This window comes from Lithobates pipiens, unplaced genomic scaffold (genome assembly GCF_037356315.1).
Source record: "Lithobates pipiens isolate NorthernLeopardFrog02 unplaced genomic scaffold, aLitPip1_a1.2 Scaffold_16, whole genome shotgun sequence".
Lineage (NCBI taxonomy): Eukaryota > Metazoa > Chordata > Amphibia > Anura > Ranidae > Lithobates > Lithobates pipiens.
In genome coordinates, this window is record NW_027507748.1 from 26,580,910 (window position 1) to 27,157,625 (window position 576,716).

Consider the following 576,716-nt stretch of genomic DNA (forward strand, 5'->3'; position numbering starts at 1 on the left):
TCTCTTGAAGAATAAGAATATACCTCAAAATCCTTCCTACCGATTTCCCACAAGCGGCATCCCGATCATACATCTAGGAAGGTGTTCAGTTATGCCCCGTACACACATTCAGATTTTTTCTGACGGATTTTGTGCCAAACATGTCTTGCATACACACGGTCGGACAAAGTTGTCGGAAAATCCGATCGTTGACATTCGTTGCGTAGGACAGGACTACATAGAGGCTAGTAGCCGATTAGCTTTGGTCTTGTAATTTAATCTGAGCATGCATGGCACTTTGTCCGTCGGAATTCTCTACAAACAATCGGAAAAAGTCAGATCGGATTATGTTGTCGGAAAATCCGATCGGACCTTTTCCCGTCGGAAAATACGACCGTGTGTACGGGGCATTAAAGTTGTTATAGGAGCAAATTTAAGTTTGACTTTGCCCATTTATATTGGTAGAAAAGGAAGAAGGAGAAATAGGAGGCTTGCCATTGTGGATAATAATGAATGAAGAATATATGACCACGAATGGAGTGTCGTAATTAATAATTATAATTAATATATTATATATATATATATATATATATATATATATATATATATATATGATCATATATTAAAGCACAATATACTACTGTATATCATTGATAAGCAATATATAATAATTATAAAGAATTCATATTTTAAACATAATAATAATGAAAAAAATATTTAACCACTTGCTTACCATGCACCTAAACCCCCCTCCTGCCCAGACCAACTTTCAGCTTTTAGAGCTGTCGCACTTTGAATGACAATTGCACGGTCATACAACACTGTACACAAGTTTAATTTTTTGCATTTTTTTTCCAACAAATAGAGCTTTCTTTTGGTGGTATTTGATCACCTCTGGGTTTTTTATTTTTTGTTTTTTTATTTTTTTGTTAACATTTTTTTAAAAAGACCGAATTTTTTGGAAAAAAAAATACAAAACCGTTTTATATTTTGTTAAATTTTGCAAACAGATAATTTTTCTCCTTCATTGATGTACACTGATTAGGTTTTGTGCTGCCCTAGGCCTGACTAAACTCGTGCACCCCCAAATTTAAATATGACCCACCCCTTCCTGTCAAGGCCACACCCCAATGTAAAGGAGAACTTTGATGTAAAAGGGACTGCTGCGGACTCTGGTGTAATAGGAAATTCTGATGTAAGGGGGTCTCTGGTAACCACAGCCCTTTCTTTACAAAAGAGCCCACAGAGCTCCCCCTTATATCATGGTCCACAGAGACTACGGGCATGGTACAAGGGACGGTCAAAGACTGCGGGCATGGCACAAAGGATGGTCAGAGACTGCGGGCATGGCACAAAGGACGGTCAGAGACTGTGGACATGGCACAAGGGATGGTCAGAGACTGCGGACATGGCACAAGGGACAGTCAGAGACTGCGGGCATGGCACAAGGGACAGTTAGAGACTGCATATATGGCACGGCAGGAAGTGTACCAATGGGGCCAACCAACCTCCAACCATGTACATTGCACCCAGTTGCAGCACTGTGATACTGCATTTAAGGGGTTAAAACAGGCATTGCAGAGGCAACCTATTGCCTCTTTACTGCATGTCAAATTCCTCTGGAAAAGAGATCCATGCATGGATTGCTTTTCAGAGGAGTGTCAGTCCTTACCGACATTGTGAACAAGCATAAAAAAAGCAGTTGTGATTGTACAGGATTAGGGGCAAGAGTAATGTACATACACACACATCTACAAATATACATGTATTGCTGAGGGGGAATTAGAAGAGTGACACAAGACAGTTGTCTTCGGAAGTGGGACAAAAGTATAAATCTGGCCTTGTCAAGAGGCAAACACACAGGCACTGCCACGTCGCCAGCAACACCCGGGCACCGCCACGTCACCAGCAACACCTGGGCACTGCCACGTCGCCAGCAACACCCGGGCACCACCACATCATCAGAAACACCTGAGCACCAGTATCTCACCTGTTAGACCCAGAGACATCTATTCATTATCAAGCATTGGTGGTACCATGTAACATGATACAGAGCAAGCTGTCCCTGCCAGTCACCTCTCTGTGCTGTGCAGTCTTGTCACCTGGTGCCATCTATGTTGGTGCTGACATCTTCCCGACCACTCCTCTTGGCATCTTCCTCTCCACCAGGAGATGTCACCTGGCCACTGCACAGACAGCCAGAAACTCTGCCTCTCGCGGACTCATACAGCATCCTCATCTAGGCGGATTTCCCGCTCATGCAGCTCAGTAGCGGCTCGGGGGTGCCGCCCTAGGCCTGGGCCTTGTGGACCTAGACCAAAATACAGCACTGTTCATAGCCCAGGTAGAGAAAAGTAACAGAGCTACAAGGAGTGTGTGCAGAAGATGCGAGTAGGCTCTGGCAGGGACTAATATCAACTGTTCCTCACATTTTGCCTAGAGAACTTCTGTTGGGGTCTGTGACCCAGGAGGAACCATGTATTGATTGAGGCTTCTCAGTTAAAGAACGTTAATCACATTCAGCCTCTTGGTGCCTTTATTTGGCTGTCATGCTGCTCTGAAGAGAGTGCTACTGGTGTCCCCTGGCTGTCAGGCCTGGAAAAGGTAGGCTAGCATCTGGAACCCCTGGAAGTGAGGGGGTGAAACCGCATAGCCAGGGGGTGGAAAGGCAGATATATTGCTCAGGGCGGTCCCTTTCCTCCTCTTCTGGAGTCCCCTGCCAGTGCTATCCACGCCTACTTTCCTCCAGGTGTCTGTCTATGGACACACACATACCGGCTTAGGAGCTACCCTTACACTAATCCTCCCTATAACCCTAATATTAAAAGAGAAGCTAGGCCAAAGCTTTTTTGGCCATACTTCCCTTGTGGGTCACAAGTTCACCTATTTTTTGCTCTCCTGTGACCCAGAATCAGCTGATAGCAGGCTATTGCCTGCTATCAGCTGATGGCGCAAAACCACTCCAGGCTCTAAAAGGATCCTGACAGTATTCATGGCTGCCTGATTGGCAGCTGGCTCCACTTCTCAGCGAGTGGCTAAGAGCCGAAGCCAGGTACTGCTGCTCTCTCCCCAGCCCCGGACTTCAGCGAGCACTGGAGGACTCGAGCAGAAAGCAATGGTTGACCCAGGAGTGTCTCAGCAGACAGGGAACTGAACGATTAGCAGTGATCGCTCAGTTCTCTGTGTTAAAGCTGACATGGGATATATGCAGCATCGCTCCGATGCTGCAGCATAAAGGTGAGTATGGATGTTTAACTTTAAACCCCGTACTTCTTTCATTTTCCCTGTAATCCTGATACTAACTTTCAATCTAATCTTAATATTAAACCTCCCTGCAAAAATAACCCTAATCCTGTCAGTAACCATACCAGTAGGCATGAGCCTGAAGGTGCAAGTCGAATGTAAGTTCGACTCGAACATCGGGTATTTGCCTGTACGCCGAATAGCGAACAATTTGGGGTGTTCGCAGCAAATTCGTAAGCCACAGAACACCCTTTAAAAGTCTATGGGAGAAATCAAAAAGGCTTATATGCATGCTATTGTCATACAAAGTGTTTGGGGACCTGGGTCCTGCCCCAGGGGACATGTATCAATGCAAAAAAAGTTGTAAAAACTGAAGTTCTTTTTTCGGGAGCAGTGATTTTAATAATGCTTAAAGCGAAACAATAAAAGTGAAATATTCCTTTAAATTTCGTACCTGGGGGACTTGTCCCAAGCCCTGTCTTGTCATTTTTACCATTTTGTGAAATGGTAGGTGTACATTTGTACCCCATTACCATTTCACAGGGGAAGGCCAGGATCTGGAGTTCCCTTCTTAAAGGGGGCTTCCAGATTCCGATAAGCCCCCCGCCCGCAGACCCCCACAACCACTGGGCAAGGGTTGTGGGGATGAGGCCCTTGTCCCCATCAGCATGGGGACAAGGTTCTTTGGGGGGCTACCCCAAAGCAGCCTCCCCATGTTGAGGGCATGTGGTCCGGTGCAGTTCAGGAAGGGGCGCGCACTCTTTTTTCCCCCCTCTTTTCCTGCGGCCTGCCAGGTTGCGTGTGGGGGCCCCCATGCCGTATTTTTTTAATTTTGGCGCGGGGTTTCTCTTAAAATCCATACCAGACCTGAAGGGCCTGGTATGGAATTTGAGGGCACCCCCACACAATTTTTTTTTTTGGTTTGGGGTTCCCCTTAATATTCATACCAGACCCAAAGGGCCTGGTAATGGACTGTGGGGGAATCCAATGCGTTTTTTTTCAATGACTTTTATGTGTATTGCCGGGACCGACTATTCATTATAGCCACGCGTACTTCTAAATTACTTTTTTTCCTTTAGAAATGTCATTTTGTGCAGGGACTGTTGTAAACACGGGAAACATACGCCACTTTACAACCATACTATAGACATAAACAACATTTATTGTTTCACTTTAAGCATTATTAAAATCACTGTTTTTAAAACTTTTTTTGCATTGATATATGTCCTCTGTGGCAGGACCCGGGTCCCCAAACACTTTTTTATGACAATAACTTGCATATAAGCCTTTAAAAGTAGCACTTTTGATTATTCATGTTCGCGTACCATAGACTTTAACGGTGTTCGCGTGTTTGAACAAATTGTTTGCCTGTTCGCATGTTCTGCTGCGAACCGAACCGGGGGATGTTCGGCTCATCCCTACATACCAGTAATCCTTACAATAACTCTCCCTATAACCCTAACAACAACCATCCCTGTAACCCTAACAATAAACCCCCTTGCATAATCCTAAAATCTACCCTTGCAACATTCCTAACACTAACCCTCCCTGTAGTCCTTACACAAATCCTCCATGAAGTACACTCAACACTCACCGTTCCTGTGCTGGGATCCTTGGCACTGAAAACCATCTGTCATAGGCCAGAATATGCCTTGGGGCCAGAATCTGCTGATTTGCAGAAATGATCAACATAACTGTCATAGCAGGCTGGCACAGGGTCTCTTTCACGTGTTATCAAACTAGCAGGAATCCAACATAGAGGACCTCATGTGTCTCCAACCTCTTTTACATCACAAAGGGAAGTCCAGCAAAGGCCACCGCAGGTTATAAGTCTCTGCATCTTCTAGAGACATTAGATCATCCATTCTTAACCAGGGGTTCTCCAGAGATTGCTAGGTGTTACTTGAGCTGTGGCTGATTGACCTCCCATTTCATGGTGTCTACAAGGTTCCATGAAACTCTCAGGTACCTCTAAAGGCTGCTAGGGGTTCCTTGAGCTGTGGCTGATTGACCTCCCATTTGATGTAGCCTACAGTGTTCCATGAAACTCTCAGGTACCTCTAAAGGCTGCTGGGGGTTCCTTGAGCTGTGGCTGATTGACCTCCCATTTGTCATTTGATGGTGCCTACAATGTTCCATGAAACTCTCAAATACCTCTAACGGCTGATAGGGGTTCCTTGGGCTGTGGCTGATTAACCACCCATTTGATGGTGCCTACAGGGTTCCATGGAATTCTCAGGTTCCTCCAAAGGCTGCTAGGGGTCCGTTGAGCTGTGGCTGATTGACCTGCCATCTAATGGTGCTTGTATAGTCCCAGGTCCAGCCCCACATAGTAGAACCAGTGGCTTGGCATCAGTGATCCTTTTAGCTGTCTGTAAGGGTGGCTTTCGGACCACCACTGTAACGGGGGCATTCTTCACACTGACCAACAATGTAAGGGGCATTTTTCCAATGATGCCCTATGAATTTATTTTAGCAAGGTTCACCTGAGGCCTAAATATTTTTAAGGGATCTACAGGGGTCAAAGGTTTTAAAAGGCTGCAATTGATAGTGCACACACACCTCAATGCCAAATTACCTGGTCTCATAGGGCGACCAGAACAAATCTGGTTAATACACCAACTTAACTGGTCTCACTGACAATTCCATTACAGCTTCTGCTGTCCACCTGCAGTCAGGACCCTCCAGTTTTGCTAGGACATCGCTAAGCATCTCTTAGTTCTGCTCATCTAACACACTTACCACTATGCTTGTGGCATTCCTTCGAGAAGCAATACAGGGCACTTTCACCCCCTTCCTGCCCAGGCAATTTTTAAGCTTTCAGCGCGGTCATGCTACTCTGTAACTATGTGATTTTTTTTATCCCTTTCTTCACATAAGTAGAGCTTTCTTTTGGTGGTATTTAATCATTTTTGGGTTTTTTATTTTTTCCTTAAAAAAAAAAAAAAAAAGATCGAAAATTTTGAAGATAAAATATTTTTTCTTCATTTCTGTCAGTAAATTTTGTAAATAAGTAATTTTTCTCCATCCCTGATGGGCGCTGATGAGGCAGCACTGATGAGGTGCCACTTATGGGCACTAATGAGGTACCACTTATGGGTACTGAGTAGGTGGCACTGACGAGGACCCATAATGGCCACTGACTCATAATGGCCACTGATTGCTAGCACTTATGGGCACTGGTGGACACTCATTGCTGTCACTGGAGGGCTCTTATTGCTGGCACTGTGGGGGCTTTATTGTAATCAGTGCCCTGATTACATTCCTAGATGTCCTCTGCGAGGAGATAACGCTGATCTGCTCTCCACTCCTCACACTCTGTCAGTGTGAGGTGAGGAACGCAGATTACCGGCATCTCCGTGTTTACGTGTGACTAGCTGTGATTGGACACAGCCGATCACTTGGTTAAAAAGCCCCGGCCGTGGCTCTTTACAGAGATCGGGGTCACGCCATGTCCTAGCAACACGGCGCCGCTGCGATAACCTTGCTGCGTGCCCCCGCAGGCATGCAAGTGTGGCCGTTCTGGCAAGCTGTCATATTACATCCATCCAGAAGCAAGAGCCGCACCGCCCCACCGTCATTTGATGGTGAGTGGGCGGCAAGTGGTTAAAATTACCTCCATGTCACATCATCATGGTTTGTTAATTCAGCTTGTGGCCTCCATTCCTGAAGTTTTTTTTAAATGACCTCCATGTCACACCCCATCATAGATTATGTAACCATTTCTCTTGCATCATACCTGAGTTTCAGTAAGAAACTTATGGGCTCATGCGGATGGACTTGTTTTTTCTTTTTTTTCTTTTTTCTTTTCATCCGTGTTTAAAGCCTGCTTTAAACTCAAGTTTGCAGTTTTTCTGTTTACTTTATTTAATTGCTGGTTCTACCGAGATTTGTAAGAAAGCAGCTCAAAAGCAGCCTCTGAATCCAAATTAGTGCATTTGAGTAGTGCCACGTGTAGAGCTACCCCTGGCTAGGGCTGATGTGTTAAAGTCCCAAGTTCCATTCCCGCTAGTGCAGCAGCCAGGCAAACAGCATTTTCACACTCTAACACAGGAAACAAGTCCATAAGGGTTGCATTTTTTGTTAATATTTATTGATGTAGGAACTAGGAAAGGGTTCAGGGAGCCGCAGGATACTCCACATAGCTAACTAGAACTGAGGACATTATCCCTCCTAGTAGCTCCTCTGAGCAACAGTGGGCAGCACTGGGGCACCAGTATCAATGTCCCAGGCAAGACTTGCAGTTTGTGTAGGGCTGGTCCTCAGTGTGAGATCCTCTCAGCAGAGTGGACCCCCAGCAATACAGTCTGGAAGACAGGCAGCACTTCTTGGCTGGGAAATTCTCCTCCTGAACAAGAACCCTGGGTTGTGGGCTCCAGACTATTTATACACTCCCCAACCACCATCTCTACAGACCTTTCCAGGGATTGGCTGGGGCTGCATAAATATTTAGGCTGCCCATACAGCTCACCCACCCACTATGCACTGGAAAGGACCAGAGAACAGGGGAAGCAGCTACATCAACAGCCAGTAGAGCGCAGAGCTGTATACAACAATTACACACACAGCTCTGCTGGTTACAGGAGAGCAACACTGAATTTGCCTGCTTGCCCCCCTCCCCCCCCCCAAAAAAAAAACCTAGCAGGAGGATGCTACACATGTTGAAAGTTAAAAACTCCAGGAATTAGACAAAATCTATCTTTGCAGTGCACCCCCCCCCCCCCCCCACACACACACACTGAAATTGTTAAATGTTTCTTTAGTCTAAGGGTGCAGGGGTAAGGTGGAATGCTTACTTTATTCCTGGCACCAGCAGGCTCCCTCCATCCAGTTTAATTCTGCAACCACCTGCGCATCAGGTCCCTGTTGCAAGCTTATGCTTCACAAACAATGCAGGGTTCATGGCCGCTGATAAGGCAATATAGCCAGCCCTCCGTTACAGGGCCTGGGCCCCATCAGTTCAAAAGGGGGGCCCGGGCACCTGCTGAGCAGGAAGGTCAGCTGTATGGTCTTATTGCAGGCACCAATCCTCTTCTACCTCCCCCTGCAGCGCTTCCAGCTTCACTATCTCTTTCTCCATCTGGCTGCACTGTAGAGGGATTGGTCCTTAGCACATGTGCCCTTTCCATCTGCTGTCCGGGCCCCCCTGTGTGCCCCTTTACCCCACAGCGCTGCCGGTTTCCCTCCTCTCCCACCGGAAGCGGCTACGGATACACAGGGGGATCAATGTAAGTGTAAAAACTGCACTATAACAATCTATCCCTAAGAAAATGAGCAGCAATTCCCTTGTGTAACACAGTCACAAAATCATCCATCACCAAAACCGCAGTGAATCCACCACCAGCTGTAGAAACCGCTTACCAGCTCCTGTAGACCCCTTATTACAGGGGTTGGTGTACGCCTTTCTCTGCATCTCAGGGCTCCTCCATGCCTCTGATAACACTCAGTGAGTTAAATGGGAGTTGGGTACTGAAGTAGAATTGTAAAGTATTGAACCAGGCAGAACTTCAGCAATGCAGGTTTAATAACAGCTGATAACATACAGGTTTATGTTCAAAGTATTACAACATACAGGTCTAATTTATACAGTTTCTTACAATGCAAGCATATTAGATATAGGTATTCTTATTCCCTAACCAAATTGAAAAAATTGTGAATTGTTCTCACCTTGAACCAGAATGGGTCTTTTCTGTCAATTCTTGGGAACCCATCACCTGGTAGGGACCAGTCGATCGACCAGTGGTCTGGTCCCCTCAGAGAGTTCTGGATTCCAGCTCGACCAAGTTCGTGAGGGAAATTCACCTGAGACCACACTCTGGAACAAGTTAAGAAGTCATCTCTGACTTGTACGAGGAGACAAGTTTCGGACAGATATTTGCCCATTGGTTCTGATCTCTATGACCCTTGCAATAGGGCTGCATACACAGAGTTCAGCCTTATGAGCTCCTATCTGACTTGTCTGACTAACAATTGTAGAGCTTGCATTTATATACCCTTTTACACGCCTTATCTTAATCATCTCTCCTACATGTGATTGATTGCTAAGATCTATGTCAATGTAACTAACCATAAATCTGACACCTGTTCTACAACCAGATAAACTTAATTACTCCCAGATTTCCTATATGTTCATTAAAATGATTTATAACTGCCTTTGTCAAATTAAAGACACCTGTGTAGAGACTGTCTGGCACCAGGCTGTGTTATCAAACACTCCTTATCTTGATAAGGCAAGTGACGTGGCGAGTGGACAATCCACAACTTGTGTCAGGTGACGTGGCAAGTGGACAATCCACAACTTGTGGCAGGTGATGGGGCAAGTGATGTGGCAAGTGGACAATCCACTTGTGGCAGGGGATGTGGCAAGTGACGTGGCGAGTGGACAATCCACAACTTGTGTCAGGTGACGTGGCAAGTGGACAATCCACAACTTGTGGCAGGTGATGTGGCAAGTGATGTGGCAAGTGGACAATCCACTTGTGGCAGGTGACGTGGCAGGGGACGTGGCAAGGGATTGGCAAGTGGACAATCCACAACTTGTGGCAGGTGATGTGGCTGGTGACGTGGCAAGTGGACAATCCCCATCTTGTGGCAGGTGACGTGGCAGGTGACGTGGAAAGTGGTGTGGCAAGTGGACAATCCACATCTTGTGGCAAGTGACGTGGCAGGTGATGTGGCAAGTGACGTGGCAAGTGGACAATCCACAACTTGTGGCAGGTGATGTGGCAAGTGATGTGGCAGGTGATGTGACAAGTGGACAATCCACATCTTGTGGCAAGTGACGTGGCAGCTGACGTGGCAAGTGACGTGGCAGGTGACGTGGCAAGTGACATGGCAAGTGGACAATCCACATCTCGTGGCAAGTGACGTGGCAGGTGATGTGGCAAGTGACGTGGCAAGTGGACAATCCACAACTTGTGGCAGGTGATGTGGCAAGTGACGTGGCAGCTGACGTGGCAAGTGGACAATCCAAAACTTGTGGCAGGTGACGTGGCAAGTGACGTGGCAGGTGACGTGGCAAGTGATGTGGCAAGTGGACAATCCACAGCTTGTGGCAAGTGACGTGGCAAGTGGACAATCCACAACTTGTGGCAGGTGCCGTGGCAAGTGACACGGCAAATGCAAGTGTACAACTGCTCTCTATGCTGCTGCTGCTCACTCTGATCAAAATAGCAGAAATAGTTAAAAAAAATGCTTTGAGAGCTTGGGGAGGGTCTACATGATGTTATCTTTATAAACGCGTCTAAACGCAAACGCGTCTAAACGCGTCTAAACGCGACATGCAAACGCGGCAAAACGCGCGTTTCTAAACGCGCGTTTCAGCTTTTTTTTAACAGAGGTTTCATCTGCGTCTCGTGTGCATGAGGCCTTACACTGACTGAAATGACTTCTGTAATAGAAAAGTCCCGCTGTAGTTCTAAATCGGCTTTTTATCAGCTCAAATCGGCCGATGCCGATTATTTAAAAAACGGCAAATATCGGCCGATATATCGGCCGGCCGATATATCGGTCGACCTCTACTCCTAACCCTCTACCCTTTATTGAAAGACTCTGTTTCTGTTCTAAATGAATAACCCAAAAGAGGATTCAGTGTCAGTTTCCACATTCTTTGGGCCATCTACCCTGGGAACCCCAAGATGGAGAAGCAAACAAGGAGGTAACGGTAAGCCCAAATAAAACCAGAAGCTCCGGTGGGGGTCAGTGCTACATGTGGGGGCTCGAGTCGGGGATTTGCCGTTACCTCTCACAACTAAAGATAACTGTGTGGAAGTTATACGGTAGAGAGTTTTTCTTTTTGGACTGCTCCATTTTACAAGGAGTGATTGCAGGCCACTGCCTGGCGCGTAGACTGTGGGCGGAGTTGAAAAAAGCCTGCGAGTTGCGTGACTGGAGGAACCAGTGGGAGGAGTCTTGCCTGTTCTTTTCATGGACGAGGCACCGCGTGAGTGTGTCAAAGGAGAAAGAAGGAAAAGTTTGTTTTTTCTTTGCTAAAGAGAAAAGATGTTCTGGATGCCAGGAACATCGTCCATCATGGGACCCAGGATGCCTTCACAAGTGTGAGACTGCCTGGGACCTTTGCTTACAGATACAGGAATTCGCCTGAGACCACAGGGGCGTTTTGTACTGTATACGACGGGAGATGTCGAGGCACTGGGAATGCTCTGCAACAAGTGCGAGGGACTGGTCGCAAGTCTCCGGCCGTTTGTCCGATGCCTGAAATGTGGAGACTACCTATTTAAAGTGGAGCAACCCACCGTGCCGCTTCATGCCTATTGTATGGACTGGGCCACGGCATCGCCATTGAGGAGTCTGCTGTATATTCTCCTGTGGCGAGGCCTGCAACTTGTATACCGATCACTACAACCAGTGTCCTGGAGGGAGATGCTGTCACTGCCGTTACCGGAGGAGCCACTCCGGACATCATGGACACTGCTCCATCAACCATAACTACAATCCCTACGCCTGCTCAGAGGAGACAGTCCCCCGCCTAGCTGCCTGGATGCGCAAGGCTGGTTTCTCTGAAGGAGCCTGGAGGCTTAGTTGAAGGACGCAACCTGGATCAACACTCGTGCAGTATCGCCGGATCGGCTGAGAGAACCTGTTACCGTATGTCAGTTCGTTAAATTTGTCCACATCCCCCAGTAACGCTCAAGTGTATCTCACAAGTCTGTGGCAGAGACTTTGTCGAGCACCCCACCGGCTGTAAGGCCTAGTGAGAGAGGTCTATCCGGGGGTCGTTAAATCCAGTTGTGAAACGGTCTCTATTCTCTGGATTTTCTCTAAAGACTTCCATTTTTGCAATCCAAGTACCTGAACTCACACCCAACCTTCTACCCTTGATTGCGAGACTCTGTTTCTGTTCTAAATAAATAACCCAAAAGAGGATTCAGTGTCAGTTTCCACATTCTTTGGGCCATCTACTACAGGAACCCCAAGATGGAGAAGCAAACAAGGAGGTAACAGTAAGCCCAAATAAAACCAGCAGCTCCTTTGGGGGTCAGTGCTACACTTATTTTTGGGGTAGGTCTTATTTTCGGGGAGTCGTGGCAAGTATCAGAAACCATGAATCAGACTGAGATAGAAGTACAGTTAAATCAGACTTGTTTAACCACCTCCCGCCCGCCCTATAGCCGAATGACGGGCGTAGAGCAGGCGGGTTCCTTCGACTGGTCTAGGTGTTTACTTCCGCAATGCGCGCCGCCGGGGGCGCGCATCGCGGAAGTTTTGTATTCGCCGTGTCTCCCGGAGACAGGCAAACATAGATCGCCGTGAACGGCCAATCAAAGCGGCCGTTCACAGCGCGATCGCAGCTGCCAATGGGAGATGATCTCAAATGTAAACATATGAGATCATCTCCCATTGCCGTGTCTCTCCCTCCTCACACAGAGACAGCGCGTGAGGAGAGAGAGGATCTGTGAGTCAGCCCCAGTGCCATCTGTCAGCCCCAGTGCCATCTGCCAGTGCCACCTGCCAGTGCCACCTGCCAGTGCCATCTGCCAGCCGCAGTGCCATCTGCCAGCCCCATTAGCCAGAGCAATTAGCCAGAGCAAATAGCCAGCGCCATCTGCCAGTGCCATCTGCCAGTGCCATCTGCCAGTGCCAGCCCCAGTGCCATCTGTCAGCCCCATCTGTCAGCCCCATCTGTCAGCCCCATCTGCCTCCAGTGCCATTTGTCAGTGCCACGTGTTGTCAGTGCCACGTGTTGTCAGTGCCACGTGGGGTCACTTTGTGGGCATTTCCATTGTCCTGGTGCTCCAGGGCCTTCAAAACTGTAATAGGTGATTGAGAAATAAGATGTGTAATTTATGCTCCTAGAACGCCTGATGGTGCTATTTCAATATTGGGCCTCTGTATGTGGCCAGGCTGTGTAAAAGTCTCACACATTTGGTATCGTAATACTCAGAAGGAGTAGCAGAACGTATTTGGGGTGTCATTTGTGGTATACACATGCCATGCGAGAGAAATAACCTATTACATTGAAAATTTTGTGAGGAAAAAAAAAAATCTTCATTTTGCAAAGAATTGTGGGAAAAAGATGACAACATCAAAAACCTCACCATGCATCTTAGTAAATACCTTGGAATGTCTACTTTCAAAAAAGGGGTCATTTGGGGGGTATTTGTACTTTCCTGACTTGTCCGGGTCGCAAGAAATGACATAGGCCACCAGTACATCGGGTGTGATCAATTTTTTGTGATTCGCACCACAGCTTGTAGACTCTATAACTTTCACAAAGACCAAATAATATCCACTAATTTGGGTTATTTTTACCAAAGATATGTAGCAGTATAAATTGTGGCCAAAATTTATGAAAAAAAAATTATAATTTGCAAAATTTAATCACAGAAACAAAGAAATATGCGTTTTTTTTCAAAATTTTCGGTCTTTTTTCATTTATAGCGCAAAAAATAAAAACCCCAGAGGTTATCAAATACCACCAAAAGAAAGCTCTATTTGTGGGAAGAAAAGGACACAAAATTCATTTGGGTACAGTGTTGCATGACTGAGTAATTGTCATTCAAAGTGTGAGAGCACTAAAAGCTGAAAATTGGTCTGGTCAGGAAGGGTGTTTAAGTGCCCAGTAAGCAAGTGGTTAATAATAATAATCAAAAGGTAAACAGTATAAACATACTCAAAACATAGCCACAGTTCAGGAACCGGAACAGATAGTCAGACAAGCCAAAATGTCAGTGAGCCAGAGATGAGCGTAGTAGAACAGCAAGCAGGATCTGGAGGCAGAAGGAATGTCAGCCAAGCAAGTCTTTAACGGGAACGCAGGAGAGCGTCTCTAGAGACCAAGGAGAAGGCAGAGATCATCTGGGCTGGACGGCTTAAATAGGCAGGACTGACGAGCAAGATATCATCAACAGCTGAGTCACTATGGAGAGAAAGGAGCTGGCAATTAGCCTGCAGCTGAGCGGCCAGCTTTGAGAAGGAAGGGCTGAGCCCAGCCCTGACAGTAAGGCTCCACATAGCATAAAACCTTTGGTGGTTTATTGGATAAAAACACTAACAGCAGTAAGTAAAACACATTAAGTTTGGTGTGTCGGTCGGCACAGAACCAAACAAACCCGTCCATGGGGACACGAGAGCGATGAGGATGTCAACACGTCGCTCCTCCCTATGCGATTCATCACAAATGAAGTCATCCTGGGGCACAGGGGGATGTTTCAGGATGGAGAGTGGGGGAAGGGGCTGGTAAATAGGTCATTTACTGGCTCCTTCCTTTCCTGAATAAACACAGTGAGCAATCGCTACTAATCACTCCTGTGTCCACTCATCATTAAAGTAGTAAACTTTATTCACTATGCTTCAGTTTGTGAATGAGCAGGAAGCCTCAGAGCACTTTCTATTCATTCATTTGTGCAGCTGAGACTGCAGAGAAAGGGACTGATAAATCTATGTCCTCAGTCGCTTTCAGCTGGGACGGCTGTCAGGTAGGCTGTATGAGGCCCTGTGATTTCTAACAGCAGCCCTGGCAGGGTATGCACTGTATGTAATAATGCAGATGGACTGCCTCAGAGCTGGAGCGAGGAGTAAGGTAAGTAACCTTATCCCTGCTCCCTTAGAGTATAGAAGCATTTAATCCCTGCAGGCCAAGGGGGCACGGCAGGGGTAGAGTTTGTCAGTTTCTGGAGATCAGCTTTAAAGTGGTTGTTAACCACCAAAATGAAAAGTTAACAGAGCGTATCCTTCTATAACGTGTACTAGCCTCAATCCAAAACATTGAGTGAGATTTCTGCCTCATCTCTCTTCCCGCTACCATCTGCATTAGTTACTTTGACAGATTATCCTGACACCACAGAATCTCCGGAGACAGCCCTTCCACCCCAGCACAGAGAGGTGTGTCAGCTGTGCATGTTTCTTTATTAGACTGTGTAGAGGGCTGGGTCTCCTTCCCCTCCACTCAGGTCCAAGATTACACTCAGCTCCCTGCTCTACAAGTGACAAGCTGCATCTCTGGTGACAAGTGAGCGCTGCATCTCTGGTGACAGATGACAAGCTGCATCTCTTGTGACAAGCTGCATCTGTGGGGACAATTGACAAGCTGCATTTCTGGTGACAAATGACAAGCTGCATCTGTTGTGACAAGTGAGAGCTGCATGTCTGGTGAAAAGTGACAAGCTGCATCTGTGGTGACAAATGACATCTGTGGTGACAAGTGAGCGCTGCATCTCTGGTGACAAATGAAAAGCTGCATCTGTGGTGAGAAGTGAGCGCAGCATCTGTGGGGACAAGAGGCAAGCTGCTTTTCTGGTGACAAGTGACAACCTGCATCTGCGGTGACAAGGGACAAGCTGCATCTATGGTGACAAGTGAGCGCTCTATCTGTGGGAACAAGTGACAAGCTGCATCTCTGGTGAGACGTGAGCGCTGCATTTCTAGTGAGAAGTGACAAGCTGCATCTTTGGTGACAAAGGACATCTGTGGTGACAAGTGACAAGCTGCATCTCTGGTGAGAAGTGAGCGCTGTATCTCTGGTGACAAGCTGCATCTGTGGTGACAAATGACAAGATTTATCTCTGGCGACAAGTGAGTACTGCATCTCTGGTGACAAGGGACAAGCTGCATCTCTGGTGACAAGTGAGTGCTGCATCGCTGGTGACAGATGACAAGCTGCATCTCTGGTGACAAGCTGCATCTGTGGGGACAAGTGACAAGCTGCATGTCTGGTGAAAAGTGACAAGCTGCATCTGTGGTGACAAGTGACATCTGTGGTGACAAGTGAGCGCTGCATCTCTGGTGACAAATGACAAGCTGCATCTGTGGTGAGAAGTGAGCGCAGCATCTGTGGGGACAAGAGGCAAGCTGCATCTGTGGTGAGACATGAGTGCTGAATTTCTGGTGAGAAGTGACAAGCTGCATCTTTGGTGACAAAGGACATCTGTGGTGACAAGCTGCATCTCTGGTGACAAGTGACAAGCTGCATCTCTGGTGAGAAGTGAGCGCTGTATCTCTGGTGACAAGTGACAAGCTGCATCTGTGGTGACAAACAACAAGATTTATCTCTGGCGACAAGTGAGTACTGCATCTCTGGTGACAAGGGACAAGCTGCATCTGTGGGGACAAGTGACAAGCTGCATCTGTGGTGACAGATGACAAGCTGCATCTGTAGTGAAAACTGAGCGCTGCATCTCTGGTGACAACTTACAAGTGACACGCTGAATCTCTGGTGGCAAGGGACAAGCTGCATCTGTGGGGACAAGTGACATCTGTGGTGACAAGTGAGTGCTGCATCTCTGATGACAAATGACAAGCTGCATCTCTGGTGACAAGTGACATCTGTGGTGACAAGTAAGCTCTGCATCTCTGGTGACAAGTGACAAGCTGCATCTCTAGTGACAAATGACAAGCTGCATCTCTGGTGACAAGTGACATCTGTGGTGACAAGTAAGCTCTGCATCTCTGGTGACAAGTGACAAGCTGCATCTCTAGTGAAAAATGACAAGCTGCATTTCTGGTGACAAATGACAAGCTGCATCTGTGGGGACAAGTGAGCAATGCATTTCTGGTGACAAGCTGCATCTGTGGTGACAAATGACAAGCTGCATCTATAGTGACAACTGAGCGCTGCATCTGTGGTGACAAGTGATAAGCTGCATCTGTGGTGACAAGTGACAAGCTGCATCTGTGGTGACAAGTGACAAACTGGATCTGGTGACAAGCTGCATCTGGTTGCAGGTGACGGTGGCAAGTGACACACTCAGGGCTCACACTGATTCTGCATTATGGTGAGTTAAACTATTTAATTTGATATTACAATGTAATATAAGAAATAATGTGGTTCAATCATCCTGACACCATAACAACCATGGTGCCGGGATGATTGAAGCGCCAACACCAGGTGCTTGGAGTATCTTTATCTGCTGATTGTTAAACTTTCTGGAATACACATATTTCTATTGTGGTGTAGGATCTGGGCCTGCTGTCCCTCCATCCCTCTCTTTCCTTCCTTCTCTCTCCTTCTCTCCATATCTCTTCCTCCCTCTATCCCTCTCTTCCTTCATTCCTCTTTCATCTCAGACTCTAACCACACCCCTTTAAGCCATGCCCAATGTTTCATTTAAACCATGCCCATTTTCCCTGCGCGCCACACTTTACCACCTCCCGGCTACACCACTCCTACAAATGAATGCCCCTGCCCCCCACCTACAGACAAAAAAAGTGTCCATATACATTTTTTGAGAATGTTGGCAACTATGCACTGGGTATATATAAGGGTTTATAACCAATTTAAATATACATTTCTACACAAAGACCATCTACATAAGTCCTAATAATTGTGAGCACTGACGATGATAACCAAATGTTCTGAGTGTGGTCAATGACCGGTGGCTCTAATAGGCGTCAAAAGCGGTAACCTGCGAGCGCCATGCTGGACGCTCACAGGTCACTCAGCTGTGTTAGAAAAGCGAATGAATATTCGCTAACACTAAACTCTGATCTGTTACCCGTCACCTGATTGGCTGAAATGACAGGCGCTGTGATTGGATGCCTATCATAGCAGAGGATGGGAAGAGAGGATGGGAGAAGACATAGAGGAGCTGTCCCACAGCCACTGAGAGAGGGTAAGTACAGACGGCAGGCGGGGGGCACACTGGCAGCATTTGATGGGGCACACTGGCAGCATTTTATGGGGTACAGTGGGAGCATTTAATGGGGCACAGTGAGGCTGCATTTGATGGGGCACAGTGAGGCTGCATTTTATGGGGCACAGCGAAGCTGCATTTGATGGGGCATAGTGAGGCTGAATTTCATGGGGCACAGTGGCTGCACAAGATGGGCACAGTGGCTGCATAAGATGGGCACAGTAGCTGTATTTGATGGGGCACAGTGGGAGCATTTGATATGGCACAGTGGCTGCATTTGATGGAACAGTGACTGCGTTTGATGGAACAGTGGCTTAGTTTGATGGTACAGTGGTGGCGATTGATGGCACAATAGCTGCGTTTGATGGCATAGCAGCGGCAATTGATGGCACAGTGGCTGCGATCAATGGTACAGTGAGGCTGTAATTGATGGGGGGGGGGGGGGGTTCTGAATTTTTCAGTTTGTTTGCGCCCCCCCCAAAAAAAATTTGAGCATCAGCCACCACTGTCAATGAGTATAACCTTATGGCACTGAGAGAAATACCCAATGCACTGGGCAACACCATGGGCAAGTATCCAACTCCATTTCACTCAAGTGAATGTTATACTCCTGCAGTCTTAGACATGTGGTTGTATCCGGTTACAGAACCCTCCCTGATTGGTTGTGGGCAAGAACAAGCAGGCACTAGGAAGGACTGGAAAATGTATATGGTACCATGGCGGATCCCATATTGGATCACCAGGAAATAAAATGGCCCGAACCAACAAAAGTTCAACATAATGTAAATTTGCATGACCTAGAGTCCCAGAGTACGCAAATCAACGTACTTTTTCCTTTTTTTTTTTATTATATGCATTCAGAATTGTGGAATTGTTTGGTTCATTCAGATAGTAGTACTCTTCTCGCTCTAGCATAGAGGCACTGCCCCATCTACTGGCAGTTTGGGGTAAAGCAATGCACAATACATACTGTATACAATATATCATTGCAAAAATGTGCTTGTAAGGCCCTGATGCCCATCCTGCGACCCAGGGTAGCATGTGGGCTTTTGTCACTTGCAGTATCTTTTTTTAAAAAATTTTTTATTATACGTTTTTATTAAAGAGAATGGGACATACAAGAAACATATTTCACATTCTAACATTAATACAGCATGAAATAACAGGTAGTTCATTGAAACACATGAACTTTACAAGGGTTACAAATAACATGTAATAAAGAGTGTTCCTTTTCATACCAGATACTCCATGTATTGTATTCTGAACACAAATACACACAGGGGCTGATTTACAAAGGGTTTGCGCCATGAGTTGCGGCGCACGCCGACATGCAGCGGCCATTTTCGTATTCATAAAGCATTTGCACCTGCAACACAGCGCAATTCCCCATTTACTATTAGCATGCCGGCGCACGGGCAGCCGCGATCTGTGCGCCGCTATAGACCTGGCGCACGGCATCTTCAACTCAGAATTAAAAGAAGCTGGAAGTGCCAATATTATGGGGGTGATGTGAGGAAGTATAGATATGACTGTCCAAGTAACAAATATGCCCAAAATAGAACGGAAAAGTAACTTTCTCTGAGCAAGCTTGCTGTGCCTGCAAATACACTTGGAACTGCGCTAGGCCAGTTTATGCACTGCGCATGCGCAAGCGGCATTTGCGCCCGTTCAAGTGCTCTGGTTCACTGCGCCGGCAAAATCTTAGCAAATGTCAAGCCGCGTAGATTAATTTGCATAAGTTGAACGGGCGCACCTCTCAATTTGACTTTTTTTTTGCACTGGTTCACTTCTATGTTTTTTTTTAAGGCTATTTGCACACAGGTCATGTTAGCATTAAGAAAGAAAAAAAATGAAGAAAAGAAAAATGCGTGGGGGTCCCCCGAAATTCCATACCAGGCTCTTCAGGTCTGGTATGGATATTAAGGGGAACCCTGCGCCAAAAACAAATATTGTGGGGGTCCCCCTCAAAATCCATACCAGGCCCTTCAGGTCTGGCATGGATTTTAAGGGGAACCCCGCGCAAAAAAAAATGGCGTGGGGGTCCCCCTCAAAATCCATACCGGACCCTTACCCGAGCATGCAATCTGGCAGACCACAGGAAAAGAGGGGGGTACGAGAGAGCGTCCTCCCTCCTGAACCGCACCAGGCCACATGCCCTCAACATTGGGAGGATGCTTTGCAGTCCCCCCCAAAGCACCTTGTCCCCATGTTGATGGGGAGAAGGGCCTCATCCCCACAACCCTGGCCAGTGGTTGTGGGGGTCTGCGGGCGGGGGGCTTATCGGAATCTGGAAGACCCCTTTACCAAGGGGGCCCCCAGATCCCGCCCCCCCTGTGTGAAATGGTAAGGGGGTACAAAATTACCCCTACCATTTCAGCAAAAAAGTGACAAAAGTGTTAAAAATTACAATGGACAGTTTTTGACAATTCCTTTTTTAAAGTCTTCTTTCATCTTCTTTCTTCGACTCTTCTTCCTTCTTCCTTTCTTCATCCTTCGGTTTCTTCCTCCATCTTCTTCTTCCTCCGATCCTCTTCTTCTTGCTCCGGTGTTCTCGTCCGGCATCTTCCTCCAAGACATCTCTTCTTCGTTCACGGGCCGCTCTGTGCAATGGGAGGCTCCCACTGTGTGCCGCTTCTCTTCTCCTAAGGCTTGACCTCATATTATATTGTTTTGGTAAATCTGAAGGAAAACATCAGCAGAAAATCTGATAGTGTGTATGGGGTTTTTATGTTTTCCTTCAGATTTACCAATACCATATAATATGAGGTCAAACCTTAGGAGTTTCAATTTGTATGCAATCAGAGAGGCCCTTCACTACATGATTTTGGTAAATCTGAAGACAAAAATCAGCAGAAAATCTGATAGTGTGTATGGGGCTTAAGACATATACATTCTTCCTGTTATTGCTTTGGTTGTATGTAATGCCATCACTTACATCATATATAAAGTTACACTAATCACCTTCTGGTATGTCTGTATATCTTTACTTTAAGAAATCTATGCTGGGTGTATTAGTACTACTGCTGTTGGTTATTTTGGGTGAATTACTAGTTGTTGTCCTATAAAGGGATCATCTCTACATACGCTGGAGCTCTAGGTGGAGGCACTGGCAATTATATATTCATAGTCCACTCTTCCTTTAACGGAGGATCTGGCTCCTTTGGTTACCTGCAGGTTAGCGCCAGTCAGCGCTTACTCAAAACCTCAAGTGTGGCCCCTGACCTCACCAATGAGCCACAACTAGTGAATGTGATACTCCAGAAAAATGTCAGAGATTTGAGGTGGGCAACAGGAGATGGTCAGAGACTGCAAACACGCTATGTGAGTTATTGGAGACCAAGGGCATTATCAGAAGACCCGTTACATAAGACTGCCCTACTCTTATTACTAGATGCCCCTGACAAGTCAATGCTTTCCACATTTGTGCTTCTTACAGCCCTTTTAAAACATTTCATGAGCACCGCCTCAAGGTTTGAGAGGGTTTGGGATGATTGGATCACTTGCCTTCAACCCTCAACTATATGATGGGCGTGGTAGTGGCCGAAACAAGCTGTGACTCCTCCCTTTTTTCTTCCATTCTCTTCTTTACCTTCTCCGCCTATTATTTCTGCTCCTGTTGTTGGGCGAAGACATGGTACCCCTTTACTTTTTTGCAGATTGTGATCTCAAGTTTACCTACCTATAATACTGAGAGGGTGCTATGGAATAAGGGGGTTCCTAATGGGCATGATATATAATTAGTATGTTTTGCTGTTCTTAATTGAATCTCGGAATTGCTTTACAATTTTGGTGCTTACAGTATGTTATAAACCATTTATATATTTCTAATCTGTTGGGCTTTGACTTTATACTCCCATACCTCCAAACTTTTTGAGACGGGAACGAGGGAGACCTAGTAACAAAAGTAGGTAGGCATAGGACACACCCCCTGCCACTCCCCCTTAAAGGAGAATTAGACAAAAAATGATTAACCCGCTTTTTTTTTCACTAATACTATTCCTTTATACTGACTTTTGAAATTTACAAATGCAGCCATTTAGAATTTGGATGAAAGGTTTAGAGCCGGGAAAAACTTTGTGAAAGATAAAAAGTGCATTTTATATACAACTATATAAATCGGAGGGACACATGAGGGGGAAAGAGGGACATTGCTCCAAATCAAGGGCAGTCCCTCGAAATCAGGGACAGTTGGAAGCTAAGTACTCCATCTGCGTTGCAGGACTGCTATAACTATCTTTAGAATGTCCGAATTTACTGTTTTGGATATAAAACTTTAACCACTTGCCATCTGCGATATAGCCGAATGACGGCCACAACATGGACCTGAATTTCCGGGAGGCCGTCATATGATGGTCTCCGCTTGTGCACGCTCCCTGTGCGGTGACTGAGGCTCGGGTGATCACAGATCCGAGTAAGTGGCCGGTCCTGGCCCCTTACCACGTGATCAGCTGTCAGCCAATGACAGCTGATCACATCATGTAAACAAAAGCATTAGCGTTAATCGTTTTTTTTTTTCTCCTCACACTGACAGCATGAGGAGAAAAAAAAGCCGATCACCGGCTTATCTGCAAGGGACATCGGTCCCGAGGAGGAAGAGGCAATTATGCCTCATCTATGCCCATCAGCACTCCCTGCCAGTGCCCACCAGTGCCACCTATCAATGCCCATGAGTGCCACCTATCAATGCTGCCTATCAGTGTAACCGATCAGTGCCCATTATTGGCACCCATCAGTGCCCATCAGTGACGCCTCATCAGCGTACATCAATGAAGGAGAAAAAATGACCTGTTTGCAAAATTTTATAACAAAATATAAAATAAAATAAAAATTTGTTTTTAAAAATTCTGTGTTTTTACATTTTTTTTAACAGAAAATAAAAACCGCAGAGGTGATCAAATACCACCAAAGGAAAGCTCTATTTGTGGGGAAAAAAATTATAAAAATTGAATTTGAGTACAGTGTAGCATGACCGCGCAATTGTCATTCAAAATGCATCAGCGCTAAAAGCTGAAAATTGGTCTGGACAGGAGGGGGGTTTAAGTTCCCAGTAAGCAAGAATTAAAAAAAAAAAAACTAATTGGAATGGGGGAAAAAAAAGTCTTGTGCCATATTAGCAAGATCCACCTGAAACATCAGAGGGGGAAAATAAAAGTCGAAAGAAACAGGGATGAACAACATATTGTGAAAAGATACTATGGGGCTGATTTACTAAGATGAATGCTCTGCGCTGGTTCATACCTCAATTTGTGCGCCAGATAAATTATCAACTGAGCATATGAACCGGTGCACACATAAGCGCAACACATAATATGCAACACATAATTTTGGTAAATCTGAAGACAAAAATCAGCAGAAAATCTTAGAAGAACAGTGTATATATGTATATATATATCCGGATATACAGTTGTGCTCATAAGTTGACATACCCTGGCATAATTTATGATTTCTTGGGCAATTTTTCTGAGAATAATGCCCCGTACACAGGATCGGAAATTCCGCCAGCAAAAGTCCGATAAGAGCTTTTGGTCGAAAAATGCATTCGTGTATACGCTCCATCGGACTTTTGCTGGTGGAATTTCGGCCAGCAAAAAATCGAGAGCATATTCTCAATTTTTCAGTCGGAAAAATTTCCAATTGGAAATTCTGATCGTCTGTACAAATTTCTAAGTTTGCTCGGAAACAATTCAATGCATGCTCGGAAGCATTGAACTTCATTTTCTCGGCTCGTCGTAGTGTTGTACGTCACCGCGTTCTTGATGGACGAAAGTTCAGAGAACTTTTGTGTGACCGTGTGTATGCAAGCCAAGCTTGAGTGGAATTCAGTCCGAAAAACCATCCGAGTTTTTTCTGATGGAAAATCCGCTCGTGTGTACGGGGCATAAGAATCATAACACAAAAACTTTTCTTTCACTCATGGTTAGTGTTTAGCTGAAGCCAATTATTTATTGTCAATCAACTGTGTTTCCTCTTTTTAAATCATAATGGCAACAGAAACTACCCAAATGACCCCGATCAAAAGTTTACATACCCTGGCGACTTTGGCCTGATAACATGCACACAAGTTGACACAAAGGTGTTTGAACGGCTATTAAAGGTAACCCTCCTCACCTGTGATCTGTTTGCTTGTAATTAGTGTGTGTGTATAAAAGGTCAATGAGTTTCTGGACTCCTGACAGACCCTTGCATCTTTCATCCAGTGCTGCACTGATGTTTCTGGATTCTGAGTCATGGGGAATGCAAAAGAATTGTCAAAGGATCTGCGGTAAAAGATAGTTGGACTGTATAAAACAGAAAAGGGATATAAAAATATATCCAAAGAACTGAGTATGCCAATCAGCAGTGTTCACACGCTAATCAAGACGTAGAAAATGAGGGGTTCTGTTGAAAAAAAACACAGTCAGGTAGACCAACTAAAATTTCAGCCACAACTGCCAGGAAAATTGTTTGGGGTGCAAAGAAAAATACACAAATAACTTCAGGTGAAATACAGGACTCTCTAAAAACATGTGGTGTGGCTGTTTCAAGATGCACAATAAGGAGGCACTTGAAGAAAGATGGGCTGCATGGTCGAGTTGCCAGAAGAAAACCATTACTACGCAAATGCCACAAAGAATTCCACTTACAATGTGCCAAACAGCACAGAGAAAAGCCTCAAACCTTCTGGCACAAAGTCATTTGGAGTGATGAAAATTTAGCTTTTTGGCCACAACCATAAACACTACATTTGGGGAGGAGTCAACAAGGTCTACGATGAAAGGTACAGAGGTGGATCGCTGATGTTTTGGGGATGTGGGAACTACAAAGGCACAGGAAATTTTGTCAAAATTGAGGCAAGATGAATGCAGTATTTTATAAAAAAAATACTGGAGGAACATTTGTATTTATCAGCCAGGAAGCCGCGCATGGGATGTACTTGGACATTCCAACATGACAATGATCCAAAACACAAAGCCAAGTTGACCTGTCATTGGCTACAGCAGAATAAAGTGAAGGTTCTGGTGTGGCCATCTCAATATCATTGAGCCACTAAAGGCCTTTAACACCAATACCTCCAATTAGGCACTGTGGCACAGTTCTGTTGCAGGAGCCCCTGATGAGCTGACTTGCAAGATGTAACACAATCCGTATCCACAATCCGACTATAGGCTATCAATGAAACTGGGCCGCTACCTATCTAAGTGGCCATCGGAAGCCTAGCCTGTCACTACCCTGAGCTGTTGAATGTTCCCTGGGCTAAGACTAGTTAGGAACCCCCCAGACCAAAAAGGAATACTGTTGCTTTAAATAATGAAGTGGCAGATATGCAGATGTGGCAGACATGCACTTCAATTTAAAACCAGTCATTTGATAGGTTGTAATCAAATGAGCTTTGCTCTCATACACTTGAGAATAGGCCAAGTATATTGCAGTATGCAAACAGAAAATTTCAGTGAATCAGAGAAGCCTATAACAGATAAAGTATCTCTGATTCCCACACAGTGCTCACCAGTGGTATATTTTGGTTTTGTGCTGTCCTAGGCAAGACTAAATTTGGGCGCCCATCCCCATCTAAATTTGTCCCACCCCTTCCTTCTCAAGTGGCTATTCGAGGCCCCTGGTGGTTGTGTGGGCTCCTGGTGGCTGTGCGTGTTCCCTGGTGGCAGGGTCCCTGGTGGTTGTGCGGGATCCCTTGTGGCTGTGTGGGATCCCTGGTGGCTGTGTGGGGTCCCTGGTGGCTGTGTGGGGTCTGGGTTGGAGAAGTAAGCACATAGGCGAGTGGAGGGGGGGTAGGAGCACCCCACACACACAGGTAGGTGACAAACACTCACCTCTCCTCCTGGGACGTGATAGTCAGCTGGATGACAACAGAAACAGGAACAGGAGAATGGAGGGAGGTCAGGATGGTCGTCGCTGCCAACCTGATTAGAGCCGCTCTGTCTTCTCCCTTCGACTGACAGGAGAAAAGGGAGGGGAGCGAGCAGAGGAGTTACACAGACAGCCTGCAGCTCTCCTCTCCCCTGTCACAGTGCCGCTGCCGAGTTGTCTGGCAAGTGGAGAAGCGATGTCATCGCTTTACCGATGGGGGCGTGGCGGCTCAATGGCACCCACTAAAACTGCTTCCTGGTGTCCCCCCTTTGGCTGATGTCACCTGGGTGCGGTCTGTCCTGCACCCCCATAGCAACGCCGCTGCCCCTGCGTGTGGGAGGAGGGTGCGGGTGCTTTTTTTTTGTCTCCTCCACAAAGTGCTGCCCTAGGCCCTTGAACCACTCCCATGTTGTCGCAATTTAAACGGTTTTTCGAGTTTTGAAATGACTCGCCCCACAGGCCAGTACTACTGGAAAAAGCTCCATGAGCAACTGTCTTGCCAACAGCACCCCAGAAGTTGGAAACTGTCCGGGTGAACAGGGAGTAACTGAAAAGCAGATTCGATGTCCACTTTTGACATCAAAGCCCCCCCTTAAAGGCCCTTCAAAACACACATAGACCTCACATTTTGCAGCATAAGTGAACCGTACCGCATCCACCTTTCCGAGGGCCTCCTGCAACGAGCTGGCCTTGGCCCCTAACTCCACAACTGCTGCCCCTTAAACTGTCGGGGATATGACTGTGCCCGTGGTAGAAGGGGAAACCATTGTAACCAATGAGGGGGAGGGGTAGAGGGTACCAGAAATGTCCGCCTCTCCTCTGCTACCCTGACTGGACCCATGACGACACTTGCGGGGTTGTCCCTACATTTCCCCCCCTGGCGAAACACTGCACTAGGTCCCGTAGCCCCCCCAACAAATCCCTACCATGGGGTACCTTTGCTCTTGTGACATTTCCATCAATGCCCTGGGACAAGGCTGAGGCTGCCATGGAGGAATGCACAACCCTAAGGCGGGTCTCTGATTTTAAAGATGAAGGTACACTATGTACACTTGTACTGCAACTGTTCCCCAGTTAACTCTTGGGCCCCCATAAAAATGTACTCTTCTCTGTGGTTGCATTTAGGAAGGGCGTGCTGAGCCTTGTCCACCCGTCCAATGTATCTCCGCTACCTCACTCCCAGTAATGGTATGGGGTCTTGCCGTGCACTTCATTTAACCCCTCTGTACCTGGGCCAAGGCTGAAGGCCTGTACAGCTTTAGTCTGCTCCCATTGCTATGGGAGATGGACCACTCTTGGAGAGAGTGCCGACAACAACCCCCTTCTGCAAGAGGCTATCCCACCTATCTCAGGCATCTTATTGACAGGCTGCTTGGTGAAGTTCCATTACCCTTGGTAACCACTTGCTTACACTCCACACTGTGTAACTCTTATGAAGTGGTCTTCATACCCCATGTGTCTAGTGAATTGAACCATGACGTGGGTTCAGTTACTTACATTACACCCCTTTGAATAACTTCAAACCAGGCGAGAACAAAGTTCCAAACTTTACTTGGAAAAGTGCAAAAAAGATATTACAATATCCAACAATCAAAGATATAATTCTTCTCAAAATCCCTAACCCTAACTAGAGGCTGTGTGCTGACACAGGTAGTGTCCTTGTAACTTCATAGTCCAACTGAGGAATCCTCCAGCGGCTGGTGTCTTCGGGGGCGAACCCCAAGTTATGACTGCTTTACATCCAGGTGGTAATGAGCAACAGCCTGCTGCTCCTCATGAGTATTGTCCACCATCTCACTCCCTTATGGGTTCTGGATCTCTCTCTACCGGAGCCCTGGCCTGTTTGGATCTCCCCCGACCTCCAACCGACCACTGTCCCTCTCATATAATACAGGATCAGTGAGTAGGATCCAAAGAAAAACCCACCAAACGACCAAAGAACTGGGAAAAGCATTAACCCTTAACCTCCCTCCCACCAGCACCGACTAGCTATTTTCTGCCTGCTTACAGACAGAACTTTCTGTAAATGAACCAAATGTGAATCAAAAGTCCTCAAACACTTGACTGTTAAAGCGGACCTTCCGTCCTCCTCATATTAAATCTCCTGCATAACCTAAATCAATATGATAAATTCATATACCTATTATTGCTTGGGTCATGTTTTTTTTGCCCTTCTCATTTGACCATGCTCAGTGGCGTAACTAGAACCTTCAGGGCCCCGATGCAAGAAACCATGAAGGGCCCCCCTGAACCCCAGCCAGGGCCCTTCCCTCCGAGTCCGGCGGTGGAACTCCAGGACGTGGTCACAGGTATGACCTTTGTGAGCCCTGTAGTTCCACCACTGGTATCAGTAGTTTTTTTTTAATTATTTTTAGGTGCCCCATTCCTGTTCCTAAGCAGGATGGGGTCCCCGTCCCCAGAAGAGATGAGGTCCTTTTCTCCAGGGCAGATGAAGTTACTGCCCCCAGGTGAGAAGGGGGACTCGGGGGGGGGGGGGCGGGACTCTGGCTGGGGAGAACAGAAATCGGGCTGAGCGGCAATGCATGGAGCAGGAGAGGGGTACTCTGAGGAGCCGGCCGAGGACACAGGTCATGCGGGGAATGCACAACTAAAGAGCAGCCAGTGCGATAGTCGAGCATGGAGCTCTGCTAGTCACCCTCCACCTCCAGCCACCCGTGTGCATGGTGCACTGGTACCCCTAGCTGCCTATGCTGCTGCCGGCCATATGTAGAGGGGGCTGCATGGGCCCCCTGCATCACAGGGCCCGGTTGCGGTCGCAACTGCTGCACCCCCTATAGTTACGCCCCTGACCATGCTACTTTCCATTCCAATGAAACCAAAGCAGATATCATCATCTGCTAGCTTATTCTTCCCCATTTTCATTGCTGATCCACCAATGACGTCAGATTTTGTGGGCTTTTTTACAATAACTCGCAAGATTTCACAAAATGTCAGGAAAAGCCCATCCTATTTTTTTTTTTTTAATCCCGCATTTTTACCAACCAGAGTTCTCTGGAATGCAGTGGCGATGTAGCCTTCCCAGGGGGCAGCTGTGAGGCCCTGGTTAAATCACCAGGGCCTCCAGAGACCAGGAAATCAGATTCAAAATGTTATAGAATAACTGTTTGGTTTCACAATCGTCTTCCTGATGTTTTCACCACACAAGAGTTCATGCATCATGGATTTGAATGATGGGGGGGGGGGGGGGTAAGGTCTGTTTTAACCACTTCAGCCCAGGAAGATTTGGCTCAATGACCAGGCCAGTTTTTGCGATACAGCATTGCATTGAATTAACTGACAATTTCGCGGTCATGCGACGCTGTACCCGACAAAATTTACGTCCTTTTTTCCCCTCAAATGGAGCTTTCTTTTGGTGGTATTTGATCACCTCTGTGGTTTTTATTTTTTGCGCTATAAACAAAAAAAGAGAGGCAATTTTGAAAAAAAACCACAATATTTTGTACTTTTAATTTTGTACATATAATAAATATCTCCAATTTTTTTTAAAAAAGTAAATTTTTTCCTCAGTTTAGGCTGATATGTATTCTTCTACATACTTTTGGTAATAAAAATCACAATAAACCTATATTGATTGGTTTGTGCAAAAGTTATAGCGTCTACAAAATAAGGGAAAGATTTATGGCATTTTTATTATTATTATTATTATTTTTTTACTAGTAATGGAGGTGACCAGCGATTTTTTTATCGGGACTGCGACATTGCGGCAGACAGATCGGACACTTTGACACATTTTTGGGACCATTGACATTTATACAGCGATCAGTGCTATAAAAATGCACTGATTACTATTCAATTTTGCCACTGGCAGGGAAGGGGTTAAACACTAGGGGGACAATCAAGGGGTTAACTGTGTTCCCTCATGCCTGTTCTAACTGTAGGGGTATGGGACTGACTAGAGGAGATGACAGATCGTTGTTCCTAGCTAGTAGGAACACACGATCTGTCTCTCCTCTCCTCACATAACAGGGATTTGTATGTTTACACAAACACACACACACGTCCCTGTTCTGGCTCTCGTGCCCACAATCGTGTGTGGCAGGCGGTCATCGCGAACACTGGCCAAGCGTATCGGCACGCTCGCAGTGCAGAGGGGGCCTGCTATCCCCGCTTAAAGGGCTGACGTAAAGCTACGACGGTTCGCGGGAATGTGCCGACCTGCCGCAGTATAATGACAGTGGCTGGTCGGCAAGCGGTTAACGTGATGGGTCCCGTAAGGGGCTCCTAACATGGCGCAAAGCTTGGGGATGATCCGGGTGAAAAACGCTCATGGGGCCAATAAAACAAAAAACATTTTCATTGCACAAAGCAGGTAAGTATAGACATGGTTGTTAATTAAAATAAAATCCTTTATAATTACTTTAATACTGGTTCTAAAATTGATCTGTGAAGTCCTTCCAAGTTTTATCCTTTGCCGAACCCTGATGGGGAGGGGGGGGGGGGGGGGTAGAGACAAGACCAGTCACCCTACACAAGGAGAGAGAGCAGAGGTGAGCGGTCAGAAGACTCTTCCACAGAGACTCCTTGAGGGTAGGGACCAATGTGAGTGTGCAATGTACAGGGATAGGGCAATTCAGGGGCGGACTGACAACTCATGGGGCCCCCGAGCAATAGGAGAAGATTATGGGGCCACACACTGAAAAGGTACTGGAAAAGGGGGCAGCTATAATCTTGGGATTTTTAAAAAAAAAATACAGATTTTTACATAATGTCCCTGGTTTTATTGAGGCTGACAACCCTGATGGGGCCCCTTGGTGGCATGGGGCCCTCGGGCAGTGCCCGAGTGCCCGAATGGTCAGTCCGCCCCTGGGGCAATGTAAAGTGTAGTAGTTGTTTTATGCTGCATTACCATACAGATCTGGTAAAAAAATATGTGAAGGTCACAAAGATTACAAAAATAATACATGGTATTTGTTTAGCTTGCGAACTATGCTCGTCCTCTGCTCCAACACATAGGGAGACCTTCGTCATTTTGTAGTCTCATAGACAAGAGTCAGAGGTCACCTTCCTTTATATTGAAGGAAATGCAGTAAATTGTGGGGTTTTTTTGTTAAAAAAAAAAAAAAAGAGTGGAAGCTTTTCTGAATTTGCTCAGGTTTTAGGTCATAGGGTCAGTTTAGATGTACAAAGCACTTCATGAAGGTGCCCTGCAAAAAAGAGTAGCTCTTTTGTCAGGTTACCCGTTCTAAGGTCTCTTGCGAAGGAGGAAGATATTTTAATTATTATGTACAATTGTAATACATTAATATGCAGGAGACTGAGACAGAATGTCCTATGGTTATGTAAGATGCTGCAGAACAGAGTGTATCAATGCTGAAAATATGTAAATTTGTAACAATGTATCCATCCATCCAATATGTTCGGGAGTAGTAGGATCCAGAGACAAGGGGAAATCAGGATAACTCTTTGTATAGGACAGCAGGTGCTTCATTCTATAAATACGAGTCGAAGATTCCAGGAAATAGATGGATAATGCCGTGTACACACGGCCGGACTTTTCGTCAGCAAAGGTTCGACGGAACGAATCCGTCGGACAATTCGACCGTGTGTGGGCTTCATCGGACCTTTGCTGTCGAAAAATCAGACAGGAGTTTAGATTTAGAACGCAAATCTTTCCGATGGACTCGAGTCCGGTTGAAAAATCCGTTCGTCTGTATGCTAGTCGGATGGACAAAAACCGACTGTCAGGTCACCTAGAGCCCAGGTGACAGATGCACACCGTAGGGCTTAGGAGTGCACCGCAAGGTTGTGGACCCTACGGCTGACTGCTGCGGACAGGGATCAAGGTGATATGAAGGCAGGGCTGCCAGAACACCAAGATGGATCCTACCGGGGTTAGAGCGTAAGATTCCCTGGGGCGCGGAGTCTAAGAGCCAGCAGGTGTTCACCAGAGCCTCGAGTGGTGAGGATGGACTTGGCTGCAACTGGCTCCAGGTCGCGACCCCCAGGGTCCCCCAGCTCACACCCACAGTAGGCAACAGGGGGATAGGGATGGTGAGGGACAAAGCCAAGGTCGGGGGCCACAAGCAGACAAGAATAGTCGGAGACACGCCAAAAGGTCAGGATCACAAGCAAACAGGGATAGTCAGAACACGCCAAAGTCGGTAACGGAAAACAGTAGAAGAGCACACGGCAGGTAACAGGAAGCTAACACACAAAGGTTGATCAGCAGGATTGGCCTGCAGTGCACAGGTTAATATAGAGTAGTCTGATAGGAGCTAGGGTGGAGCCATGCCAGAGGATGGATTATAAAAGCAGTCAGGTGATGCTCGGCTGGTCTCTAGAAATGAACACATGGAGACAGGTAAGCAGATGAACTCTATTGCATAACCATGACACCCACGCTAGGGCAGCTATTGGCTACTGGCTATGAACTTCCTTATTCTAGTCCATTCGTACGTCATCAGGGTCGCTCCGTCAGACCTTGGTGTGATTGTGTGTAGACAAGTCCGGTTCGATGGAAGTCCGTCAAAACTCTTGAAAAGTCAGACGGAATTCAGTCCGTCAAAAAGTCAGTTCGTGTGTACACGGCATAAGACTTGAAGATCCCCACGGATCCTAGTTTTGGGAAGCTCAGGACCAAGAGAGTATGCAGATAATGTTGCATGTCCCTCTGTACGGACACTTTACCATTACACCTACACGGTATGAGTATGTTGGATATATCATTCTAAAACTATGGCCAACAATTAATATGGAGTTGGTTGCCCTTGATAGCTATAACATCCTCCACTCTTCTGGGAAAGATTTTGGAGTGTGTCTAGGGGAATTGTCTTCAGCAAACTGTTTGTGGGCTTTCTTGTGCATCATCTTTAGAAGAGGCTTCCTTTTGGGACGACAGCCATGCAGACCAATTTGATGCAGTGTGTGGCGTATGGTCTGAGCACTGACAGGCTGATCCCCCACCCCTTCAACCTCTGCAGCAATGCTGGCAGCACTCATACGTCTATTTTTCAAAGACAACCTCTGGATATGACGCTGAGTACGTGACCTCAACTTCTTTGGTCGACCATGGCGGGGCCTGTTCTGAGTGGAACCTGTCCTGTTAAACTGCTGTATGGTTCTGGCCACCGTACTGCAGCTCAGTTTCAAGGTCTTGGCAATCTTCTTATAGCCTAGGCCAATGATGGCGAACCTTGGCACCCCAGATGTTTTGGAACTACATTTCCCATGATGCTCATGCACTCTGCAGTGTAGTGGAGCATCATGGGAAATGTAGTTCCAAAACACCTGGAGTGCCAAGGTTCGCCATCACTGGCCTAGGCCATCTTTATGTAGAGCCACAATTCTTTTTATTCAGATCCTCAGAGAGTTCTTTCCCATGAGGTGCCATGTTGAACTTCCAGTGACCAATATGAGAGAGTGAGAGCGATAACACCAAATTTAACACACCCGCTCCCCATTCACACCTGAGACCTTGTAACACTAACAAGTCACATGACACCGAGGAGGGAAAATGGCTAACTGGGCCCAATTTGGACATTTTCACTTAGGGGTGTACTCACTTTTGTTGCCCGCGCTTTAGACATTAATGGCTGTGTGTTGAGTTTTTTTTGAGTTGACAGAAAATTTACACTGTTATACAAGCTGTACACTCACTACTTTTTTACTACTTTATTGTAGCAAAGTGTAATTTCTTCAGTGTTGTCACATGAAAAGATAGAATAAAATATTTACGAAAATGTGAGGGGTGTACTCACTTTTGTCAGATACTCTATCTATCTATCTATCTATCTATCTATCTATCTATCTATCTATCTATCTATCTATTATATATCTATCTCTCTCTGTCTCTATCTATCTATCTATTTATCTATCTATCTATCTATCTATCTATCTATCTATCTATCTATCTATCTATCTATCTATCTATCTATCTATCTATCTATCTATCTATCTATCTATCTATCTATTATATATGTATCTATCTATGTCTCTCTCTCTGTCTCTCTATCTATCTCTCTATCTATCTATCTAATATCTGTCTATGTATCTATCCTATCTAGCCTCCTGAATATACTGTATATGCACATCTCTATTTGATGTAGTCGGTATCACATATATTTGGTATGTTGTATCTATACGCAGATTATCCTCTGTGTCATTCCTATGTTCAGCCATCTGTCTTCTCTCTCGTGTTTCTTCTCTCCTCACTCACTATACATGTGAACAATCATTAAAACACAGAAGTGTCTAGAACCAGGACTCCTCCATCCTCTCACCTGTCTCCCTACTACAAGGATCACACATTCCGCCCCCCATCCTTAGTAGGTACATGAAAGGTGATACACTCAGGTTCCCTCTGACATTGTACACCGTGCATTATTTTTTTATTTTAATTTTACTCTTTTTAATATTCCATACTTTCATGTTTAATTGATTTGGACTTGTCGTTGCCAAAGATTCCACCATATGTTGCGCCAACAGTCAGAATAAGCCCAGTGTACAAGTCTCGTTCTTGGATGTGAACGTAGTTGTGACAGAAGGTACAACGCATATCCTGAGATCCACTGCCAACCAACAGACAACAATTCTGTAACACACACCATCCAGATAATTTAATTAGAGCCTGTGCTTGTTTTCCGAGGGCATTTAGGGTTTGGGAGGAAGCAGACGTCCGCAGAGACACAACGCCAGGTGAATCCCCACCGACCCCTGTACCCAATGGAGGTGGAGGGGGGAACTTGCTGGAATTACAGAGAAGGCCAGGGCAGCATATAGGGTGTCAGGGATACGAATCGGCGTGGATCTGTCCTACGAGAACAGACACATGCCAATTCTGCCATGTTTAGCAGATGCTCATTTGTCTCACTCGTCTTCTATAGATTTTCGTGGGCAGAGCTGGTAATGAACAGAAGATGCCAAGACAAAGCAGAAATTAAATGTTATCTTCAATGTCTGCCAGTTAAGGCAGATGACCCAACAGGCAAGACTTCCAGAGAGGCAGAACAGCATTTTGTTTAAGAAAGTTTTGTTCAGGACGCTCTACAAACTTTTCCCTTAAAGTGAACCTCTCAGGAACTTCACAAACCAACCCCCGACATGTCATGATACACTATATTGTCAAAAGTATTGGAACGCCTGCCTTTACACACATATAAACTTCAATGGCATCCCAGTCTTAGTCCCTAGGGTTTCAATATTGAGTTGGCTTCAACTTCAGCTTCAAATCTTCTGGGAAGGCTGCCCACAAGGTTTAGGAGTGTGTCTATGGGAATGTTTGACCATTCTTCCAGAAGCGCATTTGTGAGGTCAGGCACTGATGTTAGATGATAAGGCCTGGCTCGCAAACTCTGCTCTAATTAAGCCCAAATGTTTTCTATTGGGTTGAGGTCAGGACAGTCAAGTTCCACCACCCCAAACTCGCTCGTCCATGTCTTTATGGACCTTGCTTTGTGCACTGGTCCAGATCATTTGGTAAAGGGGGGTTATGGTGTGGGGGGTTGTCTTTCAGGGGTTGGGCTTGGCCCCTCAGTTCCAGTGAAGGGAACTCTTAAGGCATCCGCATTGACATTGACCAAACGTTTTGGGTGTCTTTGTTTCTAGGTTACAGCTTATTTTTGTGAATGAGTAGGGGTTCTATGTACATTTTGGAGATGATATGCCCCCCCAGACCCCCGCAACTACCGACCAGAGTTGTGAGGAAGGGGCCCTTGTCCTCATCAACATGGGATCCCCCTGGCAAGGCACCCCACCCCTGTATAGGGTCTGCTATGCATTTTGGGGGGACCTTTGGGGTCTGTGTGGAATTCTTTAAAAAATTGCCAGCCAGTGAGATGTCATTGGCTGGTAATTTAAAACTCTACAGGTCACATTGAATTTTTAAAATTTTTTTTGCATTTGTACATGTTCCCCAGGGTTTTTTTTATTTTTGCTGTTTTTTTTTTTTTTTTACACCCCCTTGCCATTTTCAGTTGAAAAGGTTTGGCACCCATTGATTTCAGTGGGGTTCGGGTTTGGCATCCATAGTTCTTTTGAAGTTTGCCGAACCTTGCTTAAAGCAGTAGTAAAACGGTGTGTGGGTTTTTTTTTGTGTTTTTTTATTTTTTTTGGAACCTGCAAGGTAAAGCCATAATGTGCTAGTATGCGTCACATACTAGCACATTATGTGAAACTTGCCTTAGAACGATGCCCTTCCAGCGGGGTGCTGTCACCACTAACATGGCTTCCATCTTCACCTGGTCTTCCTTCCGGGGTCGTGGACTCTGGCTGTGTGAGTGGCCGGAGCCACGATGATGTCACTCCTGCGCATGCGTGCAGGAGCCGCTGTGTACGGCACAGGATTCTGAAGGAACGGCCCAGATAGCCGTTTCTTCAAAGCGCATGCACCGGTGATGTCACCGGCTGCATTGCAGTAAATATCTCCTAAACGGTGAACGTTTAGGAGATATTTACAGTATCTATACCTAAGCCTTATTATAGGCTTATTATTATTAATTATTATTATGGGTACAAATCATGCATGGGAGTTTACTCCCTTTTTAAACCCAACCCTGGGGCAGTTTGGCACATCACTAATGCCATGCTGCTGCGCAAGCGATCAGTTTTAATGCCAGCCATTTGATGGCTTGCCAGTTTGGTTGAGAGCACATGCACCAGTGACGGGTTTTCATTCAAGCCATGCCTTGAATGAAACTGTTTTGGGAAAACATTAAATCGACGTGGACATTTTTTAAAAATTTTTGCATACATGTTAAAATCTGCAGTTTTTGGTTTTAAAATGACTTAACCCTCTTGAACATTACATTTTTTATGCAAGCAGAGGCCATGTAGAATAATAATATAGTAGTTGTTATTTTTTTTTCATGTTACATCGTTTGTGCAACTGTTTGTCATTGCCCAAATATGGCAAGTGGCCATACATGGGCAATGATGTCACCGCTGTCGCCATTCCTTTGGATTAACCATTTGTGTGAGTATGTCACAAGCATGATGTGACATTTCTTTGTGTACAAAAGGCCTCGTTGATATATTGCATTTAATATAATTAATTCTTTTTTTTTTTTTACAGAAAATTACTGTTGCTGCAGATTGAAAAAAAAAGGTTATTTTTAATAACATTCAATAACATTACAATATGGCTTGTGTAGAAAATGCATCTGCTATATTATTATTATTTTTTTATTAATTTTAAGAAGAAAAAAATGAACATATACAGCAGATTACAAAGATGAAGGCAACAGTCATAAAAACAAGCAAAAAAAATAAAATAAAATAAAGTAACACATTCATACTATTACAAACCTATAACCACAAAAACATGGTGTCTATCCTATGGCCTTCTCGTATTGCCCCAACATACAGTATCATATTTATTCCCCAATGAGAGGTAGAGGCTCCCCCCCCTCTCCAGAAAAAAAATAAAAGACATATTTTTTTTAAATCCAATTAATCTTTCTCCCAGGTGGAAGGAACTAAGGGTTACTATGCCTTTGAACCTAATCCGTACCTTTTACACCCTCACCTCATACCCCCCTTTTTTCTCCCCCCTTCTCAAAATCAAAAATCAAACCAAAAAAACAATCCATTTGTGTTATTAAGGGGGAGAAAATGGTAGAAAATATTGTCATCTTTCCCCATAATAATTCCCTTTCCTTCCCACACCATATTCCCTTGCCCTACGACCTTACCCCCTCCCACCCTCATTTATTTATTTAAAAAAATGTGTAGCAATTGCATCTGCTATATTATTATTTTTTTCTGTTTAAATTATTTTTTTAATTAATTTTAAGAATAAAAAAAATGAATAAATACAGCACATCAATCACAAAGCAGCAATCATAAACAAAAGCAAAAAAAACAAAACAAAAATAATACATTCATACTATTACAAACCTATAACAAAAAGAAAGTGGTGTATATCCTATGGCCTTCTTGTATTGCCCCAACATACAGTATCATATTTATTCCCCGATGAGAAAAAAAATAAAAGACATATTTTTTTTTAAATCCAATTAATCCTTCACCCAGGTGGATATAAGGGTTACTATGCCTCTGAACCTAAATCCTTTCTTCTCCCCCTTCTCAAAGAAAAAAACAAAACAAAAAAAAACAAAAACAATCAATTTGTGTTATTAAGGGGGAGAAAATGGGAGAAAATATTGTCATCTTTCCCCATAATTCTTCCCTTTCCCCTTACCCCTTCCCACCCTCATTTATTTATTTAAAAAAAAGTGTATCAATTGCATCTGCTATATTATTATTATTATTATTATTATTTATTTTATTATTTTTCTGTTTAAATTCTTTTTTATTCATTTTAAGAAGAAAAAAATGAACACATACAGCACATCACAAAGATCAAGGCAGAAAACATAAAAACAAGCAAAAAAAAAAGAAAATATTGTCATCTTTCCCCATAATTCTTCCCTTTCCTTCCCACACAATATTCCCTTGCCCTACCCCTTACCCCTTACCACCCTCATTTATTTATTTAAAAAAAAAAGTGTATCAATTGCATCTGCTATATTATTATTTATTTTTTTCTGTTTAAATTCTTTTTTATTCATTTTAGGAAGAAAAAAATGAACAAATACAGCATATCACAAAGATCAAGGCAGCAATCATAAAAACAAGCAAAAATAAAAGAAAATATTGTCATCTTTCCCCATAATTCTTCCCTTTCCTTCCCACACCATATTCCCTTGCCCTACCCCTTACCACCCTCCCACCCTCATTTATTTAGTAAAAAAACAAAATTCCCAGGAAAGTGGAGTTATCCTTTAAGTCTGCTATCTGCCAGCTCAGCCTAGTCCTTATCCAGCATAGGCTCACCCAGCTATACCTTCTGTAGAATGTATAAGGCATGTGTGTTTGGGTGGCTGTAGCCTTCCCCGGCAATGGCCTGTGTTGGCTATGCAGACATTTGGCACTTGAAACACGCCTACATGGCCTGACTGTAAACCTGTCTCATTTTTAATAACATACAAACCCTTTCTACTCTTTAGCTTTATCTTTAGCTTTTATCCTATTTTTTTTTTTTTTTAATCACATAATTTGTATTGAAGTTTTGGCATGGGTTGAAAAGAAACCAACAATTTTTTTCCTCTTACCCCGAAAAAATATCCCCCCATCTCCCACCCAACAATTAGGAAATATCTTTTTTTTAATGCATATATTTATTTTTTCTCTTTGCATTTTATGTTTGGTAACCGGCCTCCCCCCCTCTCCCCCCGGTGTCACACATTATTTTCGTACCTTGCATGGGACTTGTGTGTCTTGCTTTTGACAATTTGCTATGCAAATGCGGCACTTGGATCCAAAAGTCCCATTGACGGGCCAATGCGCGGCGGATAGTGTGTCTGGCTGCAGCGCATTGATTAAATGGCCTGTGAGAAACACCTGCCTTTATTAAAGGGCCTTAATTAAATGTATAGTCTCTCGCTTGCCAAGTCCTTTTTTAATAAGCTCTCCTTCTTCCACTTTCACTCTCTATCCATTATTTTACATAAATGCATAACTATAGTAGGCCTGAGGCACCATTGTCCTACATGAGAGAGAGCTGTGAATTTGGAAGGGTTAATTATTCTAAAGACTTGCTGAGCTTAAATAAAGTGAGCAATCTGAGCTCTAAGGATCTGTCCTCCACCTTCCAGATCTTGAAAAAAAAAAAAAAAAATCACATTTTTTTTTTCTTTCTTTCTTTGCAATACTCTCCATCTTACTCCCACCATAACTGTGCCTTCTACAGCCCCCCCCCCCCCCCCCCCATCTAAAATGTAAAACAATTGTATATTGAGACGAGCTAAAAAATTAAGAAAAATGAAATCAAAAGTCCAATATGTGATAAGAAGAATCCTTCCTACTGTATCCACAACATCTGTCACTATAAAGTGCGTGATCCTGAAGTTACCACCTCCACCTTAAAGAGTGCTCGCTTACCAGCTTGCACGGACCTCCTATTATGGGCCTTTGCCAGGGCCATTGTCCATCCAAGGGTATGTGTGGGGTGTAGAGATCCACCCTCAAGATGGCACGATTGTGGGAGTTCCTGCCTTCACTGACCTCCTATTAAGGAAGATCAGTGGTCCTTGCGGCTCAAATCCCAGCTGGGACCTTTGTTTATCCAAGGGAACTTGTGGGGCGTAGAGATCCACCCTCAAGATGGCACGATCACGGGAGACCCAGCCTTCACTGACCTCCTATCACGTAAGCTCAGTGGCCGCTGCGGCTTAAATCCCAGCCGGGGCTTTTGTCCATCCAAGGGAACCTGTGGGGCATAGAGATCCACCCTCAAGATGGCACGATCACAGGCGATCCAGCCTTCACTGACCTCCTATTACAGTAGGTAAGTGGTCCTTGCGGCTCAAATCCCAGCCAGGGCCTTTGTCCATCCAAGGGAACTTGTGGGGCATAGCGATCCACCCTCAAGATGGCACAATCACGGGAGATCCAGCATTCACTGACCTCCTGTTATGGAAGGTAAGTGGTCCTTGCGGCTCAAATCCCAGCCAGGGCCTTTGGCCATCCAAGGGAACTTGTGGAGCATAGCGATCCACCCTCAAGATGGCATGATCATGGGAGATCCAGCCATCACTGACCTCCTGTTATGGAAGGTAAGTGGTCCTTGCAGCTCAAATCCCAGCCAGGGCCTTTGGCCATCCTAGGGAACTTGTGAAGCATAGCGATCCACCCTCAAGATGGCACGATCATGAGAGATCCAGCCTTCACTGACCTCCTGTTACAGAAGGTAAGTGGTCCTTGCGGCTCAAATTCCAATCGGGGGCTTTCTTCATCCAAGGGAACTTGTAGGGCATAGTAATCCACCCTCAAGATGGTACAATCACAGGAGACCCAGCCTTCACTGACCTCCTATTACGGAAGCTCAGTGGCCCTTGTGGCTCAAATCCCAGCCGGGGCTTTTGTCCATCCAAGGGAACCTGTGGGGTGTAGAGATCCACCCTCAAGATGGCACGATCATGAGAGATCCAGCCTTCACTGACCTCCTGTTACAGAAGGTAAGTGGTCCTTGCGGCTCAAATTCCAATCGGGGTCTTTCTTCATCCAAGGGAACTTGTAGGGCATAGTAATCCACCCTCAAGATGGTACAATCACAGGAGATCCAGCCTTCACTGGCCTCTTATTACGGTAAGATCAGTGGTCCTTGCGGCTCAAATCCCAGCCAGGGCCCTTGTCCATCCAAGGGAACTTGTGGGACATAGCGATCCACCCTCAAGATGGCATGATCACGGGAGATCCAGCCTTCACTGACCTGCTGTTATTGAAGGTAAGTGGTCCTTGCGGCTCAATTATTTTTGGGGATTTCCCATGAGCGTGACAGGGTGGACCTTTGTGCCCCATAAGTTTCCATGGATGATTAAAGGCTGGAATTTAAGCCGCAAGGACCATTGACCTTCCGTAGTAGGAGGTCAGTGAAGGCTGGATCTCCCACAATCGTGCCACCTTGAGGGTGGATCTCTATGACCCACAAGTTTCCTTGGATGGACAAAGGCCCTGGCTAGATTTTGAGCCCCAAGTGTCACTGGCCTTCCGTAATAAGAGGTCCGTGCAAGCTGGTAAGAATGCTCAGATTAAGAGTCTGGTATGGATTTTTAGGGTGGGCTTGCATATATATATATATATATATATATATATATATATATATATATATATATATATATATATATATATATATTATTCCATCGCTTTTTTTTTCCCCTTACAGCTTTCAGAGTTTGTAAAATACCCCCCAAACCAGAAATTTTCTGAAAGCGAAGGACCAGTAGAATAAAAGGAAGGTGCTACAAATTTTTTAAGGCATTTGTACAACTGTTATTGTTTATTAAAGCAATATTTTCACTAAAAATACATTGAAATCATTTTTTGTGGATACTTACATGGCAAAATTTACAAAATTCCTACTAAACATAAAAGGTAAAATAGTGCCGTATCATAAAAAATGGCCTGGTCATGAAGGGGGGTAAACCTTCTGGAGCTGAAGTGGTTAAATTGCGCCTTTTTGTGAAATGGTGAAAACTGATGGTGCGCAAAATAAAAATAAAAACAATTTACTCTAAAAATCCGAGGTCATTTTTCACTTAAAGCTTGTAAAAGGCCCTCCAAACCATATATATTCTAAATATATTCTATATATTCCAAAACCTGTCACATGACAGTTACCATATACACAATAAATGGCTTTCATTCACAGCCATTTATCTGGGTATTATCGTGTTGGTCACAGTAATCACATGGTACACATGGTACAGACAGGGTCAATCACAGTGTGTGTGTACCATGTGATAGCTGTGGCCAATCACAGCTTTACAATATTACACACTGGATCAATGGATGCCATTCATAATGCTATTCAATAATTGCTTAGAACTGTGATAAAAAGTTTAACAACAGACAACTGGTCAGGGCTGACACCAAGTCTTGCAAATTAAGTCACAACGGTGTCACTCCATAAGTGGAAATTAGCAGCTGAAAGCATTTCTGGATTGACAGGTATGTTTCTGTGCTTGTAGGGATAACATGTGCACACTTTGCAGGGAGGCACTGCACCGTGGTGGCTGGTGCTCCAGTCCCAGTACCACTCACCCCCTGGACGTGGCTGCTCTGAGTCTGAAGCCCGGGGCTGACACCAGCTCCATCGCAGTTACTTCCTTCTTCGGGCATCCTGTCCTCGGGCCTGGGATGGCTATGGGGTCTCTGATAAGACTGGCAGCAGAGCCTCCCCCCGCCCCAGGTCCCTGCTTATGGCTATGGAGGCTAAAGCCCTCTGTATGTCCCCTCTGCTCACTCTGGGGGGCTCCCTGCCCAGTCCACACACAGTCCAAATCCCTCCTGCCAGATCCAAGGATCAGGGAAAGGACGGCTCCGGGAAATTAACTCGATATAAGGCTGCCGGGCTCCCCACTCAGTGCCGCCTGCTTCCACCTGCATTTCTCCCTTGGTGGCCAATATGGTCGCTTCTCCTCTCGGCCAATTGGGTCTTACGACCCGCTTCCTGATTGGCCGGGAGGAGTAGCAGAAAGACAATTGCAAAAATTAATTTGCTATTGTTACAGAACTGAGTGGGTCCTGGGCGCAGTGCTCTGTGCCTCGAGCCCACCCTTCTTTGAAGCCAATTAGAGCCTCTGGCTCTAATCATGTGAACAACTGGAATCCCCACGTCCGGCACCCTGCATGCAGATTAGGGGCCAGGCTCATGGATTAGAGGAGCGGTGCACCTAATGGATGGGCCGTCACTGGCACTGCATATTTTTTTTTGTTTTGTAATTTTGCCCTGCCATAGAAATCCTACCTACCTTTGGAAACTGTCCCTGATAGCTTTCTGTTAAAGGTGGCCATTCAAAGGCTTATATCCATTGACCTGTAAAAATGGACAATGAATTACCAGACCTACCTTGTGCCCGGGGTCAGGGGTCAGTATGACAGCTCTTTTGCTCACTCTCGGGGTTGACTAAATGCCAGGGCAGGGACAAGGAGTGGGCAGGAGGGGTGGCTGCCGGGGGTGCCATGGTTTATTGCAGGGATGTGGGCTAGGGTAGCCACCTGTCCAGAATTCACCTGAACAGTCCGGGTTTTGAATTATGTGTCCGGGTTTCAGTCCGTCTGAAACCTGGACACATTATTCAGACAGGAATGTGGCTCAGAATAGGGGCTGACAGGAGGGTGAGGGGACACTATGCACGCTGTATTACTATTCTCTTTGGAGTGCCCAACGATCTCCTAGGTCTGTTACAATCCTATAGTGCAGTGATGGCGAACCTTGGCACCCCAGATGTTTTGGAACTACATTTCCCATGATGCTCATGCACTCTGCAGTGTAGCTGAGCATCATGGGAAATGTAGTTACAAAACATCTGGGGTGCCAAGGTTCGCCATCACTGCTATAGTGTATCCTAAAAAAAAAAAATTGCTGTGCACCGGTAAAGTGTTCGGATTTGGTTGAAGAAAAAGTGGCAACACTAATCTGGGCGCCCTGACCCTAAACCTATAGGAAAGGGGGGTAGGTGCAGTTTGGCATCTTTGCACTGGACACTGGAGGGCCTCTTGTCCTGGCACTGCTAGGGGCTATGGACTGGGGGATTTGTAGTGTGCATAGGGCAGTGTACATGACCTCCACTAATGTACACAAGCAAGGGGGAAAGGAGGGATTTGGCAGCTCATGGCGGACATTAGCAGCAGACAGAAAAACACAGTTAGTCCTCATGCACAGAGAGCGTTTGAAAAAAAATTGCTGTAAAGCCACTACCAATGCCAGGAAAAAGTGGCTATAAAAACACACTTTTAGTAGCTTTTTGCATTGGAGTTAAAGCACGTTTAGCCGCGTTAGCTTTTAGCAGCGTTTCTCTGCCTCTATTCAAAATCAGTGGTTCCCTATGAGAGCCGTCTTAACTGATCCGACTTTCAGACCATTGATTTGAATAGAAGTTGCATCCAAGTCTGAGGATCTTGAAGAGGAACCCCTCCAAGGGGGAGAACCCACCCCCTTGTGAAGTCACCGCCCCATCATGCCCCGGCGGTGACGTCACAAGGTGGTGGGATTTCCAGATGGCGTCACCGGATGGCCACGCCCCGTGTCTATATAAGTAATGGCACATGCTGGACCTAACACAACAGCGGGAGCTAGCTTCAGGAGGAAGAAGAACCGGAGGTAGCAGAAGAACCAGAGGAAGAAGACAGTGGAGGGAGAAGAACCGGAGGAAGAAAACAACAGAGGGTGAAGAATCGGAGGCAGTAGAAGAACCCGAGGAAGAAGACAGCGGAGGGAGAAGAACCGAAGGCAGCAGAAGAACCCAAGGAAGACGACAGCAGAGGGAGAAGAACCAGAGGCAGAAGAACCAGAGGAAGAAGACAGCGGAGGGAGAGGAACCGGAGGCAGCAGGAGAACCAGAGGAAGAAGACAGTGGAGGGAGAAGAACCGGAGGCAGCAGAAGAACCAGAGTAAGAAGACAGCAGAGGGAGAAGAACTGGAGGCAGAAGAACCAGATTAAGAAGGCAGTGGAGGGATAAGAACCGGAGGCAGAAGAACCAGAGGAAGAAGACGGCAAAGGGAGAAGAACCAGAGGCATGAGAACCAGAGGAAGAAGACAGCAGAGGGAGAGGAACTGGAGGCAGCAGGAGAACCCGAGGAAGAAGACAGCGGAGGGAGAAGAATCGAAGGCAGCAGAAGAACCAGAGGAAGACGACAATGGAGGGCGAAGAACCGAAGGCAGCAGAAGAACCCAAGGAAGACGACAGCAGAGGGAGAAGAACCCGAGGCAGAAGAACCAGAGGAAGAAGACAGCGGAGGGAGAGGAACCGGAGGCAGCAGGAGAACCAGAGGAAGAAGACAGTGGAGGGAGAAGAACCGGAGGCAGCAGAAGAACCAGAGGAAGAAGACAGCAGAGGGAGAAGAACTGGAGGCAGAAGAACCAGATTAAGAAGGCAGTGGAGGGATAAGAACCGGAGGCAGAACAACCAGATGAAGAAGACGGTGGAGGGAGAAGAACCAGAGGCATGAGAACCAGAGGAAGAAGACAGTAAAGGGAGAACTGGAGAGAGAAGACATCAGCGGATGAGGAAGAAGATCGGAGGAAGAAGACATCACCGGAGACAGGAGAATACCAGAGGGAAAAGACACATTGTCAAAAGGACTTTGTCAAAAACTTGTGTGCTGTTTTTATTTATTTTTGATACTTTTTGGGTGAATGAGTAGGGGTACTATGTACCCCGTGAAAAAATATGTGTAGCGCTCAGACATGTAACCCCATGAATAGGAACATGACAACAAAGGTGACAATAAGTGAGTATGAAGAATTGCTCAAACAATAATAATGTTCAACTAGTCCACATAAAATTGTAAAACAACAAAGTAGAAACACTGTGGGTGCCAATGGGACTCAATAAAGTGTAATAGTTCATAAATAAAGACGTTAACAATTTCTTTGAAGCCTCCCTTCCAGAAAGACCTGGCTGGAGTGTAATTCGGACTATATGATGAATATGGCAATCAAAATCTGACAACGGTGTACACATGATAAGGTACGCTTACCAGCTGAGGTGGACACAAGTACCATTTGGCAGTGGGTCAGAAAAGCTTGTAATTCTCCTGTTGGTATCACTTAGGGTGCGTTGATGAGCAGTTCCCAATCCTCGGACCATGGAAGTCCATATAGAACCATAAACCAGCAGCCAAAGATGTCCGGATGAATCCACGTAGCAATGGACGGGCAGGGATCAAAACTGGCAGGATGAAGGATGGAAGGGAAAAAAAAGGAAAAGCTCCATATGGTGCAGGTCAACCAATAACCATTTATTGGGCTTATAAAATCTCACAACAGTTTGCAAGATACGTGATAAGATTGATCCAAAATAAAATAGAATAAAAGAAAAACAATGTGGGAGTCACAAATGTGCAAGCCCGATGCGTTTCGACACAAGGGATCTTCAATTGGGGCTATGTACCCCTACTCATTCACATAGGGTGGGGCCCTCCTTCTTAAAGGGGGCTTCCAGATTTTGATAAGCCCTCCACCCACAAACCCCTACAGCCACCGCCCAAGGTTGTGGGGAAGAGACCTTTGCCCTCATCAGCATGGGGACAAGGTGCTTTGGGGTGGGGGGCACAGAGCCCCCCTTGTCCAAAAGCACCCATCCTTCCCCATGTTGAGGGCATGTGGCCTGGCATGGTCCGGGGGGGTGCTTGTTCGTCCCCCCCTTTCTGACCTGCTGGGCTGGATGCTCGGATAAGGGTCTGGTATAGATTTTGAGGGTGACACCACGCCGTGGGGGTTCCCTACAAAATCCATACCAGACCAAATGGTCTTGTGGCGGGAGAGACTCCACGCCATTTTTAATTTTTTTTTTGGCTTGGGGCTGCCTTTCAAGATACATACCAGACTCAAAGGGCCTGGTATGGATCTTGGGGGGGCCTCACGCCATTTTTTTTAAATTTTTTTTTAGCGTGGGGTTCCCTTTCAAGATCCTCAGAGCACAAGTTGCATCACAAGTCGGATCATCATGATCCAACTTGGATGCGACTTCTATTCAGATCAATAGGCTCTCATAGGGAGCCATTGATTTTGACATGTCAAAAAACACTTGAAGCGGCTTAATACTGTATCCAGCATTAAGCCGTGTTTATCAGCTAATTTTTACAGCTGTAACGCCGGTCCTCAGAACGTGCTGGCCCTTGTTTTTTTTTTTTGTTTTGTTTTTTGCAGCTTGAAAATGCCTTTGCCACTTCTTCTAAAAGCCTGTGTGTGCAAAAGACTATAGAATAACATGTCGAGGCATTTTTAAGCTAAAAAACAAACAAAAAAAAAAACGGCTGACGTTGCCAAAAGCAGCTGTAAAAATGCCATGTGTGCATGGGGACTTAATAAATTACAGGGCCATTAAGTAGTGGATGCGTATGGATAATATTTTAAAAAATAAGGATATCGTTTAGCTTTACTTTAAATATGACCAGCTGCTATGCTGGATTCCTTTACTTTGAAGTGGTGAGAATTGGCTTAGACTGCCATCGTGTGGCCATAATGAAAAATACAGTCTTAAAATTTATTAGCGTGGAAATGTTGCAGTATAATGAAGGGTAGATTGCTATCACACCTGATATATTGCACATATAATACTTTGCTGTCTTTTATTCTGTTTTTACAGCAAAAGGAATTAATTGTGGATGTATGGTCCATTCATTCGTATAGCCGTAGTCGTGGCTTGGCCTGCACATTTTAACTACTTCCCGCAAACCGCCGTCATTGTATGTAAAATACCGGGGTTATGGCAGCAGATAGTTTTCTTCAACGGCGGGCGATCCTCTTTCAGATAAAAGCGGTCTCCATGGCGGATTCGCCACAATATCACTTTTGTTGGCGACGGGAGTGGTGCCCCCTCGCCGCCCCCCGGTCGGATTGTCTCCGTCGGTAGCGCCTGGGACAATCTGACCCTTTCCCCTCAGTAGCATGGAGCCGAGTGAGGGAAAGATGGCCCCCAATCGGCTCCATACCATTGGATGACGGAAGCGACACCAAACTTCACTTCCGCCCAATGATCTTAAAGGGGAAAAAAAACCACATTTATTCTTTTATATATATATTTTGTTATTGCATTTAAGTGTAAATGTGAGTTCTCAGGTCTTTTTGACCCCAGATCTCATATTTAAGAGGTCCTGTCATGTATTTTTTCCTATTACAAGAGATAAAAGTGACCCAATTTTTTTTTTTTAAAAGGACTGTGTAAAAATAAAAGTAAAAAAATTAAAGGTAAAATAAATAATAATACAATTTTTTTTAAAAGTGCCCGTCCCGCCTAGCTTGCGCGCAGAAGCGATTGCATACATAAGTCGCTCCGGTATATGAAAACGGTGTTTAAACCACACATGTGAGGTATTCCCATGATCGTTTAGCGTCAGAGCAATAATTCTACCAAAAGTCCTGTTCTGCAACTCAAAACTGGTAACCTGTAAAAAATTTTAAACGTCACCTATGAACATTTTTAAGGGACAAAGTTTGTCGCCATTCCACGAGCGGGCGCAATTTTAATGCATGACATGTCGGATATCAATTTACTTGGCGTAAAATTATCTTTCACAATATAGAAACAAAAATTGGGCTAACTTTACTGCTGTCTTATTTGAAAATTCTAAAAAAGTGTATTTTTTCCCCAAAAAATTGTGTAAGACCACTGCACAAATACAGTGTGACATAAAGTATTGCAACAACTGCCATTTTATTCTCTAGGGTGTCTGGAAAAAATATATAATGTTTGGGGGTTCTAAGTTGCACTGATGAGGCTGCACTGATGAGGCGGCACTGATGAGGCTACACTGATGAGGCTGCACTGATGAGGCTGCACTGATAGGTGGCATTGATGGGCACTGATGGGCACAAATAGTTGGCACTGATAGGTGGCACTGATGGGCACTGATGGGCAGCACTATGTGGGACTGATGGGCACTGCTAGGCAGCACTGATAGGTGACACTGATGAGGCACTGATTGGCAGCACTGATGTGCACTGATTGGCAGCACTGGTGGACACTGTTTGGGACTGCAATGATAATCAGGACACTGATAACTAGTGCCCTGATTATCAGTATACATGTCCCTTTCAGAGTAGCCGGTTATCAGCTCTCTTCTCCTTTTCTCACACTGTCAGCATGAGGAAAGGAGTGCCGATGACCAGCTTCTATTTAAATCCGTGATCATCTGTGATTGGACACTGTGATCATGTGGTAAAGAGCCGCTGATCCTCCGGACACTGTTATCACAGAGCGCGATGTCCACACCCAGGGACATAATTCGGCTATAGTGCTGTCGGCTCTGCCTGACCCAAGATGGCCACTAGAGTCACATGGTGCGGCAGCATCCAATCCTATAGCTTCCTCATTGACCCAGGAAACCATGTTCCTCTTGACTTCCTTTTCCTCTGCAATGCTGCTGCGGTTGAGCGCCACCTGCAGTGTATAAAACAGGCTGTACATGCCTACACCTTTTTTAGGATCTGTATACATAGGGGCGAGAAGGATTCACATGGAAAACTTTTCATTAATAGGCCCCACTAATGAAGATTAGTTGTTCCTCACTATGGGCAGCAAACAAACCCCACCAGCCAGGTCTGCACTTACCCCATTCAGGTCATAGCTTCCTCGGCTTCTCTTTACAGCTAATCCAGTCTTAAGATCTGCCTCCTGTCTTGATTGGCTGGGAGGAGAAGCCTGAAGACAGTAGCGAATATTGATGCACTAATATCACAAGTGGGTGGGTTTGGGGCACAATGCTCTGTGCCCCAAACCCAACATTTTTCTAAAAGCTATGCTACCGAACCATTCATCACCTGCTCTATGGTGGGTGTTGTTTATATGCTTCAGTGTCCGTGTGGCCTGCAGTATGTAGGCCAGACTAAGCGACCATTGCAGGTTCGTTTAATGAACATATAAACAACATACACAAAGGTTTTTACCAAACAAACTTTGTCAAAACATGACCTTACAGTGCATAACAGGGATCCATCTAATTATTATATTCTAGTCTGCAATTCAAAATATTTTTTTATAGGTTGTTCCATCAGGGTCAGAGGGGCCTAGCATCGTGCAGCTTGGCGTGACTTTCTTCGCTTCTGAACAACTGTTTATTTTTTAATTTTAATATCATTTGTTTTTTAAGATGTGTGCTTCGGTATTGATGCGATGGCTTCCACTCCTCTTTTTGTCATCAATATGTGGATACGCATATAAATAATCTTTTTGCCCTTGCCTTAATGGGGTTTGTATATGCACATTTAGTGTTCTTGCCCACAACTAAGATAGCACCGGTTGACGGCGTTACAGGACTCAGATCGAGGCTTGGTTAAATATGTTTGTTATTTAAGCGGTGTGTCAAGACGCCGCCCGTACCTTGTGCCGACGTCCTTTGTAGTGACATTTTTTATGCTGTTTTTTACTCAACATTATTGTAAGTGTCCATTTGACTTTTTTAGAAGTTTAATAAATAGTGAAGGTTTTACACTATGCCAGCTTCTCTTTATTCTATGGGGATTTAACCCTCTGGCCCTGTTTGGATAAGGAGGATCGCTGTTATGATAGAGGAGTGTGGAGTGTGGTGCTTGCCATTAAGATCCTAGGCTGGATTATTAGTCATTTGCTCTTCTGGGTTCCCTGTAATGAGGGACCATATCGTTCCGGTAAGAGGCAGTGTGTACCTAGGTGGAGGCACTTTCCCTTTCTTCTCACAGTCCTTGTGATGTTTGGATTAATGTCACCGTGATCAAGTCACCCGCATACTGTGCATGGACATTTATTTGCATTTATCAGCACTCTTATGTCACATTTATTCACTGCTAGTTGACAATTAATTCCGCATTTATGTCACTTATCAACGTCACTTGTGTTTTTGTTCACTATTATCACTTATCATCATCTGTTTATATTTTTATCATCATCAATCATTAGGATTGGATTTTATTAATTATTTTGCACATTTTTAGTGGTGTTTGTTAACTTATATTTGTAAACAATTTTATGTTTCTTTATTCACATACTGCCATACAGGTTTTTACTATTTTTAACATATATTTGTTTACATCAACTGTTCGCCAGTGACAAGTGCACTGCTCCAACTTCCTTGGTTGATGTCCTATCAGTTATTTTTAGCGCAGCTTTACTTTTTTTTATTACTATTCCAGAGACCTGTTCTGCCATCATTCAGATCCTGCAGAAGGACTATATTAGGGTAAGTTTTATCCTTTAACCACTTAAGCCCTGGACCAATTTGCAGCCAAAGGACCAGGCCCCTTTTTGCGATTCGACACTGCGTCACTTTAACTGACAATTGCGCGGTCGTGCGATGTGGCTCCGTAACAAAATTGGCGTCCTTTTTTCCCACAAATAGAGCTTTCTTTTGGTGGTATTTGATCACCTCTGCGGTTTTTATTTTTTGCGCTATAAACAAAAATAGAGCGACAATTTTGAAAAAAATGCAATATTTTTTACTTTTTGCTATAATAAATATCCCCAAAAAATATATAAAACATTTTTTTTTCCTCAGTTTAGGCTGATATGTATTCTTCTACATATTTTTGGTAAAAAAAAAAATCGCAATTAGTGATTGATTGGTTTGCGCAAAAGTTATAGTGTTTACAAAATAGGGGATAGTTTTATAGTATTTTATTAATATTTTTTTTTTACTAGTAATGGCGGTGATCAGCGATTTTTATTGTTACAATATGGCAGACACATCGGACATTTTTGACACATTTTTGGGACCATTGTCATTTATACAGCAATCAGTGCTATTTAAATGCACTGATTCCTGTGTAAATGACACTGGCAGTGAAGGAGTTAACCACTAGGGGGCGGGGAGGGGTTAAAGGTGTGTGTTTTTTTTAACAGTAGGGGGTGTGGCTTGGTGTCTGACATCACTGATCGTCTTGCCCTATAACAGGGAACAGACGATCAGTGACAGGCTCAGTAGGAAGCACAGGGAGAGGTTACTTTACACAGACCTCTGCTCGTTCTTCAGCTCTGTGACCCGATCGCGGGACCCGCGGCCACGGTAACGGAGCTCAGGACCGGGTCGGGAGTGCGCCGCCGGCGGTGCGCTCCCGAACCATGGCTGGGCATTTAAAGAGCCACGAACAGGTACGAGATTGTGCCCAGCCGTACCATTCTGCCGACGTATATGTGCAAGAGGCAGTCCTTAAGCGGTTAACATCACATTCTATGTATTTAATGTTTGCTAATGTATTTTATTTCTCTCATCATTCCCTAATTACCATGGTTGTAATATGTAATATGCTGTGAATGTTCCCTTTGTCCTCATGAATGCTGTAAGCTTTTAATGCTCCTTTTTTGTCCTTCATGCATATTTGCCTTCACTAACCTTCCCAACCTTCCCAGCATGCTATCCTGGTCCCATATACGCCTATATCCTAGTCACTTAACAATGTATTTAGTCAGCTCCATTGTCGTAATTTACCCCCTCCCCCCCAAAAATGTGTACAAATGTTATTTGTGTCCTTAAATTTATGCATAGTGCCAGAGGCCTTTTTTTGGGGGTCCAAAATTATTTGCAACCTCTCCCCCCAACCAATAATGATAATCTGATGACTTTGCCAACCCATACACACTATACCTACCTCTTTTGTGTTCATATTTATGGATGAGTTCACCAAAGCATGTAGTGCAAGGGCCTGCCTCAATACTTTCAAGTGGTACTGTGTAAAGTTTTGTTCTCCTATTATCTTGATAGGTAATTGCAGAATCTAAAAATATGCTTCCAATTTTTTTTATTTTTGTATTATGCCACTTCTTACCTGTCCAGTGGGCTGCCAATAGTGTAATTAGGAAGGGGCTGGCCAAATAACACACATTACTTTGTTACTCCATTACTTAGTGGGTTACCTGTCCAAAACATACCCTGCCCTCCCCTCTAAAATATTTCCAAGGGGCCATCAGAGGGGGTGAGGAATCTGATAAGCAGGCATTATATTTTTGCCTTTAAATACTCCTTCCAAAAAATGTTTTAATGATGTTGGCCAAGAATGTTTGTGTCTAATCTTCTTGCAATGTTTATGTGTAAAATTACTAAATAGATTTTTCTTGTTTGACGCCACAGTTTCTTTCAACGCCACAGGAATGGCAGGCTGTGGCTTCCCATTTTGCCCAGCGGTGGGATTTTCCTAACTGCGGAGGGGCAATCGATGGAAAGCACGTCCACATTGTCCCACCACCCCATTCGGGGTCATACTATTTTAACTATAAGGGGTTTCATAGCATTGTGTTAATGGTGGTGGCGTCAGCGACATACGAGTTTCTGTATGGGGATGTGGGGAGAAATGGCCGGATGTCGGATGGTGGAGTATTTGCCCGGACTGAGTTCTACTGATGTCTCGAGAGTGGTGGCTTGGGATTCCCACCTCCGCAGAACGTCGAAGGACTGCCATTTGTGTTTGTTGCAGATGAGGCATTCGGTCTGGATGACCACATGATGAGGCCATACCCCCAGAGGGCCCTCACCCCAGAGAAGAGGGGTTTTAATTACCGGCTGGCTAGAGCCAGAAGAGATGTGGAGAATGCATTTGGGATCCTGGCCAGCCGGTTCTGCCTGTTTCAAACAGCCATAAATATGGTGGAATACAAACTGAACTATATAATTTTGAGCTGCTGCATCCTGCACAACTTTTTAAAAAGAAAGAATGCTAATTATGTTGCAACAGTTGGGCCCGAGGCCGGACTTAGTAATGAAACACCGACGGCCCTGGAAGCGGGCCGTCCTGGCTTGCCCCCCAAAGCGCCCATGAAGTGCGGCAAAAATATTTACAATATTTTACAGGTAGGGGGGACATTTCTTTGCCACCCAATTTAGAATACATTTTATTTTTTATCAGATAAAATATGGATTTTCATTTACTGTTTGGGTTTATTTTTGCTGTCTCCTAGGTTCTCCTATTGCACTTGTAGTGCTAAGTGTTTTTCCCATTATTAAATAACACCCATTGTCCATGTAAACACCAACTTAATACAAAAACTGGTATTGATCATTGAACGAAGCCACACATTGTTGAGTATAAAATCTTTTATTCTGTGCACATGTACATGTGTCTTGTAAAACATATTTTTGGTAAAAACACCAATTCTTGTTTTCGTTTTTTCTAAAAAAAATTAGGGTACATAAACAGGCATGTTTCAAAACATAACATACACAACTCTGGAACTTACAAAGTTCAACATTTAAGCACTGAAGGCAATATCAGACATTATAGTGTCCAAAATGTCTTGATATTGCCTTCATCAGATGGGGTGAAGTCACTGCCTAATCAACATGTGCTATCTCCCATCATCGGGGATCAATGGACGTGTTTAGGGGGTGCAACCACTTCCTCTCTCCTACTTGAGTTTCGAGGAAGCAGCCACAAAACGTGTACATTGATATCACCTGATGGCAGATAGCCACACTGTGTGCATCTTCAAAATTTGGCTTTTAAAATGTTCAAAAAATTTGTGGTATGAAAAAATGGTGACATTTTTGGGGTATTTCGATTCTTCCTAGGACATCAATCTTGCTTTTTGTTCAATCTTAATTGTTTTTTGCTTTATACAGTCTAAATCCTGACTACAACACATTATCTCTTGGATTAGCCTTTGGCCACTGTCACTGGTGAAATTATGAGATTGTTCTTCCACAACCTGTACATCACCTAAAAAATAAAATACACACCGTGTATTATAAATATGCAGGCATACATCTATTACCTGAACCTGGGGTGTAAGACACTCACCTGTTGTGGTGACAATCTCCGCCACCTCTCCTTCCTCCACATCCCCTGGTTGTGACCTCTGTTCCCCTTCTTCAGGAGGTGGGGGGTCCGTGGTGTGCTGAGACTTCCTGAGTCTTTGCTCCCCTATGGGAATGAAACAAAAGGTATACTTAGTACACAGATATTTGAGGCCAGAAATAGGAATATTAAACATTTCTTGGAAGTGGGGTACAATTGTCTGTTTGTGCAGAGTTCCAAGTTGAAGACATGATCAATTCCCTTTTTTACCAAGCTGGAATACTTACCTTTTTGAACAAGTTTCACACATGTACACACCTGTGTGGGACACCTTAAAAATGTGCTCTGGTGTCCCACACTAGTGCTCCTGAGTCCAGATGTGTAAACAGCTGCTGAGTGTCCACTCCTTACATTCCACTGAATCTAGTTTTCTATTCCTTCTAGTTTCAAACACATCTAGACAACAATGTTCTAAACTTCTTTTAATAGAAATTAGCATGAGAAAATGTAGTTAACCCTGTATCAGCATCGTATTTAGTTGGCAAACGAACGATGTTTACTACTGTGCCGCCCACGAACATAAAAGTAGCCATTTTAAAATGTCCAACAGTAAAGAAAAGCACATGGCGCAGCATGCAAGTAATAATAATAGGGACACATGACAACTACTTACTTTTTTGAAGAACTTTCTTGATCCTTCTGTATTGATCCTGCTCCCTCAATTTGAGGTCTAACCAGTGTTTCCTCAGTTGATCCTTGGATCGTCGTACCCCAAAATTCCTGTGCAGACTCTTCACAACTTTGGTCATGATCTTGGCCTTTTTCATATTTGTGTCTGGGTACGGTCCATAATCACCATCATAGTCATTCCTCCTCAAGATGTCGACCATCTCCAACATCTCACCAAAGGACATATTGGAGGCCTTAAATCTCCTCCTGGATTGTCACGTTTCTGGCTCCGGGCTTGCTCCTCCTCATTACTGCTATTATGCACCTGCTGTGCTCCGCCATGTTCCTCTCCCACTGTGAGGAAAGAGACGGGTTGAGGAATATTCTAGAAAGAACGTCAGGGGCGGGCAACGTGGGTGGAGTTTCACGCATGCGCAGTGTATATAAAGCTAACACGTGTGTGTCGTAACTACGTTCTGTGTGTGGAGGAAGGAGAAACGGAAGTGACAAACGTTATAACAGAGGTAAGATTTTAACTTGGGACATGAGCGGCCTATATTGAATCTAGATTGAAGCCTATATTGGGATAAGATTAGCCTGAGATGAGTGCTTTTTCTTTTGTTTGGTCTTGCAGAAATAATGTATCCATTTAAAGATCAAGAATTCCTGGGTGAATTCCTGGATAAATACAGAGATATGAGAAATTTATGGGAGGTGAAAAACCCCTTATATCACAATAAAGCATGTAGGAAGGCATCGCTGGAGACACTGCTTGAATTTGTAAAGACTCAGGCCCCTAATGCAGACATGAGCTTTCTGGAATCTAAAATTGGTAGCTTGAGAAGCACATATAGGAAGGAGTATCTGAAGGTCCAGAAGTCCCTGAGGTCAGGAGCAGCAGCAGATGACGTCTATGTACCCATTCTGTGGTACTACAACATGATGCGTTTTCTGGATGACAAGATTGAAGCCAGGGAATCGCTTTAGACTCTTCCGGCCCCCCTTCCATCCAGCCTTCCAGCCACCCTTCCCTCCACCCTTCCCTCAACCCCAGCTGAGGCTTCCAAGGACCAACCTGGGCCTTCCATCCTGGAAGAAATTGAGGAGCCCAGATGGAGCCAGGTATAGTATTTGGAAAAAAAAAATTGTAGGAAAATGATTGTTGGTAACTAGATGTTATTATTGATAACAAATTAATGATTTATCAAAAAGTGTTTGGCATATCAATAGACAGTAGGGGCCAAAAATGATTGTGACAAGAATGAAAAATTCTGGGGTCAGAATGATAGTCTTTTATATTTATTAGCATTCAATTTGCAACAGTCATGAGCTGAAAATTGTGTGTGTTTGATGAACCAAAAACTAAAACTATGTCCCTTCTTCATACACAAGAAGACCTCAGCCAGGACGAGGCTCTGGAATGTGACACACAGGAGGAGGCGGAGGTAAGTGTCAGCCAGGAAGTGGCAGGGCCCAGTCACACCCAATCCCAGGTACCTCCCCTCTGCCTTCCAAACAAAAGGCCCAGGAAGGGGAGTAAGACGGAGGAGGCAGAACTGGCCCTCATTAAGGAGGCTAATGCGGCCATGAACTCCCCCCTCAATGGTGTAGAGGCCTATGGCATCTACATAGCCTCTAATTTACAGAAAATGGAGGAGGGCCAATGCCTCAACTGTGAAAACATATTTTTCAAGGCCATCCACAAGGGGGTGAGTGGCTAAATGACGGAAGACGACCACCTGTGTGCGCACCCCATCCTCCTCCTCCTGCCACAAGTCCACCTCCAGAGCCAAAGCCTCCAGGGAAGGCTGCAGGGAAGGCTGCAGGCCAGCGTGGAGGTAAGGTTGCAGGGAAGAGTCGAAAGTGATTGCCTGGCTTCAGTCTGGTCTGACAGAACACGCAGCCTGTTGTAGTACCACAGCCTGTGGACAGATATGTCATCTGCTGCTGTTCCTGTTCTCTGGGAGTCCTGGATCAGATTGACCTCCCTTCTATGTGGACTTCTCAAGCTACCAAGTTTTTTAGCCACAAAGTTGATACCTGCTTTGGGGGCCAAAGGCTGCGCAAATTCCAGAAGTTTCTCCAGCGTTGCCTTCATATTTCTTTTGTTATTATGAGGGAAAATAAATTGAGATTTTTGTTTCTGAAAATACTCGCGTAGGCAGGTACATTTCATAAATACAACGTCAAATTAACAAGGGACACCAACACCAAGCAACCTCCTTGAGATTTACAAATACAAGATAATAATGGTATCATGGAAACGTGACATAAAAAAATTAAAAGGAGATCATGAGAAAAACAAAACAGGAAATCTTGATTAAAAAAAATATGACTCTAAAAAAAGGTCAACATTAATATGGAGATCTGGCTTTAAATAAAGATTATTCATGAGATCACGAGAAATAATAAAGAAAAGTTTGTGAGAACTCTGTGTGAATATGAGCAGCAAAACAACTTCATTCTCCTAGCATTATAAAGAAGAAGAGAATGCGCTGCATTGAAAGATTTAAAAATGATCTGTGTGACGAATGTGCGATCTCCATTACGAGCGCTAGTTTTACAAGACCGAGCGGTTCTGTCTCGTACTTGATTGTGAGCATGCGTGTTTTTTTGCGTGTCGGAATTGCCTGCACACGATTGGAATTTCCAAAACTTTTTCCGTCGGAAAAATTGAGAACCTGTTCTCAATCTTTTGCTGGCAGAAATTCAGCCAGCAAAATTCCGATGCAGCATACACACGGTCGCATTTTCCCATGAAAAGCTCCCATCGGTCTTTTGCTGGCAGAAATTCCGACTGTATGTATGCGCGGCATAAGTCTTTTTTTCCCCTCTGTTTTTATCTGGTGATCCAGCCGGTAACACACCTCCTGTATTAGCCCTTGTACACATGGTCGGAGATTCCGACAACCAAATCCGTTGGATTTTGTCCGTCGGATTTTGTCTGACGGATCTTGTCCGAAACTGTTGCATACACACGGTCGGACAAAGTTGTCGGAAAATCCGATCTTTCAGACGTGATGACGTAATTTCGTTAGGATGGGACTACGTTCAGGCTAGTAGCCAATAGCATTGATGTATGAATTTGATCTGAGCATGCGTGGCACTTTGTCCGATCGGAATTCTCTACACATGATCGGAGTATGTCCGATCGGAGCAGTTTGTCGGAAAATATTTCCAGCAAGTTGGAAAATTTGGTCCGACGGATATTCCGACGGAAACAGTCAGATGCATACCACACACAGTCAGAATATCCGACAAACCACTCCGATCGGACACATTCCGACGGAATCTCCGACCGTGTGTACAAGGGAATAGAGTGCCCCCATTCTGGATAAAGGAGCAAAGGGGACACCTTTGGACAACAGCATTGTCAGTCTAGGGGGAGGAGAGTGTTTGATGTACTAGCAGATTCAAATACACTTATGCCGCGTACACACAACCGCACTTTTTGACAGCAAAGGTCAGACGGAACGAACCGGCAGATAATTCAATCGTGTGTGGGCTCCATCGGACCTTTGCTGTCCAAAAATCTGGCGGACTTTAGAAATAGAACATGTTTTACATTTTTCCACCGGAACTCCGCCAGACCGAGAAATCCGTTCGTGTGTATGCTAGTCCGTCGGACAAAAACCAACGCTAGGGCAGCTATTGGCTACTGGCTATGAACTTCCTTATTCTAGTCCGGTCGTACGTCATCACGTTCAAATCCGTCGGACTTTGGTGTGATTGTGTGTGGCCAAGTCCGTTATTTCGGAAAGTCCGTCGGAACTCCACCGAAAGTCCGTCGGAAAGACCGTCGGACCTAGTCCCTTGAAAAGTCTGGTCGTGAGTACGCGGCATAAGGCTCAGTTCACATATATGCAAATTGGTTGTGTTTTGAACTTGGATTCACATAACGCGAACCAAACTGGCTTTCTATGGAGACGGTTCACATATGTCCAGGCCAGCTGTAGTCCATTTTTAAAAAGAGTCCGGTGCGTTTTTCAGTCCGGTTCAAGTGTGATTTTCAAGTAAAAAATTTGCTCTTGAACCAGTGAACAAAAACCACACTGAAATTGGGGTCGGACATATGTGAACCCGAACCTTACAAATCAAAGGCAAACTCCATCTCACACTTCATAATCAATTACAGCAAACCTTTCTTTTTCCTTTTGGGATAAAGGTTTTGCATACATAAATAAAAGCTAATCATCGTAGACCCCTTGTCTCACCTCTGTACCTGATACATTCTACTGGAGAGCTTGTTCTATTGAAAAACAGACTTACTGACTCTGTCCAACAGCGCCATTTACCAAGATGATAATGTTCCGATTCGCACCCCTGCTGGTGTTGTCAAATCGTGGTTTGACGAGCAAGCAGAGGAAGTCAGTTGCAGGAACCTCACTATTAAACTATCACTATGGTCAGTTTTGGAGAACAAGGTTCCGCCTTGTTTTACCCATTTGGCATCTCTCATCTCTGCAAGAACTGAAACCATTTGTGCATGAAGTGTGATATCAGATTCTACTATCCACCATCCAAAACTTATATTTGTCAATTCCCAGGAGTATTCAATCTGTCTTGGACGCCAAAGGTGGTAAAGCACCATATTAGTGTAGCACTCTCCTAGTTAGGTGCTAAAGTGAGTGTATATCGTTTTTGGGTTCTCTGCTTAACAGAGAGACAGCTAGGCAAATGTATGTTCTGTATGCTTAACAGAGAGCTGTGATTGATTGATAGAGTCTGCTTAGCGTGCTCTCGTGCTGCTCATGCTGTCTTGAAAGTTCCACACCGGTTCAATAGCTATGAAGTATACTGGACAGTGGGAGGAAACCTGGCAGATGAGAGCATGACTGTCTATACAGCCCTGGCCAATTAGAAGGGGATGTGCCCCAAGACATGCTGGCTGAATATATTTATATCTGAGGAGCATGTGGGCTCTGGGTCTTCCGTGAAGAGAGAGGTCCTGGTGAGGAGGGGGCTGTTGCCCCTCTAATGCACTGGTTGCCATGCGGCCTCAGGTGGTAGATCTGAGGGCCTGAAACACTGAAGCTGCTACCCATGGTTCTTGTGAGAGCTGACTGAGGGAGGATGTCCATGGATCCTGTCTGGTAATACTGAGGAAGGCTGCCATTGGTGCTTAAGGAGCCTTGTAAATACAGACCTCCACAGGGTATCCTGGAGACTGGTGTTGTTAGATCCTTCTCTGGGTGCCAGAGGTCAGCTGCTGGGTGTGAGCTAAAGGGGACACTGGCTAGGGTCTTGAAGAGGCAAAGTTCACTGAGTTCCTTCTGCTACAAAGGGACTTGTTCATTCCATACTGGTGCTGTATGGTCCTACAGATAATCTGCTACACAGTTCTATTGAGAGAATTGTCCTCACCTGTGAATAGTTATTTTGGGGTATCCTACTAAATCCCTTCTCCTATCCCAGTTCTCCAAATAAAATACAAAAACAAATCCCCTTGACTGGTTATTGGAAATAACGAGCGGAAGAGTGTGTGCACCTGGCTGTGTGAAAATACCCTGAAACTGGCTGTGGATGAATCAGTGGGAAGCCCGGGCAAGCCAATATTTAAGCGGCTCCTGTGGGGGTAATACTGCATTAGGTAATGATTTTGTTCTTTTACCTGGTGTTTCCATATTTTTGTTCAACCTCTTTTAAATATACAACATATAAAGTATCTCAAAAAAGTGAGTACATCTTTCCTGTGACAACACTGAAGAAATGACACTTGTCTACAATGTAAAGTAGTGAGTGTACAGCTTGTATAACAGTGTAAATTTACTGTCCCCTCAAAATAACTCAACACACAGCCATTAATGTCTAAACCGCTGGCAACAAAAGTGAGTACACCCCTAAGTGAAAATGTCCACATTTGTCCCAATTAGGCATTTTCCCTCCCCGGAGTCATGTGACTCGTTACAATGTTACAAGGTCTTAGGTGTGAATGGGGAGCAGGTGTGTTCAATTTGGTGTTATCGCTCTCACTCTCTCATACTGGTCACTGGAAGAAATGTTGCTCTACATAAAGATGGCTTAGGCTATAAGATAATTACCAAGACCCTGAAACTGGACTGCAGTACGGTGGCCAAGACCATGCAGCCGTTTGACATGACAGGTTGCCCTTAGACATGTGCATTCGTTTTCGTCCGAAAGCATCTTCGTCCGAATTTCAGGTATTTTTGTTATCGTTTAACCACTTGGGATCCGCGCTATTGCCAAATGACGGCATTAGCGCGGACCTACATTTCCGGGACTACGTCTATTGACGTCGTCCCGTGTACGAGCGGTCTGCGCGCCCCCTGAGGGGCGCGCGCGGCGCGCTCCGTGATGGGCGAGTCCATGAGACTCGCCTGATCACCGATCCGTGCAAGGGGTCGATCCCGACCCCTTATCACGTGATCAGCTGTCAGCCAATGACAGCTGATCATGTGATAGAACGGAGCCGGTAATCGGCTATTATTCCTCCTCGCGCTGACAGCGCGAGGAGAAAAAAAAAAAGCCGATCACCGGCGGCCGTGATCGTGACATCAGTCCCAATCACGGCCATCAATAAAAGGGACCACCTGCCACCTGCCAGTGCCCACCTGCCTCCCGCAGTGCCATCCTGAAGTAAAAGTAAAAGCAAAAGTAAGTGCCCCCCGTCAGTGCCCATAGTGCCCACAGTGCCACCCACAGTGCCACCCACAGTGCCACCCCACAGTGCCACCCACAGTGCCACCCACAGTGCCACCCAATCTGCCTCAAAGGTGCTGCACCCCAGTGCCGCCCATCAGTGCCCAGCAGTGCCGCCCATCAGTGCCCAGCAGTGCCGCCCATCAGTGCCCAGCAGTGCCACCTATCAGAGCCACCTATCAGTGCCACCTATCAGTGCCCATCAGTCCCATCTATCTGTGGTACCTATCAGTGCCCATCCGTGCCACCCATCCGTGCCACTTATCCGTGCCACCCATCCGTGCCATCTTATCTGTGCCCATCTTTGCCCATCAGTGCCGCCTTATCTGTGCCCATCGGTGCCGCCTTATCTGTGCCTATTAGTGCCGCCTTAACTATGCCTATCAGTGCCCACCAGTGCAGCCTATCAGTGCCCACCAATGCAGCCTATCAGTGCCCACCAATGCAGCCCATCAGTGCCCACCAATGCAGCCTATCAGTGCCGCCTAATCAGCGCACTTCAATGAAGGAGAAAAATGACCCGTTTGCAAAATTTTATAACAAACTATTAAAACATGATTTTTTTTTTTTTTTTGCATCTTTTTTTGTTTGTTTAGCAAAAAATAAAACTCCGAGCTGTAACTAAATACCACCAAAAGAAAGCTCTATTTGTGGGAAAAAAATGATAAAAATTTCATTTGGGTACAGTGTTGTATGCCCGCGCAATTGTCATTCAAAGTGCATCAGCGCTGAAAGCTGAAAATTGGTCTGGGACTGAGGGGGGTTTAAGTGCCCAGTAAGCAAGTGGTTAATGAACGTGCAGAATCTGAAAATCGAAAGATCCGACATAAACAAATGCTTTATTTTTGTTTTCGTTGTGACAACAGTTCGATATAGATAGGAGATTTGATATGACGCTAACAATAGCGATCTGTGTCCATCTAACCTGTGGTCGAATGTGCCTAACCTTAGCTCTATTAGTCCAAGATTATTCTACATAGAGAGAAAAGATTCAACATTATAGAGACAATAGCAAAAAAAGTCGAATGTGCCTAACCTAACTCTATTAGTCCAAGATTATTTAACATAGAGAGAAAAGATTCGACATGAAGATTCGACATGAAGATTCGACATGAAGATTCAACAAAGCAGTCGCTGCGATTGTACATTTATGGTCAAATGCTCCGCCCATAGGCTATAGCAGAATTCTAACGTTGGTTGACTAGAAATAATAATTAATAAATATAATTATTACTAGTGTCATACAACATTAGAATTCTACTATAGCTTGTGGCGGAACATTTGACCGGAAATGTACGATTGCAGCGTCGAATCTTAGAACATTCGACAAACACCATAAGCTTTCAATGACAGATTTGACCTTAATTATTTTGGATTTTCGGACAAATGCATTTTTTTTTTTACGAAACAAAATAAATAAAAATGAATTTTGGGAGTAACTAAATTAATTTATTTTTCGGACGAAAACAAAATTCTGAAACAAAATATTTCAGTGTGCACATGTCTAGTTGCACTCAGAACAGGCCTCACCATGGTCGATCAAAGAAGTTGAGTGCACGTGCTCAGAGTCATATCCAGAGGTTGTCTTTGGGAAATAGATGTACAGTGGTGTGAAAAAGTGTTTGCCCCCTTCCTCATTTCCTGTTCCTTTGCATGTTTGTCACACTTAAGTGTTTCGGAACATCAAACCAATTTAAACAATAGTCAAGGACAACACAAGTAAACACAAAATGCAATTTGTAAATGAAGGTGTTTATTATTACAGGTGAAAAAAAATCCAAACCATCATGGCCCTGTGTGAAAAAGTGATTGCCCCCCTTGTTAAAACATACTATAACTGTGGTTGTCCACACCTGAGTTCAATTTCTCTAGCCACACTCAGGCCTGATTATTGCCACACCTGTTCACAATCAAGGCATCACTTACGGTAAATAGGAGCTGCTTGACACAGTAAGGTCCACCAGAAGATCCTTAAAAGCTACACATCATGCCGAGACCCAAAGAAATTCAGGAACAATTGAGAAAGAAAGTAATTGAGATCTATCAGTCTGGAAAGGGTTATAAAGCCATTTCCAAAGCTTTGGGAATCCAGCGAACCACAGTGAGAGCCATTATCCACAAATGACGAAGACATGGAACAGTGGTGAACCTTCCCAGGAGTGGCCGGCCGCCCAAAATTACCCCAAGAGCGCAGCGACGACTCATCCAAGAGGTCACAAAAGACCCCACAACAACGTCCAAGGAACTGCAGGCCTCACTTGCCTCAGTTAAGGTCAGCGTTCATGCCTCCACCATCAGGAAAAGACTGGGCAAAAATGGCCTGCATGGCAGAGTTCCAAGGAGAAAACCACTGCTGAGCAAAAAGAACATCGAAGCTCGTCTCAATTTCTCCACAACACATCTTGATGATCCCCAAGACTTTTGGGACAACATTCTGTGGACCGATGAGACAAAAGTGGAACTCTTTGGGAGGTGTGTGTCCAAGTATATCTGGCGTAGAAGGAACACTGCATTTCATAAAAAGAACATTATACCAACAGTAAAATATGGTGGTGGTAGTGTGATGGTCTGGGGCTGTTTTGCTGCTTCAGGACCTGGAAGACTTGCCATGATAAAAGGAACTATGAATTCTGCTGTCTACCAAGAGATCCTGAAGGAGAATGTCCGACCATCTGTTCGTGTACTCAAGCTGAAACGAACTTGGGTTCTGCAGCAGGACAATGATCCTAAACACACCAGCAAGTCCACCACCGAATGGCTGAAGAAAAACAAAATGAAGACTTTGGAGTGGCCTAGCCAAAGTCCTGACCTGAATCCTATTGAGATGTTGTGGTATGACCTTAAAAAGGCCGTTCATGCTCGAAAACCCTCTAATGTAACTGAATTAGGACAATTCTGCAAAGATGAGTGGGCCAAAATTCCTCCAGGACGCTGTAAAAGCCTCATTGCACGTTATCGCAAACGCTTGGTTGCAGTTGTTGCTGCTAAGGATGGCCCAACCAGTTATTAGGTTTAGGGGGCAATCACTTTTTCACACAGGGCCATGATGGTTTGGATTTTTTTTCACCTTTAATAATAAACACCTTCATTTACAAATTGCATTTTGTGTTTACTTGTGTTGTCCTTGACTATTGTTTAAATTGGTTTGATGTTCCGAAACACTTAAGTGTGACAAACATGCAAAGGAACAGGAAATGAGGAAGGGGGCAAACATTTTTTCACACCACTGTATGAGTGCTGCCAGCATTGCTGCAGAGGTTGAAGGGGTGGGGGGGTCAGCCTGTCAGTGCTTAGACCATATGCCGCACACTGCATCAAATTGGTCTGCATGGCTGTTGTCCCGGAAGGAAGCCTCTTTTAAAGATGATGCACAAGAAAGCCTGCAAACAGTTTGCTGAAGACAAGCAGACCAAGGACATGGATTACTGGAACCATGTCCTGTGGTCTGATGAGACCAAGATAAACTTATTGGGTTCAGATGGTGTCAAGCGTGTGTGGCAGAAAATAAGTGAGGGGTCTCCTGCTTACAGTTAAGCTTGGTGGTGAGAGTGTCATTTAGGGTTGTCATTTAGGGTCCTGTAAACCAGTTTTCCCTCTTTAGCAGATCATCCTGGAACCCCTCACCCTACATGGGTGAGAATATTTGGGTACTCTAAACTGGTTCCTGTCATTCCCCCTTGAATAGACCAAAACCCAAATGAAGAAGACATGTATCTCCCATCCAGGACCCATCCCTGACATATGTAGATCTTACCCCCCGAAGGGGTCACTAAAAATAAGCCCAGGTCCTCCCAAATAGTACAGAGTCTGCCAAGCACACAAGCTCAGTCCCCCCACACACTGACACTTAAGGCTCAGTCTAGGGGATTTTTTTTAGGATTTATTGCTGAAGAACTTCAACAGGAGGGTGGCCACAGGATAATCCATAACGATCAATAGCAATAATGGGAAGACAAACCCCTCACTAATCTTCTAGATTTTGCTGGAGGTAACAGGGAATAGCCATTATATCTAGGACTAAGTTCCTTTATGGCACTCACACAGCTATTAGTCCCTAGCAAGGTCTCTACTCACAGTGTTCCAGGCGTTGCCTGCCACCCAGCTTCCGCAGGTAGAGCTTTAATGAGGGAAATAACAAGCACCTCCTCCATACCCAGGACTTCAGTGCAGTGCCCTCCACAACATGTAATCCTCAGGCAATCCTCCACAGGCCCCTTAGCCCAACAACTGCTGAGGCCCAGACTGCATTATCTTGTCTTAGTGGAGCTGCCTCAAGGGGCAACACCCCAAAAGAACCTGGAACCCTTACTCAAGGGAAGGAACAATCTGCTCAGGCATCCTGTGCAGCCAACTTCTGGATGCCTCCTTCCAGGGTCCTAGGCATGACAAATATTCAACTGATCATTTGAATCTCCCAGCCAGGCCTTGTGCAGGGATCCCTGTCCACACAGGCAAAAGCACGCCCTGCCACCATTTCCCACCCCCTCTGCTGCTTGCCACCCCCCCCCCCCCCACATTACAACCCCCCACCTCCACACAGCACAAACTACACCCGTACAGAGAAGGACACAATGCTGTATCCAAAATCCCAACCAAACTGCCCCCAAATGGTGCGTGCAATCAGGGTTGGGTCCAGTCCAACCAACTGCCACACCCCTCCATCCCCCGGGGCCTCACCGGCACCCCCTTCAGTCCATGCCCGAAATGTGATGCGGTGCAGAGCGAAGGACGTCACACAGCACCGAAAAACTCGAGCTGCCCCTAACTGCCACCAAGTGCCAGCGTACAATGAGCTGATGGGGCCACACAATCCCTGTCTCCCTCCACCGACCATGGGCAGCTGGTATGCGAGGCAAACCAAAACCTTCACACTGCACCCGGCAGGAAAGAGGGTGTAGGGCCAGGGAATGAAAGATAGGTGTTTTAATAATTCGAATCCTCAGTAATGCAGGCCATACATGGTCGACAAATTTTCTTTTAAAAATCAGAAAAAAAATTTTTTTTCGTGATCCGATGATGCCACCATTGATATTCGAAATTCGGCCGACCAAGCCTTCAATTTCACCTCATGTTGCTACAGAAAATAATTTTCTTGGCCGGGAATCTTCTTTTCTCTCCGTAAATTTTTTATCTCCGTAAATTTTCTTTTCTTATTACATTTCTCGCACGATTCTCCCATCATTGATTAGAAAATCGTTCGTTTTTCAAAAAATTTCCAACATGTCCGATTCCTCAAATTTTATTTCCGCACGAAAATCGGCTGTTGCTGCATCCGACTAATGGTACGAAATTCATACGAAAATTCTTAGATACGGTTTTCGAAAGAAAATTCTTATGAAATTCGAACCGTGTATGGCCGGCATAAGAGGCTAGGGATTCTGATTTTTCTGCCCTAAGGTGGCTGCCTAAGCAGCCTTATGCCCCGTATACATGATCCGAAAATCGTACGGAAAATACCGCTTTCGAAGCGATCGTACGATAATCGGATCGTTAGTACAGAGCTTTCGAGAGCCGATTAGGACAGTACATCCGATATTATTCTATCGGACATGCACGGAAATTTTTTTCGTACGATGCCAAATCGTACGATTTTCGTTTAATCAGTACAGCTATCGTTCGAAAATGCAATACAAATGCATTACAACACATGACATCACTTCCGAATTTTTTTTCTGTCGTGCGGGAATTTTTGTGACTTTAGTAAACTCATCAGTTTCAATCTGAGATTAGCATGCAATAAAAAACGGATGATCATTCGTCCGATAATCTCATCGTGTGTATGGGGAATTATGCTGGTGCCGGCCCTGCTCCCAGCACTAGGCAGGTGGGAGTAATCAAACTTGCAGCTCAGGAAACCCTGAACAGACTTACACAATCAATCATTGCTCCATTTACTACAATGGAGCCAAAAAGATAATTTACATAGCAACCTAACCAGAAGAGGGCGCTACATCTTTACATGTATATATATATATATATATATATATATATATATATATATATATATATATATATATATATATATATATATTTATATTTATATATATATGAACTATGCATTTGCTGGATCAGAGTCCACTAAACTAGCTCCCCTCATTTGACGGCAGTTAAAAAAACCTGCAGGGAAAAAACGGCGCAAATTGTTATCCCGCCGCAGGAAGGGGTCAGGTCAGCAGCTACGGCGTATACTCGAAATGGACTGACTTCTGTCATACAAAGGTTAGCAGTTACCTGAAGCATGACTTTCCTTTGTGTCTCTGAAGATTTTCAAGAACATTCCCGTTAAATTCTCTGCTTCAGTTCTCAGCGGTCCTGGCAGCGGAGGCGTGATCTGAAAAACATGATCGGTTCTGGTGGACGCGGCGCGACAAAGACGAGTCAAATGTTAATGTCTTTCCTGCCAAGAGAGAGAGAGAGAGAGAGATACAATATTCATATCAAAAGCTGGAGCAGTGGGAATCTAGGCAGAGGTGAAGATGGAGGCTTGGCCAAGTGTTAGATCATAAGTCGCAATGTTTCTAGGACACAGCTGTTGGACTACAAGTTCCAGAATGCCCACGACTATAAATGTACATGACTTTAAAAGTCCCTTAACACCTTCCCGCCTGGTCTATAGCATGTGCCATATTAGTTGTTTGAAAACCATTTTTATTTTTTTTAATTTGCTGTTTTTTTTCTTTAAGGCCTCATGCATAGAGGGTGTTAAACAAAACGAGGTGCAGAGCCAGCGCCGACGGCAGGAAAAAGCGGCTGTAGGAACGCGCTTTTAGAAACATTTCGCATTGGCGTTAATGCGCGCTTGGCCACGTTTAGCAGCGTTTCTCTGCTCTCTTCAATTTTACACTGCCAAATCCAATTACTACAGTTTAAACATGTTTGTTGCGGCATAAAGCTGTATACAGATTTCACGCGCATTTAGCCGCGTCAGATGTTTTATTTTTTATTTTTTTGAAAATGTTTTATTTGGTTTTACAAATAAAAGGTTACAGAAAATAACTGTACAGTATATAAGCATACAGATACAAACACTTGTGTAGCGAGTATAAAAGAACCAATGGCAGTAAAGCCCCAGGTTCGGGACAAATGGACCCAAGTGGGTCCCAATAGCCTATACGATCCGAATATACCAGATATATGGGTAAAATCAGTAGCCTTAGGGTCACAATCTCTAGAATGGGGAAAGGACGAGGAAACGCTTAGTCTTGATGAGAAGTATACATCTTAGGGTCAGAATGTCAAGGTGTCAGATGTTTTTACAGCTTAACGCTGCTGCTTCAGAACGCTCTGGCCCTGGGTTTGTTTTACAGCTTGAAAGCACCTATGCCACTTACAGCTCCTAAAAGCCTGTGTGTGTACGGACACCTAGAATAACACGGAGAGGGGTTTTGAAGCTGTAAAAAAAAAAAAAAAAAAAAAAAGCCTGACCCTACTAAAAGCGACAGTAAAAGCGCCCTGTGTGCATGAGGCCTTATTTATTGCAAAAGTTTCTGTTGCCACTAGAGGGCGCACCTATATATCCATGTTGTAAAATTCAAGTCAAGTTTTTTTTTCCTTTTATTTCTGGAGAGTGGAGAAGAGTTACATCTAAACCTCTAGGAATAAAAAAAACATTGCTGTTCCCCCAACAAAAAGTTATATATATATATATATATATATATATATATATATATATATATATATATAAAAATATACTGTATATGTGTATATATATATATATATATATATATATATATATATATATATAAACTTTTTGTTGGGGAACAGACTTTTTTTTATATTTAAAGTTATTTTCTTCTTCTTCAAAAAAAATTTATATATATATATATATATATATATATATATATATATATATATATATATATACACACACACACACATATATACACAGTATAACAGTATAATATATATCCATATATAATTTTTTTAAATATTTTTTTTTAAAGAAGAAAATACAAAATAATGTATACAATTGCAAACCAACACAATAAATTATAATATGTCAGCTTTGGCTTAGTCTTAAACAAATCTATATATAATGGGAAAAGAAAATTTATCAGGCTTTGAGCCTTATCTGACATTAATAATGCGATAATATCTGAGTAATATTATGGAATAATAAAATACAATATTCTACTATTTTTATGAATTATAATATGTATATTATTTATTTTACCATTTAGGAGTGCTGCCCCCACTCCCTGCATGCACTGTCAGCTTTCTCTTTCTGTCCATCTATTTAACCACTTCAATACCGGGGGGCACTTAAACACCTTCCTGCACAGACCAATTTTGAGCTTTCAGCGCTGTCGAGCCTTCTTTTGGTGGTATTTGATCACCTCTACATTTTTTATTTTTTTTTGCTAAACGAATAAAAAAAGACTGAAAATTATGAAAAAAAAAATGTTTTTTTTTGTTTCAGTTTCAAAACTTTGTAAATAAGTAAGTTTTCTCCTTCACTGATGGACACTGATGGGGCTGCACTGATTGGCATGGATAAGGCGGCACTGATGGGCACCGATGAGGTGGCACCAATGAAGTGGCACTGATGAGGTGGCATTGATGGGTACTGATATGTGGCACTGATAGGCGGCACTGATGGGCACTGATAGGTGGCACTGATGGGCACTGATAGGTGGCACTGATGGGTGACACGGATGGGCACTGATAGGTGGCACAAATTGCCACTGATAGCTGGCACGGATTGGCATGGATGGGCATGGATAGGCGGCACAGATGGGCATGGATAGGCGGCACAGATGAGCATGGAGGGGCACTGATAGGTGGCACGGATGGGCACTGATAGGTGGCATGGATGGGCACTGATGGGTGGCGCGGATTGGCACTGATGGGCGGCACGGATGGGCACTGATAGACGGCATTATATTGTACTGATTGATGCCAATCAGTGCCAAACAATAATGCATGCCAATCAGTGATGCCCATTGTAGGCACTGATTGGCATCCATTGTGGGCACTGACTGGCATCCCTGGTGGTCTAGGGTGGCATACCTGGTGTTGGGCATCCCTGGTGTTCCAGTGTGGGCATCCTCGGGGGGAGGCTGCGCTGATAATCGATCACCACAGACCCCCCCTGTCTACTCACGTCTGACAGACGTGAGTGAGGAAAAGCCGATCACCGGCTCTTACTATTTACACTGTGATCAGCTGTGATTGGACATGGCTGATCACGTGGTAAAGAGTCTCCAACGGAGACTCTTTACCGAGATCGTAGTTGCGGGGTGTCAGACTGACACCCCGCAACAACGATCATCGCGATGCGCTCCCCCGGGGGTGCGCAGTGGCTCAAAATCCTGAGGATGTCATATGCGCCCGGTCAGGATTTTGAAACCACTTTGCCGCCGTCATTTTGCTATAGGGCGGGCGGCAAGTGGTTAAGCTCTCTGCAGTTTCTGGCTCACGGGCCAAGCAATAATTTTATTAGCTAGTTGCCATGCCCCTGGTGAGCGCTCCTGCTATCTGACCTACATTATTATTCACTGTGTATCAACATCTGGCATTGCTTCCTGGGTATTCCTATCTGCTGCCTGCCCTGACCTCTGCTTTTGATTCCTGATTTTCTCTATCCACTGCCTGCCCTGACCTCTGGCTTGTATCCTGGTTATCCCTGTCTGCTGCCTTCCCTGACCTGTGGCTTCTATCCTGGTTATCCATGCCTGCTGCCTTTCCCGACCTCTAGCTTGCGTCCTCGTTATCCCTGTCTGCTGCCTTCCTTGACTATTAGCTTAAATTCTGTTTATCATGATCTGCTGCCTGCCCTGACCTCAGTTTTATTTCCATATTTTCATTATCTGTTGCCTGCCATGACCTCTTGTTTTTTTTTCAGATATTTGATATCCACTGCCTGCCCTGACTTCTGTTTTGTTTTTCCTGTTTTTCACTATCTGTTGCCTGCCCTGACCACTGGCTTGTATCCTGGTTATTCCTGTTTGCTGCCTGTCCTGACCTCTGGCTTGTATCCTGCTTATTCCTGTCTGCTGCCTATCCTAACCTCTGGATTGTATCCTGGTTATTCCTGTCTGCTGCCTGTCCTGACCTTTGGCTTGTATCCTGGTTATTCCTGTCTGCTGCCTATCCTAACCTCTGGATTGTATCCTGGTTATTCCTGTCTGCTGCCTATCCTAACCTTTGGCTTGTATCCTGGTTATTCCTGTCTGCTGCCTATCCTGACCTCTGGCTTGTATCCAAATTATTTATGGTCACAGTTAGCCTTGACCTCTGAATGTTACCTGATCTGTTCAACTCCACTGTTACCCGCAGTTCACTTATCTGTTTTTCGTCCTAGTACTCTATCTTCCTGACTTGCGGTCCTTGATCCATGAGTAGGGTTAACCCGGGGGGAGTCACAAACTGGGGTAAGCACACAGCCAGTCCAAAGTAGGGGGGCTCTAATACAGGAGGTGTAATACTGTGCAGATCACCAGGTGAAAACAGAGGGGAAAAAAAGTCTAAAAAAAATAAGAAAACGAATGCAGCCACCATATATAATGATTGGTTAGCTACAATATAAAATATGTTTGGTTTTGGGGTTAATACCACTTTCAGTTCTAGCTAGAACCGCCCTGTTTCTTCCATGTTCCCTTAGTCAGTGCTAGCTCTTCACAGAGATGGGGCTTAGGAAAGCCATTGTCTGCTTACACAGACTGGAGAAACATCCTCTGTACTGTCTGCAACTATCTCAAGTTAAATTGTCTTGGATTCATCGTCTTTGTTTTATAGAAGAGTTAAGCTGCCTGTAAATAGTGCCAAGTCAGCAGGTGACCGATTTGTCTGGACAGACTATGTCCAAGGATCCCCCCTCCCCAAGATGTATGAGCATTATCTGTCAGCAACCCCCCCCCCCCCCCCAAAAAAAAATAATAATTAGGCACTAGTCTGCATGATTTCCCCCTAAGCATAAATTCCCCCTACTCTCAGTACAAATCCACCCCCAGCACAAATCTCTGCCCTCTCCATCCCCCAAATCCCCAGCACGAACGCACCCCCCCAAAAAAATCACCCCCTCCTAGCACAAATCCTCTTCTCCCATCGTAAAGTCTGTCCACAAGGTTTAGGAGCGTGTCTATGGGGATGTTTGACCATTCTTCCAGAAGTGCATTTGTGAGGTCAGGCACTGATGTTGGATGAGAAGGCCTGGCTCGCAGTCTCCTCTTGAATTCATCCCAAAGGTGTTCTATCGGGTTGAGGTCAGTACTCTGTGCAGGTCAGTCAAGTTCCTTCCCCCCCAAACTCGCTCATCCGTGTCTTTATGGATCTTGCTTTGTGCACTGGTGCGCAGTCATGTTGGAACAAGAAGGAGCCATCCCCAAACGTTTCCCACAAAGTTGTGAGCATGAAATTCTCCAAAATGTCTTGGTATGCTGACGCCTTAAGAGTTCCCTTCACTGGAACTAAGGGGCCAAACCCAACTCCTGAAACCCCCATCCCCCACCATAATCCCCTATCCACCAAATGATTTGGACCAGTGCAGAAAGCAAGGTCAGTGCCTGACCTCACAAATGCTCTTCTGGAAGAATGGTCAAACATCCCCATAGACACCCTCCTAAACCTTGTGGACAGCCTTTGCTGGTTTAGGAGTGTGTCTATGGGGATGTTTGACCATTCTTCCAGAAGTGCATTTGTGAGGTCAGGCACTGACCTTGCTTTCTGCACTGGTCCAAATCATTTGGTGAAGGGGTATTATGGCCTACTCGTCCAACATCAGTGCCTGACCTCCCATAGACACACTCCTAAACCTTGTGGACGGCCTTCCCAGAAGAGTTGAAGCTGTTATAGCTGCAAAGGGTGGGCCAAATCAATATTGAACCCTACGGACTAAGACTGGGATGCCATTAGGCACTTCTGGACCACCCACCATGGATAGACTTCGCTAGATAACCCGCGTATTTTTATTCACAGTGGGGGATCTGCTTTAAGGTAAAAATGGTCTCCACTGCGTATTCGCAGCGAGTTCACTTTTATGGACGGCTGGAGAGGTGCCCCCCCCCATTCTGCCACGTCCCGGTGGCCTCCACCGCTTACCGGAGCCGTTGGAAGCGGTGGAGACGATCCAGTCCTGTGGCCTGATGGGCAGGAAGTCAAGTGCAAGATGACCCCTAGTCGACTCTATGCCCTTGGCCTTGAAGGGACAATTTTATTTACAAGAAAAAATAATACTTTTTTCTTTTCTTTTGCTTTTCAGTGTAAATATGAGATTTGAGGTCTTTTTGATTGCAGATCTCACATTAACCACTTCCCGACCAGCGCGCGACGATGTACGTCGACAGAATATAACGGGCAGGCATATTGGCGTACATGTACGTCCAATCTTCAATGCCGCCCTGCCATGGGGAGTGCGCCGCCGGCGGCGCGCTGGTCGGGACCCCGTGAGTCCGGTCGCGGGACCCGCGGACTCGATCGCCGCGGGCATACCCGCGATCGTCTCACGGGACGGCTGAATGGAGGAAATGCCATGTAAACAGCATTTCTCCATTCTGCCTAGCAACTAGTGATGCTGATCTCTGCTCCATGTGATTGGAGCAGAGATCAGTGTTCACTAAATGAAAGCCCAACCCCCCCCCCAGTTAGTAACACACCCCTAGGAACACTTAACCCCTACACTGACACTCACTGGTTAACCCTTTCACTGCCAGTGTCATTTACACAGAAATCACTGCATTTATATAGCAGTGATTACTGTATAAATGACAATGGTCCCAAAAATGTGTCAAAAATGTCCGATGGGTCCCCCACAATGTCGCAGTCACAATAAAAATCGCTGATCACCGCCATTACTAGAAAAAAAATAATAATAAAAAATTATTAATAAAAATGCTATAAAACTATCCCTATTTTGTAAACGCTATAACTTTTGCGCAAACCAATCAATAATCGCTTATTGCGATTTTTTTTTACCAAAAATATGTAGAAGAATACGTATCGGCCTAAACTGAGGGAAAAAATTGTTTTTTTTTATATATTTTTGGGGGATATTTATTATAACAAAAAGTAAAAAATAATGCGTTTTTTTTCAAAATTGTCGCTCTATTTTTGTTTATAGCGCAAAAAATAAAAACCGCAGGGGTGATCAAATACCACCAAAAGAAAGCTCTATTTGTGGGAAAAAAAGGACGTCAATTTTGTTTGGGAGCCACGTCGCACGACCGCGCAATTGTCAGTTAAAGCGACGCAGTGCCGAATCGCAAAAAGTGGTCTGGTCTTTGACCAGCAAAATGGTCCGGTCTGAAAGTGGTTAAAGAGGACCTGTAATGCTTTCTTTCTATTACAAGAGATGTTTACATTCCTTGTAATAGGAATAAAAATGATCCAATTTTATTTTTATTTTTTAATGGGACAGTGTAAAAAAAATAAAAAATAAAAAGTAAAATAAAAAAAAAATGTAAAGCGCCCCGCCCCTCCGTACTCGCATACTTATTAAGTCACGCCCCCACATATGTAAATGGTGTTCAAACCACACATGTGAGTTATTGCCGCAATCATTAGAGCGAGAGCAATCATTCCAGCACAATATCGCCTCTGTAACTCTAAACTAGTAACCTGTAGACATTTTTAAACCTCACCTATTGAGATTATTAAGTCCCAAAGTTTCTCGCCATTTCATGAGCGGGCGCGATTTTAAAGCATCATATGTTGGGTATCAATTTCCTTGTATAGCATTATCTTTCACAATATAGAAATAAATTTGGCTAACTTTACTGTTTTCTTATTTTTTTATTCAAAAAAGTGTATTTTTTTCCCCAAAAAATTGCGTTTGTAAGACCACTGCACAAATACGGTTACATAGTTACATAGTTAGTCAGGTTGAAAAAAGACACAAGTCCATCCAGTTCAACCTTAAAAACAAATAAATAAAATAAAAAATAATCGTACAATCCAGATACCCAATTTTATGCCCACAATTGATCCAGAGGAAGGCGAAAAAAAAACCCAGCAGAGCATGCTCCAATTTACTACAGCAGGGGAAAAAAATTCCTTCCTGATCCCCCAATAGGCGATCGGATTTTCCCTGGATCAACTTTACCTATGTTAGTACCTAGTTATATTATGTACCATCAGGAAAGTATCCAAGCCTTTCTTAAAGCAATCTACTGAACTGGCCAGAACCACCTCTGGTGGGAGTCTATTCCACATTTTCACTGCTCTAACTGTGAAGAAACCTTTCCGTACTTGAAGCTGAAATCTCTTTTCCTCTAGACGTAAAGAGTGCCCCCGTGTCCTCTGGGTTGACCGTACAGAGAACAACTCAACACTAAGTTCACTATATGGACCCCTAATATATTTGAACATGTTAATCATATCCCCCCTTAATCTCCTCTTCTCAAGAGTGAATAAATTTAGTTCCTCTAATCTCTCCTCATAGCTGAGTTCCTCCATGCCTCTTATCAGTTTGGTTGCCCTTCTCTGCACTTTCTCCAGTTCCCCGATATCCTTTTTGAGAACTGGTGCCCAAAACTGAACGGCATATTCCAGGTGAGGTCTTACTAATGATTTTAACAGGGGCAAAATTATATCTCTTTCTCTGGAGTCCATACCTCTCTTAATACAAGAAAGGACTTTGCTCGCTTTGCAAACAGCAGCTTGGCATTGCATGTTGTTATTGAGCTTATGGTCTACCAAAACCCCCAGATCCTTCTCCACTATGGATTCCCCCAGTTGTACTCCCCCTAGCATGTATGATGCATGCATATTCTTAGGCCCCAAGTGCATAACTTTACATTTATCAACATTAAACCTCATCTGCCACATAGTCGCCCAATTAGACAGTGTATTGAGGTCGGCTTGTAAATTGGAGACATCCTGTAAAGACGTTATTCCACTGCATATCTTGGTGTCATCTGCAAAGACAGAAATATTACTTTTGATGCCAGACCCAATATCATTTATAAAGATGTTAAAAAGTAAGGGTCCCAACACTGAACCTTGGGGTACACCACTGATAACCTTAGACCATTCAGAGTAAGAGTCATTAACCACGACTCTTTGAATTCTGTCTTCTAGCCAATTTTCTATCCATTTACAAACTGATATTTCCAAACCTGTAGACTTTACCTTACACATGAGCCGTGTGTGCGGAACTGTATCGAATGCTTTTGCAAAATCCAAGTATACCACGTCCACCGCCACCCCTCTGTCCAAGGTTTTACTTACCTCCTCATAAAAAGAAATCAGATTTGTCTGACAACTTCTGTCTTTCATGATTCCATGTTGTCTGTTGCTTAAAGTGTTTTTGTTCAGCAAGAACTCGTCGATGTGGTCTTTTATTAAACGCTCCAGTATCTTCCCAGCTATAGAAGTTAAGCTAACAGGTCTATAGTTACTTGGTAAAGACTTTGATCCCTTTTTAAATATAGGCACCACGTTCGCCCTGCGCCAATCCAGTGGGACTATTCCCGTCATTAATGAGTCCCTCATCACGGTGTGACATAAAGTATTGCAACGACCGCCATTGTATTCTCTAGGGTGTTTGAAAAAATATATAGAATGTTTGGGGGTTCTAAGTAATTTTCTAGCAAAAAAAAACAAAACGGTTTCAACTTGCAAACAACACGTGTAAAAAATAGGCTCGGTCCTTAAGTGGTTAAAGTTCATGTGCATGTAAAGACAGGCGTCCCAATACTTTTGGTAATATCGTGTATGTTCTCCATACAGGGTTAAGGAACTGATGTAAGGGAGATTGGAAAAAAAGTTAATGAATGATGCAGCTACATCTGTACAAGACAGTTACCAACATTTTAATTCCCCCTTTTAAAGCTTCTATATAGACTGAAACTGCTGGTAAACATCTTTGATTTTTCCAATTGATCCGTCCATAAAGCAGAGAGGGAGAGACAACATTTCCCCACTGCAGCGGGTTCAGCAGGTTAAACACTTAGCAGTGATAATCTCCTGAGATCCTTCCTGATACCTGGCGCTCTGGCTGTTAAACAACAGACACATTGGTGTGATGCCACGTACACACGATCAGACTTTGAAGCGGAGGTCCGCCAGACTTTCGAGCGGACTTTCCGAATGAGCGGACCTGCCCACACACAAATGGACTTTTCCGGCGGACTAGGTGCGGTGGACAAACCGCCGGACTATGGCGGGAGTCCGCTGGACTTTTGAAATGAACGGACTTGCCAACACACAGAGGAAAGTCCGTTCATTTTGAACGTGGCTCCAGGTAGCCAGGACTAGCGAAAGAGGTCAATGTCGGCGCTGACACATCGCTGGCCCTGTCACCTGGTATGGACTTAAAGGGGAAGCCCTACGCTGAAAAACAGGGTGGGGGTCCGCCCCAAAGCCAATATCAGACCCTTATGCGAGCAGGCAGCCCGGCTGGTCAGGAAAAGGGGTGGGGACGAGCGAGCGCCCCCCCCCCCACCCGAGCTGTACCAGGCCGCGTGCCCTCAACATGGGGGGGTGCTTTGGGGAAGGGGGGCCCGACATTGACTTCTAGGTCCCATTCCTCCTCTGAAAGGGAGGGGATGTCTCCCTTCCAAGTCTGATACAAGGGTGAGTCCCCCCCTGGTTTCTCACATGTCAAGCGGAGATATAGGGAGGAGAGGATTCTGTCCACCCCTTGAGAGATAAGAAATCTCTTGATTACATGAGGCTCCACCGATATCTTCCCTGGGAACTGCACCTGGGTCGCATGTTTTAATTGTAGGTATCTGAATAGCATCCAGGAGGGATGTGCCTCCCTAAGTTTTGGAAATGGGAGGAGAGCGCCAGCTGGCATGATCTGTTCAAGCTTGACTATTTCAAATCTGGCCCAGAGACTGGGATCCGGGATAGATCGGAAGTGCGGGAGTTTAGGATTGCCCCATAGCGGGGTATGAGGGGAAATAGAGTCAGCCGCCTTAACTGTGGTGGTGACCTTTTCCCAAACTTGGACTGTAGTCCGCATCGGGGGTTGTTGCCTGCGGGCTAGACTTGGTTCCCCTATAGACTAGGTTAGTTAGGGCTGCATATGAGCCAATGATTGCTGCTTCTAAATTAACTGCAGGGTTGGACTTAGTTTGGGTGAACCACCATCGGACCGTGACTAATACCACTGCCCAATAGTACCTTGCTTCACATGATCGAAGGACTTCATTTGCTTCTGTGTTTCCATGGAAAAGTCTGGAAAGATCATGAGCCGGGTACCTTCAAATTGCAGCTTCTCCACATTTCTGCTCTCCCTTAACACCAGATCCCTGTCCCTAAAATTCACGAGACGGAGGATATGTGTGCGTGGTGGGGTCCCAGGAGGTCCCATGGCCGCCGGCATCCTGTGAGCCCTTTCAACTGCAAAGAACAGCGAGAAGGCCGCCTGTGGGAGCAGTTGACCCTCCGATCCCTCTGGCAGCCCAATGACCCAGAGGTTGTTTCTTCGATTGCGGTTTTCCGCATCTTCCGCCCAGTATTCCAACGCGCGGACCTTGGTGGTGAGGCTATGAAGGGAGGCAGAGTGGTCTCTCAGCGTATACTCCGCGGTCCCCATGCGATGTTCCACCTTCATCATCCTGGTTTGAAACTTGTCCATGTCTTTCCGAATCAGCCCCATTTCAAGCTGTATGGTGTCAATCTTACTCGTCAGCGTGGATTGACATGTACTGATGGCCTGCATTAGGGCTGGGAAATTGTCCTGCTCCCGGAGTGCAGGGTCTGTAGAGTCTGCAGCTTCGGTCTGTGGCACCATGGTGGACAGCATGCAGGGCCGGGATCCCCCGCCGCGAGGCTGTGTGCACGGCCTACTGGCTTTCTGTGGCATTGCCAATTTCTTTTGACAGGGCATGCCAGTCCAGGGTGTCGCTAACAGGACTCCGGCAGCCTCGGAGCTGGTGTTGTCCGCAGGGAAACAGGATGTCAAGCAGTCGGGATAACGGAGCTCCATCTTCTGCTCCGGTCACCATCTTGGACACGTCCGTTTCCATTTTTTATTATGATATCATATAGGGGGCTTCTTAGCTTCTTAGCCCCTTTGTGATAACAATAAAGTTAAAAAAAAAGTAAAAAAGTATAAAACAAAAAAGAATTATAAAAAATAAATAATTTTATATTTTTAATAAACCCCGTCACCTCGCACACACCCCATATAAAATGCACAGCGTAGGGGGAGCATATGTATGTAAACATAATTTTCACCGCACATGTGAGGTATCGTCATGAACGTCAGAGTAAGAGCAATAATTCCAGGGTCACAGTTCATGGGTAGCTCTAAACTCATCATCCTATGAAAAGTATTGGGTACCATGGTTTTATGCAATTCCATGGGTGTGCAATTTTAAGACCTAACATGTTTGGTATCTGTTTACTTGACACACCACTATCATTTAGAATTTAACAAAAAAAATGGGTAAATTATTGTGTTTCTTTGTCCTAAAATAGATTTTAGTGCATTTTTTTCCTGAAAATATGTATTTGATTATTAAGTGTGCAAATATCCTGTGACAAAAAAATAGCAACTAACACCATTTTATTCTCCGGGGTACAGTAATTTCTAGCAAGAAATACAGATTTTATCATGTGTAAAAAAAAAATAAAAAAATAAAAAAACTGCCCCAATAGTCAAGTGGTTAGGCAATCTATCCTTTAAGAATCCAACCTCCACAATGTATCAGATATTGAATGTTGGCCAACATAAAAGCTTGCAAGGTAGCCAATGACTGATTTCATTGCCCCAAATCAGTGGTCATTCCACACCCTCTATGGGAAAACTCTAACCTTTCTTAGTTTTTAGCAATTTCTGCCATGTAACTATGGCCATATAAGGGCAGCAAATCTATATGTGGCACCCTCCTAGGTAGGTTGTTAGGATGATAGGTACATATATTTATTGTTGGCTCCTGTGTAATCATTGGAGCAGATATTGATAATGTTGGGCTGCTCTAGATTATACAGGGTGCAGGGTTAATTGTTCCCTCCTGCATTCTGGAGGCTTTCAGAACATAGAGGGCTGAAAAAGGCAAACGGGCAGCTTGAATATACTGTATAGTGTGCTTCAGCCTAACCCTGAAGAGGTGTGCCCAGCAGGTGGCTGGGGGAGAGCAGAAATATCCTAGGGCCTTGAGCAGCCCTTGTTCTTGTCCTGCTGGAGAAGTTTCCAGCCTAAAGTTCAGCTGGCCCTTTGAGGTCGTCCTGCAATCAGATTGGTCTGCTGATGATTCATCAAGGTCCCAGCAGGTATGGCAAAGCTTTGGGGGGGGGGGGGGGGGGCTAGGGACTTGGTTTGGAGAACTCACTGAGGAGTGCCTGGTGGGAGTCAGGAGGTATAGCTTCCTTGGGTGACTCTGATTACTGACCCAAACTCAAGATGCCAGTGGCCGCTCTTTCTGTGAGACTGCCCCTACAGGGTTACAGTTCTGAACATCCCCTTGGGTTACTGGTGTAAAGACTGTTCAAAAGAAGACGTTTTAGCTAGTGAAGTGTGTCCTCCTGTTGCAAGTTAGTATTTTTGGAGTATCCCATACCACTCCAACCCTTCTACTTTTACAAGTTTTACGAGCAATACATCACAAAAAGACAAACCCTAGACTTCTTATTGGAGCCGAAGTAAATAGACTGTTGTTTGTGGGGAGAGCCAGTTAAAACCAGTGGCCCCTGCAGGATATACCTGTGCTCAAATCCCAATAGCTTGTACATGTATATAATCTATCAGGCTCTAAAGGGGTGTGACTATATGGTAACCCTAGAAATTCTAGATGAACCCTCTGCACACTGCTATACTCTTTTTAGCAAACTTTACAATGAAAAACGGGGATATTTAGTTCAGACATATTGCAATACATGTTTAAGCTGGCCAACTGCGTTAAAGTAATCCATTCCTTCTCGGCTCTGCCAATGTCAGGAACAATGTCATTACTGGTTTCACCTGCTGGTGGCACTGTTACCCTCAGCACCAAAGGGTGTAATTCTGGTGGCCACCAGCAGGTGTCTCCCTGCCTGGACTACCGACCAGCTATCAATCACACCTGTTGTGAGTCTGCTGGTCTATATAAACCCGCCCTGAGCCCAAGCTCATTGCTTCAGAATTCCCTCTGCTAGCCTTGTCCCTGCTTTTGTTCCTGCCTTGTTCCTGCCTTGTACTGTACCCCATTCCGTGAATCCTGTCCTGGAGACCTGTTCCCTGTTACTTGCTCCCTTTACGGTCTGCTTCCTTATACCTGGCTTCTGTTCCCCTTTTGCTTTTGTCCCTGCCTTGTTTATTTCATGTTTGTTTCCTTTGCTCGTGTATATATATTAATTGGATAGTTAGGTGGTTTTGGGATTTGCTGTGTCTTGTACTTGTTTATGGTTTTCTGTTTGGTTTGTACGCATGTCTTTATCTTTAAGAAAAATACTTTTTTCATTTACTTGTTTGTCCCTGATTCCTTGGTGCAGCCCAACAATCTGATCACCTGTATTGGATGTCTGTGTATAGCATCCCTGACAGAATTCTGAAGCCATACAATCAGATCGGTTGCACCTGGGAATTGGGTTTGAGCACTTGCTATATTACTAAGGATGGATTTTGAAAATATTCTGTATTTATTGCTCCTGGCAACTGATGACAGAGATTTTTGTTATCAGACATTGGGTGAATACACTAGGGAACAATTGTTAGAATGCATCCATCTAGCTCATGTTTTTATTGATCAAGGCAGTTTTTTGTTTGAAGACGTGCAACCATTAATTAGGATCTGTGCTGAGTTGGCCCTGTTGGATGTCGCTGGGGGAAGTGATGACTATACACCCCCTTTCAGTGCAGTCTTTGGTTTGGCGATTGGAAGATGACTCTCTGGTCAGACGAGCAATGTGCATACCTGATTTGGTGCAATCTTTATTACAGGCCTGGTCAAGTTTGTTACTCTCAGGATCTGTCAGCTCCCAACCACCCATTTCTGTGTCTAGATACCAGCCTGCTGGGGTGTCTTCTTCTCCTTTACCCCCAACTACCACAGTTGCCACCCACTATACCCATCTACCAATGAAGTACCAGTACCCTGTTTCCTCCTGCTGCTTCTACCCTGCCTTTAACCCTCCTGCTTCTTCTCGGCTGCCTCCATCAGCTCCACTAAATCTCCCTTCAAAACCAGCTCCCTCTGTTTTACCATCCTTCAGCTCTTCAATTTTCCCTGCTGCATCCACTACTTACAGCCCTGTACCTACATACAAATCCTCAGTGGATAAAACCAAAAAGAACTTCAAGCCTGAAGTTCCGGTGCCCGTGTTCCAGCCTGAAGTTCTGGTGCCCGTTTTCCAACCTCAAGTTCTGGTGCTTGTGTTCCAGCCTGAAGTTCTGGTGCCTGTGTTCCAGCCTGAAGTTCTGGTGCCCGTGTTCTTGCCTGAAGAAGTTCTAGCGCCCGTATCCCAGCATGAATTTCCAGTGCCTGTGTCCCAGCCAGAGGTTCTGGTGCCCGTATCCCAGTCTGAAGTTCCTGTACCCATGTTCCAGCCTGTAGAGCTGGTGCCCGCCACCCAGCCTGCTGAACTGGTGCCCGTCACCCGGCCTGTTGAGCCAGTATCCATCATCTGGCTTGCTGAGCTGGTGCCCATTACCCAGCCTACTGAGCCGGTGCCCGTTATCCAGCTTGTTGAGCCAGTACCCGTTACTCAGCTTACTGATACAGTGTTCGCTGCCCAGCCTGATGTGCCTCTGTCCGCTGCCCAGGCTGATGTGCCTCTGTCCTTTGCCAAGCCTGATGTGCCTCTGTCCTCTGCCCAGCCTGATGTGCCTCTGTCCTCTGCCCAGCCTGATGTGCCTCTGTCCTCTGCCCAGCCTGATGTGCCTCTGTCCGCTGCCCAGCCTGATGTGCCTGCGCCTGCTGGCCAGCCTGATGTGCCTCTGTCCGCTGTCAAGCCTGATGTGCCTGTGCCTGCTGCCCAGCCTGATGTGCCCAAGCCTGCTGCCCAGCTTCATGTGCCTGTGCCCGCTGCCCAGCTTCATCTGCCACTGCCCAGATTGATGTGCATCTGCCTGCTGCCCAGCTTCATGTGACTCTGCCTGCTGCCCAGCTTAAAATGCCTCTGCTTGCTGCCCAGCCTGATGACCCAGGGTCTGCTGTTCAACCCGATGACCCGGAGCCTGCTGCCCAGCCAGATCACCCAGAGCCCTTTGCCCAGCCAGATCACCCAGAGCCCTTTACCCAGCCAGATTACCCAGAGCCCTTTACCCAGCCTGATGACATGGTGCCTGCTAAACCTGTTCCTGGCTAATGCCCATCTTGCCGCTGTGTCAATCCTGCTTTTTGCCCAGCCTCAATGTAATGCCCCTGTGTGGTCTGCCTCCAATCGGTTCTTGACTGTTGCCCTGATAATTTTCATCTCCAGATCAAAAATTCCTGTCCCGTGCTAGTGGCACGTCCCCCAGTAAACTAAAGGACTCTATCCTTGGATGTGAAAAGAAGTCAACAGACTCAGTAGGGAAACTTTTTAGGGTGTTTCTGCACCCACTCGGTTTGTCGAACCCAGGGCTGAATGGAGCATCCGGAGGCCACTCCTTAGGGAGGGGGAACTGTTAAGAACGGTGGATAGAGAAAAAGTGCAGCGCCGGGTAATATACGAATGATACAAGTGATTATGAATAAAAAACGTGATTATACAAAGGTGTGTTCTAAAAAATCAAGTAATCATAAAAAACATCATAATAGTTGCCCACCCTGTTAATTTGTTTAGGTCTTCTTGTAAGCTTTCCACATCCTGTGTAGAGGTTATTGCCCTGCTTAACTTTATATCGTCCGCAAATACTGAGTTTGAACTGTTCACACCATCCCCATCCTCCAGATCATTTGTGAATAAATTAAACAGGATTGATCCCAGGACAGAACCCTGGGGGACCCCACTACCCACTCCTGACCATTCCAAAAACTCTCCATTTATCACCACCCTCTGAACTCACCCCTGTAGCCAGGCTTCAGTCAATATACTCACCATATGGTCCATGATGGCAGACCTTAGTTTGTACAGTAAACTAGGATTGCCACCTTTTCTTCAAGCCAAACCCGAAAACTTTTGCGGCACAGGGCAATTTCTTTTTTTTTTTGTTGCAGTAAACACTATAGGATTATAAAAGACCTGGGACACATTTGGGTGCCTCAAGAGGAGTAGTAATGTAGCAAACAGAGCACACCAGTGGGTGTGGCCAAATTGCTCTTGCTGACATCATCACCCTGTCAGGGCTGGGCTCAGCCCTTCTCAAATCTGTCCACTCATCTGTCGGCTAATTGCCAGCTCCTATCTCTCCACAGTGACTCACCTGTTGATGATATCTTGCTCGTCAATTGTGCCTGCTTAAGCCGTCCAGCTCAGATGATCTTTGTCTTCGCCTTGGTCACATCTCCTGTGTTCCTGTTAAAGACTTGCTTGGCTGACATTCCTTCTGGCTCTAGATCCTGCTTGCTGTTCTACTACGCTCATCTCTGGCTCCCTGACATTTTGGCTTGTCTGACTATCAGTTCCGGTTTCTGAACTCTGGCTATGTTTTGACTATGTTTACTTTTTTATTATTATTATTATTAAACAAGTGTGATTTAATTGTACGTCTCAGTCTGATTCATGATTTCTGACACACCCCGCCCTTCAGTGATGCCAAACCTGCTCTCAAACAGCCTCCCGCAGCGGCAAAACAGATTTGTGTATGACTATCTTGGTTACTTTTGGAGCTACAGCCTTGTCTGAATAATGTGTCCGGGTTTTAGCTGGTTCAACCAATCAATATACACTTATTGCGATTTCTTTATTTATTTTTTTTAATAAAAATATGTAGAAGAATACATATCGGCCTAAATGGAGGAAGAATTTTTTTTTTTTTATATATTGTTTTTGGGGATATTTATTGTAGCAAAAAATAAAAAATATTGCTTTTTTTTCAAAATAGTCCGTCTTTTTTTGTTTATAGCACAAAAAATAAAACTCGCAGGCAGAGGTGATCAAATTGCAACAAAAGAAAGCTCTATTTGTGGGAAAAAAAGGATGTCAATTTTGTTTGGGTACAACATCGCACGACCGCGCAATTGTCAGTTAAAATTACGCAGTGCCGTATCGCAAAAAAATGGCCCGGTCAGAAAAGGGGTAAATTCTTCCAGGACTGAAGTGGTTAAATATTGGTGTCACGTTGGCTTTTCTCCAATCATCTGGCACCCTTCCAGTTAGTCAACTGTCCACAAAAATTAGGAACAAATGGTCTGACTATCACCTGAGTGAGTTCTTTAACCACTTACAGACCGGACCAATTTGCTGGTCAAAGACCAGACCACTTTTTGCGATTCGGCACTGCGTCGCTTTAACTGACAATTGCGCAGTCGTGCGACGTGGCTCCCAAACAAAATTGACGTCCTTTTTTTTCCCCACAAATAGAGCTTTCTTTTGGTGGTATTTGATCACCCCTGCGGTTTTTATTTTTTGCGCTATAAACAAAAATAGAGCGACAATTTTGAAAAAAACGCATTATTTCTTACTTTTTGTTATAATAAATATCCCCCAAAAATATATAAAAAAACATTTTTTTTCCCTCAGTTTAGGCCGATACGTATTCTTCTACATATTTTTGGTAAAAAAAATCGCAATAAGCGATTATTGATTGGTTTGCGCAAAAGTTATAGCGTTTACAAAATAGGGATAGTTTTATAGCATTTTTATTAATATTTTTTTATTATTTTTTTTTTACTAGTAATGACAGCGATCAGCAATTTTTATTGTGACTGCGACATTGTGGGGCACCCATCGGACATTTTTGACACATTTTTGGGACCATTGTCATTTATACAGTAATCACTGCTATACAAATGCAGTGATTCCTGTGTAAATGACACTGGCAGTGAAGGGGTTAACCAGTGGGTGGCAGTGTAGGGGTTAAGTGTTCCTAGGGGTGTGTTACTAACTGTGGGGGGGTTGGGCTTTCATTTAGTGAACACTGATCTCTGCTCCAATCACATGGAGCAGAGATCAGCGTCACTAGTTGCTAGGCAGAATGAAGAAATGCTGTTTACAACGGCATTTCTTCATTTGGCCGCTCCGTGAGACGATCGCGGGGATGCCCGCGGCGATCAAGTCCGGGGGTCCCGCGACCGGACTGACGGGGGTCCCGACCAGTGTGGGAGTGCACCGCCGGCGGCACGCTCCCGATGGCAGGGTGGCAAATTTAAAGGGACGTACATGTACGCCCATTTGCCTGCCCGTGCCATTCTGTCGACGTACATCGTCGTGCGCTGGTCGGCAAGTGGTTAAGGACCGTCAAATGTAAGCCATCTGGTCCCGATGCCCTATTTATGTTACGTTTTCAAGTCTATTTCTAATTCTGTCCCCTGTTAGCCATGAGGGTGCTTCCTGTGACATGCTATGAAAATTAACATTGCAGTCTTGGTTTCTGTATCCCCCTGTATCCCTTGTGAAGACTGAGGAGAAGAATGAATTCAATAACTTCTTCATCTTTCCGTATTTTGTAACCAAATTCCCTTCATCATCCTTTATTCCAGTATGATCTGGCCTACATTTCTTACTATTTATATCCTTAAAGAATTTCTTGGGATTTTTTTTGCATTCTTTGTAAAGTTGGAATGCTGACAATGACTTCTCAGCTTTGTATTTTTTAAAGGCCTTTTCCTTTGCTTTTATATGCATTTTTACATTGCAGTTGAGCCATCCAGGATTTTTATTAGCTTTTTAAAATTTATTTCCCATGTCTTTCAATTTTTTGTACTCCTCTGAGGCACAATTAGAGTCCCACTTTGTTCTATTATTTTTTTGAAATATATTTACATATATCTTCTGAGATGGTGCTTCTGTAGGAGTATTGGTGTTCCACGCCCACCCAACCCCTACGCATTATTTCCCATGGGAATGCACTGGCCAATACCTTAATTTAGTATGCTCTTAAAGCACTCCAATTTTTACTCCATGTTCTTTGTTCCTAGGACTTTATCCCATTTAATATCATTTAGCAAAGAGCACAGTTTAGGGAAGGTGCCTCTTTTGAGATTCAGTGTCTTTGTATTACCCTTGTGCTTCCTATTCTGTGATTTATACTGAAACTGATTGACCTGTGGTCGCTATTTCCTAGGTCTCTATTGTTAGTAATCAGTAGGTCTAGTAACGCCTTGTTTCTTGTTAGTGCATTCACCATCTGACCCATGAAATTATCCTGCAAGATATTTAGGAAATTACAAGCCTTAGATGAATGCATGATTCCTTCCACCCAGTCTATATCTGGATAATTAAAGTCCTACATTATAATGACACTCCCCATCCTTGTTTCCATTTCAAACTGTGATAGGAGGTCCGCCTCCCCCTCCTCCCTCTGGTTAGGGGGCTTATAGCATATACCCAATATTACTTTCCCCTTAGTTTCCGCTCTTTGAAGCTCCACCCATAAGGATTCCATCTCCTCCCTTGCTCCATTAGTGATGTCATCCCTCACATTCACTTGCACATCATTCTTGATGTACAAGTATACCCCTCCCCCTTTTTTACCCTCCCTATCTCTGCAATATAGAGAATACCTGTCAGGAAAGGTTCCCTCCGCTGGTAATATCAATCTTTTGGCATGCAGTACTGCGATCCACCAGCAGGTGTCTCCTGCTGGAATTATGTCATCTTTGGTTCGCAGTACTGGTGTCCACCAGCGGAGGGATCCTGGCAGTATGGAGCAGGTATTGCCCTCTGCAGTCAGGCGTCACATGACTGACAGCAGCCATTATAAATACCCGGCAAGTTCATATACACTTCGCCTTGGTATTGTCCTTGAGCCCTGACCTGCAGCTTGTTTGATACCTGATACCTGATACCTGATACCTGATACCTGATACCTGATACCTGATACCTGATACCTGATACCTGATACCTGATACCTGATACCTGATACCTGATACCTGTTACCTGTTACCTGTTACCTGATCCCCGATCCCTGTTTCCTGTATCCTGCCTCTTGTACCTGTTCCCTCTCTCCTTGTCCCCCTATTCTGCTTACCTCCTATTTATGACCCCGGCCTGGCTTGACTACGATTCTGGTTCTCCCTTTTGTTACATTATACTGGTTTACTTGCTTATCTGCACTGTTTGGTTTGTTAGTTTGTTCACTTAGTTTGTATTGGTGGTGTGTTCACATTTATATGCGTTTGCTTAATAAATTTACCTTCACTTATTTGTGTCTGGTTCACTTGTCGCAGTCACACAGTTCTGGTCACATCTGGTTCATGACAGAATACCAAGGCCATTCCTGACCAGAAGTGGCTGCACAGGGGAACCATTTGCTTTAGTTTGGTTGCAAACATGAATGCTGATGAGATCATTTATTTTTCTCTGCTGGCATCTGAGAGTGGTGATTATTGCCGCCAGGTTTTGAAAGGATGGTCTAGTGACCAGTTGTTTGCAGCTATGCGTTTGGCTCACTCCCTGGTCGATCAGGGTTATACATTGTTTGAGGAGGTGCAGCCTTTGATAAAGATCTGTACTGAGCTAGCCCTGCCCTGTATCCCAGATGGCCGTGATGATTTCACTCCTCCTTTTGATATGAATCAGGTTGTATCTTTAGTATGGCTTTTTGAAGATGATCCTTCTGATTTTTGTGAACACTACTCAGCCTGTTCCCCACAGGTGATTGCTGAGTGCATTGTATCTGCTCAGTCTTTGGTTAGACAGGGAGGCTTAAAACTTCAGTTTGTACAACCCATACTTTCAGCATGGTCTGACATGGTGCAATCAGCCCCAGCCAAACAATCCACCTCTGCCATCAGACATCAGCCTACCCAAAAGTATGTTTCCCCACCAGCCATGTCAGCCTCAGTTGCACCCCAGTACACGCTGCTCCCAACCAAATACTCCTATCCAGTCTCTACTCCCTGTACTTATCCTGCATTCAACCCACCTGCTTCCTCTCCGCTGTCTACAAACCCACAAGTTCTTTCCCCAGCTACTGGTACCTCTTCTCTGCCATATCACAATCCTCCTTTCCAGTCTGCTGCACCCCTTATTTACAGTCCTGTAGTCCCCTACAGAGCTTCAGTGGCTAAGCCAAAGAAAAAACGAAAGTTTTTCCCAACCAAAATGGTCTTACCATTAACCCAACCTGCCTCCACACCTACCAATCTGTCCCAGCCCGGAGTGCCAGAGCCAGAGCTCCAGCCCGGAGTGCCAGAGCCAGAGCTCCAGCCCGGAGTGCCAGAGCCAGAGCTCCAGCCCGGAGTGCCAGAGCCAGAGTTCCAGCCAGATGCCTTCCAGCCTGATGTCCCGGCCTTCCAGCCAGACGCCTTCCAGCCTGATGTCCCGGCCTTCCAGCCAGACGCCTTCCAGCCTGATGTCCCGGCCTTCCAGCCAGACGCCTTCCAGCCTGATGTCCCGGCCTTCCAGCCAGACGCCTTCCAGCCTGATGTCCCGGCCTTCCAGCCAGACGCCTTCCAGCCTGATGTCCCGGCCTTCCAGCCAGACGCCTTCCAGCCTGATGTCCCGGCCTTCCAGCCAGACGCCTTCCAGCCTGACGTCTTGCAGTCTGATGTCCCGGCCTTCCAGTCTGACGTCTTGCAGTCTGATGTCTCGGCCTTCCAGTCTGGCGTCTTGCAGTCTGATGTCTCGGCCTTCCAGTCTGACGTCTTGCAGTCCGATGCCCCGGCCTTCCAGTCTGATGCCTTCCAGTCTGATGCCCCGGCCTTCCAGTCTGATGTCCCGGCCTTGCAGTCTGATGCCTTCCAGTCTGATGTTCCGGCCTTGCAGTCTGATGCCTTCCAGTCTGATGTTCCGGCCTTGCAGTCTGATGCCTTCCAGTCTGATGTTCCGGCCTTGCAGTCTGATGCCTTCCAGTCTGATGTTCTGGCCTTGCAGTCTGATGCCTTCCAGTCTGATGTCCCGGCCTTGTAGTCTGATGTCCCGGCCTTGCAGTCCGATGCCTTCCAGTCTGATGTGCCTGCTGTCCAGCCTGATGTGCCCGCCTTCCAGCCTGACGTGCCGCTGCCCGCCTTCCACCCTGACGTGCCGCTGCCCGCCTTCCAGCCTGACGTGCCGCTGCCCGCCTTCCAGCCTGACGTGCCAGCTTCCCGGCCCGATGTGGTTCTATCTGCTGCCCTGCTTGAAGTGTCTGTTACCCAACCTAATGTGACTTTGCCCATAGCCCAGCTTGACGCAGTGGACTTTCCCCAGCAACAGCTAGTTGGAGTGTCCGGAGGTCGCTCCTTTGAGGGGGGGTACTGTCAGGAAAGGTTCCCTCCGCTGGTAATATCAATCTTTTGGCATGCAGTACTGCGATCCACCAGCAGGTGTCTCCTGCTGGAATTATGTCATCTTTGGTTCGCAGTACTGGTGTCCACCAGCGGAGGGATCCTGGCAGTATGGAGCAGGTATTGCCCTCTGCAGTCAGGCGTCACATGACTGACAGCAGCCATTATAAATACCCGGCAAGTTCATATACACTTCGCCTTGGTATTGTCCTTGAGCCCTGACCTGCAGCTTGTTTGATACCTGATACCTGATACCTGATACCTGTTACCTGTTACCTGATCCCCGATCCCTGTTTCCTGTATCCTGCCTCTTGTACCTGTTCCCTCTCTCCTTGTCCCCCTATTCTGCTTACCTCCTATTTATGACCCCGGCCTGGCTTGACTACGATTCTGGTTCTCCCTTTTGTTACATTATACTGGTTTACTTGCTTATCTGCACTGTTTGGTTGTTAGTTTGTTCACTTAGTTTGTATTGGTGGTGTGTTCACATTTATATGCGTTTGCTTAATAAATTTACCTTCACTTATTTGTGTCTGGTTCACTTGTCGCAGTCACACAGTTCTGGTCACATCTGGTTCAGGGAGACTTCTAGCATTAGTGTACAAGCCTCTTAGTTTTGTCCGGTCACATACTATCTCCTTGTTGGTTATGAGGTTGCAATTTGGATTTGTCAAGTTACTTACCTTGGGTTTAGGTATTTTTTGTCTCCCTACCGCTAATGCCCCCAATACTACCCGCTGAACCTTGTTCTACGCTGGCTATCTATACATCTGGACCCTCCCCCCATCACCTAGTTTAAAAGCCCCTCTAACTTTTCAGCCATCTTCTCTCCCAGCCGAGCTGCACCTTCCCCATTTAGGTGCAGTCCGTCCCTGCTAAAGAGCCGGTTACCGACTGAAAAAGTCAACTCAATTCTCCAGGAACCCAAACCTCTCCTTTCTACACCAGTTCCTCAGCCACTTGCCAAATTCCCTAATCTTCCACTGCCTCTCTGGTGTGGCTCAAAGTACTGGTATTATTTCTGAGAATACTACCTTGGAGGTCCTACTCCTCAATTTAGCTCCTAGGTCCCTAAAATCGTTTTTCAGGACACTCCATCTTCCTATGTCTTTGTCATTGGTGCCAATGTGTACCATGACAGTTGGGTCCCCCCCAGCCCCTCCCAATAAGCTGTCCACCTGATCTGCAATGTGCCAAACCCAAGTGAACTCGGTAAACAACATACACTTCTGCGCTTACAGTCTTTTTTGACAGATGGCCCTCTCTGTCCTTCTAATAATTGAGCCCCCTACCACCAGAATCTGTCTTTCCTTTCCCTTAGCTTTACCCCCGCCCTCACTGGAGGAGTTTTTCCCCTGGCAGCTAGGGGCGTCACTCTGCTCCAGCAACGCTGGCCCCTGACTGGTTTCCCCAATGTCACGCAATATCATGCTTCCGCCCAAGACCGGCCTCCCTGACACTTTCCCCTCTACCCTTCCTGACTGTCCCCCATCTACTCTGTTCTGGTGCCTGCACCTCTTTGTCTCCACACGCCTCTGTGCTGGCCCCAGCCGGCGCCTCCCAGGTACGTTCCTAAGATACACCATGGATCCTAATTCACTAAAGTGAAGAAATGCTTTTGCTCATCTATTTTCGGAAATTAACATTTTCTTTTTATCACTTTAATGATAAGGCCCAATTAACACCTCAGTGTTTTGTAGCTTGAAGCTCGAAGCTACCAGACACTGGAAGAGAAAAAAATAATCTATCATTCTCTATGGAGATGGTTTCCATCTCCACTACATGTCGCCTGAAGCTTAAAAAAATTCTGGAGCTAATTTTGTAGCTCGAATCCGGCAGATTGGTGTGTTTTTCTAAGCGTTTTTTCTTCCATAGCAATGCATGAAAGCGATTGGTTCGATCGTTTTTGACTGTCTTAGCGCGTTTATGAACGTTTTTTTTTTTGCTCAAATGGAATAGTTAAATAAAAATAAATAATGATAATTCATTAATAAATAAATAAAACATAAATAATAATAAAATATAAATAAAACAAACCTAATATTAACCTATAACCCCTAACTCTAATATTAACCTCTAATCCTAACCCCTAACTCTAATATTAACCCCTAACCCAAATCCTAACCCCCTAACCTTAAGATTAACCCCTAACCCTAATATTAACCCCAATCCTAACACTAATCCTAACTCTAATATTAACCCCTAATCCCTAACCCTATTTTTAACCCTTAACCCAAATCCTAACCCCTAGCCCTAATTTTAACCCCCAACCCTAATATTAACCCCTAACCCTAATCCTAACTACTAATATTAACCCCTAACCCTAAACACTAATATTAAACCCTAATCCTAAATCCTAATCCTAACCCCTAACCTTAATGTTAACCCCTAACCCTAATCCTAACGCCTAATAGTAACCCCTAATCCTAATTTCTAACTCTAATATTAACCCCTAACCCTAAACCTAATTTTTACCCCTAACCCAAATCCTAACCCCTAATCCTAAACCTAATTTTTACCCCTAACCCAAATCCTAACCCCTAATCCTAACCCTAAAAGTATCCCCTAACCCTAATCCTAACCCCTAACACTAATAGTAACCCCTAATCCTAAATCTAATCCTAACCCGTAACTCTAATATTATTCCAAACCCTAAACCTAATCCCTAACCCTATTTTTAACCCCTAACCCTAATCCTAATCCCTAACCCTAATTTAACCCCCAACCCTAATATTAACCCCTAACCCTAATCCTAAACACTAACTAATATTAAACCCTAATCCTAACTCCTAATTCTAACACCTAACTCTAATATTAACCCCTAATCCTAAACCTAATCCCTAACCCTAATATTAACCCCTAACCCTAATCCTAATGGCTAACTCTAATATTAACCCCTAATCCTAAACCTAATCCCTAACCCTAATATTAACCCCTAAACCTAATCCTAATGGCTAACACTAATATTAACCCCTAATCCTAACCCCCAACTCTAATATTAACCCCTAAACCTAATTTTAACCCCTAACCCTAATATTAACCCCTAATTCTAATCCCTAACCCTAAAATTATCCCCTAACCCTAATCCTAACCCCCAACACTAATATTAACCCCTAATCCTAACTCCTAACCCTAATCCGTAACTCTAATATTATTCTTAACCCTAAATCTAATCCCTAACCATATTTTTAACCCCTAACCCAAATCCTAACCCCTAACATTAATATTGACCCATAACCCTAATAATATCCCTGACCCTAACCCCAATATTAACCCCTATTCCTAACCCCTAACCCAGTGTTTCTCAAGCTTTTTTTGTCTTGCGGCGCCCCAAAAAGAATTAAAAGTTTTTACGGCTCACCCAAAAAAGATTTAACCATTTTTCTGGGGAAGAATTTATTTACTTTTACATATATATTTAGTTTGAAATTTAATGTGAAGGCGGTGCCTGTTTTCAAGAGCAAATCAGATGGAAGCGAGGCTCAAAAATCAATAAACAAGCGCACATTTCATTGACGATATAATTAGAGCGATCGAGTTCTCCCGAGATCTCGCACAAGTCTTGCGTTACGAAAGGAAACAAGGAATGACAGACTGACAGAGATTGCGTTTTTTATATATGTTATTTATTTTAGCTCTTGCGACATTAATTTACCATTTAATTTTTCGATATGTTCAAGGTTTTCAAAACGCTAGCAAATTAGAAATATTTTTCAAAATTCCCATGGCACATCGGCAAATCTCACTCAGCACACAGTTTCAGAATCACGGCCCTGGCCTAACAAAATAAATTAATAATAATAAGTAAATAAATAATAATAATTAAATACATAAATGAACCCACAACCCCTTACAAAAAAAAGTAAAAAAAAGCCTTATAAATAACACCTGCAAATTTCACGCGGCACGCAGTTTGAGAATCACTGCCCCAATCTAACAAAATAAATGAATAATAATAAGTAAATAAATAATAATAAATAAATACATAATTAACCCTTAACCCCTTTCAAAAAAAGTTAAAAAATAAAATAAAAACCCTTATAAATAACACCTGCAAATCTCACGCAGCACACAGTTTGAGAATCACTGCCCCAATCTAACAAAATAAATGAATAATAATAAGTAAATAAATAATAATAAATAAATACATAATTAACCCTTAACCCCTTTCAAAAAAAGTTAAAAAATAAAATAAAAACCCTTATAAATAACACCTGCAAATCTCACGCAGCACACAGTTTGAGAATCACTGCCCTAACGTAAAAAAAAAAAATTAATAATAATAAGTAAATAAATCATAATAAATAAATACATAAATGAACCCTTAACCCCTTACAAAAAAAAGTAAAACAAAAGTAAAAAAAAACCCTTATAAATAACACCTGCAAATCTTACGCAGCACACAGTTTGAGAATCACTGCCCTAAAGTAAAAAAATTAATAATAATAAGTAAATAAATGAATTCATAAATTAACCCCTAACCCCTTACAAAAAAAAGTAAATAAAAAAACCCTTATAAATAATAATAAATAAAAATGGATGAAAAGATGAAAAAACATGAAAGAAACAAATGATGAAACTGATTTCTCTCTTTTGACTAATAAGAATCTCCAACACTGTACAAAAAGGCTCAAAAAACACGCATACAAACCCCTGAAAAAAACTCTCAAAAATATCACATTAAATGACATAATTAACCCTTAACCCCTTTCAAAAAAAGTTAAAAAATAAAATAAAAACCCTTATAAATAACACCTGCAAATCTCACGCAGCACACAGTTTGAGAATCACTGCCCCAATCTAACAAAATAAATGAATAATAATAAGTAAATAAATAATAATAAATAAATACATAATTAACCCTTAACCCCTTTCAAAAAAAGTTAAAAAATAAAATAAAAACCCTTATAAATAACACCTGCAAATCTCACGCAGCACACAGTTTGAGAATCACTGCCCTAACGTAAAAAAAAAAAATGAATAATAATAAGTAAATAAATCATAATAAATAAATACATAAATTAACCCTTAACCCCTTACAAAAAAAAAAGTAAAACAAAAGTAAAAAAAAACCCTTATAAATAACACCTGCAAATCTTACGCAGCACACAGTTTGAGAATCACTGCCCTAAAGTAAAAAAAATAATAATAATAAGTAAATAAATGAATTCATAAATTAACCCCTAACCCCTTACAAAAAAAAGTAAATAAAAAAACCCTTATAAATAATAATAAATAAAAATGGATGAAAAGATGAAAAAACATGAAAGAAACAAATGATGAAACCGATTTCTCTCTTTTGACTAATAAGAATCTCCAACACTGTACAAAAAGGCTCAAAAAAACACGCATACAAACCCCTGAAAAAAACTCTCAAAAATATCACATTAAATGACATAATTAACCCTTAACCCCTTTCAAAAAAAGTTAAAAAATAAAATAAAAACCCTTATAAATAACACCTGCAAATCTCACGCAGCACACAGTTTGAGAATCACTGCCCTAACGTAAAAAAAATAAATTAATAATAATAAGTAAATAAATCATAATAAATAAATACATAAATTAACCCTTAACCCCTTACAAAAAAAAAGTAAAACAAAAGTAAAAAAAAAAACCCTTATAAATAACACCTGCAAATCTTACGCAGCACACAGTTTGAGAATCACTGCCCTAAAGTAAAAAAATTTATAATAATAAGTAAATAAATAAATTCATAAATTAACCCCTAACCCCTTACAAAAAAAAGTAAATAAAAAAACCCTTATAAATAATAATAAATAAAAATGGATGAAAAGATGAAAAAACATAGAAACAAATGATGAAACCGATTTCTCTCTTTTGACTAATAAGAATCTCCAACACTGTACAAAAAGGCTCAAAAAACACGCATACAAACCCCTGAAAAAAACTCTCAAAAATATCACATTAAATCACATATCGTCACAGGAAGGTTTACGGCTTTCTATAATATTTATACAATCAAAAACTTTCTGACTTTTGAAATGACTTTGTGATTGAAACCTTGTATCCATTACCAATGAAAGTGCAACATTACTAAATTTTTACTTTTGTTACATGATTACATTGTTACATAGTAGGTGAGCTCGAAAAAAAGACACAAGTCCATCAAACCATGCAACCTATGTGGACCATATGGACCATATGCTCACCTTTGGACTTTGCGGTTTAGTGAATGAGTCCTCGGTATTATGTAGGGCTGTGATTGGGGTGTGCACTATTGTGTGAACGTTGATGATTCGCCCACAAGAGGGCAAACTTTACCCATTTTAGGGAACGCAGACGTCTGGGAGAACGCGCGTTCCGTCATCCGCTCTTTCCCAATACAGATACATTTAAAACCTTTTTAAACACATTTGTGTCTGCGGATGATGATTGATCTCTTCAGCTGCTGATCCAACCACAATATATATTGGATCTGATGAGCCTCCAGCTCCATTCTATAGAGAGGCAGATATTCCATTGTTAGGAAGGTTGGGTGTGGCGGCTTTTGTCTGACAACCGGATTAGAGGCCTGGACAATGGTGGAGGAGGACGGGGATTTACCACTCCATCTCCTTCTCTCTATGTATATATCTATATACAGTGTGTGGGTTTGATGTGTGACAACACAGCTAGAGGATGACCCATCTTACTTACCTGGTCTAGCAGTCTGGATCCGCGCTTCTCAACCTTTTATAACTGATGGCACCCTTTGAGAATATGCAAAATCTTGGGGCACCTCAGTCCCTATAACATCAAAAGAAGCTTCGCTTCATGTCAAATCCCACACCCTTCACATAAGAGTCCTCAGCCCCCCACCCTAAAATTTACATCAAAGTCCTCAGCCCCCCACCCTTCAAATCAGAGTCCTCAGCCCCCCACCCTTCACATCAGAGTCCTCAACCCCCCACCCTTCACATCAGAGTACTGTGTCCTCCCACCCTAAAATTTACATCAAAGTCCTCAGCCCCCCACCCTTCAAATCAAATCAGAGTCCTAAGCCCCCCACCCTTCATATCAGAGTCCTCAACCCCCCACCCTTCACATCAGAGTCCTCAGTCCCCCACCCTAAAGTTTACATCAAAGTCCTCAGCCCCCACCCTTGAAATCAGAGTCCTCAGCCCCCCATCCTTCATATCAGAGTCCTCAACCCCTCACTCTTCACATCAGAGTCCTCAGCCCCCCACCCTAAAATTGACATCAAAGTCCTCAGCTCCACACCCTTCAAATCAGAGTCCTCAGCCCCCCCACCCTTCACATCCGAGTCCTCAACCCCCCACCCTTCATATCAGAGTTCTCAGCCCCCCAACCTAAAATTTACATCAGAGTCCTCAATGCCCCATCCTTCACATCAGAGTCTTCAGTCACCCACCCTAAAATTTACATCAAAGTCCTTAGCCCCCCACCCTTCAAATCAGAGTCCTCAGGCTCCCCCAATTTTTATATCAGAGTCCTCAGCCCCAACTTCCTTTTCCTTCACATCAGAGTCCTCAAACTGAACTTTATACATTAGAGTCCTCAGCCCCTCCTGTCCTGAGTCCCCCGTCTTCACATCAGAGTCCTCAGACCCCCCACCTCAGCATTAAAGTCATCAGTGCACTTCCTTTCCCCCCACCTTTCCCATCAGGATGCTAAGTCCACCCCCCCCCCCCCCCCATTATAGTCCTCAGTCTACTCATCCACCCTTACCGTATTTACATCAGGGTACTAAGTCCCTTACCTTTTTCACAAGAGTGTCCTGCCTCCCAATCTTCCCCAGAGCGTGGCTGTGGCAGCGTGGCAAAGGGTAGGAGGCGGACTTTCTTCCTTTTCTGAATGCTGGGGCTGCCCTGACAGTCAACGGCTCTGGATTATCGTTTTCCATTTCTGTGGACTGCGGCTCTCCTGACATGCTGAGATGGTGCAACAACCTCCACACCCTGGCTGGGAAGCACTGGTCTAGACGAGGAGGTGCCGCACTTTCTGTTCTTCAATCAATCCACAGAAGATACAAAGTAACAGCGACACTTTCCGGCATGCCATGCTCTGTTACTTTTGTATTTCAGCGGCTTGCATAAAAAAAGAAACAAAAAAAAATATTATATTATATATATATATATATATATAAACAACGATGTGGATTGCAGCAATCCGCACCGTTGTTTCTACATATCTGTCCGTGGGAAGGACTAGATTGCTTGCACTTCACGGATCGTTCAGTGCATCTTACCTCTACAATTGCGATATATATATATATATATATATATATATATATATATATATTGTAGACATGTCACTGGAGAAGTGATCGAGGGGGTGTACATCTCACCTAGGTTGCTACACAGTGTGAGATGGTAAATCCAGGATGGATCAGTTTCTCAGCAGCGATATGCTGCTGAGTTGTTATTTAATTTTGCCGGGCCTGGGTTTATATGGAATGGCAGGTAGGTTTGGTAGAGGGACCTGTCATTCCACATCCCCCGATCCAGTTCTGGGTTTGGGATCAGGTGAGCTTTGATCCTAATTAGCCTGGGAAGCTAAAGGCTCTGCAAGGTCTGCAGGTGATTGCTCCCAGCCAGGGAAACGAACAGTCTGTGTGTTTGAGGAAGCTGCAAGCACAGCCAGTGCTGGAGCTAACATCCACCCTGCGATATCCAGGCGAAAGACGCTGCGTTTATAAGTGTCAGATAGGTGAGAAGAACCTGTTAGTAAGCGCCCAGCCGGGCTAGGTTGTTTTGTTTTTGTTATTATTTTGTGCCTGTTATACACAAGAAGCACGGTGTTGCTGTATACTTTGTTTGTTGGACTGTTTGTACCACGAATAAACGCCAAGTTCTACTTTATAAAGTCCAAGTCTGCTGTGAACTGTGTCCAAACACACCCTACCCCGGGAAGATCCCTTACAATTGGTGGAGGTAGCGGGCAACGCGGTTGCTAGGGGCAACGGTGTGGACAGACTTGGCTACAGCTGCTGATGTCCTGGGTGAAAGCTGCAACTACACTCCAAAAACAGTCCAGCAACATGGAGGAGATGCTGAAGCAGTTTATGCAAGTGAGTTTGCAACAACAGCAGGCTCAGACAGAGGCCAATAGACGACATGAACAGTCCATGGCTGAACAACAGCAGATGATCGCTGCACAACAGCAGGCTCAGATAGAGGCCAATAGACGACATGAACAGTCCATGGCTGCACAACAACAACTTATTGAGCACCTGATAGCAAATCGAGAGGCGCCTGTGGTGATGGGAGCCGCTCCAGAGATTTTTTCTGGGAGAAGGACTGTGCAGAAAGCGCTGCAAAAGATGACTGCTGAGGACGATGTTGAAGCCTATCTAACAGTATTTGAGCGCGTGGCTGAGCGAGAGAAGTTACCAGCCGCTGAGTGGGCAGAGGTAATTGCGCCCTATTTAACAGGTGAACCTCAAAAGGCCTACTATGACCTCAGTGAGCAAGAGGTTAAGGACTATACTCGGCTAAAAGAGGAGATACTTGCCCGACTAGGAGTTACTACTGCAGTCCGTGCCCGGAGGGTACGCAACTGGAGCTACAGTCTGGACAAATCAGCGAGGTCCCAGATGTATGACCTAATCCATTTGGCAAGAAAGTGGTTGGAGCCAGACACTTCTACTCCTGCACAAATCCTAGAGAAGGTCGTGATGGATCGCTACCTCCGAGCGCTTCCTACTGACCTGCAACGCTGGGTGGGACAAGGTGATCCTAGGAACGCAAACGAACTTGTCAACCTTGTGGAGAGGTTCCAGGCGACTGAGGACTACCTCCGTGATGTTCCTGCAGCATCTTCACCTCCCCGGAGCGCCAGATCTGTGCCGTCAGCTGGTAAGAGACTTCCATCTATTGGGGGAGTGTGGAGGGGTGCTGATGGGGGGAAAAGGGCTCAAGTGGTGTCTCAGGGACAAAAGACTGGTGATGGTCCCGGGTGGCTAAGGGGCTCTGAAAAGGACTCCTTGCCAAAGAGACCAGGCCCTATCCAGTGTTGGAGATGCCATGAGGCGGGACACGTGTCTGCCCATTGCCCTCTTACCTCTGAACCCATGGAATGTGACGCTAGCCGGCGTCAGTCGCTATTTGCGGAACCATCTTGTGCTGCAGTTCCTGGACTAGAGACTGAACCGCAAATCTGCAACATCACAATCAATGACTTTCCTGTTAAAGCGTTAATGGACTCAGGAAGCCTTGTAACCTTGGTGCATGCTAGCCTGGTGACTGGGGACTTAGAGTCTAAAAAGCATATGAGTGTTGTGTGCATACATGGTGATACAAAAGTGTACCCTATAGTGCTGGCTAAAGTCGGGACTGAACAAGGCACCGTACAATATGAAGTGGGTGTGGTTAAAAACCTCATGCATAATGTAATATTGGGGCGCGATTTTCCATTATTCTGGGCTCTTTGGGAAAAAAGAAAAATCCCCAAAAGGAGTGAGGATACCTCTAAGGGGGTTGCCTTGTCCACTGTGAATGATAAAAATGTGCAGGATGAAAATGATTGTTTTCCTTTGCAGGTCCTGGCTGGGGAGGAGGAGGCTCCTCCCACTGAGCAAAATATACTAGACTTAGAGGTGTCTAGCGATAATTTTGGGACTGCACAATTACAGGACCCCACTCTCAAAAATGCGAGAGAGCAGGTTGCTGTTATGAACGGGGTACCTCAGGAACCAGATGCTGAAAAAAGATTTCCACATTTTTCGGTGACTAATGATCTTTTCTATAGAGTCAATAAGGTTAAAGATGAGATTGTGGAACAGCTTCTGGTACCTAAGCCGTACCGGCGTCAGGTGCTTGACATGGCACATAACCATGTTCTTGGGGGACACTTGGGGACTGACAAAACGCGAGAGAGGGTTCTCCAGAGGTTTTTTTGGCCGGCAATATATGATGACATTAAAAAATACTGTGAGTCGTGCCCCACATGTCAGGTTAGTGCCCCAGTGTCACATTTTCGCAGTCCTTTGGTTTCGCTCCCTATTATAGAGGTGCCTTTTGAGCGTATTGCCATGGATTTAGTGGGTCCCATTGTAAAGTCAGCTAGAGGACACCAGTATATTTTGGTAGTCCTGGATTATGCGACCCGCTATCCTGAGGCTGTACCCTTAAGAAACACTGCATCTAAAACAATTGCACGTGAGTTGTTTTATATGTTCTCTAGGACTGGGATCCCCAAAGAAATCCTAACTGACCAAGGTACGCCATTTATGTCGAAAGTAATGAAGGAATTATGCAGACTATTTAAAATCTCACACATCCGTACCTCTGTGTACCACCCCCAGACGGACGGATTGGTGGAGAGATTTAATAAAACTTTGAAACATATGTTGAAGAAAGTGGTGGCAAAAGATGGTCGTGACTGGGATCATTTATTACCCTACCTCATGTTTGCTATTAGGGAGGTGCCCCAAGCGTCCACAGGGTTCTCACCATTCGAGTTGGTCTATGGTCATCACCCTAGGGGTCTACTGGACATTGCAAAAGAGACATGGGAGAATGAGTCCACCCCATACAAGAGTGTTATTGAGCATGTAGCACAAATGCAGGACCGTATAGCCACTGTAATGCCCCTGGTAAGGGAACACCTCCAGAGAGCTCAAGAGGCCCAAAGTAGAATTTACAACCGGTCCGCAAGAATCAGGACATTCAACCCAGGCGATAGGGTCCTTATACTAGTCCCCACTGTTGAGAGTAAATTCTTGGCGAAGTGGCAAGGTCCTTATGAAATTGTTGAAAAGATCAGTGAGGTGAACTACAAGGTGCACCAACCAGGTAAAAGGAAGCCTTTCCAAGTTTATCACATAAACTTGATCAAGCCCTGGAAAGACAGGGAATCCTTGGTCGCGACAAATACTGTTAATAATTTGTCACAACCAATCCCTCCAGTCAAGGTAGGTGATACTCTATCAGTGTCACAGAAACAGGAGGCTCAGGAATTTTTACAGAAAAACAAAAACAAGTTCTCTGACCTCCCAGGGCGTACACACCTCATCCATCATCACATTGAAACGGAGCCTAGAAGCAGAGTAAACCTTAAGCCCTATAGGATACCGGAGGCACGTAGGGAAGCCGTATCTGCCGAGGTAAAACGTATGCTTGCTCTGGGGGTAATTGAGGTGTCACAGAGTGAATGGTCCAGCCCAATTGTGCTAATCCCAAAGCCCAATGGAACTTGGAGGTTCTGTAACGATTTCAGAAAGTTGAATGAGATCTCCAAGTTCGATGCGTATCCTATGCCCAGGGTAGATGAGTTGATTGAGAAGTTGGGTAACGCCAGGTACATAACCACCCTCGATCTCACAAAGGGCTACTGGCAGATTCCACTTTCTGGTGAGGCTAAAGAGAAAACTGCATTCTCCACCCCTGATGGGCTATTCCAGTATGTAGTGATGCCATTCGGGTTACATGGAGCCCCTGCAACTTTCCAGAGGTTGATGGACTTGATTCTGCGACCACATCGTGATTACTCAGCTGCCTACCTCGATGATGTGGTCATTTTTAGCCCTGATTGGGAAAGTCACCTCTGTAAGGTACAGGCCGTGTTGGATGCCATAAGTGATGCGGGGTTGACCATAAATGCCGAGAAGTGTGCTCTAGCCCTAGAAGAGGCCAAATATCTAGGCTACATTATTGGGAGAGGGTTGATTAAGCCACAGCTAAATAAAATTGAGGCAATACAGAATTGGCCTAGACCCCTGACAAGGAAACAGGTTAGAGCTTTCCTGGGTATTACGGGGTATTACCGTAGATTTGTGCCGAACTTTGCCTCAGTTGCTGCTCCACTAACTGACTTGACAAAGGGCGGAAAGACAGCAATGGTCACGTGGACCCCAGAGGCCGAGAAGGCTTTCCAAAGCCTTAAGTCTGCCTTGTGCCAACCACCTGTGTTAGTCACCCCCGATTTCAGGCGAGAATTTCTGGTCCAGACAGATGCCTCTAACACAGGCTTAGGTGCAGTACTCTCACAAGTAGTGAATGGTGAGGAGCATCCAGTGACGTACTTGAGTAGAAAACTAACCCCGGCCGAGAAAAATTATGCCATTGTGGAGCGAGAATGTTTGGCAGTAAAGTGGGCCCTAGAATCGTTAAAGTATTACTTGCTAGGCAGGAAATTCAAGTTGGTGACAGACCATGCCCCCCTAACATGGATGAAGTTAAACAAGGAGAGAAATGCAAGAGTGACTAGATGGTTTCTCTCCCTACAAAACTTTAATTTTACTGTGGAACACAGGCCAGGGAAATTACAGGCAAATGCTGACGCATTGTCAAGGGTAAGTTGTCTGTGGGGACAAAAGGCTCAGCCCTCCGGTCTGAAAAAGAGGGGGGGGATATGTAGACATGTCACTGGAGAAGTGATCGAGGGGGTGTACATCTCACCTAGGTTGCTACACAGTGTGAGATGGTAAATCCAGGATGGATCAGTTTCTCAGCAGCGATATGCTGCTGAGTTGTTATTTAATTTTGCCGGGCCTGGGTTTATATGGAATGGCAGGTAGGTTTGGTAGAGGGACCTGTCATTCCACATCCCCCGATCCAGTTCTGGGTTTGGGATCAGGTGAGCTTTGATCCTAATTAGCCTGGGAAGCTAAAGGCTCTGCAAGGTCTGCAGGTGATTGCTCCCAGCCAGGGAAACGAACAGTCTGTGTGTTTGAGGAAGCTGCAAGCACAGCCACTGCTGGAGCTAAAATCCACCCTGCGATATCCAGGCGAAAGACGCTGCGTTTATAAGTGTCAGATAGGTGAGAAGAACCTGTTAGTAAGCGCCCAGCCGGGCTAGGTTGTTTTGTTTTTGTTATTATTTTGTGCCTGTTATACACAAGAAGCACGGTGTTGCTGTATACTTTGTTTGTTGGACTGTTTGTACCACGAATAAACGCCAAGTTCTACTTTATAAAGTCCAAGTCTGCTGTGAACTGTGTCCAAACACACCCTACCCCGGGAAGATCCCTTACAATATATACACACACACATACACATATATACATGTGTGAAGAAATGTAAAGAATGCTAACCCCCTCCTTCCTGCCCAGCCTATTGTAATATGAATGCCGATTGGGAGCCCTGTTACCCTGGGAGGATGTCATATGACTCACGCAAGTCCCACGGGGCCCACTCCAGTGCAATCCGTCACCCCCTGTGTCCAATGAATACCATATGATCGCTGTGACCAATCACAGCAGATCACACGACAATTGTACACAATGAATCGTGGATTTGATTCTTCCCATTCATTGTGTACTATTGTGATGAGCTCTGTGATTGGTCACAGGGATCACATGGTACAGAGAGGGCCAATCACAGCCCATCTGTACCATGTGATGAGTCCAATGTGAGAGGGCCAATCACAGCTAATCACAATGGTAAACACTGAATGAATGATTTTAAAGCGGGAGTCCACCGGGACTCCGCGTTTTTTTTTTTTTTTTTTTTAAAAGCCAGCAGCTACAAATACTGCAGCTGCTGACTTTTAAATAGTGACACTTACCTGTCCAGCGCGCCCGCGATGTCGGCACCCGAAGCCGATCGCTCGCTCGGCTGCCGGGTCCCGCCGCCATCTTGGGTATGGGAATCAGGAAATGGAGCCTTTCGGCTTCATTTCCCGGTTCCCTACTGCGCATGCGCGAGCCGCGCGGCGCAATCCGGACGGTCCCCGCTGCCTCTGGGAGCTGTGTGTTTCCCAGCAGGCAGCGGGCCACTTGCTGAAGGGGGCGGGCGCTTGCGGAACGGGGGCGTAACGTACGCCCCTTTCCGCAGAGAGCTAGCCCGGAAGTGGGTGCAGTTACCTGGATTATCCAGGTAACTGCACCCCCCTCCCCCCTGAAAGGTGCCGATTGTGGCGCCGGAGGGGGGGGGGATTCCGATGAGCGGAGGTCCATTTTAGGGTGGACCTCCGCTTTAATTCAGAAAAAAATGGTTGCTTATAGCTGTAAAATTCACAGGTATAAGCAATCATAGTGTGTAATAAATAAATAAATATCCTGATCACCTCCTCAAAATAGTAGTGTGTTACTATGGTAACAATGTGGTGCTCTGGTCACTGTATGTAAAAAATAAGTTGTAAAATATTCTGATCACCTCCGTAAAGTAGTACAGTGTTACTATGGTAACAATGTATTACTCTGGTCACTGTATTTAAAAAAACTAATTTTTTTTTAAATGTAATAAAAAAAATATTAAAAAAAGAAAACAAAATTATTATTATTATTATCATCATACTATTAGCAGTCAGTGTCCCTGATCATTCACACCAGTTATATGATGACACTGTACTGCACTGGTGACAGTATGTATAAAAAAAATAAAAAAATTCTAAAATTTGTGACAAAAAAATTACAACTTCAAAAAACTCACTATGTCTCTTACTAAATATTTCGGACTGCCTTCTTTCCAAAAAGGGGTCAATTGGGGGATATTTGTACTGCTCTGATATTTTCGGGCCACAAGAAATGAGAAGACCATCAGGATTGATCGATTTTTCAGATATATACCATAGTTTGTGGACTCTGTAAGTTTCCTACATGCTAAATAATATACACTGATTTGGGTTATTTTCACAAAAGAAATGTAGCAGAATTAATTTTTGGCCTAAATTAATGAAGAAATATTATTATATATATATATATATATATATATATATATATATATATATATATATATATTATAACAGAAATTAAGAAAAACATGTTTTTTTTTCACAATGTTCCATCTTTTTTTATGTCACAAGCATTTTCCTAACCTTCATGAATTCTGTCCTTATTTTGCTTAATACGTTCATTTCCTATGATCTTTGGCTCCATCAAGTGGCCATAATGTTGCATTTGCCTGATATGTCAGGACCTAGATCACCTTCTGGTGATACTGTGCTTACCAAAGCAGAAGACTGTAGTTCTGGTGTCCACCAGCGGGTGTCTCACAGCAGCCAGCAGATCCCAGTAATCAGTTTCCACTTGATGCTGGCTGCTGGGAGGGTATTTAGTTCCTCCTCCGCATTTCTCTCTCGCTTCAGTGTTTTACTTTGCTGCCAGATACTGCTTGCCGTTTATCCTGTTCCTGCTTGTGATTTTTGCCTAGTACCTATACCCTGTACCCTGCTGCCTTGTACCCATGTCTCCTTGTTCCTGATCCCAGTTTTGATTCCCCCTTCTCATTTGTTTCTGTACTGTTAGGCCGCGTACACACGCGGGGACTGTTCGCTCAACTTTGTCCGTCAAACAGTTTCAGCGGACAGTCCGCTCAAAATTAGCATGGACGGACTTGCCCACACACGACGAACGAACAGTCCGCTGAAACCGTGCGCGATGACGTGAATGGCACGTACGACGGGACTAGAAAACGACGTCCTATACACTGCAATGCAACCTTCGGCGTGTAAATTCTTTCTGAGCATGCGCGAGACTTAGTTTGACGAACAAGCCTACACACGAGGGGACTGTCCGCTCAAACCAAGTTTCAGCGGACAGTTTTTCGGAATTTCCGAAAAACTTTGTTCGTCAGACTGTCCACTGAAACTGTCCGCTGAAAGCCCACACACGAGCGGACTGTCCGCCGAAACACTGTTCAGCGGACAAAGTTGAGCGACCAGTCCCCGCGTGTGTACGCGGCCTTAGTTTTACCCTGCTTTTCTGTGTTCCCCATTTTGTGTATATATAGTATATAGGTAGCTTGTTATTTTGGCTTTTGTTACTCTGTTAGGTAGTTTGTTGGGTATTTGGTTGTGGTTCACACCACAAAAATGTCCTCCAGATCTGGATGCGTTTCTGCATGAGCTTTTTTGATGTGTTTCTGGATGCTTTTTTTCTTTATTCTTTTTTTTTTTTTTTTTTTACTGTACAGGGGTCCGGTGTATTTTTGATGTGTGTAGGTGCGTTCTGGTACTTTTTTTATGCTTTTACTGCATTCCAGTATAGTTCTGTGCCAGAAAAATGCAGCATTTTCTAATTTTTTTTTTTTGGAACCAAAACGCACTGGAACTGTAAACACTGGTGTGAATTATGCCATTGAAAACCATGTAACCTACTTTCTATGGTTTTTGGATACAGAAAAAAAAAATCACTGGAACACTTGTGGTGGGAACTAGCCCTTACTTAACTATAGATCAGGGGTCCTCAAACTACGGCCCGCCAAGGTCATTTACCTGCCCCCCGGGGTGGGGGGGGGGGCAGGTGTATCCAGATGTAAGCCACAGAGGACGGTTTGGAAAAGGAGCACCGACCATCCTTAATTTCTCCTGCATCATCCGTGCCTCTGATCACCTGGTGAGTCTCCCTCCTTGCTCAGCCTTTTTCGCTCCTTCCCCTGCTTTATATCCAGTCATCATTTCCCAGACAGGCCGCTCATCTGCAGTGTTGATCCAGTCGCCCCTGGCTGCATACTCGCGGCCCACCGCCATTTCCTGGGCTCTCCAATGTGCATCAATCCCCTGGCTCACATTTGGCTGTGTGGCACTCCTTCATCCTGTTTCAGAGGCTGTCTGGGGCTGGTTGGCTGGCCTTCCCCACGGATCTAGCTGCTGTTTTCCCCATCCTTGTGTGCTGCAACCATCCCTCTGCTCCCACTCACTGGCTGGGTGACCTCCTCTGCTGCACTGATGTGCACCGGTCAGGCTGCATTGATGGGCACTGGTCGGGCTATATTGATGGGCACTGGTGAGGCTGCATTGATGGGCACTGGTCGGTCTGCATTGATTGGCACTGGTCGGGCTGCATTGATGGGCACTGGTGAGGCTGTATTAATGGGCACTGGTGAGGCTGCATTAATGGGCACTGGTGAGGCTGCACTGATGGGCACTGGTGAAGCTGTATGGATGGGCACTGGTGAAGCTGTATTGATGGGCACTGGTAAGGCTGAATTGATGGGCACTGGTGAAGCTGCATTGATGGGCACTGGTGAAGCTTCATTGATGGGCACTGGTGAGGCTGCATTGATGTGCACTGGTGTGGGTGCATTGATGGACAATGATCAGGCTGCATTGATGGGCGCTGGAGAGGCAGCATTGATGGGAACTGGTGAGGCTTCATTGATGGGCACTGGTGAGGCTGTATTGATGGGCACTGGTGAGGCTGTATTGATGGGCACTGGTGGGGTTCATTGCTGGGCACTGGTGAGGCTTTATTGATGGGCACTGGTGGTGTTTCATTGATGGGCACTGGTAAGGCTTTATTGATGGGCACTGGTGGAGTTCATTGCTGGGCACTGGGGAGGCTTTATTGATGGCTACTGGGGGGGTTTCATTGATGCGCACTGGTAAGGCTTTATTGATGGGCACTGGTGGGGTTTCATTGATGGACACTGGTAAGGCTTTATTGATGGGCACTGGTGGGGTTCATTGATGGGCACTGGTGAGGCTTCATTGATGTGCACTGGTGAGGCTGCACTGATGCAACAGTCGCAACAGTCTGAGGGACAGTGAACTGGCCCCCTGTTTAAAAAGTTTGAGAACCCCTGCTATAGATAGTCTGGTCTCAGTTTCCTAGTGTAGCTACACAGATGCCAAAAGCCCCTCACACCATCAGAAGTTGAGTCCCCCACCCTCCCTTACATCACAGTGCAAGAAGCTGGGTGCAGATTTGGGAAAGCAGAAAGTGCAGTGCCTGGAGGAGGTGCTAAAGTCAGCTGCTGGAGTTTGCCTGTGCTGGGGTCAGCACTGGGAAGCAGTGCAGGGTCTGGAGGAGGACCAGAGAATGGCTAAAGTCAGCTGCTGGAGTTTGCTTGTGCTGGGGTCGGCGCTGGGAAGCAGTGCAGGGTCTGGAGGAGGACCAGAGGAGAGCTAGAGTCAACTGCCAGAGATTGCAGAGACCAGGGGAGGTGGTGACAAGGGGCTAGGGCTGCACAGAAAGGGGCAGGATCTGTTGGAGGAGTTCTGTCCACCACTCTGCTGCCAAATGCTGAGACAAAGGTTGGATGGAGATGAGGGCGTGCCGCAGCGAGGGCCTCATGAAATGGCCTTGTGGATTAGATTTGTCCCGCAGGCCTTGTGTTTAATACGTGTGTTCTAGAGGCTTCTCATACAGGTGCTCGGCTTCACAGCAAAGCCTGTTTAGAAGCAGCATACGAGTCAAATGAGGACTAATAAGCATTTAGCAATGCATTGTTTTACTGCTTAACAGACCAGTAAGTGATGTTCGGATATTAGCAGAAGGAGAGGCTCTGCTAAGAGTTTACACAATAGCAATTTATATCCCCAATATTATCAGGCTGGGGAATCTCTGTACATTGGACAATTACATTCCTGCAAGCACAGCAGGGGGGCAGTGCTAATGGCTTAATAGAGCTGAGTGTTATTGCTTGAAAAATTGGCTTATTATTCAAAACAATATAAAAAAAAAAAAAAGATGTTGTAATGCTGTCAGGATAGGAAAGCAAAAAAGATGAACGCTCGTGCGTTATTACATAGGGGGAAGGGCCAGTAAAGTAATGCAATCACATTTCCATTTGTTATGCCAGGAGAGAGGCCAGAATATAAACCCAACACCATCATTTAAAGGGGACCGGTCATTAACCAGACTTCCATAACTGCTATCCTTCTAAAAAAAAATCTCGCCATTTTGATTATTTGGCTGCTTTTGGCGTTACTGACTTAAAGCAAGTAGACATGTGTACTGCTGAAAAATGTGTTTGTTTTCGTTTCATTCTTTTTTTTTTTTTTTTGTATTGGGTCATTCATTCTGATCGAAAACCGTTATTTAAAAAATAAAAAATAAAAAATCGAAAATCCCAAAATGAGTAAATTAGAAAATCTGAAAATAAGAATGAAAATCCGAAAATTCAAAAAGAATGACAATCCAAAAATAAGAACAAAAATCTGAAAATTCAAAAATCCACAATAATAACTAACTAATAATAACTATTAAATTATAGGTATTGGAATTTACTTTCAAATTTGGCTGTTAGTGAACGTAACGAATACGAATTTATCCGAAGTTGCGAATGATCTGAAATAACGAATGTCGCATCTAAACAAATGGAACTTAATAAATTAATAATAGTACATAGCGATGTATTAGTGCGTGACAGGTCCTCTTTATTGAGAAATATGGGGTCACTAAGACCCTACATCTCTCCTCCAGGCTGGAAAACCTGAGATCAAAAAATAAAAATAAAAACCAGGACGATCTCGGTTTTCGAGCTAAGTATATGGCAGTATTTACAACTGCCAGGCCCGGCGTGATGTCAGAATGTCGCCGCCGGACCTCCGAGAGTCATAGAGGTGACCGGGGAACATCTATTCCCCAGAAATCTCTATGGTCAACTTCCACTGCCGGTGGAAGGACGTCCCCTTCCGCCTCCTGTAAGAACGATAAAGCCGCTATGATTGTTCTTACGGTGAAGTACATCGCCGGCTGAAGAGAGGTTGATGCCTGTAGGTGCAGGCATCATCCCGGTATAACCACTGAAATGGGAAGACGTCCATGTACGCCCTCCCGGCGGGAAGTGGTTAAAGGAAAGAGACAGAATATCAACCAAAAATCCTGAAAACACATGATACAAATGTTATAAATTGAGATGCAGTTCAGTGAATAAAATAAGTATTTGATCTCCAAAAAAACACGACGTAGTACTTGGTGGAGAAACCCTTGTTGGCAAGCACAGAGGTAAGAGGTTTCTTGTAGTTGGTGACCAGGTTTGCACATCTCAGGAGGTATTTTGGCCCACTCTTCTTTACAGATCTTCTCTTAATCCTTAAGGTTTCTTGGCTGCCGCTTGGCAACTCGAAGTTTAAGCTCCCTCCATACATTTTCTATAGGATTAAGGTCTGGAGACTGGCTAGGCCACTTCATGACCTTAATGTCCTTCTTCTTGAGCCACTCTATGCTTTGGGTCATTTTCATGCTGGAAGATCCATCCATGACCCATCTTCAGTGTTCTGGCTGAGGGAAGAAGGTTCTCATCCAAGATTTTACAATTCATGGCCCCATCTACTGGCCCCTCAGTGCAGCAAAGTTGGCCTGTACCTTTAGCAGAGAAACAGCCCCAAAGCATAATGTTTCCACCTCCGTACTTGACTGTAGGGATGGTGTTCTTAGGGTCATAGTCAGCTTTTTTCCTCCTCCAAACATGGAGAGCCCCCCTCCTCAAGAAGGCACGTGTACAGTCCTGCCAATAAACATCTAAATAATTCAGAGAAGGATTGGGAGAAAGTGCTGTGGTCAGATGGGACCGAAATCTTCTAACAGGAACATCTTTTCCAATGTCAGCTTTCTAAGTCTTCGTTCACACTGAATCCAACTTTGAAACTGTGCGACTTCACTAGACATTGTCAGTGTGACTTAGAAGACGTGGAGTTGAAGTAATGCCAATTTAACCGCTTCCATTACAGACAATAGGGTGCGACTTGTCATGCATTTTGAAACTATCAAATCGCATGACAAGTCGCAGCTGTGTGACTGAGGAATAAAGTTAGGTTCACGTTTGTACAATGTGGGAATACACGCAAAAATACATCCGGTGCGGTTTTGCCGCGAGTGTCGCGCAATTTATCACGTGACAATAAATATCTCAAGTGTCACGCAATTCATCGTGTGGCAATTATGGCAAAATTGCATTACGTGATGCTTGTCACCCAAAAAGGAGCAAGAGCTTCTTTTGAATAACAAGCCTCACGTGATGCGATTTGGCGTGATAAATCACGCAGCAATTGCCGCAAAACTCAGACGCTCTTTAGGTGAAATTAAAAACAATGGCACCTGAACCTGCGTTTAGCGATTGTAGTACGTTTTGAGATTGCTGGTGGTGCAGTCTTGTTGTGATTGATGCGTGATTTATACGCAGCGAATCGCATTGCGTGAAGCTTGTTGCCCAAAAGAAACTCCTGCTCCTTTTTTGGGCGACGAGCTTCACGCGAGGTGATTTGCCATGATTGCCGCATGATTAATGCGCTTCATTCGTTTTTATTTCGTTTTTTTTGTTTGATCAAAATTTATTATTTCGAATAAATTCGGGACTTTGAAAAAATTCAAATTCATTCTGTTCCATTCATTTAGATGTGGTATTTGCAAATTCGAAGATTCGTAAATTTGGAAATTTGAGAATTCGGAAATGAGAAAGTTTGAAAGCCCAAAAATTAGAAAAGCCGAAATAATAACTAATAATAACTAACTATTAAATTATAGGGATTGGAATTTCCTTTCAAATGTGGCTGTTAGTGAACGTAACGGATACAAATTTATCCGAAGTTGTGAATGATCTGAAACAACGAATGCCGCATCTAAACGAATAGAATGTAACTAATTAATAATAATAAATAATAATAATAATAATAATAATAAAAAAAAGGTATTATTATTTATTATTATTATTAATTTATTACGTTCCGTTCGTTAAGATGCGGCATTCGTTATTTCAGATCATTCGCAACTTCGGATAAATTCATATTCATTACATTCACCAACAGCCACATTTGAAAGGAAATTCCAATCCCTATAATTTTATAGTTAATAACTAACTAATAATAATAAATATTACTATTTCCAATTTTGGGGTTTTCAAATTTTCAGATTTTTGTTCTTATTTTCGTTCTTTTGAATTTTCGAATTTTCAAATCTCCGTGTTCATGAATTCAGAAATTTCAGAGTTTTCGAATTTGCGAATTTACGGAAAAATTTGTTAAACGTGTTTTATCATAAATTCGAATATTTAAGTTAAGGGTTAACGAATTTGTCGAATTTCGCCGAAAAACAAAATTAGAACAAAACAAACTGCACATGTCTGACACTGGTGGCAAAACAGCACCGCCTTTTAGTTGCCCTTGAGAATAATGGCACCTGAACCTGCATTTCGCGATTGCAGTGCGTTTTGAGATCTGCCGCAATCCCAAAGAGCCCAGGTGTGACTGGAGCCTAAGAGTGCAATGGTCCCTCGTTTTGGAGAGATTTCTTCTCACTTCCTGTTGTAGCTCCAGGACAGGAAGTGAAGGGAATTCTCTCTAATGGGACACAGACAGCAAAAAGAGAACAAAAAGGGGATTTAAAACCCCCTCCCCACACTCCATCTAAAATAAAAAAAAAAAGGTTTTGCTATAGCTTCATTTTAAAAGACCATGGGGGTTATTTACGAAAGTCAAATCCACTTTGCACTGCAAGTGCACTTGGAAGTGCAGTCGCTCTGAATCTAAGGGGTAGATCTGAAATGAGGGGAAGCTCTGCTGATTTTATCATCCAATCATGTGCAAGTTAAATTGCTGTTTTTTATTTTCTTTGCATGTCCCCCTCGGATCTACAGAGACTTTACTTCCAAGTGCACTTGCAGCACAAAGTGGATTTCCCTTTCGTAAATAACCCCCAATGTGCGCTATTTGATGACAGTTGTGCTTAATTATTATTATTTTCTTTTTTACTATTATTATTTTTTTGGGTGATAAAACATTCCGATATAGAAAATAACCCCTAACGTAGTAGCTGTCCTGTGTATTCAGGTCATGTTAATAGCTGCCATTCAGATAACTACCTGCAGTTCCAGGCTGGGACAGAGTACAGCTTTGTCGCTGACCATGGTGCTGAAACCAGACTTCTCCCTTTGGGTTTAGCTGTAAAGTCCCATACACACTATCAGTTTTTCTGCTGAGTTTTTCCTTCAGGTTTACCAAAACCATGTAGTAGAAGGGCCTGCCCAATTGCATACAAATTGAAACTCCTAAGGTTTGACCTCATATTATATGGTTTTGGTAAATCTGAAGGAAAAACTCAGCAGAAAAACAAATAGTGTGTATGGGGCTTTACATTTTTCTACAGCTGGTACGTTCCTTAAAGCGGTGTTCCAGCCGCAATTTTTTTTAAAAAGTCAGCAGCTACAAACACTGTGGCTGCTGACTTTTAATAAGGGCACTTACCTTTCCAGCGAGCCCGCGATGTCGGCCCCCCAGGCCGATCCGTGCATCGGATCGGGTGTCGGTGCCGCCATCTTAACGAAGGGAAACAGGCAGTGGAGCCTTGCAGGCTTCACTGCCCGTTTGCTACTGCGCATGCGCAAGTCGCACAATGCTTTTTGAATGGCCCTTTTGTTTTCTGGGACACACACACACATGTCCCAGAAGACAACGGGGCCGCTCGCCGAAGAGGAGGAAGCGCCGCGGAATAGGAAGAGGCAGATTAGGAAGACTGCTTAGCAACAGCGGTTTCTGGTAAGTAAAAAAAAGTTTAAGAATGTTAATGTTATTTTTTATTTTAGATCCCCTCAAACATATTATATATATATTGTCGGAAAATCTGATCATGTGTGGGCTCCATCGGACTTTTTCTGTCAGAATTTCCGACACACAAAGTTTGAGAGCAGGATCTAAAATTTTCTGACAACAAAATTCGATTCTTTAAATTCCGATCGTGTGTAGACAATTCCAACGGACAAAGTGCCACGCATGCTCGGAATAAATTAGGAGACGAAAGCTATTGGCTACTGCCCTCTTTATATTCCCGTTGTACGTGTTTTACGTCACTGCTCGGATTTTCCGACAACTTTGTGCGACCGTGTGTATGCAAGACAAGTTTGGGCCAAAATCCGTCGGAAAAAATCTGACGGATTTTGTTGTCGGAATGTCTGACCGTGTGTACAGAGCATAACTCTACTTTGGTGGGGGAAAAAATAGTAATAATAAAAAAATAAAAATAATAATAATATGGTGTATATAATTGCAACATGTCATATTATAATTGAATGCTATTAAAAAACATTCACTTTTGCACATAGTCATTTGTTTGTCTGTATTCATTTCTTCAGAATAACAAAAGCTCAGAATCTGCAACAACATTTGTTAAAATCCCTGCAATATACAGTGCCTTGAAAAAGTATTCACACCCCTTGACATTTTCCACATGCTGTCATGTTAGAACCAAAAATGTAAAAGTATTTTATTGGGATTTTATGTGATAGATCAACACAAAGTGGCACCATAATTGTGAAGTGGAAGGAAAATCATAAATAAATAGTCATCATTTTTTTTTTTACAAATAAATATGTGAAAAGTGTGGGGGATACATTTGTATTCAGACCCCTTTACTCTGATATTCCTAACTAAAATCTAGTGGAACAAATTGCCTTCAGAAGTAACCTAATTAGTAAATATAGAGTCTACCTTTGTGTAATTTAGTCTCAGTATAAATACAGCTGTTCCGTGAAGCCCTCAGAGGTTTGTTAGAGAACCTTAGTGAACAAACAGCATCTTGAAGGCCAAGGAACACACCAGATACTGTAGGTCACCAGGAGCATTCACAGGGGAGGGCTGGGCCAGGGGGCAGGGATGCAATTGCCCCCTGGGCTGCTCTGATATGCTGTGGCAAAGGCTGCTGTGTCGTCAGCTCAAAACCGCAACATGCACAGTTCTTGAGCTGCCGAGTCCAGTACTGTGAGCCAGCGATGTCTTCATGTCAGGGCTGACAGTCTGTGTTACACAGCACAGCCCCGCCCAGCCCCTCCCTACTCCACACCACTGGCTGGCAGAGGCTGGACCTGCTCTCTGCTCAATCAGAGCAGTTGGCTGGAATCCAGTGAGGCTCCTGGGAGGCTGGGACCATCCAAGTAAGTGAGCTCCTCCTCTCTGCAGCCAAAGAGTTTTTTTCTAGCAGCCTGTGCCAGTACCTTGCCCTCCTAGGGCTAGGTGGTATGATGAGGGCTCTCACTGACATGCTGCAGTTTGGCTGCAGTGCTGGTGTACTGGCAGTCATCCTGCATGTTGCCCCTGGGACATAGAGGATGCACATTTTTACTGCATGTTCTGAAAGTGCACAAAACGTCCTGCATGCTGCATGTTTGGTGCACTTTCAGAACATGCAGCAACAATGAGTAACCTAAAAGAAGTCTGAGGGGGTGTGACACCTGCCAGTACACCCGCACTGCAGCCAAACCACAGCACACCGTGAGCCTAAATGCTTGTATTCACTTGCAGCAGCCACTGCCACTCCTCTGAAAAGTGATCCATGCTCAGGTCACTTTTCAGAGGCATTTGACAGGCAGTGAATAGTTGATATCACATTTCATCCCTGCCTACTTTAACCCCCCTAAATGCCAATCCCTGCAGGTAATGACATAGTTCACTTTGAACTCCACCTTATTTCCATTACTCTCTGTAGGTATTAGATGTGGTCTTACCTTTTTGTTTGCACATCTAATACCAAAGGGTACTTTCACACTGGGGCGATGTGGGCGGTAGTGGTACAGCGCTGCTCGTTTTAGTGGTGCTTTATCATTGTTTTAGTGGCGCTAGCAGGGCACTTTTAACCCCCACTAGTGGCCAAAGAAAGTGTTAAAAAGGGCAGTGTTGCATTCATTTCAATAGTCTGGGCACCTCTCCCAAACCACCCCAATAATGCTGCTTGCTGGACTTTTCAGAATGTCCTTCAAGCGCACCGCCCCAGTGGGAAACCTGGGGTGGCATAAGAAGCGCTTTACAGGTGCTATTTTTTAGCACTAAAACGCCTGTACAGCGCCTTCAGTGTTAAAGGACCCTAAAGAGAGTTCTGGAAATAAGGTGGAGTTCAAAGTGAATTTCTACACCTAAGTGGAGCCCCCCTTTCAGAAGATTTGAGGATATTATTAAACCCAGAGACTGGTGGACTTAGGCCACAATAGACAGATTGAAATTCTGCCGGTTCAGACATTTCAATCTATCTCTGTGCAGACTGGTTGTACAGAATTTGACTCCATCAACTGACAGTACAACCAGCGTGTCTTTATGTTTTTTAGCGATCAGTGCTGGCTGCTATAGCTGCCAGCAGTGATCACTGTATTCTGATGACTTGGAAACTTTCACCGCAGAGCACACACCGACACACGGCTCTTATGGAAGCTTGGTAATTCAAGTTCTGGGCTTCCCTAACATTACAGCCCTGTGGGGCTGTGACCAAGTCTGGGCAAGAGCTGGGATATGACATTACTTACCTCATATCCCTGCTACTCCTAAACCTGCTCCACTGCAGCACCAGGCCCACAATGCTCTTAATCTGGCCCGTGCTCTGGCATGTGCCTGCATGTGCATTTCTTACTATCCGCAATTGAGACAGGAGGAACCTGCACCCTGGTGAATCTGGTGTTCATGCCGGGGAGACAGCAGGACTTGCGTGTTTAGCCTGCTGCGCTCACTGTGACTCTCAGCTACTCTGCTTGCTTGGCTTGCCCAGTGGTGTGGTGCTCACTCACCAGGGAAGCTCCGGATTCCACAGGTAGTGCTTAGTGTGGTGGCAGTGACAGCACAGTCTTTAGTCTTCATCTTCCTGCAGTCTCATTGGTCTGTGTACTGGGTGTGGGGAAGGGGCAAGCTCTTTTTCTCAGTCTCTCTGGGGCAATCATGCAGTCTCTTTCTGAGAGACTGCTCCATTCTCTGAGAGACTGCTCCACTTCACACTGCCTGTACAGAGACTGACTGCTTCACAGTGCCTGCACAGAAAGTGACTGCTCTCTCTGTGCAGGCAGTGTGAAGCGAGGTCCGTGCAGGCAGTATGAAGCGGGGTCTCTCTCTGTGGAGGCAGTATGAAGCGGGGTCTCTCTCTGTGGAGGCAGTGTGAAGCAGTCTCTCTCTCTTTGGGCAATGTGGAGCAGTCTCCCTCTCTCTCTCTGTACAGGGAATGTGGTGTAGATGAGTGGTGAGCTGATTCAGTGGTTCAATAGGCCACTTGACTGGACTTGCCCCCCAGGCCTAAGGCTGCCAGCCCTCCCCTGAGCATTCATCAGAGAAGCAGCCAAGAGGCCCATGGTAACTCTGGAGGAGCTGCATAGATACACAGCTCAGGTGGGAGAATCTGTCCACAGGACAACTATTATGCCCCGTACACACGGTCGGACATTCCGATGACAAAATTTGTTGGATTTTTTTTCTGACGGATTTTGTCCCAAACTTGTCTTGCATACACACGATCACACAAAGTTGTCGGTAAATCCAATCGTTCAGAACGCGGTGACGTAAAACACGTACAATGGGACTATAAAGAGGGCAGTAGCCAATAGCTTTCGTCTCGTAATTTATTCTGAGCATGTGTGGCACTTTGTCCGTCGGAACTGTCTTCACCCGATCGTTATTTAAACGATCGGATTTTGTTGTCGGAAATTTTAGATCCTGCTCTCAAACTTTGTATGTCGGAAATTCCGATGGAAAAAAGCCAGATGGAGCCCACACACGATCGTATTTTCCGACAACAAGATCCGATCGCACATTTTCCGTCAGAAAAGTCTGACAATGTGTACAGGGCATTATGCCCCATACACACGATCAGATTTTTCCATCGGAAAAAAACTTGGATGTTTTTTTCCGATGGAATTCCGCTCAAGCTTGGCTTGCATACACACGGTCACACAAAAGTTCGCTGAACTTTTGACCGCCAAGAACGCGGTAACGTACAACACTACGACAAGCTGAGAAAATGAAGTTCAATGCTCCCGAGTATGCATCAAATTGTTTCCGAGCATGCGTAGGAATATTGGGCGTCGGAATTGGTACAGACGAACGGAATTTCCGATCAGAACTTTTTCAGACCGAAAAATTGAGAACCTGCTCTCAATCTTTTGCTGGCGGGAAAGTCCGATGGAGCATACACACGGTTGGAATTTCGAAACCAAAAGCTCACATCGGACTTTTGCTGGTGGAATTTCCGATTGTGTGTACGGGGCATTAGTCGGGCACTTCACAAATCTGGCCTTTATAGAGGAGTGGCAAGAAGAAAGCCATTGTTGAAATTAGGGTTGCTAGTATCGGTACTCATGCAAATGCACCGGTACCTGAAACCTAAACTTTCAGGCTTGGCTCTTTGAGCTGTCTGTGGGTCTTCCCTGTGTTAAAGAAGTCCGGTAATTGGAGCTGTCAAAAAAAAAAAAAAAAAAGCAGGTCGATGTTTATTATTAACAACATTGCTCAGCCCTGAAACACTAAAATAAAAAGAAACATTGTTTCTATTTGTATATTTCTGTTTCTTCATCTGCAGATCAAAGGGATGAACAAATGTTCCTCTGTTTAACCCTTTAATAACCCTTAATTTACTCCAATCAGCCTTAATTAACTCCCTAATCTCCTCCATTTAATTATTATTTTCCTGCTTTTTTTCTTTTGTTCACGTCTATTTTATAAACGATAAACAATTAAAACTTTTTTTTTGTTTGCTTTGTTAGAGAATATTTTGACATATAGATTAACATATATTTACACATTTCACATTGAAAAAGCGCTAAATTAAAAAAAAAAAAAATCTATTTATTTCATTTGTAAATAACTTTTCAATGCTTTGTACCATTGCTGACAGCTGAAGTGTAAATAAAACAGTTGTGGTAGGGATCGGTAATTAGTATTGGCAAGTACTAAAAAAAAAAAAAATTACTCGTACTCACTGTAAAAAAAAAAAAATGGTATTGGTGCATCCCTAGTTGAAAGAAAGCCATAAGAAGTCCTGTTTGTAGTTTGTGAGAAGCCATGTGGGGGACACAGCAAACATGTGGAAGAAGGTGATCTGGTCAGAGGAGACCAAAATTGAACTTTTTGGCCTAAAAGTAAAACGCTATGTGTGGTGGAAAACTAACACTGCACATCACCCTGAACACACCATCCCCACCGTGAAACATGGTGGTGGCAGCATCATGTTGTGGGGATGCTTTTCTTCAGTATGGACAGGGAAGCTGGTCAGAGTGGATGGGAAGATGGACGGAGCCAAATACAGGACAATCTTAGAAGAAAACCTGTTAGCCCTTGTACACACGGTCGGAGATTCCGACAACCAAATCCGTCGGAGTAATTCCGACAGATTAATTCCAGAAGAGGTCCGGAAGTGATGTTGCATACACACGGTCTGACCAAGTTGTAGGAAAATCCGATTGTACATAACGTGATGACGTTATTTCGTTACAACTGGACTACGTTCAGGCTAGTAGCCAATAGCTTTGGTCAGGGAATTTGATCTGAGCATGCGTGGCACCTTATCCGTCGGAGTAGGCTACACATGATCGGAGTATGTCCGATCGGAGCATTTTGTCGGAAAATTTTACCGGCAAGTTGGAAAAATTGGTCCGTCAGATATTCCGACGGAAACAATCCGATGCAGACCACACACAGTCGGAATATCCGACAAAACGGTCCGATAGGAAACATTCCGACAGAATCTCCAACCGTGTGTACAAGGGCTAAGAGTCTGCAAAAGACTTGACTGGGGCAGAGGTTCACCTTCCAGCAGGACAATGACCCCGAAACATACAGCCAGAGCTACAATAGAATTGTTTAGATCAGTGATTCTCAACTAGGGTTCCTCCAGAGGTTGCTAGGGGTTCCTTCAGCATTGGGCAATTTCTGCCTTTCAGATAAGTTCTCACTGACAGCATTGATCTTTTTAAAAATCTATAAGGAGGTAATTCTTCCTAGTGACCACAAGTGTAAGGACCATTCTTCCCACTGACTATCACACTAATGTATCATGAGATGTAGATTTCAAATTTTTAGCAGGGGTTCCCTGACAACAGAGAACTATTTCAAGGGTTCCTCTGTGTTGAAAAGGTTGAGAAAGGCTGGTTTAGATCAAAGCATATTCATGTGTTAGAATGGTCCAGTCACAGTTCAGACCTAAATTTCATTGAGAATCTGTGGTAAGACTTGAAAATTGCTGTTCTCAGACGCTCTCCATCCAATCTGACAGAGCTTGAACGATTTTGCAAAGAAGAATGGGCAAAAATGTCCCTCTCTAGATGTGCAAAGCTGGTAGAGACATCCCTAAAAAAAGACTTGCAGCTGTAATTGCAGAGAAAGGCGGTTCTACAAAGTATTGACTCAGGGGGGCGCCATACAAATGCACCCCACACTTTTCACATATTTATTTGTAAACAAATTTGAAAACCATTTATCATTTTCTTTCCACTTCACAATTATGTGCCACTTTTTGTTGGTCTATCACATAAAATCCCAATAAAATACATTCACCTTTTTGGCTGTAACATGAAAAATGTGGAACATTTTAAGGGGTGTGAATACTTTTTCAAGGCACTGTACAGTGATCACCCAAAGGGAGGGTTTTTTCTCAGCAAAAGTGGAGTTACTCTTTAAGCTGCAAATACTTTGAGATGGAAGGGGGGTACCCATGCCACAGCAATGATAAACATTTTCCTCCCTATCATAAATGGTCGCAGGGCGATTGCACTCCAGCCCTATTTGGTTAAATGTTCAGGATCTGTATTGCCCACCGAATAGGACCCATTCAAGTGAAAGGGGCTACACTGTAACCACGTGTGAATGCATTGCATTGAGGTACTGCTTCATTTATAGGAACATGCAGTGAGGTGGTCGCATATCAGGGGAGTGGCAAAATGATCCCCCCCACACCCCCGTCATATGCGGTTGCATGGAAGTTGCTTGCCTTGGTGCCATTTGCTTGAAGTGAATCGGGCCTCTCCAAAACCGTTCTGCAGCTGTGTGTTAGCCCTTGTACACACGGTCGGAAATTCAGGCGGAAAATGTCTGATCAGACCACGTTGTCGGATAATCCGACTGTGTGTGGGCTCCATCTGACTTTTCCCGTCGGAATGTCCGACCAACAAAGTTTGAGAGCTGGAAAAAAAAAATTCCGACAACATGATCCGATTGGACTTTATCCAATTTGTAGAGAATTCCGATCGGACAAAGTGCCACGCATGCTCAGAGCAAATTACGAGACCAAAGCTATTGGCTACTAACCTGAACGTAGTCCCGTCGTAACAAACAAACGCCATCACGTTCCAAACGATCGGATTTTCTGACAATTTTATCCGACCGTGTGTATGCAACACCAGTTTCGGACAAAATCCATCGGACAAAAATCTGACGGATTTGTGGTCGGAATGTCCGACCGTGTGTACAAGGACTAATACATGCAGTTGCAATAAAGTGCTGCAAAATTTATAGGGCTAAAATAGGCAGTGAGGAAGCGACATATTATTGCCGTGGCAACCCCCCCCCCCTCCCCCATTATATGCGGTTGTTGTGTTTTACCATCAACCCATGGCTGTCCTTAGTAGTACCATGTTCATTCTATAGGTACATTGTTTTCTCACCAGTGCTGCACTTAATACTTTTTTATACATTACACAAATGTGTCTATTAGTTATGCTAGCTGCTATACCAATTTGGGTTACTAGCGTGGTATTTTCCCCTCTTTTTCTACAGTTGCATCGCAGCCCCATTTGTTTGAATGGGTTGCATTTCACTCTGAAGGCAACTCATCCAAGAAAAATGAAGTCTCTCCCCAACCAACCTGCAACCGCATGTAATGCAACTGTTTGTGGTGGGGTATGTGTTGTGCTCTGCTGTGCAATGAGTTAGGGTGCCCTTCACCTACATAGAGCAGGTTCCTTGCCACTTGTTGCGTGCACATTTTAGCTTGCGTTTTCCGCAACACACCAGCGTGAATGAGCCCTCCAGAGAACTTTAAGAGAACAAGTCGAAATCCTGGCAAAGAATTCACAGATAATAACTCACAATCCCATTCCTAGGTGTTACCACGCATGTCTCAGCATCTGGGTCCACCATCCAGTCTTGACATTGACTAAGAAGTTCATAGTGAAGTTGTGGGACCATCCCATGGAATTTTACCATACTATCTCAGAATTATTAAAGTTTTTTTTCATTGACCGCAGTTGGGGGGACCAGGGTGGTGGTGGGAGAAAACAGGAGGGGCAGCCGCGATACCATGTGGAGGAAAGGGTACCAAGTCGCAGTCGCTTGGTACCTCATCGCATGCATGCATCCTCATCGCGTGCATGTCCTGCCTTTCATAAATGACTCCAGCAGGCATGGCGTTATTCACAAACAGTACAAGAAGACTGGCAGGGGCAGAGCATATCCAGCACAAAGGTCCCACAACCTCACTCAAAAACTACAAACTTCAGGGTACATGTGAAACATGGATGGCAGACCAGGAGGCTGAGACTAACATGGTGGCATCTAGGACGGAGTGGGATTCCAACTGCAGAAGTGGGGAGAAGAGAACGGGGGCACAGTTTTGTATCTTTACCCTGTACACTGAATGACCAGTCTAAAATCACTGGGACTGAGGAAATGCTTCCTCCTACCTGCAACAGACTGATGACATAATTTCCGCCTAGGCAAAGTCACTGGACAGAAAATCTCCACCGAAGTGATGAAAGCAGGGCTGTCTTTAAGGCAGGGCAAAAGGGGCAGCTGCCAGCCTGGGCCCTGTCATTGTTGTGGGGCCCAAAGCAGCTGCCTCATACTTGCCAACTATCTCAGTTTAAATTCCCTCCCCCCTTGAAGTTTTAGTCCCTTGCTGTGTCCTGCTATCTCAGTGTGAACTAATGCTGCCCAGCTCTGCCCTATTGTTGTGTACAGATGACTCACCTGCAGACCCCGTGTTTACATGTAAATAACCGTCATTCATATGTAAATAGCAACGACATGCAAATGTAAATAGCTGATGCCAGCGGCATTGATATGTAAATAAAGGTGTCATTCATATGTATATCATGCCCCCCTGCAGTGAGGAGAAGATGTGCTGTAACCTCTAGCAACCAATGAGCAGTATTACTGTACAGTAATCCCTAGCAGCCAATCAACAGAAATCATGTGCTGTAACCTCTAGCAACTAATCAGTGAGCCTTAATGTATGCTGTAACCTCTAGCAACCAGTCAGTAAGCAGTAATGATATGCTGTAACCCCTGGCAACCAATCACAATCGCTGCCTGATCTGATACACTAATATGATTTTAAGTCTAGCTGCTATTTATTGTATGTCTCAGAGAAGGTCGAGAGCGAAATTGCATTGGGGGGCCCCAAGAAAATTTTTGCCCTGGGTCCAATCAATATTAAACACAGCCCTGGATGAAAGATATATGAAATTCCCACCACAGAAAGTTCTTCTAATGTCCCGTACACACGGTCGGAAATTCCGACGGAAAAAGTCAGATCGGATTATGTTGTCGGAAAATCAGATCATGTGTGGGCTCTATCGGACTTTTTCTATTGGAATTTCCAACAGAAAAAGTTTGAGAGCTGGATCTAAAATTTTCGGACAACAAAATCCGATCGGACTTTTTCCGATCGTGTGTAGTGAATTCTGATGCACAAAGTGTCACACATGCTCAGAAAAAATTTGGAGACAAAAGTTATTGGCTACTGGCCTCTACATAGTCCCGTCGTACGTGTATAATGTCACCTCATTCCGAACGATCGGATTTTCCGACAACTTTGTGCAACCGTGTGTATGCAAGACAAATTTCAGCCAAAATACATCAGAAAAAATCTGACCGTGTGTATGGGGCATAAGTCTGGTTTGTTGGATCTTGTGCTTTTATTCCTTCCGTTCTGTTTAGCGTGGGGAGCGAGGACGGGGTATTAGTGCCACAACTTGGCAGCCGAACACTTTGTTACCTTGCTAGGACTAAGTCTTAATCAAATTTACAGCATGATAAAAGGTGTTTGGCTCAACGGATGATTGAAGGTCATTGCACGGGTCGTCTCATTTGTCGTTCTAATGGGAGACACCTCTAAGAAGACATGGGCCTCCAATTTATCTCTGTCTGGCCCAGTGACCGGCTTCTTCCCTAAACGAGATCTCTCTACGATTCGTTAGCCTGATGGGACTTGGAAAGCGTCACAGGTGTGGTGTGTCTCTGTAAATGTTTTCTTTGTGACATCCGAGAGATTTCCAGGGTGGGCTGGAGTGTAATAGTCTGCAGAAACATCCAGATAACACCAGAGGAAAATTCTCTGCCTTCAAAACAAATATGGAGAGTGGAAGAGAGAGAGAGAGAGAGAGTTACCAATTAGTGATGGACGAACGTTTCGCCCGGCGGTCGTTTCGCGGCGAATTTCCGACTTTCGCCGTCCGCGGGTTCGAACGCCTTTTTCCGTCGTTCGCCCCGGCGGACTTACGTGTTTAATGTATACAAGAACTTTAACCTTTCGTGACACGTTTATCATGTGTTACAGGACAACCAATTGAGACATGACAGCTCATGGACACTTGGACATTCCCCCTAACCTATAAATACACCCGATCCGGTGGCCATTTTACATTCTTTCTTCTGTCACTGTAGGGAAAGGATCCTGTGTGGAGTAGGGACAGAGAAAACGCTAGCTATTTGGTACACAAAAGTTCTTTTCAGGACTGGTATAGGTGTTAGGTCAGCAGCCTGAGTTTCTTTTGTCAGTTTAGATAAAGGGACAGAGCGCTGTATGCTGCTATTTTAGGGACAGCTCAGCCAGATTAGTCTTTCTTCATCATCATCATCATCATCATCATTAGCTGTTACTATCAGGTCCACAAAAGAGCTGTTCCAGCTAATCGTTCCAGCCTACTCTTTTTTGCCAATTTGTATAGGGACAGGCAGGAAGCAGTGTGTCAGGCAGTGAGGATAATTTTAAAGACTTGCTGTTACTATTAGTTCCACAAAGGTTCTTTTCAGGACTGGTATCAGTGGTACGGTAATAGGCTTGTACACGTATAATATTCTTTCTTCCAAATATAGAAAGAATATTATACTTGACTGCTGCCCTTCTGCTGCAGTCTGCTAATCATTCACAACTCACTTGTTCCACAAAGCTCTTTATCAGGACTGGTAACTTGGTCTGTCTAGGGTGCTACGGTACATAGGCTTGGGTGCGGTACAGTCTGCTGTTCTGTAAGGACCGCTATCGGTCCACAATACATAGGGTTGCCGTGCACTACTGCTGACCGCTGCCCTATACTGCAGCAGTCCTTCAGCGGTATAGGGACTGACGCACAGTCTGCTAAACACTAATACACAACCTGCTTGGTCCACAAAAGTTCTTATAAGGACTGGTAACTTGGTATAGGGTGCTACGGTACATAGGCCTGAGTGCGTTACAGTCTGCTGTTCTGTAAGGACCGCTATCGGTCCACAATACATAGGGTTGACGTGCACTACTGCTGACCGCTGCCCTATACTGCAGCAGTCCTTCAGCGGTATAGGGACTGACGCACAGTCTGCTAAACACTAACACACAACCTGCTTGGTCCACAAAAGTTCTTATAAGGACTGGTAACTTGGTATAGGGTGCTACGGTACATAGGCCTGAGTGCAGTACAGTCTGCTGTTCTGTAAGGACTGCTATCGGTCCACAATACATAGGGTTGCCGTGCACTACTGCTGACCGCTGCCCTATACTGCAGCAGTCCTTCAGCGGTATAGGGACTGACGCACAGTCTGCTAAACACTAATACACAACCTGCTTGGTCCACAAAAGTTCTTATAAGGACTGGTAACTTGGTATAGGGTGCTACGGTACATAGGCCTGAGTGCAGTACAGTCTGCTGTTCTGTAAGGACCGCTATCGGTCCACAATACATAGGGTTGCCGTGCACTACTGCTGACCGCTGCCCTATACTGCAGCAGTCCTTCATTGGTATAGGGACTGACGTACAGTCTGCTAATCACTAACACACAACCTGCTTGGTCCACAAAAGTTCTTATAAGGACTGGTAACTTGGTATAGGGTGCTACGGTACATAGGCCTGAGTGCGTTACAGTCTGCTGTTCTGTAAGGACCGCTATCGGTCCACAATACATAGGGTTGCCGTGCACTACTGCTGACCGCTGCCCTATACTGCAGCAGTCCTTCAGCGGTATAGGGACTGACGCACAGTCTGCTAAACACTAATACACAACCTGCTTGGTCCACAAAAGTTCTTATAAGGACTGGTAACTTGGTATAGGGTGCTACGGTACATAGGCCTGAGTGCAGTACAGTCTGCTGTTCTGTAAGGACCGCTATCGGTCCACAATACATAGGGTTGCCGTGCACTACTGCTGACCGCTGCCCTATACTGCAGCAGTCCTTCATTGGTATAGGGACTGACGTACAGTCTGCTAATCACTAACACACAACCTGCTTGGTCCACAAAAGTTCTTATAAGGACTGGTAACTTGGTATAGGGTGCTACGGTACATAGGCCTGAGTGCGTTACAGTCTGCTGTTCTGTAAGGACCGCTATCGGTCCACAATACATAGGGTTGCCGTGCACTACTGCTGACCGCTGCCCTATACTGCAGCAGTCCTTCAGCGGTATAGGGACTGACGCACAGTCTGCTAAACACTAACACACAACCTGCTTGGTCCACAAAAGTTTTTATAAGGACTGGTAACTTGGTATAGGGTGCTACGGTACATAGGCCTGAGTGCAGTACAGTCTGCTGTTCTGTAAGGACCGCTATCGGTCCACAATACATAGGGTTGACGTGCACTACTGCTGACCGCTGCCCTATACTGCAGCAGTCCTTCAGCGGTATAGGGACTAAGAGTTTTGTCACAGGGTGATTTAAAAAATGACAGGCAGAGGAAGAGGCAGGCCCTTCCGCAGGGGTGGTAGGGGTAGGGCAGGAGCAACAGCCTTGAGCCAAAGTGGGAAGTTGCAGAAGGTGCGTTCAATTACTTTAAAGGACGCACCAGACTTGGTTGAGTGGCTCACTCAGCCTTATTCTTCTGCACCCTCCTCATCCTCTCGATCTGCACCCTCTTCTTCACTCTCTGCTATGTGCACCCCCAAAGACACTACCACCAACAACACCACCACCACCACATACCTTCCGCTTGAGTGCAAATGGGGGCCTTCATGCTCCAGTGTTTTAATAGGGACCCCCGTATAAAAAGCATGAGGGTCAAGGACCAGTACTGGGTGGCAACGTACTTAGATCCCCGGTACAAACACAAAATGGCGGAAATGTTACCGCCGTCGCAGAGGGCTGTCAGAATGCAGCACTTCCAGGCCTTGCTTCGAGAAATGCTGCATTCTGCTTTTGCGTGCGCTGGCAGAGGAGCAATTCCCACTCCCAGAGAAGGATTTGCGGGTACCAATCCAACAGCGCCTGCAAGAAGAGGCCGGTTTGAAGATGTGTTGGTGACTTCGGATATGAGGTCATTCTTTCAGCCGACCCATCGACAGGTGTCATCCGGATCCAGCATCAGGGAACGCCTAGACCGTCAGGTGTCCGACTACATTGGGTTAACGGCCGATGTGGACGCTCTGAGGAGTGATGAACCCCTAGACTACTGGGTGGGCAGGCTTGACCTCTGGCCAGAGCTTGCCCAATTTGCAATCGAACTGTTGGCTTGCCCCTCATCCAGTGTCCTGTCCGAAAGGACGTTCAGCGCAGCAGGGGGGATTGTGACCGATAAGCGTACTCGCCTAGCTCACGACAGTGTTAACTACCTCACATTTCTAAAAATGAATGAGGCATGGATCTCGGAGGAATTCAACACATGTGATCAGTAGACCATGTATATGTCTATAAACAATTTTTGGAATCAAGCACACAGACCTTCTTAATTCATTTGGCTCACTTCCCTGACCCAAAAAAGCACACCGTACTATATGCCCCTACCCTCCTCTTTGAAGAGGTTGAGCGGTGTCATATTTCTACTGGGGCTGCTTATTATGAGGGGTTCCCACCATCCCTGTGCTGTGCTGACTTCCTCCTGGGTGTTCTTATTATGAGGGGCTCCCACCATCCCTGTGCTGTGCTGACTTCCTCCTGGGGGTTCTTATTATGAGGGGATCACACCATCCCTGTGCTGTGCTGACTTCCTCCTGGGGCTGCTTACGGTGCTGCTGTCAGCGCTGTATGTCACGGAGCTGCTGTCAGCGCTGTATGTCACGGAGCTGCTGTCAGCGCTGTATGTCACGGAGCTGCTGTCAGCGCTGTATGTCACGGAGCTGCTGTCAGCGCTGTATGTCACGGAGCTGCTGTCAGCGCTGTATGTCACGGAGCTGCTGTCAGCGCTGTATGTCACGGAGCTGCTGTCAGCGCTGTATGTCACGGAGCTGCTGTCAGCGCTGTATGTCACGGTGCTGCTGTCAGCGCTGTATGTCACGGAGCTGCTGTCAGCGCTGTATGTCACGGAGCTGCTGTCAGTGCTGTATGTCACGGAGCTGCTGTCAGCGCTGTATGTCACGGAGCTGCTGTCAGCGCTGTATGTCACGGAGCTGCTGTCAGCGCTGTATGTCACGGTGCTGCTGTCAGCGCTGTATGTCACGGAGCTGCTGTCAGCGCTGTATGTCACGGAGCTGCTGTCAGTGCTGTATGTCACGGAGCTGCTGTCAGCGCTGTATGTCACGGAGCTGCTGTCAGCGCTGTATGTCACGGAGCTGCTGTCAGCGCTGTATGTCACGGTGCTGCTGTCAGCGCTGTATGTCACGGAGCTGCTGTCAGCGCTGTATGTCACGGAGCTGCTGTCAGCGCTGTATGTCACGGAGCTGCTGTCAGCGCTGTATGTCACGGAGCTGCTGTCAGCGCTGTATGTCACGGAGCTGCTGTCAGCGCTGTATGTCACGGTGCTGATGTCAGTGCTCTGTATTACGGTGCTGCTGTCAGTGCTCTGTATCTCCTGCACCCTCTTGTTTGCCTACCCTGGTCCCTGACCTTCCCTCTCCTCCATTGCCTTCATTAGCTCCATAGTCCTGAATTGTCAGAACAATTTCCCAAATAAAAAAAAAATGCTTGTAGTTATCGATCCCAAATTCACCTCATACATGTATTATGCTATTGTCCAGGTGGTGGGACTACGTGCTACCCCCTAATAATTACCCCGTGGCCGCAAATTCGACCTAAAGGTTTGCGAAATTCGCCTCCCATTGAAGTCAATGGAGCCCGCGGCGAACGGTCGTTTTCGCGAACGTTTGTGTCCGTTCGCGTTTCGCGTTCGCGAAACGTCCCGTCGGAAGTTCGTCCATCACTATTACCAATGTAAGGAGACAGATATATCAATAGAGATAGATATAAAGAAATACATACACAGTATATACAGGTGCATCTCATAAAAAACAGAAAATTGTATCATACTTACCGTAATTTTCTTTTCCTGGTGCCTATCCATGGCAGCATACCTGTGACAAGCTCCGCCTTGGCTCCTCCCTCAGGACTAGTGAATATTATAAAAGAAAAGGTTAGTACAGCCCCCGCATTCTCGTTAATATAGAATACAGAGGGTGGGAATGTATGCTGCCATGGATAGGCACCAGGAAAAGAAAATTACGGTAAGTATGATACAATTTTCTGTTTTCCTGGTGCCTCCATGGCAGCATACCTGTGAGAAATAACTAGCTGAGACGGGTGGGATAATGCTTAGAGGTTTATTTAAAGAATTTATTATTTAGAAGAGGCGAAGGCCGAAGTGACTGCCTGTCTGCCAAATTCCACTGAGGAGAGAGCTCCTGGGTCCACCCTGTAATGTTTCAGGAATGTGTGTTGGGACGACCAGGTCGCTGCCCGACAAATAGTTTCGATCGACACATTCGCTCTTGCCGCCCAAGAGGCAGAAACCGCTCTTGTGGAGTGCGCCCTGACCGCCGAAGGGGTCTCTAGTCCCTTTGTCCTGTACACCTTGTGGATGAGTTTGACGATCCATGAAGCGATCGTTCTGGCTGATGCCTCCTTTACTTTGTATTTTCCCCAGGGAATTATGAACAGTCTGATGGAAGCCCGGAATGAAGCTGTGGCTTGCAGATAGCATTTCAGAGTGGAGGCGATGTCTAATTCATGAAGAACAACAGAGTCCTGTTCAGAAAATGTTGGGAGTGCCCAGGGTTCTGACATGCTCAAGGATGAAGCGACCTTGGGAATGAACCCTCGTACTGTTCTGAGTTCCACTCTATCTGGGTAAAATATAATGTGATCCTGATCTGCTCCCAAAGCTTGGAGCTCTGACACCCGTCTGCCGGAGGTTATGGCTATCAGAAAGGCTAATTTTAAAGTTAGATTCCAGAGTGATATTGAGTTCGAAGGGGCAAAGGGTGGATTGGCTAAGGACTCCAGGATGACCGTAAGGTCCCAAGTGGGAAAAGATTGTTTTGTTGGTGGTCTGATCTTCCTGACGGCCTTAAAGAATTGGATTAACAATGGATCCTCCGCCCATCTTCTACTGGTTGCTGCTGAGATCGCTGACACCTGTACCTTCAATGTACCTAATGCAAGCCCTAGGTCCAGGCCTGCCTGCAAGAACTCAAGAATTTGAGATGACGAAGGGGAACCTGGATCACAGTTTCTATCAAGCATGAAGGTCCTGAACTTGTTCCATACTTTATCATATATGTTGTTCGTGGATATTTTTCTCGCTTTGAGCAGGGTTGCGATCACTTTGTCGGAGCACCCCAGGGATTGGAACCTTTTCCTTTCAGTTGCCAGATGTGAAGGTCCAGCCTGCGGGGATCTGGGTGGGTGTGACATCCTTGCGACAGGAGGAGGGGTACTATTGGAACCTTGACTGGAGGACTGGTGCTCAGATCCATTGCCGTAGGGAACCAAGGCCTTCTTGGCCAGTATGGTAGAACCGCTATCACCGTCGATGTCTCCCTCACGAGTCTTGACAGGAACCTCGGTATGAGGGGCCGTGGAGGAAAAGCGTAGGCCCGATCGCATGCCCAAGGGGCTGAGAGGGCATCTGTTGCCTCCGCCTGGGGGTGCGGAAACCTCGAGATAAACCTTGGAAGTTTGGTGTTGGATGCTGTCGCAAAGAGGTCTAGCTCGAGGGGCCCCCACTGGATCATTATCCAGTTGAAGATTTCCGGGTGTAAGGACCACTCGTTGGTGTCTGCGAACCTGCGGGAAAGGCCGTCTGCCCTTGAGTTGAGATGGCCGGGCAGATAGACTGCCCTCAGGTCCTTCAGATTCCTTTCGGCCCAGAGGAATATGGGCTCCACCTCGTTCAGGAGAGATCTGCTGCGCGTTCCCCCTTGACGGTGCACATAAGATACCGCGGCCCTGTTGTCCATCCTGAGGAGAACTGCTTTGCCCGAAATCTCGAACTCCAGGGCTAGCAGTGCAAGATAGGCCGCTCTGAGCTCCAGGACATTGGACACCATGCCGGCTGCATTGAAGGACCATCTTCCTTGTACTGAGGTCTTGTTGGAATGTGCTCCCCAACCAGCTGCGCTGGCATCGGTAGTAATTATGATCCAGTCGACATGCCCTAGCGGGCGAGACTTCAGAAGCGACTGTCTCTTCATCCACCAATGTAGACTCCTGAGCATCCGGGTCGTCAGGTGTATGGGTTGGGATAGATATCGTTTGTTCCACATTCTTAAGAACTCCAGCTGAAAATGTCTCAAATGCCAGTGGGCCCAGGGGACCATAGGGATGCATGATGACATCTGACCTATCAGGCTCAAACAATTTGAGGCTGTCAGGTAGGATCTCGAGCTCACCTTCTTCATCTTTTGGACAATGGAAGATACCTTCTGAGGTGGGAGAGACACCGATCCGTTCATTGTATTGAACAGGGCTCCCAGATAGACCATCTCTTGAGTCGGAGAGAGAAGACTTTTCTCGTAGTTTATCTTCCATCCAAAATCCACTAGTGTTGTTAACAGGATATTCCTGTGTTCTAATAACTGGGTTGGGTCCTTCGCCAGGAGTAGAAGGTCGTCCAGATAGTGATACACCCGGAGCCCCAATTCTCTCAGAGGTGCTATGATGGCGATCAGGGTTTTTGTAAAGACTCTGGGTGACGTGCAGAGGCCAAACGGAAGGCTCTGAAATTAGAGATGTACTTGCCCCACCGCGAATCTCAGGTATTTCTGGAATGTAGGGAGTATGGGTATGTGTAAGTAAGCGTCTTGCAGGTCTATTGACAACATCCAATCCCCTGGTTGGACTACGCGAATAATCGTCTGAAGAGACTCCATCTTGAACTTTTCCAGAAAGATATAGCGATTTAGCCTCTTTAGGTCTATCACGGGTCTCCACCCTCCGTTTCTTTTGGGGACTAGAAACAGGGTGGAATAGAAACCTAAAAATCTCTCGGATGGAGGCACTGGAACTACTGCTCGTTGTTCCTGTAGGGAAAGAAGAAATTGCTTCAGAACTTCCGCTTTTTGAGGAGATCTTGATACCCTTGTCGGAGAAAAAAAGTCCTTGGGGGGTTTGTTTAGGAAGGACCAGAAATGACCGTGTTTGACTGTTGCAACTACCCAAGGATCCCTGCATTTTTGTTCCCAAATCTTTGAGAACTGTTTCAACCTGGCCCCCACAGGGATCACTTGGGCTGGCCTGGCGTCAAAAGGATTTTGATGGATCCTGTGGGGTAGGTACTGGCCTCTGCCTCCTGGACTTGAGAAACGTAGACTGTGTGCTTTTCCAGTTGTGCCTGAAGCCTTTCCCTTGTCTGGATTGTCGGTAGTCCCTATTTTTGGAATATTGGAACCTTGGTGCAGATGATCTGAAACGTCTGGAGCGCCTGTCTTGCGGAAGTAGGCCTGACTTTCCGCCAGTGACCCGAGAGATGGCTTTGTCAAGTTTTTCCCCGAACAAGGCTTTACCGTCAAAAGGTATCTTGCACCAATTTTGCTTCGAGGCAACGTCCGCTGCCCATGGTTTTAGCCACAGTGCCCTTTTGGCCATTACTGTGTGAAGCATTGCCCTTGCGGAGCAACGAATCAAATCGATGGCGGCCTCCCCAATGAAGTCGGGTGAGAGCTTCAGCTCATCCAATGCCCTGATTATATCTTCTTTAGGGATATCCTGTTGGATTGCCGACTCTATATTATCTGTCCAGACGCGTAATGCGTTGGACACTGATGTCAGAGCTATTGCAGGTTTACAGGCATTTCCTGCCATCTAAAAGGCCTTCTTAAGGTCAAGGTCCATCCTCCTGTCCAGAGGGTCCTTGAAAGAGGTTGAATCATCTAGGGGCAAAGTGACATTCTTGGCCAGCCTTACCACTGCGGCATCTACCACCGGAGGGCCGTCCAGCATTTTGGAATCTGCCTCGGAGAAAGGGTATAATTTTCCCAATCGATTGATGGAAAGTCTTTTGTCTGTCCTCCCCCATTCTTCCTCGATCACTTCCCTGATTTCCTCCATAAGAGGGAAGAAGGAGATCTGGCGCTTAAGGAAGGGGAAGTATGATTTGGACTTCCTGACCTCCGTGTTGGAATCCTCCCAACCGATTGCTTGTTTAACAGCCTGCACATAGGGCTGGACCACGGCGAAGGCAAAGCCAGAGGCATCTGTGTCATCTGAAGAATCCTCTGAAATGGCCATTTCGTCCTGATGCTTAGAGGAGGAGGGAGGGAACGGATGACCACTTCCACTCGTGGATGGAACGGGAATGGAGGCCTCGGCCATCTGTTCCTGAGGAGGGGATGCCGGTTGTTGCGTCGGCATTGTAGCGACCAATTCCGCAAGGGAGTCTTTTACTGCCTTTTTAAGGAGATCTGCCACCTGTAGGCCCTCAGGCCGCGTACACACGGGCGGACTGTTCGCCCAACTTTGTCCGTCAAACAGTTTCAGCAAACAGTCCGCTCAAAATTAGCATGGACGGACATGGCCACACACGACGAACGAACAGTTTGCTGAAACCGTGCGCGATGACGTGAACGGCACGTACGACGGGACGAAAAATACGACGTCCTATACACTGCATTATAACTTTCGGCGTGTAAATCCTTTCTGAGCATGCGCGGAACTTAGTTTGACGAACAAGCCTACACACGGGCGGACTGTTCGCTCAAACAAGGTTTCAGCGGACAGTTTTACGGAATTTCCGAAAAACCTTGTTCGTCAAACTGTCCGCTGAAACTGTCCGCTGAAAGCCCACACACGAGCGGACTGTCCGCCCAAACACTGTTCAGCGGACAAAGTTGGGCGAACAGTCCGCCCGTGTGTACGCGGCCTCAGACTCTCTGTCTGCTGCATAGTCTCTAAGGCAATCTCGACAAATTAGTTTGTCCGGAAGTGGGGTGCCTCCGCAGGCCTGACATTTATTAGGTCTAGGTCTCGGGGAGCGCGAATGACGGCGCCTCTTGGCTGAAGCTTTCCTGCCACTTCTGTAATGCCCATGTCTGGGCGACCTGTCCCTGCTGTGACAGGAATCATCATCGTCATCTTCATATCGCCTTGAGGTCTTCTTAGATGTCTTCTGGCGTACAGGACTGAAATACAAAAAGTATCGTCCTTAGTGCACTCTTTTTTTTTTTTTTAAACTTACCTGGGCGTAGGTCCTTACCTTGGGAGTAGAGTAGGATCTTGAGCGGGCGGCGAAAGGCTCATGTTAGGCGGCTTAGCAGAGGTAACAGCTAGGAAAGAGTCAGAGGAAAAGGCGTCAACCGGTCGTGCGCTGATTCACGGAAAAAGGGGAATTTGCCTACATAAGTAACGACTTCCCTCCCCCTGTTACTGTGTGCTGTGTTTTTTTTTTTTTTTAAAACATCCATTTTTTTTTTTTTTTTTTTTGGAGGCTCCGATGAAAAAATAAATTTTTAAATAATTTAATAAATTAATAAATCAATTAATAAATTAATAAATTAATACAATTTTAATGAACGAGTTGTTCCATCAGAGCTATACATATATATATATTCGCATGCTCACATGTATAAGAAGACAAATGCATTAAGACATGCCTTACCTTAACAGGGGTGGGTATAGCCTGGAACTCTAGAGTGTAATTCTCTTGTTGACCACAGGCATTTCACTTGTGCTGCTGGGGAAATAAATAGGAGGAGGGGAAGTGATGTCACGCTTGAGCTCCTCCCCTGACACTCTGAGGGCAAAAAGAACCATTCGCCCTCAGTAAAAATGGCCGTCGAATCCTCCGATGCTACCGCGCATGCGCCGAACGTCGAGACTGGCCGTCGAAACATACGACCCGCCGGCGCATGCGCAGACGACGGCGGGAACGCTGATCTATTATAAAACGACACAGACTCGCCGCGCGCGGCCCCTAGTGAGTCTGAGGATGACAAACGCACGTGGGAAGGGAAGGGGGGGGGTCTCCTAAAACTATGGGGACCAGGGGAACAGAGCGCAAGAGAGAGAGAGAAAGGACAGATGAGACAGGAGGGGAACAACAAGTCTCAGGGACAGAGCAAAGCTGCCACCTCTGCTGCCATAGACTGAAGCCTGAATGCCCATACTGCAGGTAAAGCTCTTACTTAAGAGACAAACTGCTTGTCCCAAAAGATCCTACAGAAGGGACTTCCAACCTTATAAGCGCATTTAGCTGCCCAAGAGAAGGAACTGCGTCCGGGAGAGGCTTGAACCCGGACGGACGCTGCCGAATGCAGAAGGTAAGGACGCCGACCAGGATTCACTGCCATGAGGTATGAGGAAAAAAAGGAGAATGCGGGGGCTGTACTAACCTTTTCTTTTATAATATTCACTAGTTCTGAGGGAGGAGCCAAGGCGGAGCTTGTCACAGGTATGCTGCCATGGATAGGCACCAGGAAATTATAATATCATCAAAAAAGTAATTTATTTCAGTAATTCAATTTAAAAAAGAGAAAATCATTTTTTTTTATATAGAAGCATTACACACAGAGTGATATATTTCAAGCATTTCCTGACTATTGGATAACAGATGTGCTCACATGCTACCAACCTATACTCCAACCTTACCCCCTTAAAATAAAGACCATACAACTTCTGGAGTAAATAGGCCATAGCAGCCTTAATTTATTAAAAACCAAAATATAGATATCAAATATATATTTAAATAACTGTAGCACTGACCCCCGAAGGAGCTGCTGGTTTTATTGGGCTTACCGTTACCTTCTTGACCTCGTCTCCGTCTAGGGGTTTCCCGTGGTAGATGGCCCAAAGAAATGCAGAAACTGACACTGAATCTTCTTTTGGGTTATTTATTTGAAGTAGAAACAGAATCTCTCAGTTTAGGGTAGAGGGTTAGGAGGAAGTTCAGGTACTTTGGACTGCCAAAAATGGAAAGTCTTTTATAGAAGAAATCCAGAGAATAACCATTTCACCGCTGGATTTTCCCAACCCCCGGATAGACCTCCTCTCACTAGGCCTAGCAGCAGGTAGGATGTTAAGTAAAGTAAAGTTTCTGCCACAGACTTGAGCGTAGAATACTTGAGAAAAAGTCTCTGCCACAGATTTGAGCGTAACTGAGGGACATAGACGAATTTTTAGAGTTATCATACGGTACCAGTATCTCTCAGCCGGTTTGGCGATACCGTATAAATGTAGATCCATGCCTTGTGCATGGCCCTCTCCTGAAGAGTCCTCCCCTGGATGCTTCTCCAGTTGCTGGGTCTCTCTTAGATGAGACGGCACCGGACCACCCTTGAATCACCAGGCCCCGATATCCATTCAGGCCTGTCCCTGCAGTTGCTTCGCCTCGGGTTATCCAGCCCCAAGACTTGGAAAAACATGGAACCGCACCCCAGGCCAGGAGGGCCATGGTGGCTGGTCAGCAGAACCAGAACCAACCACACAGAAAAATCTTCTGGACTGGAACCCTGTAGCACGTGATGTCAGTACCTTAAATACCACCTCCTAGAATGCACAGCAGGAGAAAACTCCCACTGGGCTGGTTCCAAGAAAAACTTGGCACTCAATACACCCGGCTAAACTGTGTTCTCACACTTGCCAGCGTTGACAGCGACACCTGCAGCCAAGGAGAACCCAGTGCAACCCAGCATCTCCATAAAGCTGGTCAGCAGAGGGAAGCATGAAGTGCTCTAGAATTTCCTGGTAGAAGGCTACACTGACTTCCTGTCCTACTTAGCACCATCTAGTGGCCAAATTTTCATTGATTTAAAATGAAATATACCACATTTGACCACTTGATGAGTATGACCACTTGATGAGCAGAGCTGGGGTTTACTATTGAGCAGGGGATCAGCAGAGCTGGGAGTTTTTATTGGTGGGGATTCAGAAGAGCTTGGGTTTACTACTGAGTAAGGAATCTGCAGAGCTGGCAGTTTCTATTGGATGGGGGTTCAGCAGAGCTGGGGTTTACTACTGGGTGGGGGATCAGCAGAGCTGGGGGTTACTAAGATCTGGGGTTTACCACTGAGCAGGGGATCAACAGAGCTGGGGATTACTACTGAGCAGGGGATCAGCAGAGCTGGGGATTATTACTGAGCTTGGGATCAGCAGAGCTGGGCGTTACTAAGAGCTGGGGATTACTAGTGAGTGGGGGATCAGTAGAGCTGGGAGTTTCTATTGGATGGGGGTTCAGCAGAGCTGGGGTTTACTACTGGGTGGGGGATCAGCAGAGCTGGGGGTTACTAAGATCTTGGGTTTACCACTGAGCAGGGGATCATATATGCAAAAGATTTAAATAGATGGGGTTTGATCAAGAAATAAGATGGTACCACATCCCAAATTGTGAATTTTTAAAGATACAGGAAAGATACAAACAGGGGACTGGAGGGTAACCAACCCCCGGGACTTTTTAAACGGTACCCAATATCAAGACAGAAAGTAAAATCAATATAATTTTATTGAAAATACAAATGTATAAAACATTTCCGGAAATGGAAAATATATGAATATGAATAAACAAGTCCTTCAATACAAGAACTAGTGCAAAGTCATACAGAACTATACATGTTACCGAATTTGTACATTATATATGCTGCATTTTTCTCTACATGTTTCGCTCTTTTGAGCTTCTTCAGGACATGGCAGCGTGTACAGTTACACAGAGAAACTGAAAAAATATACAGAATAATCAATAAATGTATTAAATGCATCCCAAAAATTTGAAACACATATTTTTCTGTTTAAATTAGGTATCTGCTCTGACCAACCTTAGTTGATCAAAGCAGACACCCACCTCATTAGTTAGAAATTCAAGCAAGGACATTGATGCAAAATAACATAAAATAGGTACAAATCAATATAACCATAGAGTTATATTTACATAAACGTAAACATTGAAACAACCTTGGACAGTTTCAAAAACTTGTCCAGTTGGAGATTTAAATTAAACTAACAAAAAATGGCCGCCTTACCCAGTGGGTCTTTAGATTCATGCTTTTCAAAGGGTTAATAAAATCAAAATGTTGATAAATGGAAAGGATCACAATGTGAAAACAATATATAATGAAAGCGCCACTCAGGAGCCCCAGAAGGTATTTGAGCTCGTGGCTCCAGCCCGGCGGCGTCTGACGTCACCGCTGCCGGGCTGGAGCCACGAGCTCAAATACCTTCTCCGTCATTGCCGTTTTGGCAATTGATGGAGAAGGACCTATGTAACGCTCTGATACATTTGAAATGTTCAGGAAAATCTGTCCCTTAGGAAAGGTATATTTGGGTCACTTTCGGATAAATTTTATGGGCTTCTGTGTGCATTTGAACTCTTTGGGACCTGGAAAGTCTTTGCTCAGCATTTGCTGGGGAGCTTTCCTTTTGTCCCAACTCAATTGATAGCAACTTATTTATAAGAAATCTCTGTTTTAAACCCTTGCAGGCGAACATCTTCTGCAAAGGTATTAAATTTCCAATACCATCTGACAACACTCGGGCTACTTTGAGACTTTTTGTTCTCCACATTTGCTTCCTTAAACATTTCTCAGGTACGTTTTTTATCTGATGATTTTTTGCCTTTCCTTAGCCTTAAATTCATAGACTTATACTTATTCTATCTTACTTCTCGTGCCTCTACAGACTGCCGGGGAATACTGGGGCTCCTCAGTGGCGCTTTCATTAAATATTGTTTTCACATTGTGATCCTTTCCATTTATCAACATTTTGATTTTATTAACCCTTTGAAAAGAATGAATCTAAAGACCCACTGGGTAAGGCGGCCATTTTTGGTTAGTTTAACCACTTGCTTACTGGGCACTTAAATCCCCCTCAGTCCCAGACCAATTTTCAGCTTTCAGCGCTGATGCACTTTGAATGACAATTGCGCGGTCATACAATGCTGTACCCAAATTAAATTTTTATCATTTTTTTCCCACAAATGGAGCTTTCTTTTGGTGGTATTTAATTACAGCTGGGAGTTTTATTTTTTGCTAAACAAACAAAAAAAGATGCAAAAAAAAAATCATGTTTAATAGTTTGTTATAAAATTTTGCAAACAGGTTATTTTTCTCCTTCATTGAAGTGCGCTGATGAGGCGGCACTGATAGGCTGCACTGGTGGGCACTGATAGGCTGCATTGGTGGGCACTGATAGGCTGCAGCTCTAATAGGCACAGATAAGGCGGCACCAATGGGCACAGAAAAGGCGGCACTGATGGGCAAAGATGGGCACAGATAAGATGGCACGGATGGGTGGCACAGATGGGTGGCACGGATGGGTGGCACTAAGGGGCACTGATAGGTACCACTGATAGATGGGACTGATGGGCACTGATAGGTGGCACTGATAGGTGGCTCTGATAGGTGGCACTGCTGGGCACTGATGGGTGGCACTGCTGGGCACTGATGGGCACTGGTAGATGACACTGATGGGCATGGATATGTGGCACTGGGGTGCAGCACCTTTGTTGAGGCAAATTGTGGGCACTGCTGGGTGGCACTGTGGGCACTGCTGGGTGGCACTGCTGGGTGGCACTGTGGGCACTGCTGGGTGGCACTGTGGGCACTGCTGGGTGGCACTGACGGGGGCACTTATTTTTTTATCATCTTTATTGATGAGGGGGCAGGTGGGCACTGTCAGGGGGCAGGTGGGCACTGGCAGGGCTGGCCGTGATTGGGACTGATGTCCCGATCACGGCCGCCGGTGATCGGCTTTTTTTTTTCTCCTCGCGCTGTCAGCGCGAGGAGGAATAATAGCCGATTACCGGCTCCGTTATATCACATGATCAGCTGTCATTGGCTGACAGCTGATCACGTGATAAGGGGTCGGGTTCGACCCCTTTCTCTGATCGGTGATCAGGCGAGTCTCATAGACTCGCCGATCACAGAGCGCGCCGCGCGCGCCCCTCAGGGGGCACGCAGGCCGCTCGTGCATGGGACGACGTCAATAGATGTAGTCCCGGAAAAGGAGATCCGCGCTGTAGCCGTCATTCGGCTATAGCGCAGGTCCCAAGTGGTTAATTTAAATCTACAACTGGACAAGTTTTTGAAACTGTCCAAGGTTGTTTCAATGTTTAAGTTTATGTATATATAACTCTATGGTTATATTGATTTGTACCTATTTTATGTTATTTTGCATCAATGTCCTTGCTTGAATTTCTAACTAATGAGGTGGGTGTCTGCTTTGATCAACTAAGGTTGGTCAGAGCAGATACCTAATTTAAACAGAAAAATATGTGTTTCAAATTTTTGGAATGCATTTAATAAATTTATTGATTATTCTGTATATTTTTTCAGTTTCTCTGTGTAACTGTACACGCTGCCATGTCCTGAAGAAGCTCAGAAGAGCGAAACATGTAGAGAAAAATGCAGCATATATAATGTACAAATTCGGTAACATGTATAGTTCTGTATGACTTTGCACTAGTTCTTGTATTGAAGGACTTGTTTATTCATATTCATATATTTTCAATTTCCGGAAATGTTTTATACATTTGTATTTTCAATAAAATTATATTGATTTTACTTTCTGTCTTGATATTGGGTACCGTTTAAAAAGTCCCGGGGGTTGGTTACCCTCCAGTCCCCTGTTTGTATCTTCCCTGTATCTTTAAAAATGAGCAGGGGATCAACAGAGCTGGAGGTTACTACTGAGCAGAGGATCAGCGGAGCTGGGTATTACTACTGAGCTTGGCATCAGCAGAGCTGGGAGTTACTAAGAGCTGGGGGTTACTACTGAGTGGGGGATCAGTAAATCTGGGGGTTACTACTGAGTGGGGGATCAGCTGAGCTGGGTGTTTCTATTGGATGGGGGTTCAGCAGAGCTGGGGTTTACCACTGGGTTGGGGATCAGCAGAGCTGGGGGTTACTACGATCTGGGGTTTACCACTGAGCAGGGGATCAACAGAGCTTGGGGTTACTACTGAGCAGGGGATCAGCGGAGCTGGGGATTACTACTGAGTTTGGCATCAGCAGAGCTGGGAGTTACTAAGAGCTGGGGGTTACTACAGAGTGGGGGATCAGCAGAGCTGGGGGTTACTAAGAGCTGGGGGGTTACTACCGAGCAGGGGATCAGCAGAGCTGGGGGTTACTAAGAGCTGGGGGTTACTAAGATCTGGGGGGATCAGTAGAGCTGGGGGTTACTACTGAGTGAGGGATCAGCAGATCTGGGCACTTGCCAAGCTCAGCTTTTTCAAACAAGCACCACAGAAGCAAAAACACATAATAAAAAGTATGTTGAAGTGCTAGGCACTTTAATGCGTGTTTAAGTCGAAGCAAGTGTAAAAGAGCCCTTAATGGCACCGCAAGTGCGACCCGCGATTGCAGCGCATGTGCGGCATGTTTCTGGAACCTGTGGCAAAATGCAGGTATGAATGCAGCCTAACTATTTGCCTGGAATTCCCTTTGAAGTATTTTCTTCACTCTTGCCTTATCCTGCTCTTTAATGCTGAGAGGTTGTACATTGTATTGCTGGTCTATGAGACAAATAAGCAGGGATGAACCCCGAGCCGTATTCCCACAGTCCTCCCATTTGCTTGGCCAAGCTTCAGAGCCAACGAGGCCGACCCACGTAATACACTCTTTTGCATCCTCTTAAAATGTAGTGGTTTCTTAATAATTCATGATAGCATGTAATTCCGAGCCATCGGAGGGCCCCGTAAATTAAAGTCGCCATCCCAGTAAGGTGTTTATTAAAGATTAGGATGCATCTCCCATTGTATTATTTTATAAATGTGCTATGAAATATTAACAGCCAAGGACGGTTCTGTACATAAATAAAATATCACATCATCCATCGCCGCTTCCCCGCCAGGGTCCGTCTTTGGGAATTGCCGTACCGCGAATGCTGACTTTGAGTCTTGCTGCTTCTCGGAGGGCAGAAGGCTCTTGCCCTAGGTCTGCCAGGCTGGGAATGTTTGTGCCAGCTGGCTCGGAATCAAGGTTTCCCATTAGGAGTGTCAGTGTATAGTCTTGTGCGTCTGCCCTGACGTGGCCGCCGTGCTAAATGCTGAGATCACCGACTTTTGGAGGGGGGTGGGGTTAGAGGACTTTCCTAAGAGCTGTACAATCAAAGATTGACTTTTAGATATGTTATAATTTGCTGTCAAATATCGCTGACAATATTTCGTCTGCGGGAAAAGTCTTTCTTTGAAAATCCAGTGTCCTTACTTGCTCTTCATATATTAATGCAGACGTATTCCTCTTTAGTGAGGATGCACTAAGGTTTGGGCTGAACTGAGGCCCTCAGGAAACTGTCACATGATAGCAGACCACCAACCCAATCAGCTGTGGCTGTGAAACTCCCCAGCACATATATCAAGTGGGAGTGGATGCTGGTGACACCATTGACTTAATATGGGCCACTTGGCCATATTTGGTCAATTACATGGTCCACTGGCCAAATTAGGGAAAACATGCCCCATGTGGCCACCAAATTTGGTTAATGGCATAGTCCAAATATGGACGTGTGGCTTTAATAGGTCAATGATGTCAAAAGCATCCCCATCCTTTTGTTATGTGCAGCTGCTGGAATTCCGTGGCCGAAGCTGGTGGGTGGCAGCCTGCTATCATGTAACAATTTCACTGGGTGCAAACTCAGTTGGGTGTGACCCTGTTAAAATGTATTATCAGACCTGAAGGCCCTGATATAAATTATGCCCCACGCTGTTTTTCTTTTTTTGTGGTGGGGCGGCACAGTGGTGTAGTGGTCAGCACTCTCACCTAGCAGTAAAAAGGGTCGCTGGTTTGAATCCCAACCACGACACTACCTGCCTGGAGTTTGCATGTTCTCCCTGTGCCTGTGTGGGTTTCCTCCGGGTACTCCAGTTTCCTCCCACACTCCAAAGACATGCAGGTAGGTTAATTGGCTTCTGTCCCAAATTGGCCCTAGTATATGAATGGGGACCTTGGATTGTGGGCTCCTTGAGGGTAGGGACCGATGTGAGTGTGCAATGTACAGGGATAGGGACAATTGTAGACACTCACTCAGGTTGAAATGCATGGACTGGTGTCTTTATTCAACCTTACTAACTATGTAACTATGTAACATCTATAGCTATTTCACAGTTGACTCGGGTATGGCATGCTATCATGTCACAGTTTCTCTTGAGTTCAGGGCAAACTCAGTTGGGTTTTTATTTTTATTTAAAAAAAAATAATAATAATATGAGACCTGAAAAAAACGAATACCAGACCTGAAGGGCCTGATATGAATTATGAGGGAGCCCCCACCCAAAAGCAGTTGGGTTTTTATTTTTATTTCTTTAAAAAAAATAATACCAGAACTGAAAAAAATAATTCCAGACTTAAGGACCTGATATGAATTATGTGGGAACCCCCACATTATTATTTTTTAGGCTGTTCTCCCATTAACATCTATAGCCACTTCACAGCTGACTGGGTGGTGGCATGCTATCATGTGACAATTTCTCTTGGGTTCAGGGCAAAGTCAGTTGGGTTTTTCTTTGTTTTTTTTTATTATTCTTAAAATGAATACCAGACCTTTCTGATAGGAATTATGGGGTAACCCCTGTGCTGTTTTTTTGGTATTGTGTAGATGTTCTCCAATTAACATCTATAGCCACTTCACAGCTGACTGGGTGGTGTCCTGCTATTAACTGAAATTTCAGTTGGGTTTAGGCCAAATTCAGTTGGGTTTGTTTGTTGACCCTCTTATAAACTAAAACCAGACCCGAAGGGTCTGATATTAATTATGGGGGAACCCCCATGCTGTTTTTTTGTATGTGGGGTGTCCTCATTAACATCTATAGCCACCTCACTGGCAGGTCCAGGCATATCATTTAATGGAGTTTAGTATTTTTAACGTTTCAGTTGAGCCACAGCGAATTCAGCCAGAAGTGGGAATGGGTACCTGTCACGACAAGGTACCCACCCCCCCCCCCCCCCCAAAAGGTGAGGTGGAGCTCTGCTTTAAGCATTACCAAAATTGCTGCTCCCACCAAATGGAATTTCTGTAAAAATCTTTTTTTGCTTTGGTACATGTGCCCCAGGGCAGTGCCCACTCAGTGCCCCCCCCCCCCCAATATTTGTTTGACAGTCCCTTATCTAGTAAGCCTTGAATATGCCCAGAACAGATTTTTGACATTCGGCTCCAATTGGCCTCAAAGGGTTTCAGAATTGGCATCCAAACTTCATTTATATTTACCGAACACAAATGTGTTCGGCTCACTACTGCTGAGAACCATAGGTGTAAACCTAACTATAGCACCTTTAACCAATCTTGTGAACCCTGGCTTCACGCAAGGACTCACCAAATAACACCCCCGACAAAGTTTTGATGGAAGAGCAATTCCACAGCTTTGCTGGTTTAAATCATAAACCATCATAAATCCATGCTGGTCACAGATAGAATGTGAACACCAAATCTAGTCACATTTCGACACACGCACCGGAGATCAGAGCGAACTTTAATGTCGAATGTGCAACACTTAATGTCGAATGCGCATTCTGTGAATGGGGGCATCGAATGTCGTGATTTGAGCATGCGTGGACCAGGGATATGGTTTCGGCGCGCAATTTGGACGCCTGAACACACTATATCGAATATGGGTGTGAAAGGCGGACAATGAAGGGAGGTGATTGGATGATAGGGAAATAAAAGGTGGGATGCTAGACCAGATAGCCAATCCCATGATTAAGTCTGGTATGACGAAACATGTCGGGGGCGTGGCTATCTGGCGAACATTGAGCTGACATACACGGAGCTGGGAAGGAGGTCTTGGACTAAGAAGACTGAATCATCAAGCTAAAAGGCGCCCCCTTTTCGAACGGACCTGCTGTGTGGGACCAGGCGGGACGCACGAGGAGGGGTGAGAGAAAGCGATCCAGCACCTTACTTAATAAGTCCGCTGTGACCACCAATGCCCCGACGTATTTAGAGCATTTTGTGAAGTGGAAGTGTGAAGTGATTTTTTACCCTTTTGAAGTGATTTAATCGTTTTTGTTCATGTGAGTGCATAAAGAGTGAGATTTTTTAAGATTAAAGAGTGATTACAGTATTACACTATTGGGGGCTCCCTCTTTGATTTCTTTTGAGGTATATACATATACATTGAAGTGCCTAATTGGAGGATATCTAATCGGATGTGCCGGTGTTTGAACCATCTCATGAGAGGTTTTTGAAAGCTCCTTTAGCCTGACACGAGAGTGTAATGCCCCGTACACACGACCAGACTTTTCAACATCAAAAGTCTGACGGAATGATTCCGGCAGACTATTCGAACGCGTGGGCTGCAGCGGACTTTTGATTTGCAAAAGTCTGACAGACTTTAGAAATGGAACATGTTTCAAATTTTTCCAACAGAACTCCGCCGGACCCAGTTCCTACCGAGAAATCCGCTCGTGTGTGTGCTAGTCCGACGGACAAAAACCGACGCTAGGGCAGCTATTGGCTACTGGCTATGAACTTCCTTATTCTAGTCCAGTCGTAGGTCATCACGTTCGAATCCGTCAGACTTTGGTGTGATTGTGTGTGGCCAAGTCCGTTCATTCGGAAAGTCCGTCAGAACTCAGTCGAAAGTCTGTCAAACTTAGTCCCTCGAAAAGTCTGGTCGTGTGTACGTGGCATAAGGCTTATCAGCCGGTGAGTGTTTTCACGAAGGGGCGGATCACAAACACGGATGGTGTGGTGAAGGAGTTACTTTTAAAAAGTGATTTGGACACTGGAGACTTGCTTATGCACTTTTAAAAGGACTTTGGAGTCTGGAAATTGAAATAATTAATTATTTTTTGGTGGATGGACTATATTCATTTTTTGATTATACCAGTCACTGTGTTTATATTTTAGATGTAAACTAATATATTCACTTAGCGATAGTGATTTGTGCAATTCATGTGATTCCTGTTTGTAATCTATAGCACATTGATCCACACAGGATCACTTAGGAGTTTAGGTAGTGTGTGCTGATAGGTAACACTGGTAATAGCGCTATGTGCAACCAATTAGTTGATTTATGCTTTAAAATTAGTTTGAATGCACCTATATAGTCATAACATTACAACATTTTCTAAACACCTGGCTTCCCCGTAGGTTCCAAACAGTAGTCCAACAATCCAAGGCTCTTGTAGGAATAGAAACTTTGATGCTGCAATGGAGCCAGCTCACTCCATGCTAGGGTCACAGCTTCTAGACCTTGCCTGGTCCTGGCACGTTCAATAAATTTCCAATAAAAGGGGACCAATTCATTCCCTTATTTGTTTGTCAACCATAAGATTTTTTGTGAAGACGTACAGACATGGACAGATGAACAGACATCATAGAAGAAACCTTGTTTCGCACTTGTTTAATTGTAAGGTTCTCATAGTGCTCAAAGCTGAAACCATTTAAATCCAGTGATGTGAAACCCACCAACAAAGGTGTTTTGATGTCACAGTCAGGGTTCAGGGTTGGAAACCAGTAGCTATAGCAGTAGAGTGGCTCCCAGTGACCAGCAGGATAAGTACACAAGCAGGTCACCCTGAAGGATTACACAGGCTCGCCTGAGGTGCAGGTTCTAACCACTAACTGGTGTCTACCAGAGCTCTTGGTGATGGGGATGGATTTTGCTACATGTTAGTACCAGGTCACCTCACCATCCTCAGGATTGTCCACCAGGGGGTGAGCAATCTGGGGTCCAGTAACAGATATAGCAGGTAGGGATCAAGTAGAAGTGTAGTCAATAAACAAGCCAAAGGTCAGTAACAAGTGGTTGCAGGTTGGGATCAAGCAGAAACGTAGTTGAAGAACAAGCCAAAGGTCTGTAATGAGTGGTAGCGGAGCTAAAGGCAGCTGCAGGTACACAAAGTAGCAAGATATCAGCTGGAGAGAGCACAATAATTTGACAAACAGTGCCAAGGCATGGCTTAAATAGGAAGTTCATGGGAGGCGCAAGAAGTTCAAGATTCACCAGAAATATGTCACAAGACAAGATTATCCAAGGGTTCAGATAGGATACTGTCCAGCATCGCAGGTGGCTCAGCTAAGAAAACCTACTTCCAGACAAAGAAGAGGTAGTGGGTCACAGTCTTGACAGTTGAACTTGTTAATGTGATGACTGGTGGGCATTTGCTCTATGGCTGTTTGGGCTCCAGGAGGTAAGTGATATCACACCTCACACACTTTCACCCCATCTCTTCCTGATATTTATCCAATCGCCTTTATTTTGTAGAATGGACTTACCAGGGTAGGGAAAGACATTTAGCTAATGCCTCCAATGTGCCATGTTTCTAGCAGCCAGGGTGTCCGTTCCTAAAAGTTAAGGGTCCTGAAAACCTGTGGTTAGCCCATCCCGGAGAAAGTCCAGGTTCAGTAACCCCTTCCTCTCCTTGTTGTATTTATTTTTATTTTTTTTATTTTTTATAACTTACATTTTTCTAAAGTCTTCAGATTGGTCATGTGATGTGCAGGGTCATCTTTTAATTTGTGTCTTCTCCTGGCATTGGGTGGCCCTCAAAGATGGAGAGGGTGGTGCTTCTGTGATGATAATACAGGCTGTATCTCTGAATCATTACACAATGGTTATGCCCCCTCATGGGTGGGTCCATGATGCCCTGCTCTCAAAGTATGCCCACATTCCTTTGGGTTTAATGATATTCAGTGTCTGAATCATCAGTGCACGAAAGAAGTCATCCCTTTCTGTAAACTTGTACAAAAGTTATCTCTCAGTGCTGACCCTCCCTTTGCCCATCTGATGCATGCTGTGCAGGGATTTCGACCTCGAGACTTGTGTATGTTGACGCTGAATGAAAAACAATGGTTTAAAATGAAGTAATTGCTCCATCTATCACTAGCATAAGCCCATGACCTTGGAGAAGTCATTGATTTTTAGTCAGAGAAGCTGAATATTAGGAAGATTGAACTTCAAGAATTTACGGCATGCCTGAAAACTCAGCGGCTCTTCAGCTCTGTGTCAGCGAGTCTTCAAGACATTAGAGAGATTGTTCCCTTATATCTTTTGTGTGTAACTCCTTCATAGCCGCTCCCAGTCTCTCTACATGATGGTTGTTCTTGATCATGTGATCAGGATGACATTGAAATATTTACAGTAATAGATGTCTTCACAACCATATAATAATAATATATCTGGTAATAAAAGCTTCCCTTGAAGCCAATTTTGAATTCAGCTCAGATTTTGTAATTAGGGATGAGCCGAACATCCCCCGCAGAACATGCGAACAGACCAAAAATTTCTACGAACACGTGAACCCCGTTAAAGTCCATGGGACTTGAACATGAAAAATAAAAAGTGCAAATTTTAAAGGCTAATATGCAAGTTATTGTCCTAAAAAGTGTTTGGGGACCCGGGTCCTGCCCCAGGGGACATGTATCAATACAAAATAAGTTTTTTAGGGAGCAGTGATTTTAATAATGCTTAAAGTGAAAAAAAAAATGGGAAATTTTCTTTAACCACCTCAATACAGTGCAGTTACACCCCCTTCCTGACCAGACCAATTTTCAGCTTTTAGCGCTCTCACAGTTTGAATGACAATTACTCAGTCATGCAACACTGTACCCATATGAAACTTGCGTCCTTTTTTCCACACAAATAGAGCTTTCTTTTAGTGGTATTTAATCACTAGTGAGTATTTTATTTTTTGTGCTATAAATAAAATAAAACGTAAATTTTGTGAAAAAAATGCCTTTTTCTTTGTTTTTGTCATAAATTTTTGCTAATTAGTAATTTTTCTTCATACATTTTGGCCAAAATTTATACTGCTACATATCTTTGGTAAAAATAACCCACATTAGTATGTATTATTTGGTCTTTGTGAAAGTTATAGAGTCTACAAACTATGGTGCCAATCGCTGAAAATTGGTCACTTCTGATCAGGCCTTCAGTACATCAGGTGTACCTCATTTCTTTAGACACTAACAAGTCAGGAAAGTACAAATACCCCCCAAATGACCCCTTTTTACAAAGTAGACATCCCAAGGTATTAAGTAAGTGATGAGTTTTTTTAAGTTGTCATTTTTTCCCACAATTCTTTGCAAAATGAAGATTTTCTTTTTATTATTATTTTTTTTTTTACAAAATTTTCATATTATCAGGTTATTTCTCACACACAGCATATGCATACAACAAATTACACCCCAAAATACATTCTGATACTCTTCCCGAGTACGGCGATACCACATGTGTGAGACTTTTACACAGCCTGGCCACATACAGAGCACCAACATTGATGTAGTACCTTCAGACGTTCTACGAGCAAAAATGACGCATCTCATTTCTCAACCACCTATTACACTTTTGAAGGCCCTGGAGTACCAGGACAATGGAATTGCCCATAAAATTACCCCATTTTGGAAAGCAAACACCCCAATGTATAATCTGCGAGGCATAATGAGTCTTTTGAATGGTTAATTTTTTTCCAGAAGTTTTTGGAATATGTGGAAGAAAATTAAAACGCATTTTTTTTTACACAAAATTGTCAATTTATGAGATATTTCTAACACATAGCATGTATATAGCAAAAATTACACCCCAAAACACATTCTGCTACTCCTCCCGAGTATGGCGATACCACATGTGTAGGACTTTCACAGAGCCTGGTCACATAGAGAGGCCGAACATTGAAGTAGTACGTTCAGGCTTTCTAGGAGCATAAATGAGACATCTCATTTCATTCCTACCCATCACACTTTTGAAGATCCTGGACCACCAGGACAGTAAAATTACCCACAAAATGACCCCATTTTGGAAAACAAACATCCCAGCATATATTTTATTAAAATGGGCTGCAAATAGGTACTGGGGTACTCTAATGGGCTGGAGATAGGTACTCGGGTACTCTGATGGCCTGGTGACAGGTACTCGGGTACTCTGATGGCCTGGTGACAGGTACTCGGGTACTCTGATGGCCTGGTGACAGGTACTCGGGTACTCTGATGGCCTGGTGACAGTTACTCTGATGGCTTGGTGACTGGTATTTGGGTACTCTGAAGGGCAGTGACAGGTACTCATATGGACTGTGACAGGTACTCGGGTACTCAGATGAACTGTGACAGGTACTTGGGTACTCAGATGAACTGTGACAGGTACTCGGGTACTCAGATGAACTGTGACAGGTACTCGGGTACTCAGATGAACTGTGACAGGTACTCGGGTACTCAGATGGACTGGGACAGGTACTCAGGTACTCAGATGGACTGGGACAGGTACTCGGGTACTCTGATGGGCTGTGACAGCTACTCGGGTACTCTGATGGGCTGTGACAGGTACTCGGGTACTTTGATGGGCTGTGACAGGTACTCGGGTACTTTGATGGGCTGTGACAGGTACTCGGGTACACTGTTAAACCGTGACAGATACTTGGGTACCATGATGGACTGTGACAGGTACTCGGGTACCCTGATGGACTGTGACAGGCACTCGGGTACCCTGATGGACTGTGACAGGTACTCGGGTACTCTGATGGACTGTGACAGGTACTCAGGTACTCTGATGGACCGTGACAGGTACTCGGGTACCCTGATGTGCCGTGACAGGTACTCGGGTACCCTGATGTGCCGTGACAGGTACTCGGGTACTCTGATGGGCCGTGATAGGTACTCGGGTACTCTGATGTGCTGGGACAGGTACTCAGGTACTCTGATGTGCCGTGACAGGTACTCGGGTACTCTGATGTGCCGTGACAGGTACTCGGGTACTCTGATGGGCTGGGACAGGTACTCGGGTACTCAGATGGACTGGGACAGGTACTCGGCTACTCTGATTGGCTGTGACAGGTACTCAAATACTCTGATGGACTGTGACAGGTACTCAAATACTCTGATGGACTGACAGGTAGTCTGATGGACTGTGATTGACAGGTACTATGAGGGGTGGTGACAGGTCCTCTTTATTGGGGGGGGGGGCACAATCAGTGTGATTGGTGTACACTAGGCGGTAACGAGATGTTACCGCAATCTCCTCCTCACACACGATCGGTGTGTGAGGAGGAGAACAACCCGGTAACATCTCGTTACCGCGGTTTGTTTACATTTTAGTGATCGGCTGTGATCCTTTCACAGCCGTTCACGTGGGTAAATAGCCGGCCAATGGCTGTTTACCAGAGTCGGTGACTAGCAGTGTTCCCGGGGAACACGCCGCCACCGACGTGCACGCGCAGCGCGCTCGCGATCGCGCGCATGCGCCGTGCACAGCCGGGGTGTGACCATCTGTGATCGGCCGTGACTTCATCACGGCCGATCACGTGGTAAACAGCCATAACCAATGGCTGTTCACCCCCTTCGGTGGCGAGCGGTGTCTCCGTGACACACCGCCACCGAAGAAACAGGGATGCGCGCGCCCGATTGCGCGCATTCCCTGTTTAAACGGGAGGCCATCATATGGCGGCCTCCCGCCACAATAGGTGCGCCGCCTGGCCGTCATTTGGTCATCATCTAGTTAAATATCATACCTGGGGGGTGTCTACAGTAGGCCTGTAAAGTGGCGCAAAGTGGCGCATGTTTCAGTGTTTAGAACAGTCCCTGCACAAAGTGAAATTTCTAAAGGAAAAAAAGTAATTTAAAACTGCTTGCGGCTGTAATGTAATGTTGACCCCCCAGCCCATTAATGGGCCTTTTGGGTATTAAGGTGAACCCTGCACTCAAATTTAAAAGAAAAAGGTTTGAGTCCCCCAGGCCCTACATACTCTGAACAGCAGCAGTATACAGGCGGTTCCCGGGTTACAAACAAGATAGGGACTGTAGGTTTGTTCTTAAGTTGAATCTGTTTGTAATTTGGAACAGGTACATTTTCTAAGTGTAGGTCCAGCCAAACAATCTATTTAAAAGCTTTTTGGATAACATAGGGAAGGGTTATCATCACCCCTGTAACATTTGTTTTGCTGTCTGTGCTCCTGTTCAGAAGATTACACCTCACTTTCTGTCCCACTGAGAATTGGATTTTGAAAATGTTGGGTTGTTGTAGAAACAAGTATTAGTGATAAAGCATCAGTGGAGACACTTTTTACCCATATTAACTCTTACAGCAGAGAATTTCCCTTCCTAGGGGTAGATTTCCTCCCACTTCCTGTTGTCCCCCTCCGCTTGCAAGTAGGAGTCGTTTGTAATTTCAATCTTTGAAAATAGAGGACCGCCTGTATATACTATACAGCCTGCCATATACATTCTGCGGAAAATTGGGCCTTAGGTGTTGGTGGTACCAGATCACTTTAAGCCCTCACAGTTACTCTTGGTGGGCGCTGTAATGGGACCTGCTGCAAAATATTATATCAAGAATTGTAATTACATGCCCCTGTTAAACAGGGGCAGAAAAATTGGGCCTTAGGCAGTGGGGGTGGTGCCACAGCACTGTAACCCCCCACAGATTCTGTTGTTGAGCGCGGGAACGAGCCCTGCTGTGAAATATTACAGCAAATATTGTAATTACATGACCCTGTTAAACAAGGGCAGAAAAATTGGGCTTTACAGTAGGCACTGGTGTTGGTGCCTCAACACTGCAACCCCTCACAGATACTCTAGTTGAGCATAAGAACGAGCCCCGCTGCGAAATATTACAGCACACATTATAATTATACTCTCCTGTCAGGGGCAGAAAAATTGGGCCTTTGGCACTGGTGGTGGTTCCCTGAAACAAAAATGTTCTTAGAAGCTATCAACATGAACATCGAGGAGGAATGGGATAGTCACTCAGCATAACAGGATAACCACTCAACATAGGCAGTCTTCAAGGGATCTCATATTCATAGAAAAATTAATTGGTTACATCAGCATCAGGTGCTTGGTAGCTGGTGATCCAAGACTGATTCATTTTTATGAAGTTGAGACGATCAACTCACCGAGTCGGTGGACAGGCACACTCTGTGATCGGTTACAAAGCCTCCAGCAGCACTGAATGTGCATTCAGAAAGAACACTGGATGCAGGACAGGCCAGTAGCTCAATTGCATATTGTGCAAGCTCTGGCCAGTGATCCATCCTCAGGACCCAGTAACCCAGTTGATTTTCGGTTGGAAATGTGCCCAAGTCTGATCTTGCCCCTAGGTATTCCTGCACCATGTAAACCAGACGCTGGCAATGGTTGCTGGAACCAATCAGACCTTGGGGCTGCGGATTAAAGAATTGTTTGAACGCATCGGTCAGACAGCCACCTTCTCCACCGCTCCTTCTGTGACTGACCGAAGCCTCAGCAACACGTTGTCTAGGAGGACCAGGAAATTGTAACCTCCCAGGCTCTGGAAATGCATTGCACAAACCTTTCGGCAAGGCCTCTCGAAGATGTTTCATCCTCTGCTCCCTCTGCGAATCAAGAAGGGTTGTCAGCCAGTAATGATCCTCTCATTGATACCAAAAATCCGAGGGTCCTTCTTTCACAGGCTTTGCAGGATCAGGGAGGCCATGCAGCAAAGGTTTGCTGAGGCATTCGATCCAGAGTCCTCTGGGTCACTAAGGATGACATGATCCACAGCCACCTCCTCCCAGCCACGCACAAGTCTGTGGGTTTCTGGGGACTGAAAATGATCCCTTGAAGACTGCTGCTGATGCTGAGTGCTAGGCTCCACCTCCATGCTGACACAATACTCCTCCTCCTCCTCCTCCTCTTCCTGTGTAATTGGTGGGCCCACAGGAACACTGTCAGGATAAAGGGGGCCTTGAGAGGTAAGGAAGTCCTCCTCTTGTGCTCCAACAGGAATACAAGCAGGACAGTATCACTGATGCATGCACTGTCACTGTTCACCATCCTCGTGGCCTCCTTGATCAGTAGCCACTGGCGTGGCAAAAAAAGCCAAGCTCCCCAGACCCTGTCCTGGTGCCATACTCACACAGGTACTAATTGATGGCCCTCTGCTGCGTTTGCAGCCACTGCAGCATTGCCAACGCTGAGTTACACCTGGTGGGTATGTCACAAATGAGGTGGTTCTTGGGCAGGTTGCATTCCTTTTGAAGGTCAGCCAGCCAAGCACTGGCATTATATGACTGGTGGAAATACCAACAGACTTTCCTGGCCTGCCTCAGGAGATCCTGTAAGCCCGGGTACCTGCACAGGGACCACTGTACCACCAAATTAAGGACGTCTCCTACAAACAGGGAACGTGGGTCAAATGTCCCTGTCGGAGGGCGGAGAAGAGGTTGAGCCATTGTCGCAAACCACCATTCCTGCCTGAAGCTGGCGTGGTGTCAACCACCTCTGAGTCTGCCCCTGCAGAGCTAACAGAATCTCTGCCCCAGTGTGGCTCCTGTCCCCTAAGCAGACCAACTCAAGCACTGCATGGCATCTTTTTGTCTGAGTGCTTGCCTATATATTTAGCCCCTTGAATGCCTATGGAGCACCGCTGGTTCAGAGGAGAAATCTGCAGTGGAAGAGGCCATAGAGGAAGAAAAAGAGGAGGGGTGGAGGAAAGAGGTGTGGCAGAATCACCACTACTAGCATTTTGGAGGCGTGGTGGTGGAACAAGCTCCAACAATACTGCACCCTATCCTGCATCCTTCCCAGCTGCCAGCAGACTTACCCAGTGCGCCGTGAAAGAAAGGTAACGTCCCTGTCCATGCCTGCTGGACCATGAGTCAGCAGTCATATGCATCTTACCGCTGACTGCCCTGCCCAACGAGGTCTAGACGTTGCCTTTAACATGCAGAGAGCTGGAATGGCCTTCTGTGAAAAGAAATGGTGTTTGGTAACCTGCCACTAAGGTACTGCACATTCCACAAATTCACGAAAGGGGGCAGATTCTACCAGCTGAAAAGGCAGCAGTTGGAGTGCTAGTAATTTAGCCAAGCTAGCATTCAGCCGCTGAGCATGTGGATGGCTGGGACTGAATTTCTTTTGACAGTTTAGCAACTGGGGTAGGTAAATTTGCCTGCTAGTAGCTACAATTGGATGTTGGTGTAGCGATAGCAGATAAGCCGCAAGTACTTGGCACACCTAATTGTACACCTTCATTCCTCTCAGTGCAGGTTTCTGAGAGGACTGAAGGTATAGTGGGGTTGGAGATCCCAGCTGATGAGGAGCAAGGAGAGGTCCGCCTTGTTCTTTGGTGTGGGTCTTTTAATTACTGTCGCCAACAGACTGCATGGGATAGTCATATGTCAGGTCAAGCTGTTTTGGCCATGCTTGATATGCTTCAGACATATGTTGCAAACAGCAACGTTGCGATCTGCTGCACATGTATCAAAAAAGGCCACCACCAAAGACCTTTTCAAAATATGCGGGGAGTCAGCAGCGCCCTGCACATGCGGAGCTCTGCGGTGTGATGCAGTCGGGTGGCTGCCCTTAAGCTGGCCCCTGGAGGGCATCCTGCCTCGGAGATGTACCTCCTCCTCCACCTCTCTTCTATCAGAAGGATGAGAACGGCTTAGTTATCCATTCTACCAACTCTTCTACATGTTGTGGATCAATATGGCTAACTGCCGAAAAAAAGGGCAAGCGTGCCCCACGACCATGTGCTGAGGATGCACCGTGTCCACGACCAGCACTGTTGGCTATAGACACAAAGCCTGCTTGCCCTCTTTTAGTGGCCTGTGAGCATCTGCCTCTCCTTGGTGGCCTTCCAGACATACTGTAATATTTTATTAGCAAAACACCTCCTAAAACACCTCCTACTAGAAAACACCTCCTACTAGAAAAAGTACACCAGGAATGTCCTTTAGTCAGATATAGGCTTGGCTAGACTAGAATGCAGTGGATATATATATATATATATATATATATATATATATATATATGAGACTGTATAGAAATGTTATGCACTGCAGATCACTGAATCCCCTGCCTGCCTGCCTGCCTGAAAGTGTATTTGAAAACGTACACCAGGAAATACCTGCAGTCAGCTATAGGCTTGGCTAGAATAGAATGCAATGGATATATATATGCAGGAGACTGTATATATATTTTATGCACTGCAGATCACTGAATCACCTGCCTGAAAGTGTATTTGAAAACGTACAACAGGAATGGCCTGCAGTCAGATATAGGCTTGGCTAGAATGCAGTGGATATATATATATATATATATATATATATATATATATATATATATATGTGTGTGTGTGTAGGAGACTGTATATATATATATATATATATATATATATATATATATATATATATATTTTATGTCCTGCAGATCACTGAATCACCTGCCTGCTGGCCTGAAATTGTATTTGAAAACGTACACCAGGAACTACCTGCAGTCAGATATAGGCTTGGCTAGACTGATGGGCAAACGCTATTATTTTTTCAAATTTAGTTGTCTGAAGCTGTAGTTTGGCTCAGGCTAATTTTCCCTAAAAGTTCTGGCTTCTGTGCCAGTCCAGCTGGGTTGCACTGGTTCCCAGAGAGGGGAGAGGGTATTTAAGGTACCAACGCCATTTTTGGTGGTTCGTTTGTGGGGTTCGCTATCCCGACTTCATGGCCCTCCTGGGTTCTGTGTCGCATGGTCCTGCACCTCAGGGCCGGCTGGCCCGAGGCTCTGCAACTGAGAGGGTGGGCCCACAAAGGTCTTGGGGCCTACTGAACCAGGGGTGGTCCTGCGCTGTCTTGCCTGCGGGGAGAAGCCAAGAAAACTGGACAATACAGGGGAGGACTTTTCTAGTAGAGGACCGAGTGCAAGGCTGGTGTCTGTGGAGGAGCCTGCAAACTCAGTTAGAGGACGCAACCCGGATCAACACCCATACAGTATCGCCGGGTCAGCTGAAAGAATCTGGTACTGTATGGTAGTTCTTCTAAACTCTCAAGATTTCTTAAGTTTAATTGACAAGTCTGTGGCAGAGACTTTGTTGAGCATCTCATCGGCTGCTAGGTCAAGTGAGAGGGGCCTATCCGATGGTTGCTGGATCCAGTCTGTGGAGCTGTTTGTCCTCTGGATCTGACTAATACCTCTAACCCGCAAATACTAGGTGCCTGAACTTCCCCTTTATCCTCTGACCCTCTATTGAAGGACTTTTGTGTTTATCCTGAATAAATGTTAAAAAAAGGACTAAGTGTCTGATTTATCTACTTTCAAATGGGACCCCCGAGACGGAGAGGCGAGCAGGTGAGGTAACGGTAAGCCCAAAAAGACTGTATATATATTTTATGCATTGTAGATCACTGAATCACCTGCCTGCCTGAAGTATATTAGAAACAGTACACCAGAAACGGACCACAGTGAGATCTAGCTAAACTGTATGCAGTGGATAAATATATATATTAGACTGATTGTATATATATATATATATATATATATATATATATATATATATATATATATATATATGAAATACACTGCAGCAAACTGAATAATCTGCCTGCCTGCCTGCTCAATCTAAATGACACACTCTCTCTGTCCATGCTGGCAACGACACACTACTCGAGGCCGACGTGCAGTCAGCCTTATATTGTGTGGGCGTGGACTTAGTCCCCCTCAGCCATGATTGGCGAAAGGCACCCTGCCTTTGGCCAATTATGGCTATCTTAGCTGAGGGCACTGTGATTGGCCAAAGCATTCAGGTCAGGGTGCATGCTCTGGCCAATCATCATACAGCAGTTTTCAAGGAACAGGCGAACAGCCAATATTCACGTCAAACTCATGTTCAACCTGGAAATAAAGCTCATCCCTATCTGTAATCTGTGCTATTTACATTTCATCACTTTCAGCACAAAACCCAAAAACAAAGGGGTTTACCCCTCCTATACACTGTTATAGTAAAATAATGGCACAACACATCATTGCTGAATAAGCCATTTTGTAATTTAAAGTCCAAGTCACCTTTAAAACAAAAACAGAAAAAATTGCCATACTTGGAAACCCAACTGAAGTGCCTGGAGGAAATTTGGTGATGGCTGATGAAGGTGGGGTGTATGATGAATAAGGAGGGGGGTGGTTAATGGTGGTCAATGAAGGTGGGTGGATGATGGAAAAGGGGGGGGGGATTGGTTAGTGGTGGCCAATGAAGAGGGGTGGATGATGATGAATAAGGAGTGGTTGGTGGTGGCCAGTGAAGGTGGGTGGATGAGGAAGAAGGAGAGGGTGGTTAGTGGTAACCAATGTACAGTAGATGATTGGATGATGAAGAAAGGAAAGGGATGGGGAGGGAAGAAGGAAGGAAAGGGAAATGCAGGGAAAAAGAAAGGGAATGGAAAAGGGAAATGCCGGGAAGGAATGGAAAAGGAAGGAAAAGAAAGAAAGAAAGAAAAGAAAGAAAGAAAGAAAGAAAGAAAGAAAGAAAGAAAGAAAGAAAGAAAGAAAGAAAGAGAAAATAAGAAGGAAAGAAAGAAAGAAAGAAAGAAAGAAAGAAAGAAAGAAAGAAAGAAAGAAAGAAAATGAAAGAAAGAGAAAGAAAGAAAATGAAAGAAAGAAAGAAAGAAAGAAAGAAAGAAATAAAGAAAGAAAGAAAGAGAAAATAAGAAAGAAAAAAAGAGAAAGAAAGAAAGAAAATGAAAGAAAGAGAAAGAAAGAAAATGAAAGAAAGAAAGAAACAAACAAACAAAAAGAAAGAAAATGAAAGAAAAAGAAAGAAAGAAAGAAAGAAAATAAAAGAAAGATGAGGTTATCTAAGACATGAAGCAGAATATTATTGACAAACACAGTCTTGAGAAATAAATAATAAATAAATAATCCACCAAGAGTATTTAAGGATAAAGATATCTAACAATTTTTGGTCATACTGAACAGCTATGAGTCTAATTAGGAAGAAATGAGAATTAGGCATTTTGCCTGATAGCATTTGTTTTGCTGAGAGCTAAATACAAATCAGAGATTCCCGTAAGGACAATATTTCCTCACTGGATTAGTCAGAAGACCCCGACCTCTGTGCGCTTTGTTTTATAACTTGCTGTACTGTAATTCTCAGCAACCAATCAGAAAATTTGATTAAAAGGATTCAGTAGTTGTTTTGTCAGTGATATGCAATAAATATCCATATCAAAATGTGCTATTAAAATCTAAAAAGAACAAAGCAACAAGGCCTAATAAGGGTAAAGGTGTACAGCAGACCTCTGTCTTCCTTGCAATGCCTCATGGGACTTGTAGTTTCGCAACAGCTGGAGGGCCACCAGTTTGAGACCCCTGGTGTACATGGAGTATCAGTGAAGCCAGTGTGTGTACATTGTTCCTGTACTTAGCTTACATTGTTCCTGAACTTAATAAGGGCTCATGTACACGGGAGTATTGGGATATATAACATAAAATGCAGCTGAGTTTTGGTCCCTGGGAGCCACAGGCAGCTGTCCAATATATAAATAAATAATAAAATTACCTTGCGCTATCAAAGTGAATATGAATTATCTAAATAAATTGTGGCTGGCTAGATCTAAAGTGTATACAATTCACTTAATGGGTGTATGATAGGAATAATGATCAGCGCAATTAACAATAAACTAAGCGCAAATATATGCTGTGCAAATTAGTGCAAAAACAAAACTAATTATTATGTGCAAAATAATCACATGCGCCACTAAATAAAGTCCTGTGCAAAATATCCAATGTGCAAAATCGCAAAATAGTGCGAATATACAATGTGCAACAATGTAATCCTCTATTATGTTCATGCAAACCACCTGATTAATGAATGCTCTGCTGAGTCATCAATGCATGAACAAATAGTACAAAATGAGTAAGAAAAAAAATATATATATATCTCAATAAAATAGTCCAACTGTTCACAACTGAGCAAGTGAAAAAGTGCACAAAAAGGAAATTCAATAGCCAGTAGCCAATAGCTGCCCTTGCATCATTTGTGGTCCGTCGGAATAGCATACAGACAGACGGTTTTCCCAATAGGAATTGATCCCGTCTGAAAGATTTAAAACATGTTCTATTTCTGGGTCTGTCAGAATTTTCGAAAGAAAAAGTCAGCTGAAGCCCACACACAATCGGAAAATATCCGATGGAATGATTCCGCCGGACCTTTTCTGCCGGAAAGTCCGACCGTGTGTAAGCGGCATTAGAAGACCATCGATCACTGGAAGTGCAGATCGATGTCGGCTTTTGTGTTCACATTTAAATGTTAATCAATCAAATTTTATTAAAAATGTAGCGGTGGAGTAATAAAGGTGTAAGAGAATGGAGGAGTGTATGTACTTCATTTATAAAGCTGACATAGTTACAGGAGACCGAGGCGGATGGTAAACCAAACCGACATCACATCATCATTGTAAAGCTGCAGATCTGGAATAAATCTGTGTGTGTGGGTTCTACTTCTGGCCATTCACTGGCTGTACTTGTACTACTACCTGCCCTGCAATATAGCTTGAACTTGTAGAACTTAAAAAATAATTGATATATATTGTACTTGACATTTATGACATTGCCCCCTGGAAGGATATTCGTATGTGCAATTGCCCGTCATTTACAGAACATTCCGAGATTAAGCTGAACTGAGATAATTATAGGCTGTCCTCTAGAACTTCATATTAAATAAATAACGAATTTCCTTGTGACACGCAGAGACTTTCACACTCTCCGGATTAATCAGGTAGTCCTTCTATATAGAGATGAGGTGGCAGACACTTGATGGACATCTTGGCATGAATGCTGGGTAATTGCTCGTTATGCGGTCCTTAAAGCCATAGGGGTCCCTTTGCTTTAAATTAGGCAAAATTATCTTTATTTTAATTGAATGGCAGAGTTTGGAAAGGTACATTTGTAAGAATTCAACTGGGTGAATGGAAGGAGTTGCAGGCTATAGGGTTTGCTGTAAAGCTTTTTAGCAGCCTGTAATACCCCTTCATCGCCAGACAAGTTTTTAGCTTTTAGTGCTTTGATAGTTTGACTGACGATTACTCCATCATGTAACATGATTGTACACAAATCAATATTTATATCCGTTTTTTTGAGACAGGTAGTGCTTTCTTCTGTTGGTATTTATTAACCACTTGGGGTTTTAATGTTTTACTATAGAAAGGAAAAAGACCTAAAATAATAAAAAAAAAATAAAAAAAAAAACTCTGATGCATCCCATTTCTTGAGGTTCTAAAATGTCCCCAGATTGGCACACGGGCCACATCTGCTAGAAGGTTTTATGTGGCCTATAGCTAAGGTCAGTTGTATATTCTCAATGTGGAGAGACTGAGGATGCAGGTCAGGAAAGGCTCTCTATGGTCGCCACTCCTCCTTGCTCAGATCCTGCCACCGCCGGTGTCCTAGCAACCAATGAGGTGCTTGCCCAACAGGTGGATGAAGCTTCCTGCTCTGACTCCTGGCTTCTGCCCTTCTATTACAGCCATGCTGTAAGCTTAAAGGGGTTGTAAAGTCAGAAGGGTTTTTATCTTAATGCATTCTATGCATTAAGATAAAAAGCCTTCTGTGTGCAGCAGCCCCACTGATGCCGCGTACACACGATCGGACTATCCGGCGGACTTAGTCCAGCGGACAAACTGCCGGACTTTGCAGTGGAGGTCCACCGGACTTTCCGAACAAGTGTACCTGCCCACACACAACCGGACTTTTGAAATGAACGGACTTGCCCACACACACGGAGAAAAGTCTGATCATTTTGAACGCGGCTCCAGGTAGACGGGACTAGCAAAGGAGGTCAATGTCGCCGCCTCCATCGGCGAGATTGACACCTCGCCGGCCCCGTCATCTGGTATGGATTTAAAGGGGAAGCCCTACGCCAAAAAAATCAGACCGCAGCACGCAGCCCGGCCGGTCAGGAAAGGGGGTGAGAACGAGCAAGCGCCCCCCCCCCCCCCCCCCACGAGCCATACCAGGCCGCATGCCCTCAACATGGGGGGTGCTTTGGGCAAGGTGAAAAAAAGTGTAAAGTGTAAAGAAAAAAACACAACACATGTTTTTAAAATAATTTACTGCACAGCTCCCATGGTCTTCCGTCTTGGGGGGCGGGTCTTCTCGTCGGACTCCTTCGCTATCCTCTACTTGCTCTTTTACTAGCGGAGGAGCTTTCTTCTTCGTCGCCGCCGCCGTCCGGGGGTCTTCTTCTGACTTCAGGGGTCTTGTCCCCCTCTTCGGTTCTTCTTGCCGGGCCTCCGCTATCTTCTTATAGCTCTTTTACTAGCAGTGGCCCAGACTTCTGTCGCGGCCGCCTCTTCTTCCGACTTCGGGGGTCTTGTCCCCCTCTTCGGTTCTTCTTGCTGGGCCTCCACTTTCTTCTTCCAGCTCTTTTACTAGCGGTGGCCCGGTCTTCTGTCTTCTCCTTCCTTGAGATTTTGACTCAACGCTCTCTCTGGCCGCAATGACAGGGACACGGTGTGCAGCGACTTACAATTTTGAGTCAAAACTTCTTTCCAAGTCCGCCAGACTTTTGGAAAGAAAAACAGCCCACACACGGGCAGATTGTCCAGCGGACTCTGATCCACCCGACCAAGTCCGCCGGGTAGTCTGATCGTGTGTACATGGCATAACACTTACCTGAGCCCCATCTCTATCCATTGATGTTGTAGGAATGTCTCGGCTGCACAGGACTCTCCTTCTCATAGGCTGAGACAGCAGAGTGGTTCCATTTGCTCCCGCTGCTGTCAATCAAAGTCAGTCAGGCAATGAGGAGAGAAAGGGGGCGGGGCTGGGCCGCAGCTCCGTGTCTAAGTGGACACAGGGAGCTGCGATTCGTCTCGGGTGCCCCCATAGCAAGCTGCTTGTTGTGGGGGGCACTCAACAGGAGGGAGGGGCCAGAAGAGCCAAAGAGCAATCCGAGAAGAGGAGGATCTGGGCTTCTCTGCGCAAAACCACTGCACAGAGCAGGTAAGTATGACATGTTTGTTATCTTTAACTACAAAAAATGAGACCAGAATATATATAACACACAAAATCAGGTAAGAGATTGGTCACCTTACCCTAAACAATGCAAACTAATCTCACCAATACATCTAATGAACAGCCAACATAAACCTAAACAGTAATCTAATTAACCACTTTTATTTTATATTGTGAAAGATAATGTTACGCCGAGTGAATTGATACTCAACATGTCACGCTTCAAAATTGCGCCCGCTCGTGGAATGGTGTCAAACTTTTACCCTTAAATATCTTCATAGGCGACATTTAAAAAATTCTACAGGCTGCATGTTTTGAGTTACAGAGGAGATCTAGGGGTAGAATTATTGCTCTCACTCTACAGATCACGGCAATACCTCACATGTGTGGTTTGACCACTGTTTTCATATGCGAGCGTGAGCTTGTTGGGACGGGGTGCTTTGAAAAAAAAAATGTTCTTATTTATTTTATTTTATTTATTTTTACACTGTTTTAAAAAAAAAAAAGAATTTGGGTCACTTTTATTCCTATTAAAAGGAATGTAAACATCCCTTGCAATAGAAAAAGCATGACAGGTCCTCCTAAATCTGAGATCTGGGGTCAAAAAGACCACAGATCTAATGTTTGGACTTAAATGCAATAAAAAAAATGTTTAATTTAATTTGAAAAAATGACATTGAAAAAATGTGCCTTTAAGGCGTATGGTATGGAGATGGGTGGGGGCCATCTTAGCCTCACTGGTCTCCATACCCAGCCACGGACAGGACCTGATCGCCTCCGCCGCTACCGACAGCTCCGGTAAGCAGCGGAAGGCACGGGAGAGCGGCGGGAGGGGGGGTGGCACCACTCCCGCCGGAGATAATGGTGATCTTGCGGTGAATCCGCCACAGAGACCACCATTATCATTTACCGAACCGCCACCTGAAGAGATGGATACCTCTGTTGTGGCAGTTTTGAAGATTGAAAGCTTTCAAAGCTTTCCTGAACTAGGTAAGTAACAAATAAGTACATTGGGATGGCTTGGGGAAAAAAAAAAACATTAGAAAATGCTTCTTTCTTGATCATACATCACGGGACACAGGAGCTTCATTACATAGTGGGTTATATAGGCACCTCTGGTGATTGGACACTGGTTGATCCAATTAAAGAGAATTCCTCCCCTATATAACCCCTCCCATTAGGGAGGCACCTCAGTTTTTTCGCCAGTGTCTGGTCGATGGTCACGTAAAACTTAGCTCTATGCGGGTCCCGGCGTGGGCCGAAGGGCTACAACAAACCGGATCCATACCTCGGGCCGATAATTGACTCCCAAGATGGTATGGTACCCGGGCCTCGTCTGCCGAAGACACGAGGTTTTGCCTGTAAGTCCTCTCCATTGGAAGACTGGACTCTGGGACAACCAGACTTGGGGTACTGTTTACTCAGGGCGCCCGTAAGTTTCTGGCAGAGTTTTTTACAAGGCCCAGGTAGGAGGATCTTTTCGTAAGAACCCCAGATACGCCTGAAGGTTGGCTAACAATACCCGCCGTGATGGGTGAAGGCTGGAATTGGTCTGAAATCAGCAATTCCTGCGGCGGGGAACAGGTATGGGAAGTCATCCTATATATTTAATATATGAATGGATTTCTTCATTGTGAGTAGTTGTATGTCTTACCTGGTTTCCACCACTTGAGGGAGTAAGAGCAAGCCTGATGCATACTTACATGCCTTTCAAACAAACACGCTCAGTGAAATGCCTGGTTCTCCCAGCTATTCACGTTTCCTTGCAGTCCCTGCCACAATATAAGTAAAAAAGGGGTCCCACGCAGATCAGGGGGTCCCAGGTCACTCCTTTTGGGTTCCCCTTCCCCCCCCCCGGATCCCGCGGTCCTCGTGCACGCGCGCGGGCGCGTGCACGCGCGCCGGGCGCGCTCCCGGCCTAATAGGGAATGGGGGGGGGGGGTGTGGTTGCCAGCTGTGCACAATCAAGTGCTCCAGACTGCAATGCAGGCGCCAAAACGGCCGTTTTTAAAGCCCAGAGCGTCAGGGGACTGTAAGGTGAGACACAGGAGCTGTGGGCTGTAAGCATCCGTGGGATTGGATCCAGGCGAGCCTTAAGACACCTACTCGGCATCATATTGTGCAGTTAAGCTTATATTGATTTATTGTGAGACTTTAAGCACAACAAAGTGATTGCATTTTACACTAGTAACTCTGCTTTGTAGCTCAGTACTATGTCTCCTCGTAAGAGGGTTTCAGGGGCAGGTAACAAAAGCACTGGCAGGTCACCGCCTGGGTCCAGGGGTTCCAAAAGTGCATGCAGATTACCATCCCCCTCTGCAAGAGTGGAGCCTGCATCTCAAGACGAGTCAGTGCCCCTTTCAGGCTTTGCAGCCTCTCCAAATGTCGCAGCCCCGGTCTATGTCACTGAGGACTCCCTTAGGGCTTCATTGGAGAGTTTTGAAGGGAGAATAATGAATTTTATTTCTGCTTCCCTAAAAGATAGCAAGAAAAGGGGTAGATCCCCTCCCTCTGCTGAAATCCCTCTCTCAGACAGCTGCTCTGAAAATGAGGAGAGATCCCTATCTTTGGAAAGGGATCATGAGCAGTCGGATCAGTCAGAGGATGAGGAGTCAGTCCCCTCCTCCCAGGCACTCAGAAAGCAGGTGCAGTATTACACTGAATTGGTGCGTACCACGTTCAGAATGCCAGCTGCTGAAGTCGCCACATCCTCTGTCTCTTCCCTGGGAGTCAGGAAAGCCCCACAGACTGCTTGTTCCTTCCCAATTCATCCTTTAATGGGTGACTTGATGTATGAGGACTGGGGACATCCCGATAAACTGTTTACTCCTCCCAAGAGGTTTTCTATGTATTATCCCGTGGAGGAAAGTTTCACCAAGAAATGGGGGGCCCCATCTGTGGATGCGGCTATCTCTTGTGTGAATAAAAACCTAACTTGTCCTTTGGATAATGCGCAGGTATTTAAGGATCCAGCTGACAAAAGGCTGGAAACCTTGTTAAAAGCCTCCTTTTCCATGGCCGGCGCTGTGGTGCAACCTACAGTCGCAGCCGTGGGGTTGTGTCAGTTCCTTAAAGAACAGGTTAAACAGATGTTTGAACTCCTTCCTAATGAGGAAGTAGAGAAATATGCAGAGATGCCTCATATCTTATGTTTCATAATTGATGCGATTTTGGATTCTGTCCAACAAGCATCACGTTTATCCCTCATGTTGATACACATGCGTAGGGCTCTATGGCTAAAAAATTGGGCTGCTGAGATGTCATGCAAGAAGCATTTGGCTGGGTTCCCATTTAAAGGGGAACGGTTGTTTGGAGAGGAATTAGATAAATTCGTCCAAAATATTTTGGGAGGTAAATCTACACTCCTTCCAGTCAAGAAGAGTAAACGTCCTTCATTCAGGCGTACTCTCTCTCCCGAGGCGTCAAGCTCTAAACAGTGGCGACGGCCTTCTCAGCCCTCCTCGGCTGGAAAGCCTCAGGGCCGAGCCCAGGGACAGAAGAAGACTTGGGGGCGGAAGCCTGCCAAGCAGACCTCCAAGATATCCTTGTGAAGGGGCGCCCCCGCTTGGCCGAGTGGGGGGAAGGCTCCTGCGGTTTGCAGGCGCCTGGCGGGAAGAGATTTAGGACAAATGGGTGATCTCTTCAGTGTCTCTGGGCTACAAGCTAGAGTTTCAGGAGATTCCACCTTCCCGTTTTCTAAGGTCAAGGATCCCCAGGGATCCGATAAAGCAGAAACCGCTATTTCTGGCCTTAGATCAATTACTATCCCAGGGTGTGATAGTAGAAGTGAGCCCGAAAGATCAGGGCTCAGGTTTCTATTCGAATCTCTTCACCGTTCCAAAACCAAACGGAAGTGTCAGACCTATCTTGGATCTGAGAGACTTAAACCGGTTTCTACACATCCAGACCTTCCGGATGCAGTCAATACGCACTGTGGTCTCCTCCCTGCAAGGAGGAGAATTCATGGCATCAATAGATATCAAAGACGCATATCTCCATGTGCCAATATTCCCCGCACACCAGAAGTTTCTGAGGTTCGCGGTAGAGCAGCGCCATTTTCAATTTGTGGCCCTGCCGTTCGGCCTAGCCACGGCCCCTCGAGTCTTCACGAAGATTCTAGACCCTCTCTTAGCAATCTTAAGAGTTCAGGGCATAGCCGTCATGGCTTACCTAGACGACTTGCTTCTCGTAGAGAGAACTGCAACATGCCTAAGTCGCAGCGTCACCAAAACGCTAGAACATCTGGGCCGCCTAGGTTGGATTATAAACCTAGAAAAGTCGTCTTTACAACCGACCACCAGGTTGGATTACCTGGGTCTAATTATCGACACCACTCTAGGCAGGGTGTTCCTTCCAAAGCCAAAGGCCTTGGCCATTGGAGATCTAGTGCGCCTGATTCTGGGAAGAAGATCTTCCTCCATTCGGTTGTACATGAGACTGTTGGGAAAGATGGTCGCCTCTTTTGAGGCCGTTCCATTCGCCCAGTTCCACTCAAGGCCCCTGCAAAGATGCATCCTTGCGATTTGGAACAGGAACCCCCAATCCCTGGATCTTCCTATGCGTTTATCCCCTCGGGCACGCAAAAGTCTTGTCTGGTGGTTACAGACCAAAAATTTGCTGAAGGGCAAAACCTTTCTTCCCCTCTCATGGAAGATTGTCACCACGGATGCCAGCCTGACAGGCTGGGGAGCCGTGTTGCAGGAAACATGCTCGCAGGGAAAATGGTCTGCGACCGAAAGTCTGCTGCCCATAAATATCTTGGAGATTCGGGCAGTTTACATGGCACTCAGAGAGTGGTCTCACAGACTGCGAGGTTTCCCAGTTCGGATTCAGTCCGACAATGCCACCGCAGTGGCTTACATCAATCACCAGGGCGGTACCAGAAGTCTGGTGGCCCAAAAGGAGGTGAATCGCATACTTGTCTGGGCAGAAGAGCATGTTCCGTGCCTCTCTGCAGTCTTCATCCCAGGAGTGGAGAATTGGCAGGCAGATTATCTCAGCCGCCAGCAGTTGTGCCCAGGAGAATGGGCTCTGCACCCCGATGTGTTTCAAGACATATGTCACAAGTGGGGCACTCCAGACGTGGATCTGTTTGCGTCCAGATTCAACAAGAAACTGGACAACTTTGTGTCAAGGACAAGAGATGCACTTGCTCAGGGGTCAGATGCTCTGACAGTTCCCTGGGATCAGTACAATCTGATCTATGCCTTCCCCCCGAGCCCGCTGTTATCGAGGTTCTTGGGAAGGGTCAAGAGGGAGACGAAGCCGGTCCTTCTAGTGGCCGCGGCTTGGCCCAGGCGACCATGGTTCGCAGAAATCATGAAGTTGGCAGTGGGCAGGTCATGGACCCTCCCTCTCCGGCCAGACCTGCTCTCACAGGGTCCAATTTACCACCCTGCTTTACGCAGTCTGAATTTGACGGTCTGGCTGCTGAGACCCACATTTTGAGAGGCCGTGGTCTTTCGGGGCCAGTCCTCTCCACTCTGGTCAATGCCAGAAAACCGGCCTCCAGGCGTATCTATTACAAGATCTGGAGGGCATATGTTTCCTGGTGTGAACCCAGGAGATGGCATCCTAGAAGGTATGTCATTAGCAGAATCTTGGCCTTTCTCCAATCAGGCCTTGAAATGAATTTGGCCATAAGCACCATCAAGGTGCAGATTTCGGCCCTATCGGTCTTTTTTCAAAGATCGCTTGCATCACATTCCCTAGTACGGGCTTTTATCCAGGGGGCTATGCGGATGAGACCGCCAGTCAAACCTCCGGTATGCCCTTGGGATCTGAATTTGGTTCTCTCGGCCTTAGAAGCCCAACCATTTGAACCTCTGCATCTGGCTTATTTAACTCTCCTGACAAAGAAGCTGGTGTTCCTAGTAGCCATATCCACGGCTAGAAGGGTATCAGAATTGGCAGCTCTTTCCTGTAAAGAGCCCTATTTAATTATCCATAAGGACCGAGTGGTCATGCGTCCCAACGGGTCCTTTCTACCTAAGGTAGTTTCAGGTTTTTACCTGAATCAGGATGTAATCCTACCATCCTTTTTTCCAAACCCTCAGTCCACAGAGGAAGAATCCTTACACACTTTAGATGTGGTTAGAGCAATCAGTCTTTATCTTCAAGCAACTGCTCAGATAAGGAAAACTGACTGTTTATTTATTCTGCCAGAAGGCCCTAAAAGGGGTCAGGCAGCGTCAAAGTCCACTCTCGAGGTGGATCAGACAGGTTATTTCTCAGGCCTATGACTTAAAGGGGAAGATTCCTCCTTTTCAGGTGAAAGCGCACTCTACTAGGGCGGTAAGTGCTTCTTGGGCAGTGCATCACCAGGCCTCCCTGGCTCAGATCTGTAAGGCTGCGACTTGGTCATCAGTCCACACATTCACCAGATTCTATCAGGTGGATGTCAGAGGGCAAGAGGATATCGCCTTCGGGCGCAGTGTACTGCAGGCTGCAGTTTAGGTCCTCCGGTCCCTGGCGGTCTATATTTATGATCTGTGTCTCCCTCCCCTCAATCTGAGCATTGCTATGGGACATCCCACTATGTAATGAAGCTCCTGTGTCCCGTGATGTATGATCAAGAAAATAGGATTTTTATATACAGCTTACCTGTAAAATCCTTTTCTTGAGAGTACATCACGGGACACAGGGCTCCCGCCCCTCTTGGGTTTTACGTGGTTTCTTATTGCTTTGCTACAAAACTGAGGTGCCTCCCTAATGGGAGGGGTTATATAGGGGAGGAATTCTCTTTAATTGGGTCAACCAGTGTCCAATCACCAGAGGTGCCTATATAACCCACTATGTAATGAAGCTCCTGTGTCCCGTGATGTACTCTCAAGAAAAGGATTTTACAGGTAAGCTGTATATAAAAATCCTATTATTTATTATAAAAAGGTGAACTTAGCCTTTAAATTCCTTCATTTTTTTTCCCCTGCAGTTTATCATTTCCATCCTTTGTAGCAGTGGTTCCGGTGGTTCTGACGTCACTTCCGGTTTCCCGGTGCCACAGCAAAACCGGAAGTGACGTCAGAAGCTCCATGAAATGCACGGCCTGAGCGGAGCTGGTAAGTAAGGCTCTAAAGCTGCAAAACAGGTGAATTCACCTGTGTTAGGAAAGCAAATGGCTATTCGCTTTCCTAACACTGAACCGCCTCTCTGCCAATCAGGTGCTCGGGTCTGTTACCTGTCACCCGATTGGCTGAAACATCAGGTGCCGCTATTGGATGCCTGGCAGGAGAGGAGACACATGATGCCCCACAGACACAGTGTAAGTGCCGGGCAGACGGCGAGTGGGCGGGGGGCACAATGCCAGCATTTAATGGCCACACTGACAGCGTTTGATGGGCACACTGGCAGCATATGATGGGCAGTTGGACACACTGACAGCATTTGATGGGCACACTGGCAGCATATTATGGGCAGTTGCGCCCACTGGCAGCATTTGATGGGTAGTTGGGCACACTGGCAGTATTTTATGGGCACACTGGCAGCGTTTGATGGTACAGTGACAGCGTTTACATAGTTAGTAAGGTTGAATAAAGACACCAGTCCATCCAGTTCAACCTGAGTGAGTGTCTACAATTGTCCCTATCCCTGTACATTGCACACCCACATCAGTCCCTACCCTCAAGGAGACCACAATCCTAGGTCCCCATTCATATACCAGGGCCAGTTTTTTTTGGACAGAAGCCAATTAACCTACCAGCATGTCTTTGAAGGGCACAGTGGCAGCGTTTGATAGGCACAGTGGCAGCGTTTGGCACAGTAGCTACAATTGATGGCACAAGTGTCTTGGATGGGCACAGTGGCAGCACTTGATGGGCACAGCGGCAGCGTTTGGCACAGTAGCTGCATTTGATGGCACAAGTGGATGCGTTTGATGGGCACAGTGGTAGCGCTTGATGGCACAGTGGCTGCATTTGATGGCACAGTGGCAGCATTTGATGGGCACAGTGGCTGCGTTTGATGGCACAGTGGCTGCGTTTGAAGGGCACAGTGGCTGCAATTGATGAGTTTAAAAAAAAAAAAAAATCTGTTTGCGCCCCTCCCCCCCAAAAAAAGTTTTGAGCAGCAGCCGCCACTGCTCTGTAGAACGTTCCAAGCTAATGCTTCTCTCCTTTAATTTCCAGTAGCCGTCAGTCATCTTGTCTTGGCCTTCACCTTTGATTAGCCGTCTCCTGTTGGGTCAGATCATTTTTCTGACACGTCTGCAATTTACTAGACTAAAGCCCAGACCCCTGAAACTTGTGCATTCCGGGAATATTCTGAGTGGAAAGTTTCCCCCTAGAAGTGGGCAGTATGGGCGACTCCAGAATCCTGTTCTTTCTTACCATGATCTTGTCAGCAATTAAGCTGGCTCTGCGCTACCCTTTGCTGGAGGAAGTGGGAGGCTGAGGTGGGAAATTCCCCGGGTGGTCGACCTTATCAAACCGTTCCTAACATTTCATTTTACACGTCAAGAACAAGAAAAAAAAAGTATCTCGCCGTATTTAGGAAATGCTGCTTAAGGTTTGTTAGGGTTGGTACGCCAGGGAGCTGGTTGGTGAATCACCGACACATCCCATAACACGAGAGGTTAATAGGGGTATCTTATGAGTTATCAAGAGCACCTGTCCTCAGCCAACAGCAGAGCAAGAGGGCAACCGGTGCTGAAATGTCTGTATGGAGTAGAGAAATAAAGCCCATGTAAAATGCAATCTTCGCTAAAGTGAGATTAAAAATATATGGGTGCATGGTGAAAATGATAATAATGAGATCTTTAATATTACTAAATCACAATGAATAAAGAATATACATCTCAACAAAAAATGTATGGGAGTCCCTAATTACTTATGTCCAAAGTGATCGGTGCAAGCCAAGGTGCTTATGAAATATATTGTATTGCTATACCAATATCAACCAACAACCAATATACTCACCGGCCACTTTATTAGGTAGACCTGTTCAGTTGCTTGGTAGGGATGAGCTCGGTGTTCGACTCGAACATCAGCCGTTTGTCTGTTCGGCAAATTCAGAACTTTGTGGACCGTTCGCACCAAATTCGTGTGGCACGAATGGCCCACAATGCACTACGCCATCGCAGTGAATTGCTGGCTCACGATTGGCCAAGCATGCACTGTGACCCCGCATGCTTGGCCAATCACAGCGCCGGCAGCGAGAAGAGCCATAATTGGCCACAGGCAGGATGCCTGTGGCCAATTATAACTCAGGGGGTTCAGTACACGCCCCACACTATATAAGGCCGCCAGCGCGGCGGCCTTGTGTAGTGTGTTCCGGCTTGCAGGTAAAGAGCTAGATAGGCAGGGACAGTGTGTTCTTTTCTCAGGCATCTGCTGGAGTTAAAGTGGGTGTTGTGTGCCTCCAGCACAGTATACACCTGTAGCTACCCTTTATTGCTGGTGTTCTCTAATACAGGCCTCTGCAGGACTTAGTGGGTGTTGTGTGCCTCCAGCACAGTATACACCTGTATCTACCCTTTATTGCTGGTGGTCTCTAATACAGGCATCTGCAGGAGTTAGTGGGTGTTGTGTGCCTCCAGCACAGTATACACCTGTATCTACCCTTTAATGCTGGTGTTCTCTAATACAGGCATCTGCAGGAGTTAGTGGGTGTTGTGTGCCTTCAGCACAGCACAGTATACACCTGTATCTACCCTTTATTGCTGGTGTTCTCTAATACAGGAATCTGCAGGAGTTAAGTGGGTGTTGTGTGCCTCCAGCACAGTATACACCTGAAGATACCCCTTATTGCTGGTGTTGTCTGTTGCATATCTTGCATATTCGCCTTTAAAATTAGCACTTTTGATTTCGAACGTTCGAGTCCCATAGACTTTAATAGGGTTCTAAAGTTCGTAAGAATTTTTGGTCCGTTCGAAGGTTCTGGTGTGAACCGAACCGGGGGCTGTTCGGCTCATCCATATTGCTTGGTAACACAAATATGCTCAGCCAATCACATGGCAGCACCTCAATGCATTTAGGCATCTAGACGTGGTGAAGATAGTTTTCATAGTAGGTAAGGTTGAATAAAGACAAAAGTCCATCCAGTTCAACCTGTGTAGGTGCATGTATCAGTGTCTATAATTACTTCCCATATCCCTGTATGTTGTGTTCTTTAAGATGCACGTCCAAGAGTTTCTTAAAAATATCCACACTCCCCACAGCCACCACCGATTGTGGAAGAGAGTTCCACATCCTTATTGCCCTGACAGTGAAAAAACACCCTGCACAGTCTAATGCTGCATACACACGATCGGACTTTCCGCCAACAAAACCATGGATTTTGTCCGAAGGATGTTGGCTCAAACTTGTCTTGCATACACACGGTCACACAAATATTGGCCAACAATTACGAGTGTGAGAACGTGGTGACGTACGAGTAGCTGAGAAAAAGGAAGTTCAATAGCCAGTGCGGCTCCTTCTGCTTGATTGTGAGCATGCGTGAAATTTTGTGTGACGGACCTGTTTACACACTGTACAGACTATCCGACAACAACGTTTTGTTGGTGGAAAATTTGAGAACCTGCTAGCAAACATTTGTTGGCGGAAAGTCCAACAGCAAATGTTCAAAGAAATATATACTTTCCGACAACAAGCTCACATCCAACATTTCCCGTCGGAATATCTGACTGTGTGTACGCAGCATAAGGTTAAACCCCTTCTCCTCCAATCTCATTGTGTGGCCCCGTGACCTCTAATGCTGCGTACACACAACCGGACTTTACGACGGAGACTAGGTCCGATGGTCTTCCCGACGGACTTTAGGTGGAGTTCCGACAGACTTTCGACACAAACGGACTTGGCCACACACAAGCCCACCAAAGTCCGATGTTTTCGAACGTGATGACGTACGACCGGACTAGTATAAGGAAGTTCATAGCCAGTAGCCAATAGCTGCCTTAGCGTCGGTTTTTGTCCGTCGGACTAGCATACAGACAAATGGATTTTTCGACTGGACTCGAGTCCGTTGGAAAGATTTGAAACATGTTTTAAATCTAAAGTCCATCTGATTTTTAGACAGCAAAGGTCCGATGAAGCCCACACATGATCGAATTGCTCGGCAGGTTTCATTTCGTTGGACCTAGTCCATCGAAAAGTCCGATCGTGTGTACACGGCATTACACTCCTTGAGACTGAATTATTTTTTTTCCTATGCTGGGATCGCCATTGAGGTATTTGTAAATCGCTATCATGTCTCCTCTCAAGCGTTTCTTCTCCAGTGAAAATATATTTTGTGTTTGCAGTCGTTCCTCGTAATTGAGGTCCTCCAATTCCCTTATTAGTTTTGTTGCCCTTCTTTGGACTCTCTCCGGTTCCAGCAAATCCCTTCTGAGGACTGGTGACCAGAACTGTAGGGAATACTCCAGATGTGGCCTAGCCAAGATAACTTGCTGAAGTTCAAACCAAGCATCAGAATTGGGAAGAAAGGGGATTTAAGTGACTTTGAACGTGGCATGGTTGTTGGTGCCAGATGGGTTGGTCTGAGTATTTCAAAAACGGCTGATCTACTGGGATTTTCAAGCATGACCATTAGGGATGAGCTTCGAGTTCGAGTCGAACTCATGTTCTACTCGAACATTGCCTGTTCGCCTGTTCAGCGAACAGTGAACAATTTGGGCTGTTTGCAGCAAATTCGAAAAGCCGGAACACCCTATACAAGTCTATGGGAGAAATCCAAAGTGCTCATTTTAAAGGGTAATATGCAGGTTACTGTCCTAAAAAGTGTTTGGGGACCCGGGTCCTGCCCCAGGGGACATGGATCAATGCAAAAAAAAGTTTTAAAAACTGCCGTTTTTTCAGGAGCAGTGATTTTAATAATGATTAAAGTGAAACAATAAAAGTGTAATATTCCTTTAAATTTCGTAGCTGGGGGGTATCTATAGTATGCCTGTGAAGGGGCGCATGTTTCTGCTGCTTAGAACTGTCCCTGCACAAAGTGTCATTTGTGCAGGAAAAAAAGTCTTTTAAAATCACTTGCGGCTAAATTGGTGGATCCCGTAATACAGAGAACACTCAATGAGTGTTCTCTGTATTAGCCGACAATTCATTCATTCATTGATAAAAAAAAAAAAAAAAAAGCATGGGGGTTCCCCTAAATTCAATTACCAGGCCCTTCAGGTCTGACATGGATATTAAGGGGAACCCCGTGTCAAATTAAAAAAAAAATTGACGTGGGGGTCCCCCTAAATATCCATACCAGACCCTTCAGGTCTGATATGGATATTAAGGGGAACCCCGCATCAAATTAAAAAAAAAAATTGACGTGGGGGTCCCCCTAAAAATCCACACCAGACCCTTTATCCGAGCACGCAACTGCGGCCTGCCTGGTCTGGTCCGCAGGAAAAGAGGGGGGTGAGAGAGCGGCCCCCCCTCCCTCCTGAACCGTACCAGGCCACATACCCTTAACATTGGGAGGATGCTTTGGGGGTCTGTGACCCCTCAAAGCACCTTGTCCCCATGTTGATGAGGACAAGGGCCTCATCCTCACAACCCTGGCCGGTGGTTGTGAGGGTCTGCGGGGGGGGCTTATCAGAATCTGGAAGCCCCCTTTAACAAGGGGACCCCCAAATCCCGGCCCCCCCGTTTGAAATGGTAAGGGGGTACAAAAGTACCCCTACCATTTCACAAAGAAAGTGTCAAAATGGTTAAATAAGACAAACACACTTTTGAAAAATTCCTTTATTAAAAATAAAAAAAATAAAAAAAATATTCCAGCGGTGCTAATCCACTCTTGCTATCCAGCGACGGATCTCCGGGGTCCAGCGATGGATGATCCTATCCAGCGACGGGGGATCTCTCAGTCCAGCGCTGTCCATACATCCTTCTTCTGTCTCCACTGCGGAGACTGCGGAGATCCCAGCGCTGACGTTTCTTATATTAGAAGGGCGGGGCCACCCGTCACCTGACCCCGCCCCTCTGAGATCTCTCCTTGATCAGTTAAGCTCCTCCCTATGTGTTTTGTCATTGTGACGTCATCAGGGGCACTGGTTAAAAAAAAAAAGTATTAAAATATGTATATCTTAACTCAAAAAGCACCATCTATTACTCAAAACCTCCTTAAAATCTCAAAATTCCTTTGCCGTGCTCTAACTTCCTTTTAGAGGGCGGCTAAGTTCGTTCTTCATGGTCCCACTGTATGTAGGAACATAGCCACTCTCTCTTGCTTGCTCCTGAGATAGACTATGGCCTATGGCAGTGGTCATCAACTCCTGTCCTCAGGGCCCACTAACAGGCCAGGTTTGCAAGATAACTGAAATACATCACAGGTGATATAATTTGCTGCTCAGTGATTGAAGTATTCTAGTCTGCATCTCCTCAAGGTAAAACATAAAACCTGGCCTGTTAGTGGGCCCTGAGGACAGGGTTGATGACCACTGGCCTATAGGATGTGTAGTGTACATAAAGCAGTGCGCATGACCGCAACTAATATGCACTGCTCGTTCCAAAGAAATGGAAGTGAGGGGAAAAGGAGATGTTCGGGAACTCATGGAGGACATTACAAGGAAACAGAAAACACAATAAGGAACTGAAAAATGGTGGTATGGATAGGTGACAATGTCAAAAAAGTGGCACCAACATCCCTGAGAATATGAGTAGACAAGGGGATGTTTTTTGGTGGGATTTTAAGGGTGCCAAGCAAAACAGCTAATTACAATACTCCAGAAGATAAAGATAAAACAGAATTTATTACATGAAAGACAAGTTAAATATATTGACTGCACATATAATACGGAGATACAATTTGCACATCTAAACAGTGGATAGAAGAAGTGGCCACTTAACAAAGACATGGAGTGACTTATCTGGACATGTTTCGCCTTTTACGGCTTCCTCAGGGGATGTTTTTGAAACAGTTAGATGTGATACTGCATAAAACAAAGTACAGTTACAAACAGTACAAATGTATAATAAAAGGCACAATATCATAAATATGCTGTTGGTCGCCCCACTTAATATCCAACAGATACCTCACAGGATGGTCTTTTTACCTGTGACCTGATGTACGCCAAATGGAGAATGGACACTGGCTGGCATTAATAATAAGCTGACCAAAAAAGGGCCCAGAACAGGGTCAGACAGCCGGCATCTGTCCAGGGAGATATTAAAAATATAATAAGGACCTAAGCAAATTAAGTGGGGAAGTGTAATGAGACATGTTTCGCCTTTTACGGCTTCCTCACGGTATGTTTTTGAACAGTTAGATGTGATACTGCATAAAACAAAGTACAGTTACAAACAGTACAAATGTATAATAAAAGGCACAATATCATAAATATGCTGTTGGTCGCCCCACTTAATATCCAACAGCCACACTACAGGATGGTCTTTTTACCTGCAACCTGATGTACGCTAAATGGAGAATGGACACTGGCTGGCATTAATAATAAGCTGACCAAAAAAGGGCCCAGAACAGGGTCAGACAGCCAGCATCTGTCCAGGGAGATATTAAAAATATAATAAGGACCTAAGCAAAGTAAGTGGGGAAGTGTAATAAGACATGTTTCGCCTTTTACGGCTTCCTCAGGGTATGTTTTTGAACAGTTAGATGCGATACTGCATAAAAAAAAGTACAGTTAGAAACAGTACAAATGTATAATACAAGGCACAATATCATAAATATGCTGTTGGTCACCCCACTTAATATCCAACAGCCACCCCACAGGATGGTCTTTTTACCTGCGACCTGATGTACGCCAAATGGAGAATGGACACTGGCTGGCATTAATAATAAGCTGACCAAAAAAGGGCCCAGAACAGGGTCAGACAGCCGGCATCTGTCCAGGGAGATATTAAAAATATAATAAGGACCTAAGCAAATTAAGTGGGGAAGTGTAATGAGAAGGGGGGGGGAGGGAAGAGGGAAGGAACATATGATGGAGAAGGGAAAAAGAAAGGGGAATATAAAGGGGTGGGAGTGGGGAAGGAAAAGGTGGGGGATGATGGAAGGGGGGGGGAGAGGAAAGAAAGAGGGGGGAAGAGGGTAGGAAAAATAAGAAGGGGAACAAGGCAAAGGGGGTAAATTAGGAAAGGAAAAAGGGGGGGAAGGGGGAAAGGGAAAAAAAAGAAAATGAGGGGGGAGGAAAAGGGGAGACAAAAGGGGGAAGGGGGGAAAAAGGAGAAAGAGGGGAGGGAGAAGAGAGGACGAATGGGGAAAGGCAATTTGGGGGGATGGGTGAAAGGGCGTGAATATAAGTGCAAGGTGTAAAACAAGAGTAGGCGAGTAATGAGAAAGTGGATGGGGTAACTTAGCGTGGCATACATACATTTAGCCAGCCTAGGTTCATAGAGGGGCCAAGGGTGCCTGAATTTGCAGAATGTTTAGATGTGTACATTGTATCTGCGTATTACATGTACAGACAATATTTTTAACTTGTCTTTCATGTAAAAAAAATTCTGTTTTATTTTTATCTTCTGGAGTATTGTATTTAACTTTTTTTTGCTTGGCACCCTTAAAATCCCACCAAAAAACGTCCCCTTGTCTGCACAATAAGGAACCATTTCTTGAAAAATTGATTACAGGGCCATTAAGTAGTGGATGTATATGGATTATTTTTGGAGAATAGGGATATCCTAAGGGAACTATTCACACTGTAGCAATGCATTGACGCATGTATGACCTTAGGGCAGCCCAATGTACCAGAAAGTACCAAAAAAAAAAAGAAGGTGAATGTGCCATTCAAATGACATATACTCTTTATTTTATTTTGTAATCAGCCAGCAAATATTCTCCCTTTTTACTATCAGAATATAAGCATGATGAAGAGGGAACATTTCCTCCCAAAAGTGTGTTGGCTTTTTCTTGCAACCTTTTGTCACACTCTTTAGCTAAAAAACAAAAAAAACAAAAGAAATGTAGACAGGGCTTTTAGCCCCCCCAGATCCTCTATAGCTCCTTGCACCAGGGACAGGTCAGGAGTAGGAACTTACAGTGGCCAGTGGGTGGAGCTGGCACACATCAATGGAAGCCAGGTGCCTAAACCTTGACTTGGTTTATGATGACTGATCCCAGGTCATGCTGTAAAAAAAAAAAAAAAAGTTTCTGCATTACTTTTCTGCATGGGATTTGATTGCCATAGACTGTAAAGTTAAATAACAATAGTCACAAGCAAGTCCCAAGGAAATCTCAAGCAAGTTGCAAGAAAATTGCAAAGGGGGTGTGTGGGGGGGGGGGGGGTGATTGCAGCAGGGTAAACCCTTTCAACTGTTCTGTAGAAGGCCCCCTTCCAGCCATCTTGGGGCCCCCTTTATGGTGCCGGAATGCAATCGCCTCACTTCCTGCCTTTTTCAAAAGAACTGGAATTGAGAAGAAAAGTCTGACGGAACCCTGAGTAGCTATAAAACCCAATAGGGGGCTTCTCCAGTCCAGGCATGTACTGGCCATAGGAACTACAGGGAGTTTCCCGGTGGGCCGATGGCTCAGTGGGCCGGTCAGGTGCAGTCCTGGAGCCGCTCCTCTCTGACAGTGAGTGATCGCGATTTCACTCCTGTTAGCTGGAGCAGCTGCCATAACTTGCTGGAGAGAACATTAGGCCTTCTGCTCCCTTCAGCCTGCAGGGGGAGATAGACAGTTGGCAAACGTTCCATCCTCTCTGCCCTTATCACATGACTGGAGAGAGGAACGAGAAGCTGCCTTCAAACCTGAGTACACATGGGAGGGGGAGGAGAGGGTGGACACTGATGTAAGGGGAAGTGCTGATGGAGACACTTAAAATTAAAGTGGGCTGGTCATGATGAAGTCCAGGGCCAAATTTTTGTCCCAGTCCAACCCTGCTCCAGTCTATCCAAAAAAAGAAAAAAAGAAAAATTGGCTGGACATACAGTGGTGTGAAAAAGTGTTTGCCCCCTTCCTCATTTCCTGTTCCTTTGCATGTTTGTCACACTTAAGTGTTTCGGAACATCAAACCAATTTAAACAATAGTCAAGGACAACACAAGTAAACACAAAATGCAATTTGTAAATGAAGGTGTTTATTATTAAAGGTGAAAAAAAATCCAAACCATCATGGCCCTGTGTGAAAAAGTGATTGCCCCCTAAACCTAATAACTGGTTGGGCCACCCTTAGCAGCAACAACTGCAACCAAGCGTTTGTGATAACGTGCAATGAGGCTTTTACAGCGTCCTGGAGGAATTTTGGCCCACTCATCTTTGCAGAATTGTCCTAATTCAGTTACATTAGAGGGTTTTCGAGCATGAACGGCCTTTTTAAGGTCATACCACAACATCTCAATAGGATTCAGGTCAGGACTTTGGCTAGGCCACTCCAAAGTCTTCATTTTGTTTTTCTTCAGCCATTAGGTGGTGGACTTGCTGGTGTGTTTAGGATCATTGTCCTGCTGCAGAACCCAAGTTCGTTTCAGCTTGAGTACACGAACAGATGGTCGGACATTCTCCTTCAGGATCTCTTGGTAGACAGCAGAATTCATAGTTCCTTTTATCACGGCAAGTCTTCCAGGTCCTGAAGCAGCAAAACAGCCCCAGACCATCACACTACCACCACCATATTTTACTGTTGGTATAATGTTCTTTTTATGAAATGCAGTGTTCCTTCTACGCCAGATATACTTGGACACACACCTTCCAAAGAGTTCCACTTTTGTCTCATCGGTCCACAGAATGTTGTCCCAAAAGTCTTGGGGATCATCAAGATGTGTTGTGGAGAAATTGAGAGGAGCTTTGATGTTCTTTTTGCTCAGCAGTGGTTTTCTCCTTGGAACTCTGCCATGCAGGCCATTTTTGCCCAGTCTTTTCCTGATGGTGGAGGCATGAACGCTGACCTTGACTGAGGCAAGTGAGGCCTGCAGTTCCTTGGACGTTGTTGTGGGGTCTTTTGTGACCTCTTGGATGAGTCGTCGCTGCGCTCTTGGGGTAATTTTGGGCGGCCGGCCACTCCTGGGAAGGTTCACCGCTGTTCCATGTCTTCGCCATTTGTGGATAATGGCTCTCACTGTGGTTCGCTGGATTCCCAAAGCTTTGGAAATGGTTTTATAACCCTTTCCAGACTGATAGATCTCAATTACTTTCTTTTTTCAATTGTTCCTGAATTTCTTTGGGTCTCGGCATGATGTGTAGCTTTTAAGGATCTTCTGGTGGACCTTACTGTGTCAAGCAGCTCCTATTTAAGTGATGCCTTGATTGTGAACAGGTGTGGCAATAATCAGGCCTGGGTGTGGCTAGAGAAATTGAACTCAGGTGTGGACAACCACAGTTATAGTATGTTTTAACAAAGGGGGCAATCACTTTTTCACACAGGGCCATGATGGTTTGGATTTTTTTTCACCTTTAATAATAAACACCTTCATTTACAAATTGCATTTTGTGTTTACTTGTGTTGTCCTTGACTATTGTTTAAATTGGTTTGATGTTCCGAAACACTTAAGTGTGAAAAACATGCAAAGGAAGAGGAAATGAGGAAGGGGGCAAACACTTTTTCACACCACTGTACACTTTAATAAAAAATAAGCTTGAGGCAACTTATGAACAAAAAAAAAAAAAATCGCACTTGTTGGTTGACTGGGATTCGGGAGTGCCATCAGTCTCCGCTCTGCTATGTACTGACAGATCAATCATCCCTGGAAGATCACTGCAAGCAGAAGACGCCTTGGGGCTGCGGGTCACGTCGTGCGGCTTCCCTGATAGACGTTCGCAGAAAAAAAAAGGCACAAACAACGGCATATTTAATCCGCTGCCTCTTTCTTCTCATCACCAGCTGGTGGAAGCCTGGATTCTCAGAATCGGGTGGGTGGCAGCAGATACTTGTTGTTGTATGTAATGAGGGTGACGATGCCACCAGTCTGGAGCAGATGTGTGCAGAATGCAATTAGCTGTGTTTGGCAGGTTATGGAATGCTGGAAGGTAGAGGTGAGGGGAGAGGTTTTCTAGGTTGCAATTAACATGGGGGTCATGCGATAATGACGAGCGAGGTCTAACCGCTTCCTTATTGCCGTCCTCGGCACAGAATCCAGTTTGGTGACCGATTTATATCCCATTAATATAAAATGACTTTTTTTCTAATTAGAAATTACTGGCGCTTTGTGCAACATTAACACTTGTTTTCTCACGTTGTCCCTCTAAAAGATGACTTTTACCTCTTTTTCATTGTTTGTTACATTGTGTCAGTTCTTGTACTTCTGTAATGTGATGCGGAACACTTCGGCTTCGTGTAGCTAAAAGTAATTAAAGTGTGACCATAGGCAAAGAGTAATTAAAGTGTGACCATTTATGACATAGTCTGTCAATAGCAGTAAAGCCAAACTCCAAGAATTCAGTCCCTTTCTAAAATGTTGTGGATTGTTATGGGTAAAGTCCTGCTAGGTGCATGCCACCTCATGAACTCATCTCTCTAACCAATTGTCCACCAAGGTACATTCATAAACCGCATGGTAGACAAGTGGTTAAATCAAGCTGGAGCAGCTGTGAGCTTGGTACCAGCTTAAGAGCCGGTGAAGGACTTTCCAATAAAAGTCCAATAAGCTGGTGAAGAGCTTTCTAATAAAAGTCCAATAAGCTGGTGAAGGGCTTTCCAATAAAGGACCAATAGGCTAGTGAGACGCTTTCCAATTAAAGCACAATAGGCTGGTGAAGGGCTTTCCAAAAAACGTCCAAGAAGCTGGTGAAAAGCTTTCCAATAAACAGTCCAACAAGCTGGTGAAGGGCTTTCCAATAAAAGTCCAATACACTGGTGATGGGCTTTTCAAAAATAGTCCAATAAGCTAGTGAAGGGCTTTCCAATAAAGGCCTAACAAGCTGGTGAAGGGATTTCCAATAAAAGTCCAATAGGCTGGTGAAGGGCTTTCCAGTTAAAGCACAATAGGCTGGTGAAAGGCTTTCCAATAAAAGTCCAAAAAGCTGGTGAAAAGCTTTCCATTAAAGGTCCAACAAGGGCTTTCCAATAAAATTCCAATACGTTGCTGAAGGGCTTTCCAATAAAAGTCCAATAAGCGGGTGAAGGGCTTTCCAATAAAAGTCCAGTAAGCTGGTGAAGGGCTTTCCAATAAAGGCCTAACAAGCTGGTGAAGGGCTTTCCAAAAAACGTCCAACAAGCTGGTGGAAAGCTTTCCAATAAACAGTCCAACAAGCTGGTGAAGGGCTTTCCAATAAAAGTCCAATACACTGGTGATGGGCTTTTCAAAAATAGTCCAATAAGCTGGTGAAGGGCTTTCCAATAAAAGTCCAATAGGCTGGTGAAAAGCTTTCCATGAAAGGTCCAACAAGGGCTTTCTAATAAAAGTCCAATACGCTGGTGAAGGGCTTTTCAATAATAGTCCAATAAGCTGGTGAAGGGCTTTCCAATAAAGGCCTAACAAGCTGGTGAAGGGCTTTCCAATAAAAGTCCAATAGGCTGGTGAAGGGCTTTCCAATTAAAGCACAATAGGCTGGTGAAGGGCTTTCCAATAAAAGGCCAACAAGCTGGTGAAAAGCTTTCCATTAAAGGTCCAACAAGGGCTTTCCAATAAAATTCCAATACGCTGCTGAAGGGCTTTCTAATAAAAGTCCAATAAGCGGGTGAAGGGCTTTCCAATAAAAGTCCAGTAAGCTGGTGAAGGGCTTTCCAATAAAGGCCTAACAAGCTGGTGAAGGGCTTTCCAGTAAAAGGCCAACAAGCTGGTGAAAAGCTTTCCATTAAAGGTCCAACAAGGGCTTTCCAATAAAATTCCAATACGTTGCTGAAGGGCTTTCCAATAAAAGTCCAATAAGCGGGTGAAGGGCTTTCCAATAAAAGTCCAGTAAGCTGGTGAAGGGCTTTCCAATAAAGGCCTAACAAGCTGGTGAAGGGCTTTCCAGTAAAAGGCCAACAAGCTGGTGAAAAGCTTTCCATTAAAGGTCCAACAAGGGCTTTCCAATAAAATTCCAATACGTTGCTGAAGGGCTTTCCAATAAAAGTCCAATAAGCGGGTGAAGGGCTTTCCAATAAAAGTCCAGTAAGCTGGTGAAGGGCTTTCCAATAAAGGCCTAACAAGCTGGTGAAGGGCTTTCCAATAAAAGTCCAATAGGCTGGTGAAGGGCTTTTCAATAAAAGTCCAATAAGCTGGTGAAGGGCTTTCCAGTAAAGGTCCAACAAGCTGGTGAAACGCTTTCCAATAAAAGTCAAACAAGCTGGTGAAGGGATTTCCAAAAAAAGTCCAACAAGCTGGTGAAGAGCTTTTTAATAAAAGTGATCTAGAGGCGCCCAATCACTTTTACGGAGCTCTCAAATGGCACCTCCTTCCTCCTGGTGGCACCCTCTGTGGTTCTAGGGCTCTCCCGTTCCTCCATAGGAAGCTTCTTCCCTAGTGAGAGCTATGGGAACTCCCTCCTGTGTCTAATGACCCCAGGAGCAACGTGTTTTATGTCACTTCTGGGGTTAGAGCTGTCATTTCTTTTTTAGTGTAGGCGAGTATGCAGCTAGCTGTACTGAAGGGTAGGGGAGTCCAATAGACCCCCAAAGTCTCCAAAAAGAGGACCTTTTACCTGCCCATGCTATTACATAGAAGGCGTTTTTTTTTTAATTAAAAGTATTTTTAACCCCTCCCGCTTGGCTGTCATATTACAGTAGACTGTGCGGGAGGGGGTAAAAAAAAATTATACTGTTATCCTGGGAGGATGTCATATCACAGGCTGTGCTCTGGCGCAATCTGTTACCCACTGTGTCTTCCCCGATGACAGATCACTGTAATGGCCCTCCGTCGCTACCATGTGATCACTGTGGCCAATCACACAGCAGATCACTTGGCAATTGTACACAATGAAAGGCTTTGATTCCAGCCATCCATTGTGTACTATTGTGATGGGCTCTGTGACAGGTCACAATGATGACATGGTGCAGATCTGACAGTCACGCCCCCCCCCCCAGCCTGTGTCTTAGAATAAGAGGGAGGTGAAGCCTCCATCAATCTACATGTTATATCCTGCCCCCCCCCCCCCGCCATTGTGTTTAGCTGGCTAGTGGGTGTGAAGGAGGAGGGAGGGAGTGGGCTGTCATTTTTATCCACTGTGTATGCTCCCACATGTGTGACTCTATAGTCACATGAGCAGCTCAGATGTGATAGGAAGGAAAAGCTCAGCCTAGAAACTCACTGAAAACTGAGCATGTGCAGAGCTGCCAACGCTGCTCTGCAAAATCCCCAGCTGAATTGGGGACATGAACAGAAGGGGAAGATAGAGAGCACCACGATCAACCAGGTTTTTTTTTGCAGAACTGTCAGGGCTGGGCTCAGCCCTTCCTTGTCTGAGCTGGCCACTCAGCTGTCGGCTAATGGCCAGCTCCTATCTCTCCACAGTGACTCAGCTGTTGATGATATCCTGCTCGTCAGTCCTGCCTACTTAAGCCGTCCAGTCCAGAGGAGCTCTGCCTTCGCCTTGGTCAACATCACAGAAACTGAGACGCTCTTCTGCGATCCTGTTCAAGACTTGCTTTGCTGACATCCTTTTCTGGCTCCAGATCCTGCTTGCTGTTCCACTACATTGATCCCTGACTTCTGGCTTGGCTGACTATCCTCTCCGGTTACTGAAGTTTGGATATGCTTTGACAATGTTTGTTCTTTTTACTTTTATTATTAAACAAGTGTGATTTAACTGTACTTCTGTCTCGGTCTCATTTCATGGTTTCTGACAAGAACACAGAGAATGAATATTATAGTGAGTATAAGCAGTATGTAATACACCATTTATTCATCGTTTTTTATAATGTGGCACTTTAGGTCTGGTAGCGATTTAGAGGTGGTACTCAGTGTGGGGTCAACTTAAAAGTTCATACTAGACTTTCAATCAGAGCATGCAACCTGGCTGGCCAAGTGTGCTCTCCCTCTTCCTGAACCATACCAAACTACGACATGGGGGGGGGGGGGGGTACCTTGCAAAACACCTTGACCCCATGTTGATGACAACAAAGACCTCTTCCCAACAACCCTGGCCTGGTGGTTGTGGAGGTCTGAGGGCCAGGGGCTCATCAGAATCTAGAAGCCCCCTTTAAAAATAACGAGGTCCCCAGATACCAACCCCCCCCCCCCCCCATGTGCACAAGTACAGGGTACATAATACAGTTTGGACAGGTTCCTTAGTCAAAAAAAAAATTCCCCCAAAATGTCCCTCAACTCACTAAGCTGTCATTATCTTAAGGGAAAGGGGCGGGCCATGGCCATATTTGGGTGATGTCATTGCCCATATATGGCCAGTAGGAATGCATATGAAAGGATTTGAATATGTTTCAATGAGCCAATTTCACGCCATTGTGGTGCTTTGATGTGCTTATTGTCACGTACCTGGTTGGAGAGCCCAAGCGTGCAGGGAGCGGCGCCTCGTAAGCCTCCGGCTCGAGAGCCCCTGGAGATGGGAACAGGGATTCAGGAGTCCGGAGGACACAAGTGCCAGGCTGGATAGCTGGTAGTGGGTAGCCGGAACAGGTGGTAGACTGGAATGGCAGATAAGGTAGTAGACCCAACCGGAACAGGTGGAAGACTGGAACGGCAGGTGCAACCAGCGCTGGATGCTGGACAGGAACTGCTGGACAGCTGGCACAGGTGGACAGGCAGGAACTGCAGAAGTAGTCGGTGCTGGACTTTAGGCAGACTGGCAGGCGTGGTCAGGGACGAGCTGGGTCGGCAACAATCGGGCAGCGGAGGTACAAAGCAGAAGGCAGAAGCGTGGTCAATCAGGCAAAGGGTCGGAGGCAGGCGGCTAACAGGCAAGGTCCAGGAACAGGCCGGGTACAGAATCAGGAACACACACACAGGAACGGATAGCAGGAGTCTCGGGAACGCTGTAGACAGGACAGCACAGAGGAGCAGGTCCCTTAAGTAGGCAACTGGGCGCCAAGAACGGTCGCACGGTACGTTTGCGTACCCCCGCGGGTAACCGTGCTCCCGTTCGTGACCCCGCGTACCCCCGTTCGGCTCGTCGCGCACCCGCGTGCGCCCGCTCGTGTCAACGCGCACCCGCGTGCGCCTGTTGGGGACTACGTGCACTCGCGTGCGTTCGTTAGCGCCAACCCGCGTCCGAAGGCACCGACGATCCCCTCGTACAGGGAACCTGCGGGTAAGTCTTCCTTGAGCGACCGGGATAGTGGAACGACCGTGACACTTATCCAGAAATAGGACAGGATGCTTCATTTTTTTTTCACCAGAACACACCGCAAATACATGCCTTCCCCCTCCCAGCATAAACTCTCCCACCCCAAATCCCCCCATATTATCACAAATCCCCCTCCCCAAATTCACCCTCCCAGTACTTATCACCTCCCCCCCAGCAGAAATCATCTACCCCCAGAATCCCCCTCTCCCAGTGCAAATCCTCTCACCCTAAATCCCAACTATTAGCACAAAGCCTCCTCCCTAAAACAACCCTCCCAGCATAAATACCCCCCCCCCCCCCCCGACAGAAGCAGAAATCTTCTTCCCCTGAAATTCTCCCTGCCAGCAGAAATCCTCCCACCCCAAACCCCCTCACTAGCACAATCCCCCCTCCCCAAATCCGCCCTCCCAGTAGTTATCACCCACCCCCCAGCATAAATCTTCTTCCCTCTGAATTTCCCTCTCCCAGTGCAAATCTTCTCACCCTAAATCCCAACTGTTAGCACAAAGCTTCCTCCCCAAATCAACCCTCCCAGCATAAATCACCCTCCTCCAGCAGAAATCTTCTTCGCCTGAAATTCTTCCTCCCAGCACAAATCCTCCCACCCCAAATCCACTCTCCCAGCACAAATCATCTTTTCCCTCAGCAGAAATCTTTTTCCACCTGAAATCCCCCCTCCAGGCAGAAATCCTCGCATCCCAATTATCCCATATTAGCACAAATCCTCCTCCCAGGACTTATCACCCCCCTAACAGAAATATTCTTCCCCATGAATTTCCCCCTCCCAGCACAAATCCTCCCATCCCGAATCCCCCACATTGGCACAAATCCTCCTCCCCAAATCCACCTTCCCAGCACTTATCATCCCCCCAGCAGAAATATTCTTCCCCCTGAATTTCTCCCTCCCAGCCCAAATCCCCCCGCACAACCCCTCCCACCACCCCCCCCCCCCAATCCATCCTCCGTGGAAAAATCATCTTCCCCTTAGCAGAAATCTTTTTTCACCTGATAATTCCCCCTCCCAGCACAAATCCTCCCACCCCAAACCCTCCTTATTAGCACAAATTCAGCTCCCTAAAACCACCCTCCCAGTACAAATAATCCCCTCCCCCCAGCATAGATCTTCTTCCCCCTGAAATTCTCCTTCCCAGCAGGAGTATTCCTACCCCAAATCCCCCTTATTAGCACAAATTTAGCTTCCCAAACTCACCCTCCCAGCACAAATAATCTTCCCCAGCATAAATCTTCTTCCCCCTGAATTTCCCCCTCCAAGCACAAATCCCCCCCCTCCAAATCCAATCTCCCAGCACAAATCCCCCCTCTAAATCCACTCTCCCAGCACAACACCCCCGCATCCAAATCCACTCTTCCAGCACAATCTCCCCCCCCATCCAAAGCCATTCTCCCAGCACAACCCCCCCATCCAAATCCACTCTCCCAGCACAATCCCCCCCCCCCCATCCAAATCCATTCTCCCAGCACAACCCCCCCATCCAAATCCACTCTCCCAACACAATCCCCCACCCCCACCCCCTCATATACAAATTCTCTCCCCCTTAAATCCCTCCCAGCCAGCAAAAATCTCTGTTGTACTAAAAAATATTCCAGATCAGTATAGTACCCACTTTTTTTTTTTTTTTATATCATCTGAGCATTATTTGTCGATTCCTCTCTAATATATTTCTCTTCCTCCGTTGACATTTTAATCTGATTTATTATAAATGAATTCTTCTCTGCCGGGAAATAATTTGCAATAAAATCTTTTGCACTTTTTGTTTACATTATTTGCAATTCGAGAAGATTGTAATATTTCATTTTCTTCTTCTAAACTTTGCGAGAAAACTTGGAGCGGCTGGGAAATTCTCCCCTTCCATATGGCGAGTGTTACTATTAAAGGGAATGTCGCTACATTTCTCTCTTTATTTATTAGGTTCTGGACTGGAAAAAAAAAATATATATAATATATATATATATATATACAGGAAAAAGATTTTCTTTTTATTCTTCAGTCAGTTTAGCTTAGGTTCACACTAGTGCTGCTGCAAACTCATATTTTCAGTGCGTCTTTGTGCATTATTACATGCTTTTTAGATGCGATTTCATGCTTTTTGCATTTTTTATAGTAGAAGGAGACTGATTGTTAAGCAGAAAACCCACAAAATTTTTTACTCGCTTTTCATGCGCTTCTATTGAAGTCTATTGGGCCCAAAACGCACCAAAAGCAGCGCCTGCACCTTTCAAAAATTGCACTCCTGAAGCATCTTCTCCCACCACAAATCATCTCCCCCCACATTCCTCCTCTTAGCACAAAATCCCCCCCCCCAGCCATCAATCCACTCTCCCACCACAAGGCATCTCACCCCAGCAGAAGTCCTCTCTCCCCCTGAACCCCCCCCCCCAGCATAAATCCCCTTCTCCCCAGCAGAAATCATCTTGCCCCTAAAATTCCCCTTCTCAGCAGAACTCTCCTCCCCCCCAAGAAAAAATCTTCTCTACCCCTGAAATTCCCCCTCCCAGCACAAATCACCTTCCCCAGCAGAAATCTTCTTTCCCCCTAAAATCCTCCCTCCCATCACAAATCACATCCCCCCACCCAGCAGGAATCTTCTTCCCCCTAAAATTGCCCTTCCCAGTACAAATCCCCTTCTTCCCAATAGAAATCTTCTTTCTCCTTGCCGGCACAAATCACCTTCTACCCAGCAGAAATATTCTTCACCCTAAAATCCCCCCTCCCAGCACAAATCACCTCCCCCCAGCAGAAATCTTCTTTCCCCCTAAAATCCTCCCTCCCATCACAAATCACATCCCCCCACCCAGCAGGAATCTTCTTCCCCCTAAAATTGCCCTTCCCAGTACAAATCCCCTTCTTCCCAATAGAAATCTTCTTTCTCCTTGCCGGCACAAATCACCTTCTACCCAGCAGAAATATTCTTCACCCTAAAATCCCCCCTCCCAGCACAAATCACCTCCCCCCAGCAGAAATCTTCTTTCCCCCTAAAATTCCCCCTTCCAGCACAAATCACATTCCCCTCAGGACAAATCTTCTTTCCCCCTGAAATTCCCCTTCCCAGCACAAATCACCTTCTCCCAGCAGAAATCTTCTTTCCCCCTAAAATCCTCCCCTCCCAGGACAAATCACACCCCCCCCCACCCAGCAGGAATCTTCTTCCCCCTAAAATTCCCCTTCACAGTACAAATCCTCTTCTCCCCAGCAGAAATCTTATTTCTCCTTGCCGGCACGAATCACCTTCTACCCAGCAGAAATCTTCTTCACCCTAAAATCCCCCCCAGCACAAATCACACCCACCCCCCATCAGGAATCTTCTTCCCCCTAAAACCCCACTTCCCAGAACAAATCACCCCCCCCCCAGCAGAAATATTATTTCCCCCTAAAATTCCCCCTTCCAGCACAAATCACATTTTCCCCAGGACAAATCTGCTTTCCCCCTGAAATTCCCCTTCCCAGCACAAATCCCCTTCTCTCCAGCATACATCTTCTTTCTGCCACCCAGCACAAATCACATTCCCCCAATAGAAATCTCCTTTCCCCCTAAGACTCCCCCTCCCAGCATAAATCACCCTCCCAGCAGACATCTTCTCTCCCATTTAAATCCCCCCTCTTAAATCTTCTCTTCCCCTAAAATTCCCCCTCCCAGCACAGATCACACCCCCCCAGCAGGAATTTTCTTCCCCCTAAAATTCCTCTTCCCAGCACAAATTCCCTTCTCAACAGCAGAAATATTCTTTCCTCTTGCCAGCACAAATCACCTTCCACCCAGCAGAAATCTTCTTCACCCTAAAATCCCCCTTCCCAGCACGCATCACCTTCTCCCCCCAGCAGAAATCTTCTCTCCCCTAAAATTCCCCTTCCCAGCACAAATCACCTTCCCCCAAGCACAAATCTTCTTTCCCCCTGAAATACCCCTTGCCAGCACAAATCCCCTTCTCCCCAGCAGAAATCTTCTTTCCCCCTAAAATTCCCCTTCCCAGCACAAATCCCCTTCTCAACAGCAGAAATATTCTTTCCTCTTGCCAGCACAAATCACCTTCCACCCAGCAGAAATCTTCTTCACCCTAAAATCCCCCTTCCCAGCACGCATCACCTTCTCCCCCTAGCAGAAATCTTCTTTCCCCTAAAATCCCCCTTCCCAGCACGCATCACCTTTTCCCCCCAGCAGAAATATTCTTTCCCCTAAAATCCCCCTTCCCAGCACAAATCACCTTCCCCCCAGCACAAATCTTCTTTCCCCCTGAAATACCCCTTGCCAGCACAAATCCCCTTCTCCCCAGCAGGAATCTTCTTTCCTCCTAAAATCCCCTTTCCCAGCACGAATCACCTTCCCCCCAGCAGAAATCTTCTTTCCCCTAAAATCACCCTTCCCAGCACAAATCACCTTCCCTCCAGCAGAAATCTTCTTTCCCCTAAAATCAATCCCCCTTCCCAGCACGCATCACCTCCCCCCTCAGCAGCCCCCCTATAGCTCTTAAAGTGCCCGACGTACACCTACAGCGATTTGCGCAGCCGTGCCTACCCTCCGCAGAAAAATTATGGAGGCTGGTCGGCAAGCAGTTAATAAGCTTGCTGTTTATGTTAGCTGTTCATTAGATGAACTCAGGATCGCCGGTCCTCCTGTAGAGGGCCTGGATAGCAGGGAGAAATCGGTGCGTCGAGATAGAGGGAGGCAGTTATAGAAGGATGCCCTGTGCGACTTTCTGCAGCAGCTGAAATACGGATGCTCTCCCTCCTGCCGGCTTTCAGCTGTTGAAGGGAGAGACACAGGGTATCATTCTGTAATTGCCCCCCTCCGTCAGAAAAAAGTAAAAACATTTTTTTTTCAATATTGTAAAAAAATTGTACAATGTATTGTAAAAAATGAAGGGCCCATTCACATGGGTTCTCTGGCCCTGCAGTGTGAGTGAGTTGATGTATTGAGTTGTATTTCTATTAGGATGCAGCAGCTGTATGAACATAGCCGCCTGTCCTAATTTGATAGGTGACATATGTGGGTGAGTGGCTCCAAATACACACATGTCATGTTTGTGTTGGGGCCCTGTCAGGTAGGTTGTATGGGGCCCCGTGATGTACTGCTATTACTGTTTACAGTTTGCATCGTTTAGGATAATGTGATCAGTTCTTTCCTGATTTTGTGTGGTTTACTGTATATTCTGCGTTAATTTACAATAAAGTCAGTTCCAGTTTGCACCTAAGCTAGTGTTGTCTAGTTCTTGAGTGCAACGCTCAGCTATAATACCTGGTTCCAGAGTGGAGGAAGCTCTATCTTGGCGGGGTGCCAGGCAGTCCGTTGCACTGGGCAGATCACCCTTTGAAAATAAAGGAAAAAAGCATTAAAAAGAAAACACATTTAAAGCAGACCTTGACCCCAAATGACAATTTATGTGCATCTCCTCCGGTAGGATTTTTTTTTTTTTTTACTGCTCATTCCTTTTTCGCGCACGTGCAGATATGCTGAAGGGCTCTGCAGGGCTTTGGGACCTGGCAGAAACCTTCAGCACTTCTTCCACATGTGTGTTTTCCTGCGAGGTTGGTGCAGTCACAGTCACAGAGACCTGGTGCCTGTGTTTTTCCTGCGCATGCGCATGAAATCTAGTGAGCGCGCAGGTGCACTGCAGGGCTTCACTGGGTCCCGAATGCCAGGCAGATGTCTTCAGCACACCTGCGCAAATAATTAAACACGGTGGCGCCAATAGAAAGGGGCTTCAGTCCCTTGTTTAGTGGCTCCGCTCCCTCCAGCGCTGACATTATGATACATGCTCAAATGTGCCGAACAGTAGACATGTGCAATTTATTTCATTTCGAATTAGTTTTTTAACAAATTTTTAACAAATTTTTCAATTTAGAAACACCCGAATTAACGAATACCCGTTTAACAAATTTTTCCGAATATTCGTAAATTCTAAAATTCGGAAATTTATAAAATTCGTAAATTTCGAAAACCCAAAAATTCGAAAATCTGAAATAATAACTAACTATTAAGTTATAGGTATTTTAATTTCTTTTCAAATTTGGCTTTTAGTGAACATAACGAATACGAATTTATCTGAAGTTACGAATTATCCGAAATAATGAATGCCGTGTCTAAGCAAATGGAACATAAAATATTAATAATAATAAATAACATTAATAATAAAAAATGTATTATTATTATTTATTATTAATTCAATTGTTTAGATACGGCATTCGTTATTTCGGATAATTCATAACGTAGAACGAATACGAATTTATCGTAAGTTACGAATTATCTGAAATAACAAATGCTGTATCTAAACAATTGGAACAGAACAAATTAATAATAAATAATAATAATAAAACGTTTTATTATTATTGTTATTTATTATTATTAATTATTTACATTCCATTCACTTAGATGCAGCATTCATTATTTTGGATGATTCGCAACTTCGGATAAATTCGTATTTGTTATGTCCACTAACAGCCAAATTTGAAAGGAAATTCCAATACCTATATACCTATAATTAAATAGTTAATATTAGTTAGTTAGTGTTAGTTAACCACTTTCAGACCGGACCATTTTGCTGGCTTAAGACCAGACCATTTTTTGCGATTCAGCACTGCGTCGCTTTAATTGACAATTGCGCGGTCATACGACGTGGCTCTCAAACAAAATTGACGTCCTTTATTTCCCACAAATAGAACTTTCTTTTGGTGGTATTTGATCACCCCTGCGGTTTTTGTTTTTTGCGCTATAAACAAAAAACAGCGACAATTTAGAAAAAAACACATTATTTTTTACTTTTTGTTATAATAAATATCCCCCAAAAATATATATAAAAAAAAAATTTTTCGCTCAGTTTAGGCCGATACGTATTCTACATATTTTTGTAAAAAAAATCGCAATAAGCGATTATTGATTGGTTTGCACAAAAGTTATAGCGTTTACAAAATAGGCGATCAGTGATTTTTATTGTGACTGCGACATTATGGTGGACACATCGGACATTTTTGGGACCATTGTCATTTATACAGCAATCAGTGCTATACAAATGCACTGATTCCTGTGTAAATGACACTGGCAGTGAAGGGGTTAACCAGGGGGTGGCAGTGTAGGGGTTAAGTGTTCCTAGGGGCGTGTTACTAACTGTGGGGGGCGTGGCTTTGTGTTAGTAAACACTGATCTCTGCTCCAATCACATGGAGCAGAGATCAGTGTCACTTGTTGCTAGGCAGAACGGGGAGATGCTGTTTACAACGGTATCTCCCCGTTCAGCCTCCCCGTGAGACGATCGCGGGTATCCCCGCGGCGATCGAGTCTGCGGGACCTGTGACCGGACTGACAGGGGGTCCTGACCGGCATCCGAGTGCGCCACCGGCGGCGCGCACGCGATGGCAGGGCGGCATATAGAAATGGACGTACCTGTACGCCAATATGCCTGCCCGCGCTATTCTGTCGACCTACATCGTCGTGCACCGGTCGGGAACTGGTTAATATTAGTTAGTTGGTGTTAGTTAGTTAGTTAGTTAGTTAGTTATTCTTTCTTATTTTTGGATTTTCGAATTTACGAATTTTTTAATTTATGAATTTGTGAATTTACAGATTTCTGGATTTTCGAATTTATGAATTTACGAGTTGCGATCATAATGAATGACCCATAAAAATAAAAATAAAAAAAAAGAATGAAACACAGATGCGACTTTGTTTTGGGACTTCCAAAATAGTTGAGGAAACCTGCGCAAGGACAGATGTGCGGGAGGGCTTACACAGGACTTTGCAGAATCCGGGGGGGAGGAGCAGCCTTCTATGCTGCCTTGTAGGAAAAAAAAAATGTTCAGACAGCAGCATTGTCATTCTGGGAGGAGGGGAGCTTTAAACGCTTTAGCAGATTTAAATACACCAACTAATTAAAGCCAAACTCCAGCTAACACTTTATTGTATATTCAGATACAGCAAAAATTTATTTTTTTCCTTTTGAGATAAAGATTTTACATGGATAAATAAAAGCTGATCATTTTAACCACCCCTGCCAGTGTTAAATGGTTTGTCTCATCCATGTAAACAGATACATTCTGCTGGAGAGCTTGAGCTTTTGAAATACAACAGAACTTACTGGCTGGATCACCAGATGAGAATAGAAAGCCTAAAAAGTCAAATAAAATTCAGCCATCACATCTAAGAATTGGTAAGCTGCAATATAATAAATCTTTGCTTTTGGGTTAAAGGAGAGGTAGAGCCTGAGCTCATATGGCTGTACTCCTCCTGTGGATCACAGGAGTTCAGTTCCTTCCAGTGGCGGCCCGCCCATAGGGGGCGCCCGGGCGCCGACCCCCCCTCCTGTAGTCTCAGAAAAAAAAAAAAAAAAAAAAAGTAAAAAAAAAAAAAAAAACGGGCCCTTTAAGACATTAAAAAAAATAAAATAAAATAAAAAAGTAATTTAACATAATGCACTGCGGCGCTGGTCGCAGTGCACTATGAGAAGCGCCATATCAACGCAATCACAAAATTGCATCCATGGCTCTTCATTTTGCGGGTATTTAACCTGCCTTGCGGCGCAATGTAGAACCCCTGACTAGCTCCCGCCCATAAAATCACTGTGATTCTACGAGCGGGAGCATTGTCGTTCAAATACAGGCAGGTCACTTCCGGGTTTCGTGAAGCAGCCGAAAGCCGGAAGTGACGTCGGCGGCTCCGTTCCTCAGCCCGAGTGGAGCTGCAGTGAGGTGAGGTGGTCCTGTGCAATGTTCTCTAAGGGAAAAAAAAAAGATTTTTATGCCAATTGCCAAATCTATTAAAATGCACCCCGACCTTTACATTCTTGTCTGTAGTAGTACTAGTCAACTGTGTAGGAATTATTAGAGCCATTTTTAAAAGAATATAAAATTGAGCAGAGCAGAATAATAACATAATGCTTGCAGGAGGAGATAATGTACATGCCATGCGGTATTCTTATTCAGCAAAGTAAATGGTCTGCTCTGCTGCTTGTTACTCACAGTAATTTGCTAGCAAAGACATTTTTACTAACCTTTTTTGCATTTTAGTGTAAATATGAGATGTGAGGACTTTTTGACCCCGGATCTCATATTTAAGAGGACCCATCATGCCTTTTTCTATTACAAGGGATGTTTGCATTCCTTGTAATAGGAATAAAAATGACACCATTTTTTTTTTTTAAACTGTGAAAAAATAAATATAATAAATACGATTTTTTTTTTTCTTAAAGCACCCAGTCCCGACGAGCTTGCGTGCAGAAGCGAACACATACGTGAGTATTGCGCCGTCTCCTGACACTATGGGTGGAAGGAAGTGGAATACAGGCGACAGATTGGGTGGATTATATAAGGGGCGTGGTTTATGAGAAGTTGGAGGGGCCAAAAATGATGGGCGCCCCCCCATCCAAAAACTTCACCAGCCGCCACTGGTTCCTTCTGCACTCCTGTGACACATCTTCAGTAGACAGCGGGTTGAAGTCCGCTGCCGGCTGATGTCGGTCCAGGCTCGGGAAAGATCACGACTATATGGTCGGGATCAGGGCCGTCTTTAATATTGATTGGACTCTGGGCAAAACTTTTCTTGGGGGCCCCCCCCCTCCCCATGCAGTTTCGCTCTCCACTTGCTCTGGGACATACAATAAATAGCAGCTAGACTCAAAATCAGTTTACTGAATCAGATCAGGCAGCTATTGTGATTGGTTGCCAGAGGTTTCAGTGTATCATTACCGCTCACTGACTGGTTGCTAGAGGTTACAGAACACATTACAGCACACTGGTTAGTTGCTAGAGGTTACAGCACATGATTTCTGCTTGTTGATTGGTTGCTAAAGATTACTGTGGATATGATCTCAGGGGGGCATGATATACATATCAATGCTGCCGGCCACTAGTGATGGACGAACTTCCGATGGGACGTTTCGCCAACGCGCACAGCGAACAGCGTCTGATAGTTCGCGAACCATAATGTTCGCAGCGGGCCCCATTGACTTCAATGGGAGGTGAACTTGCAAACCTACAGGTCAAATTTGCAGCCACAAAATAATTACTAGCTGTGCAAACATAGTCCCACCACATGGCCAATGACATAACACATCTATGAGGTTCGACAACTACAAGCATTCTTTTTTTATATGTGAAATTGTGACAATTCAGGACTGTGGAGCGCATGAAGGCAATGGAGGAGAGGGAAGGTCAGGGTAGGCAAAGAAGAGGGTGCAGGAGATGATCACCAGCAGCGTGACATACAGCAATGACACCTGCACCGTGATCGAGTCATCTGACACCATCACCGTGATAGAGAGCACTGACATCAGCAGCGTGACATACAGCAATGACACCTACACCGTGATAGAGTGATCTGACACCAGCACCGTGATAGAGAGCACTGACATCAGCAGCGTGACATACAGCACTGACACCAGCACCGTGATATACAGCACTGACACCAGGACCATGATAGAGAGCACTGACATCAGCAGCGTGACATACAGCAATGACACCTGCACCGTGATAGAGTGATCTGACACCAGCACCGTGATAGAGAGCACTGACATCAGCAGCGTGACATAAAGCACTGACACCAGCACCGTGATATACAGCACTGACACCAGCACCGTGATATACAACACTGACACCTGCACCGTAAGTAGCCCCAGGAGGAAGTCAGCATAGCACAGGGATGGTGGGAGCCCCTTATAATGAGCATTGCACAGGGATGGTGGGAGCCCCTCATAATATGCACAGCAGAGGTAAAGCCCCAGGAGGAAGTCAGCACAGCACAGGGATGGTGGGAGCCCCTCATAATAAGCAGCCCCAGGAGGATGTCAGCATAGCACAGGGATGATGGGAGCCCCTCATAATAAGCAGCCCCAGGAAGAAGTCAGCACAGCACAGGGATGGTGGGAGCCCCTCATAATGAGCATAGCACAGGGATGGTGGGAGCCCCTCACAATGAGCATAGCACAGGGATGGTGGGAGCCCCTCATAATATGCACAGCAGAGGTACATCCCCAGGAGGAAGTCAGCATAGCACAGGGATGGTGGGAGCCCCTCATAATAAGCAGCCCCAGGAGGATGTCAGCATAGCACAGGGATGGTGGGAGCCCCTCATAATAAGCAGCCCCAGGAGGAAGTCAGCACAGCACAGGGATGGTGGGAGCCCCTCATAATGAGCATAGCACAGGGATGGTGGGAGCCCCTCATAATTAGCAGCCCCAGGAGGATGTCAGCATAGCACAGGGATGGTGGGAGCCCCTCATAATAAGCAGCCCCAGGAGGAAGTCAGCACAGCACAGGGATGGTGGGAGCCCCTCATAATGAGCATAGCACAGGGATGGTGGGAGCCCCTCATAATGAGCATAGCACAGGGATGGTGGGAGCCCCTCATAATATGCACAGCAGAGGTACAGCCCCAGGAGGAAGTCAGCACAGCACAGGGATTGTGGGAGCCCCTCATAATAAGCAGCCCCAGGAGGATGTCAGCATAGCACAGGGATGGTGGGAGCCCCTCATAATGAGCATAGCACAGGGATGGTGTGAGCCCCTCATAATGAGCATAGCACAGGGATGGTGGGAGCCCCTCATAATATGCACAGCAGAGGTACAGCCTCAGGAGGAAGTCAGCACAGCACAGGGATGGTGAACTTTACAAACCTACAGGTCATATTTTCAGCCACAAAATAATTACTAGCTGTGCACACATAGCCCCACCACATGGCCAATGACATAACACATGTATGAGGTGAATATGGGATCGACAACTACAAACATTCTTTTTTTATATGTGAAATTCTGAAAATTCAGGAATCTTTAGACAATGGAGGCGAGGGAAGCTCAGGGTAGGCAAAGAAGAGGGTGCAGGAGATGATCACCAGCACCAGCACCGTAATATAGAGCACTGACACCTGCACCGTGATAGAGTGATCTGACACCAGCACCGTGATATAACACATGTATGAGGTGAATCTGGGATCGACAACTACAAGCATTCTTTTTTTATATGTGAAATTCTGAAAATTCAGGAATCTTGAGACAATGGAGGCGAGGGAATGTCAGGGTAGGCAAAGAAGAGGGTGCAGGAGATGATCACCAGCACCAGCACCGTGATATAGAGCACTGACACCTGCACCGTGATAGAGTGATCTGACACCTGCACCGTGATAGAGTGCACTGACACCAGCACCGAGATAGAGAGCACTAACAGCAGCACTGATATCAGCAACTTGCTGCTGGGCCCCAAAAATATGACATCGCTCAACCTCTTCAAACAGGAGGGTACGGGCATATAGTACGGTGTGCTTTTTTTGGACAAGGAAGTGAGCCAAATGAAGAAAGAAGGTCTGTGTGCTCGATTAAAAAAATTGTTTATAGAGATATACATGGTCTACTGGTCACATGTGTTGAATTCCTCCGAGATCCATGCCTCATTCATTTTTAGAAATGTGAAGTAGTTAACACTGTCGTGAGCTAGGCGAGTACGCTTATCGGTCACGATCCCCCCTGCTGCGCTGAACGTCCTTTCGGACAGGACACTGGACGAGGAGCAAGCCAACAGTTCGATTGCAAATTGGGCAAGCTCTGGCCAGAGGTCAAGCCTATATATTGTGGACCTATACCAGTCATTAAGGAATAGCAGACTGCACCTCACTCAACCCTATGTACTGTAGTACCCTATACCTTACCAGTCCTTATAAGGACCTTTGTGGAACTAGTAGGTTGTGAATGATTAGCAGACTGTACCTCAGTCCCTATACTGATAAAGGACTGCTGCAGTATAGGGCAGCAGTCAGCAGTAGTGCACCTCAACCCTATATATTGTGGACCTATACCAGTCATTAAGGGATAGCAGACTGTACCTCACTTACTCTATGTACTGTAGTACCCTATACCTTTCCAGTCCTTATAAGGACCTTTGTGGAACTAGTAGGTTGTGAATGATTAGCAGACTTTACCTCAGTCCCTATACTGATAAAGGACTGCTGCAGTATAGGGCAGCAGTCAGCAGTAGTGCACCTCAACCCTATATATTGTGGACCTATACCAGTCATTAAGGAATAGCAGACTATTCCTCACTCAACCCTATGTACTGTAGTATCCTATACCTTACCAGTCCTTATAAGGACCTTTGTGGAACTAGTAGGTTGTGAATGATTAGCAGACTGTACCTCAGTCCCTATACTCATAAAGGACTGCTGCAGTATAGGGCAGCAGTCAGCAGTAGTGCACCTCAACCCTATATATTGTGGACCTATACCAGTCATTAAGGAATAGCAGACTATTCCTCACTCAACCCTATGTACTGTAGTACCCTATACCTTACCAGTCCTTATAAGGACCTTTGTGGAACTAGTAGGTTGTGAATGATTAGCAGACTGTACCTCAGTCCCTATACTGATAAAGGACTACTGCAGCAGAAGGGCAGCAGTCAGCAGTAGTGCACCTCAACCCTATATATTGTGGACCTATACCAGTCCTTAAGGAATAGCAGACTGTACCTCACTCAACCCTATGTACTGTAGTACCCTATACCTTACCAGTCCTTATAAGGACCTTTGTGGAACTAGTAGGTTGTGAATGATTAGCAGACTGTACCTCAGTCCCTATACTCATAAAGGACTGCTGCAGTATAGGGCAGCAGTAAGCAGTAGTGCACCTCAACCCTATATATTGTGGACCTATACCAGTCCTTAAGGAATAGCAGACTGTACCTCACTCAACCCTATGTACTGTAGTACCCTATACCTTACCAGTCCTTATAAGGACCTTTGTGGAACTAGTAGGTTGTGAATGATTAGCAGACTGTACCTCAGTCCCTATACTCATAAAGGACTGCTGCAGTATAGGGCAGCAGTCAGCAGTAGTGCACCTCAACCCTATATATTGTGGACCTATACCAGTCATTAAGGAATAGCAGACTGTACCTCACTCAACCCTATGTACTGTAGTACCCTATACCTCACCAGTCCTTATAAGGACCTTTGTGGAACTAGTAGGTTGTGAATGATTAGCAGACTGTACCTCAGTCCCTATACTGATAAAGGACTGCTGCAGTATAGGGCAGCAGTCAGCAGTAGTGCACCTCAACCCTATATATTGTGGACCTATACCAGTCATTAAGGAATAGCAGACTATTCCTCACTCAACCCTATGTACTGTAGTACCCTATACCTTACCAGTCCTTATAAGGACCTTTGTGGAACTAGTAGGTTGTGAATGATTAGCAGACTGTACCTCAGTCCCTATACTGATAAAGGACTACTGCAGCAGAAGGGCGGCAGTCAAGTATAATATTCTCTCTATATTTGGAAGAAAGAATATTATACGTGTACAAGCCTATTACCATACCAGTCCTGAAAAGAACCTTTGTGGACCTAATAGTAACAGCTACTGATTAAACTGATTGTCCCTCACTGCCACCTACAGCTTCCTGCCTGTCCCTATTTAAACTGACAAAACACAGGCTGCTGGAACAATAACTTGAATAGCACTCAAAACTATATCCTGTACTACTTTACCATACCAGTCCTGAAAAGGACTTTTGTGGACCTAATAGTAACAGCTAATGATTAAACTGACTGCCCCTGCTGCACACAGCGTCCTGTCCCTCTCTCTACACTGACAAAAGACAAGCTGCTGCAACAATCACTAGCACAGCAGTGCCTCAAACCTATATCCTGAACTACACCTAACACCTATACCATGATACCAGTCCTTAAAATATCTTTTGTGGACCTAATAGCTAGCGATTTGGGTCACTGAAGTCTCTCACCCTGCTCCACACAGCAACCTCTCCCTATAGTGACATACGAAAGAATGTAAAATGGCCACCGGATCGGGTCTATTTATAAGTTAGGGGGAATGTCCAAGTGTCCATGTGCTGTAATATCTCAATTGGCTGTCCTGTACCCCATGATGGATGTGTCATCATAGGTCAAAGTTCTTTTACACAGTAAACACGGAAGTCCGCCGGGCGAACGGCGGCAATAGTCCGCCGATCGGGCGAACGGCAAACAGCCAAAATTCGCCGCGAAACGACCGCTGGGGCGAACCGTTCGGCCATCCCTATTTACATATGAATGCCATATGAATGCCAGTAATTTACATGTAAACACAGGGTCCAGGTGAGTCATCTGGGACACAGCACAGGGCTAAAACCTCAAGGGGCGAGGGAATTTAAACCAGCATAGTTGGCAAGTATGAAGCAGCTGCTTTGGGCCCCACAACAATGACAGGGCCCAGGGCAGCTGCCCCTTTTGCCCTGCCTTAAAAACGGCCCTGGTCGGCCCACATGCCTGGACTGGCACCCGGCTCCGACCTCTCAGGGTCTTCTTCAGAGGATTTGTTCGCTGTGGAAAGATATTTTCATATATTGGAATTCATGAATATAAATATAGACATAATAGCAAACCTCTTATTATACAGTTACACATAATAATTCCAATATATGAAAATATCTTTCCACAGCGAACAAATCCTCCGAAGAAGACCCTGAGGGGTGGAAAAGGGCCAGGATTTGTGTATTATCAACATTTCTGCATTTTAATGTTGTTTACTATTGTGTTTAGCTTCATTTGTGTTGTTTTTTTATATCTCCTATACCACAGCTCATATTTTAACTGTCATTGTTATTGATGTCATTAATAAAATCAAAAGAATTTTAAAACCTATGTAGTATTTTTCTACCATACCCGCTGCCTAGAAAACCCCATATGGGGGACATTCCCTTTTTCGATATTACTCGGGGTGTGCAGCATTTTTATTTTCTCATGTAAGTGTTTTCCTTTTTTATAAGATTTGATGAAGTGAACATGCGTGAGGGCCGACCACTTTGCCTGACATTCTGCGAACCATTAAAATTTGGTCTAAGTGTGTTCATCCGAGCAAAAATACACTACCCAACAAGAATTCTCCTGCCTTTGTGGCTGTGTGGTGAAGAGATGAGCTTGGGTGAGTTATTTGGATATATATATATATATATATATATATATATATATATATATATATATATATATATATATATATATATATATATATATATATATTGTGACAGAGCGAGGCTCTGTCCCTAGGAAATTGGAGGAAAAAGGGATCTCCAGCCCTGTGTCCAGGTCTTGGTGATAACGAGCAGGGTGTGTGCCCAGCTGCACACAGGCCATATAATGAAGGGCTGTTGGGAAAAGAGGGGGAAGGATGGTGGTGTGTGAGCAGCTTGCTGCTGCTGCTGCTTGAAGCTGTGCATGTCCAAAGCTGTGCGTTGAAGGGCTTGAAGCTGTGTGCGTCCAAGGAGCCGTGTGCTGTGTGTTGAAGGGTTTGAAGCTGTGTGCGTCCAAGCAGTTGGTTGGACAGAGCAAGTACCTATAGCAGCACTACTGCTGAAGAGTAGCCAGGTGGGCTAGCATTTGTGTTTGGATTTTTGTGTATTTAATTTAAGCTTGGACCCCTGCGTGGGATTTCTGGATGGACTAACATTTTGTTTTTCTTATAATAAACGTGGGCTACCAGGCCCTTAACCATAAACGCCTGCCTGATGTGGACTAAAAAATGCATCTACCATTTGAGCTAAACACCCCAATATCACAAGTGGTGGAGAATGCAGGCATGTAGATGGTGGAATCCGGGTCCTTGCTCCATGGTGAGTTGCATCAGGAACCACTGCTAGCTGTGTGTGGCAGCCAGGCGAACAGCATTGCGTATACGTTTATTTGATGGACTGTGTTGCATGCGGGTTGTGTACCTGTGAAGGAAGAATCAAACATCAGATTTTTTTTTCTTCCTCTGCTGAGAACTGTTACAAGCTGCTGTGTGCATGTGATTGCAAGGATGAGGCAGTCAAAAAGCAAGAAGTTCATGTTTAATCAAGTTAAAGAGGACGTGAGCTCAGCATGGCCTGAGAAGATGTCTCCACCTTGTAGGGCCAGTCAAAAGGGACCAGTGATTTGTGAGACAGTGAATGAATGGTTCAAGCGGAATCGCAAAGAGTGGGGTGCACTGCAAGGGGCTGAGATCTTGGCCTCTGACTATGTGCAACCCATGCTGCCTACAGAGGAGGTGGGAGACTTCCTTGTAAGATTTGAAAAAGTTGCTGTAAAGAGAAAATGGCCTAGGGACCGGTGGCCAAAACTGCTGCAAACCTTATTGCGGATAGAGTTCCGGTCGGTTTACCATTTGATGGATGGGGACCAGGATGACTACAGCAAGTTTAAAGAGGAAATCCTTCTTAGAGGAGAGTTCCATCGTATCATGGGCCGCCAGCAATGCTCCAGGATGGGAGAAGTGTCGCCGGAAGACCTAGGATTTGGAAATCCAGAGAAACGTAAAGTTTTCTGTCATGGCCGCCTAGGCAAAGGGGTCAGTCCAGAAAGGAGAGTACATCAGCTTGAATCCTGCATGAGGTATAGCCAACCAGCTTTGGAGCGCAAGTCTGCAGTTACCCCTATCAACAAGGATCTTGTGTTACCTACAGGGGGCATCAGTGGGTCCAGAAAGGCTGCAGTTTTGCTCCATGGCCACATGGGGGAGTCAGCCTATGGAGACACCACACCAGTGAGACAACGCACTCAAGTGAAGGCTATGACATCAGCTGCAGGAACTGGTAAGACTGTTTCAGTTTATGATGCTGAACCCAGCGAAGTGGGAGTATGTCCAGTGGGGAGATCCGCAGTACAAATGGACATAGACTTTCTGCAGTGTGCTACCCAGAGCAGTGGGGAGGCGCAGCGTAAAGCCCAACTAGACGCAGGGCTAAAGACTGAAAAGGACATGGGGACTCTGCATGTGCTTGCTATGATCCAGCAGATGGCTGGGAAAAAGGAGCTAGGGGTGACCAAAACAGTGCTGGTACCATATTCCCTAGTGATAGCTGCTGCAGGGTTGCCCAGGGAAACTTCCAAGGAGCTTGCAGTGTTGGAGCAGAGAGTTTCCCAGGTCAGCTATGGAGCTGCCCAAATAGGCAAAAGTGCCCCTTTAAAGAGAGCGGGTGCTGTGAAGAGTTGCTCAGAGGTTATGGTGGCTCATAGACAAGCCACAAAAGCAGTAGCTATGTCTACACATAATGAGAATATTGATGGTCATGCTGACAATAGTGTTGGCCAATGTGATGTGATTGGTGATTATAATGCTGAAAAATGTGTTTCCTGTAACGTTATGACTGAGCCACACAGTGAGAGAGTGTGGGCACAGCCCCACAACCCTACGTGTAGCCCAGTGGGCAAGGGGTTAATTCAGCCTGCAAAAGCTGAGTGTACAAAGCTGGATGTGTCTGTAGTGCCACCAGAAAAAGGTGTTCAGAATGGTGCGCTGCACCAAGTTTTAGGTGACGAAGCATCACCCCAATGCAGCATTGGTAAAAGTATGGTGTTGCAAAATGATCTATATAGAAGTGACGAATGTGCAGTTGAAGCTAATGAATCCCAGGTTTCTGTGCGGCCTTCTACAGCAGGTGATGCAACGCTGTGGAACACCCATGGTGGAACCACAATGGACTGGGACAGCTGGGCCAAACAATTGCTAGCCATGCTGGGTAAGGCTAGCTTAAGTAACAAGGGTGTGGACACAACTGCTATGCCAGACAGGGGGATGGCAGAGCCTCCGGTGGTTGAGAGCGTCTTGGTCCCTGCAAAGGTTGCTGCCCTCCACTCTGAAGAAACAGTTCAGGGCACTGGCATCGCAGATGTGTTGTCCACAGCCCCACAGCTAAATGATATTGAGTATCAAAGTGATAGTGTGACTTGTAATGACCTGCAGAGGCTCACCAACACTGGTGCAGAAGGGATAAGTGTGAGACATGTGTCTGACAGCTCTCCAGGGGAGCAACAAGCTGTGATGATGGGTACCTCCAAGGAGGATGAGGTCTCTTCAAATGTCTCACCCTCTCAACCTGCAGTCGCTGAGCCCCTCTATGTCTTGGACAGGGTAGAAGACCCTAGAAAGTTCTGGTGTTTAGACATGGGATGTTTAGAGATGACAAAAACCTTACTGGAAATGCTAGAGTTGGTAAAGATGAACTTACTGTATACTTGGGTATCTCCGCCGCAGTTGGACCAGGTGGTGCTGCGTAGCACCAATGGGTGGAGCCAGGTGGTACAGGCAGTGCTGGGAAACCTTGACCAACAGTGGAATTGGTGGGACCAATGGTTAACCATTTGGCACAGGATCTCCAGATTCTCTGTGAGCGTACTTCTAGTTATTGATTGGTATGGAAGGCACGCGAGAGAACTGCTTGAGATATCTGAGGTCTCTCGGCATGATGAGGTGACTAGAAACATCTCTTCTGGTGTGGTCCGAGGTGAGGCTGAGCAGTTGTCAGTAGAGGGCGCAGATACTGCCTTACCCGCTAGGCCTCATGAGAAGGAACGGCCCAGAATGGACTCAGCAATAGCAGAGATGCTTTCTGTCACTGGCCCAGAGGTACAAGTTAAGGTGCCCGGAGACACTGTGGGAGAAAGTGTTAATATTGGTTGCCATAACAATGTAATGTGTACACCTGGAAAAAATGGTTTATGCTTGGGTCAGGGTAGTTTGTTAGAACAGGTACCCATGGAGTGTTGGACAACGGGTGAGGTGGAGCTGTGCTATGGTCCCGTCGGATGTAGTCCCTCCTCGGGTCTTCTTCTAACAAACACTGATTTGGAAAGCACTGATGATACGGAAAGCTGTGATCTGTTAAGAGTTCGTTCTGCGAACAATGATTTGGTTGCTATGGGTAACAAGAGAAACTGTTTTGAACCTGAAATACAGATGGTGAAGGGTAAAATGGGTATTTGTAAGTTGAAAGGAGGGCTCAAGGAAGGCAGAGTTCCCCCAAGGAAAGTGAATAAGCCCAGGGACCCCAAAAGAAGAGGAAGGCTGAGTATAGGACAATATAGGAACCTGTTAAGATCCAGGGGGGAATGTTCCTGGAAGCGCACCCGGAAAAAAGGTTGGGCCTACGTGGCTGACAGCCAGCACAGAGGTGTCCCAACCATCATGATGGGTGCTGGTGTTCCTCCCTCCGGATCGAAACAAAGGGGGGGGGATATGTGACAGAGCGAGGCTCTGTCCCTAGGAAATTGGAGGAAAAAGGGATCTCCAGCCCTGTGTCCAGGTCTTGGTGATAACGAGCAGGGTGTGTGCCCAGCTGCACACAGGCCATATAATGAAGGGCTGTTGGGAAAAGAGGGGGAAGGATGGTGGTATGTGAGCAGCTTGCTGCTGCTGCTTGAAGCTGTGCATGTCCAAAGCTGTGCGTTGAAGGGCTTGAAGCTGTGTGCGTCCAAGGAGCCATGTGCTGTGTGTTGAAGGGTTTGAAGCTGTGTGCGTCCAAGCAGTTGGTTGGACGGAGCAAGTACCTATAGCAGCACTATTGCTGAAGAGTAGCCAGGTGGGCTAGCATTTTCGTTTGGATTTTTGTGTATTTAATTTAACCACTTGCAGACCGGACCATTTTTCTGGTCAAAGACCAGACCACTTTTTGCGATTCGGCACTGCGTCGCTTTAACTGACAATTGCACGGTCGTGTGACGTGGCTCCCAAACAAAATTGACGTCCTTTTTTTCCCACAAATAGAGCTTTCTTTTGGTGGTATTTGATCACCTCTGCGATTTTTATTTTTTGCGCTATAAACAAAAATAGAGCGACAATTTTGAAAAAAACGCATTATTTTTTACTTTTTGTTATAATAAATATCCCCCAAAAATATATAAAAAAACATTTTTTTCCCTCAGTTTAGGCCGATACGTATTCTTCTACATATTTTTGGTAAAAAAAATCGCAATAAGCGATTATTGATTGGTTTGCGCAAAAGTTATAGCGTTTACAAAATAGGGATAGTTTTATAGCATTTTTATTAATAATTTTTTATTATTTTTTTTTTCACTAGTAATGGCGGCGATCTGCGATTTTTATTGTGACTGCGACATTGTGGGGGACCCATCGGACATTTTTGACACATTTTTGGGACCATTGTCATTTATACAGTAATCACTGCTATATAAATGCAGTGATTCCTGTGTAAATGACACTGGCAGTGAAAGGGTTAACCAGTGGGTGGCAGTGTAGGGGTTAAGTGTTCCTAGGGGTGTGTTACTAACTGTGGGGGGGTTGGGCTTTCATTTAGTGTACATTGATCTCTGCTCCAATCACATGGAGCAGAGATCAGCGTCACTAGTTGCTAGGCAGAATGGATAAATGTTGTTTATACAGCATTTCCTCCATTCGGCCGCTCTGTGAGACGATCGCGGGGATGCCCGCGGCGATCGAGTCCGCGGGTCCCGCGACCAGACTCACGGGGGTCCCGACCAGCGCGGGAGCGTGCCGCCAGCGGCGCGCTCCCGATGGCAGGGCGGCATCGAATATTGGACGTACCTGTACGCCAATATGCCTGCCCGTGCCATTCTGTCGACGTACATCGTCGTGCGCTGGTCGGGAAGTGGTTAAGCTTGGACCCCTGCGTGGGATTTCTGGATGGACTAACATTTTGTTTTTCTTATAATAAACGTGGGCTACCAGGCCCTTAACCATAAACGCCTGCCTGATGTGGACTAAAAAATGCATCTACCAATTGAGCTAAACACCCCAATGTCACAATATATATATATATATATATATATATATATATATATATATATATATATATATATATCTTCTGTGGCCCCCAACGCATCTCCAAGTGCCACTCAGGACTAAGGATGAGCTCGGGCGTGTTATTTGGATATGCCATATTTATCGGAGGATAACACGCACCTTCAATTTAAGAGGGAAGTTAAACGAAAAAAACGTACATTTTAATAAAGAATTGAATGAATGCAGCCTTACCATTTCCATAATTGCAGCCTCACCATTGCCATTAATGCGGCCTCACCATTGCATGAATGCAGCCTTACCATTGTCATATTTGCAGCCCCACCATTGCATGAATGCAGCCTCACCATTGCCACTAATGCAGCCTCACCATTGCAATAATTGCAGCCTTACCATTGACATGAATGCAGCCTTACCATTGCCATAATTGCAGCCTCACCATTGCCATGATCCAGCCTTACCATTGCCATAATTGCAGCCTTACCATTGACATAAATGCAGTCTCACCATTGCCATAATTGCAGCCTTACCATTGACATGAATGCAGCCTTACCATTGCCATAATTGCAGACTCACCATTGCCATTAATGCAGCCTTACCATTGCATGAGTCCATCTCAAATGCAGCCTCACCATTGAATGAATGCAGCGATGGTCATCTGCAGCCTCGGAGGGGACAGGGAGGGGGGCGGGACGAGAACCAACAGATTACATACAGGAGAATCTCCTGTTTTCCCAGCGCCCTCTTTAATACAAATGTGAAAAGAAGAAATAAGAGTGGTGCACTTATTCAAGAACGTGCCATAAATTAATATACTTAACCACTTCAGCCCATTTTGCTGGCTTAAGACCAGACCACTTTTTGCGATTCGGCATTGCGTTGCTTTAACTGACAATTGCGTGGTCGTGCGACGTGGCTCCCAAACAAAATTGACGTCCTTTTTTTCTTCACAAATAGAGCTTTCTTTTGGTGGTATTTGATCACCTCTGCGTTTTTTATTTTTTGCACTATAAACAAAAAATAGAGCGACAATTTTGAAAAAAATGCATAATTTTTTACTTTTTGTTATAATAAATATCCCCCAAAAATATATAAAAAAACATTTTTTTTCCCTCAGTTTAGGCCGATACGTATTCTTCTACATATTTTTGGTAAAACAAAATCGCAATAAGCGATTATTGATTGGTTTTCGCAAAAGTTATAGCGTTTACAAAATAGGGGATAGTTTTATGGCATTTTTATTAATTAATTATATTATTAATTAATAATAAATTAATAATAAAATAATAATAAAATTAATAATTTTTTGTTTACTAGTAATGGCGGCGATCAGCGATTTTTATTCTGACTGCGACATTATGGCGGACACATCGGACATTTTTGGGACCCTTGTCATTTATACAGCAATCACTGCTATACAAATGCAGTGATTCCTGTATAAATGACACTGGCAGAGAAGGGGTTAACCAGTGGGTGGCAATGTAGGGGTTAAGTGTTCCTAGGGGCGTGTTACTAACTGTTGGGGGCTGGGCTTTCTTTTAGTGAACACTGATCTCTGCTCCAATCACATGGAGCAGAGATCAGCGTTACTTGTTGCTAGGCAGAACTGGGAGATGCTGTTTACAACGGCATCTCCTAGTTCAGCCGCCCCGTGAGACGATCGAGGGTATGCGCGCAACGATCAAGTCTGCGGGACCCGCAACCGGACTCATGGTGGTCCCGACCGACATGCGAGCGCGCCGTCGCCGGCATGCTCGTGATGGCAGGGCGGCAAATTTAAAGGGACGTACAGGTACGCCCATTTGCCTGCCCATGCCATTCTGCCGACGTACATCGGTGTGCGCAGGTCGGGAAGCGGTTAAAGAATGAACATGATAAGTATCCTAAACATACAAATAGATAAAAATTAATAAAGGTCCAACTAAAGCTATCAAGGTAACTTGATAGAAGAAAAAACAGACAACACATCAATCCAAACATCAACTGTTATATTTATGAATTGGCCGCTCACCTCCAAAAATGACCCAAAGGTCTAACGAGGCCCATCAGATCACCAGATTAAAAATCCTGCTGATGGATCTGTGAAGACATCCAGGTCCCAAGCGAAGACGAAGAACTATGTCCAGACCTTGGTATCAAAACATCTTGGGGAAACTCCATATATAGAGGAAACGGCTCGCTCCAAGAAATGGCACTTCTTGTATAAATGGCGCTCAAAGGAAACAAAGAACAGCCATAGTGCAATATTGCCAAATAAATAGTAAAATGTATTAAGTAAAAGAAGCTGCTTACATCAAGTATAAAAATCGCAGTAAGAAACAATGGGAGTAGTCACCGCACTTCTGTAAAACGCCACCGGAAATTACGTCACCAGGCTCCACCCCGACGCGTTGCGTCACTGGTCACGCGGCTTCCTCAGGGAACATTATTTATTATTACGTGATGTAAGCAGCTTCTATTACTAATTAAAGGTACTTTTTATTTGGCAATATTGCTTGACCTTTGGATCATTTTTGGAGGTGAGAGGCCAATTCATAAGTGTAACAGTCGATGTTTGGATTGATATGTTGTCTGTTTTTTCTTCTGTCAAGTTACCCCTATGGCTACTTTCAGACTGGGGCATTGTGGATGTCGGCGGTAAAGCGTTGCTATATTTAGCGCCGCTTTACTGTAGTTTTAGCGGTGCTGTTCAGTCACTAGCAGGGCAGTTATAACCCCTGCTAGTGGTGGAAAAAGGGTTAAAACCCGCCCGCCGCCCACCAAAGCAAGGTCCATAAAGACATGGATGAGCGAGTTTGGGGTGGAGGAACTTGGCTGGCCTGCACAGAGTCCTGACCTCAACCTTCAGGATGAATTTGAGCGGAGACTGCGAGCCAGGCCTTCTTGTCCAACATCAGCGCCTAACCTCACAAATGTGCTTCTGAAAGAATGGTCAAACATTCCCATAGACACACTCCTAAACCTTGTCTACAGCCTTCCCCAGAAGAGTTGAAGCTGTTATAGCTGCAAAGGGTGGGGCAACTCAATATTGAACCCTACGGACTAAGACTGGGATGTCATTAAAGTTAATGTGTGTGTAAAGACAGGTGTCCCAATAATTTTGGTAATATAGTGTACATATATATATATATATATATGTAGCACTTACCCCCGAAGGAGCGGCTGTATCTAATGGGCTTACCGTTACCTTCTCTCGCTCACTCCTCGTGTCTAGGGGTTTCCCGTGGTAGATGGCCCGGAAACTTTAGAGACTGACAACAGATCTGCTTAAAGGGATTTTTGCTAAAACGTAGTTAACGAACAGTCTCTTAGTATAGGATCAGAGGGTTAGGTGAAAAGTTCAGGTACTCTTAGTGTCAAAGTCAATAATAAAGAACTTTCTTACTTTGACTAAATCCAGAGAATAGCCATTCACAGCTGGATGATCACTCTAGTTGGACAGTCCCTCTCTCACAAGGCCTACCAGCCAACAAGGTGCTTAAATCAGGAACAAGTCTCTGCCACAGACGTTGTAGCACAACATCAACAAGGAAACTTGAATGCTTGTAGAACACTCGTGTGGTACCAGTATCTTGCAGCCGGTCCGGCGATACCGCACGAAATAGGATTCACTTGGGTCCTTCAGCATTACCAGGCTCTTGCTAAGAAGCCAACCCTTGCGTGGCCTTCTTCTGAAGAGTCCTCCCCTGGATAACTACGAAGTCCCTGGGCCTCTCCACAACCTGAAACAGGACCGGACCTCCTCCGAATTCTTTCCTTAATTTCCTTGCCTCGGCTAGCCAGCCCCGAGACATAAAGTCGGGTGGATCCGCACCCCAGGCCATAGGCGTCCTGGGAGGGCTGGTCAGGAGGACCAAGACCATGGAGTCAGAACATACTTCTGGACCAGAACATACTTATAGACCGGAACCCCAAACCACGTGACAGCTTAAGTACCCTCTCCCAGAAAGCACAGCAAGAGTGACACTCCCACTGGGCGGGCTCCAAGAGAAAGTAACCTTAAAGCACCCAACCAGACTGTGTTTCCATGCCTGCCAGAAGAGACAGCACCCCCTATGCCCAGGCTGAACACCCTATGGTTCAGTCAGACTGATGTTGGAGGTCAAAATTTGGAATAATTATACCCAAACCAAACTGCAGTTCAGGTGTAACGTTAAATTTCAAAACACATAGCGCGTGCTCTTCAGGAGCCAGGGCTACATATATATATAGATATAGATAGATAGATAGATAGATAGATAGATAGATAGATAGATAGATAGATAGATAGATAGATATAGATAGGGGCCTATTGATGAAAATGACATTTTGGAGCTTTTAGATATAGATATATATATATATATATATATATATATATATATATATATCTCTCTATATATATATAGAGAGAGATATAGATATAAATATCTATATCTGTATCTATATATATAAAAAAGCTCCAAAATGTCATTTTCATCAATAGGCCCCTATCTCACCGCTCTTGTTCCCCCCTCCCTTGTATTTTATGACGCCAGCATCCTCGATTAAACTCTGTCTTACTTTCTGTAAGTGCGGCACTTGTTGCCATGGTGACTCTTAATAGTACTGACTCATAGTAGCATCTCCATGGCAACTGCATCCAAGCCTTTGGGAGGGAAAGGAGAGAGAGAAAATGGTTACATTGCGTTGTCTCAGCATCTCTCCACTGCAGTGCGGTGACGAGGCCCCTTCAAGGCTCTTCAATCGGGAATAGGAAGGATGAAAACCGCTACCAGCCGAGCGATGCAGCAACATCGATAAAAACTCCAGGATCACCCGGTCCAGTATAATTTTTGCTGCGCAACCTTTATTTGTCCAGCTTGGGCCGGTTCACCCTAGACGCAGTCCAATGTGTTTTTTTTTTCCTGCATCAAGAAAACATAGACATGAAGTGAATGGAAACACGCCATTTGCGCGTTTTTGCGCATTTTTGTGCGCATTCACGCATTTCTGCGCAAATTTCCGCTCAAATGAAAACATTTCAAAAATATATAATAGTAATAATATGTGAATAAATAAATGTAAAATAAATACACAAATAAATAAAAATCATCATAAATAAGTAAAATAAATTAATATGCAATTATACATTAATAAATAATATGTAACCTCTAAAAAATATTAAATACCATATTATTATTATTATAATAATAATAATAATAATAATAATAAAATGACAATAAATGCCCAAACTCAACCAAAAAAAATACATTATTAATAATATGAATAATTTATTTTGTGTTAGGTTGTTTAGTTTTTTTTTTTTTTTTTTTTAAGGGGTAAGGGTTAAAGTTAAGGGTTAATTATTTATGTATTGTTACTTAGCATTAATTTATTGAATGTCTTTATTTTTTTATTTGTGATTTTTATTTGGGTATTTATTTTACATTTATTTATTATTACTCATATGATAATACATTTTGTGTTAGTGTGTTTATTTATTTATTTTTTAAGGGGTAAGGGTTAAAGTTAAGGGTTAATTATTTATGTATTGTTACTTAGTATTCATTTATTGAATGTATTTATTTTTTATTTACGATTTTTATTTGTGTATTTATTTTACATTTATTTATTCATTTATCATCAAGATTTGGCTGCTCAATGACCAGAGCACTTTTTACGATTTGGCACTGCGTTGCTTTAACTGACAATTGTGCGGTCATGCAACATTGCACACAAACAAAATTGACGTCCCTTTTTCCCCACAAATTGAGCTTTCTTTTGGTGGTATTTGATCACCTCGGCGGTGAGCGACAATTTTGAAAAAAAAAAAAAAAACAGCACTCTTTGCTATAATAAATATACCCCCCCAAAAAAATTCCTCTGTTTAGGCCGATATGTATTCTTCTACATATTAAAAAAATACCAATAAGCGTATATTGATTGGTTTGTGCAAAAGTTATAGCGTCTACAAAATAGGGGATAGATTTATGGCATTTTTAGTATTATCATTTTTTTTTCACTAGAAATGGCGCGATCTGCGATTTTTATCGGGACTGCGATATTGCGGCGGACAAATTGGACACTTTTGACACATTTTTGAGACCATTGACAATTATACAAAAAAAGTCCCTGCCCCCACCTATAACTGGTCTTCACAGGAAGGAGCACTGGAAGGGAAAACGCATGTCAAATAAAACCAAGGAATTTCTAAGCTCAACTTACCAACCAGCCTGACAATTATACCTATTAAAATGCACTGATTATTGTATAAATGTCACTGGCAGGGAAGGGGTTGACACTAGGGAATGATCAAGTGGATAACTGTGTTCCCTAGTGTGTGTTCTAACTGTAGGGGGGGTGGGACTGACTAGGGGAGGAGATAGATTGGTGTTCCTACTTAGTAGGAACACACAATCTCTCTCCTCTCCCCTGAGAGAATCGGGATTTGTGTGTTTCTCGCTCTGTCACGAGCGATCTCGGATGTCCGGCGGTCATCGCGCCCGCCGGGCCTGCTCCCAAAAGAGTCCGGCATTCGTGTCTATGGATGCAAAGGCTGGACTCAGGAGCATGCCCCGCAAGGTAACCCGCCGGGGGACCCCAGAAGAGGAGGTTGGGGGCTTACAGTCATTTTTCTTCTGCCTTAACCCTCCGTGTTAGCCAATATGTCCAGGAGTTTATAGGCATACCAGCTTAGAGCCCCCCCCCCCCCAAAACTCGTATTTATGTGAGGAGCTTTCGGTCAGAAAAGATGCCTAAACTCCCAAAAAACACAAATCAAAAGCTCAAAAAAGCATGAGGAAATTCGAAAGAGCAGAAAAAAAGCACAAAAATAAATAAATAATGGAAAAATTACTTGAGGGGAAAGACACTTATGCTTAAAAGAGCTAAAAAAAAGCTTGAAAAAGCCCAAAAAAGCTCAATAAAAACAAGCGAAAGAGCACAATAAAACACGAGCTTCTTCGGGCTTTTAGGCAGAGGAATACTTAATGTGATTGTAGCCGTACAAGCTGAAAAGCGAGTGCTTGAGCCCTACTTCTAACCCTTCTTTCTCTATACTTTGCTCTGTCCTAAGGGTCCTGCTCAGTTATTTTAGGCTGGGTTCACACTACCGCACAGAGCGGCTCACAGCAGGGGGTCCGGTGTGTCCCCGTTCACCGTTTCAGTCCCAATTTCTGGCTAAATTTGGACCTGAAATGGACCAGAAGACGCACAAGACTCCAGAGCTGCTCCCGGGATGTGTGAACCGGCTCCATAGAGAGCCGGTCATAATCTTTAGACATGCGAATTGGATGTGGAAAAAGTCGCATCCAATTCGCAATAGTGTGAACCCAGCCTTATTGTACTGCTGGATGCCATGAGCAATAAGTAGTGATGAACAATAGACATGTACACTGCCGAAAAACGTGTTCGTTTTAGTTTTATTCCCCCTTTTTTTTTTCGTTTTTTGGGTCATTCGATATGATCGAAATTCGTAAATGCGTAAATTCAGAAATTCAAACATTCAGAAATTCAAACATTCAAAAATGCAAAAATTCGTAAATTTGTAAATTCGTAAATTCAAAAATTCGTAAAATTCAAAAATTCAAATATTCAAATATTCAAAAAGTCAAAAATTCAAATATTCAAAAATTTAAAAATTTAAAAATCCGGAAATTCTAAAATTCAGAAATTCAAAAATTCGAAAATTCGGAAGTTCGGAAAATTGGAAAATATGAAAGAAAGTTTGAAAGACTGAAAATACAAAAATTCTAAATAATAGCTAACTAACTAATAATAACTATTAAATTATAGGTATTGGAATTTCCTTTCAAATTTGGCTGTTAGTCAACGTAAGGAAAACAAATTTATCCAATGTTACGAATGATCTGAAATAACGAACAAATGGAACGGACCCAATTAATAATAATAAAAAGTTTTTATTATTATTATTATGTATTATTATTAATTTGTTCCATTCCATTCATTTAGATACGGCATTCATCAATATGGATAATTCAGAACTTCGGATAAATTCGTATTCATTACGTTCACTAACAGACAAATTTGAAAGGAGAATTCCAATAGCTATAATTTAAAAATTATTATTAGTTAGTTATTTTTTCAGATTTTAGAATTTTCAGGTTTTAGAAATTTCTGATTTCCGTTCTTATTTTTCGTTCTTTTGAATGTTCATTCTTATTTTCTGATTTTCTGATATTGGAATTATCTAATGTTCAGATTTTGAATTTCCAATTTTCTGAATTTTTTTAATTTAGAATTTACGAATATTGGAAACATTTCGGTTTTTCGTTAATTCGGATATCTCTGAATTATGGAATTTGTCTAAATTTGTTAAAAAACTAATTTGGAACGAAATGAATTGCACGTGTCTAATGAGCAATCCAGGTAAAGATTGGTTTGCAAGAGCTTAGTCAAACCCATGAAAACATACGCTAAACCCGAACATCACATGGGTAGCTGGGCAGTGCCATGGGGCATGTATCAATTCTTTTAAATAACGCAAGTAGAGAATAACTTAAACACATCAAGTTGCACACCAGTTTGATGTACTGCTTGAGTGACATTTGAAAAAAGAACTACCGCCACTAAATGGCAGTTTCCTGCCAGATTGGTTATGTTTGAAAGAGGTAGGGATCCCAGGTAATTGGGGGGAGGAATCCCAGGTGATGTCATTGAGCAAATACCATTGGGGACCTGTCATTGGTGGCGGAAGTAGCAGCGGGGAAGCCTCACCATGACAGCGGGTCATAGTGTGGATGATATGATTGAGTTTGGGTTTTACATTGTGGGACTTTTTTTTTTAAGGGGGTGGGGTTGATTTTTTATTTTTTTTATAAGGTCACAGTGTTTTTTTTTTGAGAGGGTGGGGTTGATTTTTTATTTTTTTTATAAGGTCACAGTGGGTATCCCATACTCATTCAACTGTGGTCAGATACCTACGGCCCCCCTCACTATAAAAGGGCTTCCAGATTCAAATAAGTTCCTCTCATTGACCTCATACTCTTGGAGCATCAGATGTGGGCATGATGGACATGCAAGCAGGGCCACTGATAAGACAGTACAGCTGGCTCTGTTGTACCATGGCCAGCAAGGGAGGGAGACATACCCTACAATGTAAATCAAATCTCATTCATGCTATTCAGCTATATGATGATAGCGCCCCCCCCCCAATCCGACACGCCTGATGATGTTAACTCACCGATACTTTCCCAGCTTCATTCTGTTTGTAGACAAACTGGCCAGCGAAGGATCCTGGGAGACGTCATTGAGGGTCAACATTGTCACCCAGGATCCTCACTGGCTGGTTTGTCTACAAACTTAATGAAGCCAGCAGGGAGCTGTCATTTTGGTTCAGTAGTGCTACTGCAGCAAAATCAAATTGGAGGCTGTCAGTTTTGCCTTGAGATGAGCTTTCAAATCTGTCCTCATTTTAGCTTCCCTAAATTCCTTTCATTAATTAGAAGAGGGAGGCACAATGCCTGGTCACTGTGAAAATGGAGAAGAATGTGCCACAGGATCCGCATTACAGGTTAATGCAAGGTTTGGGCCTGTCGTTTCTGAGCAGAAAATGCTGTGTTTTTGGTTTTCTGTAGTTCTGCATTGGAACCTTCAATCCTGTGTCCGGATTTTACCAGGTACCTGCAGCCTGTCTGAGTACACAGGTGTGCAGGGTCTATATACTCCAGCCTAAGCATAGCCCAGAGCTCCCACTCTCGGGGGATCTTTCTATGAGGATCCTGGTTATATTCATTCCAAGGCTTGACTTGACCTGTAGGGGTCATTGTATGAGGTGAGAGGCTGGGGGAAACCAGCGGTGCACCACGGATGGTGATAGTAATTGGATGAAGTGGATTTTGTTTGATTATACTGCACATGCACTTTTTGCTTTTTATATGAAATGTCACTTTGGAGATTTTATCCTCTTTTTTTGGACTTTGATTGCACTATAAGCTATAACCTTTACACTTATTAGAATTGTTGATACTATTTACGTTTACCACTTTATACTTTATTGAAGATTATCTGCACTTGATTACCAAGCACATTAGCTTTGACACAGTCCTAGAAGTGTTATTCATTAAGTGTGTTTATCACATTTATTTTTGTTCGCTATTTTATTATTTATTATTTTTAGTTAGCGCCACATACTTTTTTATTCATTTATTTTTTCTGTGTGGGAACACTTTCATATGTTGGCAGCTTTTCTTATTCTTATTTTGTTTATTTGAGCAAGTTTAGGTTTTGTGCATTAGTTCTCTTCCCTTTTATATTTAACCCCTAGTAGTCGCACTCCCGAAGTATCTCAGGGACACTAAACATCTCTTAATTAAACTTAAAGACTTCAAATGGAGTGATAACTTGAGATGGGTGACATCATTCATTGGGGCTAAGAGCAGTGTCGTTTTCCTGTCTAAATATAGTGGCTACTCATTAACACATCAGGAATTCACTTTACAGTGTTTGGAATATCTCCTCACACACAATTATTTCATGGTCGACGGGAGGTATGAAAGATGTGGGGCCTCAATGGGAGCTAAGTTCTCCCCCTCCCTTGCCAATGTCTACATGGGATGGTGGGAGAGGTCCCGCATCGTTTCATGTGATATTCTGTGATATTCATGTGATATATATATGTGGACACCATCTTCTACTGTCGCTATATAGATGACCTGCTATTTATAGTCTCAGATAGGGCCGGAGGCCTGGATGAATAGTGGTCATATATGAATGACAACGATTTAAAGCTAAAATTCACCGGCGACAGTGGTTCTACGTCTATTAACTATCTAGATGTTCATCTAGAGGGAGATAAGGGTAAAGTGACAACTAACATTTTTAGAAAACCCATGACAGGTAACACGCTTCTACGAGCTGATTCAAGTCATCCTAAACATACCTTAAGAGGAATCCCTGTGGGTCAATTCTTGAGACTGAAAAGGATTTGTTGTGAGGATAAGGATTATAAACATGAAGCGGAGATCATGTTTTAGGCTATTTGTAAACGAGGCGCATTTCAGGCATTTTAACGCTAAAAATAGCGTGTTTAAAGCGCCTGAAAAATGCATCCCATTCATCTCAATGGATGCTTTCACAATGGGGCGTTGCACTGGCGGGGCATTGAGAAAAGTCCTGCAAGCAGCATCTTTTGAGCTTGTCTGTAGCGCTAAAGAAATCGCTTCAAAAACGCCCAAGCCCATTAAAATGAAGGCGAAGCGCTTTGAAAGTGCCTTAAAAGCACCTGAAAAGCATCCTAGAGAATAGACGGAAGCTGTGGGAAGGTCACATGACCTCAGTGCAGTAAAAAATGCTGGGATACAGGAAATCCTGAGGAGAGGTGTTGAGGAGAGAGACAAGAGAGCATGGAAGCTTCAGATAACTGGATGCAAGCCAGTGGAGAAAAGGTGGCAAGACCATCCAGTTCCAATGCAGCAGCAATAGAACCAGAGGAGTTTATTCAATCAGTGCGGGACCACCCTGAACTTTGGGACACCAAAAATCCCTTGTATGCCAACCGCAGCAAAAAGTCTTTAGGTTGGTGTGCCATTGCTGATGAACATATTGAGGACTGGAATGACCTTCCACAAAATCCGCCAGAAGTATACCAATCCCATAATCCTTGTCAGATAAGCAGGAGTGTGATTGTGAAGTCAGAATAGTCGCAAAACACAAAGGTTACACCATAATCCCAGTCAGAATAGTCACAAAACACAAACGTTACCATAATCCCAGTCAGAATAGTTGCAAAACCCAAAAGTTACACCATAACCCCAGTCAGAATAGTCGCAAAACACAAAAGTTACACCATAATCAGAGTCAGAATAGTCGCAAAACACAAAAGTTACACCATAATCCCAGCCAGAATAGTCGCAAAACACAAACGTTACACCATAATCCCAGTCCTGGCAGTCCCAAACCCCCAACCCTAACCCTAATCCCCCTTATACTAGTCCCAAACCCCCAACCCTAACCATAATCCCACGTCTACTAGTTCCAAAAACCCAACCCTAACTATAATCCCAGTCCTGGTAGTCCCAAACCCCCAAACCTAACCCTAATCCCCCTTATACTAGTCCCAAACCCCCAACCCTAACCATAATCCCACGTCTACTAGTCCCAAAAACCCAACTCTAACTATAATCCCAGTCCTGGTAGTCCCAAACTCCCAACCCTAACCCTAATCCCACTTAAATCCCAAACCCCCAACTCTAACCCTAATCACACTTCTACTAATCCCAAACCCCCAAACCAAATTCACTGTAAGTTTATGTATATTGTTGTTATTATTGATTTCCTAAAGAAAGTATAAACAACGTCAAATTAAACATGTTTTTGTTGTCTTGAAACAATACAACAATAAACACATTTTCTGAATCAATAACAATATGCTATTATTTTGAAAGTTTTTTGCAAACAAGAGAAAATTATCAATGAAACATATTAATTATCATTTTCATTTGATACCTATAAATTTTAAATCATATTTTCTTGCCAATTTACTGCTCCTGCAGGGCTTATAAAATAATCTAAGGAAACAGGGGTGTATACTTAAAGGGCTACAATACACCACTCAGCACCAAAGAGATTAATTACTGTTCCCAAAATACCTAAATGGTAGCCCAGAAGCAGAGTATTAATACCAAAGTCACCCAATTATTTTAACAAACAAAAGGGATGAAATCTTATCTACGTAGCTGTTTAAAAACAATACAAAATTTTAAAAATAGTATAAAAAACATATAGACAGTTAAAAACAAACTGTATCAGTCAAATACTACAAACAGCGCTAATGTTGAGCAATACTGGCATGTGGCCAACTTCACAGCAAAGTCTTTGAAAACAGCGATGAACCTTACACTGGTTCAGATAGTGTTCATAGGTGATCCTGAAATTTGTCAAAGTGTGCACCTTCCACCGGTTCCTCAAATTCCACCACGTGAAACACACTCCCCTCAGGGGCTTAAACTCACCAGAGCACTATAGTAAAAACAGCCTCTAAGGGAAGTAATCCTCTGAACCATGCAATGTAGTCACCACCGTTCCAGGAGATCAACGGATGGTGAAGGCTCCAAAAAAGTCATAAACAAAAGAGAGCGCACATAGCGTAATCTCATTTATTAATAACAATAAAGAGCCACTCACAACAAATATCCCCTCATAAATATATATATGTACAGACATAGCAATCAATGAAGCTTTGAAAGTGTAATCAAGCGTGCATTTCACTGTTTATGCACCGATATCTCCGTCTGCGTAACCAAGGAGTAACCAAGATCATTTCCTTATTCTGGATCCAGCAGCAGTGGAGCACACGCGTCACTTCTGGTATTGTGTGGGTCACGCCCTGAAGCGTTTTGTCATATCTGACTTCAACAGAGCCCTCTGTTGTTTGTAGTATTTAACTGATACAGTTTGCTTTTAGCTGTCTATATGTTTTTTATACTACTTTTTAAATTATAAATTAAATTAATCTACCAATTCATCCCTAATTCTGAAACCCACTGTTGGACCGTGGACATGAGGGAAATCAGCAGGTTCCAAATTGTGAGCCAATATGTCTTCAAAATTCACGCCATCTCTATCCCTTACCATATTATGCAACGCACATGCTGTCTTCATTAATTTGCATGCATTTTCAACCTTGAGATTGATAGGTTTATGGAATATTTGCCATTTGTTGGCAAGGATGTCAAAGGAGCATTCAACTAGCTTACTTGCCTGACAGAGATGATAATCGAAGATTCTCTTCCGGGTGTCAAGATTTCTCAGTGAGAAGGTCTTCATTAAATGTTCATAGCAAAAGCCTCATCAGCCACGAAAACAAATGGCATATCTGGACTGTCTGTACCGGGCAATGTTTGGTTTTCAGGCAAATTGAGTGGATTAGATCGAAGACGCTTCCCAAATGTCAAATTCGGTAAAACAGAAGAGTCTGCAGAACTCCCAAATCCTACTACATCAATAAATATGAATTTATAGTCTGCATCAACCACAGCCATTAGCACAACTGAAAAATATTTTTTGTAATTATAATATCGGCTACCACTGTGGCAGGTTTTTATTAGCCAAATGTGTTTTCCATCAATTGCTCCAAGGCAGTTTGGAAAGTTGGTTTTGCTCCAGAACTGCTTAGCAACATCTTTCCATTTCTCTTGATTTGGAATAGGCATGAATGTAGTTTTCAAATTCCAAATAGCATCAAGTTATCTTCACAATTTCGCTAATCACCGATATACCTGTTCTGAATTCATACTGTAATGATGTATAGGTATTTCCTGTGGCAAGATATCTGTAATCAAACAAAAATATATAATTTATTTCAGTACGAGTAATCAAGAAAAGGTGGAAGGCTATGAGGGATGATTATAGGAGAGAACACAATCTTCAAAATAAGATAAGGAGTAGTTTTGCTGGGAAGAGAAAAGGGAGAGTGTATTGTCTTGTCACTATGAGGAGCTCATGTTCCTGAAGCCCGTCATGGAGATGTGATTATTATGTAAATAATATTTTGAACAAATTGTCTAATATTACATTTTATTTTAGGAGTGCACAGAATAACAACATTTTTAACAATTTTTACAAATTGCCTAATTTGAAAATTTCAGTACAGAAAGCAATATGGAGAGTGAAAGCGAAGAGGACCCTGAGGATGCAGAGGAACTCAACGAAATGCAGATGCAGAAGACAATTTGCAAAGAACTGAAACTGAAGCAGAAACACCAGAAGCAACCTTGCCCACCAACAGAGCAAAACAACGTAAACTAACAAAACAACAATTGTCAGAGGACTTCCTAGATGTTGTTAAACAATTGTTTAACAAACAACAAAAAAATGGAGGAGAATTGGAGTCCTTTGCCAAAAAGTCTGGTTCCTCAAATGGCAAAAGTATCATCAGAATATCAATGTGAGATGCATTCTGAAGTAATGTGTCTCATTCATTACCAGCAGCAATCGACACAAAATAGAGATGCACCATATGAGGGCAACATTAGCAATCAGTTTTCTGGGAGGTACGATGGTTCAGGTATCTCAGGCTCACACACATACCCATTTACTGCAGCTTCCATATTTCAAATTATGTCCCAAAACCCATGTTCCAGATTTCCAATCATGTCACAAAACCAACCACGACCTTACAAAATGCAGCAATATGTCCAACCTCCCCCTCCCACCCCTCTAGAGGAGGCACATCACCCCCCTCTAGAGGAGACACATCATCCTCCCAGCTATCATAATCTGTGACATTTTTTGTTTGATATCTTTTTTGTAAAGTTTTACATTGGATAATAGAACTTTGTCCTAAAAAATGATGGTATATCATAAAATGTTTTCTGTTTTGCACATGTGCATTTATGCAAATAAATATGCATTTTTGGAAAATGATTTTCTGTTTTGCACATGTTGTGCATTTTTGATAATATATGTGCAAGAATAAATATATTATTTAACAAAAAATGTGCACTTATTAATTATTCATATTTACTTACCTTAGCGTTATAAGTAAACGTTCACATGGTGATATTGCCACCCTGCAATTGGTATCCTGTCTTAACAAGTCAGGGGTTAAGATGTCAAGCAGAAAGTCAAATCTCGTAAAGAAAATATGAAAATTGTTAAAAAAAATGTAGAAAATACACTGCTAAACATAGGGATTATTGTTAGGGATTTGGAACTACTGGGGGGATTAGGGTTTGGGATTTGGGACTAGTGTGGGCGGGATTAGGGTTAGGGATTTTATACCACCAGGACTGGGATTAGGGATTTGGGGCTAGTGGGGGCGGGTTTAGGGTTTGGGACTAGTAGAAGTGGGATTAGGGTTTAGGGTTGGGGGTTTGGGACTACCAGGACTGGTATTAGGGTTAGGGTTGGGGGTTTGGGACTAGTAGAAGTGGGATTATGGTTAGGGTTGGGGGTTTGGGACTACCAGGTACTGGGATTAGTGTTAGGATTGGGGGTTTGTGACTAGTAGAAGTGGGATTATGTTTACGGTTGGGGGGTCTAGGACTACCAGGACTGGGGTTAGGGTTGGGGGTTGAGAATAGTAGAAGTGGGATTATGGTTAGGGTTAGGGATTTGGGACTAGTCTCAATAGGATGGGATATTATCACTTACGCTGCCATGCTCATCCGTGTGTCATTTTTGAACTTTAATGGGTGCTCTCTCAAGTCCTGATAGAACAACACAAATTGTCCTCTTGAGGAGTGCGTTTGTAGGATGGGATGGATCCAATAGTGACGTTCCTGCCTCTGTTTCAGGATATGTTTCCAAAACATTAGCACAAAAAAACAACAGCAGCTCAGTAAACTATTTTCTCTTTGTTCAGCCACGAAATACCAGGAATATGATGTAATGGCTTGGGATTGTAAATGAACGCTTCAAAAACGTGTCAAAAACGCTAGGGCATTAGCGCTAATTTTAGCGCTAACGCAGTAAAAGCGCGCCTAAAATGCGGCAATTGCGCTAGGCATTAAACACGTGTTTTTTCAATGCCTTAGAGTGAAAGTAGCCTAAACATTTCAAAGATAGGGGTTACCCCAGGACAATCCTACACAGAGCAATGAGCATCTCTGATAACACCCCACAAGAACACTTACTGAAAGTCAAAACATCTAATAAAATTAAAAATTCATCTCGCACCATTGTAACTTCTCAAGACCCTGTTTTTTCTACCCCTTTCAGTAGCGAGTATAATAACATCAAAAATATTGTTCTGAAATATTTACCGGTCTTATCTCATGACCCCATTTAAGCTGAAATTTTGTCTAAAGGAGTGAAAATTGTATGACTCAGAGCCCCCACTTTGGGTAGGACCCTGTCACCCAGTTTAGATAGCTGTAAACAATAGACATGTGCATTCGTTTTCGTCCGAATGCATTTTCGTCCGAATTTCAGCTATTTTCGTTTTCGTTTTGACAAACGATAACGAAAGCACAGAATCCGAAAAACGAAAGATCCAACATAAATAAATGCTTTATTTTCGTTTTCATTGTTACAACAGTTCGATATAGAATAGGAGATTTGATGTGACTCTGACAATAACAATCTGTGTCTATAGAACCTGTGGTCGAATGTGCCTAACCTTACCTCTATTAGTCCAAGATTATATAGAGAAAATATTCGACAGAGAAAAACGATTTGACAGAGAGAAAAGATTCTGCAAGTTACTGTCCTAAAAAGTGTTTGGGGACCCAGTGAAACAATAAAATATGTAAAATATATAAAGTGAAACAATAAAAGTGTAATATTCCATTAAATTTCATAGGGGGGTGTCTATAGTATGCTCATGTTTATGGTGCTTAGAACTGTCCCTGCACAAAGTGTCATTTATGCAGGAAAAAAAGTCCTTTAAAATCACTCGCAGCTATTATGAATTGTCGGCTCCGTAATACAGAGAACAGAGGAGACACTGCAGGGATTCCGGCGGCCTGACGTTTCTTATACACGGAGGGCGGAGCCACCCGTCACCTGACCCCGCCCCCTCTGACGCAAGGGGAAACCCGGGGTTCCCTGTGACGTATGGGTGACCCCACACCACTCTGATGTAACACAGGCAGGTTTCCGTTACATCAGAGGGGGGCGGGGTCACCCATACGTCACGGGGAACCCCGGGTTTCCCCTTGCGTCAGAGGAGGCGGGGTCAGGTGACAGGTGGCCCCGCCCTCCGTATATAAGAAACGTCAGGCCGCCGGAATCCCTGCAGTGTCTCCTCCGTGGAGACAGAAGAAGGATGGATTCGCTGCGCTGATTCAGATCAGCCATCGCTGGAGAGATGATCGTCCGTCGCTGGATAGCAAGAGTGGATTACCACCGCTGGAATCTTTTTTTTATTTTATTTTTTATTTTTAATAAAGGAATTTTTCAAAAGTGTATTTGTCTTATTTAACTATTTTTTACACTTTCTTTGTGAAATGGTAGGGGTACTTTTGTACCCCCTTACCATTTCAAACAGGGGGGGGCGGGATCTGGGGGTCCCTTATGTTAAAGGGGGCTTCCAGATTCTGATAAGCCCCCGCCCGCAGACCCCCACAACCACCGGCCAGGGTTGTGGGGATGAGGCCCTTGTCCTCATCAACATGGGGACAAGGTGCTTTGAGGGGTCACAGACCCCCAAAGCATCCTCCCAATGTTGAGGGCATGTGGCCTGGTACGGTTCAGGAGGGAGGGGGGGCGCTCTCTCGTCCCCCCCTCTTTTCCTGAGGCCTGCCAGGTTGCGTGCTCGGATAAAGGGTCTGGTATGGATTTTTAGGGGGAGCCCCACGTCAATTTTTTTTTAAATTTGACGCGGGGTTCCCTTTAATATCCATACCAGACCTGAAGGGTCTGGTTATGGATATTTAGGGGGAACCCCATGTCAAATTTTTTCTTAAATTTGAGGCAGGGTTCCCCTTAATATCCATACCAGACCTGAAGGGCCTGGTAATTGAATTTGGGGGACCCCCCACGCTTTTTTTTAAATTAATTAATTAATTATTTTATCAATGACTTTCAATGAGTGTTCTCTGTATTACGGAGCCGACAATTCATAATAGCTGCGACTGATTTTAAAGGACTTTTTTTCCTGCATAAATGACACTTTGTGCAGGGACAGTTCTAAGCACCAGACACATGCGCCCCTTCACAGGCATACTATAGACACCCCTCCCCCCCTACGAAATTTAAAGGAATATTACACTTTTATTGTTTCACTTTAATCATTATTAAAATCACTGCTCCCGAAAAAACGGCCGTTTTTAAAACTTTTTTTTGCATTGATACATGTCCCCTGGGGCAGGACCCGGGTCCCCAAACACTTTTTAGGACAGTAACTTGCAAATTAGTCTTTAAAATTAGCACTTTAGATTTTGAACGTTGGAGTCCCATAGACTTTAATAGGGTTCTAAAGTTCACACTAAGTGCCGGTTCACACTAGTGCGATGCGAGAACCCTGAGAATTAACTGCAGGTTCCCGCATCGCACTTGACACACATGGCAGTTCACACTGCCATATGCGATCTGATGGGGAGTGTCATTATATGTTAACGACACCCCCATTTCAGCTCACATATCGCACTGCGAACTGACAGTTCGGACATGAATCGGATCGCATATGTGTGAACACACACGCGATCCGATTCTGGTCCGAACAGAAAAAAGAGTCCTGTGCGTGTTTGGACCGAATGCGGTGCGATATCAGCCATACTATCTGTATGGCTGACATCGCACCAGCACAGACATCGCATGTAATGTGAACAGCCGTGTGGTGCGAATTACATGTGATGTCTGGCATCGCACTAGTGTGAACCGGCACTTAGTATGCTATATACTAGCTCCGTCGAATCTTCTTTATACATTCGACAGACACCATAAGCCTTCAAAGACAGATTCGACCGTAATTCATGTGGATTTTCGGACGAATGCAATTTTTGAACGAAAAACGAAATAAATAAAAACTAATTTCGGGAGTAACTAAATAAATAAATTTTTCGGACGAAAACGAAATTCCGAAACGAAATATTTTACTTTGCACATGTCTAGTAAACAACCATGTTAACATTGGTTCCAATTTAACCACTTGCATACAGGGCACTTACACCCCCTTCCTGCCCAGGCCATTTTTCAGCTTTCAGCGCTGTCGCACTTTGAATGACAATTGTGCGGTCATGCTACACTTTACCTAAACACATTTTTTTATAATTTTCTTCACACAAGTAGAGCTTTCTTTTGGTGGTATTTAATCACTGCTGGGTTTTTTACATTTTGTAACTGAGTCATTTTTCTCCTTCACTGATGTGCACTGATGAGGCGGCACTGATGGGCACTGATAGGCTGAACTGGTGGGCATTGATGAGGTGGCACTTATGGGCACTGATAGGTGGCACTGATGAGCACTGATAGGAGGCACTGATGGGCATTGTTGGGTGCCACTGATGGGCACTGGTGTGGACACTGATGGGCATTGATCGTCAGCAGTAATGGGCTTTGATGGGTGGCACTGATAGCCAGCACTGACTGGCATTGCTAATAGGCACTGATTGGTGGCACTTGTGGGCAGTGGTGGGCACTGATTGCTGGCACTGGTGGGAAATGATTGCTGGCACTGACGGGCAATGGTGGGTACCGATTGGTGACACTGTTGGCACTATATTGTAATCAGGACACTGATGTGTAGATGTCCCCCGGCGTGGAGATGCCACTGATTGGCTCTCCTCACCACACACTGTCAGTGTGAGACGAGGAGCGCCGATTACTGGCATCTCCGTGTTAACATGTGACTGGCTGTGATTGGACACAGCCGATCACATGGTTAAAGAGCTGCGAACATGGCTCTTTACAGAGATTGTGGGGGTCGCACCGTGTCCTAGCAAAGCGGCGCGGCTGTGATTGCCGCACTGCTCGCCCGAGAGCAGAAGTTCTGGGAGACGCCGTCATATGACGTCCACCCAGAAGGAGAGCCACACCGCTCTGGTCGTCACTTTACCCCATACACAAAGACCACAACACCAATGTGGTCAGACACTGGAACAACATACACCAAAAACATGTGCTCAGTCTGACTATTCAGGATGTTGAGAAAACAGTGTTATCTATTAGAGGAGGTGATAAGTTTAAGGTTTTGTGTAAACGTGAAGCTTGCTGGATCTTTTTCTTTAATACTAGGATACCGGCAGGCTTGAATTTTGAGTGGGATGTCCCCGCTCCCCTCCCTCACATGGATACAAGTCCTCTAATGAAACCTTAGAAGGGATAATATCATTCGCTTTAAGACACCAACGACCGCCTTTTCTTGAGATACTTTCTGTGTGTATGCTAGTGCCAGTTGCTTTTTACATTATCACATTAGACAGATTCCTTTTAAGAGCAATTAGCACACCGTACACACAGAGATATATGTATGTATATACATATGTTTATACAGAATTCACATAATATAAAACTATTTTTGATGCCGACACCCCCTTCCTTTCATTATGTCCTCATTCCTTCCATATATATATATATATATATATATATATATATATATATATATATATATATATATATATATATATAATATATATATATATATAGCACTAACCCCGAAGGAGCTGCTGGTTAGATTTGGGCCTTCCGTTTCCTTCTGCTCTCCTCGTTTCACGTCTAGGGGTGTCCCGTGGTAGATGGCCCAGTAACTTGAGAGACTGACAACAGATCCACTTGAATGTATTTTATTTGCAAAACATAGACAATGAACAGTCTCTTAAATTGGGATCAGAGAGTTGGAAAGGAAGTTCAGGTACTTAAAGTCAAAGTCAAAATGTTGAAGAACTTGCTTACTTTGATGGCATACAGAGAATAGCCATTCGCAACTGGATGTTCACTCAAGTAGGACAGTCCTTCTCTCACAAGGCCTAGCAGCCAACAAGGTGCTTACTCAGAAAAAAGTCCCTGCCACAGATGTTGTAGAACGTACAAGATAATGTCTCTGCCACCGACGTTGTTGTAGAACATGTAGGGAAACTAAACTTGAAGAACGCTCGCAGGATACCTGGATCTTTCAGCCAGCTTGGCGATATCCATGAGACTGGATTCTCTTGGGTAGTTCAGCCCTTCCAGGCTCTCACTAAGAAACCAACTCATGCATGGTCTTCTTCTGGAGAGTCCTCCCCTGGAATTCTTGAAGTCACCGGGTCTCTCCCAAACCGGAGTCGGCACAGAACCACCTCAGAATCCTCCTTTAGTTTCCTTGCCTCGGGCTAGTCAGCCCAGAGACATCAAAATCATGTGGATCCGCACCTCAGGCCATAGCCTTCCTGTGGGCTGGTCAGGAGGACCAGGACCATGAAGTCAGTACATCATTCTGGATCGGAACACCCGAACCACGTGACGTCCGCATTTTAAATACCCTCTCCCAGAAAGCACAGCGAGAGCTCCACTCCCACTGGGCAAGCTCCGAAAGAGAGTAACTTAAGCACCTAACCAGACCATAGTTCCATGCCTGCCAGAAGAGACAGTGCCCCCTGTGGGCAGGCTGAACATCTCACAGTCCAGTCAGACTGATGCCGAAGTCTAATTTAGACAATTGTACCCAAACTATATAGCTGTTTTTTCTGCCGGAATGCGTCGGTACACAGTTCCGGCATCTATGGCAGCCCTCTCTGCTCTGATATGTCATATAACACAATAGCCCATGTGAGTCCTGCCTTTGGTCAGGTCGGGTCACAGTACTGCAGCTCCTTGTGGGCCATCCAAGAGGCAGCTTACATCCCCGCCTGCCGCCTCCACAGCTACTCTCACAGTTCCGATGGGGGGAGCTCTCCGATCGTCACTTTACTGTGACGAGTTTGAAAGAAATGGGCCCGCGCATACCACACAACAGTGGCTGCTTTGCAGAAGAGGAGGTAAAGGGTTGTGAAAAGGGGGAGGGGAAGAGCTTTTAGGAGAGTGAACATGGACAGAGAGAATGGTGAAAGTGAAGTTTTGGGGAATTTGTACAGAGGAGAACTGGGAGGGGGGGGGGGGGGTTGATCTGTGCAATGATGATGAAGAGAGCTGGGGGGACATTTTAGCAGAGGGGAAAGCTGGGAAAGTGTGTGGTGAGGGGGGATTTATGCAGATAGTGGAAGTTGGGGGCAAATTTAGCAGAGAGGAGAGCAGGATGGGGGATATTTGTGCAGAGAGCAGAACTGGGGAAGGGGGAGATTTGTGCAGAGAGGAGAGCTGGGAAAGGGGAAGATTTGTGCAGAGAGGAGAACTGTGAAAGGGGGGAGATTTGTGCAGAGAGGAGAGCTGGGAAAGGGGGAGATTTCTGTAGAGAGGAGAGCTGGGGAAGGGGAGATTTGTGCAGAAAGGAGAGCTGGGAAGGGGGAGATTTGTGCAGAGAGGAGAGCTGGGAAAGGGGGAGATTTGTGCAGAAAGAAGAACTGGGAATGGGGGAGATTTGTGCAAAAAGGAGAACTGGGAAAGGGGAAGATTTGTGTAGAGAGGAGAGCTGGGGAAGGGGATATTTGTGCAGAGAGGGGAGCTGGGAAAGGGGGAGATTTGTGCAGAAAGAAGAACTGGGAACAGGGGAAATTTGTGTAGAGAGGATACCTGGGAAAGAGGGAGATTTGTGCAGAGAGGAGAACTGGGAATGGGGGAGATTTGTGCAGAGAAGAGACCTGGGAAAGGGGGAGATTTGTGCAGAGAAGAGACCTGGGAAAGGGGGAGATTTGTGCAGAGAGGAGAACTGGGAAAGGGGGAGATTTGTGCAGAGAGGAGACCTGGCAATGGGGGAGATTTGTGCAGAGAGGAGAGGTGGGAAAGGGGGAGATTTGTGCAGGGAGGAGACCTGGCAAAGTGGGTGATTTGTACAAAGAGGAGAACTGGGAAAGGGGGAGATTTGTGCAGAGAGGAGAACTTGGGAAGGGGGCTTTCAATAACAATAACATTGTGTAGGACATGGGTCCCAGTAAATTGAATGCAGTGTCAACCAGAATCAAGTTGCCATGTGTAATAAGAATCTGCTAATTTACCAATTTTTCAATTATTCAATTAAGCTAATTTCGTCCACTTTGTTAACTTGTATTGGCATGTGTATATAAATCATTATTTTCCTGACAGACTCCATGGCAGCCTACGTTTGGGTTAACCCTGTCTCATCTCCAATGCTATAGGACCCTCTTCCCATAAATTTGAGCTCATCACTAGAGACTGCGTTCCTTTTTTGTCCTCCTCTTGGACCTATAAGACGTTTCCTTACATCCGTATCGGTCGAATGAGCCCCGAGCGGGCCGATCTTTGGCATACCAACGGAGCGGTGTGTAGAGCCGAGGGCCCAGCCATGGGCCGGTGTGTGGCTTCAGGCATGTATGCCCCATATGGTGAGGGGCAGCCTGCGTATGCTCAGGAGGAGATGTACAAACACGGCTCGCAAGGTCGGGATTCTGTATTTTTATTCTCCACCATCCAGCAAGCTTATAGAGCTAAGGGCTTGGCTCCTCCAGAGGCGGTGACGGCACATTACACCAGGGGTATGGCGGCTTTGTGGGCAGCAGCTTGGCATGTGGCTCCAGATGTTATCTGTAAAGGGGCCTCATGGGCCTCTATTAATACCTTTATGTCACATTATTGCATAAAGCCTGCGTCTCTATCTTCTGTGAGCTTTTAAAGTGGTTGTAAACCCTTACAACACACTTTGACCTACAGGTAAGCCTAAATTAAGGCTTACCTGTAGGTCCAAGAAATATCTCCTAAACCTATACGGTTTAGGAGATATTCGCCCGAAGACAGGCACCGCTGTCTACGGTGCATGCGCCGTAGACACCGGCACGCAGGCGCACTGAGCGCGGAATCGTCAACGTCGAAGATGCCGCGCGTGTCGGCTCCCGTGCTCATGCGCAGGAGTGACGTCATCGCGGCTTCGCAGAATGACAGTGGCGGAGCTTCGAGACCCCACCGAGAAGATGGATGCGGCGGACTACAGGGGACAGCGGTGACTTCGCTGGCTCCTGTGTCAGGTAAGTGAAACATAATAGACTACTATGTGATGCATAGTAGTCCATTATGCTTTGCCTTTGCAGGGAATGAAAGAGGAAGTAAACCCATCAGGGTTTACTTCCTCTTTAAGGCTTAAGAGCCCTGTCAGTTGATTGGGCCAAATTAAATTTCTTTTTGATCAGCATACCCACCCGTGTGGACTGGCTAGCTATTTCCCACACGTAGGCTGCCATGGAGTCTGTCACGAAAATTTAAAATTTATTATCAAATACTTACCGTCATTTTCCTTTCCTGATGGACTCCATGGCAGACGGATTTCCCACCCCATTTGGTCATGAGTTGGCTAGTAACGGAACAGTCTCTATTGGTGAGCTCAAATTTATGGGAGTGGGGTCCCATAGCATTGGAGAGGAGGCAGGGTTAACCCACAAGTAGCCTGCCATGAAGTCCATCAGGAAAGGAAAATTACAGTAAGTATTTAATAATAAATTTTCCATTATTTGTCTAAAGAGTCAGCTATGAGTAAGCACCAGTAGTTATGGTGTGAAACATGTTAGCGATTGATTCCATCTTTTGCTGTATGGATTTTTAACCAATAAATATTTTTTTTGTTGGCGTGCAGCCGTCCGGATCAAATCTTTTTTTTCACAAGCTGGCTAAGCTATTTGGCATAAAGCCAAACAAGCAAAAAAAATTAAAAATAAAAAAACAGTTCAAATTTGTGTATCGCTTTGTTTGCCTTGGTTTAGCTTTAATGCTTTGTTCCACTCACTGATGCTCTCAAATTCCAGATCTAGATGGGCAGCTGGTGGTGGTGGGGGGGCTCACAGGAGAAGAGAGGGAGCTGAGAATAGAACAACATTGCATTGCAGGTAACCAAAACTAAGCTCACCTTTAAATATAATACAAAATACTGCAGAGAAAGGGAGAGAGAAACAAAAACGCAGAGGTCGCAGTGACATTGCATTACAGAAAACAGCAGGAATGGAGATGGCGGTGAAGAATTGTACCAAGAACAAAAATAGCCGGAACATACTTAATTGAAAAGTTTTGTAAGTAAAGAATGAAGTTCAGAATAAAGTCATCATCCCCGCTTAAATTATTTCTTTCACAGACTACTTTTTTTTTTTTAATCTTTTCACATTGAATAGCATTAAAGGGCAACCCTGGGCAATGGATGAAGTCAATCATTGGCTGTTAGAACACAGCAACTGTTTCAGAAGCAGAACCTGCTCAGCATACATTTTATCTCTATTCAGCAGGCTTTTTATCGGGGTTCCAAGGAGGGCTTACTGGGTAGCAAAACTTTTTTTTTTTGGAGATCTCGACAGAGACAGCACTTTCTGTTTTAGGCGCTAAGCCACAGTCTGTCATTCAATAGGCTGCCATTGCTCCTAAATGCCAATGGCTGCCATTGCTGACATTGGGCTGGCCAATAGGTAGCCCAGTGGTCAGCTTTCAGGTGGCTATTGGGTTGCCTATTAGGTCTACACAGGCTTGATAAACAGGCCAATGTGATGACATTGGGGATCAAGGCGGAGGCATGCAAGCCGGTAAGAAAAGGATCTTCAAAGGGGGGGGGGGGGGGCAGTCATTTCAATCAGACTGGTGGAAAGAAGGATTGGAGGACCTTAGGTTAAGGTAAGTATTTGTGTTTATCTGACTTTTTTAACCTTTTCAACACAGGAATCCTTGAAATAAATTTCCGGTCTCAGGGAAGCCCTGCTAATAGTTACTATATCTACAACTCATGATACGTTTGTGTGATAGAGATTAAGAAGAATGTTTCTTCCTTCACACTTGTGGTCATTGATTAGAATTACTACCCTTACAGATAGAAAAATATATAATCGTCAGTGGGAACTTATCTGAGAGGTAGAAATTGCTCATTGCTCAAGGAACTGCTAGCAACCTCTGGAGGAACCCTAGGGTTCCATTAAACCATGGTTGAGAAACCCTGGTCTGTATTATTTCCTACATAACAAGAACAAGTATTTTATTCTTCATCAGCTGAACTCCCCCAGCTTTGGACTGATGTATTTTTTGACCAGCTTTGCAATTAGCAACAGTGTCATCAGCCTGCCACATGCGTGCATGCTTTTTCAGTTGGGCTGCAGAAGAAGAATATGCAGACCTAATAAGCAGGTCAATGTGATGACACTGGGGGGAGAGCCAGGGTCATTAGGAAGGGCACTGGGGGGAGAGCCAGGGTCATTTGGACACTAGGGGGAGAGCCGGGGCCATTAGGAAGGGCACTGGGGGGAGAGCCAGGGCCATTTGGACACTGGGGAGAGAGCCAGGGCCATTAGGATGGGCACTTTTGGGGGTGGATGGCAGTCATCTGAGCCAGAACTTTCAAGGACAAACTCTGAGACGGGTATTGAGAAGCACTCAGTAAAAAAAAGGCTCATATCACTCAGAAGTTTTTAAAAATGGGGGGGGGGGGGGGGGGGTGTCTACCTTTCTTAGAGCTGGAGCAGTATATGTGATAAGAATTCCATGAGAGGCAATAGGAAACCTATAATAGGGCTTGATAAAGACTGTCAGATATTGCATTATGAACTGCTGGCTCTTAACAAATAAACATTTCAAACAGGCTTCTGAGTGATATGAACTTTTTAACTGTGCGGTCCCTAATACCCCACCCAGAGTTTGTCATCTGCTTAGTGTTCTTTTTGGTTGTTATTAAAAAGGAAGCAGCCTGGGACTGTAACAATGTCCATCTACACTGTACCTTCATTGTATATTAGCTCCTTTGAAGGAGGAATCACTCTATTGCATATCCATCAGAACTGTAGCGCTCAACCACTAAAGGGCCCACTGATTTGGTCCAAGGTTCTTTTCCCAGTAGGTGCTCCAGCAGTCAGACATGCAGTCTCAATCACTCCTCCGGCTCAACGATCCGTCTAGAGGTATCTTTTTTTTTTTTCTTGCTTTATTGAACACCTTAACAACTTGGATGGGTGCAGGGTAAAAGTGGGGCAGTCCAGCAACATTAAGTAGTAACTTGAAGACACCTTTCTTCCTCTTAGCCTTGTGGCTTCACAGCCGGTTCCCTATCGCTCTTTCGCGAAGCACACTGCACTTTCGGAATGGCCCACCAGCGAGGGGGGGCCTCCTCCTTCCCTCGCGGGTGATCGCACCTTGGCAAGATCACCCGGGAGTGGGTACCTGTCAAAAACAGGTTCCCACGTCCCTCACTGACTCGAAAGGTGCCAAATGTGGCACCGGAGGTTGGCAAGAGGCAGATAAGTAGAGCTTCCTCTTTTGGGTGGAGCCCCGCTTTAAGTAAGTACTTGTCTTTTTTAGTTCCCCCTAAAAAGAATGAGAATAATATTCTTCATCAGCTGAACAAAGAGGCTGTAGTTACTTTTTTGACCAGCCCTAAGTTTGTTTTAAAGGACAGTTATACTGAGAGAAGTATGGAAGCAAACCTGGCTGACTCCTCCCTCTAAAAAAATCTAGCTACCTGGCTGCCATATTGATTTATTGACTTTATTAGTTTTCAAATGTCCGACCTGCAACAGTTAATATTCAGCCGTGGAGTTGACTTCAGTGGCTGTATAATTGTTCCCGATCAATGAGACAGAAGATACCAAAGTCATGAATGTATTGAGTCATTCCAACATTTTCAGAAAGGAGTAATGAAAGCAACAACCTCTACTTACAGTGAAGGTTTTGGATGTTTATTTAGAGAAGATAAGTTACAAAGTAAAAGTAACGTTTAGGAAGCAGAGGGACTGGGAGTAACACACGTGGGGATCCCTGGACATGGCAGGTGTACCAAGGGGTGGGCAGGAGGGATGGTTGCCCTTGGCGAAATAGCTTAATCCAGGGATGGGGGCGCTCTGTTCCAGTTGCTTCTGTTAGGCTGACAGGAGTAGTGACAGCAACATCACTGCTAACGCTAACCCTAGCTGAGCATGACACTTTATTATCTGCACAAAGAATTGGAGTACCATTTGCTTTTTGCATATTTGAAGAAAGCACTTTTGAACTTTGTTTATAGGATTCATTCACATTTGGACTATATGAAATTTTGAATTTGTACATGTAGCAGCCTCTAGTTAGATAGGTGCTACAGTAAGGATTTTACTGATAGAGTAGGAAAATTTAGACAGGCTTAGCTCATAGCTCTCAACTGTACCTGATTTAGAGGGACTGTCCCTGATTTGGAGCAATGTCCCTCTGTCCCTCTTACCCCCTCATTTGTCCCTCATTTTGGTCTGATCTATATACCGTATTTATCGGCGTATAACACACACTTTTTTCCCCTTAAAATCAGGGGAAAATCGTGGGTGCGTGTTATACGCCGATACTCCGCGATTTCTGCACAATTTTTTGGGCTCTGGGCGGCTTTCAGCCGCCCAGAGCCCTTCTCACGGCTTTCGGCCACTCTCGGACCTTCTCGGCGGCTTTCGGCTGCTCTCGGAAGGTCCGAGAGTGGCCGAAAGCCTCCGAGAGCCACCGAGAAGGTCCGAGAGCGGCCGAAAGCCTCCGAGAGCGGCCGAAAGCCGCCGAGAAGGGCCTAGGCGGCCGAAAGCCGCCGAGAAGGTCCGAGAGCGGCCGAAAGCCACCAAGAACTTCCGGGTGCCGGCGAGATACATGGGACATCTCGGCGGCGCCATTTTTAAAAACATAAGCTGACAATGCACTAAGACGGACAAGCTGCATGTCAAGGCTGCAATGACGAGGCTGCAATGCCGACAGGCTGCAATGAGGACAGGCTTCATGACAAGGCTGCAATGAGGACAGGCTGCATGACAAGGCTGCAATGAGGACAGGCTGCATGACAAGGCTGCAATGAGGACAGGCTGCATGACAAGGCTGCATGACAAGGCTGCAATGAGGACAGGCTGCATGACAAGGCTGCAATGAGGACAGGCTGCATGACAAGGCTGCCATGAGGACAGGCTGCATGACAAGGCTGCAAATGATGCTGAGGAGGCTTCAGATGGACACTGATAAGGCTGCATTGATGGGCATTTAAATGTAAGTTTTTTTTCCTTAAATTTCCCTCCTAAAAGTTTTTTCCACAAAATTCCCTCCTAAACTTGGGGTGCGTGTTATACGCCGATAAATACGATAGTTGTATAAAAATGCACTTTTTATCTTTCAAAAAGTGTTTCCCAGTGCTAAACCTTTCATCCAATTTCTAAATTGCTGCATTTGTAAATTTTAAAAGCCAATATAAAAGAATAGTAGTGGTAAAAAAAAACCCTTGTGGATTTAGTTAACTTTTTTTGGTTAACCACTTGCCGCCCGCCCTATTACAAATTGACGGCGGCAAAGTGGTTTCATAATCCTAACCGGACGTCATATGACGTGATTAGGATTATGAGCCGCTGCGCGCCCCCGGGGGCGCGCATCGCGGCGATCGTTGTTGCTGGGTGTCAGTCTGACACCCGGCAACTACGATCTCGGTAAAGAGTCTCCGACGGAGACTCTTTACCATGTGATCAGCCGTGTCCAATCACGGCTGATCACAGTGTAAATGGGAAGAGCCGGTGATCGGCTTTCCCTCACTCGCGTCTGTCAGACGCGAGTAGAGGAGAGCCGATCGGCTGCTCCTCTGACAGGGGGGGGTCTGTGCTGATCGATTATCAGCACAGCCCCCCCGAGGATGCCCACACTGGACCACCAAGGACACCACTAGACCACCAGGGAAAAGGTAATAAAAATCCATAATCCTCCCTAGACCACCAGGGTTCCAGTCAGCACAATGGGTGCCAATCAGTGCCCATAATGGATGCCAATCAGTGGCCACAATGGGCATCACTGATTGGCATGCATTATTGTTTGGCACTGATTGGCATCCATTACTATAACACCGATGCCGCCTATGAGTGCCCACCTGTGCCGCCTAGGAGTGCCCACCTGTGCCGCCTGAGTGCCCACCTGTGCCGCCTATGAGTGCCCACCTGTGCCGCCTATGAGTGCCCACCTGTGCTGCCTATCCATGCCCACCTGTGCCGCCTATCTATGCCCACCTGTGCCGCCTATCCATGCCCACCTGTGCCGCCTATCCATGCCCATCCGTGCCGCCCATCCGTGCCGCCCATCTGTGCCAGCTATCAGTGCCAATTTGTGCTACCTATCAGTGTCCGTCCGTGTCGCCCATCCGTGTCGCCCATCCGTGTCGCCCATCAGTGCCGCCTATCAGTGCCACTTCATTGGTGCCACATTGGTGCCCATCAGTGCCACCTTATCAGTGCCCATCAGTGTAGCCCCATCAGTGCCCATCAGTGAAGGAGAAAACGTACTTATTTACAAAGTTTTGAAACTGAAACAAAAAAAACATTTTTTTTTTCAAAATTTTCGGTATTTTTTTATTTGTAGCGCAAAAAATAAAAACCGTAGAGGTGATCAAATACCACCAAAAGAAAGCTCTATTTGTGGGAAAAAAATTATAAAAATTTCATTTGGGTACAGTGTAGCATGACCGCGCAATTGTCATTCAAAGTGCGACAGCGCTGAAAGCTCAAAATTGGTCTGGGCAGGAAGGTGTTTAAGTGCCCTGTATTGAAGTGGTTAATTCTCCTTCAAGGGGGTGTGACAGGGGGTGTGTCCTATACCTACATACATTTGCTAGTAGGTGTCCCTCATTCCCATCTCAAAATGTTGGGAAGTATGCTAGCTGGTTGCCAGGCTTGTTTATTTTAATTTTGGGCTGGGAGTGGCTCAGGGCAAGGCTGGGTGACTCTCACAGGTAGCATCACTGTCGCCTCCCTAGAAGGTGCTAGAAAGAGAGGAGGAGAGGAGAGGAGGGGCTGCCTGGGGTATTTTGAGGAGCCTTGACTCATCCCCAACTTGGATTGGTAGAGGACAGGCTTCCTTAAATATCTAGGGTCAGCCCAGCTGTGGAGGAGTTGTTGGGTGGAAGAGCTGGAGTGAGAGAGTGTGGAGGCTGTCAGGGCCCACGGGAGCTTCCCAGTCTGGGGGGTGACCTTTGGCTGGGTGCCTCCAGGAGGAGAGAAGACATCCTGTAGGAGAGGCACATGAGAGAGCAAAGAGAGGACAGTGGGAAAAAACACTGCTAAGAGACTCCAGGGAGGATAACTGGCCACAGCCAGGGGGGCTGGTGAGTGAAACACAGTCGGAAGGACTGGTAAGACACACCTGAGAGAACTGGGAGATTGCAGTTTGAGATGGGTGCAGAACCAGAAGAGAGGACTGTGGGAAGGGCAGTGGAAAGAGGTCATTGCAGCCAGACTGGCTGGCAGGGCCTGAAAAGAGCTATCTGGGATTGGTAGCTGAATAGAGGACAGTTGGCACTGTACCTATTAAGTACATAGATAGTGTATCACCTTCTAGGGCTAGAAATGTAGAAAGGTTTTTTGCTGTAGAGCAGGTAAATTTATGCAGGCTTGGTCTCTGTTTCCTGGGTTGGGCAGAAATCCAGGGAGAGCTGGATGACTCACAGGCAGCATCACTGAGACCTCCCCCCTATTTCTAGAATGTACTGGAACCTTCTAGAAAAATGGGAGGGAAAGTAAAGTGGAGCTAGCTGGAGTATTCTGAGGGCCCTGACCAATCCCCAAGCTGGGTCCAGTCAGCCAAGCTGGGGAGGAGTTGTTCGGGGGGAAGCTGGAGATGGAGTGTTAGGCTGTTGTTGCTGTTGAGGGATCTCCCCAATGGGATCTCCCCAATCTGGGCCTTGGGCCTGGGGCTCGGGTGCAGACAGGACCTTCTGAGGTGTCCTGGACAGAAGGCACTCAAGCAAGGAGGACAGCGGGAGAACATTGCTAGGCAAGTCTCCAGGAGGAACAAGGAACAGCCAGGAGGGCTGGTGAGTGACACACAGTCAGGAGGACTGTGAGGCACACCTGAGAGGACTGGGATGGAGCAGTCTGGGATAGGTTCAGAGAGGAGGATTGTGGTGGCACGGGCAGTGGAAAGAGGCAGCTGCAGCCACGAGGGCTGGCAGGGCCTGAAGAGGTGGTACTGGGAGCAGTAGCCACATGTAGGACAGCTAGCACTCAGGACTATCATATTTTTGCTACACCAAAGGGGCCCACAGTCCCTGCCTGCAAAGGGCATTTTCAAGGGATCTAACTGAGTCTGTGGTAGATCAAACCAACAGTGCTAGCTGGTCCTGGGAATGATAGTCTGCAAGCAAGTATACGTGCTGGAGGAGAAGAGGTTGTATATACCGGTGGTGTATACATTTTCAGTTCCTGATTTCCTATCTTCAATCAAGTGGACATCCCATATGTACCCTATCCCCATCCAAGTTATATACCCTCAATAAAAACAAAAGAAAAACAAAAACAAACAAGGACTGATTCTTGACTAATGTGTGTCTGGAAATTCATATGCCTGGCTGTGCAGGATGGGAGACGGACCACAACCACTAGGAGCCTCTACGGGGCTACCGTTACAATAATCTAAAGGGTAACTATACCTTTATTTCAGCAGCAGTCCATATATTAGCACAGTCAATTTTTGGAATATAATTATATTACCAGTGGTGGCCTGTCCATTAGGGGCACATGGGCGTCGCCCCCTCTCTCCTCTCCACCCCCTATATGCAGTAGATAGATTCATGCATAGCATGAATCTATCCTTGACCACCCCCTATTCATGTGTCCGGCCTCTTTTGGGTCACCGGGCACATGAATTACAGTGGTGGGGTTGTATTTTTGAAGCAGCTGATTAGAGCCACAGGCTCTAATTATAGGCTGCAAAATTGGGTGGGCTCGAGTCACAGAGCACGTGAATGAATATTCGCTATTGCAACACTGATCCTCCTCATGGCCAGTCAGGAAGCAGGTATAAAACCCGTTTCCCAATTGGCCAAAACGTCATCCTATTTGACTTCTAGCGCCGGGAGGAGCAGATAGGAGAAGGCACGCACAGTGGGGAGGACACCGGAGCCCACCACGCATGAAAATGTCTACAGCAGCTCCGACCACTGCTCTCACCACCTACATCCATGGTAAGGACAGAGGTTGGTGGAGGGCAGGTGTTAGTGCCGTACCGCTTGGGGGGGGGGGATTGCTGGCAGTTTTGATAGTGCCACTCAACTGGCGGCCCGGGGGGAGGGTTGTTTTCCCCCCTCCCCCCAAAAACCCCACCAGCCGCCACTGTGCTTTCTTATTGGTCCGGCGGCGGAAGAAGGAGAAGGGGGCTGAACTCTCCCCGGAAGTGGGGAACAGTACCTGTCAAGAACTGGTACTTGTTCCCCCATGAAAGGTGCCAACTGAGGCACTAAAGGGGGGGGGGGGTGGAGACAGATAAGCGTAAGTTACAGCTTTGAGTGGAACTCCGCTTTAAGGATTTGTACATGCAACACATCACATCATCTCCTGTGATCACAGGAGACATTCATTTCTGTTATCTTGAAACACTGTATCAGCTTAACTGACCTCCAGACTCCCAAATACCTCATTATAGAACAAGGAGAATTATGCCGGCCTTACACCTGTAGAAATTCTTTAGAAAATGTTTGTTTTTCGCAACTTTCATTTGATCATCTAAGACAGGGGTCTCCAAACCCCGGCCCTCGGGTGAGATTTGTCTGGCCCCCAGCTTACCCAGGCTCTGGCAACTCATCACTGACGATTTGCTGGCTTTTAAAAGAAGCTGCTGTTATTGGCAGTGTGTCTGGCAGGTCCTAGATACAAAGCGGCCCATCCCCCACACACCCTTCTTTGCTGCTGGGGACACTGATGGGGAAAACTCTGCTGGGGACACTGATGGGGAAAATTCTGCTGGGGGCACTGATGGGGAAAATTCTGCTGGGGACACTGATGGGAAAACTCTGCTGGGGACACTGATGAGGAAAACTCTACTGGGGACACATAATGGGGAAAACTCTGCTGGGGACACTGATAATGGGAAACATCTGCTGGGGACACATAATGGGAAAACTCTGCTGGGGACACAAAATGGGAAAAATCTGCTGGGGACACAAAATGGGAAAACTCTGCTGGGGACACAAAATGGGAAAACTCGGTTGGGGACACATAATGGGAAAATTCTGATGGGGACAATGATGGGGAAAACTCTACTGGTGACACTGATGATGGAAAAACTCTGCTGGGGACACATAATGGGAAAACTCTGCTGGGGACACTGATAATGGGAAACCTCTGCTGGGGACACATAATGGGAAAACTGCTGGGGACACAAAATGGGAAAACTCGGTTGGGGATACATAATGGCAAAACTCTGATGGGGATACTGATGGGGAAAACTCTATTGGGGACACTGATGATGGGAAAACTCTGCTGGGGACACATAATGGGAAAACTCTGCTGGGGACACTGATAATGGGAAACCTCTGCTGGGGACACATAATGGGAAAAATCTGCTGGGGACGCAAAATGGGAAAACTCTGCTGGGGACACAAAGTGGGAAAACTCGGTTGGGGACACATAATGGGAAAACGCTGATGGGGACATTGATGTGGAAAACTCTACTGGGGACACTGATGATGGGAAAACACTGCTGGGGACACTGATAATGGAAAACCTCTGCTAGGGACACATAATGGGAAAACTCTGCTGGGGACACAAAATGGGAAAACTCTGCTGGGGACACATAATGGGAAAACTCTGCTGGGGATACAAAATTGGAAAACTCTGCTGGGGACACAAAATGGGAAAATTCTGCTGGGGATACTGGTAATGGGAAATCTCTGCTGGGGACACTGATGGGGAAAACTCTGCAGGAGACACTGATGGGGAAAATTCTGCTGGGGACACTGATGGGGAAAATTCTGCTGGGGACACTGATGATGTGAAAACTCTGCTGGGGACACATAATGGGAAAATGCTGCTGGGGACACTGATATTGGAAACAATTCTGCTGGGGACACTGATGGAGAAAACTCTGCTGGGGACACTGATGGGGAAAACTCTGCTGGGGACATTGATGATGAGAAAAACTCTGCCGGGGGGACTGATAATGGAAAAAATTCTGTTGGGGACACTGATGATGGGAAAACTCTGCTGAGGACACTGATGGGAATGATGATTCATTAATTTGTACATAACTGTTTTTTTTTTTTTCAGCCCCTGAATACTTTTAAAATCTATAATGTGGCCCTCGTGTTGAAAAGTTTGAAGACCCCTGATCTAAGCGTTAAAGGGGATGTTTTGACAATCAGTTTTGACCAGAGCAAGCAAAAGAAATTTAGGGAGAATTTTTGAAAATGTTTGTTGAATCTTAAGGGAATGTGAATGGTTTTCTAAATGTTGACTAGGCTCCCCGCCAAGAAAAATCATAACTAGTCTTATGCACATGTGCCTGTGTAATCTTTCGACGAAAATTGAGATATTGACATGGAATTTGAATAAAAAGTAATGTAAAACTAGTCAAGTCCATGAAGATTTTTTATACTTTCTCATCTAAATGTTCAAACAAAGTTCTAAACGTGTAAGGCCAGCTTTACTGTCTGTACGTTCCACAGGATCTAGAGAACAGCAAATATGTTCCAATAACATCTTTCTGCAAGGTCATTCCAACAAGTTGTTATTAGTTAAAGAAAAGAACATTAGCATATAAGTAAGCACAAGGTTATTTAATCATTACTACAGCATATAACAAATTATGGTTCTTTATCAAATCTTTTACCATGAGCAGCAGTGGTTGATTTCACTTATCAAAGGGAATCAGCAATGGCAACATACATAACTCTGATTGGCCCTGGTACCTTGTGATCACTGTGACCAATCACAGAGATCAACACAGTAAGCAAGACATCATGAATGACAGCCTTGCTTACTATTGCAAGTGTGATTGCTGTGATTGGTCACAGAGATCACACGGTACCAGGGTTGCTCTGAGTGGCCAAGTACTGTGATTAGTAATCGGCTGTGTCTGGTGGATCGCACCGCTGCGCACCCCCAGGGGGGACGGGGGATACCAATTAACCACCTGTGGACCGCCTGCCTGCAATGTACTGTGGACAGGTGGCCCGGTCAGGCAAAGCGATGTACTCATATGTCGCTGCCTGCTTCCTGGGTTTAGGGTTCCCCCCGCCAACACCTGCTTGTACACAGCGAGAGTCTGTCAGTAAGTCCCAGTCAATTATTCATGGCGGGACCTGCTGATCAGCTGTGTCCAATCACAGCCCAGAGCCCTGTGCTGACGATCAATACAGGGCTCTGTACAGAGGGAACAATCTCTGTTTCTCATCCCTGCAAAGCAGGCATAAGAAATAAAGAGATCTTCGGAAAAAATCAGCACACAACACACACTTTACACACATTACATACACATGTAACCCCTTGATTGCCCTAGATGTTAAACCCTTCCCAGCCAGTGTCATTAGTACAGTGACAGTGTATAGTATTATCATGATTACTGTATTACTGTCACTGGTGATGTCTTTGGCATTTAGTCAGTTCCCACCCAGTTAGATTGTCCTCTGCCCTATCTCAGTCTCATAGTAGTTTTTATTACCAAAGACATGTAGCAGAATACATTTTGTCCTACATTTTTGAAGAAATTAGATTTTTTTTTATTGGATATGTTTTATAGCAGAAAGTAAAAAATATAGTTTTTTTGTTAATATTGCAAAAAAAGAAAAACCCAGTGGTGATGAAATACCACCAAAAAAGTTAGCTTGGTGAGAAAAAAAATATATATATTTTGTTTGGGTATTTCGTGTTGTGACCAAGCAATGGCCAATTAAAATAGCATAGTGCTAAATATAAAAAATATGGCCTGGCAATGGAGGGGGTAAAACCTTCTGAAGCTCAGACAGTTAAAGAAGATCTATCATTATAATTTTTTTTTTCAGTTATGTTTTTTTATGGGACAACATACAGTACATGTAATAGTTTGCCCCATGTTTCTAAATGCTTTCTAACCCTTGTTATGAGGTCCGACTTATCCCTCCTCCTGTTGTGGCTGATCCAACAACAGCTCTGAAGGAGACGGTCGATCTATAGCTCCAGCGAACACTTTCTGAAGAAAAGAAATGGCAAGAGAAATGCAAAGACTGACACATGACCCCTCCCTCAGCATTCCCCTTGCTGTTGCTTGTCTCTGGAAAGCATTCAAAGTGGAGACAAGCTGCAACTATGAACCAACTGACTCCTTCATAGCTGTTGTTGGATTGTCCGTGGCATGAGGGGGGGGGGGAAGGTCGGACTTCAAACCTAGGGTTAGAAAGTACTTAGAAACATGGATAGACTGTCACGGTCGGGCTAGGGGACCAGTGGCTATAGCACCAACCAGCTGGATAAGTACACAAGCAGGTCACCCTGGTGAATGACATGGGATCACCTGAGGTTGTGGAATCTAAGCGCTAAACGGTATTCACCAGAGCTTCTGATGGTGGAGATGGATTTTGCTGCATGTTAGTACCAGGTCGCAGTCCTCCGAGATCACCCCACCAGGAGGTGAGCAAGTCGGGGTCTAGTAGCAGATATAGCAGGTAGGGATCCAGCAGAAGCATAGTTGAGGCACAAGCCAAAGGTCCGTAACAAGTGGTTGCAGGTTGGGATCAAGGAGAAGCATAGTCGAGGAACAAGCCAAAGGTCAGTAACAAGTAGTTGCAGGTTGGGATCAAGCAGAAGCATAGTCGAGGAACAAGCCAAAGGTCGGTAACAAGTGGTTGCAGGTTGGGATCAAGCAGAAGCATAGTCGAGGAACAAGCCAAAGGTCGGTAACAGGTGGTTGCAAGTTGGGATCAAGCAGAAGCATAGTCCAGGAACAAGCCAAAGGTCATTAACAAGTTGTTGGAGGTTGGGATCAAGCAGAAGCATAGTCGAGGATAGTCGAGCATAGTCAAGGAATAAGCCAAAGGTCGGTAACAGGTGGTTGCAGCTTGGGATCAAGCAGAAGCAGTCGAGGCACAAGCCAAAGGTTGATAACTAGTGGTTAAAGGTTGGGATCAAGCAGAAGCATAGTTCAGGAACAAGCCAAAGGTCATTAACAAGTTGTTGGAGGTTAGGATCAAGCAGAGGCATAGTCGAGGATAGTCGAGCATAGTCGAGATACAAGCCAAAGGTCGGTAACAGGTGGTTGCAGGTTGGGATCAAGCAGAAGCAGTCGAGGAACAAGCCAAAGATTGGTAACTAGTGGCTGCAGGTTGGGATCAAGCAGAAGCATAGTCCAGGAATAAGCCAAAGGTCAATAACAAGTTGTTGGAGGTTGGGATCAAGCAGAAGCATAGTCGAGGAACAAACCAAAGGTCAGTAACAGGTGGTTGCAGGTTCGGATCAAGCAGAGGCATAGTTGAGGAACAAGCCAAAGGTCGGTAACAGGTGGTTGCAGGTTGGGATGAGGTGGAAAAACACAAGGCAAGGTTATCCAAGGAACCAGACGGGATGCTCTTCTGCATCTCAAGTGGCTCAGCAAGAAGAGCTACTGCTGGATGCAGCTGACGTCATGGGTTCTGATCCTGTTCCTGACAAATATGTACTACATATACTTTGCCCATGATGATAGATCTTCTTTAAAATAATTGGCACCTCCTTATTCTTCAATCAATTCCTCATTGTGCTGTGTACCGTTTACCCTAAATAGCCCCACAATTGTGCGGTGCCTTATCCTGCCCCCCAACCCCAGACCCCCCCCCCCCCCCAGTGCTTAAAAACATGAGAACCGTTCCATATGAAGCAACAAGAGGAAACACAGATATGAATTTGTGTTGCTCGCTCCGTCAGTGGGGGAAGACAAGTGCCTACCTTTAACTTTCAGCTGTTCTGCATGAGAGGGTTAGTAATAAACTCCGAACAGGGATTACCAATGATCTACAAAGCATGCTTCAAATTTACATTCATTGTGTTCTAGGGTTTTTTTTGTTTTTTTTCTTTGTCTTTTTTTTTTTTTTACTTTTCCCTAGAATGATAACTTAGAGCTTCTATTGTCTCTTCTTCTCCACAGAGGGCAAATCTAATTAAAATGGTTCTGGTATTTACCGCGCGTTGCCTCCCACGCTCTTCCCCCGCTGTAGCGCCTGGAACATCCGAGGCTGCTGTTATTTTGTAAACATTCTGATGGAAGTGTTAGCGAGGTCGCGTTTGTATTGTGCATCCGTGAATCCGCTGAAAGGATTAATAAATCGGTTGAAGTTTAAGCCTTTGAGTGGGGCGAACCATGCCGGTAAATTACTCAGTTTTTTGTGTTTTATCTTATTTACCACCAGCAATTAAGACCTTGTATTAATCCGGTGTGCCAGTGTTAGACATTGAGGCACGTAAAAGAGGAGCTTTAACTCTTTGCTCTGTATGAAGTAAGCATATAATAATATTTCATTATACGTAATGTGTTTGGCGTGTTATAACAATGATTCCCGGTGTGCCATTCAACTGCATTGAATTCTCAAAAAAATATCATTTCATTCATCTTTTTTTTTTTACCACAGTGAATTGCGATACAGAGTAGTACGTCATAACATGCTACGCTGAAAAAAAAAACTGCAGTGCAACAGTGTGAGCTGTATTCATAGGACTCAAAGCAAATACACTGTATTACCAAAAGTATTGGGACACCTGCCTTTACACACACATGAACTTTAACCACTACAATACAGGGCACTTTCACCCCCTTCCTTCCCAGCCCAATTTTCAGCTTTCAGCGCTCTAGCGCTTTCAGTGACAATTGCGCGGTCATGCTACACTGTACCCAAATGAAATTGTTATCATTTTGTTCGCACAAATAGAGCTTTATTTTGGTGTTATTTATTCACGACTCCGTTTTTTTTTTTTTGCGATATAAGCGCAAAAATAGCGGAAATTTGGAAAAAAACAATATTTTCTTTTTTCTATTTGAAAAGAAATCCAATAAAATCAAATTTTGTCATAAATTTAAGCCAAAATGTATTCTGCTACATGTTTTTGGTAAAAAAAATTCCGTTAAGTGTATAATAATTGGTTTGTGTGATCACGGACATATGTACGCAAATGATCATGTACATATGTGTGCAGGTGATCACGTACATATGTGTGCAGATATTCATTGGGACATGTGATTTTAGTGGGACATATGTGGGGGACATGTTTTTATTATTAGGGACATGTGTTTTTATTATTTGGGGACATGTATGTTTTGGGGACATGTGTGTTTTGGGGACATATGTGGGGACTGTGTTTGTACTGTGTGGTGTGTTGTGTGTTTACACTACACTGATGATCAGTGAGTAAAAAGCTGTAAAAAGCAGCCCATACTCACTGATCATCAGCCGGCTGCAGCGTTCTGTTCTCCTCTCCTCAGCGGTGACTTCCGTGTGAGGAGAGGAGAGCCGATTGCCTAGCAACCGGCTGTTTGTTTACATCACATGACGGCCGTGATTGGACACGGCCGTCATGTGATCAGGAGGGCCAATCACAGAGCCCTCCTGCCGATCTGGGATGTGCCGTGTCCGGGTGACACGAGCACATCGGGATCGTGCCGCTGCGCGGGCACGCGCGCGCGCGATCCCGCTACTCCTGAAGGACGTTCCTGAACGTCCTATCAGGAGTAGACGGCTCCCACCCGGCCGTATATATGCATTGGCCGGGTGGGAAGTGGTTAATGGCATCCCAGTCTTATGCCCGGTACACACGAGCGGAATTTCCGTCAGAAAAACCTTGGATGGTTTTTCCGATGGAATTCTGCTGAAGCTTGGCTTGCATACACACGGTCACACAAAAGTTCTCTGAGCTTTCGACCGTCAAGAATGCGGTGACGTACAACACTACGATGAGCAGAGAAAATGAAGCTCAAAGCTTCCGAGCATGCATTGAATTGAATGCATGCGTAGGAATTTTTCTGGTCGGAATTGCTACAGACGATCGGAATTTCCTATCAGAACTTTTTACGAATGAAAAATTGAGAACCTGCTCTCCATCTTTTGCTGGTGGGAATCCCGCCAGCAAAAGTCCATTGGAGCGTACACACGGTCGGAATATCCGACCAATAGCTCTCATCAGCCTTTTGCTGGCGGGAGAACCTGCTCTCCATCTTTTGCTGGAGGGAATCCCACCAGCAAAAGTCCAATGGAGCATACACATGGTCGGAATATCCGACCAAAAGCTCTCATCGCACTTTTGCTGGCGGGATTTCCGATATCGTGTGTACAGGGCTTTAGTCCGTAGGGTTCAATATTGAGTTGGCCCACCCTTTGCAGCTATAAAAGCTTCAACTTTTCTGGGAAGGCTGTTCACAAGGTTTAGGAGTGTTCCAGAAGCACATTTGTGATTTGAACGAGAAGGCCTGGCTCACAGTCTCCATAATTCATCCCAAAAGTGTTCTATCGGGTTGAGGTCAGAACTCTGTGCAGGCCAGTCAAGTTCCTCCACCCCAAACTTGCTCATCCATGTCTTTATGGACCTTGCTTTGTGCACTGGTGCGCTGTCATGTTGGAACAGGAAGGGGCAATCCTAAAACTGTTCCCACAAAGTTGGGAGCATAAAATTGTCCACAATGTCTTGGTCTGCTGACGTCTTAAGAGTTCCTTTCACTGGAACTAAGAGGCCAAGCACAACCCCTGAAGAACAACCCCCACATCATAATTCCCCCTTCCACCAAATGATGTGGACCAGTGCACAAAGCAAGGTCCATAAAGACATGGATGAGCGAGTTTGGGGTGGAGGAACTTGACTGGCCCACACAGAGTCCTAACCTCAATATGATAGAACACCTTTGGGATGAATTAGAGCAGAGACCTTCGAGCCAGGCCTTCTTGTCCAACATCAGCGCCTGACCTCACAAATACACTTCTGGAAGAACGGTCAAACATTCTTCTACAAAAAGAGAAACATAACCCCCCCCCCCCCCACACACACACACACCTTCCCATTTGTGCAACATTCCATAAAGTGTATAGAAGAACAAAAATTTATAATTAGCCCTCTCAGCTGGATATGTCGCCAATACAGAGCATTAACTATATGAAAGTAGTAAGGATTCCTTGGCCAGGGCTAGGAGCTCTAGTCTACATAAGAGAAAAAGACATTGAGGCTATTACAATGGCATCAAAGAAAAGACTCAATCAAGGGAGTCAGTAGCTGAAAGCCACAAAAAAAAGCTTTATTTTAAAGCACTCTGAATACTGACTGAGCATCAGAGGATCAGCAGAGCTGGGGGACCAGAGCAGGAGAAACTAGCAGATGTCACACGTGGTGAGCAGCATGGGATCAATATAGCAGGAGGTGAACAGGGACTGAAAAGAGAAGGGATTGAGAGGCAGAGAATCAGCAGAGCTGGGGGACAAGGGTGGGAGAAACTAGCAGATACCATAAGTGGTGTGCAGAATGGGAGCATTATAAAGAGGGGTGAGTGAGAACTGGGGAGAGAGGAGGATCAGCAAGCCATAAGATCAATAGAGCTGGGGGTTACCACTGAGTGGAGCATCAGCGGAGCTGAGGGTTACTACTGAGTGCGGGATCAGCAGAGTTGAGTGTTAATAATGAGTGGGGGAATCAGCAGAGTTGGATGTTACTAATGAGTGGGGGAATCAGCAGAGCTGGAGGTTACTACAGAGTGGGGGATCAGCAGAGTTGGGGGATACTAATGAGCGGGGGAATCAGCGGAGTTGGATGTTACTAATTAGTGGGGGGTCAGTAGAGCTGGAGGTTACTACAGAGTGGGGAGTCAGCAGAGTTGGGGGATACTAATGAGCAGGGGAATCAGCGTTGGGGGTTACTAATGAGTGATGTTTTAAAAATAAATTTAAAAAAGCAGGTATTTATTAACTCTCTCAGATATCACAGTACTCCCTGAGAATGCCTTCATCTGCTTTTTCTCCATAAGGATGGAGCCATCCACTGTCCATCAGTGCTGCCAATATGTGTGCACCAGTGCTGCCAATCTGTGTGCACCAGTGCCGCCAATAAGTGCCCTTCAGTGCTGCCAATCAGTGCCCATCAGTGCTGCTAATCAGTGCCCTTCAGTGCCACCAATTAGTGCCCTTCAGTGCCACCAATTAGTGCAGATGAGGCTGCCAATTGCATGCCAATCTGTGTGCACCAGTGCTGCCAATAAGTGCCCATCAGTGCTGCCAATAAGTGCCCTTCTATTGCTGCCAATCAGTGCCCATCAATACTGCTAATCAGTGCCCTTCCGTGCTACCAATTAGTGCCCGTCAGTGCCGCCAATTAATGCAGATGAGGATGCCAATTGCTTGCCAATCAGTGTGCACCATTGCTGCCAATAAGTGCCCATCAATGCTGCCAATAAGTGCCCCTCAGTGCTGCCAATCAGTGTCCATCAGTTCCAATCAGTGCTGCCAATAAGTGCCCATCAGTGCTGCTAATCAGTGCCCATCAGTGCTGCCAATAAGTGCCCTTCAGTGCTGCCAATCAGTGTCCATCAGTGCTGCTAATCAGTCCCCTTCAGGGCTGCCAAATAGTGCAGATGAGGCTGCCAATTGCTTGCCAATCTGTGCCCATCAGTGCTGCCAATAAGTGCCCTTCAGTGCTGCCAATCAGTGCCCATCAGTGCTGCTAATCAGTGCCCTTCAGGGCTGCCAAATAGTGCAGATGAGGCTGCCAATTGCTTGCCAATCTGTGCCCATCAGTGCTGCCAATAAGTGCCATTCAGTGCTGCCAATCAGTGCCCATCAGTGCTGCTAATCAATGCCCTTCAGTGCCGCCAATTAGTACCCTTCAGTGGCACCTATCAGTAGCCATCAATGCAGCCTCATCAGTGCCAATCAGTGCCACCTCATCTGCGCACATGAGTGAAGGGGAAAAAATGACATGTTTGCAAAATGTTATATATATAAATATTGTTGGTCTTTTTTTTGTTTGTTGAGCAAGAAATGTAAAAAAACAAGTGGTGATAGAATACTACTAAAAGAAAACTTTATTTGTGTGAAAAAAGTGATTAAAAGGGTTGTAAAGTGAATTTTTTTATTTTTTTAAAATAACAAACATGTTATACTTACCTCCACTGTGCAGCTCGTTTTGCACAGAGTGGCCCCAAACCTGCTCTTCTGGGGTCCCTCGGCGGCTGTCTCTGCTCCCTCAGATGCTTCTCACGTTCATACGAGCTCCCTCGCATGGTGAGAAGCATCTGCGGGCGCGCTCCTGTGATACAGCCGGCGGCTATAGCCGCTCGCTGTATCACACGGCCCCGCCCCCCGGCGCTCCGCGTCAGTGGATGTGATTGACAGCAGCGCGAGCCAATGGCTGCACTGTTTTCCATCCATCCACTCCAGCCAATCAGCGGCCAGGCTGAATGGTGGAAAGGACGTCGGGGGACGAGCGCAGGACTTTCGAGGGGTGAGGTAAGTAAAACGGGGGGCTGGGGGCGCCGGGACTGTCAGATGTTTTTTCACCTTAATGCATAGAATGCATTAAGGTGAAAAAACATTTACCTTTACAACCCCTTTAAAAGTGATAAAAATTTCATTTGGGTAGTGCTGCATGACCGCGCAATTGTCATTCAGACTGTGACAGCACTGAAAGCTGAAATTTGGTGGGGGGGAGACGGGTGAAAGTGCCCGGTAGTTACGTGGTTAAATAGGCTGTTTGGCGCCAGTGCCGGGCGTTCGCACATTCCATTTTCTGTGCGTTCCAATGCCTGCCACGTCCTGCATGTGAGCCTTTGCTGAGAACTATGAGCATGTCCACGAGCATTTAATAGTCTTCTACTTCCAATACATACTGGGCATTTTCTTGCGGTCTTATTGAAGAGTTACACTGCCTGTGGATGATGCCATGTCAGCGGGTGTCTGGACAGACTGGGTCTAAGAAATAATATCAGTGCTCGAGGCAGAATTGCAAACAGAACACGAGCCATTGATGTGGAGGATTCAGAACTCATAGAAGGGAACATTTTGCAGACTTTATTACAAAAGGATTGTCTTTGCATTAGTCACACAGAGGATTGTGGGTGGTCGGGGTCTCGGTGGGTGACGGTCTCTCATTAAGCTATTCTTATCGAGCAGAATACATATTATAATATCGCTTCTTCTCTTGCCGGATTGCTGCTTTGCGTTACGTTCACCCCGGAGGCGTGTGGGAAGCTTTTTCTTTTAACCCCTTCAGAGCCAAATGATGGATACAGCGCGGACTTACCTTGCCGGGAGGCCGTCAATAGACGTCCTCCCCATTGCACGCTCCCCGCAGGGCACCCGCGGCACAGGCTGTGATCACAGACTCGGGTGATCACAGAATCGGAGTAAGGGGTCGATCCCAATGCCAATGACAGCTGATCACATGATGTAAACAGAAGATCGGTAATCGTTTTTTTTTTTTTCCCCGACCACCGCCTTCTGTGCAAGGGAAGAAGAGGAAGGTGCACAGCCATCTCATCTGTGCCCATCCAGTGCCACCTGCCAGTGTCCACAGTGCCACAAATCAATGCCTATCAGTGTATAACAGTGCCAGCAATCAGTGCCACCTATCAATGCCCACGAGTGTCACCTATCAGAGATCCAATCAGTGCCTCATCAGTGCCACCTAGCGGCGATGCCTATCAGTCACCTACTAGTGCTGATCAGTGCCCACCACTGCAAACCATCAGTGCCCATCCCTGCCACCTATCAGTGCCCATCACTGCCACCTATCAGTGTCCATCAGTGCCAGCTATCAGTGCCCTTCAGTGCCCTTCAGTGCCACCCATCAGTGGCCATCCCTGCCACCCATCAGTGCCCATCATTGCCACCTATTATTATTATACAGATTTTATATAGCGCCAACAGTTTGCGCAGCACTTTACAACATGAGGGCAGACATTACAGTTACATTACAATTCAGTACAAGAGGAATCAGAGGGCCTGGCTCGTTAGAGCTTACAATCTAAAAAGGAAGGGGCAATTGATACAAAAGGTAATAGCTGTGGGGGGGGTGAGCAGATGGAGGAAGTAAAACAGTGTTAGTTAGAAGCAGGATAGGCTTCTTTGAAAAGAAGGGTTTTCAGGGATCGCTTAAAGATGGATAATTTAGGGGACAGTCCATCAGTGTGGCAGCTATCAGTGCCACATATTAGTGCCCTTCAGTGCCACCTAATTAATGCCCTTCAGTGCCACCCATCAATGCCACCCATCAGTGCCACCCATCAATGCCCAGTAATGTCACCCAGCAGTGCCCATCAGTGCACCCTATCAGCGCCCATCAGTACAGCCTCATCAGTGCCCATCAGTGCACCCTTTCAGCGCACATCATCGCACCCTATCAGCGCCCATCAGTGCAGCCGATCAGTGCCCATCAGCGCAGCCTATCAGTGCCCATCAACGCAGCCTATCAGCACCCATCAACGCAGCCTATCAGTGCACCCTATTAGCGCCCATCAGCGCAGCCTATCAGTGCCCATCAGTGCAGCCTATCAGTGCCCATCAGCGCAGCCTATCAGTGCCCATCAGTGCAGCCTATCAGCGCCCATCAGCGCAGCCTATCGGTGCCCATCAGTGCAGCTTATCAGTGCCCATCAGTGCAGCCTATCAGCGCCCATCAATGCAGCCTATCAGTGCCCATCAGTGCAGCCTATCAGTGCCCATCAGTGCAGCCTATCAGCGCCCATCAATGCAGCCTATCAGTGCCCATCAGCGCAGCCTATCAGTGCCCATCAGCGCAGCCTTATCAGTGCCCATCAATGCAGCCTATCAGTGATTTCAGTGCAGCCTCATCAGCGTACATCAATGCAGCCTATCAGTGATTTCAGTGCAGCCTCATCAGCGTACATCAATGAAGGAGAAAAATTAGCTGTTTGTAAAATTTAATAACAAAATATAAAACAGTTTTGTATTTATTTATTTTTTTAAATCTGCCTTTTTAAGGTGTCCGGGTAAGCAAGTGGTTAATCTGAACAAGATGCCTCATTCTTCTGAACATTCCCCTATTTATACTGGAAGACGAATTACCCGGAGAATTGACAGCTGCGGATTCATGAATCATTGTTTGACATGAGAAGCTCCGAGTGAGTCACTGTTTACTGACGGAAAAAGAAAAATCCATGGCTTGGCTTATGAAAGAATGCCAACTGCGGGCCAATAGAGAAAAAAAAAACACCAATTAATGTAATTATTCATTAGAAGATCAGTAAGTGTGTTCTAAGGGAAGGTCATGTCATCGGCTTTTCGTCATCCGCCTGCCGTGCAGCAATCAGCGAGGGAGGGGCAGCACTTCAAGCCAATCAGTCTCTGCGGCTGTGCCCATGTGCTGGCGGGGAACATACTAACAAGAGTGACGGCCTCATCAGTGTCCTGCTGTGCCGTCATTGTCCAATCAGCAGGCTGGGGTGGTGCGCTTGACCAAAGTGTGCTGGTTCACCTTTGGTGCCTGCAGACCAGCGGCACAAATCTACAAATACTTTAGCTGGTAAAACATGTACAATGTGAGTGTCATTTCTTTTCCCCATAACTTCTATAATATTCTAGATAATTTGTACAAACAAAAAATTTGACATGAGCACTGCCAAAAAAATTGTTTTGTTTTCATTCGCGATTTTTTTTTTTCATTTTTGGGGTCATTTGTTATGATGGAAATTGGAAATCAGAATTTTCGAATTTCAGAATTTCCATTTTTTTTTTTATTCTGAAATTCGAAAATTCAGGAATTCAAAAAATTCGGGAATTCAAAAAAATCCTGAAATTCAAAAATTCGGACATTTGAAGATTCAGAAATTTGAAAATTCAGGAATTTGAAAATTCAGAGATTTGAAAATTAGAAAATTCTGAAATTTGAAGATTCAGAGATTTGAAAATTCTGAAATTCGAAAATTCGGAAGTTCAGAAATTCAAAAATTCTGAAATTCTGTGCATGAAAGGTATCTAAATAAGCGGGAGCTTGGGACATTGAAAGTCAAAGTAACTGTAGAAAAGGTAGATCGTTTCCGATCAGTAATCACTTGAGAAAGTAATTTAATATTATACTTGATCCATGCAATAGGCTCCGGTGCTTTAAAAAAGAGTAGGACTAAACCATAAAGGAGCACTTGGAGAAAAAGCATCCTTATGCCGCGTAACCACAATTAGACATGTGCGATTCGTTTCATACAAATCGAACATTCGTAGGAATTTCCAGAAATTCGTACATTCATACGAATCTGAAATACGAATTTTTATGCATACGAATTCCATACGAAATTTCGTTTAGGAATTTCGGATCCAAATTCATAATGAAAATTCGTAATTGTTACGAAAAGTTAACGAACCTAAAAGTTAAAACCCCAGGAAGTCAGCACAGGGATGGTGGAGACCCTATGGGGAACTTCTATGCTTACGAATTTTATACGAAATACAACATTTCGTTAACGAATTTCGGGATCTTCGGATCCAAATTAATAGAATTGTGACCGGTGTTTTGTTCACCAATCAGAGGAAGTCAGCACAGCATAGGGATGGTGGCAACCCCCCGTAATGGGCACAGCGGGTGTACACTCAGACCCGGGAACTCAGCACAGGGATGGTGGCAACCCCTCATAATGGGCACAGCGAGTGTACACGTTGACCCGGGAACTCAGCACAGGGATGGTGGCAACCCGTCATAATGGGCACAGCAGGTGTACACTCAGACCCAGGAACTCAGCACAGGGATGGTGGCAACCCCTTACAATGGGCACAGCGGGTGTACACTCAGACCCGGGAACTCAGCACAGGGATGATGGGAACCAGAGGCGGACTGACAACTCATGGGGCCCCCGGACAATAGGAGATTATGGGGCCCCCAGGCAATCAGAGATTATGGGGCCACACAGTATACACATATCACACAGTATACACAGACATGTTTCTATTGGCTGAGAAGGCACTGGAGAGGTGGGGCAAACCAAAAGGATGTCGGTGAGGGACATTTCAGAGACAGATGTAAAAAAACACAGATTTTTACATACTGTCCCTGGTTTTACTGAGGCTGGCAACTCTGATGGGGCCCCCTAGTGGCACCGGGGCCCTTGGGCAGTGCCCGGGTGGCTGAATGGTCAGTCCGCCCCTGGTGGGAACCCCTCATAATGGGCACAGCTGGTGTACAGACCTGGGAACTCAGCACAGGGCTGGTGGGAACCTCTCATAATGGGCACAGCGGGTGTACAGACCCAGGAACTCAGCGCAGGGATGGTGGGAACCCCTCATAATGGGCACAGCAGGTGTACAGACCCGGAAACGCAGCACAGGGATGGTGGGAACCCCTCATAATGGGCACAGCTGGTGTACAGACCCGGGAACTCAGCACAGGGATGGTGAGAACCCCTCATAATGGGCACAGCAGGTGTACAGACCCTGGAACTCATCACAGGGATGGTGGGAACCCTATGGGGATTTCTATGCTTACGCATTTCAATGAATTTCGGATCCAAATTAACAGAATTGTGGCTGGTGTTTTGTTCACCAATCAGAGGAAATCAGCACAGCACAGGGATGGTGGGAACCCCTCATAATGGGCACAGCTGGTGTACAGACCTGGGAACTCAGCACAGGGCTGGTGGGAACCTCTCATAATGGGCACAGCGGGTGTACAGACCCAGGAACTCAGCGCAGGGATGGTAGGAACCCCTCATAATGGGCACAGCAGGTGTACAGACCAGGAAACGCAGCACAGGGATGGTGGGAACCCCTCATAATGGGCACAGCTGGTGTACAGACCCGGGAACTCAGCACAGGGATGGTGAGAACCCCTCATAATGGGCACAGCAGGTGTACAGACCCTGGAACTCAGCACAGCGATGGTGGGAACCCTATGGGGATTTCTATGCTTAAGCATTTCAATGAATTTCGGATCCAAATTAACAGAATTGTGGCTGGTGTTTTGTTCACTAATCAGAGGAAATCAGCACAGCACAGGGATGGTGGGAACCCCTCATAATGATAAATTCATCATAACGAACTTTCGTTATTCTAACGAAAAGTTTACGAATCTAACGAAAATTCGTATTTCGTACAAATCCGAATTGAATTTCGTACACGAATTACGAAACACAATTCTTTTTTTTCGTACAAAATAGAACGGAACGAAACAAAACACATTTTTTGACAGCGCCCATGTCTACACACGATCGGATTTTCCGACAACAAAACCGTGGATTTTTTTTCCCCGAAGGATGTTGGCTCAAACTTGTCTTGCACACACACGGTCACACATATGTTGGCCAAAAATTCCGACCGTGAGAACGCGGCGACGTACAAGACGTCTGACGAGCCGAGAAAAAGGAATTTCAATAGCCAGTGCGGCTCTTCTGCTTGATTCCGAGCATTCGTGGAACTTTTGTGTGTCGGACTTGTGTACACACAATCGGACTTTCCGCTCTCAAACATTTGTTGGTGGAAATTCTGACAGCAAATGTCCGATGGAGCATACATCAGACGGGTGTATGCAGTTGGTCGGAAATTGTGAATGTCAAGAAAGCGGTGATGTACAAGACGTCCAACAAGCCGAGAAAAATGAAGTTCAATAGCCAGTGCGGCTCCTTCTGCTTGAGTCCAAGCATGCGTGGCACTTTTGTGCAACGGAATTGTGTACACACGATCGGAAATTTCCGACAATGGATTTTGTTGTTCGGTAAATTTGAGATCCAGATCTCAAATTTTGCGTGACGGAAATTCCAATGGAAAATGCCCAATGGAGCCTACACAAGGTCGGAATTTCCCACAAAAGGCTCCCATCGAACACCGACCGTGTGTACGCGGCATAGGACTAGTCTCCCAAGCTCCCAAGCTGTCATTCGACGGAGCCACGATGACGTCACCTCCGCGCATGCGCAAGGCAGCCACCACTCGCAGCATATCGCCGTTAACTGCGGCATGCGCCGTAGACAGTGGCGCCTGTCTTTCGGCAAATATCTCCTAAACCGTCTAGGTTTAGGAGATATTTCTTGGACCTACAGGTAAGCCTTAATCTAGGCTTGCCTGTAGGTCAACGTGGTTTGTAAAGGTTTACAACCACTAACTCCTGTAGATGGCTGTATTAGAGAACACCAGCATAAAAGGGTAGCTACAGGTGTATACTGTGCTGGAGGCACACAACACCCACTAACTCCTGCAGATGCCTGTATTAGAGAACACCAGCAAAAAAGGGTAGATACAGGTGTATACTGTGCTGGAGGCACACAACACCCACTTTAACTCCTGCAGATGCCTGAGAAAAGAACACACTGTCCCTGCCTATTTTGCTCTTTCCCTGCACACCGGAACACAATATACAAGGCCGCCGCGCTGGCGGCCTTATATAGTGTGGGGCGTGTACTAAACCCCCTGAGCTATAATTGGCCACAGGCATCCTGCCTGTGGCCAATTATGGCCCTCCTCGCTGCCGGCGCTGTGATTGGCCAAGCATGCGGGGTCACAGTGCACGCTTGGCTAATCATGAGCCAGCAATGCACTGCGATGGCGTAGTGCATTGTGGGCCATTCGTACCACACGAATTTGGTGCGAATGGTCCACAAAGTTCTGAATTCGCCAAACAGACGAACGGCCGATGTTCGAGTCGAACACCGAGCTCATCCCTAAACATCAGTAATGTATAAGGAATGGTTGTAGCATTACTCATTGAAGCCTATCAAACCAGATAGAGTAACCATTGGTCCAAACATTCAACAGAGGTCTGTGTATGGATTCAAACAAGGGAATCAACCGAACCTCGGCCAAAACAATCTTCTTTTACTTTCTACTATGAAACACATACAATAAAAAATAAAGATAAAAACAGTAGAATTTCTTCATAAATTTTGGCCAAAATGTATTCTGTTACATGTTTTTGATAATAAAAAAAATAAATAAAAACTAGTGTATTCTAATTGGTTTGCTTGAAAGTCATATTGCCTACAAACTATGGCGTATATTTACTAGAATTCTTATTTGTTTATTTTTTTTACACTACTAATAGCGGCAATCAACAATGGGACTGCAATAGTGCGGCGGGTAATCTGACACTAACCGAGGCTGGAGGAACTGACTCACTGCCACTGACATCACCAGTGGCAATAATACAGTGATCAGAGATAATACCAGGGCTTTTTTTTTCTCAGAGAATAGGCTCTGTCACCCTTGTCTCCGCCCCCTACCTCCCAGTACCGCCCCTTTTGGAGAATACAGAACCAAGTATAATTTTTAATTTTTTTTGGTGCTAAGTCATTTTTTATGGAATTTGGTAATTATAACAAGAAAAGCAGTAAAAATAGACGCCTCCAACAATTACAGATCCCACCACCAACTATAGATCCCCCAGCAACAATAGATGCCTCCACCAAAACAATAGATCCACTTCAGCAAAAATATATCTCCTAGCAGGCAACAACAATAGACCCTCACTCAACAGTAGATCCCCTCAGCAACACTAGACCCCTCACGCAACAGTAGATCCTTTCTCAGCGACAATAGACAGCTCATTCAACAGTAGATCTCCCCTCAGCAACAATAGACATCTCACGCAACAGTAGATTCCCCCTCAACAACAACAGACATCTCACTCAACAGTAGATTCCCCCTCCGCAACAACAGACATCTCACTCAACAGTAGATTCCCCCTCAGCAACAACAGACATCTCACTCAACAGTAGATCCCCTCAGCAACAGTAGACACCTCCCTCAACAGTAGATTCCCCCTCAGCAACAATAGACACCTCCCTCAACAGTAGATCCCCACAGAAACAATAGACACCTTACTCAACAGCACATCCCCCCTCAGAAACCATAGACACCTCCCTCAACAGTAGATCTCTCCTCAGCAACAATAGACACCTCCCTCAACAGTAGACCCCCCTCCGTAACAAGAGACACCTCACTCAACAGTAGACCCCCCTTAGCAACAAAAGACACCTTCCTCAACAGTATATTCCCCCTTAGCAACAATAGACACCTCCCTCAAGAGTAGCACCCCCTCAGCAACAATAGATACCTCCCTCAACAGTAGATCCACCTCAGCAACAATAGTTACCTCACTCAACAGTAGATCCCCCTTAGCAACAATAGACACCTCCCTCAACAGTAGACCCCCTCAGCAACAATAGAAACGTCCCTCAACAGTAGATCCCCCCTCAGCAACAATAGACACCTCACTTAAAAGTAGATCCCCCTTAGCAACAATAGACACCTCCCACAACAGTAGCTCCCCCTCAGCAACAATAGACACCTCCCTCAACAGTAGATCCCCCCTCAGCAAAAATAGATACCTCCCTCAACACTAGATTCCCCCCTCAGCAACAATAGACTCCCCCCTCAACTGTAGATCCCCCCTCAGCAACAATAGAAACCCCCCTCAATAGTATATCCCCCCTCAGCAACCATAGATCCACCACCAGCAACAACATACATGTACGTAATCCAGTGCAGAAAGGCCGCGCCGTCTCTGTATAAGTGCATGGGGTGGTCCGCAAGTGGATAAAAAATAAATAAAAAAATAGATTAATAAAATAATAAATACTTAAACAAATAATAATATTCATTAAATAATAAAATAGTTCTGTAGGCAGTAACCAATATAACCGTTCAGTCATCTCTACTGCATACTATTTTTATAAAGTATACTTTAGAAATCAATGCCTTACATTTGCCCTTGGTGTACTGTAAACTCATAAACATTCTTTATACTGTATTATGCTCCTTGTTTGCACTTCGACTGCTTCTTTAAAATGTAAGATGAGGATATGTTTCTAAGCATCTCCCTCGTAGAACGCCAATAAAGATGTCACACCTCGTACCACTCTACCCTCCATCATCCACATTCAGCTAATAAATATTTTATTATGAACATAAAATAACAGTATATTCAATTCCACTTCTCTGTAATGTCACCGATGCCTCCATTGCACTTATAAAATTAAATCAATAAATGATTTCAATTTGTTTGCTTAATGAGATTTTCCTTTATGCTTTTACTTGGTATCCGTCTGCAAAGAAGTGTGAGCGGAAATCCTTTTGAGACACTGAGCCTACTTGGCAATGTGCTGTTGCTAGCTCCACCCACTTTATGTTGAGGCTCCTCCCAGGAAAAAGGTGGATCATCTCGTTGTTTTTGTTTTATTCGTGCCCAACTTCAGACTTTTTCTTTAAGTTCAAGTTTTTTTATTTCTTGCATTTTTTAATAATCAATTCATGGCGAGTCTATATCTGTTTGGTCATATCTGACTCTCTATCTAATACACTTGTAAACCCTTTCCCCTAGAAATTTCTTAGCAAATGCTTTACCAGGTAGGTCACCAGGTCTTCCTCAACCCTCTCGATTGCTCAGCTTGGGGCCAGCATGCATAATGTGATAACACTTGTTCATAGCCAGTTTGTACACACAACACATTTATGGGGCAGTTCACCAGGTTTTTCTTCAACCCTCCCAATCCCAATCACATACAAAGCCCAATTTTTGCAATTTTTTTGTGAGGTAGGTCGCCAGGTCTTTCCTCAACCCTCCCAATCCCAATCAGATATAATGGCCAATTCTATGGGAGCTATAAATCTAAAACACTTGTAGGCTCTTTCCCATTGAATTTTCCTAGTCAATTTTTTTATGAGGTAGGTCACCAGGTCTTTCCTCAACCCTCCCGAATGCTCAGCTTGGGACCGGCATGCATAATATGAAAACACTTGTGCATAGCTAATTTGTACACACATCAGGTTTTTATGGGGCAGTTCACTAGGCTTTTCCTCAACCCTCTCAATCCCAATCACATACAAAGCCCATTTTTTTAGGAACTATATCTGATACAAGTGTACAACTTTTTCCATAGAATTTTCTTGCAAATTTTTTGTGAGGTAGGTCACCAGGCTTTTCCTCAACCCTCCCAATCCCAACCCCATACAAAGCCCAATTTTTGGGGAACTATATATGATACACATGTAGGACTTTTTCCATAGGACTGTCTTGCAATTTTTTTGTGAGGTAGGTCGCCAGGTCTTTCCTCAACCCTCCCAATCCCAATCAGATATAATGGCCAATTCTATGGGAGCTATAAATCTAAAACACTTGTAGGCTCTTTCCCATTGAATTTTCCTAGTCAATTTTTTTATGAGGTAGGTCACCAGGTCTTTCCTCAACCCTCCCGAATGCTCAGCTTGGGACCGGCATGCATAATATGAAAACACTTGTGCATAGCTAATTTGTACACACATCAGGTTTTTATGGGGCAGTTCACTAGGCTTTTCCTCAACCCTCTCAATCCCAATCACATACAAAGCCCATTTTTTTAGGAACTATATCTGATACAAGTGTACAACTTTTTCCATAGAATTTTCTTGCAAATTTTTTGTGAGGTAGGTCACCAGGCTTTTCCTCAACCCTCCCAATCCCAACCCCATACAAAGCCCAATTTTTGGGGAACTATATATGATACACATGTAGGACTTTTTCCATAGGACTGTCTTGCAATTTTTTTGTGAGGTAGGTCGCCAGGTCTTTCCTCAACCCTCCCAATCCCAATCAGATATAATGGCCAATTCTATGGGAGCTATAAATCTAAAACACTTGTAGGCTCTTTCCCATTGAATTTTCTTAGTCAATTTTTTTATGAGGTAGGTCACCAGGTCTTTCCTCAACCCTCCCGAATGCTCAGCTTGGGACCGGCATGCATAATATGAAAACACTTGTGCATAGCTAATTTGTACACACATCAGGTTTTTATGGGGCAGTTCACTAGGCTTTTCCTCAACCCTCCCAATCTCAATCCCATACAAAGCCCAATTTTTTGGGAACTATATCTGATACACGTGTACGACTTTTTCCATAGAATTTTCTTGCAAATTTTTTGTGAGGTAGGTCACCAGGCTTTTCCTCAACCCTCCCAATCCCAACCCCATACAAAGCCCAATTTTTTGGGAACTATATCTGATACACATTTAGGACTTTTTCCATAGGACTGTCTTGCAATTTTTTTGTGAGGCAGGTCGCTGGGTCATTCCTCAGCCCTCCCAATCCCAATCAGATATAATGGCCAATTCTATGGGAGCTTTATATCTAAAACACTTGTAGGCCTTTTCCCATTGAATTTTCCTAGTCAATTTTTTATGAGGTAGGTCACCAGGTCTTTCCTCAACCCTCCTGAATGCTCAGCTTGGGACCGGCATGCATAATATAACACTTGTGCATAGCCAATTTGTACACACATCAGGTTTTTATGAGGCAGTTCACCAGGCTTTTCCTCAACCCTCCCAATCCCAATCGCATACAAAGCCCAATTTTTTAGGAACTATATCTGATACACTTTTTTCCATAGACTTTTCTTGCAAATTTTTTCGTGAGGTAGGTCACCAGGTCTTTCCTCAACCCTCCCAATCCCAATCATATATAGTGGCCAAATCTATGGGGGCTATATATCTAAATCACTTTCAGGCCTTTTCCCATTACATTTTCTTAGTCAATTTTTTATGAGGTAGGTCTTTCCTCAACCCTAACAATTGCTCAGCTTGGGACAAGCATGCAGAATGTGATAACACTTGTGCATAGCCAATTTTTAAACACATACTCGGGTCAATTAACCTACCAGCACATCTTTGGAGCATGGGAGGGAGCCCACACAAACTTGACCAGTGCCCTAGCCAAGATAGGAACCAAGGGCCCTTTCTCTGTAAGGCACAAGTGCTAACCACTTGGCCATTGTGCCACCCATCAAATGTGTAAACCATATATAGCACACCCCATCAGGAGCTGTAAGTAACTGGGATCTCCCTACCTGCACAGCCAGGCAACATTGAATCTTCACAGGTACTCCAGAGTCAGAGAACAGTCCACGACTTCATTTTTGTAATTTGTTGAGGGATAATAACTTGGCTAGGGATGGGAGATTATAGAATGCCCACTTGACTTCAACAACAAACTTCAAAGACAACTCTTCCTATATATGGTCTGTATGTACAGCTTTACTTCTTCCTCCAGCACTCACTTGCTTGCAGAACTCAGCTGGATCACTGTATTAATATCTTACAGTCACTTGGTCAGATTAGAGCACTGGCCCATTACAGGCAGGAACCCAAGGCCCCTTGGTTGTGTAGCAGAATTCAGTGTCCAGCTTGCATCACTCCTGTGGGTACTGATTCCATGACCAGTGTAGCCTGAATGTTCTCCTCCCTCTTATACCCAGTTAAACCAATGAGACCACACCTTTATTTGTAGTAAAATGGCCACAACAGCCTTTATTAACACAACTTAAACTCACTCCAAGCAATATATATATATATATATATATATATATATATATATATATAAAATATATATAAATATATATATACAACCTGTAAAATAACAACCATAACATGCCCAGTCTGGTGATCTCTGACGGTGACCCATACTTATACGAAACACCAAAACGCACTGCGGTACGCATTTTTAACTTCACCCAGGCCTCCACCTGTGACCGGTCGGAGACGACTTCCGGCAGTAAAACATAACAGTATTCCATCCACCGTTCCCGGAATAGGAATACACCAGAGGGGCCGATCTTTCGATGAGCCCCCCACACCTTCAGATCACCTCTGATTAAATGTCAACCGTCAAAGACCACCAGAAACACCGCCCCAACCCGCTGGAACCACTCCGCTGTCGTGACGACCTGCAACCGATACCTGAAAAAGAAAGAAAGAACAACAAAACACCACAAACAATTAAACACACCTTACATAGGGAGGGAGGGTGGGAAAAACTGCCTCCTCTGTCAGCTTCCTTTCTGCAAGTGCCTCAATGCTCCTCCCACTCCCTTTATATGGCCCCTCCCCTTCTGCAAGTTGATTCTCAATACATACCCCCTTCTTGCTCTGCTCCACCCCTTGCTGCACATTTAACCCTATTGATCCCTCAGTCATCCCTGTCATGTCCAGCACTCCATTAACCCTTTCAGTCTGCATTCCGTGCTTCTCTGGACCACCTCATCAGGCACTGACAACCCACCTGGCTGCTGCTGCCCCTTTCCTAGCCCTCCAGACTAACCTCTCCAGCACCGTCCTCCAGACTAACACTCACCAGCCCATCCAGCTGACTCTCAGGAGATCTCCCGGTAGTGCTGATCTGCTCCCGCTGTCCCCTCTCATTGCTCCCGTGCCTCCAGGAAGGGCTTCCTCCATTTGTTTTGGTAGGATTCTTCCAGCACCTGAGCTCTGGCCCAAGGTCACCCCTCCCCTTGAGACTAGTTGGCACCCCTGAGGACCACCGACACCCTCCTCAGCACTCCATCTCTATCTTCCACCTGACTGCCCCTTCCGGCATGGCCCATGTCTATTTATGAGGTAAGCTCTGGGGATTGTCCGAGGCCTCATAAATATGCATAGCAGCCCCTCCTTACTCCCACCCTCCAGCTCTGGAAGTTTCTACAAACTTCCAGACCAGGGGAAAGTTCCAGAGAAAGCTGCCAGATGAGTCAACCAGCCCCTGAGTCACTGAATCTAACCCAGATTCATAGCTCAGGCTTAGCCCTGGGCTAAACTAATTTTTACCTACACTAAAAACAAACATCTAGCACACATACTAGAGGGTGCTACACTTATCACAGTTAAGCCTGTAAGGCCTTGCTTCCTTAGGTGTCAAAGAGGTGAGTAAAACAGATGTTTGAGCAGTGGTTTTGCCACCCCTTGCTTATATGGCAGCAACAGTTTGTGCAGCCAAGAGAAAAGGGGAACAGTACAGTTACAATAAAATTCAATACAAGATGGTTAGGAGGGTGCCCATGAGAGCTTACAGTCTAAGGTGTGAGTTGCAATAGTTGAGACAATAGATAAAAATAGAGCAAATTAGTAGCTTGGTGGTTTTATTGGTTAAGAAGTGGTGTATTTTGGAAGTCTTATGGAGATAACGCCAGCAAGATTTGGACATGGCTGGTTTTGAGGCTTAAAGGACCAATCGGAGTCCATGATTACAGAATTTAGGATAGGGATTAGAAGTGGTCACAGGACCGAGTAGGGGACCCCTACAGAAAGAGGAAATTGAGAGGAGGAGGAGAGAAAGTTGTAGGTGACACAGAAGAAACCCTTGGATAGGTAGGAAGAGAACAAGGATACAACAGAGACTTGGAGGCCAAGAGAGTTGAGATTTTTCGAGGAGGAGCAGGTGGTCATCTGTATCAAAGGCAGCAGAAAGGTCTAATAGTATGAGTATGGTTTAATGGCCATTAATTTTAGCAGTTAGTAAGTTGTTAATGAGTTTTATTAGGACGGATTCTGTTGAGTGTTGGGAGCAAAAGCCAGATTGTAAGGAGTCAAGAAGTTTGTCGAGGTAGGAGCTCAGACCGTTGTAGACTCGACATTTTAAATGTTTGGGATATTGAGAATACAGGGGTGACCAGTGCATGTTTTAGAGGGGAGAGGAAGATGCCAATATAGAAGGAAAGATAGAAGATGTAAGTGAGAGAGCATAGAATAGAGCAAGAGGTTGTCCACAGTAGTTGTGAGGAAATGGGGCCAGGAGATAGGGGGTTAGCTGAGCATTTGAGAAGAGTTTGGTAACCTGCCCTGTAGTATCAGGGTCAAAATAGAAAAGTATTGAATGAGGTGGTAGACAATGTATGTTAAGTGGGGGAGATATCTACACAGTGGCGATGTTTACATGAATTGCATCAAATTCGTTTTTAATTCTGTAGCTAGCACCCTCCTAGTGGAGAGCAGGCTGCTAGGTAAATTTAATTTAGCTCCTCTGTAATCAGTAGAGCAGGGGTTGATTGTTTAGGTCTCACAGCCTGCTGCTCTGTTACTTCCCCCTGTCTTCTAGTGAGTTCTAGAATCATAGTGAAAGAAAAAAACATAGCATTGTCAGGGCTGGGCTCAGCCCTTCCTTCTCTGATCTGGCAGCTCAGCTGTTGGCTAATTTCCAGCTCCTATCTCTTCACAGTTACTCACCTTTTGCTGATATCCAGCTTGTCAGTCCTGCCTACTTAAGCCGTCCAGCCCAGAGGATCTCTGCCTTCGCCTTGGTCAACATCACAGAGACTATCTCCTGTGTTCCTGTTAAAGTCTCGCTTGGCTGACATCCCTTCTGGCTTCAGTTCCTTGATTGTTGTTCCACTACACTAATCCCTGACCTTCTGGCTTGGCTGACTATCCGTTCCAGTTACCGAAATTTGGCTGTGTTTGTTCTATTTACTTTTATTATTAAACAAGTGTGATTTAACTGTACTTCTGTCTCGGTCTGATTCATGGTTTCTGACAAGCATGCGGCCTGAATATTTATGGAACTCCTGCCAATCCCTGGGTTGGTGTTTCCAGAAGTTGGAGAAAGAGCTCATAAATAGCCCTGAGCAGCAGTCCTGGGTCCATTCCTGCTGGAGGAGACCCCTGTCCATGGGGAAGAGTCTGTGAGGAAGACACCAAAGTGGACAACGGAGGCACCTGAGACCACAAAGTTTACAGATAGAATGGTATATTATCTAACAATTATCTATGAAATACAGTATGTGGTATGTGGTGCAAAAATTAAATTAAAAAGTGAGAGAGGAAAAAAGAAGTTGTAGGGTAAGTTGGGTAAGTTGTAGGGTAAGCGAGGTAGGGGAGGGAAAGAGAAGGGGCGGGGGAGACCAGAGAGGGAGGGTAGAAGAGAAAGAAAGGAAAAAGTAGGAAGAAGATATATAGAAAAATGGGGGAGAAAGGGGGGGGGGGGGTTATTTAGGGGAGAGGGTAAATGGTGGGATCAAGTGGAGAGGAGAAATAGTGATTGAAAGTTTAGAACTGAACAATCTTTATTGTTCAATTCTAAACTTTCAATCTCTATTTCTTACAGCATACAAGGCTGTAATTATCAATTGTATCTAATTATTTTGTCAATGTGGTTTTGTTCCACAATGTTTTTATATTCTGTATATTATTAAATCTCTTTTATATAAAATTATGCATACCATTGTTTATGTCCTTGAGGTACCGAGATAGTCCAAACCCCTTTTTCAAGGGGCGCTTCTGAGGTGACTCCAGGCACTTGTTTCAAAGGTACAGAAGAACGAATGAAGACTGGACAAGTGGGTGTTAACAAGGTTGGTTTGGCAGCATGGAGGCAGGAATTGCATTTTAGGAGGACAAATATCTACAGGGTGAAGTCTTGCAGGGAATTTTTTATTTGTTTTTGCCATAGTGATTTAATAGCTTGGATTTCCATTTGCCAAGGTTGTAATGGACCGGGCCTGATTCTGCGTGTAGAGAGGATGAACCTGAGCTGCTGTAGGTAAAATTGGCCATATCTGAGCAGGACAGGGGTGAGATTTTGTAATAGATGTGGTCAGTAGAAGTATAGAGAATAAAAGGGTTCAAGTGGCAAAGTTTCTAAGGGTAATCATTTGTTGCTTTAACCGCTTTCCAACCGTACCAACCATATACTGTACATATACAGTGGCAAAGTGGCACTCCTGCACTTCCAAGTCTTGGACGCACACGCGTGACGCTGGCGGCCTGCTCCAGTTGTGATTAGACACAGCACGAGCTGATTCTCAGATATGGCAGATTCAATGTCCTAATAGATTGAAAGATTGAACTAAAAAGGTTGTGGTCATAGAGAGGAAAGGGGGTGTTGGAGAGGTTGCAAGAAGTACTATGGTGGGAAAATAAGTCAAGGTTCAGACCATCAAATGGAGTAGAAGTGTGTGTGTGTGTGTGCCCATTATGTTGGGTCAAGAGATGGGGTCAAGTTGAGAAGTTGAGATGCAGCTGGGATATTAATATTAAAGTCACCAAGAATGATGGCGGGTATTTCAGAGGAAAGAAAGTAGGGCAACCAAGCATCAAGCCATTAAGAAACCTTGACACCAGTCCAAGTGTCACTGCGATCCTTAGAGAAATTAGAGAAAACACAAATACAGTGAACCTCAAAAGAGGAGCAAGAGGTGTAGAAAATACTTAAAATGTGTTTAGTTGAGATAGAAGGAATCAATCTCCAACTCCTTTTCGTCCATTGGGCCTGGGTGAATGAGTCCAATCAAGCCACCATTGCCTTCACTCAATTCATTTTTCTTTCAGCCTTTTCAAATTTAATTGAAGTGGATCAAATATGCTAACATATTATTATTGTAGATATGATAAAAACATTAAAAAACAGGATTAATCCATGTTTAGTTTCAAAAAGTGTGTGGGCACTATAAGAAAATAAAATATAGAAGATCATGGTGCCACGATTTTCAAATTAAATGCAACTGATTTAGTTGGTATATAATTATGCTGCCCTCTAGTGCATGTAAATGTAGCACCCCCTTGTGTACATAGTGTGACTAGGTTAGCTAAATTTAGCCAGGCTCCATTATAATCAGTAGGGCCAGGGTTATTTGGGGTTGTTTACAGTTAGCTGGCAGGCTCTGAGGGCTGAGCCTCTGTCACCTCCACTTGCTTCTGGAAGCTTCCAGAAAGTTCCAGAACTGTCAGAAACCATGAATCAGACTGTGACAGAAGTACAGTTAAATCACACTTGTTTAATAATAATAAAAAAAAGGTAAACAGAGTAAACGTAGTCAAAACATAGCCAGAGTTAAGGAACGGATAGTCAGACAAGCCAAAACGTCAGGGAGCCAGAGAACAGCAAGCAGGATCTGGAGCCAAAAGGAATGTCAGCCAAGCAAGTCTTTAACAGGAACACAGCAGAGCGTCTCTAGAGATGTGACCAAGGCAAAGGCAGAGATCATCTGAACTGGACGGCTTAAGTAGGCAGGAATGATCAGCAGGATATCATCAACCGGTGAGTCACTGTGGAGAGATAGGCGCTGGCAATTAGCCGACAGTGGAGCAGCCAGTTCAGAGAAGCAAGGGCTGAGTCCAGCCCTGACAAGAACTTTGTGGGTGGAGGGATGGCTATAGAAGCCTGCATATTTATCAGAGCTCTACCAATCCCTGAGTAAGGAAGGCACAGAAGGTGGAGAGTCTGCCCATAAAAGTTCTGGAGCCTGGCCTTCAGGCAGAAGGTGTGTGGTGGAAATGTACAGAAAGGAGTAGAGAGGAGAAGGAACTAGAGAGGGACCCCCACCCCCTTTAGTCTTATCTCAGGTGGTTGAGACACTCTGGCAAGCGAGACCTGAATAGCAGGAGGTCTGGGCAGAAGTCACTATCTATGCTGCAGGATTAAAAGGGACTGAGTGAGTAACAGTGAATCATAGGTTGGACTTGATGGACTTGTGTCTTTTTTCGACCTCACCTACTATGTAATTATGTAACCTCTACACTTTTCACCCCCAAAGCCTACAAGGGAGATGATTGCAGCTGAGTGCAATATACAGCTAGCTTTCAGAGGGACAGTACACAGTTATTCTCCACCCATGCTTGGGGAATTCTCAGAGCCAGGTGCCTGGGCATTTTGCAGGGAAGACTAAAAGTACCTAAAGTGCCAAAGTAAAGTGCTAAAGTACCAAAAGTTAGGACTTATGGCTAGCCAGGATGTTCATTTATTCTGGAGGGAGTACAGTCTGGGATCCTTGCTAGAAGTCTGTGATCATTCAAGTAGTCCTCATAGTTCTACATTGACCAAGTTCTGGCCATCCCAAAACCACCCTAACCCCATCAAATTTATTTACCCCGATAAATAACAAAACTAAAGCCCTTGGACTGGTTGTTTGACTACGTGGGCCTGGTAAAAATGCATGTTGCCTGGCTGTACAGACAAAAAGTGGACACAAAATACAGCAGCCCCTCTAGCGCTACATAACAAAGAATTTGCTGTCAGACTGTTGCAGAACCATTGTGTTTGTCAAACTTGGCCTGCAAGGGTTTGCTCAGACTGAGGTTGAAACCCATTAACAGCGCCCCCTTATGGTACCTGTGTGCACAATCCACTACACATTAGCCTCAATTTCCAATAATGGAATGCTGGCACTTGTTTTACAGAAGAGACAGGAACATTTTACACTTCTGAGAAGGAAGGCTGTATTTAGCTGGGTTGGATGTGATTCATTTAACACATTTCATGTGTCTGTAAGTGCAGCTGAAAAGGAGAGGGAGAGGAAGAAACACATAATGGGCAATGTGATTTGTATTGATTTCTTACACTTCTTGCCATTTGCAGGCCTGAACGTTGGTAGAAATTCACAAAAACAATCTACAAAACAACCTTTGTTTATCTCTCCATCCTGCTCATCCTCTGTATGCTCTTTAACCACTTGCTTACTGGGCACTTAAACCCCCCTCAGTCCCAGACCAATTTTCAGCTTTCAGCGCTGATGCACTTTGAGTGACAATTACGCGGTCATACAACACTGTACCCAAATGAAATTTTTATCATTTTTTTCCCACAAATAGAGCTTTCTTTTGGTGGTATTTAGTTACAGCTCGGAGTTTTATTTTTTGCTAAACAAACAAAAAAAGATGCAAAAAAAATAAAATAAAAAAATCATGTTTTAATAGTTTGTTATAAAATTTTGCAAACGGGTAATTTTTCTCCTTCATTGAAGTGCGCTGATTAGGCGGCACTGATAGGCTGCATTGGTGGGCACTGATGGGCTGCATTGGTGGGCACTGATGGGCTGCATTGGTGGGCACTGATAGGCTGCACCGGTGGGCACTGATAGGCATAGTTAAGGCGGCACTAATAGGCACAGATAAGGCGGCACCGATGGGCACAGATAAGGCGGCACTGATGGGCAAAGATGGGCACAGATAAGATGGCACGGATGGGTGGCACGGATGGGCACTGATAGGTACCACAGATAGATGGGACTGATGGGCACTGATAGGTGGCACTGATAGGTGGCTCTGATAGGTGGCACTGCTGGGCACTGATGGGCGGCACTGCTGGGCACAGATGGGCGGCACTGCTGGGCACTGATGGGCGGCACTGGGGTGCAGCACCTTTGAGGCAGATTGGGTGGCACTGTGGGTGGCACTGTGGGGTGGCACTGTGGGTGGCACTGTGGGTGGCACTGTGGGCACTATGGGCACTGACGGGGGGCACTTACTTTTGCTTTTATTTTACTTCAGGATGGCACTGCGGGAGGCAGGTGGGCACAGGCAGGTGGCAGGTGGTCCCTTGTATTGATGGCCGTGATCGGGACTGATGTCCCGATCACGGCCGCCGGCGATCGGCTTTTTTTTCTCTCCTCGCGCTGTCAGCGCGAGGAGGAATAATAGCCGATTACCGGCTCCGTTCTATCACATGATCAGCTGTCATTGGCTGACAGCTGATCACGTGATAAGGGGTCGGGATCGACCCCTTACACGGATCGGTGATCAGGCGAGTCTCACCCACTCGCCGATCACAGAGCGCGCCGCGCGCGCCCCTCAGGGGGCGCGCAGGCCGCTCGTAACCGGGACGACGTCAATAGACGTAGTCCCGGAAATGTAGGTCCGCGCTAATGCCGTCATTTGGCAATAGCGCGGATCTGTAGTGGTTAAAGCACAACTGGGCCTTCCAGAAAATAAAAGAACAGGATCATTTCAGGGTTCTGAAAGCAGATTTGATGGAAACATTGAAGCAACAGAATCACACACCGTACTGGCTTTAGTAGTTGAAATAATCTCCAGCTGCTTTACAAGTTCTTGTGGCTAGGCATTGGCTGAAAAATGTGGACCATTGCACGTGTTCTGCGTGGGTGTGGCAGCAGTGGTCTGACACTAATGTAAGGGGGGTGTTCTGATGGGGACACTAATGAAAGGGGGTGTTCTGATGGGGACACTAATGAAAGGGGGCATTCTGATGTGGACACTAATGTAAGGGGGTGCTCTGATGGGGACACTAATGAAAGGGGGTATTCTGATGTGGACACTGATGTAAGGGGATGTTGTGATGGGGACACTAATGTAAGGGGGCACTCCGATGTGGACACAAATGTAATGGGGCACTCTGATGGAGATGGTAATGTAAGGGGGCATGCTTATGGGCACACTAATGTAAGGGGGCACTCTGATGTGGACACCAGATGTAAGGCGGCACTTTGATGGGGACACTAATGTAAGGGGGCACTCTGATGGGGACACTAATGTAAGGGGGCACTCTGATGTGGACACTAATGTAAGGGGGTGTTCTGATGGGGACACTAATGTAAGGGGGTGTTGTGATGGGAACACTAATGTAAGGGGGCACTCTGATGGGGACACTGATGTAAGGGGGTGTTGTGATGGGAACACTAATGTAAGGGGGCACTCTGATGGGGACACTGATGTAAGGGGGCGCTGTGATGTGGACACTAATGTAAGGGGGTGTTCTGATGGGGACACTAATGAAAGGGGGCATTCTGATGTGGACACTGATGTAAGGGGATGTTGTGATGGGGACACTAATGTAAGGGGGCACTCCGATGTGGACACAAATGTAAGGGGCACTCTGATGGAGATGTTAATGTAAGGGGGCATGTTTATGGGGACACTAATGTAAGGGAGCAGTCTGATGTGGACACCAGATGTAAGGGGGCACTTTGATGGGGACACTAATGTAAGGGGGCAATCCAATGTGTACACTAATGTAAGGGAGCACTCTGATGGGCACACTAATGTAAGGGGGCACTCTGATGGGGAAACTAATGTAAGGGGACACTCTGATGGGGACACTAATGTAAGGGGGCACTCTGATGTGGACACCAGATGTAAGGGGGTACTCTGATGGGTTCAACTGATATAAGGGGGCACTCTGATGGGGTCAACTAATCTAAGGAGGAACTCTGATGTGGACACCAGATGTAAGGAGGTACTCTAATGGGGACACCTGATGTAAGATGATTTTATTTTATTTTACTTAAAATATGGATGTGATTTGCATATTTTTATATTTATTTAGACAGCAATTCTGACCTCAGCTGGAGGAAAACTTTAGCAACTGGACCTCCTTGAATTTGAATTAATTACCCCTGCTCTGGTTAGATATGTGTGCCTTGCAGCAATGTGCGCAAAATTCTGTGCATTTCTACAATGCACAAAAACACACAGCCCTTTTGCAGGTGTGCATCTATAATATTCGTACTACATTTTGTTTTTCATTTGTTTTGTAGACTACTGTCGCGCACTGCTAATGTGTTCAGGTTTGGCTTGAAGAAAAGATGGCAACCCTATGAATAGAGCTGGCAGGGGACAGCTGCAGCATAGAGGTGAGTATAGATGTTTATTTTTTTGCTAACCTCAAAATTCTCCTTTAACCACTTGCTTACTGGGCACTTAAACCCCCCTCAGTCCCAGACCAATTTTCAGCTTTCAGCGCTGATGCACTTTGAGTGACAATTGCGCGGGCATACAACACTGTACCCAAATGAAATTTTTATCATTTTTTTCCCACAAATAGAGCTTTCTTTTGGTGGTATTTAGTTACAGCTCGGAGTTTTATTTTTTGCTAAACAAACAAAAAAAGATGCAAAAAAAAAAAAAAAAAAAATCATGTTTTAATAGTTTGTTATAAAATTTTGCAAACGGGTCATTTTTCTCCTTCATTGAAGTGCGCTGATTAGGCGGCACTGATAGGCTGCATTGGTGGGCACTGATGGGCTGCATTGGTGGGCACTGATGGGCTGCATTGGTGGGCACTGATGGGCTGCACTTGTGGGCACTGATAGGCATAGTTAAGGCGGCACTAATAGGCACAGATAAGGCGGCACCGATGGGCACAGATAAGGCGGCACTGATGGGCAAAGATGGGCACAGATAAGATGGCACGGATGGGTGGCACGGATAAGTGGCACGGATGGGTGGCACGGATGGGCACTGATAGGTACCACAGATAGATGGGACTGATGGACACTGATAGGTGGCACTGATAGGTGGCTCTGATAGGTGGCACTGCTGGGCACTGATGGGCGGCACTGCTGGGCACTGATGGGCGGCACTGCTGGGCACTGATGGGCGGCACTGGGGTGCAGCACCTTTGAGGCAGATTGGGTGGCACTGTGGGTGGCACTGTGGGGTGGCACTGTGGGTGGCACTGTGGGTGGCACTGTGGGTGGCACTGTGGGCACTATGGGCACTGACAGGGGGCACTGACGGGGGGCACTTACTTTTTCTTTTATTTTTTTTCAGGATGGCACTGCGGGAGGCAGGTGGGCACAGGCAGGTGGCAGGTGGTCCCTTGTATTGATGGCCGTGATCGGGACTGATGTCCCGATCACGGCCGCCGGTGATCGGCTTTTTTTTTCTCTCCTCGCGCTGTCAGCGCGAGGAGGAATAATAGCCGATTACCGGCTCCGTTCTATCACATGATCAGCTGTCATTGGCTGACAGCTGATCACGTGATAAGGGGTCGGGATCGACCCCTTACACGGATCGGTGATCAGGCGAGTCTCACGGACTCGCCGATCACAGAGCGCGCCGCGCGCGCCCCTCAGGGGGCGCGCAGGCCGCTCGTAACCAGGACGACGTCAATAGACGTAGTCCTGAAAATGTAGGTCCGCGCTAATGCCGTCATTTGGCAATAGCGCAGATCTGAAGTGGTTAAGTAATGACAAAGTTATTGCATGACGGATAAACAGGCCCATAGCAAAATTGTGAAAAATTGCTCTAGTCGATACCAGTGTATCAGTGACATGGTTATATATGTTATGACAAATAAATATGTCACTTACATTATTGCAGACCTGCTTACCTGCGCAGGTATGGAAATGCCAAGGTTGAACTGTTGCGATTTGCGAAGTGTGAATCTCTATCTGACGGGTTTATGACAAGCGATCTCTCGGCTGATGGCGGTTTTTGCGAGGCCCTGGGGGATGATAAATTTGTGAGAACACCTGATCGCAACAAGAACCTCAGCCGGGCCCGGGTGATTAATGGGGGAGTTTTAAATATCAAGGAATCTCCAGCCAGTCACATTAAATAATATTTTGACTGGAAACAATTGGGGAAGGAGATTCATGGTGTTGCGGGGTCACCGAGCAGCTGGAGGGACGCTGTTTAATGCAGTACAGGGTAACAGATTTGCATAGTGATACATCTGCACTTTGCTGGATTTATGTTTCGGTCAGAAACCTCACCATGCATTGCGTCGAAGCTACAAGCAGCACAGAGGGGGCGTGGGTGGGAAGATTGCCTCTAGTGACCGGAAGAAAGCGGTTTCACTATTTTGAAAGAGCACTTTGTATGGCTCAATATTGAAAACGTTATCTTGAACCTTATATAAAATGGTTGTAAACCCTTACATACAGTGCCTTGAAAAAGTATTCATACCCCTTGACATCTTCTACATTTTGCCATGTCACAACCAAACACCAAAATGTATTTTATTGGGATTTTATGTGATAGACCAACACGAAGTGGCACATAATTGTGAAGTGGAAGGAAAATGATAAATGGTTTTCAACATTTTTTACTAATAAATATGTGAAAAGTGTGGGGGTACATTTGTATGGCGCCCCCCCTGAGTCAATACTTTCGTAGAACTGCCTTTTGCTGCAATTACAGCTGCAAGTCTTTTTGGGGATGTCTCTACCAGCTTTGCACATCTAGAGAGGGACATTTTTGCCCATTCTGCAAATATCTCAAGCTATGTCAGACTGCAGGGGCGTAACTATAGGGGGTGCAGCAGTCGCGACCACAACTGGGCCCTGTGCTGCAGGGGGCCCATGCAGCCCCCTCTACATATGGCCGGCAGCAGCATAGGCAGCTAGGGGTACCAGTGCACCATGCACACGGGTGGCTGGAGGTGGAGGGTGAATAGCAGAGCTCCATGCTCGACTATTGCACTGGCTGCTCTTTAGTTGTGCATTCCCCGCATGACCAGTGTCCTCGGCCGGCTCCTCAGAGTACCCCTCTCCTGCTCCATGCATTGCCGCTCAGTCCGATGTCTGTTCTCCCCATCCAGAGTCCCCCCCGAGTCCGGCCCACACTGCACTGCATACTTCTCCTGGGTAAACAAACTTTAAGCACACAGATACAGTGCAGCCCTATGAGATCCGGCTCCCCGGACGACACTTCAGGCTTGTCTGCCGGCCCCCCTCCTCCCCCGTCATACACAGATGATGAAAGGTCTTTCTGGGAGATATGCTGATCACCCGTCCAGCACACTGGAGGGAGCCCAGGCCAACATGGATGAGTGCGCGGCCTGCAGCTTGGTCATGGTGAGTGAGAGGACCCCATCCCCCACACACCATTACTTACTCCCTCCATCTCCCCCTGGGGACAGGGGCCCCTTCTCACGTGGGGACAGGGACCCCTTCTCACCTGGGGACAGGGACACCTTCTCACCTGGGGGAAGTAACTTCATCTGTCCTGGAGAAAAGAACCTCATCTCTTCTGGGGACGGGGACCCCATCCTGCCTAGGGACAGTCCCCCAATGGGGCACCTAAAAATAAAAAATAAACTAATAAAAAAAAACTACTGATGCCAGTGGTGGAACTACAGGGCTCACAAAGGTCATACCTGTGACCACGCCCTGGAGTTCCACCGCTGGACTTGGAGGGAAGAGCCCTGGCTTAGGTTCAGGGAGGCCCTTCATGGTTTCTTGCATCGGGGCCCTGAAGGTTCTAGTTACGCCACTGTCAGACTGGATAGAGAGTGTCTGTGAAAGACAATTTTCAAGTCTTGCCACAGATTCTCAATCAGATTTAGGTCTGGACTTTGACTGGGTCATTCTAACACATCAATATACTTTGATTTAAACCATTCAATCGTAGCTCTGGCGGTGAACCTCCGCCCCAGTCTCAAGTCTTTAGCAGACTCTAATGCCACGTACAGACAATCGGAATTTGGGTCAGCAAAAGACCGATGAGAGCTTTTCATCAGAAAATGCGACCGTGTGTATGCTCCATCGGAATTTAGCCTTGATACCTAAAAACTGGTTAGAGATTAAAAAACCCTCAGAGAATGGATACAGAGAATAGAGTATATCAATAACATGGAATATTTAAGTAAAATGGAGAAAGACCAAATTAATAGATATTGGGCAATGTGGGAAAAGTGGAGATCATTCAAAAAGTAAAAGGATTACAGGATAAAAGATGAATATGTTTAAGTTGAATACATGATATGTACTGTATCAGATATTTTAAAATATAATAAAATTTAAATAAAAAAATAAAAATAAAAAGGGAGCTTTTCATCAGAAAATGCGACCGTGTGTATGCTCCATTGGAATTTAGCTGGCCGAATGCCCCCCAGCAAGAATTTGAGAGCATGTTCTCAATTTTTCCAACGGACATTCCGATCATGTGTATGCAATTCCGACGTGTAAAAACTCACGCATGCTCAGATTCAGCTGCAAGATGGAAGCTATTGGCTACTGGGTATTGAACTTCCCTTTTCTAGTCCCGTGGTACATGTTGTACGTCACTGCTTTCTTGACTGTCGGAATTTGGTGTGACCGTGTGTATGCAAGATGCCTTTTGAGCGAAATCCCGTCGGAATTCCGTCGGGAAAACCATCAGAACTTTTTCCGACCAGAATTCTAATCAGTTGTAAACCCTTACATACAGTGCCTTTCTTCTAAGATTGCCCTGTATTTGTATTTGGCTCTATCCATCTTCCCATTAACTCTGACCAGCTTCCCTGTCCCTGCTGAAGAAAAGAATCCCCACAACATGATGCTGTCACCACCATGTTTCACGGTGGGGGTGGTGTGTTCAGGGTGATGTGCAGTGTTATTTTTCTCCCACGCATAGCGTTTTGCTTTTAGGCCAAAAAGTTACATTTTGGTCTCACGTGGCTTCTCACAAACTGCAAATGGGACTTCTTATGGCTTTCTTTCAACAATGGTTTTCTTCTTGCCACTCTTCTATAAAGGCCAGATTTGTGGAGAGCACGACTAATAGTTGGCCTGTGGACAGATTCTCCCATCTGAGCTGCAGATCTCTGCAATTTTCAAGTCTTGTCACAGATTCTCAATTGGATTTAAGTCTGGACTTTGACTGGGCCATTCCAAAACATGAATATGTTTTGATCTAAACCCTTCCATTGTAGCTCTGGCTGTATGTTTGGGATCGTTGTCCTACTGGAAGGTGAACCTCTTGCCTTTTGCAGACTAGCAGATTTTCTTCTAAGATTGCCCTGTATTTGGTTACATCCATCAACTCTGACCATCTTCCCTGTCCCTACTGAAGAAAAGAATCCCCACAACAGGAGGCTGCCACCACCATGTTTCATGGTGGGCATGGTGTGTCCGGGGTGATGTGCAGTGTTAATTTTCCTCCACAAATAGCATTTTGCTTTTCAGCCAGAAAGTTCAATTTAGCTCTCATCTGACCAGAGCATCCTCTTCCACATGTTTGCTGTGTCCCCCAAATGGCTTCTATCAAACTGAAAACAGGACTTCTTATGGCTTCCTTTCAACAATATCTTCCTTCTTGTCACTCTTCTATAAAGGATTCAGATTTGTGGAGAGCACAACTAATAGTTGTCCTGTGGACAGATTCTCCCCCCTGAGCTGTGGATCTCTACATCTCCTCCAGAGTTACCATGGGCCTCTTGGCTTCTCCACAACTTTATCCCTGACTTATCTGGTGTGTTCGTTGGCCTTGATGATGCTGTTTGTTCACTAAGGTTCTCTAACAAACCTCCTGAGGGCTTCAGAGAACAGATGTAATTATACTGAGATTAAATTACACACAGGTGGACTCTATTTACTAATTAGGTGACTTCTGAAGGCAATTGGTTCCAATAGATTTTAGTTAGGGGTATCACTGAAAAGGGGAATGAATACAAATGCACGCCACACTGTTCACATATTTATTTGTAAAAAAATTTGAAAACCATTTATCATTTTCCTTCCACTTCACAATGTTGTGCCACTTTGTGTTGGTCTATCACATAAAATCCCAATAAAATACATTTACATTTTTGGTTGTAACATGAAAAAATGTGGAACAATTCAAGGGGTATAAATACTTTTTCAAATTGACTGGCCTCAGGTGATACAGAGCGATTAAACAAATCCTCCTACATAAGTGGTACCTGTTTATCTGCAGACTTCTTTTCTCTACAGCCGTTCAAAGTTAAGAACTTTTATAACCTGTCTGAGCTTTCAGAAAGTAGAGGGAGGGTAGCTGAAGTTACAGGCTGCAGATCTTATTAAGAGGTGATTTAAGGGTAGGGACACATCCCCGCTTCACACAGCACACAGGGACAGAGCTGAGCTTGTCAATCACAGACTGAGTGCTGGAGCTCCTTTCCCTTTCACCTTTTTTCTCTTGTCTGGAAAACTTGTCAGAAATGACTCATTCAATGACACTAAGGCCGCGTACACACGGGCGGATTGTCTGCCCAACTAAGTTCGTCAGACAATCCGACAGACAGTCCGTTCAACTTTTGAATGAACGGACTTGACCACACACGATGAACAGACAGTCCGCTGAAAACTTGCGCGATGACGTGTATAGCACGTACGACGGGACTAGAAAAATGACGTCCAATACACTGCAATGCAACCTTCGGCCGTGTAAATCCTTTCTGAGCATGTGCCATACTTAGTCCGTCCAACTTGCCTACTCACGAGCGGACTGTCCGCTGAAACCAAGTTTGGACGGACAAAACCAAGTTTGGACGGACAAAATTACGGAAATTCCGAAAGACTAAGGCCGCGTACACACGGGCGGACTGTTCGCCCAACTTTGTTCGTCAAACAGTTTGAGCGGACAGTCCGCTCAAAATTAGCATGGACGGACTTGACCACACACGACGAACGAACAGTCCGCTGAAACTTGCGCGATGACGTGAACGGCACGTACGACGGGACGAAAAATACGACGTCCAATACACTGCAATGCAACCTTCGCCGTGTAAATCCTTTCTGAGCATGCGCGGAACTTAGTTTGACGAACAAGCCTACACACGGGCGGACTGTCCGCTCAAACCAAGTTTCAGCGGACAGTTTTACGGAAATTCCGAAAAACTGTGTTCGTCAGACTGTCCGCTGAAACTGTCCGCTGAAGCCCACACACGAGCGGACTGTCCGCCGAAACACTGTTCAGCGGACAAAGTTGGGCGAACAGTCCGCCCGTGTGTACGCGGCCTAAGTCCGTCAGACTGTCCGCTGAAAAAGTCCGCTGAAGCCCACACACGAGCGGATTGTCTGCTGAAACACGGTTCAGCGGACTAAGTTGGGCAGACAATCCGCCCGTGTGTACGCGGCCTTAGTGTTCTGGAGTAAGACAAGTACACAATATAGAGGAATATGCTTTGTTCATATTTCATGTCTGAGGTTTAAAACCACTTTAAATCAAACACAAGATTTAATACGAGGTGGTATCTAAAAATTTAGAGACGTGATGTTTTTCCGCCCTTGAATAACTCATGCCACTAAAAACACCTCGAACTAATCATTGCAGCAGTGCCCAGTTTCACACAGAATTTCAAGTTTAATCTTTGTTGTAACTTACTGGCCATGATGAAATAGCAGTGGCAATCCACATGGTCAGAATAGCACCAGATGCACAGCTCCCGATGTGCCTAGGATAATGTCTTTTGGCACAAGGTCGGTGCTCCCATGTGTACAGCCATGTGCTGCCATCTGTTGGTGTGTTACTGGAATAAATATTGCCAATTGAAATAAATTCTAAACTAAATATTATCAAGGGTGATTACGGATTCCCTCTATTTATTCCGTATATGTATTAACTTGTCTATTCCTATAGTTAGCTAGTCTGTTAAACCTCTGATCACATATTACTGTTGATATTACAATAATATAAGGTTAGCTATGAAAACAAACACACTGCTTAGAAAATAGGAAAACACTAACATGAAAATACTAAAGGAAGATATTACAAAGCATATAACAACAAGAAACATCAAATATACTTATCACAAGGCTGTCCTATAGATACAGTATCATCAGCTGGGCTCAAGATGGTAACAGAGAGAGAGCTCTCTGTCTCGTTCAGCCCTTTTTATACTTCAGTCATACACCGTTCAGACCCAACCCCATTGCCGACCCATCTAGACCTTTGATGAATCAACGTATTTACATGCAGGCCTCCTCAATATATTATATTACTGTCCGTCTTGCTGTATTGGCCTCTAGGGGCAGCATTATCCATGTATCATGTCTATGTATCCTGGGTCAGTCTTCAATGCCTTTAATCTCTGTAACCCACCTTCATCAATCATCCTGCCAGTCATGGCCCTCTTTGAAGCTCACTTGCATAGCGTTATCACATCAGATGGCAAGGAGCCTAGCTTTTGTTCAGATGAATAATCTGATATGCTACAAAGCTTTGATTTGCAACTTGCCTTCCAACATAACTCGCTTTGTGCCTAAAGGGTGCATATCACTCTTCTTCAGACATTGCTCCAATGGAACAGTCCATAACTGTCTTAAAGCGTTGCGCTTCCCAACATGTGTTTCCAAACTAGTTACTATGGAACAGCTCATAACTGTCTTAATGTGTTGTGCCTTGCAACAGTTACAAAACTAGTTTTGAACATTTTTGATACCACCTCGTATGCTGAAGCTCACAAGTCCTTAGATGTGATGGCTGCATTAGTCTTCTTTTTAGTTTTTTTTTCTCTTTAATTTAACCTGGTGATCTTGAGAGTAACACACTCTCAAGGTGACGATGCACATTGTACTGTATCTGTAAAGGAGTAGTGCTGTCACACTATGAAAGGACTACAGAACCCCTACCCCTCTTCTCAAGAGAATTTAAGGAGGGCCGATAACATTGTGCTGAATAAGTGAATAAAAAGATGATTTTTATTAATGATACTAAGCTCCTCCCAGGCCATTCCCACTGATGCGTTTTGCCCCACTTACATGGCTTAGTCATAGAGCTTAGGTTGAAACTGTTTTTCATTCACTTATTCAGCACACAGGCCTAGGAGTGCTGTGTCTTCAAGTCTCATTTTGCATAGAAGGCTAGGATGGGCATTTCAGCACCCAAGAGAAGTGGGTCACCAGAGTAGGTTGGATGGGCACTTGGTGTGGTGCTCTAAGAAGCTAAGAAGGGGTGCAGGGCCGATAATATTGCTTGAAATGTTTCTGCAGCATGGTCCAAGCGTTAATAGACGTCTGAAATGCTCATCCTAGCCTGCTATGCAAAATGTGACTCCAAGATGCTGCATTTTTAAGCCTGTGTGCCAAATAAGTGAATGAAAAGCGGCCTCAGCCTAGACTTTTTTCAGTGGGAACACGGAGGAATGCAGTTCTGGCACCTCCAGCACAGAATGTATGCAATGGCAAGGGGTACTAGAGTGTGCTGGAAGGTCTATTGATGCTGGCTGTTTGGAGATCTATGGTCGCTGGGGAGGTCTATTATTGTGGGGAGGTCTAGTGTTGCTGGGGAGGTTTATTGTTGCTGTGGAGGATCTACTGTTGAAGGATAGGTCTATTGTTTCTGGCTGCTGGAGTGTCTATTGATGCTGGCTGCTGGGAGATCTATTGTTGCTAGTGGTGGAGGGTAGTTGTTGCTGGGTGAATCTTTTGTTGCTGCAGCAGGGGGTCTATGGTTGTTGTGGGGGGGTCTATTGTTGTTGGCTGCAGGGGATCTATTTTATTGCTTTTCTTGTTATCAGTGTCAAATTCCATACAAATTACTTCCATATATATTACTTGTGGTACTGGGAGGTGGGTAGGGGGTGGAACCAAGGGATGGTGCTTGAAGGTGGGTAGGAGGTGGAGACAAGGGGTGGTTTCGAAAGGGGGAGTACCTGCACCTATTCCCTAAGAAAAAAAGTCCTGCGTAGTGGTCTTTTATGACTTAGTTCCATAGGCACGTCGAAACACGTTGGAGCATGGCCTGGGAGAAGCCTAGCCTGGGGCCACTTTTCATTCACTTATTTAGCACAATGTTATTGGCCTTGCCTAAATTGTTTTTAGGAGAGGGGTAGGGATTCCGTGGTCTATGCTTCTCTGTGAAATGCTGGCGGATCATGGCTGGGGGAAGGGTACGGCGGGGTGCTGTACATAGCTTTCTGAAAACATTGCAGCACCCTGTTTCAGTACTTCTCTCAATAGCCCTCCCCTTTTGGGAGGAGTAATGGAAATACCAAAAAATGCCTTGATGGGTGGGTGGAGTTTCCTAAGTAGACTGTCTTGCTAATCATGCTAAAGTCTGCATGCTTGGAAGCATTGTAATCCAATGAATGAATGGGGCAGACCAGTAGATGGCCTGCCCCATTCATTCATTGGATTCATTCACTAGATGGCTGGCCGTTCTCTAGGAAATGAAGCGGGGCTCTATCTGACTTTCTGCAGCTTCTAATGCAAATTGTGAAAAGCTCACAGTGTGCAGTGAAATTAGAGTAAGTAATTTCAGTCCAGGGAGGAGCCGGTAAAACTGTGCAAGAGGAAAAAGGGAAGGCTGGAGGTCAGGTTTCAAATTCTTTTACTGCTTTAGGTGAAGAATATGAAACTACCTTAAAGGCCAAGTTCACCTTTTTTTTCCCTACATTCCAGCTCCCCTACGCACCAATATAGCATTCATGTACTTTTTTTGCAAACATATCAAAGTTTTACATAAAGTCTACAGACACGTACTTTTCTTGTCCTCATCCATGATTCCAAATGTATCTATTACTTTTGTCTTACGTCCTTACAGACTGTAGGTCATGACACAGGAAGGAGTTGACCAGCTGACCTCAGCAGCATACACCTTGCATCATCCACCCTCACTTCACTTGGCTTCATCCATGATTCCAAACTTATCTATTGCATCTGCCCTACTTCCTGGACAGACTGTAGGTCATGACACAGGAAGGAGTTGACCAGCTGACCTCATTAGCACACACCCTGCAGTTGACCAGCTGACCTCATTAGCACACACCCTGCACCACCCACCCACTCCCAGCTGCATGTTTTTTTAAATCAAATGCAATCAATCAGTGATCACCCTTCTCACTAAATATACAAGCAGATTGTATAGTGGATGACCATCTTTATACAAGTACCTAGGAGGGAGTGGACAGAAACACTCAGCTGTCAAGCTCCGTTTACATCTCTGCATAGCGGGAACTCGCATTCCCACATGCATTTTTTTTTTAGCGGGGGGCGGGGGCATCCACTTAAATGTGCCGTCCTACACACAGCAATCGTCCCAAAGAAGCTTCAGAACTTTTTTTTTTGAGCGGAGCTTGGAGCGTTTTTTTACTGTGATTTTTTGGGTGCATTTCTGAAAAGCAAGGAAACGCACAGATGTGAATGGAGCCTCATTGTTCAGGAATTTGCATTCACAAATGCGTTTTTTTTTTTTAAGGGGGAGGGGGGCGTTTCGGCGCATTTTCACTCATCACACATAGGGCAGCCCATCCACCTGAATATGCCACCCTACACACAGCAATCGTCCCATAGAAGCTTCAGAACTTTTTTTTAGAGCGGAACTCGGTGCGATTTTTAGTGCAGCGCATGTCTGAATTGCAAGGAAACGCACAGATGTCAATGGAGCCTCATTGTTCTTGTGATATCGAATCAATTTCACTTTCAGGCCCCATTCAGATCTAGCATAGTGGGGAGCGAACGTTTTATGGATCGTTTTTTTCCCGTGACACGCATAGGGCAGCCTGCTGATTTCAATGGGCTGTGCTATATGTGGCTTATGGGACATGCTGGCGTTTTGTGGGTTGCGTATTTTTTTACTGTGCGTTTTACAGCATTTGCCACTCGTTTTTTTTTCAGATGGCAAAATGTGTTTGCTTGGTGTGTTGTTAACAATAATAGCACTGAAAGTGCAACTAGTAATTTTTGGTTTATAAAGGTGGCCATACACTATGCAATCTGATTGTACAATCTCCTTTAGATTTACCAAATGTATATAATAGCAGGAAACACCTATCTAGCCAATCACTCTTTATCCAATCAGGCAGGCCCTTGCATTACATAATTGATGGCAGATCTAAAGGAGATTGCACAATCAGATTGCATAGCGTATGGTCACCTTTATACACCTAAAATTACTAGTTGCACTTTCAGTGCCATTAATTAAATGGCGCACCAAACGCAGAAGCAAACACGCAATTTGCCATGTGAAAAAATTGAGTGGCAAATGCTGCAAAACGCAACAGTAAAAAAAAAAAAAAAAAACGCATTCCAGAAAACGCCAACATAAGCCACATATAGCACAGCCCATTGAAATCAGCAGGCTGCCCTATGCCGCGTCACAGGAAAAATGAGACACAAAACGTTTGCTCCCCACTATGCTAGATGTGAATGGGGCCTGAAAGTGAAATCGGTGCGGTAACAGTGAGTATCCATTCACATCTGTGCGTTTTCTTGCAATTCAGAAATGCGCTGCACTAAAATGTGCACCGATCTTCGCTCTAAAAAAAAAGTTCTGAAGCTTCTTTGGGGCGATTGCTGCATGTAGGGTGGCACATTCAGGTGGATGGGTTGCCCAATTTGTGATGAGTGAAAATGCGTCAAAACACCCCCCCCCCCCTTAAAAAAAATAAAAAAATAAAACGCATTTGGAAATTCCAAGTTCCCGCTATGCAGAGATGTGAACGGCGGTCTTGACAGCTGAGTGTTTCGGTCCACTCCCTCCTATATACTTGTATAAAGATGGCCATACACTATACAATCTGATTGTATATTTAGTGAGAAGGGTGATCACTGATTGATTGCATTTCCTTTAAAAAACGTGCAGCTGGGAGTGGGTGGGTGGATGATGCAGGTTGTATGCTAATGAGGTCAGCTGGTCAACTCCTTCCTGTGTCATGACCTAAAGTCTGTCCAGGAAGTAAGGCAGAAGCAATAGATACGTTTGGAATCATGGACGAAGACAAGTGAAGTAAGTGTCTGTAGATTTTATGGAAAGCTTTGATATTTTTGTAAAAAAAGTACATGAATGCTATATTGGTGCAAAGGGGAGCTGGAATTTTGAAAAAAAAAAAGGTGCTTTAACTGCTTGCCGACCGCCCGCCGTCATTTGACGATCTCGGGTGCCTGTGCGAATCGCCGTAGCTCTACGGGGGCCGCTTTAAGGGGGATTGGGGGCCTCCGTGGTACTGAGGAGCCGATGCGCGTGCCCGGCAGCCGCGATGTCTGCCAGGCACCCGAGATCGCTCCTGACAGAGCCAGAACGAGAATCTGTGTGTAAACACACAAATCCACGTTCTGACAGGGGAGAGGAGAGAGATCGTGTGTTCCTAGTATATAGGAACACCGATCTCTTTCCTCCCCCCCCCCCACAGTTAGAACACACTGAGGGAACACATTTAACCCCTTAATCGCCCCCTAGTGTTAACCCCTTCCCTGCCAGTGACATTTATACAGCAATCAGTGGCTTTTTATAGCTCTGATCACTGTATAAATGTCAGTGGCCCCACAAAAGTGTCAAAATTGTTCGATCTGTCTGCCACAATGTCGGAGTCCCAATAAAAATCCCAGATTGCCGCCATTACTAGTAAAAAATAAATAAATAATAAAAATGCCACAAATCTATCCCCTATTTTGTAGACGCTATAACTTTTGCTCAAACCAATCAATATACGTTTATTGTGATTTTTTTTTATTTTTACCAAAAATATGTAGGAGAATACATTTTGGCCTAAACTGAGGAAAATATTTGTTTTTTTTTGTTTTGTTTTTTAATTGGGGATATTTATTATAGCAGAAAGTAAAAAATACTGTGTTTTTTTTCTAAATTGTCACTCTTTTTTTGTTTATAGCACAAAAAAAACAAAAAAACGCAGAAGTCATCAAATACCACCAAAAGAAAGCTCTATTTGTGGGGACAAAAGGGACGTCAATTTTGTTTGGGTACCACGTTGCACGACCGCGCAATTGCCAGTTAAAGTGGCGCAGTGCCGTATTGCAAAAATTGGCTTGGTCAGGAAGGAAGGGGGTTAAATGACATTAAAGGTTCAATTACAAAAAACAAAACAAAAAATAAAACATGTTATACTTTGCTCTACCTGCTCTGTGCAGTGGTTTTGCACAGAGCAGCCCCAATCCTCCTCTTTGCTGGTGTTCTGGCAGATAGTGTCCTGCCATCATATAGTGTCCGCTCCTTACTGCGCATGCGCAGTACAGAGCAGGCGAAGCTTCGGAAAATCTCTGAAGATGAACGGCGCCTGTGCCATGAGTGGAGGTGGTAGCCCCACCATCCAAGCGGAATGGGAATATTAGAGGGCCCGGCTCTGGCTCTTTTATATTCCAACTCTATGTCCAGTTAGATGGTGGGGATAGAACCTGGACTCACGGCGCAGGCGCCATTCATCCTCAGCTTTTTTCGGAATCTGTGTGTGCTGTGTACTGCGCATGCGCAGTACACAGCGGACACTATCCGATGGGGGACAGTATATGATAGGACACCGGCACTCCTGGCTCCTCCTCTTCTCTGTTTTTCATGTATAGGGCAGACCACTGAAATAAATAGGCTGCCCTGCATGCAACGTGCGGGAACATTGTTTTGCATTGGTCTTTTAAATGGTAATTTGTGTTTTAGGCAAGTAAGCTTAGACCTCTGCTGTATATTAATGTGCTTTTACTAAACGAAAATGCTGTACATACAAAACTAAACTTGATGTCTGCTTCTAAGTCAAACATATTGTTCTATATACAGTTATGCCCCATACACACTGTTGGAAATTCTGACGGAAAAAGTCCGATCGGATTATGTTGTCGGAAAATCCGATCGTGTGTGGCCTCTACCGGACTTTTTCTGTTGGGAGAAGTTTGAGAGCTGGATCTAAAATTTTCCAACAACAAAATCCAATCTTACATAGTTAGTAAGGTTGAATAAAGACATCAGTCCATCCAGTTCAATCTGAGTGAGGTGTCTATAATTTTCCCTATCCCTGTACATCGCACACTCACATTGGTCCCTACCCTCAAGGAGCCCACAATCCAAGGTCCCCATTCATATACTAGGGCCAATTTTGGACAGAAGCCAATTAACCTACCTGCATGTCTTTGGAGTGTGGGAGGAAACCGGAGCACCCGGAGGAAACCCACACAAGCACAAGGAGAACATGCAAACTCCAGGCAGGTAATGTCGTTGTTGGGATTTGAACCAGCAACCCTTCTTACTGCTAGGTAAGAGTGCTACCCACTACACCACTGTGCCGCTGATCTGACTTTTTCCGATCACGTGTACGGAATTCTGGCACACAAAGTGCCACGCATGCTCAGAAAAAAAATTGGAGATGAAAGCTATTGGCTACTGGCCTCTACGTAGTCCCGTCGTACTTGTTTTACCGAACAATCGGATTTTCCCGACAAGTTTGTGCGACCGTGTGTATGCAAGACAAGTTTCGGGTAAAATCCGTCTGAAAAAATCCAACGGATGTTGTCGGAATGTCCGACCGCGTGTATGGGGCATTAGTCTGAGAATAAAAATCATAAAACAGACATATATTAATTTTCAAATGCAACAGAAACATGCGCACAATTTTTCGCATCTGCATGGTGTAAATGGAGCTAATAAAAGAAAAGTATCATGGACAGTAGTCCATTTTTTTATTGCAAGTGCACTAATATGGCAACAATTACCTTAATTGTTTATTGAGTATAATGAAAAATTTGTGGGACTCCAAGGTTCCTCAGCTGTCTCATAAAGACAGTAATGTTCCTCGACATCTCCAGGACTCTAGGAATCCACTTTGGGCTTCTGATGACATTTACCACCGGATGTTACCACTTCCTTGTGGTTTGGTCGTTGCTTTTATCCATACTTAAAGTAAAAGGTTTAGAAGAGAACGCATCCGGAGATGAGGAGCTGGTGTCATAAATGTGGAACAGAGGAATACTGTGTAGAGCTTCGTTTGACCACAGACATATGAAATCCATACACAACAGGTACAGCTCACAACATAGTGCTGCAGAACACGTATTTTGAATCATTTCCTGCACTAAAAAAAAAACGAACAGATCAGCATACTATTTCCCTCCTGAACCAATCCTTTTATCACTATTTACAAATTCAACACTCTTTAACTACACCATTTAAGGACACCCCCACTTGGATGGAGTAGAGTGCCTCGTCTCCGTTCTCTAATACTTGCAACTTCTACTAAGGGATTGATTTCAGATCTGTACTCCAGTATATACTTAGTGGTGGCATTAGATGAAAATGCCGACCTTCCCTGCAGGGGCACAGTATCTAGGATCTAGGTGGTTTAACGGAGGAGCAGTGGAAGTATGTCCTGGAGTCTTTCCCTTTATGCCACATACACACGACCAGACGTTTTGACAGCAAAAGTCCGATGGAACGAGTCCGTCGGACAATTCGATCTTGTGTGGGCTCCATTGGACCTTTGCTTGCCAAAAATCTGGTGGACTTTAGAAATAAAACATGTTTTAAATTTTCCCACCGGACCGCGAAATCCGTTTGTGTGTATGCTAGTCCGACGGACAAAAACCAACGCTAGGGCAGCTATTGGCTACTGGCTATGAACTTCCTTATTCTAGTCCGGTCGTACGTCATCACGTTCAAATCCGTCTGACTTTGGTGTGATTGTGTGTGGCCAAGTCCGTTCATTCGGGAAAGTCCGTCGGAACTCCGCCGAAAGTCCTTCAGAAAGACCGTCGGACCTAGTCCCTCGAAAAGTCCGGTCGTGTGTACGCGGCATAAGTCTTTCTGTCCCCTTCACAAAAACTCTCACAGGTATTCTTATTACACAGATCATACCGTACTCCCCAGAAATTGTTTACATTTGGAAGCCATCCTGATGATACCTGTCCATAATGTAGGGGCTCCCCTGGTACCCTCCTCCATATGTTGTGGAGATGCCCCAAGTTACATAGGTATTGGTCAACCATTCTCCATACTATAAATTCTGTTTTTGAATCATCCTTCTCGCTAGACCCTATGTTCTGCTTATTAGGCTATATAGGTGAGGGCATTGTACCACTTACCACACAGATCCTAATAGTCCGATGCATTTTGCAAGCTCGTAAACTCCTTGCCCAGCAGTGGTTGGCGCCCCTGCCACTCACTCACTCAAAGCAGTTACTTTGCGGTAGTGAAGGAAAACTTGATCTATACTAAACGAGGATGCCCAAGGAAATTTGAGAAATTTTGGGAACTTTGGTTGAGTACTCCAATGATTTGTACCCCAGATGCTTGGCGTTACACAGACTACTTTCATAATTCAAATGGTCTGACTACCATTCTGTACCTGACAAGCCATAAATGGCCTTAGGCTTCTTAGCCCTTGTACACACGGTCGGAAATTCCGACGGAAAAGTGTCGGATAATCCGACCGTGTGTGGGCTACATCAGACTTTTTCCGCCTGAATGTCTGACCAACAAAGTTTGAGAGCTGGATATAAAATTTTCCGACAACATGATCCGATCGGACTTTGTCCAATCGTTTGTAGAGAATAACGATCAGACAAAGTGCCACGCATGCTCAGATAAAATTACGAGACCAAAGCTATTAGCTACTAGCCGCAACGTAGTCCCATCGTAACGATCGAATGTCATCGCATTCTGAATGATTGGATTTTCCGACAACTTTGTCCGACCGTGTGTATGCAACACCAGTTTTGGACAAAATCCGTTGGAAAAAATCCGACGGATTTTGTCGGAATGTCTGACCATGTGTACAAGGGCTTAGAGCTGTGCTCCCTTATAGCCCCTATAGTGTAGGGGAGCCTTTCATTGCTTGTGGTGCCTTCAAAGTGACAAAGCTTCTAGATCATATACAGTGGGGAAAATAATTATTTGATCCCCTGCAGATTTTGTAAGTTTGCCCACTTACAAAGAAATTAAGGGCTTACAATTTTTATCATAGGTGTATTTTAAATAATAGAGGCAGAATATAAACCATAAATCCAGAAAAAACACAAGATACAAATGTAGCGGTACCCCCGTAGGGCAGTGATGTATCTAGGCTTTGTGCTACCCTAAGCCTGGCTAAACTCATGACCCCATAATTTAAATATAACCCACCCCTTCCTGTCAAGGCCATACCCCTTCCTGTTTAATACCCACCCTGTCATCTGTAAATCACACCCCTTCCTCTTTATGCTCCACCTTTTCCTCTTAGAGTTCCACCTCAACTGCAGTGGACTCCTGCAGTTGGATTTACAGGTGCCTGCAGATAGTTGAAGCTGCTCAGGCTGTCTCAAAGCAATGAAAGGCTGATAGCAGCCGCAGCTGTCCTCAATGTTTATATGTAATCGCTTTATGGAATGATTATCTATGGTGAGGGACAGAAGATTGAACTTGGGCACAAGCTGTTTGTGTCCTGGAGTGATCATCTGTCCCTAACCCTAGGTAATCGCTCCATGTGAGATTACATTGGAATACCAGTGGACAACTGCTGCCAGACTGTCACTGGTTTGTATGGGCTGAGCTGTATTTTTTTTGTGCAGGAGCTGGGAGAAAGGGCTTTTTTTTATGCGGGTGGGGGCGGCTTTTTTGCTGCCCTCCTGCAAAGGGCTTGCCTAGGCCAAGATAAAAGGCTGCTGTAGGGGCTGCTGAAAGTTGTGGCCCGCCTGTCACCCTGCCCAGTCCAGCATTCACTTCCCAATCACCTTGGAGACAATGAACTGTCCATGTGCTTGTTTTTGTGTTTCTATTGAGGGATTTGAACTTGGATAGGGATGGGAATATATGGGATGCCCAGTAGAATTATAGAAAAGTCAATTTGGGACAGAACTACGTACACTCCTTGTACATGACACCTTTCCATTCTCCTCCAGCACATCTCTTGCTAGCAGACTAACTCCCTCTCTCTTGCACAACACTTAACTCCAGGCACAGCTAGCACATGGTTAGGCCCAACTCTGACCCAGTCAGGGCTTACAACTTGCCATTTGCAGGCAGGGACAGCGGGTCCCTTTGTAATGTAGAAAAATAGAATAGGAAGTCTTTAGTGCTAGCTGTCCTATGGTGGACTACTGCTCCCAGCAATCCCTTATCAGGCCCTGCCAGCCCTCCTGGCTGCATCTGAACAACTCCACTGCCTGTGACATTGCAATCCACACCCAGCTCTGACTGTTTCCTCTCAGTCCTCTCCGGCATGCCTCCCCAGCACTCCTGACAGCACATGTCACTCACCAGCCCTCCTGGCTGCTCACACACCGGTGGTTCCCTCCTGAAGACTTGCCCGGCAACACTATCTCCAGTTGTCCTCTTTGGTTCCTCTCTGTGCCTCCTGACCAGATCATCCTTGCTTTCCAGAGGGGCTCCATCCTGCACCTTAACCCCAGGCCCAAGGTCACACCCCAAGAATGGGGAGCACCCTCAAAGGCCCGACAACCTAGTGCTCCATCTCCAGTTCTTCCACCCGACAACTCATCCTCAGCTGGGCTGACCCTGGGTATATCAAGGAGGCCTGCCCCCTGCCAATCCTAGTTGGGGATTGGTCAGGGCTCCCTGAGAAACCTCAGACAGCTCCACCTCTCTTCCCCAGCTAAGCCAGAGGGAGGTAACCGAGAAATGATGCTATCTGTGATTCACCAGCCTACTCTAGGCCACTCCCAGCCCACACAGATCAAAACAAACAGGACTAGCTTCCAGCTAGGCCTGTCTAAATGTACCTTCTCTGACAAAAAATCTCACCTCTAGCACCTATCTAGGTAGAGGGTGCTACTGAAATGTTATAAATTAAGTTGCAGTTCAGTGAGTAAAATAAGTATTTTATCCACAACAAAACATGACATAGTACTTGGTGGAGAAGCCCTTGTTGGTAAGCACAGAGGTAAGATGTTTCTTGTAGTTGGTGCCCAGGTTTGCACACCTGGCCAGGTTGGTGCCCAAGTTTGCACACATCTCAGGAGGGATTTTGGTCCACTCTTCTTTACAGATCTTCTCTAAATCCTTAAGGTTTCTTGGCTGTCCCTTGGCAACTTGAAGTTTCAGCTCCCTCCTTAAATTTTCTATAGGATTAAGGTCTGGAGACTGGCTAGGCCACTTCATGACCTTAAAGTGATTGTAAAGGTTCAGTTTTTTTTTTTAACTAACAAACATGTCATACTTACCTCCTCTGTGCAAGGGTTTTGCACAGAGCGGCCCTGATCCTTCTTTTCTGGGATCTCCTGGTGACCCTCCTGGTTTCTCCTCCTCGAGTGCCCCCATAGATAGCCACATTCCATAGGGGCACTCATGTGGGTGCGCTCCCGAGTCCTGCTACTGCGTCCATTGACACAGACAGCAGGACTCGCTCCATGTCACTGGATTTGATTGACAGCAGCGGGAGCCAATGGTGATCACTGCTCCTGATGACAGGGAGCAGTGATCTCTGTCTTGTCACTAGGCAGAATGGGGAAATGCCTTGTTTACCATGGGATCTCCCTGTTCTTCCGCTCCGTGACACGATTGCGGACACACGATGGACATCGAGTCCCCTGGACCCGCGGTCAGTGAGCATGCCGTGGGCGAGCGTGCACCCACAATTCCGCACCTTAAAGGGGATGTACCTGTACGCCCATTTGCCCAGCCAGGCATTGTGTCGACGTATATCGTCGCACGCTGGTCGACATGTGGTTAATACATGAATTTCTGTATTGTGATCAATTACGCAGAGACATCTGACGCTTTATGATGCTTCAATTTGCACGAGGTACGTTAGCCATTACCTAGTTTGTATGGATAACTAGCTGTTTTTTGTTTTCTCTGAGGTTCCCACTGTTTGGGAACCTAGGAACAGATTGGGAGGGTTGGTGGAACTGAGGTCCCTTTCTTTCTTTGTTGTTAATTTTTTTTTGTTTTGTTTTCTATACAATGAAAAAATGTTTCAATAAAAACTACTTGATTTAAATAAATATGATTTAAAGCTGAACTCCAGACACATTTTTTTTGCAGTGCTTACCCCCTGGTGCCGTACACTCTGACACACCTTGAGGTAATAAATAGTTACACCAGTCTAGCTCCCTCTACTTTAGGTAGGTGCTAGAAGTAGGTTTTTGTAAGTGCAGGTAAATTTAATGTTTGTTTGTTTTGTTCTGCGTGGGCTGGGAGTGGCTCTGTGTAGGCTGGTGACTTACAGATAGCATCATCTTTTGGTTACCTTCCTTCTGGTTCTAGAGGATTCTAGAAGTTAGGAGGGGAAGAGAGGTGGAGCTGTATGGTCTGTCTAAGGGAGCCCTGACCAATCCCATCTAGGATTGGCAGGGGGCAGGCCTCCTTGATTTACAAAGGGGCGGCCCAGCTTGGGGGGAGTTGTCGGGTGGAGGAAGCTGGGGATGGAGTACTAGGTTGTCTGGGTCTTTGAGGCACTCCCCCAGTGGGGGGGGGGGGGGGGGGTGACCTTGGCCTGATTTATAGAGCCCAACTGCAAGATGACTGCCAGAGGTCATCAGAAGTGGCAGCATCCAATCAGACAACTGCGACCTCTGTGACAACTACTGAGTCTCAGAAGGAACAATCTCCCTCTACAAACTGCTCCATCTGTATAGTGACGCAGCGCCACCTACTGCATGGTGGTCAAGTTGCACCTGCCTACAAGTGCATGGCCACACATTCCAATTGCGGCAGAGGAAGAGGGCGATGACAGAGCTGTGGGTGGCCCTGTCCAGAGCCCAGGGTCGTGAGACACAGATGCTGCTGGCTAGACTGCATTTTCATTTGAATATATTCCTCATTAACCACAAAGGATATAAATTCACTTTTCGTGCACCAAATGCTTGTATCAGGGCTGAGGGCTTTTGAGTACTGAAGCAGAGTGTGGTGATGTTTCCAGGAACCTATAAACCAATGGCAGCCGGTGCCTAAAATATTGGGGGGGGGCGCAAACTAACACCAAACCACCCCCCTCCACCCACGGGGGACAGCAGAGAATGCAGCGATTGCACCCCCCTCCAGAGATGGACCTGAATGCGGCAACTGAACCCCCCCCCGCAGGGGTGGTTTGATGTTAGTTTGCTGCCCCCCAATTTATTAAGCACTGGCCTCGGATGGACGGGAATGCACGATCAACCCCCCCCCCCCACCGGGATGTGGGCAGGGTGGCAGCGTTCAGGGCATTACCTTTGGAGCCAGGGGGAATGAAGAGCTGGGCCATTGATTCTTCTCCAGGGCAAACAGCAAGTGTGTCCCGAGACATGATTGGCCTAAGACTCCCTGGCCAATCGGATCAAAGGAACTGCTTCCTGGCTGGGGAGGAGAATCAGAGAATATTAATTCGCTACTGTCACACAACTGGGTGGGCTCGGGGTGCAGAGCCCACCCGTTTTTGAAGCCAATTAGAGCCTTAGGCTCTATCCACATGCTTAAAAAAAAAAACACTGAAATGTATGCATGTAAATTAAGGGCGGGGCACAGGGACACCGCCCCCCTAATCCATGCACCCCACCCCTAATTTACATGCATAGATTTCAAATTTTTTTAAGCATGTGATTAGAGCCTAAGGCTCTAATTGACTTCAAAGAAGGGTATCTGTATGGATGGCCCACCACTGCTATATACAGAAACCTGCTGGCCCCTTCCACCAGCCACGAACAGTTTCTCTCTGCATTGCAGAGAGAAACACAAAGACGCAGTGATGAAATCACTGGCTCCAAAAAAAACAAAGGTATGCAATAAAAATCAAAAGATTTCGTTTTCCAAATGTTTTTAGCATGTTGATGAGGGGGTAAATGGACAACCAGGGAAGGTAAAAAGTAAGCAGATTAAATTACAGCCTTAACACATCGATAAGCGTATTATAAGCTGATCCCTTTATATTCATAAAATCATTGAAGAGACCATACATTCCATTTAAGTACCTGTTTTTCTATTTCCAGCAGAGCATCTCTTAGTAGAAATAATGCCGCCCTCTATGAATTGATTCCACACAATTCAGCATTGCTTTGATATTGATATGCCTGCTCATTATGATCATTTTTGCAAAGTGTTTGGACCTGTTGTGAAGCAGAAGTGGCTTGCTGAGGCAGAATTCTAATTGGAGAGTCTAAGAAGAAGGTGGAAAGCCCAGGCTGAGCTGTCATGAGTGTTCAAACCCAGGACGGTAATTCTCAGGACGCAAGGCTGACTGTCCCGCTGAGAATTCCCGCAGAAAGAGATTCTGAGCAAAATATGGACAGATGCTGGGCTGCCATCCCTCCGGCTAGGTATAAAATAATCACAGTTTAATGGTACAGCAGAACAGGATGTGTAATAAACCAGAGGCTTTAATAGCCTAATTCCATCCCAGTAGATGTCCATGTGTGTTAATGTTTTTTTATTAATCCTTTTGGAAATTGTAATACGCAAATTATCCGTAAGAAGAACCCGTGGGCGACCAAAATGGGTAAAGGGCAGAATTGTTGGTCCTTTAGAAGGGTCAAAGTTGACCCTGCCAGATTTTGCTGTAGATATTGGAGATTTGGACTTTGTTAAATCGGTGCACCGTGCATATAGGTGGGCGTGATACCCATACCACACTGCTGCCAATTTTGCAGTAGATATTGGAGGTTTGGATTTTGTTTTATCGGTGCATGGAGGTGGGTGGGATACCCAAAACACACTGATGCCACTTGGTGTGATCATTCCAGAGACTGAGCTCATTGAGAGCGTTCTAGACACAATTGAAAGTGGAGATCAAAATGGGCAAGGGATGGGTAGACTGGGGCAAAAGTCATCATTGCAGGTCCTTTAGAAGGGTCAAAGTTGATCCTGACAGATTTTTTGGTAGACGTTAGATTGTGGGATTTTGCTAATTCGGTGCATGTAGGTAAGTGTGATACCCAAAGCGCACTAGTGTTGATTGGTGTGATCATTCCAGAGACGGAGCCCATGTAGATTCTGAGCAAAATATGGACAGATGCTGGGCTGCCATCCCTCCGGCTAGGTAAAAAAAAAAAAAATCACAGTTGAGTGATACATCAGAACAGGATGTGTAATAAACCGGAGGCTTTAATAGCTTAATTCCATCCCAGTAGATGTCCATGTGTGTTAAGGGTTTTTTTTTTTTATTAATCGTTTTGGAAGTTGTAATAAATGATCTGTAAGAAGAACCTGTTGGTGCTCAAAATAAGCAAGGGTTGGGTAGACAGGGGCAAAAGCCAGCATTGCTGGTGCATTAGAAGTCGATCCTGCTAGCTTTTCCAGTAGATATTGGAGGTTTGGATTTTGTTTTATCTGTGCATGGAGGTGGGTGTGATACCCAAAACACACTGATGCCGCTTGGTGTGATCATTCCAGAGACTGATCTCACTGAGAGTGTTCTAGACACAATTGAAAATTGTGATTAAAATGGGCAAGGGTTGGGTAGATAGGGGCAAAGGTCATAATTGCTGGGCCTTAAGAAGAGCCAAAGTTGATACTGCCTGAGTTTGGACTTTGTTCTATCGGTGCATGGGGGTGGGCATGACACCCAAAATACACTGGTGTCGCTTGCTTTAATTATTCAAGAAACTGAGCTCATTGAGAGAGTTCAAGACACAATTGAAATTGGTGATCAAAATGGGCAAGGGTTGGGTAGAAAGGGGCAAAGGTCAGTGTTGATGGTCCTTTAGAAGGGTCAAAGTTGATCCTGCCAGATTTTGCAGTAGACATTGTAGGTTTAGACTTTGTTTCATTGATGCACGCAGATGGGCGGGATACCCAAAACACACTGGTGCGGCTTGGTGTGATCATCCTGAGACTGAGCTCATTGAGAGTATTCTAGACACAATTGAAAGTGGCGATCAAAAAGGGCAAAGGTTGGGTAGGCAGGGGCAAAGGTCAGCATTGCTGGTCCTATGGAAGGGTCAACGTTGATCCTGTGATATCTTGGCAATAGACATTGTAGGTTTGGACTTCATTCTATCGGTTCATGAAGGTAGGCATGAAACCCAACCACACCGGTAACACTTGTTGTGATTATTTCAGAGACTGAGATTATTGAGAGTGTTCTAGACGCAACTGAAAGTGGACCATGCAGCAGAACAGGTGGATAGGGGTTCATGCCAGCCCACTGAATTAACCAAATGCAATTCCTCTAGAAGTAACCACATGCACTGGAAAAAGGGCAAAAGGCATTAATGGAGCACCATGAGGCACCTCAATCTACCGGCAAACTCCTACACACAAATTGTGGGAGCTGTTTGGCACTGTAAGGGTTAGTTAGGCCTCTAGAGTGTCATTGATTTTTGTGGTGCCTGTGACCAGCACACCCACACCATGGAAAATCATAACCCTTTCCAAGGGCAAACTGGGTTCCATGGTCGCAAGACCCCAGGGGAACACCGATGGAATTCTGTTTGAGAAACACTGGGTTAGGGTTACACAGAGGGGTAGTGTTAAAGTTACAGCAAGGGTCAGTGTTAGGGTTACATGAAGAGTTAATGTCTCAGCAAGGTTTAGCGTAATGCCCAGTACACACGATCGGAAATTCTGCCAGCAAAAGTCCGATGTGAGGTTTTGATTGGAAATTGCGACCATGTGTATGCTCCATCGGACTTTGAGAGCAGATTCTCTATTTTTCCGACGGAAAAAGTTCCGATCGGAAATTCCAATCATCTGTAGCAATTCCGACACACAAAATTCCTACGCATGCTCGGAGACAATTTGACGCATGCTCGGAAGCATTGAACTTAATTTTCTCGGCTCATCGTTGTGTTGTACGTCACCGCGTTCTTGACACTTGAAAGTTCTGAGAACTTTTGTGTGACCGTGTGTATGCAAGCCAAGCTTGGGCGGAATTCCATTGGAAAAACCATCCAAGATTTTTCCGATGAAAACTCTGATCGTGTGTACACGGCATTAGAGCATGTTTTATTGTTGAGGTAACACGTGTTAAGTTTAAATGGAGGGTTAAAGTTGGTGTTTCAGGGTGGGTTAGTCTGTGGATTGATAACTATTTCAGCCAACAGGCAATCAGGCTAAAGCCTAAAAATCTTACCTGCCAAAATATTTGTAGTTCTGTGCAGCCAGTCTTGTGATCCCAGCACTCCTGTCGGGCAGCTTTTACAAAGCTGAATTTATAAAAAATCTTAAACAAATCATCTTGCAATTTACTATTTTTGGTCCCTTTAAATACTCTGAAACACTAAACAGGTTGAGCAGAAAAGCAGAAAAAAAAATCGAATTCCAGGAACACAAGCCAGGAATGGGAGTGTGTAACCTTTCTGATGTGTTGTGTTAAAGCGCTAATGGTTTCCCCATATAGACTAGACTTTTCCAGACACAAAGCCAGAGTAATCCCCCAGCGATGAATCTACCTGGGAAAGAGATCAGTAATATCCTCACAGATAACAGTGCTGAACATCGAGTGCTAACCGCCAGCGTGCTGGCAAAGTAATTACCTTGCAAAATGAGAATACAGCTCAATAACATAAATCAGTATTTGGGGTCTGAACACACAACAAGCGGCGGGGTGTACCGAGCCTGGCAAGAGAGGCGCTGAGGGGAGGAATATGCTAGGTGATATGGATATAAATTCAGAGAAAGAGAGAAAGAAAGAAAGAAAGAAAGAAAGAAAGGAAAGAAAGGAAAGCAAGAAAGGAAAGAAAGAAAGAAAGAAAGAAGGAAAGAAGGAAAGAAAGAAAGAAAGAAAGTGACTGCTAAGAATATGCTAGGTGATGTGGATATAAATTCAGAGAAAGAATGAAGAAAGAATGGAAAGAAAGAAAGAAAGAAAGAAAGAAAGAAAGAAAGAAAGAAAGAAAGAAGGAAAGAAAGAAAGAAGGAAAGAGAGAAAGAAAGAAAGAAAGAGAAAGAAAGAAAGAAAGAAAGAAAGAGAAGGAAAAAAAGAAATGAAAAAAAAGAAAGAAAGAAAGAGAAGGAAAAAAAGAAAGGAAAGAAAGAAGGAAAGAAAGAAAGGAAAGAAAGAAAGGAAAGAAAGAAAGGAAAGAAAGAAGGAAAGAAAGAAAGAAAGAAAGAAAGAAAGAAGGAAAGAAGGAAAGAAGGAAAAAAAGGAAAGAAAGAAGGAAAGAAGGAAAGAAAGAAGGAAAGAAGGAAAGAAAGAAGGAAAGAAAGAAAGGAAAGAAAGAAAGGAAAGAAAGAAAGGAAAGAAAGAAAGGAAAGAAAGAGAAAAAGGAAAGAACGAAAGTAAAGAAAGGAAAGAAAGACTGTGACTGCTAAGAATATGCTAGGTAATACAGATATGAATTCAGAGAAAGAGATAGAAAGAAAGAAAGAAAGAAAGAAAGAAAGAAAGAAAGAAAGAAAGAGAAAAAGAAAGGACGAAAGAAAGAAAGACAGAAAGAGAGACACTGTGACTGCTAATATACATTCAGAAAAAGAAAGATAAAAAAAGGGAAGAATAAAAAAGAAAAGAAAGAAAGGGAAAGAAAAAAAGAACGGAAATGGAGAAAAAGAAAAGAAGGAAGGAAGAAAGGAAGAAAGAAAGGAAAGTAGGAAAAGAAAGAAAGAAAGAATGAAAGGTGGGGAAAAAATGAAAATTAAAAGGAAGGAATAAATGAAGGAAGGAAATAAGTAAGGAAGAAAATGAAGGGAAGAAAAAAAGAAAGGGAAAGGAAGGAGGAAAGAATGAGTGAAAGAAGGAAAGCAAAAAATAAAGGAAGAAATAAAAAGAAACACTGACTGCAAAGAATAGGCTAGGAGGTAATATTGATCATATGACTATAAGGAAAGAGAGAAAGGAAGATTGAAAGAATGGAAATAATACAAAAGAAAGAAGGGAGGAAAGAGGAAAAAAAGAAATGGAAAAAAAGAGAAGAAGGAAGTAAAAAATGAAGTAAGAAAGCAAGAGAGCATGAAAGGGAGGAAAGGAAAGGAAGGAAGAAGGAAAGGAGAGGAACAAAAAAAGAAAAGAAAAGAAAGGGAGAAAAAAAGAATGGAAGGGAGGAAAAGAAAGGCGGGAAGAAATAATGAAAAAGAAAGTAAAGAAAAAATGAATAAAGGGAGTAAGGAAGGAAATAAGGAAGGAAGAAAATGAAGTGAAGGAAGAAAAAAATGAAGAAACAAAAGAAGAATATATTAAATAAGGGAAGGATGAAAGAAAGACAGATTGGTACTTTAATTGACCGTTAGCTCTTGGAGCGCATCTTAGGTATTCCATCTAGATACGATAATGTACCGGAGCAGTAATGCAATGTTTAGCATAGTCTAATAATACAGAAATAATAAGTGTCTGGAATCACCCCTATGAGATTGTAAATGAATACTGCCCACCATTCCTGTGGATATAGCTTCTATGTTCAAATTATGGAAATATCCAGGAGAACTCAGAGATGTACTAAATCTGCTGTTCAGCTCCCCTCTGTTTCACATACAGTATGTAGATGACATTCCATATAGGCAATAAAATGCACATATCTAGCTGCCTCGGTATCCCAATGCATGGATTCTAGCATATTAGGAAGCCTATAACTGAATGCAAAAGCATGGAGATGTCAGCCTCCAGTATCTCAATGGCAATTCACGTGGCTGAAATGAAAGTTTAGATATTCACATCTCACTCCAAACTTACTTACCAGCTCAAAGCTTTGCATTTAATATTGACACATGCAGACATTCCAACCTGCAAAAACTCATTTCAGGGAGGTGGTGCGCTTCGCACCTTCAACCCCCTTCCCCCCATGGCAAAATATTATATCACAGTGCTTCTGGGGAAGGGGGTGGGTGGTATGTGGCAGTCGGTTTTTTATTTTAAATAATTGTTTTTTTTACAATTTAATTTGTTTTTAATTTTTTCACAATGCTTTTTGGGGGGAGGGGGTTGGGGCAGTGGACAGTGTTACTAGGGCAGGGGAGAGTGGTGTCAGTAGTTTTTTTTTTTTTTTTACACTTTTTCATTTTTTAGTATTTTTTTACAATATAGTTTTTAAGATTTTTTTGGGGGGCTTTGGTGAGATATCAGGGGTCTAAACAGACCTCTGACATCTCCCCTTTGAGACAGACAAAGGGACTGAGGACACAGATTCCCCAGCCCCTTTCTTAACACTAAAGATGAATGAACAGGGGACAGAGGCTCCTGTTCATTCATAAACTGTTTACTCTGCAAGTTATCACAGGACACAGGAGCGATTTCGCTCACTGTGTCCAATGTCTGACAGTCTCCTCACCCCCCACAGCCGGCGAGAGAGGAGAGGAGGGGAGCCGGCTGCGGGGGACGAGGGCAGAGGAGGAGGAGGACAGGAGCTGCAAAGGAGAACACGGTGGTCGGAGGAAAACGGGGGGGGGGGGGGGAAAGACATGGATGGGGCTGGGGGAGGAGCACACAGGAAACAGCTGGGAATGACTGGTGCAGCGGGAGGGACAGCTGTTAACAGCGATCTCCCTGTATAGATTTTTAGCTGAAAGCCACGGGAGAGAGAGGAGATTGGTGTTCACAGCTGGTCCCCACCACAAAGATCATTCCCGGGATGTCAGGACGCGCTTGCGGGTGTGCGTGAGACGCCACAGAGATGCGGGAGACTCCCACACCTTGCAGGAGACTTGGGATGTCTGCAAATGGATGACTGATAGAAATATTGGCATGTAAATATACTAATCTGAGTTCTAGCCTCGATATCACAAGGTGGATAGGAAGTCTATACATACCACCATGCTTCTGCTAAGAAGTGTAGGCATCTGTCCTGCCTGGGTGTCATCTTATCTGGACTCAGTAAGACATCTGTAGTCAGTACATCAAGTCATATAGTGTATTATAAATGTAATGGTTCTTTACTCCCTGGAGGCTAATGGAGTCCCTCAGAGGTTGGGGGGGCTGACCTTTACCCAAGGACTGTGTCCTTGGTGTCTGGTGGGGGTGTCAAACAGTGGCCACCAGTCAATTTATGGTAATTCAGGATTTTATTTTTACCATTATTATTTTAAATGGGAGAGGAGACAGGGCTCCAGATGCATAGGGCTCCATACAGACTCCAGACTCCACTATACAGTATAAGGGCCTTCAAGACGTAATTAGCCTTCTGTAATTTTTCACTACCTTAGACAGAGAGTGGGCAGTAATATTCTAGCTCCCAGATGAGTTACCAGTCACCCTGTGAGGCCCCAGCCTTGTACAACTTTCTGAGACATCTTCAGCAGTAGTCCAAGCACAATATTCCCAATGCACACGTTCCTTCTGCAGTAGGGTTCTTCTCCTGAAACACTGTCTTGGGACTAGATTGCCTCCATGCTAGCAGGGTTAGATTCAGGCCAAACCCCCAGGCCTAATATCTCAAAACACAGGTAATGCTTGGTGTGATCATTCCAGAGACTGAGCTCATTGAGAGTGTTCTAGACACACTTGAATGTGGTGATCAAAATGGGCAAGGGTTGGGTAGACAGGAGCAAACGCCATAATTTCTGGTTCTTCAGAAGAGCCAAAGTTGATCCTGCTAAATTTTGCAGTATGCATTGTAGGTTTGGACTTTGTTCAGTCGGTGCATGGAGGTAGGCATGACATGCAAAACACACTGGTATCGCTTGGTGTGACCATTCCAGAGACTGAGCTCATTGAGAGAGTTCTAGACACAATTGAAATTGGTGACAAAAGTCAGCGTTGCTGGTCTTTTAGAAGGGTCAAAGTTGATCCTGCCAGATTTTGCAGTAGACACTTTAGGTTTGGACTGGTGCATGAAGGGGGGAGCGTGATACCCAAAATGGCAACAAGCCTAAGAGGATAGCAGAACTGACATATTCCCTCCTTCAGGCCAAGGCCTGCACAAGAAGGACCTCTTTACGAGGTCAATTGAACGTATACGCTTCCCCATCATGCACCACTACAAATAAAAGTCCTAATGGTTGGCCAGAGAAATTCATAACCCAGACCCATTGCCTCTTCCCACTCTATTGCTTTGGCACTCCCAAGCAGCAAGCAGAAGTAGGTAATCAGGCTGGGTTTATGGAAGACCAATGAAAGATAGAACAATTCAGTTAGGCTCTTAGCTGCATACAGCAGTGAAGTACTAACTCTAGAGGGCACTCCAGCTTAGAGCAGGGTGGTTACATAAAAATACAGTGGCAACCCCCCAAATATAATGCTTTGAAATGTACAGAACTCTTATTCTGCAACAATATTAGTCCTGCAATTGCATGATAAATCAAAAAGTTATCAAAGAAGATTTTGATAAGAACAGGGGCCAGTCTGTGAACAAAATAATGGAGAGGATACCATGTCGGCCTATTATAAGGACCAGGCTTTCCTTAGACTCCATTGCCCACCACTGGAACCCATTGCCCACTACTGATGGAAACCAATGCTGCTGACCACTGGTGACCTACAGGTTCATCTAAACTCCTGATAAAATCGGAATGGAAAAGGAAAGTTGTCCCTATGGAGGTCACAGCCCTTGTTACATATGTAGAACTACCCCCCCCCCCCCCCTATAGGAGTTGCTGATGTTAGGGTTCCCCACTGCTGCACAGCCATTCACACGGCCTTCCCTTCTTTCACCCGGAACATCAGTCTCTGGCTTGTTTTTGTACTTTTATTAGGGGATGTCCAGTGACAACAATAAGAACTCAAAATTTAGTTTCTTGGCAATTCTTGAGTTTTTATACTTATTTGAAACATCCAAATAGATTGTTTTGAAATGTACAGAAAACTCATCGTGAAACAATAATCATGTAACACAGTATTAGTCCAGCTAGAAACAGAGAGTGACCTATTAATACCCAAACCCAACAGAGGCATGCCTCCATCCATGGAAGTGTGCGAGAACAGAGAGGAAATGGATACAGGACTTTGTATGAGGCATGTCATTGTTAGTGAAAATTGATGAGTAAACTACTTAATTATGAAAGGATTTAATAACCCAATCCCCGGTGGGCAGTCCATGAGATTATATTATATTGGATTAATAATTGTATTAAGTTAATAAATAAATATTATATAAAATGCATAATATAAAAATATATAATGCATAAGGTATACGAAGAGAACCAAAATTAATAATAATAATAATAATAAATAATAATAAAATGATTAATAATAATGACATATTTAATATTAATCATAAATGGACATGATTGGTACAAACAACAGCAATGAATATGATAAACATATGAATCAATTAAATATAATTATCATGATAAATACAAATAATACATAATGTAAAGGGAAGGCAAATTCATGATTGTGGACGGGCTTAGCTTGGCACCCTTGAGTGAAAACTCAAAGTGTTTCATGGCGTTTAAAGGCAATCATCAGGAGCAGGATGCATGAATTTAGCTACAAAATAAATAAATGGATGAATGGGTAAAAAAAATAAAAAAATAAAAAATAAAAAGCATCTTATATATTATGCTTTCAAGATAAAAAAAAAAATCTAAAAATCTAGCAATTGATACTTTACCTATGGGATAACTCATAGGTGTGACCCAACAGCTCCTAGGGTGGAAAGGAGATGGCTTGGAGTGAACTATCTCATCCATGGTTGAGGTGAGAGACCCCCTCCTCCTCTCTCCATCCTCAAAATCCTCCCGGACAGACCGGGCCGACTGGATAGAGGGCTATGGGACCCAGCAGCCAGGGAGTGGATCCGACGGCCATAGCACGGCCATAGCACGGTCTCTTGAAAGCATAATATATTAGACGCTTTTTATTTACCCATTCATCCATTTATTTATTTTGTAGCTAAATTCATGCATCCTACTCCTAATGATTGGCTTTAAACGCCATGAAAAGCATTGAGTCTACACTCAAGGGTGACAAACTAAGCTCGTCTGCAATCATGGTCAATTGGTCTTCCCTTTACATTATGTATTATTTGTATTTATCGTGATAATTATATTTAATTGTTTTATATGTTTATCATATTCATTGCTGTTGTTTGTACCAATCATGTCCATTTATGATCAATATTAAATATGTCATTATTATTAATTATGGTTTTCTTCGTATACCTTATATATTATATTTTTTATATTATGCATTATATATCATATTTATTTATTACGGTAACTCAATAAAATTATTAATATAATATAGTATAATCTTATGGACCACCCACCGGGGATTGGGATATTAAATCTATGGATAATTAAGTAGTTTACTCATCAATTTTCACTTCCAAAGACATGCCTCATACAAAGTCCTGTATCCATTTCCCTTCTTGCACAGTATTAGTTAATTGTATGGTAAATGAAAATTAAAGTTAGCAAAGAAGACTTTGATAAGAACAGGGGCCAGTTTGTAACCAAGTAAGGGAGAATTGACCATGTCGGCCCCATTATTTAGAGGAGGCTTTCTTTAGACTCTATGGCTTGCTGGAACCCAATGCTGAGCACTGGTGACTTACAGGTCCATTTAAACTTTTGATGAAATAGGAATGGAAAAAAAAAAAGTTGTCCCAATGGGTATCACAGCCCTTGTTACATATCCAGCATGAGACGTATAAGTAAAATTAAAGGTTTTCTTGGCAATTCTGCATTTGTTTTATTTATTTGAAATACCTCATACAGGTTTTATTTGTCTGTTGAGATGTAAAAACCCTGTGAGCTTATAAACTTGATTGTACTCTACTAATAGCTTTTCCTGCACCGTGCCTCTATCGCTGGCTGCATTTTTATACTGCTGCTTGTTTTTTGTTTAGTTTTTTTTTTTTTACTGTGAGTATTGAACCACTGATGTGATTTCCATCAATTCTTCAAGTATATTTTAAACCTTCTTCTTCACATCCAGGTTGCTGCTGTGTGTTCCCTCCCAGCTGCTACAGTGCCTTGAAAAAAGTATTCATACCTATTGAAATTTTGTACATTTTGTCATGATACAACGAAAAACATAAATGTATTTTTTGGGGAATTTATGTGATAGACCAACACAAAGTGGCACATAATTGTGAAGTGGAATAAATAGTTTTCAACATTTATTACAAATAAATATCTGAAAAGTGTGGCGTGCATTTGTATTCAGCCCCCTTTACTCTGATACCCCAAACTAAAATCTAGTGGAACCAATTACCTTCAGAAGTCACCTAATTAGTCCACCTGTGTGTAATTTAATCGCAGTATAAATACAGCTGTTCTGTGAAGCCCTCAGAGGTTAGAGAACCTTAGTGAACAAACAGCATCATAAAAGGCCAAGAAACACACCAGACAGCTCAGGGATAAAGTCATGGAGACGTTTAAAGCAGGGTTGGGTTATAAAAAACGATCCCAAGCTTTGAACATCTCACCGAGCTCTGTTCAATCCATCATCCGAAAATGGAAAAAGTATGGCACAACTGCACACAAAGACACAGCGGTCCACCTAAACTGACAAGCCGGGCAAGGAGAGCATTCATCAGAGAAGAAGCCAAGAGGTCCATGGTAACTCTGGAGGAGCTGCAGAGATCAACAGCTCAGGTGGGAGAATCTGTCCACAGGACAACTATTAGTCCTGCACTCCACAAATCTGCCCTTTATGGAAGAGTGGTAAGAAGAAAGCCACTGGTGAAAGAAAGCCATAAGAAGTCCCATTTGCAGTTTGTGAGAAGCTATGTGGGGGACACAGCAAACATGTGGAAGAAGGTGCTCTGGTCAGATGAGACCAAAATATAACTTTCTGGCCTAAAAGCAAAACGCTATGTGTGGTGGAAAACTAACACTGCACATCACCCTGAACACACCATCCCCACCGTGAAACATGGTAGTGGCAGCCTCATGTTGTGAGGATGCTTTTCTTCAGTAGGGACAGGGAAGCTGGTCAGAGTTGATGGGAAGATGGATGGAGCCAAATACAGGGCAATCTTAGAAGAAAACCTGTTAGAGTCTGCAAAAGACTTGATACTGGGGCGGAGGTTCACCTTCCAGCAGGACAACGACCCGAAACATACAACCAGAGCTACAATGGAATGGTTTATATCAAAGCATATTCATGTGTTAGAATGGCCCAGTCAAAGTCCAGACCTAAATCCACTTGAGAATCTGTGGTAAGGCTTGAAAATTGCTGTTCACAGGCGATCTCCATCCAATCTGACAGAGCTTGAGGTATTTTGCATAGAAGAATGGGCAAACAAGTCACTCTCTGGATGTGCAAAGCTGGTAGAGACATCCCCAAAAAGACTTGCAGCTGTAATTGCAGTGAAAGGAGGTTCTACATCAGGGAGGCTGAATACAAATGCCCCCGCACTTTTCACATTTATTTGCAAACATTTTTAAAAAACATTTATCATTTTTCTTCCACTTCACAATTATGTGCCACTTTGTGTTGGTTTATCACATAAAATCCCAATAAATTATGAAACAAAAAAAAAATTCCAGTAAAATACATTTTCGGTTTTTGGTTGTAAAATGACAAAATGTGGAAAATTTCAAGGGGTATGAATACTTTTTCAAGGCACTGTATTGGCTGGGATCTTCCCTCTTGGAGCACCTGTCAATTAGGGAATTTTAATAGTGCCACTGAGAAGCACCTTCTCTCCTTGGCTTGACGGTACCTGGACCCCTGGTGTACTCCCCTTCTTGATCTTTCCTTTTCGGTATACTTCTTTATTTCTCCACTCCAGAACCTTCCATCATACCCCTGCTCATCTGTCTTCTTCTTTACCTTTTTCACCTTGAGTTTGCGCCTGGCTACTTTTGTGCTCTCTGCTGTGTCTTTTACGGATAATGGCTTTTCTCCAAAATTATGGCTTAAAACTTCCACAATTTGAACATATAGGCCAAAGCATTGCCTGCCATCATATTACCGGTGTATAACATGCACTTTTTTCCCCTTAAAATCAGAGGAAACTCGTGGGTGTGTGTTATACGCTGATCCCCTGTGATCTGCGCTGTCTGTGGAGCGCCGCCGACATTTACCGAGCCGAGAGTACTATGTACTCAGCTCCGCTCGCAGTCCCACCTCCTAGCCTTTATGTCCCACCATTGGCCTGGTGTTGTGTCCATCATAGGAGCTGGGCCAAGGGGCGTGACGGGGGCGTTACTGCGAGCGGAGTAGAGTAGCCGAGTACACTCAGCTTGGCTCGGTCTATCTTGGCGGTGGTGGGAGGAGCCGAAGATCTCGGTGGCGGCAGGAGGAGCCGAAGATCTCGGTGGCAGTGGGAGGAGCCAAAGATCTTGGTAGCGGCGGTAAATTTAAAACTAAACCCTGCTAAATTTTGGGGAAGGCTGCAGGGGGACAGTGCAAGGCTGCAGGGGGACAGTGCAAGGCTGCAGGGGGACAGTGGAAGCTGCAGGGGGACAGTGCAAGGCTGCAGGGGGACAGTGCAAGGCTGCAGGGGGACAGTGGAAGCTGCAGGGGGACAGTGCAAGGCTGCAGGGGGACAGTGCAAGGCTGCAGGTGGACAGTGGAAGGCTGCAGGTGGACAGTGGAAGGCTACATTGATGGGCATTTAAAACGTACGTTTTTTTCCTTAAATTTGCCTCCTAAAAGTTTTTTTCCTTAAACTTCCCTCCTAAACTTGGGGTGCGTGTTATACACCGGCGCATGTTATACACCGATCAATACGGTACATTATAACTACATGGAATGCCCTAGACAGAATGTTTGATTTGCATTATTCCACCACCATCTGGCAGAGAACAAAACAACCATTGGACTGTGGTCTGGACCAATGTTTTCCAACTAAGGTATAGGCAGTTGCAGTCTATTTTCCCCCTCTGCAGGTGGCACCCAATTTCTGAGGCAATAGATATGGGATGACGCCCTCAAAGCAGCAGATGACGGAGAATCATGTCTCCTGGTACTGTTGGACCTCAGTGCAGCGTTCAATACAGTGGACCACAATACTCTACTCATCCGCCTTACAGAAGTAGCAGGAGTCACAGATTCAGATCTACAATGGTTCACATCCTTCTAAGGAAATCGTTCTCAGACAGTGACACTAGGAGCATTCACCTCCGAAACCCGGGTAATCTCTTGTGGAGTCCCTCAAGGATCTCCCTTGTCACCAGTGCTCTTCAACATATACATCTGCCCATTCCTCAAAATCATTAGAATATCAGACCTCTGCTTCCACTCATACTCTGACGACACGCAACTCTACTTTCGTATCACCGGACAAAAAGACCATCATCAGCAACTAGAAAAATGCCTCACTTTGATAGACGACTGGATGACCACTAGCTCCCTCAAACTCAACTAATCAAAAACAGAGCTTCTTATCCTACACGGAAACCAAAATTCCCAAACCAAGACCCCTTGGACACCACCCACCATCTTTAGACAGACCATCTCTCCAAGGACCAAGGCCAAGAGTCTCGGAGTCATTTTTGACTCAGAAATGTCAATGGATGCACAAATAGGATCAGTAGTCAGCGGATCACACCATCTCCTCCGCCTGCTACGTAGACTCATCCCCTTCATTCCTAAAGAAGACAAAGCAGTGGTAGTTGGAACAATCATTAATTCATGACTCGACTACGCAAACTCCCTTTATATAGGGCTACCCCAATACCAACTTGCGCGCTTACAACTCATCCAAAACACGGCAGGAAGACTGATAACAGGAAAAAAAAACCTGGGACTCTATCTCCCCTTCCCTGAGGAACCTACATTGGCTTACTGTAAAAAATCAGATCACATTTAAGACCCTCTGCCTCACCCCCAAATGCACACATGGAGACGCTGCTCAATACCTAAGCGAGAAAATAAAACACTATACACCCAATCACAGCCTTCATTCATCTAACCAAAACCTTCTCCACATTCCCAAATCCCATTACAAATCAAAGGGAGAATAGAGATTCGCAGTCCAAGGACCACTGCTATGGAACGCCCTACCAACTCACATCCGCATGGAAGAAAACCATCTGGCTTTCAGGAAAAAACTCAACACCCACCTCTTCTCAGATGCTTAACAACACAGGACGAATCCAGTGCCTTGAGGCGATTCAGTTCGCATTTGTTAGCGCTTTACAAGTTATTCATTCATTCATTCAATGCAGGAGAAGAGGAAGTCTATAGAAACATGGTTCCTCTATGGTTTTTCTGGTGGCAGCAATTTGATTGAATGCTGACAGCTCATGTGACTCTGGTGACCATTTTGGGTCAGGCAGAGTCTATTTAAGACTCTGGCTCATGGGTTTGCCGCATGTTTCCTGTGTGGACAGTGTAGGGACAGGTTAACCATCTGTCAGGGACAGTATTAGTGGTAGGGAAAATTTGCAGTTGAGTAGGGGATGTTTAGGGACACAACACTCTTCTTAGAAACCTCCCTTCTTGGGCTTGGACAGCCAGACCACATTCCGCCCCTCAAGACAGATGCTGTAAGCTTGGCTGAGACCTGCTCCACTACACACTGTGGTAGCCATGAGTGTTCCCAGTTGGGCTGCCTTTCGCCAGGCATTGTGGACTTTTTACTGTATTTCAATACAAGTTTCTCAATTATGCCTGGACTCAGTGTGTACTATTGCAGCACCATGCTGCCCTTACCCATAAGGGTGCTGGAAGCGCAGGACCAAGTTTGCCCTGGATCAGGGTCAGGAGTCAGAAGTCAGGAGTGCCACAGGGTGGGTGAGCCTGCCGCTAGTACCATAATAACCAGTGGCACTCTAGGGCAGAACTTACAATGTCAACTGTTGCTATGGTGTTAGTGGCCGGCCCTCTTGCATCATAGCAATGCATGACACTGATCCAGGGCAGGCAGAATGCATGGCTGCCTTGCCCCTGCAGCCAAAAGGAAGGGCTTTGATGTGAAGAGGGCACTGTGTGATTGAGGGCTCTGTGATGGGGAACTGTGAGGCTCGGTAATGGGAAGTCCCTGTGATTGGGGGAACTCTGTGGGAGACTTATGTGATGAGGAGACTCGGATTTAATGAGAGGACTCTATCTTGGGGGTACTCTGATGTGATGGAAGACTCTCAGGTGTAAGGAGGACTCTAATACGATGGGGGACCTCTGGTGTGATGGGAGGTCCTCTGGTGTGAACAAGGGCTTTTGATGTTATGGGGGACTTCTGATATCAAATTAGTTTCAGTAAGGTGGTTGTGGGCATCATGCCAGGCTCAGGTTTTACATTGGTAAAAAACATTTATGTTTTTATAAATTTAGATTGAGGTCCCTCAAGTTTTTTTAAAGGGTTAAGAATAGTTGGCCTAGAGCACGATCAAGGTTGGAAGGAGGTTAGTGGGGGGGGGGGGGGGGATAGGTGGGACTTGCAGTGAAGGGCTCACAAAGCTAGTGGGTAAAAGGGTACAAGGGTCCAAGGGTTTTGCCAGTAAAGAAGAGAAGAGTATGGCTGCTTCCACTGGGACTCTTCTCTCACAGTCATAAAAAAAGACACATACACACAAACTAACATCCACATTTTTTACAGATTCCTATCCCAAAGTTCTAGTTTCAATCATTAGCACGGCCAATAAACACTTTAACATTCATCCGGTAGTTTTGTTCTACATTTCCACTTTCCGAAATCTAATTACTGCATGTGCTAATTGTTGTTTTTATTTTCCTCTTTTATTTTTTCTCACTAGTCAGTTCTCAAAACAAAAGAGGTACGTTTTATTCTACGCCAATTAATTCCAGTAATAATTGGGAAGAAATATTTTCTCATTATTGCAGTCAGCCTTTGTCTTCTCCCCCCGAGAAGGGATTAGTCACCGATACTTTCACTTTCTCTCCCCCCCCCCCTCTTCCTTGATCATCACGGCAGAGAAGTCAAAGGCTGACATCACCCTGGTTACTGCCAGCAGATCATCTTCTGCGCCCTGGGGAACGACTTTATTACCGGAAGAAAAGGCGCGATAAGAGAAGGGTTATGTGGAGTTGATCAAACTGATGGAGCTGAGTGATAGATTTCACACTACAAATAAAAAACACTGACACAGGGAACTATTATGTTGTAGAGATAAGAAAATGCAGATAGTGGATATCCTCAAATCTTTCCAGGGTCTCCTGCTAACTGGGGGAACACAACCTTCCTTTTTTACCCTCTAACTTAATTTGTAAAGAAAAGTACATTGAAAGGGGGTAGGGTCACTCAAGGATTTCTCACTCAACACGTTAGCCCTTGTACACACGGTCGGATATTCAGTCGGAATGTTTCCTATCGGACCGTTTTGTCAGATATTCCGACTGTGTGTGGTCTGCATCAGACTGTTTCCGTCGGAATATCCGACGGACCAATTTTTCCAACTTGCCGGTAAAATTTTCCGACAAAATGCTCCGATCGGACATACTCCGATCATGTGTAGCCTACTCCGACGGACAAGGTGCCACGCATTCTCAGATCTAGACCAAAGCTATTGGCTACTAGCCTGAACGTAGTCCCGTCCTAACGAAATAACGTCATCACGTTATGTACAATCGGATTTTCCGACAACTTAGTCCGACCGTGTGTATGCAACATCACTTCCGGACCTCTTCCGGAATGAATCCGTCGGAATTACTCAGACGGATTTGGTTGTCGGAATCTCCGACCGTGTGTACAAGGGCTTAGAGAAAAGTACACAGGTTGGGGGTAAGACCGTTCCGCAAGGGTTTCTCACCCAACAGGTTGGGGAAAAGCAACCTGGACTTAGGTAGGGTAATTTATCAAGGATTTCTCACCTAACATGCTTAAGAAGAGTATACACATTGGAGGTAGAAATGTTCTTCAAGTGTTTCTCACCCAACATGTTGTCAGAAAAGTACATGGGAAGGAGGTAGGGTCATTCCTCAAGGATTTCTTACCCAACAGGTTGGAGAAAACTATAGAGGAAGGGGGTATGATCATTCCTTAAGGGGTTCTCACCCAACACATTTAAGAAAAGTACACAGAATGGGATTAGGTTTGTTCCTCAAGGATTCCTCACACAGCACATTGGAGAAATGTATACAGGAAGTGAGTAGGGTCATTCCTCAAGGATTTCTCACCCAACATGTTGGAGAAAATTGTGCAAGAAGGGGGTAGGATCATCCCTTAAAGGGTTTCTTACCCAACGCATTTAAGAAAAGTACACAGGTTGGGCAGTGGCGGCTGGTGCTCAAAATTTTGGGGGGGGGGGGGGGGTGCAAACAAACTGAAAAATTCTGAAAATAAACCCTATCAATTGCAGCTTCACTGTACCATCAATTGGAGCCACTGTGCCATCAATTGCTGCCACTGTACCATCAAATGCAGCCACTGTACCATCAAATGAAGCCACTGTGCCATCAATCGCAGCCACTGTGCCCATCAATTCCTGCCACTGTACCATCAAACGCAGCCACTGTGCCCATCAAACGCAGCCACTGTGCCCATCAAGCGCAGCCACTGTGCCCATCAAGCGCAGCCACTGTGCCCATCAAATGCAGCTACTGTGCCCATCAAATGCAGCTACTGTGCCATATCAAATGCTGCCACTGTGCCATCAAATGCTCCCACTGTGCCCCATCAAATTCCCCCACTGTACCATATCAACCGATGCCAGTGTGCCCCTTGCCTGCCATCTGCACTTACCCTGTCTCGGTGGGACAGCTCCTCGATCCTCCTCAATGTCTTCTCCCATCCTCTGCTATGATTGGATGCTTGATAGGCGTCCAATCACAGCGCCTGTCGTTTCAGCCAATCAGGTGATGGGTATCAGATCCCAGGACCTGATTGGCGGAGAGGTGGTTTAGTGTTAGGAAAGTGAATATTCAGAATTCGAGAAAGGCAGTAGGGTTATTCCTCAAGAATTTCTCACCCAACATGTTGGAGAGAAGGGCACAGGAAGGGGGTAGAATCGATCCTCGAGTTTCTCATCAAACACGTTGGGGAAAAGTACAGAGAAAGGGGATAGGGTCACTCCTCAAGAATTTCTCACCCACCAAATTGGGCATATGGGTTGGTGAGCCTATGGCACACTGTATGCCCTTCGGAATCAGAGGAGTCCTTCTAGGAGGCCAAAAATTCTCTTATAGAAAATGGACTTTTTCAAAACTTGCTCTATAGAGGTTGGTGCTGGCTTTTTGCAAATAACCTGCCCCACTGATCTTTGTAAAATCCTTCTGCTAAGGGTAAAAAAAACAAACCAAAAATGCTTACACATTATTGTTGAAAGTTAAAGCTGAAGTTTAGGTAAGACAATTTTTACATAGTTACTTTTGTCTAGCTTGGATCAGTCTAAATGTGTATGTGCCACTAGTTATCTCCAATAAATTCTGGATCTCGTGCCAAGTGGGCTGCCCTGTTGCATTGTGAACACAGGAGGTCAGCTGCTGGGCATGAACACCATTCAGGAAACAAGGAAAGTGTCACGGTATGTATATATACTGACCTATTTTTTGCCTTTGTGTCTTGTGTTTATTGATTCTTGAGGATGCTATTGATTCCATGCATGGGCCAGCTTTACACACAGTTACAGTGCCTTGAAAAAGTATTCATACACCTTGAAATTTTCCACATTTTGTCAAGTTACAACGAAAAACCTAAATACATTTTTTAGGAATTTTTTGTGATAGACCAAAACAAAGTGGTACATAATTGTGAAGTGGAAGGACAATGAAAAATGTTTTTTCAACATTTTGAAAAAAATTTCATGTAGCTGTACCCCCGAAGGAGCAGCTTTTGTTTGTTCAGTCTGTTACTCTGCCTCACAACCCTAATAACAGCTTCAATCCCCTCTGGCACACCTGGCAAAAGTGTAAGTGCAATGACCAATGAGAAACACATAGGTTATGATAAAACACAGAAATTGTTTTCACTGCAATATTTCTGTGGAAGAATAACAGACAGTAACAATATATATTCAAGCAATCAACTAGAGATCAATAACTGAGATTTAAGAGCAATCTAGCTTTCAATCCTACATTTAAGTTGCTTTCAGGGGATTCCAAACCTGAGAATGTGGGTGACTGGGGACAAAGAGAAGGCTAACTTATTAAATACTTTCTTCCGCTCTGTGTATACAAAGGAGCATGGGGGAGCTCATGTCTATAATGGGGGTGGTAGTGACGCAGCCCCAAATCCACAATGGCTCAAAAGTGATATGAACCAGAAATATTTGGACAGAATAAAGGTGGATAAAGCACCTGGACCTGATGGCATCCACCCACGGATCCTAAAAGAATTGAGCTCTGTATGAGCATTGTATCTATGTATTTTTATGGACTCATTAATGACAGGAATAGTACCACTGGGTTGGCGCACAGCCAATGTGGTGCCTATATTTAAAAAGGGAACAAAGTCTTTACCAAGTAACTATAGACCTGTTAGTTTAACTTCTATAGTTGGGAAGATACTGGAGGGATTAATAAAAGACCACATAGATGAGTTCTTGCAGGAAAAAAATATTTTAACCAACAGACAGCATGGATTCATGAAAGACAGAAGTTGTCAGACAAACCTGATTTCTTTTTATGAGGTGGTAAGTAAAGCCTTGGATAGAGGGGTGGCGGTGGACGTGGTATACTTGGACAGAGGGGTGGCGGTGGACGTGGTATACTTGGACAGAGGGGTGGCGGTGGATGTGGTATACTTGGACAGAGGGGTGGCGGTGGACGTGGTATACTTGGACAGAGGGGTGGCGGTGGACGTGGTATACTTGGACAGAAGGGTGGCGGTGGACGTGGTATACTTGGATTTTGCAAAAGCCTTCGATACAGTTCCGCACACACGGCTCATGTGTAAGGTAAAGTCTACAGGTTTGGAAATATCAGTTTGTAAATAGATAGAAAATTGGCTAAAAGACAGAATTCAGAGAGTAGTGGTTAATGATTCTTACTCTGAATGGTCTAAGGTTATCAGTGGTGTACCCCAAGGTTCAGTGCTGGGACCCTTACTTTTTAATATCTTTATAAATGATATTGGGTCTGGGATCAAAAGTAACATTTCCGTCTTTGCAGATGACACCAAGATATGCAGTAAAATAACGTCCTTACAGGATGTGTCCAATTTACCTGCCGACCTCAATGCTCTGTCTAATTGGGACTATGTGGCAGATGAGGTTGAGAAATGTAAAGTTATGCACTTGGGAGCTAAGAATATGCATGCATCATACATGCTAGGGGGAGTACAACTGGGGGAATCCATAGTGGAGAAGGATCTGGGGGTTTTGGTAGATCATGAGCTCAATAATAACATGCATTGCCAAGTTGTGGTTTCCAAAGCGAGCAAAGTCCTTTCCTGTATTAAGAGAGGTGTGTACTCCAGAGAGAGAGATATCATTTTGCCCCTGTTCAAATCATTAGTAAGACCTCATCCGGAATATGCAGTTCAGTTTTGAGCACCAGTTCTCAAAAAGGATATCGGGGAAAGTGCAGAGAAGGGCAACCAAACTGATAAGAGGCAAGGAGGAGCTCAGCTATGAGGAAAGATTAGAGGAACTAAATTTATTCACTCGTGATAAGAGGAGATTAAGGGGGGGTATGATCAACATGTACAAATATATAAGGGGTCCATATAGTGAACTTGGTGTCGAGTTATTCACTTTACAGTCAACAAAGAGGACAAGGGGGCACCCTTTACAGTAAGAGCTGTGAAAATGTGGAATAGACTCCCTGCGGAGGTGGTTCTGGCCAGCTCAGTGGATTGCTTTAAGAAGGGCCTGGATTATTTCATAAGTGTACATAATATAACTGGGTACTGACATTTATAGGTAAAGTTGATCCGAGGAAAATCCGATTGCCTCTCGGGGATCAGGAAGGAATTTTTTCCCCTGCTTTAGCAAACTGAATCATGCTCTGCTGTTTTTTTTTGCCTTCCTCTGGATCAACTGTGGGTATAGTATTGGGTATATGGGATTGTATGATATTATTATTTTTTTTATTTTTTTTTGTGGTTGAACTGGATGGACTTGTGTCTTTTTTTCAACCTGACTAACTATGTAATGTTCCCAAGAGCAGAGGCACACTTAAATGGTACTCAGGTTGGCTCTATGAGTCCAGGCAGGAGGAGAGCAGAAGAATGACCCTCTTTGTGTCAGGCCTCTCTCTCCTGTCCCCTGACACCACAGGCCCAACTTTAAACACTTTATTCGAATCAACATGCAGTGACTTAACCTCCTAGATAAGCTGTCCCACACACCCAAATGCATATACAGAGCCCTGAATATGTGTGTGCGGATCTGTATGGCACTAGTAGCCTCAGTCCCTTTGAAGAAACATTAAAACTTTGTGTCTTTAGCTAGCCACTTTCATTGGCACACCTAAACTCCTGGATAGCAGGGCCAGAAACCACAACTTGCCCAGATTATCAAGTGAAGCAGGCAGGATCTTTCTCACTAAGGTGAATGGACAATGATGTCTGTATACAGTGTCCCCAGAAATGGATGTACTTATCCTTCATCCCTGTGGCACTACAAGTGTCAACAAGATGACTACCAGCAATGATGTCTGTATACAGTGTTCAACTAACTCCTTCTGTGGTGCAGTGTCCCTGTTTCCTGCAAATGGGCAAAAAGCCCCCTCACCCAATCCTGTGATCAAGGCCCAAATGAACATCCTGCAACAGGCAGGCTCTCCTGGTCACCTTACACTGGAACGCTTCACCGTCACCGTGCATCTCAATGTGCACCCATGATCCCCCTCTCTCAGGCTGGATGTCCCGACTCGTGGCGGAGGCCTGAATCGCGCAGTGAAATTACCTGAGAGACAGCATCTCGACCTCAGGTCTGATATCTTCCTCTGCCTTGTGCTGACTGAGAATCTCCTCGGGAAATCAAAATAGAGTCTCTCCTTTCCTGCCCACAGAGAATGCTGGTCTTGGTTGTTCCTGTCACTATACAAGGCTATGGGGACGCTCTGTGCTGGAACTTCATATTCCAGAGTCCTTTTCAGCTGCTTCTGCTTGTTAAAGTCCCATTGATTGGTTCCTGTAACTGTTCCTTTAATTGGCTTTCTTTCTCCTGCCAATAGGAACACAGGGCAGAAACAGAATAGCCTGATGTCTGTGTGTGTATATTTGAAGAGAGGGAGGGGTGAAAAGCCCATGCAGACACTGACAGACAGCTCTCTCCCTCTTTCAGGCATGGAAAGCCTGTGTGCATCACGTCGGCCAGCTTGGCAGGGTCGCGGGAGAAACGAGACACCCGCTACGTAAATATCTAAAAAGTGTGGCGTGCGTTTGTATTCAACCCCCTTTACTCAGATACCCCTAACTAAAATCTAGTGGAACCAATTGCCTTCAGAAGTCACCTAATTAGTAAATATAAATGTAATTTAATCTCAGTATAAATAATAAAGAACAGGAGGAGCTGCGCTAAACTAATTGATCTACGGGGCAAAATTCATACCCTCACAGTGTTAAAGGCTAGTGTACCATGATAGGTGAAAACGTGATTATGAAAAAGTGAAGATCAATTTCTAATAAAAATGTGACAAATACAATAAAGTGAATATTATGACAAGAATATAAGTGATCATAAAAAAGTATGAAGCGGAAAAGAAATATTTTGAACAGCTAATTAATATTGAATAACCAAAAGGCCATACATAAAGATGATAACCAAAAAAAGGGTTATAAATTGTGTCTGGTGTCTTGATTCCTTTTAATGCTGCATTGTATCTATCTAAATGTAAGTTTGCATTTGTCTCATGTCCGATCGGAATTCTCTACAAACAATCGGACAAAGTCCGATCGGATCATGTTGTCGGAAAATTTTTATATCCAGCTCTCAAACTTTGTTGGTCGGACATTCCAACAGAAAAAGTCAGATGAAGCCCACACACGGTCGGATTATCCGACAACACGGTCCGATCGGACATTTTCCATCGGAATGTCCGGCCGTGTGTACAAGGGCTAACACTGCACACAACCCTGAACACACTATCCCCACCGTGAAACATGGTGGTGGCAGCATGATGTTGTGGGGATGGTTTTCTTCAGCAGGGACAAGGAAGCTGGTCAGAGTTGATGGGAAGATGGATGGAGCCAAATACAGGGCAATCTTAGAAGAAAACCTGTTAACCCGCGTACACACTATACACACTATGAGATCTTCTGCTGATTTTTGTCTTCAGATTTACCAAAACCATGTAGTGCAAGGGTCTGCCTGAGTGCATACAAATTGAAACTCTTAAGGTTTGACCTCATATTATATGGTTTTGGTAAATCTGAACACAAAAACCAGCAGAAAATCTGATAGTGTGTATGGGGCATTAGAGTCTGCAAAAGTCTTTAGACCAGGGCGGAGGTTCACCTTCCAGCAGGACAACGACCCGAAACATACAGCCAGAGCTACAATGGAATGGTTTAGATCAGGGGGTCTCAAACTGGTGGCCCTCCAGCTGTTGCAAAACTATAGGTCCCATGAGGCATTGCAGGGCTAACAATTACAAGCATGACTCCCACAGGCAGAGGCATGAAGGGACTTGTAGTTTTGTAACAGCTGGAGGGCCGCCACTTTGAGACCCCTGGTTTAGATCAAAGCATATTCATGTATTAGAATGGCCCAGTCAAAGTCCAGACCTAAATCCAATCGACAATCTGTGGCAAGACTTGAAAATTGCTGTTCGCAGATGCTCTCCATCCAATCTGACAGAGCTTGAGCTATTTTGCAAAGAAGAATGGGCAAAAATGTCCCTTTTTAGATGGGCAAAGCTGGTAGAGACATCCCCAAAAAGACTTGCAGCTGTTTTAAGTCTTTTGGTTGTAACATGATAAAATGTGGAACATTTCAAGGGGTGTGAATACTTTTTTTTCACATTTTCACTGTACGTAGATAGGTTGAAAAAAAAAAAAAAAAACACAAGTCCATAAAGTTCAACCAATAGATAAAAATGGATACATACTATAAATAAACAGAAAACCTGTATATACAGAGCCCTATACACAGCTGATCCAGAGGAAGGCATATACTATTGTTAAGGTGGTATTATATTTGTACATACCAGAGGCTATCATTATATAACTGTTAACTCTAGAATCTGGCAGCATACAGCGCAGTATTCCACATTCACCGCTTTTCGCAGACGCGGCCTCGGTGTTCGGGCTCCCGCCGCGAGACGAGCGGCTGGTGAATGTCAGCTGGCACTCACTGTGTCTTTCAGCCACTCTCCTCTCCCTGCTGGTGACAGATAAGAGCCATCAGTAGTTCTGAAAGTGACAGATGTCACTGTGGGAGTAGATAGCAGCACAAGGGTTGCAATAACATTTATCATAGAGCAGACAGAGCGATGCGGGAGCTACAGTAGTGATACAACAGAGCAAAACAAAAGCTCCAGGAATACTACAGATTGGCATAGGAGAAGCAGCCAGCAGGGGGCAGTGGGGCTACGACGGCACATATTGTTCAATACAGACTCAGCATGCCAAGGTATACAGTAGCAAAAGATAAAGGAATATTGTTAAAATTAAAGGAGTACTAAAGTCACATTTATTACATTAAGTATTAACAAAGAGCATTTATCACTGACACAAAATCTTGTATTGGTGTTGTTGAAATAATTTGTTGTATTAAATGTGTGCTTATCCTCAGTCCACTATCGTTGTAATTGCAGCTGCTGTTGTTTGGCTCTTCGTAACCAAAAAAGGGGGGAGCAATACCTCAGCTTCTTTCTGATTGAAAGAGTGAAAGAACACATCCTGTGGAACCTTTTAGATGTGTATATCTCAGTTAAGGAGATGGCCATTGATTGGTGTAGAGCAGTGATCTCCAAACTGAAGCCCTAGGGCCAAACGTGGCCCTTTGCTTAACTTTATCTGGCTCTTTAGGAATTATTCCTGCCACTGACACCAACAATTGGGCACTATTCCTCTCACTGACATCAATGATAAGGCACTATTCCTCCCACTGACACCAATGATGGAGCACTACTCCTCCGACTTGCACAAATGACGGGGCACTATTCCTCCTACTGACACTAATGATAGGGTACTATTCATGTCACTGACATCAACAAGGGAGCACTATTCCTCCAACTGACACCAATGATGGGGCACTATTTCTCCAACTGATAACAATGATGGGGCACTATTTCACCAACTGACACCAATGATGGGACACTATTCCTCCCACTGACACCAATGATGGAGCACTATTCCTCCCACTGACACCAATAATGGAGCACTATTCCTCCCACTGACACCAATGATGGAGCACTATTCCTCCCATTGATACCAATGATGGGACACTATTCCTTCCACTGACACCAATGATGGGGCACTATTACTCCAACTGACACAAATGATGGGGCACTATTCCTCCTACTGACACCAATGTTGGAGTAGTATTCCTCCCACTGGCAGCAATGATGGGGCACTATTCCTTCCACTAATACCAATGATGGAACACTATTCCTCCCACTAATACCAATGATGGGGCACTATTCCTCCCACTAATACCAATGATGGGGCACTATTCCTCCCACTGACACCAATGATAGGGCACTATTTTTTTCCTCTGACACCAATGATGGCATACTATCAGGGCAGGACTTACCATTGGGCTTGACTGGGCTCAAGCCCATGGACCCCGCCACAGTCACGCCCAGTCCCGCCCTATGATGGACATAATACAGAGACTGGGCGTGAACGTGAGCCAAGCCGAGTACACTCGGATACTCTCTGCTCCGCTCGGGACTGCAACAGGACCCGAGAGCCGCCAAGAGGACCCGAGAGCTGCCGAGATGTATCTCGGCGACACCATTTTTAAACTTCAAGACTGCAGTGACAAGGCTACAAATGACACTGGGGCAAGGCTGCAAATGACAAGGCTACTCTGACAAGGCTGCAATGAGACTGGACAAGGCTGCAGATGGATGGGCAAGGCTGCAGGTGGACACTGATAAGGGTGCATTGATGGGCATTTAAATGTACGTTTTTTTCCTTAAAATCCCCTCCTAAACTTCGGGTGCGTGTTATACGCCGCTGCATGTTATACGCCGATAAATCCGATAATGTATAGAAGATAGGGCCCGAAAATGACTCAAGCCCAGGAGCCCCAACCACTCTAAGTCCTGCCCTGCATACTATTCCTCCCACTGACACCAATGATGAGACACTATTCCTCCCAATGACACCTACTATTTCTTTCCCTAATACCAAAGATAGGGCATTGTTTACTCTCACTGTCCACAGTTCAGTCCCCCTAAAGCCTGAAGGACAGTAAACCGGCCCTATGTTTAAAAAGTTGGGAGACCTCTGGTGTAGAGTAGCGTTTCTCAACCTTTGTTCTGTTGCGGCACTCTTTAAAAATATACAAAATTCCGAGGCACCCCAGTCTAAAATAAACATAATCATTATGTCAGTGTCACCCATTCAAGTAAGAGTCCTCCATTCACATCAGTTCCTCTATAGTTTACAGGCCCCTCTATACATGAGAGACCACCCATCACATCAGAGAGTCCATATCCCCACTGAGTCCCCCCATTACCATTGGCTCTTCCTATCACAGAACCTCTAATCACTCAGTCCTCCTATCACAGAGCCTCCAATCAGCCCTGCATGTCACCTGCCCTGGATCAGCATCATTCATTGTCATGATATGGCACCATAAAAAACAAATGTTGCCTTGCATCCTAGCCCTAGAGTGTCACCCACACCTTGGCAACTTATGGCACTGATCCAGGGCAAACTAGGTCCCGTACTTGCTGCACCCCCAGGGATCCAAAATGGCACCCCAGTTGAAAAACACTGATGTAGACTTTGACATTGTAGTTTGCCCCATTGGTTGCTTCTCATATTCTCAGACCTGCTTCCGGAACATTAATCAAGCAACTCAACAGCACAGCACTGCTAAAGTCTGCATGATCCAATTGTCAGCAAGGAGGTACATGCTCATCTACAGGGATGACAGGGATGTGTTCTTTTATTCAGGCTCTTCACTTGTCATCACGTATACTCTCTGATCTCAAAGTATCCGAGTGATTTCAAAGGGAGATTTTGAGACATCAGAATGAATTGTAGGCACAGAAATAAAGGAAATGGGTGCAGATGTGAATCTCTGGAATGATCCTAAAGTATTTATTAGGTCTAAATGTACACAACATTTTAAAGAAACAACATGGAACAATTAAGAAAAAAATCCAGGAAGAGAGTGTCTTATCTCCACCCAGTGAGGCTAGTCTTGGATTTCTACCAAGTAAGTCTGTCACATCAGCCTTGTGATTGCCCTGTGTGCCCCCGCGGCATAAGTATCCTGGCAGCTGACATACAAAGAATTTCCAGTAATACAACATCACAATCAAGGCTGCCAGTCACATAATCCTGTCATCCCTTCTCCCCTTTCTCGTCCGTGTATTTTTAGTTTTTTTATTTCAATTAAAACTCTGGTTGTAAAATGCCCTTCAATCAGCATATTAGTTCCCAGTCCGTGACTAACTCCTGTAGTAATTATATCTACAGTGTCTGACCATCTCCTGTAGTATGTCTCCAGTGTCTGACCATCTCCTATAGAGTGTCCACAGTGTCTGACCATCTCCTATAGAGTTTCCACAGTGTCTGACCATCTCCTATAGAGTTTCCACAGTGTCTGACCATCTCCTATAGAGTGTCCACAGTGTCTGACCATCTCCTGTAGTATGTCTCCAGTGTCTGACCATCTCCTATAGAGTGTCCACAGTGTCTGACCATCTCCTATAGAGTGTCCACAGTGTCTGACCATCTCCTGTAGTATGTCTCCAGTGTCTGACCATCTCCTATAGAGTGTCCACAGTGTCTGACCATCTCCTATAGAGTTTCCACAGTGTCTGACCATCTCCTATAGAGTTTCCACAGTGTCTGACCATCTCCTATAGTGTCCACAGTGTCTGACCATCTCCTATAGAGTGTCCACAGTGTCTGACCATCTCCTATAGAGTTTCCACAGTGTCTGACCATCTCCTATAGAGTTTCCACGGTGTCTGACCATCTCCTATAGAGTTTCCACAGTGTCTGACCATCTCCTATAGTGTCCATAGTGTCTGACCATCTCCTGTAGAGTGTCCACGGTGTCTGACCATCTCCTATAGAGTGTCCACAGTGTCTGACCATCTCCTGTAGAGTGTCCACAGTGTCTGACCATCTCCTATAGAGTGTCCACAGTGCCTGACCATCTCCTGTAGAGTGTTGTCAGTGTCTGACCATCTCCTGTAGAGTGTCCACGGTGTCTGACCATCTCCTATAGAGTGTCCACAGTGTCTGACCATCTCCTGTAGAGTGTCCACAGTGTCTGACCATCTCCTATAGAGTGTCCACAGTGCCTGACCATCTCCTGTAGAGTGTTGTCAGTGCCTGACCATCTCCTGTAGAGTGTTGTCAGTATCTGACCATCTCCTGTAGGATGTCTCCAGTGTCTGACCATCTCCTGTAGAGTGTCCACGGTGTCTGACCATCTCCTATAGATTGTCCACAGTGTCTGACCATCTCCTGTAGAGTGTCACTGTCTACAGTGTTTAACCATCTCCTATAGAGTGCCCTCAGTGTCTGATCATCTCCTATAGAGTGTCTACAGTGTCTGACCATCTCCTGTAGAGTGTTGTCAGTGTCTGACCATCTCCTGTAGAGTGTCCACAGTATCTGACCATCTCCTATAGAGTGTCCACAGTATCTGACCATCTCCTGTAGTATGTCTCCAGTGTCTGACCATCTCCTGTAGAGTGTCCACAGTATCTGACCATCTCCTGTAGTATGTCTCCAGTGTCTGACCATCTCCTGTAGAGTGTCCACAGTATCTGACCATCTCCTGTAGAGTGTCCACAGTATCTGACCATCTCCTGTAGTATGTCTCCAGTGTCTGCCCATCTCCTGTAGAGTGTCCACAGTGTCTGACCATCTCCTATAGAGTTTCCACAGTGTCTGACCATCTCCTATAGAGTTTCCACAGTGTCTAAAAATCTCCTGTAGAGTGTTCTCAGTATCTGACCATCTGTAGAATGTGTCTGGTCATCTCCTGTAGAGTGTCCATCAGTATCTGACCATCTCCTGTAGAGTGTTCTCAGCGTCTGACCATCTCCTATAAAGTGTCCTCAGTGTCTGCAATGGTTGACCATCTCCTGTAGTATGTATTTATATTTTATACGTTTTTGCACATTCAAGTATATTTTGCACATGTTTTGAATATCTAAATATTAGTCATTCCTATATGGTTTAACACCATTTGTGTCCACAGTGTCTGACCATCTGTAGAATGTCCACAGTGTTTGACCTTCGCCTGTTGAGTGTCTGTAATGTTTGTCCATCTCCTGTAGTATGTCCACAGTGTCTGACCATCCCCTGTAGAGAATATGCAGAGTCTGACGGGCTCCTGTAGAGTGTCCACTGTGTCTGATCATGTCAAGTAGTTTTTCCACTGTGTCTAACCATCTTCTGTAGCGTATCCACGGTGTTTGATCATTTCCTAGAATGTCCACTATTTCTGACCATCTCCTATAGAATGTCCGCAGTCTGGCCATCTCCTGTAGCATGTCCACAGTGTCTGACCATCCCCTGTAAAATGTTTGCTTGTCTGACCATCTCTTATAGTGTGTCCACTGTGTCTGACCATCTTCAGTAAAACGTTCACTTGCTGGCCATCTCCTGTAGCATGCCCATCAGGCATGTACTGGCCATTGGGACTACCAGGAGTCTTCCGGTGGGCTGATAGCTTAGTGGGCAGGTCAGGTGCAGTTCTGGAGCCGCTCCTCTCTGACAGGGAGTGATTGCGATTTCAATCCTGTCACCAAGGAGCAACTGCCGACACTTGCTGGAGAGAGGATTCCACTTTCTGCTCCTTCCAGCCTGCAGGGGGAGATAGACCGCCGGCAGACTTTCCTTATTCTCTCCCCTTATCACTTGTCCCTTATCACATGACTGGAGAGAGGAACAAGGTGCTGCCTTCAGAACTGTGAGTACACGTGGGAGAGGGAGGAGACGGAGGACACTCTGATACAAAGGTGGCTGCTAATGGAGACACTGATGTGAAGGGGACTGTCGATGGAGACACTGATGTAAGGGGACTGCCGATGGAGACACTGATGAAGGGAACTTGTGATGGAGACACTAATGTAAGGGGACTTCTGATGGAGACAATGATGTAAGGGGACTGCCGATGGAGACAATGATGTAAGGGGACTTCCGATGGAGACAATGATGTAAGGGGACTTCCGATGGAGACAATGATGTAAGGGGACTTCCGATGGAGACAATGATGTAAGGGGACTGCTGATGGAGACAATGATGTAAGGGGACTTCCGATGGAGACAATGATGTAAGGGGACTTCCGATGGAGACAATGATGTAAGGGGACTGCTGATGGAGACAATGATGTAAGGGGACTGCCGATGGTGACAATGATTTAAGGGGATTGCCGATGGAGACAATGATGTAAGGGGACTTCCAATGGAGACAATGATGTAAGGGGACTTCCAATGGAGACAATGATGTAAGGGGACTTCCGATGGAGACAATGATGTAAGGGGACTGTCGATGGAGACCCTGATGTAAGGGGACTTCCGATGGAGACAATGATGTAAGGGGACTGTTGATGGAGACCCTGATGTAAAGGGACTTCCGATGGAGACAATGATGTAAGTGGGTTCCTGTGGGGACACTGTGATGTGAAGGGGGCAGCTGATGGAGACAATGATGTAAGGGGACTGCCGATGGAGACAATGATGTAAGGGGACTGCCGATGGAGACGATGTAAGGGGACTGTCGATGGAGACCCTGATGTAAGGGGACTGCCAATGGAAACACTGATGTAAAGGGACTGCCGATGGAGACACTGATGTAAGGGGACTGCCGATGGAGACAATGATGTAAGGGGACTGTTGATGGAGACCCTGATGTAAGGGGACTGCCGATGGAAACACTGATGTAAGGGGACTGCCGATGGAGACACTGATGTAAGGGGACTGCCGATGGAGACACTGATATAAGGGGACTTCCAATGGAGACACTGATGTAAGGGGACTTCCAATGGAGACACTGATGTAAGGGGACTTCCGATGGAGACAATGATGTAAGGGGACTTCCAATGGGGACACTGATGTAAGGGGACTTCCGATGGAGACAATGATGTAAGGAGACTTCCGCTTGCGACAATGATGTAAGGGGACTGCCGATGGAGACACTGATGTAAGGGGACTGCCGATGGAGACACTGATGTAAGGGGGCTGCAGATAAGGACGCTGATGTAAGGGGGGTGCTGCTGGGGACACTCTGATGTAAGGGGTATGCTGTTGGGGACACTCAAAATTAAAGTGGGTTGGTCTGGATGAAGTCCAGGGTCAAATTTTTTGTCCCAGTCCAGCCCTGGTGCCCATCATGCCTCATCATCTCCTGCAGAGTGTCTACGGTGTCTGACCATTTCCTGCAGAGTCTGTGACAGTTGAGGGTGAACCTAAGGTTCGGTCCAAACACAAGTCTAAACCAAACCTTTGCTGTTCAGGTGTTCAGACGAACGCCCATTGCCCAAAACATTTACCCGTTGAACATCATGTATAATTGTAGCATTGCGGGTGCAGGCACTGTCATTTCCTTAACAACAAGTGATGTCATTTGCCCTATTCACTTACAGTACATGGACAGGAATCCCCAACTATATAAGCAGTTTAGGTCAGATAGTTAATTATGGTTCCCCCATAATTCATACTAGTCTCTTAAGTTCTGGTACAGATTTTAAGGAGGAACTCTACAAAAAAATCAAGAAAAAAAATGTATAACAGACTTTTTCCTGAGTATCTATGAAAAAAAAAAAAAATAAATAAATAAAATGCATACATTCTTGTGTACTGTCACTTTAAATTTGCTTTTTTCCCCATGAAAAATAAATAAATAAATACACAAAGTAGGGTTAAAAACTGAAAAATACATTGCTGTGTACTGTCACTTTAAATGTAGGCTTCCAACGACTTTATGCTTTATGGGTATGACATCACTACAATGCAATCAAGGGAAGCAACAATACAATGTAATATTTTTTTTTTTCCTCATGATTTCTTATTATCAGGGTTTTACAAAAAAAAAAAAAAAAAGAGCGAATGGTGGTTTCCATAGCAACCATGAAGCATCACCAGCGTGCCCACCTTCACCTTAGTCTGATTCCATGAGAGGTCGCAGGAGGTTGGAAGGTCTCTGGAGCCTTGTAAATAAATGTGGCCTTCATCAAGATCACAGTCACAGCGTAATATCAGGTCTTTCTGTACGCTATCACGCAGGCAGTAATTGAAGGCTGATTGCGTCCCCGAATTATTAAAGCTTTAAGGTCAGCCCAGTCGGTCACAGCCAATGCCCCAGGTAACCTTACATTTTCTCTCATTCTTTTTTTATTTTTTCTTCTTTTTTTTTTATTTCTTTTTTTTTTATCCTTACAATTTATTTTGTACAATTTTTCTTCTGGTAGGAGGGTCACTATTTATATACACTCTATTACCAATAGTATTGGGACGCCTGCCTTTACCCGCACATGAACTGTAATGGTATCCCAGTCTTAGTCTGTAGGGTTCAATATTGAGTTGGCCCACCCTTTACAGCTTCAACTCTTCTGGGAAGGCCGTCCACAAGGTTTAGGAGTGTGTCAATGGTAATGTTTGACCATTCTTCGAGAAGGGCATTTGTGAGGAATTGAAGTTGGACGAGAAGGCCTATCTCGCAGTCTCCCCTCGAATTCATGACGTCCATCCGGGTGGACGTCATGACGTCCTCCAGGATCGTGCCTTGGGCTGCGCTTCGGCAAGATCTGTCACCGGCTGTGTCGGCTGTACACAGCGGAGGAGTGATCAGTGTACCGGCCTGCTGCTGGCACCATGTGATCGCTGTGACCAATCACAGCAGATCACATGACAATTGTAAACAGTGGATGGCTTCCTTTCAGATAATCACAACAAATCAGTGTCATTCAGTACTGATGATTGCTTATGACAGTGAAATTCACTTGTATAAACACTGTATTCCTCTGGTCACTGTGTGTTAAAAAATAAATAAAAAATATAATAAAAAAATAAAAATAAAAAGTGATTATATACAGTATATATATATATACAGTATAATAATATATTTATTTAACATTTACCGGTCAGTGTCCTTAATCACTGCCACACCCGTTATATGATGATGCTGTACTGCACTAATGACAGTATGTTAAAAAAAAAAAAAATGTGATTTTTTTTTTTTAATTTCTTCTTCAAAAAATTGTGACAAGAAATTAGCACTTTAAAAAACTCACCAGGCCTCTTGCTAAATACCTTGGATTGTCTACTTTCCAAAAAGAGGTAATTTGGGGGATATTTGTACTGCCCTGGCATTTTCGGCCCTCAAGAAATAAGATAGGTTGTCAGTACATCAAGATTGAGTAATTTTCAGATATACTGTATATACCATAGGTTGGGGACTCTATAACTTTCCTACAGACCAAATAATATGCATTTATTTGGGTTATTTTCACTGGAGAAATGTAGCAGAATACACTTTGGCCTAAATTTATGAAGAAAGATGATTTATTTGCGAAAATTTTAAAACAGAAATGAAGAAAAACATAATTTTTTTTTTTTTTTTTCAGTATTTGTTCCGTTATTAAAAACAAAAAACAAAAAAAAAACCGCAGTGGTCATTTAATGTCACAAAAAAAAACCCTCTATTTATTTATGTAAAAAAAAAGAAGATAAATGTGGGTGCAGTGTTACATGACCGCGCAATTTTCATTCAAAGTGTGACAGCGCAGAAAGCTAAAGATTGGCCTGGGCAGGAAGGGGGTGAAAGCGCCCCGTATTGAAGTGGTTAAAATCCCGGCATAACGTGCCAACCGTGTTTCGGTACCATACATTCTTAATCTCAGCCATGTGTTTTCGCCTCGTTTGTTGCTTGGAAATTGCAACAAAACACGCGTGAAATAAACGCATGAAGCTCGTTGCCCAAAAAAGGGTGCAGGAGCTTCTTTGGCACGACAAACGTCCATAGAATTCCAGTGAATTGGCTTCCGATGGCATGGCACGGGGAATCGCAAGCGAATCGTGCAAAAAAATCATAAGTGTAAATAGGGCCTTATACTCAAGGAATTGGTGATCCACACTTTGCACAGGTTTGCACACATCTCAGGAGGGATTTTGGTCCACTCTTCTTTACAGATCTTCTCAAAATCCTTAAGTTTTCTTGGCTGTAGCTTGGTAACTCGAAGTTTCAGCTCCCTCCATAAATTTCCTATAGGGTTAAGGTCTGGAGACCTGCTAGGTCACTCCATGACCTTAATGTGCTTCTTCTTGAGCCATTCCTCTGTTGCCTTGGTGGTATGTTTTGGGTCATTGTCATGCTGGAAGACCCATGCATCTTCAGTGTTCTTGCTGAGGGAAGAAGGTTCTCATCCAAGATTTTACAATACATGACCCCATCCATTGGCCCTTCAATGTGGCAAAGTCAGCCTTTACCATTAGCAGAGAAACAGCCCCAAATCATAATGTTTTCGTCTCCGTGCTCGACTGTAGGGATGGTATTCTTAGGGTCCTAGTCAGCATTTTTCTTCGTCCAAAAAACAGCTTCAATTCATGCCAAAGAGCTCAATTTGGTCTCATCTGATCACAGCACTTTCTCCAAATCCTTCTCTGAATCATTTAGATGTTTATTGGCAAACTTCAGATGGGCCTATATATGTACCTTCTTGAAGAGGGGGACCATGAGGGCGCGGCAGGATTTTACAATCCATGGCGGCGTATTGTGTTACCAATGGTTTGTTTGGTGACTGTGGTCCCAACTGCCTTGAGATCATTCACAAGCTCCTCCCGTGTAGTTCTGGGCTGATCCCTCACTTTTCTCCTGATCGTCCTTACCCCATGAGGCAATATCTTGCATGGAGCTCCAGACCAAGGGCTATTTAATGGTTATTTTGTATTTCTTCCATTTGCGAATAATGGCGCCACCAGTTGTCGCTATCTCACTAAGCTTCTTGCTGATGGTCTTGTAGCCCATTCCAGCCTTGTGCAGGTCTACACTCTTGTTCCTGATCTCCTTGGACAGCTCTTTGGTCTTGGCCATAATGGTAAGGTTCGAATGGAAGAAAGAGATTCCGTAGAGAGGTGTCTTTTATACACATACACACACGAGTTGTCGTTAGGAGCACCTTCTTAAATTGACAGGACTAATCTGTGTACCACATGAGCACCTACTGCAGCTAGTTTGTGGGAACCAGAATTATTGGTGGTTGGTAGGGGATCAAAATACTTATTTTACTCTGAACTGCGACTCAATTTATAACATTTATATTAAGTGTTTTTTCTGGATTTTTGGTTAATATTCTGTCTCTATCATAATACTCCTATGATACAAATTATAGACCCTTCATGTCTTTGTAATTGGGCAAATTTACACAATTGGAATGGGGATCAAATAATTATTTCCCCCACTGTATGTGCATGGACCCATACATGGAGGTTGATACAAAATCCAACCCATAGTCTACATGGACAAGGTCCAGTTTTCGCTTTACTTTTGATCCATTGGAAGACCCCGGTGATGAATTCCTTTGACAAGCCGTCTGCATGGATTGATTTTGCCTGCTACAGACTATTTCCAATTTTCTGGATTTATGGGGTCAGGTGTCACGCAGACTTTGAAGCTGACTAAGCGTTACTATCACTCATCCTCTTCACTGTGACAATGTCTGCTGAGTCCCATCATCCCCTTTAATTTATGACCCCAGACATTTAGAAGATGATGTCAGGATTAGCCGCTTTCCTTCGTATTGCAACTTTTCCAAAAGCCAGATTCAGCAAAGCAGCACATGTAGGCACAAGAGGATCGAAGGTCGCGGTTTGTACAGTTTAACCCTTATCGGGGCATTTTTTCTTGCACTAGTGCAATTTTTTTTTACATTTTTTGCCCTCGTATTGAAATATGATTTTTTTGCTGGAAATTATCTAAAACCCTCAAACAGATATTTTTCTGAAAGCAAAGGTAAAATAAAAATGATGGTACTGTAGACGCATTTTTGTATGTCACGTGATATTTGCTCAACTGTTAATTCATTTTGTGAACAAGAACAAACGGAAGGGTAACGGGACTTTAACCACCTCCCACTCACCGTATAGTAAAATGATGGCGGGCAGGATCTCCTCTTGTTCTAGGACGACGTCATATGACGTCAGCCCGGACTCACCGCGGGGGGCGGCACAGCAATAGCAGGTGCGCCATGTCCCAGAGACACAGTGTGCCCTTGATCTCAGTAAAGGGCAGATGACGAAGCCCTTTACCCATGTGATCGGCTGTGTTCAACACAGCTGGTCACATGTAAATGCCAAAGTGCCGTTTATCGGCTCTCCTCGCCTTGCACTGCCAGAGTGTGAGGTGAGGAGTGCCGATCAGCGGCATCTCCACACAGGGGGCTGAACAGGTAATCAAGGCACTGATCATCAGTGCCCTGATTATAGTGCAGCCCCAGCAGTGCCCAGCAAGTGATGCCAGTCTGTGCCTATGAGTGTCACCAATCAGTGCCCATCAGTGACACCAATCAGTGCTGCCTTTCAGTGCCCATCAGTGCCTGCTCATCAGTGCCACCTCTCAGTGCTCATCAGTACTGCCCATCAGTACCCCCCATCAGTGCCCATCAGTGACACCATTCAGTGCCCATCAGTGCCTGCTTATCAGTGCCACCCATCATTTCCGCCTATCAGTCTATGCAGCCCCAGCAGTGGCCAGAAAGTGATGCCAGGCTGTGCCCATCGGTGACACCAATCAGTGCCCATCAGTGACACCAATCAGTGCTGCCTATCAGTGCCAATCAGTGCCACCTATCAGTGCTCATCAGTACTGTCCATCAGTACCACCCATCAGTGCCCATCAGTGACACCAATCAGTGCCCATCAGTGCATGCTTATCAGTGCCACCCATCAGTGCTGCCTATCAGTCTATGCAGCCCCAGCAGTGGCCAGCAAGTGATGCCAGTCTGTGCCTATGAGTGACACCAATCAGTGCCCATCAGTGACACCATTCAGTGCTGCCTTTCAGTGCCCACCAGTGCCTGCTCATCAGTGCCACCTATCAGTGCTCATCAGTGCTGCCCATCAGTACCCCCCATCAGTGCCCATCAGTGACACCATTCAGTGCCCATCAGTGCCTGCTTATCAGTGCCACCCATCATTGCCGCCTATCAGTCTATGCAGCCCCAGCAGTGGCCAGAAAGTGATGCCAGGCTGTGCCCATCGGTGACACCAATCAGTGCCCATCAGTGACACCAATCAGTGCCCATCAGTGACACCAATCAGTGCTGCCTATCAGTGCTAATCAGTGCCACCTATCAGTGCTCATCAGTACTGCCCATCAGTACCACCCATCAGTGCCCATCAGTGACACCAATCAGTGCCCATCAGTGCATGCTTATAAGTGCCACCCATCAGTGCTGCCTATCAGTCTATGCAGCCCCAGCAGTGGCCAGCAAGTGATGTCAGTCTGTGGCTATGAGTGACACCAATCAGTGCCCATCATTGACACCAATCAGTGCTGCCTTTCAGTGCCCACCAGTGCCTGCTCATCAGTGCCACCCATCAGTGCCCATCAGTGACACAAATCAATGCCCATCAGTGCCTGCTTATCAGTGCCACCCATCAGTGCCGCCTATCAGTCTATGCAGCCCCAGCAGTGGCCAGCAAGTAATGCCAGTCTGTGGCCATCAGTGACACCAATCAGTGCTGCCTTTCAGTGCCAATCAGTGCCTGCTCATCAGTGCCACCCATCAGTGCTCATCAGTACTGCCCATCAGCGACACCAATCAGTGCCCATCAGTGCCTGCTTATCAGTGCTGCCTATCAGTCTATGCAGCCCCAGCAGTGGCCAGCAAGTGATGCCAGTCTGTGCCCATCAGTGACACCAATCAGTGCTGCCTTTGAGTGCTCATCAATGCCTGCTCATCAGTGCCACCTATCAGTGCTCATCAGTACTGCCCATCAGTGCACATCAGTGACACCAATCAGTGACCATCAGTGCCTGCTTATCAGTGCCACCCATCAGTGCCACCCATCAGTTCCACCCATCGATGCCGCCTATCAGCCTATGCAGCCCTAGCAGTGCCCAGCAAGTGATGCCAGTCTGTGCCCATCAGTGACACCAATCAGTGCCCATAAGTGACACCAATCAGTGCTGCCTTTCAGTGCTCATCAGTACTGCCTATCAGTGCCCAGTGACACCAATCAGTGCCACAGTGCCAACTTTGCCCCTATGCTGGAGGTAATGTGGAGATCGAGCTACATATGGGCACAAATGGTGGTCTTGCCCTAAGATCCGCACATTTTAGGGGGGAAGTGGCGAAGGTGATTTCTCTGATATTGGGGCGAGCAATTCGACCTGAACCATTTACTTTTTTTATTTCATTGTACAAACAAAACAACAGACCAATATAGGATGTCTATGACTCCATATTTGTTTACTGCTTGTAAATCTCGAATCTGGGGAAAACGCCTAATGTCTGCTATCTCACAGTGGCTACGAAGGGTTGACGAGCTTCGTTTAATTGGAAGAAATAACTTGCAGAAATAAAGGGCTGACCAGGAAATCTCGAGATGTGGGCAAAATGGTTTGAATTTAAGAATAATAGGCTATTTTATTAAATAATTTCAGACTTTAAAAGTCAGAATACGATTTCCTGAATAATACTAAATTCATTTTAGTGTTTCTGCATCCTCCCGACAGCTTTACCTCTATATTCATCCTAGGTCCTCTCCTAGCTCCCTTTTTTTTAGGATTCTTTGTTTTGTTTTTTGATTTCTTTCTTTTATGTTTTCTTTTTTGTTCTTCCCGCTCTTCCCCCTTTACTTAGCTAGTGGAGAGGATGGGAATAAACATGTTAACATGATAAATTACATGATATGTGTTTCAAGATATTATTCAAGATATTGTCTGGCATTTGTCGAATTTTTTACAGTAAGTAAAAGTAAATATATAAAAAAAAAATAATCAGTGCCGCATATCATTGCCACCTCATCAGTGCCCATCAGTGAAGGAGAAAAATTACTTATTTACAACATTTTCTGACAGAAACTAAGAAAAACCTTTTTTTTTTTCAAAATTTTTAAAACTTTTTTTTTTTAGCAAAAAATTAAAAAAACTAGCAGTGATTAAATACCACCAAAAGAAAGCTCTATTTGTGTTGAAAAAATAAATAAAAAATTAATAAAATATAAAAATAAATAAATAAAATAAAAATGTTATTTGGCTACAGCGTCAGAAGGCCGAACAACTGTGGACCCTATAAACTTTCCTACAGATTAAATAATATGCACTGATTTAGGTTATTTTCACAGAAGAAATGTAGCAGAATACACTTTGGCCTAAATTTACGAAGAAAGATGATTTATTTGCAAAATGTTATAACAGGAATGAAGAAAAACATATATATATTTTTTAATTTTCTGAATTTTTTTCCTTTATTTAGCAAAAAAATAAAAAATAAACCCCAGTGGTCATTAAATGCCACCAAAAGAAAGCTCTATTTGTGTTGAAAAATATATAAAAAAAATAAATAAAATATAAAGATAAATAAATAAAATAAAAATGTAATTTGGCTACAGCGTCAGAAGGCCGAGCAACTTTGGACCCTATAAACTTTCCTACAGACTAAATAATATGCGCTGATTTAGGTTATTTTCACTGAAGAAATGTAGCAGAATACACTTTGGCCTAAATTTACGAAGAAAGATGATTTATTTGCAAAATTTTATAACAGGAATGAAGAAAAACATATATATATATTTTTAATTTTCTGAATTTTTTTCCTTTATTTAGCAAAAAAAAAAAAAAAAAAAAACCGTGGTCATTAAATGCCACCAAAAGAAAGCTCTATTTGTGTAAAAAATAATCTCATATGGGTACAGTGTTACATGACCGCTCAAAGTGCGACAGCACTGAAAGCTAAAAATTGTCCTGAGCAGGAAGGGGGTGAAAGTGTCTGGTATTGAAGCGGTTAAATATGTCCATGAGAGCCCAGTAAGCACTAAATTGTTTTGTAAAAATACAACATTTTTATTCAAAATGTACACTAAAAAAGGTATAACATGTACCGTACAACACACAAGTAAAATATACACATAATACAGAGCTTTGATATACGTGATCAATAGTAGGTTGGTCTACGCGTTTCACGGGAGCGCCCGGTCCCGCTTCTTCGGGACCGAGTAGATTGAATATCACAGAAAGCTCTGATTAAATATATCTAATAAGAAGCACAAAACACAGCTATAGCGCAGAAAATGTACGAATATCTACACAATTGCAACATCTCATTGTTATGAATGGTCTACTCTGGGAAAAATAGTAGACAAGTGCAGTTCCAATTCCAGTTAATATTAGGCCAAATATTTCATTATTCTGAGATTCGGATATATCCGAATACCGAATTACAATATAAACAAATTTTACCGAATGCTCCAAATAACTAAACTAAATTTGGTGGAATTTCGGAAATTCGGACTGAAATTCGAATCGAATTTTACATCGAACTCCAGGTGAGTTCTAACTGAACACATACAGTGGGGCAAAAAAAGTATTTAGTCAGCCACCAATTGTGCAAGTTCTCCCACTTATAAAGATGAGAGAGGCCTGTAATTGTCATCATAGGTAGACCTCAACTATGAGAGACAAAATGTGGAAACAAATCCAAACAATCACATTGTCTGATTTTTTTAAGAATTTATTTGCAAATTATGGTGGAAAATATGTATTTGGTCAATATGAAAAGTTCATCTCAATACTTTGTTATATATCCTTTGTTGGCAATGACAGAGTTCAAACGTTTTCTGTAGTGCTGCGTACACACGTAGCCGACTATCCGGCAGACTTAGTCCGGCGGACTTCCCGCCGGACTGTCCGCCGGACTTTCCGAACGGGCTACATGCCCACACATGGCACTATTTCAGCGGACTAATACGGCGTACTATCCGCCCTACTTTTGAAATGAACGGACTCGCCCACACATGCGGAGGAAAGTCCGCTCATTTTGAGTCCCAGCACCTCTGGGACTGTGACATCATACTGGGCGGGGACATCATCCGGTGATGTCCCTATATAAGTCGCTGCGCGCCCGGTCCCCGTCATTGTGAGCGGAGGGAGCGATGAGGCAACATCTGAAGAGAAGAAGAGAAGAACAGAAGGCGGCGACGACAGCGGCGACAGAAGACCGCCTGTAAAAGAGCTAGAACAAGGCGCGGTGGCCCGGCAAGAAGAACCGACAAGAAGAGGGGGACAAAACCCCCGAAGTCAGAAGAAGAGGGCGGTGGTGGCGAGGAAGAAAGCCGGGCTCCTCCGCTAGTAAAAGAGCTAGAAGAAGATAGCGGAGGAGTCCGGCGAGAAGACCCCCGAAGACGGAAGACCCCCGGAGCTGTGCAATAAACTATTTTAACCCTTGTGTGTTGTGTTTTTTTGTACTTTATTTTACAGGTGAATGGGTAGGGGTACATTGTACCCCATACACATTCACATAGGGTGGGGGGCCGGTATCCGATAAGCAGACCCCGACTACCAACGGCCAGGGTTGTCGGGAAGAGGCCCTTGTCCTCATTAACATGGGGCCAAGGTGCCCCCCCATGTTGAGGGAACGCGGCCTGGTACGGATCAAGGGGGGGGGGGGCGATCGCTCGTCCCCCCCTTTCCTGGCCGGCCCCGTAGCGTGCTCGGACAAGGGTTTGATGTGGACCTGGGGGGGACCCCCACGCCGATTTTTTCGGCGTTGGCGTTCCCCTTTAAGTCCATACCACGTGGCGGGGCCAACGACGCATCCTTTGCGGGCCCCGCCTACCTGGAGAGGTGCTCAAAATGAGCGGACTTTTTTCCGGGCGGGAAAAGTCCGTTTATTTCAAAAGTACGGTGGACTGGCATACGCACGGCCGGATTGTCCGCCGAAATGCTAGTCCGGCGGGAAGATTGGAGTGCAAAACTACTTTCTAAGTCCGCCGTACTTTCGGGTAAAAAAAGTCCGCCGTAGGCTACACACGGGGGGATTGTCCGGCGGACTTGAGTTTGCCGGACTTTTCCACCCGATTGTTTGATCGTGTGTACGCGGCATAAGTCTTCACAAGGTTGTCACACACTGTTGCTGGTATGTTGGCCTCCATGTCCTTCATGCAGATCTCCTCTAGAGCAGTGATGTTTTGGGGCTGCCGCTGGGCAACACGGACTTTCAACTCCCTCCAAGGGTTTTCTATGGGGTTGAGATCTATGGGGTTGAAATCAATGCTACCTATCAGTGCCCATCAGTGCCACCTATTAGTGCTCTTCAATGCTGCCTATCAGTGCCCATCAGTGCTGCCCATCAGTGCCATCTTTCAATGATGCTATCAGTGCCATCCATCAGTGCTGCCCATCAGTGACGTCTATCAATGCTGCCTATCAGTGACGTCTATCAGTACTGCCTATCAGTGTCTCCTCAGCAGGACTCTGAGTGGAGACTGTGTCTCTCATACAGCCCTGAGCCTGCACTGACAGTTCCCCCTCCCCCTCCCTCGCATGGATGGGAGAGAAGAGAGATGATCTGCTCCTCCTCCTCCTGCCCTTCTCCCCCCTGTGTGTGCACTGTGGGGAGTGTGAAGTCCTGCAGCTGAATGATCAAATTCCCACTTCCCTGCAAGGAAAATACACAAAAAAAATACATGGAGGACTCAGGGAAGGTAATGTGGTACATGTGATTTTTTTACATCCCTCCATTCTTCCCTTCCATTCAGTGCTGGTTAGTGGTATGGTGGTATCAGTGGCGGCCCACTCATTAAGGCTGCCCCCCCCCAATCCATGCGCCCGGCCCCTAATCATTGTGCAGGGCGCCAGACGCATGGATTTTAATGTGTTTTTTTTTTTAAAGCACATGATTAGAGCCTGAGGCTCTAATTGGCTTCAAAAAAGGGTGCACTGCGCCCCAAGCCCACCCACTTTTGTGGTATTAGCAAATTAATATTAAATTAAATGAATATTCCTGCTTCTGCTTCTCCTCCTAGCCAATCAGGAAGCGGGTCCTGAGACCCAATCCGCCAGGGAGTCTTAGGACTCCCCGGCCAATTGGGTCTCAGGACCCACTTCCTGTTCGGCCGGGAGGAGACGCAGCGGCCCCCGAATCTTCCCTCTGCAAGCTGCGGGCCATGTGCAGCGAGGAGCAACAGGTGAAGGAGCAGCAACAGGCTTTTCCAGGAGCCCTACCCGGGATCCAGCAGTGAATCAACACCACCACCTCGTCGTCTTCCCCCTACTGCACCTCTACTGTGAGTGAGGGGGCCAGGTTGTGTGAGCACCAACCACCGCTGGGTGGTGTGCAAGATACCGTATTTATCGGCGTATAACACGCACAGGTGTATAACACGCACATTCATTTTAAGAGGGAAGTTTCAGGAAAAACTTGAATTTTTGTATTGCCGTATAACACGCACAGGCTATTTGCACCCGATTTTCATGGTGAAAAAGTGAGTGTTATACGCCAATAAATACAGTAATTCCTACTGGATAATAAATCGGCGCTGCGTTACTTTAACTGACAATTGCGCGGTCGTGCGACGTTGTACCCAAATAAAGTTCACGTCCTTTTTTTATTCCCCCACAAATAGAGCTTTCTTTTGGTGGTATTTGATAACCCTAGCTTTTTTTTAATGTTTTGTTTTTTGGGGTTTTTTTGCGTTATAAACAAAAAAAGACAGACAGATTTGAAAAAAAAAAACAAACAAACAAATATTTGGAACTTTCTGCTATAAAACACATCCAATAAAAAAAAAAGTAAAAAAAAAAAAGTTATACGGTCTACAAACTATGGGTTATATATATATTGGCATTTTTATTTATTTATACCAGTAATAGCGGTGATCAGCGACTTATAGAGGGACTGCGATATTGCAGCGACAATCTGACACTTTTTGGGGGACCAGTGACACCCATACAGTGATCAGTGCTAAAAATATGCACTGTCACTGTACTAATGACACTGGCTGGGGCGATCAAAGGGTTAAATGTGTTTTATAGCCAGTGTTTTTGTGTACAGTGAGCTGCTTTCACTAAGGGATGTGATTTTACTCCTTGATTTGCAGGGACGCAAAATCCATTACTTTCCCCCCTGTCAGAATGGAGATCTGCCTTATTTACATAGGCCGAGCTCCGTTCTGTGTCTCTGCCCAACGATCGGCAGGTGCGAGCAGACATCCAGCGCCCGACACCCGCAGATCGGCTTCTGTGTGAGTAATCATGCATGCACCTCCTGCAGGTGGAAGTGCAGAATTAGATATATACTGTATACGCGATTCTGCACAGGCCACCCTGTAGCAGTAAATCTCCTGTGGGGCGCTCATTAAATGGTTAAAGGATAAGTTCACCTCTGGGAACATGTTACATGCTCCACCTGTTTTTGGGGTGGAACATGTAACGCATTCCCAACGCTGAACCCGCTGCCTGATCTCCCCGCATTCTCTGTGACAGCAAAATGGGGAGATGCTCCCCATACTAACTGTCACTGTTTGAAATCAGCGTGGCCTGTGTGGGGCTGCGCCCACCCTGCCTGGAATTTACATGTTCTCTCTGTGCCTGGGTGTATTTCCCTGGGTTCTCTGGTTTCCTCCCACACTGCAAAGCAATGCTGGTAAGGTAATTGGCACCTGTCTTAATTGTCCCTACTATGTGTATGTATGAATGAGTTAGGGACCTTAGATTGTAAGTTCCTTGGGGGCAGGGACTGGTCTGAATGTACAATATATACTGTATGTGAAGCACAGCATAAGTTGACAGCGCTAAGTAAGTCCCTTAAATAAATAAAATCAAAGTATTTTTCCACATCGAGCATCCACAGCAGAATAAGTTCCACATATAGGATCTACAGCAGAATAAGAGTGAAAGCCTTGGAATATTCCACAATCCTATATGCATACTCCGACCATCATAGTGCTGATGATGTGTCATCAGTAGAGTCCAACCCTCACATGCATTGCACCAAGTCCGAAAGGATCCTCCTTCATAGCAGGTGGGAAAGGCAGTGTAAAGAAACCTAAATGGTTTCGCTGGTTATGCCCACCCGTTTTTACCAGGAGATAGTATGGTCCTAACTTGCACTAAACAGGAGGGGAGTATAGAGGGATGTTACACATCACATGTACATAAGATGTAGTGGCTCTAATCATCACTAGATCTAGATGTCATTATACATCAGAACACTATGGTGCTTTTTGGTATAGTCTAAATTTATAATAATAATAGATACTACTACTACTAATAATAGTATTATTATTATTATTATTATTATTATTATTATTATTATTAATAATAATATGTAGTAGTATTATTATGCTGTATTATTATTATTATTATTATTATTATTATGTAATAGTATATAGTATTATGATGATGATGATGATGATGATTATTATTATATAGTAGTAGTAGTAGTATGTAGTATGAGTAGTAGTAGTAGTAGTATGTATGTATCATTATTATTATTATTATTATTATTATTATTATTATAGTAGTAGTAGTAGTAGTAATACTACTACTACTAAATAATATTAGTATTATTACTATGTAGTAGTATTATGTATTATGAATAATAATAATATTATTATTATTAATAATAATAATAATAATAATAATAATAATAATAATAATAATACATAATACTACTACATAATAATAATACTACTATTATGTAGTAGTAGTAGTATTACTAATACTACATAATAATACATACTACTACTACTACTACTACTACTATTACTACGTATCACCACTACTACTACTACTACATAATAATAATAATAATAATAATAATAATAATATTAATAATAATAAGAAGAAGAAAAAGAAGAATACATAATAATAATAATAATAATAATAATACATAATAATACTACATAATACTACTACTATTACATAATAGTAGTATTATTACTATGTATTATTATTATTATTATTATTATTACGTTGTAGTAGTAGTAGTTATTATTGTTGTTGTTTTTGTTAAATAATAATAATAACAATAATATTAAATAATACTACTATGTATTTATTATAACAACAGTAATAATAATAACAACAATAATAAATACTACTACTACTACTACTACTACTGCTACTACTACTACTACTACTACTACTAAAAATAATAATAATAATAATAATAAAATAATAATAATGACAATAATAATAATAATAATAATAATAATACAATAAAAATAAGATAACTGTTTCTGGATCACCAGTATCGGCTGTGCTTTGTCACCTGAAGGTAAGTAATCTTTTTCTCAAATAACTTCAAAGCAGAGGTCAAATGCTAATTAAAACAAGTAAGGCCTTTGGGCCTCAGGTATGACAGGGAGATGTGCGGTGAAATGAAGATCGGGACTCGTATAATTAAACTTTTGAGATGAAACACATTGTCACAGAATTAATTTAATTAGAACAAGGAAATTCCTCAATGACTGGATCCTGTCAGAAGCGGACACGTATGGTCACTTTGTTCTGCAAAAGGCACAATCAATTAATAAGTACTGGGAACATTTTTGTATCTGAGAATTCTATTTAAAAAAATTAAATAAAAAAATTTAATAAAATAAAAACTCATTATTTTTTTAGTGGAAAGAGAAATATTTCCCATGAATCTCCTAACACAAGGTCTGCATGGGAGATGGGGATTTTAATGTGCCCAAATGCTAATAGTTATTCAAAATTGGTCCATAAAAAAAAAAGGTACATTTTATTTATAAATAAAATCTAAAAATCATAGAGGAAAAAAAATCCTCTAAAAAAGTGTCCTATGTTACACATTGTTAACATACAGTACATAACTAAACTTAACTCATGGGGATGAATCCCAGAGGATGTATGGGTCTGGATCGACGCATTTCAGCCAAAATAAGGGCTTCTTCAGGATCCACTTCTCAAGTATTTGTTATAAAAGAAAACAGTAGCTGGTAACAAAAAATAGACTATCAGTACAGAAAATATATATATATATATCCCGATACTGGAAAGCTACAGTTCATTGAGGGAACCATGAATGTCAACATTTACTGTGACATACTGAAGCAGATACCCTCTTTCGGAGACTGGGCCGCAGGGCAGTATCCCAACATGATAACGGCCCCAAACACACCTCCAAGATGACCACTGCCTTGGTAAAGAAGCTGAGGGTAAAGGTGATGGACTGGCCAAGCATGTCTCCAGACCTAAACCCTATTGAGCATCTGTGGGGCATCCTCAAATGGAAGGTGGAGGAGCGCAAGGTCTCTAACATCCACCAGCACTGTGATGTCATCATGGAGGAGGGGAAGAGGAATCCAGTGGCAACCTGTGAAGCTCTGGTGATCTCCATGCCCAAGAGGGTTAAGGCAGTGCTGGAAAATAATGGTGGCTGCACAAAATATTGTCACTTTGGGCCCAATTTGGACATTTTCACTTAGGGGTGTACTCACTTTTGTTGCCAGCGGCTTAGACATTAATGGCTGTGTGTTGAGTTATTTTGAGGGGACAGAAAATTTACATCGTTATACAAGCTGTACACTCACTACTTTACATTGTAGACATAGTGTTATTTCTTCATTGTTGTCACATGAAAAGATAGAAGAAAATATTTGCAAAAATGTAAGGGGTGTACTCACTTTTGTGAGATACTGTATATCCGAATTTGCTTTCTGTGTGGTCACCAATACAGGAAGTAAGAAAATTACCTCTAGTGGGAGATATCAATCGATCAATCGTAATAGTAATTCTCTCTCTCTCTCTCTATATATATATGTATATATGTATATGTGTGTGTATGTATGTATATATATATATATATATATATATATATATATATATATATATATATATATATATATATATATATATATTATATAAAAAATATTATATTAAAATATATAGAAATATATTACCAGTTAAAAAAGGGAGTAAATAATAATGTCTTTTTTGTTTAACACAATACAATATATAATATTATATAACCTAAAAATATTACATAAAATAAATAACACATTTAAAAAATTTTTATAATACATAGTGTATTTAAAAAAAAAAGTACAATATATAATATTATATAACCTAAAAATATTACATAAAATAAATAACACATAAAAAAAAATAGTATAATACATAGTGTATTTTTTTTAATAAAATACAATATATAATATTATATAACCTAAAAATATGACATAAAATAAATAACACATACAAAAAAAATAGTATAATAATTTTTTTCAAATAAATATATTTATGTAGTAACGTACTTATTTTTATTTGCATAGATTATGTCTTATCGTATAAATTAATTTTTTTCCAATATATATTTTTTTGGGTAGCGCTGTATGCCGCAAATAAAGATAATTTAAACCTAGCTTACTGTATTGCATGTGATATTCCCCTTGCGTACTTTCCGAACCGCTTAGATCATCAAATAGTTGCTCAGTCCCTGACACCTCTCTGAATTCCATGTCTTCATCTGTCCTTTCTTCCACACGTACAGAGAGACAGCGCTCCTCTTTCCCTCTCATTACTGTCACATCTGTGGACGGAGGCGTGCAGGGTAATTAAATCGGTGTCTTCGGTGTCCTCGAAGGTTTGTCGAGCAGGGAGCACAGTTCAGAAGAAAGGAAATTAATAAATGCCAATTTGGTCCTTTAATGAATTTAAGGGATGGGAAGATTTTGCTTGGTCTAACTTTTAATTTTGTCCTGTAGAAAAGTCATTCTTGTAGAGGGGAAAGCCGGGGCTTGTCTAATTTTAATATAATTTCCATTGCAAAGTGAGTATTGATTTTTGAATCATGGCGGACTTTGGATGGTGGTTACAATATGACCACCAGAAGATCTCTCCAATGGCCTTACAATAGCCGTGATAGTGGTCCATTGGGATGGAGGGGTGCTCATTGGGGAGGCTGTTGGGGCAAATTGATGTGTTGTGGACACTGGGCTTGCACATATATCGAAAAAAAATTAATATAAATAGTTAAGGGTGTCATTAATATGGCCAGCAACTTCCCCCCAAAGCCCCATTATTGGCAATTGCCAGCTGTCATTTTGACAGCCAGGACTTATTTTCTTTAGCTTAACTACTTCCAGCCCTTTTCTGGCGCTTTTTGTTTACATATACATATAAAAATCTGTATTTTTTGCTTGAAAATTACTTAGAATCCCAAAACATTATAATTTTTTTATTTTTTTATTTTTTTTAGCAGAGACCCTACCTAGAGAATAAAATGGCAATCTTTGCAATTTTTTTTTTATGTCACTATATATTTGCGCAGTGGTTTTTCAAACGCAATTTTTATTAATCTCAATGGGCTGGGATGAAAATAACTGTCATTTTTTTCCCCTAAAAACAAAGATCCTTATCCTGAAATTTTAGTTTTGTGACATAAGCCCGTTGTGCCTTCTGGGAAATAAAGGCTCGAAAACTAAACAAAAAACAAAACCTTCTCCGCAAATTGGTTGAATGATTTTGTTTTGTTTTTTTGTTTTTTTACATTGTATGTCTTTTCTATAAAGTGAATACAAATTACCTCCCAACATATGTCTGCCTTTGTTGACTGTCTACAAATAATCAACAGATGAAAACAAACGTGGAATGAAGTAGCTTGTGTGCGTGGCTTGTGTACCATATGTCTGATCTCACGGGGAGATAATTCCTATCAATGGAGTATTGTACTTTTTATTGTTCTGTTCACGCAGCGATATTAATTTGTTTATTCCTAGATGACGTCTGATGTGTTCTGTACCCGCCATCATCAATACTCAGCAAATCGAACCAGAAGATGGAACAGCCACATTGGGGTCTTAACCAGTTCCCACCCAGGCCAAATCCAACATTCTCCAACATACTCTCCGGAATAAAATGGTGGTTGTTGCAATTTTTTTTTTGTCATGCGGTATTTGCGCAGCAATTTTTAAAATGCGATTTTTTTTATTTTTTGTGGAGGGGAAACACTTCCATGAATGAAATAAAACAAAACACAATATTTAATTTTTGTAATATATTGTGAGAGATGATGTTACGTCGAGTAAATAGATACCTAACATGTCACGCTTTAAAATTGCGCACACTCATGGGAATGGCGCCAAACTTTGTTACTTAAAAATCTCCATAGGGTAGACTTTCAAATTTGTACAGGATTCCAGCTTAGAGTTACAGAAGTGGTCTTGTGCTAGAATTATTACTCTCGCTCTAAGCCCTTGTACACACCGTCGGACATTCCGACGGAAAATGTTCCGATTGGACCGTGTTGTCGGATAATCCGACTGTGTGTGGGCTTCATTGGACTGTTTCCGTCGTAATATCCGACGGACAAAGTTTTAGAGCTGGGCTATAAAATTTTCCGACAACATGATCCGATCGGACTTTGTCCGATCATTTGTAGAGAATTCCGATCGGACAAAGTGCCACGCATGCTCAGATCAAATTCCTAGACCAAAGCTATTAGCTACTAGCCTGAACGTAGTCCCATCGTAACGAAATAACGTCATCACGTTATGTACGATCGGATTTTCCGACAACTTTGTCCGGCCGTGTGTATGCAACACAAGTTTGGGACACAATCCGTCAGACAAAATCAGACGGATTTTGTTGTCGGAATGTTCGACCGCGTCTACAACGGCTGACGATTGCAGTGATACCTCACGTGTGGTTTGAATGCCATTTACATTTGCGGGGGGGGGGGGACTACGTTTGCATTCACTTTTGCCTGCGACCACGAGGGGCTTTACATTTTTTTTTACTTTTTTTTACACTTTCCCTTAAATTTTTTTTTTTTTTTAGCACTTTTATTACTATTGCAAGGAAGGGAACATTCCTTGTAATAGGAATAAGGCATGACAGGTCCTTGTTACAGAGAGATCCGGGGTCTATAAGTTCCCACATTTCTCTTCTATGCTGGAAAGCCTGAGATAAAAAAAAATAACAAAAAAATCGATCTCAGGCTTCCCAGCAAAAAAAAAACAAAAAACAAAAAGCAAAAAAAAAATGGCAGTGTTTACATCTGCCAGTGCCAAAAGTGACATCATGATGTCTCTTCTGGCCTCCGAGGGTCATAGAGATGGCTGAGGACCATCTAGTCCACGGTCAGCTCTATGGTAAACCACTGCTGCTGGCGGATTCATTCTCCGGCTCCCCGATCGCACAGGGCGAGACCGGAGAAGCACCGGAGGGTGACGGGGGGAACGTCCCCTCCCGCCACCTGTTAAAGCAATTAGACATGTGCACTGCTGAAAAAATGTGTTCGTTTTCGTACTTTGTTTTTGTTTTTGAGACAATCGTTATGCTCGCAATACCTAAATTTGAAAATCTGAAAATAAGTAAGAAAATCTGAATATTCGTAAGGATAACTAACTAACTAATAATAACTAACTATTAAATTATCAGTATTGTAATTTCCTTTAAAATTTGGCTGTTAGTGAACGCAACGAATAAAAATGTATCCGAAGTTACGAATAATCCAAATTAACGAATGCGGTATCTAAAAAAATGGAACGGAACAAATTAATAATAAATAATAATAATTATAATAATAATAAAAAACTTTTATTATTATTATTATTATTATTATTATTATTGTTATTTATTATTAATAATTTGTTACGTTCCATTCGTTTAGATTCAGCATTCGTTATTTTGGGCAATTTGCAACTTCGGATAAATTTGTATTTGTTATGTTTACTAACAGCCAAATTTGAAAGGAAATTCCAATACCTATAGTTTAATAGTTAGTAGTAGTTATGTTATTATTAGTTAGTTATTTCAGATTTTAAAATTTTTCGGATTTCTGAATTTTCGAACATTCAAATTTTCAAATATTCGGAAAAATTGTTAAACTGGTTTTGGTTCATTTGGATATTTCCGAATTAAGGAATTTGTCGAAATTTGTTAAAAAAATGAATTCAGAACAAAACTAATAGCACACGACTAAAAGCAATCAATCGGATAAACAGCCGGTATGATGGCTTTTATATTGCAGGGAATTGCCTGCTAAAAAAAAGATATCTGGATGGTGCCTGTAGCTGTACTCATCATCCAGATATTGCCACAGAGACGTCATATGACGTCAACCCGGGGGAAGTGGTTAATGAATTTTCTTGGACAAAGCACAATATAATACACAATTTATGTTAAAATATAAAAGATGACGTTATGACGAGTAAATAGATACCTAACATGTCATGCGTTACAATTTAATTGATTATCTGAATTAGCTTATAAAGGATTGGGCACCTTTAGTTAGTAAAGGAAATGAAATCATAAAAAAAACAGTGCAGCGCTCACCTCTCACATGTACAGAAAATATATACAGTGGAACCTTGGATTACGAGCATAATCCGTTCCAGGAGAATGCTTGTAATCCAAAGCACTCGCATATCAAAGCGAGTTTCCCCATAGAAGTCAATGGAAACTAAGATAATTCGTTCCACATTGACGTCAATTGTATGCAATACCGCATGTAGCCAGGGGTGGGGGGGAGCCGGAGAGCCTCGAAAATACTCGGGGACATCTCAGCTGGTGTTTCCGAGTATTTCCAAGTGATTCAGAGTATTCCCAAATGCCTCTGAACCGCTCCTGAGTGTCACTGGTGCCCCTGGCCAAATGCGGTACTGCACACCACATTAGCTTGAATTCTGCTTGTTTTGCGAGACAACACTCGCAAACCGAGTCAGGATTTAAAAAAAAAAAAAAAAAAGATGCTCCTCTTTCAAAACGCTCGTTAACCGCATTACTTGTTAACCAAGGTTCCACTGTATAAGGAAACATATACAGTTAGGTCCATGTACACATTTTAGGAGCTGCAACCATTTTTATAAACAGTCCCCCCATTTTCAGGGGCTCAAATGCAACTGGACAAATTACTAGAATCAGAAAAAAAAATCATTTTTAATATTTTGTTGAGAATCCTTTACTGGCAATGACTGCCTGAAGTCTGGAACCCATAGACATTACCAAAGACTGTCTGTCCTCCTTTCTGATGCTTTGCCAGGCTCTAACTGCAGCTGTCTTCAGTTCTTTGTTTCTGCCTTCAGCAAGTGAAATGCTCAATTGGATTGAGATCAGATGATTGACTCGGCCATTGCAGAATATTCCACTTCTTTTCCTTCAAAAGCTCCCGGGTCACTTTTGTAGTGTGTTTTAGATCATTGTCCATCTGTAATGTGAAGCGCCGTCCAATCAACTTTACTGCATTTGGCTGAATCTGGGCTGACAGTATATCTCTAAACACTGCAGAATTCACCCGGCTGCTTCTGTCTTCTGTCAAATCATAATAGTGCCCCATCAATGGTTTCAGCGGGAGGAATAATGCCAAGAGCCAGACTTAGGTAAGCAAAGAGCTGCATCTGACCCATGGGTCGCAGTTCGGAGCCTTCTGATGTAATCAGATTTTCGCAAAAGCTTTTTCAACACAGCATATACTGTAAAACTTCACTTCCCCTTCATTAATAAAGCTTTACACAAGGATAAGAATCTTTATTTTTCTTCCATGTTACTGTCATTTTGTCAAAATGACACCAAGAAATGCTCTGCATGCTGGACTAAAAATACTCTGTAAGCTGAACAAAACAAGGTGGAGAAAAAAATAAATAAAATTGCTCTGCATGCTGGACAAAAAACAAACAAAAAAACAGAGTCACAAAAAGGAGCACTAAGCCCTTGTACAGACAGTCGGACATTCAGACGACAAAATCCGTCGGATTTTGTCCAAAACTGGTGTTTCATACACACGGTCGGACAAAGTTGTTGAAAAATCCGATCGTATGTAACGTGATGACGTTATTTAGTTACGACGGGACTACGTTCAGGCTAGCAACCAATAGCTTTGGTCTAGGAATTTGATCTGAGCATGCGTGGCACTTTGTCCGATCGGAATTCTCTACAAACGATCGGACAAAGTCCGATCGGATCATGTTGTCGGAAAATTTTTATATCCAGTTCTCAAACTTTGTTGGTCGGACATTCCGACGGAAAAAGTCCAATGAAGCCCACACATGGTCGGATTATCCGACAACACGGTCCGATTAGACATTTGTCGTCGGAATGTCCGACCGTGTGTACAAGGGCTAAGAAGAGCAAAATATGGCAATAGAGGATTACCAATAGCTGAAAATATGAGAACAATCCAAAAACAAATTACCATGTTGATGCATATAATATCTTCACTGTGATCCATATATAGACATGTTATAACGAAAATATTCATCAAATGGTTCACAGTTCTTGTAGTACGTCAATCATAGTAATGGGTCCCATTCAAAATTTAACCTTGATGGAATTCTGGTTTGAACGTGAAATATCCAGAGCACCTCGCGTTTGCCGAGGGTTCTGAACAAATCTCCACCTCTTCTAGAGACTACAACTTTTTTAATGCCCTGTATTTGTAAGGCAGAGATATCACCCCTATGAGCATTATTGAAATGTCTCACCGCATTGGTACCATGCTCCTTTTCTATATTGTATGAATGGTCCTTGAGGCGATCTCTCAGCCTTCTCGTAGGCCTGCCAATATATTGAATAGAGCATAATCTACATGTAATTAGATGTAAAACATTCCTGGTATTACAGTTTCGTAATGGTAAATTCTCTATTATTGTTTGTAGATCGAAATTTATCTCCCTTTAAGATGAAGGGGCAACATGGACAGTTGTTAACCCCGCACTCATAATTACCTGTAAAATCCAACATTTAATTCATTAACCTGCTGACACCCCCACGGGGGGGAGGGTCTGGCTAGGTATAAATTACTAGTTCATAGATGAAACAAATGGGCTTTGATAAAGCACAATTTGTGTGCAAAACATGTAAGCCGTGTCTCCCTTACTTGTACATGTGGTGCTCCTTCATGGTTTTATGTGAATAAAGATGTTTGGATCTCAGTTTGATGGGCAGCCACCCGGACTTTCCTTTCATTATTGCTTCAGCTGGGACTGGGCGAGCACCCTGCAGTGAGGAGATCATACTGTTGGAGCCGGGTCACCTGTGAGCAGCGTGGACCTCTTGTTTGTTGTACGGGATCATCCACCACTGTTGTCTTCCATGGATGTCTAGGCCTTTTTATGTTGCTGGGCTCACCAGTGCCTTCTTCTTTCCAGAGAATGTACCAAACTGTTGATTTGGCCACTCCTAATGTTGCTGCTATCTCTCTGATGGATTTGTTTAATTTTTGAGGCCTTACAATGGCCTGTTTCACTTGCATGGGCAGTTCCTTTGAACGCATGATGTAGGTTCACAGCAATAGATTCCAAATGCAAATACCACACTAAGGCCTGATTCACACCTATGGCATGTTTAGTGCTTTTTGCATTTTGCAGATTTGCGCTACAGAACGTGTTCCACAGGAAAGCATGTTAAATGGACTGTAGCGCCAATCTGCAAAATGTAAAAAGCACTAAAAATGCATAGGTGTGAATCCAGCCTTAAATCAACTCCAGAACTTTTACCTTTGTAACTGATGAAGAAATAATGAAGGAATAGCCCACACCTGGCCACGAAACAGCTTTTGATTAAATTGTCCAACTACTTTTGGTCCCTTGAAAAAGGGGGGGGGGGGGGGTTGGCTATTCTTAAAAACTGTAATTCCTAAGCCCTTCCTCCGATTTGGATGTGCATACCCTGAAATTAAACCTGAGAGTGTGCACTTTCAGCCCATATCCATTATATAACTATAGCTTGAATATGTTTTGGTAAATACCTGTAAAAACTTAAAATTGTGCCTGTGTCCAAATATATACAGGTGATACTCGAAAAATGTGAATATCGTACAAAAGTTAATTTATTTCACTAATGCAACTTAAAAGGTGAAACTAAAATATGAGATAGACTCATTACATGCAAAGCAAGTTAGTTCAAGCCGTGACTTGTCATAATTGTGATGATTATGGCTTACAGCTCATGAAAACCCCAAATCCAGAATCTCAGGAAATTTGAATATTGGGAAAAGGTGCAATATTCTAGGCTAAAAGTGCCCCACTCTAATCAGCCAATTAAGCCATAACACCTGCAAAGGGTTCCTGAGCCTTTTAAAGTGGTTGGAAACCACTTTGACCTACAGGTAAGCCTAGATTAAGGCTTACCTTTAGGTCCAAGAAATATCTCCTAAACCTGTATATTTTAGGAGATATTTACAAAAAGACAGCCTTAGACAGCGGCCTGCATGCTCACTGGGCAGGCCGACAATCGCGGCGAAATGCCGCGAGTGTCGGCTCCCGTGCGCATGCGCGGGAGTGACGTTATCACTGCTCCGGCGAATCACAGCACCAGAGCAGCGAGACCCGGAAGTCACTCCGGGATCCATGGCAGCGGCAGACATGAAGACGGAAGACCGCTTTGGGGGCTTCATTCTCAGGTAAGTTATTCATAATGAGCTAGTATGCTATGCATACTAGCTCATTGTGCCTTTGCCTTGCAGGTTGCTTTTTATTTTCCAGATGGGTTTACAACCACTTTAAATGGTCTCTCAGTCTGGTTCAGTAGGACTCAAAATCATGAGAAAGACTGCTGACCTGACAGTTGTGCAGAAAACCATCACTGACACCCTCCATAAGGAGGGAAAGCCCCAAAAAGTAATTGCAAAAGAAGTTGGAGGTTCCCAAAGCTGTATCAAAGCAAATTAATAGAAAGTTGTGTGGAAGAAAAAGGTGCACAAGCAGCAGGGATGACTGCAGGCTGGAGAGGAGTGTCAGGAAAAGGCCATTCAAAAGTGTTGGGGACTTTCACAAGGAGTGGACTGAGGCTGGAGTCCGTGAATCTAGAGCCACCACACACAGACGGATCCTGGACATGGGCTTCAAATGTCGTATTCCTCTTGTCAAGACACTCCTGAACAACAAACAATGTCAGAAGCGTCTCAACTGGGCTAAAGAAAAACAGACCTGGTCTGTTGCTCAGTGGTCCAAAGTCCTCTTTTCTGATGAGAGCAAATTTTGCATCTCATTTGAAAACCAAGGACCCAGAGTATGGAGGAAGAATGGAGGCACACCACTGCAAGATGCTTGAAGTCCAGTGTGAAGTTTCCACAGTCTGTGTTGATTTGGGGAGCCGTGTCATCTGCTGGTGTTGGTCCGCTGTGCTTCATTAAGTCCAGGGTCAGCACAGCCGTCTATCAGGAGACTTCATGCTTCCTTCCGCAGACAAGCTCTATGGGGATGCTGACTTCATATTCCAGCAGCACTTGGCACCTGCCCACACTGCCAAAAGCAGCAAAACCTGGTTCAATGACAATCCATGAGATTACTGTGCTTGATTGGCCAGCAAACATGCCTGACCTGAACCCCATAAAGAATCTAATGCCGTGTACACACGGCCAGACTTTTCGACAGCAAAGGTCCGATGGAACGAATCCGTCGGACAATTTGACCGTGTGTGGGCTTCATCAGACCTTTGCTGTCGAAAACTCAGATGGACTTTAGATTTAGAACATGTTTCAAATCTTTCCAACGGACTCAAGTCCAGTTGAAAAATCAATTCATCTGTATGCTAGTCCGACGGACGAAAACCGACACTAGGGCAGCTATTGAACTAACCTTATTCTAGTCCGGTCGTACGTCATCACAGTCGAAACCATCGGACTTTGGTGTGATTGTGTGTGGCCAAGTCCGTTCATTCGGAAAGTCCGTCGGAAGTCTGCCGAAAGTCTGTCGGGAAGACCATCGGACTTAGTCTGTCGAAAAGTACGGCTGATAGCTTCCATGCCACGCCGCATTGAGGTAGTAATTGCTGCAAAAGGGGCCCAAACCAAGTACTGAGTACATATGCATGCTTATACTTTTCAGAGGTCCGATATTGTTCTGTGTGCAAACCTTGTTTTATTGATTGCATGTAATATTCTAATTTTCTGAGATTGTGGACTGGATTTGGGGTTTTCATGAGCTGTAAGCCATAATCATCACAATTATGAAAAATCACGACTTGAACTATCTTGCTTTGCATGTAATGAGTCTATCTCATATATAAGTTTCACCTTTTAAGTTGCATTAGTTAAATAAATGAACTTTTGCACGCTATTCTAATTTTTCGAGTATCACCTGTATGGACCTAAATGTGTGTGTATATATATATATATATATATATATATATATATATATATATATATATATATATATGTATCTGACTATAGTGCTTAAAACAATTTACACATGACCATCAGATAAATAACACACAGCATATTATGTGAATAAAAAAGTTTTTTCGCATAATATGCTGTGACCAAGCTACACCACATATCTGTAGTTGAGTTGCGCTCTTAACTTCCTGTAATGAGCTGACACGCTAAGTTTTCTGTGCTGAAATCCCATGTAGGGTTGTCAGCCCTGCCTGAGTTGTGCCCTGCTTGACTACAGGACACCTCTTCTGCTCCATAACATAAGGTGGAGGTGTTCTGCTTCAGTGTGGCAGAGGCAGCGTTGCCAGTGCACGCCAGGAAATTAGGAGCTCACTGATTTTCTGGCAGGATCAACAGGATATTTTTTGTACTTGTAGCATTTTTAAGACAAAAGCATTGGTAAATGTTGTCCTCAAAGTCTGGGAAGTTGAGCCAATTTGAAGCTCCCCTTACAACTCCCACCTTCTCTTTTCCAACAATCGTCCAAGTTTTTTTTTTTTTGCACCCCAAATTTTTTTTACTTTGAGCCCGGCATCAGATAATCCACCACAGCGCCCCTCTTATGCCCCGTACCCACGACTGAACAGTGATCGGACATTCCAACAACGAAATCCATGGATTTTTTCCAACGGATGTTGGCTCAAACTTGTCTTGCATACACACGGTCACACAAAGTTGGTTGGAAATTGCGAACGCCAAGAACGCGGTGACGTACAACACGTACGACGAGCCAAGAAAAATGAAGTTCAATAGCCAGAGCAGCTCTTCTGCTTGATTCCGAAATGCGTGGAACTTTGTGCGTCGGAGTTGTGTATATACGATTGGAAATTTCCGACAATGGATTTTGTTGTCGGAAAATTTGAGATCCAGATCTCAAATTTTGTGTGTTGAAAATTCAGATGGGAAATGTCCAATGGAGCCTACACACGGTCGGAATTTCCGACAAAAAGCTCCCATCGAACATTTTGAGTCGGAAAATCCGACTGTGTGTACGCAGCATTAGATGTGGCAGCAATGATCCACAGCTGCAGTCTGGGTCCACAACTGACAGGCTTTGTGGCAGCCCCTCTTTGTCACCAGGGGGCATCTGGAGTCTTCAGAACTTCTTATGACCGCACTGCTTGACAGCCAATAAAAAGAGTCCAGGTCACCAGCCAAAGACTTGTGCACCTGAAGAGTGACCCTCCAGCTGTGTACTGAAGGAGATTTGGGATTTGGCATGTCAGATGACAAAATAGGCAGCTAAGTATCTGGACCTTTTAGTTTAGTTTTTTGGGGTAAGGTGGGCTGAATATAAGTATTACTAACAAAGTAAAACTTCAAACAGAGGGGCACACAGAGGAGGTCTAGTGCTGCCAATTATTATCCCATTTGCTTTCAAAAGCTATGTAGCCTGGTCCACAGCACTGGCAGCGGAAGAGTGGCTGCACGTCCTGGGCTGTCACTATACACTGTCTCCACTGCTGCCCCAGGGATTTCCCCTTTTGCCTTGGGCCCCTACAGCGCAGAGGAGTGGAGATATAGTGAGAGGACACTGATCAGTGCTGAGCTGTGGAAAGACAGAGAGATGGAGAGAAGCCTCACCCACCACCACCAGGAAAACACAGAGGAAGTGGATATAGACTGCTGTGCATTCTGGGAAAACAGAAAACAAGAGAGAAAGTGGGAAGTGTACATTTTTGTTTATTAACAATCTTACAAACCTACAACATAATAAAAACATATTTACATATATACAAAGAATACATAAAAATTAATATATACATAAATAAAAACAAACAAGCTTACATCAGCAGATAACATAAAAAAATAATGCATTTTTTTCCCTGAAAATAACATAAATAGAATTATATACAAAGAAACATAATTTTATTAGCTATAAAATACTAAATTATGCAAAACAAGGCAGCCTTTTTTCCAAATAAATCTGATCATAACAAAATCTAGGGGACGCGAAAGGACAGAAAGAAAGTCACACACCCAGAGAATGACAGACGGCAACTACGGGGACCTGACATTCCTCCACACCTTTGTCCAGGCCCCATGGCCACCCCCCTGTCCTTCTCAAGACCCCAAATCTTCTCAACCTCACCCAGAATGTTGTGCACCACCACCCCGTCAGGAAGGACTTTTTTTCCTTGTGGAAACCTGACAGCGTGCATTCCGCGTGAAGTAACGGACTACTAAGCTAGCTAAAAAAAAGTGTCTCAAAATTGAAATCCCAGGGATGCCGCGTACACACGATCGGACTTTCCGGCGGGCTTGGTCTGGCGGACCAGAGTCCGTCGGACAATTCGCTCGTGTGTGGTCTCCAGCAGGCTTTTTCTTCCCAAAAGTCCGGCGGACCTAGAAATAAGACTGGCATCAAATTTGTCCACTGGACTCGGCTTTTAGTGGACAATCCGTTCGTCTGTGTGCTAGTCCAATGGGCTAAAACCGACGCTAGGGCATCTATTGGCTACTGGCTATGAACTTCCTTATTCTACGTCATCGCGTTCAAATCCGTCTGACTTTTGGAGTGATCGTGTGTGTGGCCAAGTCCGTTTGTTTGAAAGTCCGGCGGACCTCAGCTGCAAAGTCCATCGGATTGTCCGGTCATGTGTACGCGGCATTAGTTTGAAAGGCTTTGTATGACCACTCCGCATAACTCAGGCGGGAAAGAAAAGGAATACCCAAAGCCCCCTCCCCTTCTCCCTGTTCGGAAGTGTAGTCCCCAGACAGGCTGATCTTGTGTATTAGATGGAACTACACCTCCCAGCATGACTGGGGCTCTGTGGAGAGAAAAGGGAAGAGTCGGAGAGCATGGTGCTGCATGTAGAGTTGCAAGCTCTGGGACCCAAGAAAACAGCGGCCCCTTCGGGGGTAATCGATAACGTTAATATGGCCTTGAGGCTTGCATTAAAGGGCTTGTAAGGATCTTCTCTGATTCTTTCTTTTCTGTTAGCTCTCTGTCTTCCTTTTCTCTCTCTCATTTGCCCCAATCACCCCATCTCCATCTTTCCCTAAGCTGCAATGATAGGATCTGATTAACAGATTAATGCTATATGGAAATACAACATTGATGATCATAATCCGGTGTGAGGGTCTTCCAATACATACAGATAATGGGAAAATCCCTATCATATAGTAGAGGTTTTCTGCTGAATAAACAATCAGGTCTGGGATCAATACCATATCTTAGTCATCAAAGCCCATAGAGCTAATGGGTCGGATGTATGGCTTTATAATAATATTATACGGCGTTAGCTGGGAGCAGCCAGGGGGGCGCAAGTCTGGATGACTCTAATCGCATGTGTCCTCACCTGTCACCCACTTCACCGATCGATATGCATTACATGGCATGGAGCTAATCATATTCTGTAGAACAGGAGTTGGATCAACTTGAATTTCCTTCTGTAACATAGCGAAAGATCAAAATGCACATACTGTTCACAGCAAAGTCATAGGTGGTTGTGCATTACAGTCAGCTAGATCAGTGTTTGTCTATCTTTTTTTTGGTCATGACACCCTAAAGTATGCAGAATCTCAAAGCCAGTCTAAAATGGAGTCACTTTGCCACATTAGAAGCCCACCTTTCACATTAGAGTTCTCCATTCACAGCAGTGTCCTCAGCCTCCCCCTCACATTAGAGTCCTCTGTCAAACCTTTCACATCAGAGTCCTCAGTTTTCTATTTTTCCCATAAGAGTCCCAAGCCCCCTTCTTTTAAATCAGTCTTCTGCCCCCAGCCCCCCCCTACACATCAGAGTCCGCAATTCTACTCCTCTCAAACTGAAGTCCTCAGTCCCCCCCTTTTACATTAGAGTCTTAAAGTCCCCAGTCAACCCTTTCACATCAGTTTTCTCAGTTCTCTTCCTTTCACATCCGAGTCCTCAGTTCTCTTTCTGACATTCCCAGGCCAATTCACATTACATTCCTACATGAAGAAGTCAATGCATTTTTTTCTAGAAAATTACTCAGAACCCCCAAAAATTATATATATATATATATATTAATACAGTATATTACCAAAAGTAAGTATTGGGAGACCTGCTTTTACATGAACATGAATGCTATAACAGCTTCAACTCTTCCGGGAAGGCTGTCCACAAGGTTTAGGAGTGTGTCTATGGGAATGTTTGACCATTCTTCCAGAAGCGCATTTGTGAGGTCAGGCACTGATGTGGACTAGAAGGCCAGTCAAGTTCCTTCACACCAAACTCGCTTATCCATGTCATTACAAACCTTGCTTTGTGCAGTGGTGCGCAGTCATGTTGGAACAGGAAGGGGGCATCCCCAAACTGTTCCCACAAAGTTGGGAGCATGAAATGGGAGCATATCCAAAATGTCTTGGTATACTGACGCCTTAAGTGTTCCCTTCACTGGAACTAAGGGGCCAAGTCCAACCCCTGAAAAACAATCCCACACTATAACCCCCCCCCCCTTCACCAAATTATGTAAGGTCCATTAAAACATGGACAGGGCTGTCTTTAATATTGATTGGACCCTGGGCAAACATTTTCTTGGGGCCCCACCGCCCCATGTGCATGAGAACCTCGGCCATCCGGGGACACTATCTCTTCATTGGCAGAGACATTAGCCCGAGCTGCTGTCAATCACAGGAGAGAGAGGGGGTGGAGCCGAGCCACAGCTATGTGTGTGCATGGACACGCAGAGCCGCGGCTCAGGAACGAGCCTGCTTGGATGCCCTATTGTAAGCTGCTTGTTCTGGGGGCACTCGACAAGGGGAGGGGCTAGTAGTGATAGGGGGGACATGAGAAGAGGGGAATTGGGGTTGCTTTGTGAAAAACCATTACACAGAGCAGGTAAGTATAACATATATGTTATCTATTTTTTTTTTCAAAAGAAAGCCTTTTAGAATCACTTTAATAATGTAAACATAAGGAACTGGTCCACACTCCCTGATTGGTCCAGGCTCATAGATAAGTTGCTAGAGGTTACTGCACATCCTTACTGCTCACAGATTGGTTGCTCGAGGTTACTGCACATGATTACACATAACTGATTGATTGCTAGGTTACTACACATCTGTGACACTTATTGATTGGTTGCTAGAGATTACTGTACACTATAATTGCTCACAGATTGGTTGCTAGAGGTTACTGCACACCATTATCACTCACGGATTGGGTTGCTAGAGATTACTGCATACGATTACCACTCACAGATTGGTTTGCTAGACATTACTGCATGCCATTACTGCTCACTGATTGGGTTGTTAGAGATTACTGCACACATTAACGCTCACTGATTGGGTTGCTAGAGATTACTGCACACCATTACTGCTCACTGATTGTGTTGCTAGAGATTACTACAAACATAAAAGCTCACTGATTCCTGTAACTCCCTTTGCAGTGTCCCCCTCTGTAAGCTCCTCCGGTCCAGCCGCTGCTTTATTAAACCTCCACTACTTACAGGAGAAGGGTGAAAGAGAACAATCACAGCCCACTCTATGACTTATATCTTATCCCTGCTGACCAGAGAAGGGGCGTGGTGAGCAGAGGAACACTGAGCCGCTCTGCCTGACTTTCTATAACAGCTACTGCAGTGCTGACATAGGGAGAAGCTGAACGACCAGGCACATACAGTCCACAGCTTGCCTCTCCCTTGTCACATTTGAAGTGGGGCCGCTTGTATCAACCGGCCAGGAGAGCAAGCGGGGAATCGGCTGCACCCGCTACACAGGAAGAATATTCGCAGGCAGCGTAGGCTCAAGGGGGAGTTGGTTTTGGACCCCCAACCATGATTGGGCCCTGGGCAACTGCCCCTTTTAATCTGTGTTAAAGAGGAAGTAAAGGCACTTTAAAAAAAAATGCAACCTGCAAGACAAAGGCATTATGAGCTAGTATGCATAGCATACTAGCTCATTATGAATAACTTACCTGAGAGCGAAGCCCCCCAAGCAGTGAATGCTCTGTTGGAAAGGTTGCCCCTAGATATTCCTGTACCATATCAGACCTTGGAGCTGAGGACTGAAAAATTGTTCAAAGGCATCGGTCAGCCGGCCACCTTCTCCCCCGCTTTTCCTCTGAATGAACGAAACCTCAGAAACACGTTGTCAAGCGATAGAAAATGATAACCCCCCAGGGTCTGGAAATGCGTTACACAAACTTTTTTTTAAGACTTTCTGAAGCTGTTTCATCCTCTGCGAAGGCAGGATGAGTTCTGCAACCTTACCCTTGTAACGTGGATCAAGAAGGGTTGCCAGCCAGTAATGATCCCTCTCTTGATACCACAAATCCTAGGGTCATTTCGCAGGCTTTGCAGAATCAGGGAGGCCATGCAGTGTAAGTTTGCAGAGACCTTGGATTCTGAGTCTTCTGGGTCACTAAGGATCACATTACCCATCTCCCAGCCACGTACAACTCCTTGGGTTTCTGGGGACTGAAAACCATGCCTTAAAGACTGCTGTGTGTTATCCTCGACATCCACGGTGACACAATCCTCCTCCTCTTCTTCCTGTGTGTTTGGCTGCCCTGCAGGAATGCTATCTGGATAATGGGGGCCTTAAGAGGAAAGGAAGTCCTCCTCTTCCTCCCGCTGTTCTGCCTCAAGTGCCCTGTCCATGATTTCATGAAGCTTGTGCTCCAGAAGGAAAGCTAGAGGGACAGTGTCACTGATGCATGCATTGCTCACCATCCTTGTGGCCTCCTCAAATTGTGACAGGACAGCGTATGCATCCTTGATCAGTAGCCACTGCCGTGGCGAAAAGAAGCCAAGCTCCCCTGACCCTGTCCTGGTGCCATACTGGCACAGGTACTCATTGATGACCTTCTGCCATGTGTGCAGCTGCTTCAGCATTGCCAATGTTGAGTTCCACCTGGTGGGCATGTCACAAATGAGGCGGTTGGTGGGCAGGTTCCAGTCAAGTTGCTTCACCCCAAACTCACTCATCCATGTCTTTATGGACCTTGCTTTGTGCACTGGTCCAAATCATTTGATGAAGGTGGGATTATGGTGTGGGGTTATTTTTCAGGCGTGGGGCTTGGCCCCTTAGTTCCAGTGAAGGGAGCTCTTAAGGCGTCAGAATACCAAGACATTGCGTACAATTTCATGCTCCCAATTTTGTGGGAACAGTTTGGGGATGGTCCCTTCCTATTCCAACATGACTGCGCACCGGTGCACAAAGCAAGGTCCATAAAGACATGAATGAGCGAGTTTGGGGTGGAGAAATTTGACTGGCCTGACCTCAACCCAACAGAAAACCTTTGGGATGAATTAGAGCGGAGACTGCGAGCCAGGCCTTCTCATGCCTGACCTCACAAATGCGCTTCTGGAAGAATGGTCAAACGTTCCCATAGACACGCTCCTAAACCTTGTGGACAAGAAGGGTTGAAGCTATTAGAGCTGCAAAGGGCGAGCCAACTCAATACAGACAGACCAAGACTGGGATACCATTAAAGTGGTAATATAGTGTATTTAGGACTGAATGGACATAACATGAGAAATATTTTTGTTCTGTACAACATTTAATAAAGATTTGATTGTGAAAAAAATAAAAAATAAATATATTTGATGACAGGTCCACTTTAAGGAACCCCAAAGGCATTCCTAGACTGCAGGTGATGCATTCCTGTATACAGATGGAGGTGTACTGGTTTCCTCTATAGCTACAATTACCACCTGATATGCCATACGCAAGAAAAGCTTTGGGGGTTGGGAGGGTTTCTTTGCACATGATTATGATCATTATGGTTCTACCAGCCTCCTTCACTGTCACTCACAACGTCCATCACACATCTAATGCTCAGCGGAGTTCTTGTTTAAATGCAATGGGCATGCATTGCTAATAGGGCATAACTCTGCATTAAACTCAGCTTAATCAAGGAGATAACGGCTAATTATGCCAGTTAACAGAGTGTTCATATGAAGCCACACCGTTACTATTCATCTGCAATGCAATTTATTATTGATTTCATTCATCTAATATGCCTTAATGAAAGTGTATCTAATTACATCTTATATTTTATTGATAACGACTCCCCTAAGACAGCCAATCTGAGTGATAATGGAAGTAGGTATGGTTAAGGAACTCAGAGAACCCAAATTCCTAATACTGGTTTTGGAGCTAATGATTTTCTATACAAGGCAAGTACTGTAAAGTGTAACTTTTTTTTTTCCAAATGCATTTAGGTGCATTTTAAGCATTTGGGCTTTTAGTCACTTCATTGGCCAGGACATTAAATGTATTTATATTTTCATTTTTTTTAAACGTTTTCATTTTATTAATGGTTTTTATTTATTATTGAAATTTAAATAAATACTGTAAATGCTCAAGTGCTAAACACGCCTAGCGTTATCATGCGTTTAGGTGCTTTGGGTGTTTTTTTCCGCTCAAATATCTCTCTCCTGAGAGTAATTTTATTACGTTCAGATTTCTGCCCCTAAATGGCCTTGCTTCTAAACTTCCCTAAAAGCCTATACGTGTGTAGCACCCTGGTGTTTAGGCAGGGTTGCCCCCAAATTTAGTTAGCCAAATGTTCTGGCTAATTGTTTTATTTATTTATTTGTTGATTTATTTTTATTTTATTATTGTATCAAAATATCGACATACAGAATTTTCCTTCAAAGTTCAGAAAAAAACAAGAATATTATTTAAATACATATTCAAACCCCCCCCCCCCCCCCCCCCACCTCGTCTTACTGTTAATTTTTTTCTCTCATTTTCTTTTTGTTTCATTTCACCCAGTACCTCCTCACCTAGAAGTTTGTCGCCTCGACTTATCTCCTCATCTTCTTAACCACTTACAGACCGGACCATTTTACTGGTCAAAGACCAGATCACTTTTTGCGATTCGGCACTGCGTCGCTTTAACTGACAATTGCGCGGTCGTGTGACGTGGCTCCCAAACAAAATTGACGTCCTTTTTTTCCCACAAATAGAGCTTTCTTTTGGTGGTATTTGATCACCCCTGCGGTTTTAATTTTTTGCTCTACAAAACAAAAATAGAGCGACAATTTTGAAAAAAACGCATTATTTTTTACTTTTTGTTATAATATCCCCCAAAAATATATAAAAAAAACATTTTTTTCCCTCAGTTTAGGCCGATACGTATTCTTCTACATATATTTGGTAAAAAAAATCGCAATAAGCGATTATCAATTGGTTTGCGCAAAAGTTATAGCGTTTACAAAATAGGGATAGTTTTACGGCATTTTTATAAATAATTTTTTATTATTTTTTTTTTTTTTACTAGTAATGGCGCTAATCAGCGATTTTTATTGTGACTGCGACATTATGGCGGACACATCGGACATTTTTAACACATTTTTTGGGACCATTCACATTTATACAGCAATCAGTGCTATATAAATGCAGTGATTCTTGTGTAAATGACACTGGCAGTGAAGGGGTTAACCAGGGGGTGACAGTGTAGGGGTTAAGTGTTTCTAGGGGTGCGTTACTAACTGGGGGGGGGCTGGGCTTTCATTTAGTGAACACTGATCTCTGCTCCAATCACATGGAGCAGAGATCAGTGTCACTAGTTGCTAGGCAGAATGGGGAAATGCTGTTTACAACGGCATTTCCTCCATTCAGCCGCCTCGTGAGACGATCGCGGTTATGCCCGCGGTGATCGAGTCTGCGGGACCCGCGACCAGACTCACGGGGTCCCGACCGGCACGCGAGCGCGCCGGCGGCGGCGCGCTCGCGATGGCAGGGCAGCATTGAAGATTGGACGTACCTGTACGCCAATATGCCTGCCCGTGCCATTCTGCCAACGTACATCGGCGTGCGCTGGTCGGGAACTAGTTAAACATCTTCCAATTTTTTCCATTTATTTGTAAATCCCTCCATATCTTCCTCCCCGCTCTATCTCAAATATTCCATGTTGTGTGTCTCCTCCACTGTACTGATTCAATCCCTTATTTTGGGGCTTTCTATTTCTTGACACTTTTTAGGTATCATTTTAGCAGCGTTCATCATATGGGATATCACTGAATCTCTATATTGCCTTATTGGAATTTCCACCCCGTGGAACAGACACGTCCATGACTCTTCAGGTATTCCTATGTTTGTAATAATCTCTTATGTATTGTAAGATCTCTTTCCAATATTTCTTAATTTTTAGGCATTCCCACCAGATATGGGCCATAGTTCCTACTTCCTTGCAACCTCCACTGATTCCTCTCTAATTCTGGAGTTGCTGCACCTTTTCTCTTCTGTCACTGGGTGGCACTGTTGCTGCTGACATTAGATCGACATGGGCATAGTAAGGTCAGATTATGAATGGATGGGATGTCTCAGCCAATTGGCAAGGGTTTCTTTGGTCCCTTGGCCTGCTGGGAGAGACTATTTATTTGGGTGGGGTCATGTGATCGCTGTTCTGTGCCACCTGGATGGCTGTCTGGGTGGACGCGTGTTATGTCAGAAGCCTGAGGCCTATCCTGGGGACACCTGGCTGCTAGGCTGCCTGAGGCCTATCCAGGAGCAGGAGAAGTAGAGTAGCATTGGGATTGCAGGACTGGAGTCCAACCCAGTTACAGAGTATCAGCCGGAAACAGGGAACCAGTCGTGGTCGGTGGTAAAGGAGAAGCAGTCGCCACTAAGGAACCATACCAGAGACTACTGTGAGTAAGCCTGAAGAACTATCAGAGTAGTCTTCTCACTAGACATGTGCATTCGTTTTCATCTGAATTTCGGGTATTTTCATTATGGTTTCAACAAACGAAAACGAATCTGAAAACAGAAAGATCCGACATAAACAAATGCTTTATTTTAATTTTAGTTGTGACAACAGTTCGATATAGATAGGATATTCGACATGATGCTGACAATAGCAATCTGTGTCCATTGAACATGTGGTCGAAATGTGCCTAACCTTAGCTCTATTAGTCCAAGATTATTCTACATAGAGAGAAAAGATTCGACAGAGAGAAAAGATTCAACAAAAGATTAGACAATAGAAAAAAAGGTCGAATGTGCCTAACCTAACTCTATTAGTCCAAGATTATTCGACATAGACAGAAAAGATTCGACATGAAGATTCGACATGAAGATTCGACAAAGCAGTCGCTGCAAGCCGACATTTATGGTCAAATGCTCCGCCCATAGGCTATAGAAGAATTCTAATGTTGGTTGACTGATAAATATAATTATTACTAGTGTCATACAACATTAGAATTCTACTATAGCTTGTAGGTGGCAGGGGCGGATCCAGAGTCTAGTCTCGGGAGGGGCACTGCCAGAAAATAAGTTTGTTTTTTTGCGGGCAATTTATGAGGGAAATGGCTGGTGTTGGCGCTTCAATCATCATGGCACCATAGTTGTTATGGTGTCAGGATGATTGAAGAGCATTATTTATATTATTACACTGCAATATAAAATGAAATGGTTCCACTCACCTTAATGCAGAATCAGTGGGAGCCCTGAGTGTGTCACTTCCCATGTCATCTGCCACACGTTGCGGATTGTCCACCTGCCACGTCACGTGCCACACGTTGCGGATTGTCCACCTGCCACATGTTGCGAATTGTCACTTGCCACGTCACCTGCCACGCGTTGCGGATTGTCCACTTGCCACTTCACCTGCCAAACGTTGCGGATTGTCCCTTGCCACGTCACCTGCCACACGTTGCGAATTGTCCACCTGCCACGTCACCTGCTACACGTTGCGGATTGTCCACCTGCCACGTCACCTGCCACATGTTGCGAATTGTCACTTGCCACATCACCTGCCACGCGTTGCGGATTGTCCCTTGCCACGTCACCTGCCACACGTTGCGGATTGTCCACCTGCCACGTCATCTGCCACATGTTGTGAATTGTCACTTGCCACGTCACCTGCCACACTTTGCAGATTGTCACTTGCCACAAGTTGGGGGCGGAGAAGGAAGAATACTGGCGCTCAGCCACTTACAGTGGGCGCTGGACATTTTAACAGTCTGTCTAAACTCTAAACTTCAGCAACAACTGTTCCCCTATTTGAGGCTTCAGCTCCTGTCACATCGGCTCTGAGACTTGAGTCCGACATGACTCACTGACGTCACTCGTCTGAGACTCAAGTCTCAGTGCAACTGCGAGTGCGACTGTAACTGTTCTCTCCCTGGCCTGTTACAGTGAAGTCACGTCGGCTCTGAGAGTGAGACTGGAGTCCGACGTGACTCACTGACGTGACTCGTTGCTAGACGCCAGGCGGCCCAGGCGTTAGCAACGAGTGCAGGGAAGAGGCTCCACCCACCTGTTCCTCCTGCTCCTGGTATTAGTCGAGTCTCTCTCTCTGCACCGCTGATCGGCTGATGTGAGAGAGACTAGGCAGAGGCAGCGACAGAGAATGGGAGACATGTCATGTCAGTGCAGACAGTGCTACTATTTCGGGGGGGGGGGGGCAATTGTCCCGTTGCCCCCCTCTGGATCCGCCCCTGGTAGGTGGAACATTCAACCGGAAATGTACGATTGCGGCGTCGTACAGTTTAGCTGCTCCGTCGAATCTTCCGCCTACAAGCTATTCTGTCGAATCTTCTTAGAACTTTCGACAGACACCATAAGCCTTCAATGACAGATTCAACCTTAATTATTTCGGATTTTCGGATTAATGCATTTTTTAACGAAACAAAATAAATAAAAACAAATTTCGGGAGTAACTAAATAAATGTATTCTTCGGATGAAAACGAAAATTCCGAAACAAAATATTTTAGTGTGCACATGTCTACTTCTCACCAGTAGGGGACGGTGAAGAAATAGGAAAGCTTCAGCAAGTGCCAAGCCAGGGACCCAGTGGGGGTGACGCTTAAGGGGTGTACAGAGGGATAGCTGTGAAAGAGCTCAGGGGACCCAGAGAGCGTCTGGGACCTGGAAGTCTAGAGAGAGACTGGGAGCTCCGTGAGTGAAGATCTACAGTGGGATACTGTGAGATAAGAGAGGAACCATTTGGTATTGCCAAGAGCTGTGTGAAGATCTTTATAAACTGTTATAATTTTAGCTGCCATAGAAGACAGCTGTCTTGCCAATACAGACGTTGCATCTGGCTGAAGGCTTTGAACTGTATAGCTGTCTACTTGTTGTGTCTCGGAGTCTGCTAATTAGCATTGCATCTACCTAAGGCCCTAACCCTCTATCCAGAGCCGATCCGCCCTATAAGCTCACTACGCAAGCTTCGTAGGGCCCCGCCGCTGTGGGGGGCCCCCAAGGACGGATCAGCTCTCCTCCGGGGCTACAATCTGCTCGGATGATCCCCAGCAGCAGCCCCTCTCACCTGCCACTCAGCCACCCGCTGGGCCCGGCTGGGATTTCGGGGGTTATACCGGGAAGATGCCCGCAGCTGCAGGCATCATCCCAGTACCATTGTTTACAGCGGGCGATTGGCTTTCCAGGGTTAACAACCGATGTGGCTAAAAGCCACTTGGCTTTTATCCTGGAGGAACGGAAGGGGACGACCCCCCCCCTCCCGCCGCTCTGAACGGGCCTCCCGTCCCACCGGGAGATTCGATCCTTGGTCCGCCACTTCCTGCGGCTAGGGAAAGACTGCCACGAAGCCGGAAATGGCTTTGTTCCAATCTCCTGATTGTAAACACGGTAGTGGCATCACAACGTCACTTCCTGTTTACTTGGCTGCCAATGGCACCGGTTTTGAAAAATAAAACGCAGAGATCACTGAAAATGGCGATCTGAATACTTTGAAGTGCAAAGGAGGGACCTCCGATCCCTCCATAAGGAGTACCTGTCACCACCTATCACTGTCACAAGGGATGTTTACATTCCTTGTGACAGCAATAAAAGTGATCACATATTTTTTTTTTCTTAAACACAATTTAATTATATAAAAATAAATAAAATAAATAAGAATTTTTTTTTTTTTTAAAGCGCCCCCGTCCCGGCGAGCTCACCCAGCAAAGAAAACTCATACGGAAGTCGCGCCTACATATGTAAACGGTGTTCAAACCACACATATGAGGTATCGCCGCAAGCCTCAGAGCGAGAGCAATAATTCTAGCACTAGACCTCCTCTGTAACTCTAACTTGGTAACCGTAAACATTTTTTAAAGCATTGCCTATGGAGATTTTTAGGTACCGTAGTTTGTCGCCATTCCACAAGTGCGTGCAATTATAAAGCGTGACATCTTTCACCTTATACAAAAAAATTGGGCTAACTTTACTGTTTTTTTTTTTTTTATTCATGAAAGCGTACACTTTCCCCCCCAAAAAAACACTGCTGCACAAATACTGTGCAACATAAAATATTGCAATAATCGCCATTTTATTCTCTAGATTCTCTACTAAAAATATATATATATATATATATATATATATATATATATATATATATATATATATATAATGTTTGGGGGTTCTAAGTAATTTTCTAGCAAAACATACGGATTTTAACACCAAATGTCAGAAATAGGCGTAGTCATGAAAGGGTTAAAGGAGGGAGGATTGTATTGGGAGCACTGAAGTGTCAGGTGTGACTGTGTGGTAATGGCAAATGGTTTACAGAGCTCATGGCATCACAGGTCAGGTAGAGGGCCCCTTAACAGAATTTTGCTTAGGGCCCTAGGGAGGTCAGGATCGGTACTGCCTCTATCCCCCAGTTCTTGTTAAGACACAATAAATCTCTTTATTCGCATTCAAAAAGCGAATGGCACCCATCATTTCATCTTGCATTACACCCACCATGCCTGGTAACCCACTCTAGAAGACAGATTTCAGCTCTCCCTGACACTGGAGGTCACCATCAGGCCCCTAGAGGTCCGGGAGGTCACTACATGTGCATGGACACCTAGGGGGCTGTTTACTAAAACTGAAGAGTGCAAAATCAATCTGATGCAGCTCTGCATAGAAACCAATCAGCTTCCAGATTTCTTTGTCAATTAACCAAGCTGAAGTTAGAAGCTGATTGGCTATCATGCACAGCTGCACCAGATCCCGAGTGCTCCAGCTTTAGTAAATATCCCCCATAGGGTCCATTCACTCTTTGCAACTCGGAAATCACGGGCAGAATTGTGCCCCATTGTTGGTGCCATTGGGAGAAAATGTGCTCCATTTTAATGTCACTGGGAGGAATGATCCCCCATTATTGGTGTCATTGAGCCCCATTGTTGGTGTCATTGGGAGAAAATGTGCTCCATTTTAATGTCACTGGGAGGAATGGTCCCCCATTATTGGTGTCATTGAGCCCCATTGTTGGTGTCATTGAAGAGCTATGCCCCTTCATTGGTACCACTGAATGAAATACTGCCCCAAGGGCCAGATAAAAGCAGGCAAAGGGCCACATCTGGCTCCACGGGCACAGTTTGGAGACCACTGATCTAAATATTCCCAGGCTATAAACAGTTATGATTTTTGTACTTAACCTTTCCTGATAAAAAATACCACTTCAAAACACATTGCAACTATTTCTATAAGCACTCTATGTCAGCCTTCCTTAAAGGAGACGTACAGCTAAAGCTTTTTTGGCTATACTTCTCCAGTGAATCACAGGAGTGCAGATAGTTTTGCACTCCTAAGACCCCTTTTCAGCAGACAGAGGGCTGAAGTCCGCTGTTGGTTGATGTCCCGACTTGGGAAAGATTGCGCCCATATGGTCAGGATCACATGCCTGGACTGGCACCCGGGTCAGCCTCTCAGTAAGCCGCTTAGAGCCTGTTCCGGCCTCTACCGCCCCCTCCACAGTCCAGCACTCCAGTGAGCGCAGGGGGGGGGGGCAGAGCAGAGAGCCGGTGACTGACAGACACCACCTCTCTGCTCACTGAGCTTGGCACGGTGTTAGATCAGTCGGTTCTCAGTGTTAGAGGCACAGGGGACAGATGTAGCATTGGATCAATGCTGCATCCAGCTAGGCAAGGTCCATAAAGACATGGATGAGCGAGTTTGGGGTGGAGGAACTTGTCCCAGTTATTTTACAATCCTATAGAGTTTGCTGTGTGCCGCTAAAGTCTTCAGGTTTGAAGAAAAAGTGCCAAACCTTTGTCTGGCCCCGTCGCTTGATGGGCACAGTGGCTGCGCTTAGTGGCAGCGTTTGCTGGGCACAGTGGCAGCATTTTATGGACACAGTGGTGGCAATTTATGGGTACAGTGGCTGCGTTTGATGGCACAGTGGCTACTGTATGCGGCTGCATGTGTCGGAACAGGGCCAGACTCGTGGGGGCCCAGGAGGCTTAACAGTCAGCTTACATTCCTCATCCTCACCCAGGGGCGGATCCAAAGTCTAGTCTCGGGAAGGGCACTGCCAGAAAATATGATTTTTTTGGGGGGGTAATTTATTTAGGAAATGGCTGGTGTTAATTCTTCAATCATCACAGCATCATGGTTGTTATGGTGTCAGGATGATTGAAGCACATTATTTCTATCATTGTATTGTTATAGAAAATGAAATAGTTCAACCCACCATAATGCAGAATCAGTGGGAGCCCCGAGTGTGTCACTTGCCACTGTTGCCTGCCACCATATGCAGATTGTCCCATGCCACAAGTTGTGGATTGTCACTTGCCACGTCATCTGCCACATCACCTGCCACAAGTTGTGGAATGTCCACTTGCCACGTCAGCTGCCACAAGTTGTGGAATGTCCACTTCACACATCACCTGCCACAAGTTGCGGATTGTCACTTGCCACGTCACCTGCCAAAAGTTGCGGATTGTCACTTGCCACATCAGCTGCCACAAGTTGCGGATTGTCATTTTCCTGCTAAGGTGGGGAATGGGCATTGTCACTTCCTGTGTCCCAGTCTGAATCAGGCAGCGGAGAGATGATGTAATCTGCACATTGAGTGAGGGCGGAACTGCCAGGATGCAGGACGGACGCCGGGTGGTGAGAGATTATGTCATCTGTATGCTCCGCCACCGACTGGCCACCTACCGAGCCCCCCGTCCTTTCTCTCACCCACCCGCCGAGCCGCCCAGCTGTGTCCGCTTGCACAGTCAGTGTGACTGTGTGAGCGCTGAGTGGACGGGGCTCACCCGCCGCCCGCACTGCACGCTGACTCACCGGGCCCCACTCGGCTGTGAGCCCCACTCGGCTGCGAGCCCCACTCAGCTGCAGGCCCCCTAGCGCCCGTGTGGGTCGCTATAGCGGTAGTTCCGCCATTGGGCGTAATGATCAGTGCTACACAACTATTCTCTCTGCACAGTTTGGAGTTCATCACACAGTACTGAATATTCCATACTCCATTCAGCTTCTGGGAGTGAAGGAACCATGAGGGCATAATGCTGGGGAGAGTGGACTTTAAAGCAAACCTTCACAAGTTCACTTTAAAGAGGAAGTAAACCCTGGTGGGTTTTATTTCCTCTTTGTTTCCCTGCAAAGGTAAAGCATAATGGGCTACTATGCATTGCATAGTAGCCCATTATGTGACACTTACCTGCAGGAGAAGCCCCGCGATGTCCTGATCTTCCTCGCTAGTAGCGAGCATCCATTCTTCACCCCTCTTCCTTCTGGGGCTGCGAACTCTGGCTCTGTGACTGGCCGGAGTCGCGTGACGTCGCTCCCGCACATACGCGTAGGAGCTGCCTTTAACGGCATGACCCGTGCTAGAAACAGCACAGTGTGCCCTTTCTAACTCCGTCGCATGAGCAGAAGAAATTGCCATACGGCGATTGGCAAATATCTCCTAGACTGTGCAGGTCTGGGAGATATTTCAAGCAACTACAGGTAAGCCATAATCTAGGCTTACCTGTAGGTTAAAGTGGTTGTAAAAGGTTTACAACTACTTTAAGGCTCGGTTCACACAGGGGCGACTCAGATCCGACTTCAGGTCGCCCCTAGTCGCCTCAGGTCAGACAACATTTAAAAATCAATGTGAATGAGAGCCGTCTTAATGCACGCTACTGAAGTCGTTCCTGTACTACTTCAATCCGACTTGTAGGCGACTTGTACCCATTGATTTCAATGGAGGTCGCCTCCAAGTCGGATCTCTGTCTATACGGAGGCGACTTTGACAGAATTATTAGCTCTGAAGGGGGAACTCCACGCCAAATTTATGAAAATATGTTGGTGTGGGTTCCCCCTCCGAGAGCATACCAGGCCCTTAGGAACCTAGGAACCTAAAAAAAACTAAAAAAGAACCTAAAAAAACGGCGTGGGGGTCCCCCCCAGACCCTTATCCGAGCACGCTACCCGGCCGGCCAGGAAAGGGGGTGGGGACAAGCGGACGTCCCCCCCTCCTGAGCCGTACCAGGCCGCGTGCCCTCAACATGGGGGGGTGCCTTGGGGGAGGGGGGCGTGCGGCCCCGCCCCCCCACCCCAAAGCACCTTGTCCCCATGTTGATAAGGACAAGGGCCTCTTCCCGACAACCCTGGCCGTTGGTTGTCGGGGTCTGCAGGCGGGGGGCTTATCGGAATCCGGGAGCCCCCTTTAATAAGGGGGCCCCCGGATACCGGCCCCCCACCCTATGTGAATGAGTATGGGGTACAATGTACCCCTACCCATTCACCTGTAAAATAAAGTACAAAAAAAAAAACACACAAGATAAAATAGTTTATTGCACAGCTCCGGGGGTCTTCTGTCTTCGGGGGTCTTCTCGCCGGACTCCTCCGCTATCTTCTTCTAGCTCTTTTGCTAGCGGAGGAGCCCGGCTTTCTTCCTCGCCGCCACCCTCTTCTTCCGACTTCGGGGGTCTTGTCCCCCTCTTCGGTTCTTCTGCCGGGCCACCGCGCCTTCTTATAGCTCTTTTACAGGCGGTGGCCCGGTCTTCTGTCGCCGTCGCCGCCGCCGCCTTCCGTTCTTCTTCTTCTTCTTCTTCTCCTGGAGATGTTGACTCGACGCTCTCTCCGGCCGCAATGCCAGGGACGAGCTGCGCGGCGACTTATATAGGGACAAGGGGCGGGGTCATCGGTTGATGTCACATGGGTTGATGTCACATGGTGACCCCGCCCCCTTACGATGTCACAGTCCCGGAGGATGCTGGGACTGTCGCCATGTGACATCAACCCATGTGACATCAACCCATGTGAAATCAACCGATGACCCCGCCCCTTGTCCTTATATAAGTCGCCGCTCAGCTCGTCCCTGGCATTGCGGCCGGAGAGAGCGTCGAGTCAACATCTCCAGGAGAAGAAGAAGAAGAAGAACGGAAGGCGGCGGCGACAGAGGATCGGGCCACCGCTTGTAAAATAGCTATAAGAAGGCGCGGTGGCCCGGCAGAAGAACCGAAGAGGGGGACAAGACCCCCGAAGTCGGAAGAAGAGGGCGGCGGCGAGGAAGAAAGCCAGGCTCCTCCGCCAGCAAAAGAGCTAGAAGAAGATAGCGGAGGAGTCCGGCGAGAAGACCCCCGAAGACAGAAGACCCCCGGAGCTGTGCAATAAACTATTTTATCTTGTGTGTTGTGTTTTTTTTTGTACTTTATTTTACAGGTGAATGGGTAGGGGTACATTGTACCCCATACTCATTCACATAGGGTGGGGGGCCGGCATCCGGGGGCCCCCTTATTAAAGGGGGCTCCCGGATTCCGATAAGCCCCCCGCCCGCAGACCCCGACAACCAACAGCCAGGGTTGTCGGGAAGAGGCCCTTGTCCTCATCAACATGGGGACAAGGTGCTTTGGGGTGGGGGGCCACATGCCCCCCCTCCCCCAAGGCACCCCCCCATGTTGAGGGCACGCGGCCTGGTACGGCTCAGGAGGGGGGGGCCGCCCACTCGTCCACACCCCCTTTCCTGGCCGGCCGGGTAGCGTGCTCGAATAAGGGTCTGGTGTGGATCTGGGGGGGACCCCCACGCCGTTTTTTTCAGCGTAGGGGGTTCCCCTTGGAATTAGGGTGACCACAATTCCAAACTGCTATTCAGGGACAATTTTGCCAAGGTGGGGGGGGGGGGTGTTGAATGTAGTCTCGAGGTTGACGGGGATTTCAGGGGCGAGTGATCAAATCATATTATTTCTATTACTACATTGTAATATATAATGAAATAGTTCAACTCACCATAATGCAGAATCATTGGGAACCCTGAGCTTGTCACTTGCCACAAGATGCAGCGTGCCACCATAGGCTGCCACCAGATGTGGTGTGTCACTTACCCCCATAGCCTGCCACCAGATGCAGTGGCACTTGCCACCCTGCGCTCTTGCTGGGTAAGTCCCTTGATCCAAGTGCCTACCTGATTCCTACACTGACCTACCTGTCCACTACACTGACCCCTACACCGACCTACCTGTCCACTACACTGACCCCTCCACCAACCTACCTGCCCACTACACTGACCCCTACGCTGACCTACCTGTCCACCACTACACTGACCCCTACGCTGACCTACCTGCCCACCACTACACTGACCCCTACGCTGACCTACTTGCCCACCACTACACTGACCCCTACGCTGACCTACCTGCCCACTACACTGACCCCTACGCTGACCTACCTGCCCAGTACACTGACCCCTACGCTGACCTACCTGCCCACTACACTGACCCCTACGCTGACCTACCTGCCCACTACACTGACCCCTACGCTGACCTACTTGCCCACTACACTGACCCCTACGCTGACCTACCTGCCCACTACACTGACCCCTACACTGACCTACCTGCCCACTACACTGACCCCTACGCTGACCTACCTGCCCACTACACTGACCCCTACGCTGACCTACCTGTCCAGTACACCGACCCCTACGCTGACCTACCTGTCCAGTACACTGACCCCTACGCTGACCTACCTGCCCACTATACTGACCTACCTGCCCACTATACTGACCTACCTGACCTCTAAAATGGCATACCTGCCCACTATACTGACCTACCTGACCCCTAAAAGGACCTGCCTGACCACTATAACCTACCTGACCTCTACCATGACCCACCTGCCCACTACACTGACTTCCCTGTCTCCTGCACCTAGCTACCTGACCTCCCCTGACCACTACACTCCTTACTGCACTACTCACACTACTGACTACTCCCCCACACAAATATAAGGTAGATTGGTGGATTTCACTCACCACTCCAGGCCAGGATTCCATGAAGATCATCCATAGATGTCTGCTATCCCCCAGTCGCTCCTCTGTATCCCCTGCAGGCCGGGATCTCCCCCAGCAGCCGCCATACGCTCGTCTGCATCGAACACCGCCTCTCCCCCTCACACACATGGGCTGCCTGTGGCCCACACCTGAGGAATCATGGGGGACAGCCAGGGCAGGCTGGACCACTGGAGTCCCTGAGCGGGGGGGGGGGGGGAAACCCGGGTGCTGAGGAGTGTCTGCCTCATTGGAGGTGTGTGGTGATTATATGGGCCTGCTAATTGCGGGAATGTCCCGGGCAATCCGGGACACGTGGGCACCCTACTTGGAATCCATACCAGACCTAAGGGCCTGGTATGCTCTCGGAGGGGGAACCCACGCCAATTTTTTTCATAAATTTGGCGTGGAGTTCCCCCTTCAGAGCTAATAATTCTGTCAAAGTCGCCTCTGTATAGACAGAGATCCGACTTGGAGGCGACCTCCATTGAAATCAATGGGTACAAGTCGCCTACAAGTCGGATTGAAGTAGTACAGCAACTTCTTTTGAAGTCGGAGTGACTTCAGTAGCATGCATTAAGACGGCTCTCATTCACATTGATTTTTAAATGTTGTCTGACCTGAGGCGACTAGGGGCGACCTGAAGTCGGATCTGAGTCGCCCCTGTGTGAACCGAGCCTAAGGGTACTGTTTTATAAATAGGAGGCTGTCTGCTGACCAGTGATGTAAGTAACTCAGGTAAAATAAACAGAGTTACTTAACGCAGTTACTTTAGAGGGTAACGAGTAATCAAACTGATTACTCCCCCCCTCATGGTAACGCCGTTGCAATTACTTGGGCGGCGTTACCGCAATTACACTCTGTCTGGACTGCCCCATTCCGCCCCGCCTATCCAGAGAGAGAGAATGTAGGGAGGTGGGACAGACACTGAAAAATGAAGTCAGCTGACCACCTTCATTTTGACCGTGACTCCAGGTAGACGGGACTAGTGAAGGAAGTCAATGTCGCCGCCTCCATCAGCGAGATTGACACCTTGCGAGCCCCGTCGCCTGGTATGGATTTAAAGGGGAACCCCCCAAAGTCCATAGCAGACCCTTATCCGAGCACGTAGCCCAGCTGGTCAGGAAAGGGGATGGGGACAAGCGAGCGCCCCCCCCCCCCCCCGAACCGTTCCAGGCTGCGTACCCTCAACATGGGGAGGTGCTTTGGGGAAGGGGGGGCCCTGCGCCCCTCCCACCCCAAAGCACCTTGTCCCCATGTTGATGAGGACAAGGGCCGTTGGTTCTGCGGGCCAAGGGGTCTGTGGGTGAGGGACTTATCAGAATCCGGGAGCCCCCTTTAATAAGGGGCCCCCAGATTCCGGCCCCCTACCCTATGTGAATGAGTATGGGGTTCAATGTACCCCTACCCATTCACCTGGGGGGAAAAAGTGTTAATGAAAAAAACACAACACAGGTTTTTAAAGTACTTTATTAGACAGCTCCGGGGGTCTTCTCGCCGGGCTCCTCCACTATCTTTTGCTCTTTTACCGCTAGCTCTTATACTAGTGGAGGAGCCCGGCTTTCTCCTTCGTCGCTGCCGTCCGGGGGTCTTGTCCCGCTCTTCGCTTCTTCTGCCAGGCCTCCCCTATCTTTTACTAGCGTTGGCCCGGCTTCTTCTTCTTCTCCCACGCTCTCTCCGGCCGTAATGGCAGGGATGTGTTGTGCGGCGAGAGAGCGTTGTGTCAACATTGGGAAGAAGAAAAAAGAAAGAAGAAAGAAGGAAGCAGAAGAAGAAAAAAGAAGAAGGAGGAGGAGGAGGAGGAGGAAGGAGGAGGAGGAGGAGGAAGAAAGAGGAGGATGAAGAAGGAGGAAGAAGGAAGGAGGGAGGAGGAAGAGGAGGAGGAGGAAAGATCGGGCCAACGCTAGTAAAAGAGCTGTAAGAAGATAGCGGAGGCCCGGCAGAAGAAGCGAAGAGCGGGACAAGACCTCCGAAGTCGGAAGAAGACCCCCGGACGGCAGCGGGGCTACTCCGCTAGTAAAAGAGCAGAAGATAGCGTAGGATCCCGACGATAAGACCCCCGAAGTCGGAAGAAGACCCTCGGAGCTCTCTAATAAAGTACTTTAAAAACCTGTGTTGTGTTTTTTTATTAACACTTTTTTCCCCAGGTGAATGGGTAGGGGTACATTCTACCCCATACTCAATCACATAGAGTAGGGGGGCGGAATCTGGGGGGCCCCCTTATTAAAGGGGGATCCCGGATTCTGATAAGCCCCCCCGCCCACAGACCCGGACAACCAACAGCCAGGGTTGTCGGAAAGAGGCCTTTGTCCTCATCAACATGGGAACAAGGTGCTTTGGGGTGGGGGGCCGCAGGGCCCCCTCTTCCCCAAAGCACCCCCCCATGTTGAGGGCACGCAGCCTGGTATGGTTCAGGGGGGCACTCGCTCGTCCCCACCCCCTTTCCTGACCGGCCAGGCTGCGTGCTCAGATAAGGGTCTGCTATGGACTTTGGGGGGACCCCCATGCTGTTTTTTCGGCGTAGGGGTTCCCCTTTAAATCCATACCAGGCGACGGGGCTCGCGAGGTGTCAATCTTGCCAATGGAGGCAGCGACATACACTTCCTTCGCTAGTCCCGTCTATAGAATATTTTTAAAAAAGTCACGGTTACTTTGCTGAGTAACTAATTACTTTTCCAATGTAGTAAACGAGTTACTAACGCAATTACTTTTTGGGAGAAGTAATTTGTAAGTTAACTAATAACTTTTCTAAAGTAAGATGACCAACACTGCTGCTGACCCACATGAAATCTACTTTCCTCGTTCACCTTGAATCCTATCAATAAACTTTGTAAATTGTAGTCACCTTAAAGCCGATTCTATTTCAGTTCAAGGCAGCTAATCCCCAGCTTTGGATCAGCTAGCATCTAGTCACCATTGTGTTCTCTCTGCAGGGGAGCTGCTAAAGCTTGTTTATTCAAGGAGATAATGATATTTGTGGGATGTAACCCTGGATAGAGGACAGCAATGTCTTGGCTGAAGCATCTTAGTTAAACCTGTGTCTTATATTGTGTATTGTTTTGGGGTTGTTTAACTCGGTGTAGTGCTCACCGTTGAGTAAAGTCCACGCCAGTTGTGCCGTTTAAGGGCTTGTTGGCCCTTAAACGGCACAACTGGCAATTTTTATTAAAGACAAAAGTTCAACAACAGAACAGTTGCCCACGCAAGGGTATCCACCATCAATGCAAAACAAAGAAAGATTCAGCCTCCTGGCTCTCCTTAGCAGCACCACTGCTCAGGGTTTATGCCTCGGTCCTCTTGATCATGCAACAGTGTCCTTGTATTTCCATACAAACTCTGTACCTTTGTTGGTACTCTTTCTTGCAGTTTCCTGCAGTCCTGGCCCTAAGGCTTAGGCCTTCTGTCTGTTCGTGCAGACATGCACACTTGTGGCTGCTCCTGTGCACCCACATGGACTCCTTGGGAGTGTGGAGCCCAGAATCCTAGTCCTGACTTTGCAAAACACCCAGCATACACCTGATTAATCAGTGTACTGGCTGTTCCCAAAACCTGGTCCCAGCATTGGAGATTTCATCCCACCCAGATCACTAAGAAATCTACAGGCTCCAGGTTCCAAACCAGATTTTTACAACCATGGAGGAAACAAAAAAAAAAATGGCTGTGCGGCGGATGTAACAGGACGCAAACACAGCTCTCTCCGCAGAAGATCCTGTTAAAAATCCTTGGGGTGACCTGTTGAAACACCCGTTCGGCACTATAATTACAGCGGCAGACTGGTGAGACAGATTGGCACACTTGGGGCGGACAGCACCGACCACAAAAGATGGCAAAAAAGCTTACCGAAGCCCATTCCTTCCCTGACTTGGCGAGCCAAGATGGCGTCTGGGGATAATGATCGTCGAAAGACAGGTATAAGGAGGCGGCCCAGAAGTTTTTTTTTTCAAATATGAGTTTTTATTAATGCCCAACATGGGCAAAGACAATAGATACAACATACATAGTAACATTCAAAAGGGAAGGGGAGTCCACGTAATCAACATCTACATATGGAGGGACAATTAACACAGGGTTCATATATATCTCCAAAACATTCTTATGTTCCAGTAGTGTGAACCTCTTAAATTGACATTGTGGGGCCTATGGCCCTTTCCATCAGTAAATCTTTAGTCTGAGGTGGTAAAGTTGGAAAATCCTGGCCCTCCGCCATCTCCTCTCCCTCCCCTCCCGGCCGCCCCCACCCCATATGGGCGGAGCTCCAAAGGCGGGGGGAGGGAGGGAGTCAGGACCACCAAGGTGTGGAAGACGGCCCAGAAGTTTTTCTGTAAATCCACACTGAAGATATAGCCTGCTTCCTCCTCTTACCGGTGTTCGATTGTCCAAAGTCATACACAAGTCCATAGTGACCAATGAGGCTTTATCCCAGCCCGGTCCACAGACAAAGAATCTTAGGCATCTTTTTTTAAACCTGCAAATGCCAGTGCACAACTCAGGCAACAGAGCAATATTTTCTCTCGAAGTTGCCAAGGCCTTCGACAGTGTGGAGTGGCCATATCTGTGGGAGGTCTTGGAGCATTTCGGAGTGCGCAAAACGTTTATAGAATGGATAAAAGTTGTTTATACGGCTCCGTCTGTGCACATTAGAGTAAATGGGGAACTATCTTAACCATTTGCGCTTCACCAAGGCACTAGGCAGGGGTGTCCTTTGTCACGCTGCTCTTTGCCCTAGCCCTAGATCCTCTGGCAGCTTGCATACGAGCCTCCCCTGAGATAGTGGGACTTAGGAGAGGCAAGAGATTGAAGGTTGTTTCTTTGTACGCAGACAACACTTTGCAATATCTGGGGATACAACGGGATCGCTAGAAGCGGTAATGAAACTTATTGATGATTTTGGAAAACTGTCCGGATTTTCCATAAATTGGGACAAGTCAGTGCTGATGCCCTTAGATCCGCTCCCTGGCCCATTGCCAGAGTGTGCAAGGACAGTAGGGGTAGTGCAAACCTTTAAATATTTAGGGATAATGAGCTAACGGAGTATATTTGCTTGAATTTAATACCGTTATTAACCAAATTTTGTGAGAAGTGCTCTCTGTGGTGTAAACTTCCTTTATCGGTTGTGTGGAGTACTGATGGACGAACTTCCAACGGGACGTTTCGCGAACGCGGACCGCGAACGCGGCCGATAGTTCGTGAACCGTAACGTTCGCGGCGGGCCCCATTGACTTCAATGGGAGGCGAACTTTGCAAACCTACAGGTCAAATTTGCAGCCACAAAATAATTAATAGCTGTGCAAACATAGTCCCACCACATGGCCAATGACATAACACATGTATGAGGTGAATCTGGGATCGACAACTACAAGCATTCTTTTTTTATATGTGAAATTGTTGTGACAATTCAGGACTGTGGAGTGCATGAAGGCAATGGAGGAGAGGGAAGGTCAGGGTAGGCAAAGAAGAGGGTGCAGGAGATGATCACCAGCAGCGTGACATACAGCAATGACACCTGCACCGTGATAGAGTCATCTGACACCAGCACCGTGATAGAGAGAACTGACATCAGCAGCGTGACATAAAGCACTAACACCAGCACCGTGATATACAGCACTGACAGCAGCACCGTGATAGAGAGCACTGACATCAGCAGCGTGACATACAGCAATGACACCTGCACCGTGATAGAGTGATCTGACAACAGCACCGTGATAGAGAGCATTGACATCAGCAGCGTGACATAAAGCACTAACACCAGCACCGTGACATACAGCACTGACAGCAGCACCGTGATAGAGAGCACTGACATCAGCAGCGTGACATAAAGCACTCACACCAGCACCGTGATATACAGCACTGACACCTGCACCGTAAGCAGCCCCAGAAGGAAGTCAGCATAGCACAGGGATGGTGGGAGCCCCTCATAATGAGCATAGCACAGGGAGGGTGGGAGCCCCTCATAATAAGCAGCCCCAGGAGGAAGTCAGCACAGCACAGGGATGGTGGGAGCCCCTCATAATAAGCAGCCCCAATAGAAATATGACACCGCTCAACCTCTTCAAAGAGGAGAGTACGGGCATATAGTACGGTGTGCTTTTTTTGGACAAGGAAGTGAGCCAAATGAAGAAAGAAGGTCTGTGTTCTCGATTAAAAAAATTGTTTATAGACATATACATGGTCTACTGGTCACATGTGTTGAATTTCTCCGAGATCCATGCCTCATTCATTTTTAGAAATGTGAGGTAGTTAACACTGTCGTGAGCTAGGTGAGTACGCTTATCGGTCACGATCCCCCCTGCTGCGCTGAACGTCCTTTCGGACAGGACACTGGACGAGGGGCAAGCCAACAGTTTGATTGCAAATTGGGCAAGCTCTGGCCAGAGGTCAAGCCTGCCCACCCAGTAGTCCAGGGGTTCATCACTCCTCAGAGCGTCCACATCGGCCGTTAACCCGATGTAGTCGGACACCTGACGGTCTAGGCGTTCCCTGATGATGGATCCGGATGACACCTGTCGATGGGTCGGCTGAAAGAATGACCTCATATCCAAAGTCACCAACACATCTTCAAACCGGCCTCTTCTTGCAGGCGCTGTTGGATTGGTACCCGCAACTCCTTCTCTGGAAAGTGGGAATTGCTCCTCTGCCAGCGCACGCAAAAGCAGAATGCAGCATTTCTCGAAGCAAGGCCTGGAAGTGCTCCATTCTGCCAGCCCTCTGTGACGGCGGTAACATTTCCGCCATTTTGTGTTTGTACCGGGGGTCTAAGTACGTTGCCACCCAGTACTGGTCCTTGACCCTTATGCTTTTTATACAGGGGTCCCTATTAAAACACTGGAGCATGAAGGCCCCCATTTGCACTAAACTGGAAGCGGTGTGGTGGCCTGGCTCCTGCTCATCATCCAGGATAATGTCATCCTCTTCATTCTCCTCTCCCCATCCACGCACAACAACAGGGATCCCAGAAAGGTTTAAAGCATGCTCTTCTTGCTCCTCCTCATCCGCCCCGGCACCATCCTCCTCTGACTCCTCTTCAGACTCCTGTTGTTCACTTGTCTCAGATAGAGTAGCCCCCCTGGGAATTCATCCAGCATTGCGACTTCCTCATCTTCTCGCTCCTGCTCCTCCACAGCTTGATCAATGACACGACGCAATGCATGCTCCATAAAGAAGGCATAAGGTACCATGTCACTGATGGCACCATGGCTGCGACTGACCAGTTTGGTGATCTCCTCAAATGGCCGCAGAAGTCTGCATGCGTCGCGCATGAGCAGCCACTGGCGCGGTGAAAAAAAACCCAGCTCCCCAGAACCTGTTCTGCCGCAGAGTTCATACAGGTAGACATTAACTGCAGGTTTCTGCTGGAGCAGCCTATCAAGCATATAGAAGGTTGAGTTCCATCGCGTCGGGCAATCGCAAATAAGACGTCTGACCGGCAGATTGTGTCGCCGCTGAATGTCAGCAAGGCGAGCCATGGCCGTGTAAGATCTTCTGAAATGGGCCAAGATTTTCCTTGCCTGCCGCAAGATGTCCTGGACCCCAGGGTATTTGACAACGAATCGCTGCACGACCAAGTTTAAGACGTGTGCCATGCATGGCACGTGCGTGATTTTGCCCTGTTGGCGGGCTATGAGTTCTGACAAGCCAGCCGTCAACCGTTGGGCAAGAAGGTTATCCGGCGTCATAATTTTTTTACGCTCGAACATTAGGCCCACGGAAGCCTGCCTTTTTGCAGAAAAACGTGAGCTTGGCGTGATGGAAGGTGGAGTGGAGGACAATTGTGAGGAGAGAGGAGAAGTAGAAGACGAGGCTGGACGGTGAGAGACTAGAGTGTGGCTTTTTGTGTTCCGTTGCTCCCACTGGGCTCGGTGATGGCTGCTCATGTGCCTTCCCTAGGTGAGTGTTGGGCTTACCGTGACTAATGCGTTGACTGCAAAGATTGCAGATGGCAACGCTATTGTCAGCAGCGGACACGTTAAAAAAAAAGCCCACACTGCGGAGCCATGTGCCGGTGTCCTGGGAGCGCCAGATGTGACCGTACATGGTCGATGACTCGCTCCTGCTTTGTCCCTCCTGTGAAATGTAAGTTATTCCTGCTTCTCCTCCCTATCTGCTGGTCCATATCTCCCTCTGAACTCCCCTCCTCTTCCTCTCTTGTGGGCACCCACGTGACATCACTAGACACGTCATCATCGACGTCACCTTCCCCACCGCTATAAGTAGAGATCTCAGAGAGCTGATCTGGGTACTATCGTCAGACTGCTGAATAGCGGTTGTTGCTACCTCCTCTTCCTGATCCAATACCAAGAGTGGCTGCGCATCAGAAATGTCTTGATATGGATCGGAAAATAATTCCTGTGACTCAAGCGGAAGGTATGTGGTGGTGGTGGTGGTGTTGTTGGTGGTAGTGTCTTTGGGGGTGCACATAGCAGAGAGTGAAGAAGAGGGTGCAGATCGAGAGGATGAGATGGGTGCAGAAGAGTAAGGCTGAGTGAGCCACTCAACCAAGTCTGGTGCGTCCTTTAAATGAATTGAACGCACCTTCTGCAACTTCCCACTTTGGCTCAAGCCTGTTGCTCCTGCCCCCTGCGGAAGGGCCTGCCTCTTCCTCTGCCTGTCATTTTTTAAATGACCCTGTGACAAAACTCTCAGTCCCTATACTGATGAAGGACTGCTGCAGTATAGGGCAGCGGTCAGCAGTAGTGCACCTCAACCCTATGTATTGTGGACCTATACCAGTCCTTACGGAATAGCAGACTGTACCTCACTCAACCCTATGTACTGTAGCACCCTAGACCTTACCAGTCCTTATAAGGACCTTTGTGGAACAAGTAGGTTGTGACTGATTAGCAGACTGCAGCAGAAGGGCAGCAGTCAAGTGTAATATTCTTTCTATATTTGGAAGAAAGAATATTATACGTGTACAAGCCTATTACCATACCAGTCCTGAAAAGAACCTTTGTGGACCTAATAGTAACAGCTACTGATTAAACTGACTGTCCCTCACTGCCTCACACACAGCTTCCTGCCTGTCCCTATATAAACTGACAAAACAGAGGCTGCTGGAACAATAACTTGAATAGCACTTTTGTGAACCTAATAGTAACAGCTAATGATTAAACTGACTGTCCCTGCAGCACACAGCGTCCTGTCCCTTTCTCTACACTGACAAAAGACACTCAGGCTGCTGCAACAATCACTAGCACAGCACTACCTCAAACCTATATCCTGAACTACACCTAACACCCATACCATGATACCAGTCCTTAAAAGAACTTTTGTGGACCTAATAAATAGTGATTTGGGTCACTGAAGTCTCTCCCTGCTCCACACAGCAACCTCTCCCTATAGTGACAGAAGAAAGAATGTAAAATGGCCGCCGGATCGGGTCTATTTATAAGTTAGGGGGAATGTCCAAGTGTCCATGTGCTGTAATGTCTCAATTGGCTGTCCTGTACCCCATGATGGATGTGTCATCATTGGTCAAAGTTCTTTTACACAGTAAACACGGAAGTCCGCCGGGCGAACGGCGGCAATAGTCTGCCGATCGGGCGGACGGCGAACAGCCGAAATTCGCCGCGAAACGACCGCCGGGCGAACCGTTGGGCCATCACTAGTGGGGAGGATCAACTTAATAAAAATGGTGTGGGCCCCCAACTATGATATGTGTTTAATAACTCCCCATTATGGATTCTGCAATAGTGGTTTAGGCGTATAGACTCCCAGTTTCGTGACTTAATCAGGCGTACAAAAGTAGCTTGCATTAGGCTAACAACTCTCTAAATGGAAAAAGAGAGCAAATGTCCTTGGCTGTTCCACAATCTAGAGCCTATTTACTAGCTTCACAAATTCAACAATTAGGGGGGTGGGGGTTAGCCGACCCCTCAGCCTCAGTTAGGAATATGCTCACCCCTGAAGGCTCAGAGTACCATGCCCTCGTTCATTTGAAAGGATGGCTTCCCTCATCTATCATCGGGGCTATGAACAATACTTTTACTAACCATTTTGTGGAAATATTCTAAAGTAGTATTCAAGGTAACAGGCTTCCTGACATGTACCCCATCTCGACGTAGCTCTCGTTACAGGGAAATTTTAAAACTAGAAGGATTTGGAGCCTGGAAGAAGGCTGGAATAAAATATATTTCTCAAATTTATCGAGGGCATACACTTAAAGCCTTTATAAAGTTACAACAGGAATACAACATCCCTACGAAACTATTCTACAAATATTTGCAGCTGAGATGCCCTGAATGCACAGGCATCCATATCGGATCTTAGCTTAACAGAGCACACCATCATAGAAAAGGTATTTATGGCCCCAGACACAAAAAGGTATGATTTCACGAGAATACGCCATGCTCCTGAGTGCAATACAGGGGGATGGAGAGTTGGCATGTAGGAGGAGGGGATGGGAAAGAGACGTGGGCAACATAGACGGTGATGAATGGAACTCCTGTTTGGCTGCTGCCCCTCTGGTCTCAGTGTCTGCCACGCAGAAACTATCCCATCTATTTCTGCTCCACAGAGTTTACAGGACACCACAGCAGTTGTGTAAGTGGGGTTGTAGAGATAGTCCTTTATGCCCAAAATTCCAACGAGAACATGGGGACCTAATACACATGATATGGAGATGTCCCAAACTCTTCCGCTTTTGGATTGAGGTAATCTCAAATATATGTCTGGCGATTATATGTTTACTTTATGCAAATTATGCAAATTGATCGCTAGGGCGCCCACCAGGGGACAATGGATAGAACAAGTCAATGGCATGATTACCAGAGAAAAAATAACCTATCTCCATAGAAAGGCTAAAAAAAAAAAATTTCAATATGGTAGCCTTGGCTGGACGTTCCAGGTCTCGCACCACACCAACTAGTGCCGAATCGATTGCTGGAGGGATGAGGAGTATAAGGCAGGATATTATGCTGTTTTAAAAGGGTAGACAGATACATATCTGCTATCTATAAGGTATTGCAATAGATATAAATGTTTATTCTTTGTTTGTTCATAGAGGTTCTAGTTTTACAACAAATGTTTGTATATCGATGTACAGTAAAAAGGTAAAATCCATATTGAAGGACACGGCTGTTTCCTACATGTTACATCTATAAACAATAATTATTGAACCCATTGTTAATAGACTTTCTGTGGGTATTGTGTGTTGACAACACTATTATTGTACATTGTTATGAACAGTATTTCTACAGTATTGTTTGTCGGATTACTTGACATCTGTAGGACTCTAAGCCCAGTGTATTCCATACCTTTACTCTGACAGGTACCCCTCTCCAAATTACGTCACACCTTAAACAAACGAATGGACTAGATTTGGATTAAATGACCATCGGGCAGTAATTTATTTAACAAAATCTGTTTCATAAATAACATACAGTGGTGTGAAAAAGTGTTTGCCCCCTTCCTCATTTCCTGTTCCTTTGCATGTTTGTCACACTTAAGTGTTTCGGAACATCAAACCAATTTAAACAATAGTCAAGGACAACACAAGTAAACACAAAATGCAATTTGTAAATTAAGGTGTTTATTATTAAAGGTGAAAAAAAATCCAAACCATCATGGCCCTGTGTGAAAAAGTGATTGCCCCCCTTGTTAAAACATACTATAACTGTGGTTGTCCACACCTGAGTTCAATTTCTCTAGCCACACCCAGGCCTGATTATTGCCACACCTGTTCACAATCAAGGCATCACTTAAATAGGAACTGCTTGACACAGTAAGGTCCACCAGAAGATCCTTAAAAGCTACACATCATGCCGAGACCCAAAGAAATTCAGGAACAATTGAGAAAGAAAGTAATTGAGATCTATCAGTCTGGAAAGGGTTATAAAGCCATTTCCAAAGCTTTGGGAATCCAGCGAACCACAGTGAGAGCCATTATCCACAAATGGCGAAGACATGGAACAGTGGTGAACCTTCCCAGGAGTGGCCGGCCGCCCAAAATTACCCCAAGAGCGCAGCGACGACTCATCCAAGAGGTCACAAAAGACCCCACAACAACGTCCAAGGAACTGCAGGCCTCACTTGCCTCAGTTAAGGTCAGCGTTCATGCCTCCACCATCAGGAAAAGACTGGGCAAAAATGGCCTGCATGGCAGAGTTCCAAGGAGAAAACCACTGCTGAGCAAAAAGAACATCAAAGCTCGTCTCAATTTCTCCACAACGCATCTTGATGATCCCCAAGACTTTTGGGACAACATTCTGTGGACAATAATGGTACTCTTTGGAAGGTGTGTGTCCAAGTATATCTGGCGTAGAAGGAACACTGCATTTCATAAAAAGAACATTATACCAACAGTAAAATATGGTGGTGGTAGTGTGATGGTCTGGGGCTGTTTTGCTGCTTCAGGACCTGGAAGACTTGCCGTGATAAAAGGAACTATGAATTCTGCTGTCTACCAAGAGATCCTGAAGGAGAATGTCCGACCATCTGTTCGTGTACTCAAGCTGAAACGAACTTGGGTTCTGCAGCAGGACAATGATCCTAAACACACCAGCAAGTCCACCACCGAATGGCTGAAGAAAAACAAAATGAAGACTTTGGAGTGGCCTAGCCAAAGTCCTGACCTGAATCCTATTGAGATGTTGTGGTATGACCTTAAAAAGGCCGTTCATGCTCGAAAACCCTCTAATGTAACTGAATTAGGACAATTCTGCAAAGATGAGTGGGCCAAAATTCCTCCAGGACGCTGTAAAAGCCTCATTGCACGTTATCGCAAACGCTTGGTTGCAGTTGTTGCTGCTAAGGGTGGCCCAACCAGTTATTAGGTTTAGGGGGCAATCACTTTTTCACACAGGGCCATGATGGTTTGGATTTTTTTTCACCTTTAATAATAAACACCTTCATTTACAAATTGCATTTTGTGTTTACTTGTGTTGTCCTTGACTATTGTTTAAATTGGTTTGATGTTCCGAAACACTTAAGTGTGACAAACATGCAAAGGAACAGGAAATGAGGAAGGGGGCAAACACTTTTTCACACCACTGTAAATAACTTTAAATAATAGTAAACCTTCCCAGCCTTTAAACGGGTCATGGGTACTAGCATAATAGCATACTGGTCACTGCGAATGACTTCCAACTTTAGACCTCTTGACCTCCAGGCGGAATCCCCTGTCTCGGAGGCTATACCCAAACCGTCGCAGTGACCTACCCCTTTTAACCCTTCCAGGTTAACCCCTCGTAACCTGGAGGTAATATTAAACCACCCCCATCCATGGATGGGTACAACAGTTTTCTACCCGTACCTCCCATTATTTCTTCAAAAATCCCAAAGAACCGCCTGGCTCCCCTTGAGCACCAATACCCCAAAAGACCCCACTCTTTATACCCAGAGAGGGTGGGTGGGGATCACTTCCTCCTCCGCTCTGCAAGTGATAGCATTACACGCTGCTATCATGGAGCTAACGCTGGCTCAGCCTACCTGCCTCCCTTAACCACTTTCAGACCGGACCAGTTTGCTGGTCAAAGACCAGACCATTTTTTGCGATTCGGCACTGCGTCGCTTTAACTGACAATTACGTGGTCGTGCGACGTGGCTCCCAAACAAAATTGACGTCCTTTTTTTCCCACAAATAGAGTTTTCTTTTGGTGGTATTTGATCACCCCTGCGGTTTTTATTTTTTGCGCTATAAACAAAAATAGAGCGACAATTTTGAAAAAAACACATTATTTTTTACTTTTTGTTATAATAAATATCCCCCAAAAATATATAAAAAAAACATTTTTTTCCCGCAGTTTAGGCCGATACGTATTCTTCTACATATTTTTGGTAAAAAAAAATCGCAATAAGCGATTATTGATTGGTTTGCGCAAAAGTTATAGCGTTTACAAAATAGGGATAGTTTTATAGCATTTTTATTAATAATTTTTTTTTTTTTTTTTTACTAGTAATGGCGGCGATCAGCGATTTTTATTGTGACTGTGACATTGTGGGGGACCCATCGGACATTTTTGACACATTTTTGGGACCATTGTCATTTATACAGTAATCACTGCTATATAAATGCAGTGATTCCTGTGTAAATGACACTGACAGTGAAAGGGTTAACCAGTGGGTGGCAATGTAGGGGTTAAGTGTTCCTAGGGGTGTGTTACTAACTGTGGGGGGGTTGGGCTTTCATTTAGTGAACACTGATCTCTGCTCCAATCACATGGAGCAGAGATCAGCGTCACTAGTTGCTAGGCAGAATGGAGAAATGCTGTTTACACGGCATTTCCTCCATTCAGCCGTCCCGTGAGACGATCGCGGGTATGCCCGCGGCGATCGAGTCCGCGGGTCCTGCGACCGGACTCACGGGGGTCCCGACCAGCGCGGGAGCGCGCCGCCGGCGGTGCGCTCCCGATGGCAGGGCGGCATTGAAGATTGGACGTACATGTACACCAATATGCCTGCCCGTGCCATTCTGTCGACGTACATCGTCGTGCGCTGGTCGGGAAGTGGTTAAAGTGGCCCTAACTAACCACTAAAAATGGCGACTGTGTGGTCATGCCGTCATGCCGTCCCTGTGCCCACCCCCTGCGGCTGCTAGCTCCGGGACTCACTATGTTTTTGAACAAAAAAACATTCTCTGATTTAAAAAATAAAAATAAAATCATCCTGGAGCCCCTCAACCTGTCTAGTTGAGAATCCTGGGTGACATAGACCATGACAGGGAACTGCGCTGTCACACTTGATTATAAAAATACCCTACATGAGCATACTTTTGTGGACAGTTAACCATCATAGAGCTCATAGAGATTGTTTGACATCCCATTCTATTGACAACTGTCTCCCATTTCCTCGCCTGCGTTGTCACCATGTCAAATGTGATGGAGGCTACAAGCAGCCATGCTGAGAAAAATTTCAGACATGGTCCACCACTGAAGTTACACCATGGTACACCATCAGAAGTTGGTCAAGACAATGATGAGCAGCTGGTGCTGTAGAATTGCAAGTAGAGAGGGTCCACCATTAGAAATTGCTCCAGAACAATGATGAGCAGATGGTGCTGAGGAACTGCATTTATACAGGGTCCACCCTCAAAAGTCACTCCTGCTGAGAAAAATTGCAGACATGGTCCATCACTGAAGTTACACTATGGTACACAATCAGAAGTTGGTCCAAAACAATCATGAGCAGCTGGTGCTGTAGAATTGCAAGTAGAGAGGGTCACCATTAGAAATTGCTCCATAACAATGATAAGCAGTTGGTGCTGTGGACGTGCATGTAGACAAGGTCCACCATCAGAAGTTGATCCAGAACAATGATGAGCAGCTGATGTTGTGGATGTGCATGTAGACGGGGTTCACCATCAGAAGTTGGCTCAGAACAGTTATGAACAGCTGATACTGTGGGAGGGCATGTTGACAGGATCCACCATCAGAAGTTGGTCCAGAACAATGATGAGCAGCTGGTGCTGTGGACGTGCATGTAGACATTGTCCACCATCAAAGGTTGGTTTAGAACAATGATGACCAGCTGGTGCTGTGGATGTGGATGTGGAGAGGATCCACTATCAGAAGATGTTCCAGAACAAAGATGAGCAGCTGGTGCTGAGGACGTACATGTAGACAGGGTTTACCATCAGAAGTTGGTCCAGAAAAATGATAAGCAGCTGGCGCTGTTGAGGTGCATGAAGACAGGATCCACAATCAGAAGTTGGTCCAAAACAATAATGAGCAGCCGGTGCTGTGGCGTTGGATGTAGACAGGATCCACAATTAGAAGTTGGTCCAGAACAGTGATGAGCAGCTGTTGCTGTGGAGTTGGATGTAGACAGGGCCCACAATCAGCAGTTGGACCAGAACAATGATGAGCAGCTGGTGCTGTGGAGTTGGATGTAGACAGGGTCCACCATCAGAAGTTGGTCCAGAACAACGATGAGCAACTGGTGCTATGGAGTTGGATTTAGACAGGGTCCATCGTCAGAAGTCAGTCCAGAACAATGAAGAGCAGCTGGTGCTGTGCATGTAGACAGGGTCCACTATCAGAAGTCAGTCCAGAATAATGATGAGCACCTGGTGCTGTGGAGTTGCATGTAGACAGGGTACACCATCACAAGTTGGTCCAGAACAATGATGAGCAAATGGAGCTGGGGACATACTTGTGGACAGGGTCCACCATCAGAAGTTGGTCCAAAATAATGATGAGCAGCTGGTGATGTGGAGTTGGATCTAGACAGGGTCCACCATCAAAAGTTGGTCCAGGACAATGATAAGCAGCTGGAGCTGTGGATGTGCATGTAGACAGGGCCCACCAACAGAAGTTATTCCAGAACAATGATGAGCAGCTGGTGCTGTGGATGTGCATGAATACTGGGTTCACCATCAGAAGTTGGTCCAGAACAATGATGAGCAGATGGTGCTGTGGACGTATATGTAGACTGGGTCCACCATCAGAAGTTGGTCCAGAACAGTGATGGGAAGCTGATGCTGTGGACGTGCTTCAAGAGATCATTAGCACAAGATGCAACAAAGCATTTATTTTTATTTTTAAAGGGAAAAGAACAACAATTGATTGGGATTTTCTAGCAAATGAAATTCTATCCAGTTATAGTTTAAATCTACTTTAATAACTGCCTTGTAATTAAAACTTGAAAAATGCTTGCCAGCTAGCTTGTCAGTTTTCAATCCTCATGGAGGAAGCAGTGGTTGGGCCCATCGTGACATCTGCTCCAGGGCTTATGTTGGCTCTTGGTGCCCTGAGTGTTCTGGATATAAGAACCAAATGACATAGATACAAAGTAAAAGGGATTTTTAGACTCCCCTGACTCTCCACTGTAACTGTCTGTCATCTGCCCGCCGATGTCTTCTATAAAATAATTAGAGACTATATGGTGATGTCATCACCCAGAAGAACAAAGGCTTCCAGGCTGAGATCATCAATCCATTTCTGTTTAGTGACTAATGGACAGAACTACGAGGGGGCATTGTTAATTACCGGGCTGAAGGGAGACAGAGGCTTAAGTCACCAAGCCGTCTCTCTTGTGTCACCTGCTGATCTCAGTTTCATAAAAACAGTATGAGAGACAAATTGCATGTGAGGGTCTTTTCTGGTAAATGTAATTGCTTCTTTTCCTGGGAGGAATGAAATGGATTATTGGCTACTGGAGCTAAAGAGACCCTGTCCCCAGCCCATTGATTTCACAAAAATCTTCCCATAAGATTATATGGGTATTTTATGTAATTTAGGCCTGTTATTTACCTGTGCAAGCCTCCCGTGTGTAGATATCCAAAAGTCCTGATACTGCTGACGGGCACCGCCATTTTGGATATGATGTCAGCAGCTCCAGCAGACTTATAGACTTTACAGAAGTAACCTCTACGGCAGCGATTCTCAACTAGGGTTCCTCCAGAGGTTGCTAGGGGTTCCTTCAGCATGGAGCAATTTCTGCCTCTCAGATAAGTTCCCACTGACACCATTGATCTTTTTAGCTATCTGTAAGAAGGTAATTCTTCCCAATGACCACAAGTGTAAAGACCATTCTTCCCACTGACCATCACACTAATGTATCATGAGTTGTAGATTTCAATTTTTTAGCAGGGGTTGGTTCCCTAAGACCGGAGAACTATTTCAAGGGTTCCTCTGTTGAGAAAAGGCTGCTCTACAGTATTCTCCTTCACAGCTATCTTAAAGTGGTTGTAAACCCTTACAAACCACTTTGACCTACAGGTAAGCCTAGATTAAGGCTTACCTGTAGGTCCAAGAAATATCTCCCAAACCTATACGGTTTAGGAGATATTTACCCGAAGACAGCCACCACTGTCTACGGCGCATGCGCCGTAGACAGCGGCGCGTAGGCGCACTGGGCAGGCCGCAGATCGCGTTGCGATATGCAGCGAGTGTCGGCTCCCGTGCTCATGCGCGGGAGTGACATCATCGTGGCTCTGGCGAATCACAACGTCGGAGCAGCGAGACCCGGAAGTCACTCCGGGATACATGGCAGCGGCGAAAAGAAAGACGGAGGACCGATTCGGGGGCTTTGTTCTCAGGTAAGTTATTCATAATGAGCTAGTATGCTATGCCAACATTTGTGTGACCTTGTGTATGCAAGAGAAGTTGGAGCCAACAACCTTCGAACAAAAATCCACGGTTTTGTTGTTGGAAAGTCCAATCGTGTGTACGTTCATTAGTCTCATTAGTCTCTCTGCATCCTAAATCAGTGAAAGAATCATTCATTGGTTTTAATTTTTTTAATGCTGTATTTAATATAGAATTCAACGATTTACCTAACAAGGAAGTAACGGTGTGTACAGTGCCCTATAGAAGTGAATCCGATTTTATTCTTATTTTATTTATCATTGTCAGATTGTCACTGAAATATGCTTTATGTTAGTATTTTTAAAGTTGTTGTTGTTAATTCTTTATTTGTGTAACTTAATTCTTCATAAAACATTTACCCAGTGTAATTTTATGAGATAATTTACGAGGGCGTGTTTAGCGGTGGAATTAGGGGCGGGGCAGGGTAGGGATTGGGTGGGGTAACTGGCGGCTAGCAACTCTTAAGGCTGGTAGCTCAGGACTTGAAATGTTTAGCCCTGTATTATTCCATTTAACATTCCCCTCCCTGCAGGCTGACAATACTTCTGTCCAAATGTGCACCCTGTGCTCCTTTATCCAGAGTGGGGGCACGCTACTACTTTAACTTTTTCCCGTGCGACTGTACAATTATTTCTTATTTCATGTGCATTGACATTCTACTCTACAACCCCCAATTCAATGTACATTCATCATTTACTGTGTCATTTCCATGCACTACATTAATGTCTTCATTACTCTTACTGCTCATTTAACCTTTTCCGGCCACTTTCCATAAACTGTACTTTAAATATTTACTGGGCAATTCACATCCACTATACATTAATCATTTAAAATGTACTTCACATTTATTATGCACTAAATACCCCACGCTGCCTCGCTTCATATGCTGTGCTGTAAATGATATACTGCTCCCTGCTTGGCTTTATAGGTAGTTATTACCCCACTGTCATAGCTGTGCTGTATTTTATATACTATAAGTGCTGGATGTTATATACCCTGTATTGCTAAACCCAGGTCCTGGGACGGGACGGGGGGGGGGGGGCAGGAGGGGCGGCTGCCCTGGGCACAATGGCTTATTGCAGAGATAAGGGCGCTCTGTGCCGGTTGCTTCTGGTACAAGGCTGACAGGAGTAGTGACAGCAACATCACTGTTAACCTTAAAGAAAGGGGGGGGGGGGCGTAGGTTGGCATCTTTGCCCTGGACCCTGGAGGACCTTGTCCCGGCACTGGCTAAATCGTATAAACTGCTGTTTGCGTTATACTTTATACCTCGTGGCTGTATGTGCTGTGTTGTACATCACTTATTCTATAGACATGTGTACTGCCAAACAATGTTGTTTGTTTTTGTTTTCTTTTCATTCGTTTTTTGTTTTTTTCGCAAATTCGAAAATTGGTAAAATTTTAAAATTCGGAAATACGAAAATTCTGAAACTCGAATTCAAATTTTGGGGTTTCTGAATTCAAAATTCTAAATAAAAACTAACTAATAATAACTAATGATAACTAATGATAACTAACTATTCAATTATAGGTATTGGAATTTCCTTTCAAATTTGGCTGTTAGTGAACACAACGAATACGAATTTATCTGAAGTTCCGAATTATCCAATATAACAAATGCCGTATCTAAACAAATGGAACGGAATGAATAATGATTAATAATAATAATAAAAAGTAATTTGTTACGTTCCATTCGTTTAGATGTGGCATTCATTATTTCGGATAATTCGTAACTTCTCATATAAATTCGTATTCGTTACGTTCAATAACAGCCAAACTGGAAAGGAAATTCCAGTACCTATAATTTAATAGTTAAGATATTATTAGTTAGTTATTATTTCAGATTTTCAAATTTTCAGGTTTCCGAACTTCCGCTCCTATTTTAGTTAAATTTTTTTGTTCTTTTGAATTTTCGGATTTTCATTCTTATTTTCCAGATTTTAGAATTTCTGAATTTTCAAATATTCAAATTTCTGAATATTCAGAAAAAAATGTTAAACGGGTTTTCATCAATTCGGATGTTTCCGAATTAATGAATTTGTAGAAAATCGTTCCAAAAAACTAATTCGGAATGAAACGAATTGCACATATCTAATATTCTATAATGCTGATGCTAAATGTTTTTAGAAATGCTTTACTGATTGTTATATTCTCCCGGGCCCGGGATCTCCATGGTGGGCGCCGGTGGCTAGAGGTGAAGGAGAAGATCGGACACACGTCTTCTCTCCTCTTCTTTTTGTGACCCGGAAAGTGACGTCTCTGACGTCACTTCCGGGTCAAACTCTCGGGGTCTCCTGGCTTGCTTTGCTAGATGTTTTGCAATGCGATTTGCATTGGGGGGGGGGGGGCCTTTTAGACCCTGCGTATCTCAAGAAAGAGAAATAAAAATCATCACTTACGGGACTGGTTGTCCCCTATGTGATGAAAAAAAATGTAAAGTAAAAAAAAAAAAACTTTTTTTTATTTAAAAAAAAAAATAGTTACACCCAAGCACATAAAATCCCCCCTCCCCAAAAAAAATTATTCTGAGGCCCCCCCCCCACCCCTACATATACACACGCACAAATGTAAGTGGATGCAAGGGGCACCTATGGGTGACAATATTGATTGCAATACACATGTTACCTATCACCGCCTACGCCGGAGTGAAGGAAATAATTCTAACACCAGACTTCCTCCGTAACACTAAACTGATGACCTATAGGGGGCATTTGAAACATCGCCTATAGAAAATATAGGGCACTGATGTTTTTTTCGCCATTTTACAGGTGCACATAAATTTAAGGTTTGGCATGTTGGGTATCTATTGTATTGACTCGGTGCAACCTCGTCTTTTATATTTTACCAAAAATACAGGTAATTTAATGCGTTTGTTTGCCCTAAAACTCACGTTAGTATGTTTTTTACTGAAATTTTGCATTTCCTAGACCTTTGCGGTAATATTGGTTGACATCGGTTGACAAAAATTTCAGCTACCACCATTTTATTCTCTAGGGTGTCTGCTTTCAGAAAAATATATAATATTTGTGGGTTTTGTGTAATCTTCAGGCCTAAAATGATTTTTAAAACATGTGTGCAAAAAAACCCAGCAAAAACGGCTGTGTCAGCGAAAGGGTTAAACCGATTCTCCTCCGATCTCATCGTGTGGCCCCCGTGTCCTCTAATGCCTCATACACACGATCAGAAATTCTGCCAACAAAAGTCGGATATGAGCTTTTGGTCAGAAATTCCGACCATCTGTAAGCTCCATTGGACTTTTCACTTTGAAGAAGATTTTTATAGAATTTTCAAAAAGTAAACAAGAATAATCCAGTTACTTTAGTCAAACATCTTCATCACCAAGGTGCCTGGATAGGCTTCAAACATACAAATTACTTAAACTCCATGGGACTTTTGCTGGCAGAATTCCCGCCAGCATAAGATTGAGAGCAGGTTCTCTATTTTTCGGTCGGAAAAAAGTTCCGATGAGCAATTTCGATCGTCTGCACAAATTCCGATGCGCAAAGTTCCTACGCATGTTTGGAAACGATTCGCGGCATGCTCGGAAGCATTGAACTTAATTTTCTCGGCTCCTCGTAGTGTTGTACGTCACGGCGTTCTTGACGGTCGAAAGTTCAGAGAACTTTTGTGTGACCGTGTGTATGCAAGCCAAGCTTGAGCGGAACTCCATCGGAAAAACCATCCAAGTTTTTTCCGACGGAAAATCCGCTCGTGTGTACGGGGCATAACACTCCCTGGGACTAAAGTTTCATACTTACACTGGGATCACCAATTCAGCAATTGTGAGTCGTTCCTCGTAATTGAGGTCCTCCAGTCCCCTTATCAGGGGCATTGCTAGGTGGCAAAAGGACCAGGGGCTTCAGCCCAAAGTCCAAGGCTGGAAATGGGGGGGGGAGGGGTATTATATGCGATGCAGGTTTTTTTGGCTGGGCCGTGACACTGACGGTAGTGACCTACATACACTGACCTACCTACACTAACCTACCTGACCTACCTACACTGACGGTAGTGACCTACCTACGCTCACCTGCCTGACCTACATACACTGGACATTTACATACACTGACCTACATACACTAACGGTAGTGACCTACCTACACTGACTTGCCTGACCTACCTACACTGACTGACCTACACATACACTGACATTTACATACACTGACCTACCTACACTGACATTAACATACACTGACCTACCTACACTGACATTAACATACACTGACCTACCTACACTGACATACTTACACTGACATACCTACACTGACATTAACTGACATTAACATACACTGACCTACCTACACTGACCTATCTACACTGACCTACCTACACTGACCTTAACATACACTGACCTACACTGACATACCTATACTGACCTACCTACACTGACCAACATACACTGACCTACCTACACTGACATACCTACACTTACCAACATACACTGACCAACATACACTGACCAACATACACTGACCTACCTACACTGACCTACCTACACTGACCTACCTACACTGACATTATCATACACTGACCTACCTACACTGACATTAACATACAATGACATTAACATACACTGACATTAACATACACTGACCTACCTACACTGACCTACCTACACTGACCTACCTACACTGACATTATCATACACTGACCTACCTACACTGACCTACCTACACTGACATTAACATACAATGACATTAACATACACTGACATTAACATACACTGACCTACCTACACTGACCTTAACATACACTGACCTTAACATACACTGACCTACCTACACTGACATTAACATACACTGACATTAACATACACTGACCTACCTACACTGACATTAACATACACTGACATTTACCTACACTGACATTTACCTACACTGACCCACATACACTGTCTGACCTACCTCAGCCGTGGTGTGCGGTGTCACAGCAGCCAGTCCTGAAAGGAGGAGCCGAGGAGGAGAGGGGCGGCAGCCGCTTTGTAATTCCCGCCTTCTGGATCCAACAGCGCCTATGATGGACGTCACATGTCCCGCGGTCCCGGCATTGGACCAGTGGGACGTCCATCATAGACGTGCAGGCTCCAGAAGGCGAGACCTGCTATGGCACTCGGCCTCACTCGGCGGTGCTCGGGATCAGATTGGTCCCGGCGCTCGCCGCGGCGCTCAGGGCTAGCAATGGAGACCCTACAGAGCTGACACTCGGGGCTTTAGGGGGTCACATTCGGGGCTTCAGGCCCCCCTAGCCACCCCCTCCCAACGCCCCTGCCCCTTATTAATTTAGTTGCCCTTTTTTGGACTCTCTCCATCTCCAGCATGTCCCTTCTGAGGACCGGTGGCCAGAACTGGACGGAATACTCCAGATGTGGCCGAACCAGAGTTTTATAAAGTGGCAGAATACTCGTTTTATCTCTGGAGAAAATTCCTTTTTTATACACGCCAATATTCTGCTGGTTTTGGTAACTTGACACTGCAAGAGCAGGCCTGGAACAGGAGGCCTAGCATTAAGAGGAGGGCCTACATGGCTGTGTGTATCAGTCTAACCGCATGCCGACCAGCTGCCGCAGTTGTACTGCGGCAGCATGGCTCGGCTGCACGAATCGCTGTTATGCTACATCGGACACTAGCCCAAGCTGATGCGAGTGCCCGGCGGTCTCGATCTCCGTCGGGCTCCCGCGATCGCTCGGGGCACACGGAGAACCAGGAGCTGTGTGTGTAAACACACAGTTTCCAGTTCTCTGAGCAGCGAACTGACAGATTGTCTGATCATACAGAGTATGAACAGCGATCTGTTGGTTTCCCTGCACAGCTGCCTTCACCGCCTTTAGAACACAAACTAGGATACATATTAACCCCTTCACTGCCCCCTAGTGTTAACCCCTTCACTGCCGGTGACATTTTTACAGTAATCAATGCCATTGTAATCGCACTGATCGCTTTATTAATGCCAATGGTCCCAAAAATGTGTCAAAATTGTGCAACGTGTCCGCCATAATGTCAGAGTCACAATAAAAAACGCTGATCGCCGCCATTACTAGTAAAAAAAAAATATTTTAAAAAAATGCCTTAAAACTATCCCCTATTTTGTAGACGCTATAACCTTTTTTGCGCAAACACCTATTGCGATTTTGTTTTTTTACCAAAAATATGTAGAAGCATACATATTGGCCTGAACTGAGGAAAAATAATGTTTTTTTCTATATTTTTTGGGGATATTTATTATAGCAAAAGTTAAAAATAATGCGTTTTTTTTTTCAAAATTGACGCTTTTTTTTGTTTATGGCGCAAAAAATAAAAACCGCAGAGGGGATCAAATACCTCCAAAAGAAAGCTCTATTTGTGGGGAAAAAAAGGACGTCAATTTTGTTTGGGAGCAACGTCGCACGACCGCGCAATTGTCAATATAAAATCGACGTAGTGCCAAATCACAAAAAGTGGTCTGGTCTTTGGCCAGCCAAATGGTCCGGGGCTTAAGTGGTTAGGCTGTAGCTAGGCAGGTTTAAGCCCCGTACACACGGTACGATTGTTGGCCAACCGAGCGTCTGATTTTTGTCAAAAGGGCTTGTGCCAGGATCTTGTCTTGCATACAAACGATACATAATTGTCGTGCCACAAACACGAACGTAGTGACGTACTACGAGGAATTTCAGCTCTTGAGCGTTGCCCTTTGGGCCCCTTCTGCTATTTTCGTGTTTGGTGAGCATCGATTCCGAGCCTGCGTGTTTGTACTTTCGGCTTTTGTATGACGGATTTGTGTACCGACCGTCCAAAAATCTGACGTTGCTTTCTTTCAACAATGGCTTTCTTCTTGCCACTCTTCCATAAAGGCCAGATTTGTGGTGCGTTCCTTGGCCTTCATGACGCTGTTTGTTCACTAAGGTTCTCTGATACACACGACCGGACTTACGGGCAGACTAGGTCCGAAGGAATCAGTGTGTCGGACAAGCCGATCGTGTGTGGGCAAATCCGATCGTTTTTCATTAAACGGACCTAGAAGTAGAACATGTTTCAAATCTGTCCGAGGGACTCAATTCCTATCGGGAAAACCGTTCGTCTCTGTGCTGGTCTGACGGACCAAATACGACGCAAGGGAAGCTATTGGCTACTGGCTATTGAGCTTCCTTTTTTAGTCTGTCTTATGTCATCACTTTTAAAATGAAAGGACTTTCGAACGGACTTTAGTCTGTTCATGTGTGGGCAAGTCCATACGTTCGGAAGGTCAGTCGGAACTCCGCTGAAAGTCCGTCGGAAAGACCGTCGGACCTAGTCTGCCGGAAAGTCCGGTCGTGTGTACGCGGCATAACAAACCTCTGAGGGCCTCACAGAACAGCTGTATTTATACTGAGATTTAATTACACACAGGTGGACTCTAATTTACTAATTAGGTGACTTCTGAAGTAGGGTTGTCCCGATACCGATACTAGTATCGGGACCGATACCAAGCATTTGCACAAGTACTTGTCCTCGCACAAATGCTCCCAATGCCTTAGCCCAGTGATGGTGAACCTTGGCACCCCAGATGTTTTGGAACTACATTTCCCATGATCCTCATGCACTTTGCAGTGTAATGGAGCATCATGGGAAATGTAGTTCCAAAACATCTGGGGTGCCAAGGTTCGCCATCACTGCCTTAGCCGATACCTGTGATGGGAGACACAGGAAGTCAGCAGGCGGAGTCAGTGTGTCCCCAAGCACAAAGTGCAGGGCTCGGCGACCGGAGCCGTCACATTTGGTAATGGAAGTGACGCTCCGTGTTGCCGGTGTAACGACATATTCGGCGATCCATCGCAGTTTGCTACGGAAGTGACGTTCCTTCGTCACCATCTTGATAAACCCCGCACTCGTCCACACTAAGGATACACTTAAAAGGGGGAAAGCGGACATGTTGCTACACCCACCGGAGTTTTGCATTTTACACGTATTTATAACAGTAAAGTGAGTTTATATAGTGACAAACAGGACTTAGAACTCCGTGTGATTTTTAAAGCAGCGAACTTCTGACAGATTAGTAAACCTGTGAGAGGATCAGGGATGCCGCTGCTTTTAAAATTCAACATCTAAGTCCTGTATTTTACTATATAAACGCACTTTACTGTTATAAATACGTGTAAAATGCAAAACCCCGGTGGGTGTAACAACATGTCTGCTTTCCCCCTTCATATGCCTTGTACACACGGTCGAACATTCCGACCACAAAATCCGTCTGATTTTTTTCCGACAGATTATGTCCGCAACTTTTGTTGCATACACACGGTCGGACAAAGTTGTCGGAAAATCCAATCGTTCGGAACGAGGTGACGTTCGTGGTGTACGATGGGACTACGTTCAGGCTAGTAGCCAATAGCTTTGGTCTCGTAATTTGATCTGAGCATGCGTGCCACTTTGTCCGTTGGAATTCTCTACAAACGATCGGAAAAAGTCTGATCTGATTTATTTTTTTTGTCGGAAAATTTTATATACATAGTATACATAGTTAGTAAGGTTGAATAAAGACACCAGTCCATCCAGTTCAACCTGAGTGAGTGTCTACAATTGTCCCTATCCCTGTACATTGGTCCCCATTCAAGCTCTCCGACGGAAAAAGTCCGATAGAGCCCACACACGATCGGATTTTCTGACAATATAATCCGATCGGACCATTTCCGTCGGAAATTTCCGACCGCGTGTACAAGGCATTAGTGTATCCTTATGCCCCATACACACGATCGGATTTTCCGACGGAAAATGTGCGATCGGATCATGTTGTCGGAAAATCCGACCAAGTGTGGGCTCCATCTGACTTTTTCCGTCGGATTTTCTGACGCACAAAATTTGAGAGCTGGATCTAAAATTTTCCGATAACAAAATCCGATCGCATAAATTCTGATCGTGTGTAGACAATCCCGACTGACAAATTCCCACGCATGCTCAGAATAAACTAAGGCCGCGTACACACGAGAGGATTGTCCGTCCAACTTAGTCCGCTGAAACGTGTTTCAGCGGACAATCCGCTCGTGTGTGGGCTTCAGCGGACTTTTTCAGCGGACAGTCTGGCGGACTAAGTCTTTCGGAATTTCCGTAATATTGTCCGTCCAACTTTGGTTTCAGCGGACAGTCCGCTCGTGAGTAGGCTAGTTGGACGGACTAAGTATGGCGCATGCTCAGAAAGGATTTACACAGCCGAAGGTTGCATTGCAGTGTATTGGACGTCGTATTTCTAGTCCCGTAGTACGTGCCGTACACGTCATCGCGCAAGCTTTCAGCGGACTGTCTGTTCCTCGTGTGTGGTCAAGTCCGTTCATTCAAAAGTAGGACGGACTGTCTGTCGGATTGTCTGACGGACTTAGTTGGACGGACAATCCTCTCGTGTGTACGCGGCCTAAGAGACCAAAGCTATTGGCTACTGGCCCGTTTATAGTTCCCGACGTACGTGTTTGACGTCACCTCATTCAGAAACGATTGGATTTTCTGTCAACTTTGTGCGACCGTGTGTGTGCAAGCCAAGTTTCGGCCAAAATCCGTCGGAAAAAAATCAGATGGATTTTGCGGTCGGAACGTCCGAGCGTGTGTATGGGGCATGAGTGTGGACGAGTGTGGGGTGTAGCAAGATGGCGGCGACGGAACGACACTTCCGTAGCAAACTGCGATGGGTCGCCGAATATGTCGTTACACCGTTGCTTGCTTGAAAATCCTGCCCATCTAGCCAGTGCCCATCTAGCCAGTGCCACTGCCAGCCATCAGTCAGTGCCAGCCATCAGTGTGTGCCACCTATCAGTGTGTGCCAACTATCAGTGCACCTCAGTGAGTGCCACCTATCAGTGCCCATCTCTGCATGCCACCTATCAGTGACCATTAGTGTGTGCCACTTATATATATGTAAAAAAAAGTATCGGTAATCGGTATTGGCGAGTACTTGAAAAAAAAGTATCGGTACTTGTACCCGGTCTTAAAAAAGTGGTATCAGGACAACCCTTTTCTGAAGACAATTGGTTCCACTAGACACTAGAAAATGTTAAGGGGTATGAATACTTTTTCAAGGCACTGTATCATGTTTGGGGGATTTAACTAAACTTCATTCCAAAAATGTGCATTTTAAGACGTGCAAAAATAAAAAATTGTCTTTGACAGAAAAGGGTTAAAGGTAGGGAAAGCCAATGGGTTTGCATCATTTTTGGGTGGCCAGCCATGGCATTCTTCATACTTCAGCACGGGATTCCCTTTATGTCCTTCTCCGCTGTCCTTTTTTTTTTTTAACCAGTCTCTTAGCAACAGTTGGAAAGGAGGGCTCGTTCTATTGGCTGCGCTGCAGCGGTGGACACAGGCGAAGATTAGTGCGCTTTTTCTCCGGCGTTCGGGGAGCGGGCGAGCCTCCGCTGCACTTGTTTGCAGGTGAATCAATAGCTTTTCCGTGACAGCCACAACAAAAGGTTGAAGAGCAGCTGCCTAATTGCAGGAAGGAATCTGTCATCTTAAGATTTCACTCTCACGCTGCAGTGCCTTCCCGACATTCTTCAAAAATAATACACCGCGTTCCCTGTACGGCCCCCCGTGGACTGGAGACGAGGGGAATAAATATTTGACAATAGCAGCTTTGGTAGAAGACATTTTTATTTTTTTTTAAAGCAGAGCTCAAGGCACAAAAAAAAAAAAAAATGTAACTTAAATATTTTCTTCTATGGCCACAAAGGATATAAATTTACTTGGTTTGCACCAAATGCCTTTGCAAACCAAGATATTACCTTGTAAAAGTAGCGGTGACATCATCACTGTGCTGTACAATGCTTGTGCAAAGAGCAGAGCTGTGGGAGATGCCCGAGCCGACCCCACCCACTATGGGGTGCATGTAGAAAACTACAGGAGGGGCGAGGACAAGACCAGTCACCCTGCACAAGGAGAGAGAGAGAGCAGAGCTGTGGGAGGAGCCCACTAGACCCCACCCACTACAGGCTACCTGTAAAAAAAACTACAGAAGGGGGTGGAGACAAGACCAGTCACCCAGCACAAGGAGAGAGAGCAGAGCTGTGGGAGGAGCCCACTAGACCCCACCCACTACAGGCTGCCTGTAAAAAAAAACTACAGAAGGGGGCGGAGACAAGACCAGTCACCCAGCACAAGGAGAGAGAGCAGAGCTGTGGGAGGAGCCCACTAGACCTCGCCCACTACAGGCTACCTGTAAAAAACTACAAAAGGGGCGGAGACAAGACCAGTCACAGTGCAGAAGGAGAGAGAGCAGAGCTGTGGGAGGAGCCCACTAGACCCCACTCACTACAGGCTGCCTGTAAAAATACAACAAGAGGGGGGCGGAGACAAGACCAGTCACCCTGCACAAGGAGAGAGAGCAGATCTGTGGGAGGAGCCCACTAGACCCCACCTACTACAGGCTGCCTGTAAAAAAAAAACTACAGGAGGGGGCGGAGACAAGACCAGTCACTCTGCACAAGGAGCGAGAGCAGATCTGTGGGAGGAGCCCACTAGACCCCACCCACTACAGGCTGCCTGTAAAAAAAAATACAGGAGGGGGCGGAGACAAGACCAGTCATCCTGCACAAAGAGAGAGCAGAGCTGTGGGAGGAGCCCACTAGACCCCACCCACTACAGGCTGCCTGTAAAAAAAAATTACAGGAGGGGGTGGAGACAAGACCAATCACCCTGAACAAGGAGAGAGAGCAGAGCTGTGGGAGGAGCCCACTAGATTCCACCCTCTACAGGCTGCCTGTAAAAAAAACTACAGGAGGGGGCGGAGGCAAGGTCAGTCATCCTGCACAAGGAGAGAGAGCAAAGCTGTGGGAGGAGCCCACTAGACCCCACCCACTACAGGCTGCCTGTAAAAAAAAACGACAAGAGGGGGCGGGGACAGGACCAGTCATCCTGCACAAGGAGGAGTGAGCAGCAGTGAGCGGTCTTTATTACAGGAAGTCTCACACTGGATTACTGCATAGATCTGGAAGAAACACACACAAAGCACCTAGAGAGGCGGAATACACATGATGAATGTATTTAGACAATAATTGCTAATAATAATAATAATAGGGAAATCTAAATTCAGTTCTATGTATAAGCAATAGGAACCATATTTTTCATACATCCCGGACGAGCCCCCAATATGTGACTGGACGGTGAAAGGAGAGGCTGCATAGTGATCTCATCTCATCTGTCACTCTGCTCTCTCCTCCTATCAGCATAGTCCTTGTGATTGCTTGTGCTAGGTTTGCCTCTCCCAATCTTTATTATCTTTATTATCTTATTATTAAACACGGACTGTATGACACTGAGAGGTTAACAAGCTGGTGATTGACTCTTAATTCATCCCAAATGTGTTCTATCGGGTTAAGGTCAAGTTCCTTCACCCGAAAAACTCGCTCATCCATGTCTTTATGGACCTTGCTTTGTGCACTGGTCCAAATCATTTGGTGGAGGGGGGATTATGGTGCAGGGGGTGGTTTTTCAGGGGTTGGGCTTGGCCCCTTAGTTCCAGTGAAGGGAACTCTTAAGGCGTCAGCATACCAAGACATTTTGGACAATTTCATGCTCCCAACTTTGTGGGAACAGTTTGGGGATGGCCCCTTCCTGTTCCAACATGACTGTGCACCAGTGCACAAAGCAAGCTCCATAAAGACATGGAAGAGTGAGTTTGGCGGGGAGGAACTTGACTGACCTGCACAGAGTCCTGACCTCAACCCGATAGAGCACCTTTGGGATGAATTAGATTGGAGACTGCGAACCAGGCCTTCTCGTCCAACATCAGTGCCTGACCTCACAAATGCGCTTTTGGAAGAATGGTCAAACATTCTCATAGACACACTCCTAAACCTTGTGGATGACCTTCCCAGAAGAGTTGAAGCTGTTATAGCTGCAAAGGGTGGACCAACTCAATATTGAACCACACGGACTAAGACTGGGATGCCAATAAAGTTCATGTGTGTGTAAAGGCAGGTGTCCCAATACTTTTGGTAATGCAGTGTATATACATAAATATGTGTATATATATATATATATAGATAGATAGATAGATAGATAGATAGATAGATAGATAGATAGATAGATAGATAGATAGATAGATAGATATGTGTATATATATATTTACATATATATAAATATGTGTGTGTGTGTGTGTGTGTATGTATGTATGTGTATGTATATATATATATATATATATACATATACATACATACATACATACATATATAACTCTTTGTCACTCTGCTCTTTCCTCCTATCAGCATGTTTCCTTATATTTATATTTTTATATATATATATATATATATATATATATATATAAAAGGAAATTTATCATCAGTAGGCTACCCATCCTGTCACTGGACAGTGACAGATTGGGGGCTCGTCCGGGATAACCTGGGTTTATGAGGACATCTAATGGCCGAAAAAGGTACTGCAGAGTGAATTTCTGGATTGAAGATGAAGATTACAGCAAAACCTGATTTTATTATTTCAATGGCCAATTCCTCTTTATCTTGTTGTTTTTTTGCTCAGCGTTCTGCTTTAAATAAAACAAAAGTTGTATAGGGGACCTAAAGAAGAACAATGTATCATCATTTAATGATAGCAACTTTTTTTTTGTTGTTTACATGTGTATGGGATCGTTTTTATATGGACCTGTGATCAGATATATATTTGCATGTATTGCTCGGTATTATTTTGCCCTGCATTGCTCAGTATGATGTCATTGTAACACTTCCGGGTCTTTATTACCTCTCACCAAGATCTCAATGTTCCCATTGACAACACTGCCATCTGCTTTTCTCTCCAGAAGAAAGGAGCCACCTTTCTTCAGGCATCAATTCGGGTTTTCCCAACTGCTTCCTGGATTAAGATGGCAGCGTAGAGAGATGTAAATCCCGGTGCCTGTGCAGTTCTTGGCTTCGCAAAAGGGTTAAAGTCAATGGGACTTTGTTGACCTGCCTGGTAACATCCCAAATGTCCACCGTCATGAGCCCTCAATAAGTTAAATTAAATAAAAGTAAATCAAATAAAAAATAATATTCATAAAAATATAATAAATCTTAAAATAATAATAACAAATAAAATAATAATAAAAATAAAAATAAAATATTAAAATGATACCACAAATAAAATATGTAGCACTGACCCCCGAAGGAGCGGCTGGTTTTGTTTGGTGCTTTACCGTTACCGTCTCCACCTCGTTGCTCGTCTAGGGGTATCCCGAGGTTGATGGCCCAATAAACGGTAGAGACCGACGCTTGAATCCCTTTAGGAATTTTTATTTGCAAAAACGTTAAACAGAAGTCAGTCTCTCCGTAAGGAATAGAGGGTATGGGTAAGAAAGCTCAGGTACTCTTGGAACTGCTCTCTCTAGGACAGTGATGGTGAACCTTGGCACCCCAGATGTTTTGGAACTACATTTCCCATGATGCTCCACTACACTGCAGAATGCATGAGCAACATGGGAAACGTAGTTCCAAAACATCTGGGGTGCCAAGGTTCGCCATCACTGTATTAGGCTGTTTTCTCTCCTGGTTGGATTATAGTCACTAGATCAGTGATGGTGAACCTTGGCACCCCAGATGTTTTGGAACTACATTTCCCATGATGCTCCTGCACTCTGCAGTGTAGTTGAGCATCATGGGAAATGCAGTTCCAAAACATCTGGGGTGCCAAGGTCCGCCATCACTGCTCTAGGAGATCCAGGGAATAGCCAACTGGATATTTCCTCTATCGGATAAATCCCCTTTTAGTGAATTTAGCAGCCGACAGGTGATTTAAGTTGAGCAAAGTCTCTGCCACAGACTTGGTTGTAGAACTTTAAAATGGATCAGAAAGTCTCTCACAAAACTTAGTTGTAACTGAAGGATGAAATTAGGAACTCTCTTACGGTACCAGTATCTTGCAGCCGGTCCGGCGATACCGTAAGAATGGGGATTCACTTGGTGTCCTTGCAGCTTAGCTTCCAGGCTCTTACTGAGCAGCCAGCCTCGTGCATGGTTCTCTTCTGAAGAGTCCTCCCTTGGTTGCCTTTCCAGTTGCTGGACCTCTCCAAACCCGAGACGGCACCGGACCACCTCTGAACCCTCCTTCCAGTTACTGCGCCTCAGGCTAGCCAGCCCTGAGACTCGGAAATGGATGGATCCGCACCCCAGGCCATGAGGGCCTCTGGGGGCTGGTCAGGAGGACCAGGACCATGGAGTCAGCACATACTTCTGGACCGGAACCCAGAAGCACGTGATCTAAGCACCTTAAAGAGGAGGGCCAGCTTTAAAAAATATTTTTTTAAAAGTCAGCAGCTGCAAATACTGTAGCTGCTGACTTTTAATAAGCACACTTACCTGTCCAGGGCGCCCGCGATGTTGGTCGCCTGAGGCCGACCCATCCCTCGGCTCTCGGGTCCCGGGCGCCGCCATTTCAACTAAGAGGAACAGGCAGTGGAGCATTGCGGCTTCACTGCCCGTTTCCTACTGCGCATGCGCAAGTCGTGCATCGCTTTGTGAATGGGGCGCGCTGTGTTCTGGGACACACAGTTCCCAGAACACACAGCACCCCATTACCCAGAAGACGCCGCACGGAGGAGAGAAGAGCGAAGATCACCGCGGAGGAGGAAGAGGCAGATTAGGACGATATGCCTAGCAACAGGCATTTCTGGTAAGTTTTAAAAAAAAAAAATTTCATTTTTTTTTTTAATTGATTTTTTGCTAATTTTTAATGTATTTTTGTTTTTCAGGGTGGCCCTCCACTTTAAGTACCCTCTCCGGGAATTCACAGCGAGACAACGCACCCGCTGATTGGCTCAGAGAGAGAGAATGGTACCTAATGCGTCCAACCAGACTGCGTTCCAATGCCTGCCAAAGGTGACGCCTACACCTATGACCAGACAGAACATAGTACAGTCCAGCCAAACTGATGCCGAAACCATAATTTGGCAATCAACCCCAAAATCCAACTATGGTCTTAGGAAAAACTAAATTTACAAAACATAGCGCGTGCTCTTCAGGAGCCTGGCGCTACAAATAATAATAAAAAATAAAAATAAAATAATAATAAAAAATAAAATAATAATACAAATAAAATAATAATACAAATAAAATAATAAAAAATAAAAATAATAATAATACAAATAAAATAATAATAAAAAATAAAAATAATAATACAAATAAAATAATAATAAAAAAATAAAAATAATACAAATAAAATAATAAAAATAAAAATAATAATACACATAAAATAATAATAAGAAAATAAAAATAATAATACAAATAAAATAATAATAATAATAAAAAAAAATCTAAACTTTTTACTTTTTGTTTTATCAATTTATTTTTTTTACTTTTTATAAATTACTTTTTCTTGGTCCCCTGTCCTCTGAACTTTTAGGTTTTAAAGCCCCCAGAGCATCTCCTGCTGGGAAACGATCGGAGACGGGTGCCACAGCGCTCCACTCTGAGCCTAGTAATATGAAGTGCAAACATTAAGCAGATTGGGGGGGACTTGCACGGGCTCACCAGCTGCTAGTGCAGTCCCTAAGGGGCCACAACCTCCACGAGCTGCAGAGAAATGGTCTCTCTCTAATCCAGGCATTATCTGTGCTCGCTGGGGCATCTGATGTAGACCAAACATCCGGCATCTCTGGGACTTGTACAATGTGAAGTCACCGGAGCGCCACTAACATGGGTCCGTACGACAGTAATAAGTGTGATAATTATTGGGGAGTGGGGGGGGGGGGGGGGGGGCAGACTCAGAAAAGGGAAAAGCCTTAATGAAATCTACAAATTATAGGGTTAGGAGAGAGCCTGGTGCAATCTTATACTTCCTGTCCACTGACAATGGCCAATGCACACCTGTCACTCACTAGGGAGCTTTAATCTGCAATCTGTGGATGACACTGAAGGAAATATTGCATGCAGCGTTCCCTCTAAGGACTCATACATTTCCTGAGCATGATATAAAAGAAATTCACTTTTATTTTTAAGGGTTGGTCCACCCAAAAGGGATATTTTGGTTACAGGTTGAACCTGCTGAGATGAACTAGTCTCTGGCTTCTTGTATGTCTTTAGTATACCAATGCTGAGATCCAGCGGCGGCTGGTGCTCAAAATTTTTGGGGGAGCGCAAGTAACCTGAAAAATTCAGAAAAAAACCCCCATCAATTGCAGCCTCACTGTACAATCAAACGCAGCCACTTTGCCCATCAAACGCTGCCACTGTTCCCCAAATGCTGCCACTGTTCCCATCAAACGCTGCCACTGTGCCCCAAATGCTGCCACTGTTCCCATCGAACGCTGCCACTGTGCCCCAAATGCTGCCACTGTGCCCCAAATGTTGCCAATGTGCCCCAAGTGCTGCCACTGTGCCCATTAAATGCTGCCACTGTGTCCATTAAATGTTGCCACTGTGTCCCAAATGTTGCCACTGTGCCCATTAAATGCTGCCACTGTGCCCCAAATGTTGCCAATGTGCCCCAAGTGCTGCCACTGTGCCCATTAAATGCTGCCACTGTGCCCCAAATGTTGCCACTGTGCCCATTAAATGCTGCCACTGTGCCCCAAATGTTGCCAATGTGCCCCAAGTGCTGCCACTGTGCCCCAAATGTTGCCACTGTGCCCATTAAATGCTGCCACTGTGCCCCAAATGTTGCCACTCTGCCCATTAAATGCTGCCACTGTGCCCCAAATGTTGCCACTGTGCCCCAAGTACTGCCACTGTGCCCCAAGTGCTGCCACTGTGCCCCAAATGTTGCCACTGTGACCATTAAATGTTGCCACTGTGCCCCAAATGTTGCCACTGTGGCCATTAAATGCTGCCACTGTGTCCCAAATGTTGCCACTGTGCCCCAAATGTTGCCACTGTGCCCCCAGTGCTGCCACTGTGCTCCAAATGTTGCCACTGTGCCCCAAGTGCTGCCACTGTACCCCAAATGTTGCCACTGTGCCCCAAGTTCTGTCACTGTGCCCCCCACCCACCATCTACCCGGCACTTACCTTGTCTCGGGTGGGCAGCGGGTGATGGCGGCAGGCAGTGAGCAGAGTCTGGTGTCTTCCATTTCATCCCGACCCCGATGTCTTCTCCCGCTCACTCCTCTTCTCGTCTTCTGCACTGATTGGGCGCCTGGTAGGCGTCCATTCACAGCGCCTGTGATTTCAGCCAATCAGGTGACAGGTAACACAGACCCACCAACCTGATTGGTTGAGAGGTGGGTCAGTGTTAGGTAAGCGATGTATTCGCTTCTCTAACACAACACTGTGTACACAGTGAACGCACAGCAGTGCCCCCACCGTTTACCCTTTTGGAAGCCTATTAGAGCCCACGACTCTAATCAGGACACCTATTAGAGCCGACAGCTCTAATCAGGCGCTTCAAAAGAAACCCCGCCGCTGTAATTCAGATGCCCGGTGCCCGACAAGGGGCCGGACACCTGAATAGGGGCGGCAGCGGGCGACAATAGATAGATTCATGCAATGCATGAATCTATCTATAGGTGATAGAGCGGTGCAGGAGAGAGGTGGCGGTGCTCCTGCGCCCTCTATGGACGCACCGCCACTGCTGAGATCTCCCAGCTCTCTCCATAATTCCCAGCTCTGTTACTGTACACCTGGGAGGTTTGGGTGTACCCACTCGCTTTTGTGTGTCTCAGATTAGGGTTGCCACCTTTTCTTCAAGTCAAACCCGAATACTTTAGCATCGCACGACAACTTTTTTTTTTTATAGTATAAACTATACATATATTTTGCTATTAAGTAAGATTTCTAATCATATGAAGTCAATAACAAGAGTCCCCCTTTACATCAGAGTCCACAGAGTTCCTCTTTTACATCTGAACTCGCAGAGTTCCCTTTCACTATTTTGTCTGAAATTCCGACCGTGTGTAGGCTCCATCGTACATTTTCCATCGGAATTTCCGACACGCAAAATTTGAGATCTGGATCTCAAATTTTGCGACAACAAAATCTGTTGTCGGAAATTCCGATCGTGTGTACACAATTCCGACGCACAAAATTCCACGCATGTTCGGAATCTAACAGAAGAGCCGCACTGGCTATTGAACTTCAATTTTCTCATCTCGTCGTACGTCACCGCGTTCTTGACGTTTGGAATTTCTGACAACATTGTGTGACCGTGTGTATGCAAGACAATTTTGAGCCAACATTCGTCGGAAAAAATCCCACGGATTTTTTTGTCGGAATGTCCGATCGTGTATGCAGCATAAGGGGGGAATCTGCAGACTCTGATGTAAGGAAGAACTCTGGGGACTCTGACATAAGGGATATTTTGGGAACCCTGATTTAAGGGGGGAACACTGAGAACTCTGATGTACGGAAAGGACTCTGATGTAAGGGGGGGAACACTGTGGCCTCTGGTGAAAAGGGGAACTCTGATGTAAGGGGTGCTTCGAGAACCCTGATTTACCTTAGTGTACTCACTTAGAGGCGGGAGAGAGAAGGGGGGAGACTTCAGTCACAGACAGGGATGGATGGTGAGCTCACTCACCCCTTGACAGTCAGCACCTCTCATTCAGATGTATCTGAGGCTGCTGGACTTCAAATTTCCAGCCCCCACTTTCCTTTTCTGAGGCACAGCCCTGAGGATTGGAGTGTGGGCAGACACAGAGGGGTAGGGATGGGGGAAAAGATGCAGATCAAGCCCTCTCCTTTCCTGTCTGTCTGCGTGTTGGGGGGGGGGGGGTTATAGTGCTGGCTTTGGGCATTGTGAAAGAGAGTGTAACAGACAGCTTAGACAACTGCAGCCATAAACCCTGCTGGGAAGCCATAGTCCAGTCTAAATAATGCGTCCGGGTTTCAGGCAGTCTGAAACCCGGACACATGATTCCGAACTCGAACTATCTGGGTGAATCCTGGACAGTTGGCAACCTTAGTCTCAGCCCCTCCTGTCACTTTCTCCATAATGTAAAATATATAAACATCCAGCATGGATGGTGGGAACCTATCATAATGGGCACTAAGGATGAGCTCAGGCATGTGTGCAAATGGCAAAGCCCGCCAGGAAGTCGGCATGGCACAGCGCTAATCACAATCAGTGATACATTTCCCGATCCGCGGCTGCAGAGATCTGGAAATGCCTCACTGCTTGTGATCAGCGCTGTGCAATGCCGACTTCCTGGGTGTGGGTGTGTGGGGGGGGGGTGTTGGGGGGGCTTTCTGCGCGTGCAGTTTGCAAGCACGCCTGAGCTCACCCTTACTGGGCACAGCAGATGTTCAGATCTGGGAACTCAGACCAGGGATGGTGGGAACCCCTCATTATAGGCACAAGGGGTGTACAGACCTTGGAAATAGGAAGTTGGTGGGAACCCCTCATAATGGGCACAGCAGGTGTACACACCCAGAAACTCAGCGCATGGATGGTAGGAGCCCTCATAATAGTACAGCAGGTGTGCAAGCCTTGGAAATAAGTAGGGTGGTGGGAACCCCTCATAATGGACACAGCAGGTATACAAACCTGGGAACTCAGCACAGTGATGGTGGGAACTCTTCATAATGGTCACAGCAGGTGTGCAGACCCAGGAACTCAGCACAAGGATGGTGGGAACTCTTCATAATGGACACAGCAGGTGTACAAACCTAGGAACTCAGCACAAGGATGGTGCAAAACCTTCATAATGGGCACAGCAGGTGTGCAGACCCAGGAACCCAACACATGGATGGTGGGAATCTTTATAATGGGCACAGCAGGTGTACAGACCTGGGATCTCAGTGCAAGGATAGTGGGAACCCCTCATAATGGGCACAGCCGGTGTGCAGACCCAGAAACTCAGCAAAGGGATGATGGGAACCCCTCATAATGGGCACAGCCGGTGTACAGACCCACAAACTCAGCAAAGGGATTATGGGAACCCCTCATAATGGGCACAGCCGATATGCAGACCCAGAAACTCAGCAAAGGGAATATTGGGAACCCCTCATAATGGGCACAGCTGGTGTACAGACCCAGAAACTCAGCAAAGGGATAGTGGGAACCCCTAATAATAGGCACACACCCAGGGACCCAACACATGGATGGTGGGAATCTTTATAATGGGCACAGCAGGTGTACAGAACTGGGATCTCAGTGCAAGGATAGTGGAAACCCCTCATAATGGGCACAGCCGGTGTACTGACCCACAAACTCAGCAAAGGGATAGTGGGAACCCCTAATAATAGGCACAGCAGGTGTGCAGACCCAGGAACTCAACACATGGATGGTGGGAATCCTTCATAATGGGAACAGCAGACCCAGGAAATCAGCACAGGGATGGTGAGAACCCCTCATAATGGGCACAGCCGGTGTACTGACCCAGAAACTCAGCAAAGGGATGGTGGTAACCGCTCATAATGGGCACAGGAGGTGTACAGACCCAGAAACCCAACACAGGTATGGTAGGAACCCCTCATAATGGACAAGGCAGGTATACAAACTTGGGAACTCAGCACAGGGATGGTGGGAACCCTTCATAATGGGCACATCGGGTGTACAGACCATCATGACACCCTCCACCAACATGCATTTTCAGAAAAAGCTATGGCAGTTCATATATTTCTATCAGCAAAATCAAATTTTAAACAATTTCTACAAATATTAATATTATTATTATACAGTATTTATGCTGCTCCAACAGTTTCTGCAGCACTTTACAACATGGAGGCAGACAGTACAGTTACAATACAGATGAATACGGTCGGAATCAGAGGGACTTGCTCATTAGAGCTTATTGCGGCTTTTCATTCTTCCCTCTCGAGGTTTTGCACAATAAAATCTCGGGGGGCTTTGGCTGTGAAGACCACATCCTGCTGAGATGGTTTTCCCATGATAACACTGCTCTGCAGACGACGTGCCATGTCCAGGAATAGGCAAAGAGGACGTTGGTGGTGAAAAATGTTGGAAAACCAATATTTTTAATGGGTGGACCTAATGTGGACCTTTCCCCCCATTAACTGGAAATTCACATCAGCATGTGGCTCTGCAGACCCATGTGAAGTCATCTAAGAGTAATTTCTTTATAAATGATTTTTTTCGCTTTTACTTTCCTTTGATGGGTTCCCACTTCCTGTCCTCTAGAGCCCAGGGCGAGCATGCCAAGCTGTGCCCCCCCCCCCCCCCCCCCCTAGATGTATGAGCATTATGTGTCAGTAAGAATCCCTCCGCCAAAAAATTTAGCTCTAATCTGCATGCTTACCCCCAAGCATAAATACCCTCAGTACAAATCCACCCCCCCTGCTGAAATCCCCTCTCCCAGCACAAATCTTTGCCCCCCCCCATCCCCCAAATCCCCCCAACACAAATGTCTCTACCCAAAAAAGTCACCCCTCTTAGCACAAATCCTCTACCCCTCATATTTCCCCTCTGAGTACACCCCCCCTTCCAAACCCCTCCTCCTAGCACAAATCTACCCCCTAAAATTTCCCATACTAGCACAAATCCCCCCCCCTACAAAAAAAATCCCCATCTAGCACAATTCTCCTCCTTCTTCACCATATAACCTCTTCTAGCACAAATCCTCTTCCCCCATCCCTCCTTTAAACACAAATCCCCCTAAACCAACACTCCTAGCAATTCTAACCTCCTGCAACCCTCCTAAATTGCACCTCCCAACACACATTCCCCCCCACCCCATCCCCCACCTCCCATAATACCACACTGCTCAGGGCAGACACCCTTCCTCCCCACCCCTTGTCCTGGCCCTGCATGTATCCCCTGGGAAGGTAACCCCATCCAGAGCCTTTCAGGGAGATAATAATAATATTATTATAATACAGGTTTTTTAAAGTGCCAACAGTTTGCGCAGCGCTTTACAATGTCAGGGCCGACAGTACAATTATAATACAATTCAATACAGGAGGAATCAGAGGGCCTGGCTCATTAGAGCTTAAAATCTTGAAGGGAGGGTCGAGTGATACAAAAGGTAATAAATGTGGGGGATGAACTGATGGAGAAAATAAAAGTACATTTGTTAGGTGGAAGCAGGATAGGCTTCTCTATAGAGGGATCAGAGACCGTCTGAAAGTGGAACGAGTGAGAGATTGTCGGACAGATTGAGGTAGGGAGTTCCAGAGGATGGGAGAAGCTCCGGAGAAGTCCTGGAGGAGAACAGAGAAGGAGATTGTCTGACAGATTGAGGTAAGGAGTTCCAGAGGGTGGGAGAGGCTCTGGGGAGGAGTCTTGGAGGTGAACAGAGAAGGAGATAGTCGGACAGATTAGGGTAGGGAGTTCCAGAGGATGGAAGAGGCTCAAAAGAAGTCCTGGTGGTGAACAGAGTAGGAGATTGTCAGACAGATTGAGGTAAGGAGTTCCAGAGGTTGGGAGAGGCTCGGGAGAAGTCTTGGAGGTGGACAGAGTAGGAGATAGCTGGACAGATTGGGGTAGGGAGTTCCAGAGGATGAGAGAGGCTGGGGAGAAGTTCTAGAGGTGAATAGAGTAGGCGATAGTATGACAGATTAAGGAAGGGAGTTTGAGAGGATGGGAGAGGCTTGGGAGAAGTCCTGGAGGTGGGCAGAGTAGGAGATAGTCAGACAGATTGGGCGAGGGAGTTCGAGAGGACGGGAGAGGCTTGGGAGAAGTCCATGTTAATAATCTGCAAGGTCTTGGGGATGTTTTTTCTCTCCGACAGATGATTGTACTGTTATACTGTATGTGCTTGAGATGAACATATGACATCATAACCCTCATTTCATGAATGCAGTGTACAACATTGCATTCACCTGTTGAAAAAAGAAACCATTCCCCTCAAAATCTGGCGAAAACGTAACTTTTGTTCTTCGAAAGATGAGTGTAACGTTGTATGGCACATGTGGGAGATGAGGTGCATGACATCGGGCTCCACGGTGTGCAGGGCTTCCACCCTATGCAGTGAATACCCTGTGCCCATAGTGCCTCAGTAGATCTAGAACAGTGGTTCACAACCTTTTTGAGACCAGACCGCGACAATTCTGCCAAAACTTTCAGTAAAATATTAAGTTTATACGCACATAATAAAAGTATAGACACACAATATAAAAATATAAAATATACAAAATATACATAAATATATAAAAAATATCAAATAGCATGTAATATAAAAGGTAAAATACACGGTAAATATAAAGATAAAAATATATATACTGTAAGTATAAAGACAAAAATCGAATGTAATGTATATGCTTGTAATATAAAATATAATATTATATAACCAAATGCATTACAACATCTAATCTAATCTACTGTAATATATACTTGTAATATAAAATATAACATTATACACTACAATATCTAATCTAATGTAATATATACTTGTAATACAAAATATAATATAATATACTATAATATAACATAGTATAATATAATATATAATTAAATGTAATATATACTTGCAAGTCAAAATGTAATAAAATATAATACAATACAATATATAATCAAATGTAATATATATACTTGTAATATAAAATATAATATTATATAACAAAATACAATATCTAATCTAATCTACTGTAATATATACTTGAAATATAAAATATAATATAATATAATGTAACATTATACACTACAATATCTAATCTAATGTAATATATACTTGTAATACAATATAATATAATATAATAGGCTATATATATATATATATATATATATATATATATATATATATATATATATATATATATATATATATATTATATAATTAAATGTAATATATACTTGCAAACAAAACAAAATGTAATATAATATAATATAATATAATACAATACAATATATAATCGAATGTAATATATATATATATATATATATATATATATATATATATATATATATATATATATACTTGTAATATAAAATATAATATTATATAACAAAATACAATATCTAATCAAATCTACTGTAAAATATACTTGTAATATAAGATGTAATATTATATAACAAAATTGAATATCTAATCTAATCTACTGTAATATATATACTTGTAATATATAATATAATATATAATTAAATGTAATATATACTTGCAAAAAAAAAATGTAATAAAATATAATATAATATAATATAATATAATATAATACAATATATAATCAAATGTAATATATACTTGTAATACAAAATATAATATAACATAACATAATACAATATATAATATAATGTATTGAAAGATATACTTGTAAGATAAAATATAATATAATATCTAATGTAATATATAGTTGTAATACAACATTTAATATAATATACCATAATATTATACCATAATATATAATTAAATGTAATATATACTTGCAAAACAAAATGTAATAAAATATAATACAATACAATATATAATCGAATGTAATATATATATATATATATATATATATATATATATATATATATATATATATATATATATATATATATATATATATACTTGTAATATAAAATATAATATTATATAACAAAATACAATATCTAATCAAATCTACTGTAAAATATACTTGTAATATAAGATGTAATATTATTTAACAAAATAGAATATCTAATCTACTGTAATATATACTTGTAATACAAAATATAATATAATATAATATATAATTAAATGTAATATATACTTGCAAAACAAAATGTAATAAAATCTAATAATATAATATAATATAATATAATACAATATATAATCAAATGTAATATATACTTGTAATACAAAATATAATATAACATAACATAATACAATATATAATATAATGTATTGAAAGATATACTTGTAATATAAAATATAATATAATATCTAATGTAATATATAGTTGTAATACAAAATTTAATATAATATACCATAATATTATACAATATATAATATAATATAATGCAATATATATTTGTAAAATATAATATAATATAACATAATACAATACCAAACGTAATATACTTAATACAACATATAATGTAATATAACATATATATAAAAAAAAGTAAAATTAAAATATTACACGGTGAAGGTGTAGGAATGCTAAACATGTTTAAAAAATACTGTCCCCGAAAGGCAGGGCGTGTCACTGTGGAGGGGGTTAGTGGACCCTGCAGAAGATTTGGTGGCCCTATAGGGGGTGAGATTTCTGAAGGGGGGGGCACTGTGGAACACAGTTGAGGGATGGTGGCGCTATGGAAGGCTGGAGGCTCTGTAGCAGGTTAGGGGGCACTGTGGGAGGTTGGGTAGAATTGTGGAGATTGAGGGCTCTCAGGGGGGTTGAGGGCACTGTGGGAGACTATGGGAAGTTGGGGGGCACTAGGGGAGCTGGGAGTCACTGTGGGAGGTTAAGGCACCTGCAACTGACTGAAGACCCAGTGGAAGGAAGGCCACAACCCGGAAGTAGGCCATGGTCTACCATTTGTCTAAGGAACCATCCTATGTCCACGCAAGAATGGGTTAAAGCGAATACCCCCCCCCCCTCCCCCCCCTCACAGCAAGGCAGTTGAACACGTGGCAGTCATGTAGCCCAGCACACGCCTCTCATTACACAGCAGTGACAGGTACACTTTAGCACAGCTGTGGTTTCCTACAACAAGCCTTTTTAACAGTCAAATAATTGCATTAGGTTACATATTGGCATATGGTAAGTGATCAGTGTAGGTCCTCCGTATTCCCCCAATCAGGCGGAACACTAAAGAAGTCATAAGGGAATGTCTGGATCAATACTTAAATTAATCATCCTGACAGGTCCACTTCCTGAAAGGCTGTTGTGGAGTCAAAGGTCGGGTTTTTAGGTGTGTTTTACGGAACCCAGCAAATGTTCTCTGCTTCTAAAAAAAATGGTCAATACACTTGTGCTGTTTTCCCTTCCCTGACTTCCAAAAACTCTGAATCCCGGAATCATAAAGCTGTAATGCATACGTTATGGCATTGAATGAGAAGGCCTGGCTCACAGTCCCTGCTCAAATTCATCTCAAAGGTATTTTAGAAGGTTGAGGTCAGGAATCTGTGCAGGCCAGTCAATATTCCTCCACCCCAAACTCGCTCCTCCATGTCTTGAAGGTCCTTGCTTTATGCACTGGTCCAAACTATTTGGTGGAGGGGGGATTATAGTGTGGGGGTTGTTTTTCAGGGGTTGGGCTTGGCCCCTTAGTTCCAGTGATGGGAAATCTTAAGGCGTCAGCATACCAAGAAATTTTGGACAATTTTATGCTCCCAACCTGGTGTGAACAGTTTGGGGATGTCCCCTTCCTGTTCCAACATGACTGCGCACCAGTGCACAAAGCAAGGTCCATAAAGACATGGATGAGTGAGTTTGGGATGGAGGAACTTGACTGACCTGCACAGAGTCCTGACCTCAACACAATAGAACACCTTTGGCATGAATTAGAGTGGAGACTGCGAGCCAGGTCTTCTCAATCAACATCAGCGCCTGACCTCACAAATGCTCTTCTGGAAGAATAATCAACCATTCCCATAGACACACTCCTAAACCTTGAGGACAGTCATCCCAGAAGAGTTGAATATCTATATCAGCTCACCAAGCTGATACACAAGTAAAAATGTCCTGGTGGGAGGAGCCGGTGAGCTGATGACATGCTTGTTATTCACTTTTTTAATGTGAGTGTTTTTAATCCCCGTGTCTAGTTTTTAATAAAAGATTTTTTGCAGAGAGCACTATGGTTTTCCATTTTGTTGTTATGGTCATTTATAAATGATCGAGCGCTTAGAAGTGGAATAACGTGGTTCAAAGGCGTTCTTTGCAGGAGTGTTCCAACATCATCCTACACCAAAAAAGAAGGAACCCCTATGAGACTTTTAGGGAAGTAGATTGTAACCAAAGTATATAACAAAAGTATACATTTTAACCCTTTCATGACTAAGCCTATTTTTGACATTTGGTTAAAATCCATATTTTGTGTTAGAAAATTACTTGGAACCCCCAAACATTATATATAATAAAATAATATAATATATAATAAATAATATAAATATAATAAAATCATTTTTTTTTCTTATTTATTTTAAAATTAATAAATTGTTTTTTTTTTTTTGATCACTTTTATTGCTGTCACAAGGAATGTAAACATCCCTCGTGACAGTAATAGATGGTGACAGGTACTCCTTATGGAAGGATCGGGGGTCTTTACACTTCAAAGTATTCAAATCGCCAATTTCGGCGATTCTGAATAGTGTATATATTTTTAAATCCGGCGCCATTGGCAGCCAAGTAAACCAGAAGTGACGACATGACGTCACTTCCGTGTTTACAATTAGGAGACTGGAATGAAGCCACTTACGGTTTCTTTCCAGTCCCTCCCTAGCTGCTGGAAGCGGATTGTGCATCGGTGCTCCCGATTGAACGGGAGCGCCGGTAAGAGCGGTGGGAGGCGGCGAGAGGGGGGGGACGTCCCCTCCCGCTCCTCCGGCATAACAGCCGAGCGGCTTTTAGCCGCATCGGTTGCTATGACTGGAAAGCCAATCGCCCACTGTGAAAAACGGTACCAGAATGATGCCTGCAGGTGTGGGCATCATCCCGGTATAACCCCCGGAAGAGGAGTATGCACATCTGCGTACGCTCGGTGGCAAGGGGTTTAATACAAATGATTAAAACAATTAAGTCCATCAGTTCATAGGTATTTAATCATTTGTGATAAAATGTGTACTTTTCTATATACTTTGGTTATGCTCTACTGCACTTAAAGGCCCATGAGGGGTTCCTTCTTCTTTTTGCTTGTTATTCACTTTTTTTAATGTGAATGTTTTTAATCCTTGTGTCTAGTATTTAATAAATGATTTTTTGCAGAGAGCACTATGGTTTTCCATTTTGTTGTTATGGTCATTTATAGATGATCGAGTGCTTAGAAGTGGAATAATGTGGTTCAAAGACATTCTCTGCAGGAGTGTTCCAACATCATCCTACACCAAAACAGAAGGAACCCCTATGAGACTTTTTTTGGTGGTTACAAAAAAAAAAGGAACCCCCCTATGGGACTTTAAGGGCAGTAGATTGTCACCAAAGTATATATAAATGTATACATTTTATTATAAATGATTAAAACAATTTAGTCCATCAGTTCATAGGTATTTAATCATTTGTAACAAAATGTGTACTTTTCTATATACTTTGGTTATGCTCTACTGCACTTAAAGGCCCATGAGGGGTTCCTTCTTCTTTTTGCTTGTTATTCACTTTTTTTAATGTGAATGTTTTTAATCCTTGTGTCTAGTATTTAACAAATTATTTTTTGCAGAGAGCACTATGGTTTTCCATTTTGTTGTTATGGTCATTTATGGATGATCGAGTGCTTAGAAGTGGAATAACGTGATTCAAAGATGTTCTCTGCAGGAATGTTCCAACATCATCCTACACCAAAACAGAAGGAACCCCTATGAGACTTTTTTTGGTGGTTACAAAAAAAAAAGGAACCCCCTATGGGACTTTAAGGGCAGTAGATTGTCACCAAAGTATATATAAATGTATACATTTTATTATAAATGATTAAAACAATTTAGTCCAGCAGTTCATAGGTATTTAATCATTTGTAACAAAATGTGTACTTTTCTATATACTTTGGTTATGCTCTACTGCCCTTAAAGACCCATGAGGGGTTCCTTCTTCTTTTTGCTTGTTATTCACTTTTTTAATGTGAGTGTTTTTAATCCTTGTGTCTAGTATTTAATAAATATTTTTTTAGGAGAGAGCACTATGGTATTCCATTTTGTTTTTATGGTCATTTATGGATGATCGAGTGCTTAAAAGTGGAATAACGTGGTTCAAAGGTGTCCTCTGCAGGAGTGTTGGACTCTGTAATGGGGTCATAGTCGGGAGGTGAGCAGGCATTCTGTCTATAAGTGGTGGTCGCTGAACGCACTGGATTACTCATTTGATCTGTCACGTGGAGTTATTATATAGGAGAAAAATATATCTACAGCGGGGACCGTTTACGACACTGATGCACAATGGACTTATGAGTTGAGTTATTATAAATGAACTGCAACGTTGCGCTGCACTTATATTGTATTATACGTTTTGTAGATATAGAGTCACTGGTGGACATGCTCTAACAAGTGTTGGCCACAATCACAGTAGGCTTTCAATAGGTGAGCTGATGACATGCTTGTTATTCACTTTTTAAAGGTCAGTGTTTTTAATCCCTGTGTCTAATTTTTAATAAAAGATTTTTAGCAGAGAGCACTATGGTTTTCCATTTTGTTGTTATGGTTAGAGATGGCCCTGCGGTTCGCCCGGCGGTCGGTTCGCGGCGAATTTTGCTCGTTCGCGATTCGCCAAACAGGCGGACTTCTGACACTGTTCGCGGCGGCCATATTTGTTTACATTGTGAAGAACTTTGACCCATGACCAGGGGCGGACTGACAACTGATGGGGCCCCCGGGCAATAGAAGATCATGGGGCCCCTGCGTCCCAAGCCACACCTGCGCAGGGTGACATGGGGGGCGGGAGCACAGCACAGAGGGGGACACTGTGGGTGGGAGAGCACACAATGGGACACTGGGGAGGGGGAAAGAACACAGGGGGACACTAGGGGGAGCACACAGGGGGACACTGTGGCGGGTGGGGAGCACACAGGAAGACACTGTGGCGGGTGGGGAGCACACAGGAAGACACTGTGGCGGGTGGGGAGCACACAGGAAGACACTGTGGCGGGTGGGGAGCACACAGGAAGACACTGTGGCGGGTGGGGAGCACACAGGAAGACACTGTGGCGGGTGGGGAGCACACAGGAAGACACTGTGGCGGGTGGGGAGCACACAGGAAGACACTGTGGCGGGTGGGGAGCACACAGGAAGACACTGTGGGGGGTGGGGAGCACACAGGGGGACACTGTGGGGGTGTGGAGCACAAAGGGGGACACTGTGGTGGGTGAGGGCGGAAAGCACACAGGGGGACACTGGGGGGGGGGCACACAGGGAGACCCTGGGAGGGGGAAGCACACAGGGGGACACTGTGGCGGGTGTGGAGCACACAGGGGGACACTGTGGGGGGTGTGGAGCACAAAGGGGGACACTGTGGGGGGGGTGGAGCACACAGGGGGACACTGTGCGGGGGGTGGAGCACACAGGAAGACACTGTGGGGGTGGGGAGCACACAGGGGGACACTGTGGGGAGTGGAGAGCACACAGGGGGGACACTGTGGGGGGTGGGGAGCACACAGGGGGACACTGTGGGGGGGTAGGGAGCACACAGGGGGACACTGTGGGAGGGTGGAGCACACAGGGGGACACTGTGCGGGGGGTGGAGCACACAGGAAGACACTGTGGGGGTGGGGAGCACACAGGGGGACACTGTGGGGAGTGGAGAGCACACAGGGGGGGACACTGTGGGGGGTGGGGAGCACACAGGGGGACACTGTGGGGGGGTAGGGAGCACACAAGGAGACCCTGGGAGGGAGGGAGGGCACAGGGGGACACTGGGGAAGGGAGAAACACACAGGGGGACACTGGGGGGGAACACACAGGAGAACACTGTGGGGGGGACACAGGGGAACACTGGGGGTACACACATGGGTACACGGGGGGGGGGACACACAGGGGTACACTGGGGGGGAGCACACAGGGGGACACTGTGGGGGGGTAGGGAGCACACAGGGGGACACTGTGGGGGGGTAGGGAGCACACAGGGGGACACTGTGCGGGGGGTGGAGCACACAGGAAGACACTGTGGGGGTGGGGAGCACACAGGGGGACACTGTGGGGAGTGGAGAGCACATAGGAGGGGACACTGTGGGGGGTGGGGAGCACACAGGGGGACACTGTGGGGGGGTAGGGAGCACACAAGGAGACCCTGGGAGGGAGGGAGGGCACAGGGGGACACTGGGGAAGGGAGAAACACACAGGGGGACACTGGGGGGGAACACACAGGAGAACACTGTGGGGGGGACACAGGGGAACACTGGGGGGACACACATGGGTACACGGGGGGGGACACACAGGGGTACACTGGGGGGGAGCACACAGAGGGACACTGTGGGGGGGGGGGGAGCACACAGGGGAACACTGGGGGGAAGAACACAGTGAGACACTGTGAGGGGGGGAGAGCACACAGGGGGACGGAGCACACAGGGGGACACTGGAGGGGGGCACGGGGGGGAGAGCACACAGGGGAACACGCAGGGGGGAACACTGGGGGGAGCACACAGGGGAACACACAGGTGAGCACACAGGGGAACACACAGGGGAGCACACAGGGGAACACACAGGGGAACACTGGGGGGGAGCACACAGGGGAACACACAGGGGAACACGGGGGGGGGAACACAGTGAGACACACGGAGGGGGGAAGAGCACACAGGGGGACACACAGGGGAACACTGGGGGGACACCCACAGGGGAATGCTGAGGAGGGGACACACAGGGGGACGCACAGGGGAACACTGGGGGGGACACACAGGGGAACACGGGGGGGACACACAGGGGAACACTGGGGGGACACACAGGGGAACCCTGGGGGGGACACACACTGGGGACACACACAGGGGAACACACAGGCAGGGGAACACTGGGGGACACACACACTGGGGGGGGCACACAGGGGAACACTGGGAGAGCAAACAGGGGGGTAGTGTGGGGAGGGGGGAGAGCTCACTGAAGTCTGGCCCAGGCCCCATTGCAGTGCCCCCTCCCTCCGATGGCGGCCCTCCAGTAAAAAAAATTAAGTTTCACTAACCATGTTCACCCGATGCCTGTAAGAATTCCGCTAACGGCGCGCTGCTCGTCTGTCCTAGGTGATGTAGTGTACAGTGCATGCACCTGCGACGGACGGGAGGGAAGGAGGGGCCGGCGGGAAGCAGCGCGCTGTTAGCGGTATTATTACAGACGCTTTAAGGGGCCTCTCGTTGGGCCGGCCACGGGCCCCTAATGGGTCCGGGCCCTCGGACGGCGACCGAATGACCGATGGGTCAGTCCGCCCCTGCCCATGACACATCCATCATGGGGTACAGGACAGCCAATTGAGACATTTCAGCAGATGGACAATTGGACATACCCCCTACCTTATAAATAGACCTGATCTGGTGGCCATTTTACATTCAGTCTTTTGACAGTGTAGGGACAGGATGCTGTGTGGAGCAGGGACAGTCAGTTTAATCACTAGCTATTACTATTAGGTCCACAAAGGTCCTTTTAAGGAATGGCATAGGTGTACAGTATATAGGGTTGTACATGTATATTATACTTTATTTCAAATATAGAAAGCTATTATACTTGACTGCTGAGCTGATTGCTGCCCGATTCTGCAGCTATCTTTTATCAGTGTAGGGACTGAGGGACAGTTTGGTGTTTGGAGCAGGGACAGTCTGCAAATCACTAGCTACTAGGTCCACAAAGGTCCTTTTAAGGACTGGTATAGGTGTACAGTATATAGGGTTGTACATGTATAACATACTTTCTTTCAAATGTAGAAAGCTTATTATAGTGCACTGCACTGCTGTGCTGCTGACCGATTCTGCAGCTGTCGTTTCTCAATGTAGGGAGGGACAGTTTGGTTTTTGGAGCAGGGGCAGTCTGCAAATCCCTAGCTAGCTACTAGCTAGCTACTATTAGGTCCACAAAGGTCCTTTTAAGGACTGGTATAGGTGTACTATTTGGTATGCAGTATATAGGGGTGTAATACACGTATAAAATACTTGCACATATAGAAAGCATAGTATAGTGCATTTCCACTGTGCAGCATTGTGACTGCTGAGCGGTTCTGCAGCGATACTACAAAGAGTGAGAAACGCAATTAAAAAAAAGTATTATAACTGGTGTGATAGAACAGTGGCCCCCAAAAACCACAGATTGAAGCGGGGTGTTATATACCTTCTTCCACATACATACTGCCCTTCTCTAGAGACTTTTGTCTCAGGGTCATTTAAAAAATGACAGGCAGAGGAAGAGGCAGGCCCTTCCGCAAGGGTGGCAGGGGCAGGGCAGGAGCAACAGACTTGAGCCAAAGTGGCAAATTGCAGAAGATGCGTGCGATTACGTCAAAGGACGCACCAGACTTGGTTGAGTGGCTCACTCAGCCTTACTCTTCTGCACCCTCCTCATCCTCTCGATCTGCACCCTCTTCTTCACTCTCTGCTGTGTGCACCCCCAAAGACACTACCACCAACACCACCACCACCACCATATACCCTCCGCTTGAGTCACAGGAATTATTTTCCGATCCATCACAAGACATTGCCGATGGACAGCAACTCTTGGCATTGGATCAGGAAGAGGAGGCAGCAACAACCACCACTCAGCAGTCTGACGACAGTACCTAGATCAGCCCAAGGAGGAGGTTGGTCCCCGGTGTTGCTGCCTACTCCGAGATCTCTAATTATAGCGGTGGGGAAGGTGACGTTGATGATGACGTGTCTAGTGATGCCACGTGGGTGCCCACAAGAGAGGAAGAGGAGGGGAGTTCAGAGGGAGATATGGACCAGCAGATAGGGAGGAGAAGCAGGCAGAACTTGCATTGCACAGGAGGGACAAAGCAGACTGCAAATGTATCAGGAGCGAGTCATCGACCATGTACGGTCACATCTGGCGCTCCCAGGACGCCGGCACATGGCTCCGCAGTGTGGGCTTTTTTTAACGTGTCCGCTGCTGACAATAGTGTTGCCATCTGCAGCCTTTGCAGTCAACGCATAAGTCGCGGTTAGCCCAACACTCACCTAGGGACGACTGCCTTAAGAAGGCACATGAGCAGCCATCACCGAGCTCAGTGGGAGCAACGGAACACACAAAGCCACACTCCAGGCTCTCACCGTCCAGCCTCATCTTCTACTTCTCCTTCTCCTCTCTCCTCACACTTATCCTCCACTCCACCTTCCATCACGCCATCCTCACATTTTTCTGGGAAAAGGCAGGCTTCCGTGGGCCAAATGTTTGAGCGTAAAAATTATGACGCCGGATAACCCTCTTGTCCAACGGTTGACGGCTGGCTTGTCAGAACTCATAGCCCACCAACTACTGCCATATAAACTGGTGGACTCGGAGGCCTTTCAAAAATTTGTGGCCATTGGAACACCACAATGGAAGGTCCCAGGAAGGAAGTATTTCTCACAGAAGGGCATCCCAGAGCTATATGGCCATGTTCAGTGGCAAGTGAATGTATCTCTGGCACACAGTTCGGGGCTAAGATACATCTGACCACAGACACGTGGTCTAGCAAACACAGGCAGGGAAGGTATATCACTTTTACTGCCCACTGGGTGGACCTTCTGACGGCCGTCAAGCATGTAACCCGTGGTACCCGTGTAGATTTGGTTTTACCGCCACAGATTGCATGCAGGCCTGGCTCTTCTTCTCCTCCTCCTCCTACTCCATCCTCCTCCCTCTCCTCCTCGGCTGACTCCTCCTTTTCCGCTGCTAGCGTCTCTTCCGCTGCGCTGCCCAAGCTCCCCAGAACCTATTCCACATGCTAGGTGAGACGTTGCCATGCTGTGCTGCGTCTGTTGTGCCTGGAAGCCAAGAGCCACACTGGCCCTGCACTCCTTTCAGCTTTGCGTTCACAGGCAGATCAGTGGCTAACACCGCTCAATTTGACAGTTGGTAAAGTGGTGTGTGACAACGGTGCCAATATGCTTAGCGCATTGAAACAGGGCAAAACTACACACGTGCCATGCATGGCACACGTCTTAAACTTGGTCGTGCAGCGATTCCTTGTCAAATACCCTGGGGTCCAGGACATCTTGCGGCAGGCAAGGAAAATCTCGGCCCATTTCAGAAGATCTTACACGGCCATGGCTCGCCTTGCTGACATTCAGCGGCGACACAATCTGCCGGTCAGACGTCTTATTTGCGATTGCCCGACGCAATGGAACTCAACCTTCTATATGCTTGATAGGCTGCTCCAGCAGAAACGTGCAGTTGACGACTACCTGTACAAACTCTGCGGCAGAACAGGTTCTGGGGAGCTTGGTTTTTTTTCACCGCGCCAGTGGCTGCTCATGCGCGATGCATGCAGACTTCTGCGGCCATTTGATGAGATCACCAAACTGGTCAGTCGCAGCCATGGCGCCATCGTACCTTATGCCTTCTTTATGGAGCGTGCATTGCGACTTGAGACTGGAGTGGAGGTTCACCAGGACAACGACCCGAAAACATACAGCCAGAGCTACAATGGAATGGTTTAGATCAAAGCATATTCATGTGTTAGAATGGCCCAGTCACAGTCCAGACCTAAATCAAATTGAGAATCTGTGGCAAGACTTGAAAACTCCTGTTCACAGACGCTCTCCATCCAATCTGACAGAGCTTGAGATATTTTGCAAAGAAGAATGGGAAAAAATGTCCCTCTCTAGATGTGCAAAGCTGGTAGAGACATCCCCAAAAAGACTTCTAGCTGTAATTGCAGAGAAAGGAGGTTCTACAAAAGTATTGACTCGGGGGGGGCGCCATACAAATGTACCCCACTCTTTTCACATATTTATTTGTAAAAATATAGAAAACCATTTATCATTTTCCTTCCACTTCACAATTATGTGCCACTTTGTGTTGGTCTATCACATAAAATCCCAATAAAATAAATTTTTTGGTTGTAACATGACAAAATGTGAAAAAATTTCAAGGGGTATGAACACTTTTTCCTTTTATACCACTAAAAAAGAAAAAAAAATTATATACAGTATATATATATATATATATATATATATATATATATATATATATATATATATATATATATATATATATATATATATATATATATATATATATATATATACATAGATAGATAGATAGATAGATAGATAGATAGATAGATAGATAGATAGTAGCACTAACCCCCGAAGGAGCTGCTGGTTATTTTTGGGCTTACCGTTACCTTCCGCTTCTCCTTGTTGCACGTCTAGGGGATGTCCCGTGGGTGGTAGATGGCCCAGTAACTTGACACTGACAATAGATTCACTTGAATGGATTTTATTTGCAAAACTCAAACCAATGAACAGTCTTTCAACTTGGGATCAGAGGGTTGGGAAGGAGGTTCAAGTACTCGTATGTCCAAAAACGTTAAGGAACTTGCTTTGATTGCATCCAGAGAATAGCCATTCACAGCTAGATGAACACTCAGGTTGGACAGTCCCTTTCTCACAAGGCCTAGCAGCCAACAAGGTGCTTACTCAGGAACAAAGTCTTTGTCACGGACATTGTTGCAGAACACGTAGGAAACTAAACTGTAGAACACTTGTAGGATACCTGGATCTTTCAGCCAGCTTGGCGATATCCACAAGACTGGATTCTCTCGGTTACTTCAGCCCTTCCAGGCTCTTGTTAAGAAAACCAACCCGTACGTGGTGTTCTTCTAAAGAATCCTCCCCTGGAATGCTCGAAGTCACTGGGTCTCTCCCGAACCGGAGACCGCACCCAACCACCTCAGAATCCTCCTTTAGTTTCCTTGCCTCAAGCTAGCCAGCCCCAAGGCATCAAAGTCGGATGGATCCGCACCCCAGGCCATAGCCTTCCTGGGGGCTGGTCAGGAGGATCAGGACCATGCAATCAGCACATCACACTGGACCAGAACCCCCGAAGCACGTGACGTCCGCATCTTAAATACCCTCTCCCAGAGGGCACAGCGAGAGGACCACTCCCACTGACCTGGATCCGAAAGAGAGTAACTTAAAGCGGGATTCCACCCTAAAGTGGAACCTCCGCTGATCGGATCCCTCCCCACCTCCGGTGTCACAATTGACACCTTTCAGGGGGGAGGGGGGTGGAGATACCTGTCAAAGACAGGTATTTTCACCCACTTCAGGGCATAGACTCCCGTGGGAGTCTACGCCATTTCCTGCCCTGCCGCGCTGTCTGCTGGGACACACACGGGTCCCAGTGACAGCGCAGAGATTTCCTATTGCGCGGCGCAACTCGCGCATGCGCAGTAGGGAACCGGGAAGTGAAGCCGATTCGCTTCACTTCCTGATTCCCTCACCTAGAATGGTGGCGGCAGCAGCCGAGGGCCGAGCGATCGATCGGCCTCGGCTGCCGGCATCGCTGGAACCCGGGACAGGTGAGTGTCCATTTATTAAAAGTCAGCAGCTGTAGTATTTATAGCTGCTGGCTTTTAATATTTTTTTTTTTTGGTGGAATCCCTCTTTAAGCACCTAACCAGACCATAGTTCCACGCCTGCCAGAAGAGACAGTGCCCCCTGTGGCCAGGCTGAACATCTCACAGCCCAGTCAGACTGATGCAGAGGTCCAATTTAGACAAATAAACCCAAACCAAACTGCAGTTTAGGAAAAGTTTAAAGTGGAGGGCCACCCAGAAAACAAAAATTTTTTACAAATTACAAAAAAATCAAAAAAAAAAAAAATTGAAAAAATGTTTTTTTTTTTACTTACCAGAAATGCCTGTTGCTAGGCACATAATCCTAATCTTCCTCTTCCTCCTCCGCGGAGATCTTCTGTCTTCTCTCTTCGTCGCGGCGTCTTCTGAGTAATGGGTCGCGCTGTGTTCTGGGAACTGTGTGTTCCAGAACACAGCGCGTCCCATTCAGAAAGCGCTGCGGGACTCGCGCATGCGCAGTAGCTGCGGGACTCGCGCATGCGCAGTAGGAAACGGGCAGTGAAGCCATAAGGCTCCACTGCCTGTTTCCCTTCAGAGGGAATGGCGGCGCCGGGACCCGAGAGCCGAGGGACGGGTCGGCCTCGGGCGGCCGACATCGCGGGCGCCCTGGACAGGTGAGTGTGTTTATTAAGTCAGCAGCTGCAGTGTTTGCAGCTGCTCTCTTTTTTTTTTTTTTTTAAACGGCCCTCCTCTTTAACTTTGAAAAACGCATAGCGCGTGCTCTTCAGGAGCCACCGCTACATATATATATATATATATTAGGGCTGTTGAAATTAAAGATTAATTCCTTGATTTTTTTTTTGATCGATCAAAATACTCACCTCTCAGCCGCCTTCCGGGACTTCAGGGAGTTCCTTCGGAGATCCGGTGACGTCACGGACATCACCAGACTCCTCCCCCTTCCCCAAGTATATATATATATATATATATATATATATATATATATATAGAGAGAGAGAGAGAGAGATGATTTGAAAATTGATAATAAAAAAAATATAAAGCTCATTGTAATTTTGTTGTAAAAAAATTCTATTAGGTGGTACTTCTATAATGAGTTTCAAATAAATAGAAAAAAATAGTAAGAATTTCCACCTATAAGCCTTTTACTACCTGTCAGAACAGGAGGGGGATCGGCATTTTTTTTTTTTTTTTGTGTCACTTAAAATAAACCGTTAAAATTCTTTATTCTGTCACAGACCTTTGGGGGTCGGCGTTTTATGAAACAATTTACTGCTTGCCTATACAGGTGAGCATTGTCATAAACTGACCTTGGAGTTTATTGTAATTGTGTTGCAGCGAAGCTCATCCATGATTTTTTTAATTTTTTTTGCAGCGAGCAATTATAATTTCATTAAACAAACCATTATAAATGATTAACGTGGATGCATTGACTCAGTGGACCTGAAGGAATAACAAGCTCGTGTCACAGGATGTAAGATTTTACAGTTTTCGGTATGTCAGGCACGGTAAAGGGTCCAACGCAATAGTAATGTTGGCTAATGGGTTTCTAAACTTTAAAAAAAAAAAAAAAAAATGTAATCAATTTTTTTACATATACATATAAATGGATGTGACTAAGATCTGAGGTCCTACAACAATGTATGGAGGACAAACCAAGCCGTCTTAACACCCCCCCCCCCCCCCCCACCTCCCCAACCTCCAGAAAATCCGCCCTGTGATGTCCGGGTTATTGGTGCCCCAGGAAAAGATGAGAGAGAATCCATAGAGTTCGTAGAACGTATCTACTCCAGTTCTCACACCAGTACACCGCCTTACGGATCAGAGCTCATTTTTAATTTTTTATAATTATAATTACTTAAATTAACAACTTTTTAATTTTTTTTTTTTTTTTTTTTTAGCAACAAACAAGGCTTTGATATTGTTTTATATTTTTTTGCAAAAAATTACCAGAAAAGTAACAAAAAAAAATACACCTTTTTTTATTTTGATAGTTTTTATCTTTTTTTTTTTCGTTTTTTTAAGAAAAAATTGTGTTACTGTATATAAAATGCATATTTGCATATGTTTTATGCATAAAATTTAAAATGTAACATTTGTCCTCTTTAAAATGACAATATATTTTAATTTTTGTCCAAAGCATTGCAACGTTTTTATAAAATGAAATAAAAAAAAACTTTTTTCAATATTGTTCATTTTTTTTTTAAAAAAAATATTATAAATAAAAAAAAAAATAGTTAAAAAAATAAGTTAAAATATGAATTGGTAGAAAAATAGAGATAGAAAAAAATGTGGTTAAGGGGAAAAGGAGAAGGAGGAGTTAATTGAGTTGATTAGGGTAAACTAAGGGTTAGTAAGTGGTTACCTAGGATCGATTTAATTATTAAAATACTCTACTTGTCAGGTTGGTTCAACTGATATTGTCTGCAGATTGAAGCTTATTCCTTTGATCAGCAGGTGACTGGAATGTTTACAAACAATGTTACTTTGTATCTCTCTATCTTATTCCTTTGATCAGCAGGTGACTGGAATGTTTACAAACAATGTTACTTTGTATCTCTCTATCTTTATTTTGTACAATGTTTATAAACAATGTTACTTTGTATCTCTATCTCCTGTCTGATCAATGTTTATAAACAATGTTTATATATATCTCTATCTCCTGTCTGATCAATGTTTATAAACAATGTTACTTTGCATCTCTCTATCTCCTGCCTGATAAATGTTTATAAACAATGTTTATATACCTATCTCCTGTCTGATCGATGTTTATAAACAATGTTACTTTGTATCGCTCTCATCAATGTTTATAAAGATGTAACTTTATATCTTTTTATTTCCTATTTGAACAAGGTTTATAAACAATGTTATTTTATATCTCTTTAGCTCCTGCCTGAATAAAGTTTACAAACAATGTTATTCTATATATCTCTAGCTCCTGTCTGAACAATGTTTAGAAACAATGTAACTTTATATCTTTCTATCTCCTATCTGAACAAGGTTTATAAACAATGCTATGTTATATATATCTAGGTCCTGTCTGAACAATGTTTATAAACAATGTTAATTTTTATCTCTCTATCTCCTGTCTGATCCATGTTTACAAACAATGTTACTTTGTATCTGTCTACTGTTGTGCCTGGCTAATATTTTTAAACATATATAAACAATGTTTACATATCTCTCTATCTCCTGTCTGATTTATGTTTATAAACAATGTTACTTTGTGTCTCTCTATTTCCTGCCTCATCAATGTTTATAAACAATGTAACTTTATATCTTTGTATCTCCTATCTGAACAAGGTTTATAAATATTGTTATTTTATATTTATCTAGCTCCTGCCTGAATAAAGTTTATAAACAATGTTATTCTATATATCACAAGCTCCTGTCTGAACAATGTTTATAAACAATGTAACTTTATATCTTTTTATCTCCTATCTGAACAAGGTTTATAAACAATGTTATTTTATATATATCTCTAGCTCCTATCTGAACAATGTTTATAAGTGATATTATTTTCTCTCTCTCTCTCTCTCTCTCTCTCTATCTCCTGTCTGATCCATGTTTACAAACAATGTTACTTTGTATCTGTCTACTGTTGTGCCTGGCTAATATTTTTAAACATATATAAACAATGTTTACATATCTCTCTATCTCCTGTCTGATTTATGTTTATAAACAATGTTACTTTGTATCTCTCTATTTCCTGCCTCATCAATGTTTATAAACAATGTAACTTTATATCTTTGTATCTCCTATCTGAACAAGGTTTATAAACATTGTTATTTTATATTTATCTAGCTCCTGCCTGAATAAAGTTTATAAACAATGTTATTCTATATATCGCAAGCTCCTGTCTGAACAATGTTTATAAACAATGTAACTTTATATCTTTTTATCTCCTATCTGAACAAGGTTTATAAACAATGTTATTTTATATATATCTCTAGCTCCTATCTGAACAATGTTTATAAGTGATATTATTTTCTCTCTCTCTCTCTCTCTCTCTCTCTCTCTCTCTCTCTCTCTCTCTCTCTCTCTCGCTCCTGTCTGATCAATGTTTATAAACAATGTTACTTTGTATCTGTCTACTGTTGTGTCTGGCTAGTATTTTTAAACACTGGGTCAGAGGTAGATTTTTGACAGCAGCAGCTATTACAGCTTCTATATGTACACAGCAACAGCCCACTGTCCTTTTGCCAGTCTGGAACTGCCTTGCCTATACAGGTAAGGACTGAACTTCTCCTATTTGATTGCATTTGATCAGTGTAATACACCATTGAAAGGATTTTAGTATATTTGTTTGATAAAATCCAAAAAACACCTGTTGATCCTGCCAAAATTCCAGTGCTGCCCTATGTTCCGTGCAGTCTGCAGTGTTATCAGAAAGTGTGCTAAGACTACAGAACCCCCTCCTCCGTTATGGGGAAGATGGGGAGAAGGAGCTTTGTCACCCTAGGATTCTTGCTCATCCTTTGGACTGCAGAACACCTCCCCACCTCCATAGCACTGTGGAGAGGAGTTCTGTAGTCCACAAGGGAGAACTAGGCAGGACTGACAACACTGCTTGGGATGTCAGTGCAGTGCCCTCAACACGGAGAGGTGGCTGCATTGGGGCAGAGGGGCTCTGCCCAACAGCACAGGGCAGTGGCTTTTAAGAAAGTGGGGCACCTGGATCTTGGCCCCTCCCATGTGAATGAGTAGGGGGTAACCCTTTCTAAAAAGGGGCTTCCAGATTCTGATAACCCCCTGCCCGCAGACCCCCACAGCCACCGATGTCTTCTTCCTCCGGTCTTCTCCCTCCACCAATGTCTTCTCCCTCCACCAATGTCTTCTCCCTCCACCAATGTCTTCTCCCGCCACCAATGTCTTCTTCCTCTGGTCTTCTCCCTCCAGTGAGGTCTTCTCCATCCACTGATGCCTTTTTCCTCCGGTCTTCTCCCTCCGCCAATGTCTTCTCCCTTCGGTGATGTCTTCTCCCTCTGCCGATGTCTTCTTCCTCCGGTCTTCTCCCTCCACCAATGTCTTCTTCCGCCACTGATGTCTTCTTCCTCCGGTCTTCTCCCTCCGCCAATGTCTTCTCCCGCCACCGATGTCTTCTTCCTCTGGTCTTCTCTCTCCAGTAATGTCTTCTCCCTCCGGGTATGTCTTCTCCCTCCACCGATGTCTTCTTCCTCCGATCTTCTCCCTCCAGTGATGTCTTCTCCCTTCACTGATGTCTTCTTCCTCCAGTCTTCTCCCTCCAGTGATGTCTTCTCCCTTCACTGATGTCTTCTTCCTCCAGTCTTCTCCCTCCGACAATGTCTTCCCCCTCCGCTGATGTCTTCTTCCTCCGGTCTTCTCCCTCCACCAATGTCTTCTCCCGCAACTGATGTCTTCTTCCTCTGGTCTTCTCCCTCCATCGATGTCTTCTCCCTCCACTGATGTCTTCTTCCTCCGCCAATGTCTTCTTCCTCCGGTCTTATCCGTCCAGTGATTTTTTTACTTTTGTTGTGAGGTTCCCCTCAAGATCCATACCAGACTCAAAGGGTCTGGAATGGATCTGGGGGGTGGGGGTGGGTATGGCACGCCTTTAAAAATAAATAAATAAATGAATTTGGACTTTTTGAGGTTTCATCCATACCAAAAGCAATGGAATTGTTTTGATTGGTCAATGGACAAGTTGCAATTATCTCAAAGGCGGATCCTTCATTGAAGTCGCATAGAAGTCAGACCTGAAGTCGCAGGGCAAAGTCGGATCTGAAGTCACGCGACCTCCGTGTCGGAGCAGTGTGAACCCGGCCTAATTCTTTGATAGAGGCGGCTATTTTGAGAGCACCTGCTTACTGTTGGGGGGGGGGGGGGTATATAGGGCTGGTGGGAGCATGGTGGGAGGGCGGTCCCCTCATCCATGGGGAAATCAGTGAGCAAAGCTGGTATTGTTTGGTCACTTTTGTTTTACTTTTTAACCACTTAAGAATTGCCAGCCAGCAATGTACTGTGGACGGGCGGCCCGTACAGGCACAACGACATATCTGTACGTTACTGGCCTCCTCTGGGTACAGGGTGCCTTCTCACTCTCACTGTGATTAGACACAGTGGGAGTTTGCCAGCAGGCCCCAGCCAATGATTCATGGCTGGGACCTGCTGATCGGCTGTGTCCAATCACAGCTCAAAGCCCTGTGTTTGCAATCAACACTGGGCTCTATACAGAGAGAACAATGTGTTAGCAAAAGCACCACACATTACACATTGTTAGGCACCCATTTAACCCCTTTATTGCCCCTGATGTTAATGCCTTCCCAGTGTCATTAGTACAGTGACAGTGTATATTATTAGCACTGATCACTGTAGTAGTGTCCCTGGTGATGTCAGCGGCAGTTAGTCAGGTCCCCCCAGCATCATTTAGTGTCAGATTGGCCGCCGCACTATTGCAGTCCCATTATAAATCGCTGATCGCTGCCACTAGTAGTATAAAAAAAATGATATTCACTATATATCCCAGAGTTTTTAGACGCTATAATGTTCATGAAAAAACAATCAATATACACTTATTGGGATTTTTTTACTTTTTTACCAAAGACATGCAGCAGAATACATTTTGGCCAAAATATGTTTTATAACAGAAAGTAATATATATATATATATATATATTTTTTTTTTATTATCTATCTTTTTTTGTTTATATTGCAAAAATAGGTGCTCACGACTTGACCTGGTTTTGAGGAACTAAATGTGATATGGACTTTGACAATGCCTGTTCTTTCTGCTACAAATATAACGTTTTCTGTGCAAAATGTATGTTCAATGTACATTGTAACTTTCTTTATGTAAACAATAACATTTTTTGAAAAAAAAAAAAAAAAAAACCCCAGTGGTGATCAAATGCCACCAAAAGAAATCTCTATTTTTGTGAAAAAAAATAAAATAAAATTATATAAATTTCATTTGGGTACAGTGTTGCATGACCGCGCAATTACCAGTTAAAGTAGCACGGTGCTCAAGTGCAAAAAATGGCCTGGTCATGAAGGGGGTAAAACCTTCCAGAGCTGAAGTGGTAACTTAAGTATTAAAATGGTCCCCACCATAACTTAACTTTTTTTTTTTGCCATGAATACATTCCTCACACATTGCAATATGAAGCAATTGTATCACTATTAAAAAAAGGCTCCACCATTCATGCCTGAACTCCAGCTAGTGACTTTGCCTAGGCTAAGATGATATCATCAATCTGCTGCAAGCAGGGGGAAGCATTTCTTCAGTCTCTTCTCTCTCAGTCATCAGACTGCAATATTGGAAATTTGTAGTCACCAAGTCACAAGATGTGAAGCTGCAGCAGGGGTTGATCTGTGTCAGTCATCTGCCCAGGCACCAGGATTATATGAGCGTGTCAGCATCTCAATCCACTCACCTCTTCCACCACCTAGTGCAGGCCTCTTTTGCCTCCAGTGACCACTACTTTCCAGTGCTCTCCAGTGTCCCCGGAACTCCTGTGTCTTCCAGTGACCCCGGCACTCCTGTGTCTTCCAGTGACCCCTGCACTCCTGTGTCTTCCAGTGACCACTGCAGTCCTGCGTTCTCCAGTGACCCCTGCACTGCTGCGTTCTCCAGTGACCCCTGCACTCTTGTGTTCTCCAGTGACCCCAGAACTCCTGTTTTCTCTAGTGACCCCAGAACTCCTGTGTTCTCCAGTAACCCCTGCACCCCTCTGTCTTCCAGTGACCCCTGCACTCCTGTGTTCTCCAGTGACCCCTGCACTCCTGTGTCTTCCAGTGACCCCTGCACTCCTGTGTCTTCCAGTGACCCCTGCACTCCTGTGTCTTCCAGTGACCCCTGCACTCCTGCGTTCTCCAGTGACCCCTGCACTCCTGAGTTCTCCAGTGACCCCCTGCACTCCTGAGTTCTCCAGTGACCCCTACACTCCTGTGTCTTCCAGTGACCCCTGCACTCCTGTGTCTTCTAGTGACCCCTGCACCCCTGTACCTTCCAGTGATCCCTGCACTCCTGTGTCTTCCAGTGACCCCTGCACTCCTGTGTTCTCCAGTGACCTCTGCACGCCTGTGTCTTCCAGTGACCCCTGCACTCCTGTGTCTTCCAGTGACCCTGGAACTCCTGCGTCTTCCAGTGACCCTGCACCCCTGTGTCTTCCAGTGACCCCCTGGAAATTCTGTGTTTTCCAGTGACCCTGGCATTCCTGTGTTCTCCAGTGATCCCAGCACTCCTGTGTCTTCCAGTGACCCCTGCACTCCTGTGTTCTCCAGTGATCCCAACACTCCTGTGTCTTCCAGTGATCCTGGCACTCCTGTGTCTTCCAGTGACCCCTGCACTCCTGTGTCTTCCAGTGACCCCGGAACTCCTGTGTTTTCCAGTGACCCCTGCACTCCTGTGTCTTCCAGTGACCCCTGCACTCCTGTGTCTTCCAGTGATCCCTGCACTCCTGCGTTCTCCAGTGACCCCTGCACTCCTGAGTTCTCCAGTGACCCCCTGCACTCTTGTGTTCTCCAGTGACCCCTACACTCCTGTGTCTTCCAGTGACCCCTGCACTCCTGTGTCTTCTAGTGACCCCTGCACCCCTGTACCTTCCAGTGACCCCTGCACTCCTGTGTCTTCCAGTGACCCCTGCACTCCTGTGTTCTCCAGTGACCTCTGCACGCCTGTGTCTTCCAGTGACCCCTGCACTCCTGTGTCTTCCAGTGACCCTGGAACTCCTGCATCTTCCAGTGACCCTGCACCCCTGTGTCTTCCAGTGACCCCCTTGAAATTCTGTGTTTTCCAGTGACCCTGGCATTCCTGTGTTCTCCAGTGATCCCAGCACTCCTGTGTCTTCCAGTGACCCCTGCACTCCTGTGTTCTCCAGTGATCCCAACACTCCTGTGTCTTCCAGTGATCCTGGCACTCCTGTGTCTTCCAGTGACCCCTGCACTCCTGTGTCTTCCAGTGACCCCGGAACTCCTGTGTTTTCCAGTGACCCCTACACTCCTGTGTTCTCCAGTGATCCCGTCACTCCTGTGTCTTCCAGTGACCCCTGCACCCCGTGTCTGCCAGTGACCCCTGCACTCCTGTGTTCTCCAGTGATCCCGGCACTCCTGTGTCTTCCAATGACCCCTGCACCCCTGTGTTCTCCAGTGATCTCGGCACTCCTGTGTCTTCCAGTGACTCCTGCTCTCCTATGTCTTCCAGTGACCCCTGCACCCCTGTGTCTTCCAGTGACCCCTGCACTCCTGTGTTCTCCAGTGACCTCTGCACTCCTGTGTTCTCCAGTGACCTCTGCACTCCTGTGTCTTCCAGTGACCCCTGCACTCATGTGTCTTCCAGTGACCCTGGAACTCCTGTGTCTTCCAGTGACCCCTGCACCCCTGTGTATTCCAGTGACCCCTGCACTCCTGTGTTCTCCAGTGATCCCAACACTCCTGTGTCTTCCAGTGACCCCCCTGGAAATTCTGTGTTTTCCAGTGACCCTGGCATTCCTGTGTTCTCCAGTGATCCCAGCACTCCTGTGTCTTCCAGTGATCCCGGCACTCCTGTGTCTTCCAGTGACCCCCGCACTCATGTGTTCTCCAGTGATCCCAACACTCCTGTGTCTTCCAGTGACCCTCCGGAAATTCTGTGTTTTCCAGTGACCCTGGCATTCCTGTGTTCTCCAGTGATCCCAGCACTCCTGTGTCTTCCAGTGATCCCGGAACTCCTGTGTATTCCAGTGACCCCTGCACTCCTGTGTCTTCCAGTGACCCCGGAACTCCTGTGTTTTCCAGTGACCCCTACACTCCTGTGTTCTCCAGTGATCCCGTCACTCCTGTGTCTTACAGTGACTCCTGCTCTCCTGTGTCTTCCAGTGACCCCTGCACCCCGTTTCTGCCAGTGACCCCTGCACTCCTGTGTTCTCCAGTGATCCCGGCACTCCTGTGTCTTCCAATGACCCCTGCACCCCTGTGTTCTCCAGTGATCTCGGCACTCCTGTGTCTTCCAGTGACTCCTGCTCTCCTATGTCTTCCAGTGACCCCTGCACCCCTGTGTCTTCCAGTGACCCCTGCACTCCTGTGTTCTCCAGTTACCTCTGCACTCCTGTGTTCTCCAGTGACCTCTGCACTCCTGTGTCTTCCAGTGACCCCTGCACTCTTGTGTCTTCCAGTGATCCCAGCACTCCTGTGTCTTCCAGTGATCCCGGCACTCCTGTGTCTTCCAGTGACCCCTGCACTCATGTGTTCTCCAGTGATCCCAACACTCCTGTGTCTTCCAGTGACCCCCCGGAAATTCTGTGTTTTCCAGTGACCCTGGCATTCCTGTGTTCTCCAGTGATCCCAGCACTCCTGTGTCTTCCAGTGATCCCGGGCCCCGGCACTCCTGTGTCGTCCAGTGACCCCTGCACTCTTGTGTCTTCCAGTGACTCCGGAACTCCTGTGTTTTCCAGTGACCCCTGCACTCCTGTGTCTTACAGTGACTCCTGCTCTCCTGTGTCTTCCAGTGACCCCTGCACCCCTGTGTCTTCCAGTGATCCCGGCACTCCTGTGTCTTCCAATGACCCCTGCACCCCTGTGTTCTCCAGTGATCTCGGCACTCCTGTGTCTTCCAGTGACTCATGCTCTCCTATGTCTTCCAGTGACCCCTGCACCCCTGTGTCTTCCAGGGACCCCTGCACTCCTGTGTCTTCCAGTGATCCTGGCACGCCTGTGTCTTCCAGTGACCCGTGCACTCCTGTGTTCTCCAGTGACCCCTGCACTGCTGTGTCTTCCAGTGACCCCTGCACTCCTGTGTCTTCCAGTGATCCTGGCACTCCTGTGTCTTCCAGTGATCCTGGCACTCCTGTGTCTTCCACTGACCCCAGAACTCCTGTGTTTTCCAGTGACCCCTGCACTCCTGTGTCTTCCAGTGACCCTGGCACTCCTGTGTTTTTCAGTGATCCCGGAACTCTTGTGTCTTACAGTGACTCCTGCTCTCCTATGTCTTCCAGTGACCCCTGCACCCCTGTGTCTTCCAGTGACCCCCTGCAATCCTGTATTCTCCAGTGATCCCGGTACTCCTGTGTCTTCCAATGACCCCTGCACCCCTGTATTCTCCAGTGATCTCAGCACTCCTGTGTCTTCCAGTGACTCCTGCTCTCCTATGTCTTCCAGTGACCCCTGCACCCCTGTGTCTTCCAGTGACTCCGGCACTCCTGTGTCTTCCAGTGACCCTGTCACTCCTGTGTCTTCCAGTGACCCCTGCACTCCTGTGTTCTCCAGTGATCCCTGCACTCCTGTGTCTTCCAGTGACCCCGGAACTCCTGTGTTCTCCAGTGACCCCTGCACTCCTGTGTCTTCCAGTGACCCCTGCACTCCTGTGTTCTCCAGTGACCCCTGCACTCCTGTGTCTTCCAGTGACCCCTGCACTCCTGTGTTCTCCAGTGACTCCTGCTCTCCTGTGTCTTCCAGTGACCCCTTCACCCCTGTGTCTTCCAGTGATCCCGGCACTCCTGTGTCTTCCAATGACCCCTGCACCCCTGTGTTCTCCAGTGATCTCGGCACTCCTGTGTCTTCCAGTGACTCATGCTCTCCTATGTCTTCCAGTGACCCCTGCACCCCTGTGTCTTCCAGGGACCCCTGCACTCCTGTGTCTTCCAGTGATCCTGGCACGCCTGTGTCTTCCAGTGACCCGTGCACTCCTGTGTTCTCCAGTGACCCCTGCACTGCTGTGTCTTCCAGTGACCCCTGCACTCCTGTGTCTTCCAGTGATCCTGGCACTCCTGTGTCTTCCAGTGATCCTGGCACTCCTGTGTCTTCCAGTGACCCCAGAACTCCTGTGTTTTCCAGTGACCCCTGCACTCCTGTGTCTTCCAGTGACCCTGGCACTCCTGTGTTTTTCAGTGATCCCGGAACTCTTGTGTCTTACAGTGACTCCTGCTCTCCTATGTCTTCCAGTGACCCCTGCACCCCTGTGTCTTCCAGTGACCCCCTGCAATCCTGTGTTCTCCAGTGATCCCGGTACTCCTGTGTCTTCCAATGACCCCTGCACCCCTGTATTCTCCAGTGATCTCAGCACTCCTGTGTCTTCCAGTGACTCCTGCTCTCCTATGTCTTCCAGTGACCCCTGCACCCCTGTGTCTTCCAGTGACTCCGGCACTCCTGTGTCTTCCAGTGACCCTGGCACTCCTGTGTCTTCCAGTGACCCCTGCACTCCTGTGTTCTCCAGTGATCCCTGCACTCCTGTGTCTTTCAGTGACCCCGGCACTCCTGTGTCTTCCAGTGACCCCTGCACCCCTGTGTCTTCCAGTGACTCCGGCACTCCTGTGTCTTCCAGTGACCCTGGCACTCCTGTGTCTTCCAGTGACCCCTGCACTCCTGTGTTCTCCAGTGACCCCTGCACTCCTGTATCTTCCAGTGACCCCTGAACTCCTGTGTTCTCCAGTGACCCCTGCACTCCTGTGTCTTCCAGTGACCCCTGCACTCCTGTGTTCTCCAGTGACTCCGGAACTCCTGTGTCTTCCAGTGATACCGGAACTCCTGTGTTCTCCAGTGACCCCTGCACTCCTGTGTTCTCCAGTGACCCCTGCACTCCTGTGTTCTCCAGTGACCCCGTAACTCCGGTGTCTTCCAGTGACCCCTGCACTCCTGTGTCTTCCAGTGACCCCGGAACTCTGGTGTCTTCCAGTGAGCTCTGCACCCCTGTGTCTTCTAGTGACCCCTACAGTCCTGTGTCTTCCAGTGACCCCTGCACTCCTGTGTTCTCCAGTGATCCCGGCACCCCTGTGTCTTCCAGTGAGTCCTGCTCTCCTATGTCTTCTAATGACCCCTGCACTCCTGTATCTTCCATGGACTCTTGCACCCCTTTGTCCTCCAGTGACTTCTGCACTCCTGTGTCTTTCAGTGACCCCAAAACTCCAGTGTTCTCCAGTGAACCCTGTGTTTCTGCATCCTCCAGTGACCCCCTACATTCCTTTGTCCTCCATTGACCTAGCACCCCTGTATCCTCTAGTAACCCCTATGCTCCTTTATCCTTCATTGACCCAGCGCTCCTGTGTCCTCCATTGACTGCGTTCCTTATGAACGACCCTAGCATTACTCTGCTTCCCGCACTCTATTGCCTCCAGTAACCCTCTGTGACCACTGTGCACTCCTGCATCCCCCGAGACTCCAGAGAAGCCTGCGACTTCTAGTGATTCCAATGATCCTTTGTCAGCTAGTGACCCCAGAGTGTCCTTTGTCACCCTGTCCTGTAACTCTAGTGTAACCCTCCCGGATTCTCACTCCCTGTGGATACCTTGTCTCTGATAGAAAAAAGTAGATGTTAACTCTGGATGATACCCAGGCATGTACTGGCCATCGGGACTACCAGGAGTTTCCCGGTGGGCCGATGGCTCAGTGGGCCGGTTTCAGTGACAGCCAGTGGTGTCACTAGGGGGTGGCTTTTGGGGCTATAACCCCGAATCTGGGGCCCATAGCTCCGATTCCCAGGGGTCCCCAATCCCAGGGCTCCTGATGTAAGGGGGAGGCTCTCTGTGGACCCTGATGTAAGGAGGGAGGCTCTCTGGGGACCCTGATGTAAGGGGGGTTCTCTGGGGACCCTGATGTAAGGGGGGTTCTCTGGGGACCCTGATGTAAGGGGGAGGCTCTCTGGGGACCCTGATGTAAGGGGAGGCTCTCTGGGGACCCTGATGTAAGGGGAGGCTCTCTGGGGACCCTGATATATATATTGCGTATAGTTTATATACTGTTTTTTGTGCATGTTTTCAAAATTAAAGTGGGCCGGTCTGGATGAAGTCCAGGGCCAAGTTTTTGTCCCAGTCCAGCCCTGATGATACCTGAACAAACTTGGTGCTGTCCTTTTGGAGAGAAAAGCTGTGTGTGTGTGTGGTGGTAGTAATGTGATTTCCAGAAGAGGTAACAAATACCTAGAAGTGTCACACCTAAACATCCTTTAGAATAAATGCACTTAATAAGAAAACTATATCAGTTGACAGTTCCACTTTTAAAGTGTTAAAAAATAAAAGAAAATTAGTCAATTGGATTATGATTGCTGATCCAGCAAGCCGCTGGAAGGGTTCAGGTTTGTTTATTCATCTTCTCTACAGCGGAGACATTACACCTTGCATCATTTTCGCATGATTAGTCCATCATTTGCATCAGAGACAGATGTATGGATAATTATATCCCAGAACACTATAAATACGGGAAGGATGATGGGAGGATGATGCAAGAAGCTGTGAAACCGACAATTTCTTTTTTTTTTCTTTACAATAAAGAATAACTCTGATCGAAGAAGAAATTATATGTTCTCTGACAATGCACTTGTGAGATCCCTTAATATATTCTTTGAACAATTTTCCCTAAATAGCTAAACCCTTCAAGCGGTATTAAACCCAAATCAAACATTTATTATATTGTAGCTTTCCAATTCTTTTATGTGATGGCTGCATTTGTTTTTGTTTTGTTTTGTTTTGTTTTTCTTTTCATCTGGTGATCCAGCCCAGCAAGTCTGTTTTTCTTTTTTTTTTTTTTTTTTTTTTTTCAACCGCACAAGCTTTCCAACAGAATGTATCAGTTTACATGGATGAGACAAACCATTTAACACTGAGGCCCCATTCACACCTCAGCGCTTTGTAGCTTGAAGCTCGAAGCTTTAAAATGCCAGAGGAGGAAAAAAAATATTTAAAAAATCAGTTATTCTCTATGGAGGTGGTTCACATTTCCACTACAAGTTGAATGACATCAAACTTCTGAAGCTTAAAAAAGTTATGGAGCTTTTTCAGTAGTTCAAATCGGGCAGGTTGGTGCATTTTCAAAGCATTTTTTTGTGTTCTGTAGAAATGCATGGAAATGCTTGATTTGAGCGTTTTTTTTCAGCTTTTTAGTGTATTTTTGTCACGCATTTTTTTGAGCGTTTTTACGCTCAAGTGCAATAGTTAAAAGTGCAATAATTAAATGAAAATAAATAATAACTAAATAATAAAAATATTTCATTTAACCACTTTCATCCACTCTCTAAATTGCTGCATATGTAAATTTCAAAAGCCAATATAAAGGAATAGTAGTAGTATAAAAAATCCCTGTTGGGTTTAACTAATAATTTTTTAAATCATTCTCCTCTAACAACTTCAGCCCTGGAAGGATTTGCCCCCTCAATGACCAGGCCATTTTTTGCAGTACGACTCTGCGTTGCTTTAACCACTTCAGCCCCGGAAGGATTTACCCCCTTCCTGACCAGAGCGTTTTTTGCGATTCGGCACTGCGTCGCTTTAACTGACGTGCGACGTGGCTCCCAAACAAAATTGACGTCCTTTTTTCCCCACATATAGAGCTTTCTTTTGGTGGTATTTGATCACCTCTGCGGTTTTTATTTTTTGCGCTATAAACAAAAAAAGAGCGACAATTTTGAAAAAAAAAATAAACGCTATATTTTTTACTTTTTACTATAATAAATATCCCCCAAAAATATATAAAAAACTTTTTTTCCTCAGTTTAGGCCGATATGTATTCTTCTACATATTTTTTGGTAAATAAAATCGCAATAGGTGTATATTGATTGGTTTGCGCAAAAGTTATAGCGTCTACAAAATAGGGGATAGATGTATGGCATTTTTACTATTTCTTTTTTTACTAGTAACGCCGGCAATCTGTGATTTTCAGCGGGACTGCGACATTGCGATGGACAGATCGGACACTTTTGACACTTTTTTGGGACCAGTGACATTTATACAGCGATCAGAGCTAAAAAATAGCCACTGATTCTTGTATAAATGTCACTGGCAGGGAAGGGGATGAATGAATGAAATGAATGAATGAATGAAATACTTGTATAGCGCACAATGCGAACTGAATCGCCTCTAGGCGCTGTGGCGAGCTTTGATCATCTGCTAAAAGAGGAAGGTCTTGAGTTTTTTCCTAAAAGCCAGGTGATTTTCTTCCAGGCGGATGTTGATTGGTAGAGCATTCCATAGCCGAGGCCCTTGGACAGCGAATCTCAGATCACCCTTGGATTTATACCAGGCTTTGGGCACGAGGAGGAGGTTTTTGTTGGCTGATCGAAGACTGCGGTTTGGTGTGTAATGATTTATTTTCTCCATTAGGTATTGCGGAGCTTCTCTATGCACGCATTTGTGGGTGAGGCACAAGGTCTTGAACGTGATCCGATTTTTTACGGTTAGCCAATGTAAGCTCCTCAGTGAAGGAGAGATGGATTCCCAGGGTTTTTTTCCTGTTATCAGCCTTGCCGCCGTGTTTTGGATCAGTTGTAATCTCGCAAGTTGATATTGTGGTAATCCTATGTAAAGCGAATTTGCGTAGTCCAGTCGTGAATTAATGATTGTTCCAACTAGCACTGCTTTTTCATTCTTTGGGATAAAAGGGATGAGTCTGCGAAGCATGCGCAGCAGGTGGTGAGATCGACTGACTACAGATCCTATTTGCGCATCCATTGACATTTGTGCGTCTAAAATAACCCCGAGACTCTTGGCTTTGGTCTTTGGGGAGATAGTCTGCCCAAAGACGGTTGGTGGAGACCAGGAGGTTTTGGTTGCGGGCTTATGATTTGGGTGTAAGATAAGAAGCTCTGTCTTTGATTCGTTCAGCTGGAGGGAGTTGGTGGTCATCCAGTCCTCTATTGATTTGAGGCAGTTTTCAAGTTGTTGTTGGTGATCTTTTTTTCCATTGATCCGGAAATAAAGTTGCGTGTCGTCAGCGTAAGAGTGGAAGCAGAGATCTGAACATCTGATGATTTGAAGGAGTGGGCGAATGTAAATGTTGAAGAGAACGGGTGACAACGGAGAGCCTTGAGGGACTCCGCAGGTGACTGCCCGAGTTTCGGAGAGGAATTTTCCTAGTTTCACTGTCTGTGACCGATTTCCTAGGAAGGACGCGAACCATTGGAGATCTATGTCTTGGACTCCAGCTACTTCTGTGAGGTGGACGAGTAGAGTATTGTGATCTACTGTATCAAACGCTGCACTTAGGTCTAGCAGTACGAGGAGACACGGCTCTCCGTCATCTGCTGCTTCGAGGGCGTCATCCCAAATCTTGAGGAGAGCCGTTTCTGTTCCATGACCCGGGCGGAAGCCTGATTGCAGCGGGTCCAGGAGTTTGTGAGTATCCAGGTGAAGTTGTAGCTGATGTACTACAGCTTTCTCCATGATCTTAGAAATGGTGTTGAGACTTGTAATCGGCCTACGGTTGTTTGGATCCTGAGGGTCCAGGTTTGGTTTCTTGAGTAGAGGTTTGACGATGCCTTGTTTGAGGATGCTGGGAACAATCCCTTCGTGGAATGATCGGTTTATGAGGTGGGTTATGGTTGGAGCTACGATGTCGGAGCATTCTTTCAGTAGTTTTGTGGGGATGATGTCAATAGGTGAGGTACTGTCACGCAGTTTATTAATGATGTTTTTTGCGGTGTCTACGGTAATTGGGGATAGTGAAAATTTTGGCGGTTGCGGTATGTTGGTGCAGACATCCTCTTTATGTATTTGCTGGCTGAGGTTGGATGTTTTCTTCTGACAAATTGTTTCCCTGATGGTTTTGACTTTATCGATGAAAAAATCAGACAGTTTGTCACAGTAATCCTGGGATTCGCTTTCTGGGGGTTCTAGGCACACCGGATTCATTGATTGATTAACCAGTTTAAACAGTTCCCGTGGTGGATAACACTAGGGGGCGATCAAGGGGTTAAGCGTTCCCTAGGGGGGTGTTTCTAACTGTGGGGCGATTGTACTGACTGGAGGAGAGAGACCGCTGTTCCTGATCACTAGGAACAGCAGATCTCTCTCTACTCCCCTGTTAGAACGGGGATCTGTCTGTTTACATTGACAGATCCCCATTCTGGCTCTCTGTGGAGCGATTGCGGGTCGTCTGCGAACATCTTGGCAACCGGCCATGTGCATCTGCTCCGGCACCGTGAGCACACAAGTGTCCCCCCCCCCCCCAGGGGCGGACTGGCAACTCATGGGGCCCCCTGACAATAGGAGATTATGGGGCCACCAGGCAATCAGAGATTATGGGGCCACACAGTAGACACAAACACACACAAACACACACAGTATACAATCACACAGTATACACAGACATGTTTCTATGGGCTGAGAAGGTACTGGAGAGGTGGGGCAGCTATAATCTCTGGATTTTTAGACCAAAAGGATGTCGGTAAGGGACATTTCAGAGACAGATGTAAAAAAACCCACAAATTTTTACATACTGTCCCTGTTTTTACTGAGGCTGGCAACCCTGATGGGGCCCCCTAGTGGTATGGGGCCCTCGGGCAGTGCCCGAGTGGCCCAATGGTCAGTCCGCCCCTGCCCCCCATCGCTCTTAAAGTGGCTAACATACACCTACGGCGATTCGTGCAGCCGTGCCGACCTGCCGCAGTATAATGGCAGCAGCTGGTCGGCAAGCAGTTAACTAATTTACGACCACCCCATAGCAATTTTACTGCTACAGGGTGGCCGCTCTATGCAGAAACACGTATGTTTGAGACTTCCTAAATCCAAAGATGATGCATTGTCCAATTTACATATTTATTGTGGATTTGTTTTAGGATTGATTTTTAGAGGTGCGATGGTCCTGATTTTGACGTCAGATGTTGCTGACGAAACGAGTTGGACGGGGCTTCCGGGACATGTCATTTCCGGTCGTTGCTTGGTCTAGTTTTCATATTTTAACTTCTATGTTAGGAACAATATGACTGGTGTGGCAATGATAACCCGTCTTGCAAATTTTGTCACACAGAAAGCGCACCACTGATACCCACATTTGAGGTGACACGATGATGTGCATGGTGCAATGTTTAATGCATTCTTCACACGTTTGAAGAAAAGTGGGCAGAAACACGCTTTTCTGCCCGTGTTTACCCTGTGCCCAAGTGTGAAAGAGGCAATAGCATGGTAAGTAGTGCCTCTATCAGGTATAACGATCCAGCTGCTCTATATGCTGACTCAGCAGTTTATTAAAGCCGTCTTTACGGAGACGCTCGGTGCGCCGCATGCAATTCATTATTCTGCTGGGTAAAGAAAGGCGACATTTCTGCGAAAAAGAAAGATATGGCAGAACACGGCGGATAAAAGTCACCGCCGCTGCAGCATTTAATAAATTCAGTGATACTCCGTATTGTATTATCAATGGGCCTGGAAAATGTAATATTTCCACTCAGCTGCTTTTTTTTCCAGAGTGATTTCACCGCGAAATTCTGTTATTTCCACAGAAACTAAAAGTATATAAAATACAATATAATAAATTGTATTGCAGGATTTTGTAGAAACCGTATAACATCTTTTCATGTGTTTCCTTTACTTAAAGTGATATTACACCATCATTTTTTTTAAGCTGTGGATCAGGGATCCTGTAACTGGTGTGGCAATGATTACGAACCCTGTAATTTGTGTGGTGGGGATCAGGGGTCCTGTAATTGGTGTGGCGGTGATCAGGGACCCTGTAACTGGTGTGGTGGGGATCAGGGACCCTGTAACTGGTATGGTGGGGATCAGGGACACTGTAACTGGTTTTGTGGTGATTAGGGACCCTGTAACTGGTATGGTGGGGATCAGGGACACTGTAACTGGTTTTGTGGTGATTAGGGACCCTGTAACTGTTGTGGCGGGTATCAAGGACACTGTAACTGTTTTTGTGGTGATTAGGGACCCTGTAACTGGTGTTGCGGTGTTTAGGGACCCTGTAATTGGTGTGGCGGGGATCAGGGACCCTGTAATTGGTGTGGTGGGGATCAGGGACCCTGTAACTGGTGTGGTGGGGATCAGGGACCATGTAACTGGTGTGGTGGGAATCAGGGACCCTGCAACTGGTGTGATGGGGATCAGGGACCCTGTAACTGGTGTGGCGGGGATCAGGGACCCTGTAACTAGTGTGGCGGGGATCAGGGACCCTGTAACTGGTGTGGTGGGGATCAGGGACCCTGTAACTGGTGTGGTGGGGATCAGGGACCCTGTAACTAGTGTGGCGGGGATCAGGGACCCTGTAACTGGTATGGCAGAGATCAGGGACCCTGTAACTGGTATGACAGAGATCAGGGACCCTGTAACTGGTGTGGCGGGGATCAGGGACCCTGTAACTGGTGTGGCGGGGATCAGGGACACTGTAACTGGTGTGGTGGGGATCAGGGACCCTGTAACTGGAGTGGCGGGGATCAGGGACCCTGTAACTGGTGTGGCGGGGATCAGGGACCCTGTAACTGGTATGGCAGAGATCAGGGACCCTGTAACTGGTGTGGCGGGGATCAGGGACCCTGTAACTGGTATGGCAGAGATCAGGGACCCTGTAACTGGTGTGGCGGGGATCAGGGACATTGTAACTGGTGTGGTGGGAATCAGGGACCCTGTAACTGGTGTGGTGGGGATCAGGGACCCTGTAACTGGTGTAGCGGGGATCAGGGACCCTGTAACTGGTGTGGCAGGAATCAGGGACCCTGTAACTGGTGTGGCAGGGATCAGGAACCCTGTAACTCGTGTGGCGGGGATCAGGGACCTTGTAACTGGTCTGGTGGGGGTCAGGGACCCTGTAACTGGTCTGGAGGGGGTCAGGGACCCTGTAACTGGTGTTGCAGTGATTTCAGCAGCTGATTTAATCACATTAGACCCCTTTCTCATGCCCGGTTTGTTGCGTGTTGTTTGGTAAGAGAGGGAGGGGGAGGAGTCTGGACCACACAAAATATCATTTAGGGGAAGGTCAGCTTTGGGTGCATTGGTATAATCCAGCGCCATTCATTCTGATGATTGCAACTTTCATCACAACTTCTGATAGATGCGTATCGCAGTGTCTTACGATGCATTGTGCTACAAAATGGTGCATGCATGTCTTCAGCTTGATCTTCCACAATGAATGAGTTTATTAATCCAGGTGTGGTACAAAATAATACAGGGCTTATGTGTTTCTGTCAGGTAGGTTAGTGTGGGTAAGGTAGGTCAGGTTACATAGTTAGTAAGGTTGAATAAAGACACCAGTCCATCCTGAGTAGGGATGAGCCGAACACCCCCGGTTCGGTACGCACCAGAACTTTCGAACGGACCCCAAATTTGTACGAACCTTAGAACCCCATTGAAGTCTATGGGACTCGAACGTTCGAAATGAAAAGTGTTAATTTTAACGGCTAATATGCAAGATACTGTCCTAAAAAGGGTTTGGGGACCTGGCTCCTGCCCCAGGGGACATGGGTCAATGCAAAAAAAACTTTTCAAAACGGCCGTTTTGGCGGGAGCACTGATTTTAACCACTTCAGCCCCAGACCAATAAACACCTTAAAGCGGTTCTTCACCCTAAAGGGGAAGTTCCGCTAATCTGATCCCTCCCCCCCTCCGGTGCCACAATCGGCACCTTTCAGGGGGGAGGGGGGTGCAGTTACCTGGATAATCCAGGTAACTGCACTCACTTCCGGCCAGACCGAGGCAGACCCCCGCAGACGCCCCCCCCCGTTGTGTTCTGGGAAACACACAGTTCCCAGAGACACAGCGGGGACCATAAGAGACGCGCAGCGCGACTCGCGCATGCGCAGTAGGGAACCGGGCAGTGAAGCCGTCATGCTTCACTTCCCGATTCCCTGACAGAGGATGGCGGCGGATGGCGGCGGTGGCATCTGCTCGTCATTTGCCGCCGTCATCGCTGGACCCTGGGACAGGTAAGTGTGATTTTATTAAAAGTCAGCAGCTGCAATATTAGTAGCTGCTGGCTTTTAATATTTTTTTTTTAGGTGCAGCTCCTCTTTAAGGACCAGAGGTCTTTTTCCAATTTCGCACTGCGCTGCTTTAACTGGTAATTGCGCAGTCATGCAATATTGCACCCAAACAAAATTTGCGTCCTTTTCTTCCCACAAATAGAGCTTTCTTTTGATGGTATTTGATTGCCTCTGCGATTTTTATTTTTTGCGATATAAATGGAAAAAGAGCAAAAATTTTGAAAAAAAAAGATATTTTCTTCTTTTTGATATAAGAAAAATCGAATAAACTAAATTTTAGTCATACATTGAGGTCAAAATGTATTCAGCCACATGTCTTTAGTAAAATAAATGTAAATAAGTGTATATTTATTGGTTTGCGCAAAAGTTATAGCGTCTACAAACTAGAGTACATTTTCTGGAATTTACACAGCTTTTAATTTATGACTGCCTATCTCATTTCTTGAGGTGCTAAAATGGCGGGGCAGTACAAACCCCCCCCCCCCCAAGTGACCCCATTTTGGAAAGTAGACACCCCAAGGAAATTGCTGATGGGTATGTTGAGCCCATTGAATATTTATTTTTTTTGTCCTAAGGGATTGAATAATGACAAAAAAAAAAAATAATTTACAAAAAGTTGTCACTAAATGATATATTGCTCACACATGCCATAGTTATATGTGGAATTGCACCCCAAAATATATTCCGCTACTTCTCCCGAGTATGGGGATACCACATGTGTGGGATTTTTTGGGAGTCTAGTCGCGCACGGCACCCCGAAAACCAATCACCACCTTCAGGATTTCTAAGGGTGCAAATTTTTGATTTCACTTCTCACTACCTATCACAGTTTCGAAGGCCATAAAATGCCAAAATAGCACAAAACCCCCCAAAATGACCCCATTTTGGAAAGTAGACACCCCAAGCTATTTACTGAGAGGCATGTTGAGTCCATGGAATATTTTATATTTTGCCACAAGTTGCGGGAATATTACAAACTTTTTTTTTTTTTGCACAAAGTTGTCACTAAATGATATATTGCTCACACATGCTATGGGCATAAGTCAAATTACACCCCAAAATAAATTCTGCTGCTTCTCCCGAGTACGGGGATACCACATGTGGGGGACTTTTTGGGAGTCTAGTCGCGCACGGCACCGCCGAAAACCAATCACCACCTTCAGGATTTCTAAGGGTGCAAATTTTTGATTTCACTCCTCACTACCTATCACAGTTTCGAAGGCCATAAAATGCCAAAATAGCACAAAACCCCCCAAAATGACCCCATTTTGGAAAGTAGACACCCCAGGCTATTTACTGAGAGGCATGTTGAGTCCATGGAATATTTTATATTTTGCCACAAGTTGCGGGAATATTACAAACTTTTTTTTTTTTTGCACAAAGTTGTCACTAAATGATATATTGCTCACACATGCTATGGGCATATGTGAAATGACACCCCAAAATACATTCTGCTGCTTCTCCTGAGTACGGGGATACCACATGCGTGGGACTTTTTGGGAGCCTAGCCGCGTACGGGACCCCGAAATCCAAGCACCGCCTTCAGGATTTCTAAGGGCATACATTTTTTATTTTACTCCTCACTACCTATCACTACCTATCACAGTTTTGAAGGGTATAAAATGCCAAGATGGCACAAAACCCCCCCAAATGACCCCATTTTGGAAAGTAGACACCCCAAGCTATTTGCTGAGGGGCATGTTGAGACCATTGAATATTTTTTTTTTGTCCCAAGGGATTGAATAATGACAAAAAATTAAAAAAAATTTTTTTTTTACAAAAAGTTGTCCCTAAATGATATATTGCTCACACATGCCATGGTTATATGTGGAATTGCACCCCAAAATATATTCTGCTACTTCTCCCGAGTATGGGGATACCACATGTGTGGGACTTTTTGGGAGTCTAGTCGCGCACGGCACCCCGAAAACCAATCACCACCTTCAGGATTTCTAAGGGTGCAAATTTTTGATTTCACTCCTCACTACCTATCACAGTTTCGAAGGCCATAAAATGCCAAAATAGCACAAAACCCCCCAAAATGACCCCATTTTGGAAAGTAGACACCCCAAGCTATTTACTGAGAGGCATGTTGAGTCCATGGAATATTTTCTATTTTGCCACAAGTTGCGGGAATATTACAAACTTTTTTTTTTTTGCACAAAGTTGTCACTAAATGATATATTGCTCACACATGCTATGGGCATAAGTCAAATTACACCCCAAAATAAATTCTGCTGCTTCTCCCGAGTACGGGGATACCACATGTGGGGGACTTTTTGGGAGCCTAGCCACGTACGGGACCCCAAAAACCAAGCACTGCCTTCCGGATTTAAATATAAAATGCTACCAAAAAAACTGCTAGCGATCGCAGGGATCAGGCCTGACTCTGCGATCGCTGCAATTATGTGTTTAGTGTTTTGTAAGTGACAGTGATCGATCGATACTGCACTTGGGTGGGCTGGGCAGAGGGGCAAAACGCAGGTGCTAGCAGGTATCTGGGCTGATCCCGCTAACAATGCGTTTTTTTGGAACCCTAAACTGCTGGGGACGCTAGTATAGATCTGATCAGATCAGATATTGATCTGTTCAGATTCTATACCACTATGGGAGGTTTATGCTTTGCGTGTGGGTGTTAGCGGTACTGGCACTAACCTAGCGCTGCCTGGGGCGACGCAGACCCTGACCCTAAAACCTAATTGATATCACCCGCCGGGTGATCAGGGGGTTAAACCTTTATTGGGTAATAAATGGTGGGTGCCCTGATGCTATAAAAAGCAAACTAACCAGAGTCACCCGTAACACTTATACGGTGATCAGTGGTGAAAGGGTTAACTAGGGGCAATCAGGGGGTTCAAATTTTTATTAGGTAGTATATGGGGGTCCCTGGCGCTATATAAAAACCTGACGGGGAACCTAAATAACTAACTGGCTAACCAGCGTCACCAGTGACACTTATACTGTGATCGCTGGTGAAAGGGTTAACTAGGGGCAATTAGGGGGTTAAAACCATTATTGGGTAGTATATGGGGGTACCTAACGCTATAAAAACCTGGCGGTGAACCTAAAAAAATAACTAGCTACCTAACGACACTAGTGACACTAATGCAGCGATCAAAAAACGATCGCTTAGTGACACTGGCAAAAGGGGGTGAAAGGGTTAACTAGGGGCAATCAGGGGGTTAAACCTTTATTGGGAGGGTAGGGGGCTACCCTGGACCTGACACTAACTGCCCTGACAGTTTTTACTGTTACAACTGACACTGAATGCAGTGATCAGTAAATAAATGATCAATGCAATCAGTGACACTGTGACTGGGGGGGGGGGAGGGGGACTGGGGGGGATCGGGGGGGTTTGTGTACCTATGTGTACCTATGTGTTAGAGTAGTGTTTTGGTGCACTTACTTTTTGTCTTCTCCTCGTAGTCCGGTCAAAAAGACCGCCCCGAGGAGAATGACATCACTTCCTCCTTCCTGTGTATACAATACACAGTGGGAGGAAGCTTCTCATTGGCCAGGAGCGATCCAGAGGGGGTGGCCAGAAACCAACGGCCATCCCCTCATCACGGATCACTCCTGAAGCGAACCGGACCGCCGTATCCCGCGGGAGGGGGTCCGATCGGACCCCCCACCCGCTGGAAGGCAGGCACGTACATGTACGTGCTTGTGCCTGCCTGTGCCATTGCGATGACGTACAATGGCAATACGGCAGTCCTTAAGTGGTTAATGACGATTAAAGTGAAAAAAAAAAGTGAAATATTCCTTTAAATATGGTGCCTGGGGGGTGTCTGTAGTATGCCTGTGAAGTGCCACATGTTTCCTGTGTTTAGAACAGTCCCTGTACAAAATGACATTTAACGGAAATAACGTCATTTAAAGCTGCTTGCGGTTTTAATGTTATATCTGGTTCCTGCAATATGGTTGAAAATAATTGAGAAAAATGGCATGGGTAGCCCTCCCTGCCCATTACCAGCCCCTTTGGGTCTTGTACGCATATTAAGGGGAACCCTGTACCTATATTAAAAAAAGGAAATGCGTGTGGCCCCCAGGCCCTATATACTCAGAACAGCAGTATACAGGCGGTGCAAACAAGACAGGGACTGTGTAGGTTTGTTGTGTTAAGTTGAATCTGTTTGTAATTTTCAACTGGTACATTTTTAAAGTGTAGCTCCAGTCAAAAAAACTATTTTTAAGCTTTTTGGAAAACATAGGGAAGGGTTATCACCCCTGTATAATTTGTTTTGCCGTCCGTCTTTTTCAGAGCACGCAGACAGCACGCACAATCTCCTACCGCTGGCTGCAAACTCTATTTAAAACGAGCAAGATAGTTAGCTATATAGGTGGATATAGCGGTGTATACTGCGTTCAGAGCACGCAGACAGCACGCACAATCTCCTAACACTGACTGAAAGCTCTATTTAAAATGAGCAAAATATTTAGCTATATAGGTGGATATAGCGGTGTATACTGGGTTCAGAGCACGCAGACAGCACGCACAATCTCCTACCGCTGGCTGCAAACTCTATTTAAAACGAGCAAGATAGTTAGCTATATAGGTGGATATAGCGGTGTATACTGCGTTCAGAGCACGCAGACAGCACGCACAATCTCCTAACACTGACTGAAAGCTCTATTTAAAATGAGCAAGATATTTAGCTATATAGGTGGATATAGCGGTGTATACTGGGTTCAGAGCACGCAGACAGCACGCACAATCTCCTAACACTGACTGAAAGCTCTATTATAAAAGATAGATATATCGCTAGATATATAGGTGAATATAGCGGTGTATACTGCGGTCAGGGCACGCAGACAACAACCACTACAGAAGAGCAAGAACGAAAAATCGGCCGATAACGATCGGTGTATACTGTGTTGAAGGTACACAGAACACCCACTAACTGCTACAGATGCCAACACACTACACAAGGCCGCTGCGCTGGCGGCCTTATATAGTGTGGGGCGTGTACTACACAGCCTGAGCTATGAATGGCCACAGGCATCCTGCCTGTGGCCAATCATGGCTCTCCTCGCTGCCGGCGCTGTGATTGGCCAAGCATGTGGGGTCGCAGTGCATGCTTGGCCAATCATGAGCCAGCAATGCACTGCGCCATCACAGTGCATTGTGGGCCGTGAGCGCCACACCAATTTGGTGCGAAAGGCCCATAACGTTCGGAATTCGCCGAACGGGCGAACAGCCGATGTTCGAGTCGAATGTATGTTCGTCTCGAACACGAATCTCATCCCTAATCCTGAGTGAGTGTCTACAATTGTCCCTATCCCTGTACATTGCACACTCACATCAGTCCCTACCCTCAACTAGCCCAAAATCCAAGGTCCCCATTCATATACTAGGGCCAATTTTGGACAGAAGCCAATTAACCTACCTGCATGTCTTTGGAGTGTGGGAGGAAACCAGAGTACCCCGAGGAAGCCAATGCAGGAACAGGGAGAACATGCAAGCTCCAGGTGGGTAGTGTTGTGGTTGGGATTTGAACCAGCAACCCCTTTTGCTGCTAGGTGAGAGTGCTAACCACTACACCACTGTGCCGCCCCTTAGGGTGGTCAGTGAGGGTCAGGTAGGTCAGTGTATGACAGGTAAGTCAGTGTGGATCAGGTAGGTCAGTGTATGTCAGGTAGGTCAGTGTGGATCAGGTAGGTCAGTGTTGGGTCAGGTAGGTCAGTGTTGGGTCAGGTAGGTCAGTGTGGGTCAGGTAGGTTAGTGTGGGTCAGGTAGGTCAGTGTGGGTCTGGTAGGTCAGTGTGTGTTAAATAGGTCAGTGTGGGTCTGGTAGGTCAGTGTATGTCCGGTCAGTGTGGGTCAGGTAGGTCAGTGTATGTCAGGTAAGTCAGTGTGTGTCAGGTAGGTCAGTGTGTGTCAGGTAGGTCAGTGTGGGTCAGGTAGGTCAGTGTGTGTCTGGTAGGACAGTGTGTGTCAGGTAGGTCAGTGTAGATCAGGTAGGTCAGTGTGGGACTGGTAGGTCAGTGTGGGTCTTGTAGGTCAGTGTGGGACTGGTAGGTCAGTGTGGGTCTTGTAGGTCAGTGTGGGACTGGTAGGTCAGTGTAGATCAGGTAGGTCAGTGTAGATCAGGTAGGTCAGTGTGGGTCTTGTAGGTCAGTGTGGGACTGGTAGGTCAGTGTGGGTCTTGTAGGTCAGTGTGGGACTGGTAGGTTAGTGTGGGTCTTGTAGGTCAGTGTGGGACTGGTAGGTCAGTGTAGATAAGATAGGTCAGTGTAGATCAGGTAGGTCAGTGTAAATCAGTTAGGTCAGTGTGGGACTGGTAGGTCAGTGTAGATCAGGTAGGTCAGTGTAGATCAGGTAGGTCAGTGTGGGACTGGTAGGTCAGTGTGGGTCTTGTAGGTCAGTGTGGGACTGGTAGGTCAGTGTAGATCAGGTAGGTCAGTGTAGATCAGGTAGGTCAGTGTGGGACTGGTAGGTCAGTGTGGGTCTTGTAGGTCAGTGTGGGACTGGTAGGTCAGTGTGGGTCTTGTAGGTCAGTGTGGGACTGGTAGGTCAGTGTAGATCAGGTAGGTCAGTTGCCTCCTAGCTATGCCCCTATGCCCCTCTCTTCAGGCCTAAAATGATTTTTTAAACATGTGTGCAAAAAAAACACAAAGCCGTCTCTGGCAGTGAAGGGGCATCCGCCTGTCGGGCAGAGATCCGGCCGGCTTCCATGGCTCCTCAGCACACCTTGCTTTCCATGAATGGCGGTGAGCTGAGAGCGGTGGGGGGAGGAGATCATTATCTGTGTGTGTGTGGAATGGCTCAGACATAAGACGAGTCTTCTGGGTTTACATGACGCCGGCAAATAATGACCTCGGGGAGAACGTCAGCTGCAAACACAGACAATAATCCAATGCAGCCACTTGGCTGACATTACAAACACACCGCCGCCTGCTTCTGCAAAGCTCACAGGTTTCCTCCACCGAACACACCGATATTCCTCCCCGGAGGATTCCCCCGCAATCTATTCACACCGGCGGGTGAAAGGTACAGCAGATAAAGGAGAAGACATTCATTTCCCCCCTCCACCGCCTCTGAGCATTATTCCATTTCTAGGGTAGCCAATCCTTGAGAGCCCATTTACGCCAACCCATCACGGTAACGTGCGGGTAACTGCAACGCACAGCAGCGCACATCGCAAAGATGCCATTACTGCACCGGCTTTACAACGTACAAAAAAAAAAATGTCATGTCTGATTTCTGCCACTTTTTGTTTACTAGTAAACATCAGTATTTTTTGCTAAACATTATATATATATTTAGCAGAGACCCTAGAGAATAAAATGGCGATTGTTGCAATTTTCTTATGTCACATGGTATTTGCGCAGGGGTTTTTCAAAACACAATTTATTTAATTTTTTTTTAAATATACTTTAACCTCCCTGGCAGTAATCCCGAGTGAATTTACATTACCAAGGCTCTAATAGACGTCAAAAAAGGTGACCTGCGAGCACCATACTGGGCACTCGAAGGTCACTCAGCTGTATTAGAAAAGCAAATGAATATTCGCTTTCCTAACACTAAACCCCCTCTACGCCAATCAGGTGCTTGGATCTGTTAGTGTCACCTGATTGGTTGAAACAACAGGCGCTGTGTATGGATCAGACATCCAATCTTAGCAGAGGACGAGAAGAGAGGATGGGCGAAGACATCGAGGAGATGCCCCATCGCCACCGAGACAGGGTGAGTACAGACATCGGGCGGGGGCGGGGGTACACTGGCAGCATTTAATATGGCTCAGTGGCTACGTTTGATGGGCACAGTGGCTGCATAAGATGGTCACAGTGGCTGCATAAGATGGTCACAGTGGCTGCATAAGATGGGTACAGTGACTGCAAAAGATGAGGCACAGTGGCTGCATAAGATGGGCACAGTGGCTGCATAAGATGGGTACAGTAGCTGTATTTGATGGGGCACAGTGGCAGCATTTGATGGCAAAATGGGAGCATCTGATATGGCACAGCGTCTACATTTCATGGGCAAAGTAGCTGTGTTTGATGGCACAGTGGCAACAATTAATGGGCACAGTGGCTACATTTGATGGTACAGTGGCGGCAATTGATGGGCACAGTGGCTGTGTTTTATGGGCACAGTAGCTTCGTTTGTTGGTACCGTGGCAGCAATTGATGGGCACCAAGGCAGCAATTGATGGGCACAGTGGCTGTGTTTGATGGGCACAGTAGCTTCGTTTGTTGGTACCGTGGCAGCAATTGATGGGCACCAAGGCAGCAATTGATGGGCACAGTGGCTGCATTTGGTGGGCACAGTGGCTGCGTTCGATGTCACAGTGGCAGAATTTGATGGGCACAGTGGCTGCGTTCGATGGCACAGTGGCTGCGTTTGATGGCACAGTGGCAGCAATTGATGGGCACCGTAGCTACATTTGATGGTACAGTGGCGGCAATTGATGGGCACAGTGTCTGCATTTGATGGGCACAGTGGTTGCATTTTATGGTACAGTGGCGGCAATTGATGGGCACAGTGGCTGCATTTGATGAGCACAGTGGCAGCATTTGGTGGCACAATGGCAGCATTTGATGGGCACAGTGGCTGCGTTTGCTGGGACAGTGGCAGCAATTAATGGGCACAGTAGCTACATTTGAGGGTACAGTGGCGGCGATTGATGGGCACAGTGTCTGCGTTTGATGGGCACAGTGGCAGAATTTGATGGGCACAGTGGCTGCGTTTGATGGGCACAGTGGCGGCAATTGATGGGCACAGTGGCGGCAATTGATGGGCACAGTGTCTGCATTTGATGGTCACAGTGGCTGCGTTCGATGGCACAGTGGCAGCATTTGATGGCACAATGGCAGCATTTGATGGGCACAGTGGTTGCATTCGATGGCACAGTGGCTGTGATTGATGGTACAGTGAGGCTGCAATTGATGGGGTTTTTTTCAGAATTTTTTCAGTTTGCTTGCGCCCTCCCCAAAAATTTTGAGCAACAGCCGCCACTGGTCGCAACGCATGGGGACGGAGCCTGGTGCCGAATTCAAAAAAGTGTAAAAGGCATAATACATACAGTACACTATAATCTAACAGATTACATCACTGTATCAAATTATTTCACATCCCTTTTGTCCCTAAGGGCCGGTTCACACTGCGGGCGATGCGAGGCGACACGACTCGCCTCGCCGCAGTGTGACAAGTCGCCCCCGTTCTGTACAATGGAACCGTTCTGAGAGGAGCGACTCGAGTCGCTCCGACTCGGAAAAAAGGTTCCTGTACTACTTCTGGGCGACCTCGGGGCGACTTGCATTGACTTCTATACAGAAGTCATCTGCAAGTTGCCGCTGAGGTCGCGGCAGGTCGCGGCGAGGCAAGTCGGTGTCGCCTCGCATCGCCTGCAGTGTGAACCGGCCCTAATGCTCTGTCCAGTGCCCTGCATGCAGTTTTATATTATATATACTGCTCTTTATACCTGGAAACTGGATATTGTCCATGGCAACCAAAACTGTCCCATTACGTCAAAAGCGGTTTTAGACCAGCTAGAAAACAGCGATAATAAGTTAGAATCACTTGCAGAATTGGGGGATGGTGATTTGTGGGGGGATTCGTCATCAGACACTGAAAGTGACGACAGCGACGATTCTGCGACAGAGAAAATTTCAGTGTTTTTGATTTGATTACATTATTGAATGCATTTTATTATTATTATATTATTATTTTTTATAACCATTTATAGTTATGTATTATATTTTAAATTCATGATTTTGTGTTTAAAACTTTATAATACCCGGGATGTCTACTAGACTCTTGTTTGGACAGATTTAAGTGAGTTACATAGTTAGGTTGAAAAAAGACCATCCAGTTCAACCACCACCCCACCACAAAAAAAAACACCCAAAAAAAAACAAAAAAACATAAAAATAAATAAAAAAATAATAACATACAATCCCATGTATCCAATCCTATACCCACAGTTGATCCAGAGGAAGGCAGAAAACCCCAGTAAAGCATGATCTGATTTGCTTACATTCGGGGAAAAAACTCCTTCCTGACCCCCCCCGAGAGGCAATCGGATTTTCCCCGGATCAACTTAGGAGTTATTCCTAAGAATTACAGGCCTCAATGTAAAACGCCAAATTTCACCAGGGAGGTTGATCACTTAACTGGTTGCCGCCCTCCCACTGTCAAATGATGGCGGGGCGGTGCGGCTCTTGTTCTGGGAAGCTCTTGTTGTTAGGACATGGCGCGTTATCCTGATCTGTGTAAAGAGGGCTCTTTAACCATGTGATCGGCAGTGTCCAATCACAGCCGGTCAAATGTAAACACGAAGATGCTGGTAATTGGCTCTCCTCGCCTCACACTGACAGAGTGTGAGGAGAGGAGAGCAGATCAGCGACATCTCCTCACAGGGACATCTAGGGTTGTAATCAAGGCACTGATCATCAGTTCCCTGATTACAATAAAGAAATAAAGTATAACAATACAGTGCCCACCAATGCCAGCATATAGTGCCCACTAGTGGCAGCAGTCAGTGCCCACCACTGTCCACAAGTGCCACAAATAGATGCTCATTAGGCATGCCAGTCAGTGCTGGCAATCAGTGCCATCTATCAGTGCTGCCCATCAATGCCCAACACTGCTGTCCATCAATGCTCATCAGTGTCGCCCATCAGTGCCGCCCATAAATGGCCATCAGTGCCCATCTGTACCGCCTATCCATACTGCCTATCCGTGCCCACCAGTGCTGCCTATCAGTGCCCGCCACTGCTGCCTATCAGTGCCCACCAGTGCCGCCTATTAGTGTCCATCAGTGCCACCTAACAGTGCCCATCAGTGCCGCCTATCAGTGCTCATCAGTGCCACATATCAGTGCCACCTATCAGTGCCCATAAGTGCGGCATATTAGTGCCTCCTCATCAGTGACCATAAGTGCCACTTCATCAATGCCCACCAGTTCAGTCTACCAGTGCCCATCGGTGCCACCTCACCAGCGCACATCAGTGAAGGCAAAAAATTACTTGGTTACAAGAATTTCTGACAGAAAAATGTAAAAAAACATTTTATTTTTCCGAAATTTTTGATCTTTTTTTTGTGTAAAAAATAAAAAACCCAGCCGGGATTAAATACCACCAAAAGAAAGCTCTATTTGTGTGAAGAAATGATAAAGAAATTTGTTTGGGTACAGTGTAGCGCGACCGCACAATTGTCATTCAAAGTGCGACAGCACTGAAAGCTGAAAAATGGCCTGGGCATTTATGGAGTGTAAGTGCCCGGTAGGCAAGTGGTTAAAGAGGAGCTGCAGTCTGCTCATATAACTTGTAATAAAAACATCTTTGCCATTCTGAAGCTTCCTTCCAACCACTTTGCATATTATTTTATATATACTGGGATTCTGTACTTGCCAAATACGCTGCCGAAATCTCCCTCTACTGAGTCTGGCTGCAGCCATTTTAACTGTGGGCAGCTGAAGCTGCTGCCTGTTCACTTCCTAGATTTACACCGACACACAGAGGCACACCCGTCCTTCAGCTCTGGGAGGAATTGTGCCCCATCACTGGTGTCATTGGGAGGAATTGCAGTTCATCACTGGTGTCATTGGGAGGAATTGTGCCTTGTCACTGGTGTCATTGGGAGGAATTGTGCCCCATCACTGGTGTCATTGAGAGGAATTGTGCCCCATCACCGGTGTCATTGGGAGTAATTGAGCCCCATCATTGGTGTAATTGGGAGGAATTGTGCCCCATCATTGGTGTCATTGGGAAGAATTGTGCCCCATCATTCGTGTCATTGGGAGTAATTGAGCCCCATCATTGGTGTCATTGAGAGGAATTGTGCCCCATCATTGGTGTCATTGGGAGGAATTGTGCCCCATCATTGGTGTCATTACGTGACATTAGGAGGCACTGTGCCCCATTGTTGATGTAATTGGTAGGAATTATGCCCAATCGTTGGTGTCATTGAATGAAATAGTGCCCCAAGGACCAGATAAAAGCAAGCAAAGGGCCATTTCTGGCCCCTGGGCCACAGTTTGGAGACAACTATCCAAGATCATAGAGGTGATCAGAGACAATCAGGTCTCTCCTCACCTCTCTGGTCAGCCTCGCCAACCGTCGAATCATTTCCTGGAAAACCTCTCCTGCTGCTTCTAAAAGCAATCCAGCGGCTAATCAGCCTTGCAGATCGCTTTAATGAGAGATTGGCTGTCTGAAAAAAAAAATACAGAATTATTATGCCTTCAGCCATAACCCCAGTAAACGACTTCAAAGCCGCAACACTTATATATGTTTTGCAGTCTTGAAGTGGTTAATGCCATGGTTGAGCCAAGCTTTTACCCCCCCACCCCACCTATCACCCCCTTTAGCTGCAAAGGCAAGGTCCATCTGCGGCCAGAATTATACCCCCTAAGCCCACCAAAACGGGACTCATTCAAGTAAACAGAGCAGATTTGTAACTCCTTGTAATGTACACGGTTGGAGTGCACTATTGCGGAGATCAAGGCAGGGAGGAGGCAATTCAATACTTCCTCACTGCCTATCAAATGATCACTAAAGAACATTTTACAAAAGCCAATTTCTGATTGGTCGTTTGGAGTCAGTGGGCTGTTAATAAATAAAGCAAACTTTCTAGGCTGATGAGCTGACATTTTGTCAGAGTCCAGGCAGGGGAACTGATCTGTCCTCCGTGTCTCTCCGTTCAGAGGTCTGAGGCCAGACAGCTTATTATTATCTCTATAATTCTCCTCCGATCGGCTGCAGTCTCAGTCACACGCGGCAAACTCCCCAGACTCCAATTTGTGCCCCAAACACAGAAGCAGCAAAACTCCATCCACCTCTCCGAATACTGATTAGTGCTCCGTCCTTCAGAGTCCCCGACAAGAAGAAAGACACTGCTGGGGCTGTATGACTGGAGCCAGCATGCTGACTCATGCTTGTTATCTCTACAGTGCCAGTATATTCCCTGCACCAGAGGAGCTTACATTTTAATGTGTCACAGCCTTTTTTTTAAATGAAATAGCTTGAGAGGCAGGCCTCTTGATGTGCACATTCAGTGCTGCCCAGACGACACGGGATTCACCTTTCAGTGAGGTAGTAGTCAGAGTAAAATAGATGTTTTTTTTTTAAGGGGAACTCCACCTTCTTGGCGCCAGTTTGTCAGGCGGTGGAGTTGACCGATCACTGTTTTCTGTCTGTGACTCTGAATAGCCCTGATACGCCACCTAGGGGGTGGGACACCTGGTAAGCTAAATTCGGCACTCCTGGAGAATGAGAAGGTGAGTCAATCCTTAGAGGATTTTTTTTTTTCAGGCACAGGTATCGATCATGGACTTTTGTAGCAGTAAGTCAGCCCTTGTACACACGGTCGGAGAATCTGTCGGAATGTGTCCTATCGGACCGTGTCGTCAGATAATCCAAATGTGTGTGGTATGCATCGGACTGAATCTCCGTCCGACCCAATTTTCCAACATGTTGGAAATATTTCCCGACCAACTGGGCCGGAACGGACCTAATCCGATCATGTGTAGAGCATTTTGATCGGACCAAGTGCCACGCATGCTCAGATCAAATTCCTACATCAAAGCTATTGGCTACTAGCCTGAATGTAGTCCCATCGTAACGAAATTACGTCATCACGTTCTGAATGATCAGATTTTTCGCCAACTTGGCCCGACCGTGTGTATGCAACAGTTTCGGACACAATCCGTCGGACTAAATCCGACGGGCAAAATCCGACGGATTCGGTTGGCAAAATCTCCGACCGCGTGTACGTGGGCTGAGAGTGGTGGAACCTTACAAAACAAAGGATCATTAGGTTTTTCAAGGCCATAGGAAGAGATAAACAGCTTGATGAGTATGTCACCTACCAGGGTCTGTGGAGGAATCTTGATAGGCTTGTTTTGAATAAAGGGGATCCGGTGATGATCTCTGAGGTTAAACTCTTGCAGTGTTGGCATGACATGTAGTCATACTGGAAAAGGGATTACGGGAAATATCACTCGCCTGACCCTTACCAGAATTGCAAATGAGGTAGAGCAATTAAGTCAGTTGTAGGCCTGGTTGACAGGGTTCCTTGACAAAGTCCAAATCTGAGATCCTGGAACCCGCCAGGTTATATTATGCTGACCTCCTGGGTGGGAGTGATCTTGATCGGGCAGGCATATCAAGTTTTCTGGATTCTATTCCAGGACTGGGAAATGGCAGTTCTCTTGCACGTTTGACAGAGGACATCAAAGCAGATGAGGTGGTTTAGGCTACTGATAAGCTTGCCATTAAGAAATTGCCTGGGCCAGATGGATTTGACAGCTGAGTTTTATAAGCACTTTAAGGTTACTCTGGCCCCATATTTGGTGGGGATTTTTAATGGTTGTCTGAGAGAGGGTCCGCTCTCTCCCTCCATGTGACAATTTGTGGTGATACTTCCATCAAAGTGTAAAGATTCTTTGAGAATTGGCAGCCCATTAGTCTTCTGAATGTTGATGGGAAGATACCGGCAAAAATAATCTTCTGGCATTTATCGCCTGTAGCGGCAATTTACTTTCGCCACCAGCACTGTTCGGTTCATGGTAGAAGCACTTTTTCAGCGGTGTTTGCTGTCTGGGAGACCCTGGAACGGTGTAGGGCCGCAGGCTGGAAAAAGTACTTGCTGGCATTGGATCAGACTAAAGCTTTTGATCAGGTCAAACATGAGTACCTATGGCTGCTTCTTGGCAAATTTGGTCTGGATAAGGGCTTTATCTATTTGCTGAAGACCTTATACAGGGGGGGGCTGAAAGCTTCATGCCATGTAAATGGTTGGATCGGACGGCCCTTTGGGTTTGGCTCGGGTGTGCATCAGGTGTGTCCTTTGAGTCCTCTGCTATACGCGTTTGCAATTGATCTTTTCACCAGGAGATTCAAGAGCGGGTCTTGTGGGGAATGCCTTTGGGCATTCTTGGTGAGCCTCCTCTGAGGGTTGTGGCCTATGCTAATGATATGTCTGTTTTCATTTCTGAGACAGAGGAGGTGGAGTAGGTGGTCTCGTTGATAGAGCAGCATGCTGAGGCATTTGGCTCAAAGATCAATAATAATAAATGTGAAGTTTTCTGGATGGGAGAGGAAGACAACGGTTTTGAGCTTCCGGACACTTTCCCAGAGAGGAAATTAAAGTTAGGCAAGCTACAAGATGTTGATGCCAAGGTTGCCAGCTGGAAGGATTGAAAATTCTTCTCTTACAGGGAAAGGATTGACCTGAAAACTGGCTTGATGCCAGTATTTCTGTATGTCAGCTTTGTCTGTGTTTTGCCAGTGTCTATCTTTTGTATGCTGGCAGAGGAACCTTCTGGGCGGGTTGGTATTTTTCAGTCCAGGTTTAGGCCTTTTCTGCGGAGCTGAGAGAACAGTGGGCCAGTGAGGGTCTGACATGGTAAGCTCCCGGCTTACATTGCCCCATGCCTGAAAATGCCTTGGCAGTGGCGAGTGACAGTGGAGGTAATTAAATCTCGTCCTAGGAAGGCCCTGGAGAGGAGGGTTGTTGAATCTGGCTTTAGCGAGCCACTTGCCTTGAGGGATTGCCCAGGCCCTGTTATGAGTGAAGATCTAGAGAGAATCCCTTTAAATTTTCAGTATTTGTCCTGGCGCTCATTCCATGGAAGACTCTATGTGAAGGGCAAACTGAAGCATCGCTCTGCGGAAAACCACGTTTGATGAATCTGGAGACTCTATGGTGAAGGGCAGAAAAAAGGGAAAACACTGCGCTGTATCGAACTAACAAAAAACAGCTGCCAACACTTCAAACAAACAAAGTAAAACAATTAAAACAGTAAATAGTGTAGCGCTTCTATTAAGTGAATGTGTAATCCCGTGAGGGAAATCACGGAAAAACAGATTGATCAGTGATCACGTGGAAAGGTCACATGGAAAAAGTCCATAAACAATCATGGAAAAAATCCATATATAATCATAAATAAAATGCTCTGTGATGTGACTGGTGCACAAAAAGTATAATAGAATTTTCTTCCAAGGGGATTTTCTAAAATCTCCCACCCCCTGTCTGGGGTTGTAATTTCCAATCGAGTCACATCTGAATTGGACAAAGAAGACTCCGGAGATCCCTCTACGAGACACCGCCTACGGTCTTTTGTTGTTTGGAGTCCTCTCAACATCCAGTCGGGCGTCCACCAACTTACCATCTAGTCCCAGGTCGGGACCCCAAGCATTTCCGACTCAACCGTCGTAAGACCGTGTGAGTCCACCACATTCGGTAAGAGTATTCCATCTACCTTTGTGATTTCTGCAGACAAGCTGACATATCGGGTTGTATTTGACTATTGAAACTCCTATCCCCTTGGAAGAAACTTCTATTATACTTTTTGTGCACCAGTCACATCACAGAGGATTTTATTTATGATTATATATGGACTCTTTCCATGATTGTTTATGGACTTTTTCCATGTGACCTTTCTATGTGAAGGGCAACCTGAAGCATAGAACCGTGGTTGTCCAAGAGTGGAGTAGAGGAGACGATGGCCATTTCTTGCTTCAGTGCCCCTTCAATATAGAAGTCTATTAGCGGGTAGGTGGGGCTCTGGGTATTCCTTTCCTTTCCCGCTTGAGTTATGCAGAGTGGTCATACGGAGCCTGTCAAACTCACTGGGATTTTGAGACACTTTTTTTAGTTAGCTTAGTAGTGAAATGCACGGTGCCAGGTTTCCACTCAGAAAAAAATCCTTCCTGTCGAGGTGGTGATGCACAACTTTCTGTGTGAGGTTGGGAAGATTCAGGGTCTTGAGAATGACAAGTGGTGGCCGGGGACCTGGACAAAGGCATGGAGGAATGTCGTATCCCCTAGATTTTCTTAGCCTGAGGGTGTGTTTAGGTTGAAGTAAGGTTGTGTTTTGCATAATTTAGTGCTTTAATACATTTATGTTTCTTTGTATATAGTTTTATTTATGTCAGTAAAAAGACATTTTCTTTCTGTTACTTGTTGATGTAAGCTTGTTTGCTTTTGTTTATTTATGTATATTCTGTATTCATTTTTATTTATTTTTTGTATATATGTAAATATGTTTTTATTATGTTGCATGTTTGTAAGATTTTTAATAAACAAAAATGTACACTCTAAGCCCACGTACACACGGTCGGAGATTTTGGCAACCAAATCCGTCGGATTTTGCCCGTCGGATTTAGTCCGACGGATTGTGTCCGAAACTGTTGCATACACACGGTCGGGCCAAGTTGGCGAAAAATCCGATCTTTCAGAACGTGATGACGTAATTTCGTTACGATGGGACTACATTCAGGCTAGTAGCCAATAGCTTTGATGTAGGAATTTGATCTGAGCATGCGTGGCACTTGGTCTGATCAAAATCCTCTACACATGATCGGATTAGGTCCGTCCGGCCCAGTTGGTCAGGAAATATTTCCAACATGTTGGAAAATTGGGTCGGGCGGAGATTCGGACGGAATCAGTCCGATGCATACCACACACATTTAGATTATCTGACGACACGGTCCGATAAGACGCATTCCGACGGATTCTCCGACCGTGTGTACAAGGGCTCATACCTCTACTACTGTCCAAGACGATTATTATTATATATGTAAATAGCTCTGACATATACAGTGGTGTGAAAAAGTGTCACTTTTTCACACAGGGCCATGATGGTTTGGATTTTTTTTCACCTTTAATAATAAACACCTTCATTTACAAATTGCATTTTGTGTTTACTTGTGTTGTCCTTGACTATTGTTTAAATTGGTTTGATGTTCCGAAACACTTAAGTGTGACAAACGTGCAAAGGAACAGGAAATGAGGAAGGGGGCAAACACTTTTTCACACCACTGTACCTCAGTGCTGTATAGTGCACATTGAGCCAGTCACATCATTCTCTTATTTGTGAGGTTCCCCCTATGGATTTTAGGGGGATACCCAATGCAAAAAAACAGGAAAAAGTTTGTGGTTTCCTCCAAAATCCATATCAGACCTTTACCCCAGCTTGGCTAGCCAGGAAAGAGGGAGCAGTATGTGTTTTATTAAAACAATTCATTATTATGTTGATGAAGGTTGCAAGAGAGGAACCAGGGATGGCAAAATATATGATGATTAAACATCATCTTTAATGAGGCAGTACTAAATTTAATAGTAGAGTAGATTGGACAGGAAGGTAGTGAGCAGCAGTTTCACGCTCACAACGATGATACATGCAATATATTGAACTTCCTCTCCAAAGGCCGCTCTCAGATCAGACAGGTCCATACCACACACAGTAATTACTGTATCTGCACATCAAGCCGAGGGCTTCTTCTCCTGAGGAGCCGCATTCCAATATGGAAAAGGTCACAGATTTATATATTGAAGAAAAAGAAGGGCTTACATTCAGGAACTGAGCAAGTATGGCCATATTATTGCTCCTGTGTGCTTTTTCTGTCTCAAATGTCATTATACCTCCATTGGTTTATGTGTTGTTATTATGCCAATAGTAGGCTATTCATAGCTTCTGGAAGTCAAAGATTAAAACACCCCTTCTCAACCGTTTTATCACAGAGGAACCCTTGAAATAATTATTATAATTATCAGTTCTCAAGTAGCCCCTACTAAAAACTGTTATATCTACAGCTCACAATGGACTAGTAAAATGTAAATGCAGACAGTGTAAATAGTAGTGCCCCCTTAGGTTGGTGGTCAGTGGAGAAGGACCTCTTGCATTGCGGGTCAGTGAGAAGGACTTTTTACATTGGTTGTCAGTGGAGAAGCAGTGCTGGGACAAGATCATCTAGAGACCTCCTGCCGCCCCCAAATCCCCTTCCCCCAATCTCCCTGTGGTGCCCCAGCACCTCACACGATACCACAGTGCCCAGGGCAGCCTCCCCTCCTGCCCACCCCCTTGTCCCGGCCCTGTGCAGAAGGACCCCTTACATTGGAGGTCAGTGGAGAAGGACCCCTTACATTGGTTGTCAGTGGAGAAGTGGTGCAGGGACCAGATCATCTAGAGCTCTCCTGTCACCCCTCATATCCCATTCCCCCAATCTCGTTGTGGTGCCCCAGCACCTCACACGATACCACAGTGCCCAGGGCAGCCTCCCCTCCTGCCCACCCCCTCGTCCCGGCCCTGCGCAGAAGGACCCCTTACATTGGATGTCAGTGGAGAAGGACCCCTTACATTGGTTGTCAGTGGAGAAGTGGTGCAGGGACCAGATCATCTAGAGCTCTCCTGTCACCCCTCATATCCCCTCCCCCCAATCTCGTTGTGGTGCCCCAGCACCTCACACGATGCCACAGTTCCAAGGGCAGCCTTCCCTCCTGCCCACCCCCTAGTCCTGGCCCTGTGGAGAAGGTCCCCTTACATTGGAGGTCAGTGGAGAAGGACCCCTTATGTTGGGTGTCAGTGGAGAAGCAGTGCCAGGACCAGATCATCTAGAGCCCCCCGGATGCCCCCCAAATCCCCTCCCCCCAATCTCCCTGTGCTGCCCCAGCACCTCACATAATACCACAGTGCCCAGGGCAGGCTCCCCTCCTGCCCAGCCCCTTGTCCCGGCCCTGTGGAGAAGGACCCCTTAGGCTGAGTTTTTCCTTCAGATTTACCAAAACCACATAATATGAGGTCAAACATTAGGAGTTTCAATGTGTATGCAATCAGGCAGGCCCTTCTACTACATGGTTTTGGTAAACCTGAAGGAAAAAATCAGCAGATAATCTGATAGTGTGTATGGGGCTTTACATTGGAGGTCAGTGGAGAAGGACCCCTTATATTGGTTGCCAGTGGAGAAGCAGTGCTGGGACCAGATCATCTAGAGCCCTCCTGACGCCCCCCAAATCCCCCCTCCCAATCTCCCTGTGGTGGCCCAGCACCTCACATAATACCACAGTGCCCAGGACAGCCTCCCCTCCTGCCCACCCCCTTGTGCCGGCCCTGTGGAGAAGGACCCATTACATTGGAGGTCAGTGGAGAAGGACCCTTTACATTTGTTGTCAGTGGAGAAGCAGTGCGGGGTCAAGATCATCTGGAGCCCAGGGCGAACAAATTGCCCCCCCTCAAAATGTATGTGCATTATGTGTCAGCAAAAATCCCCCCCCCCCCCCAACAAATTGAGCACTAATCTACATGCTTACCCCATATGCATAAATTCCCCGTCCTCCCAGTACATATCCACCCCCTGTGTAAAATCCCCTCTCCCAGCACAAATAAATATTTGTCCCCCGTCCCCTCAGGCAAAATCCTTCCATTCCACATAAGCTCTTAGCACACTCTCCCCCCCCACCCCAAAAAGAATTCCCCCTTCCTAACACAAATCCTGTACCCCGCAAATCTCCCCTCCAAACACAAAACTTCCCTCCCAAGCCAAATACCCCTTTCCAGTACAAAAATTTGCTTGTTACCTCCTGCTGCCCCACCCCCCCCCCCCCCAGATCCCCTCCCAACAATCTCCCTGTGGCACCTCACACGATACCACAGTGCCCAGGGCAGCCACCTCTCCTGCCCATCCCTTGCACTGGCCCTGTGGAGAAGGACCCCTTACATTGGTTTCAGTAGAGAAGGACCCGGTACATTGGTGGCCAGTTGAGAAGGACCCCCTTATATTGGTTGTCAGTGGAGAAGGACCCCTTACATTGGTGGCCAGTGAAGAATGACCCCTTACATTCGTTGTCAGTGGAGAAGGACCCCTTACATTGGTGGCCAGTGAAGAATGACCTCTTACATTGGTGACCAGTGGAGAAGGGGAGAAGGACCCCTTACATTGGTGGCCAGAAGGACCCCTTACATTGGTTGTCAGTGGAGGAGGACCCCTTACATTGTGGGTCAGTGAGATGGACCCATATATATGTTGTCAGTGGGGAAGGATCCCTTACATTGGTTTTTAGTGGAGAAGTACCCTTTACATTGGTTGTCAGTGGAGAAGGACCCCTTACATTGGTTGTCAGTGGGAAGGACCCCTTACATCAGGGCTGCTCAACCTTTTGAAGAGTGAGGGCCACTTAAGTGATTTGGTAACTGGTTGTGGGCCACAATAAACGATGGGGTTTTAACGACCCCCCAAACCACAAATGTAGATGAGCCCTTACTGCCCCGAGCCCCATATTTCACACTGATACCCTATGGTTTACCCACAAAAAGCTGTCCAAATCTGCCTGGCCCTATGTGAAAAGTAATTGCCCCCTAAACCCAATAACTGGTTGTGTCACCCTTGGTGGCAACAACTGCAACCATTCATTTGCGATAACTGCCCATGAGTCTTTCACATTGCTGTGGAGGAATGTTGGCCCACTCTTCTTTGCAGAATTTAATTCAGCCACATTGGAGAGTTTTTTCAGCATGAACGGCCTGTTTAAGGTCATGATACAGCATCTTAATCGAATTTAAGTCCAGACTTTGAAAAGGCCATTCCACACCCTTCATTTATTTTTATTTTTTTTAAGCCATTCAGAGGTAGACTTGCTGGTGTGTTTTAGATCATTGTCCTAATGCATAACCCAAGTGTGCTTGAGCAGGAGGTCAGGAACTGATGGCGGGACTTTCTCCTTCTGGATTATCTGGTAGAGTTCAGACTTCATGGTTCCCTCAATTATGGCACGTCACCCATGTCCTGAAGCTGCAAAGCAGCCCCAGACCATCACACTACCACCACCATGTCTGACTGTTGGTATGATGTTTTTTTATGAAATGCTGTGTTCGTATTATGCCAGATGTAACGGGATGCACACCTTCCAAAAGGTTCAACTTTTGTCTAATCAGTCCACAGAATTTTTCCCCAAAAGTCTTGGGGAAAATCAAGATGTTTTTTGGTAAATGTGAGGCGCGCCTTTGTGTTCTTTTTGGTCAGCAGTGGCTTTGGCCTTGGAACTCTCCCATGGATGCCATTTTTGCCCAGTCTCTTTCTTATTGTTGAACCATGAACACTGACCTTACATGAGGCACGTGAGGTCTATAGTTCTTTAGATGTTGTTTTGGGTTCTTTTATGACGTCCTGGATGAGTCGTCATTGTGCTTATCGAGTAATTTTGGTAGGCTGGCCACTCCTGGGAAGGTTCACCACTGTTCCAAGTTTTCTCCATTTGTTGATAATGGCTCTAACCGTGGTTTGTTGGAATCCCAAAGCCTTAGGAATGGCTTTGCAGCCCTTCCCAGACTGATATATGTCAATTACTTTGTTTCTCAATCTTTTAGTATGATTCACTTTGTCAGACAGCTTCTATTTAAGTGATTTCTTGATTCAACAGGCCTGGCAGTAATCAGGCCTGGGTGTGGCAAGTGAAATTTAACTCAGCTTTTCAAAAATATGGTTAGTCACAGTTCATTTATGATTTAGCAAGGGGTGGAGCAATTATTTTTTCACAGGCAGGTTTGAACATATTTTTTCCCTTAATAAATTAAGTCATCATTTAAAAGCTCAATTTTGTATTTACTTGGTGTGACAGACCCAACCGTAACAGGTGCTTTTGGAGGGGACTGCAGGGTAGCCTCTTGCATACTGACTATGGGCCCTGGCTTTTGAGGGGGCTCTATTCTTTGGGAAGCTTGTGCCTGGGAGACCTTTTAGATTGTTTTTCGGATTCGGGTCAATGTCTCCTCCAAACACACAGACTTTGGGAACCTGGACCTGGACCTGGATACAGATTTGGGGCCTCAATGCCCAATCCAGCATTGACTGCTTCAACACCCCTCCCTCCCCCCCACCACCCCCAGACTTTAGAGCAAATGTTAACATAATCAGCTTAAAACTGCTGGGGTTTCCTGTTATAATCTTTTTACTAAGGTGTCTTTCCCTCATGGTATAATTTCCCCATTGTGTGCCTCTTCCAATTCCCACTGTTTATTGAGTCACCTATTGTTTCTGTCTGTCTGTTATTCTTCTTGGAGATGTGAATAACATTGTGTCCACTTTACCTTGTTACCAAACTATTGTGGGATGTGTATATGTTTATGTTAATTAGATTACTAGTTATGGTTACAGTTTGTTTACTGTTTACAGTTTGCATTGTTTTCGGGTAATGTGATCAAGCATGTGATCAAGCTCTTACTTGAATTTGTGTGGTTTATATTCTGTGTGAATTTACAATAAAGACTCAATTCCAGGTTGCACCTAAGCTTGTGTCGTCTAGTTCTTGGGTGCAATTCCCAGGTGGGGTGTCAGGCGGTCTGTCGCACTCAGATTATCTTTGTGTAATATTAAAATTTGATAATTTAAGTGTGACAAATATGCAAAAAAAGAAAAAATCAGGAAGGGGCAGACACTTTTTCACAGCACTGTATATATACTGTACAGTCAAATTTTTGAGAATGACACAAATATTAATTTTCACAAAGTCTACTTTGATATGTGCTTGTAGGTCTTATTGTCAGATGTTACTATGGTATACTGAAATATAATTACAAGCACTTCATAAGTGTCAAAGGCTTTTATTGACAATTACATTAAGTGTATGCAAAGAGTCAATATTTGCAGTGTTGACACTTCTGATTTTATTAAGTAAAAAGCATACAGGATACTCACATTTGGAGATTTAAAACGAGTATTTCAGGAACACGACGTTCCTTATTGGACGAAACGCCGCGTAGGGAGGAGCCCGGACATATGACACTACATGTGCTGACTGTGGCCATTTTGTTGGTTGGAAACAAATGTTAAACAAGGACTTTTTGTGTTCCTGACATGCTTGTTTCAATTCTCCAAATGTGAGTACCCTGTATGCTTTTTACTTAATAAAATCATCTTGAATTAACATATCACATTATGAGGAGCTGCTTCTTTTTTATCCTACATATGAACTTGTGGATTCACTCCATGTTATGACCCTACGAGATTCAGCTGTCTGGTACCAGAGTGTAGTCGTGCTATAGTGGATATATTATGCTTATCTGACCACCTATAACCTAGTGGTCCATTATCTGCGGTAAGAGGCCTGGTGTGTTGGTGGGCGGTGGAGGATTTTCTAGTTCACCTCAGCTTGTCATATTTACACTGTGGGTGATGCTATTTCTTGGAACATAGACTCTTTACGCTCAAAGACAGTGCATATTTATTTACATAGTACATGTTTGCATTTCTAGCGCTGCATATCTTTATCCATTTTTTAAAATATTGTTACCTATATTTTATGCTAGCTGCTGAATAGACATTAGCGCAGTGATTCATTTTATTTATTGTCTTGCATAATCAATGCTTGGAGTTTGTCAGAATTTGTTGGGTTTTTGTTTTGTTCATCCATCTCTTGAGAATTTACAAGTTCTCAATGGGATTCATTTTCAATGTTTTGTTCCCCAAGCCCCTAAGTTATCACTTTTTCCTTATGGCAAGGTGTTCCATCATGCATTGGATCCATAAAATGGCATTGTTTGTCACCAAACTGTTATTGGATGGCTGGGAGAAGTTGTTCTCGGAGGATGCTTTGCACCATTCTTTATTCATGGTTATGTTCTTAGGCAAAATTGTGAGTGAGCCCACTCCCTTGGCTGAGAAGCAACCCCACACAACACATGAATGGTCTCAGGATGCTTTACTGTTGGCATGACAAAGGACTGATGGAAGCATTCACCTTTTCTTCTCTGGACAAGGTTTTTTCCGGATGCCCCAAACAATCGGAAAGGGGATTTATCAGAGAAAATGACTTTACCCCAGTCCCCAGCAGTCCAATCCCCGTACCTTTTGCAGAATATCAGTCTGTCCTTGATGTTTTTCCTGGAGAGAAGTGGCTTCTTTGCTGCCCTTCTTGACACCTTGCCATCCTTCAAAAATCTTCTCCTCACTGTGTGTGCCGATGTATTTACACCTGCCTGCTGCTATTCCTGAGCAAGCTCTGCACTCACCCAAGATGGCTGCCAGAGTCACATGGGGGGCATCAACCATTTCTTCTTGACTTCCCCTCCAACTGCAATGCCACTGCAGCCGAGGCACGTGCAGTGGAGAAAATAGACTTCTTTTGCCTAAAGTGGTGATGCAGGATATGACCAGCAGAAACGAACTAGAGTAACAGTGATGAGGTTGGGATCAAGCCAAGGTCATGCATGAGAGATCGGTAGGATGTGGATGACAGACGAGGTTGGAAGCCAAGCCAAGGTCATGCATAGGTGGTAAGCAGGTTTGAAGATAGTGGAGTGGTCAGAAGCCAAAGCCGGGTTCATACATGGTAGATCAGTAGAAGCAGTGTCCTTAAACAAGCCGGGGTCACAACCTAGAATCAGACAGAGAGGAATTCAAAGGCAGGCCAAGAGGGTAGCAGGAAATCAGGAAATGCACAAGTATCAGCATACATGGAAGCGTGGTTCACAGACAAGCTAAAGATCATCCAGCAACCATCAATTATTATTACTTTCTTTGAATAGGATGCCTGGTGCCAGTACTGAAAATAGACATGTTACATAGTTACATATAGTTACATAGTAGGTGAGGTTGAGAAAAGGCACAAGTCCATAAAGTCCAACCTATGTGTGTGATTATATGTCAGTATTACATTGTATATCCCTGTGTGTTGCGGTCGTTCAGGTGCTTATCTAATAGTTTTTTTAAACTATTGATGCTCCCCACTGAAACCACCGCCTGTGGAAGGAAATTCCACATCCTTGCTGCTCTTACAGTAAAGAACCCTCAATGTAGTTTAAGGTTAAACTGCTTCTCTTATAATTTTAGTGAATGGCTGCATGCCTTTTTAAATTCCCTTTCACAGAAAAGTTTTATCCCTATTGTGGGGTCACCAATACGGTATTTGTAAATTGAAATCATATCCCCTCTCAAGCGTCTCTTCTCCAGAGAGAATAAGTTCCGTACCCACAATCTTTCCTCATAACTAATATCCTCCAGACCCTTTATTAGCTTTGTTGCCCTTCTTTGTACTCGCTCCATTTCCAGTACATCCTTCCTGAGGACTGGTGCCGAGAACTGGACAGCATACTCCAGGTGCGGCTGGACCAGAGTCTTGTAGAGCCGGAGAATTATCCTTTTATCTCTGGAGTTCCCTTTTTAATGCCAATATTCTGTTTGCTTTGTTAGCAGAAGCTTGGCATTGCATACCATTGCTGAGCCCATCATCTACTAGGACCCCCAGGTCCTTTTCCATCCTAGATTCCCCCAGAGGTTTACCCCCTAGTGAGTAGACTGCATTCATATTTTTGCCACCCAAATGCATTATTTTAAATTTTTCTACATTAAACCTCATTTGTCATGTAGTTGCCACCCCATTAACTTGTTCAGATCTTTTTGCAAGGTTTCCACATCCTGCGGAGTAGTTATTGCCCTGCTTAGCTTAGTATTGTCTGCAAATACAGAGATTGAGCTGTTTACCCCATCCCCATCCTCCAGGTCATTTATGAACAAAATAAATAGGATTGGTCCTAGCACAGAACCCTGGGGGACCCCAATACCCACCCCTGACCATTCCGAGTACTCCCCATTTATCACCACCCTCTGAACTTGCCCTTGTAGCCAGTTTTCAATCCATGTACTCACCCTATGGTGCTGCCAACGGATCTAACTTTGTAGAGTAAAGGTTTATGGGGAACTGTGTCAAATGATTTTGCAAAATCCAGATACATCACGTCTTTGGGCCTTCCTTTATCTAGATGTGAGAGAACCACCACTCCAGGTAAGTCCACAAATCCAAGAAAACAGCCCCTCCAGTAATGGAGAAACCCAGGTGCAGGCACGGCATATACTTGTTGCAAATAATTGAAGAACTCTGGACGGCCGCACTCCAAGATAAATTCAAATGCCTTTTATTTGTGAAGCAGAATCACACAAAAGTGACAGCAAAGGTCACAGCAAAGCAACAATAGCTAACTCGTTTCACACTATCAAGAGTGCTTACTCATAGCTAACAAACATGGAAACATATGACAAATAAATATAATTCATAGTTAAACACACATTGAATTGGTTTTATCTAGATGACAGCTCACCTCCTCATAGAAGGTTAAAAGTTTGGTTTGGCAATAACGATTCTTCATGAATCCATGCTAATTACTGCTAATGATGCCGTTCTCATTACTAAAATCTTGTATATAGTCCCTTATCATCCCCTCCAAGAGCATGCATACTATTGATGTTAGGCTAACTGGTCTGTAATTCCCAGGGATGGTGCCATTCCAGTCAGTAGACTGTCAGTAAAAATTAGGAATGATGGTCTGGCAATTACTTGACTGAGTTCCCTAAGTACTCTCGGGTGCAAGCCATCTGGTCCGGGTGATTTATGTTTCCCAAGACTATTTCTTATTCTGTCATGAGAACAAACACTGCGGTTTTAGTTACTGAAGCCCCCCCCCCTCACCCGATTCCCTTGTGAAGACTGAGGAGAAGAATACAGTCAATACCTTTGCCATCTCCCCATCCTTTGTAACCAGATGTCCTTCCTCATTCTTTATGGGGCCAATATGGTCTGCGCTCCCTTTTTTACTGTTTATATACTTAAATAATTTTTTGGGGGTTTTTTTGCGCTCCTCCGCTATGTGTCTTTCGTGTTCTATCTTAGCCGCCCTAATTGCACCCTTACATATCTTGATGCATTTTTTGTAAAGTCAGAATGCTGATGATGATCCCTCAGCCTTGTATTTTTTGAAGGCCTTCTCCTTTGCTTTTATATGCATTTTTACATTAAAATTAAGCCATCCAGGACTTTTGTTCGCTCTTTTAAATGTATTTCCCAATTGGATGCACTGGTTAATGCCCTTATTTAATATGCTCTTAAAGCAACCCCATCTCTACTCCATGTTCTTTGTTTCTAAGATTTTATCCCAATTTATATCTTCTAGCAAGGTTCGTCATTTAGGGAAGTTGGCTCTTTTGAAATTCAGTGTCTTTGTGTTCCCCTTGTGTTTCCTATTTGTGTGATTTATAATGAAGCCAATTGACCTGTGATTGCTGTTTCCTAAATTGCCCCGTATTTCCACATCCATGATCAGGTCTGTATTGTTGGTAATCAGTAGATCTAGTAATGCCTTGTTTCTAGTTTGGTGCGTCTACCATCTGACCCATGAAATTGTCCTGCAAGACATTTAGGAACTGGCGAGCCTTAGACGAATGCATGGTTCCCTCCGCCCAGTCTATGTCTGGATAATTAAAATCCCCCATTATGATAACACTTCCCATTCTTGCTGCTAATCCAAATTGTGATAGTAGGTCCGTCTCCCCCTCCTCTCTCAGGTTAGGGGCCTATAGCTTACTCCCAGTATTATTTTCCCCTTAGCTTCATCCCTTTGAAGCTCTACCCATAAGAATTCCACCTCCTCCCTAGCACCCTTATTGATGTCATCTCTCACTTTCACTTGTACATTATTCTTGATATATAGGCATACCCCTCCCCCTTTTTTACCCTCTCTATCCCTGCGATAAAGGTAATACCCTTGAATGGTTGCCAGCCAATCATGAGAAGTGTTGCACATGCAGTTGTCCACACAGTGTGCCTGTAGGTGGAGTGCAGCGCGATGTGGCAGCACTAACACATATAGTCCTAGTGCGGTGAAAGAACTTGTATTGAAGTAATGCAAAGACAGTTCACAAATAACTCGATGGGAAGGCAGCCCAAGCGGGAACACTCACAGTTCCAACAGTGGAAATCGGAAATCAGCCGAACTTACAGTGCCTGTTGAGAGGGGCGGAATGCGGCCTGGCCGTCTTGTGCCCAAGCAGGAGGATTTCCAAGGAAGTTGCAAGCCCTACACTTTCCCTCCTTATCAGGAGGCTTTCCCTGCCACTAGTTCTGTCCCTACTAGGCGGGGTACCTGTCTCTACCCTACCAACTTGCAAAAATGCATGTCAAGCCTGGGAGCCAGGGCCTTAAAAAGGCTCTGCCTGACCCAAGACGACCGCTAAAGTCACATGGGTGACTTTAGCTAGTTCTTCCCTACCAGGCGGGGTACCTGTCCCTACTCTACCAACTTCCAAAAATGCATGCCAAGCCTGGGAGCCAGGGCCTTAAAAAGGCTCTGCCTGACCCAAGATGGCCACTAAAGTCACATGGGTGACTTTAGCTAGTTCTGTCCCTACCAGACGGGGTACCTGTCCCTACTCTACCAACTTGCAAAATGCATGCCAAGCCTGGGAGTCAGGGCCTTAAAAAGGCTCTGCCTGACCCAAGATGGCCACTAAAGTCACATGGGTGACTTTAGCTAGTTCTGTCCCTACCAGACGGGGTACCTGTCCCTACTCTACCAACTTGAAAAATGCATGCCAAGCCTGGGAGTCAGGGCCTTAAAAAGGCTCTGCCTGACCCAAGATGGCCACTAAAGTCACATGGGTGACTTTAGCTAGTTCTGTCCCTACCAGACGGGGTACCTGTCCCTACTCTACCAACTTGAAAAATGCATGCCAAGCCTGGGAGTCAGGGCCTTAAAAAGGCTCTGCCTGACCCAAGACGACCGCTAAAGTCACATGGGTGACTTTAGCTAGTTCTTCCCTACCAGGCGGGGTACCTGTCCCTACTCTACCAACTTGAAAAATGCATGCAAAGGGGGGTCAGGGCCTTAAAAAGGCTCTGCCTGACCCAAGATGACCGCTAAAGTCACATGGGTGACTTTAGCTAGTTCTTCCCTACCAGTCGCGGTACCTGTCTCTACTCTACCAACTTGCAAAAACGCATGCCAAGCCTGGGAGCCAGGGCCTTAAAAAGGCTCTGCCTGACCCAAGATGGCCACTAAAGTCACATGGGTGACTTTAGCTAGTTCTGTCCCTACCAGGCGGGGTACCTGTCCCTACTCTACCAACTTGCAAAAATGCATGCCATGCCTGGGAGCCAGGGCCTTAAAAAGGCTCTGCCTGACCCACTAAAGTCACATGGGGCATCATATTAAATAACTTCTGCAGGGACCCAGGAGACCACAGAGGAACCAAGCGTGTCCACTGGTGGAATATACTAACCTGTGTATTGGTGCAAACCCACATGTGTTCCAGGTGGCGTCCTGACAACGGCATTAGAGAATAGAAATCACCACCATGCACATGGAATACACCAGGAAGCCACCCCAATATGAATATTCCCCAGTCTAAACATCTTCCATCTCTGAAGGGGAAATTTGCAAATCTTTGAGTTTAAATAGGAGGGGGGGGTTGGTCCCTGCCCAGCAATAGGACTCGGTTGCAAGTGTAACCACTCTTGTTCTTCCACCAGTATCTTGAATCAGTAAATTACCAGTTTCTAGCCTAGTTTGCGAATATCTGGCCCACCGTCATCTTTCTCTATGTCTATGGTTACCATTAGAGCTCCTCAGCATGTAATTTACATCTGTTAATAAGAGAGATGACAGCTGGGCAGATTAGGTCGGCCTGCGGGTGGTGGCCCAGGACCAGCTCCGTCTGCCTTGCGTCTTCATGTGGCTCTGAAGGTCACAGCTGTGATTTAACCAGCGCCCTCCTCTGGCGCACAGTTACCCCACGCTGTGCCAGTCGTTTTTTTCTCGCCCCTGATCAAAGCTCAAAGGCCGGCTCAGAAATAGACAGAGCTCAGCTGGGGGACGAAGATTAACATGTGAGCTAAATTCATCAGCAGGCCAGGCAGAAGCTGGAGAATCAGCAGCTTTCTCGAATGTAAAGGCCACCTCCACACAAAATCGATATTTGTTTGGTGTCGCTGCTCGCTAGGTAGAATAAACAGTACCAACCTGCACAGGTGGATATTTGAAATAATTCCAGACCGCCTACCACAATTTTACTGCGGCAGAGCGGCCCCGCTGTGCCAGATCATGTACATGTACAAGATCTTGCATTTTCGGGTAGGGGGTGTGCGCACGTCAGTGGTAGCTGGTGCTCCTTCTTGTTTGAGGAGGGGCGGCAAACAAACCCCCCACCCACCCGCAAGACTGCTCACCTGCTCGGCAGCGGCACTCGCACTTACCCCATCCAGGTTTCTGGCGGCTCCGGAAGCTCCCCCCGCTTCTCCTCCTGGCCAATCCGTCGGCTCTACGCCCCGAGGCCACCCTTTTTGAATCCTCCGGCTCTAATCACATGCTTTACAAAAATAAAAACCCCTGTAGAACTCTATGCGTCTAGCATCATGCATGGAGATTATGGGCCGGGAGCATAGACATTGGGGGGGCGGCCCCTTATGGATGGGTCGCCACTGGCGCTTGTGCTCCTGCCACCTCTTTTGTGCTGCCATTCTCTACAGTACAAGCATCAGCAGGTCCCAGCCAATAATTTCTGGCCAGTACCTGCTGATCGGCTTAGCTAGAGCCCTGTGTTTACTAAGAGCAGCGATGTGCCTGTTTTTTTCTCCCTGCACTATCACAGTCCCACTAGAAGTCGCTGATTACTGTCATTACTACAATAGCATCTATAGGTGCGTAAATTCCAGAGTATATATATATATAAATAAATATAATATATATATATATATATATATATATATATATATATATATATATATATATAAATAAATACATATAAATAAATATATATATATATATATATATATATATATATAATAAAAATATAAATATATATATATATATATATATATATATATATAAATAAATAAAATATATATATATATATATATATATATATATATATATATATCATAGTTTGTTGACGTTCTAATTTTCACACAAACCGATCATAATATACACTTATTGGAGATTTTTTTTGTTTACCAAAGACATGTAGCAGAATACATTTTGGCCAAAATGAATGATGAAATGTATATTTTTTATTTTTTCATTGGGTATATCTTATAGCGGAATTTTCTTTTATTTTTTTTTACGTTTTTAGACTCTATTTGTGTGTATATAATAAAAAAAAAAAAAACGCAGAGGTGATCAAATACCACCTAAATAAAGGTCTATTTATGTGAGGAAAAAAAATACATTTGTTTGGGTACAATTTTGCATGACTACACAATTGCTAGTTAAAGTAGCGCAGTGCTGAATAGTAAAAAGAATGCCCTGGTCACGAAGGGGGTAAAATATTCCGGAGCTCAAGTGGTTTATTTCCAGTTATGGCGTCAGTCGCTGAATCTGAACCGGTTTTCATTATAATGTCACCATCACAACAATACATACATACACACAAAAATGGAGGGCATAATGTGTTTACATATATTTTATTATCCATTTATTACTTCATTTAATGTATTCAGAGTACAAAATCGTTTTTTTTTTTTTTTTCCTTTTAGTCCATCAACAATAAAATATTATAAAGGAATAGTTACCATTTACCATTGGAGGGGGTCAGTGTGAGAGCAATCCAATTCCAAGGCCGATTTACTACTATGCTATCTTGTGAACAGACCTGAGGATACTCAATGACACGCTGCCGCTGGTAACCGAGTGACTCAGAGGAGGGACACGCTTAATGCACGCTAAAGCCCCAAACACACTATCAGATTTTCTGCTTTTTCCTTCAGATTTATTTCAGATTTACCCCACTATGAATAATCTCCAGTCTGAAGATCTTCCATCTCTGAAGGCGAACTTTGTATAACTTTGGGGTTAATCCCTAACTGAATTGTTACCATTTATCACCATGAGAAAGAAGGTCAATGTGAGAGCCATCCAATTCCAAGGCTGATTTACTACTATGCTGTGAATAGCCCTCTTGCGAACAGACCTGAGGATACTTAAGGGCACAACGGCAACTGATTATTAGAAAGCCCAGTGGATCTCACAAGGCCCACTAGGATCCTCTGTTTCTGATGCGTCTCACCCTTCCTATACTGATTGACTGGCTTTTTGTAGCATCGCACAAACCAAGTGTGGAAAAGGTGAAAGAGACATTTTTCACACTAGGCCTTTTTCAGGCATTTTTCCCATATGTTTTTCTTTTTTCTTTTTGTGTTTTGCTCCTTCTTAAAGAGGAAGTAAACCCTGATGAGTTTACTTCCTCTTTGCTTCCCTGCAAAGGTAAAGCATAATGGACTACTATGCATCGCATAGTAATCCATTATGTGTCACTTACCTGACACAGGAGCCAGCGAAGTCACAGCTGTCCCCTGTAGTCCGGAGCCTCCATCTTCTTGGTGGGTCTCGCTGCTCCGGCGCTGTCATTCATCGGAGCCACGATGACGTCACTCCCGCACATGCGCACGGGAGCCGCCACTCACGGCATATCGCTGCTAACTGCGCCTGTGCACCGCTGTCTACGGCGCATGCGCCGTAGACATCGATGCCTGTCTTTCGGCAAATATCTCCTAAACCGTGTAGGTTTAGGAGATATTTCTTGGACCTACAGGTAGGCCTTAATCTAGGCTTACCTGTAGGTCAAAGTTGGTTGTAAGGGTTTACAACCACTTTAAAATCCACACCAGACCCTCACCTAAATAACTAAAGATCTATATGGAGGGATCAGGACGTCCATCCTCCTGTTAGTGATCCCTCTAGTGATAACTAAATATCTATATAGAGGAATCATGACCTCCTTCCTCCCACTGGTGATCCCTCTAGAGATACCAAAAGATATCTATAGGGGAATCAGGGACTCCTTCCTCTTGCTGGTGATCCCTTCACTAATTACAAAAGATCTATGTAGAGGAATCTTGACTTCTTTCCTCCAGCTGGTGATCCCTCTAGACATAAATAAAGATCTATATGGAGGAATCAAGACCTCCTTCATCCTGCTGGTGATCCCTCTAGTGATATATAGATCTATATAGAGGAATCAGGACCTCCTTCCTCCTGCTGGTGTTCCCTCTGGTGATATAAAGATCTATATAGAGGAATCAGGACCCCCTGCCATCTGCTGGTGATCCCTCTAGTGATAACTAAAGATCTATATGGAGAAATCAAGACCTCCTTCGTCCTGCTGGTGATCCCTCTAGTGATATAAAGATCTATTTAGAGGAATCAGGACCTCCTTCCTCCTGCTGGTGATCCCTCTAGAGATAACTAAAGATCTATACAGAAAAATTAGGGTCTCCTTCCTTCTGCTGGTGATCCCTCTAGAGATAGCTAAAGATCTATATAGAAGAGTCAGGATCTCCTTCCTCCTGCTGGTGATCCCTCGGATAACCAAAGATCTATATAGAAGAATCTGGACCTCCTTCCTGGTGATCCCTCTAGAGATAACTAAAGATCTATATAGAAGAGTCAGGGTCTCCTTCCTTCTGCTGGTGATCCCTCTAGAGATAACTAAAGATTAGGGATGAGCTTCGTGTTCGAGTCGAACATTGGCTGTTCGGCCGTTCGGCGAATTCCGAACGTTTGGGCCGTTCGCGTCAAAATTCGAGTGACGCGCGCGCGGACCACAATGCACTGCGGTGGCGCAGTGCATTGCTGCCCCATGATTGGCCAAGCATGCACTGTGACCCCGCATGCTTGGCCAATCGCAGCGCCGGCAGCGAGGAGAGCCATGATTGGCCACAGGCATCCTGCCTGTGGCCAATCATAGCTCAGGCTGTGTAGTGCACGCCCCACACTATATAAGGCCGCCTTTGAGGCGGTCTCGTGTAGTGTGTTACTTAGCATCTGAAGCAGTGGGTGTTCTGTGTACCTTCAACACAGTACACACCAATCGTTTTTGGCTGATTTCCTATCTTGCTGCTGTGTAGTGGTTGTTGTCTGTGCCCTGACTGCAGTATACACCACTATATTCACCTCACCTATATAGCTAGTGATCTAGCTTTAACCACTTAACAACTGCCCATTGCCGATTAACGGCTTCAGGGCGGTTGTTTAACTCTGAGAGGCCGTTAATTAACGGCCTTCCAGAATTCTGCTCTCGCGTGCCCCGAGGTGTGCGCACTCGAGAGCATCCGTGACCGCCGGGTCGCATCATGGATCACGGTAAACGGCCGCTCATAGCGGCCGTTTACCACGTGATTGCTCCGTCAAATGACGGAGTGATCACTTGGAAACAAACCGGCGTCATGTTATGACGCCTGTTCCTCCCTCCCCTCTCTGTACCGATCGGTACAGCGGAGGGGAAAGAGATCGGTGTCAGCAGCGATGTGGGCTGCATCTGCAGTGCCCACATCGCTGCTCACCGAATTTAACCCCTCAATTCCCTGCCAATACTCTGCAATACCAGTGCATACTCTGCAGTACCCTGCCATTACTCTGCAGTACCCCGCCATTACTCCAGTGCAGTACCCTGCCATTACTCTGCAGTGCAGTACCCTGCCATTACTCTGCAGTACCCCCCATTACTCTGCAGTACCCCCCAATACTCTGCAGTACCCCCCAATACTCTGCAGTACCCCCCAATACTCTGCAGTACCTGCCATTACTCTGCAGTACCCCCAATACTCTGCAGTACCCTGCCATTACTCTGTAGTACCCCCCAATACTCTGCAGTACCCTGCTATTACTCTGTAGTACCCCGCCAATACCCCGCCAATACTCTGTAATACCCTGCCATAAATTGCCATACCCAGCCATACTCAGAGATACCCAGCCATACTCGGTGATACCCTGAAATACCCAGCCATAGACGCCCCCCACCCCTCACCGCCCTCCGGTGCTTCTACCAACTCGCCAGTACGATCAAAGCCAGAATCTTTTTTTTATTTTTTATTTCAGGCTTCCCAGCCTAGAGGTGAGATGTGGGGTCATATTGACCCCCCAGATTTCACTGTAAAGAGGACCTGTCACCCCATATTCCTATTACAAGGGATGTTTACATTTCTTGTAATAGGAATAAAAGTGATCAAAAATATATTTTTGGGGAAAAAAATGTCAAACTAAAATAAATAAAGTAAAATGAACAATAAAAAAATAAAATAAAAATTAAAGCGCCCATGTCCCCATGTGCTCGCATGTGCCACACGTGAGGTATCGCCGAGAATGTTAGAGTGAGAGCAATAATTCTAGTCCTAGACCTCCTCTGCAACTCAAAACATGTAACCAGTAAAAAAAAATTAAAGCGTCGCCTATGGGGATTTTTTAAGTAGCGACGTTTGGCGCCATTCCACGGGCATGTGCAATTTTGAAGAGTGACATGTTTGATATCTATTTACTCAGCATAACTTCATCTTTCACTTTATGCAAACATTGGGCTAACAAGTGGTTAATAATAGAGCTTGCAGTCAGTAGTGTTAGGAGATAGTGCGTGCTGTCTGCGTGCTCTGTACCCAGTACATACCGCTATAATATAGGGCAGGCCCCTACTTTCAAACATCCAACTTACAAACATCTCCTACTTGCAAACGCAAGGAGACAGCAGCAAGTGAGATGAAAAAAGATGGACGACAAAACAAATTATACAGGGGTGATAACCCTTCCCTATGTTTTCCAAAAAGCTTAAAGATAGTTTTTTTGACTGGAGCTACACTTTAAAAATGTACCGGTTGAAAATGACAAACAGATTCAACTTAACACAACAAACCTGCACAGTCCCTGTCTTGTTTGCACCGCCTGTATACTGCTGTTCTGAGTATATAGGGCCTGGGGGCCACACGCATTTCCTTTTTTTAATATGGGTACGGGGTTCCCCTTAATATGCGTACAAGACCCAAATAGGCTGGTAATGGGCAGGGAGGGCTACCCATGCCATGTTTCTCAATGATTTTCAACCATATTGCAGGAACCAGATATAACATTAAAACCGCAAGCAGTTTTAAATGGTGTTATTTCCGTTTAATGTCATTTTGTGCAGGGACTGTTCTAAACAAGGGAAACACGTGGCACTTCACAGGCATACTACAGACACCCCGCAGGCACCATATTTAAAGGAATATTTCACTTTTTTTTTTTCACTTTAATCGTCATTAAAATCAGTGCTCCCGCCAAAACGGCAGTTTTTAAAACTTTTTTTTGCAGTGACCCATGTCCCCTGAGGCAGGAGGCAGGTCCCCAAACCCTTTTTAGGACAGTATCTTGCATATTAGCTGTTAAAATTAACACTTTCCATTTCGAACGTTCGAGTCCCATAGACTTCAATGGGGTTCTAACGTTCGTACCGAACACGGGGGTCGTTCGCAAGTTCTGGTGCGAACCGAACCGGGGGGTGTTCGGCTCATCCCTACTAAAGATCTATATAGAAGAGTCAGGATCTCCTTCCTCCTGCTGGTGATCCCTATCGAGATTACTAAAGATCTATATAGAAGAGTCAGGATCTCCTTCCTCCTGCTGGTGATCCCTATCAAGATTACTAAAGATCTATATCAGGGGTGTCCAAACTACGACCCTCCAGTTGTTCAGGAACTACAATCCCCATCATGCCTAGTCATGTCTTTGAATGTCAGAGTTTTACAATGCCTCATGGGATGTGTAGTTCTGCAACAGCTGGAGGGCCGTAGTTTGGACACCCCTGATCTATATAGAGCAATCAGGACCTCCTTCCTCCTGCTGGTGCTGCCCCGTAGAATTATTTTCCCTTTTCCAGCTGCCTGGCCCAGTATATAACATTTAGTGCATGGAAATAATCCAGTCATTTTATCATATCCCATCCATCCAGTGCTCTCTTTTCTACACAATAGCACAGTGTGTTACAGTAACCATTCAACTTTTTTTCGTTGCGCTTCCTAGAAAGCAATTTATTTTCTTTATTTCCACATTATTGCAGCTTGCTCCCGTGGCTTTGTGTTCCCATTCACAGAGATGTTTGCCGGTGTCATGGCTGTAACCTTTTCCTCCATTGTCTGGTTTCCCGGAACGCGCAGTTATCTGCAGATACGGAAAGTTCGGTCTGCTGTCTATAAACCCTCTATAATGTAAATGTGGTATTTAACTAGTACGGGGATCCAGAGATTGTCCGCAGATAAGAGGAGGTTTGTAGGGCCTAACATCCAGCCTTGATAATACTATCTTTATCAAATGCAACAAAGAATCGCCTGTTCACCCGCTTGCAGTTATAGTGCCATGGAAAAAAGTATCCGCATCCTTCCCAGAATCCTCCATTTTGACATACCGTATATACTCGAGTATAGGCCGACCCGAATATAAGCCGAGGCCCCCAATTTACCCCCAAAAAACTGGAAAACTTATTGACTCGTGTATAAGCCGAGGGTGAGACATGGCTGTCCATCCCTGTGTGTCCGTCCATCCCTGTGTGTGTGTCCGTCCATCCATCCCTGTGTGTGTGTCCATCCATCCATCCATCCATCCCTGTGTGTGTGTCCGTCCATCCATCCCTGTGTGTGTGTCCATCCATCCATCCATCCATCCATCCCTGTGTGTGTGTCCGTCCATCCATCCCTGTGTGTGTATCCATCCATCCATCCCTGTGTGTGTGTGTGTGTGTGTGTGTGTGTGTGTGTGTGTGTGTATTCATCCATCCATCCATCCCTGTGTGTGTGTGTGTGTGTATCCATCCATCCATCCATCCATCCCTGTGTGTGTGTGTGTGTGTGTGTGTATCCATCCATCCATCCATCCATCCCTGTGTGTGTGTGTGTGTGTGTGTGTGTGTGTGTGTGTGTGTCCGTGCAGCCTTGTGTGTGTGTCCAGCCTACCTGTGTCCCAAGCCTCCGTCCCGAGCCGCCGTCGTCCCGAGCCTCCTCTGTCCCGAGCCTCCTCTGTCCCGTGCCTCCTCTGTCCCGTGCCTCCTCTGTCCCGTGCCTCCTCTGTCCCGTGCCTCCTCTGTCCCGTGCCTCCTCTGTCCCGTGCCTCCTCCGTCCCGTGTCGTGCCGATGGATCGCCGCTCTTCTCGGCGGCCATTCTACAATTCAAAAGCCGCGCCTCCGTCCTCCGCCTGTGATAGGCGGAACACTCAATTTCCCAGCAGCCTGTGTTCCGCCTATCACGGACATCCTCTCATACTCGTCCGTAGTATGAGAATGAACGGATGTCCGTGATAGGCGGAACACTGACTGCTGGGAAATTCAGTGTTCCGCCTATCACAGGCGGAGGCGGAGAAGGAGGCGCGGCTTTTGAATTTTAATGTCCGCCGTCTGTCTGCTCGATACGCTGATCGAGCAGTCAGACAGCGGTGACTCGAGTATAAGCCGAGGGGGCACTTTCAGCCTCAAAAAAGAGGCTGAAAATCTCGGCTTATACTCGAGTATATACGGTAAGTGGAACTAGAGGCAAAATAAAACAAATGACGTATATGGCACGGTCTCTCAGGGCCATTAAAACAGCAGTTCTTGTTTTCTTCGTCTTCCCTTTTATTTCCTCTTGATCCTATCAGTAGATCTGTTCCACTTCATATAATGGGTGATAACACTGTATGTTCTACAGCAGTGGCGGCTGGTGTTTTTTATTTTTTTGGGGGGGGCAGCAAACATCCCCCGCCCCCCCCACTGTTGGTTGGGTCACCCATATCACCACCCCAGGCCCCCCGACCCATGGTCAGTTGGTCATTCCCAACCCCGCATTTGGTCCAGACAGCTTCTATTGCGTCTCCTCCTCTGCATCATGGTGGCTTCCGCCGTGCGTCTCCTCCCTCCTCCTCCTAGGCATCCAATGGGGTTGCCTGTCCCTTCAGCCAATCAAGTGACGGGCCTCAGGACCCACTTCCTGACTGGCCGGGAGGAGGATCAGTGTGACAATATCGAATATTCTTTCGCTATTGTCACACAACTGGGTGGGCTCGGAGCGCACACTCGCATAACGTAAAACCCTTATCAAATTTATTCATATACAGACAAATGAACACTTACGAGAAAATGAATGTAATCAGCATAAACAATGCGAGCCGGCCGGCCTTGCTCACATACAGACAAATGAACACTTACGAGAAAATGAATGTAATCAGCGTAAACAATGCGACAGCCCGTAGCTTCTGGGACTAGGCATATAGCGGTGATGTCAAGTACGTCGCTCCTCCCCTCCCACGCGTTTCGTCATCAATAGGACGTCGTCACGGGGTGCCCGTACATTCATTTTCTCGTAAGTGTTCGTTTGTCTTTATATGAATACATTTGATAAGGGTTTTTTACGCAATGCGAGTGGGCGCCCCGAGCCCACCTAGTTGTGTGACAATAGCGAAAGAATATTCGCTATTGTCCCACTGATCCTCCTCCTGGCCAATCAGGAAGTGGGAGTTTGTTTTATCTTTTGGGAATTGCATGTTTGCCAATATGGATTAACCCTTGGGGAGCTGGGAAACTTTTTGAATACTAGCCAGATTTTAATTGTGGCTTTCCAATTGTGGATTACCCTACCGAGCTGAGGAATCTATTTTGGCGTCATCGCCATCCTTGGCTGGGGTCAAAGCCAAACACGCAGTGTGGCCCCCTATAATAAGGGACCACCTAGCTCCGGTAAGCGGCAGTGCGTTTATACGTGGTGGAGGTGCTTCACAAATTTTTCCTGTGTGAAAGTTTGGGTGTCACATCGGTGCTAAGAAATCACGGGACTATATATGGACTATTTGTCATCAATTCACTATTTTTGATTGGATTATTTTTGATTGGATTATTTTTATATGCGGATACTATTAATTTTAGTTTTTTGTCATTTGTTTATATTTATATTTTATTGAGTTTTTGGTATGCGCTCCTAGTCATACACTTTACTGTTTCGCTATCAGGTGCTGATTTTTTAATCAGGTGTTCACATTCACTTCAATCGATTTCATTATTATATATATTTATTTATTCATTCATTTTTGTTTATGTCATTTATTCATTAATTCACTTATCACTTTAATATCACTATTTGCACTTTACCAAGTTTTTGGTTTTATTAGAGCGCTGTCACTGGTTTAGCGCAGCTCCTTTTTCAGTCTAATTTTGTTGGTGTTGTATAACATTTTGAGCCGCAGCTTGTTATTCTTTAGAGATGCCCTGTTTCCCCCGAAAAATAAGACCTAGCGTGATTGTCGGCGATGGCTGCAATATAAGCCCTACCCCCCCCCCCCCAAATAAGCCCTAGTTAAAGTCCTTGTAGGTCTTATTTTCAGAGTAGGGCTTATTTTTGGGGGGAAAGAGGGTATGGCTTATTTGGGGGGGTATGGCTGATATTGCAGCCATCACCGACAATCACGCTAGGTCTTATTTTCGGGGAAACAGGGGTAAAGCAGTATTTTTTACACTTCTACTTTGCTATAGGGCAGGGGTAGGGAACCTTGGCTCTCCAGCTGTTTTGAAACTACAAATCTCATCATGCCTCTGCCTCTAGGAGTGATGCCTGTGATTGTTAGGGTTTTGCAATGTCTCATGGGACTTGTAGTTTTAAAACAGCTGGAGAGCCGAGGTTCCCTACCCCTGCTATAGGGGCACTTGAGCCGAGCCACAGCTCCGTGCCCATTCAGACACGGAGCCGTGGCTTGGCCCCACCCCCCCCTCTCTCTTTCTCTCCTCATTGGCTCACTAATTATGATCGCTATTGGCACCCGCTGTTGTCTCAGCTAACGAGGAGGGACAGCCGAGGCTCTTCTGCAACAACGCTGGATCGAGATTGGGGCTCGGGTAAGTATTAGGCGGTGAGGAGGGCAGAAGGCAAACAAAAATGAATAAATAAATATATATAATAATGAAATTGATTGAAGTGAATGGGAACACCCGATTAAAAAAAATCAGCACCTGATAGCGAAAGCGTAAAGCGTATGACTAGGAGCGCATACCATAAACTCAATAAAATATGAATATAAACAAAATGACAAAAACAAAAATTAATAGCATCCGCATATAAAAATAATCCAATTGAAAATAGTGAATTGATTTTTTTATCTTAATGCATAGAATGAGAGATAAAAAAAAAAAAACTTCTGACTTTAGAACCCCCTTTAACTTTAGTGTATTTTTTTACTGAACTTTTGCGTTTTTTAGGCCTTTGCGATAATATTGTGTGACATAAAAAAAAAAAAAGCAACTACCGCTATTTTATTCTCTAGGGTGTCTGCTTTCAGAACATCATTTATAATATTTGGGGGGTTTTATCTTCAATCCTAGAATGATTTTTTTTAAACATGTGCAAATAAAAAAAAAAATAGAAATAAAAAAAAAAAAAAACACGGTTCTGTCAGTGAAAGGGTTAAGTAATTTGAGTGTCAAAAAAATGAAAATTTTTACATGTGTGCAAAAAAAAAAATGAAAATATTTGCTCTGGAGCCAAATTGGTTACAATGTTTTTTTTTTTCAGCCAATGCATAGAATAAGAGATAAAAAAAAAAAAAAACTTCTGACTTTAGAACCCACTTTAACTTTAGTGTATTTTTTTACTGAACTTTTGCGTTTTTGTAGACCTTTGCGATAATATTTTATGACATAAAAAAAAAACGCAACTAACGCTATTTTATTCTCTAGGGTGTCTGCTTTCAGAACATAATTTATAATATTTGGGGGGGGGGGGGGGGGTTATGCAATCTTCAATCCTAGAATGATTTTTTAAACATGTGCAAAAAAAAAAATAAAAAAAAAAACACGGTTCTGTCAGTGAAAGAGTTAAGTCATTTTAGTGTCAAAAAAAGAAGATTTTTACATGTGTGCAAAAAAAAAAGAAAATATTTGCTCTGGAGCCAAATTGGTTACAATGTTTTTTTTTCAGCCAATGCATAGAATAAGAGATAAAAAGAAAAAAAAAATTCTGACTTTAGAACCCACTTTAACTTTAGTGTATTTTTTTACTGAACTTTTGCATTTTTTAGACCTTTGCGATAATATTGTGTGACATAAAAAAAAAAAAAGCAACTACCGCTATTTTATTCTCTAGGGTGTCTGCTTTCAGAACATAATTTATAATATTTGGGGGGTTTTATCTTCAATCCTAGAATGATTGTTTTTAAACATGTGCAAAAAAAAAAACAAAAAAAAAAACACTGTTTTGTCAGTGAAAGGGTTAAGTAATTTTAGTGTAAAAAAAAATGAAGATTTTTACATGTGTGCAAAAAAAAAAATGAAAATATTTTCTCTGGAGCCAAATTGGTTACAATGTTTTTTTTTTCAGCCAATGAGATTTAAAAAAAACTAAAAAATAAAAAATGAAAGTCATGTAAAAAATACAGATCCTCATCCTTGTGTTTAAAATATTGTGAGTCGATCCTAACATAAAAGAGTGAACGCGGGGAATGGTGTCAGTACAGAACGATCGTAAAAACGACTTTGGGAAATAGGCCGCGTATTTCATCCCGGCAACTCCTAAGAGGTGCATAAATAGGACACTGAAAGCTCTTCCTTCTGCTTATTTTATACCCGCAATAAACTTTTAGCATCTCTCGGCATTGAAAATTATATTTATGGGGGGGGGGGGCCTACCGGTGGGCGTAATTCGAGGGTTCCTCGCCAGCGCGGGAGATACAGGAAGGAAATGGGTAGAGAGGTCTCCAGGTTTTGTGACCCTGTTGCTTGATGGATTTACGACGTCTGTCACATTATCAATACAGGAGTGACCCCGGGCACTGATAATAGAGGACAACACAAGTGGCAGAAAATGGTGGGGGTGGGGAGGGGGGGGGGTGGTAAATGTCCTTTGTGTAAGGAAATTGGATGGCGGTTTTATTGGAACGCTGAGACCTGTTAATGGAGGACGGCGGTCTGAGCGCGCTCAGGAGACATCGAACTCTAATGCAAGCATTTATCTTATACCAGGGCTGGGCAAATTTGCTTTGGATCCAGGAGGCAGTTTTTTGTTTTTTTAAGTAAATCTTATGCCCCCCATACACACATCAGATTTTCTGCAGATTTTTTCCTTCAGATTTACCAAAACCATGTATTGCGAGGGCCTCTCTGATTGCATACACATTGAAACGCCTTAAGGTTTGACCTCATATTATATGGTTTTGGTAAATCTGAAGGAAAAACTCAGCAGAAAATCTGATAGTGTGTATGGGGCTTTATGGGGAGAACATGTAACATCTTCCCGAAGGTGAACTTATCATTTTACCCCTTTCACAGCCAGAGCCGTTCTTGCATACTTTTTTTTTTTGCACACGTTTAATCAATTTAAGCCTGAAGATTACTTAACCCCCCCCCCCCCCAAACACTATATACACAATATTGCCAAAAGTATTGGGACACCTGCCTTTACACACGCATGAACTTTAATGGCGTCCCAGTCTTAGTCTGAAGGGTTCAGTATTGCGTTGGCCCACCCTTTTCAGCTATAACAGCCCCCCTTACATCAGATATGACATCAGAGCCCCCCTTGCATCAAATATGACATCAGAGCCCCCCTTACATCAGGTATGACATCAGAGCCCCCCTTACATCAGGTATGACATCAGAGCCCCCCTTGCATCATATATGACATCAGAGCCCCCCCTTACATCAGGTATGACATCAGAGCCCCCCTTACATCAAATATGATATCAGAGCCCCCTTACATCATATATGACATCAGAGTCCCCTTACATCAGGTATGATATCAGAGCCCCCCTTACATCAGATATGACACCAGAGGCCCCTTGCATCATATATGACATCAGAGCCCCCCCTTACATCAGATATGACATCAGAGCCCCCCCTTACATCAGATATGACATCAGAGCCCCCCTTACATCAAATATGATATCAGAGCCCCCCTTACATCAGGTATAACATCAGAGCCCCCCTTACATCAGATATGACACCAGAGCCCCCCTTGCATCATATATGACATCAGAGCCCCCCTTGCATCATATATGACATCAGAGCCCCCCTTACAGCACTTTAACTTTAATGGCATGCCAGTCTTAGTCCGTAGGGTTCAGTATTGAGTTGGCCCACCCTTTGCAGCTATAACAGCTTCATATCTTCTGGGAAGGCCGTCCACAAGGTTTAGGAGTGTGTCTATGGGAATGTTTGACCATTCTTCCAGAAATGTATTTGTGAGGTCAGGTACTGATGTTGGACGAGAAGGCCTGGCTCACAGTCTTCGCTTTAATTCATCCCAAAGGTGTTTTATCAGGTTGAGGTCAGGACTATGTGCAGGTCAGTCAAGTTCCTCCACCACAAACTCGCTCATCCATGTCTTTATGGACCTTGCTTTGGGCACTGGTGTGCAGTCATGTTGGAACAGGAAGGGGCCATCCCCAAACTGTTCCCACAAAGTTGGGAGCATGAAATTGTTCAAAATGTCTTGGTATGCTGACGCTCTAATGCCCTGTACACACGGTCGGACTTTCTGATGGAAAATGTGCGATCGGATCGTGTTGCCGGAAAATCCGATCATGTGTGGGCTCCATCTGACTTTTTCCGTCGGAATTTCCGACACACAAAGTTTGAGATCAGGATCTAAAATTTTCCGACAACAAAGTCAGATTGTTTAAATTCCGATCGTGTGCAGACTATTCCGACACACAAAGTGCCACGCATGCTCAGAATAAATTACGAGACAAAAGCTATTGGCTACTGTCCTCTATATAGTCCCGTCCTACGTGTTGTATGTCATCGTGTTCTGAACGATCGGATTTTCCGACAACTTTGTGTGACCGTGTGTATGCAAGACAAGTTGGGACAAAATCCGTCGGAAAAAATCTGACCGATTTTGTAGTCGGAATGTCCGACCGTGTGTATGGGGCATAAGGGTTCCCATCACTGGAACTAAGGAGCCAAGCCCAACAGTGAAAAACAACCCCCCACCATAATCCCCCCTCCACCAAATGATTTGGTCCAGCGCACAAAGCAAGGTCCATAAAGACATGGATGAGCAGTCCAGTTCCTCCACCCCAAACTCCCTCATCCATGTCTTTATGGACCTTGCTTTGTGCGCTGGACCAAATCATTTGGTGGAGGGGGGATTATGGTGGGGGTGGGGTTGTTTTCTGCAGAGCCCTCAGTCCTGATCACTGGTACAAGGGCATCTAGAGCCCAGGGCGAGCATGCCAAACTGCCCCCGACACCCCCCAGGATGTATAAGCAATATGTGTCAGCAAAAATCCCCCAACAAAAACACTGAGCACTAATCTGCATGTTTACCCCCTAAGCATAAATCCCCCCTCCCCCAGTACAAATCCAACCCCCTGCTGAAATTCACTCCATCTTAACACAAATCTTGCACCCCCCCAATCCCCCTAGAACAAATCCTCTACCCCAAAAATCCCCCCCCCCCAGCACACATCTCCCCCCATTTTAAATTCCCTCCCAACACAAATTCCCCCCAATCCCCCTTTATAGCATGAATGCTATTGCCCACACCATTCCCCCTGCCAACACAAATCCCCCTAAATAACCACTTCACCACCCCCCCACAAATTTCCCCAACTAGGACAATACATACCACCCCCCCCCCCCGAATTCCCCAACTAGAACAATACATACCACCCCCCCCCAAATTTCCCAAACTAGAGCAATACATACCACCCCCCCCCCGAATTTCCCCAACTAGAACAATACATACCACCCCCCCCCCCAAATTTCCCAAAGTAGAACAATACATACCACCCCCCCCCCCCCCCCCGAATTTCCCCAACTAGAACAATACATACCACCACCCCACCACCCCAAATTTCCCCAACTAGAACAATACATACCACCCCCCCCCAAATTTCCCCAACTAGAACAATACATACCACCCCCTAATTTCCCAACTAGAACAATACATACCAACCCCCCCCCAATCTTCCCCAACTAGAACAATACATACCATTCCCCCCCAAATGCCCCAACTAAAACAATACATACCAACCCCCCCCCCCAAATTTCCCCAACTAGAACAATACATACCAACCCCCCTCCCAAATTTACCCAACTAGAACAATACATACCACCCCCCTAAATTTCTCCAACTAGAACAATACATACCCCCCCACTTTCGCAACTAGAACAATACATACCACCCCCAATCTTCCCCAACTAGAACAATACATACCACCCCCCCCCAAATCCCCCAACTAGAACAATACATATCCCCCCAAATCCCCCCTTTAAAAACAACCCCCCCTTTTTCCTTGTGGTACCCCTCCACTTCACATAATATCACAGTGCCCAGAGCAGCCGCCTCTGCTGATCACCCCCTTGTCCTGGCCCCGGTCCTGATGCAAGCAGTGGGACGGCTCTTGGGAGGAGTTATGTGAATAACAAAATATTTTGCTGGGCTAAATTCGGTTGGAGGGGACATTCCTAGGCAGATTGCACTTGCATGCAGATCGCCCAACTTCTGAGATGGGAACGAGGGACACTTATTTGCAGAAGTTTGTAGGCATGGGACACACCCCCTGCCACGCCCCCTGTCACGCCCCCTCCCCCAAAGCAGAATTGTACCAAAAAAAAAAAAAGATTGGTTAAGCCCACAAGTGTTTTTACCCCTAATATTCCTTTATATTGGCTTTTGAATTGACAAACACAGCCATTTAGAAGTTGGATGACATGTTTTGAAAGATAAAAAGTGCATTTTATATACAATTATAGTATATATGTAGCGGAGGCCCCCGTGGGGTCGCTGTGTGTTTCAATATCCACACATACTTCAGATATGACATCAGAGCCCCCCTTACATCAGATATGACACCAGAGCCCCCTTACATCAGATATGACATCAGAGCCCCCCTTACATCAGATATGACATCAGAGCCCCCCTTACATCAGATATGACACCAGAGCCCCCCTTACATCAAATATGACATCAGAGCCCCCTTACATTAGATATGACATCAGAGCCCCCCTTACATCAGATATGACATCAGAGCCCCCCTTACATCAGATATGAAACCAGAGACCCCCCTTACATCAGATATGACACCAGAGACCCCTTACATCAGATATGACATCACAGCTCCCCTTACATCAGATATGACATCACAGCTCCCCTTACATCAGATATGACACCAGAGCCCCCCTTACATCAGATATGAAACCAGAGACCCCTTACATCAGATATGACAACAGAGCCCCCCCTTGCATCAGATATGAAACCAGAGACCCCCTTACATCAGATATGACACCAGAGCCCCCTTACATCAGATATGACACCAGAGACCCCCCTTACATCAGATATGACACCAGAGACCCCCTTACATCAGATATGACACCAGAGCCCCCTTACATCAGATATGACATCAGAACCCCCCCCCCCCCCGCATCAGATATGACACCAGAGAGCCCTTACATCAGATATGAAATCACAGCCCCCCTTACATCAGATATGACATCAGAGCCCCCATTGCATCATATATGACACCAGAGCCCCCATTGCATCATATATGACATCAGAGCCCCCCTTACATCAGATATGACATAAGAACACCCCTTACATCAGATATGACACCAGAGCCCCCTTACATCAGATATGACATCACAGTCCCCCTTACATCAGATATGAAACCAGGGACCCCTTACATCAGATATGACACCAGAGCCCCCTTACATCAGATATGACATCACAGTCCCCCCTTACATCAGATATGACACCAGAGCCCCCTTACATCAGATATGACATCACAGCCCCCCCTTACATCAGATATGAAACCAGAGCACCCTTACATTAGATATGACATCACAGACCCCCTTACATCAGATATGACATCACAGCCCCCCCTTACATCAGATATGACACCAGAGCCCCCCTCTCCCACTGTACTCACTCAAAAATAAAGAGACCTAGCTCACAGCATAGGCCTGCCTAAATTTCCCTGCGCTGGCAGCTTACACAAAAACCTACACCTAGCACCTACCTACCTAAGGTAAGGGGTTCTTCAAATAGATCTGACCAAAATGAGGGACAAATGAGGAGGAATGAGGGACAGAGGGACCTTTTTCCCGAATTAGAGACAGTCCTTCAAAATATGGGACAGTCCCTCAAGATACGGGACAGTCCCTCCAGATACGGGACAGTCCCTCAAGATACGGGACAGTCCCTCCAGATATGGGACAGTCCCTCAAAATAAGGGACAGTCTCTCAAGATAAGGGTCAGTCCCTCCATATACAGGACAGTCCCTCAAGATACGGGACAGTCCCTCCAGATACAGGACAGTCCCTCGAGATGCAGGACAGTCCCTTCAGATACAGGACAGTCCCTCCAGATACGGGACAGTCCCTCAAAATAAGGGACAGTCCCTCAAGATAAGGGACAGTCCCTCAAGATATGGGACAGTCCTTCTAGATACGGGACAGTCCCTCGAGATATGGGACAGTCCCTCCATATACGGGACGGTCCCTCGAGATGCGGGACGGTCCCTCGAGATGCGGGACGGTCCCTCGAGATGCGGGACGGTCCCTCGAGATGCGGGACAGTCCCTCGAGATGCGGGACAGTCCCTCGAGATGCGGGACAGTTGAAAGCTATGCACATGTGACGCTGAGCCTCCATTATTGAAAGAACTGAAATCCAATGAATGAAAGGGTCGGAACCAGGGACATTCCTGGATAGCGCTGGATGTCCTCCAGCCAGGGACGAGGCAGGCTTCATTTAACCCACTGCAGCTTCTAATGCACACAATGAGAAGCTCACAGTGTGCATTGAAACCAGAATAAGACCTTTCAGTTCAGAAGAGGAGCCTCGACAACTGTGCAAGACTGAAGGGAAAGTCGGAGGTCAGATCTAACACTGCTGTGGGTCCCGGTAGACTTGAAGATGGGCGAACGTCACCCATCCTCCGATGTCATTTGTGACCCCCCTCTCAGTCCGGGCTGTGACCGGCCTTCGTCCTGTTCTATTAGATGCCTCTATCTCCTCCGTCTCCTATCAGAGCCGGGTTCCGTGTATCTCTTTCTAAAGGACTAATATCTCCGTCTGCCCCGAGCGCCGGAGAAGATAAGTGGAAATATTGTCTGGCGGTACCCGAGCCTGGCAACGCAAACGCCGGCTAATGAAAACACACGGACATAAAAGCTTTCATTATAGAAGGTGAGCGACCCCGGGACCTGCGCTCTCAGGTTATAAAACGGAAATGATTGGCTCCCGTTCTCAGCCCCCCCCGGGGGGCCCCGCAGATCCCGCTGATGGCTTCACAATGGCAATGTTATCAATCATATTATCCTTAATTCACCCTCATCTTACATCATTGCATCGCGCTTAAAGTAGAGATAAAGGCAAAACTTTTTTTTTTTTTTAGTTGTGGATGGACATGTGTGATTTGTTTTGGTTCCCAATTGAATTTTTCCGGAAATTCGGATGTATCCGAATTTTTCGAATTACAATAGTACCGGATTTGACGAATCCAAAATTAACGAAAAAAAAAAAAAATTTCGGACGAAATTCAAATTCGAAACATTTTCAAATACTTTTCGAATAGTTTTCAAATGTGAAAAGTTTTCAAGTTCGAAAAGTTTTCAAAATTCAATTAGTTTCTGAATTCAAATAGTTTTTCGAATTTCCAAAGCGAATAAGCTAGAATAGAAAATAAAGGAATAGAATAGGAAAAAAAAAATTGATGAGAAAAGAATACAACAGAAAATAAAAGAATAGACTATAATAGAGTAAAACAGAACAAAATAGAAAAGAAAAAAAATAAAATAGACTAGAATATACTAGAAACAAATAGAATAACATAGAAATAATATATCTTCTGAAATTCACATTGCAAATAGAATAAATTTGAATTTGAATACATAAGAAAAGAATAAAATAGAATAGAAAGAATATAACCATTTCCCAAAATTTAAATAGAATCAATTCGAATTTGAATAGAATAGAAAATAACAGAATAGTATAGAAAAAAACAGAATGGAAAGAATATAACCATCTTCTGAAATTCACATTTTAGAACTTGAATACATAAGAAAATAATAGAATAGAAAAGAATAGAATAGAAAAAAAGAATAGAATGGAATATACTATAATAGAATAGAATAGAATACAATACAATACAATACAATACAATAGAAGGAATATAACCATTTCCCAAAATTTAAATAGAATCAATTCGAATTTGAATAGAAAAAAATAGATTAGAGTAGAATAGAAAATAACAGAATAGTATATAAAAGAAAACAACAGAATTGAATAGAATAGAACAGAAAGAATATAACCATCTTCTGAAATTCACATGTCAAATAGAATACATTTGAATTTGAATACATAAGAAAATAGAATAGGTAAGAATAGAACAGAAAAAAGAATAGAATAAACTATAATAGAATAGCATAGAAATAATATAACCATTTCCCAAAATTTTAATTAAAATAAAGGAATAGAATAGAAAAAAAAATAGAATAGAAAAGAATACAACAGAAAATAAAAGAATAGACTATAATAGAGTAAAACAGAACAAAATAGAAAAGAAAAAAATAAAATAGACTAGAATATACCAGAAACAAATAGAATAACATAGAAATAATATATCTTCTGAAATTCACATTGCAAATAGAATAAATTTGAATTTGAATACATAATAAAATAATAAAATAGAATAGAAAGAATATAACCATTTCCCAAAATTTAAATAGAATCAATTCGAATTTGAATAGAATAGAACAGAAAATAACAGAATAGTATAGAAAAAAAAACAGAATAGAAAGAATATAACCATCTTCTGAAATTCACATTTCAGATAGAATACATTTAAATTTGAATACATAAGAAACTAATAGAATAGAAAAGAATAGAATAGAAAAAAAATAGAACAGAATATACTAGAATAGAATACAGTAGAATACAATAGAAGGAATATAACCATTTCCCAAAATTTAAATAGAATCAATTCGAATTTGAATAGAAAAAAATAGATTAGAATAGAATAGAAAATAACAGAATAGTAGAGAAAAAAACAACAGAATAGAATAGAATAGAACAGAAAAAATATAACCATCTTCTGAAATTCACATTTCAAATAGAATACATTTGAATTTGAATACATAAGAAAATAATAAAATAGAATAGAAAGAATATAACCATTTCCCAAAATTTAAATAGAATCAATTCGAATTTGAATAGAATAGAAGAGAAAATAACAGAATAGTATAGAAAAAAACTGAATAGAAAGAATATAACCATCTTCTGAAATTCACATTTCAGATAGAATAAATTTGAATTTGAATAAATAAGAAAATAATAGAATAGAAAAGAATAGAATAGAAAAAAAAGAATAGAATGGAATATACTAGAATAGAATAGAATACAATACAATACAATACAATAGAAGGAATATAACCATTTCCCAAAATTTTAATAGAATCAATTCGAATTTGAATAGAAAAAATAGATTAGAGTAGAATAGAAAATAACAGAATAGTATATAAAAGAAAACAACAGAATAGAATAGAATAGAATAGAACAGAAAGAATATAACCATCTTCTGAAATTCACATTTCAAATAGAATACATTTGAATTTGAATACATAAGAAAATAGAATAGATAAGAATAGAACAGAAAAAAAGAATAGAATAAACTATAATAGAATAGCATAGAAATAATATAACCATTTCCCAAAATTTTAATAGAATCAATAAGAATAGATTAGAATAGAAAATAACAGAATAGTATAGAAAAAAAACTATAGAATAGAATGCATATAACCATCTTCTGAAATTCGAATTTCGAATTGAATAATTTTGAATAGAAAAGAATAGAATAGTATAGAACAGAATGGAAAATTAAAAAGAATAGAACATAATAGAATATAATAAACAAATAGAAAAAGAATACAATAAAAAAAAATAGAATAGAAAGAATAAAACCATTTCCCAAAATTCAAATAGAATCAATTGGAATTTGAATGGAATAGAAAAGAATAGATTAGAATAGGAAGATGGTTATATTCATTCTATTCTATTCTGTTGCTTTTTCTATACTATGGTGTTATTTTCTATTCTATTCTACTCTATTCTTTTCTATTATATTCAAATGGATTCTATTTGAATTATATTCTATTTTTTTTTTTAATTCTATTCTTTTCTATTCGAATTTCAGAAGATTGTTATACTCTATTTAATTGTATTCTTTATTATTATATTCCACTCCCTTATTTTATTTTATATCCTATTTTGTTCTGCTTCACGCTATTATATTCTATTCTTTTATTTTCTGTTACATTCTTTTCTATTCTATTCCTTTATTTTATATTCTATGTTATTCTCTTGGAAATTGGAAAACTATTTGAATTTGAATATTCAAATCGCTACGAATAAATGAGTTCCAAAAACGAATCAAACTGATTAAACAAATTTACCTAAACAAATTTGTGCAAATATCGAATTGAAACAAAAAACAAAACACATTTCTTTCATCCTGCACATTCCCAGTTGTGGATAGAGATTAGAACCTCCGTCAGGTTTTTTTATTGCAGTTAGGGAGACTCACCCTCTCTATTTGTCCTGCTTACCGATATCACAGAGAGTGAAAAGTAGAAGAATTTTTTTTTTTTTTTTTTTTGGGTTGTTGTCACCATAACAGGAATAGAGGATAAATCTTCCAATGGGGACACTAGTGCTGCTGACATCCAGGGAGTTCCTCACTTTGGAGGGATTTCCTTTCACTTCCTGGTTTGGCTATGGGACAGGACCTTGATGGGAAATTTCCTCAATGGAAAACAGATGTATGCACACCCATTCACGAGTGCGCAGGGGGGGGGGGGGGGGGCGGAGCCAACAAGCCACCCACGATCATTCCAGAAACAGGCTGAACGGGAATATGTCAGTGGAGACAGACAGATCCCCATTCTGGCAGGGGAGGAGAGACAGATCGTCTGTTCCTAGTGATTAGGATCAGCGATCTCTCTCCTCCCCCCAGTGAGTCCCCTCCCCCCCACACAACACACTTAACCCCTTGATCGTCCCCCTAGTATTAACCTCTTCCCTGCCAGTGACATTTACACAGTAATCAGTGGCTTTTTTTAGCTCTGATTGCTGTATAAATGACAATGGTCCCAAAAAAATATCAAAAGTGTCCGATCTGTCCGCCGCAATGTCGTAGTCCCGCTAAAAATCGCCCACTGATAGCCGCCATTACTAGAAAAAAATAAAAATAAAATGCTATAAATCTATCCCTCTTTTTTTAGATATTATACCTTTTGTGCAAACCAATCAATATACGCTTATTGCGATTTTTTTTTTTTTTGTTTACCAAAAATATGTAGAAGAATACGTATCGGCCTAAACTGAGGAAGAAACTTGTTTATTTATTTTTGGGGGGGGGGGATATTTATTATAGCAAAAAGAAAAAATATTTTTTTTTTCTTTTTTTGTTTATAGCGCAAAAAATAAAAACCGCGGGGTGCATGCGCGGCTCTGAGCAAGATGGACGCTTGAGTTCTTAGCTCCGCTCCGTCCGGGACTTCTGCTTATCCCTGAGGGCCACAAACACCGCGATTCGCATTTTCTTTATCACCCCTCACACCGTGGAACCTTGGTGCATGCAGGCGAGGAAAAAAAAAACACGGGGCATTGCTGAAAAGACCCTCACACAATATCTTCTCCGCTCACAGGAACAGTCCGGCATGGCTCAAGATGGCGCCGACAGGAGAGGTCTCTCCACCTCTCCGCGTCCACCGCGTCCACCTTCCCTCACTCCCACAACTAACAGTGAGTACCCTGGCTCCCTCTCAAAAGCAGATCTAGAGGACAGCCTGGAAACTATGTACAACAGGCTTGCATCTAAATTCCAATCGGAACTGCATAAAACTTCTCATGCCCTGTCACAGGAAATCTCAGTCCTAGGAGCCAGAACAGAGAGGTTAGAGACTAAAGCCGCGTACACACGTAGCCGTCTGTCCGACGTACTTAGAGCCGTCTATCCGACGTACTAAGTCTGGCGGACTTCCCGCCAGACTGTCCATCGGACTTTCCGAACGGGCTACTTGCCCACACACGGCACTTTTTCAGCGGACTAATACGGCAAACTAAGTCCGCCGTACTATCCCCCCTACTGAACGGACTCGCCCACGCACGCAGAGGAAAGTCCGCTCATTTCGAGCGCGTCTCCAGGTAAGCGGGCCCGCGAAGGAGACGTCGCTGGCCCCGCCACCTGGTATGGACTTAAAGGGGAACCCCAACGCCGAAAAAAATCGGCGTGGGGGTCCCCCCAAAGTCCACAACAGACCCTTGTCCGAGCACGCTACCCGGCCGGCCAGGAAAGGAGGGGCGAGCGAACGCCCCCCCTCCTGAGCCGTACCAGGCCGCGTGCCCTCAACATGGGGGGTGCCTTGGAGAAGGGGGGCCACGCGGCCCCCCTACCCCAAAGCACCTTGTCCCTATGTTGATGAGGACAAGGGCCTCTTCTGCGGGCGAGGGGCTTATCGGAATCCGGGAGCCCCCTTTAATAAGGGGGCCCCCGGATACCGGCCCCCCACCCTATGTGAATGAGTATGGGGTACAATGTACCCCTACCCATTCACCTGTAAAATAAAGTACAAAAAAACAACAACACACAAGATAAAATAGTTTATTGCACAGCTCCGGGGGTCTTCCGTCTTCGGGGGTCTTCTCGCCGGACTCCTCCGCTATCTTCTTGTAGCTCTTTTACTAGCGGAGGAGTCTGGCTTTCTTCGTCGCCGCCGCCCTCTTCTTCCGACTTCGGGGGTCTTGTCCCCCCTCTTCGGTTCTTCTGCCGGGCCACCGCGCCTTCTTATAGCTCTTTTACAGGCGGTGGCCCGGTCTTCTGTCGCCGCCGCCCTCGCCTTCCGTTCTTCTTCTTCTTCTTCTTCTCCTGGAGATGTTGACTCAACACTCTCTCCGGCCGCAATGCCAGGGACGCGCTGCGCTGCGACTTATATAGGGACAAGGGGCAGTGTCACATGGGTTGATGTCACATGGGTTGGTGTCACATGGTGACCCCGCCCCCTTACGATGTCACAGTCCCGGAGGATGCTGGGACTGTCGCCATGTGACATCAACCCATGTGACCAACTCATGTGACACTGCCCCTTGTCCCTATATAAGTCGCAGCGCAGAAGAAGAAGAGAAGAACAGAAGAACGGAAGGCGGCGGCGACGGCGGCGACAGAAGACCGGGCCACCGCCTGTAAAAGAGCTATAAGAAGGCGCGGTGGCCCGGCAGAAGAACCGAAGAGGGGGACAAGACCCCCGAAGTCGGAAGAAGAGGCCGCGGCGACGAAGAAGAATGCCGGGCTCCTCCGCTAGTAAAAGAGCTACAAGAAGATAGCGGAGGAGTCCGGCGAGAAGACCCCCGAAGACGGAAGACCCCCGGAGCTGTGCAATAAATTATTTTATCTTGTGTGTTGTGTTTTTTTTGTACTTTATTTTACAGGTGAATGGGTAGGGGTACATTGTACCCCATACTCATTCACATAGGGTGGGGGGCCGGTATCCGGGGGCCCCCTTATTGAAGAGGGCTCCCGGATTCCGATAAGCCCCCCGCCCGCAGACCCCGACAACCAACGGCCAGGGTTGTCGGGAAGAGGCCCTTGTCCTCATCAACATGGGGACAAGGTGCTTTGGGGTGGGGGGGCCGCGTGGCCCCCCCTTCCCCAAGGTACCCCCCATGTTGAGGGCACGCGGCCTGGTACGGCTCAGGAGGGGGGGGCGCTCGCTCGCCCCTCCTTTCCTGGCCGGCCGGGTAGCGTGCTCGGACAAGGGTCTGTTGTGGACTTTGGGGGGACCCCCACGCCGATTTTTTTCGGTGTTGGGGTTCCCCTTTAAGTCCATACCAGGTGGCGGGGCCAGCGACGTCTCCTTCGCGGGCCCCGCCTACCTGGAGACCCGCTCGAAATGAGCGGACTTTTCTCCGGGCGGGAAAAGTCCGTTCATTTCAAAAGTACGGCGGACTGGCATACACACGGCCGGATTGTCCGCCGAAATGCGAGTCCGGCGGGAAGATTGGAGTGCAAAACTACATTCTAAGTCTGCCGTACTTTCGGGTCAAAAAAGTATGCCGGAGGCTACACACGGGGGGATTGTTTGGCGGACTTGAGTTTGCCAGACTTTTCCACCCGCTTGTTTGATCGTGTGTACGCGGCATAAGCATGATGAGTTAGCTATTGCTCATAATGACCTTATCCGGGAGCATGAAGCACTATCCTCGGCATTCAAGTTGATGCAAACCCAGATCGAAGACCTCGACAACAGAAACAGGCGCAATAATCTGCGCCTCCGTGGAATTCCTGAGGCTGAGTCTGAGCTCATTCCTGTGGTGATAAGATTGTTTAAATCCCTTCTCCCTGAATATGATTCCAACATGTTCAAATGCGATCGTATTCACAGAGCTCTTCGTCCCAAACCTCCAGAGGACAAGCCCCCTAGGGATGTCATCCTTTGCATGAAGGACTTTCTCGTTAAGGAAGACATATTGAGAGCCGCCCGCAACAAACAGAGGATAACCCTGGATGACCATTATATCCAGATTTTCCCAGATATTGCTCCGGCAACTTTGGAGAGAAGAAGGAACCTGAAGGAGATCACCACTGTATTGCAAACAGCCCGTATCAGATACAGGTGGGGATTTCTGTTTCGCTTTGTGATCCCCCATAATGGCACGACTTACTCCGCCACCACTGTCTTGGAAGGCCAAGAGATCCTGGTTAAGCTTGGCCTTTTGGATGCCGCTGCGATTCGCAGGCTACCCTCCACTCCCAGAGCTACACCTATATGGCAAACACCCCCGACCAGAAGGGATAGACGGAGGATCCGGTATGATGTTGGAGACCGTGTGGAAGATAGCCCTCGTTACCGGTTCCTTATTCCGGCTCATCTCAAGGTTTTGTATGCGGCTAACATAGACTCCTCAGAGGATAATCACACCCTGTTTTTTTTCAAGAGATACTCTTTTTTTTTTACTGTTTTCTGCTCACCCCTCTGGGTTTCTACATGTCCCCAGGAGCTGTGTCATGGCTCCCCCTCCCAGTGGTTGGTTGCTCCTCTGGTGGGTGATCCCTACCATTGCGCAACCCTACTGGGCACGAGACCTAGTTGTCTCGGTATATGACTTTTTCTCTGGTGTGGGAACTCTCTCCCACAGGTAACCACATCTGTCACTAATGTTGATCCCCAAGTCTATGTTAGAGGCTGGGATCATTTTTTCAAGTGTTAGTTTTATTTTTCTATGTTTTCTTGTTCTTTTTTATGTTGGTCGATCATTCTTCAAATCTTATGATTCTACTACAGTATGTGTTTATTTCATGTTCTGGTTCTGTGATCTACTCCTACCCTCAATGTTACTGCTTGGTCCACTATTTCTATGGACCTTAGTGAATGGTGTGGAGACTCCCCTGTCGTTTTCGGACTTAATGGAGGTGTATTTGCTTATTACTCCCTTCCCCTCTCCCTTCATCAGATCTGATCCCCCAACTGTCTACGCGTTACCTTATATGGGAAGGCACGCAGTGACGCCACCACGTTGTAGGAGAGGAGGACGGGCTCCTGTTTGCCGGCCGGCTTTTTACATTGCTCCTATATGCTGTGTTTTATCTACATACTTGTAAGTGCATTACTTTTATTTATTAAACTGTTCCTACGTTATTACACTATGTCAGTCCCTTTCTTTTCTGTGGGCCTCTGAGTGCTTCATATCGAGACCACTGAACAGACTATTATCTTGGAAACACCGCTAAGAGATGGAGTGCTGACCCAGCTGAGGAAGGTTAACCTGGATGTCATCCTCTTATCATTTGTATATGCTTCATTCCATATATTTTCTGGTAAGTGCATTCAACATACGGTGACGGGTATCTCACGCGCCTTGGAAAGTGTTGAACCACTGTGGTGTTGTCATTTAAGAACACTTACGTCCGCTATTTGGATTCACCTATGAACTTTTCTTAAATTGGACTTTTTTTCACTTTATGCCATGTTTGGCTTTTTTGGTTATCTACACACTATTTGAGGTCTTTTTGTATAATTGTATTAGTTTTTTTCCATATCTTATTTTATCTTTTAGATTTTAATTTTCCATATATGTAGTGGAGGGTTGGCGCGGCTTTGTATATACATTACAACATTACAGCGTTACCTTATACGCCATGGCAATAACATTTATTTCACACAATGTTAAAGGATTTAACTCCCCCTCCAAACGGCGTAAAGCCTTTACCTTTTATAAACAGCTTGGAGCTAAAATCCTCCTTCTCCAAGAAACACATTTCTCTCGCTCCTCCCATCCCAAATTTTTCCATAAAAATTTCCCTCAAGCCTTTTACTCACTCCACTCGTCCAAGACCAGGGGTGCCGCCATACTTCTCCACTCCTCCCTCCCGATGGAGGTTAAGCAAATGTTCAGGGATCCTGAAAGTCGTTATATGATTGTGAAAGGGATTGTCCACAACAGGGAACTTACTATTGCTAGTGTTTATGACGGTCCAGCAGCCTTTTTTAGGTCATTTTTTGAGAAGCTAGCACAATACCACTCCCCCCATATGATCATAGGTGGAGATTTTAACTCAGTAGCTAACGCCACTCTGGACCGCTCATCGACTACGGTTGCATCTAGAGCGTTCCCAAAATCTCTCACCAGTGGCTTACAGGATTTTCAACTCACTGACACCTGGAGGGCACATAACGTGGGTTGCAGGGAATTCACCTTTTTCTCCCATCCTCATAACAGTTATGCGAGATTGGACTACATATACACTAGACTTGTGCACAACGGAAAATTTAGTTTAGTTTCGGTTCGTTGTCATTCGTAAAATACATCATTTCGTTCTGTTATATTTGTTATGTTACATCACTACGTTTTCGGATAATTCGTTATTATTCGTAGAGTGTCGAATTCATTCGTTCGTATTCGTTGAAATTCGCTATTTATGTATGTATAGACATTCGTGATAATGATTCGTAGTTTGGAAAGTAGTTTATTTATTGAATCTTTTAACACACAATGACAACGTCTCTTCTCCTCGGCTCAAATACAATACAACACTCTTCTAACTTAGTTCTCAGGAATGCACTTTGCCAGTGATCCAACCTCCGGCACAAAATTAATTAGCTGATTGGACTATAAGATTTACTTTGAGCTGACCTTTTGTTTCATTAGATCTTTAAAGAATTACCGAATTCATTCGAATTCATTCGTTATATTTCTTTCGTATTCGTTGTTATTCGTTATTTTTTTATTCGGACATTCGGATGCATCCGAATGTCCGAAAGATGCAAAATTCGGCTGAATTTCGATTCGTTACGAAACGAATTGCACAAGCCTAATATACACATCCCCAATCATACTTGCCAATTCTTTAGACGCCTCCATCCATCCTTGTGTATGGTCTGACCATCAGGTTACGTCCTTCACCACGGGGTTTATCAGACTTGCCCCTACACTCCACTCCTGGAGATTGAATGAATCCATTCTCTCAGACCCAGTGGTAGATTCCCAATTAGCTCAATCTATGGAGGACTATTTTTCTCTTAATGCCCAACCAGATATACAGCCCTCACTTCTTTGGACGGCGCATAAAGCCGCCATCAGAGGGAAGATTATTAGTATTTCTGCTGCCTGTAACAAGTCCAACAGACTTAGAATAGTGGAGTTAACCAGGGAACTCGATAATTTATATAAAAATACGTCTCTATTACACTTAGATTCCACAAGGCACTCCATAGAACAAAAGCGCTTAGAACTGGACTCCCTCTTATCATCTAAGGTTGAAAAGGCACTCCGTTGGACTAAGGCCCGTTATTTACTGTTTAATAACTCAGCATCGACAATTTTTGCAAGAAGGTTGTCAAACTCGATTCGCCCCCCTCATTTATACAGGCTGTCTAATAAGAACGGATTAGTGTCCTCACACCCCAAGGAGGTACTCAAAATCTTCGAGCAATTTTACACCAAACTCTTAGCGTCTCCCCACACTCCCCCTTCCCCAGAGGACTTAACATGGCTCCATGACATCCCAGTCCCGACTCTTTCCACCTCACAACTAGACGAACTTAATGCCCCTATCACAATTCCTGAAATCTTAGGTGTAATCAAATCAGTAAAAACAGGTTCTGCCCCGGGCCCTGATGGCTTTTCGGCCCTATATTACAAAAAATACTCCATGATCCTGGCCCCTAGAATGGTGCACCTTTTTAACTCAATCCTACTTGGCAATAGCTTCCCTGAAGAAATGTTGTTGGCCAACATGTCCCTAATCCCAAAACCAAATAAGAATCACAATCTGCCCGAAAATTTTAGGCCTATCTCGGTTATAAATAATGATATAAAAATATTTAGTAGAGTTTTAGCTGACAGACTGGCAAAGTTTATCCCCTCCTTGATATCCCCCTTCCAATCAGGGTTCATCCCACATCGCTTAATCACGGACAACATTCGCTTAGCGACTGATATCATCCAAGATGCTAACCTATTTTCCCACAAGCTTCTTTTGCTAAGCCTAGACATACAAAAGGCGTTTGATAGTGTCACATGGGATTATATCAACGCTCTTCTGCCACGCATGGGCTTTCATGGAGAGTTCCTTGTAGGTTTCCAGGCCCTTTACTGTAACCCTATGAGCCGTGTTAAACTCCCTGGTTGTTGCTCCGAGTTTTTCCCAATAGGTAGAGGCACTAGACAAGGTTGCCCCCTTTCCCCCTTAATTTTTGCTTTAGCCCTTGAACCCCTTGCAATTGCCCTTTTGAGACATCCTGATGTCACTGGTTACACTAAGGGTGAAGAAATGTACAAATTTTGCATGTATGCAGATGACGTTTTGATGTTCATAACTAATCCCCATGTTTCGCTCCCCAACCTTTTCATGACGCTGTCGAGTTTCGCGAAGGTCTCTGGTCTCTTCATCAATGTCTCCAAATCGGTTGCCCTTCCTGTGGGTTTTGCTCCCACTGACGTGACCCTTATTAAACAAAATTACTCCTTTACGTGGGCAACTTCACACATACCCTACTTAGGAGTGGGACTGCCCGGAGACTTTAGCGACCTCTTTAGGGTTAATTACCCCCCATTGATTACGAAACTAAAAAATACACTTAAGAGCTGGCGTCCTTTACATATTCCCTTTATAGGGAGGATCACTGCCTTTAAAATGGTCATCCTTCCCAGGTTATTATATCTGTTTCGCTCCCTACCAGTCAAACTTTCTAAATCCTTTCTCCTCAACCTCCAGTCCCATTTTAATAAATTTATTTGGAGTGATAGGTCGCCTAGGTTTGCTAAGGGAGTCTTATACAGTTCTATGAGAAGTGGAGGCCTAGGGGTTCCCCAAATTTGGTTGTATTATCTTGCTTGCCGATTTACGCAACAAGCACAGTGGTCGATCCTTAACTCAAGAGTACCTTGGGTACGATTTGAGAGTGATTCGATAACACCCTTTTATCTCCCTGGCCTTATGTGGTCAACACATCGACCTCACTCAACATTACGTACACTTAATAATATAGTTACAGATAGTTTACTATTATGGCACAGCTACAAAAGCAAATACAACCTCACTTCTGGGAGCTCTATGGGCGCCTCCTACCTGGGCGATCCTAGATTCCCCCCAGCTTATTTCCATCCTGAGACTTTCCGATCGTGGGTTCAATACAAACTTACCCAGTTAAAGGACTTTGTGACAGGTTCTGATTTCATCCCTTTCTTGGTATTACAGACCCAGCACCAACTCTCTGATGGGCAGGGCTGGACTGGGACAAAAATTTAGCCCTGGACTTCATCATGACTGGCCCACTTTAATTTTGAGTGTCTCCATCAGCACTTCCCCTTACATCACAGTGTCCTCCCTCTCCTCCCCCTCCCACGTGTACTCACAGTTTTGAAGGCAGCTTCTCGTTCCTCTCTCCAATCATGTGATAAGTGACAAGTGATAAAGGGAGAGAGGATGGAATGTCTGCCAGCTGTCTATCTCCCCCTGCAGGCTGGAGGGAGCAGAAAGCCTAATTCTCTCTCCAGCAAGTGATGGCAGCTGCTCCTCCTAACAAGAGTGAAATCACGATCACTCACTGTCAGAGAGGAGCGGCTCCAGGACTGCACCTGACCGGCCCACTGAGCCATCGGCCCACCGGGAAACTCCCTGTAGTCCCGATGGCCAGTACATGCCTGCTGATGGGGAATATTTTAGATACCTGCAAATCCGTCACTTCTTCCTCTCCCGTTACAGATTTCGGTCCCCAGTTCATCTTACCATTCTTGAGGATTTATGCTTTAACTTCCCACGCCAAAAAGGCCTGATTTCCCTGATCTACAAAGCCCTTGAGGGATTTACAGACGTCCAGACTCTGAATTATAGATCACAATGGGAACGGGAGCTGGAACTGGGAACCGATGTTATAGATTGGGAGGAAGGATGGAATAATATGTGTAAATGCACCAGATCCTTAACAATTAGGGAAACTGCCATTAAAGTAATTACCAGATGGTATTACACCCCGGTACGTTTGCACAAAATTTATGTTCATACATCCCCTAGCTGTTTTAGAGGTTGCAATCACCTGGACACCTTTGTTCAAATTTTTTGGGACTGTGAGTTGATTCGTCCAGTTTGGCTGGAGGTGTTGAGAATGATGGACAAGCTCGCTGGCCGTGCGTTGTCCCTTACCTATCAACACTGTCTTCTCTTCCAAACCCCGTCTGACACCCCTAAACCCCTAGTAAGGCTAGTTCATTCCATCTGTGTCTCTATGCTATGGACTATAGCCCTACACTGGAAGTCCCCGTCGGTCCCATTATCTCAGGTTCTCTCACGCACGGATCATATGATGCTGACTGAAAAGATTTTCCATACTCTGCATGACACAACCCATATATACGACCTAAAGTGGAATCTATGGTTCCTATTCCGATTACAAAAATGATCACACCTCAGGTTTTTTCTTTTGGTTATTTGACTTTTCTTTAGTCTTTTTCTCCTTTCTTTCTCAGCATTTTCTTTTCTTATACATTACAAATATGAATGTCAGGACATTGATTATTTTCTCTTTCTCTCTCTAGCAATCTTTGGTTGGATGTAAGAACTATACTAAAGTTTGTTTTTCATTGTATGGTCCCTAGAGTCATATGGTCTGTTTACCATTTTGTTATGATCTTGTCATCCAACTGCTTGTGATATATATGTCATCTGATCCTTTTTGCTGACATTGTTTTCTATTTATTGCTTTAATAAACTTTTTTGAAAACAAAAAAATAAAAATAAAAACCGCAGAGATGATCAAATACAAATACCACCGAAAGAAAGCTCTATTTGTAGGTAAAAAAGGAAGTCAATTTTGTTTGGGAGCCACGTCGCACGACCGCGTAATTGTCAGTTAAAATAACGCAGTGCCCTATTGCAAAAAATGGCTTGGTCATTAAGGGGGGTAAATCTTACAGTCCTTAAGTGGGTAAACACAGCAAGAGCCAATTAACAGGTCCGGTGGACATAATGTTCCCCCGACACCCGTCCATCATTCCCCCCAGAGAGGCAGAATGACAGTCTGCCTATGGAAACAAGGTAGATCGCCGTTCTGTGAGAGAGGAAGATAGAGATCTTGTGTTTCTCCTAAGCAGGAACATGAATCTGTGTCTTCTCCCATCAAACCACCCCCACTCCCTTGGCACACATTTAACCCTTTGATCACCCCTAATGTTAACCCCTTCCCAGCCAGTGTCATTTATACAGTGACGGTGCATTTTATTTTTTTTATTTTTTTTAGCACTGATCACAGTATTGGTGTCCCCAAAAAGTCACTTAGGGTCAGATTTGTCCGCCGCAATGTTGCCGTCCCGATAAGAATCGCCAATTGCCGCCATTACTAGTAAAAAAATAAATAAAATACAAATATCTCATAGTTTGTAGGACGCTATAAATTTTGCGCAAACCAATCAATATATACGCTCATTGAGATTTTTTTTTTTACCAAAAATATGTAGAAGAACACACATTGGCCTAAATTGATGAAAAAATGCAATGTTATATATATTTTTTTTATTGAAAATTTTCTATATCAGAAAGTAAAAAAAATTAAAAAATAAAAATATAAATATATAAATATAAATATATATATATATATATATATATATATATATATATATATATATATTTATTTAATTTACTTTCTGCTATAGAAAATTTTCAATAAAAAAAATATATAAAACATTGCATTTTTTCATCAATTTATTTTTTATTTATTTTTCAAAATTGTCTCCACCAAAAAAAAAAGCGCTGTTTGTGGGGAAAAAAAGGACATCTGTTTTATTTTGGTACAACATCGCACGTCCACGCAATTGTCAGTTAAAGTGACGCAGTGCCGTATCGCAAAAAAAGTCAGGAAGGGGGTGAAACCTTCCGGAGCTGAAGGGGTTAACCACTTGAGCACTGGAAGATTTTACACCCTTCATGACCAGGCCATTTTTTTTTTACTATTGCTTCTACTTTAACTGGTAATTGCACAGTCATGCAACACTGTACCCATATTAAAATGACACTATGTAATTTTTTCACACGGAAAAAAAAAATGCACTGCAAAACGCATAGGTGTCAGCCCAGCCTTTCAACAAATGTTTATTTTGGGTCTATCGATTCTGGAATATCTTTGTCACTACTTAAGATAACAAAGCAATACAGAAATCTTTTTTTTTTTTTTTTTAGTACAAACAAGACTTTCTTTAGCGTCTTGCAAAAATGTGTTGTTTATTTTTTTTATTCTTGCAATCAAGTTTGTTCACCCCTGATGAAGGTTCTGAATTATCAGCAACTGGAAACGCGTCGGGTGTGGGTGATATAGGACAAGCATTGTTTTAATCATATTTTGTTCTGTATATATGTTTGTTTATTTATTAATATACCAGGAGGACATTGTTTAGCCCATTTGCACTTCCTGGTAATATTATGTACATTGTGTAATTTATGAATAAAAATTGTATATTATTGTGTCCATTTGTGTCCGGAGTTGATGGTCATTTAAAATCCCACCCACTCAGGGGGAAGCCTTTTTTTTTTGATAAGCAGTCTATCTGTGTGAACAGGCTGCGGTATCTGCGGTTCCTGCACCTTTTTGAAAACACGGCCGCATGGAAACCTCATGGTGCTGCTGCATCCCGCGCTTACGCATACAGGAAACCACACTGCATTTTTTAGTGTGTGTGTGTGTGTGGGGGGGTGTGGGGGTGCCATTAATGGAACCGTGTGTTTTCTTTAAAGCATTGCATTTTGTGTGTGGCTGCTGGTGCCAGAGCACAAGTGGTTTACACACATCCCCACATTCACACAGATGCCATTCTAGCCATTATCTGCAGATTAATAAAACAGAGTAATTACATATAGTAAATTGTTACTTTCTTACTCTCCTGTCTGACCAATGTTTATAAACAGTGTCGCTTTGTATCTCTCTATCTCCCTGAACAATGTTTATAAACAATCCGGCCTCACCTGGAGTATGCTGTCCAGTTCTGGGCACCAGTCCTCAGGAAGGATGTACTGGAAATGGAGCGAGTACAAAGAAGGGCAACAAAGCTAATAAAGGGTCTGGAGGATATTAGTTATAAGGAAAGGTTGTGAGCACTGAACTTATTCTCTCTGGAGAAGAGACGCTTGAGAGGGGATATGATTTTTATGTACAAATACTGTACTGGTGACCCCACAATAGGGAGAAAACTTTTTTGCAGAAGGGAGTTTAACAAGACTCGTGGCCACTCATTAAAATTAGAAGAAAAGAGGTTCAACCTTAACCACTTGCTTACTGGGCACTTAAACCCCCCTCCTGCCCAGACCAATTTTCAGCTTTCAGCGCTGATGCACTTTGAATGACAATTGCGCGGGCATACAACACTGTACCCAAATGAAATTTTTATCATTTTTTTCCCACAAATAGAGCTTTCTTTTGGTGGTATTTAATTACAGCTGGGAGTTTTATTTTTTGCTAAACAAACAAAAAAAGATGCAAAATAAAAATAAATAAAAAAAAAAGTAAAAATAAAAATAACATTTTGCAAATAGGTCATTTTTCTCCTTCATTGAAGTGCGCAGATGAGGCGCACTGATAGGCTGCACTGGTGGGCACTGATAGGCATAGTTAAGGCGGCACTAGTAGGCACAGATAAGGTGGCACCGATAGGCACAGATAAGGCAGTACTGATGGGCACAGATAAGGCGGCACTGATGGGCAAAGATGGGCACAGATAAGGTGGCACGGATGGGTGGCACGGATTGGGTGGTACTAAGGGGCACTGATAGATACCACTGATAGATGAGACTGATGGGCACTGATAGGTGGCACTGATAGGTGGCACTGATGGCCACTGGTAGATGACACTGATGGGCACGGATATGTGGCACTGGGGTGCAGCACCGTTGTTGAGGCAGATTGTGGGTGGCACTGTGGGCACTGCTGGGTGGCACTGTGGGCACTGCTGGGTGGCACTGTGGGCACTGCTGGGGGGCACTTATTTATTCCTGAGGGGGGCAGGTGGGCACTGGTAAGCTGGCCGTGATCGGGACTGATGTCCCGATCACGGCCGCCGGTGATCGGCTCTTTTTTTTTCTCCTCGCGCTGTCAGCGCGAGGAGGAATAATAGCCGATTACCGGCTCCGTTAGTCCCGGCAAAGGAGGTCCGTGCTGTAGCCGTCATTTTGCTATAGCGCGGGTCTCAAGTGGTTAAACTAAGTAGAGGGTTCTTTACTGTAAGAGCGGCAAGGATGTGGAATTCCCTTCCACAGGCAGTGGTCTCAGCGGGGAGAATTGATAGTTTCAAGAAACTATTAGATATGCACCTGAACTACCACAACATACAGGGATATACAATGTAATACTGACATATAATCACACACATAGGTTGAACTTGTGTCTTTTTTCGACCTCACCTACTATACCTACTATGTAACTATCTATCTATCTATCTATCTATCTATCTATCTATCTATCTATCTATCTATCTATCTATCTATCTATCTATCTATCTATATGATAAATGTTTATAAACAATGTTACTGTGTATCTCTCTATCTCCTGTCTGATCAATATTTATAAACATTGTTACCTTGTATCTCTCTATCTCCTGTATAATCAATGTTTATAAACAATGTTACTTTGTATCTCTCTCTGTCTTGCATCTGGCTAGCCAGCAGCTGCCCCCATGATGAGTGTATCTTTTTATTAGATGAAGATGCTTGTCATGTTCTAAAATCACTAGATAACAGCCACCTTGGCACTGCCAATCGCCAACCACAGTCTGCTCTAAAATGCAGATTTATCAGCCGAGGCGTAAAATAAATGTTTTATGCCCAAATTCCTTCACACTGTATGACAACAACCCCCCCGCACTGTGCCCCCACTAATGATTAGATCCTAATGCTGCAGTCTGCTCCTGTCTGCTAGTCTAGCATTGCACTGCTGTAGGTGTAAATTTGGAACTGGCATGTTTATTTTCAGTCTTTCTTTTTCTTGCTTCTCTCTGTTTCGTTGTAGCGGGCATGGCCAGTGCAAATACTCCTATCTACACAGGCAAAGACGTACCCCACCAACCCCAGCAGCCCCTCACAATGCAACCCCCTTGCCCCTCCACTTGCACAGTGAAGGATGCAATGCTGCACCCAAAAGTTCAATCAAACTGCCCACCGAGCAGTACAATCAATGAGGAAGCTGGTCCACCCACCGCCCACGTCCTCCCACTGTCCACAGTTTTGCCGACAAACCAACCACACCATGCCCACAATGCGATGAGGCACAGCACGGAGGATGCCATGCAGCACCGAAAACCCAAGCCACCCTGAACCGCCACCAAGATGTATGAGCAAAGATTGAGCACTAATCTGCATGCTTACCCTCTAAGCATAAATCGCCCCAGTACAACTCCACCCCCCCCCCCCCCCCCGCTAAAATACCTCCCCACCACAAACTTTTTGCCCCCCTGTCACCCAAATCCCCCCAACACAAATGTTCCTCCCCCAAAAGTCACCCCTCCTAGCACAAATCCTCTACCCCTCAAATTTCCCCTCCAAGTACACATTCTCTCCCCTCCTCTCCAAATCCCCCCCCCCTTCTAGCACAAATCCACCCCCTAAATGTCCCCTCCTATCACAAATCCCCCCCCCCCCAACAAAAATTTCCCTTTCTAGCACAATTCTCCTCCCCCTTCACCATATCACTTCTTCTAGCACAAATCCCCCCTCCCAGTACACATCCTCTTCCCCCATCTCTCCTCCCAACACGAATCCCCTTAAATCAGTCACCATTCCTAGTGTTTCTTTACCCCTGCCATCCCCCCAAATTTCCCTTCCAAAAACAAATTCCCCTAAATCAACACTCCAAGCAATTCTTTCCCCCTGCTGCCCCCCAAATTGTCCCCCTCCCAACACAAATCCCAACTCCTAGCAATGCTTTCCCCTGCTGCCACCCCACCCCCCCCAATTGCCCTTCCCAACACAAATCCCCCTAAATCACAACTCCTAGCAATGCTTTCCCCTGCTGCCACCCCCCCCCCCCCCCCCCCAATTGCCCTTCCCAACACAAATCCCCCTAAATCACAAACTCCTAGCAATGCTTTCCCCTGCTGCTCCCCCCCCCCAAATTGCCCTTCCCAACACAAATCCCCTAAATCACAACTCCCAGCAATTCTTTCCCCTGCTGCCACCCCCCCCCCCCCAATTGCCCTTCCCCACACAAATCCCCCTAAATCACAACTCCTAGAAATGCTTTCCCCTGCTGCCCCTCCAAATTGCCCTTCCCAACACAAATCCCCCTAAATCACGACTCCTAGCAACTATTTCCCCTGCTGCCCCCCCCCCCCCAAATTTCCCTTCCCAACACAAATCCCCCTAAATCACAAGTCTTAGAAATGCTCTCCCCCCTGACATCCCCCCAAATTGCCCCTCCCAAAACAAATCCCACTAAATCATCACTTCTAGTAATTCTTACCCACTGCCACCTCCCCAAATTGCCCCTCCCAACACAAATTCCCCTAAATCACCACTTCTACTAATTCTTACCACCTGCTGACCCCTTAAATTGCCCCTCCCAACACAAATCCTCTTCCTCTCAATCTCTTTGCAGTCCCCCTCTTCTTCCATCCTGGCATCCTAAGGTGGCTGCCTAAGCAGTGAATTGTGCTTTAATGTAATATGTGTAGCGCAATCAACATTTCCATACGTTGCAGCCCCTGACGTGTGCATGATACACATATGACGTGTGCGTGATGCACATCTGATGCTTTGCTGCTCCCATGAGAATAAGTGGTCTAAAAACTGCATCCAAAGGGCTGGATGCAACCCTTTGCTTGCCTCTATAGGGGGCACTATTCCTCCCACTGACACCAATGATGGGGCACTATTCCTCCCACTGACACCAATGATGGGGCACTATTCCTCCCACTGACACCAATGATGGGGCACTATTCCTCCCACTGATACCAATGATGTGGCATTATTCCTCCCACTGATACCAATGATGGGGCACTATTCCTCCCATTGATATCGATGATGGGGCACTACTCTTCTCACTGACACCAATGATGTGGCATTATTCCTCCCATTGACACCAATTATGTGGCATTATTTTTCTCACTGACACCAATGATGGGACACTATTTCTCCCATTGACACCAATGATGGGGCACTATTCCTCCCACTGACACCAATGATGGGGCACTATTCCTCCCACCGATACCAATGATGGGGCACTATTCCTCCCACTGACACCAATGATGGGGCACTATTCCTCCCATTGATATCAATGATGGGGCACTACTCTTCTCACTGACACCAATGATGTGGCATTATTCCTCCCATTGACACCAATTATGTGGCATTATTCTTCTCACTGACACCAATGATGGGGCAGTATTCCTCCCACTGACACCAATGATGGGGCACTATTCCTCCCGCTGACACCAATGATGGGGCACTATTCCTCCCACTGATACCAATTATGTGGCATTATTCTTCTCACTGACACCAATGATGGGGCACTATTCCTCCCATTGACACCAATTATGTGGCATTATTCTCACTGACACCAATGATGGGGCACTATTTCTCCCATTGATACCAATGATGGGGCACTATTCCTCCCATTGACACCAATAATGGTGTTCCATCATTGGTGTCTATTCCTAAATAAAAATATCCCATAGTTTGTAGACACTTTATCTTTTGTGCAAACCAATCAATGTACTCTTATTGTTTTGTTTTGTTTTGTTTTTACCAAAAATATGTAGCAAAATACATATTGGCCTAAATTGATGAAGAAAATCATTTTTTTAAATTTTTTTTTGTATTGGAAATGTTTTATAGCAGAAAGTAAAAAAATATTTTTTTTCAAAAATGTTGGTCTTTTTCAGTTTGTTTAGCAAAAAATAAAAAAAAGCAGAGGTGATCAAATACCACCAAAAGAAAGCTCTATCTGTAGGGAAAAAAAAGGACATCAATTTTATTTGGGTACAGCATCGCTTGACTGCGCAATTGTTAGTTAAAGTAACGTAGTGCCGTATAGCAAAAAAAATGGCCTGGTCAGGAAGGGGGGTAAATCTTCCAGAGGGCAAGTGGTTAAACACTGACTCCCTTGGAAGCTCCTATGACCCGCCAGCGTTTCTAAAAAGAAAAACTCTGTAAAAACTTGCTGCAAAGTTACAATGTTCCCAGTGATGAAGGGGAAGCGGCTCCTTCATCTCCGCCTTGCCGTGCCAGTTTGTAACTTGTTCATGTGCTGATTCCTGGCTCCAATCCAAGATCCTAGGGAGCTGCTGGCGCGCGGGTTGCCATGGCGACGGTGTCATGATGTAAATTTTGGGTGTACGCAGGAAAGGCGAGACAGCGAGAGACGAGGATGTCGATGACCGGGGATGTTCTGGCGCTCAGCTGAAAAGGTGATGGACTCGCAAAATCTGTGAATTCAAAATAAATTCAGACATAAGGATTTGAATTGGTACTATTATTAATAAAAAAGAACCCGACCAAGTGCAGAACCTACCTTGTAACATACACCCCCCCCCCCCCCCCCGGAAAGCGAAACTATTTTGGCATCTCTTTTTAATAAACGGATCGATTAGTTCTGGTGTCTGTTCCGGTTCTGGTGTCTGTTCTGGTGTTAGTTCTGATGTTAGTTCTGGTGTATGTTCTGGTTCTGGTGTCTGTTCTGATGTTAGTTATGGTCTCTGTTCTTGTTCTGGTGTTAGTTCTGGTGTATGTTCTGGTGTTTGTTCTGGTGTCTTTTCCGGTTCTGGTGTTAGTTCTGATGTCTGTTCTGGTGTTAGTTCTGATGTCTGTTCTGGTTTTGGTGTTAAGCCGCGTACACACGGGCGGACTGTCTGGCCTACTTAGTCCGCCGAAACACATTTCAGCGGACAGTCCGCTAGTGTGTGGGCTTCAGCGGACTTTTTCAGCGTGCAGTCTGGCGGACTAAGTATTTCGGAATTTCCGTAATACTGTCCGCCGGACTCGCATTTCGGCGGACAATCCGCCCGTGTGTGTGCCAGTCCGCCGTACTTTTGAAATGAGCAGACTTTTCCCGACCGGAGAAAAGTCCGCTCATTTCGAGCGGGTCTCCAGGTAGGCGGGGCCCGCGAAGGAGACGTCTTCTTCAGCTTCTTCTTCTTCTTCTTCTTCTCCAGGAGATGTTGCCTCGACGATCTCTCCGGCCGGAATGCCAGGGACGCACTGCACGGCCACTTATATAGGGACAATGGGGCGGTGTCACATGGCTTAATGTCACATGGGTTGGTGTCACATGGTGACCCCGCCCCCTTACGATGTCATAGTCCCCATGTGACATCAACCCATGTGACCAACCCATGTGACATAAAGCCATGTAACACGCCCCATTGTCCCTATATAAGTGGCCGCGCAGTGCGTCCCTGGCATTCCGGCCGGAGAGATCGTCGAGGCAACATCTCCTGGAGAAGAAGAAGAAGAAGAAGAAGATGAAGAAGAACGGAAGGCGGTGGCGACGGCGGCGACAGAAGACCGGCAGAAGAACCGAAGAGGGGGACAAGACCCCCGAAGTCGGGAGAAGAGGCCGGCGGTGAGGAAGAAAGCCGGACTCCTCCGCTAGCAAAAGAGCTACAAGAAGATAGCGGAGGAGTCCGGCGAGAAGACCCCCGAAGACGGAAGACCCCCGGAGCTGTGCAATAAAGTATTTTATCTCGTGTGTTTTTTTTTTTTTTGTACTTTTATTTTACAGGTGAATGGGTAGGGGTACATTGTACCCCATACTCATTCACATAGGGTGGGGGGCCGGTATCCGGGGGCCCCCTTATTAAAGAGGGCTCCCGGATTCCGATAAGCCCCCCGCCCGCAGACCCCGACAACCAACGGCCAGGGTTGTCGGGAAGAGGCCCTTGTCCTCATCAACATGGGGACAAGGTGCTTTGGGGTGGGGGGGCCGCGCGGCCTCCCCCTTCCCCAAGGCACCCCCCCATGTTGAGGGCACGCGGCCTGGTACGGCTCAGGAGGGCCGGCCGGGTAGCGTGCTCGGACAAGGGTCTGTTGTGGACTTGGGGGGGACCCCCACGCCGATTTTTTTCGGCGTTGGGGTTCCCCTTTAAGTCCATTCCAGGCGGCGGGGTCAGCGACGTCTCCTTCGCGGGCCCCGCCTACCTGGAGACGCGCTCGAAATGAGCGGACTTTCCTCCGCATGTGTGAGCGAGTCCGTTCATTTCAAAAGTAGGGCGGATAGTATGGCGGACTTAGTACGCCGTATTAGTCCGCTCAAAAAGTGCCGTGTGTGGGCAAGTCCGTTCATCCGAAAGTATGACGGACTGTCCGTCGGATTGTCTGACGGACTAAGTTGGCCAGACAGTCCGCCCCGTGTGTACGCGGCTTTAGTTTTGGTGTCTCCTCTGGTCCTGTTGTTAATTCCAGTGTCTGTTATGGTCCTGTTGTTCTTTCTGGTGTCTGTTTTTGTTCTGGTGTCTGTTCTGGTCCTGGTGTTAATTCTGTCGTATGCTCTGGTTCTGGTGTTAGTTAAGTTGCCTGTTCTGGTTCTGGTCTTGATTCTGTTGTCTGTTCTGGTTCTGATGTAGGTTCTGTTGTTAGTTCTGGTGTCTGTTCTAGTTCTGGTGTTGGTTCTGATGTATGTTCTGATGTTGTCTCTGGTGTCTGTTCTGGTTCTGGTTTTAGTTATGGTGTCTGTTTTGGTTCTGGTGTTAGTTCTGGTGTTGTTTCTTGTGTCTGTTCACGTTTTAGTTCTGATGTCTGTTTTGGTTATGGTGTTAGTTCTGGTGTTGTTTCTTGTGTCTGTTCTGGTTTTAGTTCTGATGTCTGTTTTGGTTCTGGTGTTAGTTCTGTTGTCTGTTCTGGTGTTAGTTATGGTGTTGTTTTGGGTCTGTTCTGGTTTGGGTGTCTGTTCTGGTTCTAGTGTTAGTTATGTTGCCTGTTCTGGTTCTGGTCTTGGTTCTGTTGTCTGTTCTGGTTCTGGTGTAGGTTATGTTGTTAGTTCTGGTGTCTGTTCTAGTTCTGGTTCTGGTGTTGGTTCTGATGTATGTTCTGATGTTGGTTCTGGTTCTGGTTTTAGTTCTGGTGTCTGTTTTGGTCCCGGTGTTAGTTCTGTTGTCTGTTCTGGTTCTGGTGTTAGTTCTGGTGTTGTTTCTTGTGTCTGTTCTGGTTTTAGTTCTGATGTCTGTTTTGGTTCTGGTGTTAGTTCTGTTGTCTGTTCTGGTGTTAGTTATAGTGTTGTTTTGGGTCTGTTCTGGTTTGGGTGTCTGTTCTGGTTCTAGTGTTGGTTCTGGTGTTGGTTCTGGTGGCTGTTCTGATTCTAGTGTTATTTCTGGTGTTGGTTCCAGTTCTGGTGTTAGTTTTGTTGTCTGTTCTGGTGCTGGTTCTGGTGACTGTTCTGGTTCTGGTGTTAGTTATAGTGTCTGTTCTGGTTCTGCAAGTGGCGGCTTGTGCTCAAAATTTTTTGGGGGGCGCAAACAAACTGAAAAATTCTAAAGAATAATGAAGAAAAAAAACATCAATTGCAGCCTCACTGTGCCCATCAAATGCAGCCACTGTGCCCATCTAATGCAGCCACTGTGCCCCCCGTCCACTCGCTGCCTGACCAGGACTTACCCCATCTTGGTGGCGGGTCAGGCAGCAGGTGACGACGGCGAGCTGTGGGACGGGCAGCGGGTCAGACAACGCCGAGCCGGGTTCTCCATACGTCTCTACTTTCCTCCAAAGGCATCCAAAAGGAGCGCCTGTCCTTTTAGCCAATCAGGTGACAGGTATTAGACCCACGCTTCCTGATTGGCGGAGAGGCAGTTCCGTGTTAGAAAAGTGAGTATTCATTTGCTTTTCTAACACACCTGGGTGGGCTCATGGCGCAATGCTCTGCGCTCCAAGTCCACCCTATCTTGAAGCCTATAAGACCCAATTTCTCTAATCAGGTGCGTCAAAAAACACCCCCCCGCTGCTGTAATTCAAGCGCCCGGCGTCCGAAAAGGGGCCAGATGCCTGAATAGGGTGTGGCCGTAGCAGCCATGGATAGATTCATGCTATGAGCAAATCTATCCATGATACATATAGGGAGTGGCGTGATAGAGGGAGCGGAGCCCATGCGTCCTTAATGGACAGGCCGCCACTGGGTTCTGGTGTTAGTTCTGTTGTCTGTTCTTGTCCTGGTGTCTGTTCTGTTGTCTGTTCTGGTTCTGGTGTTGGTTATGGTGATTGTTCTGGTTCTAGTGTCTGTTCTTGTCCTGGTGTTAATTCTGTTGTCTGTTCTGGTTCTCGTGTTCGTTCTGGTTTCTGATCTGGTTCTGGTGTCTGTTCTGATGTTGGTTCTGGTGTCTGTTCTGGACTGTTTCTGGTGTTAGTTCTGGTGTCTGTTCTGGGTCTGGTGTCTGTTCTGTTCCTGGTGTTAATTCTGTTGTCTGTTCTGGTTCTGGTGTTAGTTGTGGTTTCTGATCTGGTTCTTGTGACTGTTCTCATGTTGGTTCTGGTGCCTGTTCTGGACTGGTTCTGGTGTTAGTTATGGTTTCTGTTTTGGTTCTGGTGTCTGTTCTGATGTTGGTTCTGGTGTCTGTTCTGGACTGATTGTGGTGTTAGTTCTGTTGTCTGGTGTTGGTTCTGGTGTCTGTTCTGGTGTTAGTTATGTTGTCTGTTCTTGTCCTGGTGTTAATTCTGTTGTCTGTTCTGGTTCTGGTGTTAGTTCTGGTGTCTGTTCTGGTGTTGGTTATGGTGATTGTTCTGGTTCTAGTGTCTGTTCTTGTCCTGGTGTTAATTCTGTTGTCTGTTCTGGTTCTCGTGTTCGTTCTGGCTTCTGATCTGGTTCTGGTGTCTGTTCTGATGTTGGTTCTGGTCTCTGTTCTGGACTGGTTCTGGTGTTAGTTCTGGTGTCTGTTCTGGGTCTGGTGACTGTTCTGGTCCTGGTGTTAATTCTGTTGTCTGTTCTGGTTCTGGTGTTAGTTGTGGTTTCTGATCTGGTTCTTGTGTCTGTTCTGATGTTGGTTCTGGTGTCTGTTCTGGACTGATTCTGGTGTTAGTTCTGTTGTCTGATGTTGGTTCTGGTGTCTGTTCTGGTGTTAGTTATGTTGTCTGTTCTGGTGTTAGTTATGGTGTCTGTTCCGGTCCTGGTGTTAATTTGGTTGTCTGTTCTTTCTTCTGGTGTTAGTTCTGGTTTCTCTTCTGGTTCTGGAGTCTGTTCTGATGTTGGTTCTGATGTCTGTTTTGGTGTCTGTTCTGGACTGGTTCTGGTGTTAGTTCTGGTGTCTGTTCTGGTGTTAGTTCCGGTGTCTGTTGTGGTGCTAGTTTTGGTGTCAGTTCTGGGGTTAGTTCTGGTTTCTGTTCTGGTGTCGGTGTGTTATATCGCTTACTCTTCAAAGATGTTCTGCATGTAATCACTCATTATCATCAGATTTGTGATTCTTGTCCTCTTTTCTGGTAGTTCGGGGCTCATTCACACCAGGTGCATTGTGGGAAAGGGTGGGAAGTGCGCCTTTTCCCGCACACGACAGAAATGCGCTGCTTAAATTCTTAATGGCACCTCTGTGCATCTAACAAATGCGGTGCGTTTGCAGACACCGAAACGCATGATATTGCTGTACCATATGCTTTGATGGGGCAAGATTTTAAAGTGTTACTAAACCCACAACAGTAACATCAGTCTGTATGTGCAGTAAAGCATGCTTGCTATACTCACTGTGGACCCGAAGGGGTTAATCGTGCGCTTTGTGTAAAAAGGCTGTTTGATCCTGTCTTCTCTGATCCTCCCTGAAGACAATAGGGGGGGGCGTTTTTGCATTGAAGTCAATGGGACACAATTTTGCATTGAAGTCTATAAGGGACAATTTTACATTGACATCAATGGGGCGTGATTTTGCATTGCAGCTAATAGGAGGGGTTTTTGCATTGACATCAATGGGATGCGATTATGCATTGAAGCCCATAGGGGGCAGTTTTGCATTGAAGTCACTAGGGGGCATTTTTGCATTAAAGTCAATGGGGTGCGACTTTGCACTGTATGTCAATAGGGGACAATTTTGCAATGAAGTCAATATGAGGTGATTTTGCATTGAAATCAATGGCACTGGGTTTTGCATTAAAGTATATTGGTGGCGTTTTTACATTGAAGTTATGAGACCTGATTTTGCATTGAAGTCAATGGGACACGATTTTGCATCAAAGTCATTAGGGGACATTTTTATATTGAAGTTAATGGAACAGGATTTTGCATTGAAGTCAATGGGAAGCGATTATGCACTGAAGTAAATGTGACATGATTTTACATTGAAGTCAATAGGGGACGTTTTAACATTGAAGGCAATGGGAGGTGATTGTGCATTGAAGTCAGTGGGACGCGATTTTACATTGAAGTCGATAGGGGGCATTTTTACATTGAATTTAATGGGAGACGATTGTGCATTGAAGTCAGTGGGGTGCGATTTTTTACATTGAAGTCAACAGGGGGCATTTTTACATTGAATTTAATGGGAGGCGATTGTGCATTGAAGTCAGTGAGACGCGATTTTACATTGAATCAATTGGAAGAGATTAGGCATGGAAAGTCAATGGGACGCAATTTTACATTGAAGTCAATGGGGGGGGGGGCGTTTTTGCATTGAAGTCATTGGGACGGGATTTTGCATTGCAGTCAATAGGGGGCATTTTTACATTGAAGTCAATGGGACGCAATTTTACATTGAAGTCAATGGGGCGGGGGGCATTTTTGCATTGAAGTCATTGGGACGGGATTTTGCATTGCCGTCAATAGGGGGCATTTTTTACATTGAAGTCAATGGGAGGCGATTGTGCATTGAAGTCAGTGGGATGTGATTTTACATTGAAGGCAATAGGGGGCGTTTTTGCATTGAAGTCGATGGGACGTGATTTTTGCATTTTTGAATTGAAGTCAGTAAGACCCGATTTTGCATTGAAGTCAATGGGATGCAATTTTGCATTGAAGTCAACAGGGGGGTGTTTTCGCATTGAAGTCAATGGTACGCAGCATGTCATTATCTGCATTTTTTATTTTTTTTTACTATAAGCAAAAATGCCGATAACCCTATTTTTGGCCGATAATTTTCGACGGCCAATATATCGGCACATCCCTATTAGTTATATTCATACGTGAAACGCGTTGGGTATCAACTCTGGATAAGACTTTTTTTTTTATTAATAAACCAAGGACATTTCCAACCAATTCCACAATTCACGCCCCGGGTGGCCGGTAGGAAGCCAGACTCCCACCTTGTTATGTGAAATGTATAAAAATGATTAACGGCTGAGAGGATCTGGAAGTGAGGAGGCCCGGTGTTTGATCCCGGTGTCAGATCTCACCCACGGTGATAACTCTTCCCTCCCGCGTGTGATATTAGGGTTAATCGCCGCAATACAGAGCGCGCTCACCCCCCACCCCCCCCCCCCGGGATAATCCCAGGCAGGAGGTTTTCCATACGGCTCAGCAAAGTGCAAACTCGTCTTCCAGCATCTCTCCGAGCCGCGGGAAGTCACCGGGGAGGTGAGGGACGCGTCTAAGTGCTGTAATAAGCTCTCCGCTTTCTTCTTCTATCTCTCCATCTTCTTCTTCATTTCTTGTGGCTTAAGGAGCCCCTGTCCTTTAGATGTGAGATGGTCCGCTAGTCTTCTCAGATGATTTGTCCCCCCCCCCCCCCCAAGTCAATACTTTGTAGAACCACCACAGTCTTTTTGGGGATGTCTCTACCAGCTTTGAACATTTAGAGAGGGACATTTTTGCCGGTTTTTCTCTGCAAAATATCTCAAGCTCTGTCAGATTGGATGAAGAGCGTCTGTGAACAGCAACTTTCAAGTCTTGCCACAGATTCTCAATTGGATTTAGGTCTGGACTTTGACTGGGGTCATTCTAAGCCCCTGTACACGCGGTCTGAGATTTCCGGCAACCAAATCCGTCGGATTAATTCCGACAGATTAATTCCGGAAGAGGTCCGGAAGCAGGGCTGGACTGGGACAAAAATTTGGCGCTGGACTTTATCCAGACCTGCCCACTTTAATTTTGCAAACACGCAAAAAACAGTATATAAACTGTATGCAATTGCGCAACAAAGCCCCTAGAGAGCCCCCTTTACATCAGGGTCCCCAGAGAGCTCCCTGCTTACATCAGGGTCCCCAGAGAGCCTCCCCTTACATCAGGGTCTCCAGAGAGCCTCCCCTTACATCAGGGTCCCCATATAGCCTTCCCCTTACATCAGAGTCCCCAGAGATCATCCGCCTTACATCAGGGTCCCTAGAGATCATCTTCCGCCTTACATCAGGGTCCCTAGAGAGCCAACCCCTTACATCTGGGTCCCCACAGAGCCCCCCCCCCTTACATTCGGGTCCACAGAGAGCCTCTCCCTTACATCAGGGTCCCCAGAGAGCTCCTCCTTACATCAGGGTCACCAGAAAGAGGAAAGTAGTGGGCCAGGACCCTGTGGTTGGGGACTCCTGGATTGACTATGGGCCCCAGATTCGGGGCTATGGCCCCAAAAGTCCCCCCCCAGCAATGCCACTGGCTGTCATTGAAACCGGCCCACTGAGCCATCAGCCCACCGGGAAACTCCCTATAGTCCCTATGGCCAGTACATGCCTGTCCGGAAGTGATGTTGCATACACGTGGTCGGACTCAGTTGTCGGAAAATCCGATCGTACGTAACGTGATGACGTCATTTCGTTAGACAGGACTACGTTCAGGCTAGTAGCCAATAGCTTTGGTCTAGGAATTTGATCTGAGCATGCGTGGCACTTTGTCCGTCGGAGTAGGCTACACATGATCGGAGTATGTCCGATAGGAGCATTTTGTCTGAAAATTTTACCGACAAGTTGGAAAAGTTGGTCCGTCGGATATTCCGATGGAAACAGTCCGATGGAGACCACACACAGTCGGAATATCCAACAAAACGGTCCGATAGGAAACATTACGTTGGAATCTCCGACCGTGTGTACAAGGGCTAAGCCCTTGTACACACGGTCGAACATTCCAACGGAAAATGTCCGATCGGAACGGGTTGTCGGATAATCCGACCGTGTGTGGTCTGCATCGGACTGTTTCCATCGGAATATCCGTCCGACAAAGTTTTAGAGCTGGGCTATAAAATTTTCCGACAACATGATCCGATGGAACTTTGTCCGATCGTTTGTAGAGAATTCCGATCGGACAAAGTGCCACGCATGCTCAGATCAAATTCCTAGACCAAAGCTATTGGCTACTAGCCTGAACGTAGTCCCGTCATAACGAAATGACGTCATCACGTTATGTACGATCGGATGTTCCGACAACTTTGTCCGACCGTGTGTATGCGACAGAAGTTTCAGACAAAATCCGTCGGACAAAATCCGACGGATTTTGTTTTCGGAATGTCCGACCGTGTGTACAGGGGCTTACACATGAATATGCTTTGATCTAAACCAGGGATCCTCAAACTACGGCCCTCCAGCTGTCACGGAACTACACACCCCATGAGGCATTGTAAAACACTGACGTTCACAGACATGACTAGGCCTGATGGGAATTGTAGTTCCTGAACAACTGGTGGGCCGTCTTTTGAAGACCCCTGATTTAAACCATTCCATTGTAGCTCTGGTTGTATGTTTCGGGTGGTTGTGCTGCTGGAAGGTGAACCTCCGCCCCGGTCTCAGGTCTTTTGCAGACTAATGCCCCCTACACACGATCGGACATTCCGAAAACAAAATCCGTGGGGATTTTTACCAACGGATGTTGGCTCAAACTTGTCTTGCATACACACGGTCACACAAATCTTGTCGGAAATTCCGAAAGTCAGGAACACGTACGACGAGCCGAGAAAAATGAAGTTCAGTAGACAGTGCGGCTCTTCTGCTTGATTCTGAGCATGCGTGGAATTTTGTGCGTCGGAACTGTGTACACACGATCGGAATTCTCCCCGAGCCACCCCCCATCAAATCATTCTCTGCAGCTATTACCTTTTGTACCACCACCCCCTCCCTTTAGAATGTAAGCTCTACGAGCCGGGCCCTCCTGTACCTTTTGTATTGTACTGTAATTGTGTTGTCCCCCCTATACATTGTAAAGCACTGCGTAAACTGTTGGCGCTATATAAATCGTGAATAATAATAATAATGAATAATAATAATTCACAACAACGGATTTTGTTGTTGGAAAATTTGAGATCCGGATCTCAAATTTTGTGTGATGGAAATTCCGATGGAAAATGTCGAATTTCCGACAAAAGGCTCCCATCGGACATTTTCCGTTGGAAAATCTGACCATGTGTACGCGGCGTAACAGGTTTTCTTCTGAGATTGCCCTGTATTTGGCTCCATCCATCTTCCCATCAACTCTGAGCAGCTTCCCTGTCCCTGCTGAAGAAAAGCCTCCCTGCAACATGATGCTGCCACCACCATGTTTCACGGTGGGGATGGTGTGTTCAGGGTGATGTGCAGTGTTAGTTTTCTGCCACACGTAGAATTTAGCTTTTAGGCCAAAAAGTTAAATTTTGGTCTCATCTGACCAGAGCACCTTCTTCCACATGTTTGCTGTGTCCCCCAGTGTGGCTTCTCACAAACTGCAAACAGGACTTCTTATGACTTTCTCTCAACAATGTCTTTCTTCTGGCCACTCCTCCATAAAGGGCAGATTTGTGGAGAGCACAACTAATAGTTGTCCTGTGGACAGATTCTCCCACCTGAGCCGTGGATCTCTGCAGCTCCTCCAGAGTTACCTTTTGGCTGCTTTTCTGATTAATGTTCTCCTTGCCCGGCACGGTCAGTTTAGGTGAACGGCCATGTCTTGGTAGGTTTCCAGTTGTGCTATATTCTTTCCATTTTCGGATGATGGAATGAACAGAGCTCTGTGAGATGTTCAAAGCTTGGGAGATTTTTTTGTAACCTAACCCTGCTATAAAATTCTCCACAACTTTATCCCTGACCTATCTGGTGTGTTCCTTGGCCTTCATGGTGCTGTTTGTTCACTAAGGTTTTCTAACAAACCTCTGAGGGCTTCACAGAACAGCTGTATTTATGCTGAGATTAAATTACACACAGGTGGACTCTATTTACTAATTAGGTGACTTCTGAATGCAATTGGTTCCACTAGATTTTAGTTAGGGGTATCAGAGTAAAGGGGGCTGAATACAAATGGATGCCACCTTTTTCAGATATTTGTTTGTAAAAAAAAAATTAAAACCATTTATAATTTTCCTTCCACTTCACAATTATGTGTCACTTTGTGTTGGTCGATCACATAAAATCCCAATAAAATACATTTACGTTTTTGGTTGTAACATGACACAATGTGGAAAATTTCAAGGGGGTATGAATACTTTTTCAAGGGCGCCTTGCTGTTTGGCAAAGCCGTGGGTTGAGAAGTCATTTTTGATATTTGGACTTGAAATGTATCAGCGGCTCCGGAATGACAGGAGGTAAGGAGTCTCTCGGCATTTGAACGATGCTGATCTCATCTGACCTATACGTCGATCGATGGCGGATGATGTAAAGGACTCGCAGTTCAATCAATACCCGCTCACAGCAACGGCCCAGAGGAGGGCAGATGTAAGATAACGGAAACCCCCGCAAAGAGTCGGCACAAGAAAACCGACACAAGAAAGTGTTACAGTAAACTTGCAGTATAGATTTTAACCACTTCAACACAGGGCACTTTTACCCCCCCCTTTCTGCCCAAGACAAAATCTCTCATCCATGTCTTTATGGACCTTGCTTTGTGCACTGGTGCGCAGTCATGTTGGAACAGGAAGGGGCCATCCCCAAACTGTTCCCACAATGTTGGGAGTGTGAAATTGTCCAAAAATCTCTTGGTATGCTGACACCTTAAGAGTTCCCTTCACTGGAACTAAGGGGCCAAGCCCAACCCCTGAAAAACAACCCCACGCCATAATCCCTCCTTCACCAAACGATTTGGACCAGTGCACAAAGCAAGGTCCATAAAGACAGGGGTGAGCGTGTTTCGGGTGGAAGAACTTGACTGGCCTGCACAGAGTCCTGACGCCCAACCCGATAGAACACCTTTGGGATGAATTAGAAAGGAGACTGCGAGCCAGGCCTTCTCCTCCAACATCAGCGCCTGACCTCACAAATGCTCTTCTGGAAGAATGGTCAAACATTCCCATAGACACACTCCTAAACCTTGTGGACAGGCTTATTTTACCAAAGAAATGCAGCAGAATGCATTTTCTTATCTAAATTTAAGAAGTATTTTTTATTTGCAAAATTTTATAACAGGAACGAAGGAAGACGCGTTTATCTTTCAAAATTTTCTGTATTTTTAGTTTATTTAGCAAAAAAAAATTAAAAATCCCAGTGGTGAGTAACCACTTCCCACCCAGCCTATAGCTCGGGTCGCCGCCTTTTCTTCAAGTCAAACTTGAACACTTTAGCGGCGCACAGCAATTTTTTTTTTTTAACCACTTAAGCCCCGGACCAATTGGCAGCCAAAGGACCAAGCCCCTTTTTGCGATACGGCACTGCGTTGATTTAACTGACAATGGCGCGGTCCTGCAACGTGGCTCCCAAACAAAATTGGCGTCCTTTTTTTCCCCCACAAATAGAGCTTTCTTTTGGTGGTATTTGATCACCTCTGAAACGTTTATTTTTTGCGCTATAAACAAAAATAGAGCGACAATTTCCAAAAATATGCATTATTTTTTACTTTTTGTTATAATAAATACCCCCAAAAATATATAAAATAAAAAAACATTTTTTTTCCCTCAGTTTAGGCCGATACGTATTCTTCTACATATTTTTGGTAAAAAAAAATCACAATTAGCGATTATTCATTAGTTTGCGCAAAAGTTATAGCGTTTACAAAATTGGGGATAGTTTTATAGCATTTTTATAAAAAAATTTTTTTTACTAGTAATGGCGGCGATCGGCGATTTTTATTGTGACTGTGACATTATGGTGGACACATCAGACATTTTTGACACATTTGTGGGACCATTGTCATTTATACAGCATTCACTGCTATTTAAATGCATTGATTCCTGTGTAAATGACACTGGCATTGAAGGAGTTAACCACTAGGGGGCGGGGATGGGTTATGTATGACGTGATGTTTTTTTTTTTATTGTAGGGGGGCGTGACCTGGCATGTGACATCACTGATCGTCCTTCCCTATAAAAGGGAACAGACAATCGGTGACAGCCACACAGGGAAGCACAGGGAGAGGTTTGTTTACAGAGACCTCTGCTCGTTCTTCAGCTCTGTGACCCGATCGCGGGACACCAGCGGCGATTGGGTCCGCTGGTCCCGTGGCCACGGTCACGGAGCTCAGGACCGGGTCGGGGGAGCGCCGCCAGCTGGGCACTTAAAGAATAACGTACCTGTACGTGATTGTGCCAAGCCGTGCCATTCTGGCAATGTATATCGGCGTGAGTCGGTCCTTAAGTGGTTAATAGTAAAAACTATACATATATTTTGCTATTAAATAACATTTATAATCATATGAAGTTAAGAACCAGAGTTCCCCTTTTACATCTGAACTCACAGAGTTCCCTTTCACTGTAAGGGGGGACTCTGCAGACTCTGATGTAAGGGAGAACTCTGAGGACTCTGACATAAGGGATCCTCTATGAACCATATTTAAGGGGGGAACACTGAGAACTCTGATGTACGGAGAAGACTCTGATGTAAGGGGGGAACACTGTGGCCTCTGGTGTAAAGGGGAACTCTGATGTAAGGGGTGCTCTGAGAACCCTGATTTGCCTGAGTGTACTTACTCAGAGGCAGGAGAGAGAGAAGGGGGGAGACTTCAGTCACAGACAGGGATGGATGGTGAGCTCACTCACCCCTTGGAAGTCAGCACCTCTCATCCAGATGTATCTAAGGCTGCTGGACTTCAAATTTCGGGCACCAATTTTCTTTCCTATTCCGAGGCACAGCCCTGGGGATTGAAGTGAGGGCAGACACCGAGGGGTGGGGGTGGGGGGGAAGAGGCGCAGGCTGCACCCTCTCTTCTCTCGCGTGTGTTTGGAGGGGAGGGGGGTTATAGCGCTGGCTTTGGGCAATGAAAGAGTGTAACAGACACTCTCAGCTTATACAACTGCAGCCAGAAACCCTGCCGGGAGGCCATAGTCCAGTCCAAATAATGTGTCCAGGTTTCAGGCAGTCTGAAAACCAGACGCATGACTCCAAACCCGAACTGTCCGGGTGAATCCTGGACAGGTGGCAACCCTACCTATAGCAGAATGATGGCGGGGAAGGGGTTCAGTTATCCTGACTGGGTGTCATATGACATCCAGCAGCATAAGCCACCATCTTGCACCCGCTTGGGCACGCAGCGTGGCGATTGGTGGTGTGGGGTGTCAGTCTGACACACTGCATCTCCAATCGAGGTAAAGAGCCTCTGATATGGGCGCTTTACCATGTGATCAGCTGTGTCCAATCACGGCTGATCACAGGGTAAATAGGAAGAGCCGTTTGTCAGCTTTTCCTCCGATCGCACTGCCAGATGTGAGTAGAGGAGAGCCGGTCGGTGTCTCTCCTGACGGGAGGGGGGGGGGGGGGTCTGTGCTGATTGGTTATCAGTTCAGCCCCCCGAGGATCCCCACCCAGGACCACCAGGTATGCCAATCAATGCCCAATAGGGGTGGCACTCAGTGGCCATCAGTGATGCCTGCCAGTGCCTCCCAATCAGTGCTGCCTGACAGTTACATCTATCAGTGCCACCCATCATTGCCTAACAGTGCTTCCTATCAGTACCCATAAGCGCCCTCCAATGCCACCTATTAGTGATCATCAGTGTTGCCTATGAGTTCCCATCAGTGCTGATTATCAGTGCCACCTATCCGTGCTCATCAGTGCCACCTATCCGTGCCCATCAGTGCTCATAAGTGCCCTCCAGTGCCACCTATCAGTGCTCATCAGTGCCGACTATGAGTGCCCATCAGTGCTGCTAATCAGTGCCACCATTCAGTGCCTGTCAGCGCTGCTTATCAGTGCCACCTATCAGTGCCCATCAAGGCCACCTATCAGTGCCGTTTATCAGTGCCACCTCTCAGTGCCCATCAGTGCCACCTAGTAGTGCCCATCAGTGCTCATAAGTGCCCTCCAGTGCCACCTATTAGTGCTGCCTATGAGTGCCCAACAGTGCTGCATATTAGTGCCACCATTCAGTGCCAGTTAGTGCTGCTTATCAGTGCCCATCAGTGCCACCTAGCAGTGCCACCTAGCAGTGCCCATCAGTGCCACCATTCAGTACCAATCTGTGCTGCTTTTCAGTGCCACCTATTAGTGCCTGTCAGTGCCACTTATCAGTGCCGCCTATCAGTGCCACCTAGCAGTGCCCATCAGTGCTGCATATCAGTTCCACCGTTCAGTGCCCATCAGTGCTGCTTATCAGTCCACTTATAAGTCCCCATCAGTGCTGCATATCAGTGCCACCATTCAGTGCCCATCAGTGCCCCCTCATCAGTGCCCGTCAGTGAAGGAGAAAACTTTATTTGCAAATTTTGTAACAGAAACAAAGAAACTTTTTTTTTCCCGAAATTCCGGTCTTTTTTTATTTGTAGTGCAAAAATAAAAATAAAAACCCCCAGAGGTGATCAAATCCCACCGGAAGAAAGCTCTATTCCTGTGAAATAAAATGATAGAAATTCCATATGGGTATAGTGTTGTGTGACGGCGCAATTGTCATTCATAGTTGGACAGCGATGAAAGCCGAAAATTGGACTGGGTAGGAAGGGGGTAAAAGTGCCCGGTATTGAAGTGGCTTAAAAGATAAACGCAAAAAAATTTAAAATGTTATTATAGGAAATCACTAATAAAAGAAACCACATTCTCACAAATATTGCACTTTGTAGATTTGGAAATCCCAATCCATATAATTGTGCCAGGTCAGCATTGCACTGCCAAAAAAAATGTGTTCGTTTTCGTTTCATTAGTTTTTTTTGAAAATTCGGAAATGCAAAATTCATAAATTCATAAATTAAAAAATTAAAAAATTCAGAAATGCTAAAATTGGGAAATGTGAAAACTCTGAATTCGGAAATGTGAAAATCCGGAAATGCGAAAATTTGGAATTTCCTTTCAAATTTGGCTATTAGTGAATGTAATGAATACAAATTTATCTCAAGCTACAAATTATCTGAAATAACAAATGCCACATCTAAACAAATGGAAAGGAAAAAATGTATAATAAATAATAATAATAATAATAATAAAAAGTAATTTGTTATGTTCTATTTGTTTAGATGCGTCATTCGTTATTTTGGATAATTTACAACTTCAGATAAATTTTTATTCGTTACGTTCACTAACAGCCAAACTTGAAACTAAATTCCAATACCTATAATTTAACCACTTGCTTTCCGGGCACCTAAACCCCCCTCCTGCCCAGACCAATTTTCAGCTTTTAGCGCGGTAACTCTTTGAACTCTTTTTTCCCCCCACAAATAGAGCTTTATTTTGGTAGTATTTGATCACCTCTGCGGTTTTTATTTTTTGCGCTATAAACAAAAAAAAAAGCAACAATTAAAAAAAAAATACATTCTTTTTTACTTTTTGTTATAATAAATATCCCCCAAAAATATATTAAAAAAACGATTTTTTTTCCTTTGTTTAGGCCGATACTTATTTTTCTACATATTTTTGTTAAAAAAAAATGTAAAAGACCGAAAAAAATAAATAAATAAAAAAAAGCGTTTTATATTTTGTTATAAAATTTTGTAAACAGGTCATTTTTCTCCTTCTTTGATGTACGCTGATGAGGCTGCACTGATGGGCACTGATAAGGCGGCACTGGTGGGCAGTGATAGGTGGCATTGGTTGGCACTGAGAGGTGACACTGATGGGTGGCACTGATGGGTATTGATAGGTGCCACTAATAGCAGGCAGTGATGGGCACTGATGGGTGGCAGTGATAGGCACTGATCGGCACTGGTAGGTGACACTGATAGGCAGCACTGCTAGGTGGTACTGATGATTGGCACCACTGGTGGGTATTGATAGGCGGCACTCGTGGGCATTAATTGCTGGAAAAGTTATGCACTGGTGGACACTGGCAAGTGGCACTGTGGTGGGGGGGGGGGGGCACAGATGAGATGAATGTGCATCTTCCTCTTCGGGACCGATGTCTTTTTCCCAGAATCCGTTGATCGGCTTTTTTTTTCCTCATGATGTCATCGTGTGAAAAAACAAAAAACAATTACGGATATTCTGTTTACATCACATGATCAGTTGTCATTGGCTGACAGCTGATCACATGGTAAGGGGTCGGATTCGACCCCTTACTCCAATCTGTGATCACCTGAGTCTCACTGACTCAGTGATCACAGCACGCACCGCGTGTGCCCTGCAGGGGGCACACGGAGAGTGTGCAAAAGGGAGGACGTCTATTGACGCCCTCCCAGCAAAGTAGGTCTGCGCTGTACCCATCATGTGGCTATAGCGTGGATCTGAAGGGGTTAATAATTTAGTAAAAGTTAACTTATCATTAGTTAGTTATTATTTCAGATTTTCGTGTTTTTTCGAATTTTGGTCATTTTCACATTTTCGTTCTTTTGAATTCTCGGATTTTCATTCTTATCTTTGATTTTCCAGTTTCCGAGTTTCTAATTTCGAATATTGAATTTCCAATTTCCAAAACTTTAAATTTACAGATTTTCGAATATTGAATTTTTCGAAATCTTCTAATTTCTGAATTTTCAAAATTTTGAATTTACGAATTTCGAATTTCCAAAATTTCAAATTTTCGAATTTCCAAATTTTCGAAAAATTTCAAATTTACGAATATTCGGAAAAATTTGTTAAACGGTTTTCGTTAATTTGGATATTGCCAAAGAGTTAAAAAACTGCACATGTCTAGCCAGAATCTCACTACGTAGTGAAAAGGGAGGATCTACATGGGGAGATCTAGGGAGCCAGGCAAGGCTTGGTAGAGCACAGGTTTCTATCTGCCTTTAGGGTAAGCTGCCGAGATGAAAATGTAAGTGAGGTCGGCAAGTCATTTTGGTCATATACATAACCCTGGGTCGCTCCTGGTAGCCTGGCCCTGGCACGGTGCCCGCATCTAATGGAATGTAGCTGCAGGCTGGGAATTAGGTCATCGGTAATTCAGCTAATAGATTTTTACGAGCCCGGTTCCCACATAAAGGAAATCTTGCTTGTGCATTTTCAAATCACCATGCCCTCAGCGGCTGGCAAGATTTACGACGGCGGCGTTCGGCGTATGACTTTTCTGGAGCTCATGGAATCGTATTATGCTGTGACCTGAGCACGCTCGTCCTACAAATTCATATTTTGTTCAGTGGGATAATGTACTTTGCTGCCCCTTAAACCCCCCCATTCAAAATTCTCCCACTGGCTTCTCAAGGGCTGCTTCAGATGCAAAATGGGGAGGTTGGTTATAAAAAAAAAAAAAAAAAACAGTGCCGGGAAAAGGGTGAAAAGAGGAGCAACTAAAGCAACCAATCAAAATTGACTTTAACAAAACTGGATTTATTATAAAGTGTTCTAGACATGTGTCTATAGCAGTGATTCTCAACCAGGGTTCCTCCAGAGGGGGCTAGGGGTTCCTTCAGCATTGGGAAATTTCTGCCTCACCAACACCATTGAGCTTTTTAGCTATCTATAAGGGGGTAATTAATCTCAATGACCCCCATCCTTCCCACTGACCATCACACTGATGTATCATGAGTTGTAGATTTCTAATTTTCAGCAGGGGTTCCCCGAGATCAGAGAACTATTTCAAGGGTTCCTCTGTGTTGAAAAGGTTGAGAAAGGCTGGTAGTCATCATTACAGAATGCGGCACCAATAACCAAGGCCGGTGTGACGATATTGAGGTCTGAAGAACCCCAAACTATGTGAAGGGAATGGAAAAGTGGTACTGAACACCAGCGGGGCCTGTCCACATAGGCCGCCCCCCCCTCCCCAATCCATGCACCCGGCCCCTAATCTACATGCAGGGCACCGGACGCATGGATTTCAATGTTTTTTTTTTTTTTTAGAAGCACGTGACTAGAGCCTGAGGCTCTAATTGGCTTCAAAAAAGGGTGGGATCAGGGCACAGAGCACTGCGTCCTGAGTCCACTCAGTTGCGTGGCAATAGCAAATTAATATTCGCTATTGTCTTCCTGTTTCTCCTCCCGGCTGATCCTGGCTCAGGAAGCGGGTCCGGAGACCCGATTGGCTGAGAGGAGAAGCGATCCTATTCGCCGCCGAGGAGGGAGGAGGGAAGCCGCATCACTGCGAACCTAAGGTAGGAGGAGACGCAGGGTGAAGTCGCCGCACGCCGCCTGGAGGAAGCCCTAGATGGGGTAAATGCAGGGCTGGTGACTGACCGACCAACTGACCTGAAGGGGGGATGGGGGGCAGGGAATGCGGGAGAGTCGCCGATTTGCTGCCCCCCCCAAAAAAAAATATACCACCAGCCACCACTGCTGAACACAATGCCGCTCCCATTTTTACCAAGACTCACAATTCATTATGGGGTTAAAGTGGTCCTATAGGCTGAACGTTTTTTTTTTTTTACCTAAAAGCGGTTGTAAAACCTTCCATATACCCAGTGAGGTTAATGGCCTCAGGTTATACACAGAAATGAAACAAATCCCCCTGCATAAGTTGTACCATTTTATCTGCAGTCTTCTCTAAATCTGTTCGAAGTGCAGAATTTACACAGGATTTCTGGGCTCTGAAAAGCAGGGGGCAGAGAGTTGAAGTTACATCATTGAGGAGAACTCTGAGCTGATTGGAGGGATGAGACACCAATTCCCCACCCCGGACGAAGTGGGCACAGCTAAGGAGGCCGATCAGGACAGTGGGGAGCCAGACGAGGTGGGCAGAGCTAAGGAGGCAGAGGAGGAAAGTGGGGAGGGGATCATGGGAAGCCAGGCAAGGCAGCACATCTATGGAGGCAAAGGAGGACAGTGGGGAGCCCGGACGAAGCGGGCACAGCTAAGGAGGTGGAGGAGGACAGCGGGAAGCAGGACAAGGCAGACACAGCTAAGGAGGCAGAGGAGGACAGTGGGGAGCCGGATGAGGTGGGCACAGCTAAGGAGGTGTAGAGAACAGTGGGGAACCAGATGAGGCAGGCAAGCTAAGGAGGCAGAGAGGGACAGTGGGGAGCCGGATGAGGCGGGCACAGCTAAGGAGGCAGAGAGGGACAGTGGGGAGCCGGATGAGGCGGGCACAGCTAAGGAGGCAGGCACCATTAGGTCCGCGGATGTAGGCAAAACTATCCTGCCCGGTGAGTCTGCCCTGCCTGACACTGTTCCCTGTTGTAGTCCCCCCGCCCCAACCACTACTATTCTTTTGTACTGGCTTTTGAAATTTACAAATGCAGCCATTTAGAAATTGGATGAAAGGTTTAGCACCGGGTAACATTTTTTGAAAGATAAAAAGTGCATTTTATATACCACTATAAAGATCAGACCAAAATGAGGGACAAATGAGGAGGAATGAGGGATAGAGGGACATTGCTCCAAATCAGGGACAGTCCCTCAAAATCAGGGACAGTTAGGAAGTATGTATACTGTATATGTAAAGAACTGCATAAATTGATGGTGCTATATAAGTACCTGTAATAAATAAAATAGGTAGGTATACACATCTTTCCTCTACACAGGCTAGTTTACATAGGACCCTATATCAGTGGCGTCGCTAAGGGGTGGCTTTTGGGCCCCATAGCTCTGAGTCTCTGCAGGGGTCCCCAAGGGGAGGGCAGGTTCTCTGGGGACTCTGATGCAAGTGTGTGTGGGGGGGGGGGTTTCTGGGGACCCTGATGTAAGGGGGAGGCTCTCTGGGGACCCTGATTTAAGGGAGAGGCTCTCTGGGACCCTAATTTAAGGGAGAGGCTCTCTGGGGACCCTGATGCAAGGGGAGGCTCTCTGGGGACACTGAAGTAAGGAGAGGGGGCTCTCTGGGGACCCTGATGTAAGTGGGGGGCTCTCTGGGGATATATACACACACATATATTACTGTATATACATGTGTATGCCCGTCCAAGCGTATGACTTTCTTTACTATGCAGCTATCTTTTGTAGACCTAGCAACGCCCCTGCCCTATATATATATATATATATATATATATATACAGGGTCAAGAATGTGGAGTTATTAGCAAAAATAACATATGGGACTGCTACGCATGATTTTGCTCTGGGTAAGGCGGCTTCATGTCACACCATTGTCATGTTGTTGTTGTTTTTGCTGGTGACGCTATATTTTCGGACCTTTTCTTAAAAAAAAAAAAAAATAGGGCTTGGATTTTTTTTAGCACATTTAAGAATTTGTGGTCTTTAAAACTGAAACTACCAATTGTGATCATTTCACAGCTTTACCCTGCATAGAGTTTTTTTTCCAGCTCACAGGGCAAAAATCAGAGCACCAGAAGACTGAAAGTGACTGAAGGTTAAGCCGACCATAGATGGACTGAATCTCGGTCAGTTCAGCAGGGACCGGCTGAGCTTTGATTCATTACAACCAGCCTGTTTGATTTTTTTTGAATGCGATCACTGCTGGTTGTTTTTCAAAATCATTTCTCAACAGAATAAAGCATAGAGACATGGATGGATGGTGGAGTTTGCTTTGATTATTATTAACCTCCTCCCACCCGCCGCATAGGGAAATGATGGCAGGCGGGATCTCCTCTCGTTCAGCCCCAACAGTGCCCAGCAAGTGACGCCAGCCTGTGCCCATCAGCGACACTAATCAGTGCTGCCTTTCAGTGCCCATCAGTGCAGCCTCATCAGTGCTGCCCATCAGTGCAGCCTCATTAGTGCTGCCCATCAGTGCCGCCCATCAGTGCTGCCCATCAGTGCCGCCCCATCAGTGCTGCCCATCAATGCCGCCCCATCAGTGCTGCCCATCAGTGCCGCCTCATCAGTGCTGCCCATCAATGCCGCCTCGTCAGTGCTGCCCATCAGTGCAACCTCATCAGTGCTGCCCATCAGTGCAACCTCATTAGTGCTGCCCATGCAGCCTCATTAGTGCACATCAGCGAAGGAGAAAAATTACTTATTTACAAAACTTTCTGACAAACTAAGAAAAACTTTTTTTTTTTCAAAATTTTGGTCTTTTTGGCAAAAAATAAAAACCGCAGAGGTGATCAAATACCATCAAAAGAAAGCTCTATTTGTGCGGGAAAAAAAATGATAAAAATGAATTTGTGTTCATTGTTGCGTGACGGCACAATTGTCATTCAGGCTGGGTTCACACTGCTGCGGGGGGAGATCCGGATGTGATTCGCACCGCACTGCAGTGCAAATCACATCCGATCTCCGTAGCGATGCGAGTTCAGCCATACAGATAGTATGGCTGAATTCGCATCGCTCCCGCAGCAAATTCGCACGTGACCCTTTTTTTGGTCCGCAGCAGAATCGGATCGCATGGGTGTTCACACCATGCGATCCGATTCCTGTGCGAGTGTGCAGATCGCACTGCGATATGCAGACGGATTTGGGGGTGTCATTAAGATTTCATTGACACTTCCAGCAGTCCGCATAGGGCAGTGTGAACTGCCGGCGGGAGGCATGCGATGCGGGAAAACGCCGCGGATTTGCGGCGTTCCCGCATCACTATAGTGTGAACCTAGCCTCAAAGTGTGACAGCGCTGAAAACTGAAAACTGGCCTGGGCAGGAAGGGTGTGAAAATGCCCAGTATTGCAGTGGTTAATAAGGGGGCCCCAGATCCTGCCCCCCCCATGTGAATGAGTATGGGGGTACATTGTACCCCTACTCATTCATCAAAAAGAAAAAAAAAACACACACAGTTTTTGACTATTTCTTTATTAAAAAATAAAAAAACAGTGCCCCCCCCATGTAAATCCACCGTCAATCACGCTGCCCACCGCACTGCCAACCCGAAAGAAAAAAAAGTAGGCCCAACCGCCAAATGCCTGGATTGCCATTTGACAGTTCTTTTATAGGTAAGGGTGGGGGCCACCTGGCGGCGTCACCTGGTGGCACCGCCCCCTTGTGGCACCGCCCCCTTGTGACATTACCCACCCAGCATGCAGGGCCGTCTTTAATATTGATTGGACCCTGGACAAAAATTTTCTTGGGCCCCCCATGCAATTTTGCTCTCCACCTGCTCTGAGACATACAATAAATAGCAGCTAGGCTTAAAATCAGCTTACTATATCAGATCAGGCAGCAATTGCTATTGGTTGCCAGTGGTTACAGCATATCATTACTGCTTAATGACTGGTTGCTAGAGGTTACAGCACACATTACGGCTCACTGATTAGTTGCTAGAGGTTACAGCACACATTACGGCTCACTGATTAGTTGCTAGAGGTTACAGCAAATGATTTCTGCTTGTTAATTGGTTGCTAGAGATTACTGTTAAGTAAAACTGCTCACTGATTGGTTTCTAGAGGTTACAGCACATCATCCCCTCACTGCAGGGGAGCATGATACACATATGAATGCCGCCTTTATTTACATATCAATGCTGCCAGCCGCATCTATTTACTTAGTAATGCTGTCAATATTTACATATGAATGCCGGTTATTTACATGTAAACACAGGGTCTACAGGTGAGTTATCTGTACACAACAATAAGGCAGAGCTGGGCAGCATTAGTGCCATCACTTCACACTGAGATCTCGGGACACAGCACAGGACTAAAACTTCAAGGGATAAGGGAATTTACACTGGGATAGTTGGCAAGTATGAGGCAGCTGCTTTGGGCCCCACAACAATGACAGGGCCCAGGGCAGCTGCCCCTTTTGCCCTGCCAGCATGCACTAAGTGATATCCTCCCTTTTCTCCTCTTGAGATTTTTTGTTAAATTGTATACCTGCCAGCTGCACATTCTGTAGAAAACTGATTTTAGAGGCAGAATATCACACTGATTTGCTTAAAAAAAAATTAAACCAGAAAAAAAAAAAAAAAAATACGAAGAGCTTCTTCTCTATTTTACCCACAAAGTGGCTTTAAGAAACAAGAAGACCTTTAAATTTGTATTCCAATTGGCCATGTTGCGGATGAGATGATACAATTACGGCTTCCTTTCAGGACAGGCAAAAGAGAGACCTTGACGACCTTTGCCCTTTCCTCTAACATAATAACCAACATAATTAGATTGGAGGAAGGCTTGTAATGTATCTTCAGAGGACATGCCTGGCAATGCGACCATTTACATTTCCTAATTTTTTTTATTTATTTTTTTCTGGAGGAAATAGCATCTTTCGGGACGATGGGAGACTAATGCTAGAAATGGACATCAGGGATGCTAATTAGTTGAATTTATTTTGTAATTTGGATGAGAGTTTCAATGAATGGGGCCTGAATTGCACCTCATTAAGCCTGGCAAAGGAAGACAGGAGCTGTGATCCTGAAGATCTATAACGGTCCTTCAACTGGACTCCGTCTGACCACAGATGGTCATTTCCATTCATTGACATTCACCGTTCACAACGCTTAAATGAGCAGATTCTGCATTTTTTTATTGTTGTAAAATTGGTACAGTCTGGAAACATCAGACCGTTCCATGTCTGTCTGGGTGTTGTACTCTACCTTACTTGGGGATAAACAAGGGCCAAGGTGTTGGCGCTATAAATCACCATATGTAAAGTATTCAACATACTGTACATAGCATTGCAAGTAAAACGTGTGTGGATCGCAAACGTAAGCACTTCAGCCCCGGACCATTTTGCTGGCCAAAGACCAGACCGCTTTTTGCGACTGCGTCGCTTTAACTGACAATTGCGCGGTCGTGCGACGTGGCTCCCAAACAAAATTGACATCCTTTTTTTCCCACAAATAGAGCTTTCTTTTGGTGTTATTTGATCACCCCTGCGGTTTTTATTTTTTGCGCTATAAACAAAAATAGAGCGACAATTTCGAAAAATACGCATTATTTTTTACTTTTTGTTATAATAAATATCCCCCAAAAATATATAAAAAAACTTTTTTTTCCCTCAGTTTAGACCGATACGTATTCTTCTACATATTTTTGGTAAAAAATAAATCACAATAAGCGATTATTGATTGGTTTGCGCAAAAGTTATAGCGTTTACAAAATAGGGGATAGTTTTGTGGCATTTTTATTAATAATTTTTTTTTTTACTAGTAATGACGGCGATCAGCGATTTTTATTGTGACTGCGACATTATGGCGGACACATCGGACATTTTTGACACATTTTTGGGACCATTGTCATTTATACAGCAATCACTGCTATACAAATGCAGTGATTCCTGTGTAAATGACACTGGCCAGTGAAGGGGTTAACCAGTGGGTAGCAGTGTAGGGGTTAAGTGTTCCTAGGGGTGTGTTACTAACTGTTGGGGGCTGGGCTTTCTTTTAGTGAACACTGATCTCTGCTCCAATCACATGGAGCAGAGATCAGCATCACTTGTTGCTAGGAAGAACGGGGAGATGCTGTTTACAATGGCATCTCCCAGTTCAGCCGCCCCGTGAGATGATCGCGGGTATGCCCGCGACGATCGAGTCCGCGGGACCCGCGACCGGACTCACGGGGTCCCGGCTGGCATGCAAGCGCGCCGCCGGCAGCGAGTTCGCGATGGCAGGGCGCCATTTAAGATTGGATGTAGCTGTACGCCAATATGCCTGCCCGTGCCATTCTGCCGACGTACATCGGCGTGCGCTGGTCGGGAAGTGGTCAATAAAGTCCAAAACTGACAATCCCAACACCATACATAAATATATAGATTCTTCTGGTTTGATAAGTCTTCGAATAAATGCTTCACCGCGAATGCTCATGGGGTAGATGGCAAATCACCAAAGGCATTTGACCCCTTTTTAGGCTAGGTGTAATGCGCTTTATTGAATAATCCAGTGGCATTGCTAGGGGGGGGGGGGGGGGGGTTGGGGCTACAGCCCCGAATCTGGGGCCCATAGCCCCAAGTCTCTGCGGGGGGTCCCCAAGGGGATGGTGGGCTCTCTGGGGACACTGATGTAAGGGGAGCTCTCTGGGGATATATATATATATACACAAACCCCCACACATGTACTTACGTATATTATATACATGTGTATGCCCACCCAAGCATATGACTTTCTTTACTACGCAGCTATGGGTTCTAGCCCCAGATCTTTTGTAGACCTAGCAACGCCCCTGCAATAAGCCATTAAGATCCTGGATAGAATATCTCTCTATTGTGGGACCCTCTCCATCTAAAGCCAAGGATTGGGAACAGACACCATCAAGGACACAAAAGAGAGCTCTTATGGTGTGGAGTAAGTTTTATTAAAAAATGTTTTGACTGCTTCCTGTCCACCCGCCGCAATTGTACTGCGGTCAAGGTGGCAGGATACTGCGAGTCATCTTCATTGTACATCGGCTCGTTTTAATGTAAAACAAAAGCAGGCGTGTAAGCGCCGTGGGAGCACGCCCACGTGTCCGCCTTTGACCCGCAATTGCGGTGTACAGCAGCAGAACGCTGTCTCTGCCTATGTAAACAAGGTGGATCACCATTCTGATAGGGGACATGTCAGAGATTTTCTGTTTGCAGTGATCAGGAAAAACGACCTCTGTCAAGTCCCTGGCAGCTCATCCCCTTACACTTAGAACACACTGGGGGAACACAGTTAACCCCTTGATTCCCCCTAGTGTTAACTGGTCCCTAAAAATCGCTGGTCACCGCTATTAATAGTAAAAAAAAAATGTAATAATAAAAATGCCATAAATCTATCCCCTATTTTGTAGACGCTTTAACTTTTGCGCATATACACTAATTGGATTTTTTTTTTAACCAAAAATATGTAGAAGAATATATATCGGCCTAAACTGAGGAAGAAATTTGTTTTGAAAAAAAAAAAAAATTGGGGATATTTATTATAAGCAAAAAGTAAAAAAATATTGTTTTATTTTTTCAAAATCTTCTGTCTTTTTTTTTTTTTTTATTAAAAAATAAAAACCGCAGAAGTGATCAAATACCATCAAAAGAAAGCTCTATTTTTGGGAAAAAATGGACAGCGTCGCACGACCGCGCAATTGTCAGTCAAAGCAGTTCGGTGCCGTATTGCAAAAAAAAAATATCCTGGTCATTAATGGGGGCAAATCCTTTCTGGTCCTTAAGTGGTTAAAAAAAATAACCGCTGCAGGGTCACTACCAAAATCCGTGTCAGATCCTTATCCGGGCATGCAGCCTGGCAGGTCAGGCAAGGGAGGGGGATGAGCGAGCGCCTCCCCTTCCTCCTGAACCATACCAGGCCCCCCGCACCCCAAAGCACCTTGTCCCCATGTTGATGGGGACAAGGACCTCATCCTCACAAATGTGGCCAGGGGGGGACCCCACACAATTTTGTTCTTTTTTTGTTCAATAGCTGGGTGCAAGCAATGGCAACCACAAGTCATTTTAAATGTGATTTGACTTTTTTTGCTGCAGCGCGTTTTATGCATGCTACAGATGCGCCACTTTACATGCACATTGAGGGGACCCCCCAGGCACTATATTTAAAGGAATTTTTAAATTTAACTGTTGCACTTTAGGCATAATTAAAATCACTGCTCCTGAAAAAACAATAGTTTTAAAAAATTTTTTTTGTTTAATTGATACGTGTCCCCCAGGGCAGTACCTAGACCCCCATACCCCTTTTATGGCCAATTACTTGTATGTAAGCCTTCAAAATAGGCACTTTTGATTTTTCCTGTTCGGCTCCTATAGACTTCAAACTTGGGGGGGTGTTTGGCCCATCTCTATGTATATATATATATATATATATATATGTCTAACGTATATTGAGATATATGGGGGAAGATTTACTAAAACTGGGACAGCTGGTCATGGTAACCAATCCGCTTCTAGGTTCTGTTGTCAAAGCTTAAGTGAACAATCTGAAGTTAGAAGCTGATTGGTTACAATGCACAGCTGTACCAGATTCTGTGAGCACCAGTTTTAGTAAATCTACCCCATGGCCTCATTATTCTGTGGGAAGATGGAAACCTCCAACCTTTCTATTCTATGGTGTGCCTCAGACGAGTTTTAACTATTTTTTGGGCTGGTATATTCACAGCGGGTAAAATAAGTATTGAACACGTCACCATTTTTCTAGATAAATATATTTTTCTTCAGCAATGGTGTCTTGCGTGATGAGCACGACTCCATGTGAGGTCAGGCACTGATGTTGTACGAGAAGGCCTGGCTCGCAGTCTCCGCTCTAATTCATCCCAAAGGTGTTCTATCGGGTTAAAGCGGAGTTCCAATAAAAAAAAAAAAAATCAAAATTTAAATTCAGCAGCTACAAATACTGCGGCTGCTGACTTTTAATAATCGGACACTTACTTGTCTCAGGGTCCAGCGATGCGGGGAACGAAGCCCCGCTACTCTCCCCCTCCTCTCTGCGGCGCCAGAATTGTCAATGTGGGTGCCCGGCTGTGGCTTCACAGCCGGGCACGCACTGCGCATGTGCGAGTCGCGCTGCGACTGTCCGGGCAATCATCTGGGACCTGTGACGGATGAGGGAGAGGTGATCTCGTGCCAGGAGGAAGTGGGAGATGGAACCCTCTAAAGCAGAGATATGCAATTAGCGGACCTCCAGCTGTTGCAGAACTACAAGTCCCATGAGGCATAGCAAGACTCTGACAGCCACAAGCATGACACCCAGAGCAGAGCATGATGGGACTTGTAGTTTTGCAACAGCTGGAGGTCCGCTAATTGCTGCTCTAAAGGGTCTACAGGGTTTCCGCTTCCCCCCCCCCCAAAAAAAAGGACATGTCAGCGGATCACCGCCCCTTATGGCGGAAGTTCCATTTTTGGGTGGAACTCCACTTTAAGGTCAAGACTCTGTGCAGGCCAGTCAAGTTCCTACACCCCAAACTCGCTCATTCATGTTTTTATGGACCTTGCTTTGTGCACTGGTCCAAATCATTTGGTGGAGGAGGGATTATGGTGGGGGGTTGTTTTTAAGGGGTTGAGTTTGGCCCCTTAGTTCCAGTGAAGGGAACTCTTAAAGCATCAGCATACCAAGACATTTTGGACAATTTCATGCTCTCAACTTTGTGGGAATAGTTTGGTGATGACTCCTTCCTGTTTCCAACATGACTGCCCACCAGTCCTGACCTCAACCCGATAGAACACCTTTGGGATAAATTAGAGTGGAGACTGTGAGCCAGGCCTTCTCGTCCAACACCAGTGCCTGACCTCACAAATGCACTTCTAGAAGAATGGTCAAACATTCCCATAGACACACTCCTAAACCTTGTGGACGGCCTTCCCAGAAGAGTTGAAGCCGTTATAGCTGCAAAGGGTGGGCAAACTCAATACTAAACCCTACGGACTAAGACCGGGATGCCATTAAAGTTCATGGTCGTGTAAAGGCAGGTGTCCCAATACTTTTGGTAATATAGTGTGTGTGAATGAGAACATGGAACAAATATATAGTAGGTGTTATCCAAATTTGGCTGCAAAAGGGCTAATGCACTTCAAGGAAGACGGCGTGGATCAGCTGCTTCTCCCTGCCACCTCCCTAAACGTCCCCGGCAGCCTCACCAGGGCTCTGTTATAGCGCAAGAAGAAGCTGACTTCTTCAGAAAGCAAGATGGTGCTTCAGAATCCGGAGGAGAAGCCGCGAGTAGCAAAAGTTAATGTATTTATATTTAGCAAAGTGATTTTGCTCATTTATTATTTTATGTAACAAGCAGAAGAACCACTTTAAGTAACGGCAAAGTGTGTTTGCGAAATCCCCCCGCGAGGCCGGATCTGCTATAACCTCTTCAGAGTCATTAGCATTAAAATGGAATCTGCAAATCTCAGTCGGATAAAGGAAAACCTACATCTGAGAGTCTCCGCTTTCCCGACTTCCTTCTGAAACACAAACTGCACATTATACACATCAATCCCCTAATACGGGAGGAACGTCCATTACCTGGGAATCACATGCAGCTATTAAACCTCATTAGAAGAATGGAAAAGGACTGGACCAGGAAACAGCACATAACCGGGACGGAAAGTCCACACACTGCACAAAAGTCAACTTTATTATCATTAGAAATATTATCGGAGATTTATGTAGTGCCAACGGTGTGCAGCTCTTTACAATATAAAGCGAATACATACAAAATACAATTAAATTTGGGTCAAAGAAATGGTTCCCCTGAAGAAGCCATGGTAATGGAGAAACATGTTGGGACTCCTTTGACCAGCGATTAAATTTCGATTATACTACATTGAGTAGACGACTATTTTATCCTATGTACTGTGCATTGTTATAAATCATTTCTGACAATACATCATTTTATGATTATTTTTTCAAATAAAGAACTACTGTTTAATTCTATTAAACCATGTATTGTACTCAATTGTCTGTAATTTTTGGTACCCCATTGCTGTATTCCATTATATATCACCCCTCCCTAGTTCCGTATACTTCTTTCTTGACAATTACAATACAGTTATACAATCAGGACTTTTTTTCAGTGGGAACGTGGGGGAACGCCATTCCGTCACCTCCACCACTGATATGTATGTAATGGCAAGGAATGCTGGGCTGTGCTACAGTGTCTATTGATGCTGGCTGCTGATGGATCTACTGTTGCTGGAGGGGATCTATTTCTGCAGAAGGGTTGATTTCTGCTGGGGAGGTCTATTGTTGCTGGTGGGGGATCTATTGTTGCTGGGGTGGGTCTTATGTTTCTGGGGGGGGGTCAGTTGTTGCTGGGAAGGATCTACTGTTGAGGGAGCAGTCTATTATAGCTGGCTGCTAGAGGGTCTATTTTTGCTCGGTGGTATTTTGTTGTAGGTGGTCCATTGTTGGGGGGGGGGGGGGGCTATTGTTGCTGGTGGGTCTATTGTTGTTGGCTGTGGGGGATCTTCTATTTTACTGCTTTTCTTGTTATCAATAACAAATTCCATACGAATTACTTAGTACCACAAATGTTACTTGGTTCTGTATTCTCTAAAAGGGGCAGTGCTGGGAGGTGGGTAGGGGGTGGTACCAAGGAGTGGTGCTCAGAGGTAGGTAGGGGCAAAGGCAATGGGTAACTCCCAAAAGGGGGGGTTCCTGCACCTATTCTCTGAGAAAAAAAAGCCTGGCTACAATACAGATCAAGACAAGAGGGTTGTAGGGCACCTTCCTCTAGTTGTTGTTAGTAGTGATGGGCTGAACACTCCCCCTGTTCAGTTCGCTCCAGAACTAAATTTCACCCCCCCCCCCCCCCCGAGCCACAAACTCCATTGAAGGAGCTGAACATGAAAAATCAAAAGTCCCCATTTTGAAGGCTTGAATGCAAGCTGTTGGCCATAAAAAGGGGTATGGGGGTCTGGGTGCTGCCTTGGGGGATATGAACCAATGCAAAACATTTTTTTTTAAAACGATTCTTTCTAAAGGAGCAGTGATTTTAATGATGCTTAAAGTGAAACAATAAAAATGAAAAAATAATTACAATTTAATGCGGGGGGGGGGGGGGGGTCCCCTTAGTCTGCCTGTAAAGTGGTGCATCTGTAGCAAAACTGACATTTCTGAAGAGTCAAAATCACATTTAAATTGACTGGCGGTTGCAATTGCCGACACACGGCTATTTAAAAAAAAAATAAAGAAAAAAATACGTAATATTTAGGACTTGCAAGCACTCAGGACTGCACTTTTTATCAAGCACTGTATATATATATATATATATATATATATATATATATATATATATATATAATTTATGTCAAATCACGTTGTAGATTTGGGTGATTTTATTTAACCCTTTCATGACTAAGCCTATTTTTGGCATTTGGTGTTTACAAGTTAAAATCCATATTTTTTGCTAGAAAATTACTTGGAACCCCCAAACATTATATATATTTTTTTAGCAGAGACTCTTGAGAATAAATTGGCGATTGTTGCAATATTTTATGTCACACGGTATTCGCGCAGTGGTGTTTTAAACGCAACTTTTTGGGAAAAGGGACACTTTCATGAATTTAAAAAAAAACGAAACAGTAAAATTAGCCCAATTTTTTTGCATAATGTGGAAGATAATGTTACGCCGAGTAAATAGATACCAAACATGTCACACTTTATAATTGCACGCACTCGTGGATTGACGACAAAGTACGGTACCTAAAAATCTCAATAAGCGACGCTTTAAAATATTTTTACGGTTACCAGGTTAGGGTTACAGAGGAGGTCTAGAGCTAGAATTATTGCTCTCGCTCTGACGATCACGGCGATACCTCACATGTGTGATTTGAACACCGTTTACATATGCGGGTGTGACTTCTGTATGCGTTTTCTTTGCTACGCGAGCTCGCGGGGATGGCGGGCCTTTAAAAAAATGTTTTTTTTTTATTTATTTTATTTATATTAAAATGACTAAATTGTTTAAAAAAAAAAAAATTGATCACTTTTATTGCTGTCACAAGGAATGTAAACATCCCTTGTGACAGTAATAGGTGGTGACAGGTACTCTTTATGGAGGGTCTAAAAGAACCCCCACCCTTCCTTTACACTTCAATGTATTCAGATCGCCGAAAACGGCGATTCTGAATACCGTATATTTTTTTAAAACCGGCGCCATTGGCAGCCGAGTAAACGGGAAGTGACGTCATGACGTCACTTCCGTGTTTACGATTAGGATACTGGAACGAAGCCGATTACGGCTTCGTTCCAGTTCCTCCTCAGCAGCCGGAGGCGCCGGATCTTGAATCGGTGCTCCCGATCGAGCGGGAGCACCGGTAACAGCAGCGGGAGGGGGGGGACGTCCCCTCCCGCTCCTTCGGCATAACAGTCGAGCAGCTTTTAGCTGCTTCGGTTGTTATGGCTGGATAGCCAATCGCCCGCTGAAAAAAACGGTACTGGGATGATGCCTGCAGGTGCGGGCATCATCCCAGTATTCCCCCCCGGAAACCGAGTACGCACATCTGCGTACGCTCGGCGGGAAGGGGTTAAGCTTTGTTAATATATATGCATTGTTTTTTGGTCTAAGTACTATATTCATCCACTGCACGGTGGTATTAATATGGTTAATAAGCGCTTATCTGACCTTGCAGCCTGGCAGGCCAAGAAAGGGAGGGGGGCGAGAGCTGCAGGGGGGCTGTGTGATGTAAAGGGGTCCAGAGGTGCAGGGGGGCTGTGTGATGTAAAGGGGTCCACAGGTGCAGGGGGCTGTGTAATGTAAAGGGGTCCAGAGGTGCAGGGGGCTGTGTAATGTAAAGGGGTCCAGAGGTGCAGGGGGCTGTGTAATGTAAAGGGGTCCAGAGGTGCAGGGGGCTGTGTAATGTAAAGGGGTCCAGAGGTGCAGGGGGCTCTGTAATGTAAAGGGGTCCAGAGGTGCAGGGGGACTGTGTAATGTAAAGGGGTCCAGAGGTGCAGGGGGCTGTGTAATGTAAAGGGGTCCAGAGGTGCAGGGGGCTGTGTAATGTAAAGGGGTCCAGAGGTGCAGGGGGCTGTATGATGTAAAGGGGTCCAGAGGTGCAGGGGGGCTGTGTCCAGACCTGCTTCGCCTCCTGCCCATTACCATACTGCCAGTGCCATGCTGTGGTGAAAATCTGAAGGTTGGACTCTCTTGTGAAAATTAGGAGGGGGGGGGGGGGGCTAGGAAACTCTAATGTGAAAGAATAGGGGAGGGGGGACTGAAGACTTTCATTTGTGAAAGAATGGGGGGGGGAGGGGTAGAACTCTGATGTGAAGGTTTTGAGGGGAGGGGATGGAGATTTTGTATACTTTCACAGAGTTCAATGACTGCGGAAAGATTGAGGAACACTGGCCTAACCTTGAACACCAAATGCATTCTTTTTGTGCATTAATATGGTGTAGGTGGAGTCAGAGATGATTGACACTAGCTTTAATTTTGCTCAGACAGCATCTTTTTTTACTTTACAGGTATTAGCATTTAATTAATTTAATATTGATTTATATTGAAAGTAGCCTTTTTTTGTGAGTTTCTTAGCAAATGTAATTAATCAGCATACTATATCCCTCCCCCGCAGTGTTTAACAATAGGACATAAAGGAGGAGGGAAGGAGGGGAGTCTCATTTACCACTATGTATACGCCCACATGTGTGCCTCTATAGTCATGTGGGCTGCACAGATAAGATAAAGGAGAAATTGAAGAGCTTAGAAAGGAACTAAAACTGGAGCATACTCAGTAGATGACAACAGCTGGTCTACACAATCTCAGGCTTCAATGGGGATACAGAGAGGATGGGAGGGACAGTTGAAGGCATGATCAACCAGGTATATTTCACTCTACGCACAGCATCTGATTTTAATGACACATTAAGAACTAGTGTAAACAGTACCCCAATTAAAACAGGAATCATGAGCATAAAAATTACAATAGTCCCAAAATAGTGTCAAAAGTGTCCGATGTGTCCGCCATAATGTCGCAGTCACAATAAAAATCGCAGATCTCCGCCATTACTAATAAAAGAATAATAATAATAATGCCATAAATCAATCCCCTATTTTGTAGACGCTATAACTTTTGCGCAAACCAATCAATATGCGTTTATTGTGATTTATTTATTTATTTATACCAAAAATATGTAGAAGAATACATATCGGCCTAAACTGGGGAAAAAAATAATATATATATATTTGTTATATTTTTGGGGGATATATATTATAGCAAACATGTAAAAAATATTGCGTTTTTTTTTTTTTAAATTGTCGCTTTTTTTTGTTTATAGCGCAAAAAGTAAAAAGCGCAGAGGGGATCAAATACCACCAAAAGAAAGCTCTATTTGTGGGAAAAAAAGGACGTCAATTTTGATTGGGTGCAACATTGCACGACCGCGCAATTGGCAGTTAAATCGACGCAGTGCCGAATCGCAAAAAGTGCTCTGGTCAGGAAGGGGGTAAAATCTTCCGGGGCTGACGCGGTTAAGCGTAGTCTTTTGTCTTTTTTTTTTGTATAATAAATTTCAACACAGTTTTAACGAAATTAGTAATGTCTTTGCCAACTCAAAGTCCAAAATCTCTTGGGAGGGGGGGTAAAAACCCTTTTTTCCAGTAAGTGGACCCAATGCCTTGTACACACGGTCGGACATTCCGACCACAAAATCCGTCTGATTTTTTTCCGACTGATTTTGTCCTAAACTGGTGTTGCATACACACGGTCGGACAAAGTTGTCGGAAAATCCGACCGTTCCGAACGTGATGACGTTGGTTTGTTACAACGGGATTACGTTGAGGCTAGTAGCCAATAGCTTTGGTCTCGTAATTTGATCTGAGCATGCGTGGCACTTTGTCCGATCGGAATTCTCTACAAATGAACGAAAAAAGTCCGATCGGATTTTTTTTGTCTGAAAATTTGAGATCCTGCTCTCAAATTTTTTCAGTCAGAAAAAAAGTCTGATAGAGCCCACACACGATCGGATTTTCCGACAATATAATCCAATCGGACCCTTTCCGTCGGAATTTCCGACCGTGTGTACAGGCATTAGAGATTTTTAACCACTTGCCACCCGCCCTATTACAAATAGACGGCGGCAAAGTGGTTTCATAATCCTGACCGGACGTCATATGACGTGATCAGGATTATGAGCCGCTGCGCGCCCCCGGGGGCGCGCATCGCGGCGATCGTTGTTGCGGGGTGTCAGTCTGACACCCGGCAACTACGATCTCGGTAAAGAGTCTCCGACAGAGACTCTTTACCACGTGATCAGCCGTGTCCAATCACAGCTGATCACAGTGTAAATGGGAAGAGCCGGTGATCGGCTTTCCCTCACTCGCGTCTGTCAGACGCGAGTAGAGGAGAGCCGATCGGCTGCTCCTCTGACAGGGGGGGTCTGTGCTGATCGATTATCAGCACAGCCCCCCCGAGGATGCCCACACTGGACCACCAGGGACGCCACCAGACCACCAGGGATGCCCAGCAGAGGTAATCCTCCCTAGACCACCAGGGATGCCAGTCAGGCACAATGGATGGCAATCAGTGCCCATAATGGATGGCAATCAGTGCCCAGAATGGGCATCACTGATTGGAATGCATTATTGTTTGGCACTGATTGGCATCCATTAGTACAGTATAACACCTGTGTTGCTAATGAGTGCCCACCTGTGCTGCTAATGAGTGCCCACCTGTGCCGCTAATGAGTGCCCACCTGTGCCGCCTATCAGTGCCCACCTGTGCCGCCTATCAGTGCCCACCCATGCCCATCTGTGCCGCCTACCAATGCCCATCTGTGCCGCCTACCCATGCCCCTCTGTGCCGCCTACCCATGCCCATCTGTGCCGCCCATCCATGCCAATCCGTGCCAGCTATCAGTGCCAATTTGTGCCACCTATCAGTGTCCATCCGTGTCGCCCATCCGTGTCGCCCATCCGTGTCGCCCATCAGTGTCGCCTATCAGTGCCGCCTATCAGTGCCGCCTATCACTGTCCATCATTGCCACCTCATCAGTGCCACTTCATTGGTGCCCATCAGTGCCGCCTTATCAGTGCCCATCAGTGTAGCCCCATCAGTGCCCAGCCGTGAAGGAGAAAACGTACTTATTTACAAAGTTTTGAAACTGAAACAAAAAAAAAAACATTTTTTTTTTCAAAATTTTCGGTATTTTTTTATTTGTAGCACAAAAAAAAAAAACGCAGAGGTGATTGAATACCACCAAAAGAAAGCTCTATTTGTGGGAAAAAAATGATCAAAATTTCATTTGGGTACAGTGTAGCATGACCGCGCAATTGTCATTCAAAGTGCGACAGCGCTGAAAGCTCAAAATTGGTCTGGGCAGGAAGGTGTTTAAGTGCCCGGTATTGAAGTGGTTAACGTGGGTGCGTGGCATCTGAAGATCGCTGTTCAGGTGGATCTACTCAAGATCAGCAAAAATAATGTTACAACTTACTTACCATTTACTACTAATTTATAAAACTACTTTGACTCCACCATCTGCTCATTTCTGATTACAAATGTCGGGATTGGATGGTATTTAAACCGTAGGAGTACATTTCACCTCTTCACGGTAGTAATATTATCATATGATGGATCATTTCCATCTCGGTCTCGGCACAAATGATGACAACGGAAGGATTTCACTTTGAATTACAAGGAACAAGGAGGTGTTTGTTGCGACTGTCACAAGTCGTTTGAGTGAAGCCGGCGGGATTATTGCTCAGCGCGGTGGATGTGTCTCGAGATGCCGGAAACGCATATTGGATCATTTTCCTGTCATCAGAAGCATCAATTTGCGATAAAATCACTGGATGCCTTTTCTGTCCCTTACATTTATACTCTAATAGATATTATTATACTGTGATTATGGGGAAAACAACCCTGGACTGATGTGCTTAGCAGAAGTCACAGGCATTGCGGATAAAGAGGAGTTTATTACACAGAAATTGGAAGGGGGTCACACAAAACACTTATTAAATCCTGCAGTAAATGAGGCAGGAAATAGAGATAAACGCCGTCATTCCATTGATGAAGGCAGGACGGATAGGCATTACACCTTCCACTGATGAAGGCAGGACGGATAGGCATTACATCTTCCATTGATGAAGGCAGGGCAGATAGGCATTACACCTTCCATTGATGAAGGCAGGGCGGATAGGCATTACACCTTCCATTGATGAAGGCAGGACGGATAGGCATTACACCTTCTGTTGATGAAGGCAGGATGGATAGGCATTACACCTTCCGTTGATGAAGGCAGGACGGATAGGCATTACACCTTCTATTGATGAAGGCAGGATGGATAGGCATTACACCTTCCATGGATGAAGGCAGGACGGATAGGCATTACACCTTCCATGGATGAAGGCAGGACGGATAGGCATTACACCTTCCATTGATGAAGGCAGGATGGATAGGCATTACACCTTCCATTGATGAAGGCAGGACGGATAGGCATTACACCTTCCATTGATGAAGGCAGGACGGATAGGCATTACACCTTCCATTGATGAAGGCAGGATGGATAGGCATTACACCTTCCACTGATGAAGGCATAACGGATAGGCATTACACCTTCCATTGATGAAGGCAGGGTGGATAGGCATTACACCTTCCACTGATGAAGGCAGGACGGATAGGCATTACACCTTCCATTGATGAAAGCAGGACGGATAGGCATTACACCTTCCATTGATGAAAGCAGGACGGATAGGCATTACACCTTCCATTGATGAAGGCAGGACGGATAGGCATTGCACCTTCCATTGATGAAGGCAGGATGGATAGGCATTACACCTTCCATTGATGAAGGCAGGATGGATAGGCATTACACCTTCCATTGATAAAGGCAGAACGGATAGGCATTACACCTTCCGTTGATGAAGGCAGGACGGATAGGCATTACACCTTCTATTGATGAAGGCAGGGCGGATAGGCATTACACCTTCCATTGATGAAGGCAGGGCGGATAGGCATTACACCTTCCATTGATGAAGGCAGGGCGAATAGGCATTACACCTTCCATTGATGAAGGCAGGATGGATAGGCATTACACCTTCTGTTGATGAAGGCAGGATGGATAGGCATTACACCTTCCATTGATGAAGGCAGGATGGATAGGCATTACACCTTCTATTGATGAAGGCAGAACGGATAGGCATTACACCTTCCATGGATGAAGGCAGGACGGATAGGCATTACACCTTCCATTGATGAAGGCAGGATGGATAGGCATTACACCTTCCACTGATGAAGGCATAACGGATAGGCATTACACCTTCCATTGATGAAGGCAGGGTGGATAGGCATTGCACCTTCCATTGATGAAGGCAGGACGGATAGGCATTACACCTTCCATTGATGAAAGCAGGACGGATAGGCATTACACCTTCCATTGATGAAAGCAGGACGGATAGGCATTACACCTTCCATTGATGAAGGCAGGACGGATAGGCATTGCACCTTCCATTGATGAAGGCAGGATGAATAGGCATTACACCTTCCATTGATGAAGGCAGGATGGATAGGCATTACACCTTCCATTGATGAAGGCAGGATGGATAGGCATTACACCTTCCACTGATGAAGGCAGGACGGATAGGCATTACACCTTCCATTGATGAAGGCAGGATGGATAGGCATTACACCTTCATTGATGAAGGCAGGACGGATAGGCATTACACCTTCCACTGATGAAGGCAGGACGGATAGGCATTACACCTTCCATTGATGAAGGCAGGGCGGATAGGCATTACACCGTCCATTGATGAAGGCAGGATGGATAGGCATTACACCTTCCACTGATGAAGGCCGGATGGATAGGCATTACACCTTCCATTGATGAAGGCAGGATGGATAGGCATTACACCTTCCATTGATGAAGGCAGGATGGATAGGCATTACACCTTCTATTGATGAAGGCAGAACGGATAGGCATTACACCTTCCACTGATGATGGCAGGATGGATAGGCATTACACCTTCCATTGATGAAGGCATAACGGATAGGCATTACACCTTCCATTGATGAAGGCAGGGTGGATAGGCATTACACCTTCCACTGATGAAGGCAGGACGGATAGGCATTACACCTTCCATTGATGAAAGCAGGACGGATAGGCATTACACCTTCCATTGATGAAAGCAGGACGGATAGGCATTACACCTTCCATTGATGAAGGCAGGACGGATAGGCATTGCACCTTCCATTGATGAAGGCAGGATGGATAGGCATTACACCTTCCATTGATGAAGGCAGGATGGATAGGCATTACACCTTCCATTGATAAAGGCAGAACGGATAGGCATTACACCTTCCGTTGATGAAGGCAGGACGGATAGGCATTACACCTTCTATTGATGAAGGCAGGGCGGATAGGCATTACACCTTCCATTGATGAAGGCAGGGCGGATAGGCATTACACCTTCCATTGATGAAGGCAGGGCGAATAGGCATTACACCTTCCATTGATGAAGGCAGGATGGATAGGCATTACACCTTCTGTTGATGAAGGCAGGATGGATAGGCATTACACCTTCCATTGATGAAGGCAGCATGGATAGGCATTACACCTTCTATTGATGAAGGCAGAACGGATAGGCATTACACCTTCCATTGATGAAGGCAGGGTGGATAGGCATTACACCTTCCATGGATGAAGGCAGGACGGATAGGCATTACACCTTCCATTGATGAAGGCAGGATGGATAGGCATTACACCTTCCACTGATGAAGGCATAACGGATAGGCATTACACCTTCCATTGATGAAGGCAGGGTGGATAGGCATTACACCTTCCATTGATGAAGGCAGGACGGATAGGCATTACACCTTCCATTGATGAAAGCAGGACGGATAGGCATTACACCTTCCATTGATGAAAGCAGGACGGATAGGCATTACACCTTCCATTGATGAAGGCAGGACGGATAGGCATTGCACCTTCCATTGATGAAGGCAGGATGAATAGGCATTACACCTTCCATTGATGAAGGCAGGATGGATAGGCATTACACCTTCCATTGATGAAGGCAGGATGGATAGGCATTACACCTTCCACTGATGAAGGCAGGACGGATAGGCATTACACCTTCCATTGATGAAGGCAGGATGGATAGGCATTACACCTTCATTGATGAAGGCAGGACGGATAGGCATTACACCTTCCACTGATGAAGGCAGGACGGATAGGCATTACACCTTCCATTGATGAAGGCAGGGCGGATAGGCATTACACCGTCCATTGATGAAGGCAGGATGGATAGGCATTACACCTTCCACTGATGAAGGCAGGATGGATAGGCATTACACCTTCCATTGATGAAGGCAGGATGGATAGGCATTACACCTTCCATTGATGAAGGCAGGATGGATAGGCATTACACCTTCTATTGATGAAGGCAGAACGGATAGGCATTACACCTTCCACTGATGAAGGCAGGATGGATAGGCATTACACCTTCCATTGATGAAGGCATAATGGATAGGCATTACACCTTCCACTGATGAAGGCAGGACGGATAGGCATTACACCTTCCATTGATGAAGACAGGATGGATAGGCATTACACCTTCCATTGATGAAGACAGGACGGATAGGCATTACACCTTCCATTGATGAAGACAGGACGGATAGGCATTACACCTTCCATTGATGAAGGCATAATGGATAGGCATTACACCTTCCATTGATGAAGGCAGGATGGATAGGCATTACACCTTCCATTGATGAAGGCAGGACGGATAGGCATTACACCTTCCATTGATGAAGGCATAACGGATAGGCATTAAACCTTCCATTGATGAAGGCAGGATGGATAGGCATTACCCTTCCATTGATGAAGGCAGGATGGATAGGCATTACACCTTCCATTGATGAAGGCAGGACGGATAGGCATTACACCTTCCACTGATGAAGGCAGGACGGATAGGCATTACACCTTCCATTGATGAAGGCAGGATGGATAGGCATTACCCTTCCATTGATGAAGGCAGGATAGATAGGCATTACACCTTCCATTGATGAAGGCAGGATGGATAGGCATTACAGCTTCCACTGATGAAGGCAGGACGGATAGGCATTACACCTTCCATTGATGCAGGCAGGACGGATAGGCATTACACCTTACATTGATGCAGGCAGGACGGATAGGCATTACACCTTCCACTAATGAAGGCAGGATGGATAGGCATTACACCTTCCATTGATGAAGGCATAACGGATAGGCATTAAACCTTCCATTGATGAAGGCAGGATGGATAGGCATTACACCTTCCATTGATGAAGGCAGGACGGATAGGCATTGCACCTTCCATTGATGAAGGCAGGATGGATAGGCATTACACCTTCCATTGATGAAGGCAGGATGGATAGGCATTACACCTTCCATTGATGAAGGCAGGATGGATAGGCATTACACCTTCCACTGATGAAGGCAGGACGGATAGGCATTACACCTTACATTGATGCAGGCAGGACGGATAGGCATTACACCTTCCATTGATGAAGGCAGGACGGATAGGCATTACACCTTCCACTGATGAAGGCAGGACGGATAGGCATTACACCTTCCATTGATGAAGGCAGGATGGATAGGCATTACACCTTCCATTGATGAAGGCAGGACGGATAGGCATTGCACCTTCCATTGATGAAGACAGGATGGATAGGCATTACACCTTCCATTGATGAAGACAGGACGGATAGGCATTACACCTTCCATTGATGAAGACAGGACGGATAGGCATTACACCTTCCATTGATGAAGGCATAATGGATAGGCATTACACCTTCCATTGATGAAGGCAGGATGGATAGGCATTACACCTTCCATTGATGAAGGCAGGACGGATAGGCATTACACCTTCCATTGATGAAGGCATAACGGATAGGCATTAAACCTTCCATTGATGAAGGCAGGATGGATAGGCATTACCCTTCCATTGATGAAGGCAGGATGGATAGGCATTACACCTTCCATTGATGAAGGCAGGACGGATAGGCATTACACCTTCCACTGATGAAGGCAGGACAGATAGGCATTACACCTTCCATTGATGAAGGCAGGATGGATAGGCATTACCCTTCCATTGATGAAGGCAGGATAGATAGGCATTACACCTTCCATTGATGAAGGCAGGATGGATAGGCATTACACCTTCCACTGATGAAGGCAGGACGGATAGGCATTACACCTTCCATTGATGAAAGCAGGACGGATAGGCATTACACCTTCCATTGATGAAGGCAGGACGGATAGGCATTGCACCTTCCATTGACGAAGGCAGGATGAATAGGCATTACACCTTCCATTGATGAAGGCAGGATGGATAGGCATTACACCTTCCATTGATGAAGGCAGGATGGATAGGCATTACACCTTCCACTGATGAAGGCAGGACGGATAGGCATTACACCTTCCATTGATGAAGGCAGGATGGATAGGCATTACACCTTCATTGATGAAGGCAGGACGGATAGGCATTACACCTTCCACTGATGAAGGCAGGACGGATAGGCATTACACCTTCCATTGATGAAAGCAGGACGGATAGGCATTACACCTTCCATTGATGAAAGCAGGACGGATAGGCATTACACCTTCCATTGATGAAGGCAGGACGGATAGGCATTGCACCTTCCATTGATGAAGGCAGGATGGATAGGCATTACACCTTCCATTGATGAAGGCAGGATGGATAGGCATTACACCTTCCATTGATAAAGGCAGAACGGATAGGCATTACACCTTCCGTTGATGAAGGCAGGACGGATAGGCATTACACCTTCTATTGATGAAGGCAGGGCGGATAGGCATTACACCTTCCATTGATGAAGGCAGGGCGGATAGGCATTACACCTTCCATTGATGAAGGCAGGGCGAATAGGCATTACACCTTCCATTGATGAAGGCAGGATGGATAGGCATTACACCTTCCATTGATGAAGGCAGGATGGATAGGCATTACACCTTCTATTGATGAAGGCAGAACGGATAGGCATTACACCTTCCATGGATGAAGGCAGGACGGATAGGCATTACACCTTCCATTGATGAAGGCAGGATGGATAGGCATTACACCTTCCACTGATGAAGGCATAACGGATAGGCATTACACCTTCCATTGATGAAGGCAGGACGGATAGGCATTACACCTTCCATTGATGAAGGCAGGACGGATAGGCATTACACCTTCCATTGATGAAAGCAGGACGGATAGGCATTACACCTTCCATTGATGAAAGCAGGACGGATAGGCATTACACCTTCCATTGATGAAGGCAGGACAGATAGGCATTGCACCTTCCATTGATGAAGGCAGGATGAATAGGCATTACACCTTCCATTGATGAAGGCAGGATGGATAGGCATTACACCTTCCATTGATGAAGGCAGGATGGATAGGCATTACACCTTCCACTGATGAAGGCAGGACGGATAGGCATTACACCTTCCATTGATGAAGGCAGGATGGATAGGCATTACACCTTCATTGATGAAGGCAGGACGGATAGGCATTACACCTTCCACTGATGAAGGCAGGACGGATAGGCATTACACCTTCCATTGATGAAGGCAGGGCGGATAGGCATTACACCGTCCATTGATGAAGGCAGGATGTATAGGCATTACACCTTCCACTGATGAAGGCAGGATGGATAGGCATTACACCTTCCATTGATGAAGGCAGGAGGATAGGCATTACACCTTCCATTGATGAAGGCAGGATGGATAGGCATTACACCTTCTATTGATGAAGGCAGAACGGATAGGCATTACACCTTCCACTGATGAAGGCAGGATGGATAGGCATTACACCTTCCATTGATGAAGGCATAATGGATAGGCATTACACCTTCCACTGATGAAGGCAGGACGGATAGGCATTACACCTTCCATTGATGAAGACAGGATGGATAGGCATTACACCTTCCATTGATGAAGACAGGACGGATAGGCATTACACCTTCCATTGATGAAGACAGGACGGATAGGCATTACACCTTCCATTGATGAAGGCATAATGGATAGGCATTACACCTTCCATTGATGAAGGCAGGATGGATAGGCATTACACCTTCCATTGATGAAGGCAGGACGGATAGGCATTACACCTTCCATTGATGAAGGCATAACGGATAGGCATTAAACCTGCCATTGATGAAGGCAGGATGGATAGGCATTACCCTTCCATTGATGAAGGCAGGATGGATAGGCATTACACCTTCCATTGATGAAGGCAGGACGGATAGGCATTACACCTTCCACTGATGAAGGCAGGACGGATAGGCATTACACCTTCCATTGATGAAGGCAGGATGGATAGGCATTACCCTTCCATTGATAAAGGCAGGATAGATAGGCATTACACCTTTCATTGATGAAGGCAGGATGGATAGGCATTACACCTTCCACTGATGAAGGCAGGACGGATAGGCATTACACCTTCCATTGATGCAGGCAGGACGGATAGGCATTACACCTTACATTGATGCAGGCAGGACTGATAGGCATTACACCTTCCACTAATGAAGGCAGGACGGATAGGCATTACACCTTCCATTGATGAAGGCATAACGGATAGGCATTAAACCTTCCATTGATGAAGGCAGGATGGATAGGCATTACACCTTCCATTGATGAAGGCAGGACGGATAGGCATTGCACCTTCCATTGATGAAGGCAGGATGGATAGGCATTACACCTTCCATTGATGAAGGCAGGATGGATAGGCATTACACCTTCCATTGATGAAGGCAGGATGGATAGGCATTACACCTTCCACTGATGAAGGCAGGACGGATAGGCATTACACCTTACATTGATGCAGGCAGGACGGATAGGCATTACACCTTCCACTAATGAAGGCAGGACGGATAGGCATTACACCTTCATCGATGAAGGCATTACGTTACATGTAAACTTGTAACAATGTAACAAGCTGACCCCGAAAGTGAGAAACTCCCCCGGGGTGGTCTTTAAGGCTGAATGCCACAGCCTTCCTTTCAGTCTCATACAGTTGTTCAGGTTCACTTCCAAGAGCCGCGATAGATGCTGCTCCAGGTACACTGTTTTCATGGGGGGGGGGGGGGGAGGCAGTGGTGTAATTTGCTTTTGTGCTGCCCTAGGTAAGACTAAAATCAGGTGCCCGCCATCTAAATGTGTCCCACCCCTTCCTGTTTAAGATCCACCCCTTCATCTTTGGGCTACCACCTCTTCCTATTAGAGCTCCACTTAAGGGGGGAGAAAGAGAGCGGGATGAGAGAGAGAAGGTAAGAGAGAGAGTGGGTAAGAGAGAGAGAAGGTGAGAGAGAGAGAGAGAGAGAAGGTGAGAGAGAGAGGGGGATAAGAGAGAGAGGGGGTGAGGGGGTTGAGAGAGAGGGGTTGAGAGAGGGGGCTGAGAGAGAGAGGGGGACAAGAGAGAGAGGGAGTGAGAGAGAGGGGGGTCCAAAGAGAGAGGGGTGAGAGAGAGAGAGGGGTGAGAGAGAGGTGTGAGAGAGAGAGGGATGAGAGGGGGTGAGAGAGAGAGGGGGGAGAAGAGTGAGAGAGGGTGAGAGAGAGAGAGGGTGAGAGAGGGGGGTTAGAGAGAGAGGGGACAAGAGAGAGAGAGGGGGGACAAAAGAGAGAGAGAGAGGGGTGACAGGGAAGAGGGACAAGAGAGAGAGAGGGGGGATAAGAGAGAGAGAGGGGTGAGAGAGAGAGGGGGGGAGAGAGAGGGACGAGAGACAGAGAGGGGGTGAGAGAGAGAAAGGGGGACGAGAGAGAGGGGAGGTGAGAGAGAAAACGGGGATAAGAAAGAGAGGGAGGGTGAGAGAGAGAGGGGATGAGAGAGAAAAAGGGGGGACAAGAGAGAGGAGTGGGTGAGAGAGGGTAAGAGAGTAAAGGGGGTGAGAGAGAAAGGGGAGATAAGATAGAGAGGGGGGAGAGAGAGAGGGGGTTAGAGAGAGAAAGGGGGATAAGAGAGAGAGGAGGCTGATTGAGAAGGTGAGAGGGGGTGAACGAGAGAGGGAGGTTAGAGAGTGAAATGAGAGGAGGTGAGTGAGAGAGAGAGGGAGGTGGGGAAGAGGTGGGAGTTAGAGAGAAAGAGAGAGGTGGGAGAGAGAGAGATGGGGAAGAGGTGGGGGAGAGCGAGAGGGGGCTTACAGAGAGGGGGAGTGAGAGAGAAAAAAGGGGGATGAGTGGGATACAAGGGAGAGGGGGGTTAGAGAGAGAAATGGGGATAAGAGAGAGAGGGAGGAAGGAAGAGGTGGGAGTGAGAGAGAGAGGGGGTGAGAGAGATGTGAAAGAGGTGAGGAAAGAGTGAGGAAAGAGAAAGGGGGAGTGAGAGCGAAAGGGGTTGAGGGAAAGGGGGCTCCCCTATCCCCCATACTACACCCTCCCATCTCCCAACCCAACTGCCCACCCCTCCCCAAAAAAAAAAAAAACAACACCGTACCGCACCTTCCCACAGCCTGCCTCTGCCAAGTGATCTACTTCCAGGATTGGAAGCTGCAGCCACCGCCGCCTCCTTTACTTTGCTCCTCTGTCACTGAATGATCCGTCCACGCCCACCCCTGGTGTCACCCCTCTAGCGATGCCAGCACCCCCGTAGCGACGTCACTGCTCATAGTGTCCCTTCTGCCTGGGGGCAAGTTGTATCATCCTCATCACTTGCATGCCCTGTCTAACATTTTACTTCAGGCAGGTGTGGTGCTTTTCACAATCAGTGCAAGGAGACGGCCAGAAACAGGACGCACCCAGCAGGAAGGTCCCACATTGTCCCTGCAAACTACAAATTTGGATATGGAGTTCATGATTTATTTTATGGTGTTGAACTACATGTAGGAATAGCGCCCACTTTATTTTTAAAGACTTTGATTATTTTGTGTGTTTTTACACTTAAAGGGGCAGCTGCCACACATATGATTGATTTTCTAACACATGTAATTTTAAGTTGGTGCCATTTATACTAGGGTAGAACTTATAATTATATTATATTATTATATTATAATTATATAATTTTTAATTATATTAAAAAGAATAGTATAAAACAGCATAGAATAGAATAGAATAGCAAATAATAGAATAGAAAATAAAAGAATAGAATAGAAAATAAAGGAATACGATAGAATAGAAAATAAAAGAATATAATAGAATAAAAAAATAAATTAATAGAATAGAATAGAACTAAATAATAACAATTACAACCATCTCCCAAAATGTGAATTTTTTAATTCGAATTTCAAAGAAAATAAAATAAAATAGAAAGAATATACCTGTCTTCCAAAATTTGATTTTTGAATTTCAAATAGAATAGAACCAGCAATTTTTTACAATGAACTTGGATCGATTTGAGATTTTCAAATCCATTGGAAAATTGTGAATCTGGTCGAAAACAAATTTGAAAGAAAAAAAGAGAAATGTAAACATTTTAGAATATAGATGTGTTCCAAAATTTGAATTTTTAAAAGAATAGAATATAATAGAATAGAAAATAAACTAATAACATAGAATAGAAAATAAAGCAAAATAATAGAAAATAAAAGAAAAGAATAGACTAGAAAATACAAATACAAAGTAGAATATAATAGAATAAAACAGCATAGGATATAATAGAAAATATTATAATAGAAAATGAAAGAATAAAATAGAACAGAAAACAAAGGAATAGGATAGAATAGAAAATAAAAAAATGTAATAGAACAACATAGAATAAAAAATAGAACAGAATAGAATGAAATAGTAAGAATACAACCATCTTCCAAAATTAGAATTTTAAAATTAGAATTGAAAAGAAAATAGAATAAAATAGAAAGAATATAGCCATCTTCCAAAATTCTATTTTTTCTCATTTCAAATAGAATAGAACCAGCAATTTTTTACAATGAACTTGGATTGATTTGAAATTTTCAAATCCATTGGAAAATTGTGAATCTGGTCGAAAAAAAAAAATTGAAATTAATTTGAAAAAAAAATTGAAATGTTGCTGACTATAGCTGATTTCCTTCAAAGACTGTGTACATTAGAATATAGATGTGTTCTAAAATTTTAATTTCGAAAAGAATAGAATAAAACAGAATAGAATAGAAAATAAAGGAATAAGATAGAATAGAAAATAAAAGAAAGTAATAGTCAATAAAAAAATTGAATAGACTAGAAAATAGAAATAAAAAAAAGAATATAATAGAATAAAACAGCATAGAATAGAATAGAAAATAATATAATAGAAAATAAAATAATAAAATAGAATAGAAAACAAAGGAATAGGATAGAATAGAAAATAAAATAATATAATAGAACATATAATCACACACATAGGTTGGACTTGATGGACTTTTGTCTTGTTCAACCTCACCTACTATGTAACTATGTAACTACTATAATAAAAAATAGAATAGAATGAAATAGTAAGAATACAACTGTCTTTCAAAATTTGAATTTAAAAATTCAAATTTCAAAGAAAATTGAATAAAATAGAAAGAATATAGCCGGCTTCCAAAATTTGATTAAAAGAATTGAATAGACTAGAAAATAGAAATAAAAAAAAGAATAGAATAGAATAAAACTGCATAGAATATAAAATAATATAATAATAATAATAAAAAAAGAATAAAATAGAATAGAAAACAAAGGAATAGGATAGAATAGAAAATAAAAGCATATATTAGAATAAATTAGAAAGAATATAACCATCTTCCAAAAATTAGATTTTCAAATAAAATAGGATGAAATAAAAAAAAATTAGAATTTCAAATTGACTAGATCCAGCTATTCTTCACAAGGAAAACAAATTTGAAATGAATTTGAAAAAAAAAATGAAATGTTGCTGACTATTGCTGATTTCCTTAAAAGACTGTGTATATTAGAATATGGATGTGTTCTAAAATTTTAATTTCGAAAAAAGAATAGAATAAAGCAGAATAGAATAGAAAATAAAGGAATCAAATAGAATAGAAAATAAAGGAAAGTAATAGACAATAAAAGAATAGACTAGACTAGAAAATAGAAATAAAAAAATAGAGTATAATAGAATAAAACAGCATAGAATAGAATAGAAAATAATATAATAGAAATAAAATAATAAAATAGAATAGAAAACAAAGGAATAGGATAGAACAGAAAATAAAATAATATAGCAGAACATATAATCACACACATAGGTTGGACTTGATGGACTTGTGTCTTTTTTCAACCTCACCTACTATGTAGCTATGTAACTACTATAATAAAAAAAAATAGAATAGAATGAAATAGTAAGAATACAACTGTCTTCCAAAATTTGAATTTAAAAATTCAAATT